This window comes from Aotus nancymaae, unplaced genomic scaffold, assembly GCF_030222135.1.
Source record: "Aotus nancymaae isolate 86718 unplaced genomic scaffold, 86718_ANA_hifiasm-v0.15.2.pri h1tg000040l, whole genome shotgun sequence".
NCBI lineage: Eukaryota > Metazoa > Chordata > Mammalia > Primates > Aotidae > Aotus > Aotus nancymaae.
Window position 1 is genome coordinate 58,093,064 of NW_026988454.1, and position 540,768 is coordinate 58,633,831.

Consider the following 540,768-nt stretch of genomic DNA (forward strand, 5'->3'; position numbering starts at 1 on the left):
TAAATCACTTTGAATATACGAAGTACATTTACCCTCAGCCTTCCATTCTACCACCCATGTCATTTTTGTGTAGGTGAAATGTGAGCAAACTATTAAAGAGGAGGAGTCAGAAGCAGGGCTGAGACTGTAGAAGTCAGGTGGCCACCTACCTAGCTTTGGTGATGGAATAAAATGGAAGAAGGAGAATGAGTTCTTGGTGCTAAGTTATCTAGAGCATCAAGAATCATAACGTGCTTAACTTCAGAGAGCTGCTTCTTCAATTTCCTCAGTCATTAGACAAAAAGATTGAGGCCCAGAAATTGAAGACAAGTGATTACCCAAGACCTCAGGGCAACATATGACTGAGTTGGGCAAAGTCCAAATATTCTGACTCCCAGGCCATGTCTCTCTCCACCACACCTTCTTGTGGCTGACATTTAATTTTTATTAGTCGATCCTCAGTGCATGGAACCACTGACTTTGGGGTTAGAAGAATCGTATACAGTGCTTTTCCAGACTTTCACATAAGACAGAATTTCCTTTCTCTACACTCCTTTTTATATGAGTGTATTAAAAGGGCCATGTTAACATCTAGAGCATTTAGGAAGCAGGAGATTGGTGTAGGAGAGAAACACTGAGCCTGTATCAGTTGCAGCTCATCTGCTGGCTGACTATGTGATTCAGGCTCTGGGTGGGCACTCACTTTGCTCATACTTTCCTCGCCCAAAACCCTATCCTGAAGTTATCACACATTAACTGACCAGATGATTGAGGGGTCTAGGCTCTCCAGCTTCACCATTTCCCTTAATCTTTAGAAAATACACAGCATCTATAAGAAATAATAAAGGAATGGAGCAAGATCCATAGGTTAGATTTTTCCCTCCTCTCCATATCTGGATGTACTTATTTGGTTGCTGCAAATGAAACAGATCAGAAATAAAAATGGACTTCCTGAATACATTTTATCCTAAACACAAATGTTGGCGAGTTCATGGTTAGACTTCTGGAAACTATTTTTAATCTTTAAATTTTATTTATTAAATTTTTTTACAGATGGAGTCTCCTGTGTTGCCCAGGCTAGACTGCAGTCGCAAGTCAAAGGCATAATCATAGTGCGATACAGCCCTGAATTCCTGGGCTCAGGTGATCCTCCCACCTCAGCCTCCTGACTAGTTGGGACCACAGGCATGCACTACTGCACTGGCTAAACTATTTTTAAAGTTCAATCCCAACTGTAGACTGGGCTAATACCCATAGTTAACTTGGCTAGAGGATGGAGCTAGGAAGTCTTAGAGGAATCTCCTGTGATGCTTCATATGAGAGAAAGATACACTGCAGCCGCACTGGGCAACAGGTATCTAGTCAAGCCCTTCAGCAAAATAGTCTACTGAAGTACCTTTGCCTCTACTCTTCTCTCAGATGCATTCTTCCATTCGGTAAATACTGACATCTACCCAGGTGAAAGCACAGCTGAGCTCATGAAACCAAACACTGGTATCCATAAACTGGGCATTTCATAAGTATCAAGGTGGGACTGGCCACTATACTGAGTTAGCTGTCCGTCAGTCAGGCTTACGGACTTCAAATTCTTTCGTTCTCTTGCATTCTGTAGCCTGTTCTATCAGCCCCATTTTCTTGGTGAACTCTGACTTTCCTGTCGCTTTATCTTTGAATTCCTCTCTGTAGCCCTGGGATAGAATAAAACACTGCCTCTTGGAATGTGAGCCCCACCAAGACGCCTACCTGGCGCCACACCACTGCACCCCACACGTAGCCCACGTGTATCCCATGCAACATTCCCTCACACCCCCACGCTCACGCCCGAATGGCCACCCTCGGCCCACATGGCGTGCAGACTTGCTCACTTGTCATTTGACCTACACCTCACTGTGTGTGCCCAGAACAAGGAGGCCCTGATCCCCAGGAATGGCGAGGCACCACCTGTGACAACAGAATGTGAGATGACTGAAAGCAAAAAGCATGCTTGAGATCAGCCTGGGCAGCATGGTGGAATCCCAGCTCTACAAAAAATTAGCCTGGTGTGGCGACACATGCCTGTGGTCCCAGCTACTCAGGAGGCTGAGGCGGGGGATCCCTTGAACCTGAGAGGCAGAGGCTGCAGTGAGCCAAGATCACGCTGCTACACTCCAGCCTGGGCAACAGAACGAGACCCTGTCTCAAAAAACAAACAGGCTGGGCATGGTGGCTCACGCCCATAATCCCAGCACTTTGGGAGGCTGAGGTGGGTGGATCACGAGATCAGGAGTTCTAGACCAGCCTGGCCAACATGGTAAAACCCTGTCTCTACTAAAGATACAAAAAATTAGCTGGGCATGGTGGTGCATGCCTGTAATCCCAGCTACTGGGAGGCTGAGGCAGGAGAATCGCTTGAACCTGGGAGGCGGAGGTTGTGGTGAGCCGAGATTGCGTCACTGCACTCCAGCCTGGGCAACAAGAGCGAAATTGCGTCTCAAACAAACAAAGAACAGGATGTGATCACCAATGGAGTATAAATGGAAAGGAGATTGGATTGAGTCCCAGGACACACAAGTTTAGAGGCTTTGAGAGATGAGGGAAAAGCTGTCAAGGAGTTGGAGCAAGCGTGGTCGGGAGGCAGAGCAAGACAACAGGAGAATGAAGCATTCTGGAAGGTACCTGGAACTGCTCTAACGAGGAGGCAGAGATCAGCTATGATAAATGCTGCGGATGTGTTCAGGGAAGATGAGTTAGAATTAACTTTGGGTGACCTTGGCAGGAGCAGTTACAGTGATGTAGTGAGGATGAAAACCTGATTTGAGTATGGATTCAAAAAATCAGGAGGAGAGATTTGGCATATCCATACAATAGAAAACTACTAAGCAATAAAAATGAATGAACAATGGATACAACAACATGGATAAATTTTGAAATAATTATGCTGAGTGAAAGCCAAACACAGAAGAATATATATTGAATGATTCCATTTATATAAAATTCTAGAAAATGCAAATCAATGTATAGCAACAGAAAGCAGAGCTGTGGCATTGCCTGAGGCAATGAGGGCCATAAGGAAAGATTACGAGGAGGCAGAAGGAAACTTGGGGTGATTAACATATTTACTATCTTGATGGTGACGTTTCAGAGGTGTGTACATATATCAAAATGCATCAAATTGTACATTTTCAAAAAAAAAAAACTGCCTCTTTAGTGTCTTCACAGACCTTTTCACATACCTCTCACGTTATCCTTAAAGTTATGTGTTTGTTTATAGAGCTTTCCCCCACTAGACTGAATTTATTGCCAGTCAATGACTTACTTACCTTTGTAAATCTAGCACATAGCAAAGTGCCTAATGCTAAGTGGGCACTGAATAAATGATGGTTGAGTAAAGCCTGCATGAATGAATGAGGGAAAGTGGTCTGATACAAATGATCTTTCAGTTCCCTTCCATCTATCCAGTTTATGATCATATATATTAAGTATTACTGTTATTCAAGCTCCATGCTACAATGGGAAGAGTGAGGAATGAGGTAAGCTCACCCTGCAGGGTGTCTTTCTCCTCTTTGGAGATTACACACCACATAGCATCCCACTCTTTTTTTTTTTTTAAGGAAGTGTGGTCACTGACTGCACAGATATGCTAACTCTTCCATCCAAGTGGATGAACCCTAGGTAGGCTGAGTTAGGAAATTTGGAAAACTGGATAATGCATGATATGTATAGAAGCAGCTCTTATCACTTAATATCACTCTGTATATATATATTTATATATATATATACATACACACACATACATTTTTTTCCCTCTCAAAGAAAAACAGAAGGACACTGACTTATCCAAGGCACTGGTATATCACTGGTTTTTTTCTGAATATTTCTTCTACTCCATTAAGTAGAATATTTGAAGCCAGGACAGCTCAAGATTAAGTTTACTTATTTGTTTGCTTATTTTAGATTCTGGCTATGGAAAAGGTTGTGACTGATGAAAATCTCTGGGCTCCCAGGGAAAACAAAACTGCATAGATTGAAAAAACAGTCAAACAGCCCATAAACAAAGAACCCCTTCTGGGTTCAAATACAAAGATACTCTTATTCTTAGAGTGTTAACTATTTCTTTTGCCCTTTTGGACAAGAAGATCAAGGTCAAGTGCAGTAAAGGTTTACTATTAACCTTAACATGCCTCTCCCCTGGGAGAAGTAGGTCCAGGGAAGGAGAATAATAAACACTGAGGGAAATTACATACCTGGGGTCAGCCTTGAGGCCCTCCTTGAAGTCCCTCAACCCCTTCTTCTCTTGTGGTTGCCCGACCATGAAAAAGGTGTCCCTGATGGTAGGAAAATCTTCCAGAAGATCTCTCAGGCTATTGCAGTATGCCATGATCTGACCCCGAAGAGCATAGTGAGACATGTGGTGTTTAAACCTGAAAGTCAGAAGAAAGGATGTCCAGAAGCACAATCCAAGTTCTTCCACCTCTCACAGAAGTTCCAGGATCTGCTTTCCTGGAGGACTTTCCAAAGAGACAGAGTCAAGAAAAAATTCCCATTTGGGTCAGGCAGCTATTGCCTGAAGGCAGAGGCATGAACCCCTTCATAGCGACCCCTATCCTTCACTTCCAATGCTCCCATGCATGTCAGAGGGCAGTTTAACTTGGTTTTAGCTAATAAAACTGCTGTTTATTGCATTCAGAGTCAGAGAAATCAGCATGTGTTATTCACATATACTATACTTACTTCTGACAATATTCAACTATAACATCTCTCTTGACTTTTCCAATTTCATCCTGTGATAAAGGAGAATGATAGTTTTATTAGACAACTGGCTATAAGAACTCCCCAGCCTAGGGCATGTGTACAAAATTAAAGCAAACTTCAAGCAGGAAAAGGCCACACATCTGGGACATTCTTTCTAGGTTAAGCTTGTTAGGAGGCACTCCTCTGTGTCTCTCTCCTGCTCCTACCCATCTTGCTGAGTATCCCAAGGGTGCAAGGCCCTGACCACACTTTACCTCACAACCATTTCTTGGGGTTGTGTTTACAGAGAGCGATCTTGAGTGATAAGGTAATGTTTCCCTCCAGGAAAAAGAGCAGGAGGTGGGTTCCCCAGGTTCAGTGCTTTTCAACTGTGACATAAGCCACTACCTGCATGTAGGCTTCTCCACACTGTCCCCGTGGGACTGGCATGAACATGACGCTCATGTTGCCTACTCTGCTGTGAATAATACAATTATTTGTCTCTGACAAAGGAGTTTTGTGTGCCTTCTGCCAGCATCCATGGAACAGTAACAGATTAACTCATTAGCTAGTAAGTAGCCCCCAGACCCTGACAAAATTAATATAGGTAATCATATTGTCTGAGCTCTTTCTGATCTGATGGGTATTGAATAACACTGAAGGGCAGTTCATGAACGATTTTTTCTACTTGGTCAATATTTTTTTGAGAATTGCTTATTAGAAGGGACCCTTTGCTTCTATTGTTGCTGAGCAGTAATTGCTGGCCCCTGTCATATCTCATCTGTAGAACTAGATTAGGTAAATTTAAGTCTTTCCTCTAAAGTCACAAATAGGGAACAAAGCCTAGAATTATGAATCTTGTCATTTTCCTCCTAAATAACTATGTATTAGCATAATGATTTTCTCATCAAAAAATTAATGAATAATGAAATGATACTGACAAAATTAAGGAATAATTATTACTGATTAAAGTTTTGAGTTTTAGTATTTTTCAATAGATTAGGCTAATATAAAAAAACCTTTAAACACAAACATAGTGGTAGTGTCTGAAAAACCAAGATAACCGCATGGTTATCAAGTGACCAGATGGGTGAGACGCATTGTTCACCTGTCTAATCCCCAAGCCCCTGTGGGTCACTCAAAAGTAGGTTAATGTTCTAGTGCAGGTGCTGAAACGAGTTCATTTAGAAAGTGACAAAACAAACTGCGGCCTTGGGAAAATGCATACACTTTTAAAACATGACTGCAACCCACTGGAACTGATTTCTTTCTACTTCTTATTGAACTCCCCTTTTCCCTTCTTTACAATGTATTTTCAGTGGTCCTAGCCAAATAGGTTGAAAGCATTAGATCAACAGATTCCAAGTGAAGACTTTTCATTTGCTCAAATACAAAAGAGGACCAGAGCTTTGGGCAGCATTTCTCACTACACACTCACAGGCTCTTCATTCTGTTGGCCATGGTTTGTTTCCTCAGGAGGAAGGTGTTCAGCATCATGTCTCTCAGCCCCACCTTTTCCAGTTGAATAGACATGAAGACCTCTGGAGCCCTGACAAGTGAACAGAGACATGGGAGCCCAACGCAGGAGATATGCAGATGGGGAACAGAAAGACGATGTGTATACTGGGCATTGCAGCAGGAGGGCAGGTGGCTGTGTCTCCATGGTTCCTGCCCGCTTCAGGTGTTTCCGATTATTCACCAGGGATGTGGATGTGTCACCATCCACATCTTCAGGCTCAGGGACCCACGGGCCTGAAGCATGCATCAGCAGCCTTTCTCAGTCCTAAGCCCAGTGTTTGTATTACCATCTCCCTTTGCATTCTCCTAGCCTTAACTGTAGGGATACTTGAAGTGGCCTCCCAAGGGTCCTCTTGACTAGACATATTGGTCTTAAATCTTCCATCCACACATTGGAAATGTGGACTGAACATACTTGATCTCTGGCCATGTGTCAGACTAACAGCATCTTGAGTAATAGAATCGCTTTGCCTGTTACTATTTTTATTCTAAATTTGCCAGAATTCAATTAGAGTGTCATTGGTAGGCCCCGATAAAATACTCAGACAAATTATACTACGGACTATGATTTACAGAGTATTCATACAGAGTATCATACAGAGTATTACAAAGTAATTCATACTACAGAGTATGAATGTCTCTCTTTCTCTGTAATGGTGAAAAGAGATCCAGACACAATAGGGCATCTCTAATTTATAGACATGTCTCTGGAGAGGTCATGCCTCTCTGACAATAATTCACCATCCTGTTATTCTAAGCAATGTTAGAACCTTTGTTAGAACAGCGAGGACAGGCTGGGCACGGTGGCTCATGCCTGTAATCCCAGCCCTTCAGGAGGCTGAAGCAGGTAGATTACTTGAGGTCAGGAGTTCAAGACCAGCCTGGCCAACACGATGAAATCCCATCTGTACTGAAAACACAAAAATTAGCCAGGTGTGATGGTGCATGCCTGTAGTCCCAGCCACTCGGGAGGCTGAGGCAGGAGAATTGTTTGAACCCAGGAAGCAGAGGATGCAGTGCACTGAGATCAGGCCACTGCACTCCAGCATTCCAGCCTGGCTGACAGAGTGAGACTCCATCTTAAAAAAGAATAATGAGGACAATTCTGTGCTTCTCAATTCAAGATAGCTATGGAGAATTTGGAGAGGCCTTCCTTGTGATCTACACTCTTTGGAGTCTGAAAAATATACAGAGAGAGAAGAAGGGAAGGAAGGGAAGTGAAAGAAAAGAGAAGAGAGGAGGAGAAAGAGGAGAGAAGAGGTTAAAATTAGGACTGTTCACTGTCCTTTATTGACTGGAGTAGATTGGAAGGAGTTGAGCCCTCTCAGTATTCATACAAGGTCTTTATATAAGATGCTAGTCACTCTGAGACTTTAGGCTCCTTCAGTCCCCCAATACTATTTGTTAATTGACTTAAAAGAGGACACTTTTGTTATTCCAAGCAGTATCCATTCTTCCATCTTACCAGGTACAGTACCTTTTGGTAGTCTGAAATGAATAAGGGTATCTGGGACTTTTGGAGTTGGGGCTGTCACTGAGCTGTCTATGCCATTCACAATTCTGGAATGTCTTCTTCTGGTTGGGCCCATTCCACCATGATTCCTCAGATCTGAACGTATTTCCTAAAATATTTTAAACCAAAGTAAATTAAATTTGTTGGGCATATAAGTCCTGAAGTACTGCTGTAAAATAATCTCGCAGCCACAACTGATCCCCAGCACATGTAAAGGCCTGGGTACATGGCACAGGGGAGCGGAAAGAAGAGGAGAGGAGGGGAGGAGAGGGAAAGGGAAAGGAGGGAGGGGAGGAAAAAGGGAGGGGAGGAAGAGAAATAACACTTTGCACAATTAAGAGGTGAGGCACTAAGTGTGACTATTTTCAGAAGAGAGTGCAGTTGTCTGAAGTGCTCTGAGAAAAAAAATCTCCCTTCTACAAAGTGGCTAGATGGTGTGCTCTGATAGAGTGGTCTCTCAAGGAATACCACTAATAGATTTCATGACTACAAGATCTGAAAAGTTCCCACAGGGCACCCAGGCAGATGGAGGTGGGCTGTATATGCCGCCCTGCACAACATAATGACAAAGAAGGGAGGGAGGAGGAGAGGGAGAAAAAGAGGAGAAAGAGGGATGGTGAGGGAGAGTGGAAGGAAGAATGGGGAAATAAAAGGAAAATTCGTGTCTTCCAATACTCCAGCTCCATTGGCTATGGAGCTGCAGGACCCGTTGGATGGAACTTGTTTATATTTTTCTAAACTACTAACTAAAAGAAAAAGGTTAAAGCTTTGAAGGAAAGATCATTCTTCAATTAAAGACACAAGGAGTTACTCATAGCAGAATTACCATAGGAGACATAAGGAGACTGAGGCAAAAAGAAAAAGACCCTAGGTAAAAAAATTTAGTTTTCAACCATATTTTTTTCTGAAGACCCTATATCCCAGTCTCCTGGAAATAGGAGCATTCACTAGTTCAGGGGACTGGGGAGGTCTTACAAGGTTGTGAGTGAGGTGAGAGGGAAGAAAGCCCACGCTCTGAAATCAGATCCTGGTGCTGACGCTGAGCTGCTGATCTTGCCTCTTTTCCTTAACCTCTCAGAACCTGTTTCCTTACCCAGAAAAAGAAGGTCATGCCCCCCATTGCATGGGGCTGTGAGAGGACTCTATGAGTCCACCTATTTCTATCACCTAGTTTCCTGCCTGCTTTGGCCACAGAAGCTGTTGAATGAAATCCTTAACTCCCTGACCCCACACCCGCACTCTTCATTCCAACAATGCCCAGTATTCACACTTACCTCTATCCTCAGTTGCTTCCTCTTGTCCAAGCCCCTTCCTACAAATGTGTTCACATCTTCTTTTATTCTTTAATATTCCTACTCCTTCAAGTTTCCTCCTCAATTCTTAAAGAGCTACTATGGCCTGAATGTTTATGTCCCTCCAAAACTCCTATGTTGAAGTTCTAATCCCATAATGATAGTATTTGGAGACGGGGCCTTTGGGAAGTAATAAGGTTTAAATGAAGTCATAAGGGCAGGGCCTTAGTCTGACATGGTGCTTTGCTTATAAAAGAGGAAGAGACACCGGGGCTCTCTCTTACTTGCTTCCCACCCATCTGTCCTTTAATGTGGGCACCCAGTGTAAGGCAGCCATCCACAAGCCAGAAAGAGAGCCCTCACCAGAAAACAACCATGCTGGCCCCCTGATCTCAGACCTCCCACCTCCAGAACGGGGAGAAAATAAATTTCTATCACTTAGTCCACGGTATTTTGTTGTGGCAGCCCTAGCAGACTAATACAAGAGCAGTAAACACACACTCCTTCTAGACTTCTATCAGCCTCTTCTTGCTCCTTTTCTCTGGCAATCCAGCTTTCACTCTGACTTCATTAGCAGAAATGCTCTCAGAGTCAGCAAGAAGTTTTTGTGGCCTCATTCAAATCCCTACCCTCTGGATTTTCTCTCTACATTCTAATCTATTGGATTCCTCCTTCTTCTTCTGAAAATAATAGCTTTATTGATGTATAATTGACATTCAATAAACAACACATATTTAAAGCATGCAACTGGATAAGCTTTGGCATATGTACTCAACTGTATAACCATTATCACAATCAAATTATGACCATAGCCATGCTTCCTACTCTACCTCTTCTTTAAGCAACCACTGCTTGGCTTTCTGCAACTATAGATGAGAATACATTTCCTAGAATTTAATGGAATCAGGCATTATGGGCTCTTTTTTGTCTTCATATTATTGTGGATGTAAGTAGTTCATTTCTTTGTATTGCTGAGTAGTACTATTCTGTTGTACGGATATACTACAATGAGTTTATCCACTCACTTGTTGATGGTCATTTGGGTTCTTTCCAGTTCTTGGCTATTATAAATAAAACTGCTATAAACACATTGTGTAAAAATCTTTGTATAGATGTGTGCTTTCATTTCTCTTGGTTAAATACCTAGGAGAGGAATGGCTGGGTCACATGGTAGGTATATGCTCCATGTTTTAAGAAACTGTCAAACTGTTTTCCAAGGTGGTTTCACCATTTTGCATTTCCATTAGCAGTATGTGAGAGGTCCAGGTCCTCCACAACCTTGCCAACACTGAGATGGTCAGTCTTTTACATTTTAACCATTCTAAAGGGCATGTAGACGTTTCTCAGTGGGGGGTTAATTTGCATTTTGCTAATGACTTATGGTGTTGAACATCTTTTCATGCTTATCTGTCATTTGTACATCTTTGGTGACTTTTTCTTCTTGAACTGTTCTCTTCCTTTCACTTTGGTGGCAGTAAACAATTTGTTCTCTCTTTCCTTTCTCACTCCCTTCCCTTTCTTCCCCTTGTACTCTTTCATTGTCTCCATCATTTATTCCTCCTTATGATGTCATCAGCCCTCTTCTTGTTTCACACTTGTAAGAGAAGCAATGTGTGTGTGTGTATCACAGTATATGGTTTTATAATGAAATCATCACAAAATGGACTTTAGTCAAGTTAAAAGAGTCATGAACATGTCTGGGAAGATAAAAGGACTAAATTGAATCTTGGAGGCAAAAAAATTAAATGGGAGGGTGGGATGTGGTAAAGTGAGGTTAAAATATTCTGGGAAAATATGAGCAGAAGCAGACAGACAGGAAACAGCACAAAATGTTTAGGATACTTCAAATAGAAGGCAAGGGAAGTAGCAGAATAGAGGGCTGGGGTCAGGCAGTGAAGGTCTTGCATGCCTAGCTAAGGAGGTTGAGTTTTGCTCCTTGGTCTACAAGAAGTCACTGAAGGGGTTTAATCAAGGAGGCATAGTTACTCTGGTCACTGTGTGGAAGATAGACATGGTTGAGGGCAGAGGTAGTGGTGCAAGGCATGGAAGGATGGAGGCCACTTTGAAGGCCATTACAGCCACACAAGTGAGATAATGAGTTTGAACTAAGGCAGTGGGGATGGAGAAGAGGGGCCATATGCAATAAATATATAGAGTATGATACTGGCAAGAGGTAGTGATTGATTGACCTAAGGTAAGAAAGCCAGAGGAGTTAAGGAAAATACATTTTAATCCTGTCTGATGGCTGTGTGCAGTGGCTCATGCCTATAATCCCAGTATTTTGGGAGGCTGAGGCAGGCGGATCACCTGAGGTCAGGAGTTTGAGACTAGCCTGGCCGACATGGTGAAACCCTGTCTCTACTAAAAATACAAAAATTAGCCAGACATGGTGGCATGCACCTATAAACCTAGCTACTTGGGAAGCTGAGGCAGAAGAATCGCTTGAACCTGGGAAGTGGAGGTTGGAATAAGCCGAGATTGTGCCATTGCACTCCAGCCTGGGTGACAAGAGCGAAACTCCATCTCAAAAAAAAAAAAATCCTGTCTGACTACTTAGATGGTGCTACCTTAACCAAGAATAGAAATACGGGCCAGGCGCAGTGGCTCATGCCTGTAATCCCAGCACTTTGGGAGACCAAGGCGGGCAGATCACGAAGTCAAGAGATCGAGACCATCCTAGACAACATGGTGAAACCCCATCTCTACTAAAAATACAAAAAATTAGCTGGGCGTGGTGGCACATGCCTGTAGTCTTAGATACTCAGGAGGCTGAGGCAGGAGAATCGCTTGAACCTGGGAGGCAGAGGTTGCAATGAGCTGGGATCACACCACTGCACTCCAGCACCTGAGTGAGACTCCATCTCCAAAAAAAAGTAGAAATACTAGAGAATTAGATGGAAGAAGAATGAGTTGTCTTTTGATGCTGAGTTGGGGTGTTTGTGGGATATCCAAATACTGTCTATGAGGCATTTAGATGCTCTAGTTTGGGGCTTGGGAGACAGGTTCCATGAAGAGATGTAGATTTGAAAGTTGACAGTATATTGGAGGTTTTAAACCTCAAGAGTCAATGAGATCACTGAGGGAGAATATGAAAGGAGAGAATAGAGAGGATCCAGGAAAACACCATCATGTTAGAGATGGGTAGAGAAGAGGTCCCCCAGTCCAGGAAATTGAGGAGAAATAATCAAAGACATAGAAGAGATCCAGGAGAAAGTGGAGTCGCAGAAGCAGAGGAAGAAGAGTATCAAGGACAAGGGATCTCCCTATTGCCTTAGACATAATATTGAAATTAGGCCAATTAGTAACTCTACAATGGCTTCTAAATGAGAAGAGTCACACGACTCTCACTTGCAATCAAAAGCTAGAAATAATTAAGCTTAGTGAGAAAGACATGTCAAAAGCTGGAATAGGCCAAAAGCTAAGCCTCTTGTGCAAAACAGCCAAGCTGTAAATGCAAAGGAAAAGTTTTTGAAGGAAATTAAAAGTGTTATTCCAATGCATACAAGAATGATAAGAAAGGAAAGCAGCCAGCCGGGCGTGGTGGCCTCCCTGCACTGTGGGAGGCCAAGGCAGGCAGATCATGAGGTCAGGAGTTTGAGACCAGCCTGACCAACATGGGAAACCTTGTCTCTATTAAAAATACAAAAATTAGCTAGGGATGGTGGTGTGTGCCTGTAATCCCACCTACTCAGGAGGCTGAGGAACATGAATCGCTTGAACCCGGGAGGCAGAGGTTGCAGTGAGCCAAGATCATGCCACTGCACTCCAGCCTGGGCAACAGAGTGAGACTCCATAGAAAGAAAGAAGAAATAAAGAAGGAAAGAAAGAAAGAAAGAGAAAGAGAAAGAAGGAAACAAAGAGAGAGGGAGGAAGGAAGGAAAGAAAGGGAAGGAAAGAAGGAAAGGAAGGGAGGGATGGAGGAAGGAAGGAAGGAAGTAAAGGGAAGGAAAAAATGAAAGAAGGAAGGAAAGAAGGAAAGGAAGGGAGGGAGGGAGGGAGGGAGGGAGGGAAGGAAAACAGACATATTACTGATATGGAGAAAGTTTTAGTGGTCTGGATGGAAGATCAAACCAGCCACAATATTCCCCTAAGCCAAAGCCTAATCCAGAGCAAGGCCCTAACCCTCTTCAATTCCATGAAGGCTGAGAGAAAAGTTTGAAGCTAGCAGAGAGTAATTTCATGAGGTTTAAAGAAAGAAGCCATCTCCATAACAAAGAAGTGCAAGATGAAGCCGTAAGTGCTGATGTAGAAGCTGGAGAAAGTTATCCAGAAGATCTAGCTAAGATAATTGATAGAGGTGGTATACTAAACAACAGATTTTCAGTGTAGACAAAGCAGTTTTCTAGTGAAAGAACATACCATCTGGAATTTTTATAACTAGAGAGGAGAAGTCAGTGCCTGGCATCAAAGCTTCAAAGGACAGGTTGACTCTTTTGCTAGAGACTAATGCTACTAATGACCTGGAGTGGAAGCAAATGCTCATTTACCATTCCCTGGACCCTTAAGAATTATGCTAAATCTATTCTGCCTGTGCTCTATAAATGGAATAACAAAGCCTGGATGACAGCCCATCTCTTTACGACATAGTTTACTGAGCATCTTAAGCCCACTGTTGAGACCTACTGTTCAGAAAAAGAGATACCTTTCAAAACATTACTGTTCATTGACAGTCCCCAAGAGCTATAACAGAAATATACAAAGAGATTAATGTTTTTCTGCCTGCTAACACAACATCCATTCCATAGCCCATGGATCAAGCAGTGTGTCTTGTGTCTGTGTACATTGTGAAGTTTTATTATTAAGAAACATATTTCATCAGCCCTTGTGCGCCAACATCCCTTCTCTCTTCCTCGGTGCTGCCTACGGAGGTAGCAGCGATCTCCTCCTCAGCATCATGGCGGCCCTTAGACCCCTTGTGAAACCCAAGATCGTCAAAAAGAGAACCAAGAAGTTCATCTGGCACCAGTCAGACCGATATGTCAAAATTAAGCATAACAGGCGGAAACCCAGAGGTATTGACAACAGGGTTCGTAGAAGGTTTAAGGGCCAGATCTTGATGCCTAACATTGGTTATGGGAGCAACAAGAAAACAAAGCACATGCTGCCCAGTGGCTTCCAGAAGTTCCTGGTCCACAACGTCAAGGAGCTGGAAGTGCTGCTGATGTGCAACGAATCTTTCTGTGCTGAGATTGCTCACAATGTTTCCTCCAAGAACCGCAAAGCCATCGTGGAAAGAGCTGCCCAGCTGGCCATCAGAGTCACCAACCCCAATGCCAGGCTGCGCAGTGAAGAAAATGAGTAGACAGCTTATGTGCACGTTTTGTGTTTAAATAAAACTGTCATCTTCCTTCCTTGAAAAAAAAAAGAAACATATTTCTTAAGACTATAACTGCCATAAATAGTAATTAGTCTAATGCAAGCTTGTCCAACCCCATGGGCCATGGGCTGCATGCAGCCCAGGATGACTTCGAATGCAGTCCAACACAAATTCATAAACTTTCGTAAAACATTATGAGGGTTTTTTTTTTTTTTTTTGCGATTTCTTTTTAGCTCATTAGCTATCATTAGAGTTAGTATATTTTATATGTGATCCAAGACAATTCTTCTTTTTCCCAACGTGGCCCAGAGAAGCCAAAAGATTGGACACCCCTGTGTAATGGATCTGGGCAAAGTAAACTGAAAACCTCCTGGAAGATTTATCATTCTAGACACCATTAAGAACATTCATGATTCATGAGAGGAGGTCAAACTATGCACAGTAACAGGAGTTTGGAAGAAGTTATTTCCAACCCTCATGGAGGACTTTGAGAAGTTCAAGACTTCAGTGGAGGAAGGCACTGCAGATGTGGCAGAAATAGTAAGAGAACTAGAATTAGAAGTGGAGTCTGAAAACGTAACTGAATTGCTGCATTCTTGTGATAACACTTAAGCAGATAATGAAGTTACTTCTTAGGGATGAGCAAAGAAAGAAGGTGGTTTCTTGAGGTGGAATCTACTCCTGGTGAAGATGCTATGAACATTGTTGAAATGACAACTAAAGATTTAGAATGTTACATAAACTCAGTTGATAAAGCAGTCTGGCACAGTTTGAGAGGACTGATTTCAATTTTGAAAAAAGTTTTACTGTAGGTAAAATGACATCAAACAGTATCACATGCCAAAGAGAAATTTTTCATGAAAGTTAGAGTCAATTAATGTGGCAAACATCAATGTTGCCTTATTTTAAGAAATTGCCATAGCCCCTTAACCCACAATTTTCAGTAACCACCACCCTGATCAGTCAATAGCCTTCCACATCAAGGCAAGACCCTGACCAGCAAAAAGATCACAACTTACTGGAGGCTCGGATGATCATTAGCATTATTATTATTATTATTATTTTTAGCAATAATGTATTTTTCCTTTCTTTTTTTTGTAACTTAGTATTCTTTGGTCTGCAAGTGAATAATATAGTTTTAATTAAAATACATTTTTTAAGACAATGTATTTTAATTAAAATTAATGGTATTGCACACTTAATTAGCTACAGCATAATATGAATATAACTTTTATATGCACTCAGAAACCAAAAAATTTGTGTGTGGAAAATCTGGAACCAAACCCACAATATCTCCAAGGTATGCCTGTAAATAGAAAGACATCCCCTGCTCATAAATTGGAAGACTTAATATTGTTAAAATGGCAATCCTACTAAAATAAAAGAAAGTGGTAATACTACTCAAACTAATCTGTAAGTTTGATGCAATCCCTGTGAAAATTCCAAATGGCTTTTTAAAAATTGCCAGAAATTGACAAGCTGACACTAAAATTCATATGAAAATGCAAGAGCCTCAAAATAGCTAAAACAATCCTGAAAAACAAAGTTGGAGGGATCGTACTTCCTAATTTCAAACTTACTACAAAGCTACGGTAATCAAAACGTAGTAGTACTGGAATAAAAATAGACATTTAGATTAATGGAATAGAATTGAGACCAGTTACAAATTCTTACATTTATGGTTAAGTGATTTTTTTTGACAAGGGTTCCAGGACAATTTAATAAGGAAAGATGAGTCTTTTCAACAAGTGGTGCTGGGACAACTGAATAGCCACATGAAAATAATGAAGTTGGACCCCTACTTTCCACTATACAGCACAATTAGGTATAAATGGACCCTAGACCTGAATGTAAGAGCTAAACCATAAAACTCCTAGAAAAAAACATAGGAGTGTTTTCACGATTTTTGATTAGGCAATGGTTTCTTAAATATGACACCAAAAGAACAAATGATGAAATAATAGATAAATGGTGATCATAAGACAATCCATAGAATATATTTGCAAATCATATACCTTATAAGGGTATTGTAGTCAGGATATAAAAAGAATTCTTACAACTTTTCAATTAAATAACATCAAATTTTATAAAAAGGCAAAGGATTTAAATAGACATTTCCCTAAAGAAGACACACAAATGGTCAAGTAAGCAAATGAAAAGATGCTCAAGATCTTAATAAACAGGAAATCCAAGTCAAAACCAAAATGAGATACTACTTTACCCCCAATAGGACAGTTAAAATAAAAAGACAGACAGTAACAAGTGCTGACAAAAATGTGGAGACATTGGAACCCTCATATATTGATGATGGGAATGTGAAAAGCACAGCCACTTTGAAAGACAGTTTGGAAGTTCCTCAAAATATAAAATATAAAGTTACATATAACCCGAGCAATTTCATTTCTAGGTGTATGCCCAAGAAAATTAAAAACATATGTCTTCATAAAAACCTATATATAAATGCTCATAGTGGCATTATCACTAATGCCAAAAAGTAGAAACAACCCAATATATGTCAACTGATAAATGGATAAACAAAATGTGGTATATCCATATAATGAAATATTATTTAGCAATGAAGAAATGAAGTACTGATACATGCTACAGCATAGATAAACTTTGAGAACATGATGCTAAGTGAAAAGCCAGACATGAAAGGTCACCTGTTGTATGATTCCATTTATATAAAATATCCAGAATAGGCAAATCTACAGAAACAGAAAATAGATAAGTGGTTGCTAGGGACTGATGGGAAGGAGAAAGGTAATGGGTACAAGGTTTCTTTTGAGAGTGAGTGATAAAAATGTTTTGGAATTAGATAGTGGTGATGGTTGCACAATCTTGTAAATATACTAACAACCACTGAATTACATACTATAACATGGTATGTTTTATATCACAAGAATTATGTCTCAATAACCAAAAAACAAAAAGAACGCAGAAAAAGTTATCACTGAAAATTAAGAGACCCAGTAAGGATTTGATCATACATTGATTCACAAACAGAAAGAAGGAAAGGAGGAAAAAAGGAAAGTAAGGAAAATAAAAAGATAGGAAAGAGAAAGTGGGGAACGGGGGAGAAGGAAGGGGGAAAAGAGAGAAAGGGAAAAAGGAAGGAAGAAAGGGGCAGCCTGACATTAGCTGGTGGGAGTGGTGACACGCTTCTGGCTTCTGTGTCATGCAGGCTGACCTTGCCGTTACCAGGACAGCTCCCTTGAGGAGTGTGATAGAAGTGCGCCCGCTGGATAGCCACCATCAAAGCATTTTTCTGAGCAGCTTGGCATGCAAGAGTCACCTGCATATTTTCCACTCCTGAATGCAACAAGAGCTAAAGGAAGAAAATATGAAAAGTATTAGGAATTTCTTGCATAAAGAAGTGAGTTGAGGGTTGAGATCACCACTTATTCAACGTGTAAATATATAAATCAAATTGCCAGATGAGCTGGGATACTTGCTAGTCAGCCATAAGACTGAATCTGGTCTCTCCCTAAGCAGCATTTCCTTCCAAGAAGGCAGCTTCCAGGCCTGATTTGCTCTATAGCTGGACACCATTAGGTTTCTCCAATGGTCAGGAAAAGATGAATAGGCTCTGATGAACTAGCAAACATGTGCTCAGTGGCAGGCTCCTGTAAGCCAAGATTAGATCAACGTTTTAAAAATACACATATAGAAGCAAAGAAATCCAAGTGGCAGATGAAAAAATAGCACCAGGTTTAGAAAGACCAGATAAAACCTTCAATAACAAGTGTATATTTTAAAAACCTTATGCAAAGACTGTTCACTACATGTGAACTTCTTTTTTAGTATCTAACAGAAGTTATTATAAGTGGTGTTGCAGTCTCTATGGTTCAAACCAGGCTAATGTGCACATCAAATAAGGCAAGGCCATCACTATGGTTTGAATGTGTCCCCTAAAAGTTCATGTGTTGGGAGGTGATTGGGTCATGAGATAAGAGCTCTCTTAATAGATTAATGCCATGATCGTGGGAGTGGATTTTCCTCAAGATAGCAGGATATTATAAAAGCAAGCTTGGCTGCTCTTGCAGTTTCTGTCGCATGTAATCACTTGACCTTCTGCTTTTCTGCCATGTTATGATGCAATGCAAAAGCCCTTGCCCAGAAGCTGCCACCATACCCTTGGACTTCCCAGACACCAGAATCATGGGTCAAATAAACTTCTTTCCTTTATAAATTACCCAGTCTCAGGTATTTCGTTACCGAAAGAGAAAATGGACTAAGCAAACTTTATTATTATTTATGAAATTGGAGGTTTTTCTTATATATGGAAGCTAAATTTACATAAAGTATTATGTCCTCTTAAAGAAATATGTGAACAAATTGCTTCATTTTACTTTCATTTGCTTTTTAAAAAATAAATAATTTACCTTAAGAATGGCTTCCTTTGTGTGAAAACTAAATTTGCCAATTTGGTTATTGTCCACCTCAGAGATAGCTAAGACAAGAGCAGTAGGAGAATATCTGCAACAAAAAATATGAAGTTGTATGTGATATGCAACTGATCAAGAGACACATGAACAGGATGTCATGTAATCAGATCTGAAATGTCAGTAACAGCAAATGCAAATTTTATACAAGACTTAATATTTCCACTGAAAGCTATAAGGGCTCTGGGATCTTTTCTGTCCTCTTTGGACTTGATCTCGCTGCAGTTTGATTATGGTGACCACCCCATAGTGTTGGAAATTATTTTTTCTTGATTACCATTACACTACTCTCTCTCGTTTTTCCTCGTCTTTTTTTTAAAAAAGCAAAATGTTTTTATTTATTTGAAGTACATATATAGTTAACTGGGTATCAAAGGTGTACCAAGTGAGGTTTTTTTTGGTGGAGGGGGGAGTCAAAATCTTACTCTGTCATCCAGGCTGAAGGGCACTGGTGCAATCATCGCTCACTGCAGCCTTGAACTCCTGAGCTCAAGCAATCTTCCCACCTCAGTCTCATGAGTAGCTGGGACTACAGACATGCACCACCACACCTGGTTCCTCTCACTTACTTGACCACACCTGTTCAGGATCGCTCACTGACTCACTCCTTTGAATGCGCCCTAAATGTTGTCCAATTCTCTCTCTCTCTCCTATGGTTCCAACAGCTATCTAAATATTCTTTGCAGCCATGTTTCCACCTTGAGACTCGGTACTTCGTCCATAACTATGAGACTCTGTCAAGTAATTTAATATCTACCAATCTTTCTCCATCTGTAAAGGGGGGGTCACCTGTCTCATAGGGTTATGGCAAATATTAAGAGGGATAATACACATGAATGTGCTTTTTAAAATGAAAGTCACTATACTCATATTTGATACAGTTGACCTTCCACATCTATGGGTTCTGCATCCATGGATTCAACCAATGGCAAATAAAAATATTTGAAAAAATAAAACAATAAAAAGTAACAATACAAAATTAAAATGATATAAAAATATAGTATAACAACTATTTACATAGCATTTAAATTGTATTAGATACAATTATAAGTAATTTAAAGATGATTTAAAGCTTAAGGGAGGGAGTGCATAGGTTATATGCAAATACTATGCCATTTTATATAAGGAACTTGTACATCTTCAGATTTTGGTAACCAAGGGGATTTTGGAACTGATCCCCCACAGACACTAAGGGATCACTATATATGTTGTTGTTATAACGGCACTCCAAAGTGGCAACTTTAAGGAATTAACATACATAAAATAAATACAAACTCAACACACAAGTTCTTTGGATGCATAAGCCGGTAATGTAGAAGGCTCCCTTATCTTGTGGCATCTCTAGGTCATCACCAGGAGGACCAATCAGACCACAGAGCATTGGCCAAACCACAGGGTATTCGGGCAGTTTGTGCTGATTGGTGGATTCTGACTGAACAAAAATGTGGTGCCCTATTTTCACAGCAATATAAAACACCCACCAAGGAGGCGCTTAAAAACCAGAGAATAGCTTGGCTCCAGATGTTTGTCTTTTTTTTGTTTTTTTGTTTTTTGCCAAATGGGGATCTAGCATTGCCCAAGGCCTGATCCTACTTCCTGCCTTGGCTTCTGTGAATATCTCTGTATCCTTACAGTAAATTCTGTTTTTGGTTTAGCTAGTGTGATAGGATAGAGCAGGGGGAAGTTTTGCCCCCAGGAGATACTTGGCAATGTCTGGGGACATCTTTGATTGTAGAACAGTGTGTGTGGGTGGGGTACTGGGATACTACTGGCATCTAGAGGGTAGAAGTCAGGAATGTTGCTAATCAAGCTAAGAAACACAGGACAGTCCCGCACAACAAAGATTTCTTCAGCCCAAAAGTTTAGCAGTGCTAAGATTTGAGAAATCCTGGGATATTGTATTCTATCATCCTAATCCCCTCATTCCCCTGTTCTGAGAAGTCATTTAGGATACCAACATGAGTTCTAATCTGAGCAGGGATCTGCATTAGCAAAACGCAGGGACCAGTTGCCTCCTTGGAGTCACCTTTTTCTTCCTTGGCATGGAGCCAGTACCAGGAATATCCAGGGATAGAGCTGGGACCCTGAGAGGGGAAGAGCAGATAGCAGAGAAGGAAAGAAGAGGAAGACAGAAGTTTCTCCTCCCCACCCATCAAAGGTTGATTGTGAGAGGAAAAAAGAAAGATTCCTTCCCCTGACTGAGTAGACTCATGATCTATTTCTAGTAAGGGTGTTTTCTTTCAAGCAATGGGTTGAACCTATGGGGTATGAGAGAGAATTTTCATTGGTTTATGTTGGCTTCTGTCACAAGCTAACAAAGACGGCAGCCTGAGATATTGCCGGCATGTTATATTTGTAGCTTGTGTTACCTTTTCAAGAAACAGCTGCTCTGAAAACTTAAGTGACATCTTCCTGGTCTGAAGGAAAGTGAGAGATGAGCCCTGAGCTTCTGATCCATGGCTCTCACCCCATCAGACCCACCCTGACACCCTTTTCTACCTGCAAGCAACATACTCTACCTGCGAAGCGGCTGAGCCTGTGATTTCATCTCATCTGAGTTCTCGGACAACCTGGTTCCTTCATTTCTCAGTTACTTGGTGTTTTTAAATGCAATTGTCCCCCTTAAGTGAGATCTTACTTTTCTCTCTTATTAAAAAAAGAAAGAAGAAAAAAACTGGCATCATGGCAGATAGAATATAAGAGAGAACTTAGAAATGTGATTGCTCTTGCCTGTCGAATGGTGACAGAAATTATTTTTCACTGGCTATTCACTCAGCCATTATGTTATTTTCACCTCAACCCTCTCAAAGCTCACCCGTCTACTAGCAGAGAGGTTATAAAGACAGGAGGTGGCTGGTCCACCTTGTTCTTGTGTGATGCAAATTCAAAGTGAACAGGCCTCAGATACAAATGGAACTCTTCAAAATCTGTCTCCCATGCCAATTCTTCACACAGTCTAAAAGAAAAAAAAGAGCCAAGGACGTATGTTAGCATTTTCCCCTAAAAAGAAAGTGAGTAATAAAACCAAGACACCTGAACAAGAACCAAAGTAAAAGCCCAAGAAGAGCCCAGGTCTATGTGAAGTGAGTCACAGAGGTCTTCTGTTCTGCACTTGCTGTGACAGTTACAGACGGGAGAAAGCAGTCAAAGTAGGAGATGTGCTTGGGTGTTTACTCACCTCTCATTTTCCACAAGCTGACTTCTGTCCCCAGAGCCATCATGAGGTCACCAATGTTGCTGAAATGCAACATTTGCCATCTTCTCTCAGAGCTCCTCACAGTTGGCCTTGAGGGTCATCTTTGCTCTCGTGGATCCAGAACCTCCATATTCCTGCCTCATGATCACTCTCAGTCTTCACTGGCTTCTCCTCTTGCTTATCTTCAAATGCTGGTGTTTCCTGAGGTTCTGAACCTGGTTCTCTTCTCATCTACCACAACCCGTTACTTGGGGAGGGGAGTCTGTTCAGCTTCACACCCTAAGACCACTCCTTCATGTAACAAACTGTGACCCTTGTCTGTGCCCTGACTGAACTCTGAGCTCCAGTCCCAAGTCTGTGGGGCTCAAACATGACTCCAGTTAGCTGTTCCTTTGGCATCTCAGCCTTACGTGTTTACGATGCTTTCCTCCTTCCTTAATACTCTCTTCCTCTTCCTCCTCTTCTTCTTCCTCTCCTCTTCCTCCTTCTTCTGCTTTTTATCTTCTTCCTTCTTCCTCCTTCTTCTTCTTTCTCCTCCTCCTCCTTCTTTCCTCCTCCTCCTCCTCCTTCTATTTTTAGAGATAGGGGTCTTGCTTTATTGCCCAGGCTGGAGTGCAGTGGTGCAGTCATAGCTCACTGTAGTCTCAAACTCCTGGGCTCAAGCAATCCTCCCTCCTCAGCTTCCCAAGTAGCTGGGACAGGCATGCACCACCAGGCCCAACTGATTTTTTAAAAAATATGCAGAAATGGGGTCTTGCTGTGTTGCCCATGCTGGTGTCAAATGCCTGGCCTCAGGTGATCCTCCCATCTTGGCATTCCAAAGTGCTGTGATTACAGGCCTGAGCCACTGGTGCATGTTCCCCAGCATCCCACTTCTAAGGCATTTCTCCATCTTGAGAAGTTGGCACATGAAGGCTGAGTTCTTGGCACATGTATTAGTTTTCTAGGGTTGGTGTAACAAAGTACCCCAGAAACACACAAAATATTAGACAAAAGAAATTTATCGTCTCACAGTTCTAGAGGACAGAAGTCTGAAATCAACGTGTGAACAGGATTGGTTCCTCCTGAGGACCCTCAGGAAAGGATCTGGTCCTGGTGGCTCTCCTTGGCTCGCCGATGGCTGTCTTCTCCCTGTGCCTTCACATGGTTTCCCTCTGCGTGTGTCTGTGTCCAAATTTCCTCCTTTTTTTTAGATAGAGTTTCATTCTTGTTGCCCAGGCTGGAGTACAATGGCGCGATCTTGGCTTATCGCAACTTCCACCTTCTGGGTTCAAGCAATTCTCCTGCCTCATCCTCCTGAGTAGCTCGGATTACAGGCATGCACCACCACTTCCAGCTAATTTTGTATTTTTAGTAGAGATGGGGTTTCTCCATGTTGGTCAGGCTGGTCTGGAACTCCTGACCTCAGGAGATCTGCCTACCTCTGCCTCCCAAAGTGCTGGGATTACACGTGTGAGCCACTGTGCTGGGCCCCAAATTTCCTCTTCTTATAAGACACCAGTCATATTGCATTAAGTCCCACTCTAACAACTTATGTTTAACTCTATTACCTCTGTAAAGACCTATCTCCAAATAAAACCACATTCAGAGGTACTGGGAATCAGGCCTTGAACATATGAATTTTGGGGGGACATAATTCAACCCGTAGCAGCCCCTCTTCTACGAAGCTTTCCCTGGCCACTTAAGAAGAATGAAATACTCTCTTCTGTGTACTCTCCTAATATTTTGTATATATCAGTAGAATATCATTGTTACCATGTATCATAGGAAATTTTTACATTATGAGCTTCCTGCCACCATGGATCATAAATTATGGAGCGAGGTTAATAATATCTTGACCAATATTTTAAATTCTGCCTTCACTACTTTCTAGTTATATGCTCTTAGGCAAATCAACTTTTCTGAGCCTCTATTTCTTTTTTCTTTTTTATTTTTTTTTCCATACCCAATTCCTGCAGACTGAGCCTCTATTTCCTTGCTGATAAAATGTTTGTAACCTACCTCATAAGGATATTCCAAGAATTAAATGAAGTGATACACATGAAGTCCCCAATAAAGACCTGGCCACAGCAGGCCCTTGATAATGGTTGGTGGTAGATGACTGGACCCTCTATGTCTACAGGGCCTTTTGTGGGGACCAGAACATAACAGCACTCACACATGTTTACAACAAACCCTCTAGCTACATACTTTTCCTGCTTGTAGAATATGTCCACTTGATGTCTTACTATTATCTCACCCTCATATCTGAAACATAACTCACTAATGTCTCTCTCCTACCTGGTGAGCCCTCCATACCTCTGTCTGACCTGGATGCTGTCAGTGACTCATCTCTCTTCCATCTCTAGGCCCTTTCTAGTCAACTTCATTACATTCAGGAGTAAATTCAACCAGTATTCCCTGAGTGCCTGGTGTGGCTCAGGCCCCATACCAGGTAATGAGATGTCACAGTGAAGAATGTGGATAGGGCTTTTGCATTTGGGGAGCTTATGCTAGCAGAAAAGTCAATAAACCAATATTAAGCAATGAATTAAAAGGAAATGTGCCAAATCAAGTGGAAACTCAAGTGCCAGTAGGAGGGCTCAGCCTAGTTGAGTGATCAGAGAGGCATTTGAGGAGGCTTGGAAGAGAGAAGGAACAAGGGAGCAAGATGATCATGTTAGCCATTTAGAAAACTCACTCTGGCTGCTCCAGGAGCAGAGAGGAGGCAGGCTTGCAGGCAGGGAGTCTCATGGCTTCTTTTCCCCCATGTTTTGCTGCAAACTTTATATTCCACCTGGGTCCTCTGACTCGCACTGACCGAGCTAAGTGTGCACTCTCCAGGTTCATTTCTATTAGCCGGTCGCAGAGGGTCAAGAGCTCAAGAAGCTTGGAAAACATCTCCAAGAGTAGCACATGAGAGTCTTGGCCTTGTTTCTGTCCTTCGTCTGCTGCAGAGTTGAGTGCCAATAGTCCTATCTCCCCTACGAGAAAGGGATCTCCCGTAACTTTAGCTGAAAACAGCTGGAAGAAAACAAAATATCCTTTAAAACGTAGAAGAAGACATTTCACATTTAAAAATATATACTGTCAGTGGCACAAACTCTGGATCCAGATTTCCTAGGCTCAAGTCCTAACTTTGCCACTTAGAAGCTGTGAGATTTTGGCAATGTACTCAATTTTGCTGTCTCTCAATTTTCTCATCTATAAAGTGGTGATAAGGATAATAACAGTCCTTATTGTAGGAAAATAGATACTAACTTCCTAACAGGGCTCTTGAGAGGGTTAAATGGGTTAATATATGCAAAACTATCTGCTGTTATCATTATTATAAATGTCATGAGTCTAAATAAACAAATCCCTAGATATTCACTATGGGGATACTTGTCTATGCTAAAGATAAGCTAAATAGGAATAGAAGTCCTTGATTTTAAAAAGTATTTTGGTGGCCAATAACAATTTTTTTATAAACCTCTCTAATGACAGTTTCAAAATTATGAAGCATTTTTACATCTATTAACTCATTTTTATTTTCACAAGATCCCCATGAAGTAGGCATCACAGATATCATTATTCCCCTTTGTCAGTGAGGGATCTGAAGCAACATGAGACTGTCCAAGGTCACACAGCCATACCAAGAGTAAATTTGGGCTTCCTAACTCCAAGTTCAGCTATTTCACAGTACACCAAACTGCCTTTCCAGCATTCCTTCACTCAGAGCTGGCCCTGGGTGATTTGTGAAGTAACCACATTGTCCTTTAATACCCTCCTGCCTTGGTGGGTGCCTCTGCTCTAACATCTTTGCTGTCTTCTAATATACCACTCCCAGCAACCACCCAGTCTGGGACCCCCATCTGCCTCTCTGGTTTGGCTCCCCAGGATACATTAGCTCCTTTATCCCTTTATCTATCCATTTATCTACTAAAGGACTGGGCTACTCAAGGATGCAATTTCTGGACTCTCAACGTTTTCCAAAGTGGTAATAAAGAGACCTATTAAATAAATTCCTGCATGTCTTCTGAGAGCATTTTCTGACCTAATATAACATACTAGTCTGAATATTTATCACTTGTAGGTCCAAATTTGAAGAGATTTCAAAAATAATAAAACGGTGTTGCAGCAATGGGAGACTAGACAGGTATCCCAGATATTCACTGTAATTTATAAAAGAATTTCAAGGCTGGGTGTGGTGGCTCACGTCTGTAATCCCAGTACTTTGGGAGGCCAAGGCGGGTGGATCACGAGGTCAGGAGTTCAAGATCAGCCCGGCCAACATGGTGAAACCCTGTCTCTACTAAAAATACAAAAATTAGCTGGGCATGTTGGCGCATGCCTGTAATCCCAGCTACTTGGGAGGCTGAGACAGGAGAATTACTTGAACTGGGACCTGGGAGGCAGAGGTTGCAGTGAGCTGAGATTGCACCACTGCACTCCAGCCTGGGATACAGGGTGAGACTCCATCTCAAAAAAAAAAAAAAAAAAAAGAGAATTTCAAATATGTCTTTTAAATGTGGTATCATAAGACAATGTGAAAAGAATCCTCAATTGGTTGTAGTAGAATAAATAGCTAGTAATTTAAGAAAAAATTCAGTTTTGACTCATACCTCACATACAACACATAGATGCATGCACACATACACTCTGTCTCTTTTTTCTCTCTCTCTCCAGTGAAATATTAAAAGAGTTAACTATTTTTATTTATTTATGTATTTATTTTGAAATGGAGTCTTGCTCTGTCACCCAGGCTAGAGTGCAATGGTGTGATCTCAGCTCACTGTAACCTCTGTTTTCTAGGTTCAAGTGATTCTCCTGCCTCAGCCCCCCAAGTAGCTGGAATTATAGGCGCCCACCACCATGCCCGGCTAATTTTGTGTTTTTAGTAGAGACGGGGTTTCGCCATGTTGGCCAGGCTGGTCTCAAACTCCTGGCTTCAAGTGATCCGCCCGCCTCATCCTCCAAAAGTGCTGGGATTACACGCACAAGCCACCACACCCAACCAGAGTTAAATATTTTAAAAATAAAACCAAGCACTTTAAAAATCAGAATAAAATAAGACAAACATGAAACATCTGGAGGAAGTTTTTTTTTCTGAATTTAGGATAGAAGAAATCATAAGGAAAATGGTTGATAGATTTGGCTATATGAAAATAAATTTATGTTTAAAAAAATGGAAAGACAAATGGAGAGGCTGGGCACAGTGGCTCCTCCTGCCTATAATCCCAGCACTTTGGGGGGCCAAGGTGGGTGGATTGCTTGAGCCCAGGAGTTGGAGACCAGCCTGGACAACATGGTGAAACCTCCTCCCTACTAAAAATACAAAAAAATTAGCTGGGCATGATGGTGTGCACCTAGAGTCCCAGCTACTTGGGAGGCTGAGGTAGGTGGATAGCTTGAGCTGGGGAAACTGAAATTGCAGTGAGCTGTGATTGTGTCATTGCACTCCATCTTGGGCAACAGAGCAAGACCCTGTCTCAAAAAAAAAAAGAGCAGGGGACAAATGTGGAAATATTTGCAGAAAATTATAGACAAAAAGAAAGGTTAAGGTTCTTACTTAAGACAAGCTCATGTAAGTAGATAGGACTAATGTTAGGATTCCAACAGATAAATAAATAAAGGAAAAGAACAAAATTCACAAAAGGTATAATTAGTAACAAAACATTTGAAAGACTATTTAAGCTCAATAAAAAGCAAGAAAATACAAATTAACAGCACAATACCACCTTTTATGTGTACGTGTATATTACCACATACATTGCATGCTTTTGCCTAATACTACACAGCATAGCAGAACTGGTACTCTTAGAATATGTGAGTGCCATTATAAATTGGCACAACTCTTTGGAAAGCAATCTGCCAATATGTATCCAAATATTTAAATTTTATTTTAGTAATTCTGCTTCCAAGAACCTATCAAAAGGAATCAATTTGAAATATCGAAAAATCTGTAAGTAAAAGGACATATCTTTTAGAATTTTTCATAATAATGAAAAATTAGAAACCACTTGAATTTCCATCAGTAGGGAAATGACTAGAGAGGTTTTTATTCATCAGATATGGGAATTATGTGGTCATAAAGGTAAGTCTAAAGACTAGGTAGCCTTATTTAAAAATATGTAGTATAATGTTAACTGAGAAAAGGAAGAAATAACAATGAACAAAAAATATGATTATAGCTATGTCAAACACACATATTAAGAATACTTTAATTCAGAAAAATCATGATATGAATGTATTTGATTGGTGATGTTTAAATTCAATTTTGTTCTTTCTGCTTTTGCTAAAATTATCTGTAACTTTATATTATTTTGTTCACTGTAAAATAAAATCAATTTTTACTTTAGGCAGGAAGGGATAGGAGGCCAAGGCAGACCTATGGAGCAGACATTTTTGACAGTGGGGGGACCTTGAAAGTTTCTTTGTCATACAGCAAGTACTCACACAGAATGAGGTCAAATCGGAAACCCAGGCTCAACATTGACAGCCTTAACAGAAAAAGAAAAGTATTAAAATCCAACTACAAACACCATGTAAATTATTAACCCAAAATTTGAACCATGGAGCAGTAGCGCTGAAAGGGGCTTCAGAGATCATCAAGCTCACCTCCACCTACCTCCCCTGCCAAGTACACAAACATAATTTTACAAAAAGGGAAAGTGAGGTCAGAGAGGCCAAGAGTCATGCTCAGAGTCACACAGCAAGTTAATGGCAGAACTGAATTTGAATTCGATCCCTGACTCCTCACTCAACATTTTCTGTTTTCTATCAGATCTTGACAAAAAGAGCACATTTAGGAAGTGTCTTAGTGGAAAGAAAATATATAATTTTTAATTAAAAAGTATTCGTTAAAATATAAATAATAAACCAGAAAACATTTCCCACATACCCATGTATATCACTCTTTTAATTTTAATTGTAGCAGCATCTTTATAAATGAGAAACTTTAACCCCATCCCCCCAAAAATCACATAAAAATGTTGGCAAGGCCTATGACTGAGCTCTGTCTCTAGCCAAATAATGGGGGAATAGAGCCAGACAGAAAAACAAAGCTAAATAGTAACATCTGGAAAAAAACATTCTCTTTGCCAAGGACCCAACTACTCCCTTCAGAAAGAACTTATATCTTTCTGGAGCTGTGCACTGTACCAGGCCACAGGCTTGGCTAGGGTGAGCCACAGGTCCAGGGCCAGCTGCAGGACATGTCGCTCCAGGGAGGCAAGGCCACTGGCTGATGCAGGTTTGCAGGTATGGCAGACCTCTTGGAGGAGATGCTCTAGGGCTCTGGGGATAAGCACTGCCAGGCTGAGGGAAGGGTGGAACTCCAGCAGATAAACATTTTTCAAAGCTGGGCTTGAAGAAAAGAACAACGAATGACAATTTTACACAACAAACTTAATCTGTTTCCGAAGATATTTGAATTTTATATATTTATTTATTTATTTTTGAGACAAGAGTCTCACTCTCTCGCCAGGCTGGAGTACAGTGGTGCAATCTCAGCTCACTGAAACCTCCAACTCCCTAGTTTAAGCGATTCTCCTGCCTCAGCCTCCCAAGTAGCTGGGATTACAGGTGCACACCACCATGTCCAGCTAATTTTTGTATTTTTAGTAGAGATGAGGTTTCATCATGTTGGCAAGGATGGTCTCGATCTCCTGACTTCATGATCCACCCACCTCAGCCTCCCAAAGTGCTGGGATTACAGGCATGAGCCACCATGCCTGGCCTGAATTTTATATTTTTAAAGACCAATAAAACAGCTCCTATATGTCCAGTGCATTATAAAAAACTGAGAGCTCAGAGAGACCTCAGTGTGGGAACCTGCTGGGTTGCATGACATGTTCTTTGCTTTAATGTGTAAAAACAGAAAGACATAGGTGTATTTTCTAGAAGCTCAATAAGGATAACACTGTATAGCAAAACTGTCAATATTTCAGTAGTCAATATTTAGTCAAATATATGAAAACAAAATAGCTCAAAAATGACTACATGAAAAATAAATAATTTCCATGGTTATTAGTTTCAATTTTTCATCTGAATCTTTATCCTTTAAAGGATAGATTCCGCCGGGCGCGGTGGCTCAAGCCTGTAATCCCAGCACTTTGGGAGGCCGAGGCGGGTGGATCACGAGGTCAAGAGATCGAGACCATCCTGGTCAACATGGTGAAACCCCGTCTCTACTAATACAAAAAATTAGCTGGGCACGGTGGCGCGTGCCTGTAATCCCAGCTACTCAGGAGGCTGAGGCAGGAGAATTGCCTGAACCCAGGAGGCGGAGATTGCAGTGAGCCGAGATCGCGCCATTGCGCTCCAGCCTGGGTAACAAGAGCGAAACTCCGTCTCAAAAAAAAAAAAAAAAAAAGGATAGATTCCTAAAATGTGAATGGACAATTTTTAAATTCTGTACATAACTGCTGGAATCATTCAAATTGACTGTAAGGGTGTTATATTTCATAAGTGGTTGAGGCCAGAAGCAAAAATAAATAAATAAAGCTCATCAGTGGGTTATTTCTTTAGAAATAAAGAGTACAGCACAAGTCAAGGGTCCTTCTATACCCACACAGAACTGAAGGACATGACATTTCCCTTTATATTGATGTAAATGGGATCCTTCTTAGTCCTGAATCTTTAAAAAAAAAAAATCCTGAAGTCTGGAAAGGAATCTCAACAAGCACATAATACTTGCTTTTGAGAGTATTCTGGCAGTTTTAGTGTCCATATAACCTAGCCTGTTCTGCCAAAAACCATTTCCTGAACAGTAGATGTTTGCCATAGCAAGCTGCACACACACAGCTGGTGTGTCAAGTTTATTACAGAGAAGAAATCAGTCCTGTGGAAGATCTATGGAAAAAATGGAGAGTTTGGAGCCCGGGGCTCTTTCTCAAGAAATGAGAATCTCAGCTATTTGCTCCCAGGACGCCCTGCCTGTCCCGAAGATAATACCATAACCCATTACGGCAATTTCTTACATAAAGTCTGCCTTTACTGCTGGACTGTATACCTCACAGGAACACAAAACGATGCCTGTGTTGTTCACATCTGTGTGCTGAACAAATATTTGTTGGATGTTGAAAAGAAGTAGATAATTTCTCCACCCATTTGGAGGCAATTGAGAGATTGTGATCTAGAGCCCGAAGATCAACCTGGGGCTTGTCATCTGCTTCCCAGTTTCCTCTACCATAAAGGTTACAAGGGAATGAGGGAAATGGTTATGCTGCCTGTCTAGGGGGTGACAAAGTGTGTACCCTCTCTGAGTGACCACAAAAAACTTAATTCTGTTCCTTAAATTGAACTCCTTGTGAGAGTTACAAGGCAAATCTGCAGAAACCTCTTTAGTGACACTTAAAGAAATTCCTTTTTGAGAAACTTTTAAGCACATCCAAGTTTTATATATGTGGGCTCATGTAGTACATCTGGGTAAATCCTGACAGCATTTCAAGAGCAACTGCTTTCCCCCCAGGCCTTTTTAAGACAATGGTGATTCTCTACCCAGTGGCATATGTTTACATTCTAGCCTCCATTCTTTATTACTCACAAAGCAAACAGATATTCAATATACAAGGGAATCCCTCTTTCGTGGCCTTTATACCTACTTCCCTCATCTCCTCCAAGCACTTGAGAAGTGCTTTATAGAGTAATACTGAGATTTAACACTATATCCTTAATTAATCTAGAAGATTACACGTAAAATGTCTAAAGACAACATAAACTTACTGGCTATTGTTGATGGAAATAAGTTAATTGCAAACTATATTAAGGGGAAGTCCAAAGGTATTGCTATTGTCCAGATGATCCTCTCGCCGAAGCCTCTGGACATACTCCTGCTGACGCTCTATCTAAAAATGTAGCATAAACATTAAAATTGAGAAGTTAAACTTTCCCATGGGCATGAGTTATGTGCCTTGACATGAGAAGGATTTTGTCCCTTTGTGTCTCTTCTTCATTTGACTAATTTTCATCCAGACATTGTTTTGAAGATTCTTTTGCCATGAGACATGCTGATCTCTCAGTCTGAGCCAGACAGCTAAGGGAAGTAAAGGCAACTGACTTCAGACAATTTTAAGAAGCAAAAGAGAAATCTTTCTGTTAAATAATTGACTACATGGAAAAAATTTCAACCAGGTGGCAACAATCCTTTGTCTCTTGCTCGCTTCAAGCCATTAGCTTTTCCCTAGAGGAAATACAATATGATGATTTCTTTGAGAGTCCTAAAAATAATCACACTTTAAAAAAATAATACATTAATGTCAAAAAGATGTATCATTAGTTGTTCTTTCACTATGAATAAACTTTGCGATCTAATGAAAACTAAGGTCATCAATTCCTTGTGAACTATTAACTCTAATTAGGGGTGAAAACGTCTCTTTAAGACCATAGTTATACTGGGATTTCAACAATGCAAATGAGCTTACTAATAAGTATGCTGTACATGCTGGTCTAGAAAACACAGATTCCAGATCTGCAATGGAAAGAAAACACGATTTTCATTTCTGGCTGGTGTTTTCCATCCTCTTCTCGCATGTAGTATTTTAAAACCCAACTATACTCACATGCCGGTTGAGGACGCCTCTCACTAACTGCAGGTGAAGCCTCAGGCAGATGCATTCCTCCCAGTAGGCCTTAATGAAATAGGTGTAGCTGAGATCAAACCTCGGGCACCAGTGTGTGATGTCCATCATCACTTGTGCTAAGGCGAACCTCTCCTCAGTGTCCAACGTGTGCTGGTAGGCTTCAAAGTAACTGTCAAGAAGCTGCAAATAAGGTTGGTAGTCAGCAATTAGCAGAGGCAGCCCTGGGGCCCAGCAAAGAGAGGGAAGGCCCCACCATACTGTGGGCAGATGTAGTACCAATACAATGCAGTGCAGCTAGTAAACCTGCAGACAGAGTTAGAGAGGGCAAGGGAAAGAACACATGCTTTGGAGCCAGAAGAACTGGACTTGAGTTTGAGCTCCTGCTTCCATCCCCTCTTCCCCTGGTCTCCACAAATAAAAAAGGGGTTATGTAATTATAATATATAATAATTATTAGTTCCAATGAGACAACACATTCAGATGCTTAGTCAAATGTATTTATCTCCAACACCTTTCTCCAAAACTCATTCTCCTTCTTCCATTTTATTCCATCACCAAAGCTAGGTAGGTGGCCACCTGACTTCTACAGTCTCAGCCCTGCTTCTGACTCCTCCTCTTTAATAGTTTGCTCACATTTCACCTACACAAAAATGACATGGGTGGTAGAATGGAAGGCTGAGGGTAAATGTACTTCCTATATTCAAAGTGATTTATCCCTGAACTCCTCTAGGATGGGCCTTGTAAACAGAACTCTCCAAGACATCAAGTGTGCAAAACCCCAGTGGAGCATCTATTTTAGTGGGATTTGCAAGTCTTTTCTTTTTTCTTTCTTTCTTTCTTTTTTTTTTGAGATGGAATCTTGCTCTGTCGTCAGGCTGGAGTGCAGTGGTGCCATCTTGGCTTACTGCAACTTCTGCCTCCCAGGTTCAAGCAAGTCCCCAGCCTCCCGAGTAGCTGTGACTACAGGCACACACCACCACACCCAGCTAAGATTTTGTATTTTAGTAGAGATCGGGTTTCACCATATTGGCCAGGATGGTCTCAATCTCCTGACCTCAGGATCCGCCCACCTCTGCCGCCCAAAGTGCTGGGATTACAGGAGTGAGCCACCGCACCTGGCCAAGTCTTTTCTAAAAACCCAGAAAAGCTTCCAGATACTAACTGCTCAAGAGGGTTCTTAGTGTAGGAATTCAGAGAGATGCCTCTTGATCTTGCTTTTACATTTGTCTGTGAGCTTAAAGAATTTCTGTTCTGTGTGTAAATTCTATTTGTGTATGATTAGTCATGATGCTAATCAGAAAAGGCTCTTCAGAGATCACTGGGTTGGAATTCCCAACAGGGACCCTAGGGCAAGATAAGTAGCTCTGATGTGTAGAGTACATAATAAATCCCTTCTCCTGTTAATCTGTCTTTTGTCAGTTTCATTTTCAGGGCCCAAGCACTGAATCTAAGAAGGCAGAGAAAAAAGTTTTTCCTCTTCTACACAAAAGAGTTGAACCCTTGAGAATGAATAACACACTAAGAATCAAATACTACTTTATTAAGAGATACTTTATTATGGAGGCCCAATGCTAAGCCTCAAGGAGGAAGAGCCTGGAGCACTTTCTTTAGCACCTGGTTTTGTAGGATGCCCTTTGGGAAACATGGGTCTAAGAGACCTTGGATAAACCTTAGTATGAAAAGGAAAACACCAAAGGAAGCTAAAAGCTCAGGTCACAGAGACGCTCCACAAGTTAGAAACTCACACATCAAGAGGGCAAAGTGAGGGAAGTTGGAGACCATCTTGCCTTTAAATGAGCCCCAGGGAAAATGAAGCCAGCTGGGTGATCTCAGTTACCTTGTTCCATTCACCAACCTCTGCTCTATAACACTCAATTATTACACAGCAGAAGACAACACAGAAATGAAGGAAGAATGACTGGATGGGGTAAGAAGCGTGTCCCTCAGTAGCCCCATGTGAAGATTAGGAAATAAACAATTACTTCCCTAACTCATTCTGGACTCACTTGAACCTTTTTACTGGGCCAGGGCAATCCCAGGAGCTGGTTTATCGTGTTTATACTTCCTTGACCTGTTTTTGTACAAAGAGTCCGATTGTTTGGTTATTTAGAAGGGGGAGTGTGTGGGGAATTGAGAGTGGGGGAAGGGTTCTTGATGGTGATTCCAACCTGATGATACCAGATTGCAGAGGCCCACGCTAAATTTCCATTTTATTGTTGTTGATAGGGCTGTCAGACTTAGCAAATAAAAATATTGAACATTTAGTCAAATTTGAATCTCAGATAAATAAATACTTTTTTAGTATAAGCATGTCCAAAATATTGCACTAATTTATCTGGTAAACTTAGCTGTGGAGAAGGAAACTGTGGCTCTCTTTTTAAATTGATGAAGCTTCTCCAAGCTTTGTGCTCAACCTCGAGAGTGTCTCAAACCATTGCATAATTTTATTATGAATTCTTTTCCAACAGGGGTGGGGCCATGATCTTTTTGCCTCATGAGTTCTATTTACTATCTGTGTGCTAACTGGCCCATTTCCATTTCAGCTCTGAGCTGGTATTTGTCTAAGACGTCTTCCCAGTCTGTCAAATGTCACCTGTGTGTGTCAAGGGCCAACTCTCAGGCAAGATAATATGTGGCGCATGCTGATGGTAAGCATAAAATATTGAAGAAAATGGGAAAATAGACAAAATAAATAATCTCAAACCTTACTGGGTTTATATTCTTTTTACTGCAATTCTTTTTTACTTCAGGGATTTAAAAAACTTCTAAAATAGTATTTTAGGCTAAATGAAAGCACAAAACAAAATCTTTGCTAGACCCAACTTGTCACAGGACATTTTCTTTTTGGCTTTTCAAAGGAATAATCTTTTTATCCAGTATATGTGTCCTTCGGTAGCTGCAGAAAGACTTAGCAGATGGTACAGTGTCACTTAGGAGCTGGTACAGCTAATACCTGACTTCTCTAAGAATCCCTTGATCTACCTAAGTTAATACCAGCTCTAATTTTATGAGCCTTCATACATAATATGTTATTTTAAGGATTTAAAAGAACACAATATGTTCAAGCAATTCTTAACTCCAGTGATACCAATATATTTAACAATCAAAAACAGCTGAGGAAACTTGGCTGTAGAAATAGTACTGGGGGAAGTCAATTGTACTTTAGATAGAAATCTGGCTTATCCATTAAATATAGGCTCTTTTGACAAAATTTCTGACTTGGCCAGATTTTACACTTTTGGCACTGATAGCTTCTATAGGGAATTTATTCTCAGGATAGAAATGAGGGAGATATTTTCACCAAATGTTTTTAAGTCGAAATAGTTTCATTTACCATAGGAGGAACTAGTGGACAGATCTGACACCTTAGCACAGAATGAATCCTAGGCTGAAGTGTGGAGAAATTGGTTTGTTTTTCAGTCTTCTCCGCCTTCCTCCTCTTCTATTGTCATTGAGTCCTACCGGGCCAGGCAGGGGCCTCCACAGGAGGCCCAGAGGCATTGAAAGGGAAGGTGGGGAGAGTACAGAAAGGGACGGGGTGCTGTTTAAAATTCATGCCTGGACAGATAAACTTGTGGAGTTTAGGGATCCTGTCTTAGTTACATTTCATACAACCTTTCCAGTTACTACGCTGTGCATCTAAATCACTCACTCAGTTGGTTAAGGTTCTAATTGGCAGATTAAGACTCCAGACAAATCCTGTAGAGGACAGTTACCATTGAAAAAGGAACATTTTTTCAAAGTCCAAGGCTTGCACTATTTAAGCCCAGCCAGTTGTTTTCCAAAGAGCGAGTGACCTACATCTCTAGGAGTAACAGAGCAACCAGAGAGTAGATGAAATGGTGAACCATCTATTCTAGAAAAACAATTCAAAGAAAACGTTTCCATTTCCCCATCTTCTGACCACATCCTAGTGCACTATAACCTGGTTTCTACCCCCACCGTGCTTCTGAAAGAGTCCTACAATGCCAATGACCACCTGACCAGGCTGCTTGGTTTTTAGGAGTTTCTTTCTTGACATTTCATGGAACTCCACACTAGTAACCATCCCCTCCTAATTAAAACTCATTTTTCTGTTGGTTCTCACAATACTATTTCTTCCTTGTTTCTCTGGCCTATTTAGTTTTACTCCTTCTTGTTTCATGACCTGCTCCTTAAATGTAGGTATATTACTCAGTGGCCAGGTGCAGTGGCTCATGCCTGTAATCCCAGCACTTTGGAAGGATTGGTGGATCACTTGAGGTCAGGAGTTCAAGACCAGCCTGGCCAACATGGCAAAACCCCATCTCTACTAAAAATACAAAACATTAGCTGGGCATGGTGGCACGTGCCTGTAATCCCAGCTACTTGGGAGGCTGAGGCATGAGAATTGCCTGAACCTGGGAAACAGAGGTTGCAATAAGCTATGATTGTGTCACTGCACTCCAGCCTAAATGACAGAGTGAGAATCTATCTCAAAAAATTAAAAAAATTAGGTATATTACTTGGGCTGCATTTCAGACATCTCTATCTTTTCCCAGTTGTTTTGATTCATCATTGTGGTTCAACCTCCACATTCATACCTCAGCTCGTAACTGTTCCTGAGCTTCAAATCTATAGCTCCCCACAAAACATTCACACCTGAGTTTGAGCAAACCCCCTCAAATGCCTTGTCCTAGGACCTATGTTATTTTCCCCTGTGAAGACACTCTTCCTCCTCCTGCGTTCAGTTTCAGTTAATAGCCTCCTCCCTAACTCTCAGGAAGTTGTTTTAATACCACCTTTACTCTCTCACTCCAACTTCCAGATCCGGTCTTCAAATCCTGCTATTTCCACGTCAGCAAAGTATTCTCAGGTCTGTTCCTCCTTCCTAGTCTCACAACCTCTCTGCCTTTCTATTCTTCTATCGCCACTGTATGTCCCCTCCTAACTTTTCAGGTCACTGTTGCAATAACTGCACTTTTTTTTTCTCAGGGGCTCTCTATTCCAATCCATTCTTTCACTTACACCAAGATAGCTGTTAAAAACACAGCCATCTGTAATCCCAGCACTTTGGGAGGCTGAGGCGGGTGGATCACGAGGTCGAGAGATCGAGACCATCCTGGTCAACATGGTGAAACTCCATCTCCACTAATACAAAAAATTAGCTGGGCATGGTGGCGCGTGCCTGTAATCCCAGCTACTCAGGAAGCTGAGGCAGGAGAATTGCCTGAACCCAGGAGGCAGAGGTTGCGGTGAGCCGAGATCGCGCCATTGCACTCCAGCCTGGGTAACAAGAGCGAAACTCCGTCTCAAAAAAAAAAAAAAAAACAAAAACACAGCCATGATCATATTTCTCTCTATAGAAATTCACCAATGACTCTTGTTTGTTTGTAAGTTAAACTCTAAAATAGTATGATTAGCAGGTCCTTTACAGGCTGCACCCAAAACACATGTGTGGCTCGTTGCCACCCCTCATGCCTTTATATCCCCAGCCATAGCAGTCTTCCTACCATCCTCCAAGAAGGTAAGATTTTATTTCTCAAAATAAAATCCCCCAAGATGGTCCTTCCCATTCACTTCCCCTGACATTCTAATGCTGTTTCATCTGCTTAAGAATCTTTTCTTCCCTGCCAGACAACATCTTCTGTTTTTTGAGACAGAGTCTCACACTGTTTCCCAGGCTGGGGTGCAATGGTGCAGTCTTGGCTCACTGCAACCTCCACCTCCCAGGTTCACGCAATTCTCCTGCCTCAGCCCCCTGAGTAACTAGGATTACAGGCACACACCACCACACCCAGCTAATTTGCTGTATTTTTTGTAGAAACTGGGTTTCACTAAGTTGGCCAGATTGGTCTCGAACTTCTGACCTCGTGATCTGTCCACCTTAGCCTCCCAAAGTGCTGGGATTATACGCATGAGCCACCGCGCCCGGCCCACACAACATCTTACTCATTTTTTAGTATCAAGTTTAAATATCTATTCCGTTGGAAAGACTTTCTAGCATTTCTTGCACCCCAACAGTGCTTCCCGTCCCCCAGGACAAATCTCTCTCTCTCTCTCTGCAGAGTCCCCATTACTCATGAATGTACTCAATTATAAGCTGTTAGTAACCAGGTTATAATTTTTGCTTGGAGATTGAATCAATTTTATAGATAATAAATTCCTTAAAGATATAGAACATTTTCACTTAGTTATCTATATGTCCCTGAATGGCTGGAACAGTCCCTGGCAGAGTAAATACTTAATTTTTGGTAAGTAAATGCCTAACAATTGGTGATTATTAGAAGGGCTGATAATCCATGCTAAGGGCACAAATGAAGGGCAGTAACCCTGCAGTGTTTCATTCTTTCTTGGGATATGAACCATTCATTATACAGTGATGATTTAGTAATTTGCTGTTTCATTGCTTTAAACTCACCCTCGTAACACTGCACTCAGCACTCTGTCCAATTGCTTTCACCTACCCACATGTGGCATACACTTCTAAAGGCCAGGATCAGGTCAGTTTGTCTGTGATTAGCAAACTGAGCATTGTCCCTGTGACTCCACAATGAGCATGAATGAAATCATCATCCATTCTCACTAAAAGCATACATATTATAAGAAGGAATTATACAGCCCTCTAACAAATGATACCTGTAAGACAAAAAAAATCTTTCACATTTTGTTTTTTATGATGAAGAACCTCAATAAAGAAAATAAAATTTTTTACATCCTTATAATTAGCTGAGATTATTTAAGTAAAATAATTATTATCTTGATTGAGAGCTTTTCTAAAAGTCCAACTGGGTTTTACAAAGAAAAGAAAAGAAAAAAGACTGGATTTTGTAAAAATGAGTTTTTAGCAGATGTTTTGTCCCTTAGGCAAAAATACCTGGCATTTGTTTTCCAGAAGAGCTGCTTCCCAAGTCCACATGTCATACAGCACAGCAAACCTCTCCACACCTGCATGGGCCCATGCCCAGTCCTGACCACTCTTTGGCTGGGTGCCCACTTTGTGACCTGGTAGAAAAGAGGGTGAGAACATTTAGAAATGGGCCTCCCAAGGAACCTGTTCCAATTAGAAATGTGCCCCTTAGATTATCAGCTCCATCTCAGAAATAGAAATACTGAACCAGTCCCTGGGACGAACACTGAGTTCATACTTGTTGACTTCTAAGTCAATAGGAATTTTTGTTATTATTTTTAAAATTTAGTTTTAAAGACTAATCTTAGAAATAGAATCAAAATTGAGTTAACAAGTAATCTACGCTAAAATGTCTTCAGACCCACAATTTAAAGGCAAAGCACACATTTCTCCTTCTCTAAAAATAAATTCCTGGTGGCTTAACAACAAACTCAGTTTGACTTGCTATTTCCATCATTGTCAGCCAAGTCAAAAATTTTCAGAGACCTTTCCAAGATATTCCTTAATTATGTTAACTACTAACTTAAATCAGTGAAGGTAATTTTCATTATTCAGCTGAATTTTTTTTTTTACTTTGTTGTTATTTTTCACCGGCAGTATTATTGCTTTAAATTTTTAGGTATTCTATTTCAGAATTAAATATTCAAAGATAAGATATTTTCATGTGCTGAAATTTCAGTTAAATAATTATCACATATATGATGGGTACTAAGCAAGAGAAAGATGATCAAGAACTTCCCTAGCAACAGCTGGGAAATCATTTCACAATAGATGACTATATATTTACCAGTTCAACTGAAAGATGCCCATGTGGTTAAATGACTACTGACTAAGTATCTCAATCCAATTAAATTCTAAGCAGCTAGAAATACTTGCATGGTATTATAAATTAATATGGACAAAATGATGCATTAGTATGTAGGATAACCAGTTAAAAAAAAAGCTAAGAGCTGAAAGTAAATACCCTGCAGTGTTGGATGCCATCATTGTGTCCTGTAATTCAGATACCAATGGCAAAGATAGGACAAAGAGCTCAATCCTACATTAAATTAATTCTGTCTGGGATCTGAAAAGTTAGTTGTCAAACTTTCTTTGAGCAGCATTTTGTAACAATATCAGTGTAAACTTTCTTTAATTACAGTCTACACATATTACAAAATAGCACAAACCCTCATTAAGTTTCCCTTTAGGTATTGCAATGTGTCTAGAAATTCTAAGCTCTTTGCAAATGTATTTCCAATGCTGTCATAGTATCCCAAAAGAATATTCTTACCTCATCCATTTCTAAATTTGGATCAATTTGAGTGATGCCAAAAGGAAGAGAAAATACAGGTTATGGGTTACTCGATTACCCTGAGTAACGATTCCTTCCTCTGGGGCTTGTCTGCATTTTCCTAGCCAGATGTTCCTGCATCTTGGTGGTTTCCTAATAGGAACCCAGGGCTGTCCCTGCTGCTAAATGCAGTTTCCTCAAGGTCCACACTTAGAAAGAAAGTCATTTGTTTCATTTGCTTACTTTTCTTCCCTTGGGGTCCTGAACCCAGTGGGTGATGCAGAAATGCCCCTGGGAGTCGAATCCCAATTCTTGGCTTAAGCCTGTTTTAGTCAGAGACTACCCACTTAGCGTGCAGGTCACCAGAGTGAGTGAAGGGTCAGAGGTCGGGTCTTCAGCCCTGAGAGGTGAAAATGCAGGGGCCGTGCTGTCCCTTGTACCTCAGGAGAGCAAGGAAGGAACTGGGCCTGCCCTGCTACTTGACGCCCCTGTCTTCCCTAGGCTTTCCCAAGAAGGCGACATCCTGCTCCTCAATCGAACCCACCTTTCCAGCCCCCTCAGGCCCATGATCTACTTCTGAGTGTTGCACTGGGATTCTTATTGCTTAAAGTGTCCTAATTCCTTGTTCCCTGACACACAACCCCTCTAGCTATCGAAGGGCAGATCATGAGAAACCTGCCAGGGAAACAAAGCACAGAATGGACTGTTAGTTGTTTTTTTAAAGTCTACACAAACATTTCAACAGATCACAAAGAAAACATTTATCTCTTCAGTACTTGCAAGAGAAGTCAAAGGAACTTTTGTTTTTTATTAAGAGCCTGGACATCTCTGTCTGTCATGACTGGAAAGAGCCTATTGTACTGAAATCCTGTCATCATGGTGGATTTGATCTCTCAGTGGCCAAACATGAAGAATTAAAAGCACAATTCTTGGCTGAACTTCTGCGTGGGTTGAACTTTAGGAGTACACAGGTGGTCATTCCCGGCTCACATATCAGTGTGACATAAGCCCTGGAGTGTGTCATCTCTCTCAGCCCTGCTCCAGCTGCCTCCTGTGGCCCAGTGACTGAGGCCCTACTCTAGAACTGTGTATCATCAAATTCGCCATTATAAAGGAAACTTCCTGCTGCAAAAAAAAAAGAAAGAAAGAAAAGAAAAGAAATGCCCCTGGTCAACAAGCAGAGTCTGAACCACAGCACGAATTACAACCCAGCCCTGAAAGAGTAGTCACCGTCTCTATCAGAAGCGGGGCTTGAGCTGGAAACAGAACTGTATCTCTTCTAAACTGAATGCATTTTAGGGGTGGGGGTGGGGGTGCTTATTGAATTTTCAGATGCTATTGGATATGTGTTTATATTTTGGGGTGGAGAACATTAAAAAGGAGCCCTTAGTGTTTTTTATTTGGGCAGTTGATTTTTTTTTTTTTTTAATCCGACTTCTCACATTTTTCTTTCTCAGTGTAATGGCTGGCCACGAGCAGGAACACTGCCTCTAGTTCCTTCAGATAACTCAGGGCTTCCTCATACATGACATGCACCCCTTGCTGGTCCTGGGTGTGGATACAGCTGGCTTTCGTGATGTAGGAGTCACCCTGGTTCTCCACTTCCGAGAACTCTATGAATTGGACGCTGTGGACCTGGGGAAAGAAAGCCAAGCCCAGATGTTACTGGAAAAGGGAGAGCTATATTTTGCCATCCCACATGGACAAGCAGCAGGCTTCTGTTCCCACACAGTGGGCTGCCTGTATGAAGCTGTAAATATTCTGAATGTATAAAAAGCTGTATGCAGAGAACATATATTAACAAAGAATACTGGCAGGAAGAGGTAGTTCCTGAGGTAGATAACTAGCTGATTAGTTTGTTTATCTGATAAATCCAGTAGCCACTGGGGAAAGGCAGGGAATAGAGCCTAGCGTGGTCTCTGAAGTCAGAATGTCCAGACTCAGGTGCTGGCTCTGCCAGGATCTCATCCTGGGCAGGTCATTCAGCTTTTCCCAGCCTCCGCTTCCTCATCTGTAACACGGAGACCACGGAGACACTAGAGACTACATTAGCTGCCAGGAGTATGTGACTCTGTGAGTGTGAGGCACTTGGAATCCTTCAACGTTAGTTAAAAATATTTTTGTCTTAATTCTATAAATACTTCTAAAATACATTAGCACAGTTTCATGGCTTAGTAATGTACTAAGTTGAACAGTATCCCCCAAAATTCATGTCTACCTGGAACCTGTAAATGAGAACTTAGTTGGAAATAGGCTGTTTGCAGATGTAGTCAAGTTAAGATGAGGTCATACTGGAATATGGTGGGCCCTAATTCAATGACTGGGATCCTTACAAAATTTGGAGACAGACACGTAGGGGAGAAGGCCATGTGAAGATGGAGGTAGAGATTAGAGGGTGAGTCAAGGAATGCCAAGGGCTACCAGCAACTACCAGAAGCTGGAAGAGGCAGGGAAGGATCTCCTCTACAGCATTTTGGACTTGTGGCTCCAGATTATGAGGGAATGAATAAATTTCTGTCGTTGTGAGCCACCCAGTTTGTGGTACTTGGTTTTGATAATCCTAGGACTCTAATACAAGTAAGGAGTATTTCAATCATAATGTTATTTTTCTTAGAAAACTGAGTATCCGCTCAGATTCCCTGAGAATCATTATTTTAATAATAATTATCACAATTTCAAACTTCTCCACTGTCCCCAAGCCTCAGAACTCCCTCCCTCCCAAGTGTAGTCTCTTCTTACTCCCAGCAGGAGCTTCTCCAGTGCACCACTCCCCGCCGCCACCCCTCACCACCCACTGGGCTCACACCTCTTCCCTCCTCCTTCCTCCGCAAGGTGGAGGACAGTGTTGCCCCCTTCTCTAGGGCCACTGCCTCCCACCTCAGCAGCATCCCTGCTCCTTCGTGGATATCCCACTCCTCTCCACTGAACTCCTGACACTGAAATGTGCATACGTCCCTCTCATTGTGAAACTTCTTCACACCCTTCCCCCGGTTCCACTGTGTGGCTCGCCTCCCTTCACGGTCTAGTCTCCTACGATGTTATCTATACTCTCCATCTCCATTTCTTCACCTCTCACTCTTCGACCCATTCCCATCTGGCCTTTGGCCCCACCAAGCCACCCAAACCACCCTTGCTAAGACCAACAATGACCATTGCTCTACATCCAACGATTTTCTTTCGTCATCTTATGTAATCTCTCAGGAGCATCTGACACAATTTGGTGCTTCCTGATTCTTGACTCACTCTCTTCTCTGGGCATCTGGAACTGACACTGTGAAGTGTATTTATTTTTCTCTACCAAGTCATTAAATGATGGCCACTCTCAAGCCGCCTCCTAGGACCTCCTCTTTTCCTTCTCTGTTCCTTCCCTGGGAGGTGGCAGATACTTTCACAGCTGAGATTACCACCTTTAGACCATTTGCTCCCCAGTTTATGCCTCCAATCCAGACCCCCTAGAGCTCTGGACCACACATCCAATTATCTATTTGGCAACTGCTCCTGGGCATCTCAAAGCCCCCTCAATTTTAACAATGATCAAATCATTAAATCTTCCCCCACAAACCTAGGCTATCTTCAGCCCGTTTTACTAAATAGCACCACCATCCATCCACTTGCTCTAGCATGACATCTCTTTCTGCCTCACCTTACATGTCCAATATATCACCAAGTCCTGTTAGTTTTACTTCCTGTCTCTCAAATCCATCCACTTCTGATATGGGAGGTGGGGCAGGGAAGTGCTGGGTAGAGAAAGGTGGGGTTCCTGGTGAGGGCTCCACCCGTGGGTCTGTGCCCTCGGACCTAAGTGAGAACAGGTACTCCCATTTTTGTGCCTGAGTGTTTCATTTTCCAAGACCACTTTGGCCCACCACACTCCCCCATCCTGTGCCCATATAAATCCAAGACCTTATCGGACACACACACAAGAGACTGAACATTGAGAGGAGCAGAGGAACAGAGCAGCAGAGAGAGGCAAAGAGCAGTGGAGAGCAGCAGAGAGCAGCAGGGCAGCATGGCAGAGAAGGAGGGAAGAGGCATCTGAATGTCCAGAGGAGTTCTGCAAGAATGGCTGAACTCCAGGAAGATTATCTCTCCTACCTCTTCACCTTCTGGATCCCCATCCATCTCACTGAGAGCTACCTCCACCACTCAGTAAAACCTTGCACTCATTCTTCCAGCCCGCATGTGATCGGATTCTTCCAGGACACTGGGCAAGAGCTTGGGATACAGAAAGGTGTCACACTGGCCCTCTGCTCTTGTGATAAGGAAGAGGGTATATTGAGCTGATTAGCACTCAAGCAGACAGCAAAGCTGAAAGGGATTTGTAAGACTGGGGTTGCAGGCACCCACCCCTAAACACTACGGTGGGGCTGAGAGCTAAAAGCACTTGCCCTGGCCTCTGCACCTGCATGCTTCTCCTAGGGGTTTGAGCTGTAGGGCCATTGAACAGGCAAGCCACATCCCTGTCATACATCCTACGAGGGGAAATCAGGGAACTATCCCATTTCACTTCTTCCCGTCTCCACTACCCACTACCCTAGTCCAAGCTATTATATTTCATGAGGACTAGTCTAGGACCTTCTAAACTGGCCTAGCCTCTTAAATGGTCTATCCATGACTCCTCTGGCCTGGGCTTTCCCTCCTCTCCATTTTACTCACTGCTGGCTGGGGATCTTTTACAAATACAGTTCTGATTGTGTCATTCCCCATTCCTCCTTTTATATCCCTAAGAGGCTTCCCATTGGCCACAGAATAAAGCAAAACTCCTTAACAGGGCCAAACAATCTGGCCCATCTCTCTAGTCCAGTGTTTCTCAGCTGAGAGTGATTTTGCCCCCCAGAGGACATTTGGCCAAGTCTGGAGGTACTTCTGGTTGTCACGACTTAGGAAGAGGTACTGCTGGCATCTGGGTAGAGGCCAGGGATACTGTTAAATAACCTGTAATGGACAGGAATTATCAGGCCCCAAATTATCAATTAGTGCCAAGGCTGAGAAACTTGCAGCTAAGTTCCATTGTGCATCACCTTCCACCTCGTCTCTGTGCCCCAACCACTCCTGTCTTCTTTTGGTTTCTTATGGGTGCCATGCTCCCTCTGGTCACAGGTCCTTTGCACAGGCTGTCCCCACTCTATGGAATGGTCTCCCTCTCCTTTTTACCTAATTAAATCCTTTTCATTTTCCAATCTCAGCTCAATCATCACTTCCTTAGAAACCCTCCTGCCCCAGCTTCCCCATAGTACCAAGGATCTCTCATTCTCTCTTTTGAGGAACTTGATATCCCTTTTTTACATTCATTTGTGTGATTTTTTTGACCAATATTTGTCTCACCCACCCAGAGGATTACAAAGTACTATAAGGGTAAGGAACATGTCTGTTTTTGTTCATCATTTTATTCTCATTGCTTAGCACAGGGCCTAACCCATAGTAGGTGCTTAGAAAATATCTGTTAAGTAAAAGAGTGTATGAATGATTTTTATATTTGTGCATTCAGGTTTCTTTGAGTCTATGATTTGTAATCTCTACTTGTACTTTTAATATATGCCCATCAAAAATCCTGTGTTTTGTCTTCATAGATTCCGATTTCATGTCACCATAGCCTAATATATACATTCTATATGAGGGGGAGAATGCTCAGAATGGAAAGAGGTCCTTGGTGGACAAAAAACATCTCTTTTTTTAATATATAAAGCACAGATACACACATTGCACATAAGCAAATCTATGGCATATCTCTGGTGTTAACATTTCTTTGTAGGGGGAGATTAGGAAAAAAAAAGTCAAAAAAGGGTATTTGTGTGAGAAGCCACAATGAAAAAGTGGTTAAAAAACACTGGCCTAGATATCTATTTCTCTCTCTCTCTCTTTCTTTCTATCTATAGATCTATCTATCTATCTATCTATCTATCTATCTATCTATCTATCTATCTGTTTATTCTTATTGTAAAATACACATAACATAAAATCTATCATCTTCCTTTTTAATGTATAATTTAGTGACATTAAGTACATTCATGTTGTTGTGCAACCATCACCATCCATCTCCAGAATTATTTTCATCTTGCAAAACTGAAGCTGTGTACCCACCAGACAATAATTCCCCATTTTCCCATCCTTCGAGTCCCTGGCAATCACCATTCTACTTTCTGTCTCTATGAATTTGACTATGCTAGGTATCTCATACAATGTCCTTTTGTGACTGGCCTATTTTACTTAGCATAATCCCATCGAGATTCATACATTTTATAGCATGTGTCAGAATTTCCTACCTGTTTCAGGAGGAATTATATTCCATAATAACTATGGAACTATCACATTTTGTTTCATCTATTGATAGACACTTGAGTTGCTTCCACCTTTTGGCTATTATGGATAATGCTGCTATGAACATAGGTGTAAAAATATCTTTTTGAACCACTGCTTTCAATTCTTTTGAGTATATACCCAGAAGCAAAATTTCTGGATAATATAGAAATTCTATTTTAAATGTTTTGAGGAATCTGCACACTGTTTTTCATAGCAGTTACACCATTTAGCATTTCTACCAACAGTGAACAAGGGTTCCAATTTTTCCACATCCTCACCAACACTTGTTATTTTCTGGTTTTTGTTTGTTTGTTTGTTTTTGAGATCAGTCTCACTCTGTCACCCAGGTTGGAGTGTAGTGGCATGATCTTGGCTCACTGCAACCTCCATCTCCTGGGTTCAAGCAATTCTCGTGCCTCAGCCTCCTGAGTAGTAGCTAGGTACAGGTGTGTGCCACCACACTAGGCTAATTTTTGTATTTTTAGTAGAGATGGGGTTTCACCATGTTGGCCAGGATGGTCTCGAACTCCTGACCTCAGGTGATCCTCCTGCCTCAGCCTCCCAAAGAGCTGGGATTACAGATGTGAAGCACCATGCCTGGCCTATTTTCTATTTTTAAATATATATAGAGAGAGTATATTTTTATATTTAAAAAAAATCTGATTTTCTTAGTTGTTATTCATGAGTCATTTAAACAGTGGAACTACTGGTTCCCAGTCTTTCATCTTACATCTATTAACTCTTATAAAAACTATGCTAAGTAATTAGTTGTATAGAATCCTTTTATCTATAAATTTTAAGCAGTCATATCTTGGCTCTCTGAAGACCTATCAACTGCTTTGTGCATGTGGCATTGCCTATAGTACAACTATAGGAACACTTTTGGAATCTTAACAAACAGGGCAGATTATCATGTGCTTAGATTGTTAACTGCCAATATCAGAAAGGTGGATGGGGTCGCTCTTTGGGTCCCTTCACTTCTATGGTTGTATAATTAGTTTTTATGTGCTGTTTCTTAACCATTCAAACAGAAACGTAGACATCTTCTAATAAGTAAATGTGAGCATTTCTAAATAATCGCTATAGTTCATAATATTTCATCGAAAGGATACTTCATGGCTCATCATTCCTCCAGCAGTGTCTTTTGTTTTGCTTTGCTTTTTGCTATGCTTTAAGCATAAAACTTTCTAATAATTAGTAGCTTCCTTTGACTAGAATTCCAAAAATGAAATTATCTTTTTTTTTTTTTTTTTTTTTGAGATGGAGTCTCACTGTCACCCAGGCTGGAGTGCAGAGGTACAATCTTGGCTTACTGCAACCTCCACCTACTAAGTTCAAGCTATTCTGCCTCAGCCTCCTGAATAACTAGGATTACAGGCACGGGCCATTGTGCCTGGTTAATTTTTTGTAGTTTTGGTACAGACGGGGTTTCACCATGTTAGTCAGTCTGGGTTTGAACTCCTGACCTCAAGCAATCCACCTGCCTCGGCCTCTTAGGATTACAGGCAAGAACCACTGTGCCCAACCTGAAATTATGATTTCTTACAAAATGATTAGTACCAGTGGAAAATAGAAAAGATGCTGAGAAAATGACATGTTCCATAAAAAAATCAAACAGCTAAGATATATAAATTACCATGTTGGTTTCTATTAGCATTTGGCTCCTGTCTCTTGTTATGTAAAACGAGCTTGCCTTTGAGGAAAAAAGAAACAACATGTTATACCTTATTCACTGTACTGGAAAAGACCTTTCCCAAAGTTCTTGTACAGCAGAATTTTATAAGACTTTCAGGCAATGGCAACTGGATTAAGTTCTGAGCTGATGAAAAGCAATAGTATTGTCAAGATGCCAACTCTAATGCCATCATCTATTTAAATGGTCATTTTTCCACTTTCCCATGCACATCCCATCATCCAAACCCTTTATATAGGCATACATATTCTCTTTCTGCCATAATTTGCTCTCTTCCTCCCTTAGTCCCGTGTCTCTGAAATACATACTTATGCCACAGGGGATGCACTTTAAAGACCAGATGACCAAATTGCTTCATGCAGGGTTATGGCTCAGTTACTATAATGTTTCTTTATTTCCTGTTTATTTTCATTTTTTCCACAGTCATGTGGAAGACCCTCCCTCTAATGGTTTTGTGGTCTAGAGAGTTGATCCTTCAATATTATGTTTGGAGGAGTGGCAGAAGGAAGAGGGCAATAATTATCTGTTGGGGTAAGAAATAATATGACCTTTGCAATGATTCATATGTTTTTAGTTTGAAAATTAACTGATGCCAAGATAACTGTTTGCCGAATATAGTAACTATAGAAAAACTGGTGGCCTGTCATTCCTTTCACCATAGTGGCTTCTGCCATCACTTGTTAATGTGAATTTTAGGCCTTTTGGCAATATAGACAATACTTCTTTGACTAGTTTTCCTTTTTCTAAATCATCTTGCATTAATTTTGGATAATAACAGTTTAGCCTAAGAATCCCATCAAAATGTGTTAGGTAAATGACTCAACCTATTGGCTGCAACCTTTTAAAAAGAAAATCAAATATATTTTCTGCTCTGCTTTCTAGTCTGTAGAGCATATTATTCTTATCACAGCTAATTGTTCTGCATTTGAACAGCATGATATACCTTGCAAAGCACTTTCATGTACATGGTCTTTTCGCAACCTCACAACCATTCTGTTATAGGCAGAGATTTCCTTTTATCAAATGAACATTTGATACCTACAATGTGAAATACATATATCCAACTCTCTACCACCTTTTGCCACCTGAACATCGTTAAGCATCTCAAACTTTTCATGTCCTGTACTGAGATCCGGATCTTCCCAACAAATCTGCTTCAACCAAATCTCAGTTGATGGCAACTCTAAACTTCCAAATGGTTGGACCAAAGCTTTGGAATCAAACTTGACTTCTCTATCTGGAAATCACGCCAGCTGTACCTTTCAAATACATCCAGATATGTTCTGGAAGTCTGTGGAAGCTCTGATGTCAAATCATTGAACATTCTATATATGTTACTTACTTATTTATTTAATGTCTATATTTCTTCATGAAAAAAGTCTCATGATGGCAGAATTTGTGCCCATTTTATTCATTGCTGAATCCCCAGTGCTTGGAACAGTGCCTAGTTATGTTTACTGGTCAGAATGTTTGTGGAATGAGTGAATGAATGAATGAGCGATAGGCTCACAGCCTGTGGGAACAAAGAGGCCAATAGTCAAGCACAACAATGTGCTCAGAGCTATAGGGGAAGTAGACAAGTCATGGCGAGGAGCAATTAGGTCTGCATCGAGCTGTCAAGGGAGGCTTCCCAGAGAGGTGATATTTGAGCAGACTCTGGATAAGAGTACACATTTACCAAGGAAAGAGGAGATGAGGGACGGGGGAACCCAGAGGTATGGATAGCTCTGCCCATTTAGGAGAGGTCTAGGCCCAGCTCCCTGAGGACAGACATATAGGGACAGTGGAGAGAAATGAGGTCTGAGAGGTTAGCAGCGGCCAGATTGTGCCCAACATTGTCAGCTTCACCAGTGAGCCTGGACTGTGTCTTGTGACAAATAGGAAACTCATGAAGGACTTTAAGCAAGGGAATAAATGTGATTACATATGGGCAAAGATCCTCTGGAAATTTACAAGCCAATGAAGCGAGCCATTCTCCCATTTAAAAGAATGGGCTGGGCATGATGTCTCATGCCTATTATCCCAGTACTTTGACTCTGTCTCAAGAAAAAATAATTCTCTGTTCCCCCACCAACCTTGGAATTAGTTTCCCTTCCTAAGGAGAGTCTAACCCTTCCCAATAGGGCCCACTTTTCTGCTGCCTCATCTCCTACCACTTCCTCACAACAACTTCTGCTACCAGCATGTCAAGTCCTGGCAGATCCTGAACATGCCACAGGGTATCCAGCCTCCATGCCTGAGAAGACACACTCAAGGTCAATAGCCAGGTAAAGGCTGCTGCCTCTCATTCTGGGGCTCTTTCTACTCTGCCACATGCCTTTAAGTAGGCTCACAGAGTGACAAAGTGTCCAAGACAGATGGTAGATGCCTTTTTTTTCTGGCATTGTTGTTGAGTAAACATTCCTTGATTACTAGTCCAAGACTTTCATCATGGGATCAAACTCACTGGGCCCAGGAAAGGCTTCTGCATTTTAAGAGCTTTCCTGAGATCTGGTAAGCACAGAGGTTTGCTCCCAGCAGCCGCAGCCCTGGGCCAGGTGAGTTCAACCCAACAGATTAACATCTGTGCCTCCCGTGCCCTCCATGGGATGAATCACACAGTCCAGAGCTGGATATCCTAGTGTAAATACTGACAAGGCCACACCCACGGGGTGTAGCTAAACCACATGGTCCTATTAAAGACAGACAGAAGGCCACTTCCTTAAGTGTCTCACACTAAAATAATAGCAGCTAGGAACTTTAAAGAACAAAAATAGGCACTGCTATTCTTATCAGTTATGAAAGCATAGGAAAGAAATATTGCATTAAGGCTGGGTGTGGTGGCTCATGCCTGTAATCCCAGCACTTTGGGAGGCCCAGGCAGGTAGATCACCTGAGTTTAGGAGTTTGAGACAAGCCTGGCCAACATGATGAAACCCCGCCTCTACTAAAAATACAAAAATTAGTTGGGTGTGGTGGCGCACAGCTATAATCCCAGTTACTCGGGAGTCTGAGGCAGGAGAATTGCTTGAACCCAGGAGACAGAGGTTGCTGTGAGCCGACATTGCGCCACTGCACTCCAGCCTGGGTGACAAGAGAGAAACATCATCTCAATAAATAAATAAATAAATAAATAGGGCCGAGCCCGGTGGCTCAAACCTGTAATCCCAGCACTTTGGGAGGCCGTGGTGGGTGGATTACGAGGTCAAGAGATTGAGACCATCCTGGCCAACATTGTGAAACCCCATCTCTAGTAAAAATACAAAAATTAGCTGGGCATAGTGGCCCGCGGCTGTAGTCCCAGCTACTCAGGAGGCTGAGGCAGGAGAATCACTTGAACCCGGGAGGCGGAGATTGCAGTGAGCTGAGATGGCACCACTGCACTCTAGCCTGGCGACAGAGTAAGACTCTGTCTAAAAAAAAAAAAAAAAAAAGGAACAAAAGGCAAAAGCATAAAATGTTATTTGCTATTGAAATAGCAGAAAAGCCCCTTTTCTAGACAACCAGACATTTCTGATGCCTGCTATCCACATACTTGCAGCTCTCGGATTCAAAGGTAGCGCAGATACAGAAAGGACAAGTATGCCCCTCTCATCAGGACAGGATTCCTATCACTGGGCTCACTGCTGTCATCCAAGCCCAGCAGTTGTAGGGACATTGCATAGTTGTAGCTTTAGCAGGCAGGAGAGATATCGTAAGTGCATTTCACTGCAAAGTGATTCCAAAAATTCACAAGCACCAAACTAGTCATTTTATTTAATTTAAGGGTGTTTCATGATAGTTTCCCTTTATAAATGTACTGAGGGGAAATAATTACTCTATATGTATACATGTAAAGACAAGTTTCTCTTAGCAATGACTCTCATTAAAAACACAGTCTTTGGATGAAGCATGAATTTTGTTGTCTGACCTGTGTTAAAAGTCTTGCTTTCATTCTGACTGCAAATATTTTTGAGTTAACATGTAAATTACATATTAATCAGTCACTGTTCTCCCCACAGTGTTTTAATCTACTTTTTTGAGTCACAACAATATGATTTAATTTACTCTGTCTCTTGTATCTGCTTGAGAGGCCCATCAGCAGGTTGGCTGAGACTTATTTGTAATATGTCATTTTCATTTTGTTTCATGGAGAGGTCATCATCCTTCATATTTTCATTCTATCAAAAAATTAGCATTAACCAAATTACATAAACATTTGCAATATTATTAACAAAATCACAGTCAGGTCATTGCAAAAGTAAACCTCATAATCCAAAGCATATTTAGATAAGCAAGTAGAAAAGGAGCTTGCTCTACTTCAAGCTGACATATTCAACCTGATATCTGGATTTCTACAATAAATTAGGGAGGTCATTGTTTTTACTAAACAAATCTTTGTTTCATGAAAGTATTCACAGCTTTTAAATAATAGCCATCTACCTCCCTGTGTTTTATGTAATTCACTTTATAAAAAGTTGATACAAGAATATATATGTTTAATACCTTGAACCTCTCTAATCTAGTCTTGTTCTGTACTGAGAGAGCTCAATGAATAAAGCTTCTTTCTATGTATTAGCTATATGGTTCAGTCATTTACAGTCATGAGCCTGTCTCCACATTTGTACAATGGCATGATAATGGAAAATGATAGGGTGTTGTGAGAGTTAAATAATAGATGGTATATAAAACCTCCAGCTTAGTGCCTGGCACCTAATGGTTGCTCAAGATGCCAGTTCTCTCCTCTTGTGAACTTCAGTAGTCCTGTAGGACCTCTCACAGCATTCATGGTTTACACTTATTTCCACAGTCATCTTCCCTGATGCTGAGAGGGATGTGACCATGCACCCCAGTCCCAGCTAACACCGTGAGGAAGGAAGTGCTGGTCTGAGGTCCTGCCCCTTGCCCTCTGGGCAGCCTCTTCTTAGCTGCCCTCTCTGCCTGTCCCTGGGCATATACCCCAGTCTCATAAGGTGTGCACTTTCATAGTGGCACTGATCCCCACAAAAGTACTGAGCTAGGAAACCCAGTGGCTGAGCTAGGAAACCCCACCCCGGGTTACATTCTAATGGTTGGTTCTTGGAATTCCAACAAGTTCTTATCATAGAAACTGCTAGTTTTTCCCCAAAAGCCATTTTCCTCTTTTCCTACAATAACTGAATCACCCAGATAAACACAATAACTGAATCTTGCCACCTGATCACCCAGATAAACACGTGTCCAAGCCTCTCTTGCAGCTAGGTGTGGCTACATGACAATGGCATGGGAGTAAAGTGCCATGCTGCAGTTCCCGAGAATTTCCAGTAGAGGCAGCTTCTTCATCCCTTCTCCATCCTGCTACTTAGAGCATGAATGTGACAGCTGGAGCTCTGTCTCAGAGTGGGCATTGATCTTGAATATGGAGCCATCTTTGTTAGAACTCCAAGATAGACAGGGCTGAGAGCCCTGAGGGCTCCAAGGTGCAAAGCTACCACACCAGCTCTGTACATCATACTATGAAATGTTCATATGAGGGACAGAGAGCAAAATTTCCACCTCCTTTAATCCTCTGTCATTTCATTTTACCATGACCAACAGCCAAACCTAATTTTAACTAATACAGTCCCCAAGACTCTAAAAATAGACTACCAGGCTTTTGACAGGAAGTGGGGAAGGGAAATGTTGACAGAAATATTAGGAAAAGTGGGTTAGAAAGTTGTCTAATTGAGTAGCATTAAGTGATTGCCCATTCTGCCTGTAGGTAGACTTCGCTTCCAGATCAGTGTACACATCAGTGTATTTCTGTGTAAACATCCCACAACCCTAGGACTGGAAAAGATCCTGTGAGGTTTGGTACACTCACATGTGCACTCTTGTTCCTTAAAATGGAAGATCATCATTCCAAAATAAAGAACATCTCTGTTATGTTTTTAAAATCTATAGGAAAGCATATACCCTGAGGGTAGCTGAATTTTGACAGTTCCTATGAATTTGGGGTGAGAGGGGTTCAGTGGAGCCTTTTGCCTCCCAGCCTGTAGCACTGTTGGATTGCCGTTCAGCACTGCTTGATGTGGTACCAGAAGGAAGGCTCTGAGCCACATCCTTTCTCTGATGGGATTGTGACGCTTTCAGCTGCTTCTAAAATTACCCAGAATTACATAGGACAGGACAGAAAGTGACGTCAAGTTACAGTAGAAGACACTTGAATAACTGACTAAACAAACCACAAAAGTACTGCTGGACGTGCAGGTGGCCTGGAAGAAAGGAAGGGAGCACAGATCAGCTGGAATGAAAAAGGAGAGCACCCAGCATCCTCCAGCAAAAGGGACCAACAACATCCCACAAAAGGAAACTGCTTAGGAAATACCAAGTCCAGGAGCACAGTCCCTTAAGCATACCATAGGCAGTGCAGGTAAGCAGCAGGGCAACCTCATCTGTGTTCATTCTCCCTGCCTGGGTGTGGGAATCTGCTGACCTTTACTGCCTGCAGCCCTTTGTCAGCATGACCGAATTCATGTATTTAGACAGTTCTGAGATTTCTGCTGATTGCAAATCTTATTTTCATCTGAGAAGTTGGCACGGGAAATGGAGTGGGAGGTAGGTAGGAAAAGTAAGTCTGTTATATATTCCCCACACTCAAAATGTCTCTGCTGTTTACATGGGTTTATCCACTGAAACAAAAACTAGAAGGATATATATCAAATATTAATAATACTGTTGATATTCTGAGTGGTAAAATAAGGGGTGATTTTAATTTTCTTTCTTATATTTTTCTATATTTCCCTAATTTTCTGTGTTAAACACATGCCACCATTGTCATCAGAAAAAATTTTTTAAGTGAATGTTTTATTGAATTTGATGAGAAGAACCAGAACAAGAATGTCTTATGTTTCGCTGAATGTCTTGCACATTGGAGCTACTGTCTACGCCACCACTTCTGTGCAAGCACACCTTCTTCTCACTACATCGCATTAGACCCAGAAATGCAGGGGAGCAGTAACAGACAGAAAAACACAATGGCTCTCTCCTTCTCTCCTTGGTGTGGTCAGTGGGAAGAGGCAAAGGAAGGGCTCTAGCACTGCTCCCTGACACTGCAACCTGGATGTGGTGCTTCCCGCTGCTTTACTACTCCATGAAGTTAAAACAACAGCGACCAATTTAAACCATATCTTTGAAAATACAATGGTCAATAGCAGTATGCAATGTCTATAAATAGCCATTTTAATAAATGTGCTTTTTTTGTGGACATGAGTAACTTGATCTAATAATTACAGGTTCCAGAGGATCCACAAAGGCCTAGCTGGGGTGTAATCTGTAGTATACAATAAAATGCAACTCAGCCATTGGAAAGAACAGCAGAGCTCCAAGACATATTGTTGGGTGAAAAAAGCAAGTTGCAGAAAGGTATCCATATAGTACGATATATCGTTTATAGAAAAACCTCAAATACAAACTTATATGTATATTTTATGGGGACACACGTATGCATGTAAATGCATTGAAAAGGCTCAAAGCAATAACAGTGTTTGCCTGTAAGGAGGTGGAATGGGGACCAGGATGGGTGACAGGGAGTAGTTAAAGGGGAATTTAACTTTTCGGTAATGTTTCATTTTTTTACAAGGATAAGACATTTATTTATTACTTCTATGATTTAAACTTAAATTTTAAAAACTCCTTAAAGAGAAAAATTGGTAACTTGAGTGGAGAAACCTGGCAATCACCACTGGCTTAACCAAGTGAGCTAGATTAACATCAGTGGTGATGTCATGTTGATATCATGTTCCCAGGATAGGATGTGGTGTGGACACTTAGTCTCTGTGATATTCTTTTTCCTCTAAACCCATAACCCCAGTGTAACCACAAGAAAATATCAGAGGAACTCAAATCAGGCAAAGGTCTACAGGTTGCCAGGCCAGTACTCCTAAAGACTGTCAATGTCATGATAAACAAGAAAAGACTGAGGAGCTGTCACAGAGTGGAGGAGGCTGGGGAGGTATGATGATTAAATGTCATGTGGTACCCTGGATAGGATCCTAGGGCAGAAAGAGAACATTAATAGAAAAACTGGTGAAATCCAGATGAAGTCTAGTTTAGTTAACAGTAATGTACCAATATTGGTTCCTTGGGTATGACAAATGTATCACTACAATGTAAGATGTCAGTAATATAAGAAATTGAGTAGGAGCATATGGGAACTCTTTGTACTGTCTTTGCAGCTTTTCTGTAATCTCAAACTATTTCAAAATAAATTTTAAAAACTCCCTAAAGGAAAGTGGGGCCGGGCATAGTGAGTGGCTCACGCCCATAATACTAGTACTTTGGAAGGCTGAGGCAGGCAGATTGCTTTGCAACCTGGTAAAACCCTATCTGTCTCTACAAAAAAAAAAAATTAGCTGGGAGTGATGGTGCACACTTACCCACCCATATGTAGTCCCAGCTACTCTAGGGGTTGAGGCGGGAGGATCACTTGAACCCAGCAGGCAAAGGCTGCAGTGAGCTGAAATGGCACCACTGCACTGCAGCTTGGGTGACAGAGTGAGACCCTGTCAAAAACAAGAATAAAACAAAAAACAAAAAAAGGAGAGGTTACTGGTGAATGGCATTCAGTGAGAATTGATCAGAAGCTGGTCTGAAGCTGTGCTACAATTAGTGATTATATTTATTCTCTCAGAGATGCCAAAATGGACAGACAGTCCTATGAGGTTTGTTTTTCTTTATGCAGAAGGCCCTTAAGAAACTTATCTGTCACAAGGTATTGGTTGCCACTTGCCAAATTCAGAATTAAAATGCTGACCAGCATGCAGATGCTAAAATCCTCACCCGACCGCCACATGTTTGCAAAACAGTAACACAGCTTTAAGATTCATACCCACCTATCAAATGTAGATTAGGTCTTTTCACATAGTCCCATATTTCTTGGAGACTTTGTTCATTCCTTTTTACCCTTTTTTCTCTAATCTTGACTTCTCATTTTATTTCATTGAGTTGATCTTCGACCTCTGATATCCTTTCTTCTGCTTGGTCAACTCGGCTGTTGAAACTTGTGTATGCTTCGCGAAGTTCTCATGTTGTGTTTTTCAGCTCCATCAATTCACTAATATTCCTCTCTAAGTTGTTTATTCTTGTTAGTATTTCGTCAAATCTTTGTTCAAGGTTCTTAGTTTCTTTGCATTGGGAATCTCTGGGACACATTTAAAGCAGTCTCTAGAGGAAAATATATAGCAATAAATGCCCGCATGAGAAGGAAGGAGAGATCTAAAATCGACACCCTATCGTCAAAATTGAAAGAGCTAAAGGAGTAAGATAAAAAAAAAACAAAACTCAAAACCTAGCAGAAGACAAGAAATAACTAAGATCAGAGCAGAACAGAAGGAGATAGAGACACAAAAAAACCCTTCAAAAAATATAAATCCAGGAGCTGGTTTTTCAAAAAGATCAACAAAATAGACAGACCACTAGCCAGATTAATAAAAAAGAAAAGAGAGAAGAATCAAATAGATGCAATAAAAAATGATAAAAGGGATATCACCACAGATTCCACAGAAATTCATACCATCATCAGAGATTATTACAAACAACTCTATGCACATAAACTAGTAAACCTGGAAGAAATGGATAAATTCCTAGACACTTGCATCCTCCCAAGCCTAAACCAGGAAGAAGTCTAAACCTTGAATAGACCAAAAACAAGGTCTGAAGTCGAGGCAACAATTAAGAGCCTACCACCCAAAAAAAGCCCAGGTCCAGATGGGTTCACAGCCGAATTCTACCACACATACAAAGAGGAGCTGGTACCATTCCTTCTGAAACTCTTCCAAACAATCCAAAAAGAGGGAATCCTTCCCAAATCATTTTATGAGACCAACATCATCCTGATACCAAAACCTGGCAGAGACTCAGCAAGAAAACTTCAGGCCAATATCCATGACGAACATAGATGTAAAAATCTTCAATAAAATACTGGCAAACGGACTGCAACAGCACATCAAAAAGCGTATCCACCATGATTAAGTAGGATTCATCCCAGGGATGCAAGGCTGGTTCAACATACACAAGTCTATGAACATAATTCACCGCATAAACAGAACCAAAGACAAAAACCACATGATTATCTCAATAGATGCAGAGAAGCCCTGCGACAAAATTCAACAGCTTTTTATGCTAAAAACCCTCATAAACTAGGTATTGATGGAACGTATCTCAAAATAATAAAAATTATTTACGACAAACCCACAGCCAATATCATACTGAATGGGCAAAAACTGGAAGCATTCCCTTTGAAATCTGGCACTAGACAAGGATGCCCTCTCTCACCACTCCTATTCAATATAGTACTGGAAGTTCTAGCCAGAGCAGTCAGGCAAGAAAAAGAAATAAAGAGTGTTCAATTAGGAAAGGAGGAAGTCAGATTGTCTCTATTTGCAGATGACATGATTGTATATCTAGAAGACCCCATTGTCTCAGCCCAAAATCTCCTGAAACTGATAAGCAATTTCAGCAAAGTCTCAGGATACAAAATCAATGTGTAAAAATCACAAGCATTCCTATACACCAATAACAGACTTAAAGAGAGCCAAATCAAGAATGAACTGCCATTCACAATTGTTACAAAGAGAATAAAATACCTAGGACTATAACTAACAAAGAACTTAAAGGACCTCTTCAAGGAGAACTACAAACCACTGCTCAACGAAATAAGAGAGGACACAAACAGATGGAGAAACATTCCATGTTCATGGTTAGGAAGAATCAATAACGTGAAAATGGCCATACTGCCCAAAGTAATTTACAGATTCAGTGCTATCCCCTTCAAGCTACCAATGACCTTGTTCACAGAACTGGAAAAAAAAACCCTTAAACTTTATATGGAACCAAAAGAGAGCCCGCATAGCCAAGTCAATTCTAAGCAAAAAGAACAAAGCAGGAGGCATCACACAACCAGACTTCAAACTATACTACAAGGCTACAGTAATCAAAACAGCATGGTACTGGTACCAAAACAGAGATATAGACCAATGGAACAGAACAGAGTCCTCAGAGGCAACACCACACATCTACAACCATCCAATCTTTGACAAACCTGACAAAAACAAGTAATGGGGAAAGGATTCCCTGTTTAACAAATGGTGTTGGGAAAACTGGCTAGCCATGTGCAGAAAGCAGAAACTGGACCCCTTCCTGACACCTTACACTAAAATTAACTCCAGATGGATTAAAGACTTAAACATAAGACCTAACACCATAAAAATCCTAAAAGAAAATCTAGGCAAAACCATTCAGGACATAGGTGTAGGCAAGGACTTCATGACTAAAACACCAAAAGCATTGGCAACAAAAGCCAAAATAGACAAATGGGACCTAATCAAACTCCACAGCTTCTGCACAGCAAAAGAAATAGTCATTAGAGTGAATCGGCAACCAACAGAATGGGAAAAAATTTTGCAGTCTACCCATCTGACAAAGGGCTAATATCCATAATGTACAAAGAACTAAAACAGATTTACAAGAAAAAAAAAAGTTTTTTACAAGAAAAAAAACAAACAACCCCATCAAAAAGGGGGCAAAGGATATGAAGAGACACTTTTCAAAAGAAGACATTTATGTGGCCAACAAACATATGAAAAAATGCTCATCATCACTGGTCATTAGAGAAATGCAAATCAAAACCACATTGAGATACCATCTCACACCAGTTAGAGTGGTGATCACTAAAAAATCTGGAGGCAACAGATGCTGGAGAAGATGTGGAGAAACAGGAACAGTTTTACACTGTTGGTGGGAGTGTAAATTAGTTCTACCATTGTGGAAGACAGCGTGGTGATTTCTCAAGGATCTAGAAATAGAAATACCATTTGACCCAGCAATCACATTGCTAGATATATACCCAAAGGATTATAAATCATTCTATTATAAAGACACAGACACACATATGTTCATTGTGGGACTGTTTACAATAGCAAAGACCTGAAACCAACCCAAATGCCCATTAGTGATAGACTGGATAAAGAAAATGTGGCACATATACACCATGGAATACTATGCAGCCATAAAAAAGATGAGTTCGTGTCCTTTGTCGGGACATGGATGAATCTGGAAACCATCATTCTCAGCAAAGTGACACAAGAACAGAAAACCAAACACTGCATGTTCTCACTCATATGTGGGTGCTGAACAATGAGAACACATGGACACAGGGAGGGGAATATCATACACTGGAGTCTGTTGTGGGGATCGGGGGCTAAGAGAGGGATAGTAGGGGTGAGGATGTTAGGGAGGGATAACACTGGAAGAAATGCCTGATGTAGGTGATGGGGGGATGGAAGCAGCAAACCACCATGGCATGTGTGTACCTATACAACAATCCTGCAAGATGTGCACATGTACCCCAGGATTTAAAATATAATAAAAAACATCTGAAGCTATCTACCTATAGTATAGTTCTATTTTTCCCTTTGAAACAAGTTTTGTTTGTTGGTTTGTTGGTTTGTTTTCAAGACAGGGTCTCACTATGTTGCCCAGGCTGGGCTAGTCTTGAACTCCTGGGCTCAAGTGATCCCCTGCTCCAGCCTCTCAAAGTGCTGTGACTATAGACATGAGCTACCATGCCTGGCCCCCTTTGAAACAAGTTTTAACATGGCTTTTGATAATATGAGTTGTTTTTATTTCAGGAAGTACAACACCATGTTATAGCAGAGAAGACTGCATGACTTTAAACATCACTACACAATGTACCCTCTAATAATATAAAGCATTTTGTCAATAAGAAGAGCTATTGCAATACATTTTGAGAATTGGAGGGCTTTAGATAATTGACAATTCTGCCATGCAAATTTGCCAAATCTTTATATCATCTACTATAGACTGTACACTACTTTTGCTTAGAATTCTGCTGAAAAACAAGTCCTGCAATCCTCTGGGTTCGCTATTAGAGGGTCCCATTACTTTTACAGAGGAAGTTCTTCCTAACTGCTAATCGAAATTTCACCTATTACTACTTTATATTATCACTCTAGAAACAATCATTGGTAGTAAAATGTGTCACTTTGTGGCAAATACCAGTGCTTTCTTTCATGAACACCTATATTTGTATTAAGAAAGAATACATCAAATACCAAGGAAAAAAGTTCCATTTCCTTAGCAGAGTCCCTTAGCTCTTCCACGTCATACGGGATATTGAAATGGGAGAGCAGGAGCTTCATATGAGCTTTCAGTTCTCCTGTTTCTGTTGTGTGTTGGGGCAGGACAAAAGCAACTTCTGTTCTCATTGGCCCAGAAGAAAACCAGAATCAAGAGCACTAAGACCAATGAATACTGTAAGGGAGAGAAAATGGAGAGTCCTTTGAGACCGCTGGAAGTAGGAGCTCCTCTACTGATGGGATGCCCATTCTGCTCCTTTCACAACATTTTCTGCCACAATTTACAATCTGCACCCTACTTGGCCAGGTGGATCTGACAAATCCTTGGAGCTGGGCTTTGGTAAGAGGCAGCAAGGACTCCTTGCCATCTCACAGCCTACAGGAGAAACCCAACAGACCTTTTTGGGAATGACTTGGAACAGAATTGCCTATAGTCCTTTGTGGTAAATGAAGAATATTAGAAGAAGGTGAAAACTTCAACTGCTTTTACCTGGCTGACTCCCCCTTATAGCTAAGGGCCCAGTTTGGACTCCCCCCCTTCAAGAAGCCTTCTCAGATACCCACAGCCAGGGTTGGCTGCCTCTCCCAGGCACTCCGGGGACACTCTGTGCATCCAAGCAAGAATGTCACTTGTAGTAGAAATCTTGTCAGATTTCTTAGTTATCTGTAACACAAGGTAAGGGCAGGAAAACTGCATTAATTTGATTCAGATGAGGAAATTATTTTAGATTTGTGTAATATGAAAACTGGGGCTGGGCATGGTGGCTCACGCCTGTAATCCCAGTACTTTGGGAGGCCGACATGGGCAGATCACGAGGTCAGGAGTTGGAGATCAGCCTGGCCAACATGGCAAAACCCTGTCTCTGATAAAAATTCAAAAAATTAGCTGGACATGGTGGTGCACACCTGTAATCCCAGCTACTTGGGAGGCTGAGGCAGCAGAATTGCTTGAACCTGGGAGGTGGAGGTTATAGTTAGCCGAGATCGCACCACTGCACTCCAGCCTGGGCAACAGAGTGGGACTCTGTCTCAAAAAACAATAATAATAAATATAAATAAAAATAAATAAAACTGGAAGGAGACTTGGAGAGCACTGATTCTGAAAGGTTTATTATGGAGATGACCAAATAGAGGCCCAAGGAGATGAACTGCAGGCCCACAGGGAGCCAGGACAGGAACAAGCCTAGAGCCCAGGACTGCTGACTTCAAGTCCATCTTTTTCTCTCATTCTTAATTTGCTAATTATAAAGATAGAGATTAAAACATATCTAAAAAAGTGTTTTTCACTTTTTCCCATCAGAAGATATTAAATTAAGACTTGTTTATTAAGAATATAAAAAGTATATATAGAATGTATATGTGTATATATATATTCTATATATACCTTTAAGTATATAGAACAATTTTTAGCAAGATCATGGGACAACCAGCATAAGCCTAAAATTATAATCTTCTTTGCTCCACATTACCCTAGGGGAAAGAAGACTAATTTCTTACCAAAAATGCTGGTATCCACAGAGTCAGGAGATGCAGAACCCTGAATGTCAGGGTCAGTATCATTGACACAGACCTTTTCATTTTCCTGACCAACTTCAAGGACTTGGTTGGCAGCTACATTCAGCACTTTGGAGATTGGCAAATACTGGAGGGCCTATAGAAGGGCAAGACCAAGAGGCCAAATATCAACACAGTTCTCACAGAAGTTTCCAGACTCAGATTCAGGAGCAGCCCTTTGCTTTGGGAGATAAGAAAAGAAGTAGAGGTGGAGCCCCTGTCCAATAATGAGGGGCTACATTTGGAGCTGGGAGACCTAGTACTGTTACTGACTCTGAATGGCCTTAACCTCCAGACAGGTCTACTTTGATCAAGCACCCAAAATGAACAAGGCACTGTGTGAGGTGCTAGGGATACAAAGAGGAATAAGACAGGATACATCCTCAACAAGCTCATGGTTTACTAGAAGATCCAGGCTTACAAGCAGATCATTATAACACCATGTGACTGGGTGAGAAATGTATCAGAGGTAAAGCCCATCATGACTTTATGGGGTACTTTCTGGGGTATGGGGAAAAGACGAAGCCAGGATGATGGCCAGGTTTCTGATTTGGGCAATTCCGTGGATGATGGTGTCTCTGAGCTAAGGCAGAGAGAAGTAGGAAAAGATGTGGGTAGAAAATCTTTCTGAAATGGAAATGTGATCATGTTTCTCCTTTCTGATGCCTCTAGCCTGACTTAGGGCCTCTCTGTGACACTCTTTACCCTGTGCTTACACGTATCCTGTTCTTTTTTACCCCATTGTATTTCAGTTGAATATTTACCTACCCATCTCCTACCAGCCTAGCACCCAGTTACTTTTAGCAAAGGCCGTATCTTTGCTGCATACCTAGGACAAGTACCTGGCACATATTAGACCCTCATTAAGCATTGCCTAATATTTAAAAAGTGGATATAAATCAGAGCGCATAAATCCTGAACAAAATGATGAAGACAAGAACTTACAGAGTAAATATGAAACAGTACAACAGAGACTTCTTTGAGAATGCTAAATTAATTATTTCTGTAGAATAAAGTTTCAAAAGAAAAGGATGTCTAAGGTTTCAAAGAAGAAATCCAGTGGTCCATTATTTTTCTGTCATTTGTAGGGCAGGTGGAGTCCTGAAACAGTGACAATCTAAAACTAAGTGACAGATATGAGAAAACAATGTACTGATCATCCCTGGAAGGGTACCACATCGTCACATCACTGGGTTTCACATACCTGCAGGTAGTGGTACACAGTCCTGAGAGAGTGTAGGTGGCACACTAACCAGTTTGTGTAAATAGTAAGATCTTCCTGTGTCACTAAGTTAGGAGGATTGTTTTTTCCCATGAGGAAGTTTTCTCGAGCAACAGACAATCTTTCAGCTCTCTGAAGAACATCATTGTTCTCCTGCATAATGTAGCCAACTTGTTTCTGTTTAAGAGAGATACAAAGATAGAACTTGATTATTTGCAAGCTTTATGCTCTGCATCATTTGCTTCCAAGCATAGGGTAATGTTGTTTTGGGTCTAAATAAAGGGGCTCTTTGAATCCCAAAGTTCTTCCATATTCTGAGTTTGACTTATAAGGGCAGTGGTCACATTCTTAGGACTTTTAAGGAGACAGATTCTAAGCAAAGAGTCAGTGCATAGGAATACTTATAACTGGAGTCAGCTTCTGAACTTTTTACCTAAAGCTGAGGAAGCCAAGTCTATGAAGAAAAATGTGTTTCCTCTCATACAAAACTTCCTTCAAATCTCATTCTTATGAGTAGATTACCTTTACCATTACCTACTGTCATTGGTAGAACAGGTGAAAAGGCACATCCATTAGTTTATTTTCTATCTTTAGCTGTGACTTTTAAAAAACTGACAGGCTTATTGGCCATTTTGTTTCAATATTAAAAAATAGCCCAGAGGTTCTGTTCATAGACTTCCTACCTTGCAAAGAGGATAAAGTTGCTCCATGATCTTACTGTGTTGGCAAAACCTCTTCCACCTAAGCATGTGTAAATATTTACTCTGGACCAGCTGGGTAATTCTTTCTGTGTAATACTTTAACAAAAAGAAAAATAAGCACTTAGAGAAGGAAGACTGAATAAAGTCTTAAGAACACTAACAATAGGAAAATCAGTCTCTGGTTGTTTTGGAAAGATGTATTTTTGTACATGAAGACCATAAAATTAAGAAGTCTGGCTCGGCTGGGCGCAGTGGCTCATGCCTGTAATCCGAGCATTTTGGGAGGCCAAGGCGGGTGGATCACCTGAGGTCAAGAGTTCGAGACCAGCCTGGCCAACATAGTGAAACCCTGTCTCTACTAAAAATACAAAAATTAGCTGGGCATGGTGGCAGGTGCCTATAATACCAGCTACTTGGGAGGCTGAGGCAGGAGAATCACTTGAACCCTGGAGTCAGAGGTTGCAGTGAGCTCAGATTGCACCATTGCACTCCAGCCTGGGCAACAAAAGTGAAACTCCATCTCAAAAAAAACATAGAAGTCTAGCTCAAGATAATATTCAAATTTAAATAACGTGAGTAGACATTTCTAAGTTGTTACGATCTGTTGCCAGGTAAATAGATTTAAGCTAATTTCTCAGTTACCACACAATTTTAGCAGTGACATAAAAGTCTGTCAAGTTATCTAAAGCTGAGCCTAAAATTTTTTAATTAAAAACTGAACTTATGAGTCAAAAATACAGAGTACATTACAGGTAAGATTATAGCTTATAACCTCAGATCAGAAATTTTATTTATACTTAAAAATCATTAATTCTTTTAAAGATTTTCTTTCTGATAATAAATATAATACTGGCTATGATGGAATTACCAGAACCAGACTAAACCTTCTATCATAAACGACTAGAAAATTGGACACAATATACAAGGCAACTGTTTTCTGACATTGGACAACAGGCAATGCAGGGCTCTGGTCCCTGAGAGAAGGAAACAAATCATGTAGGCCCTGCAATCACCTTGGCTTCCTACCTGAAGGCAGTTTCTAAGCCATGGAGCAAGAAAGGGAATCATAAGCAGAGTAGATGATCTCTCTGAGTTAAGGAAAGAGACACTGAAATTTGGGAAATTGAGTCAGCTGAAGTTCGCAGGAGAGAAGGAAGCTATGCAAAGAAAGGATTCTAGAACTCTGCATCGAGAACCCTTTCCGTCTGTTGCTGAATACTAAGCCATGCATGTAGAAGGTGAAACTCCAGGAAGCTGTCCAAAAATTAACTGACTAGGGAATTGTAAACTGAACAGTTCCGAGTTCATATGAGGCTGAGAGATGTTCAAGTCCAACCAGCTAGAGTGAGGGCTTTTCATTGAATATCTGGGACATTTAGTAGAGACATCAAAAGCTTTAGTAAAGGGATAAACTATGCCTAGAGTAATGATTATTCTAAACCTGCTCCAACAATCCTTAAGCCTTGAAAGGATTAAGCTGATCTGTAAGTAACTTAACTGCCTACCAGAATAAAGTCCAACAACCTCTAAATAATACAAAAAATCTGGTACATAATAATGAAAAATTGACAATTTTCAGCATTCAATAAAAAATTACTAGATATGCAAAGAAAGAGGAAAGCATGATCAGAAAGCAAAAGAAAAATTAGGGATGAGAAACAGGCCCAGAAATGACAGAGGTGATGAAAGTTACAAAAAATAATTTTTAAAGAACTATTATAAATATGCTTAGCATGTTCAAGGATTGAAAGGAAAATGTGAACATAGGCTGATCACAGTGGCTCATGCCTGTGATCCCAGCACTTTGGGAGGCTGAGGTGGGAGGATCACTTGAGGCCAGGAATTCGAGACTAGCCTAGCCAACATAGTGAAACTTGTCTCTACTAAAAATACAAAAATTATCCGAGTGTGGTGGTGCATGTCTGTAATCCCAGCTTGGGAGGCCAAAGCATGAGAATCACTTGAACCCAGGAGGCAGAGATGGCAGTGAGCTGAAATCGAGCCCTTGCACTCCAGCCTGGGCAACAGAGTGAGACTCTGTCTCAAAAAAAAATAAAAAAAGAATAAGAAAAGAAAATGTGAACATAATAAGGAAAGAAATGGAAAATATCAAAACAAATCAAATGGGAACTTCTAGAAATGAAAAATACAATACCTGAAATGAAACACTGACTGGATGGGATTAAAAGCAGATTAGATCATTCATAAGAAAAAGTTGATAAACTTGAAGACATAGCAATAGGAACTATACAAAACAAAGCACTGGAGAGGGAAAAAGACTGAAGAAAATTAGTAGTCTTAATGATCTATGAATCAATATGAAGTGTTTAACAAATGTATAACTGGATTTCAGAAAAAGAAGTGCTGGCAGAAAATATATTTGAAAAAATAATGGTTGAAGTTTTTCAAAAACTGATAATAAAACCATAAATCCACAATCCAAGAAGTTCAACTAACCCCCAGCAAGAAAAACACAAAGAAAACTTCAACACACATCATAATAAAATATCTAAAAACCATTGAGAAAAAAAATCTTAAAAGCAGCCAGAGAATAAAATGGTACACTATGATCAGAAATAGAAACTACATACAAAAGAATGAAATCATGTCCTTTGCAGCAACATGGATGCAGCTGGAGGCCATTATCCTAAGTTAATTAATACAGAAACAGAAACCCAAATATCACATGTTCTCATTTATAAGTGGGAGCTAAACTTTGGGTACACATGGACATAAAGATGGGAACAATAGAAACTGGGAACTACTACAGAGGGGAGGGAGTAAGGGGGAGTAGGAGTTGAAAAACTACCTACTGAGTACTATGCTCACTACCTGGGTGACAGGATCAATTGTACCTCAGTCCTCAGCATTACACAATACACCCAGGTAACAAACCTGCATACGTACCCCTGAATCTAAAACAAAAGTTGAAAATATTTTAAAAAGAATAAAATATCACAAAAAAAGTAAGTTACTTGGGATTTTGTTGATAACGTAGGTTTTAATATATCTGTGAAATGCACAGACTTTTGCTGGTCAATGCCAGTGACCAAGATGAACCATGGAAACATTACACATTAGTCAGTTCTCACAATGCTAATAAAGACATACCCAAGACTGAGTAATTTATAAAGCAAAAGAGATTTAATGGACTCACAGTTCTACATGGCTGGGGAGGCCTCACAATCAAGGCAGAAGGCAAAGGAGGGGAAAGGCACATCTTACATGGTGGCAATCAAGAGGATGTGTGTAGGAGAATGCGGCTTTTTAAAACCATCAGATCTCATGAGACTTATTCACTATCAAGAGAACAGCATGGGTAAGACTGGCCCCTATGATTCAATTACCTCCCACTGTGTCCCTCCTATGATACATGGGAATTATGGGAGTAACAATTCAAGATGATATTTGGTTGAGGATACAAGCCAAACCATATCATTCTGCCCCTGACCTCTTCCAAACCTCATGTCCTCACATTTCAAAACCAAACATACCTTCCCAACAGTCCCCTAAAGTCTTAACTCATTTCAGCATTAACTCAAAAGTCCACAGTCCAAAGTGTCATCTGAGACAAGGCAAGTCCCTTCTGCCTATGAGCCTGTAAAATCAAAAGCAAGCTAGTTACTTCCCAGATATAATGGAGGTACAGGCATTGGGGAAATGTACCCATTCCAAATGGGAGGAATTGACCAAAATGAAGGGGCTACAGGCCCCATGCAATTCTGAAATCCCGCAGGATAGTCAAAAGCTCCAAAATGATCTCCTTTGACTTCATGACTCACATCCAGGTCACACTGATGCCAGAGATGGGTTCCCATGGTCTTGGGTAGCTTTGCCCTGTGGTTTTGCAAGATACAGTTCCCCTCCTGACTGCTTTCACGGGCTGGCATTGAGTGTCTGCAGCTTTTCCAGGTGCACGGTGAAAGCTGTCAGTGGATCCACCATTCTGGGGTCTGGAGGATGGTGTCCCTCTTCTCACAGCTGTACTAGATAGTGCCCCAGTGGGGACTCTGTGTAGGGGCTCTGACTCATTTCCTTTCCACACAGGCCTAGCAGAGGTTCTCCATGAGGGCTCTGCCCCTGCAGAAAACTTTTGCCTGGACATCCAGGCACTTCCACACATCATCTGAAATCTAAGTGGAAATTCCCAAACCTCAATTCTTGACTTCTGTGCACCTGCAGGCTCAACACAATGTGGAAGCTGCCAAGACTTGGGGCTTGCACTCTCTGAAGCAATGACCTGAGCTCTACATTGGCCCCTTTTAGCCACACCTGGGACTCAGGGCACCAATTACCAAGACTACACAAAGCAGCAAGGCCCTAGGCCCAGCCCAGGAAACCATTTTTCCCTCCTAGGCCTCCAGGCCTGTGATGGGAGGGGCTGCCATGAAGACATCTGACATGCCCTGAAGACATTTTCCCCAATGTCTTGCCAATTAACATTTGGTTCCTTGTCATTTATGCAAATTTCTGCAGCCAGCTTTGATTTCTCCTCAGAAAATGGGTTTTTCTTTTCTATCACATCATCAGACTGCAAATTTTCTGAACTTTTATGCTCTGCTTCCCTTTTAAACATAAGTTCCAAACTATATCTTTGTGAATACATAAAACTGAATGCTTTTAACAGCACCCAACTCACCTCTTGAAAGCTTTGCTGCTTACAAATTTCTTCTGCCAGAGACCCTAAATCATCTCTCTCAAGTTGAAAGTTCCACAGATCTCTAGGGCAAGGGCAAAATGCCACCAGTCTCTTTGCTAAAACATGGCAAGAATCACCTTTGCTCCAGTTCCTAATAAGTTCCTCATCTCCATCTGAGACCACCTCAGCCTGGACTTTATTGTCCATATCACAATCAGCATTTTGGTCAAAGCCCTTTAACAAGTCTTTAGTAAGTTCCAAACTTTCCAACATCTTCTTGTCTTCTTCTGAGCCCTCCAAACTGTCCCAGCCTCTGCCTGTTATCCAGTTCCAAAGTTTCTTCTACATTTTCAAATAACTTTACAGCAGTACCCCATTCTAACAGTACAAATTTACTGTATTAGTCCATTATCATGCTGCTAATAAACATATCCAAGACTGTGCAATTTATAAAGGAAAGATATTTAATTGACTCACAGTTCCACATGGCTGGGGAGGCCTCACAATCATGATAGAAGACAAAGAAAAAGCAAAGGGAAGCCTTACATGGTGGCAGGCAGGAGGACATATGTAGGCAAACTCTCCTTTATAAAACCATCAGATCAGCTGGGCGTGGTGGCTCATGCCTATAATCCCAGCACTTTGGGAGGCCGAGGTGGGTAGATCACGAGGTGAGGAGTTCAAGACCAGCCTGGCCAAAATGACGAAATCTTGTCTCTACTAAAAATACAAAAATTAGCCAGGCATGGTGGCAGATGCCTGTAATCCCAGCTACTTGGGAGGCTGAGGCAGGAGAATTGCTTGAACCTGGGAGGTGGAGGTTGTAGTGAGCCAAGATCTTATTATCATAAGAACAGCATGGGAAAGACCCACCCCCATGATTCAATTACCTCCCACCGAGCCCCTCTCACAACACATGGAATTATGGGAGCTACAATTCAAGATGAGATTTGGGTGGGGACACAGCCAAACCATATCACATTAGTTCAAGTAAGCAAATGGTTAGAGGTTGACAGAAAAAAAAAACCACTTAAATTAGTAAAATGTTCTTTCCTGTTATGATATATATTTGAATTTCCTTTTAGCTTATGAATAAACATGTGTACTTACATATAGTAGTGACAAAAGTCAAACTATTCCACAGTTCTATTTTAAAATGGCAGGTTTTATACTCTTTTTGTATAATTAATATTAATTGCAAAAATGTGGGTAAACTAAATCTCAAAATAAAGCTGTTACTTTGACAAGAAAGAAAGAAAAGAAAAGAAAGAAAAGGAAGAAAGAAAGAAAGAAAATAATTGGAAACTATGTAAGCCAAAGGTAATGGAGCAATATCTTTAAAGCAATTTAAAAAAGCACCAACAGGGCTGGGCACGGTGGCTCACGCCTGTAATCCCAGCACTTTGGGAGGCCTAGGCAGGTGGATCATGAGGTCAAGAGATTGAGACCACCCTGGTCAATATGGTGAAACCCCGTCTCTACTAAAAATACAAAAAATTATCTGGGCATGGTGGCACATGCCTGTAATCCCAGCTACTCAGGAGGCTGAGGCAGGAGAATTGCCTGAACCCAGGAGGCGGAGGTTGCGGTGAGCCAAGATCGCGCCATTGCACTCCAGCCTGGGTACCAAGAGTGAAACTCCGTCTCGAAAAAAAAAAACCCACCAACCCAGAATTCTATGTTGAACAAAAATATCTTTCCAAAATGAAGGAGAAATACTTCAAAACAACAAAGACTATGAGAATTTGTCCCTGGTAGACCTGAACTACCAGAAATGCTAAAGAAAATTCTTCAGAGAGAAGGCAAATGATATCCTATGGATGTTTAGGTAATACTAGTTTCTCAACCTCAGCAACTATTGACATTTGGGACTACATAATTCTTTGTTGTGAGAGGCTGCCCTGTGCCTTGTAGAATGTTTAGCAGCTTCCCTGACGTCTACTCAATGCTAGCAGCAACCAGTCATACCCTTCACCCAAATTGTGACAACAAGAAATATCCTCAGACATTTCCAAATGTCCCTTGAGGCACAAAATATCCTCTATCTCTACCCCTCCTCTCTCTCCATTGAGAAACACTGATATACACAAAGGAATGAAGAATGCCAGAAATGACTGGAAAGAGAATCCTGAATGAAGACAATGACAACAGTTTGACTTGCAAATAGCATCTCAATATCTTTTGTTTCTTTGTGATTAATTTAATAGTTAATTCCTAACTAGTTGCTAAAGAACTAATTGTATGCATAGGTAATATAGGAATAGAGAACAAGGAATTTTAAAATTGAAATAATATATACTTCTTACAGAAAATTTAGCAAACATATAAATATAGAAAGTGGAATTTCATTATCCTGCCATCCAAACATAACATTCATTAACATTTGGTCTAAGTCCGTCAAGTGATTTTTTTTTCCTATACATACTTGACCATTATTATGACATACATACAAACATACTCATTAGTTTTTATTAACTAATACCTCATATATAATTATTCCTTACGCATGGTGGCATATAAAGAATGCCACCATGCATAAGGAATAATCATATATTAAATAAGGAATTATTATATATGAAGTATATATAAAAATTTTATTTTAACATTAGTTAAAAGAAAAACTTTAGGCAAATTAAATTTAACAGAGTTTAAGCAAAGAACAATTCATGAATTGGGCAGTCCTCCTAGCCCCGAACCAGAGTAGGTTCGGAGAGTCTAGCACTGCTGCACAGTGAAAGAGGATTCATGGACAGAAAAAGGAAAGTGAAGTAACGGAAAACAGAAGCGAGGTACAGAAACAGCCAAATTGGTTAGAGCTCAGTGTTTTCCTTATTTGAACATTTTGAACAGCTGGCTGCTTGCGAGGGACTGAAGTATGGCTTCTGTGATTGGCTAGACTCAGTTACTTGTTTTAAAAGAGTAGGTTACAGTCTATTTACAGTCCAGTTAGGTTATAGGTCACTATGTAGGGAGACCAAGGTTTCTGAACTTACAAGGAGGCAGCTTTAAGCTAAACTTAATTTAACAATAAAAAATGTTTAATAGCAGAACAATATTCTACCAAGTACAATACTGTTTTCCTTAACTCTTTCTCTTATTGGTGGATATTTAGGCAATTCTAATTTTTAGCTTTTATTATAATGCTGCAATAATAATCTTTATGAAAAACTCTTTTTCCCATGTCTTGAGATATTTTCTTAATAGAAATTTCCAGGGCGGGGCACAGTGGCTCACACCTATAACCCCAGCATTTTGGGAGGCCAAGTCAGGCAAATCACTTGAGGATAGGGGTTTAAAACCAGCCAGGCCAACATAGTGAATTAAAATAAAATAATTTTTCTCAGAAATGCCTTCTTTAGGTTACCAAATAGCTTTTCTTTTCTTTTCTTTTTTTTGAGACAGAATCTGAGCTTGCAGCAACCTCCACCTCCTGGGTTCAAGCGATTCTCCTGCCTCAGCCTCCTGAGTAGCTGGAACTACAGGTGCGTGCCACCATGCCCAGCTAAGTTTTGTATTTTTAGTAGAGACAGGGTTTCACCATATTGGCCAGGCTGGTCTTGAACTCCTAACTTCAAGTGATCTGCCCGCTTCAGCCTCCCAAAGTGCTGGGATCACAGGCATGAGCCACCATGTCTGGCCATAGCCAATAGCTTTTTAAGGGCTGAAACTGTCCTAGTCAATGTCAGATTGCTCTATATTATCAACACAGAAAGTATTTAGTAGAAATTCAGTCAATTGTTTGGTTCCTTTAAGACAAATTTAAAACTATGGAATAGATCTCTAACAAAGAATAGCATTTACACTTACCAAGTTCTACAAACTAAACATGTCGAGAAAAAAAACAACCTACCCTAGCGAAAGGATATACCTGAAAGCCAGCTTTGTCCATACATTTCTACTAAATTTCAGATGAATTTTTCAAATTGCAAAATCACTTTTACCTGCAACAGAAGCAAAGGTAAATTTTCAGGGGTGTATTCTCTTCTTAGGCAGCTCTCTAGCTCCCTCTGCATGACGTCTGCCTGAACAACAAGGGGCTCCGACTCACCCAAATAAAAGAACTGTAAAATTTCAAATATCACAAAATCCAGTGGTTAGGCTGAATAGTGGACTGTTCTCTTCTTATAAATACTGGTAATAGCATCAGCTGTTTGTCTGCAAAAATAAACTGTTTCTGCTAAAAGTTACCAAGTCAGCAAAATCAAACTTACTGTTGTATTGAAATAGCCCACTTTCCTACTCACCTGTAAGGTTTTCTTCAGTGCCACTTCCCTCTCTCTTCTAAAGTAATAAATGTCCTTTGGCATTTGAATAGAGCTGCAGAAAGATTTATGCAATAGAAGTGGTAATTACAGAAGCTGTAATAGACCAGATTATAGATAGGCCATGATTAATCTGTAACTCTTCACAACTGCTCATTTCTGAATAAGTATATCATATTATACTGGATTATTGAGGGCATGCAAAGGCCACATCCTTTTGTTTTGATCAGAACCTTTTTTGATTCTTCTTTGATTAGCATGTTTGCTAAACCTTTCCCTGGGTCAATTCTTCTCTCTCCTCCTCATACAAACACAGTATGTCTGTCTACCCTTGATTCACCTCACTATTTCCTACTGCAGAGTATAGGGAGGAACACAATGGTGAGGATTTTTATTTCCCCACCTGCCCCTCCAGCAACCTTATCTCTGACAAATATTGTGCCTATCAGATCCCATTTTCACCTAGTTGTCACACAAAACCAGTTTTGTGTAATTTAAAACAAAATGCTTTTATTTTTGTGTTCTTGAGTTATCTGCTGGGGATGGGGTATAACTCTTAAATATTAAACATGAAATTCTTCAGGAATTATTTTAACCAAACTGCTTTAGGAAAATTACTGATTCCTAGGAAAAACATTTATAGCAGAAGTGCCTGTTTAAGCAGCCTTGTGGATTCCTGTCCATGCCCAGTTATGAAGGAGTTGTTGCTTTTACCATGGACTCTGATACAAGCAGGCACAAGCTGTGGAATCGCCTGTTAAGAGGGTGGGACCCTGGGTCAGGAACAGCAGAGTGCTCCACATTAGGGATAAGATATATCCCAAGGTTTGGCAGCTTTGGAAACATCAGGAAACAGCAACCCTGATGCAGACATCACTTTCTCAAGATAGTATTTTGCAGACATTGGCAAGGGGCCACAGCAGGTCATTCTGGAACACAGGTGAGAAATACCACCTAGAGATTATGAAGGAGGTGTAAGCAGTGACATTTAGGTTAATATTGTTCATATGGCCCTATCAGTTCCCAGGTAAGTTTTAAGGGAAGATAAAAATACACTGTTGTTTTGTATACTTGCCAGCAATTTCCCCCGCTGCAAGCAGTAGTTCTGTGAAAAGAACCCCAGGCTTACGGTCAAGAAATCCATCAGCCAAGTGAGCCTCAGCAACCCATTTAGACAAATTGTGTCAAATTTCCACCCCTGAGGTTGGAGATAATGCCCCTCTTATTTCCTAACATCTTGGCTTTAATGGAAAAAAAAAAAAGAGGGGAGCTCTGAAAGGGTTTTGAGAATAAAAGTGGTAACAAACATAAGGCATAATTTCTGTGATTACTGAAACCTGGTTGCAGCCTCGTGGCCGTGGGGAACGAGTAATGAACCAAAAAAGGGATTAGTTATTACCTTATTACCAGGCAGTTAGAGAAACAGAAGAAACTTTCCCCTACCCTCTTGTCTCCTTATCTTTGGCATACTGGGAGATGGGGAGGGTCATGGACTTAGCTACTCAGCCCCTCTCTCACTCAGATCTTGTCTTTCCTCTCAGTGAACCTCCAAGTGCCTGTGAATGACCCAGAAGAGACTGGTGTACATAAATAGTGTATACATCAACCTGCAAAAAGAGATTTACTCATATGTTCATCAAGCATTATTCATTCAACATACATTCATTCATTTATTCATTCAGCAAGATTTATGAAACAACCACTGCAAAGTCTTGGGTTTGTGGAGTAAAACGAGGAAAAGATGGAAAAAAAAAAGGAAGGAAGGAAAAATGATTAAGACACACAGTTCTCCTGAAGACCTCAACAGATTTTTCAGGCTACTAGAATGAGAATGTTAAAAGTGAATATCAGGAGTAGATATTTCCATATCCCTTGGACTCTAGAACCTAGCACAGCTCCTGGAAAACAGAAGGTGCTCAAGAAGTATTTGTTAGACTAACAGATTCTTCCATGTGCAGTGTTGTGTGATTTCAGGGAGCAGACAAATAAGGCTATCCAGGATTTCCCATCGCTCTATTCTAAGAGACATCAGAAAGCCTTTCTTATCCCAGTGTACACTGGGGAGTCACTTGCCTGACATTCTGACATTTAAATCACAATAATATCAACACTTGATCTTTGCATTGTGTTCTCTTGTTTAAAAATACTTTGACATGCATCATCTCATTATCCTCATGACCTTATGTAGATAGGCAAGGTACATATTTTTAACCTCGTTTTTCAAATAAAGAAACCAAAGTTGAGAGAAATTATGACATCTTTCCATCTCACCACAGAATCTGATTGGCTTCAGACACCTAATGGTTTTAAATACTAATTTAAAAACATATGAAATGCTGGTTCTTCAGAATTGTCTTTGGAATGAAATACTAATTCACCTGCTCACTGCATCTTCTGACCTCTCCCAACCTCTCACCACCCACATTGTGTTTTCTCAATTATTCAACCTACCATGGTTCTCATACTGTTTCTTTTGATCAATTGTGGCAGTAACAAAAACAGAGGGATATGAAGGTCCTGGGCCCATGAGACTTGCCATTAGGGGCTGATCAGTGTCTCCTGTTTCTCTACAAGAACTTGATCACTGTTGTTGGCAGCATTTACCTATAGAAGAGCTCCTAATGAAACAGGCTGGTGGGCTTCCGGTTGTGATCTACTCTAGAGAAGAACAGAAGCCCCTACTGAAGCTCTAGCTTACCTAACTCTCCGCAAATCCGTAACAAAAGACCCAAGAAATTATTAACAGCAAGTTCCTACTTTGGGGGGCTAGAGAATTCTGTGAAGTCCCATGTGTTAGAACTAAAACTCAACCTACAGTTACCCCTTCCTCATTTTTGTGCTAAGAATAACACATGGGGTGAAGATTTAAAATACTAATGCTACATCTGATGTATCAAGAAGCATGTTGAGCCACTGCGCAAGCACTAGAAAAACCCCTCCTATATATGCCCTGATATAACCCTTCTCTATCGAAAGATCCTATAAAACTAACCCATACACTACCCTGCGGGAGCAGCTCTTTCCTTTTCTTTTCTTGGTGCTGGCTCCCTTGTGCGCAAGCTGAATAAACTTCACTTTGCTGCTCTGTTTGGTGATCTCTCTTGATTTCGATCCTGGGAGACAGCAAGAATCTACAGTGCTGGTAACACTCACAGAACATTGTTTTGCATAATGTGTTACCAAATACCTAGCATTATTTCACATTTTAAATTTCTCACCAAAATCAAGATCAAATTCAATTAAAATATTATTGGGTAAAATGAGATCTCCTTTCATTAAGTATGATTTATATTATAGCTTCTGTAACTTTAAGACAATAGCATTAGTGAACATGTGAAAACATGTTTACATTTTCTTTGGTAAGACATTTGCTTGGATCTGTCTTAACAAATCTAGAATATAGAAAAATCTTAGAGGCAGCAATCAGATTAGAAATGGGTACCTGAAACTGACATTGTATACTATTTATCTGAACTTGAGATAATGTCAATTGTCCAGGTAAAAAGAAGAGAGGGAGCTGATGGAGATTATGTAGTGAGAGTGAGGGGCAAAGCCCCTGAAGATCACACCTTCTCACTGCCACTATTTACCTGTAAACTTGATTAGCTGTTCCCGGAAGAGCTCCCAGCTCTTCTGTCTCAGACCTTAGTTCAGTCAGTTGCACAGCCAGTTTTTTCTCCAACAACTGGACTCTTTCTGTGGAAGTGATCTTGTAAATTTCATCCATGATTTGCATTTGCTGTTTTTCTGTATCCCTGAAAAAGAGGATCACAAAGCTAGATGTCCTCAGTGACCATTACCCAGCATGTGGAACTTTGTCTATCTTTGTCCAGTAAATCATGTCTACTCTGTAGTAATGCATGCTTTCCCAATTTGAAGAAACAGCCAGGTTAGACTGTTTGTGATTTAATTAACATCTAGTAAACAGTAGAGAAAAAGTAGGTTAGAATCTCCATTGGCCATGCCTTTGATTAGCCCAGTTCACCTTCAAAAATATCTCTGCTCTGGCTCTGTCTCTTGAGGTTTAATAAGTGAGAATGCACCCCCCACCACCAACCCTCACCTCTGCAGTCTTGACAAATGTTTGTGGGGATTACACACTAACTGCTGTGAGTGGCAGTTATTGCTGACTTCTAATAGAAAATTGTACTTATGCATTTGAATGTGTTTTCTTAATTTTGACTGCCTACATTTAGCATACTGGTTTTACCATTAAATAACAGCTGATAACCTCCCACCTCAGCTTACCTTGTTCACAGTCTGTTAAATTCAACACTATTGTTTAGTAAGTACTTAGTGTTAACATTCTAATTAACAATGTATGTTAACTGCATGACTCAGAAGTCCTGGGACCCATAAATTGCAGGGGATTCAATAGATGAAGTATTTCCTTGTATTACTGCTGACCTCACCCGTCCTGGACAAGAAGGTTGTCTTTCTTAGGCCACATTAGAGAGATTTAAAATACTTAAAACTTCTTTTTTTCCTTTGATATTTCTAGATTCTTATCTTTTCTTTCAGAGATATTTCATTTTTTCAAGCTAATCTGCTGTCATTTCAACAAATAATTAAGCTGTAGAGATGTTTTGTATAGAGGCTTCTTTTGGGAGCCCATTTATTCTTTTTCTCAATATATTAAAAATGGAAATGAGCATCCATGTTCAGTCAATATTGTGAACCTGACTAGTAATAAATCTGTCATGTTTGGCATGCCATTGGAACTCAATAAAATGCAGTATTATTGTTCTTAGCAAAAGTAAAATGTTGTTCTAGAAAATATTTGCCATTTGGCAGTGTCCTTTCAAGTTGGACAAACAGTTAAACAGCTGCCTTACAGCTGCATTCCAACTGGCAGCCAAGAGTGGCAGCAACATAGACTGGCTAATGATTCTCCCAAAGGACAGACATTCTGCCTTCATTTCTTGATCAGTTTTAACACTTCAGATCTCAGAAATGAGAACATTTAATCCTGAGCTATTTAGCTTGCAACACAGTCAAGTACAGTATTCAGAAAATTAACATAAAGAGGTCAGTCTTTGACAACTGTCCATGAAATGAATCCAACCCAGAGAAACACATGCCTGCTGAGCACCCATGTCTAGGTTTAGCAACAACTGGTTATTTGGAGGGGGATGGGAGGTGTGCTTCATTTATTGAGAACCTACTGTGTGTCAGGCAAGCACTGGGACCTCATTTAAATCTTAGGAAAGAGATTGCGAGGCCGGGCGAGGTGGCTCACGCCTGTAATTCCAGCACTTTGGGAGGCTGAGGTGGGCAGATCACCATGTCAGGAGATCAAGACCATCCTGGCCAACATGGTAAAACCCCGTCTCTACTAAGATACAAAAAATTAGCCAGGTGTGGTGGCGGGTGCCTGTAGTCCCAGCTACTTGAGAGGCTGAGGCAGGGGAATCGCTTGAACCCAGGAGGCAGAGGTTGTAGTCAGCCGAGATCATGCCACTGCACTCCAGGCTGGCAACAGAGCGAGACTCTGTCTCAAAAAAAAAAAAAAAAAAGAAAGAAAGAAAAGAAAAGAGATTGTGAGAAAAGAAAATTTCTTCAATCATGTTTTTAAAAATAAGTACATTTAATTATTTGTAATTCATAATTACATACAATTAATACATAATTTTTATGCATTTAAAAAGTAGTTAAAATTTAAACTCTAATACAAAAATAGTAAGATCAGCTTAAACAGTTTGGGGGTGTTCAATGTGTGGTTACAGCAGGCTTGGATGGGAATAAAACAGGCATGTTTAGAAGAGAAATACTGAATAACTATGTGAAAATTTTCAAGGTAATTAGCAAAAGAATAGAAATTGCATTCCAGAACTTCCCAAAGAAGTAGGAGTAAAGGGTGAGATAGGACTTTTTTTTTTTTTTGAGACACAGTTTGCTCTGCTGCCCAGACTAGAGTCCAGTGGTGTGATCTCGGCTCACTGCAACCTCTGCCTCCCGGGTTCAGGCAATTCTCCTCACTCAGCCTCCCCAGTAGCAGGGATTACAGGCACGTGCCACCACACTCAGCTAATTTTTGTATTTTTAGCAGAGATGGGGTTTCAACATGTTGGCCAGGCTGGTCTCGAACTCCTGATCTCATGTGATCCTCCTGCCTCAGCCTCCCAAAGTGCTGGGATTACAGATGTGAGCCACCATGCCCAGCTGAGATAGGACTTTCAAATTCAATAAACAGTGGTCCCCAACCTTTCTGGCACCAGGGACCAGTTTCCTGGAAGACAACTTTTCCATGGATGCGAAGCAGCAGGTGGCTGGGCGGAGGGATGGTTTCAGGATGAAACTGTTCCGCCTCAGATCATCAGGCATTATTAGATTCTCACAAGGAGCACGCAACCTAGATCCCTTGCATATGCAGTTCACAGTAGGGTTCATTCTCCTATGAGAATCTAAATGCTGCTACTGATCTGATGGGAAGAAGCTCAGGTGGTAATGCTTGCTTGCCTGTGCTCACCTCCTGCTATGTGGCCCAGTTCCCAACAGGCCACTGATCAGTACTGGTCCATGGCCTGGGGGTTGGGGACCCCTGCAATAGAAAGTAAGAAAAGTGGGGTGGGAGGTAAGGGGGGAACAAAAAGAAGTATGGCAGAATTAAGTTCAAATCTGTCAGTAATTGTAATAAAGGTAAATGGTTAAGCTCATCAAAATACATAAATCAGCATGGCTTCAAGTGCAAATGCCAGAATTTAAACCGATAAGGAAACTGGTCCCATATCACTGTGGGCCAATTCAGTTCTCTTCATTGATCTGCACAGACAGACACTCTGTAACCTTCTTCAATAAACATTTTTGATGCATAGTCATCTTGATCACCAAATGCTTTCAAATCATCTATGCTTTCAAGTAAAATACATTACATGCCAGTTTCTCCATTAGTAGGGGTGTGGCTAAGCCATTTAAACAAAAATACACCATCACAGTGGCTAAAACAACAAACTCAGCCTGTAATCCCAGCACTTTGGGAGGCTGAGGTGGGTGGATCACTTGAGGCCAGGAGTTTGAGACCAGTCTGGCCAGCATGGTGAAACCCCACCTCTATCTACTAAAAATACAAAAACTAGCCAGGTGTAGTGGTGTACACCTGTGATCCTGGCTACTCAGGAGGCTGAGGCAGAATGGCTTGAACCCGGGAGGCGGAGGTTGCAGTGAGCGTCACTGCACTCCAGCCTGGGTGACACAGTGAGACTGTCTCCAATCAGTCAATCAATCAATTAAAAAAAAAGATTTTTTTAAGTCTCTCTAACCTAACGGTGCTAATATAAATAGTCTGGGGGAGCCCCACTACTAAACAGGCACTGAACAGCTCAGGTTCCTTCCAAATCTGCTTCATCATCACCTAGACATGGTTTAGATAAACACATTAGTGTTTTCCATTGTGTCTATCGGATATGACGTTTTGGAAGTGTGTTGGACATGAGATAGATATATTTGATGGTATGAGTTGAATAACCTGCTTCTGCTTCTAGTTTGCTGAGAGGTTTACGTTTTCCTGAAAGGGTGAATTGTGTCAAATGCTTTTTCTGCATCTATTAACCATGTGTTCTCCCTCATATATTTGTTAATGTGGTTAATTTCACAGATTTTCAAAAGTTAATCCAATATTTTGTTTTTAGAATAAACTCCATTTGGTCATGATTATCTTTTTATAGAAAAGTTTATTTAAGTTTCTACTATGTTTAGAATATTTGTATTTATGCTCATGAGAGACATTGGCCTGTCATTGTTCTTATGTCTTTGTCAGATTTTAGTATCAAGATTATGCTGGCCTCATAAGACATGTTGTGAAGTGCTCGCTATTATTTTTCCTTAAATGTTTGGAATAAATCATCTATGAAATATAGTAAACTGAAGTTTTCTGTATGGGAGGACTTCAATTACAGATTCAATATTTTAAACAGATATATAACTATTCAATTTTCTATTTATTTTTGTGTTCATTTTAATAAGACTTTTAAAAGAACATTTTGATATATAAGTACATTTATATGCTGTACTTATATATAGTACTTATACTATATATAAGTACAGTATATACTTATATATAGTATATAGTATATATACTTATATATACTATATACTTATATAAGTATATACTTATATATATATACTTATATATAAGTATATACTTATATATAGTATATAGTATATATACTTATATATACTATATACTTATAGTATATATAAGTATATATACTATATACTATATATAAGTATATATACTATATACTATATATAAGTATATATACTATATACTATATATAAGTATATATATATAAGTATATAGTATACTTATACTTCTGAGTCATGCAGTTAACATACATTGTTAATTAGAATGTTAACACTAAGTACTTACTAAACAATAATGTTGAATTTAACAGACTGTGAACAAGGTAAGCTGAGGTGGGAGGTTATCAGCTGTTATTTAATGGTAAAACCAGTATGCTAAATGTAGGCAGTCAAAATTAAGAAAACACATTCAAATGCATAAGTACAATTTTCTATTAGAAGTCAGCAATAACTGCCACTCACAGCAGTTAGTGTGTAATCCCCACAAACATTTGTCAAGACTGCAGAGGTGAGGGTTGGTGGTGGGGGGTGCATTCTCACTTATTAAACCTCAAGAGACAGAGCCAGAGCAGAGATATTTTTGAAGGTGAACTGGGCTAATCAAAGGTATGGCCAATGGAGATTCTAACCTACTTTTTCTCTACTGTTTACTAGATGTTAATTAAATCACAAACAGTCTAGTCACTGTGACTAGAATTGGTAGACTAGCTAAGGAAGCAAATAGCCAGAGATTGTCAACTCACCTATGAAGGCTCTTTCACTTCTGGAATTTTGGTTCTTCTAGTCTTTGTTGCTTCTGTAACTGTCCAATGTCTTTCAACATATGACTGTAACTTAACTGTTTCAGTGATGTGGCCTTTACTAAATATTACGCAAAGTAGCCAGATTCATGCCTGTAATTCCAGCACTTGCCGAGGTGGGCAGATCCCAGCACTTGAATCTTCAGTTGAAAAAAAAAAAAACAGTGAGGTCAGGAGTTTGAGACTAGCCTGGCCAACATGGTGAAACCCTATCTCTACTAAAAAAAAAAAAATACAAAAATTAGCTGGGCATGGTGGCTGTGCCTGTAATCCCAGCTACTGGGAGGCTGAGGCAGGAGAATTGCTTGAACTCAGGAGGCAGAGGTTGCAGTGAGTTGAGATCACGCCATTGCACTCTAGTCTGGGTGCCAGAGAGAGACTCTGTCTCAAAAAAAAAACAAAAACAAAAAACAACTTACCCAAAGCAAAAATCTCAACATTTGCTTGTACTCCATGCAATGTACTGTGACATCTTTCTACTCTGCTTCATTAAAAACAAACTTTGGTTCACAAGCCACTAAATCAAAGTCAGTATCTACTAATGGAACACAACCTACAGTTTGAGAAAAACTGGCTTAACAGAGCTCTGGGAAAAAATCAAGGTGTCTGAAAGGGGAGGCTCATCTAAGGAATACAATTAAGTGAATCTTAATCTTCTTAGTATTATTATATGAATTTTTGAACTATAGAATTCTGCCTGCATTTTTTTCTTGCGGTCAGACAAGTCAGCTTCTGCATCCAGCTTAACTTTTAACTGAAATGGCTTGGTAAATTTAATTTTGTTCTACCCCTTCTCTCCCATCCTTTTTCTCAGTCAAAATTTCCTTTATTATTTGTATTAATCATTAGAATTTATAATAACCTCATGAATTATAAGCTTTCTACTATCTTGTCCTTAAAGACATGACAATCAAACAAAAAAAAAACTTTCTTAAACTTTGGTTTCCTCAGCTCCATATTATCTCTTTTACCTCAAATAATAATAAAACACCTCATTATCTATTCATGGAAGGCTTTTTTAAAAAATTACCAAAGATCAAAAGACGCGTGTGTGAAAGCAAAGTGTACACACTGCTCCACTGCCATTATCAACATGTACATTGTAGTCAGAAAATATCTTGTACCCTGAGAGAAATAGGCAAACAAAAACAGGGTCACTGTCATTCATTTTCCCAAAATAAAATAATACTTGTTTTGTTTATAATTTACTAATTCCTTTAATAAAAGCAATTTTATTGCCAACTTTTGCAATGCTAAAAGATGAAAATCTGTGATGACTTTGGTGGCTATGATAATCATGTGATAAAATCGCTATCTTTGCTACCATGAATAGACAACTACAAACTTGGTAATACTGGTAATTTTGTGGGATTTTTTTCCTTTTTTTTTTTTTGTTTTTTTTATTTGATGAGCCAGTCCTTTTAAAACTTAGAGTTGCTTTCAAACTTTCCTTGAAAGTAAACTTTTTTCCCTAAATGCTCTGCCTATATTTCTTTGACAATTGTATAAATTCCTCCAAGATTTTGTGTATGTATCAACCAGAGCAAAGTCCACCACACTGTCCATGTAGAACAACTCAAGGGCTGTTTGAGGCATACACTTTTCCAGTCCTGAGGGGAGTTTCATGTGGCAATAAAGTCTTAGTCTATATGGTCTAAATAAAGTCTTGATTAAAGTTCTTTTTCTGGCTCTTCATGCTTTTGTTTCCTGGCCAAGTCTGCTTTTCATGCTGATTCTGATTTGTACACAGCCCTTATTTCTTTTGGTGGCAGCAATGTTGAAAATACACATTTTAATGGTTGTTCTGTTCTTTGTGAGGCAACAATGACAGGACATCTGATTTTGTACTTTGTTTTTGTCTTGAGGATTCTGTTATCTTCTGTCATCTAAGCTACATCTTTTCTTTGCATCTGGGTCTTAAGACATGAGTTTGGTCAAATTGGTAGTTTGCACTACTAGGTTTGAAAGTTGTTCATATGACTCCCTACATCACTAATTTACTTTCTCGTCTTCTGACCATTGACAAAACTGCTGTTTTTCATGTTTGTATGCCACTGAGTCCAAATCAATTAAGAAAAAGAAATATTTTCGTGCCCACTGGAATGTAGAGAAGCCCTTGGAGATCTGGAGCTGCTACTATCAACCAATGACTCATGCTTTTTGTACTTTTATTACATTTGATCCATCTGTGGCTAATATTATAAACCAAGGTTGGCAGTTCTGTGTATTGCTATTATTTTTCTAGATAGGGTCTTGCTCTGTCTCCCAGGTCGGAGTGCAGTGGCATGATCATGGTTCACGCAGCCTCCACCTCTAGGGTTTAAGCAATCCTCCCACCTCAGCCTCCCAAGTAGCTGAAACTACAGGCATATATCACTAAGTCTGGCTAATTTTTAAATTTTGTGTAGAGATGAGGTCTCACTATGTTGCCAAGCCTGGTCTCAAACTCATGAGCTCAAGGCAACCTCCCACCTCAGCCTCCCAAAGGACTTGGATTACAGGCATGAGCTACCATATCCAGTCTGTGTATTAATTTTTAAAAAGCATTTTCTTCCTCCTCAAAAAAGAAGGCATAGTTTTTTGTAATAGTCCATTTGCAATTATACAGCTTTCTTTTTCTGAAGTCAGTGTTCTCTCTCCCTCAGAAATATTTTGGAGATTGAACACTTGGAAAACCCATCATTTGAACACACTATTTAGGGATATCTAATTCCAACAGACAAATCTGCCATCAAAAAGAACAAAATATACACAGTGAATAAACTTTGAAATTGTTTTTATGTAATTTTAGAGCAAAGGGTAGAAACTTCACAGAAGGTTTTGCTTGGTTTGTGTAACCCTTCTACCAATGAGCCTGGATCTGTGATGGGAAGGGAATGTTTGCTGCTGGCTTGTCTCGAAATTATGAGCTCTGCAAGAAATCTGAAAAGTTTTCAGTGAATAACTTTTACTCTCTCCCTTCTCAAAAGAAAAGAGTAAAGCATCCATCTTAGACACTGTAATTTGTATCCATTAGGCCCTACCTCCTAACACTGTTTCATTGGAGATTAAGTTTCCAACACATTTTTTGTTTGTTTTGTGACCAAGACTCACTCTATCGCCCAGGCTGGAGTGCAGTGGCGTGATCTCAGCTCACTGCAACCTCCATCTCCTGGGTTCAAGTGATTTTCCTGCCTCAGCCTGATGAGTAGCTGGGACTATAGGCACATGCCACCACGCCCGGCTAATTTTTATATTTTTTTCCTTTCTTTTTCTTTTCTCTTTTCTTTTTTTTTAGTAGAGACGGGGTTTCACCATACTGGCCAGGGTGGTCTCAAACTCCTGACCTCAAGTGATCCACCCACCTTGGCCTCCCAAAGTGCAGGCTAATAGGTGGTAACCACCGTGCTCAGCCCCAACACATGGTTTTTGAGTGACATATTCAAATCATAGCATGTGGCTAATGTTCTATTTCTAATGGACATATAAGAAAACATCTGCTGAGCACAGTGGCTCATGCCTGTAATCACAGAGCTTTGAGAGGCTGAGGTGGAAAGACTGCTTGATCCCAGAGTTTGAGACCAGCCTGAGCAACAAAGTGAGACCCCTATCTCCTCAAAAAAAAAAAAAAAAAGAAATTTTTTTTTTAATTAGCCAAGTGTGGTGGCATGTACCTGTAGTCCCAGGTACTTGGGAGGCTGAGACAGGAGGACTGCTTAAGCCCCAAGAGTTTGAGGTTGAGGTTACAGTAATCTTTGATTGCATCCACTCCACTGTAGCCTGGGTGACAGAACAAGACCCTGAAAAAAAAAAAAAAAAAGGAGGGGAAAGGAAAAGGAAAGATTCCTTTCTTCTTTATCTCAAATTCTCAGTAGGCTAACCTTGAACAAACCTGAAGATAGTAATATTCTTTAAATGGTCTCATGTTCCAATTGACCTTTTAGGATTCAGAGAAAAAAGTTAATAAAAATTCTTAATATAACTTGTAAGTAATACAATGTCAGAAAAATACAAAAATAATAATTCTGTAGAAAATGACATTAAAAAGTAAACAATGGAATACATAGTTAAATATTACATAAATGTATTCCTTTACTTTTCATAGATATGTGGCTATCTGCATAGGTTCAAAAAGAACACTTTCTCCTTCTTACCAGGCAATAATTAACAATTCACTTTTGTAACCATGACCAAGCCACACATCTCGTTAAAGTAGATAAGGCAAGCCCATTATTAAGCAAAACAGTCCAAGCAACTTGGCTGAGGTGAACTGAATGGTTCTTGGTTTCTGACCTCAATATGTGGGCAATATCTTACACATAAAGTAATGACAACCTCTCAGACTTTAAAAAGCCTCCAGGCAAAGTTAACTCCTATGTTTTTGTAACACATGGCCCTAGTTTTATTAACTAGACTTATAAAAAAAAACTTTGTATATTAAGCATAACCTTTTATCACACTCACATAATAAAACTAATCATCAAAGTAATGATACTAAACCAGAAAATCACTAAGCAAATTTGTGGTCAAATCCATACTTTAGGAGGAAATTTGGAGGCAAAACTGACACCTTAACCAGAGGCCATGAAAGGTAAACAACGCACATCATATTTGGGTCAGAAAACAAAAAACAATACTGCAGTAAAGGACCAACATAGCAAGTTCTGATTGGGTAAACTTTTCACATTCCAAAGAAATGTTTGTCCTGTGCCCAGATTCAAGAAGATAACCTCTAAGTCCTTGGACTATCCTGCCTGATTTAAGTGTTTTTATTTACCTAGGGGCCTTGGGCTATACCAGATAGTCTAAACTAACAATGTGATTAATGGTGGGGTCCTTAGGCCATGTAGTATCAGCTCCATCTTCGGAGGGGCTGAAAACTGAAGGTCAGCCACATGGTATATCAGCCATGCTACGCCTATGAGATCAACTCTCAAGAAAAGATATGGACACCAAGGCTTGGTGGAGCTTCCCTGGCTAGCAATTCTCCAAGAATGTTGTCACACATTGTTACTGAATTATGGGCTGTCTACATGATTTCACAGGTGAAGGACAACTAAAAGCTTGTCCTTGTGCCTGGTGTCCCCCGGACTTTGCCCTATGTGCCTTTTTTCAGTTGCTGATTTTAATCTATATTATTTTGCTATAATATATGCCATAACCATAACTTAACAGCTCTTCTGAGTTCTGAGTCCCTCCAGTGAATCACTGAACCTGAAGGTGGTCTTAGGGACCACCTGAGATAAAACACTGAGATAAGATTAACAACAAAAACAGTCACCACCCTATCTAGTTATCATTTCCTGTGTAAATGAAACCTTGAGCCTTACCTGTAAGTTACTCTCTAATATCCCTGGTCTTGGCAATGCTGATATCTAAAGATACATCATGACCTCTGATATGATGACTATTTGAGGAAACTGTTTTCCACCATGAAAAGAACTAAACTTGGTGACTTTGGTAATTTTGTAGGTTTTTTCATTTGATAAGCCTGTCTTCTAAAGTCTGTATTCCCTTGCAAGTTTTCTTTGCATATAAACTCATTTTCTAAAGCATTAGTCTCTGAGTGGTTTATGTTTTTTATTTCTGTTGATGGTAGTTTAAACCAATAGTATTTTAGTAGAATGGTTTAAGAGACTCAAACTCTACTTTGTGGTATTATTTATGGGAATGCTGTGAGAATGAGAAATCACAGGGAAATATCCTACCCAAATACCAAAGGCACAGCCCTCTTTCAACTTGAAAGCCATTCTGTAAAAGAACAAAGAAAAAAGGACCCCGTTTGAAATTTTCGCTTAGGTGTCCACCATTTAAATCATACCTTGAGAGAATCAAGGAATGTAATACTGATATAAATTTTTCCAAGTTTATCAACAGAGAAGTTATATACATAGAATAAGTTTTTAAAAATCACTTATTTTTGAGATTAAAGTAAAAGCAGGTATCTTTAGGGTAACTTCTTTTTAACTCTGGTACTGAATTTCCCAGCTTTAAATTGGTAGGTTGGTTCATTTTGGGGAAAATGAAGGTAATAATGCTTTTTATGTGTTCAATCGTTTCAACAGTGCTATTCTCTCACATGTATTATATATTTTGGATAAGCTGTCTCTGAAAATATTTTGCAAGGTATTTAAGATACTTTTGCTAGAAATTATAAAACCATAAATGTTCTACAGAATTCTCGAGCATTTTAAAACTTAATTTTAAGTGGGTTTCCTGTACACCAAAATGGATTATGTTATAAATAGCACATTTGTAAAGGTATAAGGACCTACAGTGATGAAGAGTGAAATACTTTCCAATCAGCAAGATTCTGGACAATTGTCCTATAAACATCAATCTTGTATTTCAGGCACGAAGTGATTCATATTCTGTACTAGGTTCAGTAATAGGTTTTTCCAAGAAATACCCTATAAGTCAATGTATATTTAACTTTAAGGTAAACTAACAACAACAACAACAAAATGCCTCTCAAAGTTTTTTAGAGGCTATCCTAAAATTTGGGAGTACATTATTTTAGCTATGTGAAGTGAAAGGTCTGGCTCACTTCACGATCCTCTTTTCTTAAAGACTAAGATTTCTTTAATTGTTTAAATAACTAATAATTTGTAGTGGTGAATAAACTTTTACAAGTGGGTAGAGAATCCCATTATAATGAGATTATATCTGGTGGCCTTATTATTGCTCATTACCCTACAAACACTTCTTCCTAATTCTTTAAGTAAACAATCTACAGCAAAAGTAACAACGAACTCTGGCTTAGACATTATTTTAAAGGTTTAACTTTATACTTTTCCTATGTGTCTAATTCTCCTCACATGAAAAAACACACAGAAAAAAGTTGGAAGAGAAATTTCCATGAAAACATATAGATGATGGAATATTAAGAAAAAGCTGAGGCATTGATAAGGTCTATTTAATTACCAAGAAGTAAATTTATTTTCAGATGAGTGACAGTCAATATTATTTTTATTTATCCTCATCTCACTTTAATTAAAAGGTGCAATGGCAACCCATAAAGCGTTTTTAAAAAAATCTCACAGATGCTATTATGCCTTAGTGAGGTTTGTCTTGTCATATGTCTGAGAATCAGCTTGTACTTATCTAAACGTAACCTACAATTAAATGTTCTCAGTAGGTAAAGCCTTAGTTACAGCTGAATAGAGTTCCAGGAACCCCATTAGGAGTTTCATTATTTACTCTACACCAATAACGGCAGCTGTTGCATTTCTGTCTACAACGCACACTCCTTCCATTGTGCATAACCAACTGGCCTCTTCCCCCTTAGACTGATTTCTCACATTACGATTAAAAGTTTTACTTAATTTTTGATGTATTATGGATTAAGAATACACATTTATCGTTAAAATTACACTTTTAATGTTAAGAAGGCTCTCACATCTATCTGCAGGTATAGGAAAAAAAAATAAAGCTATCAAAAAAACTCAAAAATAATTTTCAAGTACATTATCCCAGCCAGTTCTTACTATGTACTAAGTATCTCCCACTTTAATCTTACATTGTTGAAAACTGAACATTTCCCTCTGACCCTCCTGTCTTTAGCTGCAACCTAATAAAAATGGCTGGGTTGCCAATGATCCACCCAAGTACAGTTAATTCAGGATTCCGACTCCCATTTCCAGTATCAGAACATAGTTACAATACCTGCTGCTTCAAACACTGGAACTTTCTGGCTTCAGTTTCATCAAAATTGAGACCTGCCATGGCTAGAAAATTCCAACTCCATTACTTCAATTTCGAATTAAATAAAAACCAAACAACTCTGTTTTTCACTTAAGTGAACAAAATCCATGAAATCATACCAAAGTTTCTGCTAGACAGAGCATAGCTGTGAGGTTGCTATAGCAACTCTTGTACACTGACCATAGACTGCCTGCTCCATCCAGGAAAGAAATCTTTTGCTCCACCTGCTAAGGAGTCAAAGGCTCTGGCAAGCAGGCAGTCTTCGAGTTTAGTAGCTGTGATGGAGCAACAATACACCATTCTTCATTGTCTCTCAATAATGTCACCTCAACAACCACACCAGACTCCAAACCAATTTGCTGTATGTGGTTATGTATTTCAGCACCATGATAGGACTGCATTCTTTACCGCCTCCCATTAGAAACCAGGGCTAGGAAAGATGCCAAAGTCATTTCCCTTCAGGCACACAGAAAGAGATTAAAACCAAAATAAATGAGAATATTCCCACTTTTACCAAGAATATATTTAGGTGTTTGCTTTTAGGCTACAACTCATGCAAACATGTGTTCTACATTTTTTGGGGGGCCACTCAGATTGAAAAAATATTTATTGAGTTTTTACTAAGTGCCAACTCTTCTGCTGGGGGCTTTTCCATGTTATTTCATTTACTTCTCACAACAAATTAGTATAATCCTGTGAGGGAGATAGTAGTATAATCCTCACTTTACAGATGAGAAACTGAGGCTCCAAAAAGTTATTTGACTTGTCCAAGCTATGAAATGGTGGAGTCTCAGAATTTGAAACCAAGTTTCATAGCTCTGAAGTCATGTTTTTTTCTACTACACTGGACTAATTTTTAAGAAAATTCTCAATGGAAATATTTCATATTTCTAAAATGGCTTTTAAAATTTTAAAGGTAATTTTTAAAGCAATACATCTTCACAAGTAATGACTTTATTAATAACTAAATATATCCAGCCACCTTTCTAAATGTATAGAAAACAAAGGCACAGAAATATAGGTCTGCATTATGGTCCCTGATGGGTAGCAGAAATCTAAACAGTTTAACAGAAAGCTAAGCTTTAACTATAAAATCGTATCCTCAAGGAGGAAAGGCAAAGTAGAAAAACAGGTAAAGTGATACAACTGAGTTTAGATCAAATACCCTATGGAACATTTCCAGGGCTGAGGAGCTAACGGTAGGGATGAGGGGAGTGAAAGCTGGCAAAGGGCACATGCACTATTTACACCAGGAGGAAACCTTGATCTCTGCCATTAACTACTTTCAAGGACAATTCCAAGTTTTAATGTGCCCATCTTCAGTCACCTCCCCACTTCCAGGTCTGGAAGTTCTTCTAACATGGCATCTCTTTGCACCATTAAAATGAAGTATAGTTCTCTTCCTCCCCAAAAGGTCCATAATTACCCACTTTTTCCTAAACAAGCTTCTTGGGAACTTCCTAGGAAACAGAAAAACTGTCTTCTAAAAATTGCTCTCCTTAGCTTCCCAAGATCCTGACCTAAAAATTCCTTCACATTTATAACTTGAACACTCTCTCAGCCATGGATTCAAAGAATTCAGTAAATACATACTTCCAGCTCTGTCCCTTAGGAATCACCATCTCTTAAACTGCTACCCTATATTTGAGCTCCTCCACTCTATTACACCTTTTTGGTCTGTCTTCTATTTCTAATTCAGTTCATGACTCTAGTTCCCCAGTTGCTTCAGAGGATTTGAGTGAGAAACCAAGAGTTCAGAAGAATTGTACTAGTTTCCATAGGTGCCAGAAAAATGATCAAGTGCAAATTTATTATAAAGCATGCATACACAAAAACATTTGACATTACTGATTTTAAAATATAAAAAATAAAAATATACCACACTACCCTGAATTTCTGCTGGATGAGGTAATTAAATGCCCAGCTTTCTCTTCCTCTATACTTTCTTATAAAAAAAAATCACTTTTGTGGGTCCTAGAAATTCAGTCTTATTATATACAATGCAAAGAATAAAAGTCAGCAAAAATTATAAAGTAGTAAAATTGATCATTGATTTTTTTTAAAAACACTAGTTTTGTAAAAGGGAATGGGAATAGGAGAGGAAAGCTTCTGCAATAGAATTCTGTCTCCTAAAAATTAAGTAGCTATGGGTTCCTATTGTCTCATAAAAATTTGGATTAAAGTCTTCTTCACAAAACTGTGTAACTGTTAAGCTTTTCCCTTTCCAAAAGAGAAAAACGTTTCACACACATCTCTAAAACAAAACAGAAAGAAAGCACCAGGAAAGCTAAATGATCTTTCTGAACTCTGTTCACTTAACATTGGTTTTTAAGGTTATAAGCCTAGTAAATGAAAAGTGGAATGAATGGTACTTATAGCTCAGATTTAACTCAATTTTGAGTACTGTCAATCTAGTATAATTTCTTAAATTTAACTTAAGATATCTGCAAAATGAACAATGTTTCTAAGACAAGATGAGGTTAGGGGCTTCAATCAATAAGAAAAATAAAAAAGCAATAATTTATCATTTGGAACACAGTAGGTCATTAGGCATCAATTTAAAAATACTACAACTTTATGTTTTATAGAAGCTAGAAACATGATTCAAACGTGATTCAAATGTCACAAAGTTGTATTAAATTAAAACCACTTTAGACAATTCAAGGTCTCATTGACAAAGTTCATTTAAGGTGACAGTTTTTGCTATTTTGTTACTGTTCCCACATGATATCATCTCTTCTCAATTTCACTTGAAGATTATGAACTCGTATTGGATGAAAGCTGTTGTTTTTCTGAAAAAGGTTAGTGTCAGTCAAACATTTTCTGGGGCTATTTTTTATGTTCCTTGATCCTTTAGGGCTGCTGCCTTCTTGCTGAATACCTGAAGCTTTACTCATCTTTGAGTTTTGAACTTTTTGCTGCAGTTTACGGACCTGGAGAGAGAAAAAAATCTAACATTTTAGTCAAAAATATACTAAAAATATGCTCCAAAATAGATGAGTTGGATTGATGGTTTAAAGATTACATTAAATTAAAAAGTCCAATTCAGTAAGTATTTTATTTATTGAACATCTAGTACATGCCTAAACACTGTGTCATCAGGTAGAAATATAATGAAGAGAAAAGCTCTTACTTTCAAGGAGCTTACTGCTCCTATTAGTGAAAAAAAAAGCATATATGTGACAACTAGAGAATACTCCGAGCCAGGATAACTTTGAATAAGACAAAAAGTGTTACATGTGAGAAGGCCAAAGTAGGATAAGGTCAACGTGGGTGGGAGAGGTTGAGGGAAAGGTTGTATGGTAGATATTAAATTGGTAAAAACTAGAGAACAGAGAGGAGAGAGAAGAACCTTTCCGGTAACATTAACAGCAAAGCAAATAATTGTTTCTAGTTTAGAAAGTTACACACACACACACACACACACACACACACACACACACACGCATGTATGTATGGGTGTGCGTGGGGGGTGTGTGTGTGTATAAATATATGCATTTTTTAACTGCCATTCGGTAGTACTTTAAATTCAGGAATACCTTTGTGTACAAACACTTTTGTGTATTCCCGAATTTAAAGTACTACAGAATCGCAGTTTTAAAAAAAGTCAAGGGAATAACTTTATCCTTGAGTAGTATATGGTAATAGTGGAGGCAGACAGAATTAAACAAAAACAATACCTACCAACTAGCCAAAACCCATTTTTTCAAAGTCTAACCCATTACTTAGGCTATGTCACTTGAGCATAGGTTTAATTTGTGGCATAGGTTTAATTTGTAGAGCTGATTCAGACTTTGGGTGAGTACCTAGTTCTCTATTTGGCTAACAGTCAATTTTTATTACGGATATTACATTTATCATAATATAATGCTTACAAATTTATAACTGTTCTAGCTATTATAGAATATAAATCACGTTTTTCAAAATATAGTATAAACGACCTGAGTTTAAAAAATGATCATTCTTCTATTCAATTTTCTCCTATGCAATTTCAAGAAAGTGTACAAGTTGTATAATCTTCACTCCAAAACAATCATACAGAAATTTTTACTTATTATAGCCTTAAAAGACAGTAAAATAAAAATATTTGTTTTAAAAATTTCACTTCTTTCTTTCTTCCTTTTTTTCGTTGTCATAAGAAGAATAAAAGTAATAATATTCTGTATCTTTTATTACTTTCCTATAAAAAGCAGGGAGGCTTATTTGTGACATTCATATATCATTAACTTTGATGAATGGTGATTTTGTCCATAGACATATGGCTACATGATGGGACTTGAAGGTTCCCTGGAAAGGCTCCCTCTGCCTTCTGCTCCAACAGTGTCATAGTGCTGCAAGTTCAACCTATGGAGTCATTGTCTTGGAATTAAATATTATACTCGATGATTCTTGTTAAAATAGAAAACCATTCACTCTTCTTAGTTATTAAGACTTAACATATAAGTATAGAGTTTTCCTCACTATCCCTGTCCTACTCACTATAGCTAGCCTAGTATAGGTCCCCAGGGAATGGAACATAACATAGCTTGTTTTGGGAAAGGGGAAACATGCTTTAAGGATTGGGGCACTGCTTGGGAGCCAGGTTTATGTCTGGTAGTGAATTAGAGACCTGCTGACATAAGGGGTATCATTAAAGCATTATAAGAGAGAAGGAAAAGAAAATAGATTGCTAAGAGGATAACTGGAGGGCTTCTAAGGCAAATTTAATCTACCTCACAATTTCCCCAAAGCCATTTCTGAATACGTAACTAAGTTTCTTTGCTCACTTAAAAAATTTTAACTTGGAGAGTTATGTAGGAGGTCCATGTTATTCCAATGGGACAGATGGCTGTATTTTGTCACAGGTCTATGTGACTACCACCTATCTTTTCCCTAATTCCCATATACAGACCTCAAATTTGGAAAGTCATACAGAGATATAACACTGAATCCAGATATTTTATCTCTTTATTAAAATCTCTTACTAAAGCCTTCTTACACTGTCTTGATGCTTCTTCAGTTTGGAGATTTGTTCTCCTTTAATTTCCATTTTCTTGATTAAACACTCTAGTTCACATTCTATGTCATTACACACTGAATGGCTTTCAGTTTCCTTCATTTGTTTCAGTAGTTCTTGGTGCTCCCTATGAAAGAATAGCAAATATTAAGCACCATTATAGTTTATTGCATATATGTCTTTACCATAATTAAGCAATTTTCTGTTCAATCATAAGTTTCAGTCAGAGTTAAACATTACCCTTTAAAAAGTCTCCTTCTTTAGGGTTGTTTAAATCTATGGTAAATATAACCAGGCTCCTGTGATTTGAAATTAAATACATTTAGAAATACCTTAACACTGCTAAGGAACTTTTAAAAAATCTGAATTCTTGATGTTCACAGATCCATGTAGTAAGATATTTGATGTCTTTAACTAGAGGTATTAAAGGGCTCTCTTCTTCATTATTGATGTAAGATCTTTGGAAGAATTCCAGCTGTGGTATTTGCCTGAAAAATTTCTGGGTTTGGAGTTAGCCTACTGAAATGCTGTTAATAGAATTAGTTATATCTTCTACAGAGGTCTTAGATCAACTAGCTGGTCAGCCAAATCACATAGTTCTGAAATTTCTGTTGAATATATATTTAAGGGAGAGGGAGGCACAATATTATGTATCTCATACGGAAATCTTCCTTACTATAGATGCTTCAAAATTTGTAATGCAGACCAGCCAGAATCTAAAACAAGGTATTACATTCCTACTTGTCTAATGAAATCATTCATTCAGCTAAAAGATTCTAAAACACAAAGGGAGAGCCTTATAAAAGCTTTTGTGTTATAATCTAAGGTCATCAGATCCTATATGTTAGAATGATAGTAGTATCTATCAGTCCAGATTTTGTGAATACAGAAATACCTTAGAACGAAAAAGTACTAGTTACACAGAATTGAAATTTTAAATAGTACTAATAAATACAATGAAAAAAATGTGACAATAAATATGTCCAAATGGCTAAGTAAGGCCTTTAAGAATTTATAAGTGGTATTGTTCTTAAGACTAAGAAGAGAAAAATGATATCTAAATATCTTGGTACTTCTCCTGATAAAGAATAAAAATACTGGTCAGGCATGGTGGCTCATGTTTGTAATTCCAGCATTTTGGGAGGCCAAGGCAGGAGGACTACCTGAAACCAGGAGTTCAAGACTAGCCTTGGCAACATAGCAAGATATTGTCTCTTTAAAAAAAAAAAAAGAATACTTACATACTCATTTGGTCCAGCTCATCTTGCATTGCCATCAAAAGTTCAGATAAATTGTCACAAATGGAAATGGACTTTTCTGAGTCAGTAGGAATAGCCTTACACCAGGAAGTTGTTCTAGAAGGCTTGGGGAGACATCTTGGCTCAGTCTCATTAGAAGATTTCTGAAGGATATGTGGGCCACGATGTTGTCTCATCTGCAAAAATTTTTGCATATTTGCATTCACGGAACAGTTTGCACTGGCGAACGTATTGGAAAAGAAATAACTGAGAACAGATATTTAAATAGCACTTACAACAAAGCAGGAGTTTTTTTGAACAACTCTTCATTTTATCCCCTCTTACCTTTTCAGCCACAAAAGGCAGTGCTCCAAACTTTGAACAAATTTGCCTAGGTGGTCCTCTCTTTACACATTTAGTTTTCTAGGGATTGACAAGAAAAAACATAAATAAAAAATTATTTTAAAAGTTACTTCTGATATGAAGAACTCTCAAAACTCAACAGAAAACAGTGCAACTGGAAAATGGGCAAAAGACATAAACAGAAATTTCACTGACAAAGACATACATATGGCAAACATATGAAAAGATATTCAACATCATTAGTTATTACGGAAATGCAAGTTAAAATTTCAGTGAAATATCACTGCACATCTATCAGAATGGCCAAAATAAAAAATAGTGACAATACCAAATGTTGGCAAGCATGTAGAGCAAATGAATCACTCACATATTGTTGGTGGGAATACAAAATGGTACAGCCATTTTGGAAGATAGTTTGGCAGTTTCTTATAAAACTAAAAACATGCTTATCACATGACCCAACAATTGTTTTCTTAGGCATTTATCCTAGAAAAATGAAAAGTTATGTTCACATAAAAACCTGTGCACAAATGTTCATAGCAGCTCTTTATTTGTAATAGCTAAAAAATTTTTTTTTTTTTTTTTTGAGACAGGGTCTCATTGTGTCACCCAGACTGGAGTACAGTGGTGCAATCTTGGCTCACCACAACCTTGGTCTCCCAGGCTCAAGCGACTCTCCTGCCTTAGGCTGCTGAGTAGCTGGGATTACAGGTGAGTGCCACTACTGCCAGGCTAATTTTTGTATTTTTAGTAGAGACAGGGTTTCAAGAGAGGAAGTCTTGACTTCCCAAAGTGTTGGGATTACAGGTGTGAGCCACCACGCCCAGACCCAAATATCCTTTAACAGATGAATGGTTAAATTGTGGTACATCTGTAACACGGAATACCAGGCAGAAATAAAAAGGATATATTGATACTTATAACAACTTGGATGGACCTCAAGGGAAAAAAGCCAATCACAAAAAGTTACATACTGTACAATTCCATTTATATAACATTCTTGAGATAATCAAATACACAGATGGTGAACAGATTAGAGGTTGCCAATGTTCAGGGAAGGGATGTATAGCATGAAGGAGTCTTTTAATGGTGGAAGAGTTCTGTATCTTGATTGTTGTGATGGTGACATCAATGTACACATATGATTCATAAAATCTACACATATGATTTCTCTCTATGTAAAACTTTCCTATTGCTGTCAGTTACCATCTAAAATTACAACTCTAATTATGTCCCTACACTTCTCAGAAGCTTTCAATGGTTGCTGTTTATAGAATAAAATTTCAAACCCTTAACATGGCATTCAAGGTCAGCCATTAGCTCACCCCAAGCTCTATTTTCCATTTTAACTTTCACTATGATCCTATCTCACCCCCACTACTGGACTATTACGTATAGGTCCCTGGAAAAACCAACAAATTCCTCAGACTATAATACATTTTTCCTCATCTCAGTCTGTCAATACTTAATTCTTCAAGACTTGCTTTAACATAGCTTCTTGCATATTACCTTTCACATATTCCTTTGTCTACACAGCACCACAACACACTTTGTTTAAACCTCTATTAATTTTCTATTATACTGTTTTGTATTTATCTATTTCTCACAAACTCCTGTCTTACTTATCTTTTTATTACCTAGAGATACCAGTCTATGTACATCAAAATGTATAATTGAATGAACTATGTCCAGGACATGGACAAACAGTGGGATAGGAAGCAGGTCTCTCATAGAGGATTCTTGAAATCTGATCCTACTTTCAGCAACTTTAGCACTACCTCCATCTTTAAAGGGAGACACCATTATCTGCACACCCTGTGAACTTGGGATTTGAACTACATACTTCTATAAAGTGATTTTGCTGTTAATTACTCTGTTCTCTTCCAGGAGTTACCTTTTCTTTCCTTCATTTCTTTTATCTTCTCTCTGTACCTTCACTATTTTTACAATAAATAGGTAAACTGAAAAAAAGTTCCATTAAAAAAGTTATCATCAGAGAGAGGATGCCATAAAACATACATATTGGGCAATATGTGTTCCACTGGCAAATTACTTACAGTGATTTTTCTATTTAGCTTTGTAGCTGTGAATCTCATTGCACAAGCAAGACACAAAACAAGTATTTAGGAAAGAAAATAAGCAAAATAAGTCATATTAGGGAAATATTTTTCATTATTGTAGTTTGAAAATTCTTTAAAATGAAAAAATTATGAAATATACAGTCCAAGTATTGAACACGAATTCTTATTTATGTAATAAGAGTAGCCAAAGTTAAGTATAATGTTCTCTCCATTATTTTATCTACAAGCGAAGCACATGGCAGTGGCTAGAATTCCCAAATAGCATCTCCTGTCTCCTACAGCAAATGGCACACAGCAACACTCACTCCATTCATATCTGAATAAATGGTAATAATGGCCATCAAAACCATAATTCCAGAATCATAAGATTAAAAGGGATTAAAAACATTTTTCGTACCATTATATATAATTAAGAAAGGTTACTTAAATAGAATGCATTCAAAACATGAATTCATCTAAACAAAATATGGATCTATAAAGTACTAACTCGCCAATCCTTACTTTTAGGCAAATTCACAAGAAATGAGCATAGAAATTACACGTAACAATAAATTCTCTATATAAATGACTTTACAGACTTAACAAATCTGTAAGAAAAACTTATTTTTTATAGTGCATGTATTACATAAAACTGCTTTCAGGATCTATTATGTTGTCAATATCTACTATGTTGTTTAGTGTCTCTTTTATAAAGTATCACAAAATATATTTCTCTAGAAGTTTAAAACTAGAAAAATGTCAATCTTTCTAGAAAACCTTGAGAGCTTCCTGTTATTTCACAAAGATAGCTACACTGTCCATTACATGTTCCTTTTTGCTTTGGTTGTCAAGCAAACTCAGAGCTAAATTTTTTACATGACTGCTGCTACTTTTTTTTAACCTGAATCTTATGAAATTTTCTGTCCTTATACCCCAAATCTTCATTCATTATTTAGCATGCAGTACTGCATGTCTTTTATTATGTATCTTCAAATCCTTTTTAGAAAGGGGTAGGTATAAGCATTAAGAGGGTGTATAAATAAGTATTATCAAATAAAAGTATTGTTTGGAATAAAGTTTTATATGCACACCTTTGAAGATTTCTTCTTTTCCTTGGAGTGCTTTAGATTTGAAACTGAAGACATTATAATTTTACTGATTTCAAGTCCAGTTTGAAGCTATAATATTTTTTTTAAAAAAAGTTATAAAATTGATTTGTAACATGCAAAAACATTGTAATGAGCTATCAGGTCTAAGTTTATAAATATGAAAATGCTTTTTGAAGAAGAAAAGAAAATTTGAAATACTATTTTTGTATGTGTGAAGGTCATTAAGTCTATTGGTAATTACAATAATTTTGTTTATAAAAGAGTAAATTATTTAATATACATATGTCAATCAAACTGAAAACAATCTATCCTAGGAGTTCTTTCAACTGAGAATATATGTTATTTGTCAGAATTTCAAAAGATTAAAAGACCTCTTGATAATACAGCCAAGTATTATACTGGCTGAGTGAGAATTTCATTATTATAACAAAAAGACAATTTAGGAAGCAGAAATTAGAATCTAGAACACAGGTTTCAGTTTAACAAAAACAAAAATATGGTAAAATATATATGGTTTAATGTCATAGTTTATATAGTGCTATATTTACCTCAGAAGCTTTGTCTTGAAATAGCTTACGTTGATGTTCTTCTTCCTTAAGTCTTTCTTCTAAATATTTAATCTTGTCCTGCAAAAGAGTGAAAAACTAACATTGTTATATAAAAACTAGAGCCAAGCATCCTTTGTTTCTTTTCCAAATAGAGTCCTAAGGGTCTTGATTCTTAAGAGTTTCGCAAATTAAGGCAGAAAATGAGAAAAAGGAAAGGCACAAAATGTTAGGATTCTGTTTTTGAGCCAGAGTCTTGCTCTGTCGCCCAGGCTGGAGTGCAGTGGTGCTATCTTGGCTCACTGCAACCTCCGCCTCTCGGGTTCAAGCAATTCTCCTGCTTCAGCCTCCCAAGTAGCTGGGACTACAGGTGTGTGCCACTACGCTTGTCTAATTTTTTGTATTTTCAGTAGAGGCCCACCTACTAAGGATGTTCACCATGTTAGCAAGGATGGTCTCGATCTCCTGACCCCGTGATTTGCCCCTGCCCTGCCGCCCCGCCTCCCAAATGCTGAGATTACAGGCATAAGTCACCACACCCAGCCAATGTTAAGATTTTTCTTGGCTTTCTTCCCACTTCTTTATTTGCTTCTTCATCTTCTATTACATACAAGGAGAACAAAGGGAAAGAAAAGAATACACACACACATAGGCTTTATTAACTTCCAGCAACAAAAGCATTATGATGAAATTTTTAAGGTGTACATCAAACAGTTACAGTCTTGGGTTTCAACATTTCATTCAAAACATATAAAAATAAGTTTCTACTATTTGCATAAATATAATAAGCGCAATTTTGGGAGCAAGAAGAGTGAAAAGACATAATAGAAATATACAATGTGATCCTTGTTACTTAAGAGCTTGTACAGATTAAGTATCCCATATCTGAAGTGCTTGAAACCAGAGATATTTTGGATTTTGGAATATTTTCATTACTGGTTTGGTACCTCTAATCCAAAAATTCAAAATTCTATATTACTCCAATGAACATTTCCTCTGAACATTTTATTAGTGTTCAAAAGTTTTGGATTTTGGAGCATTTCAGATTTTGGAGTTAGGGATACCCAACCTGTACTGTATGAAAAGAAAAAAAGAGTAATACTCACAAAACAATAAAACAACAAAGCAAGGAAATAATTTGAAAGGGATCATATATACATATAACCTTATATATATAAGTATCACATCTTTTATCTGTGGTGTGGTTCAGAATAGAAAGACAGTACTATTTCAAAGGGAGAACTTCCTGAGTGTTGGAAAGCTCAAGGAGGACTTCCTAGAGGAATTATGACTATGAGAAAACCCTATAAAATGGAAAGGATTTGGAGGGAAAAAGGATGGAGAGGGGAAATGGAATAGGATTAATTTGACTACAAGTGGTAGAAGACAATTTTTCCATATCCTTTAGGTAAAGTATCAGACAAATGAAAATATCCTGCCGTATTAGAAGTCAAAATTACAATTTCACATCAAAAGACAGCTCATTCATACTGTGACAGAACACATTAACTCTCACTCTATAGGTAAGAATTCATATCTGGATTATTAAAAGTTGTCAATAAAGTTTTATAAATCTAAGATTTACTCTACATTCACATAAAATACCAATTATGCTTAACACTAAAGATTTATTCCTGTTGTCATCACTTCAAAGAAAGCTTACCTCAGCAGTTTTCTGAGTTGCTGTAAGTCTAAAACACTCTTTTTCTAAGATATCAAGCTTTTCAAGTTTTGCATACAGCTTCATCTCATCTTGCTCTTTTTCCCTCTGAAGCTGGGCCTAGAAAAGATAAAAATAAAATAACAACCCTGAATTTGGCAAGTAATGCCAATGGAACAAGAATAATACAGTTTCTGAGAATTCAAAACACAATATGACTATCATAAGAAACATGTACATAAATGTACATACTTTAGGTCCTTACAAACAACAAGAAAATCAAATACTTTTTATTTAATTTTTTTCAATTTTAAAGTCATAACTATTTTGTTTTGTTTTGTTTTTGAGATGGAATCTTGCTCTGTCAACAGGCTAGAGTTCAGGGACGTGATCTCGGCTCACTGCAACCTCCGCCTCCTGGATTCAAGTGATTCTCATGCCTCAGCCTCCCGAGTAGCTGGCACTACAGGAATGTACCACCATGCCCAGCTAATTTTTGTATTTTTAATAGAGATGGGGTTTTACCATGTTGGCCAGGATGTACTCGATCTCTTGACCTTGTGATCTGCCCACCTCAGCCTCCCAAAGTGCTGGGATTACAGGCATGAGTCACGCCCAGTCCATAATTTTTTAAATTAAAATCTAATTTTTTTTTCTGAAAATCAAACACTTTTAAGGAGCAAATAAAACGTGCAAAAAAGACCAGGTATGGTGGCTCATACCTGTAATTCAAGTACTTTAAGAGGCTGAGATGGGAGGACTGCTTGAACCCAGGAGTTTGAGACCAGCCTAGGCAACATAGTGGGCATTTATAATCATACTAATGTAAGATACTAATTATAGGGGCAACTGTGAGGGAGCAAGACTCTATACTATCTGCTCAATTTTCTATAAACCTAAAATGGCTACAAAAGATAAAGTCTATTAATTAAAACAAAACCAAAAACAATACCAATAAACAGTCTTGGTAACCTGTGGTTTAATAACATTCGGTTGAAGTCCCAAAGAAGAGGAGAGAGAGGTGGGACAGAATAATTATTTGAAGGATCATGGTTGAAAATGTTCCAATTTAATGAAAAATATGGACAGATTCAAGAACCTCAAAAAGTCCAAGCATTTACAAAAAAAAACCAGGAACATCATTATCATATTGTTGAAAACCAGTGATAAAAGGGACAATCTTAAAAGCAGTCTGAGAAATGGTGACACATTATGCATAGAGGAATAAAGAAAATAATTTTGATTAGAAACTGTAAGATCCAGAAGATAACAGAAACAAAAATCTTTAAAGTGCTGAAAGAGGAAAAGATGTCAACCAGAGTTCTATATCCAGCCAAAATATTATCTTTCACAATGACAGTGAAATAGACTTTTCCAGATAAATAGATGCTAAGACAATTCTTAGTATTCTGATATTTTCCTTCAGACTGGAGAAAAATGATACCAAATGGAAAATGAAATCTACACAAAAATAAAAAGCACAGGAAAGGTAAAAAATATATATTTTTGTTTCCTAATTTTTCTGAAAGAATAATTGACCATTTGAAGCAAAAATAATAATATATTGTGGGTTATATGACATATGCAGAAATAAAATGTATGAAAACTATAGCACAAAGGGGAATAAGAGGAAGCATACTGAAAGAGGATCCTACATTATATGCGAAATATTTTAATACAGATTTATGGCAGACTGTGGTTAGTTAAGGATACATATTTTAGGTCTTAGAACAGCTATTAAAAAGGACCATAATTTGTTTCAATATCTACTAGAGAAAGACCCTCATCTTATTCTTCAGAATAGTCTGGCTATTCTTGGACCTTTGCTTTTCCATATAAATTTTAATTTCTTAAAAATCTATTACGCATTTGACCCATCAAAATCCAATATTGACTGTTACTTTTACCCTTCTGCCAAGACAATGCAAGGGTATTAGAACACTTTAAACTACTTTACTTCTTCCTAATATATAAGCCATTGTCCTGACGAATTTTAATTCTTAATATATATTTAAACCACACAAAGCATTATTGTTTTCTATAATATTCATTTAGATTTATCCACATATTTACCATCTTCATTGCTCTTTATTCCTTCCTGCATCTCTGACTTCCACCAAAGGTCATTTTCCTTCGGTCTGATGTCCTTTAGTGTTCCCTTTAGAGTAGGCCTACTTATCTCAGTCTTTTTAGTCTTAAAATGTCTTAATTTCTGATAGATACTTCCTCCAGGCATAGAATTCTAGACCAGCACTTATTTCTTTTAACACCTTAACTCTATCAGTCCCTTGTCTTCTGGATTCAGTACTTTCAGTTGAGAAGTCAGCTATCACTTTAATTGTTCTCTCTTTGAATGTAATATGTTTTTCCCTGGATGCTTTTAAGATTTTACTTTTTTTTTTTTTTTGAGATGGAGTCTTGCTCTGTCATCCAGGCTGGAGTACAATGGCGAGATCTCAGCTCACTGCAACCTCCGCCTCCCAGGTTCAAGTGATTCTCCTGCCTCAGCCTCCCAAGTAGCTGTGATTACAGGTGCCCGCCACTATGCCTGGCTAATTTTTGTATTTTTAGTAGAGACGAGGTTTCACCATGCTGGCCAGGCTGGTCTTGAACTCCTGACCTCATGTGATCCACCCGCCTTGGCCTCTCAAAGTGCTGGGATTACAGGTGTGAGCCACTGTGCCTGGCCTTACTTCTGTTTTATTTTTTTGAGTTACCTATGTAGAGTCTTCCTTATGTTTATCCTGCTTTGATTTTTGTGGGGTTTCTTGAATCTATGGTGTAATTTTACTTTTTAATTTTGTAATATTCTTGGCCATTATCTCTTCAAATACTGCTTTTGCTCTATTTTCCCTTTCCTTTTTTTTTTAAACTCCAATTACACATAAGTTGGACCTCATTCTAATATTATGCCTCTTCTCTGTTTTCTGAATTAACTATCTTTCTTTGTCTCTTCATTGATCTGCATGGTTTGTCCTTCCAGTTCACCAATTTTTCTAATCTGTTGTTAGATCCAGTCAGTTCTAAATTTGTTATAATATTTTTCTTCAGTTCTATAATTTTTATTTGGTTCTTTCTCCAATCTCCTTTGCCAGTTTATAGTTTCCAATTATTCAGTAAACAATGCAATCTTGTCTTTTAACTTGATTATAACAAGCATAATTATTTTAAAGTCAGTATCTGTTAGAGCCAGTCAGTACCTAGCTGGAGCTAACTTTCGAGTGTCTATACAGTCTGTTATGCATGCTGTTTCTTATTTATTTCATAGTGTCTTATCTCCTTCTGCCTGATTATCTTTGGTTAAAAGTTGCTCATTGTGTTGAAGAAATATTTGTAGAAATAATTTGAGGCCCCTGGGAATATCAGTTATCCCAGATCACTGTAATTCAACTTTAGAAACTAAGGTTTTCTCGGCTACCTTGATAACCTGGAGAAGGACTATAATCTGGGTTGTTTTTCTTGTTCACGCTTATAAAGCACTTGAGTAGAAGAGATTTAGTAGCATCCTATTTGATAGGTTCTGGACTCTAATTTCCTTAGCCACAGATGGATGGCTGTCAAAGGCATTATTTAGCCTCTCAACTGCCTCGTCTGGAACCAGAAATATCCTTAGAAGAAAGAAGCCCGAAATGTCAAGACAAACTGAATTTAAGTCTGCAGAGAACTTAAATTTTGAATTGATGATTTTTCATCACGTTGTCAGTTACTCAAATGCCTTTATGATTTTTCTTTGTTTCTTTTTTCTCTCTTTTTAAAGAAATATTCTGTTCAGTATTTGTTTTTCTCTGCAGAAGAGGTGGTTCAAATGACCTAGCTTGTAATTACTGTAAGTGGAAATCTCCTGTATATAACTTTATATTCTACTTTACTTAAGAGTATAATACGGCCGGGCATGGTGGCTCACGCCTGTAATGCCAGCACTTTGGGAGGCTGAGGCAGGCGAATCACCTGAGGTCAGGAGTTTGAGACCAGCCTGATCAACATGGAGAAACTCTGTCTCTACTAAAAATACAAAATTAGCCAGGTGTGGTGGCACATGTCTGTAATTCCAACTACTCAGGAGGCTGAAGCAGGAGAATCGTTTGAAACCAGGAGGTGGAGGTTGTGGTGAGCCGAGATTGCACCATTGCACTCCAGCCTGGGCAACAAGAGCGAAACTCCATCTAAAAAAAAAAAAAAGAAAAAAGTATAATATGACAACTTTCCCATGACATTAAACTATTCTTCAAAAACATACAAAATTATATTATCATTCCTTATAGAAAATATGCTCACCTGTTGTTCTAGGATCATGTTCTTTTCTCGCTCTACATTGAGAACCATTCTCTTTGTATATTCTAGTTGCTTCTCTAGAAGAGTACAACGAGACTGGGCTGAGCTTAACTGTATACTTATATCTAAGAAAAAGACAAAATAATAACGAGTAAATTACCTGATTATCACATAGATCAGAGATGTGGTTATCACAAGAAATTATGTGAATTCAATCAAGAACTAAAAGTTTAGGGCCTCTTTTATCTCTGAGTATTGACTTTTCTAGAGTTATGAAAATACATCTGTAAATAGCTCATTAATTACATAGAACTGGTTTAATATTGTCTCCTCCTAAAAATCCAGAGGGCATACTTCTGAAAGAGGAGGATGTCAGTAACTTGTGAGACGATGTCAGTAACTTGTTGATGGAAATAACATCATCTGGAAAAACAGGCTGAAAGTTTCTAACCTATCAATTCTTTTCTTCTCTTTCAGGAAACTCAAGTATATGCATCTACCACTCTCATTTTCCCGTTCTTGACTGCTGGCAGCATAGTTAATTCCATAGCAGAAAACCTATTTCTAATCATTTAACTCTTTACTTTCTTTACCCCTTTCTTCCACTTTTGTCTAATTACCTCAGAAATCTTTTTTTCCCCATTTCTTCATTCTACGTCTAAGTTGAAATACAAACTTGAGCCTTGTTTATGAGGATGAGTGTAGTGTAATAAGGAAAAAGAAGTCATAAGTTTTGAAGTGAAATTATATAAAAGACTTACGTTCTAAATTTCCAAAACTTTTCATAATTTCCACAGAAGCCTCCCCCATTTGCCTATTTCTTCTAATTAACCTTTTTTCCTCTCCAGTTAAATAAAATTCTCTTGTATACATTTTTATTGCTTTTATATTCTTTAATTACTAGTGCTGTTTTGTATTTCAAATTCTAAAATTTAGTGTTAACTGCAAATATTTCAGTTATGGGTTAAATTGGATCTCGTTGGTTATTCTGAAAATACTCTAATTTTTAAACACAACTTGTCTAAAATCCTAATTTTTCCTTTAATTTCTAGAAATTATGAATTATAACAGATATGATAGAGGTAAGTTCAAACTATATCTTTTCCCCACAAATATCAAAAGGTCTGAAAACATCGTCACGAGGTTTGAATATATATAAGAACAAAGATATCTGAGTACATTTGCTTAGACTAGGCTTATTATTTTTGAACTGTAAACTTCAGTAACCCCTGGTTTCTGAGAACTACTGCATTTCTTACCTTTTTTCTGCTTCATCAGCTCCTGGTGTGCCAGATTTCTCTCATTTGTTTCATTCTCCAAGGCCTTCTTATACCGTGCTGCTTCTATGGAAAGAGTGTTCAGGTTATCTTCAGCCTGTGTTCTCTCCAGCTCTAAACGATGAATTTTTTCCTGAAGAGTTTTTAAGGCTAAAATAAGAGCTGTTGAAAAAAATTTTGTTGATGGTTTAAGTGGAAGTTTCTGAACACTTACAGTCACAGTAACTTAAGAAAAATAAGCAGTATATTTTTGTTAGTGAGTCAGAAAAATGTATAAGTAATAATGCATATCCTTCAAAAAATGAAAAATAATGACTAACACTCTAAAGAGGGACACATTTTTCTAATATATCTTGTAAAAACAATATATCTATGATTGTATTTAGTGATTTCTAAGATTGAGAAAGTTAATAACCATAATTTTAGTAAAATATTTTCAAATGAAAGGACTTAAAACAATGTACAGTCTGGAGAGCAAAAGAGTCTGAATATGGATAAGGAATATTAAAATACAATTTCTACTAATTAACAAGGCAATTTAAGTTTAAAGTTAAAGGTTTTTTTCTCAGTTCTTGATGGATTCTGTTTTAGTAAAACCACACATATTTATTGTTTCTTTGTCCATGATGCAGTATTAAGAAAAAATGATAACCTAATGGTTTACCTGATGTCAGACCTGAAAGATAATAGTACATTGTACTACTGTGATTTTTATTCAACTATATATTAATATCTTCATGATTCAGTTAAGTTTAAAGTTTTAACTGTCATATAGTTTATGTCAAATTAGATGCTTGCTAGAGATTATCATTTGATTTTTATAGATGAGATAAATGATATTTATTCATCTTTATATGGTATCTGTGTTCCACATAAATATGAAAAGTTTTTCATAGCATGCTTTTACCATTCTTCTAATTTTATATATAATTTTACATCAGCATTACCTGGGCTATTTGGGCTATGAAGTATCTTAGAAGAGGTAACTTCTAAGTTTGCAGGATGGCAATTCTGAGATGATTCATTCTCGGTGAATGATGGAACAAATACTCTTTTTGGAGGTTTATGATAGCTTCCTACTATACTATGCATTAATTCAGAATCCATTATCTGTAGAGAATAAAGGAATTTTATAGTACAGTATCATTCTTTCCTATTTTAAGGGTGAAAGCATTGTACAAAAATTCAGGTGAAACTTTAACAACATAATCATATACTATGGAGCTATATCTTTATGAACTTAATAAGAAATTCAACTCTAATAAGCTTGGCAATAAAAGAAAAACAATATGATTTCTTGTGTAAGTAATATAGATAATTCTGCTTGATTTTCAATAATCATATGCCCTGGAATGAGCATGATATGAGTGATGTGAATTTACTGGATTCTCAAGTTACTCATAAATCCCATATACCAATCATAGTCTGAACACTTCTCCACAAGCAGTGCGACTCTAGGACTTAAAGAGAAAGTACATATTCTAAAAGACAACAGAGCTTTTAAACACAAACCAACAATATAAACTGATTCTCTAATACTGATTGTTGAATTCTAATGTATGGCTTCCTAAGGGATTTTCAAGAGTAATTTTGGATATATGAAATATTGGAATCTAACCCTTGAATAAGAGACATCTCTGCTTAATGCATTAGCATTTTAATAACCTAGATTAGAAAGTTTCCAAATCTAAAGAATCTAGAATAGTTTTGTTAGTCTGGTTCTTTTGTTGTTGTTGTTATTGTTTTTGTTTTGGTAAGAGAGCCCTTTTAACCACTTTAGCAGTTAAGTTTTGGTCTAAATTTTCCAAATCATTTTATTTTCCTTTCTGCAATTTAAATATTTTAGAAATGTATTCTATTTTTTAAAAGATTCTAGTCAATGTTAATTAAACTAATTCATAATCACATAAGGTGATAACTGTTTACACAAAAAAATAACTCACTGGCAGGATTGCGTCAAAATATAAATTTAAGAATTACACTATAGCATTAGCCTATTTTGATTTTTGAGATTTGTACATTTTCCATTTCAATACCTCCCCAGTTCACAAGGCAAAGGCAGTCACTTCCCATGATTGTATTTTCTGAAAGGGCAGAAGGCACAGTTCACTTCCTAGAATTTTCAACTTTAGCCACTGCCATGATTGGCTATCTCCTAGAACATTCTGATTGTTCTAAATTAGAGGCTATAAAGCCTAAAGTTTACTAAGATACTTGATGCTTTTTGTTCTTGCAAGGCAACATATTTTGTTATTGTTATTAGTACCAGCTATCTCAGACACTGTCTGCTCCCCATGGGATATCGCATCTATTTAAGTTGTTGTTCCTTAAAAAAACAAAAGATCAACATTAGTCACAGCTGGCTCACTATAAAGTAGAGGTAAGGCCCCAATGTACATAAGTTCTGCAAATGGTTGTACATCTTCAGAGAGAGGTAAGTGGTTAAAGCTATCCCAAGAACACTGGGCTACTATCTTACTCAGTTTTCAGCTCCGGGTGGGTTTCTCCAATAATAGAAAGAACGAAATTTTGCTATTAGTCACTCCCAGGACTGAAGTCCCTGGGAGGTCTCTGCTTCCTCTGACCCAAATATAATATTATTTCACAAACTGGATTTTGTACCAATTAAAAAACTAGGCCAAATTTGAGGTTTTTAATGTATATGAAATGAAGACCACTTAGAAGATTGCCAGTAAGTTAAAAATCAGACTACAGTTTATTCAAATAAATGTATAGACACATATTAAAGTGGGCACAAGCAGAATGACCCCAATAGAATAAAAATACGGTGAAGAAAAAGAAAGAAAACTGTAAAGAAATGAGAGGGCAAGTTATGCTGTGACACAGAGCTCAGAGATTCTCATTGTAATGGAATCTCAGCTTAACCCTTATAACCTGGTCCTGTGTTGTAAACAAGTATATAAGCCTACTAGAAGCTTATTTACATAAAGCACTGAAGCATCCTGGGAGAAAAACTCACTCTGAAGGAAGATTAAGTAACTACAAAAGGCTTGATCCAAAATCAAAGCCTTATTTGGCTGAGGAGATGAGTGATTCTGAGTAGTCTATGGTGGTGGTCATTCTAATTTATCTCTGACCTAGTGCCATAGACTCATATGTGGGTCCTAAAAAGAGAGAGAGTTTAAAGAAAAACTGAGAAATGTTTCACCAGTATCTCTATAAAATATCAAGGCATTAGCTTCCCTGCTTTGTGTAAGATGTTTATGCCAATGGAGGAGGAGTCAGATTGCTAATACAGTTTTGGCCCCTTTCTGGTGCATTGGTTAGTAGTAGTCAGCATGTGCATGAGAGAGCAAGAGTAAGAAAGAAAGAGAGCAAGAGAAACAGAGAGGGAGCACAGATGGATGGGACATATTTATGGGCATATATGGGAAATACTTCTAGAGACAAATTTCTGAAAATACAGAGAAGTACCTAAACCACAATCTCTAGGATTCTGGTGTTTCTGGTATGAGACTTAGCTAGCCATTGGTAACTGAAAATGCCTCAGGAATTCTTATAGAACATTTTATAGGTGTCTGAAAGTAGGGGCAAAGGGCTATAAAATGTGAACCTCATTTGTATCAAGCCTGGGAAATTCAGGTTATACCTGGAACTATTCTTTTTTTCTTAAAGTTTTTATTTTATTTCTTCTAAAATCAAACAAAAAAATGGGATACATGTGCAGAACATGCAGGTTTGTTACAAAGGTATACGTGTGCCATAGTGGTTTGCTGCACCTATTGACCCATCCTCTAAGTTCCCTTGCCTCACTCCCCATCCCCTAACAGGCCCTGGTGTGTGTTGTTCACCTGTGTACCATGTATTCTCAATGTTCAACTCCCACTTATGAGTGAAAACATGTGGTATTTGGTTTTCTGTTTCTGTATTAGTTTGTTGAGGATGATGGCTTCCAGCTTCATCCATGTCCCTGCAAGGGACATGATCACATTCTTTTTTATGGCTGCATAATATTCCATGGTGTATATGTACCACAGTTTCTTTATCTAGTCTATTACCGATGAGCATTTGAGTTGGTTTACCTGGAACCATTTTTGACAGCTTGTGAACAACCAGGGAAATTACTGATTGTCTTTATGGTCTGTAAAATTAATATACCCTAATTGGCTGTAACTAAGGACCTGTTGCATAAAAAAACTATCCTCTGCTCTGCCAAAATAATGCTCTAGACACAAACACTTTGCTGCAAAACATTTTAATGTATTATGGAGGAAAACACTTATTCCATAAGACTACTAGGGAGACAGCATTAGGGGCTAGTCAGAGATACTATAGAAGACTTTTGGAATAAAGGAATCTCTGCTATTACTGCTAATTCTTCCAAGTTTGGATTTTCCTTAGAGAAACTGAGGAAAGATCAACAACTCAGTTTCTTTTATCTGTTTTTTTCTTTATGTATGCATCTACGCTAACTTACCTTAACACCAAATACAGTAAAGCCTGGACTAACTCTTATTTTTTAATATATAGTACTTTAAGAAGTAATTTATTTCCATAGTACTTTAAGAAGTATAGTACTCTATAGTGCTTTTTTCCTATAGTACTTAAAATTGAGTAAGCTAATCTGTGGTGGAGGAACTTATGTGATATCCTATAATAATTACATAATGTGTTATTTATAATGTACAATAACCAAAATGTTAAGATGTGACAATAAAAATTAACTGGTCAATGAAAACTAGTAAATATATAAATGTAACATAAATACTTCAGTGGGATTCAACTATTCATTTGTTGATCATCCAATAAATGATGTTTAAAAAATTGGGTAAAAAATCCAGCTAAGCCTTCATCTCACTCCATGTATCAATACAAATGTCAGATAACTACAGAGTCAAATTAAAAAAAACTCAAAATATTATTTTAAGAAATCAGTGAACAATTAAATAACCTTAGACTAGGTAAGATATTCTATGTTTAAAAATAACAGAAAAATAAAGGAAAAGATACAAAAGCTCCGTTAATACGACATATAAGGCTCGGCACAGTGGCTCACGCCTGTAATCCTAGCATCTTGTGAAGCCGAGACAGGTGGATCACAAGGTCAAGAGTTCGAGACCAGCCTGGCCAGCATGGTGAAACCCCGTCTCCACTAAAAATAAAAAAATTAGCTGGGCATGCTGGCACACACTTGTAGTCCCAGCTACTTGGGAGGCTGAGGCAGGAAAATCGTTTGAATCCAGGAGACGGAGATTGTAGTGAGCCAAGATTGTGCCACTGCACTCCAGCCTGGGTAACAGAGCGAGACTCTGGCTAAAACAATAATAATAATAATAATACAACATATAAAAATTGTAAACAAAATTGAATGGCAAAAGACAAACAGAAATAAGTAAGTGCAATGAAGAACAAAGGGTTAATGTTAATATGGAAAGAGCTTTTGTAAGTCAAAAGAAAAATACTAACACCATAATAGGAAAATGACAAATAATTATAAACCATCAATTCACAGAATAATGTGGCAAGTAAACAATAAATCTGGCTGGGAGCAGGGGCTCATGCCTGTAATCCCAGCACTTTGGGAGGCTGAAGTGGGTGGATCACTTGAGGTCAGGATTTTGAGAACAGACTGGCCAACATGGTGAAACCCCATCTCTCCTAAAAAATACAAAAATTAGCTGAGCATAGTGGCAAGTGCTTGTAATCCCAGCTACTCAGGAGGGTAAGGCATGAGAATCACCTGAGCCCAGAGGTGAAGCTTGCAGTGAGCCAAGATTGTGCCACTGCACTTCAGCCTGGGTGACAGAGACAAACTCAATAAATAAATAAATCAGTAATAATCAATGAAAAGCAGTTATATCCAGATTCAAAAGTAAAGCCCTTTGCAGCTGGACCTCAATTCAAATCTTGGATCTGTCACTTAATATCTTTTTGACTTTGAGAAAAACTTTTCAGAAAATATTAAATGAAAATTTCTAGGCTGGGCACAGTGCTCACACCTGTAATCCCAGCACTTTGGGAGGCTGAGGCAGGCAAATCATTTGAGGTCAGGATTTCGAGACCAGCCTGGCCAACATGGTGATACCCCATCTCTACTAAACATGCAAAAATTAGCCAGGCGGGCTGGATATGGTGGCTCACATCTGTAATCCCAAGCACTTTGGGAGGCCGAGGTGGGTGAATCACTTGAGGTCACAAGTTCGAGACAAGCCTGGTCAACATGGTGAAACCCCTTTTCTACTAAAAATACAAAAAAATTAGCCGAGTGTGGTGGCAGGTGCCTGCAGTCCCAGCTACTTGGGTGGTTTGAGATACTGAGGCAGGAGAATCACTTCAACCTGGGAGGCAGAGGATGCAGTGAGTGGAGATCACACCACTGCACTCTAGCCTGGGAGACAGAGCGAGACTCCATCTCAAAAAAATAAATAAATAAAATTGTAATCGCAGGAGGGGAAGGTTGCAGTGAGCCAAGATTGTGCTGCTGCATTCCAGCCTGGGCAATAGAGTGAGACTCTGTCTCAAAAAAAATTTAAATAAATGGAAAATTCCAGAAATGGTTCATAAGTTTTAAATTGTGTGCCATCTTGAGTACCACAATGATGAAATCTCACACTGTCCAGCTCCATCCTGCCAAGGATGTGAATCATCTCTTTGTCCAGCATTTTCACACTGTAGATGCTACCTGCCTGTTTGGAGCTTAGTGGTCACCTTGGTTATCAGATCAACTGTCATAGTATCATACTCCTTGCATTCAAGTAACCCTTATTCTACTTAACACTGGCACCAAAGCACAAAAGTAGTGATGCTGGCAATTTAGATATGCCAGAGAGAAGCCATAAAGTGTTTTCTTTAAGTGAAAAAGTAAAAGTTCATGACTTCATAGGAAAAGAAAAAAATAATCACATGCTGAGGTTGCTAAGATCTACAATAAGAACAAATCTGATATCCATGAAACTGTGAAGAAGGAAAAAAAATTGTTCATAGTATATATAGCATTTGGTACTATCTGTGGTTTCAAGTAACTGAGGGTCTTAGAACACACACCTATGGACAAGGGGGGACTACTGTATGCACTTTCTGTAGGCAAATATGTACTTGATAAAAAGTAGCCATACTTATCTTAAAAGAAAGCAAGGCAATACAATTTTTAACATTTCAAACAAGGGTTCAAGCGATTCTCCTGCCTCAGCCTCCCGAGTAGCTGGGATTACAGGTGCCCACCACCATGCCTGGCTAATTTTTTGTATTTTTAGTAGAGACGGAGTTTCACCATGTTGGCCAGGCTGGTCTCAAACTCCTGACCTCAGCTGATCCACCCACCTTGGCCTCCCAAAGTGCCAGGATTATATGCATGAGCCACTGTGCCCAGCCTCTAATCAGTTTCTTAGGGCTCCACTCTTATATGTAAGTTATCTAACCAAGGTTTACCAGACATTAGGAAAGATGGAGACCAAAGCAAACAAACAACAAGAGGTTTAGGAGGAACATGAAAACTGGAAATATACCTTTAGTGAAGATAGAATGTATAATCATTGAAGACGATGATAGTTCCTAGTGAATTTGTTTGGAGTACAGTGAATAATTGTTGGCAGTAAAAAATAGGCAAAAATGTTTAAGAGCCATGCCACAGAGGATTTAGTTTGTAATTTATTTGATTAGGCCATAGGGAAGTAATTAAGGACACAAAAGGGAATAACATGACTAGGTTTGCATTTTGACAAGTTCATTCAGATAGCCCTAAGGTGAACAGACAAAAGACGGAAGAAATCATAGGCAGATGGACAAATGAAGAGATTAGCAAAGTAATTCAAACAAGAAAAATACAGGTCTAAGATAGGACCGGAGTAGATCAGATAAATATGAAATGCTTAGAAGGGATAATCAAAAGGACTTAGGAATCTGCTACAAATTTGAAATAGGACAGAGGAAAGACTCAGAAATACTCAAATTTTTGGTTGGGCAAACAGATGGTGGTGAATTCATGGAAATATGGGATAATATAAAAGGAGCTACAATCTTAGGGAAATAATGAATTTTGTTTTAGACGTGTTGAATTTGAGGTGCTTACAGACACAGAACTGCCCAGCAAGCATACTGAAATATGAATCTAGAGGTTAGGTGAGCAATCAGGCTGAATCTGGAGATATAGACTTGGTTATCAATTAGATCACTCAAGGACAGTATAAAGAACAGCAATTTTCAGTGTGTGCATGTGTGCATGACAAAAGAGGTAGCTGAGACTCACTGCCTGTGTCCATTAGGGAACTATTGTGGGTCCTCCTCAGATCTGTTGAGACGAAATTTTAAAAAGTTAAGAATCACAGATTTGGGTGGCAAATGAAAAAAAAAACTCTCAAAGGAGATTATAAAAAACGAATGATAAGAGAAGTGGGGAAAAAGCAGGAGAAAGAACAAAGGAGTAAAAGTGAGAACAAGTGAGAACAAGTATTTACTATTTATGTCCAATATGCTATGCCTCCCTGAAATATAAAGAACATAGGACATGGCTTCTGCTATCTGACTGAGTTTGTAATTACACTGTTGTAAAAAGACTGACACAAGACAACGAGATGGAGAAAAAAGAAAAGGGAAGGGGCCGAGTCAACAGTATATCAAGTAAAATTGGTTTGCTTATTTCGTAACTACTAATAAATTTTTACTGAGCAGACTCCAAACTCATTAAATAGTCTGAATATAAGAAACACATTATTACATGATTAAAACAACCAGTTTTTTTGTTTGTTTGTTTGTTTGTTTGTTTGTTTTTTGAGACGGAGTCTCACTCTATCACCAGGCTGGAGTGCCATGGCATGATCTTGGCTCACTGCACCTCCACCTCCTGGGTTCAAGCAATTCTCCTGCCTCAGCCTCCCGAGTAGCTGGGACTATAGGCATGTGTCACCACACCCAGATAATTTATATTTTTAGTAGAGACAGGGTTTCACCATGTTGGCCAGGATGATCTCGATCTCTTGACCTTGTGATCCTCCCACCTTGGCCTCCCAAAGTTCTGGGATTACAGGCGTGAGCCACCACGCCCAGGTGAACAGTCAGTTTTTTAAGAGTACAAAGTAATGTCAATCTTTAAAAATATTTTATAAATTATAGCATCTAATTGTTCATGTGCACAGTTAATTCAACTCAATACATTCAATAAGAGTTATCTAATTATCAAACAAATTCATCAAGTGCTGAATTTAAAATAACCTGGCTTACGAAGATTCTATCTAATAGATTTCTCCTTATTGAATGTGTATCCACTGAGTTTAGAACACATAATGTCTAAGGTCACTTAAATGATTAGACTCCCCATCATCTTTACCAACATTTAGTTTATATTGACTATTCAGTTCATAAGAAAATGCTCCTGATTTAATATAAAGCAAATGAGGAACAACATAAAACTGTATAATTATAGCCTATTTTTAAAAGGACAAAAATAGGTACAAATAAGATTAAAATATTAAAATGCAAATAGATGGACAACAGATTTTCTGTTATTTCTATCTTCTAAAACATTCTCCACAATGAACCGTATTACTTTTATAATGAGAAAAAAAACTAATAAAATATTTTCTCCTCAACTAGATTTCCAAAGAGGTAGAAAGCAGCTGGAGATTTAGAGTATCAATTATTTATATGAATATCTGTTGGAAGCACTTACATATTTTCATTTGTAAGGGTCTCATGTCTCTTATCTCAACAAAAACTCAGAAAGGAAATTATGTTTATTTTTTTCTCTAAGTCCCGACAATCCAAATTCCTATGTTCTGCAAACAGGCATTGTATCTTCAGGGCCTAATCCAAAAAATATTTGTAAAAATGAATTCTCTGAAACTAATTTGTTAGGTCAACAACTTTTTCCTACCTCCCTATGCTAATGTTTATTATGGTTGAACCCAGCAAATCAGTAAATACTGTCCCAATTGAAAAAAAAAACACATATTGTGCCTTGATATGTACTTTTACATACAAGTTTTAATTTAATGTCATTTAAGTAAATCAAAATTCTTAGGATTTTAAAATATTACTGGTAATATTTCTTCAAAAAGTTCTAAATTTAAAAAATAAGTGATTTTGAAAGGGTTTCAACATTTTGATGTTTAATGTGTTTATAAGGACAAATGTATACTATACTTATTTTCATTGAACTTTAACCATTTCTGTCTACCCGTCTATCAATCAATCAATCAAGATAGGTTCTCACTATGTTGCCTAGACTAGCCTCAAACTCCTGGGCTCATGCGATCCTCCCACCTCAGCCTCTCGAGTAGCAAGTGTGTGCCACCATACACTTTTCTCTTTAGAATGGTTGATGGCAAACTTAGTAAACACAGACGGAGTTCAGAAACTCAGTAAAAGCAAAAATGTTACATTTAAAAGTTAATGGTACTCAGATTAGTTGCTATAAACCCACTTTCTAGGCCTTTAGATATTTTTTTCCACAGGTTGAACAGACTTAATAGTCAGAATTAATTATGGGACTTTATGATTAGTCAGGCTGCCCAAGGGAAAATGAGCTATCGGACAATGTTAAATAACTAAGGCTTGCCTAGTTCATACCAAAATTTATTTAGACTAGTTTTAAAAGAAATATTTCTAAAATGTTTAAACTGCTTTCCTTCTTTTTAGGCAGAGTATATTATTCAACACAACTTAATCTTTAGGATGACTTAAGGATAGCATCACAGTATTTTAATTATGCACAATGATACTTAGGAACCCAGAGTGATACTTGTATTGTTCATCCATTCACTGGAAAGTTTCAGATCATCCTAGACTCTGTTTTCTGTCTTTTTACCTCTTGCTACCTCTTCCCTTGCTGTCTACCTACTTGTTTCTAGCAGAACACTCATTTCTAATTGGTTTCCCAACCTACAGCAAATAAGAAACAACAAAGCAATCAAGTTTCATTCATTAAACATTCAGAGATGAAAAATACAATCCAAGGCAGTCCCTGAAACATTCACAACTTAATTATGTTACACAGGGTGCTATGGGAATCCAAAGGAGAAGCCTCTGACCCAGAGTCTGGGGATTTCAATGATGACTTCCTGGAGTAGCTAGTTCTTAAACTAAGACATGAATAATGAATAAATAGCATTTCATAAGCAAAAGAAAGTGAGAGAATTGGCAGAAGAAAAGATCAAGTGCACAGACAGAATAGCATGGCAATAATAAAAATGATATCTCACATTTATTAAAAACTTCTGTGAATTAACTTACTAAATCCACATACCAATGCTATGAGGCACAATTATTCCTATTTTACAGATGAGGAAACTGTGGCACAGAAAAAACTGTTTCCTCCAAGGTCCACATCTAGTTAAGTGGCAAGATCAGATTTGCAGTCTGGCTCTAAAGCTAACACTCTAAATCACCATACTATATTGCTTATCTGTGCAAAATTATGAAAGCAAGAGACAATCCAGTGCTTTGAGCAATTTACTATGAGTAATTTACTAAGGCTGGAAGGTTGTATAGTGCCTGAATATTGCGGAAGATAAGGCAGAAACCAGGTCTGAGGAGCCTTGTATGCCAGGTACAGGTGTTTAGATTTTATCCTGTAGGCAGTAAAAGCCATACAGCAGAGGATTAGCAAGATCACACTGACTTTGATAAAGACTTTCATGAGATAAGAATGGAAAGAAACAACCAAAGGCTCAAAGTACAGGTAGGAGGCTATTCCAGAGCTCTATGTGAGAGATGATAAAGACCCGAACTAAAGCAATAGAAGTGGTTCTTTTTTTTTTTTTTTTTTTTTTTGGAGATGGAGTCTCACTCTCTCGCCCAGGTTGGAGTGCAATAGCAAGATTTCAGCTCACTGCAACCTCTACTTTCCGGGTTCGAGTGATTCTCCTGTCTTAGCCTCCTGAGTAGCTGGGATTACAGGCATGTGCCACCATGCCTGGGTAATTTTTGCATTTTTTTTAGTAGAGACGGGGTTTCACCATGTTGGCCAGGCTGGTCTTGAACTCCTGAACTCAGGTGATCCACCCGCCTTGGTCTCCCAAAGTGTTAGGATTACAGGTGTGAGCCACCATGCCCAGCCAGAAGTGGTTCTATTTAGATATTTCCTGCTATTAATCCTATGGAAAAGAGGAGAAAAACTAGAGAAAATTAGGATGTCAAATTCACAGAACTTATGACCAGAACAAGGAAAACTTGTGATAGGGAAAAAATGAAATAAAGTTGTAGCCAAAGCAGAAAACAGATTCTGAGGGCAGTGGAGGTGGTATAAAAGATTCATTTTAGACATAATTTAGGTGCTTGTGAAGTAACATCTTTTAAAAAATCAGCTAACACTTATATTGAGCTTGCTACACGTGAGGCACTAGTCAAAGAAGTTTACATGCACTGAATCATGAAGGCAACACTACGAGGTATTAACTTCTTTTTACGTGAGGCATCTGAGAAGTTAAGCAACTTGCCCAGGGTCATGCAGCAATAAAGGGGCTGAGCTGGGATTTGAACCTAGGTATCCTGGTTCAGAGGGCTTCTGTCTTTAATAGAGACATGCCATTGTATAAATCAGTTTGACACTCAAGAATTGTTTAAAGATAAGGATTTGGTGCCAGCTGGCTCCGTTAGTAGGTAATAATAAAAACAAAGATAAGGATTTGGAAGTCATCAATATATATAGATGGCAGCTGAAGCCATAAGTATTGAGTTAGATACACAGTATGCAGTCTATATCTCTAAGTGTGGTCCTTCAGTCACTTAGGTAAGAATACCCTGAGGATGTTTATTTTTAATAAGCACACAGATTCCTGGGCCTCACCAAGGTCCACGGAAACAGACACTCTAGGGCTAAGGCCCAGAAATAGTTGGATTAACTACCCAACTAATTCTTATGTAAATTAAAGTTTGAAGATCACTAAAGGAATGAGCAAAGAAATGTGTAACAATGACATTGAGTTTATTAGAAGTGTGTCTACAATAAGAGTAAGCAACTTCTGAACAAGGATGGTAGTAGGGGCCTGGGCAAGTGTCTGATTAGTCTTTGATCAAATCTAAGCCACAATACATTATAAGATGTATTATTCTTTTATGTACCACCACCACCAAAACAACAAAATACCCCAAATAGGAGGCCTCCCATGTAAAGCTAGAACAACAAAAGGGCTATGAATGCAATATAAGCAAACGAAGGATAAACCCAGCATTCAGAGAGACAGCAAGGAAACCTGAAAGTCTCTACTATACACAAGAGAGAAGGAATTTTATCTAAAAGACAGTACTTACTTAGCTTTGCAGTCTGAATTCATATTACCAGTGAGGTCAAAAACAAAACACATCAAAACCATCAAAGACAAAACAAAACAAAAAAATATTTCAGGCAGAGAATTTAACTTAAAGTGGTCTCAGATTGGTAGTAATGCAAATAACTGGCAGAGTGAAATGCAAAACCTTTCTGAAGTAATCTGACTTCAATTGAGGCCAATAATGATTACCAAGACATTTCCCTATTTTAGACATTTTTTAATTTCCAGAATTTCTAAAAATATGTGTCTTAGAGCCACTGAAATACAGTTGATGGAATGCATATCAAGCTATATGCTGAACACTCAGAATCTCTGGGGGTGGGTTATTTTAGGGTTCTCAAACGTACTATATAATTTCATATAGGTGTTGATTTATTTTTAAAATAACTATAAAACAAAGACACTATTAAAAATTATAAAATTGTTTCCCTTTCCATCACATTTAACCATATTTATAATTCCTCTAAATATAAAAAGTCTCATCCATTTTAAAACAAGAACCCCAAAGAGTAAGATCAGACCACTAATACCTCTACCTTAGACTCTATGTAAATGCTTCCACACTCTGGGATTTTGATAAAGAAATTGCAAAATTCACCACAGGCCCTGGTAACTGTCCAGACTTAAAAAGACAAACAGCAAACTTTGTTTCTGCCAAGGATGATTATTTACAGTCCTGACATCTGATATTCCCTCTTTTGTTCACAGGCCACAAACACTAACTTAATATTTTCATTATATCCAGAGTATCCTGGCTCTTTTTAAGAAAAATTAATCCCTTCTCAACAATGCCACAGTGAAAAAAATTCTTTTAGAACTTCTATAATTTTCCAGAAAAGCAGTGTTTTCCTAATTTAAACATACATTCCCCATCTATTCCAAGAGTAGTACAAACTCTGCACAAATTACACATCATGGTTGCTCTGGGATATTTTAAAACTGCAAATTTCAATGTACAGCAAGCACATCATCCAAATAAGTTGTTAGACGGCCAAAATTGCTTTAGAATGAAAATAAACACCAACTGATCACTACAGAGAGTTTTACAATCCAAAAGTGTGACTTACAAATAAACCAGGTATTCAAAGGACCACTGCTAACTTCCCCATTTTTAGTGGGTTAAGGTCCTCAGAGTCCTTCTCACAACACAGTCCTGTCTAGAGCAACTGATACAAAAATTCTAATCTGACTCTCATCCCTGCCACATGCCATACCCTACTAGAGCACCTCTTTCACTCAGGAAAACTATCCTACCCTCAGATCAAATGTTTACCTATGAGAGAGCGAGTGAGTGTATATGTGTGTGTCTGTGTAAGTACAGGAATTTTCTAAGACTGCAGAAAGTGAACTAACATTTTCCACATCCCTATCTATAAATGAAGATTCACTTTCCCCATAGAAACAAAGAAATAATGGTTTTATAGTGACACTATGCTTCTAACCATTTTATAACAATACTGTTTCTTTGTGGAACTGTGTAAAATCCACTGAATATAAATGTCAACCTACTTAGTAATTCTTGGGATGATATCTATTAGTATAATTTGTGTGCCATAAATATTTAACTTAAAACATTTAAAAAGTAGCCCATAATCCCATTATACAGAACCCCCATTAACATGTTCTTTTTAATATCCACAGGTAACAAAACCTAAACAGCACAGAAAATCACAAAATGAAAAATAAAAAATTTTCTGTTCCTGGACTGCTGATTCCCAACTATACCCACTACTTTCCCCTCCCCGAAGATAATCACCATCAACACTTCTTGAGGACAGAAAGAAAAACAATTATTTATATACCTAAGCACTTTTCTTTTGGAGACTTTCCTAACATATGCATCAATTTGCAGGCAATGCAGAAAAGGTTCATCTTAGAATATGGCAATCTTTTTAATATTAATGTCTAGAAATGTTAACTTCGTAAGGACTTTTGTTTGTATAATGCATTTTCATGTTTTCATGTACCTGTAACGTAGACTATTTGATAACAAAGTATAGCATAGTGATTAAGAGGTAGGCTCTGCAGCAAAACTCCTTGGGAATAAATCCTGTGTGATCTGCAGTAAGTTTCTTAAATGTTCCTCCTATCTACAAAATGGGAATAATATGACTACCTATTTAAGATAATTATATGTAATGAATCAACATGAAGTACTAGAATAGAGCTTAGTACGCAATAAGCACTCAATAAATGTTGGCTATTACTGATAATCAGAAATCTTTAAATTTTGGATATTTCATCCAAATTTTTGTCAGTAAAATCACTGATGTGCATAATGATACTAAGAAACCAAAAAATCAAAAAATCTCTTTTGAACTATCAAAAACTACTATATCCAGTGTTTCTTAACATTATATCATACTATAATCCTAATGTCTCCAATAGGTAATCTATAAACAATGCATGATTTTCACAAAGTGAAATGCTTGATTTCCCACATTTAACCTACTTATAACTTTATACTGCTCCTGCACAAACCTAATTTTTACACCTAATGCCTTCTCTAGGCCCCCATTCCCCTCCTCCTCCTCCCCCTCCTCCCCCTCCTCTTCCTTCCCCCTCCGCCCCCCACCTTTTTCTTCTTCCTTTTTTTTTTTAAGAGATGAAGTCTCGCTCTGTTGCTCAGGCTGGAGTGCAGTGGCATGATCTTGGTTCACTGCAACTTCCACCTCCTGGGTTCAAGCAATTCTCCTGACTCACTCAGCCTCCTGAGTAGCTGGGATTACAGGTGCATGCTGCCATACCCAGCTGACTTTTTGTATTTTTAGTAAAGATGGAGTTTTACCATGTTGCTCAGGCTGGTCACGAACTCCTGAGCTCAGGCACTCCGCCTGCCTCAGCTTCCCAAAGTGCTGGGATTATAGGTTTGAGCCACAGTGGCTGGCAGGTCCAGCTCTTCTTAAGAGACAATATCACTTTGGAGTTGGCACTGACTTATTTGTTCTTTACTTCTGCCTAAGATAATAATTTTTTAGCAAGTACTGACTACCATTTCTCTGCATTTTAACAGAGTTCATTTCTACTTGAATGTCCCAAAGGCACCTCAAATGTATACCCAAAACTTAGAATACCATCTTTGGCCTAAAAACAGTTTTTCTTCCTATATTCATAATATCACTTAATAGGATCATCCTCCTACTCCCCATCCTCAAGTTCTGAGGACGTCAACACCTAAAACACTTCTTGAATCAACTATCCTCTCCCATCCTTACCACCACTATTAGATGTCCTAGCCTAGGCCCTCATCATTTACTGCCTGGACCATTACAGTAGCCTTTTGAAGTGATTTTCCTACGACTAATTGTGTTTCACTAAAACTATCTTTTACTGTACCCCTAGAGTGATCTACCTAAAATTAAAATCCAGCCATGTTACTTCAATGCTTCAAACTCTTCAATGACTGCAGAATAAAGACCTTCTCAGGGCATACAGGGCTCTCATGACTCATTATCTAGTTATTTTCTCCTGCTCCTGCTGAGTGAACATATTTCTAGTGTTCATATTGTTCTCTCTTCCAGAAATATTCTTGTCCATTATGAAAGACACAGTTCATCAGTTAAACTGACCATGAAGCTTTCCCTTTCCTGGCTTCCTGAGGCTGGGCTAATTAACTTTCCTCTGTGCATACCTATATGTTTAATATATAATAAAACAATAACCTGTTCATGTCTTCCCCATTGAACTGCAAGCCTTGAGGACAGAGAGCAAAGTCTCATTCATTTTTGTAATCTCAGCACCCAATTTAATACTTAATGCTTGCTAAACCGAAATGAATTAAAAGCTATGTGGAGTTCCAAGACAAAATCTACTGAAAAGTCATAGCAATATAAGGTAAAAGGAAGATGTCTATGCCATTCATATCAGAGAGAGTGCTAGCTACTGAATGGAGTGCCTGAGTTATTCTGTGATAAAACAATACAAACACAGGTTTGCCATACACATTTCTCTCCTTGGTACTGAGAGCACCAAAGTCATAATTTCAATTCTTATTCCTATTAGCAAGCTTCAGTATGTTAACTACAGTGACTTTTGACCCACATGTCTGAGGTGAACAATTGTTTCGAAAGGCTGAAGTAATCTACTGATGCACAGAGATGTTGAGAGGCTGCAGAGAGACACCATTAAGCCCTTACTTTTTTTTCAAACCAGACTTGTTGGCACAGCTGTTAAAGTCTTAACAGCGTATGTTGTCAAATAGCCCAGAGGGCAAAAGGACAAAACCCGATTTTCCTGGCTAGCCGAGGTGGGAGCTTAATTAATTAATAAAAATGTATTTTTCTAGCCAGGCGCAGTGGCTCACACTTGTAATCCCAGTTCTTGGGGAGGCCAAGGCAGGTGGATCACCTGAGATCAGGGGTTTGAGACCAACCTGGCCAACACAGTGAAACCCCATTTTTACAAAAAATACAAAAATTGGCTGGGCATGGTGGTGGGTGCCTGTAATTCCAGCTACTTGGGAGGCTGAGGTAGGAAAATCACTTGAACTCAGGAGGCAGAGGTTGCAGTGAGCCGAGATTGTGCCACTGCACTCCAGCCTGGGCGACAGAGTGAGACTCCATGGACCTGGGTTAAAGGTGGGGATGGGATGGTTTCGGGATGATTCAAGCCCATTACATTTATTGTGCACTTTGTTTCTATTATTATTACATTGTAATACATAATAAAATAATTATACAACTCACCATAATGTAGAATCAGTGGGAGCTCTGAACTTGTTTTTGCAACGAGATGGTCTCATCTGGGGGTGGAGAGGCAGTGACAGATCATTAGGCTTTAGATTCTCATAAGGAGCATGCAACCTAGATCCCTCATATGCGCAGTTCGCAGTAGGATTTGTGATCCTGTGAGAATCGAATGCCACTCCCGACCTGACAGGAGGTGGAGCTCAGGCAGTAATGCAAGCAATGGGGAATGGCTGTAAACACAGATGAAGCTTCACTTGCTCACCTGTTGCTCACCCCCTGTTGCGTGTACTGGTTCCTAACAGGCCACAAAGAAGTACCAGTCCATGGCCAGGGGGTTGGGGATCCCTATCTAGATAACCTATCTAGAAAATGTAATTTCAAAACATACATTTGCACAATAGCATCAGAAACTACATGAATGATAGGAATAATGGCAAATAAAAATCTGTAAGGGCACTGTGAAAAAGAACAAAAAGATGGGCTGTTCTTCTAGTTATTAAAATTTATTACAGCATTTTAGTCATTAAAATAGTAGTATAGGCCTGAGATGAGACAAAGGGATTGATAAAAAAGAGAGCAAATAAACACTTACATATGTGGGAATTTGCTATATAAAAAAGAGGGCATTTCCATGAAGAAAGAATTGGCTATTCAATATTGACTATGCCAGGATAATATGCTATCGACACCGTAATATATAAACATATATCTCTACTCCATGCCAAACACAAAAACAAATGCCAGCTAGACTGAACACCTACATGTGAACAACAAACCTTTGCTTTAGAAGAAAATATAGAAGATGTTTCAGACTTTGGGTAAGAAGAGATTTCTTAAGATAATTTACACATCAAAAAAGGAAAAATGATAAAACTATATTAAAATTTAAATTTCTGTAAAACAAAAAACATTAATAGGGCCTGGGTAAATAAGTTGTATCATATTGATACAATGAAACAAACTGTATACCAGCTAAAATTTAAAAACAAGATCTACATTTCGCAATGCAGAAAAGCTCTGAAAATATACTGTTGAGTAAAACAGAAAGCAAGTTACAGATAATAAGATGTCTTCTATGTAACATTTTCTTAAAAGGCAGAGACAATATATGACTGTGCCAAGAGCACTTTCAAACATATGTGATATTTTATTTCATTGAAAAGAAAAAACTAAACTAAAGCAAATTAGGCAAAATGTTAACATTTGTTCATTTCAAGGGGTAGTTTAACAGGGTATTTATTTTGTTACTCTTATTTTTTGTTTGAAATATGTAATGCTTTTTAAAATGATGCAAAATTTTAGTATCTTACCCCTATATATGTATATATTCACATAAAATGTGGATAAGAAAATAAGTAGAAAAATAAGAATAAAGTCAGTAGTGAGACTGGTTTATAAAATTCATATTGTATGTTGGGTATATATGCTAGAGTTGGCTCACAAATCTTTCAAGAAGAGTAAAATGAATATAGACTTAGCAATTAATGATTTTTAAAAATCTATCCATTAATATGTATCAGAAATACTGGAGATTTAGTCATTCAAAGCATACTACAATAAATTTTGAGTCACCAAAAACAGAAAAACAGGAGAAAATACTGAAGAGTAAACTTGATGTAAGTGGTTTATTCATTTATTCCTGACAGATGCAAGCAAAATAACATAGAAAAAAGGCGGATGGTACTCTGAGAATAGTATGTATGACACTGTTTCAGAAAGTACATTTTTGAAAGGCTGAAAAGAATATAATTCGAATCAATCTTGTTCAGGAATTCAAATCAACCTTGAATTCTTAAACTTAAAAATAAAAATGTACAGATTCAAATTTAAGAGCCTTTATGATTCACTTGGGCAATACACACACCCCACACAAAAAGGTAAACATATAGTACTTGGTTGACAAGACATTTTTCAAAAGCCAAAAGACAAACTAAGGAAACATTTAGAGGCAAAACTGCTTATGTTACTATGTAGCAAATAACTCCTTTAAAAACTTAAGTTGAAGTCAGTTATAGAAAGAGATATTTTAAGTTTACAGGGTTTCAGTGATTCATTGTAGAGAAGGGTCAAACTATTGTGGAAAAATCACAGGTAAATTTTTGCAACCTTGTAAGACTAGGCAAAAAAGTAGCAAAGAAACAGCAATATAGACAAATAACAAGGTAATTCAACTGGAGAATAACATTCTTAATTGTAGAAAGTCTTCCTAACAATTTGCACTTACAGCACTCAGTCAACCACACATTCTGACAATAGATAACTAAAATGGAACTGTTAGTCCTTTTTCCTGATATGTTCCAGATAAAGCTCTCCCTGGCCTCATCTTTAGGCTGACTTTAAGTCTCTCTTTCAAAGAACAGTTTTGAAGAATGGCACCAATATAGTTACACAGATTCAGTACAATGGTCATTAAAAAAAAGTTTTTCACCTTTTAATATCATTGATTAAAATAATAATTTCAGATCCAGCAGAAACTTTATTAATAAAAATATAAATCTAGGCACAGACCTTACACCTTTTACAAAAAACTAACTTAAAAATGGATCATAAATATATACACAAAACAAAATGACTTTGGGTATGGCAATGACTTTTCAGATATAACACCAAAAGCATGATACATGAAAGCCGGACTTCACTCAAATTAAAAATTTCTGCTTTGCAAAAGACGCTATTAAGAGAATGAAAAGCCACAAACTTGGAGAAAATATCTGCAAAATGCATATCTGATATAGGACTTGTGTCCAAAATATACAAAGCATTCTTAAAATTCAATAGTAAGTGGGGCATGGAGGTGCATGCCTGTAGTGCTAGCTACTTCGGAGGCTGAGGCAGGACTGCTTGAACCAAGGGGTTTGAGGTTACAGTTAGCTACATGATAGTGCCACTGCACTCCAGCCCGGGTGACATAGTGAGACCCTGCCTCTAAAAAACAAAAACACTCAACAGTAAGAATAATTAAAAAATGGACAAAAGATCTGAACAGACACCTCCCCAAACATGATATACAGGCACCAAATAGGCATATGAAAAGATGCTCAACATATGTCACTGGGGAATCACAAATTAAAACAATAATGAGATACCATTACATACCTATTAGAACAGCTAAAATCCAAAACACTGACAACACCAAATCCTGGCAAAGATGTGGCGCAACAGGAACTCTCATTCATTGGTGGGAAATATAAAATGGTACTGCTGCTTTGAAAAACAGTTGTGAGTTTCTTACAAAGCTAAACATAGGGTTATCTGAGATCCAGCAATCACATTCCTAGATGAGTTAAAAACTTATGCCCAGAAAACGCCTGCACATAAATTTTTAGGACACTTTATTCATAATTGCTAAAAACTGGAAGCAACTAAGAGGTCCTTCAAAAGGTGAATAAGCAAACTGTGATATACCCATACAATGGATTATTTTTCAGTGACAAAAACAAATGAGCTCTCAAGCAACATAAAAAAACATAAAAGAATCATAAATGCACATTGCTAAGTAAAGGAGCCAGTCTAAAAGGCTACATACTACATCAATCCAACTATAAGACATTCTGGAAAACGCAAAACATACAGACAATAAACAGATCAGTGGTTGTGAATAGGCAGAACAATGGGAGTTTTTAGGGTGGTGAAACTATTCTATATGATACTATGTAACTGTGGGTACATGGCATTACACATTTGTCAAAACCCATAGAACCCATACAACACAAAAGTGAAACCTAATGCAAACTACAGACCTTAGAATTAGAAATAGAAAGAAAAATATCTAGTCTAGTCCCTTCATTTTACAGAGGAAGACAGTGAGGTCCAGAAAGATCAGCCAAATGTTATGGCTCACTTTGGGAGGCTGAGTGGGCAGATCGCCTGAGGTCAGGAGTTTGAAACCAGTCTGGCCAACATGGTGAAACCCTGCCTCTACTAAAAATACAAAAATTAGCTGGGCATGGTAGCATATGCCTGTAATCCCAGCTACTCGGGAGGCTGAAGCATGAGAATCACTGGAACCCAGGAGGTGGAGGTTGCAGTGAGTCAAAACTGCACCACTGCATTCCAACCTGAGTGACAGAGCAAGACTCTGTCTCAAAAAAGAAAAAAAAAAAAAAAAAAGATTAAGAGAGTTACCAAAAGTTACACGGAAAAAACTGAGAGCTTAGGTCACAGTTGCAATCTAGTATTATACATAAAGTTTTAAAAAATAGGCTGTGGTGGATTTGGGAAGTTATTAACTCAATTTAGCCCAGCTAGTATTTGCATTGGGCTACCATTAAAAGAACTTGGAAACTTTCTAACACCCAAGATATTAAATACAATAAAAATGCAATCAATATAAAGAATTCAGGGTAAGTTTGTATTCTTTCACTTACAAGTGTAATGTAAATAACCAGAGCTGATGAAATGACACCTCAAGAAAGCAGAAAAAAGCCTGGGCAATAGCAAGACCCTGTCTCTATTAAAAAAAAAAAAAAAAATTAACCATTTGCGGTGGTACACACCTGTAATTCCAGCTACTCAATAAGCTAAAGCAGAGCCCAGGAGTTCAAGGCTGCTGCAGTGAGCTATGATCACATCACTCCACCCTAGTCTGGGCAACAGAGACCCTGTCTCTAAAAATAATAATTAATTAACTACTTAAAAAATAAAGAAAGCAGAAAGTTCTTTTTTTTGTTTTTTTTTTTTGAGGCGGAGTTTCGATGTTGTTACCCAGACTGGAGTGCAATGGCGCGATCTCAGCTCACCGCAACCTCCGCCTCCTGGGTTCAAGCAATTCTCCTGCCTCAGCCTCCTGAGTAGCTGGGATTACAGGCGCGCACCACCATGCCCAGCTAATTTTTGTATTTTTAGTAGAGACGGGGTTTCACCTTGTTGACCAGGATGGTCTCGATCTCTTGACCTCGTGATCCACCCGCCTCGGCCTCCCAAAGTGCTGGGATTATAGGCATGAGCCACCGCGCCCGGCCAGAAAGCAGAAAGTATTTCTAATGGAAAGCCAGAAGAACAAATATTTGAACTCCATGCTTGGCACCAAGAAAAAGAAAAAAGCTACTGTGCTAAGCCACATATTACATACTCAACCTTTTTGTGGAAGTAATAGAACATTATAAAGAAGTGAAGAACACAAGCCTTGTCTGGAGGCAGACTGGCATGGCTTTATTAACTATGTGTTTTGGGGCAAGTTATTTGAACTCTCTAGGCCTCAGCTTCCTTATGTGTAAAAATGGAGATAATAGTACCTTTCATAGGTTTAACATGACACTTAAAGAGATAACCTATGTAAATGACCTGGCATAGAGTAAATGCACTGTTAATATTAGCTACTATTATCAATAATGATAATATAATAGATTATTTATATACATTTAGGGTATTAAGCAGATGTCTCAACACTTTTTACAATCAGATAGGACATAGGAAAACAAATATACAAGCAAAGGAAATGGTACCAAGCACTTTGATGCAATACATGCATTATTTTGTGCTGTCTTCTTAACAAGTCTATGAGGTAGGTAGTACAGCCAGTGAGTCAGCAAGAATTTTGAGAACACCTACCTATCATGTGCAAATCACTGTTTAAGGCACTGGGAGTACAGCGATAAACAAGACCGAGTCCTCACTCTTGAGGAGCTCATATTCTCATGAGGAAGAAAAGATAATAAGCATGAAATAAATAAATATGTTCAAGTGGATAATTTGGGTGAAAGTTAGAAAGGGTAACAGGTGAGCAGCTTTAGCTGGAATGATCAGGTAAGACCTCTCTAAGAGGGACTTTGAGATGAGTTCAAAACAATGAGAAGGCAGCCATGTGAAAATCTTAAGTTTGGTATATTCAAAGAGCAGAAATGTATAATAATATGTACTGTATTTTATAGATTAAAATGGGGTTTTAAAAAGGTTGGCAATTTGTATAACGTAAATGGCAGAGGCATAGATTTCAAGGTCTAGCTCCAAAGTCCATGGTCTCATGGAACTTCTATGCTGCTTCACTGCCAAAGTTAGCAAAACCTCTCAATATCTCTTTTCAGCCATCAAACAATCTTGTTCCCTATCTACTCTTCTAAAATGTAATTGTGAAAATTTACTGATCTAAAGAAGTTCTTCTAAATTCCATAACATCTATTTATATGTTGCAGCAAAAAAGGCAGACTTTTTTTTTTTTTTTTTTTTTTTGGGACAGAGTCTTACTCTGTCATCCAGGCTGGAGTGCAGTGGTATGATCTCGGCTCACTGCAACCTCTGCCTCCCAGGCTCAAGCAATTCTCCTGCCTCAGCCTCCTGAGTAGCTGGGATTACAGGCACGTGCCACCATGCTCAGCTAATTTTTGTATTTTTAGTAGAGATGGGGTTTCACTATGTTGGCCAGGCTGGTTTCAAACTCCTGATCTCAAGTGATCCACCTGCCTCAGTCTCCGAAAGTGCTGGGTTTACAGGCATGAGCCACCATGCCTGGCAAAAAGGCAGACATTATGAATATAGGAACTCTGAATTAAACAATGTGAAACTGATCACATTAAATAAAATTTTATGTGAACAGTAATTACATTTCCTAAGCTATAGATTCCGTAAACTTTCTTTTCTCTTTTTTTTTTTTGAGACAGTCTCATCCTGTCACCCAGCCTAAAGGCACAGTCTCAGCTCACTGCAACCTCCACCTCCTGGGTTCAAGTGATTCTCATGCCTCAGCTTTCTGAATAGCTGGGATTACAGGCATGTACCACCCACCACCCTGGCTAATTTTTTTTTTTTTTTTTTTGACAGTCTTGCTCTGTCCACCCAGGCTGGAGTGTAGTGGCGCAATCTTGGCTCACTGCAATCTCCGCCTCCTGGGTTCAAGTAATTCTCCTGTCTCAGCATCCCAAGGCTGTAGCTGGGATTACAAGTGATTGCCACCACACTGACTGATTTTTGTATTTTTACTAGAGATGGGATTTCACCGTGTTGGTCAGGCTGGTCTCAATTTCCTGACCTCAAGTGATCAGCCCTCCTTGGTCTCCTAAGTGCTATGATTACAGGCATTAGCCACCATGCCCAGCCTTGCTTTTTTTTAAGACAAATTTCTTAAAATATTTTTATTATAACATACTCTTGTCCATCCATTAGTTACTTTGTGTTTTTGTAAAGGATAGGTAAATATGCAATACCTTTGAAAGCTCTATGGCACTGTATCATTCTTCCATTCATTCATTCCTGTATCCTTGCATCACACATTTATTAAGTTTGTACTAGGTACAGGCACTGCACTCAGAGGTAGAGATAAGATGATGAACAAAAACAAGCACAGTAGCTGCTCTTGGTGCTTAAGCTCTACTGAAATAAACACACTTAAATCAAATTATGGCACAACTGTAAAACTAATGTGTAACGTAAGAGCAAGTCAAGGTTTATGGTGCAATTGGTCTATTTACAAGGGTATTTAATTATATCAGCGACACTTCTACGAATATGATTATTTAGCAAAGATCTGTAGAAAGAGGAGTCAAAGATAGGCTAAAACAGTCTGGACAAAGAACACAGTATCAGAGTGCTGCATCCATAGTCACTGTCTCCCATTCTCTCTTAAATAAAAGTATCCATCTGGCTTTTGTACCCTTTACTCCACCAAAAGTTTCTTATCAAGATCCCAATGACCTCCACGTTGCTAAATGTAATAGTCAATTATGAATCCTCATCTCATTTGACCTAGAGCAACATTTAACATAACTTATCATTCCTTCATCCTTAATCACTTTCTTCATTTGGCTAGTAGGACACCTACTGAACAGTAGCTTTTCCTCTGCTCACTGGCTGCTCCTTCGCAGTCACCTTTGCAGAGAACTCCAAATCTACCCAAACTCCATGGAATATATCTTTTGGTGATATCAACAACTACTATCGAAACACTACTATAAAACCCAAAATTATATCTATTGCCAGATCTTTCTCCTCACTTCTGGACACATTTATCCAACTGCCTCCTCACCTCCACATCTCAACTTGAATGTCTTAGAGGCCTCTTCAACTTAACATGGCCAAACTAAAATACCAACTTTTCCTCTCTCTCCCATACATAAATCTGAAGACTTTCCTATGACAGTAAATGCCACTTCCTCCATTCTAGTTGCTCAGGTTAGAAACTGTGAAGCCATTTTTGACTCTTACTCTCACACAATCTGTCAGCAAAATGTGTTCACTATACTATTAAAATGTATCCAGATTCTCTCACCTGGTATATTACTTAGGCTTCCTAACCAATCTCTCTGCTTCTACCCTTGCTTCCCCCTGGTCTATGCTCAATATAATTTAAAAGAAGTATTCACTTCAGGCCAGGTGCAGTGGCTTATGCCTCTAATCCCAGCACTTTGGGAGACTGAGGCAGGCGGATCACTTGAGGCGATCACTTGGGGAGTTCAAGACCAGCCTCAGCAACATAGTGAGACGCTGTCTCTACAAAAAGACAAAATTATCTCCACTTTTAATGCAACTTCAGTAAAAAAAAAAAAAAAGGAAAAAATACAAAATTAGCTGGGCATGTTAGCACGTGCCTGTAGTCCCAGCTATCTGGGAGACTGAGATGGGAGGATTGCTTGAGCCCAGGAGTTCAAAGCTGCAGTAAGCTATGACTATACTCCAGACTGAGTGACACAGTGAGATTCTGTCTCAGGGAAAAAGAGGCTGGGTGCAGTGGCTCACACCTGTAATCTCCTAACACTTTGGGAGGCTGAAGTGGGTGGATCACTTGAGGTCAGGAGTTAGAGACCAGGCTGACCAACAGGGTGAAACCAAGTCTCTACTAACAATACAAAATTAGCCAGGGATGGTGGTGCATACCAGTACTCCCAGCTACTTAGGAGACTGAGGACAGAATTGCTTGAACCTGGCAGGTGAAGGTTGCAGTGAACCGAGATCATGCCATTGCAACAAGAGTGAAACTGTCGGAAGGGAGGGAGGGAGAGAAAGAGAGAGAAAGAGAAAGAAAGAAAGAAGGAAAGGAAGGCAGGTAGTCATTTTTAAAAGGTCAGATCATGCCCACATCTGCGCAGAAGCCTCCAATGCCTTCCCAACTCAATTAAAAATGTTAGTCCTTTCAGTCACCTACCTGTCCTCCTACTATTACTTCCTTTCTCTGTCACCTCACGTTATTCTTTGTATTCATTGTGCTCCAGCCACACTAGCCTTCTTGCTATTTCTCACACGTGCACTCAAGCTCCCGCCCAAGGTCTTTGCACCACTTATCTTCATCAGAATGCTACTTGCCCAGACATCTACATGGTTTATTCCCTCCCTCTTCATATTTCCTCAATTGTGCCCTTCTGGATTAGGCGTTTTCTAACGCCTTATTTAAATAAGTGAACCTTGCCCCTCATGTTCTGGCACTCCCCATTCCCCTCCCCAGTTGTTTTTTTCTACACTGCATTTGTCTTCATTTCATTTACTAAGTGTTTTACATATTGGTTTACTATCTCTCCTCAGTAGAATGCAAGCTCTGTAACAGTAGGAATTTTTATATGTTGTGCTCAATGCTGTATCCTCAATGTCCCGTTACATGAAAGGCAATAAACAGATATTTGTTGAGTAAATGCATGGGTGAAATGCAATATGAGAACCAATGACTGAAAAATGGTCTGTATGGCTGATCTGGAGAGCAGTATATTGAGTCTGAAAGGGCAGCAGTCGATGTTAGGCTCTATAAAGGAGTTTTGCCTTTATTTTAACAGCAATGGGACACCACTGAATAGTTATAATCAAGAGAAAATCTGATCAGATCTGCAGTTTCAAAAAATCACTATGGCAGCTATAACAGAAAACTAATGGAGGAGGGCCAGTGTGAATAATCGCTACTGTAGTGGCCTTGAGAGATTATGGCAGTTTGAAGAAAAGTGGAGAGAAAAGTACATTTGAAGGATATTTTGGGAGATAAGATTGACAGAACTTGGTAATAATTTGGCCATAGAAGTATGAAGGGCAAGAAGAAATAAAGAATAATGTTTAGCTTTCAAATTTACACAAGTAGAAGCCGACAGTAGTGCCCTTTGCTAAAATAAGGAATACTGAAAAGAATCAGATTCACAGGAAATAACTGCATTTGATTTTAGGTATGTTGAGTGTGAGATGCTTTTGAGACATCCAAGAAGAAATATCCAAGAGATAGATATGTGAAAGCTGAGAGGTGAAGGTGAAGCTGAATGGAGCTATTCACGTGAGAGTCATAGGTGTTGACACAGGGTATACATGAGATTATATTTAACTAAGGCATAAAAAGGCACCCAGCCTTAAGAAATGACCCTACTCTCTATGGGCTGGATAGAGGATGATGATCCCAAAAAGGAGATGAAAATGGAATGGTTTTGTTTTTTTAAATCACACTCCTAAGTTATTCCCTTTTTAAAGTTCAGATTTAAACTATAAGTGTTAGCATGTAACAAGGTTTTTAAAATTAGACCAATTCATCAAAACTTGCATCTATTCAAAATAGCTCACTTACAGAAACGATGTAAATAATTCACAATACCTGTCTCTTTGTAGCTTCAAAGTACATTAATACACAAAAAGCACCCGTCCCTTTCCCCAGCTGCCAAGTATATATGATTTGGCTTATTGACGTTTCCTGAAAGTACTCTATCTCTCCGGGCCTTAGCATATGCTGTTCTTTTGGTCTTCATTTCCACTGGGATGAAGATTTCCCTGACTCTCCAAGACCGGGCTAAGCGATCTCCTTCTAGCCATCCAGTGATGTCATACAGTATTTTAACTGTATGTCTAACCACTGGTTTCTCTTTTTCATTGTATACTCAGCGCCTAGCAAGACGAAATTTTTAGAATTTAGTGCAATGTAATTCTGCAATGTGAAGAATTAAAATCTACACTTATTATCAGTCCATTGACGGCCGTTCAAACCTCGACTTTTCTCAAGTAATGACTTTTTAAAAGCAAGCAGTAATTTTAAACAAATGATTGAATCTTTTGAAAAGACTAAGTTTTGGAGACTTTTACGGTTTTGCTTTCTTTTTCATAAGGTATCCTTAAAGCTCGCAAGAATTGTTATCTAGGAAGACTGGGGTTTCTTTTCCCTGTAGTCTCGTACAAGACGGATTTGACAACTTGCTTTCAAAGCCCTGCCTGAGATTTCATTTGACTGAGCAAATAAGGTCCAGAACATCCCTAAGCAAAGGCAAACAAAGGTACAAATGCACAGAGATCCCTAATCCACCCCGCGCGTGTCCACAGGAAAGGGCGGAAGCAGAGGCAGCAGCGCAAAGCGCCAGTTTCCACAGCATCCTTCCTTCTTGGCCTTACGCCGCTTCCTGCGACCTTCGAGATCAGGATCCCCAAATCCTCGCTTCACCCACCACACCCCGGGCTTGGGCAGCTGGACTAGTCTTTCCCACGCAAGTCACTGGAAAAAATCCCTAGACTAAGGGAGCTCACCCTAGATGGCTTTGTTTCCAAAATCCCAGAGGAAATGGAGGAAGGAAAAACCCTGTCAGAGGAAAGGTGACAATCCAGCCTACGGTGCTTACCACGCCGACGCTCTCAATTAGCCCCGGCCACCGCTAACCGTGGGTTCGCGGGTAGCCACAGGCAACGTCGCGGTGGCCCCTGGGGGTTGTAGTTTCTGTCGTAAACAAAACGCGCCGGCAGCATTAAAACTACACTTCCCACAATGCGAAGTCGTCCTACCGACTTAAATCTGGGATTTAGAGTAATAAAGAGGCCGTCACCATTTTTAGGCTGATCTTAAATGTAGACTCAATATTTTTCAAGAGTCCTTCCGTGCCCTCTTTCTTTGTCGTGCTTGTCTTGTGTGTGACGAAGTCTCAGTGTACTCGTACGCCTTACTTTTTCCTTCCCCTTCTCCAGGACAGACTCCAAAGGTCCCCCAACGGAAACCGCCCCCGGGCGCAAGCTTAGCGCCTCCGGAGACGCATGCGCCCGGTTCGCAGTCACGCATGCGTAGCAGCCGGGAGCGGTTGACTGCCGCGCGCCGAGCACTTGGGGTCTGGAGGTAGCCTGCGAGAGGGCGGGGCTTTTTCCAATGGCTTTGCCTCGGCGGGTCGCTTCTGCCTGGGCGGGGAAGAAGGCGCTGGGGCCGGGGCGGCTCCGGGTTTGTGCCGGGCGGAGAAAGGGGAGGGGCTGGGGGTGAGGACCCTGTTTCCCCTCCCTGCTCCCGCCCTCTGGGCTGATCCCCACCGACGGGGCTGGGCGAAGGGCGGGCTTTGAGCCTCGGGCCCCACAGCCCCGCCAGCTCCGCGGCCCAGCCCGGCGCTCGAGAATTGCCCGGCCCACCCCGTGCCCTCTCGCTCGGCGGTGGTGGGCGAGGGCGCAGGGACTGGAGAAGTGGCGTCTTCCCGGGGGTCCGGAGTTGGCAAGGCTAGGGACGCTTTTTTTCACCGCCGCCCGCCGAGACAGCGGCTGCCCGAGACTGCCTTCCCCGCCAAGGAGCGACCAAGCCTCCGGCCGCTGCGACCAGTGGGCCAGGGTTCAGCGAATGTTCCTTGCCGGCGCCCGGCCGGCTGCTGAGGCGCAGGGAGGAGCCGCGGAGGGCGGGGACTGGTGTCAGAGGAGGGGCGGGGTGGGAACGCTCGGGAGAACCTGGTGGCTGCTCAGACGAAAACGCCCCGAATGGCTGAAGGGCGTTCAACTGTTACCAGCCTTTTGGGGCAGAGCACGGATTTGACAGCTCCACAACGTGAGAATATCCGCTGACCCCGCGAGACAGAGGAGAACTCTTCGCCGAGACTCAGTCCAGAAAAGCCAGCGCTGCAAGGTTGCAACTTTCCAACTTTGTTTTTCCAGAAAGAAGACTGCCCTTTCGTGTAGAACGAGAGGTTGAGAGGGTGATCTAGCTTGTAGATCGGCTGAAGGCACCAGTGGTTCGAAATGTCACCCAGATATGTGTTTTTATGACGATTTGATTTCTCTGATTTTATTTTTACATTTTTATTTTAAAAATACAAAGTGATTTTTTGGGGCATGCTGAAAGGTAACTGAAGACCGCAAAGGAAAAACTGTTGCCATGGCTGAAGGAGAGAATGAAGTGAGATGGGATGGACTGTGCAGTAGAGATTCAACTACTAGAGAGACAGCACTGGAAAACATTAGGCAAACCATTTTGAGAAAAACCGAGTATCTTCGTTCGGTGAAAGAAACACCTCATCGTCCATCAGATAGGCTTTCAAATACTGAGTCTTCGGATGGGTTGAATAAGCTGCTTGCTCATCTGCTTATGCTTTCTAAGAGGTGTCCCTTTAAAGATGTCAGAGAGAAAAGTGAATTTATTCTGAAGAGCATCCAGGTAAGGAAGAACGTTTTAAATACAACTGTCTCCCTAGTACAGTGAAATTTTACTTGCAATTATTCACGTTGTGTTTGTTTCTATTAGGTTGTTATGTGAACTTTTATTATGAGTTCACGCTACATCTTTAGCGTATTCTGTAAGTAAACAAGTAGTGTTTTTCTAGAGTTTTAGGCAGACACTGCTTTGCTCCTAGAAGAATATGTGAAAGCTACAGTTAATAACAAGTAAAGATTTTTTTACTTGGAATTAACTGTAGCTTTCATATATTCTTATATTTCTTTTTACATGTTGTTGGGAAATGTAGCCGGTGTGTTTTTTCACGTTGTCACAGTGTTCTGAGTGGAAAGGCTCACGTTTAAAAACCTCTAAAATGATAAAGGATATTAAATGTTTCCTAGTCAGCCTGTTCAAGATAAGTGGTGGAACAATTTTCTCTTGTTTTTAAAAACAAAACAAACAAACCAGGATGTGTTCTCTGAATGCAAACTCTCTTTTTTCAAGAAGAGAATTATATAAAATAATAGAAGCCTATCTTAAAAGAAGCAAACATCTTCATGTTGAAACGGTGGACCCAGGTAGGATGTTTGATTGGAATGCTTTTATGGCAAATTACTCAACCAGCTTTCTCTGTGTTTGTCTGAATTGTTTCTTTTTCACATGCGTAACTATTTAAGAGATGAGTGCAGCAGATTAAAAATATTACAGTTTTTCCTCCATTTTGTTCGTAATTTATTCTCTTTTATTACAAGGTGTGTTAAAAGTCTTTTTTTTTTTTTAAAAAGTTTTTAGATATTGAGAATATTCAGTAACACCTTATATTTGCTTGTCAGTCTTTACATTTCTCAATCCACGTGTGTTGTCCAAAGTCATATATGAGAGGTTTTTAAAATTGAAAATGTACTTGGGTACCTATGTAAGTTAAGATTGACAGTTTTTATATACTGGCTTGAATTTAGTTTAAAGCAACAGAAAAATCATATCCACAAAATGAAGACTCTATTTAAGATCTTGGGATCTTTCTTCTCACTAACACTTTGGAAACAATTGTTACTATTCAGAGTTACCAGAGAGGAATTAATATACTGGGAAACTGAAATTTACCCTTTGAAACATAAAAAATTATTTCTCTATCTTCTAGACTGTAGTGACTATAACAACCAGTTTTTTCCATAATGGGGTCATCATTATGCATGTCAAGTACTGTTGCGCAGCAAAGGGTGGAGTACTGACTATATGATCCATTAGTTTTTATATTTTTATGGGTAATTTTTATAGTTTTTCAGTTCTTTCCTTTGCTGTCAGGATACTTCACTTTGGTCTCTTCCTGACCTTTCATTTTGCTGTTTAATTTATATTAAAATGGAAAACCAGATATCCAATTTTGTTAAGAGTTACATTGATCCTGCAGCTATAGGCCTTTCAGTTAAAAAAAAGAGAGAAAAGAACATAAAAAAGAGTTTCATTGAAAATAAAAGTAAACAGGAAATATAGTATCAAAGGATTTCAATGTGATACATAAATGGGTACTGGAGTCAGAGTTGGACTCAAATTCCACTCCTTTTTTTTTGTTTTGTTTTGTTTGGTTTTTTCTTTTTTAGTCAAATTCCACTCCTTTACTAATGTCCTTGCCTATAATCTTGGGCAAATTCCTTGAACTTTCTAGCTTGGATGTCCGCATCTATAAAATGGGAGTAACAACCCAGAGCTATTGTGAGAATCAAATAAGATGTAAAGTACTCTAGTATACGTAGTAGATGCTACTCTCCCTTTCATAAGTAAAATACACAGACTATGAGATATGTATTTCACGACTCACTCATCCTACAAAAGGACTGAAGAATTTCCTTTCCTGGGAAGGTTCCCTATAGATTTATACTCTTTTTTCATCTCTGCATCTATTGTATAATTGTAACAGGCACTTTACTTACATTGTGTTATAAACACATGTTTATGTGTCTGTCTCCCATAGGAAGGCTGTGAGTTCTTAAGAGTATTGGTTGGGACCTGGAAGCTACTAAATAAATATCAGTGGATGAACAAATTTGTATTTTCCTTCTGTTTTCATTAGTAATGTGAATAGATGAAGTTTTCAGTTTAGGGAGTTTCCACCCCCCAGCATCATTCATTAATGCATGCAGTTATGCAACAAATGTTTATTGAACCCCTGCTGAATGTCATTCTGAGAACTGAGGACCAGTGGTGATAATTTTGACATTATACCAAAGGGAAACAGACCATAAAGAAGTAAACAAATAAAAAATTTCATTTTAGATGGTAAGGGAAATCTTCCCTGAGGCACTGACAGTTAAGCAGAGACATGATGAATGAATAAATATTATCCATACAACGGTGAGATTTATGAGGGGACATTCCAGACATAGGGAACAGTATGTATGAAGGCCTCAGGGCAGGAGAGCAGATGAGTTCTAGGAACTGAAAGTAGTGCGATATGGTTGGGATAGACAGTTTGAGGAGAGTGTGAATAGCTTAAGAGGACATACTCTGGAGTTTGGTAGACCTGGCTCAGTTGCTGTCATATGTCACTTAATGACGGGGATATACTCCGAGAAATGCATCGGTAGGTGATATCATATTTGATTGAACATCATAGAGTGTTAGATGGTATAGCCTACTATACACCTAGGATATGTGGTATATAGCCTGTTGTTTCTAGGCTACAAACCTGTATAGCATGTCACTGTACTGAATACATTTTGGCAATTGTAACACAATGGTAAGTATTTGTGTATTTATACATAGAAGAGATAGAGTAATAATATAGAATTACAGTTGACCCTTGAACAACATAGGTTTGAACTGCATGAGTCTACCTATAGGAAGATTTTTTTCAATAGAAGTCACACTAAGTTGGGTGGGATGGCTCACACCTAGCACTTTGGAAGGCTGAAGTGGAAAGATCTCCTGAGGCTAGGAGTTAGAGGCCAGCCTGAGCAACATAGCAAGACTCATCTCTACAAAAAATTAAGATAAAAAATTAGCTGGGCTCAGTGGAGCACACCTGTAGTCCCAGCTACTCAGGAGGCTGAGGCAGAAAGATTGCTTGAGCCCAAGAGTTTGAGGTTGCAATGAGCTATGATTGTGTCATTGCCCTCCATCCTGTCGACAGCAAGACTCTGTCTCAAACAAACAAAAAACAAAAGTTACACTGAGTATGCCTGCCTCTGCTGCCTCTCCTTCCACCTATTTTACCTCTAGCACCCCTGAGATACCAAGACCAACCCCTCCTCTTGATCCTCCTCCTCAGTATACTCAAAGTGAAGGCCATAAAAATGAAGACCTTTATGATGATCCACTTCCAGTTAATGAATAGTAAATATATGATCTCTTCATTATGATTTTCTTAATAACATTTTCTTTTCTCTAGCTTATTTTATTGCAAGAATACAGTATATAATATGTATAACATTACAAAATATGTGTTAATTGACTGTTTATATTATCAGTAAGGTTTCCAGTCAACAGTAGGCTATTGTTGGCTAAGTTTGGGGGGAGTCAAAAGTTATACATAGATTTTCAACTGTGTGGAGGGTTGACATTGTAACCCCCTTGTTATTCAAGGACCAACTGTGTAATCTTATGAGACCACTGTTGCATATGGGGGTCCGTCCTCAGCTGAAATGTTACGCAGTGTGGGACTGTACTTTATTAGCTCTACAACTTTGAATAAGTTACATAATCTCTCCTTGATTCAGTTTCCTCATCTGCAAAATGAACATGATGCTTAGGGTTCCTGCCATACAATGTTGCTGTGAGAATAAATGATGCTTGTAAAGCATAGCACAGTGCCTAGCATATAAGAAATGATCAGTTAATGTTAGGTATGCATACTGTTACTAGGCAGAAGCCAGATCCCAGAGGGGTTTGTAGGCCATGTTAAGGGTTGTGGACTTTATCATAGAAATAATGGAAGCCACTGGAGGATTTTGAGCAAGATAGTGTAATGATTGATAGTTTGTCAGAAGGATCACACTGGGAGCAATGTAGAGAATGGATTTCCATGGTCAAAAGTGGATGTGTGATGTCAGTTAGGAGGTTGTCCTACTAGCCTATAACAAAAATCATAGTGGACTAGGGTGCCAGGTGGGTCAGCAGGAAGTGGAAAAAAATTAAAATGGGTTTGGTAGATATCAAAGAGTTAGAAACCACAGGATATAGTATTTAATTGGATTTAGAAGATGAAGAAAATAACAAAATTAAGGATGGCTCTAAAGTTTCTGGATTGAGCTACTTTGTGAATAGTGCAATTGTTTTCTGAGACAAAAAAGTGTCAGGGGGTCATTTTAGGGGAAAAATGGATGCTGTTTTAACATGTTGAGTTTAAGTTGCCTATGAGACATCCAAGTAGAAGTAGCTCCTAAATGAATTTCTGCCCCGATACCACTGTTCTAGTTCCATCATTGCTGTCTCTCATTTCTTCAGATTAAACTCACCCTCCAGTTTTATTTCTATCCTCCACATGGCTATGGAATCATTTATCTAAAATGAAAATCTATGTAACTTTACTGCCAAAAACCCTTTGGAATAAAATTCAATCTAAACTTTGTAAAGTCACATAATACCTAGCATTATCTGGCTTCCACTTACCTCTCCAGCTTCACTGCCTACCATTCTAGCATCAGCCTCGAATGAGAAAGCAAATATTAATTCAAATGTAGCACTCCATAATGCTTTCTGTTATTCATTAGTAAAGCAGCAAAAGCTGAGGTGCATATGCAGTTTCTGCAGCTGTTCCTGAAGGCCCTTTATTGCTGCAACTCAGAGGACTATAGTTAGCAAGGGAGAAATGGTGACAAGGTGGTAGAATGAATTTAATTCCAAGTAGCTAAACCTGTTAAAAAAAAAAAAAAAAAAGCATATGGGGAGATAGCATCTTTTGTTTACACCCAGTTCTCAGTTTATTGATTTCACATCAACAACATGTTTAAATGGATTCACATTTTTGAGAAATATTCTGGGCCAGGCAGGCACTGTACTTGGGACTTAAAGATCAGTAAGAGTTGTTTCCTGCTTTTGAAGAAGGTTTTCTTTTCTCATCCAAGGCTTCGTTTATACTGGGTTTTTAAAGAAACTTTAAAAAGAATTACACCTTTTGATACTCTTGCTTCTCTAAACAAAGGAATGGAAGTATTAATACTGGCCCACTTTACTAATATAATCTACTGGTGAACTATAGTCTTGATGATACATGTAATTAAGGAGGAAAATGTAAGAGCACACATGTATCAAAATATTTTAAGGCATATTCAGAATAGCCAAGTAATTTTCCAAGAATGGTCATTTGATCATTTTCATTTCCTTGGTAAGTGGGGTGGAGGAGACTTTCATTTATTAAAGTGGTTATTACCACCCTCCTGCAATGCGCCCCCGGAGTAATGAGTGATGAAACTTTCATTGTTGGGTATGATGCACTTTTATAGTTGTTAGAGTTGCAGTTGGAGTTGCAGTATCTAGTTGGTATACAATTGAGTAATAAATAGATTGAAGATTTAACAATAAGTTTATTATTTCACATAATCGGTCTGGAGGTTGGCAGTTCCAAGCTTGATTGATTCACTGGCTCAACTACATCACTTGTCTGCTTTCTATCTTTTTTTGTCCTCCTTTCCTCAGCATAGCAAGTGATGTCTCCATTCCCACAGCATGCTATTCCAGGCACCATGTGCAGACATGACCATCTGCAACTAAGAAGAAAACAGTTTCTTCCCACGTGCTTCTCTCTATCAAGGAAGAAAAGGTTTCCCATAAACGTTCCAGCAGACTTCCTCTCAGTTTCTATTGACTGGGATTGGGTCACATGCCCTTTTCTAAGCCAGTCATTGCTGAGGAAATGGGGCATTTCTGTTTTTGCTTTGGACTAATCAGCATTCAGTCCCTAAGGACCAGGAGACCCCTCCATTACTTGAACAGAAAATTTCTTAATGAGGAGAAGCAGGTCAGAAGGCAGTCAGGTCTAGTGAGAGGCTTCCATTGAAACTGCATGTGTATCTAGATAATATATCACTTGGTCTATTTATAATTTGGATCTCATTAGATTAGAAGCATACTTAACTCATTTATAGTGGGGCTATAAAATATAACAGATTGGAGGCATTCTAGAAGCAGATTTAGTCTTTTTAAATGATTGTTTTGTTTTGATTTTTTTTTTAACTGTCATTTAGTCAGAGCCAAAAGTCTAAGGTAGTGGATGTCAGACATTCACTGATGACTGTTAGATATCACAGCAAATATGAGTCCTCTTTCAATATTTACACAAAGCTTCTCTTTTCCATACCACTATTTTCTGGCCTTTCTTATTTTATTGATACTTTGAGAACTCAGTCCTTTTCCCTCAGAAAGCTTTGTGGCTTACTTCTCAGTGCCTCCTCTCATTACTGTCTTTGACCACTTTCTTTCCTTGCTTTTGAGGCTCAGAGAATATTCTTTATTCTCAGGTTTTCTATGCTTCTTTGGATAAAGAATGTGACAAAATTGAAGGCAAATCTTTAACTTTTTTAAAAAAAATTGTTTGAATACAGAGCCAATCTTTTTTAACTTTCTGACTTACAGGATGAATCATATCTGTGCTATCTATACTCAGTGTCTTCTTTATAATATATAAGTACATCCCGTCCTATGTTGTGACTCTTCGGAAAAATCAAAATTAACATAATGCTCTTATGTTTTCAGATTTCATCTATTTTATTTCCATTACAGTGCCCCCAGTGACCTCTAACATGAAAAAAACTAATTGATTTAAAAAATATTTTTCTAACATAGTTATTTTGTTTACAAACGGGATGTAGTATTTTGTACAAAAATGTTAAACACTTGCATATTAAATTTTACTTTGAGATCATGGGTTGTACATGACATCATGAAGGATCCTCTAAAACAATGGCTTAGTTAGAATTTTTTTCTCATTTTAACACTTTGTCCTTGAAGTGCTGTATGTGCAGACCATTCATGAAGTAAAAGAATTAGAAAATAGGTGTGCTGTTTTCTTTGTTTAGTTAAATTTATTTTTCTTTTGATAAGCCATTAGAAATTTGCAAAATAATCTTTTTATCAATTAAATAGATAATAAATGAACAATTCAAACTGCCAACTTAAGAGTTGTTGAAACTTTGGTCTGACAGAAAGCAGCTGTAGAATCTTAGGTATCATAAAGGATTTTTTTTTTTTTTCCTTTTTGAGACAGAGTATTGCTCCTTGCCCAGCAGTGGTGTGATCTCAGCTCACTGCAATCTCTAACTCCCAGGTTCAAGCAGTTCTCCTGCCTCAGCCTCCCAAGTAGCTAGGATTACAGACATGCGCCATATCTGGCTAATATTTGTATTTTTAGTAAAGATGGAGTTTCACCATATTGGTCAGGATGGTCTTGAACTCCTGACCTCAAGTGATCCGCCTGCCTTGTCCTCCCAAAGTGCTGGAATTATGGGCATGAACCACTGCACACAGCCTAATAAAGGATTCTTAATCACTTAAAATTTTAATAAAATGGTCACTACTTAGGGTTATGTATTAATCATGAAGAATTTTCTTATTTAAAAACAGGCAACGTTTATATTGTAGTGAATTAGTATGGACTGAAAGGAACCATATGTATGAGAAAAATCTTAGAATTTGTGGAAGAACAGAGTTGATGCTGGTGAGGGAGGCGACATGCTTAAAATGCTTAGAAGGGCGAAAGTGCTGCTTTGCCACCAATTCTAATCTCTGCTTTGTCAGGATTTCTTAAATCAGTTTATTTTTTCACACCATGGTAAAGTGTCTAAATTTTTAAAAAGAAGGCAGTGGAAAATAGGGTTTACTTTGACACATTGTTTCTAGCTCACATTTACTAAATTAAGTGAGAAAAATTTGAAATCACCTTGAAGAAATTACCCAGTACTTTAATTAGGCTGTCACAGTATACTCAGGAAATCAGATTTCAAGGATTCTTCAGAATATTTGGTGATTGTATGTCTAAGGGCATTGAGAGACTAGAAATTTGAGTATGAAAACCTTAGCTAGATAGTCACACTATGGGAACGTTATTTTTATGCTTGGTATTTTTTCCTGTTGTTTACTACACCAAGTTAAGCCAGTGTCAGTAAAGATACATGTACCATAAAGTTAATGTCTAGAAAAAAAAAAAAAAAAAACCTTTAAGAGATGCTTGTTTTTTTTTTTTTAAGTGTTTTTTTTTTGCTGGAAATAGTTTGAGAGTTTCTGTAGGATGACTATTAGGAGCATTTACTAGATTTTCCTGCTTGGTATTTTATTGTTAAATATCTCTCTATTACTAGTAGATTCACAGTTTGTGGCACACTTTTCAAATAAATAGATTAAAAACCTTCAGTTTATAAGAAAAAAATTCATGTTAAATTTGGCAACACAAGAATTATCTGTCTTCTCATCCTCTAACGTCTTTTATATAAAGAAATGGGTTGTAATGTAATATGGAATTACCTTGGAAAAACTAAATACTTTTAGCTTTGTATTTTGCATAAATCTTACCCTATGTTTAATTTTAAAAGTTAGATAAGATCTTCCTAAAATTATAAATTCTTTTATTATAAAATTACCTTAGGTAAATTCCTAAGCTTTTATTTGTTTTTTTGTTTGTTTTATGTTTTGAGACAGAGTTTCCCACTTGTTGCCTAGGCCGGAGTGCAGTGGTGTGATCTCAGCTCGCTGCAACCTCCACCTCTGGGTTCAAGTGATTCTTGTGCCTCAGCCTCCCAAGTAGCTGGAATTACAGGCACCTGCCACCACGCCTGGCTATATTTTTAGTAGGGATGGGGTTTCACCATGTTGGCCAGGCTGGTTTCGAACTCCTGACCTCAAGTGATCCGTCCACCTCACCCTCCCAAAAGTGCTAGGATTACAGGCATGAGCCACTTTGCCTGGCCTAATTCCTAAGCTTTTAAACCATACTAAAGGGAAAAAACTTTGTGACATGAGCTTTGTGGTTTGTATTACCCAAATAAACTTTGATATGTATATGTAATCATTTAATGAATATACATATTCATTTAGTGAATAATATTCATTTAGTATTTTAACTTAAAAGTTGTTTAAATTGACAAGCTGATAAATATATATGACTTAAAAAAATTAACCATATGGCTAGGATAATTATTAATGCTATGTGTAATATTCCGTAAAGTCTAATTAGAATCTTAGTTTACCCTACTAAAAGTGAGCATTTACTGTTTTGATACCTCTGTGTTTGACAAGCACTGCACACTTGTCTTTAAATTTTACATGATTTCATTTTCTAGCTAGTTGGCAGGTGTTAGCAGTCTATAATTATAACCGAGTAATTTTTCAAATGCTATTCATAGCCTAAACACAGCAAGAAATTCTTCCAATCATGTGATAAAGACTGAGCCTTGCAAAATAGTGGTAGAGTGATATGTTCAATGGTACTGAAGGACATACTTAAAAGGAGGCTTTCAAAAGTAAAAAGTGATTTAAATGTTAGGGAGAGAGGTTTTCTCACAGAATAAGGTCTCTCAAAGTCATTGATAGTGATTATACCTCAAATTAAGGCATCTGCTTTCTCATCTAACAAGTTAATATATACATTGACTGACTTAAATTATAACATATGACCTTTGTTGATTACAGACATTCTGAGTATAAAAAATTGAAATTTTTTTGAGATTTTACCATTGAACCTAATGAATCATTTCTTCTCATTTCATTCATTAGATTTGTGTATGTGTGTTTATCTACTACCTGCCAAACCCTACGCTTATCTATTTTTTGACATGGGAAAAAAAGGCTATATATTTCACTTAAGTTTAATAAAGATTATATTTTAAAAAACAAAAGAAACTTTATTATTCCTGATTTACTTTATCCTAACCATCTATTCTGAGTATCCAGAGTCTCACTTTGACTAGAGATCTTGCTTCAGAATGATGTAAAGATCATACTGGATTTTCTTACCAGCCATGTGCTCATGAATAAATTAACTTCTACAATCTTAGTTTCCTCATCTATTAATTGACATGTTATTATCTCCCTTGTGATATGGTTGTAAAAATTAAGAGATGACATTGGTAAAGCATTTTGTAAACTTCAATATACTATACAAATTTAACTATGAATAAACTACTTAAACCTTTGTTTACTTATCTGTAAAATGAGAATAATAATACTTCATATAATGGGTTTGAGAATTATTTGAACACGTAAAGCATGTAGAAGTAAGCCTAACACATAGTAAGTGCACAATAAATATTGGTGATGATGATAATGATGAATTTGATCTAGGTCTTCTATTTAATGAGTCAAACTTGAAACTGCCATTAGTTTAGAAATAGATAGACTTGATTTTTATGGATTGACTTTCATACATCCCACACTTTGTATCCCCATGTATTGACAAATCCCTAATTAGCTTTTGTACATCAAATTCCATTTTAATACATTGTGTCATAGGGTAAGTGTAAGTAGCCCATTGTAAGTGTTAGTAGCCCAGAGTAACAGCAGATCTGGAGCAACAGTTCCTTAGTTGGAGTCCAGCATCATTCTGGCATGTCAGCATGGCACCAGCAGGGAGAGGTTGCAGGGAGGCAGCTATATGGATCATCCAGGTGATCAAGTGCATATGGAGAGGCCCATAGCCAAAGCTTGTGCTTGAGTACCTGGACAGCATTGGAGAGTAATGGTCAAGACCATGGTCTGTGAAGTTAGTCAGACCTGGGTTTAAGTCCTGCTCTGCCAAACTGTGTGACTGGGCAAGTTACATAACCTCCTTAAGCCTCAGTTCCCTTACAGAGTTATTATGAGCAATGCTTACTGGAACCCAGTAAGCACTCAGCGAATGTGAATACTTAGTATTCTATTCTGTCTCCTTCCTCAAGGAAAGGAGATAGGAAGTTGAGCCCTCTAGCATTATATTCCCTTAGAGTCCCCCAGGTCTCCAGGCAACTGAGAAAGTTTTAAGCTACTTTGAAGGTTCATTGGTCCTACGGGAAATAGTGCCTCTAGGAACTATAACTAAGGATTTTGTAAATAATGTTTTAGCTCTCTGGGAACTAGATTTCCCTATACCATGTTAGTCCTTTATTCTACCTATGAACATTTAACTTTCAACATGTCTTCAGGGTCACATAATATAGGAAAGCAAGTGATGGTTTGTCTGAGTGTTGTCAGTAAGCAATTGAATACTCTTCTCCTGGTTGATTCATGTCTAGTACTCCAAGCAAGTTATCTACTACAGAAGTTTCTTTCCTTGAGGATCTAATGGGGACATAAGAACTGCCCTATCAGTGTTTCTACTGGGCTTCCCCCAATGGGAGCTTGACATATTAAGCAAAAAGTCTCAAAACAGCCCTTTCTCTATCAGACAGCTTGATATAATTTAGAAGAAAGTCACTAAGCAGGATTGAATTTTCTTGGTAATATGTGGCAGGTGTCTTTGAGGCTTCTCCTGAGCTCCCATACCTGCCTCCTTTATCTTCTGTGAATTGGGGTGGATGGGAGGGGAGGGGGCAAAGGTGGCAGCAGACTCTCCTGTCTGCTTTAAAATGGGTATATACCCAAAGGATTATAAATCGTGCTATTATAAAGACACATGTGGCACTGTTTACAATAGCAAAGACCTGGAACCAACCCAATGCCCATCAATGATAGACTGGACAAGGAAAATGTGGCACATATACGTCATGGAATACTATGCAGCCATCAAAAACGATGAGTTCATGTCCTTTTTAGGGATATGGATAAATCTGGAAACCATCATTCTCAGCAAACTGACACAAGAACAGAAAATCAAACACCGCATGTTCTCACTCATAAGTGGGTGTTGAACAATGAGAGCACATGGACACAGGAGGGGAGCATCACACACTGGCGTCTGTTGTCGGGGGGCTAGGGGAGGGACGAGGGGATGGGGAAGTTGAGGAGGAATAACATGGGGAGAAATGCCAGATATACAGATATAGGTGACGAGAGGATGGAGGCAGCCAAGCACCTTGCCATATATGTACCTATGCAACAATCCTGCATGATCTGCACATGTATCCCAGAACCTAAAGTACAATAAAAAATAAAATAAAACGTACCATAGCCGGGCACGGTGGCTCACGCCTGTAATCCCAGCACTTTGGGAGACCGAGGCAGGTGGATCACGAGGTCAGGAGATTTAAGACAATCCTAGCCAACATTGAGAAACCCTGTCTCTACTAAAAAAAAAAAAAAAAAAATACAAAAATTAGCTGGGCGTGGTAGCATGTACCTGTAACCCCAGCTACTCAGAAGGCTGAGGCGGGAGAATCGTCAGAGGTTGCAGTGAGCTGAGATCATGCCACTGCACTCCAGCCTGGCGGGATTGGAATCACGTTGTCTTAAAGCACCATTAGCAGTCTGTATCCTTTTGAAAATAAGAAGAAAGGCATTCTGTATGCCACACCTAACCTTAGCCCTTTTCATGTAATAGTTCATTCAACCTTCACAACATTGTAAGGGTGAAGGGTGGTTATTTTTATTCCCGTTTTATTGTCAAGAAAAATCAAGGCCCACATGGGTTAAAAACTTGCCCAAGTTATCATAGCTAATACAAGTTGGATATCCCTTAATGTTTAAGACCGGGCTGGGCACCATAGCTCACACCTGTAATCCCAGGACTTTCAGAGGATCGCTTGAGCCCAGCGTTCAAGACCAGCTTGGGTAACATAGTGAGACCCTATCTCTACAAAATATACAAACATTAGTTGGGCATGGTGGTGCATGCCTGTAGTCCCAGCTACTTGGGAGGCTGAGGTGGGAGGATAGCTTGAGCCCTGGAGGTCAAGGCTGCAGTAAGTCAAGATTGCACCACTGCACTCCAGCCTGGGCGACAGAGGGAGACCCTGTTTCAAAACAAAACAAAACAAAATGCTTGGGACCAGAAGTGTTTCGGTTTCAGATTTTTTTGGATTTTGGAATATTTGCATATGTTAAATGAGATATCTTGGGGATGTAACCCAAATCTAAACAAAATTCATCTAGTATCATATATACCTTATCACATAAAAGATTTTAAATAATTTTGTGCATGAAATAGTTTGTATTAAGTATTTGTGTGTGAAATTTTTCCATGGGTGTCATATTGGTTCTCAAAATGTTTCAGATTTTGGAGCATTTGGGATTTGGGATTTTTGGATTAGAGATGCTTGATCTGTAGGAGGAGGAGGCAGGTTTAAGACCCAGGCTGTGAGACTCAAGAGTCTGTGCTTTTCAATATTATACCTCATTATCTGAATAAAAAATTAACGTTAGGATTCCTAACAGTGAAGATATATTACTTTCTTTTCTAAATTATTTTCCTTCAAGGTAAAACTTAAAACTTCGGTGTTTCTAGGGGAAACCACATTCTCAGATGTTAAGTTGCATATCAAATTCTTTTCTAAACCTTGACTCATCTTGAAATTGAATTTGAACGCTACTGAATCTTCATATATCACTGTGGTATGTAATTTTCATTATGTTGTCATTATAAAAGTTATCTGATCGCAAGGAGTCTGTGGATGTGATCCTAGAAATATGGTGTATAAAAGGCTTATTTTTGTATTAAGAGATTCTTAGTAAGATGATTTCTTTAATGCACTACCTAAAAGAAAATTTGGTATATTTCCATGAGCAATAGACTCAAGATTAGCTTTGAATGTTAAAAGAGCATTCTCCTAGCTAGTTCATTGTTGCCATGACAGTGCTGGCAGTGCAAGTGTTGTAGTAACTCCTTGCAATGATCTTATTTTAGACCCTAATGTTGCAGTGCCAAACGTCCCCTTCCCTGCCCCACAAGTAACTCTAGCGGAAAAGTACTGGTTTTATAACTGGCTTCTTGCTTTATAGCTGAAAGACTGCACTATTGTGGGCTTGAAAAAATAGTATGGGAGTGTTGAGTATTTTTCCTGTGGATTTTAAATGTTTGAAATCTCCTAAAATATGGTTTTGCATTACATGTCATATAGCAAGTTGTTTACAGCTAAAAAAGAAAAGGGGCCTCAGTTGTCTTTAGAAATCAAGCCTAGGCTGTATGATTACATTGAGCTTATAGAGAAATCGTTCTCCCATTTGTGTGCCCATGCATACTTCAGATTCAACTTATACTCTTACTCAGTTATCATGGAAAATTGTCATTAGAATCATAAAGGTTTGTGTTTAAACAATGTAGAAAAGTACTTTTTTGCATCCCTTTCATAATTCAGCATTTATCTATTTACATTATAATATTTTAATCTTGATTTCTTAAAAAGCAAACTCACTAAGTTATATGATGTTCAGAAGTTACTCAATTTGAACCAGGTACCTGAACTAACATAATTGTTGAGACGTTTTTAACTTTGTTGCCTATATGTTTTAAATTAGATTTTAAAATACCTCATTGATATTTTCTCATTGTAACTCCTGTTATAACAGTACCATTAAGCACAAAGCCATTTTTATCCTTTTGCTGTTTGTTATCCTTTTGTACTGTTTGTTAGGTCAGAGTTTTGATAGGTGCCCAAAAAATCTATGATAACATGATGAAAAAAATAATTTTGGCAACTGATCTTGCCAAGGAAGATGGAAAGTCTAAATATTATACATCATTAGTGACAACATCTAACAAATAAATTATGTTGGCTTTTTCCCTAAATACTACATTAAAGCTTGGTTCATCTTCCTCCTTAGATGTTAAAGATTTAAACATATCTTGCATGATTGGGCCTGTATTAGAGTATGAATATCAGACGATCCCTTTTGTTTCCTTTTTTTTTTAGTTTAACACAGAAAAATAACTTTATAAGCAAAAATTTGATCGCAAGCTAGAAATGCATTTGACCTACAACAACTCTGGGAGGCAAGTTTTAGATTTTATAGATGAGGAAGCAGACCCAGAAAGATTAATTTAATTCAGATAGTGAATACTGGAGTCAGGAGAAGGCATATCTGATTTCTAAGTCTCTGTTCTTAACCATTAGTCTGTTTTCCTAGAGTTTTTTTGTTTGATTTGCTTTTGTGTTTTACATTGAGCATGTATTACTTTTGTATTGGAAAACAAAATCAATGGGAAAAAAGTATGTGACACATAGAGTGGTATAGTACAGTCATGTGCCATATAATGATATTTCAGTCAACAACAGACTGCATATGGTCCTATAAGATTATAATACATTTTTTACTGTACTTTTTCTATGTTTAGATACACAAATACTTATCATTGTGTTAGAACTGCCTACAGTATTCAGTTCAGTAACAAACATGCTGTAGAAGTTTGTAGCCTAGGAGCAGTAGGCTCTATCATAAAGCCATGGTGTGTAGTAGAGTTTACCCTGTAGGTTTGTGTAAACACACTGTGATTTTCGCACAAAGACTAGATCACCTAATGACACTTTTCTCAGAATGTATTTGTGTCATTAAGCGAAGCATGTCTCTAATTCAGAGCAAGGAAAGATCAGGATGGGTTGGGATAATAAAGACAACTTAATAGAGCAAATTTTTAATGTAACCATTAACTTTTTTATTCTCAGCTTGTCTGTCGTTTACGCAAGTATACACTGCCTCTTTCCCTAACATGCCTAAACCAAATCTCAGATGACTGGCTGGAAGTAATTAATGCTCTGTTGTTCTTTCCTGCAGACTAAGTTTTGGCCTCATTTTTGTTTCCTTGTTGTGGCCCCCTTTTATCTTCCTTGCACCATCTGTCAGTGCCTGTATGAACATGTAACTATAACTTTTGTCAAAGCTCCTGACTACATTGTTGGGCATTGTAAATAAAACAATTCCAGGTCTACAGTTTCCATACAGTAATACCCTCATAATTTAAAGACTGAGATGGCCAAAAGAAGTTGTAAAAGTTACATTAAATAATTCAAATTTCCCTAGAATGTTATATGCTTGACATTCAAACTCATACACTTATACTGTATTGAAAAATTATTGAAAGGAAGTAGAATTAAGATCTTGATTCTTGTCAAACAAATTAAACTTACAGCATAAACTAGGGCTGATACTCAGCCAGTACGCATTTGCACAGCAGTACTTGTTAAAATACTGAACTGTTTTCATACCAGTTGGTAAATAGAAACTGCAAAACACAATACACTTAATGATACATACTAAAGATGGATGATTTCTCTTAGAAATGACACATGCACATAGATTCCAAGCTACTCTGGTCACTGAAGCATGGAACTAGGAAGTTTACTGAAATATCCTTTTATTTATTTCAGATGTTGGGGAAAGTATAGAAGCTCTTGGATGACAGACAGAGACTTTGCAGTGAACTGGGAAGGACCTAATCTGAAGTGTCAGTCATGCTAAAGGGAGGAACAGGGTTCAGGCTTAGGTGGTCACGACTGCAGAGGCTGCCACAAGCTACAGATAAAGACCCTCAGAGTCAGTCCTTCTGTGAGGATTGAAGAACTTTTCTTTTTTTAACAACTGAATTATTTATAGCCTCATTACAAATTTGGTGGTTTAATACAACTATTATTTCACAATTTCTGTGAATTAGGAATCTTTACACCTTAGCTGGGATCTCTATTTCAGGGTCTCATAAAGCTGCATTTACAGTATGCATTTACATATGCATCGCATAAAGCTGCATTTACAGATGCATTTACATATGCATCGCATAAAGCTGCAATTACAGTATCTGCCAGGGCCAGGGTCTCATCTGAAGGCTCAAATTGGGAAGGGTTTACATCCAAGTTTATTTAGATGATTGATGGTAAGATTCATTTCTTTGCAGGCTAGTGGATTGAGGGCCTCAGGTTCTTGGTGATGATAGCTGGAGGCTACCCTCAGTTCTTTGCCACATGGGCCTTTCCAGTTGCTTCTTCAAAGGAAGCATGTGAGGAGCTAGAGAGAGTACCAGCATGAGAAAGAGTGCCAGCAAGACAGAAATCATTCTTTTATAGCCTAATCTTGGAAAAAAGCATCCCATCACTTTTACCTTAATCACTGCATTAGAAACAAGCCAAGTAGGTCCAGTCTATACTCAAGAGGAACAGATTACAGAAAAGAGTGAATACCAGGAGGATCACTGGGAACCATTTTAAAAGCCATTGCGAACAATTACCCTAACAACCTATCTCCTGAAGCTAGGAGTTTGGAGAAAGAGGCCTTCTTGCATACTCTGAAGAGAGCTGTGATTTAGGGTATATGCTTAGGAACCTGATTAATGTCAGAATAGAATGTGCTTCAGTTAGTGATAGTATGAGCCCAGTCTTGACTTCTTCCTACCTTTGCATCCATTCTCCAGATAAAGGAGCCTCACACCAGCCTGAACAATAGATGCCCTACCCCGGTGTCTGCCCCCTCACTAGGTGGGACCCACCAAGCCTCAGTGGGAGAGGTCTGCCTCCCTCTTGCAGCTTCTTCATCTTCATCTTTCTTATTCCTTTCCCCCATGACTTTCTTGTCCCCCATTATTCCTGTGCAACCTTAGGAAATTTTTTACTTCCTGTTCTTGGTACTAACAGCAAAACAACATTTGTCTAAAAGGTAGGAAATGGCAGTCAGCTTTCTTTTCATCATTTGATGGTTCTCTAGTGAGCTGTGAGTCAGATCTCTTCTGTGTCTATTATTTGAGGGGAAAAGGAATTAAAAGCAAATCCCAAAATGTTAATGAACATTCTCAAATGATAAGTAGTGAGATTAAATATTAAGCAAACCCAAATTTCTATTCAGATCACCCAAACTCAAGTTGGTGTACTTTGCTATCAACTTCGTGTTAACTGTAAGGAACAGATGAAATAATTTTATATTTTTTCACTTTATAAACCATAATCCTTATGTATTTTGGCTATTGTAGAGTTACCTACAAATGATGCATAATTTATAGCAATTTATTTAAAAAATTTAACCCACCGAATACAATATTGAGGCTAGAGATTTTCAATGATAGAGAAAGCTCGATTTTAGTAAAAAAAAAAAATTATCAATATTTATAATTTTCTCATTTTATTTTTAGTATCTTGGCCAAATGTTTTATTAAAATTAAACTATTTTTAATGTATATTTTAAATCTAGAAAGGGTATATACGTACGTATACACACACACACACACACACACACACACACATAGATATAGTTATGTGTTGCTTAACCACAGAGATGTATTCTGAGAAATGCATTGTTAGGCAAGTACATAATTGTGCAAACATCATAGAAAGTACTTACACAAACATAGATAGTATAGCCTACTACACATCTAGGCTATTGCTCCTAGGCTACAAACCTCGATAGCATGTTACCGTACTGAATGGACAATTGTAACACAATGATATTTGTGTTATCTAAACATAGAAAAGGCACAATAAAAATATGGTATAATTTTTTGGGATTACCATAATATATATGGTCCATTGTTGACCAAAATGTTATTATATGACACGTGACTGTATATCCCAACACTAACAGTGGTTATCTCTCTTGACAGTGGTTTATGCTTTTCTTAATATTTCCAAAACTTCTATAATGGGTTAATATATTGTAATGAGACCAAATACATGTCATTAAAAAGAAAATAAGTCAAAACACCACTTTTTATTCATAGAAGAATGACTTTTAAGGTAAATAGAACTTCAGTATACTGTACTCTCTGAAATGTCTCTTCTAATATGGTATATACCAATTTTTAAAGCCGAGATTCTTTTATTTAGAAATGACTTTCTTTCAAACACTTTGGCTATTAATGAAGAATATTTTTTCCTAATGAGTTGTGCATTAGTGGGTTTTTTCCCCCTTGTGTTTACACTGGATAAAAATTTACCGCGAATTCTCAGTTTGTTGTAGCTTTTGTGAGCACTAGATGGCACTCTTGCTCAACTAAAATCTAGAAGACTTGGGTTTGCAGTGTCACAACACTTACGTTGTTAAAGGGGGTTGGGGAAAAGACAGCAAGGTTTCCGAGTTTAAATAGCCAAGCTTAACTGACTTTAGTTTTTCCATCTATCCAGAAAATAACCATATAATAACAACAATATTAGTCATTCATTTCATAAATATTTTTTGAGCACCTACTATCTTTAGTACTGTTCTAGGTACTCATATGCACTAGTGGGAAAAATACATAAAAATTGCTACCCATATAGAGCTTACATTCTAATGCTTGGATATTTTTTTTTCTTTATAGGTGCCACTTTAAGCTCTGTGCATGCATTCACCCATGTAATTCACCCATATAATAAGAGGAGGCTGAGATACAAAGGGGTTCAATTTGCCGCTGTTCACCTAGCTAGTGCAGATGGCAGAGCTAGGATTCAAACTCAGACATTTGGTCTCCAGTCTTTATTCTATTAATTTCAACACTATACTGCCTCTTGAAACTAAAAACAATATTTTATTATTGATTCTACTGAATGCAAATGATAAAAATTTTCCTATTCATAGTTTTTCCTGAATCTGCTTAAATCAAGTATCAAGGCCATTTTATTTTTTAAAATGACTAGATTTAAAGTCTGTATTTTTTGATGATTCTGTAGTCGGCTATTATGTTGCCTTAGCTCTCTTTCAAGTCACAAACACAGCTAACCTTAAGTATATATTAAGCATCCTTATATTCCTATTTACTTTAAACTCCTTGAATTAGCCATGCAATAATTTGGATATCTTGTATTAAGAGCTCTACCACATTATGATTCAGTCATTGTGTAATTAAACATGGGGCATCAGGTATCAAAAGTTACTGTCTTACTTGCCTGCTCTCTCCATTGTGTCATTTTACATTTTAGTAGTACTTTGTTTTATTAAAAAATTAAAATCAACAATACACTATGAAGTTGAAAAGTGATACAGAACCCTAAATCATTTCTTAGTCTAGAGATGCTTTTCATGATTTTTAGAGAGCAGGAGGAACAAATTTACCTTTCTCTAAAAACAGTTATGTGTGACTTAGGGAAATTATACTTGTGTTTCTCAAGGACCAGAGTTGTATTCAGCAACATACTTGTTATAAACTACTGACTATAGAAGGGAAAAATCACCCACTGTGAAAAATCACAATAAAAATGTTTATGGCTGATTCATAGATAGATAACCTGTAATTGAAACTTGCCTTTCGGGAAGCTGAAATAAGTAATTCTTAACAGCTAGTTAGGCCCTTTTTCTTTTTTGCTGAAGAACTGTTTTAGATGATAAAGCTCTGTTTTTTATATGCTAATAATTAGAGTTAACTGTGTTTTAATTAAATGATTAGTTAAAGAGGATTACTCCCTTCACGGGGAGAGGAAAGTTTTCGGAGCAGAGATGTATTTTTGAAGATGCTACAATGTAAGTGTTCTCAAATTGAGGATTATCACTATTTTAGGGGTCTGAGCCCCTTAAGTTGCATGCAAAACTGTGTGTACTCACTTGCAGTTTTCTTGGGAGAGAGCCTGTGTTTTATCAGATTTTCAAAGAGATTGTGATCTTAAATGATTAAGAACCATTGCTAAAACTAGAGTGACCTGCTGCATGTTAAACTTATTTTCTTTAAACTTTAGAGAAAAATTGAAGTGATTGAAATTGTGGAGTTTTAAACCAGCAATGGGAAAATTTTGTTGACTAAATGTTAGCTCATCCCTCTGAGTCTGCTGAGTGAATGCAAGACACACTCTTGCAGTGTGTCTGGTGACTGTTTGTGCTCGAGTATCTTATGTTGCTGGTCATAAACTGGCAGGCCCACACCTGCCTGGCGGTTTACACATTAAAAGTTTAAGGCTGGCTTCCAGAATATGAAAACACAGGGAGCTCAGCTAAGCACAGTACAGCTGCAGACCTCTTGTAACATGAACAAGAAATAACATATTAACAAAAAAATTGATCTTAGACTGCCAGGGTCCATATCCCAATGAGCTTCAGTTTTTATCATCAGCAAAATGAAGATAAAAGAACCTTCACTTCTTTAAGGTACTTCGCATTATGCCTGTCTTAGAACTTAGTATGATTAAACAAAACAAGAAACAAAAACTCTCTTTGTATATGCCTTAGTTATCTAAAATAGCACCTCTTCTAATCCTCTAGATCCTTATCTTGATTAATTTTTCTTTTTTGCCCCAAACACGACGTGAACTTGTTATTTATTTATATATTCATTCCGTCTGGCCTAATAGGTTATTAGCTCCATGAAGACTGAGACTTTTTTTTGTTCATTGCTGGACCCTCTAGGGCAATGCTAGCGCATACATTGTCCAATAAATATTTGTTGAACGAATGAATAATGTTAGCTATTATTATTACTTGGCAATTTCTGCCTACCCTCCCTCCCATCTGCCTGGACTGGCTGTAGCTTTTTCTCTTTAAATGAGATGGGTAAACCAGGAGGAAAATTTCCTTCCCTACCTGGGTAGCTGAAGTCATAACTTCAAAAGGAATATTAATTTCTTATATGCTCTTACTACTGAAGGTATGGCCTATAGGTCAGCAGCATCTGTAACACTTAGGAAAGATATTGGAAATGCAGAATCTCAAGCCCCATCCCAGTCCTACTGGATCAGACTTGAATCCCCAAATGGTTCTAATGAATGTTATAGTTTGCAAAGCACTATGTTGACCACTTTGTGGATTTTGGATTTTATCTTAACAGTAATAGAGAACCACTAAAATATTTTAGGTTGGAGATTCGTTTTCAGGTTTTTTATTTAAAGTGATTAACTTGTGTTAGAAACAGTAGTTGTCTTTGGAAAAGGTAGCCATTGACAGGGGACAGGAATGGGACCAAGGCTTTTCACTGTATTATAAGCCCATTTCAACATGGTGGGCCCTGGCCAGCATGTGGCCTTTCTATGCTGTTCTCTCACCCCTATCCCATGCCCAGTCCTACACTATGAAGGATGGATACCCTTCCCTCACATCAGCTGCTTCATACCCCACATACAGCTGCTGCTTGTCCACTTTCTGAGTCTAAGATTGCACATGAGGGCCCTGTGTTCAGCCATAGAAAGGACAACCCATATGTAGGCTCTGAGAGCAGGCTTGGCCCATGTGTAGGCCCTGAGAGCAGGCTCAGCCCGTTTGACTAGAGTTTCCTGGGGTTCCAAATACCTGAAGCATAATCTGGGTGGGCACATGTCCTAGTCCTATGAAGTTTATCTCTCAGAGGGTTACAGCTAGAGGAGGTCCACAGCAGGCCTTCTGAAGTGCAGGGGGCCCACTGTCTAGGTCTCAGGGACTTAATGCCCTTTTGCACTTCCTATGTTGAAATCATGTGAAAGTATTTTGTTTAATGTGAATCTATTACCTACATTTAAAAAAAAAGGAACATTAAATTATAATAAAGTAAAATGGTGGTTCTTGTGTGGGGCATAGATAGGTACAACAAAGGAAACATGAGGACCAGTTAAAAGGCTATTGTATTGCAGTGTTTCAGCAGTAGCTGATATAATGCTTGGACTAGCGTAATAATAATGAAGATATGGTTTCATCTCATTTTTTAAGTAATTCATTGCTATGCTGTTTAAGTTTCATAAGCTCAGTATTAATTTTTTCTCTTAAGAGTTTGTAGAGGCTGGGCACAGTGGCTCACGCCTATAATCCCAGCACTTTGGGAGGCCGAGGCAGGTGGATCATGAGGTCAAGAGATTGAGACCATCCTGGTCAACATGGTGAAACCCCATCTCTACTAAAAATACAAAAATTAGCTGGGCATGGTGGTGCACGCCTGTAGTCCCAGCTACTCAGGAGGCTGAGGCAGGAGAATTGCTTGAACCCAGGAGGTGGAGGTTGCGGTGAACCGAAATCACGACATTGTACTCCAGCCTAGGTAACAAGAGCGAAACTCCATCTCAAAAAAAAAAAAAAAAAAAAAAAAGAGTTTGTAGAGACCGGGTGCAGTGGCTCATACCTGTAATCCCAGCACTTTAGAAGACCAAGGCAGGAGGATTTCTTGAGGCCCAGAGTTCGAGATCAGGCTGGGAAACATAGTGAGACCCCATCTCAACAAAAAAATAAAAAGTAAAAATTGGCTCTGTGTCATGGTACACGCCTGTAGTCCTAGCTACTTGGGAGGCTGAGATGGGAGGATCGCTTGAACCCAGGAGCCCCAGGTAAAAGTGAGCTATGATTACGTCAGTGCACTCCAGCCTGGACAACAGGGTGAGACCCTGTCTCAAAAGAAAATCCCAGCATCTGAGTAGTGCGCCACCATGCCCGGCTAATTTTTGTATTTTTAGTAGCTAAATGTTGGTCAGGCTGGTCTTGAACTCCTGACCTCATGATCCGCTTGACTCAGCCTCCCAAAGTGCTGGGATTACAGGCATGAGCCAACATGCCTGGCCGAAAAAATTTTTTTAAGTTTGTGAGAATTAAGCTTTTTGGCCCATGAATATTTGAAAATCTTTTTAATTTTCCCTCAGATTTCATTAAAGTTGGTTCAAATATTAGGTTAAAGTCATTTTCTCTCATAAGAGTGAAGGCATTATTCCATTATTTTCTAGCATCTAGTTTGATGCTAGAAAATGAGAGGTTATAAAATGAGATTATAAATGAGAGGTCTCATGTGATTATAAAATGAGAGGTCTTGTGCCAGTCTCATTCTCATTCTTTTAGTATGGAACTGGTTTCTTTGTTTTATTTTATTTTATTCCTCTCTAGGAGCCTTGTTTTTCTTTTTTTTCCAACTTTTTTTTAAAACTTATCAAATAGTTCAAAAAATAATACAGTAAATACCATATGCCCTTCACCTAGAGTCACATATTGTTAACATTTTGCCATGATGGCCTTCTCTATTTTTTTCCTCTCCTTTTGCTCAACCTCTTGAAAGTTACAAACATTTCACTCCAAAATACTTTATCATGTTTTTCCTAAGAAGAAGGACATTCTGGGAGCTTAAGATGCTTTTATTTATCTTTAGAGTTTGAAATTTTGGCCGGATGTGGTGGCTCACACCTGTAATCCCAGCAATTTAGAAGGCTGAGGCAGGTGAATCACCTGGGGTCAGGAGTTTGAGGTCAGTCTAGCCAACATGATGAAACTCCATCTCTACTAAAAATACAAAAAATTAGCTGGGTGTGGTGGTCTGTGCCTATAATCCCATTTACTTGGGAGGCTGAGGCAGGAGAATTGCTTGAACCGAGGAGACAGAGGTTGCAGTGAGCCAGAATCGTGCCACTGCACTCTCCTGGGCAACAAGAGTGAAGCTCCATCTCAAAAAAAAAAAAAAAAAAAATCATTGGTGTATGTCAGAATATGTTTCTCCCTTCCCCCCTTTATTATTAATTCTTAATACTTGGTTCCTTTCAATATAAGATTGAATCTCAAATTACTCTTCTATCATTTCTTTTGTTACTTCTCCTCTATTATCTCTCTATGTCTGTCCTTTTTTAACCAATAGTTAGATAAGTGTTAGACCTTCATCTTAACCTTTTTTCTTTTTTTTTCTTTGACTTAACCATTATATTTCTGTATTCATGTAGCCATGAATATTTCCTTCTCAGAACAAAATATATGAATATCTCCTTCTCAGAACAAAAAAAAATTCCTTCTCAGAACAAAAATATATAGGTATATATATATATACCTATAGATATATAAAAGGATCAATATAGCATCTATATATCTATATCTATCTATCTATCTATCTATCTATCTATCTATCTATCTATCTATATATAATTGCATTTTAGGTTCTGGGATACATGTAAAGAACATGCAGGATTGTTGTATAGGTATACACATGGCAATGTGGTTTGCTGCCTCCATCCCCATCACCTGTATCTGGCATTTCTCCCCATGTTATCCCTCCCCACCTCCCTACCCCTCACTGTCCCTCCCCCAGTCTCCCACCACAGTCCTCAGTGTGTGATGCTACTCTCCCTGTGTCCATGTGTTCTCATTGTTCAACACCTGCCTATGAGTGAGAACATGCAGTGCTTGATTCTCTGTTCCTGTGTCAGTTTCCTGAGAATGATGGTTTCCAGGTTCATCCATGTATCTACAAAGGACACGAACTCATCGTTTTTTATGGCTGCATAGTATTCCATGGTATATGTGTGCCACATTTTCCCTGTCCAGTTTATCATTGATGGGCATTTGGGTTGGTTCCAAGTATTTGCTATTGTAAACAGTGCTGCAGTGAACATACATGTCCCTATGTCCTTATAACAGAACGATTTATAATCCTTTAGATATATACCCAGTAATGAGATTGCTGCATCAAATGGTATTTCTATTTCTAGGTCCTTGAGGAATCGCCACAGTGTCTTCCACAATGATTGAACTAATTTACCTCCCACCAACAGTGTAAAAAGTGTTCCTATTTCTCCACATCCTCTCCAGCATCTGTTGTCTCTAGATTTTTTAGTTATCACCATTCTAACTGGCGTGAGATGGTATCTAAATGTGGTTTTGATTTGCATTTCTCTAATGACCAGTTGCTTATCAGTCTAAGGAGATTTGGGGCTGAGACAACAGGGTCTTCTAAATGTACAATCATGTCGTCTGCAAATAGAGACAATTTGACTTCCTCCTTTCCTAATTGAATACCCTTTATTTCTTTTTCTTGCCTGATTGCTCTGGTTAGAACTTCCAATACTATATTGAATAGGAGTGGTGAGAGAGGGCATCCTTGTCTAGTGCCAGATTTCAAAGGGAATGCTTCCAGTTTTTGCCCATTCAGTAAGATACTGGCTGTTGGCTTGTCGTAAATAGCTTTTATTATTTTGAGATATGTTCCATCGATACCTAGTGTATTAAGAGTTTTTAGCATAAAGAGCTGTTGAATTTTGTCGAAGGCCTTCTCTGCATCTATTGAGATAATCATGCGGTTTTTGTCTTTGGTTCTGTTTATTTTGTGAATTACGTTTACAGACTTGCATATGTTGAAACAGCCTTGCATCCCTGGGATGAAGCCTACTTGATTGTGATGGATAAGCTTTTTGATGTGCTGTTGCAATCAGTTTGCCAGTATTTTATTGAAGATTTTTGCATCTATGTTCATCGTGGATATTGACCTGAAGTTTTCTTTTCTTGTTGAGTCTCTGCTGGGTTTTGGTATCATGATAATGTTGGTCTCATAAAATGATTTGAGGAGGATTCCCTCTTTTTGAATTGTTTGGAATAGTTTCAGAAGGAGTGGTACCAGCTCCTCTTTGTATGTCTGGTAGAATTCGGCTGTGAACCCATCTGGACCTGGGCTTTTTTTGGTTGGTAAGCTATTAATTGCTGCCTCAACTTCAGCCCTTGCTATTGGTCTATTCTGGGTTTCAACTTCTTCCTGGTTTAGGCTTGGGAGGGTGTAAGTGTCCAGGAATTTATCCATTTCTTCCAGGTTTACTGGTTTATGTGCATAGAGTTGTTTGTAGTAGTAATCTCTGATGGTGGTTTGTATTTCTGTGGAATCTATGGTGGTATCCCCTTTATCGTTTTTTATTGCATCTATTTGATTCTTCTTTCTTTTCTTTTTTATTAATCTGGCTATTGGTCTATTTTGTTGATCTTTTCAAAAAACCAGCTCCTGGATTTATTGATTTTTTTGAAGGGTTTTTTTGTGTCTCTATCTCCTTCAGTTCTGTTCTGATCTTAGTTATTTCTTGTCTTCTACTAGCTTCTGAATGTTTTTGATCTTGCTTCTCTAGCTCTTTCAATTTTGATGATAGGGTGTCGATTTTAGATCTTTCCTTGCTTCTCATGTGGGCATTTACGGCTATAAATTTTCCTCTAGACACTGCTTTAAATGTGATCCAAAGATTCTGGTATGTGTGTCTTCGTTCTTCTTGGTTTTGAAGAACATCTTTATTTCTGCCTTTATTTCATTGTTTATCCAGTCAACATTCAAGAGCCAGTTGTTCAGTTTCCATGAAGTTATGCAGTTCTGAATTAGTTTCTGAATTCTGAGTTCTTATTTGATTGCACTGTGATCTGAGAGACTGTTTGTTATGATTTCCATTCTTTTGCATTTGCTGAGGAGTGATTTACTTCCAATTATGTGGTCAATTTTAGAGTAGGTGTGATGTGGTGCTGAGAAGAATGTATATTCTGTGGATTTGGGGTGAAGAGTTCTATAAATGTCTATTAGGTTTGCTTGGTCCAGGTCTGAGTTCAAGTCCTGGATATCCTTGTTAATTTTCTGTCTCGTTGATCTGTCTAATATTGACAGTGGAGTGTTAAAGTCTCCCACTATTATTGTGTAGGAGTTCAAGTCTCTTTGTAGGTCATTAAGAACTTGCTTTATGTATCTGGATGCTCCTGTATTGGGAGCATATATATTTAGGATCATTAGCTTTTCTTGTTGCATTGATCTTTTTACCACTATGTAATGCCCTTCTTTGTCTCCTTTGATCTTTGTTGGTTTAAAGTCTATTTTATCAAGAGACTAGGATTGCAACTCCTGCTTTTTTTTTTTTTTTTTTTTTTTTTGCTCTCCATTTGCTTGGTAGATCTTCCCCCATCCCTTTGTTTTGAGCCTGTGTGTATTCTTGCATGTGAGATGGGTTTCCTGGATACAGCACACTGATGGGTTTTGACTTTTTAATCCAATTTGCCAGTCTGTGTCTTTTGATTGGGGCATTTAGCCCATTTACATTTAAGGTTAATATTGTTATGTGTGAATTTGATCCTGACATTTTGATGCTAGCTGGTTGTTTTGCCCATAAGTCGATGCAGTTTCTTCATTGTGTCGATGCTCTTTACCATTTTTGGTACGTTTTTGGAGTGGCTGTTACTTGTTGTTCCTTTCTATGTTTAGTGCTTCTTTCAGGAGCTCTTGTAAAGCAGGCCTCATGGTGATGAAATCTCTGAGCAATTGCTTGTTCGTAAAGGATTTTATTTCTCCTTCCCTTATTAAGCTTAGTTTGGCTGGATATGAAATTCTAGGTTAAACTTTCTTTTCTTTGAGGATGTTGATATTGGCCCCCACTCTCTGACTTGTAGGGTTTCTCCCCAGAGATCTGCTGTGAGTCTGATGGGCTTCCCTTTGTGGGTAACCCGACCTTTCTCTCTGGCTGCCCTTAGCAGTTTTTCCTTCATTTCAACCCTGGTAAATCTGATGATTATGTGTCTTAGGGTTGCTCTTCTTGAGGAATATCTTTGTGGTGTTCTCTGTATTTCCTGGACTTGAATGTTGGCCTGCTTTCTAGGTTGGGGAAGTTCTCCTGGATGATATACCGGGGAAGAGTGTTTTCCAGCTTGGATTCATTCTCTCCGTCACATTCAGGTACACTTATCAAACATAGATTAGGTCTTTTCACATAATCCCATATTTCTTGGAGTCTTTTGTTCATTTCTTTTTACTCTTTTTTCTCTAATCTTTCCTTCTCGTTTTATTTCATTGAGTTGATCTTCAGTCTCTGATATCCTTTCCTCTGCTTGGTCAGTTTGGCTGTTGAAACTTGTGTATGCTTCACAAAGTTCTTGTGTTGTTTTTCAGCTCCATCAATTCATTTATATTCCTCTCTAAGCTGTTTATTCTTGTTAGCATTTCGTCAAACCTTTCTTCAAGGTTCTTAGTTTCTTTGCATTGGCTTAGAACATGATTTTCTAGCTCAGAGAAGTTTATTACCCACCTTCTGAATCCTGTTTCTGTCAATTCATCAGACTCATTCTCCATCTAGCCTTGTTCCCTTGCTGGTGAGGAGTTGTGATCCCTTGGAGGAGGAGAGGCATTCTGGTTTTGGGTATTTTCATCCTTTTTGCACTGTTTTTTTCCCGTCTTTGTGGATTTATCTACCTGTGGTCTTTGTGGTTGGTGACTTTCAGATGGGTCTCTGTGTGGATGTCCTTTTTATTGCTGATAAAGTTTTTTCTTTCTGTTTCTTAATTTTCCTTCTAACAGTCAGGCCCCCCTGCTGTAGGACTGCTGGAGGTCCACTCTAGACCCTGCTTGCCTGGGGCTCACCTGCAGCGGCTGCAGAACAGTAAGGGTTGCTGCCAGTTTTTTCTTCTGTTATCTTTGTCCCAGAAGGATACCCGCTAGATGTCAGCCTGAGCTCTCCTTTATGAGGTGTCTCTGGTTATACGGGGTCGGAGAGCTGCTTGAGGAGACAGTCTGTCCCTTATAGGAGCTCAAGTGCTGAGCTGTGAGTTCCATTGTTCTGTTCAGAGCTGCTGGGCAGGTACGTTTAAGTCTGCTGCAGCAGAACTCATAATTGCCTTTTTTCCCCAGGTACTCTGTCCCGGGAAGGTGGGGCTTTATTTATGAGTTCATGTCATTCTGCTACCTTTTTTCAGAGATGCCCTGCCCAGTGAGGAGGTAGTCTAGTCACAGTCTGCCAGCAGAGGTGTTGCTGAGCTGCTGTGGGCTCTGCCCGGCTGCTCTGTGAACTTTCTTGCAGTTTTATTTATAGGGGTATAGTTAGAACTGCCTCAGTAACTGGAGCTGCCTCAGAACTGCCTCAGAACTGGACTGTCCCGGGTCCAGCTGTGCTTGCTGTGAAGCTCTTAACCTAGAGTGATTCAGATTGCTGGTCTTTGTGGGGGTGGGACCAGCTGAGCCAGATCACCTGGCTCCCTGTTTCAGCCCTCTTTTTTCAGTTGAATGGGTGACTCCGTCTCAGGTGTTCCAGTCGCCAGTTGAAACAACATCCAGATTTGTGTGAGTTTTTGTGCGAAGACCCACTGCACCAGCTGAAATAGCTATGCTGGAGACTCATGGCACTTTCCTGACAGAGAGTCTCCTGGTCTGTGGGCAGTAAAAATTCATTTGTAAATGCAGTGATCACTCACCCTCTGCGTTTTTGCTGGGAACTGCAATCCAGAGCTGTTCCTATTCAGCCATCTTGTGTGTTGATTCCCATCATAACCTTTTTTCATATACCATTTTCTTTTTTTGTCTTTTTACTTTATATCTTGGAGAGTTCCTTGAACTTATCTTCCAAATTACAAATTTACCCTTCAGCCCAGTTCTGTTATTCAGTTTTTCTATTGACATGTTTATTTAGCAGCCATACTTTAAATTTTCAATAATTCTTTTGTATTCTCAGATTGTTACTTTCTCTGAGCAACCAATTCTTCTATTGTGAGTATTTTATTCTTTGAGGATGTCAATTAAATTTTTAATTAGTTTCTTTTCCTCCCTGCTGAATCAGCCAGGATCCTAGGAGAAAATGGATGGCACACTCAAATGGGGTGACTAAAAAGAAAAAGGACTATTTACAAAGGTGTATTCAGGGTTAAAAGAAACTAACAAGGGATAATGGGCATTTTGAACTAGTGATGTGTGGAAGTCACTGTCGCCCCTAAACTTTAGGGGTAAGGGTTGAGTGTAGTTACTGGAATTCAATGAGATCTGCAGCTGTGAGAGAAGTCTGCCTGCCTAACAGGAGCTGTGGCCTTCATTAGAGGAATATACTCACTTCTTCCCTCAGAATAAATACCCTGACCTTCTCCCTTTCCTCAATTTTTTAGTGCCTCTTATAGTTCCTCTCTGTCATAAACCAAACAGTAAGGGAACTCTAATGATACAGTCCATAGTGGTGAGCATTTTGAAGCACAAGACAGGGTAGAGTAGGGCAGATATATAATTTGCAGGGGCAAATAGAGCATACCCAGCATGCCCGTATTGTGTCTGTTTCATGCTATTTAGGAAGACATCTTGATGACTGAATTGAGGCTGTGAAAAGAATAGTACTTGGGGCTGATCTGGTAGGCTAAGGCAGCAGCAAAAATAAATAGCTCTCCTGAATAGTCAAAGTGAGCTCAGTTGAGGGTCCTGAGGAAGTTTGTATAATATTTGAGGACCCAAAACTAAGAAATGGAAAAGGAAAGACCAAAGAGAGGGAGAGGTAATAACACAAAGCTATAGCCATAGGAATGAGGCTCTGCCAATGAAATGGATCCCTTTGAAGAGCTTACATTCCTTTTTTGTTTTCTTTGAATTTGGAGGACAGTTGTCATATTTAGCATTCAGTTACAGGGAATTTTCTCTCCTATTGTTACTATCCTTTATCTCCAAAATGTCCATAAAAGACTTCTACCCTTGATGATGCCACATTAATGATGCTCTGTGGAGTGACAGCAGGGTGGGCACTGTGCAGGGAGGGTGCCATGGGAGCTCAGGGAAGTGGGTCATGGTGTGGAGGAGCTGCAGTGACAGTGATACAATCCCCTTGTGCCCAGATAGACTGGAGACCTATAGATGGGGAGGGGAAGTTGCGGTGAGTGAGGAGGAATTTGGGTTCAAGCTGTTCTGTTGAACAATAAGGGCTGGAGAATGGTGGGACATCCAGACTACAGGCTCTTGGAGTTATATTCTCTTTTCCTCATCAGAAAAGCAATCAGATTAAATTATATTAGAATGAAAGGTGAAAAGTGTACATTTTGAAAATAGCCCTGTCTGAGGAAACATAATTGATTTTGCTAATATTGCACCAGATGAAGCAGGGCCAAGGAGATAATGAGATGATGATGGTTTTTTACTCTTTTCCTCCAAATCTGAGAGTTTCTTTTGTATTCTGGCATCTGTTTGCTATTTCAAATGTGACTTACATTTGCTGTACTTTAAGTCTTCATTAACACTTGACACAGGCAAATCTGTTTTTCTCTACAGATAAGTGTTAGACCTCTGAAACTTTTAAGCTTAGCACTGTCTTTCACTATTGCATGTTTCTTTTTGAGATGGTCATTATTTCTTCTAAAAATAATATTCATTTATATCTGTTGGTTATTCAAGTGGCATGGGCGTGTGAGGTGTCTTCATGAACCGCTTTTTTCTACTTCATATCATACATAACTGAAAACAGAAGACTATAGTTGACTTCTTTAGTTTCATCTTACTTTTAATAAAATTTAAATGTCATCAGATGATCTCAGTGCTATGATACATGTCTGGATCTTGACTCAAATTGGTCAAAATTTCCTAAGGGAAATAGAGTAGACCCACACGTAATTCCCATTTACTTTCTTTTTTATTATCCCAGAGGGATCCATATTCCTTCCTTACCCTCACTCACTGCAGGGAGAAAAAGAGAAATAATAGCCCTCCTCCCCTACTGCTCCAACAAAAATCACACCAAAAACCTTCATGATTTTTAAAAATAAGCAAGCTTATGTTTGGCTTCTCTCCCCACAAGGAAGCTACAACAAAGGCTCTACGGAAAGAGACTTTGGTAGAAATCACAAGTTTGTGTATTTTTGTTTTAGTTTATAGACATATTATTAAGCCAAAAATCAAGATACAGGATCTAACAAAGACTTTTTATTATCTGTCAATATGAGTATTAGTTGGAGAGAATTAATTTGAATGTATAACCAGGAACTATTGTATTAGTTTCATAACTTACCTTTCTCTGAGTATGGATAGTAGTGATTCTTTTATCCCTCTTAAACTTGCCTCTTTTGAGATTTAAAAGGCAATTTTATTATTAGTTTAGGCTCTTATCTTACATTAGACTAAAAGGAGTTCTAATCTTGTAAAATACTTTCAATGTATTGGTTTTAGATTTTAATTATAGATAGTATTATAGAGAAAAGGTATAGTAATAATTTCAATATTTTAAAGTAATATTAAAGTAGTATATTTAATATTTTTAAGAAAATAATTTTCTTTGTATTTTTATCTTTAATAAGGCGTCAGTATTTTAAGACACCAAGAATATTACAATTACCGATGTTAGAAAGGCAATGAGTGATCCAGAGTCTTTTCTATACCTGAGCACACATTTATTTTATTTTTTTGGCCTGCAACCTTGTCCTTCTTACAATGCCCCAATATCTTGCTTTTTCTTTGTTGATTTTTAATCCTCTAGTCATCTTATTACACATTTGAAGTTATTTAAGAAAGAAAAATGACTGCTTCAGAGTTCCTCCCTATGTCTACATGATCAAATAGAAAGGACTGTGTGAGAGGGACAATTGGGTGATTTTTAAAACCAGGTGAGTTTATATTTTAGTTATTTCAATCACAGTGAATTGTTACTTCTTTTAAAATTAGAAAAATAAAAAGAAACAAATCTCTGAAAATGGAATGAGTAAATGGAAACAGGAAAAGAAGAAACTAAATGACAATAGTTATTCCTATAAATCTGAGACGCATCATAATAAATAATAGTATTAGGGGAAAATAATTTTTTATAAACCTGTAAGAACACTGAGAGTGATAATGATTCTCAGATATGCCTGTAGTTATGCTTATATGCCTATATATGCTTATAAAGGTTATATGAAAGGTTTATTGTGAAAATGGGAAATAATAGGAATAGAGAATTGAAAAGAGTTAAAGAGCTATTAAATGTGGGAACTAAAGGAGAGGGATTGAAAATAAGTGCAAAATTTTACAATTCAAATAGCACAATTTCTTATGTGACTGGTAACCTATGTGACATACTTGATGAGGAAAACAAGAGCACACAGTACTGTTCTTGATAACTATTTTTAAATAGTCACAGTATGTATATGAAGACATGCAGGCAACTAGAGAGTGTAGAAAGTAAAACAGAGGACTGGTTATTGTTGCTGTTGTTGCTGTTTGCCTCTGTTACATATGTAGAGATTGCTAAATTGTTACTAGTTTATCACCACACAGATTTTGCCTACATTAAAGTATACTGTTAGCTATATAGACTTGTTTACACTTAATATACTCTCTGCTTTTTTCTCTCCCTCCCTTTCTTCATTTCTTCTTTTTTTCTTCCATCTCTCTCCCCCCTCTCTCTGTCTCTCTCTCCCTTCCTCCCTTCTTTCCTCTCTCGCTTCTCCTCGCCCTCCCTCCTTCCCTCCCTCCCTCCCTCCCTCTCTCTCTCTTTTCTCTCTTTCATTTGATATTTTCTATGTCCCACGTTTTGATTTGGTGATTGATGATGAACTGTGGCTTTCAGATCTTCTGTTTGTTCTAAAGTACATACTGTCCTAAATCATTTTCTGTTTTGCTGTTAATTAGTACATCATTGGGCAGAGTATTGTCTAGGTGGCTGAATCCATGATGCTTTGGGGCTAAATACACTATTTTCCATTATAGCCTGATATGTGGCCTAGGTCACCTTTAGGTTTATTGACTCTGAGCTAACTCTGGAGTCATCTATAAACCTTTATTTATCATCTCGGCATATAATCAAGAACATAAGGATATAGCTGTTTGAGGATTTGAATGATCATAGCCTGTAGGAAAAAAAGGAGGCAGTGGGGAAAATTCTAGAAGTTGGCAGATATCAATCAAGCCAGTTTAGTGACGAGACTAAATACTACTTCACTAAGATTCTAAGACTATTTCATGATGATTTTACCATTCATTGTTAATTTCCATGTCATGAATTTCAGTTCTTTGGATCCAAAATTATATACATGGCTTAATTTTATTTTTTCTATTTAATTCAGCATTGATATGGGTAAAGTAAAAGGCTGCAAGCTGGGGTAAAATAAATGAAAATTAAATTTTTTAGATTTTTGACTTTACTCTTTTAAAAAAAAAGAGAGAGAATAACTATTTTCAGACATTTTTCGGTACCAGACAACTTGTAGAAGGTATTTTTCTTCCTTTAAAATGCTTTATTAACTTCACAATATAATGAACAGCTTTGTATGTAAATAGTTAAAACTCCCCTGGTGAGGAAGTTATGGATTGAGTAGAAAGACAATCAGATTAAAAGATGGTAACTCAAGACTTACCTGATACAAAGTATTGTCAAAAGCTTAAAAGCAAAAGAATCAGCAAAGGTACATAGGAAAATGCAAAGGGGAAACAGTAGTAATCACAGCATTAATCTCAGAGAAGACCTCAGGATTCAATGATTAAGCAAAACTCATCTTTATTGACAAGATAGTGAGTTCTCGGTCAGGATGAGCAGACAGTTCCCCAGCTGTAGTTCCCTAAATTTTCTCTTGATTGCTTTGCCTCCAGGAACATTTCCACATCATCTCCATCCCCTCTGGTCCCATCATTCTAACTGAGTTGCCTACTGGGTATGGCTTATGGAAAATGCGGGGCAAGTTATTGGTCTGTGCATCCTGCTGGGCTTCCCCTCAACACCCTGCCCAAGGGCAGACTTCTCTCTTTTCTTGTGTGCTCCCTCCCACCACTCCACCCTCCTACTTATTTCTCTTCAAACAGTTATTCCTGAACCTTTCTTGGCAGTTTCCTTCTCCTCTTCTCTCTAGTATAGAGGTATGTCTCTACACTGGCTGACAGACATATTCATGCTCCCCTCTCAAGGCAGAAGCCTGCCTGACCTCTGCAGGGTGACTTCTGGGACTCAGACAGGGCAGTGACCAAGGGCTGTTTCTCTCTGCAAAAAGGCTTAATTACCCATTCATTTGGTATAATTTCAGACATCTTGTTCTCCTTGAGACCCACTATGAAGTATGTTCCAAACTTTGCAGGTGAAGTTATATATTTACCTTCATACAGTAGTCCCACCTTATCTATGGTTTCACATTCCTCGCTTTCACTTGCCAGCAGTACAGTATAATAAGGTATTTTGAGAGAGACAAGAGACAACACTCATATAATCTTTATTACAGTATATTCTTATAGTTATTCTATTATTACTTAATGTTTTTAATCTCTTACTGGGCCTAATTTCTAAATTAAACTATGTCATAGCTATGTATGTATAGGACAAAACATAGTACATAGGGGGTTCAGTACTACTTGTGGCTTCACACATTTATGGGGGGTCTTGGAATGTGTCCCCCACAGATACCAGGTGACTACTGTATATGAATTCATGTTGTAATATGGCTGTTTCTCTGTCTCTCTCTTTCACATACACACACACCACCTTAAAATTTTTATATATGACTTCTCATAGTGTTTTGGTTAAAGATAAATTTTTTTTACATGGTCTCACATAATTTATCATCCAAACTGGGACACTGTAAGAGAAGGGATTATGCCAGGTCAACAGGAGTAAGCCAAGATGAATAGCCTCCCTGCAAGACTCTCCGTGGTCTGGCTGCTGAACTCGTCAGCCTCACCTTGCAATGTGCTCTTCCTCACTCTGTGTGCCCCAGACTCACAGGCCCACTTGACTTACTGCTTACTCTTGCTGGAAAGTCTTTGACATCCTTTTTCCTCTACCTGGAGAGAGCCTCGCCTCTGCTCTCTTATTCACCTAATAAACTCCCCCTATTCATTTTTCAGATTTCTCTCCATTGTAATTTCCTCAAGAATGCCTTCTAGGCTGGGTGTGGTGGCTCATGCCTGTAGTCCCAGCCACTTGGGAGGCTGAGGCAGGAGGATCGCTTGAGACTAGGAGTTCAAGGCTGCAGTGAGCTGTGACTGTACCACTGCACTCCAGTCTGGGTGACAGAATGAGACCCTGTTTCTTAAAAAGAAAGCCTTCTAGGACTTTCCTAACTTGATCCATTCTCTCCCATTATTTGTCAGAGTACCATACTTTATCATATTTAGATAATTCTTGGATTAATTTCTGTCCTCCATTAAAGTGAGGTTTAATGTGGGTAGAGACCATATCAGGGTTTTCTCATCATTTATTTTTCATCACTCATTAGGCATGTAGTAAAAACTAAATAAATATTTGTTAGATTAATTAATTTATTTTTGAGACAGGGTCTCGCTCTATTGCCCAGGCTGGATTACAATGGTATGCTCTCAGCTCACTGCAACCTCTGCCTCCTGGGCTTAAGCCATCTTCCCACCTCAGCCTCCCGAATAGCTAGGACTACAGGTGAACACCACCATGCCTGGCTAATTTTTGTGTTTTTAGTAGAGACAGGGTTTCACCATGTTGCCCAGGCTGGTCTCGAACTCCTGGCCTCAAGCAATCTACCCACCTCCGTCTCTCAAAGTGCTGGGATTACAGGTGTGAGCCACCTCACCTGGCAGGTTAATTAATTTAAAAGAGGAAGATGAAGATCAAGTTTATTGCATATCCCAAAATATTTAAGTAAAATTAATTCTGATATATCCCCTTTAATTTTTGCTTAAAATACATAGTACATTTTAAATTTATAACTGAAAATGATCAAAATTTAAAATTTTTATTATACATGTTATACACAAATAGAAAATTTCTACACTCATTAAATTTGTTGAAAAAAAATTTTTTTGGTCAAGGCTGTTTTTTTCTTACATAGCATGCCTGTCTGTTATTTAGGTTTAATACATGGAATCAGATGTAGTTTCAAAATCTCTATGTTAGTACGTTGTTCTTTTTTCCTACGGGAAATGTAAAATTAGGAGTAACTTACTGTTGCTTTAATTTTAGATTATGTACATTTTAAAGTCAGATATACAACTAAGTTATGAATATGTGAGATATTTCAAAAAGTAAAATGCATTTTTTAAAAAAATTGTTAACTTCTGAGTAGCAATTTAATCATGAATTAAATCAAGGCTCATATGCATGTATTGATTTAACCATTTAAATGTACTTGATTTGAAATCAGTCTGTCCTGATGGAAAGATTGGGAGGGGAGGATAGAAAGAACAGTGCATACTTTTCCTGGAGACATTGAAAGTTGCCTGGCATAAATTCAACACAGAGAGAAGGAAGATTATGTTGTTATTCCTGATTCCCTTGTCATTTGTCTTGGGGGGAACAATTGCTACCTTCCAGTAACAAGTTTTCTGAGGCTTACTGATAGCTCCATGACACATTAAGTACTGATCTCATTTAATTATAATTTAAGTCAGATTAAATTATTCTATGTAGTTAAAGTAGAATCGAGCATCCTACAGATGCTGCACTAATTATAGCTATTGATGGCCTACTTTTTCTGACCTAAAAAGGTAGATGAGGGAGGGAATTGTCTTTGCCTTTGAGGGATTTTCCCTCTAAAAGAGATTAGTTCACTGTCATTGCTGTTTATTTTCACCTTACACTTTTCTAGAATTGTCATAAAACTGCACAGTACTGAACTAATCAATAGAAAAGGCAGATGAATATTCTCCCAAAGGAGAAAAGACTTGGCAGGTCAAATTAGGCATGTCAGATCTCTCTCCCCACTCCAATTAGAAACTGTAAAGTTTTATAAACAGGTGCTTTAAGCAAAAGATGGGATCTGTGAATCAGGAATACGTACATGAGACACTAATTTTAAAAGCTATTACAATTCTTAAAATAATTCTCTAAAAAGTTTCCTTTTAAGTGTTTTTAGAATCTATTCTAGAAAAAAACTCAATAAATTATCCTTTGTTAATGTTTTATTTAGTGGTGTGGCTTTTTCCACAGATTAGATTGTTTACTTTTTAAGATAAATGTGTGTGTCTATGAATATGTGTGTTTTTCTTTTTTGTTGTTTGTTACTGTTTATTAATGTTTGATTAACAGAGGCCTAGCTTTGGTGCTTTCAGTCTGAGAACTAAAGGGATGATTGGTAGAAAACCAAAGTAGGTCAAAGAGTACCATGGTGTAGCAAAGGGGAAGTCCCTGAGTTTAGTTACATTGTCTTGCCTCTGGTGGAGTTCACTTTCATTGTTATAGTTGAGGCTTGTCTTCCTGTGAGTGGAAGAAATCATCAAATTGCAGAAGTCTCGGGAATATTATCATAAGTAACTTTAAAACAATATGTTATTGTAAGTTATAGCGGCAGGGGGGAGCGGTAGAGGCAGCAAAGGAAAAATAAAAAGTAGAATTGAATTTATCACGAAATTAATTTCACAAATCAAAAGCAAAAATATGCATGAACATGACAGCTTCCCTAAGTATGATGTAAGGAGTACTGTGTGGGTCCCTGTGGGATGGAAACTAGCATTTCAAATTTTGTCCACCTTGTGCTTGCTTCAGCAGCACATATGCCAAAATTGGAACAATACAGAGAAAATTAGCATGCCCCTGCACAAGAATGACATGCAAATTTGTAAAGCATTGCATATTTTAAAAATAAAAATACAAACAAAACTTTTCCCTCCTATTCTGCTTTTTTATATATAGGCATTATGGAAGTGACCGTGTTTTGAAATCAAGGAGGTGTTCCAGGCTTTAACGATCACATCATGTTAGTTCTGAACATATGCAATTAAATAAACATTAAAAGTAAACCTACTGATTGTTGCAATAGCAACTATCACACTTTTATGAAACACCATTTTGTGTCTGCTTTGCTGTGATTAAGCAGTACTATTAGAATCCAGAAATGTACTCTGGCTAGCTTCGAAGATCTTAAGACTGTTTTTTACATCTCAAAGTTAAAATGAATTTTTCTTAAAATTAAATTTTAATAAATAGCTTCCTCAGGTTGGTTAAATGTTAAGAAGTTATTATCTGTAAATTATATATCTATATATGTGTGTGTGTGTGTAGAAGTGATATATATGGAGTTACATAAATTTTGAAAACTTCGTATTAAATTTGGTGTTTCCTCAAATATAGTATACTTGATATTTTGGATTATGTTATCTCTTACAGCAGAAGATTTATTCTCTGACTAAATTTCCTTTCTTTAGGTACTCCCCCCATCCCTTTATATGGGCAAGACCCCCTTGAGAATATTAAGCCTTTTAGCTCAAAGTTTTACTGAAGTTATTTTCTATTCTTGTATTTGCCAAGAATTGCTGACAACTTAAAAAGCTATCATATGAGTGAACACCAGTTGCCTAGATTGTTTGATGATTTTGGTCAAGTGTGGAACAGGATTTCCTGTCATTTTTCTTCGTCTTCTGGGGCTGTATTGCCTCTATCTCTGAGCAATTGTACACTTGGAAAGAAAACACAAAGCAAGGTCACTAGATCTAAATTACTTTTACTTCTGTGCCAAATGAAAGTTTTCTTCTGTTATGTGTTACAATGTTCGGCATCTTTTGGCATCCAGAGAGATACACAGTTAGGAGGGGAATGTGGGATTGTATAGGAGAGATTTTTCTGAGCTGAACTCTTACTTTTTCTGTAGTCATGCATCGCCTAATGATGGGCATACATTCTGAGAAATGTTGGGCAATTTTGTCATTGGGCAAACATCACAGAGTGTACTTAAACAAACCTAGATGGTATAGCCTACTGCATACCTAGGCTATATGGTATAACCTAGTGTTCCTAGACTACAAACCTGCATAGCATATTACTGTACTGAATACACACTGGCAGTTGTAACACAATGGTAAGTATTTGTATATCTAAATATATCTAAGTCTGGGCAACATGATGACACCTCATCTCTACAAAAATACAAAAATTAGTCCCGTGTGGTGGTACATGCCTGTAGTTCCAGCTACTCGGGAGGCTGAGGTGGGAGGATCACTTGGACTCAGGAGTTTGAGGCTACAGTGAGCCGTGATCATGCCACTGCTCTCCAACCCAGGCAACAGAGCGAGAGCCTGTCTCAAAAAAAAATAATTAATTAATATATCTAAACATTAAAAAAAAGGTATAGTAAAAAAATGGTGCTATACCGTATTAGGGGACCCTGTTGTATATGCAGTACATCATTGACTGAAACATCATTATGTGGTACATGATTGAACCTCATTTAGAGACAGCTACTTCCTTCTCTTGGGCTGAAACATGTTCCTGGAATTGATGTGAAAAAGCAGATTATCATCAAGAGAAACATTTTCCTATGGATTATATGATCCAGCAGCTTGGAATACATTTCTGAATTCTTTGTGTTTTGGGGTGTAGCTGAATAAAGTTTTTTGTATGTCAAAGGGAGACATGTTTTAAGAAGTAGGCATTCTACTAAAAAGTATTGCAATTGCTTACTGAATGAAGGGGATAATCCTTGCCACTGCCTTTAAATACTAGGAGTTACTGCAGGACAGCCTGAATATTTTTTCTGGATCAGGAAATAAACAACTGGGTTCCAGAAGATAAGAGAAGTATAAACTTCTGAGCAGAGGCAGATCCTTGAATAAAAGGAAGCTTTCTTTAGAAACAGTAATCAGGTGTTGGGAATTGTTGAGTATCTCAGTCTGGAATGTGTTTGGCTGCAAATAACAAAAAAACCTACTATGTAGTATAAACAGATAGGGGTCTGCCTCCACAGGAAGTCTTAATTAGGTAATCCAGAGCCGATGTGATGTTGAAGGACGTTAATAAAAACCGTCTGCCATCCTTAGAATGTGATTTTTATCAAGGTCGTAAAAAGACAGTCGTACCTTCAGGCATCACTATATTTCTGGCATCTATTGCTGTGTTACAAAATTACCCTAAAACGTATCAGATTAAAATAATAAATATTAATTATCTCACATAGTTTCTGAGGGTTGAGAATTCAGGAGTGGCTTAGCTGGGAGGTTCTGGCTCAGGGTCCCTCATGAGGTTGCAGTCAAGATACCAACTGGGGCTGCAGTCCTCTAAAGGCTTGGTTGAGCTGGAGATCTGCTTTCTAAACTAACTCACATGGACTATCAGCAGGAGGATTCAGTTCCTCACCACAGGGATTTCTCTTCAAGGCATGGCAGTGGGCTTCTCTCAGAACAAATCATTTGAGAGAGCGGGGAGGGTCTAGAATGTGTGTGTCAGGAGGGAGAGGACAGATGGAGACAAGAACAAGATGGACGTTGCAATGTTGTTTATAACCTAATCTTCGAAGTGAGCTGGCACTCCTGCCATATTCTTTCGTCACAGAACCCTGATACAGCATTGGAAGGGACTACACAAGGATGTAGTCCCTTCAAGAGGCAAGCATCATTGGGAACCATCTTGGAAGCTGCCTCCTACACACTACAAATATGTACTAAGCAGTAAGAAGGAAAGTAAAGAGGCAGTGCTAGCAGACTTCTGTTTGTATCTCATTGGTCAGAACTGTGTAACATAGCTTTTCAAGGGAGGCTGGGGAGTCAAATGTTTAATTTTCATAGTCTCTGTAGTACAGACAGACAGAAGGAAGTTGGAAATGGAACTTGGTTAGCCTACTGTTCATTGTCTGCCACTACCAGGGATTTGATGACAGTGACTACTTTTAATTTGGCTGTATTGCCTGTTCTTAAAGTTAATATTGCATCTTCTAGGAGATTAAAAGTAGCCCAGAAAATTTGTTGTTGTTGTTTTTTCTGAGACAAAATATTGCTCTGTCATCCAGGCTAGAGTGCAGTGGTACAATCATGGCTCACAGCAACCTCAACCTCCTGGGCACAGGTTATTCTCCTGTCTCAACCTCCCGAGTAAGTGGGACCATACACAGATGCACACTACCATGCCTGGCTAATTTTTAAATTATTTGTAAAGATAAGGTCTCCTTATATTGCTCAGGCTGGTCTTAAACTCCCGGATTCCAGCAGTCTTCCTGCTTTGTCCTCCCAAAGTGTTGGGATTACAGGCATGAGCCACTGTACCCAGTGACTTTTTAAAGTGTGGTGGTTTCTCTAGTTGTTAAAGAAATAAAGTTCTCCTGCCACCTAGCTAACAGAAATAGCTAAAGGTTACTAAATTGTGAATCATAAGTAGTTGTGAGGAAATTTTAGGTTACTTTCTCCTTTGTATTCTTTTACATTTGTTTGCATAAAATATTTTGGCAGTAAAAATTCTGAAATCTAAAGCTATACCCATTGCCTATGTTTTCAGATCTAAAAAGATAATTTCTTCCCAACAACAAACATTGAGTACCTACCATATATCATGGACAATTAGTATAGAGCTTACAAAATTTTTAAAAATTTAAAAATAATATGTTAGGCACTATTTTACTTAGTGATAATTTTATTTGTAATGGTTACTAGATTTTTGAAAACTATATCGTTGATTGAAATAACCATTCTGTTTTTTATGTATTCTTTCATTAGTTAGTACCAAATTACATTTCTGAAAAATACCACACAACTTGGAAACATGAAAGTAGAATCTGAAAAGGTAGGGACCCAAGAAGGATTGGAGAGGAAAGTGAAGGGAGTTAGATGCAAAAAATAAATTGAAGGGAGATGAGGACCAGGATTATCCTATCCTCCCTTTCCTCTCTTCACGCAGGGACCAGGTAGAAAGAGGACTCTCTCTTCAGGAAGGGGAAGCACATAGCAATTAGCAGGTAGAGGTGGGGATTAGAAGCTTGTATGAGCAGATGTCATGCCTTGAAAACATATCCATAAGTTTCGGACAAAAGGCTAGTTTGATAAATATACTGGAACAGCTGTTCACATTTGTTAGTGTGAGGTAACACAACTCTTAGTGTGTGTTACTTCACACTAACAAATGTAACTGCTATTTAATTTGACCTTAAGTTAGGGAAGGTCTTTTAAAGCATAAAAACAAGAAAAGAAAGTTGTTTTTTTTTTTTTTTTTGAGACAGAGTTTCGCTCTTGTTACCCAGGCTGGAATGCAATGGCGCGATCTCGGCTCACCGCAACCTCCGCCTCCTGGGTTCAGGCAATTCTCCTGCCTCAGCCTCCTGAGTAGCTGGGATTACAGGCACGCGCCACCATGCCCAGCTAATTTTTGTATTTTTAGTAGAGACGGGGTTTCACCATGTTGACCAAGATGGTCTTGATCTCTTGACCTCGTGATCCACCCGCCTCGGCCTTCCAAAGTGCTGGGATTACAGGCGTGAGCCACCACGCCCGGCCCAAAAAGAAAGCTTTAATAGAAAAGATAGTATTGACTGCATAAAAATTAAGTACATCAAAAAGTACCTTAAATTTAAAATATAAAACCACAAGTTGGAAAAATGAGTTGTATCACATATGAAATAGCTAATATTCTTAATATATAAAGAAGCTCTTAAAGTCAATCAGAAAAAGAAAAAGACAAAAATAGAAAAATGGATGTTATAAATAAAAATTTTGAACAAGTGTGCAAAAAAGTTCAACTTCATAATAACAACAGATGTTTTTTAAGAGACTATTTTTTGTGTGCCTACTATATTAGTAGATTGTCTTTCAGGAGATAATCCTCGTGTAGGTCAGGATGTTATGAAATGGGCTTTCTTACACACTGCTTGTAGACATGTAAATTGGTGTTACATAATTTTATCTTTTTATCAGTAATTCCACTTAGGGCAAAAATAATATTTCTTCACAATAGAGCTCTAAAGGAATTATTTACTGTATTTTTTAATAATTATAAAAAATCAGTTATAAAAAAATCTTTTGAAACTATATTTCACCTTTAGACTGTATCACTCTTCTTCTGTTAAACTGAGAAAATTAATGAACTTGTTGGTTTTTCCTTCCTCTCACCTATTTTTGTTAATCAAGTTATTATTTTAATATTCTTAAGATTTATGACACTTAAGTTCTATTCCATCATCATAACTTCCAGAGTTAGTCTTAGTTTCTATATTTAAGTAAATTTGGTGTTCATCATTGGTATGAATAATTGGCAGAAAATTAAATTGACAATTACTTAGATCTATGTTTGGGGAATTTTTCCCAGATCCCCCACCCCCAAACTAAAAATAAGAAAAAAAGGCAAAGAAACTTCTTGCCAATAATATTAAAAATATAAAAAATTCAGCCTTGCCAATATGGTGAAACCCCGTCTCTACTAAAAATATAAAAATTAGCTGGGCGTGGTGGCAAGTGCCTGTAGTCCCAGCTACTTGGGAGGCTGAGGCAGAAAACTCGCTTGAACCTGGGAGTCGGAGGTTGCAGTAAGCCAAGATCATGCCACTGCACTCCAGTCTGGGCAACAGAGCAAGACTCTGTCAAAAAAAAAAAAGGGAAAAACTGGGCAAAAAGAAGTAATTCCAAAATAAAGATGAAAACTACTAACATGGTACAAAGTAAATGTAATTGCCAATGAAAGAAAAATTAAATTTTCTTGTCACATTGGTGAACTCAGATATGATAAAAATAATGACCACAAAAGATAACTCACAATGGCAGAACCCCTAATTGATCAAATTTGATATGGACAAAACCTAATTAATGATCCAATTGTCATTGTAAAATCTATGGGAAAAGAATTAATTTCCATGAAAATGATTTTGAGAAGCTGAAAATGGAAAGAGGTTGGATATAATATAACTACATTATGTATCATAGAATTCAGTTTCAGAAAATTCTTTTTTTTTTTTTTTTTTTGAGACGGAATTTTGCTCTTGTCACCCCGGTTTAGAGTGCAATGGTGCGATATTGTCTCACTGCAGCCTCTGCCTCCAGGGTTCAAGTGATTGTCCTGCCTCACCTCCCGAGTAGTTAGAATTACAGGTGTGTGCCGCCATGTTCAGCTAATTTTTATATTTTTAGTAGAGACTGGGTTTAAGCATGTTGGCCAGCCAGGCTGGTCTCGAGCTCCTAACCTCCGTTGATCTAGTCGCCTCGACTTCCCAAAGTGCTAGGATTACAGGCATGAGCCACTACGCCTGGCCAGAAAATACTTTCTAGATGAAATTTGTTATTATTGATATAATAATTCTAATTAATAAAAATGCATTCAGAAATATGGAATCAAAACATTCTCATGCCTGTAATCCCAGCACTTTGGGAGGCTGAGGTGGGTGGAGTAATTCCAAAGTAAAGATGGCCAGGAGTTTGAGACCAGCCTGGTAATCACGGCAAAACCCTGCCTCTACTAAAAATACAAAAATTAGCAAGGCATGGGTGGCGCGTGTAATCCCAGCTACTAGGGAGGTTGAGGCATGAGAATCTCTTAAACCCAGGAGGCAGAGGTTGCAGTCCAGCCTGGCAACAGAGCGAGACTCTGTCTCAAAAAAAACAAAAATGAAACAAAACCAAAAAAACAGTCTGAACCTATGAGATTCAAAGGACCATGTGAATAAATTAGTATTGCAGTGGATCTGCATGTTAACAGGAATTATATTGCCCAAGGGCCAAAGCTGCTGAAAGTTTTAAAACATTGTGGAACATACAATGTTGTCATATTGTGATTGTTGGCATCTAGAGAGGATGTTTCCAGACTGTATCTTGGAAATACCTTTTGCTGCTTTCCTTCTACCCTCGCCTCCGATAGCCTGATGAATAGCCTAAGTTTTTCTAGTAAGCATAGTATGTTACTGTTTCCATTTTCGTAACTCTAATACCATCATTCCTGGTCTACTGTACTTCTGTGACTGAAGTCTGTGTCAACTTTCCTTACTTCTAGATCGGCTGTGGGGGGTTGATTGACCCACACCGTCACAGCCTAGCCCAAAGCCATTTTCTAGTACTCTGTATAGAATCCTCTTCAGTAGTTGACACATCTCAGGCCCCGAAGGAAAACCCAAACCTCTGTTAAATTTGTCTACATTTGATTTATTTTAAAGGGTATTTAAAAGCTACCACTTTTATTCCTGAAGTATGGATACTTGTTAATACAGATATGATAGATCCTAGAAAATATTTTCAAACTGAGCAAGTATTCATCTTTCTAGTTCTTACTTCATGAAATCCAACCTTTATTAATTTTCTTTCCCTTTAGTGTTTGAATTTCAAATAAAAGCAGTGAAAGCATCTAATGCCTTCTCATTGCATTTAGGAATGCCAGCATCCTTCATGTGGGCCATGAGGGCTTTCACTGACGGTCCAGCCTCATCTCCCAGACTCATCTCCATATTTCCCATTGCTCTCTGTGTTCTTACTTAGTTCACTGGCTTTGTTACTGTTGTTGTTCGCACTTTAATTTATAGCAGTCTCTCCTGTCTTGAGTATTCTCTCTTCCCCTCCACCACTATGCTTTATTAACACCAGCTTATCCTTTATATCTCAGTATAATTGTCAGTTATGCAGGGAAGTGGGATATGCAGCATATAACTTAAGGGCTCTGCTGTTTTATTGTCTGGGTTTTCATCCCAGTTCATTATTCACTGGCTGTGTAATCTTAAGTAAATTATTTGACCTAACTCTGAGCCCCAATTTCTTTATTTGTAAAGTGAGGGAAGATAATTCTTACTCGTAAGATACTGTGATTATGAAATAAAAAGATGAGAGAAGCCATTTAATGTTTCCAACACAGGCCTGACTAGCACTGAATGAAGCACTTGTTACATGTTAGACAAAATTATTCCCAACCTATCTCCTACCCCCAATTCCCTGCTATGTGTGTGCACGTATGCGCACACACGCACACACACACACACACACCAGTCTAGAACAACTTTTATTTTATAATGACATATATGACCATATACCTCTTATTCCTAACATTTACAACTTTTAATTAATTAATCGATTGTTTGATTAATGTCTGTCTCCCTTGACTAGATTATAAGCTCTGTGGGGTAGCAGCTGTATAGTTTTGCTCATCCTATTCTCAGTACTTACTCTGGATTAAGTAAACAATAAATATGTGTCAAGTGTAGGGACAAATGAATGAACTAAAGGAATATTCTGACTCCTCTCAAAACTGCATACTTGATGGTTGAAATGGTTCCTGTAGTACAGTTTTGCCTTTAAACCTATAAATCACAAATTCAGTATCAATGACTAGAGAATAATATATAACCAGTAACGTATAAAACCTGTTTGTCAATAAAAATTGTTTTCAGACCTTTTGGAATGTTTAAATATAACATTTTAAAAGTATTTAATAATGAATACCCTCATTTTCAATAACTTTGGGAAAAGATTACACTAAAACTGTAAGTGAACATTGAAGTCTAAATAAACTATTTTAAGTAATGTTTGATCTCAACTGTCTAAAAATACACATAAGAAAGAGAACTGAAAGTAAATATACCAGTATGTTGTAATAGCAGTAGCTTTCTTTGAGTGGTAGGACTATGATCAATTTTAATCATTTTGTATTTATGTTTATATATTTTTATCAACATAGTTTATACTTTCTTACAGCAAAACCTAGCTTTATAGCAACAAAAATTATCTTTAAAATTTTCTCAAATATTTCTGGAACATATAGGGGGAAACTTCATTCATTCATTTTCTAACAAGCATTTACTGAGCAACAGCAAAGTGTCAAGCACTGTTTTAGGCCAAGGGGATGAGATTATAATAAGATAAGTAAAAGTTCCTGTCTTTCTTGAATTTTCATTTTGATGTATTTGCAGCTACCTGTCTGACTCTGGTTTGAAACTTTTCTTTTACATCTGTCTTATTAAAAGTAATGGCAAAAACCGTAATTACTTTTGCACCGACCTAATAAAAAGCCATTGATGTCTGCTATGGTTTGAATGTGTCCCTCCAAAATTCAGGTATTGCCAATGCGATAGTATTAAAAAGTGGGGTCTTTAAGAGGTGATTAGGCCAGAGGGCTGGCTGCTCCTTCATTAATGGAATCAAGGTCCTTGTAAAAGAGGCTTCACACATGGTTTGGCTAACTCACCTTTGTTCAAACTCTGTTTTCTACCATGTAAGGACATAGTAAGAAGGACCTTACCAGATCAAATGCCAGCATCTTGACCCTGGACTTTCCAGCCTCCAGAATTGTGAGAGAAAACAAAACAAAAGATGTTTTTTATAAATTACCCAGTCTCAGGTATTCGCTTACAGTGGCACAAAGTGTAGTAAGACAATGTTACATTAATGATTTATCATTTTTATCTTGTATTCAATTACAGAAAAAAAGAAAACCAGTGACCACAATTTCCAAACTCTTTATAATTCTACAACCTTTTAAATGTTTTTCATACTTTTGAACCCTATATTTGACCTTTAATGATAAGCAAATGGTAATCAGATGACCCTATTTAAACATTCCTGAAAGGGTTACATTTTCTCCTTCAAAGAGTCCATTCATGTAGTATTACTTACTAATATATAATGTTGCAACTTGTTCACTCCTATGTTAAAAATAATCAACACATGGGTTACATTTTTCACTAAAGTAGCACCATCATTGTCTGACGCAGTTTCAATGTTTGGTAAATAAACAATTTTTTAAAATCTTTCTAATAAAATGTTCTGATCCTCTGTGAAATTTTATGGCACCCTGCTGTTTTATAAAACCAACTTTAAAGCTGCTGATCCAAAAGAAGTTTTAAACCATTGTGAAGTTAGTTAGCAAATTAGTTGTTTAGAACTCAGGTTATATTTCTGTGTCTAAGCAGTATTAATACTTGGTGATTAGCTTCAGGAATCAGTTCAAAAAAGGTATTCAACCCTTCTTAACTTGAAGTCATGCTAATTGAACAACTTTAACCATAACAAACTTCCACTTACAATATTATTTCTATGGAGATGTGGTTGAGGACCACATTTTCCCTACCTAAGTAGTAGAAGCTGTGTTTGTTCCTTCTCACCTTCCCTTGATAGGCTGGAACCTGGAGAACAGAAAGTGAGTATGGAAAGGACAGGAGGCTAGTGGTGGGTGAGTGATTGGTGGCAGCAATATAATGGAGGGTTATTCTTCCTGTGGTCAGACTGGAAATCAGCTTTTGCTTTTAAGCTGAGATACCTTAGTTAAGGATTGTATAAGTCTGTATTGTGATTTAGGGGTGGGAGAGAACTTCTGCTGCCTACCCATTTGTATAGATAGGTTATTTGAAAGTTGGAGATTGCTTTGATGTTTGCCTGCCTCTCTTAGGAAGCTAATTTCATCAGTCCTTCAGACCAGTCCAACTAATTTTTCCTCCTTCAATCAGTTTTATATATTTAAAGTCTATTTTAAATATTTAAAGACTTACCATCGTGTATCTATGGAAAGATGGAAAGTCTGTGATTCACTATACATTAAAATGACTTTTTTTGCGACAGAGTCTTGCAGTGTCACCCAGGCTGGAGTGCAGTGGTGCGATCTGCCTCCTGGGTTCAAGCAGTTCTCTTGCCTCAGCCTTCCGAGTAACTGGGACTACAGGCACACACTCCCACGCCCGGCTAATTTTTTGTATTTTTTTTAGTAGAGATGGGGTTTCACAGTGTTACCCAGGCTGTTCGCAAACTCCTGAGCTCAGGCAGTCCACCCACCTTGGTCTCCCAAAGTGCTGGGATTACAAGCATGAGCTACTGCGCCTCACCAAAATGACTTTTTTAAAACAATTTTAAAAATAGCATTCTGTGTGTCTTTTCTGGGCTGGAGATGTGTTCTCTGCTTCTAGGCCCTGAATGTTTTGACTGCACTTAATGGTGCAATTTGCAGACAGACGCCACCTTCAGCTGGTAGCACAATTGGTCAGTCTTTGAACAGCTCCCAGTTGGGCCAGTTATTGCTGTTTGGACATGTTTAGATTTGAAGTTCCTCCCTTCCATTGTGAGTAGAGCAAGGTTGTATCATCCCATTAAACCTGTTGAAAAGTGAAAAAGTAGTTAAATCAGATGCCTATCCACCAGTTTGGCTTTTTCACTAAATTGGCCAATATTTTTACTTCATATACAGCGTTTTAAAAAATCAGTTGTTGTTGTTCTTCCTTTACTTACAGCCTTTCCTTTGTTGTATTTTACAACACAGTTTTATAAATCTTCGCTCTAAAAATTCTTTAGAAGCTGTTACCTACCTGCGTTTCAAGCCAAAGTCAAACATGTAGGTTTATTTACTTTCTCTTCTCTGGGTATTTGTTTCGACATTTAATTCCTATGATGCAACTTTCTTGAGAATTTTTTAAAAAGAGTTTTTTGTGTGTGTAAGTTAACTTCCTTTCAGTTCTATGTTATTTTAAAAAGTACATATAAATATATATGTAATGATTTCAACATAATATATATTATATATCAATATTAGTAGATAATATATTAATATAAATATAAGCCCTTCTCCTCTTTTTTATTTTTTATTTTTTAACTGGCACATAATAATTGTACATAATTATGAGGTACATAGTTATGCTTCAATTACAATTCACAGTGATCAGATCAGGGTAATTAGCAAATCCATCATCTCAATCAGTTATCATTTCTTTGTGTTGAGAACATCCAATTTCCTCTCTTCTAGCTATCTGAAAATATATAATATTGTTAACTATAGTCATCCTACTATAGTCATAGTTCTAGCTATGGAACACTAGAACTTATTCTGCCTATCTAGCTATAATTTTGTATACTTTAGCTAGCAGATGTCTTTATATTCCCCCATCCCCCTACCCTTCCCAATCTTTAGTAACCTCTGTTCTACCTTTTACTTCTATGAGATCAACTTTTTTTTAGCTTCCACATATGACTGAGAACATACAATGTTTATCTTTCTGTTCCTGGCTTATTTTACTTATCATAACTTCATTTCCATCCATGTTACTGCAAATGACAGGATTCCTTCTTTTTTATGGCTGAATAATATTCCATTGTGTGTATATAACACATTTTAAAAATCCATTCATCCTCTTTTTTTGATACCAACGTTTCTTGATCTTATGTGCCAAGATGTTCTCCAAGCCTTGCAGAAATCATAGCTGTCATTCATTCATACATACGTTCTACAGGTGTTTGTTGAAAGCTAGCTCTGTACAAAGAATTGTGCTAGGCAAAAAGGATAAAGACACTAAGTCCTAGAGAGACTTGCTATTTAGTGGAGGAAACAGAAGGAAACCATTGTTATAAGTACTCATCCTGTCACTTTTTATAGCTCTGAACTTCACACATTGAAGTATGATTATAGCCTGGGATATATGGCCATATCCCAGAGTATGCAGGAACACATAGAATAAATTATGACATATCTTTCTGGAATTTAGAATCAGGGAAATGGGAGGCAGGCATGAGGAGGAGATGTGTAATTTAACTGGTAAGTAATGAAAAGCATTATTTTAGGTTAAAAATAAGCATAGCTATATTAAAGAATAAGATTTTAAAATTTGACACAAAAAATTCTCCCACTTGTGGCCAGCTACTCACAGGCTGGTCACCATATTATCCCCTGTGGAAGGAGTTCACTCCTTTCAGAGGCTAGAGGGCCTCTGTGAAAGATTTGTGGAGGCCGTTCTATCTGTTCTAATAAACCTGCTTGTGTTAAACGTTGAGGTTAGAGAAGGTAACTGCCTTTTCAGAGCACAGCCTTATTTGGTATTTCCTATGCAGTCACTACATTTTAACAGTAATCCTTTAAAAATACTTTCACTACTTTTGTTAACTAAACCCATGGTGCAATACTAATGGTGCAGATCTCAAGACAAGTAAACAAGGGAGGTGGAGGAATGAACGTCTCAGGATGGTGGCTCCTCAAATTATTCACCTGTGGTAAACTCCCTACACCACATTTAAGCAGGGCCAGTTGGAGATAGCTGAATGTTTATTGAGGCCCTTGTAATCTTGGAAGACAAAAGATTAAGGGAGAGCATTTGTGAAAGTCATTCTTCTTGTCACTGTTTCAGTGAATGTTGACAGCAAAAATATTGCATTAGATTTTTTTTAAGCTCATAAATGTAATATTTTTTACTTATGTTCCAAAGTGTGTGAATTATTGAAGGTTGAAGCATTGGTTTTTCATTTAGCACAAAGGACAGGATTTTATTCAATCCATATGGGTTCAAAATCAAATTCTTATTTCCAATCAGAGTTCTTTCATATCGTGTCTCATATTTATTTGTTTATTTCAGAAACATGTATTATCTGCTCTTGCAACACTCCTTGCCAGACACTGGGGAAACAAATAAGGCAAAGGCCTCATTCTCAAGGAGCTCACAGACAGGTGGGCAAGATAAACAGGCAGTTATGGTATATACTGATAAGTGCCATGTAAGAGAATCCTGCAAAAGCTTAGGATGGTTGGGGATGAGGGGACACAGAAAGGGAGTAGTCAGCGTGGGCTCTGTAGAAGAGTAGTGCCTCAGCTGGCTCCTGAAGGCTGACTAAGGAGTGGCCAGTTGAAGAAGTGGGAGATAGGGTGCTCTGGTGAGAGAGATTTGCATGTGCAAAAGTACAGAACCATGAGAGTTGCTGTGTTTGAAGAACTGTAAGTAAGTTGAACTCATATCATTGGAAACATAGACAGAGATGAGAACTGAAAGGGAATTATATGCCATGTGAAAAATCTGGCTTTTCTTTTGAAAGTTAGGGGGAACCTATCAAGGATTGTATCATCATCATATCTGCATTTTGGAAAGATTGTTCCAATGTAGAGAATGGGCTACAAAGCGGCAAAGGCATTGAGACAGAAAGGAGGCTATTGGTCTTATCCAGGAGAGACATGGTGAGGGTCTGTATTGATGGGGGTTGGGAGTGAGTTTGAGAGTAGGGGATCAATTTGACAGTTTCTAGGATGTAGAATATTCAGAACTTGACAAGAGGTTAGTAAGGTGTCAGAGGAGCCTAGCTAGGGACAGACTTGCAGGTGTCTGCACTGGACAACTGGATGTATAATGAATGAGGCCCTCATGGAAATAGGGAATATAAGAAGTGGTAGCATAGTGCAAGGGGTGTGGGGAATGTGATGAGTTCAGTTTTTTATTTTTTATTTTTTTATTTGAGATGTCTGTGTGACATCAAGATTAAATATGTTAGGTAGATAAAGAAATAGGCCTCAGAGGCCGGGTGTGGTGGCTCACAGCTGTAAATCACAGCACTTCAGGAGGCTGAGGTGGGCAGATCACAAGGTCAAGATATCAAGATCATCATGGCCAACATGGTAAAACCCTGTCTCTACTAAAAATATAAAAATTAGCTGAGCATGTTGGCAGGCACCTGTAGTCCCAGCTACTCAGGAGGCTGAGGCAGGAGAATCGCTTGAACATGGGAGGTAGAGGTTGCAGAGCCAAGATCGCACCACTGCGCTCCAGCCTGGTTGACAAAGTGAGACTCCATCTCAAAAAAAAAAAAACGAAAAAAGAAATAGGCCTCAGATTAAGGAGAAAGGACTGAGATGTAATTACAGGTTTGATCAGTGAGATCACTCAGGGTGATCTAGATCTAGATATTCTCTTACGTTTATTTCTAGATGGTTTTAGTCTTGTGTGTTAATTTTAGGTCTATGATCCATTTTGAGTTACTTTTTGTTAAGGGTATGAGGTTTCTGTCAAGTCATTTTGCTTTCTTTTTTTCTCTTTTCTTTGCATATGGATGTCCTATTATTTCATCATCACTTGGTGGAAAGACTGTCCTTTCTCCATTGAATTGCCTGTGCTCCTTTTTTTTTTTTTTTTTTTTAAGGCAGAGTCTCACTCTGTCACCCAAACTGGAATGTGATGGTGTGATCACAGCTCACTGCACTAGTCTCCTTGGCTCAGGCAACCCTCCTGTCTTAGCCTCCCAAGTAGCTGGGACCACAGACAGGCATGTGCCACCATGCCTGGGTAATTTTTATTTTTATTTTTTTTGTAATGGAGTCTCCCTGTGTTGCTTGGGCTGATCTTCAACTCCTAGGCTCAAGCAGTCCTCTTGCCTGGGCCTCCCAATGTTCTGGGATTACAGGCATGAGCCACCACGCCTGGTTACTTCTTTGTTAACAGTAAGTCGACAACCATATTTTTATCAGTCTATTTCTAGGCTATCTATTCTGTTCCATTGATATGTGTTTCTGTCTTTTCACCAATATTATGTTGTATTGATTACTATAGCTTTATAGTAAGTCATGAAAACAGTTAGTCTGACTGTTCTTCTAGGTCTTTTGCCTTTTCATATAAAATTTTGAATCAGTTTGTTCGTATTTACAAAATAGCTTGCCAGGATTCTAATTGGAATGTTGAACTTACAGATGGGAAAAATGGACACTTTAATAGTATTGAGTCTTCCAATCTATGAACATTAAGTATTTCTCCACTTATTTGGATCTTTGATTTATTTGATCAGAGTTTTGTAGTTTTTGGTATATAGAGTCTGTACATATTTTGTTGGATTTATACCTATTTTATTTTTTATTGTAATTTTTTAAAATTTCAAATTCTGATTGTTCATTGATGGTCTGTAGGAAAGCAATTCACTCTTGTATATTAACTTTGTATTCTGCAACCTGCGGAACTCCCTTATTAGTTATAGGAGTTTGATGTTTTTTATAAATTCCTTGGGATTTTCTATATACATAATTGTGTCATCTATAAATAAGGACTGTTGTATTTATTCCTTTTTTATCTGTATGGCTTTTATTTACTTTTCTTGCCTATTGCCCTGACTAGAACTTCCAGGACTATGTTGAGTAAGAGTGGCGAGAGTAAATATTCTTGATTTCTTCTCAGTCTTAAGAGGAAAGCATTCCATTTTTCACCATTAAGTACAAAATCAGCTGTAGGTTCAAGACCAAAGGGAATACAACACATTTCTGCTTCACATTTCGGCTTCACAAAGTGCTAGGATTATAAGCGTGAGCTACCATGCCCAGCTGACTTGTGCTTTTTTATACAGGGACCCTAAATACAAGCCAGTGACTCCAGCTAGTGCTAGAAAGTAAAGTCATCTGTTCTAATGCTACAGGACAAATTGTCTGCTTTGGGCTTACTTAAGAAGTGTCAGTCTTTAGCATGGAACCTTCCAGAAGAGATTTTCAAGAATACTCATATAGACATGATTTTGACCTCAAATGGCTAGCTAAGGTTTGAATCCATTATATCGCTTAATGAGTTTTCTCTTTTTCAGGGTACTTTCATTTTAACAAAAATATTGGAATTAGTCTGCTTATAGAATTATAGGCATCATTGAACCTCAACTAAATATGTAAATAGAAGATGACTAGGTATCATTTTACTATTTTTCTCTCTGAGGAAGAATTTGGGTGACAAGTTTCTATGCCTTTTTTTTTTTTTTGTAAGAGCATTTCTGAAATTATACCAAACAAGCAGCCATATACTCTAGCAAATCATAAGGCCAACCCCAATTTTATAGATAGTTGTCCAAGTTTCTGAAAACTATAATATGATCAGTATTTTGACATTAAAACCGTATATTTTGCCTCTAGTTCTCAATTTCTTCATCTATAGAATGAGAGTATCAATACTTATATGTTCCAAATCTATTCTAGCTTCACCCAACTTATAATTGTTTTAGCTCTGAAATTCTATGATTATTACATCAAGTTGGACTAGATGCTGAGTATATTAATAACTGCATTGTTTAATAGAAGGAATTTTAACATCTTTGTATATTTCAGAATCATCCCTGTGAATTAAGGTTGCTTTAATTTTTGCTATGCAAAGATACCAATTAGTGGAGTGTTACGGTTACTATGGCCTAGTAATGTTTACTAGGTGAAATAAAAACATACTTCTTTTCTGTGCCCTAAATTCCAATTTAAAAGGATAAGAGAAAAAAGATTTTTATAACCTTGCTGGACATTTTAGCTAAGATTTTGATTTGAAAAGTACATTTTAATAGAAAATAGTAGTGCAATATTGTTGTGTCACAGAGTCTTAAATAGGAGGGTTCATAAATGAGGTAACTTGTTTTTCTGGACTTACAGCCCATTGGGGAGGGAAAGATTGTCTTTACTACTTAGAATGTTTTCATGCCTTTTTATGCTGTATCAGGAATATAACAACAGCTATATTTTGCCAGCACATTATGGGCAGGGGCCCTGTAGAAAAAGACAAGGGACCTTGGTCAGTAAGTTTCCTGACCGAGCTGCTGAACCAAAGCCAAAGAAAGTTTTTAAACATCTGCAAGCCTTTTTGTTAGTACTGATGGGGCAGTATGCCTATTTTTCTCTCTCAGACTTATGATTATTTTATTTTACTGTAATTATTTTAAGACCATTTTTTATTAGGCTAGAAAGAGAACTGTAAGTGAACGTATGATACTTTACTAATGGGGAAAAGGTGAGAATAATAGCTCAACTGGAAACAAGAAAGCTAAAATTGTGGTAGCACTTCCTCCTGGTATTTAGCTTAGGCTTAAGCAGAGTTGTCTGAAAGTTAACAGGAAAAGAAACTACTTGTGAAGTGTTAAAACCACAACCTAAGAGAATTTTTTTTTTATCATATCATATTATACTGTATTGAGAACTACTTGTCACAGTTAAGCTGATTTAGTAGTATTTAATAAATACACTTTCCCTCAAACCTCAGGAAAAAAACAAACAAAAAACACTAGATCCCAGCATCAGTAGCTGGTTTGTTTCTTTTTCAGCCTCCTGGAGCCAAGTGTGTAACAATAGTAGTGCCATGCCATCTTTCTATTAGGCAAAGAATGATGGTTAAGCTTTCCATTCCTCACAAAAGAACTACAGTCTAAAGTTAAAATTCATATTAATTATTTGAAACTCTGAACTTATTCTCACTCAGACAAATCCTTAAGCCAACCCACAAAAGCTGATTTTAACTGTATAGGGTTGCTGAACTATAAACCTGGAAGCAGAAATGACATTTAGATTCTACTCTAGCAATATTTCTATGAAAAAAAAAAACTAATACTAAATTTTAACTGAGAATTTCAACAACACTCCCTCCCTCCCTATTCTGCTGAATCCTGTCTTCCTTAAAGGTACATTGGTAGGAAAGTTCCCAATAAGAGGCTGGAAGGGGGTGAAAATTCTGAATGAGGCCTAGAATTGGAAAAGAATGGCAGGGAGCCTTTTGAGGGTTTCTGAAAGTCTTTGATTTTAACAATGCAATGGGCAGATCTAATAAGGAGGGCAATTACTATGCTCTAGAAGTTACAGAAGTTTAATAATAAGCTTGTCCCTATTAATCATTAATATGTGACAGAGGGCCAGGTGTAGTGGTTCATGTCTATAATCCTAGCACTTCAGGAGGCTGAGGCAGGAGGATCACTTGAGACCAGGAGTTTGAGACCAGCCTGAATGACAGCAAGACTCCATCTCTACAAAAATAAAAATAAATTAGCTGGGTGTGGTGGCATGCACCTGTGGTCCTAGCTACTGGGGAGGCTGAGGTGGGAGGATCTCTTGAGCCCAGGAGTTTGAGGCAGCAATGCATTATGATTGAGCTTGGGCAACAGAGTGAGACCCCTTCTATTAAAAAAAAAAAAAAAAAAAAGGCTGTGCACTATGGCTCGTGCCTGTCATCCTAGCACTTTGGGAGGCCAAGGCAGGGCAGATTGCCTGAGCTCAGGAGTTCAAGACCAGCCTGAGCAACACGGTGAAACACCATCTCTACTAAAATACAAAAAATAAAATAAAATAAAAATTAGCCAGGCATGGCAATGTGCACCTGCAGTTCCAGCTACTCAGGAGGCTGAGGCAGGAGAATTGCTTGAACTCAGGAGGCGGAGGTTGCAGTGAGCTGAGATCGCTCCTCTGCACTCCAGCCTGGATAACAGAGTGAGACTCCATCTCTTAAAAAAAAAAAAAAAATGTGACAGAGGTTCTAAGGCTATATGCAGCCCAGGAAGAGTCAATGAATGTGTTCTTTTCCTTTTCCCTCTTTTTTCCTATGCTGGGTAGTCACATCTTTGCCTTTGTCGCTCGGAGTCCTCGACATCTTATTTTCTATACTATTTCCAGTATTAAGGTTCTTCCTACCACTCCATATGTCAGCTTTCTCCCAGTCTTTTACACTCAGTCTTTTACTTCAATCCTGTAAAAAAATTTGGGACCACAGAGAAAAATTTAATGTACATTTTTTTAAATGCCTGACTTAGCTCTCTGATGTTAGGAGTCTGTTTTATTCAGCATCTAACACACACTAGGTGCTCAGCAGGCATTTGTTGAGTGAGTAATGAACAAATGAATGGTGTTTGGGGTCAGTTCTTTTTTGGAGTAGAAATAGTAGGATGAAGAGCAAAACTGACCCTAGAGTAGGTGAGGGTAAAAGACAAGTTAGGAATATGATAACAACTATAGCAGTAGGTGGGGCAGCTGAATGAATCCTCTTGCCTCTTTTCTCTTCCTAGCACCATCTCTTCTTTCTCACCATAAGTTGAGAAAAAAAGTATTAAGAAAATAAGTGAAATTGAAAGTTCATTTTCTCTTATTTATTTAGGATGAGATTAGGCTGCCAGTGACAGAAACCCTGATATAAAAGTTCTTAAACAGGAAGGTTTGCTTTCTTCCCTGCAATTGAAGGCAATCCAGGACTGGTTTAGCAGCTCTATAATCATCAGGAACTCAAATCCCTTCTCTGTTGTTCCAACAGTGTCAAAATGTGGCTTCCGTCTCCAAGACAGCTCCAGCTCTGGCCATCGCATCCACATTTCAGACAGAGGAAGAATTTACTGGGAGAGTGAGCATATGCTTTCTCACTTTAGTGACATTCACTATGCACACTCTATTCCCTTTTATATCTCACTGGCCAGAGCTTAGTAACTTGGTCACACCCAGTGGGAAAACTGGATAATACGGTTTTCATTCTGAGTGGCAATGTGCCTAGCTGAAAATTTGAGCTTTTATTAACCATGGATGAAGGAGAGAATAGATGCTAGGGATAACTACCCATTTCTACAATGTTGACCAGTAGATTTTCTTGGAAATATATCAATCATAAAAGATACTCAAAGAATTGATAAATAAGAGATGATATTCAATATTGTATTTAAAATATAGATTCTATAATATGTAAAATCAGTGAGTGTAAATTTATTTATTTTCAGATACTCAGTAAATATTGTAATTGAAAGAAGTAATTATACCATTACAAATACCAAATTTTAAAAAGTACATCAATACCTAATAATTTTATCTTAAATACGTATTATTCAAGCCTGAAACATGAAGAGAAGGAGTAAAAGTATGGGTGTTTCACAAATGCTGTGCTAAATAATTAATTTGTATTCTGAGTAAGACAGGACAGCTGGTTCAATGTACTTTAGTTCTTGCTAGGTAGGTCCCACAACTAATATTTACTAACCGCTTACTATTAACCACTTACTGTACATGATTTCATGTAACCTTGTGGCTCTCTAAGACTGCTGTGTTATCATGCCCTTTGTATGGGTGGGCACGTCGAGGTTAAGAGATTTAATTTACCCTTGTAACCCAGATTGTTAGACTCTAATGCTGATGCTTTGAGCCTTGCCTCTGCTTCTTTACAAATGCTTAAGTCCATCTGATTGTCATCTTATCACTAACAGAAACATGGCTGGAATCAGTTACGAGGGGCACTGTTAACTAAAAACTTGTTCTTAATTTATAATAAATATTTCTCCTGTACAGATGGCAATCTGAATCCAACATTCTGGCACTGTCATACAGTAACTTGCCTGTTTCTAGCAGTTTTCATATTATCGAATTTTGTTCTTAGAACTATCCTGTGAAGTGCGGCCCCTCCCATTTTACAAATGAGGCATGAGGAGATAAAATAATGTGCTGGGATTGCAATCTAGATCTCGTTTTTAAAGTTCAGATTCTTTCTACTTAATTGTGCTGCCTTAAGCTCTAAAGATAATTGCAGAGGGACCTTATGGAATAAAAACAGCTGGAGGCATCCTGTCCAGAAGTGAACATGTTATAAATAAAAATAACCTTATCCTATTCATAAGCATCTCCATCAAAACCACCTCTGACAATGCCACCTTTGCTTATGTTTGTTTGGGTATGAAGTTAGAAGCAAGAGGCTTCTTGGGAAATGAGGTTTTTTCTTCTAATTAATAATCAGTTTTTAAGAGTCTGCCTTCTTACATTTACTTAAATTTACTTCATTTCATTTTCACTGGCATCACTCACTGGTTTATACCCTTGTTACTTCTTAACCAGACCACTGCACTGTCTTTAACTTAAAGTCTGTCTTTAGCTTCTCCCTAAAACTCAGACTGTCCTAAAGGTTTCTCTTAATCTTCTAAAATCACAGCTCAATCCGCCTGTGTCCCACTACTAACTCACTCATCTCCTCATTTCTCTGCTTGCAACATTTGTAACAATCCCTTGACTTTTTCCCTCTGCTGAATCCATAGCATTGTCTGTACCTTTAACATAATTCTACCTCATGTGTTTTTTTTTAAATTGAATTGTAGGGTTCCTTAGGGCTGGAATTATGATTCATCTTTTTATACAATGAAATACCTGTGTGGGTTCTTGCAAAGCACTGTGCTGTCTGTTGTTAAATGACAGTTGTTGAATTCTTTGTTCCCTTTTAGCAGAAAAAAATGTGTTTTTTAAAAAACTACAGCCTATTATCCTTAAGCAATGGTTATAAAAGGTATATCTTCTTCCTGTCTTAGCCCTGATCCTGATCCAGACCTCCCCTTCATTAAGGGGCTTGGATAGATGAAAGAAAAGAAGGCTTGGAATATCTCCTTCACTGAGACAAGAGGCCATCTTCCAATTTATATTCTTCCATATTTTAGCATGATTGTTTATGTACCTGTCTTCTTACCTTTACATATACAGGGTGAGCACCTCTAATCTGAAGTGCTCCAAAATCTGAGACTTTTTTTTTTTTTTTTTGAGACAGAGTTTTGCTCTTGTTGCCCAGGCTGGAGTGCAATGGTGTGATCCCAGCTCACCACAACCTCTGCCTCCCAGGTTCAAGTGATTCTCCTGCCTCAGCCTCCCAAGTAGCTGGGATTAGAGGCATGTGCCACCATGCCTGGCTAATTTTTTTGTATTTTTAGTAGAGATGGGGTTTCTCCATGTTGGTCAGATTGGTCTCGAACTCTCAACCTCAGATGATCTGCAGAAAATTCCACACATAAGTACTTAAACTTTTATTTATGCACAAAATTATTTACAGTATTGTATAAAATTACCTTCAGGATATGTGTATAAGGTGTATATGAAACATAAGTGAATTTCATGTTTAGACTTAGGTTCCATTCTCAAGATATTTCATTATATATATGCAAATACTCCAAAATCTGAAATACTTCTGTCCCAAGTATTTGGTAAAGGAGATACTCAGCCTGTAATCTTAGGAAAATTTAATCCCTAAATCTGTTTTGTGACTATACACTTCTTTTTACTTCCTCTAAATCACCCATTGTGTACCAAGGGATTTCAGTGCTGGAAAAAGATGGGCCATTTCCTACCCTTGGACCTTTCAGTCTAATAAGGGGGACTCGCTAGCTCACTGGGAATTACAGTGCTCAGAGATAAATGCTGCCACAGGGAAATATACAAAGGAGGATATCCAACTTAGACCAGGAGGGGTCAGGGAAGGGTTTTCCAAGGCAGTGACTTCTAACTTCAGGCTGAAGATGAGGGGTGGGCTATGATTAGAGGGGAAAGACTTGCAGTCAGAGAGAGGAGCACATGCGTAAGTCTAGGATTGATTCTAGCAGGTGGAATCTGAAGTTAGGTGGTGGTATGAGGCTGGAGAGGAGGTGGAATGGTAGCACTATCTCTTCCATTGAAGTGAACATATTTAATTTGCCTTGAGCCCCTCATGCACAGTCACTGCTTTCACTCCTTTATACCTCTGCCGAGAAATCTTTTAGGGCTCCTTTATTACTTCCTGCAGTGTCTAATCACTTTTACTGACTTCTTTTACTGACTTTATAGACTCCCTAAAACCGCCTGTGTCCCACTACTAACTCACTCATCTCCTGCCAGAGCCAGAGAAATCTCTTTACTGTCTTCTTAAGTTCATCTAGTTCATTCTCTCCTCTATGTCATCTCCCTTTACCCATCTTCTAAGCCTTTACTGACTCCCTACTTCTGGATATTTGCAGTGAGGGGTATATAATTTAATACAAAATTACGTGTTGCCTAGAATTGTTCTCTAATTGTTTCTGAGTATTTTATGATCAACTGGATTGTAAGCTCCCTAAGAGCTGGCTCTGAAGCTGCATTTTAAACTGTTCAGTAGTGGAAAGAAAAGGGAACTGGACCTGAAGTCAAAGCAGACCTGCATTTGACATGTAGCTCTGCCACTTGTCAGTTGTATGACGTTTCTTTTTGGGTAATACAGGAATAATAAGATACATCTTAAAAGGTTGTTGTAATAAATTGTGCAAGTCACTCTGTGGGAAATTAATTTGTAGACCATAAAACCCTATATACATTTTACATTTTATTCTGTAGTGCCTATGTGGAACCATATTCATTTCTTAATGTGAGATTTTAATGTTTCCTTTCCAGACTGTAGAATCTTGAAGATTCCAGACTTATTTTTTTCCTTTGTGACATATTTGTCTCTAAGCCACATCCCAGCTATTTTTATTCTTCCTCTGTTTCACCTATTCCCACCCTATCCTTAAACTTATGGATAAAATAACTTTAGGCAGCTGAGAATATAATCTTTTGATATTCTTGCTTTTCTTTTTTGAGATGGAGTCTTGCCCTGTTGCCCTGGCTGGATTACAGTGGCTCACTCTCGGCTCACTGCAACCTCTGCCTCCCAGGTTCAAGTGATTCTCCTGCCTCAGCCTCCTGAGTAGCTGGGATTACAGGCGTGCGCCACCATGCCAGGCTAATTTAGCGTTTTTATTAGAGGCGGGGTTTCACCATGTTGGCCAGGCTGGTCTTGAACTCCTGACTTCATGATCCAGCTGCCTCGGCCTCCCAAAGTGCTGGGACTATAAGAGCAAGCCACCACACCCAGCCATTCTTTCCTAGAACCCATTCTTTTGATTATTTATTGTCATATCTCTCCTTAGACCAGATTCTTAGATCAAGGGGTCCTAGCAATGGCTTTCTTGTTAGGTACTAAAGTGTTGATTCTGAGGTTCAGAACTAGGGATCTTGCTTATGCTAACGCAGGACCAGAGAGTGGAAAATCAGAGAAAACAGAGAATCAGAGGAAACAGACACATGTGTCTAAGACCCAAGTGTCTGAAATAGCTATGGCCAAGTTAAAAGGCTATTTTATTTTTACCTGCCACTTACATTCGGTGCAGAGATACCTAATGTTTTGAGGGTTGGGTACCTTAATATCTAAGACCTTATGTGTCACCTTAATAATATCTACGAACCTTACTGAGGGGTTCTAAGAGCTTGAAGAAGCTCAGCAAAATAGAATGTAATTAGATACAAACCTATATAGAAAAATAACTCAAAGATTTCTTTCCTCACCAGGAAAAACAGCAGCTGGTGTGATGGCTTACACCTATAATCCCAGCACTTTGGGTGGCCAAGGTGGGAAGATCACTTGAGGCAAGGAGATAAAGACCAGCTTGAACAATATAGCAAGACCCTGTCTCTACAAAAATAAAAAAATAGCTGGGTGTGGTGGTATGCACCTGTAACACCAGCTACTTGGGAGGCCAAGACAGGAGGATAGTTTGAGCCCCAAGCTCAAGACTGCAGTGAGATATGATCGTGCCACTGCACTCCAGCCTGGGTGACAGAGCAAGAACCCATCTTAAAGAAAATAAAAGAGAAACAGAGTAGACAAATCTTCTTGTTATTGGAGGAAAGGAGTGGATTGAGGAGGGAGAGGTGGTAGGAAGTGGCAACACTTGAAATTCAATATTCACAGCATCTTAAGCAATAATTCACACTCAAGAAGAAGATTTAATAAAGCAAAATCATTCCTGCTTTTCATAAGAATTTGTTCTGAATAGTACAATTATCATAAATCAAGTGCATTTAGTCTGGAGACCAACTTTTTGGTTCAATTACTGTGTTTTAACCCATGTTTTCTATTGTTCTTAAGAGCGTCCTTAGTCATCAGTGGCTGGGAAGAGTCTTTCTGGGACAGAGCTCTTTGATGCTTAGAAATTGTAGGTCTTTGAAATTCTTTGTATAATTTAGAACCATTCCTCCTCTTTTAGTCTTTCATTTACTGCTCGCATTATTATAAATCTCCTACAGTAAATAATTTCCTTAGCAGAGAAGGTAGAAAAGTATCCAAAAACCATCTTCATACACTAAATCTGATTCAGAGTAGGCATGAAGCTATAATAATGTTAGACTTATGAAGTGAACAATGTAGACTAAATCTAAAAGAGACAGTAAATCTACATAAAGGTAATCTTCAAACCCAATTCAGAGATACCCTCTCTCATGTCACCATTGTGTAATCCTATACCATTTTTTCATTTCTTCAGCTGCAGATTTATAGGAAAGTTTTGAGGGTTGTTCTTTTCTGATACATATTGGGAGGCTCTCTAAAATGGTTTTTTTGTCCAATGCACGGCTTTCATGACCCAGTCTTTGTTCTGTGCCAGTTCTGAAATTGGGGCAATTATTTGTAAGTAGTAGATTATCTTTGCTTCAATTATTTATAAGCAGTAGATTATCTTTTGCTTCCATTTCTATGTGTTGCCTAGTCTTCCATGTAGCATCAACTAATACTATTTTCAAGAGATGCTATTTTATGACCCAAGGGTACTAAAAGTAGAACCATCTTGTTTAACCCTATCTTACCTTCCAGTATTGCCTGGAAGAAAGGCACTGGTCTCTTGAAGAAAGACCACTTTACTTCTTTGCTGCATGGAGTTAATGTAGTAGAAAATCATCAGACAGTATTTAACATACATACATACAAAGGGACCAGAAGACTTTAAGGTCAAATTTGGTCCCTGTGATAACAACAACAGATTGGCCCCATTAGAGATAAAATTCTCATTCCCATTCTTCCCCTACTCCGAAAAGTTATCTGTACTGTAGAATTTTTAATAATTATTATGGGAAGATAGATACAACAGATATATTTAAAAAGTGAATGCCATTCACCCATAATCTCATTCTCTGAAGAGAAACTTTGGCAGTCTTATTTTCAAATATCATAAAATGTATATAATCTATTATGTTAAAACCTAAAGCTATAAAACTTTCAGAAGAAAACAGATGGAAAAAAAAAGTTTACAACCTGGAAGTAGGCAAAGGTTTCTTAGACAGAATACAAGCATGAGACATTAAAGAAAATATTGACAAATTAGATGATCATATCAAAATTAAAACATGATTTTCAAAAGACACTATTAGGAAAATGAAAAGGCAAGACACGGACTGAAATAAAATTTGTAACATGTATATCAAAGTACTTGTATTCAAAATATATAAAGAACACTTACAACACAATTAATTACAAGAAAATAACCAACCCAATAAGAAATGGACATATGTCACAAAAAATATATATGTATATAAATGACCAATAAGCCATGAAAATATATTCAGTATCAAAAGTTATCAAGGAAATGCAAATTAAAATCACAATGAGATATTACTACATCAGGCATCTTGGGCCAGATAATGCTTTGTTGTGGGAGGGGGAGCTGTCTTGTGCATTGTAAAATATTTAGCAGCACCCCTGGTCCCTACCTGTTACATACCAGTAACACCCTCCCCCTCACCAGTTGTGAAAATTGAAAATATATGCAGACATTGTCAAATGTCCCATGGGAGACAAAAATCACCTCCTGAGAGCAATTGCACTACACCCATTAGATTGACTAAAATGTTTTAAATTGACAGTGCTGAGTATTAGTGAAAGGGTGTGTGTTTGTGTGTGTGTGTGTGTGTGTGTGTGTGTGTGTGATGGAGTCTCATCCTGTCACCCAGGCTAGAGTGAGCTAAGTGGCACGATCTTGGCTCACTGCAACCTCCACCTCCCTGGTTCAAGCAATTCCCCTGCCTCAGCCTCCTGAGTAGCTGGGATTACAGGTGCATGCTACCACGCCTGGCTAATTTTTTTGTATTTTTAGTAGTGACAGCGTTTCACTGTTTCTCAGACTGGTCTTGAACTCCTGACTTCAGGCAATCCACCTGCCTCAGCCTCTCAAAGTGCTAGGATTACAGGCGTGATCCACCGTGCCCAGCCAAGATGTCATTTTTTGTTTTTTAGACAGTCTTGCTTTGTCATCCAGGCTGGAGTGCAGTAGCACAATTTTGGCTCACTGCAACCTCCACCTCCTGGGTTCAAGTGATTCTTGTGCCTCAGCCTTCTGAGTAGTTGGGATTATAGGTGTGCGCCACCATGCCCAGCTAATCTTTGTATTTTTAGTAGAGACAGGGTTTTACTATGTTGGCCAGGCTAGTCTTGAACTCCTGGCCTCAAGTGATCCTCCCACCTTCGCCTCCTGAAGTGCTAGGATTACAGGCATGAGCCATCATGCCTGGCCAAAGATGTCTTATACACTGATGGTCTTACACACTTATACTGTTCTCTGTTGAGAATATAAAATGGTACAACTACTTTGGAAAACAGTCTGGCAGTTACTTAAAAAGCTAAACCTACACCTATTATATGATTTAGCCATTCCACTCCAAGCCAAGGGAAATTAAAGCGTATGTTCACACAAAGCTATTCAGAATTCGTACAGAATGTACTATTCTGGGTAGGTGAGAATTTTACCCATGAAGTGAAAATGTTAAGTACAAATACAAAGAACTTTTTCTTTGTTGACTGTTCTTTGGTCTTTTTCACACTTCCTTCTGAGATCATTTTGTTTCTTCCTGAACTGACACTCATTCAGTTGAGGATCTGTTGGTGGTAGATTCTTAGTTTTTGTTTCTTAAAATGTGTTTCTTTCACTCACTTTATGAAAGATGGTTTTATGTGTTATACAATTCAAAAATGATCATTTTTCTCTCAGTAGTTTGATCTTCTGGCTTTCATTCTTCAAAATTAGGCTGTCAGCTTAGTTTTCCTTTTGTAGGTAATCTGACTTCCCTTTCGTGGACTTCAAGATCTCTTTCCTTGAAATTTTTCAGTTTTACTGTAGGCCAATGTATAATTTTTTTTAGTTATTCTGCATGAGATTCATTGTGCTTCCTGAAGAAAAAAATGAGCATTCGTGTCTTTAATCTGTTCTGGATAATCCTTAACCATTATGTGTTAGAATGTTGCGTTTGTCCTATTCTTTCTGTTTTCTCCTTCCAATTAAATACGTGTTAGACCTTTTATTTCATCTTCCTTGTCTTTTATTTTCTCTTTCATAATTTTCATTTATTTGCTGTATATGCTATATTCTGGACTCTTCAGGTTTACTTTCTGTTTACTAATATTTTTCAGCTATACTGAATATGCTGCATATCTATTGAATTTTAAGTTTCAATTATTATAAAAACTATTTCATTGATTTTTAAATCCGTTTGGTTATTTTTTGATAGTTTCTTGTTTCTCACCCATACTTTCTATTTCCTTTAAAGTTTAAAAAAAAAAAATTGAACTAATCTTCTATATCTAATAACTCTACCATCCAAAAATCTTTGCAGATGATTTCTGGCAGTCAGACTGCATCTGACTTTGCAATCTTAGGTGATTATTGTTTCCTCTAATCCTCACTAATGGTATCTTTTTGCATAGTACTTTTTATTATTGTAAGTTTATGTTCATTGGAATTATGTCTCCTTCAGAGAAAATCTATATTTATTTCTAACTGGAACCTAGGGGACATAACCAGCCCACTTTATACTAAACATTTGCCTTGCTTTTAAGAGCAGGTAGGTAATAAGGAAATTCATCCCCCAACTCCTCATATGTGATCCACCTTGTATTTATGAATATTCAGGTGAGATTTTACCCCTTCCACCAAGAATAAACATCGAAACAGGCAAATTTTCTGTCTTGTTTTGTAAATGGAGTGTTTTTTCTTGTTCATGCTTTCATTGAGAGTTTAGCCCCTTGGGGTTTGGCTTTCTGATGGGGTCTCTAATCCACCTCCCAATGTCCCAAGTCCTAGGATTTGCCTTCTGTTTTCTGTGCTGCCACTCTAGGTACCTGGGGATCCACAGCTGCCAGCCTCAGTGCTTACTGTCTCCCTGGACTCCTCCTGTTGGTGGGTTTTGGTTTCTGAGGATTTCTATTACTTTGCCAGTTCAGCCATTTTAAACAATATTTCTTACACACAGGTCTCCAATTTACAGTGGTTCCACTTAACAATTGTTTGACTTTACTAAGGTGTGAAAGCAACACACGTTCAGTAGAAAAATGCTATGGCAAGTAGTACGATACTCACAATGGTGGGCAGTGGCAGCAAGTGACAGTTCTCAGTCAGCCACATAATCACAAAGGTAGACAACCAATACTCTACCACATTGCCAGAAGACTTTGCCCAACTGTGGGCCAATGTCAGCATTCTGAGCACATGTACTATAGTCTAGGCTAGACTATAATATAGGAGGATTAGGTATATTAAATGCATTTTTTATTTATGGTATTTTCAACTTATTGAATCATAACCTCGTTGTAAGTTGAAAAGCATCTATAGAAATATTTTTAGGTATTTTATCCACCATGAGTAAGAATCACTAATATGGAGGTCAATTTTTAACCTAATCTGGGAGAGGGCAATGCTCTTAGGGCTTTTTAAGGCTTATAGGACCATTGCCCTTATAGAAGATGACTTCCTGCTACTGTGCTATCCAAGTTCTTGCTTCTGCTTTATAGAATTTTTCTGATTTTTCCTTTGTGATTAAGGACTTCACTATTCCTTTTTTCTCTGCTATCAGTTTAATGGTAGTCCCTATACCCTAATAAATTACTGTGGACTTAGAAACTAGATAAAGAAGCTTGTTCTGATTTTGTACCAAGTAAAAGTAAATTGTCTCTAAGAGAGGCACTGAAGGGTTCTCCACTGAAAGGACATATGCTGTGGTATATAAACTTTGTGACATCTATTTCACATCTTTTTTTTTTTTTTTTTACTTGTTCTAGATTCATGAGATTGTTTTTTAAAAAGTCAATTCAGATATAATGAAATGTTGCTATATCAATAGTCAACATCTATTTTGGCAAAAATTACTGATTTTCAAATGTGTGGGAAAAGATTTTAAGGGTGTATGTGTGTGTGGTCTTTGAATTTAATTCTACAAAAAAGGTCACTCATTCTTTGAGTAGGCAGTAACATACTTAGCCACTAAGAACAATCTACAATATTCTCTTATGCTCTAAATCTGTGAAAGTGACTTTAATAATGATTATTTGACAATGTAAGTCTTCATTTATGTTTTTATATTTTTCCTTTTACATAAAATACTACATTTGGTTTATGCTAAATGGTAATTTTACTCATTCTATTTTGTTAGATCCAAACCTGTTGCTTTAGTGTTCTATGTGCAAAACCTGTAATATAATCAAAATGTAGTTTAAGTACCTATTTTTATGTGATGTGCCAGTTGTTATAATTTCAAAGTAAGGTAAACATATGTCCCCAAACATACTTCCCCAAATCCTTGTACCTGGAACAGAATGTACTCTTAACATAGACCAAAAAGGACATATAAATACTCTGTGGTTGTGACTTAAAACCGAACACAACATAGACACATCCACTAACATTATAAAAGTATAAAAAACACAGTGGATCATATTTTGGAGGTTAAGAGTCAGTGTTAACATGGTAAACTGTCACGTGGTAGATTTTCCTCATTCAGCATGATAACATTTACAAACTTTTGTTCAGAAGATGAAATTTTAGAAGACTTTTGAAGGAAGTTATGATAATGTGTCCTTACTGAAACTCTGAGAGAGGGAATATTTTGAAGTGTCAGGGAGAAATGTATAAAGCTTCAAAAGGGGAACCATAAATAGGTAAATGGAATCAAGGAAGTTAGGATAGGATTAACATGTATGAGGAGGGCAGTAATTAGGGAGAAGACATATTGAGAGATGTTATGGAACATTTTAATTTTGTCTCAATGGGGAGCCAGTTCAGATTTCCTGGAGAGGAATGATGTTCTACTGATTTGGGTGGTCACAGAGGGTGGAGTGAGCAGTTATACAGAACAGATTGCAGGGAAAATAGTGCAGGAGAAGACAGGAGAAGATGGTAGAAGTTATGATCCTTTGGTCTCTTTCTGATGGGCACACAATCACTGGACTATTAACAAAACTAAAACATTATCAGGCAGCATTATGGAATAGTAGAAGGAATATGCTTGAGTTCTAACCTTTACTCAGGCCCCTTGCTGTGTGGTCTTGGGTTAAATACTTAACCTCTCTGAGTTTCCCATTTCTAAAATGATAGCATGTACCTAAGGTGTTATCATAAGAGTTAAATGAGTTAAAAAATACATAATGCTTTAGAACAATGCCTGATGCATGCATATGTTTTAGATATTCTATTAATATCAAATAGAAAGTATGAAGCATAGCATTGCTCTGCTTCTGGAATCATATCTTAGATTAAAAATCTGAGTTACTGGTTTAAAAGCTCTCCATCAATTGGCATTCATTTACCTAACTGCTACAATAACCATTAGCTTTTCAGCATTACATGCCTTTGTAGCTTAAGGTATTCCTTAGTCCAGGTGCACCTTTAGGAGCGAAAAGACTTCAAGTGGGTGCATCACTATAGGAAATTAAAGGAAGAAGATATGGATATTCTCAAAAAACATACACTAGGAAGAAAAAAAAATGTCTGGCACATAGTAGGTGCTTAATTAACACTGGTTCACTGAACAATGAATGAATAAGACTAGTATATCCACATATATAAATTTAACCAATTCTTTATATATAGATATATGTGTATTAATGAAACTTTTGGTAATATTGGGATGATACTGTTCTGAATGATTAGGGTTTAAGAGTCCCCCCAAAACATGAGATTGATATAGAATTGATATTTCTGGCCGGGTGCGGTGGCTCACACCTGTAACCCCAGCACTTTGGGAGGCTGAGGTGGGTAGATCACCTGAGGTTGGGAATTCGAGACCAGCCTGGCCAACATGGAAAAACCCCATCTCTAGTGAAAAATGCAAAATCAGCCAGATGTGGTGGCAGATGCCTGTAATCCCAGCTACTCAGGAGGCTGAGACAGGAGGATTGCTTGAACCCAGGAGGCAGAGGTTGCAGTGAGCTAAGATCTCATGCCATTGCACTCCAGCCTGGGCAACAAGAGTGAAACTTCGTCTCAAAAAAAAAAAAAAAAGAAGAATTAATATTTCTTCCCCAAATGATATATGAAAACTACCTTTTTTTCTGATACAACATAATTTAGTTCTCTGTGACAACTGAGAATGAAGGAGAAGGATGAGGCCAGGCATGGTGGTTCATGCCTGTAATCCCAGCACTTTGGGAGGCCAAGGTGGGTGGATCACTTGAGGTCAGGAGTTCGAGACCAGCCTGGCCAACATAGCGAAACCCCATCTCTACTAAAAATACAAAAAAATTTAGCCAGGCATGGTGGCAGGCACCTGTAATCCCAACTACTCAGGAGGCTGACGCACGAGAACTGCTTGAACCTGGGCGGCAGAGGTTGCAGTGAGCTGATATCGCGCCATTGCACTCCAGTCTGGGTGCCAGAGCAAGACTCCATCTCTTTAAAAAAAAAAAAAAAAAAAAAAAAGATGAAGCCTATAGCTAATCTCCAAACTTTTCCCCTTCTCTAGGGGTATATGGAATACAATGAAATATGGGGGAAAATATACATCTATACACTTTCTTACAGCATCCTACAATGTTGTTAGCAAAACTTCCTTGTTTTAAAGTACATGATAGGCTGGGCAAGGTGACTCACACCTGTAATCCTAACACTTTTGGAGGCCGAGGCAGGACTTCACTCGAGCCCATGTAGCCTGGGCAACATAACAAGACCCCATCTGTACAAAAATTTCAAAATATTAAGATAGGCATCGTGGCATGCCTGTAGTCCTACCTACCCAGGATACTGAGTGGGAGAAACACTTGAGCCCAAGAGTTTGAAGCTGCAGTGAGCCATGATCACCCCATTACTGCCTGGATAACAGAGCAATACCCTATCTCTAAAAAATAAAATAAAGTGTCTCCTAAAATGGTGGGTGAAGGAGATTAATAATAATAATGACAAAGCAAAATGTTCTACTTTAATTTCTTTTTTAGGGAACTAAAACCATCAGATGGTTTAAGTAGTATTTGAAGAGAAAGGAAAGGTTGTTCATGAAGATATTCACAGAAAATATTGGAAACTGCTTTAGAATATAAATTTGGCAAGCTGAAACAAAATGAAGAAAACTGTCAGCTATTGTTTCACAGTGTTTTTGTGTCTATATTGCAGGTAATGCTCTGTCAGTTTGAGCAAATCTGAGGTCTGTGCTAAATATAACAGTCATGAAATCTGTAACTCTTAAAAATCCCTTCTCTAAATCCTCTGAAAACCTTCTTCTCTCAAAGAAGAAGGATATGTAATGAGTGATAGAAATAAAGAGGAAAAATTGTATAGAATTGCACTGTGCAGTTTGTTCAGTTTGCTTGATCCTGTGTTTGTTTTGGAAGTTGTATTTGTGCATGGTGGTTATTACTAGTACTTTATATTTTTGGATTTGGATTGTAGCATTTCATTGTCAGGGTTTCTCCCCCTATGTATTTTGGAAATTGGATGCTAGAGAATTTAAAAAGAGAATAATAATTTTTAATACTTATTTCTACTTTATTTTCTACCATAGCAAGAAAGAACATTTCCCACAAAATTCTGGTTTTTTACTAAAAATACACTATTATTTTAATGGTTACTTGATGTATACAGTATATGGCATAATAAAGATGAAAAAAAAAATCACTACAATACTAAAATCTGATCTTTTCTGCCACGGCTTGGTGAGGAGATTTTATCAGTTACTTTTAACCTAGGACAATATATCCTGTTTTATAATTTGTTGTTTTCTCTTGTGACACTATATAACTTTTTTTAAAAAATGAAGCTTAGGCCTCATTGGTATCTAGAGCAGTTGAGTCCTTACCTGTTTGTCTGCTTTGTGATTGGCTAAAAGCTGTTGCTAAGCTTGTGTTTTTGTTCTCAGGGAAAGTTAAAAGTTAAGTGTGACCTATTTGAACTGCATCCTGCTGCTTTTGACTCTGCTTTGCTCTTTCCCCTGATCCATATACTTTTTTCTGGCGTCTTTTGAAGTTTCGATTTTTAAAAACCCACTTATGTATAAATTTAGTGTGCAATATTTGAAGATTGTAACATTTTAATGTGCATTTATGATATACAAACTAAAGTAGTTTAATTTTAAAAATCTGGTTGAATACTTGAACGTTGAATTTCTTGACATAAAGCAAGTTCTAATTTTAGAAAGCAAATGCATTATTTTAAAACCTGCCTATTATAGGTATTAAAAATTATCTGGATATCAATAATATCTTTGTTAATAGGAACAAATCCAAACTACAATTTTTTTTTTCAATTGAAAAGTAACATGAAAATAGTTACTAGGTCAAATTTTTAAGATTTAGGATAAAGGCTATTCTTGCTCATACTGGCATGTGTGTCACTAAAGGATAAGAGTGACTTTATTTATATTTTCTTGAGGAGGGCTGAAAGGATCGATAATGCTTTCAGTTATAGACCAGACCCAGGAGAAGCTAAATGAAAGTGCTATTGTAAAGGTAAGTTTGTTCTGTAATTCAGTAAACAAACATTAACTGTTTTAGTCCCAAGAGCTTTTTGTCTTTAAGGATCTATTTGGCATTGATGGGAATAAGACTTTCAACTAGATTCCCCCAGCACTCTGCTGGAACCAGTAGAAATAATTGGAACATTCTATGAACCTTAAAGCCTGACCCAAGTCTTGAGTGAGTGATGTAGAGACCTACAGACTAGCTTGGATCCTCCAAACTGAATTTGAGTTCCAGGATACAGATCATGAGATGTGGGGTGTGTGTATGTGTGTGTATAAAACAGTGATATTCAAATGTGTTTTAATTTCTTTGTCAGCTTAGTCTTTAATAAAACAGTATTACCAGAATTCTGATATATATAGTATCTAAAACTGTAAAAGTATTTTATCAATAAATTATTTAAGGTCAACTAAATAAAGTTAAACTCATTATCAAATCAATTAGTGAAAACAGTGAGGCTATTTTATATTTTCAGCAAATTTGAAATTAAGGTGTTATAAATGATGGTTGCAGTATTTCTATATTTTCTTGTATGCATAATATTAAGAAAATCTGGATTCACATAGATAAGTGCTTTTGTGGGTTTTTAAAAATGTCTTTATACTTTCATTTGTTATTGTTCTCTACATGTTCTCTACTATAACTTCTACTATTATTGTTCTCTACATGTTCTCTACTATAACTTCTACTACTACTACTATATTCTGTTATTGTTCTCTACTATAACTTCTATAGTAATGAACTATAGAAGTTATCCCTGAAGGTATAGACTTAGATAAATGGTTTTGAGTGAAAACTTTTAAAATAGTTCACCCTGCATTCTCAAGATACTCTGCAGTTAAACTGATCCAGAAGCTTGAACAAAAAAAGTGAAAAGAATGATTTCAAACAACTACTTGCATTATTTATTATAAATATAAAAGTTAAAACAATAAGCACCAAAATGTACACTATCCACTAAGACTAAAGAATCATGATGGGATGTGCCATCCATTCTTTTGACATACAAAATTGACAGTTACACTCTTTCAGGAGCATGTACCAAGCAAATGTGCCTGAGCCTCTCCTGACATCTTTAAAGCAAAGTATCCACTTGCTGTAGGAGTTCACTCATTACTATAGTTTTACTTGAGCTGATGTAGACAGGCATTAATTTTTTAAAAGACTACAACACACAAACTATACCACTTCTAATCACTGACACATTTATACATTTACAAGAATGTTCAAATGTGCTCACACAGATGGTGGGAGAGACATTATTTAGTAACTAAATTATTAGTGGCAATAAATTGTTGTTTTGGTAGTCTCCAATGGATTTAATGTTGATATACATTTGTAGGTTACTTTGAAAAAGAAAGTTCAAATGTAATATTTTATAATATCTCTAAAGTATGTGTAAGGAATGGATTTTAAGAAATACAATTTGGAAACCACTGATAATAGACAAGGAACTCTGGAGCAGGAAGGGGCCAGGTTCAAGTTAGGTGAAAGCATATAACTCTGGATAAAATCAGGAATTACATTTTTTGCTATTTCTTCTTCTTATTTTTATTTTTACATATATAGAGACAGGATCTCACTGTGTTGCCCAGGCTAGTCTCAAACTCCTGGCCTCAAGTGTTCCTCCCACCTCAACCTCCCAAAGTGCTGAGATTACAGGCATTGAGTCACTGTGCCCAGCCAGGAATTATATTAAAAGATTAGAATTTTAGAGCTGAAATAAAGTTTGAGAGATCATTAAGTTCAATTGCCCTTCATTTTAAATTTGAAGAGATTACAACTAGAGAGATTTTCAGCCTTTTTTTTTTCTTTGCAAAGGTGATCAACTAGATGATTCTCCATTTAGTGCTTCCTAACAGAATCCCGTTATCTGCTGATCTGTATGATTTATATAAGTGGTTAAGTCTAACCTTAAATCCTAATCTCAAATTAAGAGATTTTTGCTTGTTCATATGATTTAAGAAATGCACATATTTGACATTTAGTAAATATTTATAAATAATGATTGAATGCTAAATGGTTACATAGTATCAAATTTTCTGTTAATTGGTAAAATAATAGCATTGGCATCCATATGTAAACTTATGCAAACATATTTTAAAAATTAGACTCATAACAAATTAAGAATGTTACCTTCTCTAATTTGTATAATCTGAATAAAATACTATTTTAATGTTTGAGTTATTTGCCAGAAAATAAAAATGCAAAAATTAAGAAAATCATATTCTCTATTACTACAAGCAAAATGATCTTGAATTCCATTCAAATCTGAATTCCTGTAAAAAGCAGAAATTTTTAAGTGGTATGATGTCTTTTATTTTTTGAGAGTATGCTTTAGCAAAACAGAAAGCTAAACAATAAGCAAATGTAAACATTTTTATTTGATGAACTACAGTGCCCTAAATGTTTCTATACCCTTTGGGTAAAGGGGGAAATGGCCTACAGGGTGAGAATTTTGGAGGACAGAACAGACAGGAAAGTTTAGTGAACAGCATTTTATTTTTAAAATACATAATAACCTGCAAGTAGTCTCCAGATGTGGCCTTGTACTTGTGCTCAGGTTAAGGATCTACAACTTAATACCTTCTTGGAAAGCAAGAGACCTCTGAAGGGTCCAGAAAAGAAGGTGATTTAAAGGATTAAAGGACCTACAACTAAAGATTATCAAAAAGGAACTAAGTGGGGGCTCTTTGAACTGTGCAGAATTTTGTTCACCATTTGGTAGTAATAATCATGGGGCGGGGAGGCGTAGACAGGGAAGGCAGGATAGCTGTTATAAACAAACAACAACTGGATTTTAGAATTTTAGAATATTGTCATTAGTTTGTTTCTTTGAATAAAAATTTAGTATACACAAAGCATTTAAAATTGAGTCATGATTAAGCTAATGACTCATTAATATGCATTTTGCCCAAATGTTTTAACCACTGGTAAAATCCTATGGTTAAATGGCATTAGTTCAGTTCCATTAAGTCTGTGGGCTCAGGATAAGTTAAAGATATTAGGTTTGGTTTTAGTCTATTTTGAATGGCTAATTTTTAATATTATGCCTGGCTAATTCCTTGTATTTAAAATTATAGGTTACATACTAAACCAGTTCTTGGCTTGTGCCCACAAATAGAAGCACTATGAGAATTTCATGTGTTTATATTGTTTAGGTATAGATGAAATCCAGCCCCTCAAAAACTGTTAGAAAAATTATACAACAGGCTGGGTGCAGTGGCTCATGCCTGTAATCCCAGCACTTTTGGAGGCTGAGGCGGGTGGATCACAAGGTCAGGAGTTCAAGACCAGCCTGGCTAGCATGGTGAAACCCCATGTCTACTAAAAATACAAAAAGTTAGCCAGGTGTGGTGGCACGCACCTGTAGTCCCAGCTACTCGGGAGTCTGAGGCAGGAGAATTTCTTGAACCTAGGAGGCAGAGGCTGCAGTGAGCCGAGATCGCACCACTGCACTCCAGTCTGGGTGACAGAGTAAGACTCTGTCTCAAAAAAAAAAAAAAAGAAAAGAAAAATTATATGACACAGAGTATATTGATAGTCTGAGAAATATTTTCTACTTGAATATATTTAGTATCTTTTGTTGCCTTTGAGTTTTTATATTTCCTTCTCCTTCTTTAAAAACTTAGTAGTGCCTAACAACATATGGCTTAAAGTCCTAGCTGTCCATTTCCCCCACATTCACCTTTTTCATAGACCTCATAGTATTTCAAATTAAACCCATTCCTTCTTATTTAACTCAGTGATGATGCTAAAAAGTAGCCTCTAAACATTGTAATATGTCTGAATGAATTCTCCCACTTAATTTTTATATCTCAACAGACACTTTCTTGGATAGACCTGAGGATATTTAAAGCCAAACTTGGTTACAAAATGTTCCATGAATCTTGTCAAACAATGGTATCTTGTCAGACACACACAGTATGTCTGACTTGTAAGTACATGCCTGACTTAACAAGTGATCCATACATGCCTCTGTCAGACCCCATGTAGCTGGTAGCCTGGTAGTGCAGAGAGCAAGCACAGAAATATCAAATAAAAATCAGAGGACCCTGGGGGTATCTATGAGTTCCAAGAAGAAGCAGAGAGATTCTGAAAAACAGAGTGCTTAGTAAAGCTGAACCCAAGTACAAGCTGATTCCCTCACAGAGCCAGCCTTCCTGCCTAGAAACAGGTGGGTTTTGTGGCCTCTGAGCCTCAAAAATGTTTACCTGAATAGTGAACTTAAAATTCATTATTAGGTTTTCAAATAAGCTTAAAATTTTTTTTAATGGAAACATCTCTTCAGAGTTCATTCATTTGATACATACTTTTTGAGGGTCTCCTGCATGCAGGGCACTAGGACATTGAAAATACAGCAGTGAACAAAAAAGACAAACATTCTGATTTTATGGAGCTTATATCCTGTTGAGACAAATTAACTAAATATGAGATATCAGTAACTTACAAAGTTAATGTGATTACTTTTAGAAGCCTGCTTTCTTCCTCAAACCTACCACTTTTTGAGAAATGGGGGTCTTGTGAGGAACATGTAGGAGTTTGGGTAGATTCAGATGAGATATGTAATGAAGAGGCTTTGGGTAGCAGGAGGCCACCAAAGGTCCAGAAGGAGACACTGAAAAGACTGACAGAAATATGGAGGAGAGAAGCTCTCAAAGCCCAAGATCACCCATTCTATGATTTCTTTAAAAGAAAAAAAAAAAAAAAAAAAAAAAAACTCACACTGAGTAAAAGAAAGGGAGATAATTTTTTCTTTCTTGCTACCATTTTTTCTCACCTCCAGAAGCAACAACTTAAGTGAATACACAGTTATCAAAAACTTAAATATATTTTCAGTAAAAGAAGCAGCCTCATATAGGGACTGCTGCTTTGGATTCTGACAGACCTGAGTTCTAATTCCAGGCTGTTTTACAAGTTTTGTAACTTTAGACAAGTTGCCTATACTTTGAGTTTCAATGTCACAAATGTGTAAAATAAAAATATATCTGCTTTATACATGTACAGTGTTAAGTCTCTGATGCACAGGAGTTAGCAAGTTACTGGTCTTATTATCAGCCTAGAAAACCTGACCACTATTTAACACATTGATTCTTTGGGGGTAAAAGCAACTTTCTAGTTTAAAACCACTGACACTTCTTAGAATATTACTATTTACAAATACTGGTGATGCCCCATATTCTTAAACATCTATATAGAAAGTTAAAACACTGCATTTCTAAAAGAAGAAACCCTAAATGAGAGGAAGATACCAAGGACTTGTCAACATTCTTGCTCCTTTAAAGTAATATAATTCTAAAATTGAAGAAGTGAAAAAAAAGTATAGAGCAAATAAGAGGACAAGTTTAAAGTTCAGTGCTAAAAGGATCTTACTGTACCCAAAACATGATGTTGAAAAGGGAAAAAGTGCTTAGCAGACAAGCTATGTAGATAAAAACAGGAAGATATGAGCTGGAGGAGAAAAATCTAGACAAAATTAGTAAGCAGAAGTAGTCTTATAAACCAGCATTTGTTCTAAATGAAACGTTTTAAATGACCATAGGGGATTTTTCAAGAATACTTAAACCACATAAATATAACAAATCCCACTCCCACTCTTAAAGGAGTTCTTTGGTTTAATGGCTAAAACCATCCTGTATGTTTTCTAACCAGTTACTGCATTAAGTATAATTCTGATTCCAGTGAAGAAAATGTGCAAATCTATTGTACAGGGTTTAACATGTGGTCCAAAAAAGTATGATTATACCTTTTAGCCTAATTACTGCTTTTGCTACCAAAATATATCTATTCCTTGTCATGGATTATACTTTTTAAAGACCTAATGAGTTCAGGGAAGCCACTTGGTCAGGAGAGCAGATAATTTGAGATTTATCTCCTAAATTTCAAAAACAAGAGTTTGAGGCATGATTGCCTCCCTTAAGGAACTTACTACCATATTGGGGAGACAAAATCCAGTGTCATCCCCTACACTTCTCTCCCTTCCCATTGTTCTGAAGACTGCCCTTGTGCCTTTCCAAGATTGCCTCAGCAGCCTTTCTAACTAACTCATCTACCCTACCCCGTGTTGCCCCTTCCAATGTATTTTTCTAAACCTTAGCAGATGTGCAAATCTGATGTCACTCTACTGTTTAGAACTTTCAATAACTCCACAGTATCCTTAAGAATGAAATCCAAATTCCTTAATGAAACTTAACAATCCCTCGTTATTGCTTTTTTTTTCACCCCCTGTCGCCAGGCTAGAGTGCAGTGGTGTGATCTCAGGTTACTGCAAACTCTGCCTCCCGGGTTCAAGGAATTCTCCTGCCTCAGCTTCCTGAGTAGCTGGGACTACAGGCGCACACCACCATGCCCAACTAAATTTTTTTTGTGTTTTTAATAGAGACAGTGTTTCACCATGTTGGCCAGGATGGTCTCAATCTCCCGACCTCATGATCTGCCCGCCTTGGCCTCCCAAAGTACTGGAATTACAGGTGTGAGCCACCACGCCTGGCCTACTGCTTATATTTTACCTAAAATCCTTCTGTTACTCTCCTTACCCTCTTTTCCAGACCCATTGAGCTTCCTGTATTCTTCCCTAATGGATCACTCTCTCCTTTTTCTGGGCCTCTGCATATGCTAGATCTTTTACTTAGAACTTTGTGTCTATTCTCCCAAACTCTCCCCCAAATTTTCTTTCCAAGGCCTCTCTACTAATACTCTAAGCTCTAACTCAGGTGTCTTTTTCCTTCAGGAAGCCTATCTTGAACTACCACTCCAAGTGCACACTTCCCTAATATTTCATAGTTCTCTGTTAAAATCAAGTCATTTAACACCACCTGCTTTTACATAGACGTATCAGCTTGCTCTTGAGAAAAATAAGGCTGAGGACATTACTGCTAAGGACAGATGTAGAGGCAGTGAACCTCATTTTGATACAGCTGAGTAAGTTGACTAAAACCTTTTTAAAAGAAAGGAAATATTTTAGAATTACTATTACTTCTTGGATTAAATGTCAGGATTCTTCCTAAAATGAATATTGAAATGAAATATTTAAATAGCAGACTTTGTGAGGTAGCTCTGGCCTATACTGTTCTGTGTTCAGGATGTTCATCTTTTCAGCAGATGTTTATTGCATGCCTATGCGTGCTCAGCACTAGAGGTTGAGAGGAGAAACACCTTCAGGACATCTGGCCTACCTTTGAAATCCTTGGAAAATACTTTTGATTGAGTGGTTTGAAATAAAACATTCCAAAAGTGAAATCTACACAATGATATTTGCAGGTTAATTAATACATTTGTTGGGCTGGGTGTGGTGTGTCACGCCTATAATCCCCCCACTTTGGGAGGCAAAGGCAGGAAAATTGCTTGAGTCCAGGAGTTTAAGACCAGCCTGGACAACATAATGAGACCCCATCTCTACAAAAATTTGAAAAGTAGCTGGGTGTGGTGGCCTCTGCCTCTAGCTATTCAGGAGGCTGAGGTGGGAGGATTCCTTGAGCTCTGGAGGTCAAGGCTGCAATGAGCCGTGATAATGCCACTGCACTCAACATGGCTGACAGCGAGACTCTGTCTCACAAAAAAAGAAAGAAAAAATTAAATTAATACATTTGTTGGAACTCTTGATTACTATAAATTTAGTTAGAGGCAATCTTTTTATGTTGGAGAATAGAGTGACTAATGTGTAGTGCTCTATAGCAGAGAACAAGAAATTAGTACTCTTTGAGGAATTTAGGTCAGTCTTTATTATAGAGACCATAAAGGAATCTTGACATTTAATGGCTTGAAGGTTCTCCATAAACTACTAAATTAGAATATTAAATTAAAATTATTTTTCTTTTCACATAAGGCAGCATTGTAATAAATAATAGTTTGAAACTTTCTGGGGGAAAAGGGAATCCTAATTGGAGTTTCCTATACAATTTCAGTATATCTGAAATATTTCTTCAATAAATATCACTTAGTATCAGACACTACTATATGTATGCAGTTTGCAGTTTTAACTTGCATTTACTTATTTTAAGCCACTTATCATTTAACTGAATACATGCTTTTCCCTTGCCTCTCACTGGAAAATGGAAAGATAAGCATTCTCCATTTTGTAAATGTCATAACTTTATGTCATAAAAAGTTTACGCCCTACTAGACAACTAAAACTGTGATTTCTTCAGAAATAAAATTATACCTCAACTCTTGTAGAAGCAGAGTCACCATTTTTTCACATACTTTTGTCTAACTAGTTTTTTTCTTTTTTATTTTGAGACAGAGTCTTGCTTTGTCATCCAGGCTGGAGTGCAGTGGCACAATCTCGGCTCACTGCAACCTCTGCCTCCTGGGTTCAAGCAATTTTCCTGCCTCTGCCTCCCAAGCAGCTGAGATTACAAGCACACGCCATCATACTCAGCTAATTTTTGTATTTTTTTTAGTAGAGGTGGAGGTTTCACCATGTTGGCCAGGCTGATCTCAAACTCCTGACCTTGTGATCTGCCCGCCTTGGCCTCCCAAAGTGCTGGGATTACAGGCGTGAGCCACCGTGCCCAGCCTTCTAACTAGCTTTTGTAGCTCAAAATCCCATACATCAAGTACATTTATGTTTCCAAGTCATTCATTTGCAACCAGTCTATCTTGCAAGGTATGTCATATTGCTGCAAATTGGATGATGTACTGGGTTGTTTTGTTTTTGTATTTGCTTATGACTGAGTGGGCATTTGACTATACTGTTTGTTTTTGTGGCTGTGCTCAGTGGATAAGAGCTTGGAAGCCTCTGTAGCCTTTTCTTCTATATCAACATTAACTCAAAATTGCTTCTTTTGACCAGTAAAAAATATTTTGGGTGCTTTAGCTATTTTTCAAAGACAGTATAGAGAACATACAACATTTATTTATTTGAAGGAGATAAATAAAAAGTAACCATTTTGACATCCACTTTAAAAATGACAATTGAAGAGCTAAAAGAGTAACTTAGTCTTTGCTGAGACATTGTAGCATCACTTCTAAGATCGAAACTTATTTTCATTGATGAGTCCTGTTATGCGGCTGTCACCACTGCTATAAATCCCACTTGTTTCCTTGTCACACTGTTCCAACTTTTTTTTAACCCTGAGCACTTAAGCTTCGAAAACAGCATAAACATCCAAAAAGAGATCTAATTTAGGAATTTATTTAAAGAGAGAGAATAGAGTTATGTAAAGAAATAGTACTGACACAGGACTGGAGGGATCTGGGTTCTGGGCCCAACAATGTCAGTTGTTTTTCTCCTTAATAACCTATATTTTCCCAAGTTCCTCATCAGATTTCAGAGACTGAAATTCTGTCTTTAAAACTCAGGGAGGGCGCTTATGAAGGAATACTAGAAATTTTAAAGCCTTCAAATATACTTGACAGGAAAAAAGACAATTCAGAGATAGGCTACCAAGGTTTATCATCTGTGTAGGGGAGTGATATTTCTAGCTTTTACGTAGCTTACCAAAATTAACTTTGCATTGATTATAGGCTATGGCCCCGTACGTGTTGCTGCATTTGGCAGCCCTTTCAGCGTCGTTTGGACATTATGGGAAAGGATGAAGGGAAATTTCAATAGTTTATCGGATTTACAGGGAACTTCATTACTCCTGGTGCTGTCGGGGTCAGTCTCGAGGTTGACAGCCGTTTGGCTCTAGGTAAATGGCCTAGCGGGGGTGTAGGGGGCAGAGTCCCCTGTCCTTGAAGCCCGAGGACTCGTGCTGCACCTTCCTGACAGTGGACGCTCACCTCGCGGCCCTACGGAGCCCATTCCAGACCTGAGAATTAGCTGTTCCTGGGGAACCTGAGTCCCCGAGGTGATTCTTCACCTCGCCGCGTCAGACCGCCCGCTCCACGCCTCCGCGCAGAGGGGCGGGGCTTTGCGGACCCGCGGACCCGCATTGGCTTGCGTGGCCGCCAGGGCAGTGAAGTGACGGGCGCGGGGCAGGGCCGCGCGGCTTGTTTGTAGACGCCACCCCGCCCTCCGCCGTCCGTGCTGACTGAGGCGCTGCAGCCCAAAGCCGCGGCCGGCTGCCCAGCGCTCGCCGCCTCCCCGCGTCCGCAGCCGTCCCCGCGCCGATATGCGCCTGGCCACCGCCGCGAGCGAGGCGTACACGACTCCGCTGGCGGTCTCGGAGCTGCTGGGCTGCAAGCAGTGTGCCGCGGGCCGCGACCAGGACGAGGTACCTGGGCGAGGGGCTGAGCGGGCGGCTGGGTACCCGGGTGGGTGGGCACCCCGCCGAGCTGCCCTGTACAACACGGAGGTCACGTCGCCTCCTCACAGTCGCTGCCAGTCAGCATCTTAAAACGCTCCCCAAGAAGGGCGTGCGGGCGCCCGGGCGCCCGGGGAGCAGCGTCCCGGCCCTCCCGCACCCCTCGGGGGAAGGGGCTGCCTGCGGGTGGGTGGGAGACCTGCACACTGTGAGTCGTCCCTGGGCAGAAAATGCTGAGCTGGGAGACCGCGGCCCAGGTCATGTAAATGGAAGTCTCCAAGACGTAAATAACGTTGTCGTCTGAACAAGTCTCCACACGTCAGAAACGCAGCAGAGCTCGAGTCTGAGGGTGAAACAGCCTGTGGATATGCCCCCTCGATGTCTTGTCTTGTCAAAACATTGTTTAGCCACATTCACCCCGCTTTGCGGCCTACTTAAAAAAGAAAGAGAGAAAAAGAAAAAAACACATTTGACTCAGGGAAGAGATGATGTCCTGCAAGCTCTATGACGTTATGCACAGCGTTTACTCTTAGTATTAAGCCATCCCTTTTCTGAATTGGCCTTCAGAAAGAGGTACTTAATTGTAACATCTTGTATCTTTTTCTGAGTGGTTGCAAATAGCACACCATTTGAAAGTTATTAATGTAACCTTAGGTAAAATTCGAACCTTAAATTTGAATTGAAATCAGATGCTGTGAGAGTATTGCCTTAGTTCAAAAATCTAAATGTGAATTTGTTTCTCTACAGCTTTGCCCACTAAAATGATGTGGTTTCATAATTTTTTTAATGGAGTCTATTGGCAGTATACTATGTATATTAATAGAAGCTTAAATGAAGAACTGTCATGAAGGTTGTAAAGCACCAAATATTTTTTCGAGATTTTAACACTTACGGACATATTACATGTTCCTTGTTTACAGATAATAAAACAATCTTTAAAAATCTCTTATACTATTGCTTTGGAAACTTTACCAAAAAGTGAAAACAGTATGAAAGTGAATTAACATTTACAGTTTCTGTTTGCCGTTTATAATAGATCTTTTCTCTTTTTGAGTAGAAGTGACCCCCAATCATCATGCTTGAATAGATCTATTTCTGCTGATGTTTGTGCAGTCCTGGTTCTTGCCCAGATCTAGAATTTCTAAAGATCGCCATGTAAACTAAAAGATAAATAAATAGATTTGGCTTGCATATTGTTATAGTGCTTATGGATTGTGTTCAGGAAACCAGGAAGCTTTGTATAGTTGTATTTCATTTTTAATACATCCCAACATGTGGGAAGATAAATTAGGAAGGAATGCTTTATAAGAAAACTATTCACTTTACAAAAAGAATAACACAATTCTTTCAAATAACTAGCTTCCATTAATGCTTTTAAATTAAACATTTTCCAGAAATGGAACTCTTGAGAAAAGTGTAGGGCATACATATGTCCTAAGTATTACAAATGCAGTAACATAAAGTCAGTAAGTTTTTTTCTAAAATATAGTTCATGGAAGACAAAAATAAAGTACCTGGGCTTTCAGTATTTCTGAATCACCTATTAGTATTAATGACAATATTAAAATAATTATTAGTATATTTTGCAGTAGTAGAGATGATTTCTTCTAACACTTCCAGATCTCTCCATTTCTATTTAAAATGTTTGAGTGTCAAAAGGCCAGCACCCAGCTATAGACAATCTCCCAGAGAAGGGAGACTGGGATGGGAACTTTCACTTTTTACATAACGAATCTTTACCTTGTTGAAATGTTTTTCAAAAAACACATACTGCTTTTGTAATTTAAAAAATAAAATTACTGTGTTGTGATAATAATAACAGTGATAGTGCAGTGAGGAAAACAAAATGATTCAAAATTTGTGTATTTTTACTTCTCAACTAATTTTGCAGGTGGGTAGACACCATAAGCCAACAATGCTTTCATTTTGCACTTGTGGGAAATCATTCATTATTTCACTTAAGGATATTGATATAGATGTATAAATGTATCTCATAAATTTGAAACATCTCTGACTGAAACAGTACTTTTCAGTACACAAACATTGATTCATTCAGTGATACAATAAATACATAGTCTTTCTGTGGTACAACTGTCAACATTCACTAAGACTTTTCACTCTGAAAGCTAGTGTTTGCATTATACACTGAGGAAACATATCAGAAGTAATATTGTGATGGTGGAAGCGGTTGTTGTCTCTTTCAAAGGTGTTTATTAGGTTTTTGAGGGGAGAAGACTGTTAGTTCTCATGTTAGTTTTCCAGCCACACTTTCACAGAGAGCCTGTGAGGTTAGTGCTGTGATTAGCATCTACATCTGCTTTTCAACAAGGCCATTTGTTGGTGGCAGTTTTGCCTCCTAGAATCTGAATTCACCAAAATTTGTTCAAAGTCTACAGTTAAGTTTCTTACAGCTACAGATGAAGGAATAATTGAATTAACATAAATAGGAAGTTATGAAATGTATTTAGTTTGGCTTATTATCACCCCATTGGACACCTGCAGTGCCTTTTTTGATCAGCATCTACTAGGAAAGAGTTGTAACTAGTTTATCACATGACTAAGAAGTGTTTCAAAAGTGAGTTTTCCAGAAAATTGAAACTTTTTATAAACCAAGAATACTGCTGTATAATAACAGTGGTGTCTATAAGAATCTCCAAGGTATCAAGAAGTCTTAAAGAGGCTCAAAAGAGTAATAATGAAAGACACCAACACAAGAACCAAATGTCGGATTCAGCCCCCATCTCCACCACTCACTAGTACTGACTAAACTAGAATACTGGGGTTCAAATCTCAGGGCTTTCATCAGTTAGCTATGCTAAATGAAGATAATAATAGTACCTGCTTCATAGATTAATGTAAGGATTAATCTAAGACTCTTGACTTTTTCATGAATATTGTAGAACACCAAATACTCTTTCTAAACTTTAATATCACAGATACATGGTCTTTGTTTACAGGTAATATAACTTAAAAGAGTGCTCAGCTCATAAATACTTTGTGTTAGCAGTAGCAGAAGCTGCTGCTGCTATTTATTATGATGAGCCCTAGTTGCTTTTTCAGTGTTATTCAAGAAATAAGCAGAAAACTAAAAAGCAGTTTGGTTCTCAGATATCATTGACTAATGTTAGGGTGCCAGCCAAGTCTAGAAACCCCACCTTACCCTCTCTTTCTCTGCTGCTTCTGAGAAATTAGACAGCCAAATCTGTTAGACCTTATACCTAATATAAGACTAGAATCTATAATAAAAGACTGATACATGTATGAGTCTTTTATTATTAAAAGATATTTATAAAATATTGTATAGTTTATAATGTGAAGTAGTTGGGATTGATGGTATTATTATTTTGTTATCATCCCTGTTTTACAGATTAGGACTCTTCAGCTTGGAGGCTAAATGCTTTATTGGTAGTTATACACTTACTAAACATCAGCATCATGATTTTGGCCTAAACTTTCTGAGTCTACTAAGTGCTTTTTTTTTTTTTTTTCCTATTTCATACTTGATGCATAGGGGAAACTTTTTTTAACCTTATTCCATTTTTGTGCTGTACTTTGGGACTTTTACCAATATGAAGAGTCTTCATGAAAGTTTCAGCAATAACAAGTCCCATTGGATGTTTGCAAGGTAATTTTCACCTGTTTACTTTTTCCAGAAGTTAATTTGTGTGTAATGGAAGGCTGGATGGAGTCAGTGATCCACTTCCTGCCAGTATCAGGACTAGAATAAATTAGGACACAATCTCAGAACTCATCCAGGAATGCCCCAGATTAGCCCTTTGTCTTCTATTGAGCATGAGATTAAGTAGAAAAGATCATGTCATATTCTTGTATCCTTGTCATATACCCAGTCAGTTAGCTAAGAGAGGGAGAACAAAATATATCTTTGAGTTTAGCCTCGCAATATAGGAGAATAACCTTGATTCTAGAACAGCCATAATTATATTTGTCATTATACCAGTCTTGTTCAATCCTTTCTGTTTGGTAAAGAATTGATTTTTAAAGATCCATTTATTCCCCCGCTTCCTCTTCTCTCCCAATCTTTTCTTTCACTTATTTGCTTTCCCTGGTGCACCTCTCCAACCCACATTTCTGCTTTTATGAAATGGCACAAACATCTCACAACCTCCTCAGCCTAGTTGGAAATTGGCTCTGCTAATCCAAGTGAGAGCTGGGTAAAATTACATTTTATCTAGAACTACACTTTGGTAAAATAACAAAATGGGAACTTTGATTGTTAGACTCCTTTCTAATCCTTTCTTCAGTTTTCCTATTCTTCTGTCCCCAGCTTTCTTGCCAAACTGGTACTCATTGAGGAACGAATGTGATCTTAACACTAAGAGATATTGCATAATGGATCTCTAATCTATTCCAAAGAATATTTGGCTTTTTGTTTTTGTTTTAAAAACATTCTATTTTTAAATACATAGTTTTTTGTTTGGTTTGGTTTGGGGTTTTTGTTTTTGTTTTTTTAATGTTTTTGTTTTTTAATGAGACAGGGTCTCACTCTGTTGCCCAGGCTGAATTACAGTGGCACAGTCATGGCTCACTGCAGCCTCAACCTCCAGGGCTCATATGATCCTCCCACCTCAGCCTCCTGAGTAGCTGTGACTACCAGCATGTACCACCATGCCCAACTCATTGTCTCTTTTGTGGAGACAGGATTTCGCCATGTTGCCCAGGCTGGTCTTGAACTCCTGGATTTAAGTGTTCCACCTGCCTCAGCCTCTCAAAGTGCGGGGATTATAGGCATGAGCCACCTTCCCTGGCCAATAGTTTTTAACTCTAAAAGAATATATGCCTAAGGAACTGGGAAGGAAGAATTTGGCCATTAAAGGCTCAAGGAAGAGGGGAGACAGTATTATCAGTATGCTCACTAAATTTGCCTATAGGCATGGACTTATAAAGACAAGAATTAAATAGAACCCTTGCCATACATACAGGAAATATTCTGTTTCTCAAGCATTCATAGCCACCTTCTTGGAATTGTAAAACTATTGTTTTATAATAATTTGGCATGTAGGCCAGGTGTGGTGGCTCACGCCTGTAATCCCAGCACTTTGGGAGGCCAAGGCAGGTCGATCACCTGAGGTCAGGAGTTTGACACCATCCTGGCCAACATAGTGAAACCTCATCTCTACTAAAATTACAAAAGAAAAAAAAAATAGGCATGATGGTGAGCACCTGTAATCCCAGCTACTTGGAAGGCTGAGGTAGGAGAATTGCTTGAACCCAGGAGGTGGAGGTTGCAGTGAGCTGAGATCATGCTATTGCACTCCAGTCTGAGTAACAGAGCAAGACTCTGTCTCAAAAAAACATAATAATAATTAAAAAATAATAATTTGGCATGTAAACTATGTATTTGGTATAGAAATAAAACAAGAATAATGTAATTTGTATACCTCTTTGTTTCTAAACCTATGTGCTGTCAATCTGGTCACATTTTTAAAAAGATAACTACCTTTCATGCTGCTAATGTATTTGTAAGATAAAAGCCTAGAAATTGAATCACTGAGGCTTTTTTCTCCTTACAGATAACATAATATATACATATTATGCACTTTGTTTCTCCTCCCCTATCCCATTACCATAATATAACTTGAAGCGCTTTTAAAGTCAACTCATGTAGAAGTGCTTCATTCCTTGTAAAGACTGCATGCTACTCTATTATATGGTCATGCTGAACTTTATTGAAACAGTCTTCTATTGATGAGCACTGAGATTGTTTTCAACCTTATACTATTAGAAACAATGTTGCAGTGATTATCATTTACACATGGCATTTCACAAATGTGAACACATTATGGGTTAACCCTTAGGATGGAATTGTTGATTCAAAGGCTATGGGACTTTTTCATTTTGGTCACTATTGCAAATTGCCCTTTCTAGAGGTTGTAGTAATATATACTCTTTATACTCTTCTTTTTTCTCATACTTCAAAACACTCTCATCGCAATATATAAACAATTAATGACTGTTTCTCTACCCTCTCTCCAATACAGCCTTAGTTATCAAACTTTTTGATCTTAAGCAGTCTTTTTGGAGGAAAATGATATCTCAGCGTAGTTAACTTGCAATTGCTTTATTGTGAGTGTCCAGCATTTCTTCAGTCATTTGTATTTTCTTTTCCTTGAACTGTCCATGTTGTTTGCTAATTTTTAAAGTAAGATCGTTGGGGATTTTCTTACTGATTTATAGTAGTCTTTCTTTAAAAGTTAGCCCTTTGTTATTTGAGTGGCAAATATAATTCCTAGCTTTTTGTTTACTTTTGACTTGTATGTATTTTTTTTTCCATGTGAACATCTTTATTTTTATGTCAGTAAACTTATCAATCTTATATTTTATGACTTGGCTTTGTGGCATTCTTAGGCTTGCTGCACTCCATGAATGTTTTCTTCTAGTACTGTAATAGGTTTTGCTTTTTTTTTTTTTTTTTTTTTTTTAAACATTTAACTGTGGTTTATTGTGGAGTGAAGCATGATATAGTGTTCCAAGTTCACTTTTTTTCTGAGTGGCTATCCAGTTGTCCAAGACCATTTGTTGAATAATTCATTTCCCCCCATTTGAAATGACACCTTTTTGTATGTTAAAGTCCCAAGTCTCTTAGTTATAAAACAGTAATAAACCCTTGAAACAGGCTTTTTCCTAAAATACATTTTGTTTAAATAAGACAGTTTTCAAGATTAAAGAAATGAGAAGGGATAACTGTTAATTTTAGCCTTATAGTTTTGTCCAGTATGTTTTGTTTAAAATGCATGTAACTCGATCAGACATTCAGCAGTTAGAAAAGCTAAGAGTCATCACTTTATATAAATGGCTGTATTGGTGCCAAAATTATATATTGAATAACAGAGATGTGTTTTCCTCTGGCATTCATTACAGGATGTTAAAATTGAGACACATACATGGCCAGACCAGTGAATTAAGTGTGTCCTCTAATGAAGGGTATAATGTTAAAACATTAGTATCTTCAGTGTAAGGATGGAATAACCAGGGAGAAATCACCAACCTCCAGTCTAATATTATTTTTTTTATATATTATTTTATGAATTCTGTCGGCAAATAATAGACTACTTTGACTCTGAATCTTGATTTCTCCTAATAAAGATTATCTTGACTTTTGTCCTTCCTGCTTAGTCTTTAAAAATCTGTTCTGCTTTAAAGATTTTCATTTGCTGGGACCAGATTTCTTGAATTGCTGCCACATGTCTTTCTCTCTGTGTACCCCCTCCACCCCACCCTCACTTTTTATCTTTAAAAGGAAAACATCTGGTTTATATCATGAAGAACTTTTAAAAGCAGTGAGTAGAATTATATAAGATTATTTAATTATATTTATATATATGAATGAAGGAGTTAATCTTTAATTGTATAAATTCTAAACAAAAATTTATAATGACACTAGATAGGACATAGGCCTCAAAACAGAACAAAAATGTGGAAATAAATTATTTTGATTTTATTTCTGTAAGCACAGAGTATAGGAGGGTGAAGGAGGGAAAGGAAACCCTAACAGATTTTCAGTTCTTGTCTACCATACTACACCATCACATAAGGTACAGGATTCTAAATTCACTGTGTCAAATGTCAGAAAACCATTTGTTTCTCAATTGTTTGAGTTCTCTAAAATATAATGTGGGCAAGGTTGATGACATCCTATAAATAAAAACAATTTAAGGCAAGCTTACAAACAAAATGAGTTTCTCTAAAATTGTTTTATTTAACCACAGAGAAAACATACCCTGTAGTGCTCTCTTGTGAATTTAGTTATTTTTCATAAATTTATATTCTAACTGTGAGGTGTTGTTTTAGATATAATAATTACACTTCTTCCAGTTTAAGACACCTAGGTTGGAGGTACTGCTTTCTCATTTTCTGACAGGGATTGATATTTGGGTTGGTTGGGTTTTAGATGTACAAACACACTGGTCTTATTTTGTATCACTGATGATCCACAGGGTTGGCTGCTGTGCTGAACTTTCTGTTCTAGACTTTCTGCCAAGTACTTTATGCAAAACTCTGGTTTTAGTGAAACAGGTTTTATTGTTTTTAGTCAGAGTTGTATTATAAGCTGTTGTTAGCTATGCAATGCTAACAGAAGAGATGGTATATATATATATACACACAGCCATGAAAACAAATCACCAAAACAAGCCTGTCTGTGTTCAACTGGTTGTTTTTCCCTCCCATTCCTTTAGCCTCAGTTCATTTTGTTTACTGCCAAAGGCCTGAGATGGTGTAATTTTCTTTTCTAGGAACTTGGCATTAGAATTCCTCGACCACTAGGACAGGGACCAAGCAGATTCATCCCAGAAAAGGAGGTATGTTGTTTGTGAAAGTACATAGTGAACTGTATGCTTTTAAGGAAGGGATTTCATGACCCACATCTTGGCATCTGAAGAACTGTTGGTCAACAACATGTTTTAGTCAGAGTTGGTTGCAGTTAATCATGCTTTGGCAGTGAATTTGCAGGATTAAAAAGCTGTTGTACGTGTGTTGATTTCTAGTATTTCATGATGTTTTTTTTAACTCCCATGTTAAGTAAAGCCAAGATTTTTTTTGACCAGTGATACTCGATCTGCTTATATTTAGATTTTGTTTAGGTGTGCCCATAACCTGAGTTACTCAGTCTTGACCATCTCCACTGGCTGATGTCAAGGCTAGATTGGATCTTTAATTCTATATATGTGTAAAAGCATCTATGCTTTATTTTCATAAAAATTATATGCTATTAGTTAATTTTAGTTCTTAAATTTAGTGAGAGTAGCTGGTTTTGTAAAGAAAGGCTTTAGTGTCTGTTTGCAAGCTCTGCAAGTTTGATAATCTAAATCTGCTTCTTTATCTGGATTCTGGCCAACTCTGCAAGCAGCCTATCTAGATGGCCTTTAATGTTCAACCTTTGTTGTTTATCCTCTACTATATGTGGCTGTTTATTCTTCTGTATCTTTCAAGCAGTTGAGTTTAAATTTGTAACTAAGCCAAATTTAATCTGCTTCTAAATGATACTTACAGTGCAGCCCATATATTTTTTTTTCCCTCTTAACACCAATATACAATTTTGGTAACCATGGTTTTTCTCTCATTTATACAGATCCTCCAAGTGGGGAGTGAAGACGCACAGATGCATGCTTTATTTGCAGATTCTTTTGCTGCTTTGGGCCGTTTGGATAACATTACATTAGTGATGGTTTTCCACCCACAATATTTAGAAAGTTTCTTAAAAACTCAACACTATCTACTGCAAATGGATGGGCCGTTACCCCTACATTATCGGCACTACATTGGAATAATGGTTTGTAAACATTCAGGGAGAAATTCTTTTTGCCTATTATTAATCAGTGTCTTTAAGAGACAATACTTTAAACACAGGGATACTTATATTATGATTTGTAATACGATTCCTGTTATGTAGTCTCTATTTTTTTCTATTTTAAAATAAGAATGCTCTCAAGTGTAACAGAAAAACAAATATTTATACATTCCTGAGAACCATTTTTTATTAAATAAGAAAAGTAGAACACAAGTTCTGTTTCATTATTATAAATAGTTCACACTGACATAAGCGGTGCTTCCTGTTCAGTTTGTAAATAATATTCCATTATTTTATGATTGGCACCTTAATTGAAGTTTCTTCTTAATCTGAAGTTCTGAAAGTTGGTATGTAGATAAAATGTCTAAAGTTCAAATACTTTTGTCAGATATTTTTGTTGTTGAAATATTTCTAAGGTTCTTTTACTGTATTTGAATTTTTACAATTTTTATATAAGAACTGCATTTCTGTAGTTTAAGAAAAATTTGAAAACATACCAGTAAACTTAATTACCTCTTTTGCAAGTTGTAAATAAAAAGGATTTGTAGTTAGTTCAAGGTTTAATATTTATAATTAGAATAATCTTTTTGTTTTCTCTTAAGGCTGCAGCAAGACATCAGTGCTCCTACTTAGTGAACCTACATGTAAATGATTTCCTTCATGTTGGTGGAGACCCCAAGTGGCTCAATGGTTTAGAGAATGCGCCTCAAAAACTACAGAATTTAGGAGAACTCAACAAAGTGTTAGCCCATAGACCTTGGCTTATTACCAAAGAACACATTGAGGTAAGTAATGAGGTAATATATCTTGGGAGTTATTTCAGACTTTAGTTTTTAGAGCAGTTTTACCATTACAGAAAAATCGCACAGAAAGTACAGAGAGTTCCCATTTTCTACCCCCTGAACCTCTTCCCACAGATTCACATTTTCTTCTATTATACATATAGCATTTGTGTGGTACATTTGTTGTAATGAACCAGTATTGATAATGTTACTATTAATTAAACTCTATAGTTCACATTAGGGTTCACTCTTCGCATTATATGGTTCTACAAGTTTCGACAAATGCCTAATGTCATACGTCCATTATAGTATCATATGGAATAGTCAGTACCCTAAAAATGCCGTGGATTCCACCTGTTCATCCCTGTCCCCTTCCCCTAAACCCTTGCAACCACTCATCTTTTTCTTGTCTCTATAGTTTTGCCTTTTCCAGAATGTCATAGAGTTGGAATCATATAAAAGTATATAGCTTTTCAGACTGGCTTCTTTCATCTATCAACATCCATTTAAGGCTTCTTCATGTCTTTTCATGACTTGATAGTTCATTCTTTTTATCACTGAGTAATTCTCCATTGTATGGATATACCATAGTGTGTTTATCCATTCACCTATTGAAGGACATCTTGGTTACTGCCAGTTTTGGGCAATTATGAATGAAGCTGCTGTAAACATTCATGTATAGGTTTTTTTGTTTTGTTTTTTGCTTGTTTTGTGTTTTTTTGGTTGACAAAAGTTTCCACCTCATTTGGGTAAATAAGTGCGATTTGTGGATAATGTGATAAGCCTGTGTTTACCTTTGTAAGAAACTGTGAAACTGTCTTCCAAAGTGGCATTATCAGTTTGCATTCCCACAAGCAGTGAAGAAACATTGCTATTGGCCCACATATTTGCCAGCTTTGGTGTCAGTGTTTTGGATTTCAGCCATTCTGATAAGTGTGAAGTGGCATCTCATTGTTGTGCATCTTTATGTTACATTTTAAATGCCATGTTAATCTAGTTTGTTCTGGTTCTATTTATTAATAGAGGTAATAAAGTAAAAGTAGATTGATGTTCTCTAAAATTGTATACCATGCACTAGAAATTCTTAAAAGATGCATCTTTTGGTCTTGTCTACTTTATAGATACTATTAGATAATTAAAGATATTATCAAGAAGATATAAGATTTGAATATAATTAATACAGTGCCTATTATATATTGTCAAGGAAAAATTATGCAAGATTACAAAATAGATAATGAAGCAGAAGGGACACAGAATTGAATAGAAGAACTATAGAATTTATGTATAACTTAAATATAATTTAGGCTGGGCACGGTGGCTGATGCCTGTAATCCCAGCACTTGGGAGGCCGAGGCAGGTGGAGTTTGAGATCAGCCTGGTCAACATGTTTCACCATGTCTCTACTAAAAATATAAAAATTAGCCAGGCATGGTGGCGCATGCCTGTAATCCCAGCTATCGGGAGGCTGAGGCAGGAGAATTGCTTGGGCCTGGGAGACAGAGGTTGCAGTGAGTCAAGATTGTGCCACTGCACTCCAGCCTGGCCAACAGAGCAAGACTCTGTCTCAAAAAACATAAAAAATAAAATAAATAAATAAAATTTGATGATCTAGGAATATTTAGTCAAGTCGTTCAAGCCACTATCTTAAAAATTGCTTGAGGAGGCCTTAAAATAAACAAAACACAGGCATTTCACACAGCAGCTTCTACTTTTAAACACAAATTTATTACATTTGTTTTGAGATTTTGAACTAACAACACAGTAATTCATTCATAATCCAGTATCTGAAATACAGCAACCACTTTTAAGCAAAATCCATTCTATTCTAAGTCAGTATTTCAGAAAATCAGAATAGTGACTGTCGTAATAGATTATGTTAAGTTCTATTTGTGAATGCATATTCATAAAAATTAACAAATTCTGAGTTCTACATGTTTCAAATGATAATTTTATACTAGGTTTTGTATGGTGACTCATCAGGTTTTCAAAAATACTAAAATGAACTGTACACTTTTACCACACCCCAGTACAAAAACATATTCTCTTTTTTCCCCCCTAAGGGACTTTTAAAAGCTGAAGAGCACAGCTGGTCCCTTGCGGAATTGGTACATGCAGTAGTTTTACTCACACACTATCATTCTCTTGCCTCGTTCACATTTGGCTGTGGAATCAGTCCAGAAATTCATTGTGATGGTGGCCACACGTTCAGACCTCCTTCTGTTAGCAACTACTGCATCTGTGACATTACAAATGGCAATCACAGTGTGGATGAGATGCAGGTCAACTCAGCAGAAAATGTTTCTGTAAGTATTCATTATTTGTCATGAGATTGTCATAAAACTAATCACAATAATTGCGGTTATATTATTTCTTCAATTGGCTTGAAGGGTGAAGAAAAACCCACCCTGTTAAGTCTGTGGAGATATTGGGCCCCTGTATCTATTCATTCAGTAAGGTTTTATTGACTGCCTCACATGCTCATCACTAGTCTAGGTGCTATTCAAAATTATATAAAAGTGATATACAAAACTCTAAGACCTTCTAGGAGTTTACACTCAGATAATTTTAGAATCAGGAGCCAACAGCATGTGTCCCATCAGGGCCAAATAATATTGAATGGCTACTACGGTGAGATGAGGGAAGGCTGAAAATAGTGTGGCCTAGTGGGCCACACTGTGATTTTTGTGCCAATCACATTCTTCTCTTCTGCCTAAAAGAAACAGCCTGACTTCTTACCTTTTTATCTTTCAGAAGATATAATCAATTTTGACCTGGAAATTTATCTTTATAAATTTTTTCATGTTTAATTTTGCACCAATATAGAAGGTGATATCAAGTGAATGCAAATTTGTTAAAATGCTTTCACCTCTATTCCTTCTCTTCCTGGCTTTTATATATTCTCAGGTTTGTTACTCTTTTGAAACAGAGCAAGTTCAGTTTTCTATAAGCAAATTTTAATTCCTATTTATGATGAATCAAAATCACCTCCTGCATTCCTTTGCTATAGTGAAAAATAAATCATAGAAGTAGTACCACAGCCATCTGAACACTTTGTATGCATTTTCTGAGTTATGTTATCCCTTCAAAATAGATGTGGGCAGGTTGAATTGCCTTTAACTTATATATTTGACTTTGGGCATGTTATTGAATCTCAGTTCTTTCATGTATAAATAAAAATAAAACACAAGTTATTGTGAGATTTAAATGAAATGTCTCTAAAGAAGTAAAATGCCAGCACTTTGCATTTATCAGGTGCTAAATAGAGGTGGCATTTACTTATGGTGTAATTAGTACAAGAAATAATTTTCCCAAGATTGATCATAGCACTGTCCTGACACTGCCAAAGACCACTGCCTAGATTCATATCATAGGCCTGCATATGACCACTGATTAATCAAAGCTTGGTGATCAGAAGAGGATCCAAGAGAGTATTCAGTTGCTAGAATGCTAGGAGATGGATTCTTGCCCTTGCTACCAATAATTTAGTACAAGACTAAAGAAAAAAGTACTTGATTGTTTCTAGTTATCCTACTAAAAGGATGAATACCGAAAGAAGATAATTTTTATTTCTCTAATAGATAAGCTTCCTATTCCCAGGTAAGTTGTATACTTTTAGAAGGTTTGTGGCCCACACTGATGACACTTGACAGTGAGCTGATGTAGCTTGTTCTTTAGGTGTTCAGGTGGTGCCACCACCAGGCCACACATATCCAGTATCTGACTCAGTTCTTCAGATACAAATGGTAACAAACAAGAATTTTCCCTCCCTCCTAACCTGGGCAACTGCTTACTCATTTTTTTTTACTATCTCCATAGTTTTGCTTTTTCCAGAATGTTAGTTGGAATCATACAGTATGTAGCCTTTTCAGATTGGCTTCTTTCACTTAGTAATATGCATTTAAATTATAATATTAATGTAGTATTGTTGATTCTTGTAAGAATCAACCCATGTCTGTTCATGACTTGATACTGAGTTTCTTTTTAGCATTGAATAATTTTTCTGGATGTACCAACATTTCTTTATTCCAGTAGCTACTGAAGGACACGTTGGTTGCTTCTAAGTATTGGTGTATGATTCTTTTCTCATGCTGCTAATAAAAACATACCCAAGACTGGGTAATTTATAAAGAAAAAAAGAATTTTCTTACAGTGTTAATATTTTAATATTAAAACGAAATGCCTTAATTTTTTTTAACCCTAACAACTTTGGCAGATCAGTCAAGGAACAAAGAAACCTACTTCGTTTTCTTTCCCTCTTATTTCAATATAATTTATCAAGAATTATCTTTCCTAAGAATACTTGCAATTTGGGCTCTTTATTTTAAGAGGAGAATGGGTAAACAGATAATGAGAGATAATGTGAGTTGAAAGAGACCTTTTTTAAACTTTGAATCATCCTATCATGTAACCTAATCCTTTTCAGCTCATTGTTTATTTGGTTACTGACCCTGTGTCAAGAATAACTATGGGGAAAATGCATGCACCAGAAGAATCTTCAGCACCATCACAGAAACTCTTCCCATCATGAAAGCATTAGCGAAAGGGCTTAGTACTGGGCATTTCAGTGTAACTGTTTGGATCAAAAGAAAGTATAAAGCACAAGTGATATAGATTGTCTCTTAATCTAGAATTATTCTGGCAGTCATTCTATAGCAAGTATTTTTTTTAATATCTCCTGTGTACCAGGTACTATGTTAGGTGTGGGATATATACAGATAAACCAGACAGATCTCCTACCTTTCTGAAGGTTTGGCCTGGGAAGGGAGCAGGCATTAAATCAATATCATGCAAATAACAATTATAAATTATGATTGCGAAGGAAAGAGGAGAGGGTTGTGTTAGAATGATTACAGCTTGTGGGGTAAATGATAGTATTTAGAAGCATGTAAGCTGCTATCTGAAGGATCAATGGGTGGAATCCAGAAAGAGTGGAAGACGGAGGTCTTAAAAACATTCCTGGCAAAATAAATTTATAAAGGAGGAAACATCAATTTCGTATGTATACATTGAGATTTGAGATTAAGACTTTTTTTTTTTTCTTTTTGATACAAAGTCTCAGTCTTTTGTCCAGGCTGGAGTGCAATGGTACAGTCATAGCTCACTGCAGCCTTGAACTCCTGGGCTCAAGCAATTATCCTGCGTTGGGCTCCCAAAATGCTGGGATTACAGGTGTGAGCCACTAGCCCAACCAAGACTTCTTAATATATTTATTTTATAAGAAAGATATAAATTGCATAGATTTGATCTAGCTTTTGTAGCAAGAATGCAACAGGGTATAGAAGTATAACTGATTTGACTAGTGCAAGACCACTTGGCCAGTCCTTTGTCAGACCCATTATTCTACGTGTGACACTGCTGTAGTCATCCCAGCAAGTGACAGCTGCCAGATCCATTTGCAGAGGTCAGGTGGCTAACTCTAGCCATGTAAACACACGTTTCATGTTTAATTGGTAAATTGTATAAATAGAGCTAATTACTAAAGATGATAGACACAGTGACAGTATGTATGCCCAGTGTACAGAGTGGATGCAAAACCACTTTTACTTTGTGTATCTTATTTATTTGAAGATTAAGCAAGTAGAAGTTAACTTAGTTCTATTTTAAATTGACAGTGTTTAGTTTTTAAAACAGCATAAATATTAATGACATTATTGCTAATTTTATAAGATAAAAGCATTAGAATGTGTTCTTAAAATCATTTTTTTCTTATATTTTAAAATCTGCATGTCGGTATTCCTAATAGACCAAAATAATTGTTTTTTATTCATTCATGTACATTAAAATTATAAGAATATTTTCCCTATATTCTATTAAGATACAACTCTTATGAGACAGACTTAATAAAGGATAATTCATGTATATTCTATGTCTGCCACATGTAACATTAATTATATTTTGTCTTCAGGTAAGTGATTCTTTCTTTGAGGTTGAAGCCCTCATGGAAAAGATGAGGCAGTTACAGGAATGTCGAGATGAAGAAGAGGCAAGTCAGGAAGAGATGGCTTCACGTTTTGAAATAGAAAAAAGAGAGAGTATGTTTGTCTTCTCTTCAGGTAAGAACAACCATTACATAGCCAATATAATTATTGCAAACTCAGCTTTTTATTTAGAGAATTTAAATAAGTTCTAAAGCATCAATCTAAATATGCCCTTCCTTTTAGAGAGGCTATTGTGTAGGTATTCCTATTTACAAATAATTTTTACAGCAAGCAACTAAGAAAAGGTTAAAAGTGAAAACAGCCTAGACTAAGAGGGAGGACATTTAATTTGGATTCTGGTACTAAAATTACTTCTAATGAGCTTTGTGAACTTGACTAAGTCAGTTAACATATGAATGCTCCCTTTTTTCTCTCTTTTTTTTTTTTTTTTTTTTTTTAAGAAACAAACAGGGTTTTGCTTTGTTGCCAGGCTGGAGTGCAGCGGCATGATCCTAGCTCACTGTAACCTCAAACTCCTAGGCTCAATCATCCTGCCTCAGCTTCCTAAGTAGCTAGGACTACAGACATGTGCCACCACACCTAGTTGTTTTTAAATTTTTCTTGTAGAGATGGGGTCTTGCTATATTGTCCACGCCTCTCTTCTTTAATATGAGGAAATAGTCCTGAGATTGCTTCCAGCATTAAAATTCTGTGATTTCTTGGGCACAGCAGTGTGTACCTGTAGTACTAGCCACTCAAGAAGCTGAGGTGGGAGGATCACCTTGAAGCCAGGAGTTCCAAACCAGTTTGGGCAACATAGCAAGAGGAGATATTTATTCAATTACCAACAACAACTTAAATTCTCTATGTTTAACCTTTATCTATTTGCAGGCTACGGGAAATAATATATAAACCAGATAATTTAAAGGACAAAAAGTTTATGAAGTGTCTCCAATAGAGTGGGAGAAAGAGTATAAGAATTAAAACACCAAGTTTCTTAATAGCAAAGAAACAATCAAATTTGTTTAAATGGAGGTTGGATGTTAGCTTGTTTTTCTTCCAGGAAAAATTTTTGTTTCTATGCCTGAAGATAGAGAGTTGTCATCTAATGCTACACTTACATGAAACTATAATCTCAACTCCTAAACATGATAGTCCAGAAAGTCTTAGGCACAGTGCAGGTAGCACTGTAAAACTGTTAACTCATGAGATTTCTTTCTTTCATATCACATACTCTGTGTCATTAATATTGAACAAAAATAAGTGCTAAATTTTAGACCATAGCTGATTTTTATAGTTATCTTAAAGACTATCCAAAAGTATGTTCACACTTTGAATAAGTAGAACCTAATATATATAAATTAGAATGGGGAGAGAGAGAAGGGGTCTGTGAAAGAGGCAATAAAAAGGCATAAGAGAATTCAACTATGAGTTTTCATTTTATAACAGAGAATCTTCTTTTACTAGATTCTGTTTACTAGCAAGTAAGCTATGTCTTTGTATAGTTATAAGACTATTTTGGTTGATATTGGTTACTCAGTATCAGAGAAAGGGCTATGCCATTTTTACTTGCTATGGGTAAAATCAATTTTAACTAGCATCCTATTTTTTAAAAACTTTCAATGGCTTTTTCCCAGATGATGAAGAAGTTACACCAGCAAGAGACGTATCTCGTCATTTTGAGGATACTAGCTATGGCTATAAAGATTTCTCTAGACATGGGATGCATGTTCCAACATTTCGTGTCCAGGTAAAATTTCAATTTATATGCACATGATTGACTAGAAATATCTCAGACTGACTTAAAATACAAAAGAGCCACTTATACTTGAGAACTATGTGAAATGCTTTGCAGGCAGTATCTCTTCTTGTTTTAGAATAACAGCTCAAAGACTGCTTCTGATCCATCCGTGAAGTCATACTGTAGTTTTAAATGTATGTATATCTTAAAAATTTTACTGTATAAATATTTAAATAGGTAAGTATTTAATTCAGATGAGTTAATACTCCCAACATTCCCAAATATTGCTAGGGTCCAGTGTTAAATAATAACTATTTTACCAGAATTATGAAAATATTTGAGAAGCATAAGATTTTGTTTCTTTGTTCAAGAAACTAAGGGGCCTGACACAATGTCTCCTGCCTGTAATCCCAGCAGGAGGGAGGCTGAGGATCACCTGAGCCAGGCGTTCCAAGACCAGCCTGGCCAACATGGGGAAACCCTGTTTCTAAAAAAAAAAAAAAAAGCCACGTGTGCTGGTGTGCACCTGTGGTCCTATATACTCAGGAGGCTGAGATAGAAAGATCACTTGAGCCTGGAAGGTTGAGGCTGCAGTGAGCTGTGATGGAGCCATTGTACTCCAGCCTGGGTGACAGAGTGGGGACCCTGTCTCAAGAAATAAAAATAAATAAACTAAGGGGCAAAATTATTGTATAGTTAGGATAATTATACAATACAAATTGAAGACATCATGTGGGCTAGAAATTTTATGGAGGGAGATTAGAATTTGAGTAATTTGGATGGTAAAAAGGGTATTGTAAGTAGAGGAGACTAGACAATAAGGCTTAGGTTGAGGGATAGAGTGAGGGAAGGAATTATAAAAACATTGGCTGGCTGCTGAGAGCTTCAAGCTAAGGATTCCTACTTCTGATTAGTGGTAATAAAAGGCATAGAGAATTCAATTATGAGTTTAAAATTGGTTAGGTGTGCCTTAAATGCCAAAGCAGTTTACAGTAGATTAAGTGGGGTTTGTAGGCTTTGACCAGAATGATGGCATAATATCAAAGAGGTGTTTTTAGGAAAGCAACAAAGAAGTAGGGGCTTATTAAGTTTTGTTTCAGGTGGAAAGAAAGGCAAGGAGATTTAATGTAGGAAAACTAATTAGGAGACTTAGTTAATAGAGCTAAAAGGCAGAAGTGGGGGTAGGAGGAGAAGGAATGGGTGATGGATGTGTTGAGTTAAAAACTCAAAAATCTGGGCAGATGGGTGGCTCCCACATGTAATCCCAGCACTTTGAGAGACCAAGATGAGAAAATCACTGAGGCCAAGCATTCAAGACTAGCATGGTCAGTAAAACAAGACCCTGTCTCTACAAATAATTTAAAAAACTAGCCAAGCAAGGTGACCTGTGCCTATAGTTCCAGTTAGGAGGCTGAGACAGGGAGGATCACTTGAGCCCAGGAGTTGGAGGCTGCAGTGAGCTGTGATCACACCATTGCACTCCATCCTGGTCAACAGAGTGAGAACTTGTCTCTTAAAACACACACACACACTCATAATTTGAAGACCATTTGAATGGCTACTGCAATGGAAAAGGAGAGGGGACTCGCAAGCTGGTCACATCTGGGAGCTAAGTGGAGGGAGTGTGAAAGAGACAAAGGCGGATGTGTAAGGTGAAGAGACTATTAGTTTGTTTTCGTTTTTGTTTTTTGAGACAAGACTAAAGAAAGAGAAGGAGATTTAAATTCTCCATTAATTTTTAAATTCACTGCGTTATAAAACACCTTTTGCATGTTGCAGTATGGAAATTGAAAACGTAAGATTGTAGTGCAAGTGAAGCTGGGAGTTAGGGATGAAAGCCAGTTGGATTGTCAGCCAAATGGCAATGATTTTTATATACTACAGAGCTGTAGATATAGAACTGTACTTGGCCACATTTTAATTATTCACATTTGTCCTATTCCCTGTATTTAGGACTATTGCTGGGAAGATCATGGTTATTCTTTGGTAAATCGCCTTTATCCAGATGTGGGACAGTTGATTGATGAAAAATTTCACATTGCTTACAATCTTACTTATAATACAATGGCAATGCACAAAGATGTTGATACCTCAATGCTTAGACGGGCAATTTGGAACTATATTCACTGCATGTTTGGAATAAGGTTAGTCTCTTTCTGTGTTCATAAAGAGATGTTTTTCTCTGGGCCAAATTATTCAGGTGCTTGGAGTGCATATGCACACAGACACACACATAATCAAAACCCATCCCCTCCCCATTAACTTATTCTTATGCTTTTTATACTTCAAAGAACCACTTTATTGCAGCTTAGTTTTCTCTCCTCTTTCCTAGCTAGGCAGGAGGGAGAATTAGGGACTCTGAGAAGAGTTGAATGACAGCTGCCTCCAGGAAAGGGAGGAAGGACAAGTAAGCTGGTTCCAGAACAAAGTTTGTCACTGAACGCCTTTAGTATCTTTTCATATCATCTATCTCCTGACGCATTTATGTTTCTTGGAAATCAGTACCCTTATATTGCTCCTCTGGCTGTTCTTAGGCTCCTTCTGAAGAGTACTTGCTCTTATAATACCTAATCAAAACTTTCATGTCCTTGCTGTTAGGTTTTCAGCCACGTTACGATGTTATATTGAAAATGAAGCCATTGTATGCCATCTTCTCACACATGCACACAAACTCCATGCTACAGTGCTTACTAGTCACTTTATCTGTAAAGTCAGGCTTTCTATTCATTTTATCAGAGACTGCTCAAAACCTATAACCCTATTTAATCTACTCCAAACTCATCTGGCATTCAAGGTACATCTGACCAACTTTAAACTAATTTCCCACTAATCAGTAGCCAGACTATTGACTTTAGCCTCCTGAATGGTTGTAGAACCAGCTTTGCAAGACCTTTCTCCCCTTTCCACTGAAAATTCAATAGGAGACTACAGTGCCTATGTGATCGAGAATCCATTACCCAGTGGAGCAAAGCAGACACTGGTGCATGCAACCATCTTGGCTTAAAGCAGGATGGGCTCTCCTAAGTATAAATTATCCTTCTCTCCCCAGCCCCTGACTTTTTTCTCATTTGACCCCAGAAACTCCTAGAAACATGAGTAAAGTAATTCTAATTATTTCTATTTATACAAGTGAACTTCTCTAAATATATATATATAAAAATACATATAATTATATATAATATTTACAATTAAAATATTTATAAATATATATAGAAATGCATTTGTATAAATAAAAATAATTAGATGTATATATCTAGATATATATAGAGAGAGAATATAATAGTACCAATAACAAATATAATTTCTTAATTTTGATAATCTGTTTTCAGAATTTGTTCAGCCAGGTACAGTGGCTCATGCCTATAATCCCAGCACTTTGGGAGGCCGAGGCGGGCGGATCATTTGAGATCAGGAGTTGTAGACTATCCTGGCCAACGTGGTGTTACCCTGTCTCTACTAAAAATACAAAAATTAGCTTGGCATGTGGCACACACCTGTAATCCCAGCTTTTCTCAGGAGGCTGAACCAAGAGAATTGCTTAAACCCAGGAGGTGGAGGTTGCAGTGAGCTAAGATAGCACCACTGGACTCCAGCCTGGGTGACAGGGCAAGATTCAGTCTCAAAAAATAATAATGATTTGTTCCTCAGTGTGGTTACATGTTCATGATTGCAAATATACACTTGCTTAGTACCCATGCTACATTAATATTGTCAGCTTTCAGGAATGATTTACTTGGGTAGCAGAAAATGTTCTGTTACTCTAAGTAACACCCCCCAATTGTAAGGCTCTGTCATTTTTGGGGACAGCTACCTACACAAAGAGGGAAAAAAAATACAGCATTAACTATTGATGTGTATGCTTTTGTAAGACGAAAATAGGTTATACACTGAAAAATATAATTCTCACTATGTCTTTCAACAGATATGATGATTATGACTATGGTGAAATTAACCAGCTATTGGATCGTAGCTTTAAAGTTTATATCAAAACTGTTGTTTGCACTCCTGAAAAGGTTACCAAAAGAATGTATGATAGCTTCTGGAGGCAGTTCAAGCACTCTGAGAAGGTATGTGCCTGTTGTGGCTTGTTTACTCTGTAACTTAGCAATGATTCGTAGTTTCCTTCACCTAACCTAATGGCTCTGAAACCCTTTCCATCACCCCTACCAACCCAAAGAAAAACATTCTAGGACAGCTGTCTCAGGTACCCCTTCAGAAGGGAACCTCGTCACAGTGATAGAGTACAAGAATGAAGACAGGGAGGACAGGTGGGCTGGCCCATCTTCAGAAGTGCTAGCATGGCTGTCAGCATGTGGAAGAAAGACTGTTTTGAAAAGCTGTGTATGTGTAGAAGTGTCTGTTCTCTTTGAAACATCTTTATAGAAATTACTGAATAATGATTTGGCAGGGGAAGTTGGTATTCTAATAAAACAGTGTCTAGATTTTCTGACATATAACAAACCCCCAAGAAATATGATAAAATATAAATGAAAGCTATCCAAAAAGAATATTAGGCTCGGCGCAGTGGCTCACACTTGTAATCCCAGCACTTTGGGAGGCCAAGGCAGGCAGATCACTTGAGGTCAGCAGTTCAAGACCAGCCTGGCCAACATGGTGAAATCCCATCTCTACTAAAAATACCAAAAAAATTAGCTGGGCATGGTAGCACGCACCTGTAGACCCAGCTACTTGGGAGGCTGAGGCATGAGAATCACTTGAACCCAGGAGGTGGCAGTTGCAGGTTACAGTGAGCCAAGATCATACCACTGCACTCCAGCCTGGGCAAGAGTGAAACTGCGTATTGGAAAAAAAAAAAAAAAGAAGAAGAATATTAGATAGCTGTTGTTTTGAGAAATTGATAATTTGTTTAACAAACCAAGACTAAGTTATTCAGTACTATATAGGAAGTGTACTTATTTTATGTGTTCATTAGATGCACTGAAAAACTGTGATTGTGTATGCTTTTAACCCTTCCTTATATGATGTTGTATTTTATATTCAGGTTCATGTTAATCTGCTTCTTATAGAAGCTAGGATGCAAGCAGAACTCCTTTATGCTCTGAGAGCCATTACCCGCTATATGACCTGATGCCTTTCCTTCATTAAAGATGATTCTGGAATGATCAGCAGATAATAGTCTACAAGGGGAAGGTACCAAGCCCCAGGACCAATGGTAGACAAAATAATTCAGAGATCCATTGTGCCATGATTCCTTTAGTTTCTGCTATTTTACTGTGGAAAACCACTGCTGGTACAAGCAGTGATCGTTTGGCAGCTTCAAGTTTAGATCTGTGAAGAAAGGCTGCCATTCACAGTATTTTGCTTTTTGACAGTAGAAGATGCTGTGTAACTGTTTTAATACAGCAAATAGTAATTCTCCAAATCATGTTGCTTTTATGTTAAATAAGATAACAAGAATTGGAGCATGCAAAGAATGGGACTTCGATAATGACTTAAGCTTTATACATAAAGAATTTTAGAAGATCTTGGTGCTGCTATTCCTGCTGGAGGAATGAATAGATGGCTGTTTCAGTTAAGCTATTAGTAATAAAAGTGAACATTGCTACTATCTGAGCCTACATACATAACTTGTGTAATTTCAAATTAAACTTGCATTATGTGTTAATTTTTTTGCATCTAAAAAAGCATAGAATTCCTACTCACACAGCTCAGCAACAACCATTTTGATGGTAACAGTTCATTTCTTTCATTCGTTTTTTAAATTCAGGATTCTGGATGATATTATTATGGCATCCTTAAAGATTTTCTTCAAAAAGCAATCCTAAATGAAAGTGTATAAATTAATTATAAGAAACTGGCTATATTTTGATATGCTGTTTCACAAGATACTGACACTGGAGAGCAGCTGTCTTGTGCAGGATTTTTGTAGCACTGAAGTTGTGGGACATGTTGCTGTAGACTGCTGTGCAGTCCTGGGTGCATTCTGTGTCTCTGCTTCTGCCTGCCTCCTGGTCCCCACTGTAAAAGGTTGTGCAGCTCCTTAAATAATAAAGCTGGAAAATATTTTTAGCCAGGTTATCAAATTTGATTTACAAAAATGCTAACTTTGTTTGAAATCCAAACAGGTTTGAAAATATGTATTAAGTACTTTGTATTCTGGAAGCGTGAATTGCTTTTGAAGTCTGTCAGTATTATTGGTATTTTTCAATAAAGAATAATAATTTTTCTTCAATTTTATTTGCTGCCTCAATCTCTTAAAAAGTCATGACTTCACTATTAGTAACAATTCTGACTTTCTGTCTACTTTCATAAGCCAAGCAGATTCACACTTAAATAATGCTGTAATCATGAGACTACTTTCAAATAGCAAAACACTTGAAGCCATTTTGAAAGATGATGATTGATAGAAAGAGGAGTGGACCCTCTTCAGAATCTTATTTAAGACCATTTTTTATCTTGGAAATGACTGGTATGGCTCTTTGCCTGCTCCCTTTTTAACTGGGATATTTTAGAGTTCCAATAGAATTTTACAAATTGTTAGAAAGAAGGATTCATTAGGAAGAGACTAGAGAACAAAAAAATCACACTGTATCAGACAAGTAGAAATAGCTCTTTAACTGAAGCTGTTGTGATGATAACTCTATTACTCTCAGAACACTGACTGAGTCAATCTAGTGCCTACAAATATATGGGGTAGTGTGGAAGGAGGGGTTGGGAAGGATCAATTTTGAATAGAGGTGCTACCTGCCCTCAAGGATATATACTCTAGTGAGAAGACAAGACTATAACCTTAGCTAGAAATAGACTACTATTATCTTCAATATGTTTTATATTTAAAGAAACATAAGTTCATTGCCCATTGAATATACATCATGCCTTTGTCCTCTTCTATCTGCTGCTGCTGAGTTCTCTCACTATAGCAATACAATTTAACCCAAGAAGTAAGGATGCACTCACTGTACATAGTTAAAATTTTACTCATCCCGTTTCTGCTTTGTTCCTCCTCTTGAAAATACAAAATTTCTGGTAGAGATTCTAATCAGCAGTAGAGTGATCACAAAACAAGATCAACTGGAATGCATTTAGTCCACTGGAACTTATAATCACTTAGAAATTAAAATCAAAATTTTAATGAGTTAAAAAATAATGTTTATACCTAAAGTAATAAAAATGCATGTGATACAAAGTTAATGTTTCAGTGCCTTCCATTTAACAGGTGCTTCCTGTTACTCAATGTTTTCTCAAAACTGAACACACGGGATTTCTAATATTACTATATAATCTCTGAAACCAGTTGTTTCCAAAATAATTAGGGAAGGTACATTGCACTGGGGATATCAAAATATTCCCCCACCAGAGGAAAATTTTTTTCTAAAATAATCATGAAAAGATTTCTGGTTGAGGTTCCTAGGATTCAAGAGTTAAAATCTAAGGGGTTTTTTGGTCATATTTGGGAAAATTTTTTATTAGGCCAAACTTAATTATCTCTAAGAACAAAATTCATTTTGACATACACCACTGGGAGAAAAGTAGGTAAGTAAAACTTGTTGGGTAAGCATTTTTGATCAATATACTCTGAAATTTTATTAGCATATTTCTATATGTGAATATCATACCCAAATCATCATACTAGCCTTTTGCTATAGCTGGTAAATGGGAAGTAATGTCAGCAAGATGATGGACTTGGGAACTCCACATCCTCATTCTCCCAGAGACACTGAGTTAACAATATGTGGGCCAGAATATCTTTGTGAGAACTCTAGAAACCAATTGGGAAACTGCAGCACTTAGGCAAATGCAAAGCCAGGAAAAGGCTGCACCAAAAGGCTAGGAAAGTTTGTGCATTTTGCTCACCCTAGCTCTTCCCCAGCAGAGAATGGTATGATTAGGAGGAAGCATAAATTCAGCAAAGTTGCAGGCTACGAAATCAACACACAAAAATCAGTTGCATTTCTATACACTAATAATGAATGATCCAAAAAAATTAAACAATTCCATTTACAATAGCGTCAAAAAGAATAAAATACTTAGGAATAAACTTAACCAAGGAGATACGTGATGATCTGAATGTGATGATCTGAATGTTTGTGTCTCCCCCACCTCCAGATTTGTATGTTGAAATGTAATCCCCAATGTGCTGGTATTAAGAAGTAGGCTTTTGGGAGGTGATAAGGTCAAGAGGGCTCTGCCCTCATGAATGAGATTAGTGCCCTTGTAATAGAGGCCTGGGGAGCTCACCTTCCACCATGGGAGGACACAGCTAGAGTGTGCCATCTGTGAAGAAGATGATACTAGGCCCCAAATCCTTGATATTGGACTTGCCAGCCTCCAGAACTGTGAGCAATAGATTTCTGTTATCTATATATAAATTACCCAGTCTAAGGTATTTTGTTACAGCAGCCTGAACAGACTAAGACAAAAGACATATACACTGAAAACTATAGAGCAGCAATCACCAACCTTTTTGGCACCAGGGACTGGTTCCATGGAAGACAGTTTTTCCATGGACCCAGAGTGGATGATGCAGTGGGGGTCAGTTTCAGGATAAAACTGTTCCACTTTAGATCATCAGGCATTATATTCTTATAAGAAGTGTACAACCCACATCCCTCGCATGCACAGTTCACAATAGGGTCAAGCTCCTATGAGAATCCAATGCTGCAGCTGATCTGACAGGAGGCAAACTCAGGCAGTAATGCTCACCTGCCCACAGCTCACCTCCTGCTGTGTGGCTGGTCCATGGCCCATAGGTTGGGGATCCCTGCTGTAAAGCATCACTAAGAAATTAAAGACCAGAGATGGTCCTGGATTGGAAGACAATATTGTTCAGGTCACCCAGAGTGACCTGTAGATTGAACACAATCTCTATCAGAATCCCAATGGCATTTTTCACAGAAGTAGAGAATTCCATGGTAAAATTCATCTAGAATCTTCAAGGAACCCTGAATAGCCAAAACAATCTTGAAAAACTGTGTAACAAAGTTGGAGGTTTCACACTCCCTGATTTCAAAACCTATTGTAACACGACAGTAATCAAAATAACATGGAACTGGCAGAAAGTCAAACATATAGGCCAATGGAATAGGGTCCAGAAATAAATTCTCACATATATGGCCAAACGCTCTTTAGCAAGGGTGCTAAGACCACTCAACACAGACAGGACAGTCTCTTCAACAAATGGTCCTAGGAAAACTAGATATGCACATGCAAAAGAATGAAGTTGGACCCTTATATTTTAAAAACTCAAAGACCTAAATGTAAGACCAACAACTGTAAAACTAGATAAAAACACTGGGGGAACGTTTCAAAACATTGGGTTTGGCAATGATTTCTTAGATATGACATAGAAAGTACAGGCGAAAAAAGACAATTGGAATTACACCAGACTTAAATGCGTTTGTGCATCAAAGGACATAATCAACAGTGAAAAGGTAACCTATGGTATGGGAGAAAATATTTATAAATCATATATTTGGTAAGGGTTAATATCCAGAATATATGAAGAATTCCTACAACTCAAAAAACACACAAATAACTAAAAAATGGGGCCAGGTACAGTGGTTCACACCTGTAATCTAGCACTTTGAGAGGCCAAGGCAGGTGGATTACGAGGTCAGAGACTGAGATCATCCTGGCCAACACGGTGAAACCCTGTATCTACTAAAAATACAAAAATTAGCTGGGTGTGGTGGCACATGCCTGTAATCCGCTGGGATTACTCAGGAGGCTAGGGCAGGAAACTGGCTTGAACCCAGGAGGTGGAGATTGTGGTGAGCCGAGATTGTGCCACTGCACTCCAGCCTGGTGTCAGAGTGAGACAATGTCTCAAAAAACAAAAAAAAAAAAGGGGGGGGCAAAAGACTTGAATATACATTTTTCCAAAGATAATATACAAATGACCAACAAAAATTATGAAGAAGTGCTCAGCATGACTATAAGAAATGTAAATCAACATTACAATGACATATTACCTCACACCCATCAGGATGGCTACTATTTTTTAAAATCCCAAAATAAGTGTTGGTAAGGATGTGGGGAAATTGGAACACTTACGTGGTATTGATGAGAATGTAAAATGATAATCACCACTCTAGAAAACACTATGGAGGTTCCTCAAAAAATTAGAAATAGAATTCCTATATGATACAGCAATTCCACTTGCTGTGGACTATTTGTGTTCCCCCAAAATTCACAGGGTGAAGCCATATGGTCTTTGGGAAGTAATTAGGTCATTGCAGGGAGCCCTCTTGAGTGGCATTAAACCCTTATAAGGAGAGACAGATGAGAGATGATCTATCAAGAGGGCCTTCACCACAAACTGAACTGGCCAGCACCCTGACCCTGGAGTTCCCAGTCTTAAGAACTGTGAGGAATGAATTTAAGTCACCCAAACTATGATATTTTTGTATCTCACCTTGAACTAAGACATCACTTCTGAGTATATACACAAAAGAACTGAAAACAAGATCTCAAAGAGATATTTGCACACCTATATTCATAGCAACATTATTTACAATAGCCATAATATGGAAGCAACCCAAATGTTCACTGACAGATGAATGGATAAACAAAATGTGATACATACATAGAACAGAATACTATTCAGTCTTAAAAATGAAAGAAATTGGCCAGGCACAGGTGGGTCACACCTGTAATCCCAACACTTTGGGAGGCTGAGGCAGGTGGGTCACTTGAGGCCCAGAGTTTGAGACCAGCCTGACCAACATAGTGAAACCCCATCTCTACTAAAAATATAAAAATTAGCCAGGCATGGATTACAGGTGCATGCCTGTAATCCCAGAGGCAGGAGAATCACTTGAACCTGGGAAGTGGAGGTTGCAGAGCCGAGATCATGCCACTGCACTCCAGCCTGGGCAACAGAGACTGTTCTGAGACTGTCTCAGTTATAAAAAAAAAAAAAAAAAAAGGAAATTCTATCACAGGCAACAACATGGACATGGATGGACCTTGATAATATTATGCTAAGTAAAATAAACCAGTCACACACACACACCAAATAGTGTATGGCTCCACTTATATGAGATATCAAGTAGTCAAAGTCATAGAAACTGGAAGTATTAATAGAATGATGGTTGCCAAGTGCTGGTGGGGGTGAAAATGGGGAGTTGTTGTTTGGTGCGTATAGCTTCAGTTTACAAGATGAAAGAGTTCTAGAGATCTGTTGCAGAACAATGTGAATATATTTAAACTACTGAACTGTACTCTTAAAATGGTTAAATGGTAGACTTTGTTATTTTTTTTTAACCACAGGGTTTTTTTGTTTGTTTTAAATAGATGGTTCCAAATGGCCTGGCATGTACGTGGGTCTGAGGGGAGCAGTTCAGTATGGAAGACAATTGGTATAATGGGATCCCACCACGCATTACTATATTAGTTAAAAATATGAAGGGGGCTGTTTGGGGAGAGTTTGATTTTTTTTTTTCACTAAAAGCAGAATAAATAGCTTGCTATGGATGAAATACAGACTTACATCTGTGAATGTTTTAGACAAATTAGTCCCTATGACTTAAACTGATTTCATCAATTGGAGTGAATCTACCAACATATACTTACATTATGGACTACAAGAAGGTGAGTGTCCTTAGAGGATTTTGCTGAGCCATATCAGGTATGAGCTCCAGACTAGAACCACTCTTAGAAAGTCTATTTGTTCCTGGAAACGTAGGTTTTTTTTATTTTTTTAAGACAGTGTCTTACGCTGTTACTTAGGCTGAAGTGCAGTGGCGCAATCTTGGCTCACTGCAACCTCCGCCTCCCAGGTTCAAGAGATTCTTGTTCCTCAGCCTCCTGAGTAGCTAGGATTACAGGCGCGTGCCACCACACCTGGCTAATTATTGTATTTTTAGTAGAGATAGGGTTTCACCATGTTGGCCAGGCTGGTCTCAAACTCGCGACCTCAGGTGATCTGCCCACCTTGGCCTTCCAGAGTGCTGGGATTACAGGCGGGAGCCACCGTGCCCGGCTAGTTTATTCTAATAGGCTACCCATGTAATCTGGGATGCCTGCTTTTATCCCACGAGTCTTGGTATTTTGTAGGGTGAGAAATAAACTGTTAATAAAAGCCTTTCTCCAGGCAGAGTAGTAAATTTACTTTTTGTTGTTGCTGAGATGAGGTCTCACTTTGTTGCCCAGGCTGGTCTTGAACTCCTAGCCTCACGTGATCCTCCTCCCTCAGCCTTCCAAAATGCTGAATTATAGGTGTGAGCCAGTAAATTCATTTTTATTTTCAACTCATATTCATTTGGCTAGTATAGGATAACAATAGTAATCTCAATTTTTTGTTTTTTAATCATTTATTCAAAGGCCAAACTCATCCTACAAAGCATGGCAAGCTAATAAAGTGCTTGCCGTCATCATGTTCTTAAGCATCCACTCCACATCATACACTGGATGTGCCATTTGCCCATTTAATAGTTTCTTCTAACTACACTACAGTAAAATAGATATGATTCCCATTTTATAGTTTAAGCTCCAGAAATTAAGTTACTTGTTCTAGGCCCACACAGCTTGCAGGGGAGAGCAAGGATTCAGGCTCAGGTCTACCATTCACCTAAGCCTACATGCTTTCAAATACATTATATCGCCTGCCAAACACAGAGAGTTAGAATTAAGAGGACTGTCTTAGTCCAGTCATTTTATTTCAAATGAAAAGATACTCTTGTTTTAATCTATTTTACTTATTTAATAAAGAATAGATGGCCCAAAGCAGTTTTCTCTATGATTTTCTGCTTACTCCTTCTCTTTACTATGAGGACCAGAAAAATACTGGTACCTAGAGAGAACATTTATTATTTGATGTAGTAAGAATTAACACAGATCCTATATTGTAATGTGTTCCATTCATGCTGACTACCCTTCTTTATAATCTAACAGCCTTTACTGCACAGTTCATTTAACTTATGAACACTTTAATTCCAAAACTGCTAAATCAAGATTTAAAGACTAGAACGAAATTATTTAATAGAGAATAGAAGAAAAAGTCATTTACTAGAAAATGCATATCTTTTCATCTTACATTTCTCTTAACAGGAAATATAACATGTATATTCATTCTTCCATAATACCCTAACAAGAATAAACGCTTATTTTTAAAAAAAATACTTTGGCTACTCACTAAAAGCAGTTCTTGAAAAACTTTCCACATTTGTTAATGCTGAAAAAAATCTTCACATTTGTTACCAGTTCTTAAGAATGAGGGAGACGGTGACTTCCTGCTTCTACTGTTAATCTGCATTGTGTTAGAAAGAGGGAACAGGCAGGGGTTCCAGGAAGGTGTGATGTCTCTGAATTCGGTTTAGAAGCTGCTGTGCCACAGGTCTGAATTCTGTTTCCCAGTGGAGTTTGTGATAGTTTTTTAGGTCTGGATCAAAACTGCCATCCAGTGCTAGTTCTTCATCTGTATTAGAAAAATTTAAATTATAGCATTATTGGGAATTGTAATCCTATTGAATATAGTTTCATCTTGATGATATGAGTTAAACTCACCTAGGGTTATCCTTTAACACTAACGTAACACAAGATAGGATTTCAGAGAAGTTCTTTACTCTCTTCTGTTCTTTATGAATGCATCATTTTATTTTATTTTATTTGGAGAAGCAGGGTCTCCATGTATTGCCCAGGCTGGGCTCCAACTCCTGACCTCAAGCGATCCTCCCACTTTGGCCTCCCAGAGTGCCAAAGTGCTAGGATTACAGGTGTGAGCTACCTCACCCAGCCCATTATTTTTAAATTAGTATATTTTGGTATCTTAATTTAAATGGGCAAAATTTTTTTCCAAACAAATCTGGCCAGGTGTCGTGGCTCACGCCTGTAATGCCAACACATGGGGAGCCTGAGGTGAGAGAACTGCTTGAGCCCAAGAGCTCAAGACGAGCCTGGGCAACACAGTGTCACCTCAAAACAAAATTAAAAGATTATCTGGCTTTCCAGGCAAGATGGCCAATTAGACACAACTCCAGCACACAACACCCAGCGAGAGAGATGCAGAAATCCAGAGATCTCCTAGCTCCAACTGAGGTACCAGATACATTTCAATGGGTCTGGTCCAATGGTGAGCAAAGCCCACTCAGGGCAGACCGAGGTGGGGAGGGGTGCTGCTTCACCCAGAAAGTGCATCTGACTGGCAAGTTGGAGGCTCCCTCTCTGGCACTCCGGTCCAGATACAGCGCTTCCCCCAAAGCCTCAGCAATACACAGAACAGGGGATCTTTGCCAGTCAAGTGCCAGGAATTACAAGCCCGGAGTTGAATAAGAGCTTGCAGACTGAGCTATCGCCCCCTCCCCCCCGCCGCCCTGAGGGAGCGGGAGCTGTAAGTGGGGGCAGCTGGGTAGGCCCCTACCCCTGACCAGAGAGAGAGGAAGCTGAAAGGGGGAGACGGCTGGGTGCAGCTGGGCAGGTCCCTACTCTTCCCCACAAACCCCAGAGGTCTGAAGCTCTGACTCTAGTGGGTTGCTCAGCCAGTGCCACAGTCTGAGATGAACCCTGAATGATCCAGCCCAGGGGAGGAAGGACACAACCCACCACTAGAGGGGTGGGACTGGGCTACATGTTTTAACAAAAAAACACAGGAAGCCTACGTAGAAATGGGACGGCATTCTTGACAACCCAGCAGCGCCTACAGGTCAGCGTAAGAGGCGGGCCTAATCTCCCAGTATAAACAAAAAAGACACAGGAAGCTTCCCTAGTAACCTGAAGGAGTCCCTAGAAACCCAGTAGTGTCCCCACAGGCAGACAAGGGACCTCATCAAGCAGCTGCCTGACACCACAGCCAGGTAAATCCACAAAGATGGGAAAAAACCAGCACAAAAAAGATGAAACCATCAAAGACCAGAACACCTCTTCTCCTTCAAGGGATCACAACTCCTCAACAACACAGGATCACAACTTGACTGAGGAGTGTGACGAATTGACAGAAACAGGCTTCAGAAGGTAGGTAATAACAAACTTTTCCGAGCTAAAGGAACACATTCCAACTCAATGCAAAGAACCAAAAACCTTGAAAAAAGTTTAGACGAAATGCTAACTAGAATAGCCAGCTTAGAGAAGAACATAAATGACTTGATGGAGTTGAAAAACAGCACGAGAATTACGTGAAGCAAACACAAATTTTAATAGCCAAATCGATCAAACAGAAGAAAGGATATCAAAGATTGAAGATCAACTCAATGAAATAAAAAGAGAAGGCAAGACAAGAAAAAAAAGAGTGAGAAGAAATGAATAAAGCCTCCAAGAAATGTGGGATTATGTGAAAAAAACTAATCTACGCTTGATAGGTGTATCTGAATATGACAGGGAGAGTGAATCCAAGCTGGAAAACACGCTCCAGGATATTATCCAAGAGAACTTCCCTAGCCTAGCAAGGCAGTCCAAATTTTAAATTCAAGAAATACAGAGAACTCCACAAAGATATTCCTCAAGAAGAGCAACCCCAAGGCACATAATCTCAGATTCACCAGGGTTGAAATGAAGAAAAAATGCTAAGGGCAGCCAGATAGAAAGGTCAGGTCCCACGGAGGGAAGCCAATCAGACTCACAGCGGATCTCTCGGCAGAAACCCTACAAGCCAGAAGAGAGTGGGGGCCAATATTCAACATCCTTAAAGAAAAGAACTTTCAACCCAGAATCTCATATCCAGACAAAGTAAGTGAAGGAGAACTAAAATCCTTTAAGGGCAAGCAATTATTGAGAGATTTTCTCACCATCAGACCTGCCCTACAAGAGCTCTTGAAAGAAACACTAAGCACAGAAAGGAACAAGTACCAGTCACTGCAAAAGCAAACCAGTTGGCAAAGACCAAAAATGCAATGAAGAAAATGAGTCAACTAACGGGAAAGAAAACCAGCCAGGAACAAAACAGTAGGATCAAATTCACACCTCACAATATTAACATTGAATGTAAATGGCCTAAACACCCCAATCAAAAGACACAGACTGGCAAACTGGATAAAAAGTCAGAACCCATCAGAGATGGAAACCCATCTCACATACAAAGACACACATAGACTCAAAATAAAGGGATGGAAGAAGATTTACCAAGCAAATGTAGAACAAAAAAAAGCAGGGGTTGCAATCCTAGTCTCTGATAAAATGGACTTCAAACCAACAAAGATCAAAAGACACAAAGAAGGACACTACATAATGGTAAAAGGATCAATCCAACAGGAAGAACTAACTATCCTAAATATATATGCCCCCAACACAGGAGCACCCAGATACATAAAAGTTCTTAATGACCTAAAACGAGATTTAGACTCCCATGCAATAATAGTGGGAGACTTCAACACTCCAATGTCAATATTTGACAGATCAAACAAGACAGAAAATTAACAAGGATATCCAGGACTTGAATGCAGAGCTGGACCAAGCAGACCTAATAGACATATATAGAACGCTCCACCCCAAATCCACAGAATATACATCTTTCTCAGGACAACACTGTACTTACTCTAAAATTGACCACATCATTGGAAGCAAATCACTCCTCAGCAAATGCAAAAGAACATAAATCATAAAAAACAGTGTATCAGACCACAGCGCAATCAGACTAGAACTCAGGATCAGGAAACACACTCAAACCCGCACAACAACTTGGAAACTGAACAACTTGCTTCTGAGTGTCAACTGGATAAACAATGAAATGAAGGCAGAAATAAAGATGTTCTTCAAAACCAACAGAATGAAGACACAACTTACCAGAATCTCTGGGACACATTTAAAGCAGTGTCAAGAGGGAAATTTATAGCAATAAATGCCCACCAGAGAAGAGAGGAAAGATCTAATATTGACACCCTTAATGTCAAAATCGAAAGAGCTAGAGGAGCAAGATAAAAAAAAAAAAAATCTCAAAAGCTAGCAGAAGACAAGAAATAACTAAGATCAGAGCAGAATTGAAGGAGATAGAGACACACACAAAAAAAACCCTTAAAAAAATCAATAAATCCAGGAGGTGGTGTTTTGAAAATATCAACAAAATAGACAGACTGCTATCCAGTAATAAAAAAGGAAAGGGAAAAGAATCAAATAGATGCAATAAAAAACGATAAAGGGGATATCACCTGATCCCACAGAAATACAAACTACCATCAGAGATTACTACAAACAGCTCTACTCACATAAACCAGTAAACCAGGAAGAAATGGATAAATTCCTAGACACTTGTACTCTACCAAGACTAAACCAGGAGGAAGTTGAAACCCTGAATAGACCAATAACAAGAGCTGAAGTAGAGACAGCAATCAATAGCCTACGAACCAAAAACAGTCCAGGTCCAGACGGGTTCACAGCCGAATTCTACCAGATGTACAGAGAGGAGATGGTTACATTCCTTCTGAAACCGTATCAAACAATACAAAAGGAGGGAATCCTCCCTAACTCATTTTATGAGACCAACATCATCCTGATACCAAAACCAGGCAGAGACTCAACTAAAAAAGAAAACTTCAGGCCAATATCCATGATGAACATCGATGCAAAAATCTTCAATAAAATACTGGCAAACAGATTGCAACAGCACATCAAGAAGCTTATCCATCAAGACCAAGTAGGCTTCGTCCCGGGGATGCAAGGCTGGTTCAACATATGCAAATCCATAAATGTAATCCATCACATAAATGGAACCAAAAATAAAAACCACATGATTATCTCAATAGATGCAGAGAAGGCCTTTGATAAAATTCAACAGCACTTCATGCTAAAAACTCTCAATAAACTAGGTATTGATGGAACGTATCATAAAATGACAAAAGCTATATATGACAAACCTACAGCCAATATCATACTGAACAGGCAAAAGCTGGAAGAATTCCCTTTGAAATCAGGCACTAGACAAGGATGCCCTCTCTCACCACTCCTATTCAACATAGTATTGGAAGTTCTAGCCAGAGCAATCAGACAAGAAAAAGAAATAAAGGGTATTCAATTAGGAAAGGAGGAAGTCAAATTGTCTCTATTTGCAGACGACATGACTGTATATCTAGAAGACCCCATCGCCTCAGCCCCAAATCTCCTGAAACTGATAAGCAACTTCTGCAAAGTCTCAGGATACAAAATCACTGTGCAGAAATAACAAGCATTCCTATACACCAACAACAGACAGAGACCCAAATCAAGAGCGAACTCCCATTCACAAATGCTACAAAGAGAATAACATACCTAGGAATACAACTAACAAAGGATGTAAAGGACCTCTTCAAGGAGAACTACAAACCACTGCTCAACAAAATAAGAGAGGACACGAACAGATGGAGAAACATTCCATGCTCATGGTTAGGAAGAATCAATATCATGAAAATGGCCATAGTGCCCAAAGTAATCTATAGATTCAATGCTATCCCCATCAAACTACCAATGACCTTCTTCACAGAACTGGAAAAAACCTCTTTAAACTTCATGTGGAATCACAAAAGACCCCGCATAGCTAAGACAATCCTAAGCAAAAAGAACAAAGCCAGAGGCATCACACTGCTGAAACTATACTACAAGGCCACAGTAATCAAAACAGCATGGTACTGGTACCAAAACAGAGACATAGACCAATGGAACAGAACAGAGACCCCAGAAGAAATACCACACATCTACAACCATCTGATCTTTGACAAACCCGACAAAAACAAGCAATGGGGAAAGGACTCCATGTTTAACAAATGGTATTGGGAAAACTGGCTAGCAATGTGCAGAAAGCAGAAACTGGACTCCTTCCTGTCACCTTACACTAAAATTAACTCAAGATGGATCAAAGATTTAAACATAAAACCTAACACCATAAAAACACTAGAAGAAAACGTAGGCAAAACCATCCAGGACATAGGCATACGCAAGGACTTCATGACTAAACACCAAAAGCAATGGCAACAAAATCCAAGATAGACAAATGGGATCTAATTAAACTCCAGAGCTTCTGCACAGCAAAAGAAACCATCATTAGAGTGAACCAGCAACCAACAGAATGGGAAAAAATTTTTGCAATCTACCCATCTGACGAAGGGCTAATATTCAGAATCTACAAAGAACTAAAACAGATATACAAGAAAAAAAAAAACAAACACACTCATTCAAAAGTGGGTGAAGGATATGAACAGACACTTTTCAAAAGAAGACATATGAGTCCAACAAACATATGAAGAAATACTTATCATCACTGGTCATTAGAGAAATGCAAATCAAAACCACACTGAGATATCATCTCACGCCAGTTAGAATAGCAATCATTAAAAGATCTGGAGACAACAGATGCTGGAGAGGATGTGGAGAAATAGGAACACTCTTACACAGTTGGTGGGAATGTAAATTAGTTCAACCATCGTGGAAGACAGTGTGGCGATTTCTCAAGGATCTAGAAATAGAAATTCCATTTGACCCAGGAATCCCATTACTGGGTATATACCCAAAGGATTATAAATCATTCCATTATAAAGACACATGCACACGTATGTTCATTGCAGCCCTGTGTACAATAGCAAAGACCTGGAACCAACCCAAATGCCCATCAATGATCAACTGGACAAAGAAAATGTGGTACATATACACCATGGAGTTCTATGCAGCCATAAAAAACGATGAGTGCATGTCCTTTGTAGGAACTTGGATGAGTCTGGAAAACATCATTCTCAGCAAACTGACACAAGAACAGAAAGCCAAACACCCTATGTTCTCGCTCATAAGTGGGTGTTGAACAACAAGAAAACGTGGAGTCAGGGAGAGGAGCATCACACACTGGGGGCAGTTGAGGGGGTAGGGGAGAGACAGTGGGGTATGGGGGAGTAGGAAGGGATAACATGGGGAGAAATGCCAGATACAGTATGCACCTAAAGTAAAATAAATAAATTGAAAAAAAAATTATCTGGGCATGGGAGTATGTGCCTGTGGTCCCAGCTACTCAGGAGGCTGAGGCCAGGAGGGTCTCTTGAGCACGGGAGACTGAGGCTGCAGTGAGACATGATCATGCCACTGCACTACAGCCTAAGCAACACAGTGAGACCCTGTCTCAAAAAATAAAAAAATCCTAGATTGAACTGAACCCTTATTTCAATAAATTCCTTAGTTTTTTATATGTAAGCTTGCATCCAAAAGTCAGATCACAATTTCTCAGAATAAATGACATATTAATATGTTACTTCCTTATGTGTACATAGAAAAGTTAATTACTTCAAAGGTTAGATATGAAAGGAGTCAGGGAATCTTTTAGGATAGTATCTCTGTAAATTTGACACTTTAAACTTTACTGAAAATCAGAACTTTGCTGGCTTGAAAGCAGCAGGGAAGTAGTACTTTGAAAAGACAAACTTCCACCCCCACACCCTCTCCATATCTGAAAACTGGGAGACCTTGTGAATCCCAAGGAGTATTAGAATCCCAAGTGAGCCCATGGGTAATGCAGAAAAGAACTTGTAAGAATAAAATGCAAAAGTACAACTTTGATTCTTAATCCAAGGGCACGCTGAATTCTGGGAACACCATAAATATATTCAATCCAAGGAGGAAGATAAACGGCCACTGAGGTTTCTGTGCTGGTTGCCATGGCAATTTCACATGTTGATGTCGAGCCTCACACCCTGTGTGACAGACTTCAGAAAAGTGCACTGACCTGCCAATCAGATTAGCTCTGCCACTTCCTACATCTGTGACCTGAGGCCGAGTTCTTAAATGGTAACCACTAAATCCTAAAACAATCACAGATGTTGCTACTTAAACTGCCAACAACGTTTTTTTTAAAGACAGAGTCTTGCTGTGTTGCCCAGGCTGGAGTGCAGTGGCACAATCTTGGCTCACTGCAACCTCTGCCTCCTGGGTTAAACCAATTCTTTTGCCTCAAGTCTCCTGAGCAGCTGGGATTACAGGCATGTGAAACCACATCCCACTAATTTTTGTCTTTTTAGTAGAGATGGGGTTTTACCATGTTGGCCAGGCTGGTCTCCAACTCCTGACCTCAAGTGATCCGCCCACCTTGGCCTCCCAAAGTGCTCAGATTACAGGCGTGAGCCTCTGCGCTCAGCTGCCAATACTTTTTTTATAGGGCCAATTAAAATCCTATTATAAAATGCTTCATGACTCTGTTGATACCAGATTTTCTACACTGAATATTTGTGTACATTCACTGTGTACTTTGGCATTACGGGTATTAGTGTCACCACCCAGAATAAGATAAACTAGTCTGGAATCCCAGTTTATGCCTTCCTCTCATTACAACCAAGTGGTCAACTATGCAGTTCTGAGATAAGTTCCAGGCAGACACAAACACTTCGGCAAGGAGCGCCATGAAGATCCTGTAAGCAAACCTGGATCTCCCCACCCATGAGATAACTGGACCCTGAGGGAGTAGAGTGCAGAGTGTGTGTGATGCCTTCAAAGTTCTTCCTGTTAGGCTACTTCCAGACAAGAAGAGTCAGTTAGTCTCAGTGATTTCAGATTTTATTTCATTTTTTTGAGACAGAGTCTGCTCTGGGGTGCAATGGTGTGATCTCGGCTCACTGCAAACTCCATGTCCCAGGTTCAAGTGATCCTTGTGCCTCAGCCTCCCAAGTAGCTGGGACTACAGGCGTGTGTGACCGCACCAGGCCAATTTTTTGTATTTTCAGTAGAGAAGGGGTTTCACCATGTTGTCCAGGCTGGTCTCGAACTCCTGACCTCAGGTGATCCACCCACATTGGACTTCCAAAGTGCTGGGATTACAGACATGAGCCACTGTGTCCGGCCAGTGATTTCAGATTTCTAGGCCATCTTCCTGCTTACCGTTTTCCAGATTTTCTGAACATTAAACTTTTGCTGAAAAGTGAATTGTTGTATAAAAATAGAATTCTGTTGTATAGAAAATGAATTATGTTGTATAGAAACAATTCTGGGCCGGGTGTCATTGCCCATGCCTGCAATCCCATCACTTTGGGAGGCCAAGGTGAGAGGATCACCTGAGGTCAGGAGTTGGAGACCAGCCTGGCCAACATGGCGAAACCCATCTCTACTAAAAATACAAAAAATTAGCTGGGTGTGGTGGCAGGCACCTGTAGTCTCAGCTACTTAGGAGGCTGAGGCAGGAGAACTGCTTGGACCCAGGAGGCGGATGTTGCAGTGAGCCATGACTGTGCCATTGCACTCCAGCCTGAACAACAGAGCAAGACCCTGTCTCAAAAAAAAAAAAAGAAAAAAAGAAATGAATTCTGTTGTAGAAGTCCTCCTTTCCCAAGCTGCTGGCAGCTGAGCAGTGTGGCCTGGGCATGTCATAGTCCCTTCCTTCTCCTAGGGCTTTGGTTGGATTTAGTGGTTTTAAGCAAAATCTCTGTTGAGTGTGTGGCTTTTTAAAATCTAATGTCAAAACCATGTAACTTGTCTTCAGGCCCAGCCTGTAGTTAATCCACCCTCAAACCATACTAATTCTAAATTGGGTTACACAAGAGAATAAGAGTAGCCAAATAGCTACAGGTAAGAGAAATGCGGTCTAAAGTTTCAGAGTAAATACAGCAACATGCATTAAAAGTGTCATGTAACATGGGGCATTAAATTTTGAACTTGTCCTGCCAAGAGCAGCAGAGGCTGATTGAGTAAAAATTTAGATCTATGATTTTTTTTGATTTTTTTTATTTTTTGAGAGACAGAGTCTCACTCTGTCACTCAGGCTGGAATGCAGTGGTGCAATCACAGCTCACTGTAGCCTCGAATTCCTGAGTTCAAGTGATCCTTCCACTTCAGTTTCCTGAATAGCTAAGACTACAAACACACAAACCCAGCTAATTTTTTTTTTTTTTTTTAACTTTAGTAAAGATAGGGTCTCACTAAGTTGCCCAAGTTGGTCCACAACTCCTAGCCTCAAGTAATTCTCCCACCTCGGCCTCCCAAAGTGCTGGGATTACAAGCATGAGCCATTGCACTCAGCCTTTGATTCAAATCTTAAAAAGATCATAAGTTAAAAACTGTGCTCCACAGTAAGTAAAAAATTTTACATCATGACTCTGTATACATACACCTAGACACTAATATACAAATAACAAATGTTTCACATTAGAATACTTGTCCTTACTATATATAATATATTCTGATATTTTCTTTCTTTGCTACTTCATTTTTAAAAGATGCTGGTGACAACCAACTAAATAGATTTCATAACCTGCAGTGTAAAAAGTGCTTATTTAGATAACCAATCATGCTTAAGCTTTCTTTAGGCACAGCATACTTGCAATTACTAAAATTTAGGGCAAAGTATTACAAAGGATTAAAAGACTCAAAAATATACATTTATCAATGATCATTATAACATAGTCATCATTGTAAGTTTGTGTCCTGTAGCAGCTATAAAAGCTTCCCTTATTCACCACACTATTTCCTAGCTAGCTGTTCAGCACCAGGTGGCTGTTTAAGGGAATCATCATCGCCCTGACCATTCTCTTATCAGGCAAAGCTGTTGAATGTTCTAGAAGCACCTGATAGCTCTTCAGCATAGGTTGGATGATGTGATCCTCCAACTTGAACATGGGGCCCCATTCTACCCTTGTCACAAAACCTAAGTGCCCACTGCCCCATAACTTATGATGAACATACAACAGCCTAGTGTGCTTCTCACTTGCAACTATAAACTGCACACGTGGTCATCAGGTGCCAGCTCCCCACAGAGGGGCTCCCCGTAGACTGAAGTGCTGAGCACGCCACTAAGAACTTCAGCATCAACACGCTGCTTATGAGTTCATAAGACATGACTGCAGTATAATGGGAAGTTTCAGACCACATTCTTTTTTCTTTTTTTTAAGTAAATTAAACAACATTTTTATTCTGAAAGATCTCAAGCACTTCTGTAGGGGACATATAAACAGGGACCAGTAGAGAATAATAATTCATTAAACAAGAATCGATACATGACATTGTGAGAATGCCAAAGGGGGACAACAAAGTCATGTTGAGCATTTCGGATGGATTTTCTGAGGCGTCCTGCATTCTTTTTTTTTTATTAATTGTACTTTAGATTCTGGGGTACATATGCAGATCATGCAAGATTGTTGCACAGGTACATTCATGTCAAGGCCAGACCACATTCTTTTAAAGCCACTTTCCAGAATGGCTGTCAACATTCCAACAATGTTGAGGATATATTACTTCTCCTTTTCTTTTTCTAGTCACTCAGCAAGAAAAAGTTAGGTAACTTGCATTACTACGGAAATTGCCATACCAGTATTTCCAAAAACAGTGCTCATACTTCAACACGGGCCTTGGTAATTGAACGGCTCATCCTGTTTCCAAAATGGCCTGTTTTTTTAAGCTACCTTTGTAAAAGAAATGAAATGCAAGTACACTCTCACCCACGTGCACACTTCACTTGCAGCAGTCACACTGCCCAGACACAGCCACAACCCTGTCAGAATTCAGGGTCTGGGTGCCCACTGCCAAGAGAAAAGCCAGGAGGCAGCACAGCCCACCACCCGGCCCGGGCAGCCCAGTCCCCACGGTTTCTGAAGCGGAGCTCTGGACCGCGTGAGAACCTGGGGTGCTCTGTACAGTGGCTTGGCTCCCTGTGTTTATTTGTTGTTATCCATTCCACAGTCCCCTTCCACGGGACGGGGCGGAGTAAGGGTGTTCTAGGTAACGGAGCAGCTGAAAACCACAGGGCTACATGTTTGTTTTCGGATGAGAAGTCCTGCCTTTGCTACAACAGGACTTGAGGCAAGCCACTTAACTGTCCTAGACCTACTTTCCTTATCTGTCACCTAGATAATGGCTTCAGACATCTTTCAGAAATAGAATAAACATACTTTTACAAGGATATAGCACTATAGAAACAAAGCTACCACCATTGTTAGCCAATCCACATGCAGCTATCAGGTACCTTCTTTGTATGAGGCAATATCCTTTTCCTAAGATGGTTCAGTTGGAATGGAGAAATAAGATAAAACTCACAAAATAATAATACGGGATAATTACAGGACAAGTTACACAATTCATGATTGATTACTACATAAGTAGTATATATTTCTTATGACCAGCCTATGACTGTGGGCTTCAGAAGCTACATGGGGAGGGCCTGCACTTGGGATAGGCAGATTGTGATGGGCAGGTAGGAAATGAAACAGAACATGTGCAAAGGCACAGAGGCGGGAGAAGCACGACCGGAAGCCCCATTTGGCTATGGAAAAGTTGGGAATGGAGCGCAGTCAGCCCTTCGCATCCATGGCTCCCACACCCACAGGTTCAACCGATCACAGATAGAGAATATTTAAAACAACAACAACAACAAAAAGAATGCAAATAAAAAACCCAGTGCGACAACCATTTACAGAGCGTTCACATTGCAGGTATTATAAGTAGTCTACAGATGGTTTCATGTGTGCAGGAAGATGTGTGTAGGTGAAATGCTGATCCTATACCATTTTATGTCAGGCACTTAGGCATTCGTGTTGGTATCCGAGGGAGGCCCTGAAGCCAATGCCCCCCCCGCCTAGATACTAAGGGGTGACTGTAACAGGCAGCAGGGCCCACTAAAGCCAAGTGCCTTCCAGGTACACTGCCCCTGCTGAGAAGCCAGCTGTGCCCACACCTCCTTCTCATCCATCTCTGGCCCCACAGCCTCACCATCCTTGTTATTTATGGCTGATTGCCCCAGACTTGGGTTACAAAGGAAACCACAGATAGCCTGTCACCGGGTAGCTGCTGCCTACACAGGAAAGCCCTGTGCCACAGGACAGTGACTCACTGAGCCAATCGTATCTTCCCCTTGAGTGGGTGGCAAAGGAAGGCGCACCAGCAACACAGACACAGACACACGGCGGGCAGCAAGTAGAAGCCTGGAGGTAGCTGCAGCCATGATCTAGAAGGAGCCTCCAGGGAGTAAGTGGGGCGAGAATTCTTTCCCTAACAGCAGACACAGCACAGCTGGGTCTCCAGAATGGTGGTGCCCAGGGGGAGCTCAGGACGCTGCCTGCTGAGGGGTCACTTGGGACTCTGGCTCCTGCCTGGCTCTCTGGGAGGCTCTGAGCGGTATCTTGTTTCCTGGCTTCTTTCTTCTGTGTACACTCTTCCCTTAAACTCCTTTGCTAACAAGAGCAGAGGCTCTGGAGCCTAGCTAATATCAGACTCACCTGTGGGACTTTTAACACAGGTTCTCAGCCTCATCCCAGAGCGTCTGAATCAGAATTCCTAGGGGTGGGGCCAGGAAGGTGTTTTGGGTTTTTTGGGTTTTAGCTCCACAGCTGATTTGAATGCTCTACCACCATTGAGAATGGATTGAAGGCAGCCTCAACGTGCACTTCTGCTCCCTGCAACCTGAGACAGCTGAAGGCTCACGGAGCAGATTCGGAACCTCAATGATTTAAAACACATGCTCACTTTTTTTTTCCTTATTGTGTTTTAAGACGAATATACAAAATTATATTTACCTGCAAAAAAACAAATTTCACATCAACCTAGCAAACCCAATTCTTTCAAGTAACTCCTGAGTTCCAGTTCCTGTTTAATGGCATAGCGTTACAACACTTAAGAGTTTCCAAATCACGTCAGCCACCTTCGGAGGACTTGCTATGTGGCAGGCACTGTGTTAGGTACATATCTGCTCATTTATCACCCAACAACCCTGCAGGGTGGACATCAATTATCCTCATCTTGGAGATGATAAAATATAATTTTGGAGCTGCTGAGAATCTGTGTTTTTAAAAGTTCCACAAGTGAGTCTGATATGCAGCCAGGATTGGGAGCCTCTGCTCTGGTTAGTGAAGGAGTGTAAAGGAAAGGTGTCTATTAAGCTTTCTCCGGTTGCAGAGAAGTTGAGCTCAAGATTTAAAAACTCAGCACCTATGGCTTCTGAGTGACCCTGAGCCTTTGCACATGGCCTCCCGGATCCAGTACAGTGGCCGGGCAGTAATGGGTACATCTCCTCTCTTTGGGAAAAAGGATTATTAAAAACATTCATTTGCTGACCCAAATCAATGTTTTTAGAATTAACCCAGGATGAAAAAAATTATCCTAAAATCATAAAATCTTTTAAATGTAAAAAACGATCCTGGCCAGCCAAGGTGGTTCACACCAGTAATCCCAGCACTTTGGGAGGCTCAGGTGGGAGGACTGCTTGAGTCCAGTTTGACACTAGCCTGGGTAACACAGCAAGACTTCGTCTCTCCAAAAAAAAAAAAATTTTTTTTTAATTATCTGAGCATGGTGGTACCTGTCTGTAGTCCCAGCTAGAGAGGCTGAGGCAGGAGGATTGCTTGAGCCCAGGAGTTCAGGACTGCAGTGAGCAGTGATCGTGCCACTGCATTCCACCCTGAGTGACAGAGCAAGACCCTGTCTCAAGAAAAGAAAAAAACAATCTTCTTCCCTTGGATTTGTATTGGTGATTTCCTACCTTTCAAGGATATAAACCCCATTGTAATGCCAAATAGTCTCACAGGCCCTCACCCACATGATAATTAATATAGCTAATTAAAATGTACAGTGTCATTTAAAAGCATGACTTAATTGAGTCGCTTTTAGCCCTATTTTCTCAATTATAACTGTGTCTATATCCTTGTGAACAACAAAAATATATTTATGCTGAGCTCTTATATTTATGCACTCCAGAGAAAATGCAAAAAAAAAAAAAGCCATAGAGGAAATCATGATTGTATCTAATGAGTTGAAAGTCCTTCTGTCCCCACTGTAAATAACATTCAGCCTCTTTAGATAGTTCCAAATTATAATAATCTTTAACATACTCTTATTGCTTTAGAAATAGAGTCACCCAAATGCATACTACGAGTTATCCAAACAGGTCACAGAAAAAAATTATCTCACACTGATAAAACTCAGATTCATCATAGTCGAGTCTTACCTAAAAATGATGACAGCAGGAATAAGAGTGTGTTGGTGTCTTCATTTCCAAAACATGACGAAGCATTAGTGATGTTCTCACTGAAGTTCCATAAAGTTTTACAAACCAAGCAGGCCAGCTGCCAATCCGTAGGACCAAAATCTCTTAAACAATCCACCAACCTGAGTTAATAAAATTCAAACTGATAAGTTATTAGGTCAGAATCTGTCTTTAATTTTAATATTGTTAGCATAATGATTATCCTTCTGTGATATGTAACATGCATTATGTACAATCCAGAGATCACTTAAGATAATTTCTTATCTATAAATTTAAGTGGCTACAAAGTAGCAATAATTTACTTCTGTACTTCTTTTTTTTGAGACAGAGTTTCACTCTGTTGCCCAGGCTGAAGTGCAGTGGCACGATCTTGGCTCACTATAATCTCTGCCTCCCAGATTCAAGCGATTCTCCTCCTCAGCCTCCTGAGTAGCTGGGATTACAGGCATGCACCACCACACCCATCTAATTTTTGTCTTTTTAGTAGAGACGGGGTTTCACCATGTTGGCCAGGCTGCTCTTGAACTCCTGGCCTCAAGTGATCCACCCACCTCGGCCTCCCAAAGGGTTGGAATTACAGGCGTGAGCCACCGCTCCCGGCCTACTTCTGCACTATTTTAAGTGTCCAGTGGAATCTAAACCCCCTCTTTAGCCTCAGCTTAGGAGCTTCCCAATGTTGAAACACCTTTGCCCCACAGGAATGATGAGAGGGGCCCAAGCTCCTGAGAAAACGATGTCCTTCAAATCCTGAGACAGTAGTACTCTACACCTTGAAACTTACTTTTTAATGCCACCTCCTTCTTTGAGGATGACACGCTTGTCTTTATCCACAGTGAGATTGAGGAGAACACCACAGGCAGAAAAGCAGATATCCTGATGCTGAGCATCCAGCAGCGCCATCATGAACTTGTGTACTACGAGGGAAGAGAGCAAATGCAGACCAGTAAAAGCCCAGGGTATCCCAGCGGTCTCTTGTTTTACAAATGGTACAGGAGAAAGGGTGAGTGATTTGCAAACCCAGAACCCCTGTTAAGGGACTTAATTCATTCTTCTTACGGCTTTATCCATCACCCAGCATTGGGTTTCCCAATACCCACCACTCCCAGAGCCGGCTCCCCAACCCCCAGATACTGCGAAACCTGCCCCAGGCAGCAACTGCTTCTCCACAGCAGTGAAAGAGTCCCTGCTGGTGGAAAGGAGGGAACGCAGGTGACACTCATCTAACTTCCGGTTGTTCTTAAGGGTTTTCCTGAACCTCCAGCAGCAACTCTCTTTAAATACACAGACCTGGAGAGGGGCGTTGGCTCCTGGTGGGATCATTCCTGAAGTCTCCCAGGGCCACTCAGACTGCTGAAAACCAACCTGTGGCACAGCAGGCCTTCTAGTGTAGGGACATCTCAGGGCAAGACAGGTTCCCGCTTCAGGGGAATCAGTTTCCCTTACTCCTAGGAAATGGAACTTGGAAATGTTTGTCCTGTTTTCTTATCCCTCAGCAGAGGCTGAGCAAAGGGCTGGGGAAGAGTGAGTAAAGTGTGTGCTCTGCCTTCTCCTAGGTCTGTGCACCTGAGAGGGGCTGCCCTGTTCTAGCCCTGGCCCTATTGACTGGTTTGGGCAGTGAGTCTGGCAGAGGCAACATCACATACATATGTGGTCTTAAGAGGCTAAAGAGTACATAGCCAAGATCGCGTCATTGCACTCCAGCCTGGGTAACAAGAGCGAAACTCCGTCTCAAAAAAAAAAAAAACAAAAACAGTGCATAGCCAAACATGCAGTTATCTGCAGGTAGTGAGAGGATGGGGGATGTTTGCTGCTGCTGTTTTTTACATCCGTATTATTGAAATTTTCCATTATGAACATGGTGAGTTACGTTTTTAAAATTATTCTTACATGAAATATTTGAGATATATAAAGAGTAAAGGTGTACTAATATTTAAGACATATAAAAATATCTGAGACATACAAAGGGTATGAACATTTGGGTACCTGCCACAGTTTAAGAAATAAAACATTACATTCCAAACAGCATGCAGTATATAGTAAATATATACAATTCTGGCCGGGCACCGTGGCTCACACCTATAATCCCAGCACTTTGGGAGGCTGAGGCGAGTTGATCACCTGAGGTCAGGAGTTTGAGACCAGCCTGACCAACATGGAGAAACCCCGTCTCTATTAAAAATACAAAATTAGCCGGGTGTGGTGGCACATGCCTGTAATCCCTGCTGAGGCAGGATAATCGCTTGAACCGGGGAGGCGGAGGTTGTGGTGAGCCAAGATCGTGCCATTGTACTCCAGCCTGGGTAACAAGAGTGAAATTCCATCTCAAAAAATTCTTATTTGTTGATAATAAGTAACATTATAGATCCAATTATAGTCTTTGGACATCCCTTTCCCTCCAAAGGGAACTCTGTCCTTTTTAAAATTAAAAAAAAAATTTTTTTTAGAGATAGGGTCTTGCTCTGTCTTCCAGGCTGGAGTGCAGTGGCACGATCATAGCTCACTGCAGCCTCAAACTTCTGGGCTCAAGTGATCCTCCTGCCTCAGCCTCCCAAGTAGCTGGGACTACAGGCATATGCCACCACATCTGGCTAATTTTAATTTTTGTAGAGACAGGGTCTCGTTAGATTATCCAAGTTGATCTCAAACTCGTGCCCTCAAGCAATCCTTCCACCTTAGCCTCCCAAAGTACTGATATTATAGGCTTGAGCCACTGCTCCCAGCCTGAACTCTGTCTTAATTGGAGTTTACTATTTCCAATTACTCTTTATGCTGTATACCATTACTACGTGAATACCAATGCAGAAGTAATACCCAAGATAGTTTTGTATGTTTTAAAACTTATGTTCATGGGATTCCTCTGCGTTCATCCTCCTATTGCTTTTACATGCTAGAGAACATTTTATTGCATGAATATACCATAATGAATTTAATGAATTTGTCCTCTTGTCTGTTGAGGGACATTCAGGTTGTTTCTACCTTTTGCTATTATAAGCAAAATGTAATAGACATTCTAGTACATAAAAGACAATGTCTTCTTGAGTCTATGCCCCTGGACAGAAGTGATGGCTCAAGTTTCACTGTTTCTGTGAAACATACACACACCCCATCTTGGAACACAGAAGGCCATTCACAAGGGAGAGGGGAACACAGCCTAGATCCATCTTGGCATCCTGAGCCAGGAGCCTTAAACATGTAGCTCTACAAATCTCAAAGCAGAAACAAGGATAACACTGTAATGACTCAAGTTCCAAAACCACTCCGTTGATTATGAATTCTAGCGTCATTAACTCACCATTGTTCTGCACAATGAAATCGCAGACATCACGGTCCTGGGAGAGATTTCCAAAAACGCGCACAGCCTCCAGGATTCCATCCATGTTGTTACTGACAAGAAGCTTCAAGAGCACTGGATTTGGTGACCAGATTAGGTAAATCGGTGAATTTAAGTTTTAACTTGAAGGTTAATGGGAATCAACATCATACTAAATACTGATTATTTTTAAATAATAATAAAATGCAAATTGTAAGGGACTTTAGCAAGAACTAAGAAACTAATTGTTCCCATTTCTAGTTTCCCCACATTCTAATTTCTTAGAATTATCAGGCTCTAAGACATTTTTGTACCAGAAGGCAGAAGATAGCAATGTCTCCAGCTCTGTGTTTAGTTAATAAAATCGAAACCTCAAATGAGCACTCATTTAACCAAATCCAACTTTGAACCTTACGTTCAGCAATATATAGCTTTTTGTCTTGAATTATGGAATTCTTCACTTGGTAGTAAGATAAATTATTGATTGTCGCTGTAGCATTGATCACCAGCTCCTCACAATCATCCAGTGACTTGTATTCTGAAAGGAAGGGAGGATAAGGGAGTCAAAGACCCAATGCAGGAGTAGAACCAAGGACGCTGTAACTACAGCAATAGCAATGCCAGGAGCATGCCGCTGTCACAGCAAGGTCCCTGCAAAGGCCCTGGAGAGGCACCTTTACCACTTTGTTTCCCCCGACTCCTCCCATACGGAAATGCCCCAAATGCAAGGCCCGCTCCTGGCCAGAGCGGAGAGGATACTGTCAGCTCAATCCTTGCAGCCAGGAGGTCTGGAAATGCCCGCTGATCTGGGCCCTGTGTCTGAAGTAAAGCAAAGGGACTGACACAGCAGTGAACAGAGCCGCCTCTAATCCCACCAGTTTTCTGGGTCCTTGGGCTCTCCCAGGGGCTTCTCGGTGGAGGTGGAGTCTGTGCCCTACTTCCCACACCGCCTCCCAAGAGAACAGCCCCAAGGTCATGATCCATCTGCAACTGTCAACTCTGTCTTCCCAACACAGAAGACACCTCTGGCCTCCTCTACCAACCACCTAGTTCATCTCTTGGCGCCTGCTTACTTCTCTTCTTCCCCTTTTGCCTCCCTAAATCTATTCTCAACACAGTGATCCTTTAAAAGCAAGTCAGATAAGGCCACCCACCTCACAACCCATGAATAGTCTGCCTCGTCTGGCCCACAGGACCTACCTGGCAGCTCCAGGGCTTACCTCTCTCTCCTCATTTGCTCCTCCTACTCCGAGACCCCTGGGGCCAACCACACTGGCCTCCTGGCCTCTTGGAATATGCCAGCATATCCCTGCCTGAGAACACATGCACTGCTGACCTTCCTTCTGGAACATACTCTCCTCCCAGTTAGGCACTTGGCTCACTCCTTCCGTCCTCCCAGCAGTTGCTTAGATGACGCCCTGTTGTACATACTGTCCTTAACCTCCCTATTTAAAATGGCACCTGTTCTCTTTTCTCTTACCCTGCTTTAATTTTCTCCATAGCACATATGACCACCTGATGTTACAAAGGTGTTTAATGTTTGTCTTTCAGCCCTAAAATGTCACTAGGGATGTGTTTATTTTATTCCTGGCTGGATTCCCAGCTTCTAGAACAGTGCCCGGCACACAGTGAGTGCTGGATGCAAGAATGATCTCTAGCTTAGCACAAAAGACCCTTCGTGGTTTGTCCCTGCCTCCCACCCAGTCTCCGACTCAATCTCTGGACGGTTCTGGCCACAGTGCGGAGGAGAGCTCCAAGTGACCTCAACATAGCATGTACGTGGCAACGGCGGCAGAGTGGAGACTGTGCTTGGCAGAGGCTGGATGGGGGTGTGAGGGAGAGGAATCACCCGGGGTACACCCTGGGTTTCTGGCTTACGTAATTGGGTAGATGTTGACCACATTGCCTGAATTAAGGACACAGGAAGAGGGTCAAGTTCAGGGACAGGTCATGAGTTCAGCTTTAGATATACTGAGATGCTTCTGAAGCAGCCCCAGGAGAGGAGGGGCAGGCAGTTGGATGCCAGAGTCAAGCAATTAGACCGGCCTGAGCAACACAACAAAACCACATCTTTACAAAAAATTAAAAAAATTAGCCGGGCGCAGTGGCACCCTCCTGTAATCCCAGCACTTTAGGAGGCCAAGGCGGCCAGATCACTTGAGGTCAGGAGTATGAGAACCAGCCTGACCAACATGATGAAACCTCATCTCTACTAAAAATACAACAATTAGCCAAGTGTGGTGGCACACACCTGTAGTCCCAGCTACTTGGGAGGCTGAGGCAGGAGAATCACTTGAACCAGGGAGGCAGAGGTTACAGTGAGCCAAGATCACACCACTGCACTCCAGCCTGGGTGGCAGAGGGAGACCCCATCTCAAAAATAAAAATAATTTTATTTTAAAGTGCTGGGCAATCAAAGAATCATAAGCCCGGCAACACTGAGCGAGTGACCGCAGCTTGAACGGGCCACCGCCTCCCCTCCCTCCTGTGCAGGTCCATCCAGCACCGGGAGAGCCCCCAGTCCTTCTCCACCTGATCTCCCCTGCTCCGGAGACCCCATCCCAGCCTGCAAGGGAGGCCACTCAGCACCTGCACACACCTTTGCTCATGACTTGCCCACTTCCCATTGTTGAATAGGAAGTGCCTTTTATTTCTTGTATGAAACCAAAGTTTTTTCTCAGGGAGCAAGCAGGGGTGCTATGAGTTGAGGAAGAGGACTGTGCTAGCTCTTACATTCTCCAACTTAACTATCACCCCTTTTGGCCTTCTTTTCCTATTCATTAAAGAGAACAGCCTTTTTATAAATTACGATGTTGAAAGGAAAGCTCAGTCATTTGTAGGCTGCAGAAGATGTACACTGGTCCTTCGGCCAGTGGTCCCTCCGCTAGAGCAGCCAGCATAGGCCCAGTACCTGGTAGGCACTTATGGATACTTGGAAAAAGAAAGAATAAATGAAGACCCGACTTCCTGTTCTTTAGTTTAAGTACACAGAAAGGGAATAAGGAACTGAATTATTTTGGTTATCAATATGGTTTCTACTATAAGGAAATATCCTAGTTGTGGTACAAGAAGGGACATAGGACCCCCAGAATTATTCCCTCTTGCTTTGGCCATGACTCCAGAGCCATAACCCTATGCTTCTACTCACTGGCCATGTGAACTTGAACTCAAGTTATTTAACCTCCCTGGGCCTCAGTTTCCTTGACTGTCAAGTGGGCATGATCACTGCACCTACATTAAAGAGTTGTTGCAATGTTTAAACATATTCAGGGGCTTATTGAGTGCATGGCACATAGTGGGTGCTAATTAAGTGCTTATTAAATGAATAGATGGGCCATCCAGAATGACAGCTGATAGGGAGCAACTCAGGTGAATGTCTAACACTTGGGCACAGGGTCTACAGCCCTGGTTTCCTACAGCCCCAGACGGATGACTCTAGGTCTTGGGCAGTGTTTGGGAATCCGTTTTATTTATCTGGCCTTGGTAGGGAATTCGTTAGCTTGTCTAGAAAATGCAGGGTAGCTCTTATGTGTCTGACCTCCGAAAGGACCATGCGTTTGGGTAGCAGGAATGGGGTCTGGTATCTGGGACTAGGGGTAGGTGCTCACAGCTGCTAAGCATTTATCATGAACAGCACCAGGCACTTTACATTCATGTAACCCTCAAAAGTCAACTACTAATAATGTTTTACATGCACTTACAAGAATTCACACCCACAATAATTAAATCTCGAAAGGTACATCTGTCTCAGTAACCTTGGGCAGCCATAATATAATACCATAAACTGGGTGGCTTGAGCCAACAGAAATTTATTTTTTCAGAGTTATAGAGGCTGGAAGTCCAAGATCAGGGAGCCTGTATGGTCAGGCTCTGGTGTCTCTTCTTATAAGGGCGCTAACCCCAGCATGAGGGCCTCACCTCATGGCCTCATCTAAATCTAATGATCTCCCAAAGGCCCCATCTTCAAATACCATCACATGGGGGTTAAAACTTCACAGATGAATTTAGGGGTCAGATGAGAACACTGAGGCTTTGAGAAGTTCAAGACCTTGCCTGACTTCACAGAGCACACATCTGAATACAGGTCTTTTGGACCGTGCTATCCTACTCTTCCCACAGAACCCTGCTGTAGCCAAGCACACGGTGTTGCTGAGTTCCCACTGGAGCTAGCTGGGGCAATAGACTGCTTCTAAAAAAGCATGATGGAACCATGCTATCCTCTAAAATTGACTCATGGATATAAGAAAACCTGAAATTTGGACTTACCACTAAGGCAGCATATCTCTTGAGTCTGGTGGCATACTGAGGAGGCTGGTTCTTACTAAAAACATTATTGATTTTTCTTTTTTGAGAGAGTCTTGCTCTGTCGCCCAGGCTGGAGTGCAGTGGCGTGACCTCAGCTCACTGCAACCTCCACCTCCCGGTTTCAAGCGATTCTCCTGCCTCAGCCTTCCAAGTAGCTGGGATTACAAGTGCCCACCACTGTGCCTGGCTAATTTTTTGTATTTTTAGTAGAGACAGAATTTTACCATGTTAGCCAGGATGGTCTCAATCTCCAGACCTCGTAATCTGCCCACCTCGGCCTCCCAAAGTGCCAGGATTACAGGCATGGGCCACTGCGCTTGGCCAACATTATTGATTTTTAAAAGACCGTATGCAATGAGGCTGGCCTCTCTAGGCAAGTTCTGGGGTACAAGCAACTCCCTGTGAAGGGTACAGGGCTAGAGGGAGGCAGGAAGAAAAGAACCCAAGAGATGCCCTTTCCGCGTGACTGGGGAGGGGGCCATGTGACAAGAGCCATCAGCTGGGAGGAGTTCTCAGCTCTGAGGGTAAACAGGACAGCAGCAGCTCTGACTTCAGTGGGCACAACCAGGCCATGGGCATGACCATGGGCCCTTTCTATAGTCACAGTCACAGCCCAGCCCTGGCCCTGCGTTGCCCTAAGCTGCTAGGCCTGCCAGAGTGGGCAGGAGAACTTTCCTGGAAGCTGATCACCACTCCACACTGATACAGATAAAACAGGTAGGAAATCCCCAGATACCAGTGTAGAAAGGGCTTAGCAGGGCTTAGAAACTCACCCAGGAGTCGAGCTGTGTAAGGGGAAGGTGGAGGGGGGTGATTCTCTGTTGGGGTGACTTTTGCCCTTCTATAAGCTTTTTTTTTTTTTGGAGATAAAATATTTCAGGAGAGAATAGAGAAGGGATCACCTGCTTGCCCAAACAACTGCCCGTGGCATATTGGCAAGAGGCCTGACTGATCACAGGAGAGCAGGGTTTCTTCACTTCTGAAGTGGCCAGGCTAGTCTTGAATTCCTTGCCTCAAGTAATCTGCTTGCCGTGGTCTTCCGAAGTGCTAAGATTACAGGCATGAGCCACTTCCCAGCCTTTTTTTTTTTGAGACAGGGTCTCACTCTGCTGCCCAGGCCTGAGTACAGTGGTGCAATCATGGCTCACTGCACCCTTGACTTCCTGGGCTCAGATAATTCTCCTACCTCAGCCTCCTGAGTAGCTGAGATCACAGGCATGTGCCACCACACCCAGGTAATTTTCTTTTTTAAACAGAGACAGGGTTTCGCCATGTTGCCCAGTCTGGTCTGGAACTCCTGGCCTCAAGCAATCCGCCTGCCTTGGCCTCCCAAAGTGCTGGGATTACAGGCGTGAGCCACTGTACACGGCCTCTTGCCTCTTTCTCCTACCCCAAAGCATCACTTTCTTTTGCGTCAAAAGCAAGTTATTCATTCTTCCTTTATAGGTGGAAATGTAATTTCTAAGCTCATAAAATATGTATCAGATGAGTTTTTCCACTTTATATGTGAATATTAACAATTGTGGGAAATGAATCATGCATGACTCTCCTTGGCTGTTTACAGCCGTGTGCCCTATCCCAGGTGTTTGAGGTCTGGTCCTGAGGCCCTTCCCAGGCAGCCACAGTCAGGTAAAGAGATTAAGTCTGCATCAGGTGAGAACTCACCCAGTGGGTTTCAGGTTTCTACTAGATCCTGAGGAGCCAGAAAAGCTAACGTGGTTTCCTGAAGCACTGGGTCTCAACACTTAAATGTGCAGAAGACCTGGGGGCAGAGGCAGCACGAAAAGGCAGATTTCAGATTTCTAATGGCATTTTATAGAGGCTGTTTCTGGGCAGGGGCCAGAAACCAAAAGGGGTATTTTAATGAGTCCCACAGCTGATTCCGCAGCAGCCACATCCCTGGCTCTGGGCTGAGAAGTCCTGCTTGGTGTGGTGAGTGGATCTCAGGAAGGGGAAGGAGTTTTAGCAGATGTGGGCATGGTACAGAGCAAATGAATGCTTTGAGGTTGGAACAGAAACTGAATTTGTCTCACAGCTACATGCATATTCTTCCACATGGCCTGATGTGCAGTCAGCAGCTTGGAAGAAATCAGGCCTGAACACAGAGAGTTTTGCGTTATTTACATGGAAGTGGTAAGTCAGGGTGCAGTTCTCGGTCAGAATGGAAGAGTCCTTTCTCAAGACAGGTGACATGTGAGGTGGAGTGTGGAGAAGCATGGGTCAGGGGCCTGGTGACTCTGCCACGTGCTAACTTTGTGCTCTGTGAAAGTCACTATATCTCTCTGAGCCTGTTTCCTCATCTGTGAAAACGATGAAAATAACAAGCACGTACCCTTACGTTGTTGTGAGGTAACAGACATGAAAATGCATTTTCAAGTGTAAAGCTCCATAGTGAAGCACAGCCTGGTCACTCACATGCCCGCAGCCGGGTCTGCCTCCCATCCCTTACCCACGCGTGCTTTGTTTCTGCCCTTCTCAGAAACTGGGGTTTCTTGTCTGTGCACCCGATGGCCCTCCACCATATATGCCAAATTCCTCGAAGGCATATACCTGCCTCCATTTTTAAAACCTTCTTCTAAACTGAATGTTGGTGTCCCCATGAATTCATATGTAAAAGCCCTATCCCTTCAATGTATTTGGAGATAGGTCCTGTGGGGTAGTGATAAAGGTTAAATGAGGTCAGGAGGGTAGGGCCCTCATCCGGCAGAGCTGGTGCCCTTACAAGAAGGGGAAGGGACCCTAGAGTGTGCGCTCTTCAGCACGTGAGGACCCAGTGAGAGGACAGTTAACCACAGCCCAGGAAGGGAGCCCACACCAGACCCTGAGCCTGCTGGCATCTGGGACTTCCAGTCTCCAGAACTGTGGGAAAATACATGTCTGTTGTTGAAGCTGCCCAGTTTATTAGGATTTTGTTATGGCAGCCTGAGCAGATTAAATGAAACTGAATGTATAGCACAGAACTGATTACCCAGAAAGAGCTCAGAAAATGGCTCCTGAGTTGAATAGTGTAGGCAAGGGGGACCAGGGAGTTCACAGATTATTCCTCCAAAACACCATTTTCGTCAGGCATCAAACTTCCTTCCAAAACAACATTTTTCACAAGTCTGGTTAGTAGTAGCTAATTTTTTTTTGAGAGAGAGTCTCACTGTGTTGCCCAGGCTGGAGTGTGGTGGCACAATCTCAGCCCACTGCAGCCTCCGCCTCCTGGGTTCAAGCAATTCTCCTGCCTTAGCCTCCCCAGTAGCAGGGATTACAAGTGCATGCCACCATGCCCGGCTAATTTTTGTATTTTAGTAGAGAAAAGGGTTTCACTATGTTGGCCAGGCTGGTCTCAAACTCTTGACCTTGTGATCCACCCACCTCAGCCTCCCAAAGTGCTGGGATTACAGGTGTGAGCCACCAGGCCTGGCTAGTAGTGGCTAAATTGATTACCCTGGGTTGCAGTTAATTCCCCTACACACTAGCAGGCAGAAATGCCTGTGGGAGATGACAGGCCTAAAAAGTGTAGGGGGTACCATGAACTGAATTGTGTACCCCACAAAAGTCATATGTTGAAGGCCTACTCCCAATATGCTTGTATTTGGAGATAGGGCTTTGAAGAGATATAGCAGGTTGCAGAGCCCATAAGAGTAGGGTGCTAATATGATAGGATTGCTGACTTTATAAAAAGAGGAAGGGTGAGAGACTGTCCCCTACCCCATAAACGCTTGTACCAAGGACAGCCATGTGAGCACATAGTGAGTAGGTGGCTGTCTGCAAGCCAGGAACTGAACCATCTGGCACCTTGATCTTGAACTTCTCAGCCTCCAGAAGCATGAGAAATAAATTTCTGACAAAGTTGCCCAGTCTGTGGCATTTTGTTATGGCAATCTGAGCTAATGCAAGGGGAATGAATAGGACTTGAATACTGGGGACTATAATTACAAATAATGTAAGAACCTGAAGAGGAGAAAAAAGGAATTAATTTTAATCACGTGGATTGCCCACAATATTTGGGATTTGGGATTCTAAACTCAAATATTTGGAATTTTAAACTCTTTGTGGTTAGTTTAGCCAAAATTTGTTCATTTGCTAAGTATAATTTTTAAAAATTGCAATGTAATTCACAAACCATAAAATTTACCCTTTTAAAGTGTACAATTTGGTGGGTTTTAGTAATAATCTCTCTATGTTTTCTTTTCCTTTTTTAAAAATCTGGATTACTTTTAAGGCAGTGCTGAACAGAAGAGGAAATTTCCTTCACACAGCTAAGACTTTTTCGTAGGGAGCCACTTGTGCTAATAAAATCCTCATCACACCCCAGCCACAGAACTGTCTTTGGGCTGCGGGAAAGGCGGCTGTGCCTGCCGCAGCCAGGGGCCATGGTTCTCACCCAGCGTGGTCAGGAGCAGGCCCACTATCCCTGGGTTGGTGGCCAGCACCGGGCCCATGCCGGGGTGAATGGCAATGTTGGCGAGCACGCGGGTCAGCTTGATGAGCACGTCCTCTGCCTCTGACGGCAGTCTCTGAACCCTGTACGGCTCGCCTCCTTGGCCCACCGGCTTCTGGGAATGCAGATCGAGCTGATGGAAAGTCTGGAACAATGACAGCAGAGTTTGGATGCTCCCTTTCTCTTTGGAAAATTGTTCACGAGCCTGGTTATTTTTCGCGGTCAGGTTGCCAAGAATAAAAACAACACGAACGACTATATCCTGCAATAAATGAAAGACAGAGTCACAAGTGCAAAGGGGGCTGGAACACATTGTTGGGAAGAATATAGTATTTAATTTATTTGCAATTTAATTAACAGTCAAATGGAACACGTCTGGCTTCAACTCACTTTTACAGTATTTGATTCCCAAGATTAGTGCAAAGTGACAGAGGAGATTAAAAGCACTTGGCAGCAATGAAAGAATACAAACTGATAGATGCGATCAGCAACGTCTATTACCTTCAGATCCTTCGTCTGAAATTCTGGCTCGCCTTTCTTTTTCTCCTTCAGAGAACAATTAGTTAAGTGGGACAGCATTACTAAAAATGTGTCATGTAAATCTAAGTTTTGACAATAGCCAGTTTCTTGAACATCCAAATCTTTCCTTAAAATTTCATCTCCTGCTGAAGCACCATGTTTCTGAATTTGGGCAGGATTGACATTTGGGGCTGGATAATTCTTTGTTGTGGGGAGGTGCCCTGTGCATTGTAGAGCGTTTAGCAGCATCCCCAGCCTCTACGCACTGGATGCCAATACCTCTCTGATGTGACAGCCAAAACTGCCCTCAGTGGAGAAGCACTGTGCTACGTAGCTACACTACTTTAAGGCAGTTCCTACCAATCCTTGCCCAGGGTGGTGGTTACATGAGTGACACTTTTATAATTGTTTGCTAAATTGTGCATACCCATTTTATGTACTTTTCTATATACAGGCTATATTTCACAATTTTGAAATGTTTTTACAAACCCTAAGCTGAGAACATTTTAAAGTTTATTATGGTTAAAATTAATGGTTTCCGATTTTTGTACCCACAAGATAGAAAAATCACTGTGTTTTTAGTTTGACAACAACATCCAGATAGATGAGTCCAGATCAGCTTTCCCTGTGGGTGTCAAAGGAGATAACTGGGAGGAGGAGATTTTAAAGGAATACTCACTGGAGGGCTACAACTGGCCTGGATAGCATTTTATATTTATGTATGTATATATAGTGCCATTTTATAGACAAGAAACTAGGGCCTGGAGGAGCTGCCCAGGTCACATGGCTGGTGAGGGGTAAGGTCAGAATTTGATTCCGGGGTTACCCAGACTCTAGAGTCCTTTCTACACCAGCCTCTACCTCCCACACAGGGTGTACTTTTTCTCCTCCTTTGCCTTCTTGCAGAACAGAAGGGATGACAATAAACCTGATTTTGTTGATCAGACCAGTAGTTAGTGGCAGCCTTAAGAAAAGGGGACAAAGGGCCAAGGGCGGGGCACATTTTCATCAAGGAGCACAGGTCCAGGTGCGGCGCCAGGGGCCCCCTACAGGGTGTCAGGTGTGGCCAAGAAACTGGGGACGACTGGGGGCAAAGTACACCTTTTGGATTTACCTAGGCCTTCTCTGCCAATACCAACTTGTTTCTGCTTGTTCTTGCTAAAAAAACCAAAAGTTTTTCCTGGCACTCACTGGCAGGGAAGAAGTGAGGCTGCTGCTTGCACAACAGAAAACCCTTTGCCTAGCATGAAGGAAGGACAGCGGCTACTGCTACAGCAAGAACTGGAGATGGTCCAGGAGAGAGTTCATTTTCGGAAACATTTCAGCTCGCAGCATTCAACCAACCATAGGGGTCATCCGATTAGGAGCCCCCGCTCCTGACTCCACCAGGGGGAGACAGAATGTTAGTCCTCAGATAAGTTCTTAGTGCCAGGGGCCTAGGAATACATACACATAACTGAATCTGAGAGCCAGTGCTCTGAAGAGTTTCTCACCCACTGAGAAGACAAGGCTAACATATGTGGGGAAACAGCAAAGACTAAAACGGCGAAGGAAGAAGTAGACACGGAAGGGGATTAGGAATCTCAGGCCCAGAGCCAGGCGGGCTGGGCTCACACAGGTGCTTGGCCTCTCTGTGCATCCATTCACTTATTTGCAATTGGGGACACGATTCGTACTGTGAGATCACATGAGATACAACAGGCAAAGCACAAACTGTACTGAGTAATAATTTGGGCATTGCTGTGAACTCTTTTCATGTCCTATCAATAAAATGCTAACTAATAGCAATAAACTCTGTGGCATAGGCCCAGTAGTCTTACAAGAGTTTCAAAAAGAGGACGCTCCAGGAACAGCGTCAGAGTCAGAAGAGTTATGACGAGAGAATTTGAGTTCAACCTTGGCAGCTGTGAGATGCCGAGATATATGGTGGGGAGGATTGGGTTGGGCTGGCAGAGGAAGACAAGTCTTTTTTTTTTTTTTTTTTTTAACTTTTTAGGCTCAGGATACATGAGCAGGTTTGTTACATGGGTAATCTTGGGCCATGGGGGTTTGGTATGCAGATTATTTTGTTGCCCAGGTACTACGTTTACTACCCAAAAGTTATTTTTCCTGATCCTCTCCCTCCTCCCCACCTCTAGGCCCCAGTGTGTGTTGTTCCCTTCTTTGTGTCCATGAGTTCTCATCGTTTAGTTCCCATTTATAAGTGAGAACATGTGGTATTTGGCTTTCTGCTCTTGTGTTAGTTTGCTAAGGATAATGGCCTCCAGCCCCATCCATATTCCTGCAGAGGACATGATCTCATTCATTTTTATGGCTGCATGGTATTCTATGATGTATATGTACTACATTGTCTTTATCCAATCCATCATTGATTGATATTTAGGTTCTATGTCTTTGCTATTATGAATAGTGCTACAATGAACAAATGTGTGCATGTGTCTTTATGGTAGAATGATTTATTTATATTCCTTCGGGTATATACCCAATAATGGGATTTCTGGGTCAAATGGTTCTGTTTTTAGTTTCTTTTCTTTTCTTTCTTTCTTTATTTTTCTTTCCCTTTCTCTCTCTCTCTCTTTTCTTTCTTTCTTGACAGAGTCTTGCTCTATCACCCAGGCTGGAGTGTAGTGAAGTAATCTCAGCTCACAGCAAACTCCATGTCCTGGGTTCAAGTGATTCTCCTGTCTCAGCTTTCCAAGTAGCTGGGATTACAGGCATGCACCATCACACCCAGCTAATTTTTGTTGTTTTAGTAGAGATGGGGTGGAGTTTCACTATGTTGGCCAGGCTGGTCTCGAACTCCTGACCTCAAGTGATCCACCCACCTTGGCCTCCCAAAGTGCTGGGATTACAAGCATGAGCCACTGTGCCTGGCCTGTTTTTAGTCTGAAGAAGAGATTGAGAGAGTATCTGGGACTATCTCCTTCCTGGGCCAGGGGTCACCTTCTCACTCTTCAATTACCTGACTATTCCCCAAAGAAGCTGATACTTATGGGCCTTAAGTCTAAAACAAGCACATACAATTTGATTATAATACTTGAATCCCACTTCACATAAAATTTGAAGGGTTACTTCAAATAATGCCTGGTGGCAAAGGCCCTGCCCTGGGCTCTGAGTTGGGAGCTTCTCCTCCATCCTGATCAGACCCAACAGAAAATCAGAAAATCAGTTTTCCAACCAGGACAGAGGGCATTTCCAAGAATTAAGCATCTTTTCTTTTTCTTTTTCTTTTTTTTTTTGAGATGGAGTCTCGCTCTGTCGCCCAGGCTGGAATGCAGTGGTGCCATCTTAGCTCACTGCAGCCTCCACCTCCCAAGTTCAAGCAATTCTCCTGCCTTAGCCTCCTGAGTAGCTGGGACTTCAGGCACGTGCTGCCGTGCCCAGCTAATTTTTCTGTTTTTTTTTTTTTTTAGTAGAGATAGGGTTTTATCATATTGGCCAGGATGGTCTTGATCTCTTGACCTGGTGATCCATCTGCCTTGGCCTCCCAAAGTGCTGGGATTACAGGCGTGAGCCACCGTGCCCAGCCAGAATTAAGCATCTTAAAGAAAAACTCCACCTGACATTTTCTAAGCTGAGGACTATAAACAAAAATGTTGTGTGAACTTTGATACACGTTTTCTGCTTAAAGACTATATGAGTTCTAGTTCTGAAAATCCTAATAATTAATAACAATAGCAGCACAGTAGTATCAGCAACTAACACATAGTACTTACTAGTACTTATGATGTGCCAGGCATTGTCCTGAGCATTTATGTATACAAATTAACTAATTCACTAAAAATGATAACTTCCACTTCTTTAATCTGAACAAAGTTATTCACAATATCTTTTACAATCTAAACCGCAATCTCCCTCATACACTTGACAGCAGTGATGTTAATAAGTTTCGGACTTCATCATGTTCCTGGAATTGTGCTCTCTTCTCTCATTTCCATAAAAGCATGTTAAACAAGACAGGAAAGGCATTATGAGTGATTTTAAGTGATTGCTTAAGGAATTTAATCAATAGTTGCATTCTGTACCCTAAATTGTTACCTGGACTAATCAATTTACCTTCTAAAATGTCATGGCATCTTCTAAGGGTGCTGGATTGTTATTTTTTTTCTTACCAGGCCTTGCTGTTTCACCTCCATCTACCTGCTCCTACTTTTCTCTCAGTCTAGCTCAGTAGCATTCTCCAGCCCTGTGCCACCTCCAGCTATCAGTGTTGATTTGCCAGGATTGAGATCAGATCCCTGGTAAAAGCAGATTTCCTTAGTGGGCATCATTCTTCAAAATTCAAATTACCTCTCCCCACTGTCACATGCAGTCTAATCTGGGAAGACTAAGTGCTGCTATTCTTTTTCTAAAAATTCCCTCGGGCCCCTTCCTCTTCTGAAATTCTTTGATTCTTTCATCTCTGTAGGTCCTAACGTGGCTGAGATTATTAAACCTCCAGTGCAGAAGAAGAAGCGCTAGGCTGCAGGTCAGGAAGAGTTAACACTGTTATAATACTGCTTTTCCTGCTTCAGATGGAAAAGGAGGGGGTGGTTCCTGGCAGCCACAGTGCCAACTGAAGCATGGCATGCGAGATCAACAAATGGGATGGCAGATTGCGCCGTCTGCAGCACCAAACTTCCAGCAACTGCTATCTCTGCTTACTGTTTTTGTCCTGTTTTTCAGGGTTGGCTGAGGCACTTTTTCTTTTCTTTTTTCCCCCACCTTTCTTAAATATATTCTCCATGGATCTAGGGAGCATGGAAGAGGCCAAAACAGAAGCCGTCTCACAGGAGGTCGGCAGAGGCAGTGTTTTCTTATCTCCATACCAGGGATTGTCTTTACTCATCTGGAACCCTGAAGGAGGCCGAGGAAGAGAGCTTTCCTCCCAAATCATGCACTCCAAAGTCCTCCGAACTGAACCAAAGTCTGTGCTGGGCAGGATCACAGTAAGGTTATCTACTGCACAGCCCGAGCCATCTCCAGTCAATAAAATATGACTTAAACATTCTATAAAGATTTGTAAAAATTGGTTTAATTTTTAAGGCCAAAATCATCTATTTAGAGAGAGCACCAATTCCACAGCAGAAAACGATTTCATCAATATGCAGCTCTCCTTTGAGGCACAGATTCTCTCCTTTATTCTTAGACAATATCTGAGAATCATCTATAAATTAACACTCCACTTTTATAGCATTTTTATTAAATTTAACACAAAGTTGCATATTCATATCGTAACTATGTGGTTTTGAAATAGCAAAATGAAGATGAATCAAGAGAGATTTTTTTTTTCCTAAAGAAGGCAGTCTAGTATAACCAGTTCGTATCAACTCTCTAATTTTGCATAAAACAGAATCAGCTTAGCAACAGCTACGGCCAACCAGAGCTTAGACAAACAGATACACCGAACAGAAGAGACTGACCTCAACAGAGCTTTCCAGTTAGAGCCAGAGGGATATTTTCCCTAGTTTCGCAGATGTTGTGCCCTAATGAGCAAGCAAGTTACTAAATCTGAATGGGCCCCACAAGCCTGTGAATGAAATTACTTTAACCGGAACAAAACAAGGAACAGGGCACTGCTCACCAGGATGGTCTATGTCGAGTTCCAATGGCAGAAGCATTGGCAGCAGCTGTTGAATGTTACTTTCCATGGGAGAGACGTTGGCCTAAAGCCAATGAAAGACATTTTTACACCTATCTGGAGATGTGGAAACTGAGGCTCCAGGAGACTCATTAAGTAACCCCAAAGTCAAATGCTGGTGAAGAGAAGAGGCAGGACTTGAATGATCATCTCCGTACACACAGATGGTTTCCAAAACCACCTTCAGCCCAGCTCCTCAATCCTGATGATCATTGTCTTCATAGCCCCCGAACCCCCCAGCCCCAGCATCTCTGATTCCTCTCTATCTCACTCCCCTCATCAAGCAGTCATCTCAAAATGTCCCCCAGCTCCCTCCTGTCCATGCCCACCTGGGCTAATGTGTCTGTAGACTGTTATCAGAGGCCCTTTCCAGGCTCCTCCCTCTGCCATCAACCCTAACACCACTTCTTGAAGCACAGCTCTTCCCTTTGCTCAAAAACTTCCACTGCCTACTAACTGAATGTCAAAGCCAGGATCTAATGCACCATCTGGCCCTGCGCGACCACTTCTGCGCTACCTCACATTACTCTCTGCCCACGGCCAGCCAAAGTGAACACATTCCTCCCTGACTCCCACACCCTTCCTACCGTACCTTAAAATAACTGATGTGCATAATGTTGACCGTAGGGAAGAAACAATATCAAGCTGTCATAGAAAGAATAAACTATGTTCAGCAGACTCCACTTAGGAGCGAACTGCTTCCACTAAGTAAAGGAAAACATTTGAGAAAGATTTGTAAGAATGGGTTGAAACTGAAGAGGATGTAAATATGCTTAAAATCTGAACCCTCTCTTAACCAGATTAATCAAAATGCCCTGTTTAAAGTATGGTTACAAACTTCTCCTGCCTGAGAGCTGAATCAGGATTCACAATGTGCTTTGTTTATCCAACTTCCCACCCTCACACAAAACCCAAACATTAATTGAGCTTGCAGGTGGCTTGAAAACATACATTTTAGCAAACTGGAAGACAGACTGTGCACTACTGCAAAAATGCCAACTGACCAGCCAGCACCGAAAGTGGGTCAAGAGTTTGCCTACATGTTTAACTATATAAAAGAGAAGAATCTGAAATGCTGGAGACTCAAAAGAATCTAAGTAGAAAATCATTTTGAAACCAGAAGAGCGTATACTTGATTCCTCCATCCATCTATCCATTCTATCAGCAATTATTTATTGAGCACCCACGATATGCCTCTGAATGTCACTCAAAAGTACCAGGGCAATGCTAGAATTTCACTGTGCTCAGTTCTTTTTCAAGCCAGCAGACATAAATCAGGCATTCGGGTTCCGTGCTGAGCCGGGGAAGAGCCAGTTCCACAAGGGCAAAGCTGGCAGGAGCTGGAAAGAATGAACAAGCTAAGGGCGTATTGTGCGGCCTGCCTGGTCAGGGGCACGGACCAAGGCCAAGGCTGAAAAAAGGAGCAAGCTCAGCCAAATGCTCTCGACACCCACTGGGAATGTGCCTGCAGAGGGGCTGGGAAGACAGCCACAGGGCGTGCTCCTGCCAGGGAGGAGGCAGAGGGCAACCTGAGAGCCAAGTTGTCCTACAAAGGCACCAGGGGAAGGGGTGGAGGCACCTTCCTAACCAATCCTCGATGGCCCAAAGAGGATGGAGGGCAAGAGAAGGCACCTTCTCTCTGGACCACTGAAAGGCTGTGGTCACATTCGAGATGAACAGCTAGAAAAATGGCAGTTGGTTTTGCTTTCAGCCCACACTGTTCAGACATTCCAGCTCTCATTTCTAATACCACGATGGCTAAGCATTCCAAATCCGTGTTCACTGTGCATACATGTCTGAAGACAGCAGCTCATGCCTATAGAAGTCTAAACAGAATGAGAGAGGTGGGACTTTAAAAGCAGCACAACCAGAACGAGTCTGGCAGTTCCCAGGGTTTGCAAAGGCTCTGACGACAGTCCTGCTGCATCTGGAAGCTCTGCTGTAAGAGAAACAAGAAATTAACCATATCTAAACGTGGAGAGAGTTAAATAGAGAGTGGGTCAATGGACACATGCGATGGGAATGTAGATAAAGGTTGCTCTTTTTGATCATGACCTTTGCAAAATATTGCCCGTCTTTTGAAAGTATTATTTGAGGCATTTTACCAGATCTCTTGCCCAGTAGATATTTACAGAAGAAATGGGGAAAATCCCTTCATGTTCTTCCAAAAAACAAACCCAAACGTATTTTCCTGAGATGCTAAATGCAGCAACACTGACGTCAGAGGCGCCTCCTGAGGCAGGCTCTGCCTCCCAAAGGCTGATAGCAACCCTACTCCCTCCTTCGTTATTAAGCCCATCTGTCTGCACATTTGTTTTGTACCAAATGCAGTTTACACCATAAAGCAGACAATATGTACATATTTCTTAAATGAGACTTGTCATTTAATTGAATTTTGGCCAGCGTTTTTAATAGATATTTTACCTAACTCTAAAGTTTAGCTTTCACACGGCATCAAGCCAACTGAGAGGCTGTTTCATCTCAGTTTGTGTGTGTGTGGGAACTGGAGTTACTAGTTGCATCATGGATCTCGGACAAATTAACCACATAGACATGAGCCAAAGAAGTTTCCCTTGCTCTCTCTGCGGAAGTCATTTATGGGAGCTCAGAGGAGTGGATGACTTTTCGTTGAGACTGTTGGTGTTAGAAACTCAGGCCATGCACACAGCCATCACATACAGATGTAGACACAGGCCCCCTTCACTGAGGGCCATCGTGCAAAGACAGGGGGTGTAAAGAGGACCATATTCTAAGTGAACTCATCACTCTCAATTTATCTGTTGCAAACTACAACATTTATATATGGGTAGATACTGAACTGTCTCAAAACAGGACACTTGCAGGGAGAGTTAGTAATTATTTTAATGAAATTTGGTGCTTGTTTCACTAGCAAATGAATCAAGAACTAGTGGCTTGTCTAGTCAACTGAACTGAAGGCGCCCTCCCTTGGACAGGCGGTTCTAAGGGTCCTGAGGAGAAGAGCCTGTGCTCACCTCTTTGACACGAGTCTGATAGCGAAAATTTGTGCAAGAGACTAATGTACCATCCTGTGTTCTCCAGCTAAGAAATCATTCCTCAGCTGCCTGTGCAAAAGGCCAAGGGCCAGTGGTTCTTACTACTTACTGGGAATGGTGGGTCTTGTCAACTTGGTTCCTACTGTGTCAGGAAGAGCCACTGTCAGCTACACTCCTGTAGAGAAAGACTGACCCTGTGTGGTTGATGTGATTAATCACTTTAAAATCTTTTGAGGTTTTATGGGAACCTCTCTGCTGTCAATACTGGGGAAAATGGTTTTAAAGAGCCACTTTAATAACTTATACCATAGGGTCTCAAAACCTGCTGCTCTTTTGGGTCACTTGAAAAGTCTCTTAAAAATAGGTTCTTGAGCCCCATCCCAAACCTGAATCAGAATCTCTCTGGGTGGGGGCCTGAGCACCTGTACTTCTAATTTTTAATTTTTTTTCTTTTTTTAAAATTTTACTTCAAGTTCTGGGGTACATGTGCAGATCTTGCAGGATTATTACATAGGTACACACCTGCCATGGTGGTTTGCTGCCTCCATCCCCCAATCACCTACATTAGGTATTTCTCCTAAAGTTATCCCTCCCCAATCTCCCTACCCCCTGCTACCCTTCCCCTAGCCCCCTACCACCCAACAGACCCCAATGTGTGATGTTCCCCTCCCTGTGTCCATGTGTTCTCATTGTTCAACACCCACTTATGAGTGGGAACATGCTGTGTTTGGTTTTCTGTTCTCCTGTCAGTTTACTGAGAATGATGGTGTGATGGTGTCCAGATTCATCCATGTCCCTGCAAAGGACATAAACTCATCCTTTTTACGGCTATCTAGTATTCCATGGTGTATACATGCCACATTTTCTTTATCCAGTCTATCTTTGATGGGCAACTGGGTTGGTTCCAAGTCTTTAAAAATTTTTTATTAAACTCAAATTTATGTGGAAAATAGGCTTAAGGCTTCTTTTTGCTTTGTCTTTTTTTTTTTTTTTTGAGACAAGGTTTCACTGTGTAATCAGTCTGGAGTGCAATGGCTCGATCTCAGTTCACTGCAACCTCCACCTCTCAGACTCAAGTGATTCTCTTGCCTCAGCCTCCCAAGTAGCTGGGATTACAGGCACGGGCCACCACACTCAGCTACTTTTTGCAGGTTTTTTTGTTGTTGTTGTTGTTGTAGAGACGGAGTTTTACCATGTTGCCCAGGCTGGTCTTCAACTCATAAGATCAGGCGATCCACCTGCCGCAGCTTCCCAAAGTGCGGGGATTTCATATGGCATCAAGCCGACTGAGAGGCTATTTCATCTGAGCCACCTGTGCCCAGCAGAGCATCTGTATTTTTAAAGCTCCCTGGGTGAATCTGAGGATAAGCCAAGTTGGGGAGCCACTCTGATTTAAATCAAGAAAAATTTAGAAAACTCACCACTTGAATATCTATTATTTGTCTTTATAATAATGGTTTTAAAAAAATGATACACATTCTTGTAAATGTAAATCCTCATTCCTCATAAATAATCCTCAGAGTACAGGTGTATAGAAAATAAAAGTGAAACCACTCCCTAACCCCTCCTGTCGATGGACTTGATTCAGACTTTATATACTTGAATATATAAAGTATATTCAGACTTCTCATATGTTGAAATCAAACTTTACCTTGACAAGAGAAAAAGAATGTAAAAATAATGGAAAATTTTGTGACTTCTGGTATCTTCTCATGTAATTCTAATTTTTTTCCCCTTTAATGGAAAACAACAGCAGATGGGGAGGAAATATTCTGCTTCTTCCAACAGCAACTGGCCCTGGTGCTACCTGGTTCAAAACAGGATTTCCCCCTTGGTGGACTGCAGCAGCCACTGGCAGCTTCCTGTGAAGCTCCCCATCCGCTGATAAGATCAGTTCAAGAGGCGTGTCTAGGTGACATTTCATTTATCACTACAAAGGGTTTTTTTCTTTTCTTTTCTTTCTTGTGCTTTTTAGATTTCTGTTTCTGTGTTTTTGGAAAACGCAATTAGCCGTAAACATGATTTGAAAAATGAAACCTGTGCTGATTCTAAATGTAGTCCTCAGGGTTTCAAGACAGAGGTAATACGAACATCCCAGAACAAAATCAGGGAAGGTCTACTAACTCCTGATTGTCTAATCACTTGGTGATAGCTACGCGTATTAAGACACTACAAAGCTTCCAGAGCATTTCTCTACAGCCCAAGTTAGTTTTGTAGGGATGTTTCCTAAAGCTGAAATAAAAATAATTATAGGAAGTAATAATTCTGTTTAAATAAGTTGCTGGAAGGCTGATTCATGTTTCCACGATCAGTTCTAAGCCTCAGCATTCAAGTAAATCCCAGGTGCGGCAAAGTGTCTAACCACCATAGATCAATACGCTCACATCAGAACATTAAGAAAAGAGGAAAAATAAATCATATTCAATCGGCCACCTGGGCCACGGGAAACATGAGACTGAGACGCTATGCTGGTCTGAAGTAATTCTGTTTGGCTGTTGATGGCAGCCAAGCCATGTGAAAATTGTGAGAAAAAATTCTTACCATTTCCTCCACCAAACTAGGAAGAAGAAAGTAAATATTTAGGAAGAAGTACTTGAGTATTAGAAAAATGTTTTTTTTTTAACACTTTACAGGTGCCAAATCATTTCACATACTCAAAATTCTTTCTTTCAGCACTTATCATGAGCTTACTTTACCAAGCCTCATCTCAGTCTATCAGGACAAAGTCTGTGTGGTTTAGGAACTCGCAGAAGTGGGTAGGACAGCTAGCTACATAACGATAACCATTTGGAGAACCGCTAAAGAAATGTTTATGAAGACTTATGGAAACTTCTGGTTAATGATTTTAGGAAGTAGTTGGGACACACAACTACTTCCTTGTGGCCTAAATTCTTTCCCTGCTCTTCTAAAATATTTTGGTTTTGAGGAAAATATAAATTATGTATTTTTCTTACTAGAAAAAAGTCAAAGTGATGGCTCAAAACTACAACATTTCAATGTTTATTATAAGTAAATGTTGAGTCAAAGTATAATTTTTTAAAAGTTAAAAACATGACTCTCACAGGCTCATAAAATGAACACACTAAAAGTATTTACCTCATTAATGAGGGAGCCAATACCATGGTAAAGTTTGTTCCAAGCACAACTGAAGAACTGGGAATTTATAAGTACTTAAAATTTCTGGGTTATACATAAACCTGACAAATGCCTACAAAGTCATAAAACCATAACTTTTGAGGTGATCCTGTCTGTCAGACTGAAACCTACAAATTCATGTGTAGCTTCATTGTATCTGGGCTCTAACCAAATAGTAAACAGCAAGTTCAAACACCAATAGGTTGGCCTAGAGAATTAATCCCTGATTGGGTCATTAAACAATGCCCTGGCATGCCTCTGTCAGGACGTGTCTCTTCCTTACCTTACCTCCTCCACACCTTATCTCTAAGATTTTCATAATTTTTCTTAATAATAGTGACGTGATGAAGGCCATACACATACTGCTTGGGTTCTCAGCTCTGAGTGTACTAGCTGGGGGAACTAGCTATGTTAAAGTCTTAAAAATGTTGCACTGATGAGGGAGAAATTGACTGGTCTTGCTTGGGAGTCCTCACAGAGGAGCAGACACGAGAGCTACAACTTGAAATAAGGAATTGGTTTTGAAGAGAAGTCACAGAGACATTTCATCATTAAGAATGAAATTAAGACTCTTCTCATTAAGTCTGTTCATATTCAATTGTATTTTAGACTTTTTAGCCTAAAATATCTATCTGGCTGCCTGTCTGTCTAGCTAGCTAGCTAGTGATCAATGGCTCACTGCAGCCTGGGCTCAAGTAATCCTCCCAGCTTAGCCTTCCGAGTAGCTGGGACTACAGGCACATGCCATCACGCACAGCTAATTTTTTGTTTATAGAGAAGGGGTCTCTCTATGTTGCCAGCCTCTCTTTCTCACTCTCTCTTTTAAAGAGATTTCACCTTGTTGCCCAAGCTGGACAACTCCTGGGTTCAAGTGATCCTGAGTAGCTGGGACTAGAGGCTCGCACCACCACACCTGGCTTATGTGTTGATATAGGAGTTAAAAAGAAATTATTTAGGCAGATAGTGAGGGTAAGGAAGTCCTCAGTAAGGGTTTCCTTTTAATGAAAAGCAGTCCCCAAATAATTTCTTTTGTAACAAAGAGCAGCCTGTAAAATTGAGCTGCAGACATAAAAAGGCAAACTAGAAGCATACATGGGTGAATGCTGGCAGTTGTGCCAATAGGAAAAGGGTACCTGGGACTAGGCATGCCCACCACGGCGGCTTCATCTTCCCTTCTCTTTGCCACCTACGTGTATAGTAAGGAGCAGATAACGTGGTGCCGGCCAAGCAAAGACCCCATTTGTATATAAGAAAATTAGGATGGGACGGCCAGTTTCCATGCACGCTATGTAAACATCACACCTGGTCCAAACAATCTTTGGGCCCTATGTATATCAGACATCACCTCCTCAAGCCTGTCTATAAAACCCTGTGCACTTTGCCACAGGTTGAAAGTCCCACTCAGCTGCCTCTCGAGCGTGCAGGACAGAGAGCTGTTCTCCTTTCTCTTTCTTTTGTCTATTAAATCTCCACTCTTAACCTTACTCCACGTGTGTCTGTGTCCTGGATTTCCTTGGCATGAGGCAAGGAACCTCGGGTGTTACCCCAGACAATGACACCACTTCAGTGTGACTTTTAACAAACTTGGTTATGAGGTTTCCCTGCTAATTGCAAAAAACTGCAAAAAAGCACGTAAAGATTACCAAAGGCAGAGGTAGCAACCAATAGAAAAAGAAAAGAGAAAATCTACAAAGAAGATGCAGACATTTAAAGAACCTTATCAACAGACTCAGGCTTCCCATGTGGGACAAATAGCCTCTAGAGCAATAATTAATGCTTACAATAATGACCTCTGGTTTCAAGAGGTTAAGCTACTTTTAATATCTTCTAAGAAGGAAGAGAAACATGTAATCAACTTGAATATGATTTTTGCCACATGATTTAGTGATTAAAGTGATAACATGCATTTCTTTGATGGTTCTGAATAAACATGTTACTGTACATACTCCTTTTTGGAAATTAAAATAATTTTAATAGGTGTATTAGTCTGTTCTCACATTGCTACAAAGAAATACCTGAGATTAGATAATTTATAAAGAAAAGAGATTTAACTGGCTCATGGTTCTGCAGGCTATACAGGAAGCATGATGCTGCATCTGCTCAGCTTCTTGGGAGGCCTCAGGAAACTTACAGTCATGGCAGAAGGTGCAAGGGAAGCAGGCATATCTTACACGGCCGGAGCAGGAGGAAGAGAGAGCAGGGGAAGGTGCCACACACTTTTAAATAAGCCAATCTCACAAAAACTTACTCACTCACTATCACAAGAACAGCACTGAGGGGATGGTGCTAACTCATTCATGAGAACTCTGCCTGCATAATCCAATCACCTCCCACCAGGCCCCACCTCCAATACAGGGGATTACAATTCAACATGAGATTTGGACAGGGACAGAGATCCAAACCATATCAACGGGAAAATAAAACTGCAATATAAATCAATAGAGAAGAATATGGTTTCTTAAACATCAGTTTTGCTTTTCAGATAACCATTGGTCTAATGTGAAAAGTATAGTAAAATTTTATGCCAATTTAAACTTTAGGACATTTAGGTTGGGTGCAGTGGCTCACACCTGTAATCCTAGCCAGCACTTTGGGAGGCTGAGGTGGTAGGATTACTTGAGCCCAAGTGTTCCAGATCAGTCTAGGTAACATAGTGAGACCCCATCTTTATTTTTAAAAACAAAAACAAAAAACAAAAAAACTTTAGGACATTTAGTTACTCGAACTAGAAAAAGCATACTTTTAGCCATACTATCTCTAGTCTCTCATATTGGCGAGATACCAGGATTTTTGTTGTTTTATTCTATATGGCCGTCATCTAAGCTCCAACCAGAAAAACAAAAAGTATCTACTAGTAAGGCCAGAAAACAATAAGTACTATTTATAAGAACTCAATTAATGAATTTTCTTCCTTTAAAAAAAGTATAAGTTTGAAAATTCTAGTGCATATTTGAAAATTCCAGTGCAAGGCAAATAAATCTTCTCTAATTAAAGTCATCTAAATCACCCAAGATCAAAGCACCAAAGCAAAAAAAAAAGTAGTGGTGTGAAAATAAAATCGTAATTCATAACATTAAATTACAAAATAAAATATATAAACAGATCTCTTTTAAGTATAACATCTAAAAGAATTCTTTTGGGCTGGTGGCCGTGGCTCACAACCGTAATCCCAGCACTTTGGGAGGCCAAGGCGGACGGATCACTTTGCACTCAGGAGTTTGAGAACAGCCTGAATAACATGGTGAAACTTTGCCTCTTCAAAAAAAAAAAAAAAAAAAAAAAAAAATTAGCCAGGTGTGGCATTGCGTGCCTGTAACCCCTACTTGAAAGGCTAAGGCTGGAGAATCACTTGAACCTGAGAGGTTAATGTTGCAGTGAGCCGAGATCATGCCACTGCACCCCAGCCTGGGCAACAAAGTGAGACCCTGTCTCAAAATAAATAAATATATATATAAATACATAAATACATAAGTAAAATAATTCTTTTAAAGCTATAATTATCTTTTCTATCATTTAATTTTTTTCCTTAAAAAATAAAATCAGGAATAGGAGTGGCTAAGCTTTTCACGGGATTAATTCATTTGTCCAAGGATTACAGTTGTGATGGTATATTGTACCAACATCTAAAAAAGAAATGTTTAGTAGACACTTATATGAGCAGTGCACTGTGAATATTTTAAGGTAGATTAGTCAAATTCGTTCTTCACCTGACAATGCATATTCTTGTACTTTGAAATCTTTCAGTCAAAGTATATAATTTACTGAAAATACAAAATACATAGGGAAAGGCATTGTAATCCAAATGTTCAGAATCAAAAATTCAAGTGCATATTTGTAAATCAGTTTTAAAAAATTAAACAAAATCTTATTCACCCTTTAAACAAAGTTTTTATTATCTTTATCATCTAGTAATGATATAACATGAGCATAGAAATTTCTGTCATCTACAGAGTAGTGATCTTTTAATAAAAAGCTAAAATAGTATAAAACCTGACAAATTTAGTAATTCTCAGCAGAATTGTTGGCTGGACAAAAAGAAGTTCAATGCTAGTCAATAACAGAGATTATGTTTTGGGGTGGTCTTAATAGGGTTAATAAAACAAACACAAAACTTTAGATCGAAATATTGTAGTACGAACATAAATTATTTGGTCATAAACTGGTAAAACTATAGGATGTTGAAAATTTACCACATTTATGCCGGGCGCGGTGGCTCACGCCTGTAATCCCAGCACTTTGGGAGGCCGAGGCGGGTGGATCACGAGGTCAAGAGATCGAGACCATCCTGGTCAACATGGTGAAACCCCGTCTCTACTAAATATACAAAAAAAAAATTAGCTGGGCATAGTGGCGCGTGCCTGTAATCCCAGCTACTCAGGAGGCTGAGGCAGGAGAATTGCTTGAACCCAGGAGGCGGAGGTTGCGGTGAGCCGAGATCGCGCCATTGCACTCCAGCCTGGGTAACAAGAGCGAAACTCTGTCTCAAAAAAAAAAAAAAAAAAAAAAAAAAAAATGTAAAAATGAAAATTTACCACATTTAAAATGAATACTTATTGTATTCACAGACAAAATATTTCACTAAGTTGATGTCACTTTAATCATTTGTAAAAGTGAATAAAAGTAGACTTTGCTTTAATGAATATTTAAAAACATAATAAAAATTAATGTTTGTATGAAGTATTATGATTTGATCAATGAGACGTCATTTGTGAGTTCATCCTTTTTAAAACAACCATGTGCATTTTTGCCTTGATTCATTAAAACTAAATTATTTCATTTAAGCACTTTACCTAGAAATGTCATCTTTTAAATATAACAATGGGGTCAGAGAATTAGAGAACTTAAGGGCTAGAAGGATCTTCAGGGAATATCCAGTGTGGGGGAGCTGCAAACCTTCATTTGCATCAGAAGCCCCTGTGTTTCTTGTTAAAATGCAGATGGCCAGGTCTTGCCCCACCAATCTGACTCAGTAGTCTGAGATGAAACCAGGAAATAACCATTAGGGAAATAACCCTTGGGGTGGGGTTATACTCCTAACCCTACCCTAAGGCGACTCCCATGTAGGTTGTCTACAGATCACTGGAAGGAAAAATATTGTTATAATCTACTGCCTTCCTTCCTAAATCAGGAAACTTCCTAGAACATCAGCATTCCATTTCTGCCTCAAACCACTCCTTCTTCAACCCCTATAGGTAACTCACTGCCTCCTGGGGTAGCCCATAATACATCTAATGGAAGTTTCTTATAGAAACCTATACATTCAAAACATAAAGACATTCAACATGGGCTTACACAAATACATTAATGTAAAGACTCATTAAAGAATTATATGAATGAGGAACTGACCTGCTTCTTCTGGTATTTGTTAATTAGATTCAAAAACAAGGCATAACATCTGGAATAGCTGGCCAAGGCTCCACAGCAGTCACGGTAAGAAGTAAGTTTGCTGCAGAAATGCCAAATGGGAAAATAAAGGTAAACTTTGTTTTGTTTTTCTATAAAATTCAAGTATACATAGTATCACTTTAAATGCAGACCTTCAAAATATTGCCCAGTTCAAGAAAAGGAGTCTAAAAATACGCTACACATCAGTCCAGAGAAGCTGCAAGGAGGCTTGCTATCTGCTCTAAACTCTAGAGAGATGGATCAAGAAACTTTTAAAAGGTAACTTATGTATGTGGTGTGAATTTACACTATCCACGTAGTTCAGAAAACACAAACTTACATGAAATTTACATCAAATCTGGCTGGATACCAGTGAGTCCCCTGGGACCACATCAGAAGCAAATGTAAAACTGCTTTAATAGGCTAGGCATGATGGCTCATGCCTATAATCCCAGTACTTTGGGAAGCTGAGGCAGATGGATCACTTGAGGTCAGGAGCTCAAGATCAGCCTGGCCAACATAGTGAAACCCCATCTCTACAAAAATACAAAAATTAGCTGGGTGTGGTGGCATGTGCCTGTAATCCCAGCTACTCTGGAGGCTGAGGCAGGATTACTGCTTGAACCCAGGAGGCAGAGGTTGCAGTGAGCCAAGATTGCACCACTGCACTCTGGACTAGGCAATGGGGCAAGACTCTGCCTCAAAACAAACCAAAAAAACAAACAAAAAGAATCCCTATACATTCAAAACAAACAAATAAATAAAAACCTGCTTTAATATACTAGATTGGTAGTGCTATACTAATATTAGGCAAAACAGACAGACCTTAAAGCAGAAAGCCTTGAAAACACCTTCAAAATTTCTAAAGCAAGTAAGCAAGCAAACAAACAAAACCCATAAGGCAATACTGACAAACACACAACAAATCAGGAGATGTTCATATATTTCTAATTGATGAATCAATAGGTAAAACATCATTAATATGTTAAAAATTTGACCACGTACCAGGCCATAAACAAGTCTCAGTAAATTTTCAGAGAACTGGTATCTCAAGGACCACATTCTCTGGTCAAAGTGCAATTAAATTAGAAACCACTGGCTGGGCACAGTGGTTCACACCTGTAATCCCAGCACTTTGGGAGACCGAGACAGGTGGATCACGAGGTCAGGAGATCAAGACCATCCTGGCCAACATGTTGAAACCCCATCTCTACTAAAAATACAAAAAATTAGCCAGGCATGGTGGTGTGTGCCTATAGTCCCAGCTACTAGGAAGGCTGAGTCAGGAGAATTGCTTGAACCCAGGAGGCGGAGGTTGCAATGAGCTGAGATTGTGCCACTGCACTTCAGCCTGGGCAACAGTGCGAGACTCTGTCTAAAAAACAAAAAAATTAGAAACCATTTAAAAACTACATTTTTAAAAAACATTTTTTTGGAAATATAAGAACACATAACTTATGGGTCAAAGAAACATGAAAATTACAGAAGAAATACTTAAATATGAGTAACGGAAATATTACAAATCAAAACTTGTAGGATGGGCCAGATGCAGTGGCTAATGCCTATAATCCCAGCACTTTGGGAGGCTGAGGCAGGAGGATTGCTTGAAGACAGGAGGTCAAGACCAGCCTGGCCAACATGGCAAAACCCCATCTCTACTAAAAAAAAATACAAAGATTAGCTGGGCATGGTGGCACATGCTTGTAGTGCCAGCTACTACGGAGGCCGAGGCAGGAAAATCGCTTGAACCTGGGAGGCGGAGGTTGCAGTGAGCCGAGACAGCAACATTGCACTCCAGCCGGGACAACAGAGCAAGACTCTGTCAAAAAAAAGACAAAAAAACCTTGTAAATATTCATTTCCTCCAATTAGTATTTAGAGGAAAATTTGTAGGCTTAAGGAAGCTGAAAATAAAGGAGTTACGTTTTTTACTAAAATAGTTAGAAGAAAAATAGGATATATTCACAGAGAGAAGAAAAGGATTAATAAGGGTAAGAGCAGAAGGAATAAGACAAGAAGCAAGCATACAATAAAGTAGATCAATAAATAGATTTGTTCTTGGTAAAAACTAATAAAATAGGGAAGATTTAGCAAGACTAAGGAAAAAGAGAAACAGCACTTATAATCAAAATTAGGAAAGAAAATCAATATTAACAATGAAGAGGCAGAGTACTATAGGAGTTCAAAGTATGAATTCTAGGCCACACTATGGTTTGAATTGCAGCTCTACCACATACTAGTTGTGTGAGCTCGGGAAAATAGCTAAACTTCTCTATGCCTCAGTTTCCTCATATGTAAAATGATATTGACAATAATAACACATATCTTAAAAAGTTGTTATAAGGATGAAATGAATTCGTATTTGGAAAGTATTCAGAATGTTGCCTAGCATGTTGTAAGTGCTATACAAATATCTGTTAAATAGGTAAAATAAATAAAAGGGGGCATAATTAGAGATACAACAGAGATTAAAATAATAATAAAAGAATGTTTGGAACAACTCTCACATTGTTTGAAAACTTAGATAAAATTATCAAATTCCTACAGAAGTATAACTTTTTGAAACTGAACCAAGTAGAAATAAGAAATATATCACCATATAGGAAGAAATTGAATCAGTAGTCAACAATATTCACACATATATATACACACACACAGACCCAGGATAAAAATAGCATTTTGAGCAAGTTTTTAAAACTTTTCACAACTTCTTCTAGAAAAAAGAAAAAATTGGATTACCTACCAACCCTAGTATAAACTTAACACTAAACCCAGACAAGGACAATATGAGAAGGGAACAATACAGTTCAATGTAACTCATGGTCACCGATGACAAATGCTAAACAAAATATTAGTTAACCAAACCCAGCAATATATAATGGTTTAACCAAGAAACTTTATTAACGTAATTTACTGTATTAACAGATTTAGAAAGGAAAATCCATAATCAAAAGCAATTCAGGTAAATGTGATTTATCATATACACAGAACTAAAGACAAAAACCACATGATTATCTCAATAGACACAGAAAAGGCTTTTGATAAAATTCAACACTCCTTAATGTTAAAAACTATTAATAAACTAGGTACCGGTGTCAGGCATGGTGGCTCGTTCATGCCTGTAATCCAGCACTGAGGTCAGGAGTCTGAGACCAGCCTGGCAAACATGACGACACTCTGTCTCTACTAAAAATACAAAAATTAGCCAGGCATGGTGGCACGTGCCTGTAATCCCAGCTACTCTGGAGGCTGAGGCAGGGGAACTGCTTGAACCCGGGAGGCAGAGGTTGTAGTGAGCCAAGATCATGCCACTGCACTCCAGCCTGGGCAACAGAGTGAGACTCCATCTCAAAAAACAAAACAAAAAACTAGGTATTGAAGGAACAGACCTCAAAATAATAAGTCCCATCTATGACAAACCCACAGCTAATATCATACTAAATGGGCAAAAGCTGGAAGCATTTCCCATGAAAACCAGCACAAGACAAGGATGCCCTTTCTCACCATTCCTATGCAACACAGTATTGGAAGTCCTAGCCAGAGTAATCAGTCAAGAGAAGGAAATAAAGGGCATCCAAACGGAAAGGGAGGAAGTCAAAGTATCTCTGTCTGCAGAAGGGTAGCTATGAAAACCTACAACAAATATTATTTTCAACTGGTGTAACCATGAAAATATTTCCTTTAAAGTTAGAAGAAAGACAACAGGCCCAACACTCACCGATGATTCTGTATCTAGAAAACCCCATCGTCTCAGCCCCAAAGCTCCTTCAGCTGATAAACAACTTTAGCAGTTTCAGGATACAAAATCAATGTACAAAAATCACTAGCATTCCTGCACACCAACAACAGCCAAGCTCAGAGCTGAATCAGAAAGGCCATCTCATTCACAACTGCCACAAAAAGAATAAAATACCTGAGAATACAGTTAACCAGGTAGGTAAAAGAGCTCTACAACAAGAATTACAAAACACTGCTCAAAGAAATCAGAGAAGACACAAACAAATGGAAAAACATCCCATGCTTATGGGTAGGAATAATTAATATCATTAAAATGGCCAAACTGCCCAAATTTACAGATTCAATGCTATTCCTATCAAACTACCAATGACATTCTTCACAGAACTAGAAAAAAAAAAACTATTTTAAAATTTACATGGAACCGAAAAAGAGCCCAAATAGCCAAGGAATCCTACATAAAAAGAACAAAACTAAAGATATCACATGCCCAACCTCAAACTATACTACAGTGCTGTGGTAACCAAAATAGCATGGTACTGGTACAAAAACAGGCACATGGACCAATGGAACAGAATAGAGAGCCCAGAAGTAGGCTGCCCACCTACAACCACATGATCTTCAACAAAGCTGACAAAAACAAACAACGGAGAAAAGACTTTTTATTCAATAAATGATGACGGGGTAACAGGCTAGCCATATGCAGAAGACTGAAGCTGGACCCCTTCCTTTCACTGTATACAAAAATAAACTCAAGATGGATTAAAGACTTAAATGTAAAATCCAAAATTATAAAGACCCTGGAATATAACCTAGGCAATACTATCCTGGACATAACGGGCAAAGATTTCATGACAAAGACACTAAAAGCAAACGCAACAAAAGCCAAGTTGACAAATGGGATCTAATTAAATTTAAGAGCTTCTGCACAGCAAAAGAAACTATCAACAAAGTAAACAGACAACCTACAAAATGGGAGAAAATGTTTGCAAACTGTGTATCTGTCAAAGGTCTAATATCCAGCACGTAGAAGGAACTTAAACAAATTTATAAGGGAAAAACAACCCCACTACAAAGTGGGCAAAGGACATGAACAAACACTTTTCAAAAGAAGACATACATGTAGCCAACAAGCATATGGAAAAAAGCTCAATATCATAGATCATTAGAGAAATGCAAACCAAAACCACAATGGGATACCAACTCACGCCAGTCAGAATGGCTATGATTAAAACGTCAAAAAAAGTCAAAAAATAACAGATGCTGGCAAGGTTGCAGAATAAAGAGAACACTCATACATTGCTGGTAGGAGTGTAAATTAGTTTAATTATTGTGTAAAGCAGTATGGTGATTCCTCAAAGAGCTAAAAGCAGAACTACCATTTGACCCAGCAATCCTATTACTGGGTATATACCCAGAGGAAAACATTCTACCATAAAGATACATGCACACGAATGTTCACTGCAGCACTATTCACAATAGCAAAGACATGGAATCAACCAAAATAGCCATCATTGACAGACTGGATAAAGAAAATATAGTACATATACACCATGGACTACCATGCAGCCATAAGAAAGAATGAGATCATGTCCTTTGTAGGAACATGGATGGACCTGGAGGCTATTAGCTCAGCAAACTAGCGCAGGAAAAGAAAACCGAATACCATACGTTCTCACTTATAAGTTGGAACTAAATGATGAGAACTTATGAACAAGAAGAAGAAAACAACAGACACTGGGGTCTACTTGAGGGTGAGGGTGAGGGTGGGAGGTGGGAGGGAGCAGAAAAGATAAACTCTTTTAACTTTTGGATACTGGGCTTAATTCTTGAGTGATGAAATAATCTGTACAACAAATCCCCATGACATAGTTTACCTATATAACAAACCTTCACATGTACCCCTGAACCAAAAATAAAAGTTTATAAAAAGATTCAGGGCAAGCATTTGACAAAACTTAACACCCACTAATGAGAAAAAAAAGTCATTCCTTAACTTCAGGGTAGTTATGAAAACCTACAAGAAATATTATTTTCAACTAATAAAACCATGAAAATATTTTCTTTAAAGTCAGAAGAAAGACAACAGGCCCAACACTCACAATTTTGTGCTGAATTCCTAAACAATGCAATAAAGAAGAGATGAGGACAGGGGAAAGAGTTACAATAATTGAAAAAAAAATTATATGCAGACAATTTGCATAGAAAATCCAAGAGCATCTACAGACAAACTCCTAGTCCTAATGTTCACCAAGATTCTTGGATATCCTTCCTGTAGGAGACAGCTAAAATACCTAAATAAGTAAATATTTTAAAAGAGATATTGATAAAAGGTTAATAAGTTCATAAGGAAGGGAAAAGAACAAGAAGAGTTTGGATTTTTTTTTTTTTTTTTTTTTTAGAGTTTTGCTCTGTTGCCCAGGCTGGAGTGCAAGTGGCACTCTCTTGGCTTACTGCAACCTCCACCTCCCAGGCTCAAGCAATCCTCCCACCTCAGCCTCTCAAGTAGCTGGTACTACAGGCACACACTACCATGCCTAGCTAACTTTTTGACAGAGAGTGTAGGGGGGACACTAGAAATGGGTTTCACCAGGTTGTCCAGGATGGTCTCGGATGCTTGGGCTCAAGTGATCCCCCCACCTTGGCCCCCCTGGGATTACAGGCAAGAACCACTGTGCTGACCAAGAGTTTGGATCTTAAAAAAGAAAAAAAATGAGGGATTTGAAGGCCAGGCAGGGTGGCTCACACCTGTAATCCCAGCACTTTGGGAGGCTGAGGCAGGAGGATCACTTGAGCGTAGGAGTTTGAGACCAGCCTGGGCAACATAGCAAGACTTCGTTTCTACAAATAATAAAATTGGTTGACCATGGTGGCGTGCACCTGTGGTCCCAGCTACTAGGGGGGCTGAGGTGGGAGGATGGTTTGAGCCTGGGTAGTTGAAGCTGTAGTGAGCCATATTTGTGCCACTGTACTTCAGCCTGGGCGACAGAGTGAGACCTCATCTCAACAACAAAAAGTGAAGGAGTCATCTTATAGCAAGACTCAAATTAAATCTACAATAGTGAGTACACTGTGGGACAGGTCTGAGGAAAAACCAAATCGAATGCCCAGAAACAAACCTGCAATTACATGGAAACTCCTGTCTGACTGACAAAATCAGTGAAAAAGGACAGCATAATCAGTAAAAGGTGCTGGAACAATCAACTATCCACATGGGAAAAATATGAAGTTGGACCCCTACATGACACTATAAGCAAAAATAAATTCCTTATGATTTTACAATGCTTTAGATAGGTAGTAATTAGGAATCCAGAACAAAGCTCAGGGAAGTACAGTATAAAAAGATCAGATCTGGAGGGAAGGAGGGGGCTGGGGCTGAGGAACCACCTGCCGGGTACTATGCTTACTGCCTGGGTGACAAAACTGTAGAGACCCCAAACCTCCATGTCACACAATTTACCTATGTAACAAACCTGTGTACCATTTAATCTATAATACAAGTTGACATTCATTTAAAAAAAAAAACCAGATCTGGACTCACATCGGCATCCAGGGGTCCTGGGGTCAAGTACCAATTCAGGAAACTTTGCATTTCTTTAAACAACTACGCATTACAGTTCAAGAAAAGCCCCATGCTTCCAAGAAGAATCATTATGTAAAAATACTGACAAAGAGCAGGAGGAAACAGAAATGCATAATTTAAAGACAGCTCTGAAATTTAACAACATCTTGCTTTGAGCCAACCTGGATTCAAATGATCCTTATTTCTGGAGGAAATAAAGTAAGTATAGACATGACTAGCGCAACTGTGAACCAAAGTTCAAATTGCTGAAATAGAATAACCTATTACAAAGTCAGATCAGACTTTCTAAGCATTGGTCCCCTTTCTGATTTAAAACTCTTGTTTATTTCCTAGCAAACTGGAATGTTTGCTTTGTTTTGTATACAGTTTTTTTAAATCTCAAATAAGCTGAGAAGATTAAGCACACGCTGCCTGTAGCTCATAACTCACCAAAGAACTAAAATGATTTAACAACCAATGAGTTTAGAATCACAATAGAATCACATAGGCAATGGAGTCATTTGTTTGAATTGTTCATTTTTAACTTGGGCCACTATATTTACCCTTTCTGGTAGGTGACATAAAAAGAAGAGAAAGGATTCCTTGCCAGTCACTCAGGCAAATATTGAAGATAACCCAAAATTTAAGCATTAGCATTTTTGTAAGGCTAGTTCACGTCTTAGTCTACCTACCTGAATATTCTGGCAATATTGATACAGACGTCCTTGTCACCCATGTACTGTTCCATCACCGTGCAGAGCTGGGGAAGGGCACTGATGCTTAGGAACTTACTTCTTACTAATGGTGAATCAACCAAGTTTCGCAATGTAGCAGTCACCTAGGATAAAAGCATGCTTGTGTCATTTTTTTTTAAACTGAAAAAGTATAACCACACGAAGCAGCACAGTACAATTCATCTCATAAATTTCCTTACATCAGTAGCTAAACCAAGCTCCCACTACGCATCTCCCACCAGAGAATGTGAGCCTAGGCACAAGTAGCAACAAATGAAAACAAAGAAAGCCTAATTTAGTTCAAAGGCAAGGAATGGAATATTTATCTTAGTAAGCCATTGGTATACCCCAAAGCTAGGGTTAAACAAATCATCATCTAGGTTTGTTAACATTCCTAAGACCTTCAACTGGTCCTGTGATAGCCACATCAGTTCCACAGATCAGAAATTTCTTGTTCTATGTTTTGCTTTTTCTTTTTTTATTTTATAGGTATTCTCATCTGATTGTTCTATGCTTTTATAAGTAGCATCAGCTAATGATGCGGCCATGGAATATTTAAGATCTTTAGTTGCATTCTCTCCCAAGAGGCAAGAAGATCTCATAAATTTGTCTCAGTTTGTAAAAAAAAATTCAGGAAAGCTATCTACTTTACCTTTGTCAAAGAGTCAAGAAGAGAACAGTTTAGTTAATCATAAAACTAACGATGTTATCGAATAATTTTAATATGCAGTGTGCTCCTTCCTTGTGGGACAGTACAGGCCAGCTACTGGTTAAGAGCCAGTTCAGCCCCACCACGTGTCAGCCTGGGTTAGTTATTTAACCTCCTGGAGCACATTTTTCTCATCAATAGTGTAGAGGTGATGATACTTGCCCAGCAGTTGTGAGGATTCAATGAGATGAGATGTGTGCATGGCATCGCTGCCAACAGTTAAGAGTCAAATGACAGGGATTCAAGTCCCATGTCTCTTCCTAGTGAAGTGCCTGGCGCCAGCCACTCCTTCCTCCACTTCCCCATTTCCTCATCTGTGAAAAGTGGGTGACAAGTACTGCTCACCTCTCAGGGGGTTGTGTGTAGCAAACGGAAACATGTAGCACTGTTTTTATTACTTGTCTAATACTGTAAAGCATCATGTAAACATAAAGCATCACTACAGCCATAGTAAACATACGTTTAAAAACAATTCTTCAGATGACATGGGTTTTCCTTATAACAACAGCAACTAAAAGATATGTTAAAATTTAACTGACTACCCTGAAAACACAAAATGTAAAAAAAAAATCCTTCAAATAAATGTGCACACGTCTTTTGCAATCAATTCAATTATACAATGATTCTGTAAATTCTTCCCTGAAAGTTTCAGTATCCCAGACATTGGAGGTGAAACAAACTACTTGAACATTCCACTTAACCCATGGATCTGCATAATATCACAATATAGTGATAACTATTCTTATAAACTAAGGGATGGATTTTTTTTTTTTTGAGACAGAGTCTCCCTCTGTCATCCAGGCTAGAGTGCAGTGGCAGGATCTCGGCTCACTGCAACCTCCACCTCCCCCATTCAAGCAATTCTTGTGCCTCAGCCTCCCAAGTAGCTGGAATTACAGGCACATGCCACCATGCCTGGCTAGTTTTGTATTTTTAGTAGAGACGAGGTTTTGCCATGTTGACCAGGCTGGTCTCGAACTCCTGGCCTCAAGTGATCCACCCACCTCAGCCTCCCAAAGTGCTGAGATTACAGGGGTGAGCCACTGCGCCCAGCCAGGAATGGATCTTTTGTGAAGACTGATGAACCATTCTAGGAATTCCGTTGCTGTCACAAAATGGAAAATTCTCATAATCTGACCCCGTTTCTACCTGTTCTCCTGAGACAGCCCAGGCACTTGAACACTACTGGTTTACGTCAATTCAGAGGATACCTCAAAATTCTCTACCATGGAGACCAGAGTACAGATGCCTGTGTGACTCCCAGGCAGACAGACACTACGGGAAACCATGAAATACCCATTCCAGTCACTGCACACCAACGGTTCCTTTTCCCTGTCCCCAAAGCATCAAAGATGGGCATCCCAATCCACGGTCATCTTCACACTCCCCAAATCTAACCTCTGGCAGAAAGGACGCCAGCAGAAAGGATCACAGTTTCCTTAGGAACTTTTATTTTCTTGTTTCAATCTCAATTTTTTCTCCTTCTCAGGCCTTATTCTCACCTCATTAGAAAAAGTTTAGACAGCTCAAGGTTCTTCTGCCCCACATACACAACTTTCATAAATAACCCAAGTCAGGAGAGAAAGCCCACATTTATATGTGACACGTCATCTGATTGAAATCCCTACCCATTTACTGCACGTGATACACACAGTTGAGTAATATACATACCTCACATATTTCCAAGTTTGTCATTTGTGGTGCTGGCAGAAATAATGTACATGAAACATATAACACACATTTGAAAACTACACAGCAGTAGCTCAATGGATGATACCATCAACCTAGTTGCTCAAGCAGAGACATCCCAGAATCCTGCCTTTCTGCTCTGTTACCCCAAGCCATACTGACTTTTTGTCCATAGCTCCCAGGATAATATTCAGGTCCCTGACCACGGTCTACAGGGCTCAATAGATCTGGTCCTTCTCAACCTATCAAGCTTCATCTCATACCATATAGGGCCCATAAACTCTACTTCATACTAAGTTATTCAATATTATGTGTTACTATCTGTCTACTCCTCCAGACTAGAAGCTTCAGTAAGGGCATAAACCTTGTTCATCCTTTTTACCATTGTACTTCCAGCTCTAAGTCTAGTGCCTGGTACATGGTGGGTGCTCAATAGGCATTTACTAATGGCATGAATGAATGGGTGAACATCTACAAAGGAAAGACTGGGATATCAGAATGCCATGGGCTAAGCAGACAGTATCTCTGAAGTAGATAGATTTTAAGATGATTTTTTTTTTAAGCAGAGGAATAAAAAATTATGAATGAAAGAAAAATGGACTCTAGAGTTACCCAGCTCAGGCTAACTTGTCTATGAAGGCCTTTCAGAGGCCGATCAGATGCTTCCTCTTCCATGTTAACAAAGCATCCTATTCCTGCCTCTATAACCCCCATCACAGAATAAAAAATAATGGATGAAAGAAAAATGAACTCTTTGGAGGGGGAGCAGCACTCTTTTGAATTTGTTCTCTAGTCTATCTCATTTCTGACAGCAGCTCCTTCCCAGGTTTTTAAACTCCCGGCCTTCCCCACCTAACTGGTCACACGTTCACCCCTTCTCTCCATCAGCAGCATCACTGGTTCAGTTTAAGTCCACTTCATCTCTTACCCAAACTCTATAGCCCCCTAAAAGGGCCCCTTTCACAGTTCACCCCCACAGCTGCTCGCCGCTGTCAGAGGGGACATCTCAAAGCCCAGCCTTCCCTGTTCAAAGGCCTCCTGTGACTTCCAGCCTAGCAGACAGCACCCATAGCCTAAAGGTTCCTCAGCCTCTCAAGTGCAGTTCATCCCTCCAAGCTCATCTCCTTTGTCTCTGCACCACCCTGGCCATCTTTCAGGCTCTGCACCATACAAGGTCCTCATCCCTTCATGACTCCATGCCTTTGAATAGGCAACTTCTTCTGCCCAGAGTATCCTCGATCACACTCCGCCACCCCTTCTCCCCTAGCCCATCTCCTGCTCATTTTTCTTACTTTCTTTTTCTTTTCTTTTTTTCTTTTTGAGACAGAGTCTTGCCTCGATGCCCAGGCTGGAGTGCAGTGGCGCAATCTTGGCTCACTGCAACCGCCGCCTCCCGAGTTCAAGCAATTCTCCTGCCTTAGCCTCCCCCAAGTAGCTGGGATTACAGGTGCCCACCACCACTAATTTTTGTATTTTTAGTAGAGACGGGGTTTCGCCATGTTGGCCAGGCTGGTCTTGAACTCCTGACCTCAAGTGATCTGCCTGCCTCAGCCTTCTAAAGTGCTGAGATAGGCATGAGTCACCATGCTCATAGGCATGAGTCACCATGCCCAGCCTCCTGCTCATTTTTCAGAACCCAGCTCAAGTTAACTTCTCTGTGAAGTCCTTTCCAAGGCTGACCAGTCGTTTCCTCTTCTATGTTACCAAAGCATCCTGTTCCTGCCTCTATAACCCCCATCACAGAAGCATCCTCACTGTCTCAGGCACCTTCTTTCCCATGGTGAACTCCTCTAGGATATAAACCACTTCTTATTCCTCTTCCTACCCAGAGGACAACAAATGTGCTCATAAAAAGCTCTTAAATGTTCAGCTGCTGGAGGGCTGGATGAGCAAATGAGAAGGGGAAGGAGAAGGAAGAAAGAATGAAGAGACAGGAGAGACAAAAAGGGAGTTTTTCCCTTTAAGACACCTCTGGCAAGAAAGTGCAGGAGTTTAGCAGAGGCCTGGATGAACCAGGGCTTAAAGCCCTGAGGGAGAAGGATCAGGAAGAGGTCACCAGGCAGATGCAGCTCTGAAGGCCTCTATCTTGAGAGACTGTCACCAACCTCTGAGAGCCACCAATCTGACTGTGGGGTGATGGTGGAGCCCTGAATGCTCAGACCAGTAGCCTTTCCTGGAAAAAATGCAAAAACAAACAAACAAACAAAAAAAATTGGGTGTGGGGAGGAGAGTCTAGCTAAATCATGTGGTCACAGTAAAGGCAAGTTCCAAGTCAATCCACTTCACTCTGAATTTTGCTCCAACTTTTAAATTCATTGTATACAAATGAAAATTAAAACAAAACAAAACAAAAACAAGAACTCTCAGTTGAACAGAGATAAATCTGTGAAAATCATCAATGAGCTCTGTGTTCTACTCAGAGGGTCTTTATTTCCCACCTACCCCTGCCCCAAAGGCCCCGCACTGGGCCTGCCCCCAAAGCAGGAATTAACCCATGCCCAAGCTTTATGCTTGGAGGTATCCATCCATTTCTTTCTTAACTTTCTATTCTAACGTATATTATTTATAAATGCACAAACTTAGATACATATTTTTCTTTTCTATTGTATATAATACTGTATATATATTGTATATAATCTTTCTTTTTTTTTTTTTGGAGACAGAGTCTCCCTCTGTAGCCCAGGCTGAAGTGCAGTGGCGCAATCTTGGCTCACTGCAACCTCCACCTCCCAGGTCCTGGTTCAAGCAATTCTCCTGTGTCAGCCTCCTAAGAAGCTGGGATTACAGGCACACGCCACCATGCCCAGCTAATTTTTGTATTTTTAGTAGAGATGGAGTTTCCATGTTGGCCAGGCTGGTCTTGAATTCCTGACTTTGTGATCTGCCCGCCTTGGCCTTCCAAAGTGCTGAGATTACATGTGTGAGCCACTGCGCCTGGCCTATATTGTATACGATCTTTCAAACCACCTCAAATCCCTTACTTAAAAAAAGTCTAAGTTAAATGAACACCTAGATACTTGTTTAGTCTCTAAAGGACTTAGAGAAATTTCCAACCTCTTAAGTAGCATTTCACCAAGAAATAACATACTGAAAAACACAAGTTTTAATTCCTGACTTTTTCCCCATCTCCTAACTTGCAATCCTGTGGAACTGATACAGTGAGTCAGAAGGCAGCCAGTAGGAAGAAGAAACAAGAGAAGAAAATGGCACTGATAATCCACCAAAAGGATGAATAAAAATGTAAGTTTCCCTGCTTATTAGCAATTGTTAGGTGATGTTTAGGACAAAAAGGAACCTCAGGTTTTGGTAAATATCCAGGAAGAAACATTCCATTCTGCTTCTGGTTACTAATCTGCTGAAAAATCACTCAGCTACACTTGACAACTTTCTGGTGCTCACTTTTCTGAGACAGCTTCTTTCCATGTTCCCCAAATTCTTTGATCATAACAGGTACCACCCTCAGTCGGGTAAGATGCCCGGAGAGCTGGCAAAGCTGCCCAGCTCACACTGAATTATGTAACTCAAAGTTTTCATCGTAGTCACTATTGGGAGACCCATTTTAAAGGGGAAGCATGCACGAAGAAGAAATTAGATCATTTATAAATGCACAAACCACGTTTTAATACAGCAAAACTAGAACTCAAAAGCTTTAGCTTCCGTTTTCTTCAAGTTGACTGTAGGTACTTAGTTATCAATTTCAAATTGTGTTTTCAACTATTAATTATTGAGAAACCTTAGCAAACAAAAGATCTTTGTCTTAAATATGGGGCTGCGCCCAGTGGCTCATGTCTGTAATCCCAGTGACTCTCGTGGCTGAGGCAGGAGAATTGCTTGAACCCCACAGGCAAAGGTTACAGTGAGCCACACCTTTGATAGCATCACTGCACTCCAGCCTGAGTGACAAAGTGAGACTCTGTGTCAAAAAACAAAAAAAGGCGGGGTGGCGGGGGCGGGGGCGGCTCCTGACTTGGATCACTGGACTTGAGGACACAACACAGGCCAGCAGCTGTGGTCTCATTCCTGCATTCTCTACCGCATGCAGTGAATGGGTGCGAGGTGGGGACAACCTCAACACACACACATGTCCAGAGTGGGCAGCCCTCTCTTTTCCCTCTGCACACTTCCTCCATCAGAGTACTCTGTCCTCAGGGAACTCACCAGATTCTGCTCTAGAAGGCAACCTGCCATCTGAGCTGCCCCAGCTCAGAGGGGCTTGTGACTCACTGAAGCTCAGAAGTATATCAGCTCCCAGGTAGGCTGGCACCTTGGCCTCTGTTTCTTGGCCTACTGCCTCCCTAGTCTATTTGGCACTGGTCTCTAAAAGCATTTTGCAATCTTCTGGAATATCCACAACTAAAATCCCTCGAGCTTTATCTCAACTTAACTGCCAACTGCAAAATGGTTGACTTGCCACTGATGTTGTGAAAGAATAAACACAGCCGCCGGAGAACACAGTGTGAAATGATTTAAGACCAAAGCCGCTATTTTCCAACCTCAGCTAAACCATCTCCCTCTATTAATAAAAACACGTTCATTTCTTTGAACTTGTGTCCAATTGAGGCCACATATATGCCAAAACCAGAGCCTGTGTGATAACCCAAGAAGTTTCATGTTGTGTCGTATATGATTTGTACGGTTCTGGCTGAGACAAAAAAACCAATGACAAGAGGCTGCTAGACATGTGAAACCACTGATAACAAGCATTTCTAAGCTTTTACTGGAATTTATTAAAGTATATGCATATGAAGGTAATATTAATTCATAATCCTTGATAACACTTGGTGCCTGGCTACACAGGCCTACTTGGCACATCCCTAACATGGGTGTCTGACTTAGCAGGAAATGCTTCTGTCCTCCGAAAGTCCCTAGTGTCCTACTTCGAGACTATTTAGCATTTGGCTCTGCTTATTGTTGTTTCTCCATTTATGCTTCTCTGTTAGTTACCTCACTAAAATAAGTAGGTAGCTGCTGCTTCTAGTTGTGGCTATGTATGCACAAATATAGGAGAAATTTTGACTATCATACAAACAATATAGAATGCCAATGCAGCAAAACAAGAAAAAGGAGTCTGAAAAAGACAGTACATTAAAAACTACCAAACAGTGACACCACTATTCACAATTATATGCTAAAGCTAGTGACATTTCTTCACTGCCACAACTAATACATCTACAGCGAAGAGAGGAGGCTAAGCAGACAGGGCACTAATTGAGAGCAAATGGCTCTCCTCAGACACAGTAGGAGCCTCATTTTTCACCCTTGATCTGTCTTTTAGCATAAAACTCCTGGCCACCCACCACCCTCACTTCCTGATTGGTGAGCTTGAGACAGAAATCAGACACTCCCAGTCCAGCCCCTACCTGGGCCTCTCTTCCTTTCCTCTCTTAGAAGTGAGCTGCCATCAGAATACAGGTGTTCTCTGCTCTTCCAGGGACAGACCTGTTCTGTGACTGGGTGGGTAAATCTAATTCAAGGCCTCAGGATCAGAAAGCACACCTGCCTCAGCTATAGCCACATCTTCCGACCAAGCTGATAACCTTCTCCCCATCCCCATCCTTCTTAGTCTTTTATTTCCAAGTAAAACACCCAAGGCATTACATGTTTAGGCCTCTGAGTCTTCTCACATCCTCAGATCTGCTCTCCCTGGAGAATCAGAGGAGACTATGAGTTGCCTGTAGACAGCTCCTTCCCAGGAAAGGGAAGAGAAGGGAAGAGGAAGAACCTGGGCCCCGATTGCCTACTCTCTTGTGGCAACTGGGCACATGAATGGTCATGCTGCTGGCAATTCTTTTATAGGCAGGAAACCCCATAAGTAGGAAATAGATGTCCCCTTCCCATTAACAAATACATCATTAAAAAATTAGCCAGGCTAGTGATCAGTAAAAAAGACTAATCCCTAAAAATGCTTCATCTAATCTCAAAAACGATATGCTAAGCAAATTAAGCCAGATACAGTACTCTAGGTAACTGTGCAGTATCCATATCGATTTCCTGGGTTTGATAATGTGCAACAGTTATGTAAGATACCACCACTGAGAGGAGCTGGGTGATGGATACACAGGACCTCTCGGTACTATTTTTGCAACATCTTGTGAATTTATACTTAGTTCAAAATAAAAGTTTAAAAAGGTGCCAGACACAAAAGGGTACATGATGTATATTCCATTTTTATAAACTTTTAGAACAGGCAGAGCTTATCTATGGTGAAAGAGATCAGAAAAATAATTCCCTCTGGGAGGAGGGTAGGAGAATGGGGATTAATGAGAAGAGGCGGGAGGAAGTTTCTGAGGTGACAGAAACCGGTATCTTGATAAGGGTATGTGCTACATGGCTTTCTACTTTTGTCAAACTCATCAAACATATACGATCTGAGCATTTCATTGTATGTAGATTACACCTTAATTAAAACTATAAGAAAATTAAAAGCCTCAACTGTTGCTTGCCGTTCAAGCAAAACCTTCAAAATAAATGCTTTAAATTATCAAATCTCAAAAAAAAATCTGTAATAATTTAGGAAATATAATCAAGGGGCTATTTGCTCCCATTTTATAGGTATGCAGTTTACCCCCTCCCATAATAATCAGAACGAGTTCCACTGGTAGACATTGCTACTGTGGTTCTGATTACACGGTCTGAAGACTTAGGCTTCTGATAGGCAGGGTCGAGCAAGAGGAAGAATTAACATCATTTCCAGCGTAAGTATGTGTACTCATGATAATCTAAACACCTAAATGCAAATGCATTAATCTCTACATTTAAAAACCATTAAACATGGCCAGGCACGGTGGCTCACGCTCGTAATCCCAGCACTTTGAAAGGCCAAGGCAGGTGGACCACTTGAGGCCAGGAGTTCGAGACCATCCTCGCCAACATGGCGAAACCCCTTGTCTCTACTGAAAATACACAAAAAATTAGCCGGGCGTGGTGGCAGGAGCCTGTAATCCCAGCTACTGAGGAGGCTGAGGCAAGAGAATCACTTGAACCCAGGAGGTGCAGGTGGCAGTGAGTGGAGATTGCACAATTGCACTCCAGCCTGGTGACAAGAGCAAAACTCTGTCTCAAAAGCAAACAAACTATTAAACATAACTAAATCAAGATTTAAAAGGTGGCTGTACCCCAGCCACTTTGGTACAATCTTTAATTACTAATAATAATTTAAGTCACTGCTTGATCGAATCCCCAGACTTCAGTTGAAAGCCTGTCTTAAATTCCCCAAACCCTGAAGCAGAAAATAGCTGGCTCTAAAAATTGGGATCTATCATGTACCCAGAATCCAATACATTACTCTAACACCCTCCTCCAATTTTAGTTTCTCTTTGGCCCTCTGCTCCACATTGCTTATCAAAGCCTGAACAACAAAAAGACTGAAGATTTGAAATCCATCTCAAACTGTCTTCTTAATTTCTTGTGACTATGTTTTTATCCCATCAGAAGTAATTGCTCTTTGAAGCTTCAGGTTTGGGTAATTCTGATCTTATTTTATTTACTAGCTTTCTGGTGAGTGCCTACTACGTGCCCTGCCCTGTTATGAGTGCTATTTACTAGATCATCTCACTTCATTTCCCAGCTGCCCTTTAAGGCAGGCATAGTCAGCCTTTAGAGACAGGAAAGTGAGGCTCAGAGGGTGAGGTGGGCTCAGTGTCCCAGCTGAGCGGCCAGCTCAGGCTGGGGGCGGCTCCAGTGCAGTGCTCTCCTCACGGGACCATGCAGGTGGCGGCACTGAGCCTGCCCCAACACAGTCCAGGGCTGAATGGACCATCAGGGTTCCCGATGGCAAATATTAAATACAGGAGTAGCCCAGGTCAGCCAAAGTGGGGAGCTCACTCTAGGGCTCAGAAATTAAAAAAAAAAAAAAATCAAATATATCAAAACACCTTTTAATTAAAAAATACAGAGATAAAGAATTATGTAAGATTGAAAGAGAGCAAGAGAGCGTGCTGTTGTCCTAGGAGATGGCCCTCTCACACCCCTCACTCACCTATTCACACTGCTCTAAACAAAGTAGCGAATTCCTCTTCCCCTAAACGCTCTCTGCAGCATTTGCCAAAGCTGACCCACCCTTGCTGGGAAAATCTCTACTCTTGTACATTGCCCTTCATTTTCTGGGTCACTTCCTTTTTTCTTCCCATTCCACAAATGAAGCCATTTCACAGAATCTGTCATCAGTCTCTCTGCTCTTTCTCTTCTCTCTCCTTGGGAAATTTCATTGTCTTTCCTGCCTTCAACCGTCACCTCCATGTAGATAACCCTGAATCTGTATTTTTGGTCTTACGTTCTCTTCTAGGCCTCGGCTCATACCTCCTACTGCTTACTCAATAGGCCCACATGGCTATTCTACTGAGACCTGTAAGTTTTATATTAAAGCTAATTTCGGGGCTGGGTGCGGTGGCTCACGCCTGTAATCCCAGCACTTTGGGAGGCCAAGGCGGGTGGATCACGAGATCAAGAGATCGAGACCATCCTGGTCAACATGGTGAAACCCCCGTCTCTACTAAAAATACAAAAAATTAGCTGGGCACGGTGCGTGCCTGTAATCCCAGCTACTCAGGAGGCTGAGGCAGGAGAATTGCCTGAACCCAGGAGGCGGAGGTTGCAGTGAGCCAAGATCACACCATTGCACTCCAGCCTGGGTAACAAGAGTGAAACTCTGTCTCAAAAAAAAAAAGCTAATTTCGGCCGGGCGCAATGGCTCACACCTGTAATTTCAGCATTTTGGGAGGCTCAGGCAGGTGGATCACTTGAGGTCAGGAGTTAGAGACCAGCCTGGCCAACATGGTGAAACCCTGTCTATACCAGAGACCTACTAAAACAATTTTAATTTTGTACTAAAAACACAAAATGTAGCCAGGGGTGGTGTCACATGCCTGTAATCCCAGGTACTCTGGAGGCAGAGGCAGGAGAATCACTTGAACCCAGGAGGTAGACGTTGCAGTGAAGCCAAGATTGTACCATTGCACTCCAGCCTGGGTGACAGAGTGAGGCACTCTCTCTCTCAAAAAAATAAAGATAAAGCTAATTACGTAATTTCCTTCCCTCCTGTCACCAAATCCAGTTCCCTTCTATAACTCTCTAATTTCTATTCATGATATTATCATTTATCGTTTTCTGAACTATCCAGGCTCAAATAGTCTGAGTCAGCTCTCTTTATTCAATACTTTCCTATTCCCTAAACTCTAAAAACAAAAGAAAGGAACAGAGTGAAGGAAGGAAAGGACTGATGAGGTGGGAGGACTGACCTTCCCGAGAGACTTCCATTTAGAAAAACGAAGAACATAACAGTGGTATGGTACTGAGCAAGGGGAAAAGATCTCGATTTGTGGGAGCCACTAGGGAGGTGTCTGCAGGCTTAGAGGGCAGAGAAGTGGGGTTGGGAGGTTGCGAGAAGGAAAAGCAAACCATATTACCTGGGGTGCCGCAGAACAGTTCTAACTTCAAAAATAGTATATCTAAAGCAGGGAAAGAATACATTTCTCTAAGGATTGACTTCAAAATCAAGTGGGTCAGGCTATAAAGAAAAAACCAATTGGAAGTACAAGTGAATCCAAAAAATAGGTATACAAGTTCAAGTCAATCCGAGCTTTAATAGTTACACTGTACACCTATAAATTACCTAGCTGTAAATGTAAGTACATTGAGATTTCCTTCAATTACAGCAAAGCAGCTTTGTACATGATGTTCTCAAGACACAGAGGACAAAGGAGACACTGGGAGAATTTGGGCATGGTTGTGATTGTGACATAGACAGAAGACTCTTCTCTGTTCTCCAGGAAAGGGCACAAGGGAGACCAAAATAGTCTTTCGGATGGAGGTGACTCCAAGAGTTTCCCTCAGCTCCTGTGTTATGCCTGCCTGACTGTTGGTCTTTAAAGGTCACAGATGAACCTCATGATAATCCATTCTAGAGCAACACTGACAAGTCCCTCTTTCCATCTGTGCCACCTGCTTGGTGGTGTAATTTACTATTGGCATTTAGGGGCCTTGCCTGTTAGTTGGCCTGTACTTCTCTTTTTCCAAGTCCCAAGGAGCTGCCCCCAAATTCTAGTGTTCTGGAGTTCAGTGAACATGCACAGTTTAACCTGCTTTACTCTTAAGGCTTTACAGACAAACTCGAATCTCCAGTTTTTCCAGCCTGGGACTAGTCACACTTTGACTTGACTGGGTGGCAGCACCCAGTTCCTCTGAGTATCTTGTCCTTTTCAACATGCTATTACATGTCTGACGTGCAGAAATGAATGCAATGTTGGGTATGTGGAAGTACCATAATTTTGCAGAAGAACAGGCATTGGAATACTATTATCTAGACACAGGGATCACCAAAAAGTAGGTGCCTACTGGCAGCTCTCCTGTCTTGCTCACCACCCAGACATGCCTGGCACAGATCAGCCATGCCACAAAACTTGTGAAATTAGTGTCTCTTAATTTCAGCCACCAGGTGATAAACATCTACATCTAGGCAGGCATGCAGCCATACACACACACACACACACACACACACACACACACACACGTAAGAAACAACACAAAGAAGACATTCCAAAGCTAGATGCTGTTATTTTTTCCTCTAAGCAACACTAGTTCATCTGCTTTGCAGGAGCTTTTCCTTCACACCCATTCCTTTATCTCCATTCTAATCCGTCTAAAAAATCTAACTACAGCAATGCCTCTTAACTGGGGCTGCTGCGTTTGAGATCTTAGCCCTCCAATCTGTCATGTACCATGGATACGCTCTCCTCTCATCACTTCTCAGCTTTTTGGTCTTTATCAGTTTAACATTTTGTGCACATCCATCTTTCTGCCACACTGATCTCATCTCATCCTCCCTATGCACTGACCTCCAACTGCTCCTTGTTGCCCCAAATGCACTCTTGGCAGCCTGGGATTTGAGACCCCTGGCTGTACCCTCTGAATCTCACCTTCCAAGACTCCCACTCAGAATCTGTCTCCTCTAGACAGCTCTACCTCTTCAGCACTCCCAAACACACATTATTTATTTCCCACTTGAGTGTTCAACATCCTTTTCCCTTTATTCTAGTTTCCCAAATTCTGTACAACCTTCAGAGTCCAGCTTTGGAAGATGTTTTCCACCCTTTCAGTGGGTCCAATGGAGCTGCTTTTGGAAAATAAGATAACTCTAACGCTGTGCCAGATGTTAAAGCAAGCAAAGTTTTGTAATATGAGGTCCCAGAAAGTGTGCCAAAGCTACTGAGGTTCTTGGGGTTGAAAGTCGTAGAGGAAAAGCAGACACGCCATTAGGCATTGCCTGATTGTATCTCTTTTGCCTTCATCATGTTCTCCTTGGCTGGCAGATATTATTTTATTCTCATTTCAGCCAGAAGTAATTTATTAATTTTTTCCATTGAAAAAAGCTGCTTTAAAAATGCCTCCTGGCCAGACACAGTGGCTCGCACCTATAATCCCAGCACTTTGGGAGGCTGAGGTGGGAAGATCATTTGAGGTCAGGAGTTTGAGACTAGCCTGGCCAACGTGGTGAAACCTCGTCTCTACTAAAAATACAAAAAAAAGTTAGCTGGGTGTGATGGTGGGCACTTGTAGTCCCAGCTACTCAGGAGGCTGAGGCAGGAGAATTGCTTGAACCCGGGAGGCAGAGGCTGCAGTGAGCCGAGGTCACACCATTGCACTCGAGCCTGGGTGACAAAAGCAAACTCCATCTCAAAAAAAAAAAAAAAAAGGCTCCTGAGCTGGAGTTGCCAGGTTCTGAAAGCTGATGTAAACAGACACTTCTGCTTGTGGCCAGATCTGTCTGGCTGAACTTGCACAAGAACCGGCTGGTGAAAAGTCAGCATTACACATTCACAAGAGCAGAGGCTTTCATCTGCTCTTGATACAAATGGCATTTGGTGACCACAGCCGGAGTAAGTTCAGATGAATGCAAGAATGGGCTCCATTTTCTCCTGCTAGACAGGGGTGTGGGCCACCCATGGCAGGCCTTAGGCTGGTTCCAAGGAAGGCTTTGGAGATAATTACAGAGCCCACTGCCATCAGGTGGTGGCATGTGGTGGTGGGCAGTGAGGAGGAAGTTCTACAGCGCCTCCTGGGATCTGACCTGGTGAATCAGTTTGTACTTGAGGATGCTGAATCCAGGGAAAAGGGAAATAAAAGAGTAACATGGGGAGTAATATACTGTATGTGTACACCAGAGGTCCCATTTCTTGATTTGATACATTTTTGGTCACAGTAACACTTAACATTCCTTCATACCAACTGATCATACGCACGCGCGTGCACACACACACACACCAGTGATATAGTTGAGGCAAACAGCAAACAACAATTTACATATGTATAAGATGGGGTTGGAAAGAGATTAACTAGACAAGAATCCCATAAGCTGTTACATAAAAATTTTAAATGGAGTGAGTATCTCAATATGGGAATGGCTGACAATCTGAGATATATCCTAATCACAGAATTTTATGCAGTCATTAAGAAGAATTAAATAAGTAGTCTTTAGGGTTGACTCAAGGGATTTTTACTATATATTGTTAAATGAGGGGAGAGAAGGGCATAGAATATTCCACTTGTTAAATCCTATGTGTTTATTAAAAGGTGCTGAACACATCAGTGTGAACAATGTTAGCTTAATGGATGAATCAGAAGGAGAAACAGGGAAGGAACAGGATGATAGAAAACAAACAAAAGTGACTACTAAGCTATTTAAAAAGTGAGAATTCTATTAAATTATATATATGTATATAAAATACTGGAGGCGTTATCTCAGGGTGAAAATATTGCAGGTGATTTTTATATTCTGCCTTATACTTTTCAGCATTTTAAATAGGAAATATAATCATTCTATAATCAGAAATTACTATTTTCATTGAGGGAAAAAATTGAATGATTCGATAACACTGGTAGGATGGAAAATAATGTTTCTTAAGTCTTCCTAGCCAAAACAGGGCATATGGGAAAATTTTGCATCATTTGTGACTAAAAGAGGTTTTCACAATCTTCTTCAAAATTGAGACAGACCACAAAGTCCAAAATTAATAATCATCCTAAATATCTTAAGCATCTTGAAGGCGGGGCCTAAATCTAATTTTTAACACAATTTCTCATTGGCCTAGAATGTTCTGAGTCAATCCTCATTAATTGACAAGCACATTTCAAATCCCATGAGTTATTACACCAAAGATGCTATTATTTGATATACAAATCCTATTAGAGAGTAAAATCTCATCTCAAAAAGAGTATCCATGCTGTAGCAGCTCCAGTGAAAAAAATTTAACTATGAAATTTAATCTGCCACAACGGAAGTAATACAACTCTAACACACAACAAAATTTGTTTACCTGCTCTGTTTATGTTAAATGTGTCCACTTTTGTCACCTGCATTCCTACAGTCTCAGGGCTGCCTTGTATCTACATGCCCACCTCAATGACTGTCCGCTTGATACCATTACCTTCTGTTTGTTTGTTTTTGAGATGGAGTCTCGCTCTGTCACCAGGCTGGAGTGCAGTGGCATGATCTCAGCTCACTGCAAACTCCACCTCCCAGGTTCAAGTGATTCTCCTGCCTCAGCCTCCCAAGTAGCTGGGACTATAGGTACATGCCATCATGCCTGGCTAAGTAGAGACAGGCCATTCACCACGTTGGCCAGAATGGTCTCGATCTCTTGACCTCGTGATCCACCTGCCTCGGCCTCCCAAAGTGCTGGGATTACAGGCGTGAGCCACCGCGCCTGGCCGACCTTCTGTTTCTTACTGAAGATACGAGAGTAATGACATTAGCTACCAATCATCATAAATAATCTCCAGGCCAAGCCCATCTTCAAAACTCTAAACAGCCTGTGAAAATTCTGACATGCAACTTGCAATTGCTTTGCAGAGTGGTACAACTCTTTCCTTCATTCTAGGCCTGCTTTCTCTGCAAAGCAGTGAAAGTGCATGCTGTGTGGAGAGCTGCTGTGGGAAAAGCCATGGAATAGCCTGTCCAGGACAACAGGCAGCAGGCCCTCGTCGGGTGGAGGTGAGCTGTGGCTGCTGCCCTGGGAGGCCAGGCACCTGCACCTGGCTGTAGGGGCCTCTTGCATGTCATTCTTTTAAATAGTAACTGGCAATAGGCAACATGAAAACTAATTTTACACATCTAACCTTTTCAAGTAAAATACTTACCTGAACTAGCAAGTGGCCCGAATTAGGCAAACACGTACCACATTTCTTGGTGTTCTCATTTATTTGCTTTACCAAATTTATCAGTATTTCCACAGCACCTTTGCTGATCATTTCATTAAGAAATCCTGGATTTCCAGAAATGAACTTTATAGACCCAATACAGTATAAAAAAGCTTCCATGTTCATTTGCAGGTCTTCACTTCTTAGTACCTCCAATAATGATTCTGTCAAAAAGATGAATTATTATAAATGTCTAACACCTGGAGAGAAATATACTAAAGTACTTGTGTGTGAACTTCAAATACAATTTGTAAAATATGTTTATCAAAATCTACATTCAAGTGCTTATTAAGAATTACTCATATAGTATAAAGAGAAAAGCTTACTTTTAGCGAAGACAAATCTCTGTAGTAGTAATTTCAGCAAAAGGATGGGATTGTTAATAAATGAGAAATTATTCTTTTAGTTAATGTCATTCCTTGCCTCTTACTAATTATTTATTGGCCTTTTCTTGTTATAAAAATTTCGAGATAAAGAATACTAATAAATTTAAGAGTTAAATTTCAACAAACCTTTAAGAATATACTTGTGGCTGTATTATTAGTGGGAAACTAATGACAGGGGCTTAAAACAAAGTCTCAATCACCACAGAAAAAGATAACTTGAATATAATACCTAACCTTTTCCCAAGACAACTTAAGAGCATCTATTCAAATAACATACCACTACTTGGTTTTATGAGTAATCCAGGCAAATCCAGTAAGGTCAATAATAATGCATACTTCACATTTAATTATATTAATGTCAATTTAATCATTTGAGATTATTATTTTCAGTCTATAATTTTAATTTAGTTGATTCAACATTAGACATTTCTTTCAGTACTGGTTTTGTTCCTGTCTGCTAGGGGCAATGAAAAGATAATTTATCCTATGTTGCAAAAAGAGAACTCAAAGTATTTTCCATGTTGCTGTCTTTTCTTATATCAGCAATATTAATTCATAAAAAGATTTCCATTTAGGTAACAGGTGCCTTAATTATTTAGAAATACAACAAAAGTTCAGCATTAGCTAGATAAGATGTAATAAAACTTCCTTACCTACAAATTTGAAACATTTCAATGTCAGATTTCTATAACAGTTACAGATGTCTTTCAACTTTTAGTCATTCCTAGTATATCAAAAGACTAAAATTTTCAATTACGTCAAATACTATTAAATGCATTTTTCTAGATATTAAATCCAAGTCCAGGAATGAATTCTTAAATGGGGAACACTTTGTAAAGCCACATAATGTTACTACAGATGTTGAAGGAAAAGAGCAAATGCATTCAACTGAATGTGGAAAACAGTGAAGCACAAAGTAAAGATTAGCATCACATAACTTCTGCATTTTTCTAGAAAACAAAATATTCCTGCTATCATTGACCATACATTTTCTCTCCAGACTTTTAATTTTTATGCAAGTACATTTGCTCAATAATAGCACTGAATGACACTCACCCAGAATGCTGTCATTTTGAATCAAAGAATCATTCTTCTCATTCCTGCTAATTTTAAATAAAAGTTTGCAGACATTAAGAAGATTCTTTCTATTCACTTTAAGCTGCAGAGGAAGAAACACATCTCTATTGCAAAAGGAAATAAAGACATGCTGTATTTTTTAAAAAACAAACCACAAACATCTATTTTTAAAGTACAGCAAGAGTATTTTTAAACATGAAGAAAAGTCTAAAGAAATCAACTTCGAAAAATTTAGACTACATATTTGCTAACTGTAATATCTAATTAACTCAACAATAGTAAAGACAATATAAATGATCTTTAGAGTAAAACATTATAATGACAGATCTTGGCAACTGTGAATAGTGCTGCAATAAACATAGGAGTGCAGATATCTCTTTGATACAATGATTTCCTTTCTTTTGGGTATATACCTAGCAGTGGGGTTACTGGATCATAGGGTAGCTCTATTTTTAGTTTTTTGAGGAACCTCCAATCTGTTCTCCATATTTATTTCTTCATAAAATCTCTCTTTCTTTCTTTTTTCTTTTTTTCAGAGAAAGAGTCTTGCTCTTTCACCCAGGCTGGGGTGCAGTGATGCCCCCATCACAGCTCACTGCAGCCTTGACCTCAGGCTCGATTGATTCTTGCCTCAGCCCCCAGAGCAGCTGGGACTATAGGCATGTGCCACTGTACCTGGCTAATTTTTTAAACATCTCTGTAGAGATGTTGCCCAGGCTGGTCTCGAACTAGCAGGCTCAAACAGTCCTCCCACCTCAGCCTCCCAGTGTTGAGATTACAAGTGTGAGCCAAGTCTCATATTTATATGTGCAATTATTAGCTACTTTTAAAAGGAGTATATGAGGAAGAAAGGGGTGCACTACACTGTTAATAAATTAATTGCATTAAAACAGAAAAGAGGAAGATGAATACCAAATTTTCACATTAATTTAGAAAGGAGTACATAGTAGAGATGAAGGAAAGAAAAGAAAGGGGGAAGTGTTGGTCTTTTTTTATCATTTGTATAAAAGAAAATTTAAACGTAATACTGTTTAATTTGATAATATACATATATTTCTTTTTAAGGCCGATTTCTGGGATGCTTTGAGATAATCACAAGTAACATCCAAAGTTTAAAATTACCTTCTAGGCCAGGTGCAGCAGCTCATGCCTGTAATGCCAGCACTTTAGGAGGCCAAGGTGGGTGGATCACAAGGTCAGGAGTTTGAGACCAGTCTGACCTACATGGTGAACCCCGTCTCTACTGAAAATACAAAAATTAGTTGGGAGTGGTGGTGCACACCTGTAATCCCAGCTACTCAGGAGGCTGCGGAAGGAGAACCACTTGAACCCAGGAGGTGGAGGTTGCAGTGAGTCCAGATCATGCCACTGCACTCCAGTCTGGGTGACAGAGCGAGACTCCATCACAAAAAAAAAAAAAAAAAAAAAAAGAAAAAAGAAAATTACCTTCTAAATCATACAAAAATATCTACGTAAATTAAACACAGGGTGATAAGGAAATAGATATACATATATTTAAAAAAGCAAAGTATAGGATGACTGAATCAGATGGTCTAAGTTAGCTGTGTATTTATCTAAACTAATAAAAAAGAAAAATAAAAAACATCCTAAATATCCAATATTAGGGAATAGTTTAATAAATTGTGGAGCATCAATACTATTCATAAGCAGTCACAAAAAAGCAGAACTGTGAACACGAAAAAGGGAAACATTTATAACCTACTGTTAGATGGAAATAATATGTGCCCTCATTGCAATGGTGTAAAAATCTATTTGTAGGAATGAGGTCATCTGAACAAAAAATTATTTCTGTGTGAAAAGGATGGCATATAGGTCATATAGGTGATTCATTTATTATTAAAAACTATCTTTAGGTTTTTGTTTGTTGGTTTGGAAGTGGAGTTTTGCTCTTGTGCCCAGGTTAGAGTGCAATGGCACCATCTTGGCTCACTGCAACCTCCTCTTCCCTGGTTCAACTGGTTCTCCTGCCTCAGCTCCTGAGTAGCTGGGATTACAGGTGCACACCACCACGCCCGGCTAACGGTGTTGGTCAGGCTGGTCTCGAATTCCTGACTTCAAGTGATCCACCTGCCTCAGCCTCCCAAAGTGCTAGGAGTACAGGCGTGAGCCACACGCCCGTCCTAAAGTTATTTTTTTAATAATGTTTATCAATGAGTTTTCAGTTAGTTTTAAAAAAAGATAATAGAATTTGTCAGGCATATTTGTTAAAGATTTGTTCTGTGTTTGATCCACAAATATTTACTGGGAACCTGACATGTACCAGGCACTGTGCTGCTCACTGCAGAAGACAAGATGGCCATGCTCAGCCCCCAGCTGGAGGGGCCTGGGGAGGGTGCACTGCCTGTGGCGCAGCTTCTGCGTGCCCTCCTGCGCTAGGCCACTTTTAAAAATTATCTTGGAGCAACCCTGCAAATTTGGTGTTGTCATTCCCAATTTGCACTTGAGGAGTGCATACCTCAGAGAGGTCACAGAACCATCTCGGCATCAGCTGGACATGTACTGGGAATGCAGAATCTCAGGCCCCACCCAGCACTACTGACTCAGCAGCTGCATTTTACGAGATCCCCAGAGGCTGCATGTGCACACTGAAGTCTGGGGAACACTGTTGTGGAAGCTTCAGAAACTGGAACACATAGCAGAATAGAGATTCCTTCTGTTCTCAGGAGGAAAACAGGAAATGGGAACCTTAAAAAAGGTTTAATGATTAGGTATTTAAAATGATAGTGTTTAAAAACCCAGAAAATAGGCAGACTTAAGAAAACAGAAGAACATTTTCATATTGATGGAAATCTACATTATTCCTAATATTTGGGAATGTACTTGAATTAGTTGATGACTATATTCTATTAGATTGTGAGTCCTTGAGGTCAAAACCACAATTTATTACTCTTTCTATATGTAGTATGTGTTTCATACTTCATAAAACTTTATGAAAAAAATGAATACAATTCACTTTCCTTTTCCCCACCAAATCTTACATTTTTAGTAAAAACTGGCAAAGAAAAAAAGAAAATATTTGTATCAGAGTTTTCATTAAAAGAAGAAGAAAAAGAAAACAAAGAAAGAAAAGAAAAAAAACAACCACAATTTCCAGGCCTGCTATAATGTCAATTTACACTCAGAGCAAATTTGTATGGCTTCTTCATTGTTAACTGTAAAATTATGACTTTAAGACATGAAAAAATAATAAAATCTTACATTTAAGCAAGGGATATGGACTACCTTATTTTTAAAATTCCCTGTTACTCTCCCTTCCCTTTACTCTGCTTTATTTTTCTCCCTTAGTTCTCATTATCTCCTTTGGCACCTGCTGTGCTTGCTGTCTGTGTGCCCTGCTACAGCGGCAGCTCCGGAGGCAGGAGCTGGTTTATTCACTTGTATTCCCAGTGTCAAGAAGAGTCTCTAGCCGGGTACGGTGGCTCACATCCGTAATCCCAGCACTTTGGGAGGCCAAAGCAGGAGGACTGCTTGAGGCCAGGAGTCTGAGACCACCCTGGGCATCATAGAGAGACCCCATTGCTATGAAACATTTTTCAAAAATTAGCCAGGTATGGTGGTGCCTGCCTGTGCTCCTAAGCTACTCAGGAGGCTGAGGCAGAGGGATCACTTGAGCCCAGAAGTTTGAGACTGCAGTGAGCTGTGATCTTGCCACTGTACTCTAGCTCTGGATGGCAGTAAGATTTTGTTTTTAACAAAGAAAGAAAGAAGAGTCCTTGGCACAAAGTAGGTTCTTGTGGTAGGATAGTTTTCTTCTTATGTTAAAACAGTAGTTTATTCTATTTAAAGTAAATTTGGCAAATTAAAGAGAAGTTTAAAAATCACTCATAATAGTACCACTATATATAATCACAGTTGGTATTGGTATTTCTTTTCTGTTTTTTACTCTGTACATAGGGTGCCAGATTTTTTTCCCTCCTAAATATAGTCACACTCATACTGTATATATATGTTTGTGCTCCTTTAAAAAATCTTAATATAGTAACATTTAAGCTTATATATTTTTGGTATATTATTTTGTAAGAGTTTTTGACACAAAGATTAAAATTAAGATGACTGTCTGGAAAACTTTCATTTGCCAATAAATAGGCAGAGAGAAGTTTTGAAAAACTTCTTAGTCCCATATAGCTTGAGTTTTTGCTTTTTCTTCTTCAACAGTTCTTATGATGCGGTCTTTAAAGATTTTACATCGAACACCAACACCAAGGCCTAAGCTAAACAAGATCTTGTCTGGAATGTTACAGGAGAGCTGGGCAGTAGATGGGAAGTTGGCCTGCACGGATTTGAAGGTCCCTTCTGAACTGCTGGTTCTGCGGTTAGTCAGAAGGCAAACCTACCCAGCTCTGCACTCTGGAGTTTAGCCTATCATCTTGCTCCTGATTCAGCAAGGCTGTCAATGTCACCAACAGGGATGTATCTAATCATATGTTTAGTTCAAAACATGTTCACTGCCTGGCAGATCATTAGCCTTTTGCCCTAAAATAGTTAACTTTGTGCCATATATATAATTAATTTGAATGACACCATTAATAACCAAAACACTATTTTCTCTGCAAAGCATTAAAATAATTCATGTTCCTTCCTTCTTCCTTCTTTTTTTTTTTTTTTCTTGCTCTCTCTCTCTTTCTTTGGCTTGGTATGGAACAAAATGTCCAGAATCCAGATTAAAATAGCAAAGGTAATCTTTGGGCAGCTGCTGCACCACCAGAGCCCTGGAGTGAAATCACTATTTCAAAGAAGTATTGCTTTCTTGAGCATATATCACAATTTTCAAAAAAAGCGTTAATAGTTTGACAGCTAAATAAGAATGTAGTCTCCCCCCAATATTACATAGATATATGCTCAGAAAATTCTGTTTTATGAAAGACTTTATTATCAGAATAAAAAAAGGTGGCATTCTTATTAACTAATAGTAAATATGCTGACACTCACTTCACTGTGTAAGATTCTAAATTTATAAATTATGAGACATTAGCACAAAGCTTTTACTTGTGTGAAACCAAGAAAACAAAGCTTCATTCATTTGTTTTAGCGGCTCTCTTAGAACATTCTATAATAATTGTGGCTTATCTTTTGGTTCCAACTGTTTATGGCTGTGACAACAAAGTGCTCCCCTCAAACAATGCTATCATTTTGTTTGAGACAGAGTTTCTACAGACTTTTTTGGTGTCTGGCCTTTTCTTCTCATACTTTGTGAAAGCCTTCTATGACCACTGAGGTACCTTCCTGTGACCACACGCAGATGTTTTTCAGTTTCACGCTGGTTCCTAAAGCACCTGGTTTATTGTGACTGTGGTCTAAATTACTTGGTTATTTATTAAATCATAAGACAGAATCAAGCATCCAAGAGAAACCACAGCCTGCACCATCTGCCACTGATCTCTAGTCAAGTTATTTGAGTAAGCGTTTTGAATGTATTTGCCTATTGTTATTTCTCTTTCTTTCTTTCTTGCCTTTGTTTCCTTCTTTTTCTTTTTTTTAATCTAGTTGCAGTCCAAAAATGTTAAGCGTTTCTTTGAACATTTTCTATGTACTCAGTCTTAGTTCCTTAGATGACACTTCCTAGTCAAATTCTGAGATGTCAGTTTATTACCTTAATTTTTTCCAAGCTTCTAAACAAATACACTGTATTTCTAATGTTCTTTGTAATATTTACAAATAAAGCATTAAACAAAGCTTTTATGTGCTATCGTCTACTAGACCAGAGGAAAGAACAACTTACTGCTAGAATTATTTTTGCAAGTTTCAGGCTGAGCAAGTCTGAACCAACATCAACTAGTTTATATAGGGTCTTCAGGAGAATACTTCTTTTCTTAAATTTATTTCCAAGCATGTTTCCTTCCTCTAAAGCGTGATGAAGCTGTGTGCAAGCAGCACAAACTGTTTCAATGTTTTCTTCTGTTAGAGCAAAGAGAGTAAAGCAACACTTACTAATTAAGGTTAAGTTTTCAAGTGTGTCAGAGTGAGTAAAAACCCCATATTTCCTAGATTATCTTCAAAATCCTGAACTCTATTTTTTCCGTATCTTATCACTTCCATCTACCTGATTCTTTTCATCCCTTTGAACCATCTCCTACCATGTTGACTTATTGCTTATCAGTCATTAGCTTATCTAGAATACACAGTTTTTCAAAGAGCATATTGAAGAATACGACTGCTACCCGCTTTGGTTGGCCTCCTTTACTCCAAATGCCCTCCATCTCAGCCCACCTCAGCCCGGGCTCTGTTCAGCCTCACAGATGCATGCCACTTGCATCTTGACCTTCGACTCTTTTTTGCATAGTTCTACTGGCCTACAGTGTTCTCCATAACCCTCATTCCTACATAACCCTCAATCCTCATTCCTTCAAGGGTCTGTTTATGTTGTAGCTGCTTCAGAAAAGATGCACACTATTCCTTGTCATCTAAGAAAAGAGGGCTCTAGAAGAACAAAAGCTTGAAATGTCACCAAATCTACCATTATCTGGAGGTAGTTATCAGAAAGAAGAAAAATAAAAAGATTTTTGGGGTTGCTCACATCTGTAATCCAGCACTTTGGGAGGCTGAGGTGCGGGGGTTGCTTGATGCCAAGATCAAGGCCAGCCTGGGCAATACAGTAAGATCCTACTTCCAAAATAAAATAAAATAAAATAATAAATTTTTTTTAAAAGAAGAATATTTAATTAGGAAGCAAGGAGATCTAGAACCTTTCATTTTATAATTATGATTGTGAGGAAAGTAATTTTTTTTTTTTTTTGAGATGGAGTCTCACTCTGTTACTCAGACTGGAGTACAGTGGCACATTCTTGGTTCACTGCAACCTCTGCCTCTTGGGCTCAAGCAATCCTCCTGCCTCAGCCTCCTGAGTAGCTGAGACTCCAGACACATGACACCATGGCTGACTAATTTTTTGGTAGAGATGGGGTTTCACCATGTTGCCCAGGCTGGTCTCAAACTCCTATCTCAAGGGACCCGCCTGCCTTGGCCTTCCAAAGTCCTGGGATTATAGGTGTGAGCCACCACACCCAGCCTAGGAAAGTAAGTTTTAAAAGTGGTAGCCACACTAGTAGGCATACAAAGAAGAAAAATAGCACACAAAATGGAACAGGAGGGGAAACAAAATAATCTAAAGTATTCTGTTGAATAATATCCCTGATAGATTCCTTCATGAAATTTAAAAGTAGGAAACCAATCTTAAATAAATACCATAATGTGCTCTTAGAAGCCCACATAGAGGAAGTGTGTGCCTGCAGAAGGAAGTGACTCAGGCCATTTTTAGCTCTTTTCAACAATAACATCTAAGAAAAAATTTTAAACCTCAATAGCTAAGTAACCTTCAATGTCTTTCAGTTATGCACTTAAATAAATGAATTGATGGGAAATGACTTAGACTAACTTTAAATAAAGGGAAAAACCTAAACTCCTATTGTATGAAACACTTGTGTTTTGTTGTTTTATTCTTCTGTGACTGGCAGTTGCTTTATAAACCCTAAGTCCAGGCTCTGGGCCACTCATTGACAGTGGGTGGTTCTCAAAGTATTTTTCTAATACTTCCTTCCACAAACTTTTCAGCTTGGTAGGTTCTACTCAAGAATACTTACTTTTAGCTTTAAAAAAGGTTAGAAAGAAAGGCTCAAGGGTCAAATTTTAAATTATTGGTCAAATCAATCCTTTATACCAAAAAGTTTGTTATAAATGCTATATAGCTTCAAAAGACCACTTGAATCTACGAGCTATCAAGATTTGCAAGGGGCTAAATCTAAGGGGGTAAAAGTTTGATGTGTAACAGAGAGCAATGTAATCTCAGAGTAACTTCCATCCCCAAGATACGTATTCATTACAAAGGAAATAATACAAACTTGACAGTAGGTAAAGCAGTGGGACACCACCAGCAACAGAACGAATCAGCACCGTGTACTCCGGAAGCAAGGCACTGAGAGGGACACAGCAGCCTCATGTGCAATGCTGGCCCAAGATGCTAAGCTGGATCTCATCACAGGAGCACATCAGACAAACTCAATCTGCAGGACAGTCTATAACATATTCCTCAAACACGTCAAGATCATGAAAGAGACGTGACAAATGATGAGAACTTGTGATCCAAGCTTTTATTTTTTTCTATAAAGGAAATTATTGGGACAAATTGGCAAAATCTGAGTAAGATTTGTATAGCATTGTATGGTAATTTCAAGATATATAAGAGAATGCTTTTGTTTCTAAAAATACATGCCAGCCAGGCCCAGTGGTTCACAACTGTAATCTCAAAATTTTGGAAGGCCGAGGCAGGTGGATTACTTGAGGCCACGAGTTTGAAACTAGCCTGGCCAATGTAGCAAAATCTCGTCTCTACTAAAAATACAAAAACATTAGCAGGGTGTGGTGGTACGTGCCTGTCATCTCAGTCACTCAGGAGGTAGAGGCACAAGAATTGCTTGAACCTGGGAGGTGGAGGCTGCAGCAAGCTGAGATCATGCCACTGCACTCCATCCTGGGCAACAGAGCAAGACTCTGTCTCAAAAGAAAAAAAAAATTAAGCTGGGCACGGTGGCTCACACCTGTAATCCCAACACTTTGGGAGGCTGAGGCAGGCAGATCACAAGGTCAGGAGTTCGAAACCAGCCTGGCCAATATGGTGAAACCCTGTCTCTATTAAAAAAAAGAAAAAAGAAAAAAAATTAGCCAGGCGTGGTGGCAGGCACCTATAGTCTCAGCTACTTGGGAGGCCGAGGCAGGAGAATCACTTGAACCTGGGAAGCAGAGGCTGCAGTGAGCCAAGATCGCACCACTGCACTCCAGCCTGGGTGACAGAGTAAGACTCTGTCTCCAAAAAAGAAAAAAGAAAAAAAAATTAAAACATGCATGTCAAAGTACTTAGGAATATGGGACATTAGGTTGGCAACTTGTTCTCAAAAGTTAGAAAAAACAACTGTGTGTGGGTGATAGAGTGGGGGCAGAGAAAAAGAGAGTGGGGGGAAGGAGAGAATGAGAAAGCAAATGTGGCAAAGTGTTACTATTAGGGGGATCTGGGTTAAGAACATACAGTAGTTTTTGCGATATTCTTGCAACTTTTCTATAAGTCTCAAACTATGTCAAAAGAAAAAGTTAAAGAAAAGAAAAGAAAAATCTCAAGGGGTCAGGTAATCCAGCCCTGCCACCATTTGCTGGTTTTTTGTTTTGTTTTGTTTGAGACAAGAGTCTCTTTCTGCTGCCCAAGCTGGAGTGCAGTGGCAAAGTCATGGCTCACTGTAGCCTTGACCTCCCAGGGCTGTGGCCCTCCAGCCTCAGCCCACCAAGTAGCTGGGACTACAAGTGCAGGCCCCATGCCCAGCTAATTTTTGTCATTTTTTGTATAGATGTTGTTTCTCCATGTTGCTTAGGCTGGTCTCAAACTCCTGAACTCAAGTGATCTGCTTGCCTTGGCCTCCCAAAGTGCTGGGATTACAGGCATGAGCCACTACATCCGGCCCATTTGCTGTTCTTAAAGTTGTCTAGGGAGAGAGATGCCGTACTTCCACGCTAATAAGCCTTCTCTTTGAGAAGAAGGATTCATCTACATTTCAAATCTCTAGCTCCTCTAAAATTTTCTCTACTTGCGTACATGGTGAGCAGAGCCCTTAGCGCCCTCTTAAAATCCTTCCGGTTGAGCTGGACATGTTGGTATGAGCCTGTAGTCCTAACTACTCAGAAGGCTGAGGTAGGAGAGTCACTTCAGCCCAAGAGTTCAAGGCCAGCCTGGACAACAGAGACCCCTCTCTTAAAAAAAAAAAATCCTTCTTTCTTGTAAGAAGACATCCTACAAGAAAGGCCTTAACAATACTGACTCAGTCTCCCCATTCAATGTTTCACAATATACTTTCTTGTTTAACCCTCACCCAGACTCATTGTTCTTCTCACTAATATTTATACATATCTCCTAAAATAAAGGGCCCAAAGCTAACCTGGCACACTAATATAAAGGTGAACATAGTAACACTAGAGGGGAAAAAGTCATCACATTCATATCCTTAGGACTTCGGGCTGCAGAAGCCTGTGGAGATAACCCAGTCTCCACCTCGTTGTCTGGCAGGCAAGGACACTATTGCGCAGAGTCTAGGTGATCTAGGTGACGCCTCATGGCCAAATGCTTAGTGAGTAGCAGTGCTGGGACCAGAAACCCTGTCCAGGGCTCCCACATTAACCACGAACACAACCAAGCACCAATGGGGAGCAGAGGAGGGGTGAGGTCATTTGAACCTTTCAGGTATCAGTTCTTTTGCTGGATGTCCCTGTTTGGTTGCTGGGAGGATTCATTTACCCTGCTTCTCTTAGAGCATCTTCCTGTGGCTACCAAGCTGGTTTGCTCATCAACAATTCCTAGCAAAGGCCTACTGTGCACTGCGTTCCAGGCCCTCAGCCCTCTCTAGGGCTACAACCACTGCTCCAGAGGAGCCTGGCTCAACTTCAGGAAGAGAATCCCTGAGGAGCTGCAAAGAGGGAGAAAGTGGAGGGCTACCCCGTGACATGCTTTCCCTAGCCTTTCAAGGACCCATCAATCATGGGCCTTCACTTCTGGGGCAGCTCAGAGTTCAAGGGTGGGACACATCCCAGGCCATTTCCCATGCTGTGGGTGGCATTCCCGACAGATGTGCTCCCTGCAAGAGAGCAGGACATATACCAGTTGGACCAATGAAACCACGGGCACACTTGTCAAGGACTCAAGTGTATGAGACTCAGTTTCCAAGCCTGAATTGTTTCAATTTTTTGCTTTCTTGAGTATGAATGGCCACCTGAGAGAGGTTAAACCAGCATTTCCTTGGGCAGAGGAGATGAAAATTAATTTTTATTACAAAGGAAATTTTAGAAGTTGGCTCTCGGTGCATTTAAAGTATACTCTTAATAAAAATTATGTGTGCATGTAACAAACAGATGACTTCATTTGTTTTTGAACATGTTCACAGAAATGATAGTGAAAACTTACTAAAAATATCAGGGCAATGGGAATATATAAATAACTACGGGTATTTTTGTAAAAAAACAAAAATAGGATTTTCTTTTTACCCTTTTCTAATTCACGCAAAATCGGTACAATCCTCGTATTCCAAAAGACTTCATCTACTTCTATTTCTGCATTCTTTTCTTGCAGGTCAGCTTTTGAGACTGCAAAAGAAATCCAGAGCAGAAGAAAAAGCTATGAAAAAGGAGTGGTAATGAAGCACAGTCAAAAGCCTTTACTATTCATCACTACAATAAACTAGAGAATTAAATTACCCTTTGCTTCCCAATCCCAACTATTTCTCATTAGAACTGAAGGTCTTCTAATCAAATTACCCCAAATTAAACTCAGACTGGATAATGTAAAGAAGTCAGAACTTTAAAATATGATCTGCTCACTTCATAAAGTAGTAACCTTTGTAAATGTTGGTGATTGTCAGTAAGGCAGACAGTTTTGAGTTCTTTTTGACTTTAATTTATCCCTCTGTAATGTAGAATAGATAACTAGAGATATGTAAAGAATAAGAATTTTTAAAATGTGTAATGAAAAATTTTCTAAAAGGGAAACCTAAAAGGTCTTTCTTTTCATAAAGTGTCCACACTTTTTTATTTCTATAGAAAAGAAAGACATTTTAGGTCTCCCTTTTAGAAATTTTTTTTTCTAAAATGCTACTGGGTCCAGTAGCATTAATGCCAAATGATTTTGTGTGGTGTCGCAGAAAAGCCTGGGGGCTTTTCTCAATGAGGCTGACAAATCTCAATTCAAATCCCAACTCCGTTATTGACATGGTGGGTGATTGGGGTTCAGGTTCTTATCCTTTCTGAGTCTATTTTCTCATCAGCAAAACAGAGACTATTTGCCTTCAAGGGTATGAGAATTAAGACATGGTATAGGTAAAGCTCTGGGCCCAGTGCCAAGCAATATACAATTTAATTTCATTTCCCTGATTAAATAAGCATACAAACAGGTAACCACCCCTGCAGTATCTCATGCCTGTGTGAAGGTACCAAGCCATCAAGAGTAGATGCTGCCTGTGAATATGGGCTGTAGGGAACAGCAGCCATTGGCTGTGTACTCTAGATGCAGGAGGCCTGCATTTCATTTTTGCAGTAACACTATGAGGACGTTCCCACACTGTCCCCATTTTGCAGGTGAAGAAAGTGAAGCCCAAATGTATTAAGTTATCTGCCCAAGGTCATATAGCTCCCCAGCCTCTGCACTTGATCTCAAAGCTATGCTGACTTGGAGCAAACTAGCAGACTAAAGAGTTGGGGGAGAATAAATGTAACTCATATTAGAAACTGCAAATTATTATTATATCTCACACAGGCAGTATCTCAAGATCTAAAACACTGACTGTAGCTGGAGGTGGCATTACTGTGCTGAGGCATTCCTGAACAGTGCTGGAGAGTGCTGGAGATGTATTCCTCAGTCTCCCTTCTCTGAAGACCACCCTTTCAGTCCTTTTCCTGGCACTTGGTCTATATCAGGTCAGGGAGTCAATGCCCTCTCGGGGCAGGGTAGACCTGGTACCAATTAAGCGTCCACACAGAAGGTGTCTGGACCCTAAAAATGTCACACAAAGAGTTAGAAGTCAGGAACAATCAGAAAGTGAGAGGTTGGGCGGGGAGAGGGAGAGAGGGAGGGAGAGGGAGAGAGAGAGAGAGAGAGAGAGTGACAGAGAGACCGAGAGAGGAGCAAAAGGGTATATGGCCTGTATATTTTCAGGTTACTTTAAACAAAGGACAAGGTGACCAGGCGGTCTGTTAATAGCACAGGTTTGGAGTCACCATCTGGGTTTGAATCCTAGCTCTGCCACCTACTAGCTGGTTGACTACAGGCAAATTGCTTCACCTCTCTTCTGTAAAATGGGGTAACAATGGTTATCTTTAAATAATGCGATTAGGGGTTAATAATTTCTTTTATGTGCTCTTCTGTATTTTCCAATGCCTCTAATGCATTCTTATTATTCTTGAAGAGAAAAACATATGCAACGTATCTTAAATGTGTATACCTTAGTTAATATCCATATTAATAATTTTAACAGTTAAAATAAAATTCTCTTCATCAAGAAATCCAATTAAGTCCCTTCATGATTATCTGTATAAATAGCAGAAAAATCCAAAGATAACACATAATAGTATATATTAAAAAATTCATCTGAATTCTGAAATGAATCCTCAAACCATCAAATGGTGCTGATGTCACCCAGGGGAAGCAGGGATGCCGTACAATCTACTTATCCCATCCAACACACAGGCCTTCCCCTGTCATACTACATGCTAGAAATGGCCACTCCCAGTTGCAGCAAGTCCAGGGTTGCCTTTTATCAACCTTTCCTACTGCCAAGAGCAGCTGACCCACACATGGCATCCAAGATCACCTAAGCAGCAAAAGTAAATAGAAAGGGGTTGTCAACAAAGCTATTATTAAACATTTGCAGTGCAGTAAATAGCCTTAATAGCAAGGTTTCAGATAATCTAATCTAACCCAATGCAAGACTTCACCATAATACATTACATTGAATTGTCTTTAGAAAAAATTAGTCCATATCAGTACAGATTCACAATCCCTTATCCAAAACCTTTGGAATCAGATGTGATTTGGGATTCAGAAACATACAAATTTTAGAAAGTCAATATGGTATACATGTTGCATATGACATACCACCCCAGTAGGGTCTTCTGGGGCAGTACCCTGTAGCAAAATATATGAATATTCACACTAACAAAACAAAGACTCTAACTGGCTTCCCATCAGGCTCAGGGATTTTGGAACTATGGTTTGTAGACTAGTATCTCAATCTTTTGGATCATTGTTTTTATGAATCTGCCTTAACTTTGATAATTTATGGATATGGATTCTAAAGGTAAACATGAATATTCAAGTAATATAAAAAACATAGTTGCTCATATTTGCAGATAACTAACCTATTCAAAGTCCAAAATATATTAAAAAAATAAAATAAAATCAACTTATGAAGGCAAATGAAAGCCAGAAAATAAGCCAGGCAAGTTATTTAATTCAACACATATTTATGACGCACTTAAATTTACTAGAAACACAAACTTTGATCCAGTAAGTTCAAGTCTGCATTTTTTACCTTCTATGCAATATGCTGCTTAATAGAGAAGTTCTGTGAGAAACCATGACTATCAACCTGTTTTTTTTAAGACAAATAAAATGGATACCTTATCCAGAAAGAGCTGAATTATAGGGGTCAATCACAAATCGCAGAACAATTTATTTAACCCTCACGGGCCCTTCTGAATGTTTCTGAGATTTGCTTCTTCTCAGAACAGAAGTTACTCAGACACTGTGGTATGAGAGTTTCCTTCCAACCCTCTCCCAGGAATCCCAAAGTGCACTGTTGTGTCTGGCTACAGCCCTCCCACCTCTTCACTCGCCCAGGGCCTCCCCCTGCCTCCATTTTACACACCATCCCTGAGTTACTCCAGAAAATGAAGCATGGAATCACATGATTGCTTTTTAAGAGACACACAGATACACAAATTATTATTTGTCTCAATTTTGGGCAACAATCTAATACTTTAGAAAGCACTTTCATCTAGGTTCATGGTTTGCTAAATATAAAAATTATGATTCAACAGGAAATTGGGTAAGTCAAGCAAAAATTTCAGCATGTTTTTGAAGATTTTGCTGTCTCAGTGGTTATAGTTGTTAACCACAGCTTTGAGTTCTGGACACAAAAACCTGACACAATGTTTGGATTGGCTGATGTTTTTAGCATGTAAATGTAAAAATCCTTAGCAACTATGCTGGCTTGGAAATTGGTATATCTAAGATTTTCCTGAGTAAAGAAATTCCCAATAGTGCAAAAGTCATTTTATTGATAAAACATTAAGTTTTGAAGATAATAATTTTTAAAATCTATTATTTAGTATGGTAAAATCTCATGTGTACAAAAATATATGAAGACTATAACATTCACCACCAGTGTAGCCCATACTAGTTTGGTCAGATATTAATATTTTGCCATATTTTTATCCTTTCCCTTATTTTTATCTGAAATAAAACATTACAGATGTGTGCCTCCCTGCATCCACTCCCCTCCTCCCTCTCCCTCCAGGGGTTACCACCATTCTAAATCCACTGGTTACTATGATTACACTTGACTTCACATGCTTACCATATGGCTGTGTATCCATAAACAACATATATTTCATCTAATATTATGTTTGTACTGAATTTACTCAATATTACAATATTACACTTTTCTAACAACTATATTCTATTGCATGAATACATTTTGTATCATTTCTAGACTGTGGTTTATATTGTTATATATTTTCTCAATTAAACAGTATAAAGGCCCAAAGGACACTCTTAATAAAATTAACATAGCTTCATTTAAGTAAGCAATTATCTTTTTTCCTTTTTTTTGTTTTTGTTTTTGTTTTTTGAGATGAGTCTCGCTCTGTCACCCAGGCTGGAGTGCAGTGGTGCAATCTAGGCTCACTGCAAACTCTGCCTCGTGGGTTCAAGCGATTCTCCCACCTCAGCCCCCAAAGTAGTTGGGATTGCAGGCAGCCCACTCCCTCCCACCATGCCCCACTAATTTCTTTGTGCGTGTTTTTTTTTGGCAGAGATGGGGTTCACAATGTTGGCCAGGCTGGTCTTGAACTACTGACATCAAGTGATTCACCCGCCTCAGCCTCCCAAAGTGCTGGGATTACAGGCGTGAGCCACCGTGCCCAGCTAAGCAATGCCTTGAACTCAAGTTTTGAACCCAAGAACTATGTTAATGTCAAGTTTTGCAACTTTCCAAATGCTTTTACAAAATAATTTCTATAAAACCATTAAGACTGTCATCTATAGATGTTTGAGGCATCAGAGTTGAGTAGTGATAAGATGGTAAGATTGTATGAATATAATAAAAATGTATAAAAATAAATGTTGATTTGTGATCAAATTGGACAAACTTCCTGAAGTTTTCAAACAGTGGGCCAACATAGACATCATCAGTCCAAACGTTTTTCCTTCAAGTGGAGATGCTGTGGATGAAGGAGTGTGGGGACCCCTCACCTGCTTTGGTTTGCAGCCTGCTCAGGTCTGAGCTGCTGGGGCATGATGAGGCCCTTGCATGTCTTTCCCCCTGGTCCCTAGGAGGAATACATAAAGCACTCAGCACAAACATCAAAACACTTCTAATTTTGTAAATGACAAAAGTCTGCTATATACAGTTTCTTATTTATTATTTTGAGATAGGTCTCACTGTGTCACCCAGGCTAGAGTACAGTGGTTCTGCGGTCATAGCTCACAGCAGCCTCAAACTCCTTGGTCCAAGTGATCCTCCCGCCCCAGGCTCCCAAGTAGCTGGGACTACAGGCACATGCCACCATGATTGGATACTTTAAAAAAATATTTTGTAGAGATGGGGTCTCACTACGTTGTCCAGGCTGGTGATTCCTGGTCTTAAGTGATCCTCCTGCCTCAGCCTCCCAAATTGCTAATATTACAGGAGTAAGCCACTATGCCCAGCCAATATACACGTTTCTGAAGAAACCACCAAGAATTGTTTATAAGGTGGGGTTTGGTGCTCTCTATTCTGGGTTTTTTGTTTTTGTTTTTTTGAAATGAAGTCTTGCTCTGTCACTCAGGCTGGAATACAGTGGTGCGATCTCGGCTTGCTGCAACATGCCTCAGCCTCCCCAGTAGCTAAAATTACAGGCACATGCCACCATGCCTGGATAATTTTTGTATTTTTAGTAGCGATGCAGTTTCACCATGTTGGCCAGGCTGTTCTCAAACTCCTGACCTCAGGTGATCCGCCAGTCTCAGCCTTCCAAAGTGTTGGGATTACAGGCATGAGCCACCGCACCTGGCCTCTATATGGTGCTTTAATTTATCTTTGATTTTCAAGTAAGATTTATCTTTTTAAAACAAGTCATATTTGCCTAACAATGTGAAATACAGTTACTAGAAAGAACAAAAACTCCAGTTTACTTTGCAAATCAAAACTAAATTGGTTAAGGATATATACCACAAGGGGTCACTGTTACAATAAGAACGAACTCTGGGATGCTTAGATTTTAAAAGCCTAGCCTTTGGGAGCTGGGAAAGACCTCTGTCTCTTTTTCTCTCTTCCTCACTCCTCACAACCCTGCAGATAAGGAAACTGTGTCCTGGCTGGCCAGATGTGCCCAAGGTCACATAGTAAAGACAGATTGGGACTCATAATATACAAATTCACTTCTCTTTCCACTACATAAAAATGTGCCCTGATTCCATTTTTAAAATTAAATTAATATTCTCAGAATATATGTACTTTTAGAAATATCTTTAATGTTTTTTAAAAAAACTGAAAATAAATGTGGGCAGTCCCCAGATGACAAATATTTTGTATTTCAAATAAAAGAGCAGTGGCTGGACAACAGCAGGATTATATGCTCAGATTTTTAAAAAGTTTTATTGAATGTAAAGAACGTCTCTGAAGGATATAGCTTCTCTTTAGCCAGAGCTGATACTTAGAAGTACTTACTTTTAAATCTGTACAAAATTCCAAGGTAAAAAAAAAAATACCAAGAGAAGAAGAGTGCCAGTTTTATATGGAAATTGCTTTTTGGCCATCGAATATAATAGTTGTTCCAAAAAACTCACAAAGAAGGCCTGCACATGTGATGGTCCCCGTGGACATCTGCACATGCCACGGCTTCTGCTTCCTGTGCGGTGAGCCCCCCAGTGACTATGCTGTGTTGCAGCTTAGCCATTGGCCTTTCCTGCTTCCCTGAAGATCAGCTTTTCTAAATACCATTTTTTTTCCTCATAAACATGTTCCCTCAACCCTTTTTTTTAAACATTTAACACTTACTTTTATCATAAAATAGGAAAAAGATGAAGCTAATTTTCCAAAAATTGTCTAATTAATATTCAGAAACAACTGCTTTATTTGTGCATAATAAAAATATAGATCTGATAGCAAACGTTCCTAGCTGTTGAAAATGACTATGGGGACAGGGACCTCTCAAAGGAGGCAGACATAAAAGAATCAATCCCGCAAAAAGGTAAAATACCAAAAGTTTGTCAGGCTGTAGAGCCAAGGAAGTTCTCATATTTATCACTCCTAGAAATAATGAGAAGGTTTGAGAATAGGGACAAGGCCTTCCTTTCAATATATATACCTGCCCTACACAACAATTAAAATCAAGCAAGATACTTTTCAACTAAGGGGCTTCCAAAGTCACTGGTCCACTCTCCCTGAGGTCATGGCCAGTGACGAGGTTGCCTACATAAATACCACACGCATGTATCCCCACCTCTAGGGGAAAAAAAGGAAGTGTCCTTCTTATATGCAAAAGCTCAGCAGTGCTGGGCCTCCCAGTTCTCAAGAAGAGCATAGGACTAACTAACTCAAGATGAATTAAAGACTTAAATGTAAGACCTAAAACCATAAAAACCCTTGAAGAAAACCTAGGCAATACCATTCAGGACATAGGCATGAGCAAAGATTTCATGACTAAAACACCAAAAGCAATGGCAACAAAAGCCAAAATTAACAAATGGGACCTAATTAAACTAAAGAGCTTCTGTATGGCAAAAGAAACCATCATCAGAGTGAATAGGCAACCTACAGAATGGGAGAAAATTTTTGCAATTTATCCGACTGACAAAGGGCTAATATCCAGAATCTACAAAGAACTTAAACAAATTTACAAGAAACAAAACAAAACAAACAACCCCATCAAAAAGTGGGCAAACGATATGAATAGGCACTTCTCAAAAGAAGACATTTATGCAGCCAACAAACATATGAAAAAAAGCTCATCATCACTGGTCATTAGAGAAATGCAAATCAAAACCACAATGAGATACCATCTCATGCCAATTAGAATGGCGATCATTAAAAAGTCAGAAACAGATGCTGGAAACGATGTGAAGAAATAGAAATGCTTTTACACTATTGGTGGGAGTGTAAATTAGTTCAACCATTGTGGAATACAGTGTGGCAATTCCTCAAAGATCTAGAACTGGAAATACCATTTGACCCAGCAATCCCATTATTGGGTATATATCCAAATGATTATAAATCATTCTACTATAAAGACACATGCATACATATGTTTATTGCAGCACTGTTCACAATAGCAAATACTTGGAACCAACCCATCAATGATAGACTGGATAAAGAAAATTTGACACATACACACCATGGAATACTTTGCAGTCATAAAAAGGATGAGTTCATGTCCTTTGCAGGGACATGGATGAAGCTGGAAACCATCATTCTCAGCAAACTAACACAAGAACAGAAAACCAACCACCACATGTTTTCACTCATAAGTGGTAGTTGAACAATGAGAACACATGGACACAGGAAGGGGAACATCACACACTGGGACCTGTTAGAGGGGTGGGGGGGTTAAGGGAAGGATAGCATTAGGAGAAATACCTAATGTAGTTGACATGTTGATGGGTGCAACAAACTACCATGGCATGTGGATACCTATGTAACAAACCTGCATGTTCTGCCATGTATTCCAGAACTTAAAGTATAATAAAATAATAATAATAATGTCAGAAAAATAAAAAGCACAGGACTGGGATTAACTGCTATTCTATGTGATCCTCATGGTGTGGTGGGGTGCGTATGTGGGCTCTGAACCCAAGCTGCCTGAGTTTGGGTCCTGGGTCTAACTTAGGTCAGTATTGTGACCTTGGGCAAATTACTTGGCTTTGGTTTCCTCATCATTAAAAAAAATTTTTTTTTTTTAAATAGAGATGGGGGGCTCACTATGTTGACCAGGCTGGTCTAAAACTCCTGACCTCAAGGAATCCTCCCATCTCAGCCTCCCAAAGTGCTAGGATTACAGGTGTGAGCCCCTGTACCCAGCCTGGTTTCCTCATCTTAATTCGAGGGCAGTACAGTGATGACATTGGAAGAACTTAATAAACTGAGAATATGAATTTTCTCTTTCCTTTTGAGTCAATAATCACTTGTCTAAGCAGTCCAGAGCCAAATGTTATTGAGCTAAAGAATATGCATGGCATTGCCCTGATGAAGTTTAAAATCTACTCTGAGGAATTAAGGAACCACTGTTTTTTAACGGAAAAGTCCAATAGAATTGTTAATAAAGTGCTAAAATGTGAAATTCAACAGATAGCAAGAACTAGAGGGTGCTAAGAAGGAAGTGATTAGTGAGTGGGAGAAGTGGACCACAAAATGGGCCTTAAAAGAGTAAAAGTTGGCAGTGTGGTGGCTCATATAATGCCTATGCCGCCAGCACTTTGCAAGGCCTAGGTGAGACAATCGCTTGAGCCAGGAGTTTGAGACCAGTCTGGACAATATGACAAGACCTTCCCTCTACAAAAAATTTTTAAATTATCTTAGCAAAGTGGCACATACCTGTAGTCTCAGCCCCTCTGGAGGCTGAGGCAAGACGATAGCCTGAGCCCAGAAGGTCAAAGCTGCAGTGAGCTGTGATTGTGCCACTGCACAATCCAGCTTGGGTGACAGAGTGAGACCCTGTCTCAAAAATAATAAAGGACAGGCACGGTGGCTCATGCCTATAATCCCAGCACTTTGGGAGGCCTAGGAGGGCAGATCACCTGAGGTCAGGAGTTTAAGACTAGCCTAGCCAACACAGTGAAACCCCATCTGTACTAAAAATACAAAAGTTAGCTGGGCGTGTTGGCAGGTGCCTGTAATTCCAGCTACTTGGGAGGTTGAGGCAGGAGAATCGCTTGAACCCGAGGGGCAGAGGTTGCAGTGAGCTGAGATCGCGTCATTGCACTCCACCCTGAGTGAAAGAGCAAGACTCCGCCTCAAAATAATAATAATAAAAGAATAAATGTCAAACCAGCAAATGACAACACCATTCTCAGAAGGGGATAGCATGAGTAAAAATAAAGACAGATTTAAGCAGCCTGATACTGAGGGCAGGGGATAAGTGCCCATGGGAAATAAGACAGTCACAGAAGGTTTCTACTGAGAAGTATTGGAAACAGTTGCCCGACACTGTGGGTTCAGTAAATGAACCTGATTTGACAGGCAATAAGGAACTATCATAGGTTCTTATACAAGGGAGTGATGGGATTTGGGGGCGTGTGATGACAAGAGTACTTGGAGACTTGGAGAGAGGGAACAAGGACTAATCTGAGGGTGGCAGTGGAACTGGAGAGGAAGGAACATATTCAAGAGATTCTACAAATCAAGGGTTGACAGGATTTGGTGGCTGATTTCAGGCAGAGGAAAGAACAGAATGTAGCCTTGGAGAAATGGGATAGCAGGGGAAGCCTAACAGAGTTTCCACACAGCCATATAGCCGAAGTCCCACAGTAAGACTGAATGGGGAAGAGAGACATCAAGAAAAGAAAATCACGCCATTAAGGAGAAAAGAAAGACTAGATGGACTTATGTACTCAACAGAAATTTGGGTTTCCTGTAAACTCTACTCATTGGTCTTGGTTCTACTCATTGGAACTGCATAAAACAAATCTTTATCCTTTTTCTTCTTGACAATCGTGCAAATATTTAAAAGTGTTGCATTACCCACATAAACTTATCTCCTGTGGTTTAAATCCCATGGTTCGACCACTTACAGCTGTGTGACCTTGGGTTAAGTTTTGCTTTCCTCACCTGTGTAAGAGGGTAGTAAATAACACTATCCCCCAATGTGAGATTGTCGTGAGGACTAAATGATAGGATGGGCAATTGCTCGGTACAGTTCCAGGCACACGGTAAATACTCAGTAAATGTTTATTACTGTGGCTGTCGTCATCACTGATGTCATCAGCAAACTCCTCCAGTCCCTTCAACTGTTCCTCATCTAATACGGTTTCAAATCTCTTCCAGGACACTCAGTTACTTGAAGTGAGTGTTAGCTTGTCTGGATCCCTTTGCAAGTCTGGAACCCAGCACTCAGCCAAAAGTATTATGGCCTTGAGGACAGAGAGATGTTCTAAGTAACGCTGCAGCCTAAAATGACATTGGTGGTTTGGTGGTCACATCACAGTGGTGGGTGGCTCTTATCTTTTTCTACACATGCAGCTAAGGTAGACTTTCCAATCCAGGTTGGGCCTTTGCTCGTTCTTCCTAAATTCCACAGGGCTGCATTTGGCAAAGCATTCCTGCCTATCAGATGTTTTTGGATCTTGAGTCAGTCATCCAGCATAATTGTTCTTCCCAGTTTCCTGTTCCATATTATTAAAGACTGTAATTAAATTTTTTGCAATGATTTTTCATGTACCAAAAATAATTCCAGAAATCATTTCTTAAAGCTCCTCTGTGAAATTCTTTGTAGAGGCAGATTGGCACTGTTTTTATTCATTAGGATATCTTAATCTACAAATAACAAAAACCTAATTTTAATTGATTTAAACAACAGATGGAATTTATTGACTCACATAACCTGAATGTGGACAGGGAGGGTGGGTTTTAGGCATGGTGCGATCAGGCCTTTGGCTGCATCTTTCTGCGATTGTCTCTGCTCTGCCCTTCCCTCACTTCCAACTGTTACCAGGTTGGAGTTCTGATGAAAGCTAAGTGGGTCTGGTATTCCCAGCCTCTCCTCCTCAGTCCATATGTTTCAGAGCAAAAGCAAAGTCTGCTCTTGTAGTCAGTGAGGAGAGTCCTACGTTTCACTCTGAATAACCAGAACCAACCTGTGGCTATAGCAATGCTATACGTGGACTTCCTGAGTTACCACTGCCCATCCATGAGTCAATCATGTAGACAACATCTACTTCTGGACCACATGCACCCCAAAGAAATATAAGTACATTTCTTTAAAAATACTATCAAATTAGCCAGGCATGGTAGCTTACACCTGTAATCACAGCACTTTGGGAGGCTGAGGTGGGCAGATCACTTGAGGTCAGGAGTTCAAGACCAGCCTGGCCAACATGGCAAAACCTCAACTCTACTAAAAATACAAAAATTAGCTGGGCATGGTGGCGTGCACCTGTAATCCCAGCTACGTGGGAGGCTGAGGCAGGAGAATCACTTGAGCCCGGGAGGCGGAGGTTGCGGTGAGCTGAGATTGCACCACTGCACTCCAGCCTGGGCAACAAAGCAAGCCTCCGTTTCAAGAAAAAAAAAAAAAACTATAAAATTCAGATTTTGCTATAATTCTGACAGTTCCTCTAATTATTATGACTAAGGTTCTTTAGTCAGAGGTCAGCAAGCTTTTTCCCTAAAGAGCTACATACTATATATTGTCAAGTGGGCCAAGTGGAAAAATCCAGGTACTATGTGGTTACATTTGTAACCATTTAAAATGCAATGATTTTAAAAAGTATATAAACCATTCTTAGCACAAGAGTTGTAAAAAAGAAAAACAACACAAACAAACAAAAACCAGATGGATAACCGGATTTGGCTCCTAGGCTATAGTTTTTTTTTTTTTTTTGAAACAGAATCTTGCTCAGTCACCCAGGCTGGGGTGCAGTGGCATGATCTTGGCTCACCGCAACCTCTGCCTCCTGGACTCAAGTGATTCTCCTGCCACAGAATCCCAAGTAGCTGGGATTACAGGCATGTGCCACCACGTCTGGCTAAGTTTTGTATTTTTAGTAAAGATGGGGTTTCGCCATGTGGGCCAGGTGGGTCTCAAACTTCAAACCACAGATGATCCGCCCACCTTGGCCTCCCAAAGTGCTGGGATTAGCGGCGTGAGCCACCGTACCCGGCTGGCTATAGTTCATTGATTCCTACTTTGGAGGAATAACTACACAAATATTAAGAGATAGATTAAACAGAAGGATTTGGAATTTTTTCAAAGTCAATAAATTTATTTCCATTTTGTAAAAAAAATCACACGTAAGGAAATTGTAAAGGATGCTTATGGATGAGAGAAAATTTAGCAAGTTTTGAACTAAACTTATCCTTGCCATAAAAAAAGACCTTCATTTTTCAAACTAGATTCAAGTTGTGTAGGTTCAAGGCAGGTGGTAGATGTTTTCAGCTTTTTGGCCACACAGTTTCTGTCATAAGTACTCAACTCCTGCTGCAACGTGAAGATGGCCATGGATGAATGATGAGTGTGTCTGTGTTCCAATACAATTTTATTTACAAAAACAGGTAATGGGCTGGATGTAGCTCATGGCCTTAGTTTGCTGATCCCGCTTTATAGTATCTTCGATACTCTGACTGCAATTTGGTAATCCAACAGAGAGGCAGACAGCAGAGGGAGGGTCCCCTCAGCATCTTTCATAGACTAAAGCACCAGATACAGTTTCCAGACAGATGATCACTTTTTCCGTTTTTTTTTTTTTGTTTTTTTTTTGTTTTTTTTTTTTGCTATGGAGTCTCACTCTGTCACCCAGCTGGAGTGCAGGAGTGTGATCTCAGCTTACTGCAACCTCTGCCTCCTGGGTTCAAGCGATTCTCCTGCCTCAGCATCTTCTGCCTCCCTCTGCCTCTGCTGAGTAGCTGGGATTACACCCAGCAATTTTTTTTTTTTTTATATTTGGTAGAAATGGGGTTTCACCATGTTGGCTAGGCTGGTCTTGAATTCCTGACCGCGGTCTCCCAAAGTGCTGAGATTACAGGTGTGAGTCACCGCATCCGGCCAGAGTATCACTTTTTCTTAATTACTAAACTTTAACATTCTACTTAAACAGCTACACACAAACACTTGAAATTAAAAGACATGATTTTAAAGGAATGTTTGTAAAATTAAATTTCTAAGAAAGTCCTCCAAGGTACTTAATAGTGTTGGCTTGAGCACAAGACTAAAATACAACACACACACACACACACACACCCCTTGGGACTTTTTTCAATAATCATTAACTGGTTAATACTAAAGTTCTATATATATTAACAATTAGATATATTGCTTTGTAGCTATCCATGTTAGCTTAACTTAGGTAATCTTAAATTCCCTTAGCTTAAAGGCTCATGGTTTCATACTCCCCTTAACATTCAAAGCCCCACAGTTTCAGGGCACTGCATGTGAAAAGCCCTAGCAACTTGTTAGTGCTGCATCTGTGAGGACTTCGTTCAGTACAGGGAAAGGCAGCTGTGACTGGCCTCCTCTGCAGCATGCTACTGTGGTAACCAGTGCCATGCAGAGTTCTACCCCTGGTGTCATGCTCCCCTCACACCTCATGCTAGAACTGCTACAATGGCTTCCCAATGGCTTCCTTTGTCCCAGGCTCTCCTCTCCCTAGTCGTCCTTCACGCAACTGCCAGCATAAGTCACCTCTCAGTGGTGCACTTTTATGTAAACAATGGACCCACATGCCTGGGAGTGGCACTGAAGACCATCCGTCATGTGCCCCTAACTTCCCTTCCAGACACACTGCTCTTGACTTGCAGCCTCAGGATACCTCCTACCGCTGCCATGTCAAATCCCACCTCTGGCTTATGCTGCTCCTTTAGCCAAGAACACAGTGCTCCATCACTCACAAAAATCAACCTTCAAAATCCATCCCATTCCCAACTACTCTAGGAATTTTCCCTTGATCCTCAAATCAGAATTAGCTGCTCTGACCTCTAAACTCTCAGGATGCCTTCTTTTAGTTCCCCTTTCCTTCCTCCAGCATTCGAGTTCATCTGTGAACAGTGCTTCTACCTTGTGTGAGCATTCAAAGCACTTAAGAGATCTTATAAAAATGCAGATTGTAATTTGGTAAGTGTGGGGACCGAGATTCTGCATTTCTAACAGGCTCCTAGGGGAGGCTAATGCTGCTGGTCCAGGGACCACACTTGAGCAGCAAGGCCTGACATGTTGGAAAGCTCCTCATAGACAGGGTCCACTCCTCTATCCCCCAACCCCTCAGCACAGGGCACTGCTTACCAGGAAATGCTTATTGGACAGAAAATGTCCAACGAAGAGGGCCTCTACAAAATCTAGCCAATGTCTAGATGGAAACTTTTCCAAATGGAAAGTTTCTCAGCCACATTGCTCTTAAAAAGAATAATCACGTCATTGATTTTGAAAAAAATGATATATTTATTATTTTTTAAAGGCCTGGAAATATAAGAAAGTACAAAGGCGATTTAAAAAAAAATTATCCAGGATCCCACCACCCAGAAATAAATATCATAATATGTGGTCCACATCATTTCAGACATAATTCTGCATATACTCAGGTGAAAAAATAGAAGAATGAAAGAACAGAAGGGCAGGAGGGAGGGCAGGTATATGGATACATATAAATGGAATCATACCATACATGTTATTGTAGTGAAAAAGCATTAAGAATAAATTTCACTTGAACGTAACAGAGTAACAGAAATTGAGGTGAAACTGAAGGAATTGCAGAACTTCAGATGAATGGGTATTCACAAAGAGTTTCTAAAAGATCTCTCTAAAGTTAAGAAAAAAAAATGGAAAACATTAAGATGCCAAAATCATTATTTTTTCAACTAAATATTTCAATTTCAGACTTTAGCTACTGACAAATCCATTCCCCATTATGAAAGCAAAGAAATTAGTACTCACACTTCCCCAAGTGCTGGTTTTGGTTATTTATATTAAACCACATTGCCAAGGTTTCTGTTTCATAACCAGAGTTGTTTAGTTTTAATCCAATATGAAAACAAAATCATTACTGTACTCACCACGAATGCTTTTACCATAGCTTCTTCATTTCTAGGTTTTGAATTTTGACTCATCATTTTGTTGTCTATAAGTTTTCTGGAAAGCATATGAGTAGTATATTCCCTCAGTTCATTCATATTGAAAATATCTGTCTGTTGCCTTTGTACAACTTGGCTGGCAATACAGTCCTTCAGTTATCTCTTATTTTACTTAGGACTTCATGGACATTACTGCCTTCTGGCACTGAGTGATGCTTTAAGAAAACCAGGGGACAGCCTGCCTTCTTCTCCTTTTATGTGACTTGTTTGTTCAGCTGGGATGGCCATAGGAAACTTTATTCCATTTGCCCACCCAATCAACAATTATTCACTAAGCGTGTAGTATCTACTGGGTAGTGTTCTAGTGCTGAGCACTGATGGAAATGTCTTAGTGTAGATTATTCCATATCAAATTTTCTTGGAACACCACGTGTCCATTTGAACTTCAGACTTAAGTATTTGTTCCAGAAAGTTTTCTTCTATTATGTTGTAATATTTTTCTTCTTCTTTCTACTCTGATCTCTTCTATTGTTCATGAGTTGTGAATGTCAAATGACTTAATATATGTAAAGCACTTAGAAGAGCGTCTGACGATTCACATTAAGATAGTGTTAGCAGAGGAAGTGGAGGAAGAGGACCATCTTCTTCAGGAAAACAAGTTTCGTTCTTCCATACCTATCTCAATAATCATGTTCATAGCTTTATTATTATTCATTTCTTTTTGTATGATTTCTTCTAGCCTGTCCAACATGTCCCATTGTATTTTATTCTAATTTTTTTATTCCTAATGTGGCTTTCCTCTTGATACATTTTTCTTTCGTTTCTTTTTTGCATACTGCAAGCTTATTTTTCATCTCCTTATGTGGGCTTATAATCTCTAATTTAAATTCTTATAACTCAAAGAAGAGTGATTTTTTTCCTTTTTTTTTTTGAAGAGAATGATCACATTATCTATCATTTCTCTGAGACTATGGAAAATTGTTTGAGCTCTTTCCATGTTTTTGGAGGGTAATACCTTCTGTGATTCACTTCTTTCATCTGTCTTTTGCTATGTTCTTTATATATCTAAGCTCGAGTCCCACATTGGTTCTTATCTTAATAGCATTTATCTTTAAACAGAGCCATTTATTTAATGACACTGAATAGAATCCATAGAGAAAGCAAACTGGGGTATTCTGTAGCTTAAACTTTAGTCAATTTTCTTAAACTTGCAATCACCAAATCCATTACTTTTGCTGACCTGGGAGTGTTTGTTCCCTTGGTTTGTGTGGAGCAGGTCGCTGTGACGCACAGAAAAGCCCTTTTACATGCCGGGCCTTAAATTATAATCTGTCAAATCCCCTCCCCCAAAACACACACACACACACACACACACACACACACAAACTAGCTGGCTCACACATAACCAGGAGTGTGTATCATCCTTAGCTCCATCCTCCACCTGACGTCATGATGTGGATCTTGAATGGAGTTCTTACATGCGGCACACTCCCTGCTCCCACAGCCTGCCCATATCCTTAGATCTCATCTCTTCAATTAAAATTGAGTACACCTTTCTGAACAAAGAGACTCACTTTAGTGAAATCTGTTTCTTGCTCAAGGTCTGAGAAGGTATGTGCCCACTTTCAAACTACCCCTTGTTATCATCTAGATTTCTTAGTGTTTGGAAGGTTAACTAGATTCTTATGAATGCAATGTTCCAAGTAATAAAACCTAATCTAAAATATCATAAACTGTCCTGGTAGGTAGGTAGGTAGGTAGGTAGGAAGGAAGGAAGAAAGGAAAGAAGGAAGGAAGGGAAGGAGGGAGGAAGGGAGGGAGAAGAAAAGAAAAAGAAAGGAAGGAGAGAGAAGAAAAGAAAAAAAAAGTTAAGAAGGAGAAAGAAAAAGGAACGGAATATATTGGCTCACCAAACAGTATTCTACAATGTTGATGTGGTGGCTTCAGACACAGCTGGATCTAGACGTTTACATATCATCCTTGAACTTGATCATTATCTTCCTTCCTTGCTCTTTTTGTTTATATACCACTTCCCTCTCAGAGTTTCTCTCCATAAGGCTGTGAAAAGGCCAGTGTCAGCTCCAAGACCACATCATCTTTATAGTTTGTGAACCTGGAGAAAGAGCACTTTCCCCAAAGGCCTTCGTGAAAGTCCCAGGGAGGAATGCAATGGGCCTGGCTTGGATCATGTACCCATTTCTGAATCAACTGCTGTACCTGGAGTTGGTGAACTCTGATTAGCCAGTACTGGGCCACATAACCACCCCAAAGAGAGACACAGGGAAGACAGGGTCAGCCCTTCTCCAAATATGGACTGAGCAGGATTTATTACACAATGTGAGAAGGCCTCTTTGCCAAGCAGACCAAAAAAAAACTCAAGCCCATACTGCAGTGTATAGTTTGCTTCACGTGGTGTAGTTCAGGGTCGTAGCCATTTTTTTCTGTTTAATTGACGAAATTTATTTCTCTGTTTTTCATTCTTTGCTGCTTTCACTGGATTTCTAGAGAATGCCTTTGTGCCTTTAACCAGAAGCCCTCTTTTCTTATTTTTGATTTCAACAATACTAAGAGCACTCGATAGTTTATTAGTAAGGCTTTCAAGCCTTAATCATCATTCCACAACCTACAATGAGGGCCAGAAAGAGATGGGAGTAAAAGAGCAAAGTTATTTCCACTTTATAGATTAGAAACCTGAGCCCCTGAAAGTGTTAAGAGACTTGCCAAATACAGCTAAATCAAGTGGCTAAGAGAGAACCAAATCTAAATCCAGAGATCCTGGCTCATCAAGAAGAGTCCTTGACTCTCCATAACAATTGGTTGCTCTTGGGCTTTCCTCCTAAAGATCACATTTCCAAACCATGACATTAACGCAGAAAGCTTTAAGAGATTTTTTAAGCAGGTAAAGAGATTCATCTGCTTTGAAAGAGATTCCATCCATGGATGGATGGATGGATGGATGGATGGATGGATGGATGGATGGATGAATGGATGAACGGATGGACGGACAGACGGACGGACTGATGGACGGATGGATGGATGGATGGGTGGGTGGATGGGTGGATGGGTGGATGGATGGATGGGTAGATGAGTGGATGGATGAATGGATGAACAGACGGACGGATGGACGGATGGATGGATGGATGGGTGGGTGGATGGGTGGATGGGTAGATGAGTGGATGGATGAGTGGATAGATGAGTGGGTGAATGGGTGGGTGGGTGGATGGATGGATGATGGATGGGTAGATGGATGGATGGGTGGGTAGATAGGTAGATGAATAGATGGGTGAATGGGTAAATGAATGGATAGATGGGGGACAGGTGAATGGGTGCAAAGGTAGGTGAATGGGTGTACGAATGGGTGGATTGGTATATGGATGGATGAATGGAGGGGTGAATAGGTAGATGGATGGGTGCATGGGTAGATGGATGGGTAGATATAGGGATGGGTGGATGGATGGATAGATGAATGGATGAGTGGATAGGTGGATGGATGGGTGAATGGGTGGATGGATGAGGAGACATATGGATGGGTGGATGGGTAGGTAGATGGATGGATAGATAAATGGATGGGCGGATAGGTGGATGGATGGGCGAATGGGTAGATGGATGGGGAGATGGATGGTGGATGGCTAGATGGATGGATGGATGGATGGATGGATGGGTGGATAGGTGGATGGATGGGTGAATGGGTGGATAGATAGGTAGACATATGGATGAGCTGATGGAAGGATGGGTGGATGGGTGGATGAATGGATGGGTGGATGATGGATGGGTGGGTGGATATATGTGGGCCAAGATGGCCAGGTGCAGACCTATGTTATTTCTAGTTAAATGATTACAAGCTTGTTTTGCTTTTTATATACTGAGATTCATGCCACAGATCAATTACTGAGTTAAGAAAACTCCAAACAATGGTGCAGTAAAATAAAAATTGTTTAAGGCCTGTAAAAACAGAAATCAAGTGGTAACAGGAAGCCCCTAGTGAAGACCATCTGAGAGCACTTCAAAACCGTGGAACGCAGCGGTGTGGTTGCAAGGCAGGAAAGACTGCTTTGGTCCCATGATCTCTTCCCAACACAGAGTCTGCATGAGGGTCTTGTAAAGAGGGCTTGTGCAAGAACTCTGGGAAGGAATGCGACCTCTGCTCACAAGACTTGGGAGAGTCTTTGCAGATGGGAGCTTGCAAGGCAGGAAGGCCTTGAAGGACAGAGATAACTAGAATGCCACAGGCTCTGCCTAGGTTCTCAGAATATGGAGTAACTCTGATTGCTCTGTGTCAGCAATGCTTGGGAGATAAAAGCCCCTTGATGCATTGCGTGTGGTCAGACTTGGCGGATCCACTGTGTTTCTATGCAGATGCACCTTGATAACCATGGGTGGTAAAACTCTGTGTCCTAAGTTAGTATTCCTTAGAAGAACCACATATGCAATTGAATGCTGCAGACACACACTCTCCCCCACCCCCCATCTTACCCTGCAATAGCTTTTAGTTTACCTTTCTCACCTCCCCTCACCACAGCCCCCAAGATTAATGAGATAATGCACCTAATAAAAGTGTGTGGAGCCCAGAGCTCAGGGCCAACGCTGTCCCCAGGAGCTTGCATTGGTCCCCTGGACCCATACTGTGAAACTATACTCTTATCTTTATTTCTTTTCTCACTCCCTCATCACCACCGAGACTAAGGGCATCCACGAAAAGGGTTGGGGCTGGCACCCAACAGGTGTATGGATGGATGGGTGGGCAGATGGGTGAATGAGTATGTGGACGGATGGGTGAATGGATGGGTGAATGAGTGGATGAATGGGTGTGTGGGTGGATGTATGGGTAGATATATCAATGGGTAGATGGATAGATGGGTGGATGGGTGGATGGACGGATGGAGCATACACACATTTTTGTCAATGGCAGCTGCATTACTTTCAATCTGTATAGCAATACAAAGCAAGTGATGGTGAAGTTTTGCTGAGGAGCAAGTCTGCTAGACCTTAAATGAATCCCTAAATGGACATATGGAGACCATCATAACTGGCACAAGGTTTGAGGACAACAGTTTCATAAATGCTTGAGAGCATGTTCTCTTTTGTAAAGTTAAATGGTCCCCTAAAATATTGTTCTCAATGATACTTTGCTTAGCAAATCCTTTCTCCATCATAACCAGCATAAAGTTGAACTCCAGTCCATCCCATCTCTGAATTATCCATATTTTAAATGAGGGTACACAATTACAGCAGTTTCATGTAAATAAAATCTCTTTCCTCTCCCAGCCAGATAAACACACACCACACAGGTGGCCCCCTCACACTAGAGAAGCCTGCAAAGTCCCCACACTGGGAGTGTGTCCTCACCTCATTGTCCACTTTCCACGGTCTACTTACACACTCCTTCTCAACCCTCCCTGCTCCTGCCAGCCCAGCTCACTGACAAGAATCTTCATTTTCCACTTTATGGTCTAAAGATGAAAAAATGCTAATTGAGGGTAGGGCTGTAGCATCAAAACTGGGAACACTCTACTGCATAGTAAAGATCATTTCTTGGAATTAGTCACTTAAATGTTTACAAGAAACAATTATCAAGTGTCCCAGACTCTTTCATAAATGTCATTAATGAAATAATTGCTAAGAGTTTCCATTTTCTGGTTTGTTTTAATCCCACTATATAAACTTTTTTTTGGCACCACTCCAACAAAATTCCACCCAATGATTAAAGGTGGTAAAGATTCATAAAGCAAAAATGTTACTGAAAGTTAACCTTGCCAGGGTACATTGCAAACCCAACTTAGACACAATCCTTATATGATGCAAAAGCCATCCTAACAAAACACAAAGAAAACAATTAGTGCCGTTGCCAGTGCTTCATAATTTTGGACAGTCAGGAAGACATGCTAATTGATTTGTCTTTTGCTGTTTGTGGGATAAAATATGTAACTGAAAATGCCCCTGCTGTCCCAGAATGAGGAAGACATAATGAACTCTGGCTTGCCAGATTATTCTGCCACATCTGAAGGTTTGCAAATAAACAAATTAAATAGCTCTTGTCTGGTTTTTCTAGTCAACTTTCATTACTGTAAGGATGGATGCAGCAAGATAAATGTCTCCTTTTTACTTCAGTGCTGAAAGAAATACAAGTTTTCCTGCTGCCTTTTATGTTTAAGCTCTGAGGTCCACAGCCTATTCTTATTCACCAACTGGAAACGATTTGTCTGCAATGGCCAGTTTGATGTTTTCTGCTCAACTCCCAAAGTCCCAACTTGAAATTATTCTCTTCCACTTAAGGAGACATCTCATTTTTCCTTTAATTTAAAAAAATGTTCTGAATGCAAAACGACATTACAAGGACTACTAGGTTGCTTAATATAAATTCCGTGTGTGTGACACTGTTCAGACTGTGTCAGCAGACAGGGTCGGTTCAGCTAAACTAACGAGCTGCCAAGCAGTCACTTGGGGAAAAAGTTTTAAGGATTCTACATGTGTGTAAGCTAACGTCAGACCCAAAATCTAACGTGAGTGTAAGAAGTACTTGGTCTTAAAATGGCCCATGGAATTTAATCTTGTTAAGCAAATCTGAACTGGGCAGTTATCCATGATGACCCAATGGAAAGTCCTAGAAAAAATAACTTAAACTGAGTGACCCTGTACAGTTCAAGATGTTCTGCCTCTCTTAGCATCACAACTGGCTGGGACCGGAAAACAGAGCCTATTCTCTCCACTCTTTCCCCCATTCTAGCCATCAATTATTCAAGGTTTCTTCAGTAAAACACTAGGATAAGAATTCACAGTCCATACAGCTAGCATTTCTCCATAAATCCTAAATATGGTAGGAAGACTGATTCTCAAGGAAGCCCTAACTAGGAACATGGTATGAAATAAAGTAATTCCCAATCATTCATTTATGAAGGGCTAATGGAGGGATATCACAGATAACTGCAATCTACAGGACTCTTCTGTTTTAATCACTAGTTTGCAAAATAAATATTTAATCCAAGCTCTACTAAAGAATAAAATAAGCGTCCACTCTTGTGGAGTTAAAGACAGTGAACTAACCCACAGGAAAATAATAGGAGATTCCAGGCCATGCAAGAATCCCAAATAATACACCAACAGAATGATCAGTCATCACTCAGCTAAATCTTATTCTATAGTCCTACAGAAGTAGCACTTTGACAGTCACGAATGAGTCTTCCTGAGTATTACACAAGGAATGATGCGAAATCAACTCCATTCAGCCATGAGAAGTAGTCTCTCCTATGCATGTATCCTTAACTTAAAATTTGTTTATATAAAAGAGAAAAAGCAAACTAATTATCTACACAAGACAGAGAAGAAACTGGTAAATGATATTGTCATCCTGACCAGAAAATTAAATAAAAAGAATACTGACCCTCCACTCTTGAGATGAGATGGTAAGGATGTTGTTCCTTTGAACATTTCTTGCTCCTTTATTTCATTGAAGCCTCCATCATAAGTTACCTGAAGTGGGTGACTCTTTAAGTGGTAAACAGTATTTGATTTTGTTAAATAAATCCCATTTATTTTCACCATAGAGTCTGCTATCATAACTGTTTCTTTGGATTCCACTGTCTTCTTTGCTGCAATATAACCAAGAAAATGTTTTGTTAAAGTATTTTAGGAATCACTACCTTTCAATGTTATTTTTCAATCTAAGAATTTATACGATTTAAAAGTTATACATTGCTTATAATTAAGTCTAGAATTTTACAGCCAAAGCCTTTCTGAGCATACACAAGACCAGTATCTTAAGCCTGGCACCATCAGTTTTGCAGGTAAAAATGTACAGAATCTTATCTCTATCAGCTTAGAGTCTACTTGAAGGCAGATGCTCAACTTCAAGCTTATAAACTACCTACTCCACTTAAGTATTTCCATGTCCCGTAACAGCAGCTCTTCTTCCTGAATTTGATCACATTAGTAATTTTTCATTAAAAAAATATTTACTGACTGGCTCTCCCATGTCAAACACTGTGTTAGGCACTTGGTGTACATCAAAACAGATCCCCGATCTCACAGAGCTTACAACCTAACAAACAGACAATAAGCAATCACCATAATAAATAAGGTATATGACATATTATAAAATAGTAAGTGCTGTGGAAAAAAGCAAAGTATAGAAGTGTGCAAGGGTCAAGGGGACTGGGAATAGGGTGGGTACAGTAGGGCAGGGAGGGCAAATCCTTTATGGGGTGAGGCATCCAGCCACCAGGTGACCAGGGTGAGTGTTTTGAGCAGAGAGACCAGTTGGTGTGGAGGCCCTAAGGTAGGCTGAAGTGGAGGACTCTTTAGCACCACTGTGCATGGGGTGCTCAAGGAATGGCAGGAATGCAGCATGTGAGGGGGTGAAGAGGAGGAGAGGTGATTAGAGGGGTGAGGGGTGGATTGTGTAGGCCTAGCCTAGTAGACCACTACTCTGCAATGGAAAGGAGAGGGCACTGGAACATACCTCTAGAGAGGTATAAGAAAGAGTTGCAAGAAGACATCCTGTCTTTTTGTTTATGACTGCAGATTCTTAGACATATAATAATATATCACTTTCCTTAACAGCAAATTGATATTAGGAATAGTTTATTGTCTATGCTGCTACTAAACTAGTCTGTGATAAAACGTTTTGTTAAAGGAGAAGAGAGTAAATCTCCCACAGTACAGTGTGAGGTGGTGGGGATGAGCTTCATATAGAAAAATACTTACTGTTTTGCAAGATTTTTCAAAATGACTCAAGGTTTCCTTTCCTTTTCTGTACTTATCTAAGAAACCAACAAACCAATAAAAACGAATCATAACAAAACCACCTATTCTTCTCCTCTGACCAAACTCCCTGCTTTCAAAACACTAAATTTTAAAACTAAAAGGAACCTTAGAAATTCTAGGTTTCTTTTTTTAAGATGAGAAAATTGAGAACCCAAAGGGAAAGTGACTTGTCTAAGGTCACAGGGAGAGCCAGGACCATAGGATGGGAAGAGCACGGGCTTTGGCTCAGACTTGGGTTTGAGGGCAGGCCCCCCAAGCACCTGCTCTGTGATGTGGACATCACTCAATTCATGCCACCTTCAATGGTCCCCACCTCTTGGGGATGTGGTGAGATTTAAAACGATGTGGCCTAGAAAAGTGACTTATATGGCGCTAGCACACTCAAAACCTAGAAGTTACTGTCATTATGATTATTGGAACCCAAGAATCCTGACTTCTGGGCCAAGGCTCCCTCCACATCACCACATCACCTTAAATGACTTCACTAGTGAATTACAAAGCACACATTCTGTTTCGGATTGCAAAGTATTTTTAGCCTATCGTTATCTTTTAGCATTTGTTTCTCTCATTCATTCACTCCCTGAATACTTATTAAGCACCCACCGCCATGTGCCAGGTGCTATTCACTACACGGGTGAAGTCATGGTGAACAAGTCCTGGCCATCATGGAGCTTCTAGAAGGGAAACCCAACCATACCTATAGGTGGAGGATCTACACCTGTCTATCTTCAAATCTACTGAAGTAAGCTTGTCAGTTATTACAAGTGCCCCAGGGCGCTCACTCTCATTCCTGATGGATGTCCCCCATGAAACTGAGCATGTATAACTATGGTCTGTATCTTCCTGGCAGATAGTTGCAGCGCATTGTGTGAATTTTGTAATGGATCATGGGTAAATTTCAAAGGGAGACAGCTCCCAGCAGTCTTACTTACCATGCAGGACGAGTTCAGGTTCACAAATATTTATTTGGTACCTGTTATATACCACACCGCATTATCAGCTCTCGGGCAACAAATAGAGAAAAAGGCATTTCTTACTGACGTTGCTCCATCTAGCAGGGGAGACAAAGGGGACAGATGTGTAAAGAGATAAATGCAGCCCAGTGTGGTCCCAGCTCGGTAAGGAGTGGGCAGAGAAAATAGAGAAACCTTGAGGGGTTGGGAATTGGTCAAAGAAAGCTTCACAGAGGAGGCGGGGGCTAAGATGCATTTTGAATAGTTAATAATAGGTAAATAGCTTGAAGAAAAGGGAACAGAAGTCTGGAGTGAAAGTCAACTTCAAGTGTGCATCGCCTGTGTAGTCAGGCAGGCCCCACTTTTAGAAGGGCCCACACTTGGTTTAAGGCTCTGCTATGGCCATCTTTAACCTCTTAATAATTTTTGAACAAAGAGCTCCACATTTTCATTCAGCAATGTGCCCAGCAAATTATACAGCAGGTATTGCCTGAGGCTTGAAACAGCAGGGTGGGTGTGGGGAACCACAAGGGATTCCACCCTGCTGGTGCACCCACTGTGAGGGGGCAGACCCAGGACAGGCATGAGCAGGGCCTGGAATGTTAGGCCGGGGCTGGATGACAACAGAGCTGTGTACTTGGAGGGACTGGACTTCATCCCCCCCCGCCCCTACCAGAGCTTAGCAAACTGCAGCCCCGCCAAATCTGCCCCACTTCGTTTTCATATAGTCTGCAAACTAAGAATGCTTTTTTTATTTTTAAATGGTTGGAAAAAAATCAAAAGAAGAACAATATTTTGTAACAACAAAATTACATGAAATTCAAGTTTCAAATAGAGAAAAGCCTTGTCTATTTGTTGTCTGAGAGCTGATAACGGGGTGTGGTATATAACAGATATCAAATAAATATTTGTGAACCTGAACTGGTCCTGCATGGTAAGGCTGCTGGGAGCTGTCTCCTTTTGAAATTTACCCAGGATCCATTACAAAATTCACAAAATGCACTGTAACTACCTGACAGGAAGATACAGACCATAGTTATACATGCTTAGTTTCATGGGGGACATTCATCAAGAATGAGAATGGCCATAAATTGGTGGATGGCTGCTTCCATGTTACAATGGCAAAACTGAAGAGGCTGAGCAGAGACCATATGGACCAGGTCTAAAACATTTACTATCCCTTTACAGAAAAAGTTTGCCAACTTCTACAGCAGGCTTGTGTTTCCCAATTGTGTTCCCGAAAGACAGATCCCACAGTCCAGCAGGTTTGCGAAATGCTGGGTTGAATTAAAATTAAACAGATTTCTTTACCAACACTTTAATACATTCATGTACACAGAGACTCGCCAAGAAGATGACAGGTAGGCAGTGTTTCCCTGACCTATTTGAGCACTGAACTCTTTTCCCAAAGAAAAGCTAATAATGTTTTGCCAAAAGTGTTCCCTGGAGTCCCCTGGAACTCAGTTTGGCAAACACTTCTGTAGGCACAGCAGGGCCTCTGAAGAGTTTTCAGCAAGAGGATGGTGCAATCTGATCTTTATTTGCTTCCCGACCTCTTGTGTTTTATGATCATTTTTCACGGTCCCCTGGGATAAAGGGCTAAGGCTGCTGCTCACAGCCATGTTGTGTTGGGAGCTCAGCATCCCCAGACTCCACTGGCTGTTCCTCGGGCTGAGGGCCTCGCATCCACCCACCTGCAGACCATTACAGTACCCCAGTGAGCAGAGGGTGGTTTAAGAGCAGCAAAACAAGATGAGGCAAGAGGGATGGAGGCGGCGTGGCAGTGGTAAGGGAGAATGCAGACTCAAGAGCAAGTCAGGAAGCACGTGCAGGGCTTGGTGACAGAGAGTTTGACAGGGACGGCTGAGAAGGTGGTGACTGCTCTCAGGCCTCTTGTCTGGCTTGAATGACTGGGGAGGAATTCACAGCAGTGTCACCTCCAGCCAAAAACCCTATGTGAACACAAAGCAGTTATACTGCTGGCCCTGTGGAGATGACTACACAAATCTCTTCCTCTTTCATTCTGTTAAATCAGGAATTCCAAACCAGCCACCACACCCTGGCCCTGCCTGTGGGGTAGTGCCAGCCACAAATGACTTCATGCCAAGTGAAGGGATGCCTTCCATCTACATCCTCAGTCACCCCACAAAGCCTACCTCTTCTAAACAACAGAGAGGCTCTACAATGGAACCCAGGGAGCTCTCAGACAAATGACAGTGATTCCAAGGCTGGAGAGCTCAAACATCTTTTATAATTTTCTAATTGGATGACATGTACTTTTAAAATGACAATGAGTTTTTGCTGCCACTATTTCCTGAATGCTGACCCAGATCTCAGGGATGGCCTGAATGGTGAAGAGCGGTGACTGCAAACAGGGTGGATAAAAGAACCACGATGAATACATGCTTCAGTGCGCCTTGGAGGTGTGGAGCTGTCCTCAATGCTGGGAAATGACAGCTGCAGAGGGCCCCTCCCAGAGCACACAGACAACAGTCAGGTAGCCCAGAGGGGAAGGAGCTAAGCCATTGGGGAAGCACTGAGGAGGAAGACAGTGAGCAAAGTACTCATCTCTATGGTCACTTTCACATCAATGTGTACCTCGGCAAGCAGCAGGGTTTTCTAGTGTGCGCTCCCAAGAGTTACACGCATGAAACATACACAGTATTCAACCTCACAAGCAAGAACACAGAATTAAAAACAGGGGATGAGTCCTTGCACCAACCCTGCAATCCTGTTCATAAGAAGTGCCCTTTGCCTCCAGGTCCCAGCCCCTCTCATTTTGGCAAGCCCTTTGCTCCTGCAATGACCAGCCCTTTCTGATTGACCAGAGTTGACATAGGACTCTAGTGGTGAAGGTGATTCTAATGTGCAGCTACACTGAGAACTGCTGTTGATGAAAAAGCATACATCATGTTGTCTCTCCCTTTTGTAAACCCTGCCTTGGCTTTTCACAAGTAGAACACAGCTGGGTGTGTTTTCCATGTTCTGAGGCCCTGGGCAGTTCTGTGGCCTTAGCTCCCTCCAACTTCCCTTGATCAACCCCTTTCCAGCAACCGGGCCTCCGGGTCCTCCACCACCAGCACTTGCTCCTGTGCCGTCTTTGCACTCGCTTTTCCTTCCATGTGGACACTTGGACCATGGATTTTTACATGGCTGCCTCCTTCTCATGAGTCACCTTCCTACTCAGCTGTCAGCTCCTCAAAGGTACGTTTCAGAGCCACCTGAGCTAAAGCAAATTACCCCATCATAGTCACTCTCAAATCCATTATCTTGTTTATCTTCTTCAGAGCATTCATAAGCACTCAAATTATCTTACTTATTTGTTCTCCTGTCAATGTCTATCTCCTCTGCCAGATCGTAAGTTCTCTGAGGGCAGGACTCTGTTGGCCTAGAATAGTGCCAGGCACTTAGTAGGATCCCAATAAATATCAGACTGACTGGCAGTGTAAGAAAGGAAACAAACTGGGACATCAAGGTAAAGCAACTTGCCTAATGATATATGACATACTCGGTCATGGCATCACAGCGTGAGGCACACACCCTGCACATCCTCATTGTCTTCTCTTTCTCTCTTTCTTTCTCTTTCTTTCCTTTCTTTCTCTTTCCTTCTTTCCTTTTCTTTTCCTTACTTCTTTTCTTTTGTTCTCTTTCTTCTTTCCTCTTTCCTTTTCTTCCTTTCCTTTCTTCTTTCCTTCTCTTTCTTTCCCCTTCCTCCCTGCCTCCCTCCCTCCCTTCCTTCCTTCCTTCTCTTTCTTCTTTCCCTCTTCATCCACATCAGAGAACAGACACACAAGTGAATGGCACAGGATGGGGCCATGATGAACTGCAGATCATATCCTGGCCAGAGTGTGGATACCACTCAGCTCTGATCATGCCCCATTGTGGCCACGTGGAATGGGGACCCAGTGTTGTCAGATTTTCTGATTTTTCACAAGAATTCATATATCTGGATTCTTCCATGAGATTCTTCTACTTTTTAAATGTTGGAAATGAATCAAAAGAAAATACTTGTCCATCAGGTGGGGTATGATGATGCTCAGGTTGGGGCTGTGATCTTTGGGATGTATCTTCCAGCCTCTCCCCATCTCTCTGTAACTGTAAGCCTATCTCTCTTCATCAGATCTTGTTGATGGAAGGAGAACCAGTTCTGTAGCTCCTGGTAAAGTGGATTCCCAACTTTTTTTGACTACACACAGTTAGAAATCAATTTGTAATGTGACCCTGAACACACACTGAAGACCAAGGTAAAGTCTCCTGAAGCAAAACTTACCCCTATTGTGTGTTACATATTCTGACATTTTCCATTATATTCTATTCTACTTCTTTTTTAAAAAACACTGGTGTGATCCACTAAATCGACTTTCATCCCACTTCTGGGTCCTTTCCCGCAGTTTGAGAAACCCTGAATGTGCCCTGGATGGGGAGTGATTCTAACTGCTGGTGGAACTCCTCGGGCTATGATCTTTAGCCTCTCCTTCCCAGGTTTAGGTGCCTGGCAGCAATCCTCCAGCAGTAGGAAAAGTCCCATTCAAATTTTGCTCACATACTCACATGGGATCAGAAAGGTATTTTCAAAAACCTAAGCTTAATATACACTATAAGAATCATAATTTTCATTAATTTCTAATAAAATTAACAACTTTTTGAACTCTAACTTAAAAATCATTTATTTCTGATATATGTAAACCATCCACTAGAGAATACTTATCCTAATTTTTTTTTTTTTTTGAGACAGTCTCGCTCATTGACCAGGCTAGAGTGCAGCGGCACGATCTCAGTTCACTGCAACCTCTACCTCCTGGCTTCAAGCAATTCTCCTGCCTCAGCCTCCCGAGTAGCTGTGATTACAGGCACACGCCACCACACCTGGCTAATTTTTGTATTTTCAGTGGAGACGGGGTTTCATCATGTTGGCCAGACTGGTCTCAAACTCCTGACCTCTGGTGATCCGCCTGTTTCGGCCTCCCAAAGTGCTGAGATTACAGGCGTGAGCCACCACGCCCAGCTACTTATCCCAATATTCTTTTCCTACCAACTGTGATATTTAGGTATTCCATATAAGTACCTGGAAAAATATATGAACAGTGTTGCTTAACCAGCTTTTGCCCAATATGAACTAAGTCTTAGTTAATGTAAAAAACATCCAGGATTAGGAAAAATCATATAAATATAGCTTTTGTGTGCAAATTCAAGAAGCATGCCTGTCCCCAGAGATGATAGGATGTTACATGGCCTTACAGTCAGAGGGAGGAAGTGATCTGTCCGGCAGAAGGGCCCCCTGGGAGGCAGCCCTGAATAAGCGAGCCCTGGCACTGCTTATTCTTCTAATCTTCGCAGCGTCCACTGGGGGCTTAGGAAAGGAAAAGCAGGAATCCTTTTCTGTGGTGGGAGATGCTGGAACTTTCGGTTTCTGGAAAGAGATTTTTAAATTATTGGAATGACTTTCTGTGTCTCAAAGAACACCTGCCTCAGAGCCAGCCCCAACCCTTCCAGAAGAGCACAAGGGCTATCTGCCGGGCCTCATTTTGGCTTCCTGATTCTACCATCTCACTGGCCCACCTTGCATAATGTGACATATGCACATATAAGGCACTTTTTAATGGTTTTTTTCAATCATACTGTATTAACTACTCTGCTGTCCTGTTAGCATACTTGAGTAAAACAGCTTACCCATGTTAGCAAACAGATATTATCTATATAAAAGACTAAAAATTACGAATAGCATATTCAACATGCTTTGCAACGTCCTGAGTTCAATTCAGTTCAGAAAACACTTACTGGGCACCTATATGTACCAAGAATTACGTGGAATGTAAGTGCTACATTTATATATTTTGGATGCCACAAATGTATTTTTTAATGATATCAAAATTTTTAAAGAATTTAGGTAAAAAAGCCATAAAACAGAAAAATAAGAAGTTGTCTTGGACTTATGAAAGTGTTGTATATTTTAAATCTCAGGAATTTTACGTTGATACTCCCTATTTCTTCCCCTTCTTAACTGTTGATGCTGATACTCTCAGTAAAGGAGCATTACTAACAAAATTCTAGTTCCTTAAAGATTTTTTGAAAAACACCTGCACCAAGTTCTGTGCCACCCAGAACTCCCTCTGACCTGAGTGGCCTCTGACCTGGGGCCAGACCCTCATAGGGTGGCTGAGCTCCTAGTTTTAGTATTGCCTGGTAGTCTTATCCTTCCTGTCTCCAGAGTCAGCACAGTTACTTGTCTATGAAAGAACAACCTTATGGCAGCAAGTGCTTTTAGCTCTAACCCAAAATAATCAAGTTAACATTTCTAAAGTCACTTCCATAATATGCGAATGAGTGACTCACTATCCAATAAGTTAATCAACAAATTTTTGAAGCACCCAGTGTGAAATTCAAGTCATATAATTTGGAAAATTGGGTGAAGTCATTTATCACGTATGACGCATAATCTCAAACACTTGTTTTCTCACATACATGAATAGAACATAGACATCTATATTAGGGTGTTCCTTCCAAGTAGTTCATTTCAATAATGATGACATTTTTCAAAGTGTTTATTTCCACTTGTTCATTTATATTTAGGAGCAGTTTACAAACCAGACCAAAAAAACTATTCTGTGATATTAAAGATACATTTTTCTAACACAGAAAAAAAGAAGAGTAAATGAAATAATCATAATATGGAAGAAAGCATAAATCACTTTCGGAGACCTGGAGAAGGATCCACTCACTAGTTCTGTGCACTTGTGCAGGCCATTTACTTCTCTGAACCTGCCCAGCTACAACACAGAGACAGTGGTCCCCTTCTTACAGGGCCATTGACATAAACACAATTCCCATTATGGAAGCTCAAGAAATGCCAGTTTCCTTCCCCATGTAAGTTGCTCACCCCTTATTTATCAGGTTTGGTTCCAAGTTACTTTTAATTCTTCTCAAAAGTCAAGGCCCTAGCCTCTGACACAGGTTTGCTAGAATTAAGATATTGGATTCTGAGGGATCTGTTCTGAAGGAGGTGACACTTGTTTGTTTACAGAAATTGCACTATATTTGTTCAACAAATAGTCATTTTCATTTTTAGCCTCCCCACTTTGCTGCAAAATATTAATAAGAATGTTACTTAGACCATGACGCTAATAGGAACAGAAAAGCTAAGAGTGTAATACAGGAAAAAAGGTGTTTTCAGTTTTAAAGATAAATGTGTGGTTTTCTTAACTCAAAATTTCTGTATTCTGCAGGTACCCTGAAACTGAAACAAAGATCAAGAAATCTGTCAAATAACAATCACGCAGACAAAATAAACGGCTCCTTCTACAGACATCCAAACTGTACTGAATGAAAGATCTTCTTTTTTTTTTAAGACAGGGTCTCATTCTGTTGCCCAGGCTGGAGTGTAGTCATGTGATCATGGCTCATTCAGCCTTGACTTTCCAATCTCATGCGATCCTCCAGCCTCAGCCTCCTGAGTAGCTGGGACTATAGGCATATACCACCACATCCAGCTAATTTTTTATTTTTTGTAGAGACAGGGTCTCCCTTTGTGGCCCAGGCTGGTCTCAAACTCCTGAGCTCAAGAGAGCTCCCACCTTGGCCTCCCAAAGTGCTGGAATTACAGGCATGAGCTACCACACCCAGCCAAAAGATTTTATAAAGAGGAAAAATATGGTTTGAAAAGCAAATTTCCCCACAAGAGAGTCACTGAATTTTCTCTGGAGGGCAAAATAAAAGTCCCACAAATGTTCCTCAATAAAAGGCATTATTTTCTTAGTGCAAAATCAGTAATTGTTTGTATAATAAAAATTTAGTTCCACTTTACCACTGACCTTTAATAAATAATGTGTCCTATTTAAACATGCATCTCGTGGGACTACTTAGAATATAAAGTGACACATGTAAAGCATTTTTAATTCTTTAAGAGAAAACAACTAAATGACTCAGCAGTTTCTTTTATGCCAAATTCTACAAAATGTTCTTTCACTCTGTGGAGTAAAATGACTTTTGTGAGAAAAAACAGCAAACATGTTTCTCTTATAAAATTCCAATAATTTTAGAAATCAGAGAATACTGCAAATAAGTTTAAATTTCCACTTGAGGGCTGGGCACGGTGGCTCACGCCTGTAATCCCAGCACTTTGGGAGGCTAAGGTGAGCAGATCACTTGAGGTCAGGAGCTCGACACCAGCCTGGCCAACATGGTCAAACCCCACCTCTATCAAAAATACATAAATTAGCCAGGTATGGTGGTGCATGCCTGTAGTCCCAGCTACTTGGGAGGCTGAGGAAGGAGAATCGCTTGAACCTGGGAGGCAGAGGTTGCACCACTGCACTCCAGCCTGAGTGACAGAAGGAGATTCTGTCTCAAAAAAAATTGTTTTCACTTGAAAACCTTAGCTACCTCACATTTTGTTTCAAGACACTAACCCATGACTTGAGTATAATCAAGGACAGGGATACAGTCAGATTTTAAGATCTGCTCTGGCTAAGGGATCTGTTCGAGTCCATTGAAGACACAGTCTATTTCCATAGGACAACCCCGTGAAAGAAGACCCAGTTCATACAACATTTAAGGTCTCCATCAGGCTGGCCATGACTCTTCCAGCCCATTGCCCGCTGGAGGGTGTGTCGGGAGCACAAGCCAGATGGAACGGGGAGAAAGAGAGAAAGGTAACTGTACAAAAGCAGAGTTGAGCTAATCTGCTCAATATAGGAGCTAAAAATCTGTTGTCTGAGTCCCTGCTCCCTGACTGACTGCTGATTGAGGAATTATTAAAAGGCAAATTGCTCTGAGAAAGTGTCCTAGATCCAAAAAGCACTGAGATTCAATGGTTAGGTCTTCACAAATTCTTTCAGCAAACGTGTCCCTTAACTGTGAGACACTCCTCCACCACTCTCTTTCCCTCTCTCTCCAGTTATCTCCTTCTCTCCACGCGCTCTCCCTTCCCCTATCTCCACCCTTTGTCAATTTAGTGGTGACCAGAACTGAAGAGTTCTTTAAGTAACTGCACTGATAAAGAAGAAAGAAGGTGGAATGTCAGTTAGCACCGGGCCATTTTCAGAATTTTTAGACTGGGGACCCCAAATTTTAATTGCTGTTTAAAATCAAATGTACTTAAGACCCTCACATAATCCACTATAACAACAACCTCAAATTAAAGCAGTCATTTTACTTAAAATGGGAACTTCTTAGACTGCTTTTACTTTGTTTTTTTGTTTTTGTTTTTTGAGATGGAGTCACTCTACTGCCCAGGCTGGAGTACGGTGGCATAATCTTGGCTCACTGCAACCTTCGCCTGCCGAGTTAAAGTAATTCTCCTGCCTCAGACTCCAGAGTATCTGGGATTACAGGCATGTGCCACCACACCCAGGTGATTTTTATATTTTTAATAGAAACAGGGTTTCACCATGTTGGCTGGGCTGGTCTTGAACTCATGACCTCACGTGATCCGCCCACTTCAGCCTCCCAAAGTGTTGATATTACAGGTGTAAGCCACTGCGCCTAGCTGTCTACTTTTACTTTGAACATAGCACCCAACCATTCTGAGGTAAGGAAATTTAAGTTCAATGACCCTAAACAGACAAATGCCTATCTTGTCTTAGCCCAGCAGCTAATCCTGAAGTCCAAGAACTGTACCAGTTTGACAAATATTGAGTTATCTCTAGAAATTGAGATTTTTTTTTTTAAGGGAAGGGTAGATCCAAATTGAGTGAGTCCCCAAAAATCTACACTAACATGAAAAGCAATTTATAGGAGTCAAACCACAGAATCATAGAATAAAGAGCAACTCTACAATAAGGTACAGCCACCAAGCTGCCGAACTGGGTCCTCATGCTGTAGCTGGCTACAAACCCAAGTGTTTCCCAAGGTTGTAGACATTAAGAAGCCATGTGTCAACAATAGCTGGAAAATTATTTCTTGTAATATTGTTTCACGCTTATTATCTTGGGATCTTATTTTTGTCATCTGTCATATATGAACAGGTATAATCTTCCTCACAGAGGCATTCTGATAAATACTTGAAAAATATAAGATATATTTTGAGGCAATTGGGGTCATTTGGACATAGACTATACATTAAATATTACAGAGTAATGTTAATTTTCTGAGCTGTGATGATGGTATTGTGGTTATATAGGAGACTGTCCTTGTTCATATGAGATGCACACTTACATTTTTGTGGATGAAGTATCACAATGTCTGCAACTTACTTTCAAATAGTTCATCCAAAACAACCATACATACAAGCACGTGTGCACGCGCACACACACACACACACGCACACAGTACTAGAAACTGTGAAGCGCTTGACTAACATACCAAGCTCATAAAAGTCTAGGGAACCAGTATCACCAAGTACTTCTGGTAGAAGGGGTAGAAGGGGAGGAGTGGTTAAAAAAGGAGGATTGGCTGAAATTCTGTGTAATTCCATCCTTCCCAGCTCCATGCAGTCAGGCTAATGAACCCAGAAGAAGATAGGTTTATTCTCTAAAGAAGGTAAAACAGGGTCTTCTTTAACTGAACTCAATAAGTAAGGGTACTATCACAATAAGTACCCTTATTGTTGAGTGTCAGAGTACTTATTATAAACATGGCTATTAATTGAATATTTATATCCTAAATACTGGGGGCAGTCCTGCATTCTTCCTATACCTGGAAGCTAGCAACCAGACTTTAACATCCAGGAAAAAGTGTGGAAGATACTTCTTTACAGAGAATATGACTAGCCCGTAAGAAAAGTCCTGAAGATACTGCCATTGGGGTGTGACCAACAACACAGTCCGGCCAGATCCTCCTAAGCATAGATGTGGGTAGATACCACCTATAGGTTGACCAACCGCATCCACACACCCCAAACAAACAAACAGCATGAGGCATCAGAGGAAGCCTCTAGCATAAAAAGCAGACAAAAACAAACATAAAAATGCAACAGAGACTACAAAGGGAGAAGAAAACTTAATTTAAAAAATCAAAACTACCACTAATATACTCAGATAAGATGCTACAACCATGAAATAAGAACAGATTACTATACAAAGAGATAATTTAGAGGGGAAAAAAAAACTTCTGAAAATTAAAAACATGATAGCAGAAATGAAAAGCATTCAATAAAGGGATCAGAAATCAGTCTCTTCCACAAAAAGATGTGAAACAGAAAGGATAAAATAGGAAAACTTAAGTCCTACATATATATATATAGTTTTGAGATAGAGTTTCACTCTTGTTGCTGAGGCTGGAGTGCAATGGCACAATCTCGGCTCACTGCAACCTCTGCCTCCCAAGTTCAAGCAATTCTCCTGTCTCAGCCTCCCAAGTGACTGGGATTACAGGCATGCACCACCATGCCCAGCTAATTTTGTATTTTTAGTTGAGACAAGGTTTCACCATGTTGGTGAGGCTGGTCTCAAACTCCTGACTCCAGGTGATTGCCTGCCTGGGCCTGTCAAAGCGCTGGGATAGGCATGAGCCACCACACTCAGCCAGGAAGTCCTACATCTGAGTAATAAATTCTAGAAAGAGCAAACAGAACAAAGAAGTGGGTAAGACACAATTATGATATTAAATATTCAATTAATAGCCATGTTTACTGAAAGGCATGAGGTTCCACATTGAACGGGCCCTTCAAGTACCCAGCATGATTGATTAAAAATAGACTCACACAAAGAACCATTATCATAAAATTTCAGAACACTAGAAACAAAGAAAAACATCCTACAAACTTCCAGAGGGAAAAACAGGACTCGAGGTCTCAATTTACTTTCCACGTACCCTTTCTAAAGAAACTATTGGAGGGAATGCTCTATGAAATCCACAATATATCAAGAAAGAGGACTTGAGACACAGGAACCCGGAAAAAGCCAGCACAAGAAGGAGAAGCCATGTCCCCAGGATGATTGGTAAGGGGCACCGAAGGAGAGCTGTGCACCAGGTGCTCAGGGAAAGTGTTTGGGCAGGACATGTGGAGAGTTCTCCAAGGACGTAAATCCACAGAATCCCTCATGTGCCTGAATATAAACAGAGATTTAGACCACTGGGGATGAGTCTGGGGTTGAAATACTAAAAATACAAAACTTAAAAGTAAGGCAGTTATTAATGCCAGGGAAATAAAAAGTGGTGCAGGAAAGGAAAATGTGTCACTAATTCAAGGCTTAGCCATGAACAGGGTTTATGTAATCATGGTCAGAGAAAACAGATCTAACCAAAGTTGTATCTATATGGGCGTAATGGTGGGGATAGAAAAGGTGAATGCATTATGATAAAAGGCAAAAGGACAGACAGAAACTAAATCTTCATTTTCCTTAGGGAGAAGTCATTAGATAATTCCTCATGCTCATAAGTCAGAAAGCAGCAAGACCGTGTGGCATTGGGAAATCTGGATGTAAATCCTAAAAGGATGTGTCAAAAGAGTTTAAAGTGAAAGCCACTGAGGAGGGAACCATGAAGAATAAGGGGACAGGAGATCAATAGGGATTTTTGTTAGTTTTTTAGTAACAAATCTTTGAGCACATATATTAATATGTAAATGTGTATATATAGAGAGACTATATATAAACATGTATTATATGATTTTTATATATGTATAAGATATATACAACTTTAATATAAATTATACATATAATTTTTGTATATATAAATGTTAAGAAAATGATATGTATGTATGACTAAGAAAACAAAAATATTGTGCAACATTGCTTACCAAGTTATTACATATTTTTTAATTTCTTCTTTATTATCAAACTATAGATAAATTATAGAAGTATTTCATTAGATATTACCCATTACATTTGAACAATATAAAAGAACCTGCTTTCGTATTAAATTAGCATATTTAGGTGTACATGATAATTTTCATGGCATATATAAGTGCTAATTCCAAGTATTTTTGGCTAATTTCATTTCACAACATAATATAAAGTACTGGTGGTTATATAAAGTACTCACCAGCTCTAGTGGACTAAGACGTGTGCCAGAGATAGGCCTGGAATCAGATGACTCAAAACTGGATGCATGAAGGCTAGCATAAGAGATGGTTCAGAGTGTTAGTTTGTGAAGAATTATTTCTTTATTTATAGTATATATTAGTTAACTCTAGCTAAAAAAACAAGTCAAAGGATGCAATGCATAAGCCTTGAGGGAAAAAAATTTAATGTTATCGTACTTAAAACAATTTATTAACAAGTCTTTTGATTGCTTATAGGAAGATTAAAAAATACTGAATAATGAAAAGAAGAAGTGTATATAGGAATTTTTAAAAAAATCTTTGTTCATCTCACTTTATAAAGCTGGTATGGGACAACCACTAGTAACCATTTCATTCCAAAGTAACTTCCTGAACCAACATTTGGAATTACTTTCAGGAATCTTGAACAAAAGTCAAACTTAAAAAAACAACTATCTCGAAAATCAATCAATGTAATCTATCACACCACAGGCTAAAGAAGGTAAGTCACATAATCATATCAACAGATACATAAAAAGCATTTGGCAAAATCCAACACCCATTCACACAAAAAAAAATTCTTAGCAAACTAGGAATAGAAAAAAACTTCTAAGAATATCTACAAGAAACCTACAGCTAACATCATACTTTATGGTAAGAAAGAGTTTTCCCACTAAGTTGAGGAAGAAGGCAAGGCTGTCCCCTCTTACTACTGCCTTTCAGTATCATACAGGACATCCTAGTTAATGCAATAAGACAAGAAAAAGAAATTAAAAGCATACAGATTGGGAAGGAAAAAATAAAATTTTTTGCAGATAATATGATTATCTATGTACAAAATCCTAAAGAACTGACAAAAAGCTCCTAGAACTAATAAGTGATTATAGCAGAGTTGCAGGATACAAGGTTGGAAACTGAAATGAAAACGTATTACTGTATGTTAGCACTCTAAAAATTAAACACTTAGTTATAAATGTAACAAGATATGGATAAAATCTAGATGAGGAAAGCTATACAACTCAGTGAAAGAAATAAAAAAATAAATAAATGGAGAGATCTTCCATTTTCATGGCTAGGAAGACTCAACGTTGTCAATGTCAATTCTTCCCAACTTGATCTATAGAGTCAATGCAATCTCAATCAAAATCCTGGCAAGTCATTTTGTGGATATTGACAAACTGATTCTAAAGTTTCTAGAGAGAGACAAAAGACCCAGAATAGCCAACATAGTGTTGAAAGAGAAGAACAAATTTAAAGGACAAACACTCTTTAACTTTAAGACATATTATAAAACCACAATAATAAAGATAGTATAGTACTGGTGAAAGAAAACTAGATCAATGGAACAGAATATAGAGAATCCAGAAATAGACTGACATAAATACAGTCAACTGATCTTTGACAAAGGAGCAAAGGCAATACAATGGAGAAAACATAGCCTTTTCAAAAACTGGTGCTGGGCTCTTTCCCTGTCACCTCCAAGTTGCACGGAGCTGGAGGCTCGATGCATTCCAAGATTCACCTTCACTCATAACCCGTTGCCATGGCTGAGGAAGGCACTGCTGCTGAGGAGGTGCAGCAGATGTTAATACTGCTTTAAAAGAGGTGAAAACCACCCTCATCCAGGACAGCCGAGCACATGGAATGTGTGAAGCTGTCAAAGCCTCAGACAAGAGCCAAGCCCATTTTTGTGGCTTTCATCTAACTGTGATGCGACTGTGTATTTCAAGTTGATGGAGGCCCTTTGAGCTGAACACCAAATCAATCTAATTAAGGTTGATGACAATAAACTAGGGTAATGGGTAGGTCTCTGTAAAACTGACAGAGAGGGAAACTCCATATAATGGCTCGTTGTAGTTGTATGGTAGGACTATGGAAAAGAATCTCAAGCTAAGGATGTTATTAAAGAGTACTTCAAATGCAAGATATTAACAAGTAAAACTTTGGCTCATATTCCTTAAAAAAAAATAGTGCTGGGACAACTGGACGTTTACATGTAAAAACAAACCTAACACCCTTCACTAAAATTAACTCAAAACGGATCACAGACATAAATGCAAAACACAAAACTATAAAACCCCGAAAATATAACATAGGACAAAGTCTAGACAACTTTGGGTACTGCGATGACTTTTAATATACAATACCAAACGCATGATCCATGAAAGAAAGAATTGATAAGTTTGACTTCAGTAAAATTAAAATCTTCTGCTCTGCAAAAGACACCATCAAGATAGTAAGAAAAGCCGTAGAGCAGGAGAAAATATTTTCAAAAGACATATAGTGAATTTTTATCTAAAATACACAAATAATTATTAGAATTCAACAAGAACATAAACAACCCATTTAAAAAGTGGGCCACAGACCTTAACAGACACATGACCAAAGAAGACATACATAAGGCAAATAAATATATAAAAAGACACTCCACATCATATGTCACCAGGGAAAGTAAATTAAAGCAATGAGATACCACTATACACTAATTTGAATGGCCAAAATCTAGAACACTGACAACGCCAATGCTGGCAAGGATGTGAGGAACAGGAACTCTCATTCATTGCTGGTGGGAACGCAAAATGATACAGTCCCGTTGGAAGACACTTTGGCAGTTTCTTACAAAGCTAAGCACCATCTTCCCATATGATCCAGCATGCTCCTTGGCATTTACCCAAAGGAGTTGAAAACTTACGTCCACACAAAAACTTACACATGGATGTTTATGGCAGCTTTATTTCTAATTGCCAAAACTTGGAAGCAAATAAGATGCCCTTCAGTAGGTGAAAGATAAATAAACTGTGATACATCCAGACAATGGAATATTATTCAACACTAAAAAGAAATGAGCTATTCAAGCCATGAGAAACCACAGAGGAAACTTAAATGCATACTACTAAGTTAAAGAAGCCAATCTGAAAAGGTGACATACTATATATTCCAACTATATGACATTGTGGCAAAGGCAAAACTATGGAGACAGTAAAAAGATCAGTGATTGCCAGGAGATGGGGGAAGGAAGTGAAAAATAGGCAGACCAAAGAATCTGTAAGGCAGTGAAACTACTCTGATAGTGGTTGCACATCGTCAGAAATTTGTCCAAAAACACAAAACGTACAACATCAAGAGTGAACCCTAATGTGAACTATAGCCTTTCAGTGATAATGGCATGTCAAAATATGTTTATTGATTGTAACCAATGTACCACTCTGGTGGGGGATGGTGATAATGAGTTGCTGTGCATATGTTGAAGTAGGGGGTACATTGGAAATCTCTGTACCTTCCACTCAGTTTTGCTGGGAACCTAACACTGCTCTAAAAAATAAGTCTATTTTTAAAAACTATCCATAAGTAGCATTAAGGGAATGTGTAACCCGGTGCTGAATATCTGAGTGCACATGAAAGTGAAATGCCATATACCTGAAGGAGGAAGGAGGTCTATTTTCTGATGTTCGTGAAGATTCAGGTCCGAACAGTTTTCTTTGGTCTTCCTGCGGTGTAAATGGTCTTTGGGTTCTAACTGTTCTTAATGCATTTCGTGCTTCACTTATGATTTCTGCACTGGTCTTCTGCTTAGACACTGAAGGTCGATAAAATGGATCCAGTTTTCCTAACTTTTTATCATTTGGAGACAACATCTTTCCTTTGAAAGCAAAATATTCTTCAGATAGACATCACACCCTGCAAATGTATGGTACAAAAACCCATCAATTATTTTTATTGAGTACTTTATAAAGGAATGCTTAAACCCATCCATATATGAAACCATTCCTCTATATTAAGCTTTAAAAAATCTGAATCAATTTTTAATTAAAAATCCACCAAGCAGTTAGGAGGTTAGGATCTGAGAACAGCTCTCAAAAGTGTAGAGAGGAGAATTTCCTCAAAAATATACAACTGAGGAAAAAGATGTGCAGGGAAGAAACCCAGGATGAAGGCTAAACCCAGAGAGAATGATTAATCATGAAAGAAGACAGAATAGGAAGAGAGAATCATCTCATGGTCTTCAGCCTACAAAAAACAGAGGGTTCTGTTAAAATGTTTACAGTTTTTTTTTTTCTTCCCCAGTACCCTCCACACTAAGGTTAAATTTTAGACGAAATGTTGTATTTCCAAAGGACACTTCATTTTGCAACAAACCTCAGAGAATGGTTCAGTCCACATTTGTCCATGATGTAATTAAATGAATTGATTCAGCTCACCTATAATTTGAGGTAGTGACCTAAGTAAATAAATACCAAATATTAATACCAGCTGATCCTTTCCCAACACCCCTTTCTGAAAGAGTGAAAGTCATTACAAGGGCCACGAGAATGCAGATCCTTCTCAAATGTTGGTGTGTCCCATGGAGACAAATCTAAGCTTTAAAATAGTACAGATTTTTAAAATGTAATCCTAATGAGTACACAGCATTAGGTGTTTATTTCTCAAAAAAAAGACTTGAACCCCATAAGATATCTCTAGAGAGACAGAGTTCTATGAATTTTTCACCTATTTCAGCTGCCCAATTTTAGAATAACTTCTGCAAAAGAGAAAACCGTCTTGTATGCCCCAGGAAAGTAAAAAGAGTCAATTTCTATAAGTAGAATCAACAAGTGATTCCTTAGACAAATAAAGATTTACTATATTGTGATTCCAAACACTGTTACATAACAACAGACAACAAGAACATTTGTTTAGTTCTATGCAGGCCCCACCCCAAGAGTTTCTGATGAACACTATAAACAATATGGCATACTTCTCATAGGGAAATGCCAGGTGTTGAGCTAAAACAGTAAAAAATTACTTGATAAGCAATACTATTTTATGAATTTTTTATACAGGATTTTGAATTTAAGCAAGGTCTCTATAATTATGTTCATTAATATAATTATCAAAAATGATGGCAGGCCTAGTACATTTTATTTCTAATACTTTTGAAATAATTGGCTTTTACTCTGAAATATTCAATGATAATTATTTAAAGCATATACAAAATATTTTATAGCTGCATATATGTATATTATTTTTGGAAGCCTAATACAAATTCAGTCCCATAACATCTAAGTTCAGTGGCCATGACAGGTTTGTTGGTTTGTTTCTAAAAGACCTAGTGTAGTAAGAAATGAGGCCACTAAGTGAGAAGAGGTTTCCGTACAATAAACAGGCTTCTTCCAGAGCCTAAATCAGGTCTGCCACCCCTTTGGCCTCATATGGCACTAATAAGTCTAACAATGTCCAAAAGTAATCTGTCAAGTCTAATAAAGACTAGAAAAAGTTCTTTGGGGAGTAATAATGAACTCTCATTCCTGACCTAAGGTTCTCTCTGGCTATCTTTTAGTTTGTATTTAAATCTATACTCTTTCAGACAGTGATGAGCATTTACTCGGGTCAAATTCTAAGAATCCTGTGAATTACGTGGCAGCATACAGGAATTTACACTGACCAAATACTATACTGGTAGAAACAATGTAGATACAGGGTTAAAAATATTTTTGTCTATCAATTTTTACCAAAAAGTCTAACACAACTTTCTCTATCCTTCTTCTTCTCTTTTTCCATCAAATCTCAATTTAACAATTACATTGTGAGAAACTTGTATAATAATGTAAAATCTGCACAATATGTTATAATCATATATTAATATTAACTAAATCAATCATGGAAATCTTTAATAATACATGTGAACTGACTCAGAACTGAGTTAGAAATGGGGCTTTGCGGGAAAATTTTTAAATTGGTATTTGTTAAATTACAAATTATTATAGATGGTTTTTGCCAACCTGAAAAATTAATCACTCAGGACCTGAACACTTATCTACTTATAGTAAAGTATACCTGAACCATAACACAATAGTCCTACAGAAATTTTAACTTTACAAAATTTTCCTGCCAAGTAGAGCAAATCCATTCAGCAAGTTGTACTGATTAACTGTTGCCTATATGCAAAGCCTTCTGCTTAGATCTCTGGGAACCCAAGGAAGAATAAAAGACTTATCTTCACTCTCAAGCAAGAAGAACCACTAATGTGAGATAAACATTTACTTTAACACCAAGCACTGTGCTAAGTGCTCTTGACTGCATTATCTCAATTAACCCCACAACAATTTCGCAAGGTGGATAGAATCTTTTAAAAAATAATAGGCCGGGCGCAGTGGCTCATGCCTGTAATCCCAGCATTTTGGGAGGCCAAGGCGGGCAGATCACTAAGTCAAGAGATCGAGACCATCCTGGCCAACATGGTGAAACCCCGTCTCTACTAAAAGTACAAAAAATTAGCTGGCTGTGGTGGTGTGTGCCTGTAGTCCCAGCTACTAAGGAGGCTGAGGCAGGAGAATCGCTTGAAACTGGAAAACGGAAGTTGCAGTGAGTCGGGATTGCGCCACTGCACTCCAGCCTGGAGATAGAGCGAGACTCTGTCGCAAAATAAAATAAAATAAAAATAATAATAATTTGAGATGAGGTCTTACTATGCTGTCCAGGCTAGTCTCAAACTCCTGGGCTCAAGCTATCCTCCTTGGCTTCTCAAAGTGCTGGGATTATAGGTGTGAGCCACCATGCCTGGTCTGGACAGAGTCTTAAGCAATGGAAAAAAAGAGCTATGATATATGCCCACAGGTAATATTTGAACTCTTACCCACTACATGGGGTGGTAGGAGGTGAGGCACTTGGAGGTATTGGGGCTACAACTATTAACCCACTAACATAGAGACCCCAATATTTTCCCAACAGCAACAGCCTTCTTGGTGTGTAGCAGCTGAGTATTTACCCTGCTTATACTCAAATGATTTAAATACAAGGAAGAAACTGATGGCAGCAATAAAACATAGAGACAAATTATTTATGTGATCACAAAGGAAGAAGGGACTTCCGATTAGGGGAAGGCATCAGGTAGACTTCCTGAAAGAGATGGTGCTTGAGCTAGGTTGTGAAAAAAGGGCTGAATTTGGGCAAGTGGCAGTGGCTGGCACTTGAGCTGGAGTAGAGAAGGAAGTTCCAGCAAAGTCAGTAAGTGAGCCAATGCAAAGCGCCAAGACATACAGGGTGTGCGCGGACAAGAGGGAACTCTGAAAATTGGGATTGCGGTTGAACTAACTAAATTAAATGGCAAGCTGAGAAATTAAAAGTTGATGAGCAAATCAAATACAATATTTTGATCTGGCAGAGATGGGCAGGAAGGAAAGGAGGGCAAAAATCAGAAGTAGTAAAATCAGACAGTTTTTACATAATCACCCAGTTAACTCTCAAAGGTCACTTCCTCAAGGAAGCTTTCCTGGACATGCCTCTCCCACCCTGCTAGCCTCCATGGGGCCCCTGGCTGGTCTCTGCCACTCTACTCTCTCTCTGTGTTAGAATTGCCTGTGCATGTGGTATTGCCCCCAGACTCTCTGCCCCAACCCTCCATGTGAGGCACGGCTGAAGGTCAACACTTACATAATCACTTGACTCCATTTTTACATATAGACTTGAGCTAAGAAATTTCCAAACGAAGGCTGCATAATTTCTCTGATTGGAGATATCTGTTACAGTGAATTATGAAATCTGGACCTTATTTCAAATCTGATTCTGATTCTTGATGTCATGTGGTCAGGTGAGTTCAAATTTAGCCTCCTTTCTGTCTTGCCTTTATTTCAAGTTGCCCGGCACAGAGTAGGACTCAATATTGTGATCAATGAGTGAAGTATGTAAAGCCTGAGATACAGGAGTCAAGGTGAGGCTGAGGTTAGAGGAGAGATGAGAACAAGTGAGATGCACTGAGAACAGAATTAACAGGATTTGGCATCTGTGATGCCAGGAAGAGGCCAGAAACAACACTGAGTATGCAAACCTAGGGGAGCCAGAGGGTAAGGAGACCTTTTAAAAGAAACAGGAGGAGAAGCAGACTTTAAGAGAAACAAGAAAGAGCTTGAGTTATGTCTTACATCACACCATCCTGAGTCTGTGGTATCCACTGGACCTCTAGAGGGTGAACACCACCAGCAGTAGGAAATTTGAAAGTGAAGAACTTTTTTTTTTCAACAAGGTATATCTTATTGGTCTGTGGGAAAGTTCAGAGTCATAATTTATAGAAGTTTATAACTAATTATAAAGAGCTGTCTTTACCGTTGCTGCTAATAGCCGCTGGAACCAGAGCCTTCCCGCTAAATATAACACCGCGCTACCAGGATGCCTGCAATGGGGGAAAGGCAGGCCAGCTTCAGTCTTCCCTGCAAATCACACTCAGGACCCTTCCATGACTCAGAATCATTTTTGTATTAATATGAGCATCCAAAGAGGCAGTGGATAAGTGCTTAGATGCTGGAGTAAGGGTTTAAATGCTGACAATTCACAGCCATGTGACCTTGGGCAACGCCTCTAACATCTCTAAGCCTCAGTTTCCTCATCTATAAAAGGTGGATAGTAATAATAATTGCCTCACAGGATTGTTTGGAGAATTAAATAATATATGTAAAGGACTTTAGCATGGTGCTTTAAAAATGTTAACATTTTTTAATGTGGCCCTTAGAAATGTTAACAATTACTGCCTTAAGTACTACATGATAAAAGGATACAGCAAAAATCATTTTCAAGAGCATTTAAAAATAGAAATTACAAAAGAGAGAATGACATTTGTTCAGTGTTTCTATACATAAGTTCTAAAATTGAAACAGTGGGTGGTGGTGCTTGCCTTTATGAAAACAGAGAATTTGTATTAAGCATTTTATTGAATATCAGCTATGCCAAATCAACATTAACAACTAACCAGAATCTCATAGATTAAGAAACCAGGATACAAATAATAAACGGTGCTTGCTTTTCAACCAAGTTAAAATATAATAATTATAAATCAGGGTGGGACATAAGACCTGTTGTGTTACTTGTAGGAATGGATTCCAAAAGGCATTAGGTATACACAATGATTTTAGTATGATTTTAACGTATGTTAAATATTGTTACACATACACTTTTATTTGAGGCCCTATCTGTTACCTGGAAGTGCCCAGATACAAACTGTCTGACTCTGGCCCAGTCACCCCTGCCTAGACAAAGCCCTTTAGTCTACCACTCTCATTTAACAAGTATTATCGGGCTTTCCGTGAAGCACCACGCACTTGGCTAAGTGCGAGTGTACAGAAATAGAGACAATCGCTCCGGACCCCTGACAGCATGCACAGAGCACTCAGCCTCTCTCCCCGATCCGAGGACAGACAGGCAGACGACGGCAGGAGGGGTCCCTGGTGAGCCGCGGGGGACAGACACCTTACCTCCCGCGCAGGCAGCGGCTCCCCTACCCACGGCACTGCCCGCTCCTCCACGGTCCCGGCCAGGGCAGAGTGCATCAGCATCCTCACCCCGCCCGGCCGCCCTCCCACTACGCCCGGCCGCCAGCGTCTCCATGGTAACAGTACACAAACTACCTCCCGCCGCCAGCCCGGTCGCCAGACTGCAGGGCCAGGCCGCCGCTGGGCAGGCGGAGCGGGCCGGGGAATGAGCTTGGCGAGGGCGCAGGGAAGGAGGCTTTCGTCCTAACCCAAAGCACCTGTGATGAGCGCTGGACATAGCAGCGGCTGCGAGGTTCAGCTCGTCCTCCGGCTCTCCAGACGCAGCGGCGAAGGCAGCAGCGTTGGAGCAGGCGGGACCGGCCCCAGGGCGCCGCTCAGCCTCTGGGCCTGCGCGGGTCCCTCCAACGCATGCGTAGAAGCCCCTAGGCGTGGCGTCGGCCGGAGCGGGTGGGAGGAGCCCGGCGAGGGATGGAGGCCGGGAGGTCAGGGCAGAGCAGGTGTCGTGGGCAGTTGTCCACTTTTAGCAATTTGCCAAACCACATTTGTTGCTCCCCTACTGGCTCCCAGCGCCTCTGTAAAATAACAACAGGCAGGACGGAAGCTTAATGCTTGCGAGTAAGAGTAAGGATTTACTGGCTCAGGTTAGGGCTCTGTATAACCTGGAACCACTTGCTGAGCCTCTGTTTCCTCCCGTGTCAAGTGGCAGGAAATATTAATAAGATTGCATGAGAAAATAGATGTAAAGCGCTATGCACGTGGCAATCAACGAATATTAAAATGTTTGCTGTTACTAAGCCCTTGCATTTGTAGAGCACTTCAGAGATTGCAGAGTATGCCCGTAATCGGCCCTTCTGAGTCTGAGGTAGGCAGCCTGGCGTCCCCATCCACAGGGGAGGAACTAGGGGCCGAGGTGTAGTGAGCAGGAGAAGGAGATTCCAGTCTAGGTTCCCCGTGGCCAATCGTTTTTTGTTCGTGCGTCATCACAGTTGAATGGCAAAAAACACTCAATTTATGTGTTTCTAGTTTAAATTACCTTCTCTCCTATTAGACCATTTAGCAACACTTTACAGTGTTAAATACAAGTAAGATCATAAGCAATCTCCATTCAGGATTGCACCACGTTTTGTAAACATGGGGATTTTCCAGCTGAAGTGATATTTGTTACCAACATTGGAAATACGCCACTTCCCTTGGTGCTAAGCATCTTGTAAAGAATAATTAAATTGAAAATACTTTTGAGCACATACTATGTGTAAGGCATCATGCCAGGTGGGAAATTATACTAACCTGAACTAAAGGAATGTAAATATTCTTCAAGATACTCAGGAGGATTTCAAACATAACAGAAAATAAATACCTATTTGTTGATTGGATAATTTTAGGACCCAAAACAAAATGTTTTGTTTTCTTCAGGATCAAAGTGTTTTCTAGTGACCAACATGATTTATATCAACAAGTCCCATTTACTGGTCAGTGGACTCCATTGTGGAAATGGACCTTTGCCCATTTTATATAAAACTATGTGTTTTGAATTCACAACTTGTGAGATGTCATACAATGCCACTTTATTTTGGTCTCTCACTATCATTTTAAAATTTATTCAGTGCTGGTTATCTTCTCCTGTCCCTGGATGGAAAGAAAGTTGGGGGTAAAGTCCTGGATTTTTCTGCTCATTCTTTTTTTCTTTTTTTAAGATGGAGTTTTGCTCTTATTGCCTAGGGTGGAGTGCAATGGTGTAATCTCGGCTCACTGCAACCTCCACTGACCGGGTTTGAGCAGTTCTCCTGCCTCAGCTTCCAGTAGCTGGCATCACAGGCATGCGCCACCATGCCCAGCTAATTTTTATATTTTGAGTAGAGACAGGGTTTCTCCATGTCAGTCAGACTGGTCTTGAACTCCTTACCTCAGGTGATTTGCCCACCTTGGCCTCCCAAAATGTTGGGATTACAGGCGTGAGCCACCGCACCCAGCCTTTTCTGCTCATTCTTAGAAAACTGACAGAGTCCTGTCATAACTAAATCTCAACCACAGCTTCATTTCAAAACTATAATGTTGGGTGCACGATACAAACAAATGCATCAAACTTCACATGAAAGTAAGTCTTCCTCCCCGATTCCAGCCCCAGACTTAAGGTCTCTAGCTGGCCTTCCCTGAAGGGGTGCACTAGGCTTGCCCTCCACCCCTATCCATCCTCCTTCACTAGAGGTTGTTTAAGACCCAGCTTGGATCAAACTGGCAGTGAGGAGAAGGAAGAAGGTGGAGCACTTCTTCCTGGAGTTGAGCGGCTTCAAGCTTGCTGTGCTGGCCTATGGTTAAAGCAGCTCATGTGGGTCCTTCCTGGTCCTTTGGAGTCTCTCATTGATGGGGACCTCCATTCTAGGGGCTCCTGAAAATGCTAAAAACCCAGGGTTTATTCCAGCTTTAGGTACCCCTTTATATAGGTCCCAAGGGAAACCCCACACATCCCTTACCCTAGTGACTCTGAGAGCTCAGGCCTGTCCCGGTGCAGCCCCTTCCAGGCTCCCATAGGAGGGAGCTTTAGCTTACCCAAGAGTGAATCAGGCTCCAGTTCTCCAGGCCACCTAACTACAGACACTGGCAGTCCCAAGCCCCTGGGGAAGCCCCTCTCGCTGGCTTGAGATGAAGGGCATAGGACCCCACACTCCTTTCTCCAAAAGGTTTCCCTACACATCTTCCCTTTCCACTCTCTGACCCCATACTTTTAGCCTTAGCCTGGGTGAAGGGTTGAGGGGGTCTTAGGTTTCTTTGTAACCTGCCCTCCAGACACTCTGCCTCACCTTCACTTGGAACCAATGATTATATAATTACCATCTCAATGGAAACATCAACCTAAAAACCTCTGGCCCAGCCAATTACTAGCTGTGGTCTTGCACCCTAGGATCTTGGTCTAAAATAAACCATAAGCAAGCTACAGGAATCTGATGCTACCCAACTCAGCTGGCCAGGAAATATCTGCTGGGCAAATTAGAACAATTGAAAAGAATGACACAGGCAGAATTAGAGGAAGCAGTTATTCGAAGCAATAAAACTCTCCAGCCTACCTCACTTAAGGACACTATATGAGAAACTACTTAGGCTGTCACAGCAGTGGCGTATTATACTGACCTGGCTGTTTCTCCACGGTTACCTGATGGCTATTTCACAGAATTTTACATAGTTAGGTTTTGTAAGTGGCATTGCGTTAGAAACAAAACTGTTGACATGTTTCATATATTTTAGAGACATTAAAGAGGAAGACAAAGTATTCATTATAAGTATCTGACATTTATAAAGCACTTTATAGTTTCCAAATTGCTTTTATTTGGAGCACTTCATTTCTTTTGTCTAATTTGGAGTTTACAATAAGCTTGGAAAGTAGTTAGTTCAGGGATTATTATCTTAATTTGAGATGGGAGAAAACTGAGGTTCGGGGAGGTGAAGAGATCCACCAACAGGCACACAGCTAATAAAAGGACCTCAGGTCTGGTGTTCGTGATGCCCAAGTCCCGTACGCCATGCTGCTATTATACAGGCATCTTGTCCGCAGCATGGAAAGGTATTTCCTAGGCTACTGAGCTGTCAAGCTATGCTCTTTATTTCCTCCTCTCACTTATCCCAGAGTATTTGCTGCATGGGGCTATAGGGATCAAAAGGAACTTAAAAATCTTTACATTCACTTAAAAATGCCTTCTGAATTTCTAGATTTTGAATTAAAGCAAGAATTATATAGGCAGTAGATTGGGTAATATTAGTCTTATGCAGTCTCAGATGCAAAAATTGTAATAGAATGATGAACTCGTAGATGCTTTTTATCCACAGACTAGTAGATTTTACAGCTTATATCATAGTTTCTACTATGTACACCTCTTATTTAATATCTATAGCTCATCCTAATTTATCTATAAGATATATTCCTGAAAAGGTACAGGCTAAATAAATACTTTTTTAATGTCCACAGTTCCCCCCACCCAGTGATTTTTATGACTACAACTGAGATGTAACTCACAGGGGAAAAAATGTTTCTGGCATGGAATAAATATAGCCAATTTAGAATTCTAATATTCACTTCAAGACACTTTTTGCTTTTGTCAATATAGAATCTTGGTGCTTTAATTATATATATCACACAATAAATATAGCGTGAGGAGTTCATCAAATTGACAGCCTATGCAATCTTTGCATACAAATTTAAAGGCACAACTACATTAAAATGCAACTTGCTGGAAATTTACAATTCAATGAAAACTAACTTCATGGAATTGGATAGACGTGAGACTGTGGAATTGTCCTAAAACTTACCAACTACAATATTATATGTAAATCCTGTCTTTATTGGGGCTCAGCTGTGACCTGTGTACCTAAGTATTACTTTACCTTTAAGTGCATTATTCTGTATCACCCCTGCCACCCCAGACCACGTGCTCCACCAAGCTGCCAAGTTGTTGACAGGAATGCTAATGAATGAAGGTCCATTTAATTACCAGTAGATTACAGAGTCTTTAAGTACCCTGCATTTCACTGGAGGGGAGGAGGTTCTAGTTTTCAGGGAGTTGTCAGCGTCAGTAGGATTGTAATTATGAATTACTTCTTCCTGAGCAAGTCTTGGATGTTAAAAGAGACCAACTAAGACAATAAGAAATGCAATATTTTTTGTCCAACTCACCTGTGAGACTAAGTGAGCATGCCTATATCTTTTGGAAGCTTTTGATTGCAAAAAAAGAATATACCAAAAGTAGCTTAAACACCAAGGACATTTATTGTTTTGTTTAACAATCACTGGAACTGGGCTGCTTCAGGATTGACCCTGCAGCTCAGGGACCAAGGAGGATCAATCAGGTCTCCCCACATGGTCACAAGACGGTGGTGGCCGCACTGAGCTGGGGAAGAAGGACCCTCTCTATGTATATCTCTATACTGAGAAGGAAACATTTCCCAGGAGCCCACTTTGAGCACCTTGCTGCGACAACTTGAGCCAAACTGGAGCTCTGTTCAGAAGGAAGGAGCGGCAGCGGCTGTTGTGGGTAGACCCTGAAGACCACCACAGTGGTCTGGTGACAGGTCTCTCCCGTTGGAATGGGCAACTGTCAGAATCTCTTGATTCTCTGATAGAGAGTCGTCCTGAGAATCCAGAGATCATGGCAGTTGCTTGTCCCAACTAGAGAGAGCTGGAGGTGTAATGCAAGGCAGCGTGCTCTATCTTGGTGCTAACTCTGAGGTCAGGCCTGGGCCCTGGTCTCTCTGCTGCTCCATCCTGGCTGCACAGTGGAGTCACCTGGAGAGCTTCAGCACCATCTCGGCCCAGAACCCACTCAGGTGAACTGATTCGGTGCCTGGGGGAGGTGGGAGTATGAAGAGTGGAGCCAGCCTTTTAGAGCTGCTGAGGTGACTGGTGTGCACAGCCAGCCTGGAGAACCTCAGCCCTGGTGGAGCCAGAGCTCCCCTGCCTGAGAACCTCAGCCATGACCCAGCAGGAGGCAGAGCTGCCTGAAGAATCCCTGGCTTTCAGAAAAGAAGGAATAGAGAGGAGCCTAATTTATGCATGACCCAGAGATGAAAAACCCCACATCACAGACTCATGGTGCCCTCCAAGATGTGTCCCCCCAATCCCCACCCCCACCAACCCCACCGTCACCAAGCCATCTTGGGCACTTTTTGCATCTAGTCTCCAACTGGCCCTTCTGACTCCACTCCACTCCCCTCCTGCTCCAAGAGTGTTGTTCACTCTACACTCAACAACCACAGCGAGTGGTTCATAAACCACAGTCCTGGACATGCCCTCCCACCCTCTCTGCCCAGGAGCTCTCAATGTCTGCCCACTGACCAGCAAATCAAGTCTCAGATCCTCCATGATCTGCATGACAGCCTGTAGTTCTCTGTTATTCTAAGAACTAGGACTTTTTTGGGAGTTAGATATCGTGGGCTCTGTGCTAAGTGCTTTGCTCACTTTAAATCTGTTCCTCTTCCAACCCTAAAATACTACTATTATCCTCATTCTAAATGCATAGAAATTAAAGTTTTGTTTCTTTGTTTACCCAGGTCTACAGGTGGTGAAAGTGGTGGGTCTAGGATTCAAGACCAGATTATTGGAGGATGTATTAGGGTTCCCTAGAGAGAGAGAGATATAAAGGGGAGTTTATTAAGTGTTAACTCACATGATCACAAGGTCTCACAATAGGCTGTCTGCAAGCTGAGGAGCAAGGAGAGCCAGTGTGAGTTCCAAAACTGAAGAACTTGGAGTTCGATGTTCAAGGGCAGGAAGCATCCAGCACAGGAGAAGGATCTAGGCTGGAAGGCTAGGCCAGTCTCTCTTTTCACATTTCTCTGCCTGCTTATATTCTAGCCATGCTGGTAGCTGATTAGATTGTGTCCACCCTGATTGAGGGTGGGTCTGCCTTTCCCAGCCCACTGACTCAAATGTTAATTTCCTTTGGCAACACCCTCACAGACACACCCAGGATCAATACTTTGCATCCTTCAGTCCAATCAAGTTGACACTCAGTGTTAACCATCACATTGGACTTGGTAGACCATGTTCCTATAGACACCACACTCTCAGCCAAACCAGATTGCTGCCATTCCCTGATCACCCCTTTTAACTCACCACCTCTGTGCCTTGACTTTGAATGGGCCCTCCCATGGGACACTCAGCAAGCATGTCTACTCAGCACTGGGCACCCATCTAAAAGGACTGCAAAGAGGAATTCACCTTGAAATAGTCCACAGGAGAAAAATCAATTGGTCAGGCTCATGGTGGATCCAGTCAGCAATCTTTTATGGCTTTCTGTAGTAATGCCCCATGGCTGAGGAGGAGGAGCAGAAATTGTGTTTATGGGGATGACCAGGGCTGGGGATGGCCAGAGAACAAAGTCTGAAGGGGCAGGTGACAGGCCTAGGCTGGATGGGGAAGTAAAGGGAGAAGGAGGAATGGTCTGCAGGGTTAGGGAGAAGCTGGAGGACTGAGGTCACTGACGGGAACAGAGCAGATGAGGCAGTTTGAGGAAGGAAAGTCAGGAGACGTTATTAATTCAAATGCTGCCTCTGTCATTCCTCAGCTGTGTGCCTGTGATCACATCACTTAATAGCTGCAGCTGTCTTTTCTTTGAGATGTGGAAGTTGAACCGAATGACCCTTAAGATACTGCTGAGCTCTGGGAGTCCATGGGAGTAGGTTGTAGTCAGGGGGCTGAGGGTTAGAGATTTTGGAGGTGGCGCAGATGGGAGAGCCAGGTGATGAAGTCCAAGGTGTGGCCTGGCTGGTTACCATCCTGGAGGAAGTTGGGGTGGTCAGAGGTCTCAGGAGGCCAGATGAAGCACTGATAGGGGACAGTAGGAGAGAAAGCTTGACCTGTCAGTAGTTGGTAACTCAGGCCCCTTGTGCTGTTCTAATAACACAGAAAGACCCATGTGCGCCACCCCACAGAGAAGGCGGTGACCACCCAGGGATTGTGGCTCCAGGAGAGACATGCATCCTGGTTCTCGTGGGTGATGACAGCAGCAAGTTCCCCTTAGAAGGAATCCCCTAGGCAGTCTGATGACCCATGGGCTAAAAGGAGGTCCCCCAGGACACTTACTTTTTTCTCTCCTTAGTGCTCTCAAATTCGGTTAAAAACCAACCAACCAACCAACAATGATTTACTTATGTGCTGTTAAGTTACTAGCCCAAGAATATATTATTTTGGCAATGTGACAGGAAGGACAATTTAAATAGAGAAAAGCAAAGTTTGATTTAACTGTGATCATTCAAGGAAATGTGGAGTCCAGTTTCAGGTTTAAATATTCAAGGAATCCTAGCAGGTTCCAAATCTAGCTGAATGTTCCAAATCTGGGCTTCTAGTAGCAAAATCTTTAAAGCTAAAGATGTTAAGCACACATCTTCATTGACATGAGAATAGTCATACAAGTCTCTGTTATTTAGACAGATGATATTACATAAATAGGATCTACAAAATTATCTACCAAGAATATAGAATAACCACAAACAAAACGTCATGATAGTCATTGTGCACTTGCAAAGCACTTTTCCTCATCAAAGCAAAAAACGCTTCATATTTCATAGAGCTAAATACACACACACCCCTGTACACGCACAATACATATCAAACAAGGGAAAGCTGAATACAGTGATTGATTCTATCAATCAATATCCTGGCTATGATATTCACTATAGTTGGGCAAGATGTTACCATTGGAGAAACTGGGCAAATGACCGGGAGTGGTGGTTCATGCCTGTAATCCCAGCACTTTGGGAGGCTGAGGTGGGTGGATCACAAGGTCAGGAGTTTGAGATAAGCCTGGCCAAGATGGTGAAACTCCATCTTTACTAAAAATACAAAAATTAGCCAGGCGTGGTGACAGGTGCCTGTACTCCTAGCTACTCAGGAGGCTGAGGCAGAAGGATCACTTGAACTCTGGAGGTGGAAGTTGCAGTAAGCCGAGATCGAGCCACTGCACTTGAGCCTGGGTGATGGAGCAAAACTCCATCTCAAAAAAAAAAAAAAAAAAAACTTGGCAAATGGTACATGGGACCTCTTAGAATTTCTCTATATTATTTCTTACAACTGCATGTGCCTTTGCAACTATCTCAAAATAAAAAGTTTAAAATAAACCTCTTCACTCTCTTGCTTACTCTTTCATCTCTGTAAGGCTTATAGGTGAAAAGTTAAAATGCAGAGGAAATATTCTGGAAATAAATAGGATGATTATTCCACAATGCAGTGTGGATAAAACAATTTCTCTCTGAAACTCAAAAACCAATAGCTCGGCTTAACTGCCTAGGAAAAGTGAATTTCAGTGCTGAAAATCATTCAGTGAAATTATTCTTTCTAGTTTGTTTTTTTTTAAGTTCACGTCCAGAGAGCGTTCAAATAAAGGGTGGTGTGTCAATCACCATTCTTATTAGGGTATGAAAGCAACAAATGTTTCTGTTTTCATTTTGATTTTGAGAGCTCAAACCCAAAGGAAGGAGTTCTTGGCATCGCTGGCAGTGTCCACAGCAGCTCATTTTCTATGGGGAGTGGAGAGCCCCTGGCTCCGCTGGGACCCTGCTGCTCTCTGTCCATCGGCTGCTGCTGCTCATGCCCTCCACTGGCCCCACCTTCGCCGGCCCTCTAATTAGGCAGCAGGGTCCCACACCCTACCCCCACCACTTCCCCACCATGTGATGCGCCACCTCGAACTGCACCCTTGCATCCAACCAGGCTTTGCACTAAGTGGCTTATGTTCTTAGGAAGAAATGTGATTGCATCTTGTACCAGCTGGTCTCCTAGAGCAGCTCCAGACAGAGCCCCCTGTGGGTCTCCCACCAGGAGCCACCCTGAGGTCATGCTGCAATGAGGAAGGCCCATCCCCAGTGGAACAGTATCATTTCATGTTCGCCAAGCACTTGGTGAAGGAGGGCCTTTGCAGAGATATGGGACTTGCTTTCAAGAACCTTACCAAAGAAAAAGATTAATGATGCCTCTGCAGGAAGTTTTCAAAGCTGTCTACACTGTCTCTGTTTCGGTCACAGGTGTGGGTTTTTTTTTCCCACTGTGTATTAAGCTTCTTATCCATCTGGGTCACGGAGTGGGGAACCCCGAGAAGAGAAAGGAGATGCTAAACTGTATGGAGGCCAGCACCCAGAAAGCAGAGATCTTGGCTCTCTTGCACACCTTCGGGTGCCCTCCACACAAGAATGACAGCTGGCACATGTGGCTGATGTTTGGATTAAGCGAGCAAGCGAACGTGAACTTGAGGATATGCTATGCAGGGTGAGAGTGTCCTCGAGTGGAACGCATCTGTGCCGGGATGCCGTTCCACCGCCGGTCACCTCCCCAGACCCCTCTCGCCTCCCCCTCCCCAGGCTGCCAGTCATTTCTAGGAGTGCCTGTGGCAGTGCCACCTCACTTGTGCTCAGGAACAAGCCCGCTTCTGTCCCCTACTCCCGCCTTCTCAAGGGCCCCTCACTGCCGCAGCTGCGGGTGCCTTTTCTTGGGGAGGCCATGGTGCTGCTGCCCTCCCCTAGGGTGCTCTGAGGTGGGAGTGGCGGGGTGGGCTATCCTGATCCTGCCTCCCTTGTCTCTGAGCACAGCTGCACTGCGTCTGTCCGCCGGGACTCTCACTTGGCCGGTCACAAACAGAGGCCCCAGCTCCCTCCTGCACTTCCCTCCCTCAGGCCTGGCGAAGGGACAGACCTCCGCCAGCCCCCTCACTTCGGGTCTTTCCATTTCTTCCTCCGGCACCAACACACTCCTGACGTTTGCAGGCACCTGCAGGGGTCACCAGCCTCCCAGATGTAAAGGCAGCAAGACCTGGTGGGAAGGAGTCCCCCACTCCCCCTCTCCGCGCCCCCAGCTAAGGACTCGGGGTCTGGTGAAGCCTCACGTGGCCTCATGCTCACACCACTGCTCACACAGCGGCAGCTGCTCCCAACCACTTGTGACAGGGGAGAGATCATGGGAGCTCTTGGCCTCAGTTTCTGGGTCTGTGAAATAAGTGGATCTGTGTGGTGCCGAGAGACATTTGAGAGAAGAAAGTGAAGACAGGAGTGCAGGAAGGAAGCAAGGGGGCGAGGAAATCAGTGTTAGCCAAGAAAGGCTAGCAAGGGAGGGATACCCTGGCATTGGGAGGACAGAGCCCAACCCCAACACCGAAGACAGCGGCCTCTGTGTTAAGTACAGAGGTGAAAGGTATCTTTCCTCTCTGGAGCTGGTCACACTCCTAGCCCAGGTTGTACAGAGAAAAGGCCCTAGCATTACTCATTATCTTCCACTGGCATTAATGCCGTAATAAAATGCAACATGTGAGTTTCTGCATTTTTTTCAAGCTTAAACCACAGAATTGGGACTTAGATGCACTTGCATTGGGGGAAATGAAACTGAGTTTGGAGTCATCCCTCACAACAGGACAGGTGCCATGGGCAGAGTGGTAAGGGTCTCAAAGTTTGAAAAAGCATCTTGAGTTCTCTTCTTTTGCCCTCTCCTTTTCTCTCTCCTTTCCTCCTTTCTTCCTGTCTGCCTTCCTTTTTTTTCCTTTTTTCTGTTTCTCTGTTTCTTCTTTCTTCTCCCTTCCCCCAGCCCTCCTCCCCTTTCCCTGCCCTTCCTTAACCACAGATGTAATCAGCCCCAAACCACTGACTCTGTTCTGCTCATTCGTCCTTACAGGTTTTCTTGATTACATAAGCTCTCCACTTTTGGTATATTTGGGCATGATTTCTTTCATTATATCGTAAGACCTACATGGCCCAAGGACATTTTTTCCCTCCCCCTTCCTAGTTCCATTTATCTGAAGACCCAGTGGGATTTCTGAAAGAAAATGATAGGCAACCTCAGGGACTGATGTTTGTGCCTTGCAAGACCAGACACAGAAGGTTTCTGTTTTGGGGAACACGCATCGGTGTTGGAGGAGAACTTTTAAAAAATTCTTGTCTTGAACCTTATCATCTTTTTATTAAGATGGAATTAACATAACATAAAATTAACCATTTTAAACTACACAGTTCTGTGGCATTTAGTACCTTCACAATACTGTAAAACCACTATCCCTATTTAGTTCCAACACTATCATCACCCCTAAAGGACCTGTTAAGCATTCACTTCCAATTTCTCCTTCCCCTCAGCCCCTGGCAACCATTAACCTGCTTTCTTTCCATATGGATTTACCTATTCTGAACATTCTGTATAAATGGAATTATACAATACATGACCTTTCGTGTCTGGCTTCTTTTATTTAATATAATGTTTTCAAGGCTTATTCATGTTACAGCATGTATCAGTACTCCCTTTATCTTTTAGTGCTGAGCAATGCTCCTTTCTGCAGATATACCACATTTTTTTTAATCCATTCATCAGCTGATGGAGTTTTCAGATTGTTTCACCTTTTAGCTATTATGAACAGTCCTGCTATTTGCATACAGGTTTTTGTGTGGACAAAGTTTTGATTTCATCCAGGAGTGGGATTACTGGGTCATATAGTAATTCTGTTTAAAATGTTGAGGAATCATCAAACTGTCTTCCACGGTTGCTGCACCATTTTACATTCCCATCAGCAATGTATGAAGATTCCAATTTCTCCCCATTCTAGCCAATATTTGCTATTGTCTGTGTTTTTAATTATAGTCCTTCTAGTGAGTGTTAAGTACTATCTCAATGTGGTTTCAATTTGCATTTCATTAGTGACTAATGATATTGAGCATCTTTTTTTTTTTTTTTTTTTGAGATCAGGTCTCCCTATGTTTCTCAGGCTGGAATGCAGTGGTGAGATCATAGCTCATTCCAGGCTTGAACCCCTGGGCTCAAGTGATCTTCCTGTCTCAGTTCCTGAGTAGCTAGACCACAGGCACGTATCACCATGTCCAGCTCTGAGTATCTTCTCAACTGTGTGTTGGTCATTTGCATATCTTCTTGGAGAAATATCAATTCAAGTCCTTTGGCCATTTTTAAATTGGGTTGTCTTTTTGTTCTGGAGTCAGAGTTCTTAAATATTCTGGATATTAGATCCTTTCATATATGCTTTGTAAATGTTTCCTCCCATTCTGTAGCTTTTCTTTTTACTTTATTGATAGTGTCCTATGATTCACAAAAGAGTTTTTAATTTTGAAGTCTAACTTATCTTTTTTTTTCCATGTGTTGCTTGTGCTTTTGGTGTCTTATCTAAGAATCTGTTGCCAAATCCAAGGTCGTGAAGATTTTCTCCTCTTTTCCTCTGAGTTTTAGCTCTTACATTTAAGTCTTTGATTCATTTTGAGTTAATGCTTACATATGGTGTGGTTAATGGCCAAACATCATTCTCTTGCATGTGGTTATCCAGTTGTCCCAGCTGTTGAGGGGAGAAACATTTTTGAGGCAACAGTATGTTATGTCACTTAAATGTCCTTCGATGATGCCAGGGTTGCCGGAGTGGAGTTTTTCAGGAAAAAGGGCAGTAAGATCCTGAGGGTGTGAGCTTATTAGACAGTGGTTGCTGTGATGTGCTGAGGAAACAAAACCCACTGCTATTCTGCCAGAACAGCTTCAGTAGTCACCTGAGGCATGGCAGGCGGGTGGGGACAGTGACAAGAGGAGAGGTGGCTCTTGGCAGCAACAAGGCCAAACTGTGCTGCGGCAGTAGCAATGGTGGTCTGCGGCCACCAGGGGGCAGAGCAGAGGTGGGTACCAAGCAGGAGCACATTAAATGGCCACCCCAGTGCGTGGTGTAGGCAAAGGGACCTCTGCTAGAACAAGAAAAGGATTTAGAGGACATGGGTTTCAGCATTTCTATTGTTGGGTGCTTGAAGCCAAAAATTATTTTTGTTAACTTTTTGCTTGTCCTCCCCGGGGATGCCACTGCCTGGAAAAGCAAGAAGTACGATTAATTTCTCTTTTCAAAATGCAGTTCAAAAAAGAACATTCTGTTTTTCAGGACTCTGGCTTTCTGTGAGAAAGTCTAGCATTCAAAATGAAGTCATGTTTGCCAAAATGTAAATTTATTTCAATGGCTATTTGTTTTAAAGTCACTGCTTATATTTGTAGCAGATAAAATAAGAGAGAAAAGGAAGAATACTTTATCTAAAAAATAGCAATTCTATTTTTGGGAAGGGATGTCACAAAGAACTGCTGTAGTTCTGTAATATTCATCTATTTCAGATTTTTCAAATGTCAAGAATACAGTTTACACTTACTGTCACAAATTTGGTGAACGTTTTTCATTGTGCACTAAGCAGAAATTTTGAAATTAAATGTTCAGCAATGTTCAGACAAATGAAGAAATCCCCTCCCCCAGGCCATCATTTGACATAACTAGGACAATCCAATATAATAACCCTCTAAAAGGATTAATTCTGCTTAAAACCAGCTCCTGAAGAAAACCACATGGCACTTTCTGAAACATTCTTGATATTACACACATCTTTACCACAATAACGACTCATGAACCTGGTGCTCACTCTGTGTCTTGGAAGATTCTGTGACAATGCTGAATGATGGCATCTTTACAATCATAGGGAAACATCAATAATAATTAAAATCTACAGAATAAAACAGCACAAGTGTCCACTTTGCTTCTATTAAATATTAGAAACATACCCATTGCTGACGATGGTGTAGGGAAACTCTTCTACACCTACATTGCCAATGGCAATGCAAAGCCATTAGAAATATGTATATGGTTCGGTGATTTGCATTATCCAAAAGGAGAATAATCTTTTACACCTGTTTAATGCAAAATTAATATAAGTACATTTGCAAGCCTGAAGCCTCTTGACTGGTGAGGGTGGTAGTGGTTAGGTAAAATATATTGTAACCATTTAATGAATATAAGGGTAAGGTAGAGGCATTGAGATATACAAATGACACAATGTTAAGAGGCACAAATAGTTCTGTTGAGGCAGGGGAGGAGCAAAATTGTAAATGCAGTTTTTCCTTCTGTTATTTAAAGTATCATTCATGTTGTAATGTTTTTTAATAAAAATGTTAAATTAATTGTAGGGTAGGTACATTGCTTTTTGGTTATATGTAAGAGGATATGAAATTAAGCATACATAGCATTTCATGTTTTTAAAATATTTTTTATTTCAGTAGTTTTTGGAGTACAAGTGGTTTTTGGTTACATGGATGAATTGTATAGTGGTGAAGTCTGAGATTTTGGTGCACTCATTACCTGAGTAGCATACATTCTACCCACTATGCTGTTTTTAATCCCTCAGCACCCCCCACCACTCCCTTCTGAGTCTCCATAGCCCATGATATCACTCTGTAGCATTTCATTTTTTAAAACTTTTACATTTATGCTTGGCTTGTCTTGGTTGGGCTGGTCTATGATTACTTCCACACTGTATTAAGATACCTACCCATTAGGCCAGGGGAGGGAGGAACCCTCAGGGTGTCAAGCCATTTGGTGGCAAGGCTCAAGGTGAGATACCGGGCAGACTTCCAGGGAAAGCTTGGTGAGTGGGCATCACAAGGAAGACACTGGCAGAAGGGAAGCAGAATTTGGCGTCAGGGGACAGCTTCTGGGGCATCTTCATACATTACTGTCTGTCGTGCTACATTGTGGTGCTCCACAGAGCATACAACCCTGGTGTTTTGCAATGACAGGCATCTTTGATCCCCTACTGTGGTGGATGTGGTTTTGCTTACTTCTTCCTTGCAGAATTCTTGGTAATGAACAACAGAACCCACTCAAACTAGTTTAAGCCAGAAAGGAATTTTTTCAGAAACATAGGGAGCTCATAGAATTTCCAGGAGGGCTGGAAAATAAGGCTTGAAGGCTACATAACCTGGAACAATACCCAAATTACACTACCAAACTGCTCCAGCGGAGGCCTGCATCCGCTGCCGCCTACAACGCAGATGCTATGCACAGGATGTTACCACTCAGCTGTCTCTGAAAACTTGACTGTCTTTCTGCAATGCTCTTCCACCTTCACCGGAACATGGATTCTGCCTGGCTCATGATTCCATATTTTTCTCAGTTCTGAATTCAAGGCTTATGCAGGTGTGTCTGATTGGAGGCGTCTAGGTGATATACCTGTACCCAAACACACCTGCCAACTGGGAAGGTGAATTCTGTTTTCATCTTTGGTGTGCAGGACTCATAAAGTGGGAAATTCCTCAAATATAGTCAGCCACAAATGTGACAAATGTCCACTATTTGCTAACAAAATCTTACCTAACTTTTGTCCGGCTGTCCATTTTATTCTTTGTGGCCATGAGCTTTGGGGAAGGTTGCCCCCGTCCCAGCAATTCTGATTAAGCCAACTGTGGACATTCCATTTCCCTTGATGGTACCTCACGGAAGAGGCATGCAACTCAGTGTGACCAGTGATTCATGAAGACACATGTGCTGAGGGATTTCCAGGAAAAGTTCCTTAGTTCTTAAAAAGGGACAAAACGACACAGTACTTCCTTTGTTCTGCCTCTGGATGGTGGTGTGTGGGGATCTGAAGCCCAGAGCTGCTGCGGCCATCCAGTGACTGACACGCTTAGCATGGCAGAGCAGAAAGATGGAATCAGTCTGGTCCTTGATAACATTAGCCACTGAATCAACCACCCTGTGTTTGTTCCATCTCAGAATTACTTCTTATGTGAAATACTCCTCCACCTTCACCAAAACATATTTCTGTAATAATTAGGCCAGTTAAGTTGAAGTTTTCCTGTTACTTGCCGCCCAAAGCATCGTGATCTACTTCCGTGTTCAGCCCTGTAAAAACGATCGTGATAGACAGGAACATAGGCATGGCTATCTCCTTGGATCTGAGCAGCCTGTAGATATGAATCCGTGAAAATAAAATGGATACAAAGTGCAGCCATATTCAGAAAGTCCCTTCTGAACAACTGTCACTCACAGAGGTGGACCCAGCATCCATTGTCGCTCTACAACGGCAGCCAATTTCATTTTGTGGAATTTCCTTTCCTCCATTATGTTCAGTAAATGGAAACAATCTGACCTGCCACCAAGAAGGCTGAAGGGGGTCCTGAAGGTAGTAATTCCTGTCACCCCAAGCAGCCAGAAGCAGGCTCACACCTAAGCTCAGTCAATCAGAGGTTTTCTCTCAAGACTTTACATCTTCAACCAAAGGAATCAAGGGTAGAAAATAGTGATGGGTGTTCATTCATCCCAGAAACTCCCATTCTAGCCCTGGTATCTGGCCGAGACTGCCAAGTTGTTCCAGCTGCCTGGTTGCCCAAAGCTGCCCTAGAGGAATATCTGTTCTGTTTCTAAAACCACCCTGTTCTCAGAAAACAGATGACAAAACCTCCTCAGTAGCTCGGCTTAGAGATATTGCAGTGCCAAAGTGTACATACTTGAAGAAAATCCAAATCAGATCCCTATGAAAGTCCAGTTTTACAATTCTACCTCTTTCTCTAAAGACTGTTTTAGTGAATTTAGACTGAAGTGTCCTTTATACATGTAACCCATCCTATTCATTTTCCTTGCTCCCCTACCAAAATTGGGGTGTTTAAGTTATGAAATAAAAAGACTGATATAAAGCAAGCAGCTAAAATTAAACTCACGAAGAAGTTTACAGATGAATCAACTGTTCATGGAACATTTATGTTTATAAATTTAAGGGAATATTGATATCCCAGATCTTTGCTTCTTGGGAACTTGAGGGCAATTATTTGAAATATTTTTCAAAGTATTTTATTTCTAGGAATTGTAATAGTAAATACCATGTGACCTCAAAGGGCAAGAAAAATAAATATTGAGGATGTGGAAGAAAAAAACCAGTTCATCCTTCATTTGGATTTTTCTTAACTTACATAATTTTTTTAAACTATGATAAAATTTTCATCTTAAACACTTTTTTTTTTTTTTTTTTTTGAGAAAGGGTCTCACTTCAGTTGCCTAGGCTGGAGTGCAGTGGCGTGATCTTGGCTCACTGTAGCCTTGACCTCCTGGGCTCAGGTGATTCTCCCACCTCAGCTTCCTGAGTAGCTGGGACTACAGGCATGTGCCACCACACCCAGCTAATTTTTTGTATTTTTAGTAAAGATGGGGTTTCACTATGTTGCCCAGGCTGGTCTCAAACTCCTAGACTCAAGCAATCTGCCCACCTTGGCCTCCCAGAGTGCTGTTATTACAGGCATGAGCCACTGCAGCCAGCCATCCATCTTAAACTTTTAAGTATTTTGTATAATTTTTTTAAGTTAGACAATTTAATATTTTGCATTTATTGAACAGTTTGCTAATGTGAAGACTTGTGGATTTTCAAGTAAACCAAAATTCTTTTGTCTATTCTCTGAAGAAAGGTTAGTTGTAAAGCTCAACCCAAGACTACATTGCAGTAATGACTTCTATTCTGTTTTTGAACCTTGAAACAAATGAAAATGATCAAAGAAATAGAGAGAGACACATTCATGGTGTAAGCCACTTGATTTCTCATTTTAAACCTTCAGCTAATTAGAAATACTAAATAATCTTTAGTGGGTCTTATAGTAGTGAAAAGGACTTATATGTCACTATTAAAACAAATTTATTAGGAAAAATTTCCAGTGCATACAAAATGGACAAGAGTAGAATAAGCCCCCATTAGCCAACCCCCAGTCTCAAAAATTATCAATATTCTGCCATACTTGTTTGATCTATATCTCTCCCCCTCCCCCTCCCACATTTACATCCAGTTATTACAAATTTTACTTAGGTAGGGCACGTGGTTCACACCTGTAATCCCAGCACTTTGGGAGGCCCAAGGTGGATGGACCATTTGATGCCAGGAGTTTGAGACCAGCCTGACCCGGTCTCTACTAAAAATACAAAAATTGGCTGATACGGTGGCACATGCCTATAGTCCCAGCTACTTAGGAAGCTGAGACAGGAGAATTGCTTGAACCCGGGAGACGGAGGTTGCAGTAAGCTGAGATCATGCCACTGCACTCCAGTCTGGGTGATAGAGCGAGACTCCATCTCAAAAAACTAAATAATTTTTACTTAGTCCTTTTGGGTAAAATTTCTACCCAGGAAGGTACACAAATCCTAACTGTACAATTCTGACAAATGAATACTGCCAGGTAACCTACACCCCATTACAATAGAGAGCATTTCTGTTTCCCTGGAAAGTTTCCTCATGTCTCCTCCATGTCTTCCCCCATTCAGAGGAAGCCACTGCTTTCATTTTTTCACTTTGATTATTTTTGTCTGTTCTAGAACTTCACATAAATGGAGCTATCTGTATACTTTATGAATCTGTCTAATTTCACTTAGCCTAATATTTGTGAGGTTTGTCCATGCTATTGAGTAGTTCTTCCTTTATCATTGTTGAGTTGTATTCCATTATAGAATACAATGCACTAGATAAGCAAATGCTACACTCTGCTTATCTATCCTTTGGTTGATGGACATTGAGTTGCTTCCAGCTTTTGGCCGTTGTGAAAAAAAAGCTGCTATGAGCATTTCTGTACAAGCCTTGTTGCAGACACGTTTTCAATTCTTTTCAATAAATACTTAGGAATGGAATTTCTAAGTCGAAGTGTAACTCTATGCTCTGTATAAGACACGGTCAGACCATTTTCCAAAGTGGTCGAACCATTTTATAGCTCAACATATCCCTTCCACATTACACATCAAGATATGAAAATTCCAGTCACTCCACATCCTTGCTAACATGCAGTTTTATCTGCCTTTTACATTATAGCCACTCTGGTGGATATATAGTAGCATCTTATTGCTCTTTTAATTTGGATTTCCCTGATGAGTAATGAGGCTGATTGCTTTGTGACATGGTACTAGTTATTCATGTATATTTTCATTTGTGAAGTATCTGTTCAAATATTTTTCCTTTTTAAAAAATTGGGGTTGGTCACAGTGACTCACACCTATAATCCCAGCACTTTGGGAGGCTGAGGCAGGCAGATCACCTGAGGTCAGGAGTTCAAGACCAGCCTGACCAACATGGAGAAACCCTATCTCTACTAAAAATACAAAATTAGCCAGGTGTGGTGGTACATGCCTGTAATCCCAGCTATTCGGGAAGCTGAGGCAGGAGAATTGCTTGAACCCGAGGTTGTGGTGAGCCGACATCGTGTCATTGCACTCCAGCCTGGGCAACAAGAGCAAAACTCTATCTCAAAAAAAAAAAATGGGCTGTTCATTTTTTTATTATTGTATTTTAGGAGTTATTTTATATGTTCTGATACAAGATCTTTGTCAGATACATGTTTTGTGACTATTTTTCAGTCTGTGGTTTATCTATTCATTTTCCTTATAGTGTCTTTTGACAGGCAGAATATCTTAATTTTGGTAAATTTTTTGTGGTTTTCATTTTCTGTATCCTGTCTGAGCAGTTTTTTGCCAACTCCAAGGATGTAAAGATATTTTCCTGTGTTTTCTTTTACATACTTTGTTTTCGCCTTTATGTTTATGTCTATAATTCATCTCAAAATAATTTTGTGTATTATGTGAGGTCAGGGTTTATTTCTTAAATGTGGATATCCAGTTGTCCCACCATCATTTTGAAAATACTTTTTCTTCCATTAATTTCTTTGGCACCTTTGTGAAAAGTCCATAGACTGTATTTGTGAGGCTCTATTTCTGGATTCTATTATTTTTCATTGATTGATATGACTATCTCTATGCCAATACCACCCTGTCTATATTACTATAGTTTTAGAGTATATGTCTTACATGATAGATGTGTTATTTTCTGTATTAATCTGTTCTCACACTGCTATAAAGAAATACCTGAGACTGGGTTATTTATAAAGAAAAGAGGTTTAATTGACTCACATTTCTGCAGGCTGTACAGGAAGCATGGCTGGGGAGGCCTCAAGAAACTTTCAATCATGGCAGAAGGGGAAACAGGAACGTCTTACGTGGCTGGAGCAAGAGGAAAAGAAGCGATGGGGGGAAGGTGCCACACACTTTTAAACAACCAGATCTCTTGGGAGCTCTATCATGAGACAGCACTGGGGGATGACGCTAAACCATTGGAAATCCACCCCCATGGTTCAGTCACCAGGCCCTTCCTCCTACACTGGGGATTACAATTCAACGTGCAATTTGGGTGGGGCCACAAATCAAAACCATGTCAGTGTTCTAACTTGCTAGAACAAATTACTACAAACTCCGTGACTTCAAACAATACTAATATGTTCTGTTAAGCTTCTGGAGGTCAGAAGTCTGAGATGAGTGTTAGGGGCAAAAACCAAGGTGTTGGCAGGACTGGTTCCTTCTTGAGGCTCCAGAAGGAATCCATTACTTGCCTCTTTCAGCTTCTAAAGGTTGCCAGCACTCCTTGGCTTATGACTACATCATTCCAAGCTCTGTTTCTGTCATCTTATTCCCATCTCTGACTCTAATCTTAGTGCTTCTCTCTCTTAAGGACACTTGAATTTGTCCTACCCTAGTAATCTAGCATATTCTCCCAGGGTATTCTCCTATCAGGATTCTTAACGCATCTGCAAAATATCTTTTGCCTATTAATGTAACATATTCACAGGTTCTGGGTATTAGGACATGGACATCTTTAGGGAGTCATTATTCAGCCTGCCACAGTAGGTAAGCCCTTTGTTCTTATTCAGGAATGTCTTGGCTATTTTAGGTCTTTTGTGTTTTTATGTATATTTGAGAATGTGGGAGTATTAACATCTTAAAAATATTAAGTCATCCAGTATATAAACATAGTATAACTCACCATCCTGGGAGTTCCTTAATTTCCTACAGCAATATTTTACAGTTTTCACTGTAGAAGTTTTACATTCATGTAGAGACCTTTCATTAAATTTAGTCCTAAATAGTTTATAATTTGCTGCTATTATAAATAAAATTATTTGGGCTATTATATTATTTTCCAATTATTTCCTGCTAGTATGCAGAAATATAAATTTTTAATGCTTATAGCTCTTTATAGATTTTGTATCTTGAGGTCTTGCTAAATTAATTTTCTAGTTTTAGATTTTTGCTGTTATTATTATTGATTCCTTGGGTTTTTCTAGTAAACAATCATGACATCTGCAAATAAGGACAGTGTTACTTTGTTTCTAGTTTTTCTAATTTTTGTTTTGTTTATCTTGCCTTATAATGATTTCTTGCCTTATAACAATTATAACAATGGCTAACACTTCCAGTACAATGTTGACTAAAAATGGTGAGAGCAGATATTCCCTAATATTAGAGTATTCATCTTTATAATAGTTATAAGTATGAGTTGTAAATTTTTTATAGGTTCCTTTCATCAAATTGAGAAAGTTCTCTTCTATTCCAAGTTTTCAGAGTTTTTTTTTTTTAAAACTATGAATGAGTGTCAAGTTCTGTCAAATGCTTTTTCTGCGTCTACTGTGATAATCTGTGTTGTTATTCTGTTACTTGGGAGGAATACATTTGTTTGATTTTTAAATATTAAACCAACCTTGCATTCTTGGAGCAAAAACTGCTTTATCATGATGTATCATTTTATTCAGAATTCTTGTGTCATGTTCATGACATATAGTGATCTTTAATTTTCTTTTCATTTAATGTTTTTATCAGAGTTTTGCTGGCCTACTAAAAGAAGATGTGAAGTATTTCTTCTTCTTCTATTGTCTAAAGCTGGTATTATTATTTTGTTAAATGTTGGATAGAGTTCACCAGTGAATGAATTATTTTTTTCCTTTCTGTTCTTTAAAGGCCATTTTATTCTGGCCTGTACTATTATTATTATTTTTTGAGATGGAGTCTCCCTCTGTCACCCAGGCTGGAATCCAGTCGCACCATCTCAGTTAACTGCAACCTCTGCCTCCTGGGTTCAAGTGATTCTCATGCCTCAGCCTCCCAAGTAGCTGGGATTACAGGTGCATGCCACCACACCCAGCTAATTTTTGTATTTTTAGTAGAGATGGGGTTTCACCACTTTGGCCAGGTTAGTCTTGAACTCCTGACCTCAGGTGATCCACCTGTCTCAGCTTCCCAAAGTGCTGGGATTATAGGCATTAGCTACCACCCCCAGCATGGCCTCTGCTATTATTTGAAGGTGTGATATGTGTTATTCTTCCCCTATAAAAAAATGTGTTGTTTGCATCTTACTAGTCAACCCAGTGACAGTGTGAATTTCTGCTGTCCTTAAGCTGTACACAGGTTGGGAAGTGATCAAAAGCAAAAGGCTGCTGCAAATGAGTGAGTCTCACCACAGAAGATTCCTGTCTAGCTTCTCAAAGTGTTTGGTTCTTTTTCAGAGCTTTCTAATGGTCATTTTTATAAATAATGTTTCCCAGATATCATAATTATTGTTTGGAAGGCTTTGTCCAACCAAAGTACTCTGTCACTATTGTATATTATTTTAAAATATAGTCAAAATTTGGAAATTATTTATTGAAAAGCTCAAAATTGCCCAAAGGCTCAACTCTGAACCCCAACTGTACATAAGAGAAAGTAAAGCATAATTTGGGCCTTAATACAAAAAAGTATATAGAATCTATTTAAACAATCACAAGGTGTTTTCCCTTGATGAATGCTGCTGACAATTCTATTCCCATGGACAAGGTGATGTAGGACAAAGCATGTGCCATGTATTAGGTTGGTGCAGAAGTAATTATGGTTTTGCATTACTTTTAATGGCATCAACCTAATAACTTTTGAGTGATGAGCAGTGAGTACCCCACATCTAACTTCTTGGCAAACCCAGCCTACCAGGATGCTGGCAGTTTTAATTACGAGACAACATAAATAGGAAAGGTTTGTGTGGAAGGTGGACACTGGAATGATCCATGAACCAATGCTCTATACTGTCCAGAAACAGAGAAACTGCAGGCAGGGTGGGAAGAAGAGTGCTTTTAAGGAGGTTGGATTTCAAGCATGAAACAAGTTGTTACATTTAACAAGAGTGTGAAGGAGGGAGGATGAATGATAGAAAAAGAGGGAAGAGGAAGTATATGCCAATGACTTTCATATCCAAATTTCCTAAAGTAACTTCTATCATTATTCCCCTTTATGAATTAAAGTTGAGGTTTAGAGAGGTTGAGAGAGGCTTAAGTGACTCCGGTCTGTTGCACATACCACTAGGGCAATTGTTGTAAATTTTTAGAAGTTCAATGTCAACTTGCTGGATTCTTGGCCTTTGATGGATGACAAAGTGGTCATTAAAGGCATTCAAGAGACACCAGAGGAAGTGCCATTGTTAAAAAATCTCTTGCTCTCTGCTACCCACACCCACAATCTATTACTCAATCAATCTTCTAGTCAGTTAATTAGAGTTTTAAGTGGGTTAAAAAGCTACTCTCAAAAAATAAAATCTATTCCCGGGAGGCTTATATATCGGTCATGCACATCATTGTATTAATGATTTTACTTACATGGCTTTCCTCCTAATAGCTATCTGAGAGAGAAACGTGTCATCTTCTTTGGGAGGGTGTGGGGAAGAAGAGAAGCAATGTGGAGCCAGGGCCGCTTGGCAGAGGACTCTGGGGGAAGCAGCGTGGGGCTTTAGGTACCAGAGAGTATCATGGTTTCTGGAGGGTACAAACAGGGAAAATGTCAATTGCCGAGAAGAGGTTAAAAACTGTTTTGCCACTTTTGGCTTTTCTAAGGCCATTGTTAGTGGCAACAGTCACTACCATGACCACTGCTGAAGATCTTGCCTGCCACGCTGCTGCCCTGGGGAATGGGTTATTTCTTGAAGCTAGCCTCGTTGGGTTGACTCATGTCAATAACAGGCGTTATGCTTAAAGACAGATGGATCTCAGGCTTAACTGAGGGTTCCTCTGCTACTCTACAGTTTCACACACATGTGGCCCACCACGCAGGCACCAGATCACCGACCCTAAATAAAGAGGACTGCTGAGAGGTGGGGTGCAGTCTCTGGCACACAGGTGATAGGGAACTAGGTTTTGATTTTAAACACTCTGTGAAATGTGTAGCCAATATGTTCCCTTCGCCTCGGCGCCCAGGAAGCTCAGAGCCAATTTTAGAAGCTCAAGAATTACTGGCATACATTTCTGTGAACTAACTTCACTGTTGTGTTCATCTTACTATTCCACTTTTACCTTTCCCTTGCCCTATCTCTTTGTCTGTTTTAGTTTGATATATTGTATGCATTTGTATAAAGCCAACTCAAATCCTTTTGGGAGTAAAGTGGGGGAAATAAATAAGGAAGATCTCCTCAAATGGTCTTTTAAAAGCCTAAGTATGCATCTTCATCTGACAAGAAGAACTGTAGCCTTTGTCAAGTGAGTTGTGGAGTAAACCACAAACTTGCTTGTTTTTAATTATTATTATTATTATTATTTTTCTTTTAGAAATGGAGTCTCACTCTGTCGCCCAGGCTGGAGTGCAATGGCATGATCTCAGCTCACTGCAACCTCTGCCTCCTGGGTTCAAGCAATTCTTCTGCCTCAACCTCCCGAGCTGGAATTACAGGCACCTGTCACCACACCCAGCTAATTTTATAGTTTTAGGAGACCGGGGTTTCACCATGTCAGCCAGGCTGGTCTCTAACTCCTGGCATTAGGTGATCCACCCGCTTTGGCCTCCCAAAAGTTCTGGGATTACAGGCATGAGCCACCGTGCTGGGCCTACGACCTTGCTTTTAAGTAGGAAAACAATGTTGACCCAGTGATGTCCTGCCTGCCCCAAAGTCGAGTCTCTTTTGTTTGCTTTGGATTCTTTCCTATCCAGACCAAATTGCTCTACTAGCCTTTTTGATTCTGATTTAATTGCTCAACTAGCTTCTAACTTTATTAAAGCTAAAATTAGAGAAAATGAGTAAAATTGCAGAAACGTCATACTTTGGTTTGCCAAAATAATGAAAGTTTTGTCCTGAAACATGGTTAAATTAAAAAGTAGGCTCATTTGGTAGGCTACAGAATTCCTATCCCTAAGGGCTTAAACAGTTTGCACAGACAACTTCCATGAATGGTTTGAGCACAAATCTCTTGGTAATATCTTCATAAAATTATTTTTGTGACCCGCCATCAATCAACATACATTTACGGAGTATTAACTCTGCTCAAGCACTCAGGTGATTACAAAGATAAGGAACCCTGGCTAGGTGTGGCGGCTCATGCCTGTAAGCCCAGTGCTTTGGGAGGCTGAGGCAAGTAGATCACTTGAGGCCAGGAGTTCGAGACAAGCCTGGCCAACGTGGCAAAACCCCACCTCTACTAAAAATACAAAAATTAGTCGGGTGTGGTGGCAGGTGCCTGTAAGCCTAGCTACTCGGGAGGCTGAGGCAGGAGAATTGCTTTTACCTGGAAGACGGAGGTTGCAGTGAGCCAAGATCACACCACTGCACTCCAGCCTGGGCAACAAAGCAAGACTCCATCTCAAAAAAAAAAAAAAAAAAGATAAGTATCCCTAGTTCTCACGCTCCAAGAGCCTGCACTGTAAGGGTTAGAAGGTGGATTGAAAGATAAGTAAATGCATATATTGCAAGACAAAATGAGAGGGATGCTCGGAAGGCAGACAAACTCTAGTGAATGCAGAAGAGGGGACGGTCTTGCTGTTTTGCCCAGGCTGGAATACAGTGGCATGACAGCAGCTCACTGGTTTGGTGGTTGAGATTGGTGCAGTCTTCTTGGAAGAAGCAGTGTTTGGGAAGGTTGTCATTTTCAGATGGAGAACAGTGACACAGACCAATGAAGCTGTTGAGACCCAACACAAAGATTCTTGAATTTAGGACAGAGGCATTGGTTCTCAATTTTGCAGTCAGGGGAAGCCACTACAGGATTAGCTACTGGAGAGTAGTGTGTTTAATTTGACAGCAATGACATTTTTATTTAATTTTATTTAGACACCAAGTGCGCTGATTAAGATTTGAACTAATCATTAAACTCTTTTTTTAAAAAAAAGAAATGAAATGAAGGCCGGGCATAGTGGCTCATACCTGTAATCTCAGCACTTTGGGAGGCCAAAGCAGGAGGATTTCTTGAGCCCAGGAGTTCAAGACCAGCCTAAGCAACATAGGAAGACCTCATCTCTGCAAAAAAATTTAAAAATTAGCTGGATGTGGTGGCACATGCTTATAGTCCCAGCTATTTGAAAGGCTGAGCTGGGAGGGTGGCTTGAGCCCAGGAGGTGGAGGCTGCAATGGCAGCTACAGTGAGCTGCTGTCACGCCACTGCATTCCAGCCTGGGCAAAACAGCAAGACCCTGTCTCAAAAAATAAAGAAAATCAAAATAAAAAAATAAGAAATTAAATGAAAAGTTTAAGTCTCAACTTATATTCCTGCAAACTGAAAATGAACCAGTCTATTCTCAGGCCATCATGGCCTTGTTTTGATTCTACAAGGTACATAAATAACTTGAATTATGGAGAGAAGTAACCAGAAGTCAAATAGCACGTTTGGGAGGGCAGTTCCCTTTAGCAGAGCAATGTGACATTTTAACCTCCCTGCTTTCATTTGGACTGCCTGGGTCCACCTCCAAGAAGCGTGCTGACATTTTAATAGTATTGTTACACAACAAGCTTCCTTTTATTTTACTGAATTTTCCCTCAGACTTGCAGGTTTTCTGACACTACCAAATTCCCTGACAGAAATAGCCCTTAAATTAAATTGCTTCGTTGACTTCTCCAGAGTCTAAAGTTAAGGAAACAATATGTTTCTAATTCTCTTTTGAGTTCTTATTCTCAAGTGAGACCTTTTGCTCTGGCTATGTTACTGATGCTGCGTTTTATGTCTCCAAAATGCCCGCCATGGCTTCCTACAAAGTCATACCTCTGTTAACAAAAAGGATGATTTCAATGACACATTTTCTTGGCAGACATTATATTAGTAGAGGTAAAAATAACATAGGGGGCCAGGCTCACACCAGTAATCCCAGCACTTTGGGAGGCTAAGACAGGCAGATCACTTGAGGTCAGGAGTTCAAGACTAGCCTGGCCAACATGGTAAAACCCCATCTCTACTAAAAATACAAAAATTAGTTGTATATGGTGGCAGGCTCCTGTAATCTCAGCTACTTGGGAGGCTGACAGGAGAATCGCTTGAACCCAGGAGACAGAGGTTGCAGTGAACTGAGATTGCACTACTGCACTCCAGCCTGGGTGACACAGTGAGAACTGGTCTCAAAAAAAAACCAAAAAAACATAGGGGTAGAGGGGAGGTAAGTGATAGGAAATAAGGCCAGCGTATTAGTCCATTTTGCATTGCTATAAAGGAATACCTGAGGCTGAGTAATTTATAAAGAAAAGAGGTTTATTTGGCTCTGCAGGCTGTACAAGCATTCCACCAACATCTGTTCAGCTTCTGGTGAGGCCTCAGGGAGCTTTTACTCATGGCAGAGGGTGAAGGGGGAGCAGGTGTGTCATATGGTGAGAGAAGATGCAAGAGAGAGAAGGGGGAGGTCCTAGACTCTTTTTTTTTTTTTTTTTTTGAGACAGAGTTTTGCTCTGTTGCCCTGGATAGAGTGCAGTGGTGGCCTGATCTCAGCTCACTGAAACCTCTGCCTCCAGGATTCAAGTGATTCTTCTCTCTCAGCCTCTCAAGTAGCTGGGATTATGGACATGCATCACCATGCCCAGCTAATTTTTGTATTTTTAGTAGAGACGGGGTTTCATCATGTTGTACAGGCTGATCTTGAACTCCTGACCTCAAGTGATCTGCCCACCACAGCCTCTCAAAGTGCTGGGATTATTTTAACAATCAGATCTCCCATGAACTCGTTACCATGGGGAGGGCATCAAGCCATTTATGAGGGATCCACCCCCATGACCCAAACACCTCCCACTAGGCCCCACCTCCCACACTGGGGATAACATTTCAACGTGAGATTTGGAGAGGACAAATATGCAAACCATATCATCTAGGAAGTTAGGTACAAAGAAATGATTAAATATGACCTAAAATACTCTAGTATAATAATATATGTAGCTAAGAGTCTTGAGGTCAAGGACAGGCAAGGCAAGGACCCATTTAAGGAGACAGGAAGCAGATGGATCTGTCTTTAGGTAGGGAAGTGAATATGAAAGACTGGCAAAAAGAGGCAGGAGTTCCTCCTCCCACAGGCTCTTTTGGTGCCACGCCCAATCCTGCTGGGCCACCCCCTTTGGAAGAAGCAGGGAACCATTAGGCTTTTGGCTCCTTACCCCAGGGTTCCCTAAAAAGCCCAAATCAGAAGATAGGTCTCAGACAATTCCAGGTGCACTTACTGACCCAGAGCCCTTGTCCTGAAAATGGAACATTTCTACCTCTTCCTACTGAGGCCTGAAACTCCTTTAAGCAGTTGATGACAAAAGACACATTCCAGTTAATGATAAAAGGCAAAGGATCGGCTAGGTAGCACTTTGTGCAAATAAGTTGGTTACCTTATCCTTTCATGTAGCCAAAGGCCACACGGCTGGTGGGGACTGGAGGCCCCCTCCTTCAAGAGAGGAAGGAGGGTTTGGAAAGTGGAGACTCTGTGACAGAAGAGGGACCTGGGAGGCACAGCTCTGGGGAGTTTCTGTGTTCACCTTCAGTGGACTGAAGCAGAAAGAATTCAGCCCTGGGGCATCTTGGCCTAAGGAAAGCAGTGCTGGGTCACATGATCCCTTAAAAATAATCATGTGAGTTAACCTATTTATTTAGGCCAGTAGTGTTTGAAATGGAGCCTCTACTGGTCTTCCAATTCCTTCAGTCTTCTCACAGCTGACTTTACTTTGGGGCTGTAGGTCCAGGCACCACTGCTACTATTTTCATGCTCGACCCACGTTGCCACATCACCCCTTCATCTTGGTTTTGCCACAGAAGGAGCAAATGTCATTTGTAGGCTGATTTCAATTTTCTTCATTTTCCTGAGAAAGGCACCATACTGGGTCCCATATTTACCGATGACTCCTACCTTCTTGATGCATTTAGCCATGTCTCTGCGAGCCACCTGATATGGTTTGGAAGTATCCCCACCCAAATCTTGTCTTGAATTGTAACTCTCACAATTCCCACATGTCATGGGAGAAATTTGGTGGGAGGTGATTGAACTATGGGGTTGGGTCTTCCCTGCGCTGTTCTTGTGATAGTGAGTGAGTCTCATGAGATCTGATGGTTTTTAAAATGGGAGTCTTTCCACACAAGCTCTCTTTGCCTGCTGCCATCCATGTAAGATGTGACTTGCTCCTCCTTGCCTTCCACCATAATCATGAGGCCTCCCCAGCCATGTAGAACTGTGAGTCCAATTAAACCTCTTTCTTTGGTAAATTGCCCGGTTTTAGGTATGTCTTTATCAGCAGCATAAAAATGGATTAATATACCACCTCCAAACCCAGTGAAGAAGCCACCTGAGGTGGGGATGAAGGGACAAAACTTTAACAAATTGGTCTCATAAATTGGACCCCTAAGGAACATAGGACAGCAAAGTGTTGACAAGGGAAAATTAAATTCCAGGGGACAGGCACGATTGGGAGAGGGCTCAGGTCTAGCAGCTGACAAGACACTTAGGTTTATCCATCTATGAGTCCAAAACTCACATAGGATCTGAGTCTATCAGTATGAGGGTTTAAGTAGAACACTAGTTAATTTGTCTTTTTTTTTTTTTTTTTTTGAGACAGAGTCTTGCTCTGTTGCCAGGTAGTGGAGGTTGCAGTGAGCTGAGATTGTGCAACTGCACCTCAGCCTGGGCGACAGAGTGAGACCCTGTCTCTAAATTAATTAACTAGTTAAAATAAAAGAAAAAGAAAATCCTTGACCTGGAGCTTTACTCAGATGCTCTAGCATGATTTTCCTCCTTTCTAGATGTGTGGAAATCACCTCCTAGATCCTGTCTTATTTTTCTTTACAATGTGTGTGAATCAAACTAGAATTGTCAGAACGAAATCTTAAAGCAAGTCATACATCTTGCTGCTGACCCTAGTGTTCATTTGTCATCTCTATCTTGGTTCCCAAGCCATTTTCTTGGAGACAGTGCCACTCAAACGGGGGTAGAAAGGCCAGCATCATCATGGGCACCTGGGAGTTTGTAACAGATGCAGATCCTCAGGTCTCACCTGAGACTTACTGAATTAGAGACTGGAAAGTCAGGCCTGGTCAGTTTCAGCAAGCCTTCCAGGTGATTCTGATGCAGCTAGAATCTGGGAAGCACTATTTCATGAGACTATAGATGACAAATTAGGCCTGGTGCGGTGGCTCACACCTGTAATCCCAGCACTTTGGAAGGCCAAGGTGAGCAGATCACGAGGTCAGGAGATCAAGACCATCCTGGCCAAAATGGTGAAATGCTGTCTCTACTAAAAATACAAAAATTAGTCAGGCATGGTGCCGGCCACCTGTTGTCCCAGCTACTCGGGAGGCTGAGGCAGGAGAATTGCTTAAACCCAGGAGGCAGAGGTTGCAGTGAGTCAAGATCTCACCACTGCACTCCAGCCTGGCAACAGAGCAAGACTATCTCAAAAAAAAAAAAAAAAAAAAGACAAATTAACTAGTGTTCTACTTAAACCCTCATACTGATAGACTCAGATCCTGTGCGAGTTTTGGACTCACAGATGGATAAACCTAAGTGTCTTGTCAGCTGCTAGACCTGAGCCCTCTCCCAGTCACCTGTTCCCTGGAATTTTCCCTTGTCAACACTTTGCTGTCCTACATTCCTTAGGACCCCAATTTATGAGACCAATTTGTTAAAGTTTTGTCCCTCCATCCCTACCTCAGGTAATATGCTTTTCAACAAAGGAGACACTGATTCAATAACACACAAAAATTTAATGCAGAATACTATTTTGAAAATTATTACTGGGCATTACTTTTTGTTTGCTTTTTATGAGCTCATGACCTTCTCCCAGGTCTTACTGGAGCAGAGGATTAGGATTATTTCAGAAATAATGCAAACAGAAAAAAAGTTAATATTCAGCTTCTGGTATCTAAAATAAGATTTGAAGCAAAACAGCAACCTTGAAAGTTGGGCCTTCAATTAAAAAAAAAGGTTTTCTAAAAAATTAGCTCTTGTGTAACATATTAAGGGCTCTGTGTGGTAAAGAATTAGATCATGGAACTTTTCACAAGATGGAAATTGCATGGCTGAGCACAGTTCATGCCTGTAATCTCAACACTTTGGGAGGCCAGGGCAGGATTGCTTGAGCTCAGGAGTTTGAGACCTGCCTGGACAACAAAGTGAGACCTTGTCTCTACAAAAAATTTCTAAAATTAGCCAGGTGTGGTGGTGCATGCCTATAGTCCTAGCTATTCAGGAGGCTGAGGTGGGAGGATCGTTTGAGCCTGGGAGGTTGAGGCTGAAGTGAGTCATGATTGAGACACTGCACTCCAGCCTGGGCAACAGAGAGAGACCCTGTGTCAAAAAAAAAAAAAAGGAAGGAAGGAAGGGAGGAACAGAAGGAAGGAAGGAAGGAAAGAAGGAAGGAAAGAGGGAAGGAAGGGAGAGAAGGAAGGAAGGAAAGAAGGAAGGAAGGAAGGAGAGAAATTGCAGGTAGACAGAAAATGGAATTTTTGTTTTCAGTCCCATCCCTCAACCCCTGAAAAGTGCTGGGCAGTGGAAGGTGCTCTGCCAGCCAGCTCTGGGGCCTGCTCACCACTCTCTGGTCTAGGCCTGAAGGAGGAGGCATTTAGATCAGGTTGAAGGAAACATTGAGAGTGGCAGGGCTGTGCCCCATTTCCCATCTGGGATCTTGGTGGGGACTGCTGTGAAGGTCAAGATACGGAGCCTTGCATTGTTAGGAGGGTAGAGAGGGGTCGAGTGTGTACTTTTGGACACATTTTCTCTCATATGCCAGGAGATTGGCCAGGGCCCTAATGTGGCTGGGAGCAAAATAACCCTGCAGCCCAGGCTATGGGTGGCAGCCTGGGTCAGGACCCAGAGGGACAGTGTGGCAGGGACTCAAAAATGTCCATGATGATAGAGTGAGGCAAGGAGAGGCCATATCCGCAGGGAGGGCCAGTGGGCTGAGAAAGACCACAACAAGAGTTTGCAGACAGCTGAGACCAATAGCACACCAAACCAGCACACACACAGCATGGGGGTCACCAGAGGTGTTCTCACACACAGACCTGCCATGACATCCCGAAAGCCTGCCTCTCACACCCTACACAAATACCTTCTAAGAAGGGAGGTCGGGTGCGGTGGCTCACACCTGTAATTCCAGCACTTTGGGAGGCCAAGGCAAGTGGATGACCTGAGGTCAGGAGTTCGAGACCAGCCTGGCTAACATGGTGAAACCCCTGTCTCTACTAAAAATACAAAAAAATTAGCCGGGCATCGTGGCATGCACCTGTAATCCCAGCTACTCACGAGGCTGAGGCAGGGTAATCACTTGAACCTGGGAGGTGGAAGCTGCAGTGAGCCAAGATCACGCCACTGCACTCCAGCCTGGGCAACAAGAGTTAAACTCCATCTCAAAAAAACAAAGAGAGCAGGGCAGGAGAAGAATCTGGAAAACAATTCAACTGTGGAGAATTGTTGAAAGTCACCCTAAAGACACCATATTTAAACCATGGCATCTAAGTCTTAAACTGCTTGGATCCAATCTAGTTTATTTCTGTTGCTACCCTGGGGGTGGGAGACTCTGAAGACCCCAATAGACATTTTCTTCACACATGTGAGCATGGTCAGTCAGAAGTCCTGCTACTCCCTGGGTACCACCTGGGCTAAACTTGGCATCCTTGTCCTGTTTATTTTCAGTAAACTACATCCCAGGCCTCTACGATGGAGCCCAGCTGATGCCCATGATGCTGTGTGGGTTGGTTGTCAGGCTTTCCACGGTGCCATCTTCAGGCTCAGGGGAGACGCCAGACACTCCCAACTCCCTCATGTTCTTCTCTTACAAAGTTATTAATATATTTTCAACATGTGGTCTCACCCTGAGGCACCAAGACCACCACTTGGGTTTGGAGAGGGCTGGGGTGGGGTGTAAAGCAGCCCCAGGTTGTAGGAGGAGACTCAAAGAACCAAGGAGCTCCAGGCAGTTGTAGGAGACACAAGAAAATGAAAACTGCAGACCAGGAGGATTGTGGCTCAGAGCGCATCTAGTCCGACCACCTTACTTGACCAAACCAGGAAACTGAGGCTAACCAAGTCGTAAAATCAAGACTTGAGCCTATGTTTGGGGGTCTCTGTCCTTTGCAGCCCTCCCCTGGAGAAGGGGGTGGTGTGTGGGTAAGGGGCTTCCAGGAAGGCTCCATGTGGGAGACTGGACCTGCTTGCCTTTCATTTCCCTGCGGGCCAGCCCCGAGAGTGGCACCCACTTCTAGTTCCGATTTGTTCTATTCTTTTTTAAAAAATGTTTTAAAATAATATTACAATTTTAATTAACCTCTTTCACTGTTTGGCATCATCCTAGTCCTTGTGCTCTACATACCCCTAACAACAACTCATGCTGCTTGCCTATTGGCTGGCTGTAAATAAAACCTTTTACAGCCTATTAAATCACAGCAGATTGACTAGGTGCTTTTCGCAAAGTCAGCCTTTTAGGCCAACACTGTTGTTCCTTCTTGTCTCCCAACTTGGGAGACAGGGCCCAAGTTCTGTGTGTGGGTTGTGGGTATTAGGGCTGACCGTGTTTAAGGCTCCAGGCTAAATTTAGTCCTCCCAGCTGGTTGGTATTCCAGCAACTAAGTGTAGGCTTGCCCAGCTGTATTTTAAGCTGAGCCCCAAATTTCCCTCTGTTTGGTTTTGTTGTGTTCTGCAGGATTTTGCTTTAGCTACCAAAAATATAAAGGATTTTCTTGTGGATGTTTGAATAATATGCCACCTAACCATGATGTGGGAATTTGTGATTTGAAGGTACCTGTCCAGCAAGTGAAGGGCATTTTTTGACCGCCGAGTTCATTGTCTGAGACCAAGGAATAAAGGAAGGCCTTGATTGCTAATTTGCACATTCAGAAAGCTCACTGTTAAGAAGCATTTGCAAAATGTTCAAAACCCTATGCTAAGGTACAAAACAGTGTACATCGTATGCCACCATCTGTGTAGGAAAATAGAAAATACATGTTTGTATATGCAAATGATATTTCTGGAAACATTTGCAAGGAACTGGCAATGCTGGTTACCCCTGGAGAGAAACACTGAAAGACTGAAGGCCAGGGGGTTGGGTTAGAATGTGGGTATGTGTGTGTGTGAGTGTGTGTGTGTGTGTGTGTGTGCATTCCTTACAGCTTTTATGCTTTAAAAATGTGTAATTTGGGTTCTGCATCTATACACTGACATGGAAAATGATGGCTTCATTATTCCACTATTGCTACAGCAGTGTGCAAGGTAACACCTCCCAATGCAGAAACCCTGGAGAAGAGCAAGCAAGAGGCCACAGATGTGTGAACAGAGACATGTGAGTTCACAGTATACACACGTCTGCACATGCAGACACACTCATATTTTTCAGCACATAACTGCACTAGTATAGATTTTAAAAATAGAGTACTGCTAAAAAGGCTAGAAGCAAATATTCCAAAATGTTAATAGTACTTAATTCTGCATGGTGGGAGTGTGGGTGATTGCTATTTTCTTCTCTAGATGTATGTGCATTGAAAACATTTCAACCCAAAGCTTTCTTTTAAAAATAGTTCCAGATCCTGTGTTTTTAAAATGTGTCTTATGCAGGAAGGCCAAAGGAGTCTGCATGAGTCTCGAAGTGTTCATATCCAGTATCCTGTTAGAAGCACCGAAATTTCTTCTCATTTTCTCTTACTTCACATTATTCAGGGATGACTCCTATTTGCTAATGTCTCACCCTTGGATCCACTCAGTTCAGTTCAGCAAATGTTTATCCAACAAGTATTATGGTCTCACAATGTGCTGCGTCTGAGATGAATGAGACACGACATAGCATTCGTGTAGGAAATAATCATCCTTTCTCTAAGAATTCTCTAAAGCAAGAGAACATTTGCAATGACTCTCAGCTTTAAACAAAATACTTCTCAGTTATCATAATTCTATGCAGCTAAGGGCTTATGTCTTCTTCCTGAACTCTTCCCACAAGGGATTATTATTTCAGGCACCATCCTTGCTCAAAGGCAGGAGGCTGGACAGGATGACCTTCAAAGGTCATTGGATTGTTGCCATTTGTTGGTCCTGCCCTGTTCAACAGCACAGTAACAAGACTGAAGTGGTGACATGGTAAAGAAGAAGACAAGAGTTTATCCTGGAAACTGAGAATCAAATTTCTTTTTTTTTTAAGATGAGGTATCACCATGATGGTTGGGCTGGTCTTGAACTCCTGACCTCAGCTGATCCACCCACCTCGGCCTCCCAAAGTGCTAGGATTACAGGCGTGAGCCACTGTGCCCGGCCGAGAATCAAATTTCTTAACAAACTTACACAGTGTCTTCTACTTACTTCAGCATTTTAACCTCCTGGCCCAGTGGTGAACTCTAGGTCAGTGTACTGACTGCATCCGTAACTCGCTCTAAGCTCTTTCTGGTCAGGGGCTAAACACCAGGATGAGCTTGACAAACGTTGTGTCTGAGGCAGAGGAGGAGGGTAATGGGGGTGCAAGTGAGGAAGAGCTAGTCCTAGGGAGAGGGCTGGTGAGAGCCAGTGGAGGTGCCAGGAAGTACCTGGAGGCAGGGAAAGATGCCGAGGTCTCCAGAGGGGGGATCCTTACTCCATGGAAACAACTTCTGTTCTGCAAGGTCCCCAGTGGGGTCATCTGGAATTCCTGCCAGAGGCTGAGTCTGCATTGTGACGGATTGCTGCCCTCACAGAGCCAGGCCAGCCCATGGCTCACGCTTAGTTTAGAACCATTGGTGAAGTAGAAATGAGGAAGTGGGAAGTAGAAAAATGACGCTGAGTCACTTGGGGTTTTTTGTTGTTTTTGTTTTTGTTTCCAGCCAGCACCAGAGTCTCTTGACCCTGATCTTTTGTTCAATCTTATTTTTAATTTTTTTTTCATTGTTTCAGAGACAGAGTCTCCCTCTGTGGCCCAGGCTGAAGTGCAGAGGTGTGATCCTAGCTCACTGCAGCTTTGAACTCCTGGCCTTCGGCAATCTTCTTGCCTCGGCCTCCCAAAGTGCTGGGATGAAAGCGAGAGCCACTACTCCTGCCCTGCCCCTGACTTTTTCACACACCCAGCCCTGGGCCAATTCCTCCATCCATTTGTTCTCAGACTGAAAACAGGGTGGCATCCATTGTTCGAGCAAATCACTTAACTGCCCACTGGCTGTGCAGGAAATCCATGCTGTGGGCACTCCATGTTGCCCAGAAACCCCCTACTTACCCCTGGGCTCTCTCTTCTCATCGCAAACATTTTTTTTTTCCCTACATCCTCCATATATCCCCCATCACGGCCCTTTCTTTCTCAAGGGGTGAGTCCGTCCCCTTTCTCATTAGGAGACAGCCTGTCTGCTGTGTTTCAGCTCCCTCAGTTTCCCTTCTCACTCTGCAAAATCTGCCATGTTGTGTATTTCTCCCTGTGGCAGTCAAACTCCAAGATGGCGTGGAGTTTGATGATCCCTGCCTCCTGGTGTCTGCACCCTTGTGGATTGCCTCTTTCTGGAGTATGAGGGGACCTGTGACTGCCTCCAGCAATAGAATAGGGCGAGGTGATGTCGCTCCTGTGATGACGTTACATAAGACTGTAGCTTCCATCTGGCTAGCCAGCTGTCTTCATTGACTTCCCCTCTGATAGCTTTGATGAAGTAACCCACCATATGGAGAGGCCCACATGGCAAGAACTGAGAGCAGCCCCTGGCTAACAGCAGCAGGGAAGTAAGGCCCTTTGAGAGTCCACAAGAAATTGCACCCTGCCAACAACCATATAAGCTTGGAAAGGAATCCTTCCCTAGTCAAGCCTCAGAGGAGACCTCCGCACTGGCTGACACCTTGATTGCAGTCTTGTGAGGGACTCTGAAACAAGACTGAGCTAAGCTGTTCCCAGACTCCGGACTCACAGAAACTGTCAGACAATTAACGTGTTTCAAGTTGCCAGGTTTGTAGTGATTTTGTTACATGGCAGTAGATAACTAATGCACTCCTCTTTTCCTCCTTTCTCAAACTAATAAATACTTCCTCAGTTCCTTTCCAACTCCCTAGCCCATCTGTATCTGCTCTTGATCCCATCCCTTTCTCTCTCTTTCAGGTTATTTCTTCAGCTTCCGAGTTAGTTAAATCCACCCATCCACCCATGCTGTAACCACATATCCACAGTGGAAATCAATGCAAACCCTGATGACCATTTCACTTGACTTCAGGGCCACTGAACTTGGGGGTCCTTAAGGGCTGGCCTGATACTCCCTAGACGACCCAGCACTGTCTCCCTCCTAGGTTACCAGATTATATCTTTGCCTCCATTCTCAAACCTCCAACACCCCTTTCCCCATCTTGTCGTTAAGCTGCTGACTTTGCTTCCCATTTCCCAGAGAAAACAGGAACAATCAATAGAGAAAATGCACCCTTGCCACCCCCACACTGCCACCACTGCATCTGCCAACTTACCTGCACTTGCGTCCAGCCACCCTGCCTCCGCCTTCTGTTTCTCTGAACTGTGAGCTGGAACCTGGCCTAAGGCGAGTCTCTCCATCTGTGCAATAGATCCTACCTCCTTACACCTATCCAAGTCCATAGCACGAAATGTCCTCTTATTGCTTCTGCAGCAGCAATTTGTCCTGTCTAATGGAGTCTTTCCATGAGTATACCAACCACTGTGATTTCTCCCATCTTAAAAAAAAGAAAGAAGATACTTTCTTGGGCTCTTATCTTTCACTTTCACTACCACTCCACTTTCCTACTGTCCTTTGCAGCAAAATTCCTCCAAAGAGTTGTTTAAACTTTCTGTCTCTGACTCCTCTCTTTGAATTCTCTTTTGAACCTCCTTCTGCCAGCCTTCTGCATCCACTCCCCACCACCCATTCCCTTGCTCTTGTTGGGTCACCAGTGACCTCCATCTGGCTCAGCCCAATGGATAATGCTGAGTCCCCATCTCAGCTGGCCTGGCAGTAGCATGCCCGCCTCCTTCAAACACTGTCTTCATGTATCTCTAACTATTAACCTCTGATTCTCCTCCACCTTCGCAGACTCCTCACTCAGTCTTCCTGGCTGGTTGCTTCTTCTCTCCTGCTCTAAATAAGCCCTGAGCTCAGTCCCCAGACTCCCTTCCTCCCTGCACTTACGCCTTAACGATCTCACCCATCTCACAGCATGAATACTGCCTATATGCCAAGAACCTCAGATGTCCTGAGCCAGCACAGACCCCTTCCCTGGGCTGAAGGCTCACGTGTCCATCCACCTACTCAGCGCCGTCTCCACCTGGATGTCAAAGAGCATCTCAAAATAAGCATATCTAAAACTGAATTCCTAACTTCCCACCAATACTGCACCTCCTTAAGTCTTCCCATCTCAGCAACTCCTCTTCCCAATTGCTACTGCCAAAACCCTGGACTTAGCCTTGCTTCCGCTCTTCCTCTCATGCGCCACATCACATCCATGCACACATTACACTGGCTGCGCTTGCAATGTATATCCAGGATCCAACCTCTTCTCATCACCTCCACTTTCGCCCCAGCCGCCCATCACCTGTGACTGCAATAACTTCCTTACTGTCTCCCAGCTTCCACCCTGCCCCTCCGTCAGTCTGTTCTCAGTGTACTCACCAGGCTGGTCAGTTTAGAACATAAGTCAGATTATTCCTCTAATCAAACTTCAGGAGCTTCCCCTCCATATTGCTTAGAATAAAAGTCAAAGTCCCTTCAGTAGCCCGTGGATAAGGCCTTCCATGATCTATCCATTGCCCCCCCAACTCCCACCCCTCACTATTGCTCTGAACTCCTTTACCACTGACTCCTTTACTCATTCTGCTCCAGCCACACTGAGCTCCTTGCTACTCCTCTGAGCACAGGCATGTTTCCACCTCAAGGCCTCTGTCCTTTCTGCTCTCTCTATCTGGATCATTTTACCAGGATTCACAGATATCTTCTGCTTTTTTAAGCCTTATGCTCCATGTCACATCTTCAGCAAGGCCTACCTTGACTTACCTTGTTGAAAATGGCAACACTCCTCACCCAGTATTCCCTTTCCCCCTTCCCTGTTTTATCATTCTGTCACTACAGAATACACTCTACATCTTACTCATTTAGTTATTGGTTATTGTCTGCTACCCCCATAAAACAGAAACTGGTTAAGAGTAGAGACATTTAATTTTATAGTTCACCTCTGTACCACCAGTGCGTGCATGTGGTAGGTGCTCAATAGAAATTATAGGCTGGCCGGGCACAGTGGCTCACGCCTGTAATCCCAGCACTTTGGGAGGCTGAGGCAGGCGGATCATCTGAGGTCATGAGTTCAAGACCAGCCTGACCAACATGGAGAAACCCCGTCTTTACTAAAAATACAAAATTAGCCGGATGTGGTGGCACACACATGTAATCCCAGCTATTCGGGAGACTGAGGCAGGAGAATCGATTGAACCCGGGAGGCGGAGGTTGCAGTGAGCCGAGATCGTGCCATTGCACTCCAGTCTGGGCAACAAGAGTAAGACTCCATCTCAAAAAATAAAAAATTACAGGCTGAATATTGTTGTTAAAAATTACTTGGACTTGGTCTTGAGAGGACAATCAGGGTGATGGGAACCAGAGCAGCACAGAGAGTTCATGCTCCCACTCTACACCCGCAGATTCAACTACAGGCTGAGCATCCCTCATCCGAAATGCTTGCAACCGCAAGTGTTTCGGATTTTGAAATATTTGCATTATACTTGTTGACTGAACATCCCAAATCTGAAAATCCAAACCCCAAAATGCTCCAATGAGCATTTTCTTTGCGCATCATGTCAGTGCTCAGAAAATTTCGAATCTTAGATCATTTTAGATTTTGGATTTGGGATGCTCAACCTGTAATCACTCTATTTGGATAAACCCCACCTTTATATCTCTGATATCCAAATTCATATTTCTAACTGCTTGATTACTGTTTCTATGAGAAACTCAGAATGTGGACATTCTGATTTCGTACCTTCTGTAGTACTCTTTTTGTGTTTCTCATCTCGGTTAGAGTAGGTCCTTAACTGTCATTCACCCAGTCATCCAGATGAGAAGCTGATCAATTACACTTTTGTAAATGTCTACTGAGCATCTACTCTCTGCCACCCAGCCACTAGCAGCACAGGGCAATGCACACAGCTCCCACCTTCAAGGAGCTGAGTTTGGTGCAGTGGGCATTGTGACAGAGAAAAGTACAGGGTACTTTTGTTCATTTTTCCCAAGTAAAACTACCTACTTTTTATGATTAAAATAGTATATGCTTCTTATACACAATTTGATTGCAGAAATAAAATATAAAATGAAAGTCATCTGTAAGCTCACATTCAAGAGAGCACTGCTGTTAGCAGGTTGGTATACGATACAGTTTGGATATCTGTCTCCTCCAGATCTCAATGTTGAGATGTGGTCCCCAGCGTCGGCAGTGCAGCCTACCAGGAGGCATTTGGGTCACAGAGGCAGATCCCTTATGAATGGCTTGGTGCCCTCCCTCTGGTTAGGAGTGAGTTCTTGCTTGATGAACTCCCATGGAAGCTGGTTATTTAAAAGAGCATGGCACCCCTCCCCTATCTTTCTTCCTTCTTTCTTCTCTTACTATGTGATGCCTCTTCCCCTTTCTCTTCTGCCATGAGTAGAAGCTTCCTACGGACTCAGCAGAAGCAGATGCTGGCACCGTGCTTCTTGTGCAGCCTGCAGAAGCATGAGCCAAATAAATCTCTTTTCTTTGTAAATTACCCAGCCTCAGGTGTTCCTTTATAGCAACACAAATGGACTAAGACAGTGTATATCCCTCCAGACATTTTTCTGTGCATATTTAAAGATAGCTAACACTTACTGAGTTCTTAGTATGGATTACAAACCATTATGTTGTGCATTTTAACATTAACTCATTTTAACAACACAGTGATCCTCTGAGGTAGGTATTTTATTATCCCAATTTTATGAACAAGGAAACTGAGGTTTAATTAGGTCGAATAAGATCCCATAGGTGGTAAGGTGACTGTCAGTCAACTTGGGCTGAGTTATGTTCTGGTAACAAGCTTCTTCTTCTTTTTTTTTTTTTTTTTGAAACAGTGCTGTGATGCAATCTCGGCTCACTGCAACCTCTGCCCCCTGGGTACAAGTGATTCTCCTGTCTCAGCCTCTTGAGTAGCTGGGATTACAGGCATATGCCACCACACCCAGCTAATTTTTGTTTTGTTTTCTTTAATCTTAATTCTTTTTTTTATTTTTCACTTTAAGTTCTGGGATACATATGCAGATCTTACAGGATTGTTACATAGGTATACACATGCCATGGTGGTTTGCTACCTCCATTCCCCCCATCACCTACATTAGGTATTTCTCCTAATGCTATTCCTCCCCAATATCCCCACCCCCTGCTATCCCTCCCCTAGCCCCCAGCCCCCCAACAGACCCCAGTGTATGATGTTCCCCTCCCTGTGTCCATGTTTTCTCATTGTTCAACACCCACTTATGAGTGAGAACATGTGGTGTTTGGTTTTCTGTCCTTGTGTCAGTTTGCTGAGAATGATGGTTTCCAGATTCATCTATGTCCCTGCAAAGGACATGAACTCATCCTTTTTTATGGCTGCATAGTATGCCATGATGTATATGTGCCACATTTTCTGTATCCAGAAATAGGAACACTTTTACACTGTTGGTGGAGTGTAAATTAGTTCAACCATTGTGGAAGACAGTGTGGTGACTCCTCAAGGATCTAGAAATAGAAATACCATTTGACCCAGCAATCCCATTACTAGGTATATACCCAAATGATTATAAATCATTCTACTATAAAGACACATGCACATGTATGTTCATTACAGCACTGTTTACAATAGCAAAGACTTGGAACCAACCCAAAAGCCCATCAATGATGGACTGGATAATTTTTGCATTTTTAAAGGAGAGATGGGGTTTCACCGTGTTGGCCTGACCTCAAGTGATCTGCCTACCTTGGCCTCCCAAAGTGCTGGCATTATAGATGTGAGCCACCATGCCCAGCAAACAAGAATCTTCAAAATCTCAGTGGCTGACAATAAAAAAGATTTATTTCTTGCTTATGCTAATGAATCATGTCGACCAAGAGTCAGCTGTGGCTCTGTTCCATGCTGTCTTTGTTCCAGGGCCCAGGCTGAAGCTAGAGGAGGACCCTCTATCTGGGACTTAGCTGATCATTATAATACAGCAGAAGCAAACAGTGGCTCCTAAAGCATCTACTTAGAAGGGGCATATATCACTTCTGCTCTCATTTCATTAGCCAAGCAGGTTCTAGGACCAGCCTGCTATTAATGAACAGAAACGAATAACCTTCCCCCAGGGAAAGACAGTAAATATTTTTCAGCAATAATAACACAATTCCACTGAAAGTCCTGAGCTGGGATTTTAACCAGCCTGTCTTTAGAGCTTAAAAGCTTAACTACTATTCATATACTGTGTATATTTTAACCCTAAAAGTAGGAATTCTACACATATTGCTGGGTAACCTCCTTTTTCATGTAATCTATCTTGGACATCGTGCTATATTTGTTCGTATACACTTTGCATATTCTTTTTTCAAGGCTATAGAGTTTCAGATGGGGTATCCCCCATCCTGCCTGTTGAGATCCTCCTTGTGCATCCGAGTTCAACTCAGGGGCCTCACCCACCAGAACGAGTCAAGCCTCCTCAGCATGCAGGCAGTGTTTGGTTTACCCTTCACTTTTGTCACATGCGTGCCCTGTCTTAGAGTTCTTTGTATACATGTCTGTTTCCCTCACTCAATTTTAAGCACCTGGAAGCAAGAATCATATCTATACATAGACAAAGATTGCTATCTTCCTATGCCTGGCTGTGCTCAACAGAGATGAGATGCTGTTTGTTGATTTCGCAATAGTGTGAAATTATTCTTTGTGCCATCCCTGTCACTTCATTGGCTGCACTGCTCCTTTTGTATCATTTAAATTTGGTGACCCCTTCAGAACTCACACAGTTTGAATAGTTCTGCTTTCCCATATTCATCAAAATTACAACAGCAACGACAACATTAAGGAAACAATGAGGCCGGGCGCGGTGGCTCACACCTGTAATCCCAGCACTTTGGGAGGCCGAGGTGGATGGATCACGAGGTCAAGAGATCGAGACCATCCTGGTCAACATGGTGAAACCCCGTCTCTACTAAAAATACAAAAAATTAGCTGGGCATGGTGGCGCGTGCCTGTAATCCCAGCTACTCAGGAGGCTGAGGCAGGAGAATTGCCTGAACCCAGAGGGCGGAGGTTGCGGTGAGCCGAGATCGCGCCATTGCACTCCAGCCTGGGTAACAAGAGCGAAACTCCGTCTCAAAAAAAAAAAAAAAAAAAAAAGGAAACAATGGCAAATAGGCATCAATCTCTCCCTCCTGATTCTTTAAAAGAAGAATATAGTGCAGGAGAAACACAAACCTAGTGTAATAATTGCTCTAAATCCATATCATCAAGGCTCCCCCCCAACCAAAAGCAAAAGTTACTGGATGCACGGGAGTTCATCTTTAAGAACAGAGCTGTCAGAACAACGCCAGGGCTGAAGCCTGAAAAAGCCACAGAGCCAGGCGCACTTGCTAATGATCTAAGAGAGGGTCCCGCCACATGCACTCAAACACACAGCACTCTCTCAGGGTTCAAAAGCTCCCTTTCATGCACCCAGAAGGTTTATTTTTTTTTTAAGAGTGGCAAATGAAAATGAATTTCTAATCTGCATCACAACCAGAGTGCACCATGTGTCGAAAAAAGTCCTTCCGTGACACAAAGGCCATGGCCATCTGGAAGAAAAGCCACCCTCCTAAGCAGATCAGCTGTAGGTTCCATCGCACTGGAGTGGATTTGCCCGGAAACAGGCATCTTGCCTTTATTAACTTACCCCTTCATTAACAGTAATCAGCACTGTCCGCTCCATCTAATTCTTACTGAGCACCTGTGTATGTGGCATTTCATGGCCTGTCCCTGAGAGACCCTAAGAACAAATGCATCTTCTCTTGTCCCAAAGCCAGCTTTGTCGACAGGAGGTGCTTTGGAAAAGTAATGTGAGCAGGGACAAAACCAACCCAAGACAACACGATTTGAAAAAGTGCAGTGTGTGTGCAGGTGAATGTCAAGCCCTTGCTAGTAAAAAGGTGCTCTCAGGGCCCCCCGCCCTACTTCTCCCAGGCCTCCCCCTAGTCAGGCCCCCAGGAGCACAGCCCGATTTCCTCCCTCCTCACTCTGCAGTGCACCGAGGCTCTCGCCTCAGTGCACTGAGCCCGCTCCTGCTGCGGGGACCCAGGCTGGAGTGTGAAACCAGCTCTCTGCCTGCCGCAGGGACTGTTATCATCGCTCCCCATGCTTCTTCCTGTCAGGTATCCTGTGCCAATGCTGTGTCAAGCCCATCTTACATTTTTCAAAGTGTCTTTAGCATCATTTCCTGAGCCTGAACATTTGCTCATGCTGCAAAACAAGAACGCTTTTTGCAAAGTTTCACTTGGGATTATTGGGACCACAGAGGCAAGGGCAAACACTGTTCTCTTATCAGCAAGAGAGAGAGAGCCCAGCTTTCCTGTGACACCCTAGTTATTTGCAAACCAGAGCAAGTCTGTGTGTTTTTGTCTAAGTACAGAGACCTGCTTTTCCAGTTTAAAAAAATCATATTAAAAATTAAACCGTTCTCTCTCCCCATATAATTTAGCATCAGCTAATTTTCTGCAGTGATTCCTCCTTTCTCAAGGGCTGGGAGGAGGCAGCATGGAGGTGCTAGGAGTTTGGCTCAGTGTACAGGTGGCGGGCGTGTTAGTCTCAGCCCAGCTCACTGTAAATAATGCAGCCTGACAAGATTTCTCCTTTCCTTTTGCCTTTTGCCTAACCCTTTCAGCCCGCTCGCTTACATCATCCTGGTTGGATTTAAATAGCTAACTGTGCCATGTTCTCCTGGATACAAACCACCGGATTGGCCACCTCCCTAGCTCGCCTCTACCTACTGAGAGGCAGGAGGTAGAGCTCTGGGGCCAATGGCTGCCAGAGCTCAGCGCTTGCTGGAGTCCAGTGGGTTTTCTGTCACTAAGGGAGAGAAAAGCATAGAGGCACAAGAGGTCTATTCGTGCATGGCAATATTTGCATGCCTGGGCAATGAACTGTGTTGTGTTAATCTCACTATGTCCCGGGTATAAAGAGAAAAGATAATGTACATCCTTTGTTCCCTCCTATTAAACTAGAACTAGATGATACATTCAAAGTCAGTGGTTAACTTATGAAATAATTTCAGCTCAAAAAATACATAGAAAATCTCTGGGAACTGCAACCTTTCCCTTTTCATTTTAAGGATACGTTAGCTACATTCTTGGGGCAGTGAAATGTTGTGTGAATATCAGGCTGACTTTAACTCCACTGTGCTTGACAACAAATGCTTTTAATTATGTTAACTTTTTTAAAGTAATGACTTATGAGTTGAGCAGTCTGCTAAGCTATTGTCTTCAATAAGAACTCTTGCACAGAAAGAGGCTAGAAGTAAAAACTGATTGAAGAAGTTAGGGTGAGACTAATGTAACCCACTGGAATCATATCATTCTAGAATTTTAATTAAGTAAATTTAAAAGCAATAGAGAGCCATTTACACAAATAATAGGCTGAAAGTTACCAAGCTGTGTTTAATACTGCAATCATTGTTCAAAGGAAGACTGGAAATCCTTAACCCTATTTGCAACCTGCAAAGAAGATAAATGCAATGGGAGCAGGGGTTGAGGCACAGAGACAACTCCTGGCTTCTCATTCAGAAAAACATTATTAAAATCCTTGCAGAAGGTATGAGGCCTAGATAAAGCATAATGGAAATAACACATATGTATATACACATGGTATGCCTTCACAAATACATTAAGCCACAATTCACTTAAATGATAAGAATGAAATTAAAAGCTAATAAGGAATAAAATGAATCCCCGTAAAGTCACTTGTATGACAGGAAAATTGGGGTAGGCTACATGGTCTAAGCAGTCACCTTTGAGCTAGATCAGAGCTTTTGCCAGGCCAGGCCTGGGTATCTCATTGATTAGGGTCAAGTATGCCAAAGAACTAAGTTTAGGGACACATAGGTGATTGATCAGAAAAAACAATCCACTTTGGACATAGCTGAGGCCACTAGATGGAATATATCTACAATCGTTGGCAACATTTGAGTGCAGGCTTCCAGATTTCAAAGCAAAATTAGATAACTCCCTTATTCCAAATAAATTAGCATGTAACTCAAGACTTCAGTGACCTTGCACTCCAGTGCTTCCTAAATGAAATGTGATTTTCCTTGTTGAGATGTAATAACGCTGGGTATGTTGTTAGTTACATTATTTTTTATACTTGTTTGTATATTTAAGCCATTTCATAAAGTCTATATACCATTTGACCTACTAATTCTACTCATAGGAGTTTATAGATATGCTTATGCATAAGCATTGCTTGTAACAACAAAAGATTTTAAACAACTTAAAAGTTATTTGAAAAGAGCTGGTATGGATATATGCTATAGCCTTGCAGAGGGGAACTGTGTTGGCCATCAAAGGAACGCAGCAGCACTGACTGTGCTGATATGGAACCATCTCCATTTACAGTAGTAAGAGACAAAAGCAAGAAGAATTGAGTGTACAAAATCATGTGCAGGTTGCTAAAAAAGATTATAAATGCATACATACAGGGAACACCTCTAGAAGTCTATATCCCACCCACTTCAAAAAATATAATAGCAGTAATCCAGTAATCTCTGCAGAGGGGTAGGGTGGCTAGGGGAGGACAGAGAGATAAGAAGAACTAGATTTCAATGTCAAGACTGGTTTTTTCCCCCATTTAAATCAACTTTGTTGATAAGTATCATTCGATGAGTTTTGACAAATGTTATGTTATTTTGTGCTCTTTGTGCATGTATTACAAAAAAATAATTTTAAGGAAAAATATCTGTTTGAGCTAGATTCTTCAGAAGTTTTATAAAATAAAGTGTTTATCTCAGATACCTTCTTTGGTCCATAAATTAGCAGTAGGAGGTGGTCATTTTGGAAAGATCAGCTATTCTGATCTTAAAGGTAAATATCCTACATGGCATTGACTCACTTGAGCTAGGTGGTGGGAGAGAGGAAAGGTGACCAGGAGAAGAACCAGGTGGCCCCTCTTGCTTCTAAGAGCCAAAAGCACCTCTCCCTGGACAGAGGATAGACTAGAAATATTTTTACTTTATAATCACCATCTGGAGATGTTCAGCTGGTCCTGCCTGAGCTATCTAAAGAATGAACGGCTTGTTACCAGACACCACCATGTCACTCTCCAGTTCTTTCACAGTTACGAAGCCCATTGCCGGAGCTAGAATGCAAACTTCGCAAGCAAAGAGAACTGTTTCTCCTCTGTTTCCTCTTCTTTCTCCTCCTCCTTTTGTCCCCAAAGCACCCAGCAAATGTGAAGACAGAGAAAGGAAGGAAGGATGAACGAGAAGAATCCCTAATGCCAGTGGAGTTGGTAAGTAAGTATACAATTTAAATTAAAGAGGAGCTAAATGTTCTGAATCGTATGTAGCCTTTTGGACAGCCGATCCAGAGGGATTTCACTCTAGACTGGTGAGTCAAAGCATGGCTTTCACACATCAACTGAGTCCAGGTATCTCTGAACCTTCCAGGCCTCACGTTCATGTGATGAAGGTAAGACCACTTTCCTCTTGGTGCCGGCCCATCCGGGCGTGGATCCAGCTCCACCACTGCCTGACTGTGCCACCTTGAGCAACTTCATGCATCATGCTTCATTTTCCTCATCTAGAACATGGGGCTAATCACAGCACCTCTCTCACAAGGTTATTGTGAAGACTAACTTTAACACATGTAAATATAAACATGGATTAATATCAGTGTGCACTCAGCACAGTATCAGGCACACGGAGACTATATGTTAACTATTAACTACTGCAATTATTAATATCACAAAATTTTTGGAGGTTTTCCCACCTTAAATAGCTTAGTGACATTAACAATGACATCACCATTCTCCCAAGGGCTCACGTGTTCTCTGTGCTCTGGGTAACGACGGCATGTGCAATATTGCATTGCAGGATAAGGTTAATTGATGTTGCTTAATAAAAATGGACATTCAGGTGGCTGTGCAATCAAGAAGCCGACCCAAGGAAAAGACCTGAATGCACTGCACATATAGGAATGTTAGTCATTACAATGTGCTTACAGAAAAATCCCATTTCCTGTCATAAATCTCACAAGAGAAAGAATTCAGGAGAAGCCTACTGAAGGCAGTGTTTGCCATCATACCCCAAGCATGAGGCAGCTTCACCTCTTGGAAACACTGACTGCTCCCACCAAAGGCAGAGTAATTCCTGCATCAGCATATTATATTCTTCCAATGGTCTCATCTGTCTTACGTGGATTCAATTTAGAGGATGCTGCCAGACAGAATTAAACATATTAGTTTGAAAAATTATAGGGGAAACATATTTATAACAGTTCCATTTTGTTTGGATCAATTTTCTAAGCATTTACCTTTTAAGAGTCCTAGAGGTCTTTCTTACAGGGTGTGCCTCCCAAATGGACTTTGCATTATACCATCTGCTGCAAGAAAGAACCCTAGAATGTTTTACTTGGGGCCTTCAGTAGCTGTCTAAGGGGACTGCTGCAGAAGAAAAGTGTGGGAAATATCACCACAGACATTTCCACAAGTGACGATTCCATCTCTTACTTGGATTAATCATTAATCTGTGTATCCTAGGAAGGCCAGAATCACAGCAAACAGGTTAAGATGGAACATGACTAATGAGAAGATCTCAAATACTAAATGAGGATAACGCACATGATGGCACCAATTCTAACTAAGATTCTTCTACCAGAAATAATGCTAATCTTGTATGAAACACCTGCCGTTGGCCAGGCTTTGCACAAGGCACTTCATATCTGCCATGTCATTGCTTCTTCATAACAACTCTGATGAGTTTATTTTATAGATGATGAAATTAAAATTCAGAAAAACTCAGTGAGGTTAAAATAAACTGCCCAAGTCCCATAACTAGCTATCAGTAAAGCTGGCACCTGAACCCAAGTCTGGTTGATCTCAAAGCACATGCTCTTTTGCATCCTGCAAAGCTGTCAGATTCAATAGGTAAAATCGGGACAGTAAATCATAATTGTGAAATATGTGGTCCTTTCCCACCACAATTTCAGACATATTTCCTTAGCATGAATATAATTATCTCACAAATATTTATGTTAAAAAAAATACAGCCACCTTAAGGCCATTCACTATTTTTTTTTTTTTTTTTTTTTTAAGACAGAGTCTCGTTTTGTCACCCAGGCTGGAATGCACTGGTGTGATCTTGGCTCACTGAAACCTCCACCTCCTAGGAGGCCTTCAATAGCTGTCTAAGGGGACTTGTACTCAAGAGAGTCTCCTGCCTCAGCCTCCCAAGTAGCTGGGACTATAGGCATGTGCCACCATGCCCAGCTAATTGTTGTACTTTTAGTAGAGATGAGGTTTCACCATGTTGGCCAGGCTGGTTTCAAACACCTGACCTCAAGTGATCTGCCCACCTCAGCCTCCCAAAGTGCCAGGATTACAGGCGTGAGCCACCATGCTCAGCCCCATTCCATATTTTTAAGGAGAATGATTGGAGAGGTATAATATCTTTTCTGGAAATTGTTTTTCGCCCCTGGATGAAACTCCTGTCCTCCTCCTTTTAAAGTTTGTTTGTTTGTTTGTTTTGAGGAGCGTTAACTCCCTTACTTTCTATTAAAAAGAACCAGAATATAGAATTGGGAAGTACTAAAAATACAGTTCAGAATAAGTTATATATATTTTTTCACTGCAGCTTCAAACTCCTGGGCTCAGGTGACCCTCCCACCTCAACCTCCCAAGTAGCTGGACTACAGGCACACATCACCATGTCTGGGTAATTTTTGTATTTTTTTTTTGTTTGTAGACACAGGGTTTCAGCATGTTACACAGGGTGGTCTTGAACTCCTGGGCTCAAGTGATCTGCCCACCTCAACATCTCAAAGTATTGGGATTACAGGTGTGAGCCACCATACCTGACATTTTTAATGACAAAAGTAGACACTGGGAGAACAAAATAAGAAAGTATATTTATGAGAGTTCTAGAAAGGGATACTAGAGAGAATGCAATATTCAAAAAATTAATCACTGAGAATGTTCTAGAATTAAAACACACATCCTCAGGTTGAAGATGTACAACAAACATTGAATAGAATAAATAAAATAAGCTCCATTTTGATATACATAATGAAACTGTGGAACCTCAAAAATAAACTAAGACAAGTTAAAAAAAACCAGAAAAAAAGGCACTTTGTCTCTGCGAATAAACAATTAGACAGAGTTGACATCTCAGTAACAAGAAGTAAGGCCAGAATAAAACAGGAAAATTCTTCTGAACTACTGACCTAGAATTCTATACCTAATTAAATTATCATTAAAGAGGACAAAATGGAGACATTTTCAGATGGAGACTAAGAGAACTGTATTCACAGATTTATTTTATGAATTATTTAAGGATATACTTGAGGGAGTAGAAAATATGAACCCATGTGAAAAGAGTCAAGAAGCAATATATTATCTGTGAGCAATTTGAAAATGAAATTAAGAAAGCAATTCCATTTATAATAGAATTAAAAAGAACAAACTACTTAGGAATAAATTTAACAAAAGAAGTATAAAACTTGTACTTTGCAAACTATGACATTGTTAAAAGAAATTAAGGAATTCCAAAATAAATGGAAAGACATCCCATGTTCATGAATTCGAAGAGTTAATATTGTTAAAATGGCCATATTCCCATATTCATCTACAGAGTTAACCTCTATCAAAATCCTAGTTGGCTTTCCTTTACAGAAAATGATACTAAAACTAATACGTAAATGTAAGTGACCCAAAATAGTCAAAACAATTTTTTAAAAGGAGAACCATGTTGGAGGATTCACATTTCCCTCTGATTTCAAAACTTATTACAAAGTTACAGCAGTGAAGATATTGTGGTACTTGCTTAAGAATAGACATGGATAAATGAAACAGATTTAGTCCAAAATATTTTATATCAAAATAATATTTTCATTTAAAAAATATAAAAATACAGGCTGGGTATGGTGACTCATTCCTGTAATCCCAGCACTTTAGGAGGCTAAGATGCAAGGATCATTTGAAACCAGGAGTTCAAAACCAGCCTGGGCAATGTAGTGAGACCCTGTCTCTACAAAAAAATTTTTTAAAAATTAGCTGAATGTGGTGGTGCATGTCTGTGGTCCTAGCTACTTGAGAGGCTGAGGTAGGAGGATCATTTGGGACCAGGAGGTCGAGGCTGCAATGAGCCACAATTGTACCACTGCACTTCAGCCTTCAGCCTTCAGCCTAGGTGACAGAGCGAGAACTTGTTTCAAAAGGAAAAAATATATATGTACATATATGTAAATATATGTGTATATGTAAATAATTTTAATTTTATTATTTTAATAAAATAATAAGTTCATTTTTATTAAATATATTTTCTTTTATTTGCCCCACATTTACTCTCAATCTAACAAGGGTACAAGACATTAAGTGAGCAAAGCTGAATCTTTCTCTTTTCTTTTTTTTTTTTTTTTGATACAGTTTCACTCTTGTTCCCCAGGCTGGAGTGCAACAGTGTGATCTTGGCTCACTGCAACCTCTGTCTCCCAGGTTCAAGCAATTCTGCCTCAGCCTCCCAAGCAACTGAGATTACAGGCATGCACTACCAGCCTGGCTAATTTTGTATGTTTAGTTGAGATGGAGTTTCTCTATGTTGGTTAGTCTGGTCTGAACTTCCTACCTCAGGTGATCCGCTCACCTCAGCCTCCCAAAGTGCTGGGATTACAGGTATGAGCCACCACACCCAGCCAAAATTAGGAAAGATGAATCTTTTTCAATAAAGGATATTGAGATAACTGGATAGGCATTTGCAAAAGAATAAAGTTGTACCCCTTCTTCACTTAATGCACAAAATTAACTAAAAATGGCTCACAAACTTAAATGTAAGGCCTACAAGTATATACTTTTTTTTTTTTTTTTAATGAAGTCTCACTCTGTCACCCAGGCTGGAGTGCAGTGGTGTGATCTCAGCTCACTGCAACCTCTGCCTCCCGGGTTCAAGTGATTCTCCTGTCTTAGCCTCCCAAGTAGCTGAGACTGCAGGTGCATGCCACCACGCCTGGCTAAGTTTTGTATTTTTAGTGGAGACTGTAGTTTCACTATATTGGCCAGGCTAGCCTCAAACTCCTGACCTCATGATCTGCCCATCTTGGCCTCCCAAAGTGCTGGGATTACAGGCATGAGCCACTACACCTGGCTCCAACAACTAAATATGTCTTAGAAGAAATATGGGCCTAAATCTTAATGGCCTTGGTTAGGTAAAACCTTCTTAGATATGACACCAAAAGCATAAGCAACAAAAGAAAAATATATGTAAATTGAACATCAAAATTGAAAAATTTTGTGGTTCAAAGAATACCATTAAGAACATGAAAAGACAACTCACAGAATGGAAAAAAATATTTGCAATCATATATCAGACAAAATATTTGTATTTACTATTATTATTGAGTTGTACTTCTTGCAATTCAATTAAAAAAAAACTCTTACAACTCAATAATTAAAAGGCAAATAACACAATTTAAAAATGGGGAAAGGTGGGCATGGTGGCACATGCCTGTTGTCCCAGCTATTTGATGGGCTAAAGCAGGAATATCATTTGAGCCCAGGAGGTTGAGGTTGCAGTAAGCCATGATTGCACCACTGCACTTCAGTCTGGATGACAAAGTGAGACCCTGTCTCAAAAAAAAGATGGGGAGGCAAAAGATAGGAATCTCCAAAGAAAATGTGTAAATGGCCAATAGACACATGAAAAGATGCTAAACATCATTAGTCATTAGAGAAACAGAAACCAAAACCTCAATGAGACACCACTTTACACACACTGAAAGGCTATAATGAAAACGGCTATAATGCATTTTGGCAAGGATATAGAGAAACTAGAACCCTCATACATTGCTGATGGGAATGTAAAATGTCACAGCCTCTTTGGTAAACAGTTTGGCAGTTTTTCAAAAAACTAAATTTAAAGTTACCTTTTGACCCACTAATTCCACTCCTAGATATATATCCAAGAGAATTGAAATATATATGTCCACACAAAAACTTGCACATAAATGTTTATAGCAGCATTATTCATAGTAGCCCAAACGTCCATTAACTGATGAATGGATAAATGAGGTATATCCATGCAGTGGAATATTATTTAGCCATAAAAAATAATGAAGTATTGATACATACTACAACATGGATGAACTTTTAAAATATGCTGTGTGAAAGAAGCCAGTCATGAAATATCATATATTGTATGATTCCCTTGCTCTGAAATATCTAGAATAGGCAAATCTCTAGAGACAGAAAGCAGATTAGTGGTTGCCTAGGGCTGGTTGGGTTAGGAGGAAAATGGAGAGTAACTGCTAATGGGTATAAGGTTTCTTTTCAGGTTCATAAAAATGTACTAAGGTTAATTGTGCTGATAGTTGTATCAATATACTAAAAATCATTGAATTGTATACTTCAAATGGAGGAATTATATGTAAATTATACCTCAAAAAATGCTTTCAGAAAAACAGTGGAGAATTAAAAAGTTGAAAAATATATAGTCAAATCTAAACAAGCATTGACAGTATAAAACAATAGTAATAAAAGCACCAACGGAGGTTACATAAAAAGATGGAATCAAAATACTAGAAACAACAATGTATGAGAAGAAAAGAAGAATAAAAGAGAAAACAACTTAAGGTCCTCATTTTGCTTGAAAGGAAACCAGGAGATATTGATTAACCTGCAAGATTGTTGAACAGTAGTATGTTTGTTACATTTTAAAGTAAATATGAAAAAACAGAAATATAATCATTTGAAAGATAACATTGATCAGTTCTATAAAAGCCAAAAAAAGGAGAAAAAGAAAAAACAAAATAAACAGAAAGCACAAAGCAATACTAAAGAATAAATCCACTACGGTATATAATCACAATAATGTGAACAGACTAACTTCATAGGTTAAAAGGCTGAGACTTAGTTAATTTAAATAAATCCAGCTATATGTCATGTTTTTAAAATTGCATCTTGTTTGTTCCTGATAATTAGGATGTGTTGCATTCCAGTATTTCCCTCATCTTGTTCCTGACTTTAAATAGGGTTCCTGACTTTAAATAGGATGTTTTTAGCATTTCACCAAGAATAATATTTTTTTTAGGGTTTGGTAGATGCCCTTTTCAGGTTAAAGAATGTTCCTTTTTTGTTGGTGGTGGTGTTTGATACTGGATCTTGCTCTGTTACCCAGGAGGGAGGGCAGTGATGGTATCATGGCCCACTGCAGCTTCAACCTCTTGGACTCAAGCGATCCTCTCATTTCGGTCTCCCGAGTAGCTAGGACTACAGGCACACACCACCATGCCCAGCTAAGTTTCTAAAGTTTTTTTAGAAATAGGATCTCATCATGTTGACCAGGCTGGTCTTGAACTCCTGGGCTCAAGCAATCTTTTGGTCTTGGCCTCCCAAAGTGCTGGACTTATAGGCGTAAGCTACTGTGCTCAGCAAGGAGTGTTCCTTCTATAGCTAGTTCTCTGAGAGAAATTCTATTTAGAGTGTTGAGGGAAAATAGCTAACTTAGAATTCTATACACAGCTAAACTATCATTCTAGAATGAGGACAAAATAAAAAGACATGCCATTTCATTTATAGTTTTTAAAAAAACTGTAAGTTACCTAGAAATAAATCTAACAAATGATATGAAACTTTTATTAAGAAAGCTCTAAAACCTTGTTGAAAGATAGTAAACCTAAGAAACTGATGAGATATACCCTGTTTAGGTATAGAAAGACAACAGCTTAACAGTAACAGCTTTCTGAAATTTATACTATTAATTTAATAAATTACATTCAAATTCCCTGGAGAATTGTTTTCACTGACCTTGATAAGCAGATCAGAATATCCATTCAGAAAAATAAAGGGGTTAAGAACAGCCAAAACAAATCTTTTTTTTTTTTTAAGTGATAGGGTCTCACTCTGTTGTTCAAGCTGGAGTACAGTGGCAAAATCATAGCTCACTGCAGCCTTGAACTCCTGGGCTCAAGTGATCCTCCTGCCTCAGCCTCCCAATGTGTTGGGATTACAGGTGTGAGCCACTGTGCCAGGCCACAATTTTGAGCAGTATAAAGAGAAAAAATTCACCCTAACAGATAGCAAAACTTATGAGCTTACAGTAATTAAAATATTCTGGTATCAGCCATTGGCTAAATAGATCAGTGGGACAAATTTTCTGAAAAAGCTAGAAACACACAAAAGTAGGAACTTAGGATATAAGAGGTAACACTATAAATCAGCTAAGCAAGGATGACTATTCAGTAAATGACACTAGGACTATTAGCTAATAATATTTTCTAAGGGAAAAATTAGATTCATACCTTACTGCGTGAACAAAAATAAATTTCAGATGTGTTAGGGAAAAGCAATAAATATTTAGACAGAGCTATAGGAAAATGTTTCTGTGACATCCAAGGAGGGCACGGTTTCTTAAACAATACAAAACCAAACATTATCATGGAAAAGTGATACATTGAAGTATGTAATTTTTTAAAACTTCTTAATGACAAATGGCACTATTAGCAAAGCAAGAAGACAAACACAGACTTGGAGAAAATAGTTGCATGCCACATTTCCAACCAAGGATTTCTATCCAAAATATGCAACTAGTTCCTACAAATAAGCAAGAAAAAGAGAAAAAAACCGAACATCGAAAAAGTTAAGGATGTTAACAAGCAATTGGCAAAAGAGGAGACTCATGAAAATGTGCTTGCCTTTATTAGTAGTCAAGGAGATGCAAATTAAAACAAATAGATACTATTTCATGCCTATTAGAGTGGGATATTTTTGAAAAAAACCCTGACAATGCCAAGAGTTTATGAGAATGGTGAAATGGACACGTACATCCACTGCTGGTGGGTGTGTAAAATGACAGACCCACTGTAGAAAGCGATTTGGCAACACCTGGTAAAGTTAATACACAACCCATGACCAAAAATTCTGCCACTCTATGTCTAGAAGTTCCCAAGAGACACATGGATCCGAGAAGATATGAACAAAAGCACATTCTTTCAGCACTCTGGATAATATCTTAAAAGTGGAAACAAGGTACCCGGCCTTCAGGAGCAAAATGGGCAAATGAAATGCGGATTATTCTTGCAATGCAAAGCTGCACAGCCATTAAAATGAGTGAACTAGATCCATTATCACCTACATGGATACGTCTAGAATGTACAATAATAAACTATAAAGATGCAACATAAATATTTATACGATATAATTTACATAAAATGTAACGTACGTGAAACAATAGTAAATATAATTTACTAACACGTTAAAGATACCCAAATCCTCTGGTTCACATCTAGGAAGTGGGAAGAGAGAGGCCTCCTAAACCAGGTGTCCTAATATTACAACATCTAGAAAGACCCTTGAACTTACACTTCATAAAAGAGAAAAAGAGAGGTTTTTTAAAGAACAACTGAGCCACTAATGATAATTTGGCACTATTTATGTTTTTATGTACAAAGAACCCTAAAGGACATTCAATGGGTTCTGGTATCAGTTGCCAATTCTTCTTCACTTAGGAACTGATGCTAGTAATCTCAGTCAGTGGGGCTAAGAGAACAGTACTGGCCTAGCTCCTGTCTCCTGCAGGTCCTTCCGTAGCAAAACAGGCAAACAAAATGTGGATTATTCATACAATGCAACACTGGGATATTCTCCCTCACCCAGCCTACTGGATTGCACCAGAAAATCCCCGTCCTGCTTCGGATGGATTCGTTCCTGTGTCTCCTTTGGCACTTGTTGGAAGTTCTAGCATCCCAAGTTTTACCTGCTGATTTCTGTTGAAGACTCTACAGCCCAACCCTCCCTTTCGGATGCATCTGGACCTGTGCCTATTCTGTACATGTGCCTATTCAAGGGAGCTGCCTCCCTGGACAGGGTTAGCTTTTCTCAAGGTGCCACAATGCTGGGCAGAGGGTCTTTAAATCGTGACAGAACCATAATCCTTCCTGAGCTCCTTTTTTAAACACACATTGACACACACATGCTTTCATGTACACACATGTACACACACACACACATATGCACAAACTCAGACCAAAAAAAAATGCACACGCGAATACCTAGACCACTCTCTTCTCTGCAACAGGAGTCGGGGCTGCCTGGTTACTCTAAATCCAGTATTGTACAGGTATTGTGTGGCAGATCTGATCTTATAATGGAAGACGATGTGAATAATAGGATTTGCTATTCACAAACACATAGATCTCAAATATGAAAGGACAACTGTATGATGCCACTGGAGCTGCTCTAACACAACAGTCGTCCCCCACTCACCAAGTGCAAAGCACGTGACTTTTCTTTTTCAGGTTGGGAGCAGAGTTGATTTAATTATACTCTTCAGTTCTTATCCCATTACCATGACTGTATGTGAGGTCCCTCTCTAGTTTACAACTGTGCTTCATTTTATATTCCCCTTTGTGCCTGATTCACTTTCATTTCCCATGCCCTCACCCACAGGCATCTGTTGGAATGGCTTTGATATTTGTCCAATTGTTATTTATCCTGTTGCTTTTCTACTGGGACGTCACAGCAAGAGATGTTTGCCTTTGATTCGTTATGCTGATTCATTTTTATGAAGCAGCCATAACATTTTAGGTGTAGTGCAGGAGTGGAACCCACTGTGGCACCTAGCAGCCAAAACGGTGTGAACTGAACATCTGTTTGATTTTGATGGTGGGTCCTGAGGTGTCAGTTACATTATTTTCTTTGTATTACAGAACTTGGCTCACAAGATCACATCTTGTAAAAAAAAAAAAAAAAAATATATATATATATATATATATATATATATATATATATATATATATATATATGTGCTTGAAGTTGAGAAAATGCTCATCTGTCCTGAATGTGTTGAGTGCTCCTGCCTGTAAGCAGAGGGTGTGGTGACTCACTGTCCCGGAAAGACGCCTTTCTTTCTACCTTAAGACTGTGTCTGTCCCACAGAACCCCGCGTGCAGGCGTTCCTGGAACCTGGCCCATAGGTGGCAGTCTCCCTTCATCCTTCCTGGACTGCGAACCTCGGAAGGGCAGCCTGAGACAGCAGTTGCTTTTGCTCTTTTCTTCGGGTTTCCTAATATTTAATGTTCCCTCCACTCAACCTCCCCTCCATCCCGCAGAGAGTGTAGGGACTGTATCCCTGGAGGCGAGCAAACTACAAATGAAACTTCGCCTGGAACCAAAGTCGGGAGACCTGGGTTGTGCCTACTCTTGATGCGATTGTTTTGGAATTTTGCTGAAGCTCTCTTGCAGAATTGCTCTGTAAATGGCAAGAAGAAATGCCTTTCACTATAAACAGAAAATAAAGCTTTCACAAGTTGTCATATTTTTAAAAAGCAATCATGCAGATGCAAGTTTTTATCCTCTCTGTTTAGTCTTGCCTCCCCTCCCTGCCAACACACCCCCACAGAATTTGGGATGAATCTGCAAGTGGAGTAAAAGTAGGAATTCTCTCTGAAATGTGCCCCTCACCCAGCCCCTCACGGAACCTGTTCAACAAGATCTCAAACAGTCGTAGGCAGTGCGTGTGTGCATGTGTGTGGAGCATGCGTGTGTGCGGCATGAGTGTGTGCACGCGTGTGTGTGTACGCGCATGTGTGTATGCAGATAATTCTAAATGGAGCGTCAAAGGGAAACCAAGAGATTCAGAAAAGGGGCACTACGTGATTCTCACCTTCCTTCTACCCGCTCCTGCTCATCCAAGGAAGAAAGGTAGGTGGAGCGCTAACCCAGTCCCAGGCCCTTTGGGGTGAGCCTGCCGAATGGGTTTCTAATCAGCCAGCACTTCCGGCTGCCCCCACTGTTTTTGGAGCCAAAGGGATTTTAAATCATTAGCAGACGTCAAAAGGCTTGAGGAGTGTGCTTGCCTAGGAAGTGGTTCATCAGCATTTGTAAAAACCGCCTTGGCAAAAAGAGGTTGAACCCAGCACTGGGGATGGATTTTGTGTATTCCAGTTGAATTAGCAAACAGAATACCTTTTAAATCTTACCAACAGCTGATTCTGAAAAGGGCACCCACTAAGGAAAGGGCTGCCCTTGTCTGTGCTGGAAGGAGGCCATCCCTGCCTCAAGGTGCTTCTCCTCCCCACATATCAGAGACCTCATTAGATGCTTGGTCCGTCTTCCTTCCTAATATGTGTAGAGGGCTTGGAGATTTTCATCTGGGCTTTGGGACAAAGCCAACATAGGATGTCCTGAGTTACAGCAAGCATTTCTGAAAGGGAGGTAGCCACTGGTCAGCCTGCTCTAAAGAAGGCCAAGTTCATGTTCCCCACAAAGGACCAGAGCCTGGGGCAGGTGGGGATTTAGGGGCAGGAGTGAAGAGGGTGTGGGAGGAGGTGAAGGTGAGGGTGTAGGGGTGGGGGTGGGTGGAGAGGGTGGGTATGCAGTTGGTGCAGGGGACCTGGCAGAAGCCTGGTTCAAGTGGGAGCAGAGACTCCCTGGCCACGGCAGGTGGGCCCCTGACACACAGGAAGTCTTCTTGGGAACAGAATTGCTGCCTTAGCTGTTTGGCCACTCTCCTGCACACACCTGGAATCACTGGGTATGTCTCTGAGGAACTAAAACTGATCTCTTCTTGGTAGGCTGACTTCAGCAGAAGGGCTTGAGGACATGCCACCTTTTCTCTCTTTAGGCCTTTTCCCTTGAAAGCTCTGTGAATTCAGACTTTTTCTTCTCAAAGGAAAAATAAAACTGCTTAAAACACCATCAAGTCCTCAAAATTCTTCTTTTTTTTTTGAGATGCAGTTTTGCTCTTGTTGCCCAGGCTGGAGTGCAATGGTGTGATCTCGGCTCACCACAACCTCCGCCTCCCAGGTTCAAACCATTCTCCTGGCTCAGCCTCCCAAGTAGCTGGGACTATCGACACGCACCACTACGCCCATCTAATTTTTTTTTTTTTTTTTTTTTTTTGTATTTTTAGTAGAGACGGGTTCACCATGTTGGCTAGGCTGGTCTCAAACTCCTATAGATGTGAGCCACTGTGCCCAGCCCTGAATCTATTATTTATTGATCAATAAATATTGACCTATTTGTTCATCAGTGTCATACTGGGAGTGCCAGCCTCCCACGTAGCTGGGGTTACAGGCACGCACCACCACGCCCAGCTATTTTTGTATTTTTAGTAGAGATGGGGTTTCTCCATGTTGATCAGGCTGGTCTTGAACTCCCAACCTCAGGTGATCCGCCTGCCTTGGCCTCCCAAAGTGCTGGGATTACAGGCGTGAGCCACTGCACCTGGCCCAGTGGTGCAATCTTGGCTCACTGCAACCTCCGCCTCCCAGTGTTATGGGGGAGTACCCAGCACATAGGTTCTTGGCCTCTCAAACCCCAAAGGATGGGGAAAGGGGTCCTAGAGGCACGGTGAGTTTACCATCCGAATAAAATTGTGGACCCAAAGAGTTTCGTGGAAGAGTGATTTATTAGAGAGAGAGAGAAAAAAAGACAGAGAGAGAGAGAGAGAGAGAGAGGGAGGGAGGGAGGGAGGGAGGGAGGGAGAGGGAGACAGCTCCCTTGATGTTGTTGGAGGGGAACCCAGAGCAAGAAATCTGTTCAGGTGGGAGCAGCTGAAGTTTTAACCCTTGAGTTATTCCCTCCCCATTCATGTTCTCATCCAGTGAGAGTTCTTTCAAACGCCCTCTGGAGTGATTGATCTTTGACTCTGATACTGGATTGGCTACTTGTTCTACAACCCTGAGTTACAGAGCCCCCGCCTCCCAGAGCTTTTGGTGGGAATTTGGGACAAAAGAGCCCCACCTGGCAATTTTACCTGGCCCATATGGAGGAAGTGCTCAAAGAGCCCCAGCCACCTGAGGTGGGGAGCCTGGAAATTTCTGCGTTTGAAACCCCTCTGCTAGTGGACCCGAGAAGAGAAGTTTCTTTAACACAGTCCCTCACTGGGTTCAGGTGATTCTCCTGCTTCAGCCTCCCCAGTAGCTGGGATTACAGTATGCACCACCAAGCCCAGCTTATTTTATATTTTTAGTAGAGACGGGGTTTCACCATGTTGGCCAGGCTGGTCTCAAACTCCTGACCTCAAGTGATCCAGCCACCTCAGCCTCCCAAAGTGCTGGGATTAGAGGCATGAGCCATCACTCCTGGCCAGGTTCTCAAAATCAGCAAAATAAAGCCTCAGCAGGGTATTTAAATTCTGTTGGAGCCCAGCAGACCTTCCTGCATTGTTTCCCACACCTGCCTGTTAGACACTGCCACCGTTCCAGCTCAGTCCTCGGCTCCTCTCACCCACCCTTCTCGCTGAGATCCTTCTCCCTCAGGTCTGTTTAAAATCTCACTGCTTCCATGAACCTGATCCCTCTGGAGTCGGCTACTCAGCCCCACTCTGGCTCTCATCAGCTCTCGGATGTCCCATGGCATCTGAGTGTGCACAGCCTCGTGGTTCAGCCACTGTGCACGGCCTGCCGTTCTCCTCCAGGACTCTTACACTTCCTGTGAGCACCCTCCAGCTCTCAGTGTATTTCCCCAAATACTCAGCACAATGTCTCCCCGTCGGCAAAGCTCAACCAATGTTGGTGAGATTTGAAACCAAACCATGTTAGCGATGAAAATAAACACAAGTATAGGGCCTCATCTGACTCCATTCAATGTAAGTGGCACCATTCATTCACTTCTAAGAGAAGAAAATTAGTAATGTAAAACTAAAAACGAATTAGCTACTGAACAGAGGGACAAAGAATGTTCAGCCTCTCTAGAATGCAAAAATTTCAGAATTGTTTGTAGAAATAAGGAAATGCCAAATTTGGCAAATCAAATTAACAAATTTAGAGGAAATTACATTGGTCATCGCTGCCAGAGTCACAGTGAGACATGCACTCCCAGGATTGCCAGCAATGCAAATGAGTACAGCACTTCTCCAAAAATTTCACAAAATGTCTCAAGAGTCTTAAAAATTTTTAATGACATATATAGCTAACATTCTGTTCTATTGAACAGTGCTGTATTAGACAATTGCATTTTTTTATTGCTAGGTGAAGTTATTTCTGGTTCTAGAATTATGAGTGATTTTAGTTTTGTTCTTTTTAATTTTTATTTTTTTGATACAAGGTCTCGCTCTGTCACACTGGAGTGCAGTGGTGCAATCTCAGCTCACTGCAGCCTCTGCCTTCTGGCTCAAGAGATCCTCCCACCAAAGCCTCCTGAGTAGATGGGGCTACAGGAAGCGTGCGCCACCAAAGCTGACTCATATTTTGATTTTTTGTGGAAATAGGGTCTTGTTATATTGTGAAGGCTGGTCTTGAACTCCTGAGCTCAAGCAGTCCTCCTGCCTGAACCTCCCAAAGTGTTGGGATTACAGGCGTGAGCCATCACCTAGCCTAGTTTTGTACTTTACACTCTTCTATACACTGTTTTCTCAATGAGCATTTATTTCTAATATTTCACGTCTTTTGTGGAGCCTTCCCCAAATTCCCAGACTAGTATCAGATGCATCATGACTTTCTACACTTTTTCTCTGCAGCATTCATTAGAGTTGGAAGTTATATGCTGGCTAATTGTTTGATTCATTTCTGCCTGCTCAGCAGATCAAGTCCATAAATCTGGGACCCAGGTCTGTTCTGTTCATCTTTGTGTCCCCAGCACTTAGTTCAGTGCATAGCATGTGGTAAGTATTTAATAAAGTCTAGTTAAATGAATGGATGAATAAATGATTAAAGAAAAAAGTTAGGTCCTAGAAACAGAAGAATCCAAGTTACTGTAACTATAAAATCAAGGAAGTCATCACATAAGAGCAATATTTACAAACTTCAGATCAGAACAGATTTTGGAGGTGCCACAGCCATGAGATCTCCTGCAGGGAGTGCAATTGATCAAGAGCCCCAGCTGCTGTGCTCTGAATCCATCAATGCACCTGAGGCTGCGCTCCCCAGAGGCTGCCCCCAGCCGACCTCTCAGTGTAGCAGGAATAGGAAGGCACACCTTCTCCTGGGAGAGGTGGGACTCTTCTGATAGGCAATTTTGGCTCAAGGACATTCATTGACCTTGTCAAAATTTCCTTCCTTCTCTCCTGTCTTCTCCAGGGTCAGATCTTCACCACAATGTGAATGTTTTCCCCATTGCCTCTGGCTCCATCCCCATTTTCCATTATGGATGCATTCCCCCAAAAATTACTTGCATCTCAGAAGACACAAACAACACCGAGAAGAATGCTGCTTTCAAAATTTAAATATATATTATCTACTTTTAAAATTGGCCAATACATGCACATTGTAGAAACTTTGAACAGCAGTTTTTGAAGTGGATATATTATAAAAGGAAAGTAGCTCTTTCTTTCTTTCTTTTTTTTTTTTTTTGACACAGAGTCTCGCTCTGCCACCCAGTCTGGAGTGCAGTGGCACTATCTCCACTCACTGCAACCTCCACCTCCCAAGCTCAAGTGATTCTCCTGCCTCAGCCCCCTAGGTAGGTAGCTGGGACTATAGGCACACACCACCATGCTCAGCTAATTTTTGTACTTTTAGTAGAGACAGGGTCTCACCATGTTGGCCAGGCTGGTCCTGAATTCCTGACCTCAGGTGATCTGCCCATCTCGGCCTCCCAGAGCTGGATTACAGGCATGAGCCACCATGCCCAGCTGGAAAGTTGCTCTCTCATCTCTTTCCTCCAACCCCTGATTACCTTCTAAATACTCTCATTCCTCTCTCAGAAGTCAATCTCTGTCTACCCTTCTACGCTATGCACTATTTTTGTTACTTTTGTGACTAAGAGTAGAGTATGGAATACTAGTCATGACCAGACATACCATACATATATATTAGGTCTTGTTTTTATATGGCTCCACAGTATTCCATTGCATTTAAGCATTTCCACATTGACAAACAATTAGGTATTTACAATCTTCGCTATGACTACTGTATTATTGTACATTGTCTTTTCATTATGTACATCTGTAGGATAAATTGCTAGAAGAGGATTTACTGGATCAAAGAGCAAGGATATGCTGAATTTAACTGTCAAATTGCTTTCCGCAGAGGTTAGAGCAATTTCTACCCCGCCAGTCTGACTTCATACCCTCACCAACACAATGTGTTACCCATCTTTTAATCTTTGCCAATTTGACAGGTTAAATATATAGCTTTGCGTTTTTCCAGTTATAGGTGAAGTCAAGAATCTTTCTTTCATACTTGTAGAAACCGTTTTTATTCCTTTTCTGTGAACTATCTCTTTACATGTTTTGCTCACTACTCTACAGGGTTTTATTGCTCTTTTAAAACTGATTTGTAAGAGGTCTTTATACTTTAAGAAATTTATACTTTGGTTGAGATATCAATGTGTCAGATTTTTCCCAGTTAGAATTTGACTTGTTTTTACTTTGTGGTATTTTGTTTCGTCAAGTAGAATTTTTTTTTTTTAATTTCAAGATGGTTTAAACTGATCTTTTCTTTTTTCTTTTATAGCTCTACATTCTGAGTCATACTTGGGCCTTTTATATACTGAGATTTTAAAAAAAAATTCTAAAAATATTTCTAAAAATTATTTTAAAAATATTTTTGAAATTAAAAATGTTCCCATTTCTTCTGGCTCTCTCCTTTCTTCTTTTTTTTTTCTTCTTTTTTTTTTTTTTTTTTTTTTTGATATGGAGTCTCGATCTGTTGCCCAGGCTAGAGTGCAGTGGTGCCACCTTGGTTCACTGCAAACTCCACCTCCCGGATTCAACCTATTCTCCTACTTCAGCCTCCTGATTAGCTGGGACTACAGGGATGTGCCACCACACTTGGCTAATTTTTTGTATTTTTAGTAGAGATGGGGTTTCACCACATTAGCCAGGATGGTCTTGATCTGCTGATCTTGTGACCCGCCCACTTCGGCCTCCCAAAGTGCTGGGATTACAGGCGTGAGCCACTGCACCTGGCCCCTTCCTCTCTTTTTTCCTTTCTTCCTTTTTATCATTTTAATCTCATTCCTTTACAGTTTGCTTTGGTGCAAGGTATGAGTGAGGGATTCGTGGAAGTGATGCCTAGACGCTCATCAAATGCATCTCTTCCTCTTGGCACACAGCTGAACATCATTTTCCCCCACTTCTTGTGCAGTTGCGTGTGACCATGTGAATGAGTTCTGGCTATTGGAATGTGAAGAAAAGTCATGGGACCCTCCCATTTTCCCTGTCTGTCATCTCAAGTCACCATGGAGAAGACTCTGGAGAAGATTCCAGAACAGTGCTATTCAATAGAAATAAGTGTGAGCTATCCAGGCGAGACATAGGTGGAATTTTAAATTTTCTAGTAGCCATATTAAGAAAAAGTAGGCCAGGAGCAGTGGCTCACACCTATAATCTCAGCACTTTGGGAGGCCGAGGAGGGTAGATCACCTGAGGTCAGTAGTTCAAGACCAGCCTGGCCAACATGATAAAACCTTGTCTCTATAAAAATACAAAAATTAGCTGGGCATGACAGTGGGTGCCTGTAATACCAGCTACTTGGAAGGCCGAGGCCAGAGAATCATTTGAACCTGGGAGGCAGATGTTGCAATGAGCTGAGATAGTGCCACTGCACTCCAGCCTGGGTGACAGAGCGAGACTCCATCTCAAAAAAAAAAAAGTGGAATTAATTGTTAAAATATATTTTATTAAGCCCAATATAAAAAAAATTACCATTTCAACAAGTAATAAGGATAAAATGTATCAATGAGATATTTTATATTCTTTTCTTCATATCATAGCTTCAAAATCTGATGTGTATTTTATACTCACAGCACATCTCACTTTGGACCGGGGCTTCTAACCAACACATTGGACAGCACATCTCTAGAAGAGTGTCAAGATGAATAGAACTTGGCTCCCTGAATGACCATAAGCGAGAGTTCACAACCTGGTAACAGCCAACTGTACATAACATCCATAAGAATGAACTTTAGGCCAGGCGCGGTGGCTCAAGCCTGTAATCCCAGCACTTTGGGAGGCCGAGGTGGGCGGATCACGAGGTCAAGAAATGACCAACATGGTGAAACCCCGTCTCTACTAAAAATACAAAAAATAATAATAATAATTAGCTGGGCGTGGTAGCGTGCGCCTGTAGTCCCAGCTACCCGGGAGGCTGAGGCAAGAGAATTGCTTGAACCGGGGAGGCGGAAGTTGCAGTAAGCCGAGATCGCGCCACTGCACTCCAGCCTGGTGCCTGGTAACAGAGAAAGACTCTGTCTCAAAAAAAAAAAATTAATAAAAAATTAAAATTAAAAAAAAGAATGAACTTTTCCATTGTGTGAAACCATTGAGAACCTGGGGTTTGTTATAGCAGTTATGTGATTTTATGTAATTAATATGACATCCTACTCTACTTATTCCAGATGGCTACCACTTATGAAATAATTGACCTTTTTCACTAATAATTTGAAAATCATCTTTCTCATATTCTGTATCTCTATATGCTTTTGGATTTATTCCTTGCCTTTCAATTTAGACCTATTTATCTATTGAAACTATTATTATTATTATTTTGAGACAGGGTCTCACTCTGTTGCCCAGGCTGGAGTGCAGTGGCATGATCTCAGCTCACTGCAACCTCTGTCTCCTGGGTTCAAGCCATTCTCCTGCCTCAGCCTCCCAAGTAGCTGGGACTATGGGCGCACACCACTATGCCCATCTATTTTTTTTTTTTTTTTTTGTATTTTTAGTAGAGACAAGGATTCACCATGTTGGCTAGGCTAGTCTCAAACTCTGGGCTAGTGCCCAGTCCTTAATATATTATTTATTGATCAATAAATATTCACCTATTTGTTCATTAGTGTCATACTGGTTTTGTTTTGTTGTTTTTTTTTTTGAGATAGGGTCTCACTCTGTTACCTAGGCTGGAGTGCAGCAGCACAGAGCTCATTGTAGCCTCAACTTTCCTGGGCTCAAGTGATCCTCCTGCCTCAGGCTCACAAGTAGCTGAGACTATGGGCGTGTACCACCATGTCCAGCTCATTTATTATTTATTTATTTATTTTTATTTTTAGTAGAGACAGGGTTTCTCCATGTCACCCAGGCTCAACTTGAACTCCTGGGCTCAAGCAATCCACCCACCTTGGAGTGTCATACTGTTTTAACTGTTACCTTCTAGTATGTTTTCATATTAGTAACAGTAATAGTAAGGCTAATACCTCCTGTGGTAGGCAGAATCCTAAGTTGATCCCCAAGATTCTTGCTCCTGGGTATAAACATCTTTTATAAACCCTGCAATTTGTGAATGGTGGGATAGTTACTCAATGGTTAAGTTATGTAATTTGGCACAGTTGACTTTAAAAAAGAGAGATTATGCTGGGTAGATCTGACCCAGTTGAGACCTTAAAATAGAATGGGCTTTTCCTGGAGACATAGATTCAAAACATGAAAGGAAAACAATATGAGGGAGATTCTCCTGGGCTGGCTTTAAAAATGGAGGCAGCTGTGTGGCCAAGAATGAGGGAGCCCTCTGGGAGCTGAGAGCCCCTGGCTGACAGTCAACAAGGAAACTGGGTCCTCAGTCCTAGAACCACAAGGAATTAAATTTGGCCAACACTCTCAATGAAGTTGGAGGCTGATTCTCCTGCAGTCCCTCCTCCAGATCAGAATGCAGCCTGGCTGACACCTGAATTTCAGCCTCATTAGACCATTAGCTGAGAACCTTGCCTTGCTGTTCTCAGTTCTGTTTACTTACAGAACTGGGGGCTCATACATAGATATTGTGTTAATCCACTAAATTTATGGTAATTTGTTATGCATTAATAGAAAACTAATACATGTCGTGTCCTTTTTCAGATTTTTTTCTGATTAGTAATTGTTTTTATAATAGACTATGTAATCAGCTTATTTAATTCCAAAAGAATATTCTGATAGTATTTTTATTGTCATTGTTTTACATTTATATATTAATTTAGGGAGAATCGACATCTTTACAATGTTGAATATTCCTACCCAAGAACATCATGTCTTTCTATTTTTTAAAGTCTTCATTTGCATTTTAAAGTTTTCTCTACGTAGTCCTTGCATAATTTTCTTTTTAATTTATTCTGGCTGTGTGCAGTAGTAGCACCTACCTGTAGTCTCAGCTACTCTTGAGGCTGAATTGAGAGGATCACTTGAATCCAAGAGTTTGAGTCCAGCCTGGGCAACAGAATGAGAATCTGTCTCAAAACAAACAAACAAAACAGTTTGTTCTGGACAACTTACTTGTTGTTCCTTTTATACATGAGGTTTTTCTTCTGTCACGTTCTAACTGGCTATTATTTCTACATAATTAGACTATTAATTCCCTAATGTTAATTCCCTAATGTTAATTCTGTAACATGCTTCTTAAATACATTTTCTTATTATTTATAACATATTTTTACTTGATTGTCTTGAATTCTAAAATAAATAATATCCACACAAAAAATGGTAATTTTACTTCCTACTTTCAAGTTTTTATACCTCTATTTTTCTCTTGTTTAATTATGTTGACTAGTGTTTCCAGGTCATTGTTAAATAATAACAATACATATTTTTATCTATTTTCCCACTGTAATGGGTCTGTTTCTTTTATTCTATATTTTTACAGCAATATTTATTAGGTGAGATTGGGCTGTAATTTTATTTATTTTTGTTGCCATTTTGTTGGGTTTTAATATCCATATTATACTGGCTTCACAAGAAGAATTTACACTTTTGATTTTCTTCCTTTGTTCTGAAACCGCTTAAGCAGCATTGAAATTACCAGTTCCTTAAAAGTTTTATAGAATTTGCCTAATAAACTATACAAGCCTATTGCTATTTAGTTGTTATTAATAATATTATCAATGACATTTTCTAATTTCTCCATGTTACTTGGTCTGTTTAGATTTTCTTTCTGTTCTGACCAGTTTTGGCAATTTGTATTTCCTAGAAAAACATCCATTTAGCCAATTATTTACATATAGTTAAGCAAAGTAGCCTTTTATGATTCCTTCACTTCATTTACTAAAATTTTATATATTTGTGCTTTCTCCCTATTTTCTTGATTAGAGTAATTAACATCTATAGAGTTTATTATTTTTCCCCTAAAGAACCAGTTATTGGATTGATCTTTTTTTTAGTATTACCATTTTCCTGTTTTATAATGCAAAAATTAAGCTTTTACCTTTAGTATTCTTTCCATCTGTTTGCCTTAGTTATATTGTTCTTTTAAATTTCTAGAACCGTATACTTCATTTATTTTCTTTCTTGTTTATCGATTTAACAATATCCCATAGATTTCTATTATATGTGTTGCTGTTACTTTGTAGATTTCTTATACTTTTAAATTTCCTATTTGATCCAAGAGTTAATGAAGAGTTTAAATGCTCTAAATGATGAGGTTTTTAGATTTATAATTATTTAAAACATAATTTCCATTTTGTGGAAATGCTGTCTGAGAATTTTACCTGCACTATTTCTCCATTTTGCAAATTAGTGAAGTATTATTTCAACCTAATATAAGAGTAACATTTTTGTGATTATTGCATAAGTACATTAAAGAAGATATATTATCTGATATAGCATTTGAATATATGTTCATGAAGTCTATCTTTTTAATTATATTATTTTAGTCTTCAATATTCTTTTTTTTTGTACCTGTCAAAGTCTCAGGTAAAAGAATTAAAATCTACCATTAGTATTTTTCTATTTCTCTTTGAATTTCTGCAGTTCATGTTTTATGAATTTATCACTTTTTTAACTTACCATATATCTATTTATAACTGCTAGGGTTTCATTGTAGTTTACACTTTTATCATTACAAAACATCATGCTTTGTCTTGCTCAATACTTCTTGCCTTAAATTCAACCTTGTTTGATTTTAGAGATACAAATTCTTATTTTTATTTGCCTTTGCTTCGGATGATTTTGTCAATTCTTTTTTACAGCCTTTCAACAACACATTGTTTTACATGGAGCCTTAGGTATAGCCCATGAGCCATTTTTACTTTGAAGTCTAGTTTGAGTGTTTTCTTTTATCTAAGCAGAGAGACTGGCCGCTTCCAACCGGATTACCAGGCTATTCTCCTCCCTGCCTCCAACACCAGCTCCGCACCGCCATTTCTGTTCTGCCTTCTGGTGAACTGGAGTGTCAGCCTCCCTTACCAGGCTGCCTATCAGACTGCGAGAAACACCTTCTGAGCCCAAGTCAAAATGTAGGACACTTACTCGAGAACTGAGTATAAACATGCTACGTGTTTACTCCTCCCTCAGTCTCATGAGCATGTTTATAGAAACCACACAGTATCAATGTTCACACATCTGTATTTGGGGCTTTTAATTTGTAGACGCCACTGAAATTGACATCATTGACTATTAAATAGAAACTGTTAGATACTTTATAATTGTGTATTTTAAACATAAGACACAAGCAACTGTTTTTTTCAAGATAACAGCAGTTACTGCAAACTGTGTGTTCTGATGACAGTACATCATGACTGGCCGGGCGTGGTGGCTCACACCTGTAATCCCAGCACTTTGGGAGGCCGAGGCAAGCAAATCATGAGGTCAGGAGATCAAGATCATCCTGGCCAACAGAGTGAAACCCCATCTCTACTAAAAGTACAAAAATTAGCTGAGCATGGTGGTGTGTGCCTGTAGTCCCAGCTACTCAGGAGGCTGAGGCAGGAGAATCGCTTGAACCCGGGAGGTGGAGGTTGCAGTCAAATGAGATCAGGCCACTGCACTCCAGCCTGGGTGACAGAGCGAGACTCCATCTCAAAAGAAAGAGAGAAAGAGAGAGGGAGAGAGGGAGGGAGGAGGAGAAGGGGGGGGAAGGAAGGAAGGAAGGAAGGAAGGAAGGAAGGAAGGAAGGAAGGAAGGAAGGAAGATTATGACTGATTGTCCAAATATCTATGCTTTGTAACAAACTATTCCAGACCTTAGCAGTAAAAGATAATCATTGTATTATGTTCACAGATTCTGTGGGTTGGAAATTTGGCAAAGGTGAGGTGGAGACAGCTTGCTATGGCTTCGTAATGTCTAGAGTCTTGGTTGGCAAGACATGGAGGCTGGGAGCAACCCAGTCATGAAGGACAGGGTCATCTGGAGGCAGCCTTACTCATGTGTCTGGTAATTGATGGCATCTGTTGGCTGGCACTTCAATTGGGCCTATTATCCAGAAAACTCTCATCTGGCCTTCGATGTGGCAGAGACTTGCTCAAAGCTTGGCAAGCTTGGACTTCTTACATGACAGTTTGGGGCTGCAAAGGCAAGTGTCCCAAGAGAACCAGGTAAAGCGGTGTTGCTTTTCATAACCTAACACTGTAGACATTTAGGGTAATTTTTGCCTTATTCCATTGGCCAACCAGTCACTAAAGTGGGTCAACAAAGAACTAAGGCCCAGATTGAAGGGGAAGGATACATAAACCTACCTCTCAATGGCAGAAGCATCAAATAATCTGCAGACATGTTTTATTTTTTATTTTAGTTTTAGTGAGAGACAGGCTGTCACTCTGTCACCCAAGTTGGAACGCAGTGGCATGATCACAGCCCACTACAGCCTCGACCTCCCAAACTCAAGGGATCCTCTCATTTTAGCCTCCTAAGTAGCTGGGACTACAGGCATGCACCACCACACCTGGCTAATTTTTTTAAAACTTTTTTTTTTTAAGAGTCAGAGTCTCGCCATGTTGCCCAGGCTCGTCTCAAACTCTTGGGATCAAGCAATCATCCTACCTTGCCTTCCAAAGTGTTGGGATTACAGGCATGAGCCACCAGACCCAGCCAGTTGTGGCACTTTGTAAGCAGCAACACCAAAATTTAACAAGTGAACTATGTAAGTTATTGACTAATAACAATTATATAGTTATTCCAATTCCTAAAATATCTATGAAATACAAAGACAGAAATTTTGAATGAAGTCACATAAGCTAGAAGCCCAGAGTCCTCAGGAGAGTATAAATGTTTAACTTTCTGTGAGTCTGGCTGGCTTAGGGCCTTCCTGGCCTGCTCCTCCAGTCTGCCATGGCTTCCACCTTCCTTGATGGAAGGATTATGTATCTTTTACTAAAATTACCCTAGAATGGTGCAGTATGTCCTTTCTCCCTGATCCCATGACTGCTACCTTTGCTGCTCTCACACCAGCCTCCCATTCATTGCTCTCACTTTATTTCCCCTACTCCATAATTCATGTAATGGATAATTATCAAACACTGACTATGTACCAAACTCTTGAGGAGATTCCAAAATGAACAGGGCCATGAAGATAGTCTTTAATGCTGTCTTTTAGAAGCGTTACTGTTTATCTTTCACGTTTAGGCCTATAATCAATCTGAAAGTGATTTTTGTGTATAGTGTGAGGTAGAGGTCAAGTTCATTTTTTCTCAAGTGTATATCCAATTGACTCAGTACATTGTTTACTAAAAAGCTCACCTTTTCTTCCAGTGGCACCTTTGAAATGCCTATGAAAACAAATGACTATATATTTCTGGGTCTGGATTTTTAATTTTGTTCCAATGATCTATTTGGCTATACTTGAGGCAATATCATTCTGTTTTAATTACTGTAGCCTGATAATAAGTTTTCATATTTGGTAGTGTTAAGAAAATGTTTTTCTTTTTTAGGATATTTGCTGTTCTTGGACTTTTACTTTTCCATATAAATTTTCAAATTAGCTTGTCACTTTCCACAAAATCTGGGCTTTCTATTGGAACTTTATTCTGTCAGGGATCCTATCTACCCCTTCCAGTCCTAGCTGCCTTGACATCTCCATGCTGTCAAAAAGCTGGGTGAAGCATAGCTTTTATTGTTGTTTCTGACAAGAGGGCCGTCTGATACCAGTCACTCCAGTGTAGTCAGAAGCAGAAGCCCTTTGCAAGCTTTCTAAACACAATTCTATACAATAGAAGTTCCATGATAAGAAATCTGTATGGCAAACTTTCCCTCTGCAGACTGTTTAAAATCCTACTTTTTAAAACAGGATCCATTCACCTGCAATTGAGAGAAGACATGACCCCTATTGGGTTAAACAAACAAAATATATTGACTCAAACAACAGAAAAATTCAGGAGAAAAATCATCATACGCAAGATTCCAAACAAAGTTTATCAGAATCCAATTTATCTCCCTTTCTCTGTTCCACTTCCTGTTTGTGAAGCCAGTCTCAAACCAGCTCATGACCAAAAGATGGTTGTCAGCAACTCCCAGAACTACACCGTCTCAGGTCCACATCCAGGAGAAAAAGAGTGTCTTTGTTTCAGGACACCTGGGAAAAGTCCTATTGGCTCTAACTGGGTCACCGCCCATTCCTGAGGCAATCACTTTGCCAAGATAAATTTGATGGATTCATTAGCTCAGGTCCAGGTCACCTTCCTGCTCCTGAGCTCAGGGTAGATTCAGCTCCTCTAGAAGTCCATGGACTGACAGTATTAGTGGAAGTTCCCGAGCAGGAAGCTGGCGCATGATTAAATGGATGCCAAGAACTAAAAAAGTAAAAGTCCGCTTCACAGACAAATCCAGTGTCTAAATCCACATCACTGAAAGGTACCCATAGGCTTCCTTGTCTGGTCCTCCAAGGTCACTTCCATGATCCTGCTTTTAGGACTGGGACCCCACCCCCTTCACACAGCCGTGGACTCTACACTCGGGGTCTGCAGGATACACACAGCTATTCCGGTCCTAGCATGTCCCTACCCAAGTGTTCTCTTTCTTCTGTTACCTGAAGTCTTGGCAAGCGTTGGCAGGAGGAACAGGGGGATGAGCTGGGTTTTATTCCCTCATCGTTGCCACTTCCCTTTGCTCTCACTATCTCCTCAGCAGGACAAGAGCAGGATGATCAGGCTTAGCTTCCTAATGCTACCATTTACTGCTGTGATTCTGAAAAAGTCATTTTGCCACTCTGAGTCTCATTTCCTCAGCTGCAAATGGGGCTGATGATATCTATTAATCTTTACCTCTTTCCAGGCAATCTCTCTAAGAAGAAGAGTTCTGTAACATGATGAAGGGAGGATAAGAGGTAACACGCCTGGAGACGATGTCTTTCTGAATGGCTCTTGAGGCTGCTGGTGATGCTTCTGCCTTGGAAATCTTAAATGTGGAGTTTTTTTTTTCCCCCCAAGCATTTCAATAATGATAAAGGTTAAGTGAAATAGTCTGAAAATGTTTGATAGACTGAAACTCTAAAGAGACGCTGAATTGTATTGTGGGTCCCAGACAGATCATTGTAAACCTCTTGTTCCACCCGAAGTGTTGTTTGTGTATAACACGTGTCAAGGGTTTCCACTCTGGGGAACAAAAGCACAAAAGTTTCACTGAAGCCCTTTGGCCTAATCCTCTTAAGAGCTGTTGAAGCCTCCCTGAATTGATCAGAGGCAGTCAAGTGCCTTCTTAAGACAGGAGGCTCTTTCAAGTTTTCTTACTGCTCCTAGTCCTGACAAACCCACTCAAGTTTCCTTGCTACCCTTTCACCATCACTCTATAGGACACTTGGAGCCAGAGATTTTGCTCAAGGTCACAGTGGGCAGGAAGTGGCTGGGCAGGGATCTTTCTAGAATCCACTATCCTTCCACAGGGCCAAAAGGAGCTAAGACTGCACAATCACAATGGGTGCATGCTGCAAAGGCCTCTGAAAACACAGGTTTTGACTGGACCTTGCAGGAAGAACAGGACAGTGTCTGAGCAAGAGTTTTGTGTACCAGAAGGAGTGGCAGGTCTGGGAGTGGAATCAGGAAAATCAGCTGCCCCTCCTGGCACAGGTGCATAACCCAGGACTGAAGTACTAAGACCAAATGCCCTAATGATCTTTGTGATTCAGAGCCTAGCACAGTGCCTCATGTAGTAGCTATTCAGTTGAGTGGATAGGTGGGGTGGAAAGGAACAGATAGATTTAAGAGAAGTCTGGATAGTAGACACATAAAATGTAGGACTGGTTGAAGGATGAGGATAAAAAAGAGTAAACTATGGCTTTAGACACAGAGGCATCGGCAGATGTGAGGGGTGGGGAGGGAGTCCGAATGAAAACCAACTGTGGGTTATGCGGAACAACCGCGTGGCTGTGTGGCCACAGATCTCTTCCTCCCCAGATGCAAATACACCCATTAGGAACATACCCTTGGCTGAAAGCCAATCTGGTTTGGCCCTTGAAACTTTGGGCATTATTTGCAGAGCTGTCAGCCTAGGAGGTGAGCTTCATTTTGCCAATAGCTTCTACTGAGACAGAGTTTGTTACTCAAGCATCTAAATAGCTCTGTTTTAAAGATAAATTTCTTTTCTGCAGATTAGTTCAGCTGATGAATTAGGTAGCCAAAAAAACCTCTAAAAAGAAAAAGAAAAAATAAAAACCTCCACCCTTAATTCTATAGCTCCCTTTAAAAAGGGGGAGGGGGAAGACACCAAATGAATCCAAGCTCACTGACCTTCCAGCTCATTTGATTTGCTTGGAACAGACTCACACTCAAGGGTGACCCCTTTCAGGAGCAGCCTCTGGATTTCTTTCCCACCCTAGAAGTCTCTGGTCCTTCAGTGTTCTCAGTTGCGTAGTGGAAACAGAACACATACAAAAGTCTCAGCAGGCTGGGCGTGGTGCCTCACACCTATAATCCCAACACTTTGGGAGACTGAGGTGGGAGGATTGCTTGAGCCCAGGAGTTCCAGACCAGCCTGGGCAACATGGTGAAACTCCATCTTTACAAAAAAATGAAATAATTAGCTGCCTTTAGTCCCAGCTACATGGGAACAATTCAGCCTGGGCAACAGAGCGAGACCTTGTCTAAAACAAACAAGCAAACACCTGTTAGCAAATGTGGGACTGTGTGCAGGCCTAGGCAGAGATGGGCAGAGCTTAAAGACTGACTGTGGACAGTGAGGAGTGAGTACAGACAGACACTTCCCGCCCTACCTGGGAAAAGTGGACAGTCTAAGTGGAGGAAATGCTCAGGGCCTTCCTCCTTAGCGCCTAACAGTACAATCTCACATTTACAGAGTGTTTCCAGTTTTCATCTCACTCGTTCCGTTTCCTAGATTGCTGCTGCCAGTCAAGAGCTCCAGTCCCACATGGTGCAGGAACCTCTGTGCCAGTCCCCACAAGGAGGTCAGGCTGCTTCTCTGATAAGAAGAAGCTCGCCACCTGGCAAGGCCTCCTGCTTCCATTTTTACAGGTAAACTCTGCCTCCCTTTAGTTTCATTCACTGGTTTAGCTTTGGCCCTGCAGACACCCACATGGATTACATACTTCCTCATCCTCCTCACCATTTATTTCTGTGCAAACCACCATCGTGTCAGTCTATGAAATGTTCTCCTTACAGGCCATAAAACCCCTGATATAGACCATGATTTCCCAACCATTTACGCTAGCTCCAGTTTGTCAAAAACCTTCTTAAGCACATGCTTACAGAACCCAATGGTCACCTGGCCACGCATGCAAGCCCAACGTGGTTCCTTGTCCTAGATTCTACACTTGTGTTGGGGGAGCCCATGCTTATGCTAACTTCTTTGTCAATCCCCATTCATATTGACTTCAGGAGTCAATTTAAACTCCTAAATCTTCTCAAGCCCAAACCTGTGTATTCCCTCTCCCACATCCTTTCAGCAAGTAAACAAGATGTGCATCAAGAACAAATGCTGTCACTCGTGCAATTTTTGTTAAACCCTAAATACAATGCTGTATTAGTTTCATCTAAATGTTCCTACCAGTCTCGAGGTCTTCTAGAAAACTTATCTGTCATTTGTCATTATTAGCTACTCTCTCTAGCTTCATGGCATTCACAAACTTGATGGGCGAGCTTATTTCTTCATTTCAGCCACTGGTACATTGCAATAAAACTTGGCTGTGTATACCAGCAGGGTGAACAGATGTGATCAAATCTTTTTTTACAGATTATAGACCTTATTTGCTAAAAGTCACATGATGGACCTATGTACTGTGGAACTGGCGCTAGAACTCTGGTCCCTCAAAGCCCAGAGTGGAGATTCTCCCACAGTGCCACAGGGCTGCTGCACAGGATGCTTGTCCCCCAGGCCTGGCCACACTTGAATGGATACTCATCATCCACTTGGCAGGTAGGGGCTTCACACCATTTTCAGGATAAGCAATTGTGTTTATTACTGTGTGTTGGCTGACAGAGGGCTATAGCTAATAACAAAGTTTTTCTTCACTCACATTCACTTTGACACTTCAAGCATCTCTGTCCAAACCCAGATAGACCCTTCCCCTCTACACCCGCCCAGCTCACCGTGATGGGATGAACACGGTCAAACCTGGGCATTAAGAGACTTGGGTCACAATGCTGGTTCTGCTGTGTTAATTCTTTGACCTTATTGACAAAAGCCATTTAATTTCCCTGAGACTCAATTTCCTCACCTAAAATAGGGGACCACACCACCCTACCTCACAGAATTGATCTGAGCATCAACGGAGGGAATGAATACAAGAGTTGTTGTTTTTGCTGGTAAACTCTCCAGTGCTTTGCAAAGGTAGGTATACTGTTATTATCAGATGTGTATGAAAACTCCAAAGTGAGTCCGTGCCACTGAAAATTCCTTTTTAAAGCAGTTAATTGCATCCTAACCTATGTATTCCTTTCTTTCTCTTTTTCTCTTAAAGTTCCGACAAAAACTGAATATGAAGACTGCATGCAGGGATAGCACTGAATACAAATTAACTATTCAATGTTCTTTAGTCCCTCTGGCAGAGAAATGATCCACCTATTAAAACACCCAGTCAGAGCTGGCACGCACAGTGCCGATAACCCCAGCAGGCAATGACCTTGGCACCATTACAAGGGCAATATTTTCAAATGGATGAACTATTCCTGAACAAAGTGTCCAGTGTGCTAGGAATAAACAGGCTTTTCATCAACCAAGGCTGTGTGTTTTCTGGTTCCAACAACCTTTCCCAGAGACAGTGCTGGAGAGGAGGGGGCACCAGGAAGCAGCACCTCCCCAGCAGCCTGCCCAGCCTGCTCATCCCTCCTCCAGAATCCTATGACTAGAGAGACATCTAAACCTCCATCCTGTCTTCTGATGGTTTCATGATTGCTTTTCTACACTTTTACAAAAGGAAACCCAGTGCTGCCCTTGGAGACCGTGGTCAGCCCTCAGCAGGTGAGGATCAGCCCTCCCTATGGTATAAAACAGGGTCCTGGAGCCTCATGAACAAGAACCTGTGGTGGAGAGTCACATACGACGTCACCAGGTATCTACTAGGCCAATTATTTGAGAAGGTGGGTGAATCACCCAGGACAGTCCCAAAAAGGCCACACAAGAGGCTTCGACAACAAGATCCTTGAGACAAAATTCACAAGAAGAGGAAGAAAGGACTCTGGATCCACCAGAATTGAAGCACATATGCAAAATGTAACTGTAAAAACTTGCTTCTTCACCCAAGCCAAGGAGACTGCAGCTAGCCCTTTCAGCTGTTTGTTCTTTCATTCGTTCTACAAATGTTTATTGAGCACCTACTGTGTACCTAACACTGTTCTATGTTCTGGAGACACAGAATAAACAAGACAGAATAATAAACAAGGACCGCTGCCCACCTTACATTCTGGTGGGAGTAGACAAACTAAAAAGTAACTGTCTAGGTTGTGATGAGTGCTAAGAGGCACAGGGAGTGTAGGGCACGAGTGTACCTCAGGGAAGGCCATCCTGTTAAGGTAGATTTGACCGGAGGTTTGAAGGCAGTGAGAGAGCGAGCAATGACTATCTGGGCCAGCGTATTCCAGGCAGGAGCGGGATTCAAACAGCAAAGAAGAGAGTGTTACAGGAATGGATTGAGCCAAAGAGAGTCCAGAGAGATGCAGGCAAAGGGGCAAGAGGGAGCCTGCGAGCCATCTTCAGGACTTTTAATTCCAAGTGATCTGGGAAAATACTGGCGGAGGGGGAGGGTTGGAACAGAAAAGTGAGGCAATCTGATTTTTGTGTATGAAGCTCATGCTGGGTGCTTGATTGAGGATGGAAAGAGGGCAGGAAAGAATGTGAGGAGGGAGAGTGTGAGGAGGAGAGGGGGACAACCCAAGCAGATGGGGACAGCGGCTCAGACCATGACAGCAGCAGCGTAAGGATGAGCTGAGAGTCTGGATGTTGTTGGCGTAAGACCCGCAGAATTTAATAACAGGATATGGGAAATGAGAGAGACTCAAGGATTAGTCTACAGTTTCTTTTGCTGAGGCAGCTGGAAGGATAGAGTTAACATTTACTGGGAAGAGGAAGGTTTATGGGTGAAGTAGGTTGAAAGGTATCAGGATTATAGTTTTGGGTATGGTTTGGGATAGATTCAGTTTGAGGTAGCTATCAGACACTAATAGTGGAGATGTCTAGTAGGCTGTGGATTAAGCAAGTTAGGTTCAGGCTGGAGATGTAAGGTTGGAAATCATCACTGTAGAGAAGGTATTCAAAGACGAGGGCAAGGTTGATATTAACAAAGGAGTGGCACTCATAAGTGGGAGCTAAAAATGAGAACACATGGACACAGGGAGGGGAACATCATACACTGGGGCCTGCTGGGGGCTGGGGGACTAGGGGAGGGATAGCAGGGGAAAGGGGATTGGGGAGGGATAGCATTAGGAGAAATACCTAATGTAGATGATGGGGTGATGGATGCAGCAAACCACCATGGCATGTGTATACCTATGAAACAAACCTGCACGTTCTGCACATGTGCCCCAGAACTTAAAGTATAATTAAAAAAAAAAGGAGTGAGTACTGAGAGAGAAGAGATCCAAGGACTAAGTCTTGGGGCAATCTTACACAAAGAGGATATAGCAAAAGATACTAAACTGAGTTAAAGAACTTTTTCTTAAAAAAAAAAAAAAGCCTAGAGAATATATGAAGACAATTTCTCAAAAAAGAACCACTGATCAACTTTGCCAAATGCTATTTGGTCACACACAATAATAGCTAAGAACTGGATTTAGAAATTTAGAGGTCACTGGTGACTTTATTAGGGCAGTCTTATTTCTCTGATGAATAACCCCTGAATCAATAACTTAGTACAATAAAAAGCTTATATCTCGCTCAGCTCACAGTCCAATCATGTATGTGGCAGGTGGCCTTCTTTGTGATTTGGGGGCCAGGTTCTTTCCATCTTCATTGCACACCTCCATGGTCCCCTTGGAAAGGGAAGGGGTGGCCCATACAGAAGCCCACCTGAGCTCTGGTGCTTCAGCCTGAAGCTGGCACGTTGACCCTACTGGAGTTCCCATAACAAAAACTAGTCACAAGGCCTCATTTAGAGGCAAAGTAACTGGGAAATATCATTTGGTTGTGTGCCCTGGAAGAGGAAGTGGTTTGGTGACCATCTAGCCAGTTTCTCTCACAATGACCTTGGCAAGAGCCCTTTTGGAAGAGGCTGGAAACCAAAGACTGATTGAAAGGAGTTCAAGAGAAAAAAGGGAAATAGAGAAATGGGGTGGTAGCTAAAGCAGCTTGGGGTCTAGAGAGGTGGTCTGTTTCTGGCTTGTTTGTATGATAATGGAAATGGTCCTATAGAGAAGAGATAACTGCTGGAGGGATGTCCTTGAGTAGGTGACAGAGAAAGGGCTCTAGCTCAGTGCTATGCATAAGAATGCCTTGGAGGGCCCAGTGAAACAGATTCTGGGACCGTACCTCAGACATTCTTTTTTTTTTTTTTTGACAGAGTCTTGCTCTGTTGTCCAGGCTGGAATGCAGTGGCAAAATCTTGACTCACTGCAACCTTCGCTTCCCAGGTTCAGGTGATTCTTATGTCTCAGCCTCCCAAGCAGATGGGATTATAAGTGCATATCACCATGCCAGGCTAATCTTTGTATTTGTAATAGAGATGCAGTTTTACCATGTTGGTCAGGCTAATCTTGAACTACTGACCTCAAATGATCCACCCACCTCGGCCTCCCAAAGTGCTGGGATTACAGGCATGAGCCACCATACCTGGCTCCCCCCAGACATTTTGATACAGCAGGTCTGGAGTAGGGCTGGACAAGCTGCATTTTCTGACCATCCTCCAGGTGATGCTGATGCAGTCAAGATTCAGGCCCACACTTTGAGTATTGCTGACAGGCACTTGGGAAATTCATTCCCTGTTCAAGGTGGGAAGGCAGAGTGGGTAGACACAGACGGAGGTGGGAGTATGGGTGGGGGTGGGAAGATGGGAACTTGGCAGCCAATTATTTTACTATCTCAGTGAATTTGGAAGCAAGGTCATCAGGTGAGGGTGAGGATAGGGGAGGAAGTGTTGTGAGTTTGAGCGGGGAGAAAATATGAAATCACAGTCTTGGAGAGTGTGAGAATAAGTGGTGCCCGGAAATGAAACAGGAGTGCCAGCCAAGCGCCAGGACCCACCTGCAGCTAGTGAGGCTGAACTTTGAGTGAGACCAGCTGCACACAGCCAGGCAGGTGCACACAGTGGGCAGAGGGTAGGATCAGCCAGGACTGTGGCCTTGCCAGGCAGGTACAACAAAGGAAAGGAGGTCAAGGGAGTTGACTGCGTATTAATGGGAGGGATGAAGGCCCCAGACTGCAGCACCTAAGTGGGTACAGAGGGCAGGGAGGACTTGCAGGTGGGAGCGAGGAACAGTGAAAAGATGGCAGGATCAATCAGTTGTGGGCCCCACTAAAGCTGAGGAATCACGGAGAGAGAAGACTGAGTGGGACGGGAACCGTGTTAGGTGTTAGGAGTGTGGGACATTTGAAGTCAAGATGGTACAGACAGCACAACTGGGAGTAATGACAGAGTCAAGAGCACGGCTGTGGGAGTGAGTGGCTGCGATGCTATAAAGGAGAAGACTGGTGGAGAAGAGCAAGGAGAACCAGGAGGCTGAGTACGGGAAGGATGGTGTCTGCGAATAATGAAATTATCACGGCTCATTATCAGGAGTATTATTGGAAAGAATGCTGAGAGCTGTTGTTTTCAAACCCTCCTTCCAGAACCTGGTGCTCTAAGGAGGGGAAGAAGTTCTGAAGTATCAGCTCTCAGCCCCCAAGCAAAATTATCCCCAGAGTCTCCTTCAAGTGCTAATCGCAAAATAAACAGAAAGCCAGCAGGGGCTGCCTGGGGAGAAGTGGAAACAGCAGAGGAGCATCCCCTAGCTGGCCGGCGTTTGCCTCCGAAGAGCCCAGCTTCCCCACTGCTCTCCCTGCTTAATCTGAAGAATTAAGAGCGGTGGCAAGTGGATGGGGGCCCTGAGGTGACTCATCGCAGCCAGCCAGCGCTTGGTAAGTTTCTGGACGCATTTTATGTGGAATCCTAGGCTGCTGATTGATGACATCTTAGATTTCATATTTAACTGCTGTGCGTGTTCTAGTGCAGGAAAGACTAAATATAGACTTCAAATTGGGAAATCTAAAAGGAATAGCAGAGCAGCCTCAGTGGCCAGCGCTGGAGGAGGGTGTGAGGAGCTAAGGAAGTGGACGAGTGGCCACAAGGGCAAAATCTCTGTCCACTCCCACCGAGGACCCTTCCCCGAGACGGGGGTGCCAGGAGAGAAAATAGCAGCCCCAACACACTATTGAAAATAAACAGCTTCCCTCCCTTCACTCACTAGAGTGGGGCTGCAGTTCCCCAGGACCTCCTTGTGTGGGAGCAGCCGTGGATTCAGCCCAGAGCTGTGGAGCCTGTTCCTCTCTGCCAGGTCAGACTCAGCGTTGCAATGAAGAGAGGGCCAGACTCTCCGTCCACCACTGCCTTTACCCTCCAGGCCCAAGAAGCCCAACAGAAAAACTGGCCCCTTCCCCTGTCAGTCATGGCTGCAGATGAGTGTCTGAGGGGTGGGGCAGCGTGATGCTTGGACCACACGTGAATCCCATCATCAGCATATGCAGCGAGAGCTAGAGGCGGGAAGGATGGGCAGCAGGGACTTACATCAAAGTTGGCTGTGGTTATCTCTGGGTGAAAGGATTATGATGACTTTTCTATTCTCTTACCTTTATTTTTAAACTTTCTATAATCAGTATGTGTTACTAACATATGTATAAAAACTTCTAATAAATTTGTTTTGTTGTTTTTTGTTTTTGTTTTTGTTTGACAGAGTCTCTTTCTGTCACCCAGGCTGGAGTGCAGTGGCACGATCTTGGCTCACTGCAACCTCTGCCTCCTGAGTTTAAGTCGTTCTCCTGTCTCAGACTCCTGAGTAGCTGGGACTACAGGCGCCCACCACCATGCCCAGCTAATTTTTGCACTTTAAGTAGAGATGGGGTTTCACCATGTTGGCCAGGCTAGTTTTGAACTCCTGACCTCAGGTGATCCACCTGCCTTGACCCCCCAAAGTGCTGCGATTACAGGCGTGAGCCACTGCACCCAGCCTGTTTTGTTATTCAGAAAACACTTAGCTGGATGGGTTAGCTTTGATAAGGGGCACATCAACCTTAAATGATCATTCAGCCAAACACCCAAAGACTCAACTGGCATACAGGTGGAACTGAAATCTAGCATATGGTGCATAATGCAGGCATGTGTGAGAGAGCCCAAGGATTTGGGGTTAGCATCACCTGTAGCCACATCCTCTCCACTTCCCAATTGCAGATAGCAGGAGCCCCCAAACCTGTGAAGACAGAACAAAGAAGCATGGGAGAAGGTGAGGTTCTCAGGGGAGAGGGCCCTTCGCGTCCCCTCCGGTCTGTGATTCTCTCTTGCTTCGATGATGTTGACTGCAGCATTCTGTGTGGTTTACCTGCCTTGTGAGCCAAGGCCTGTGTTACCTTGCTGCTGGCTGGTGTAATAACAAAGAAGCCACCCAGCCTGAAGGACTTTGGGCCACCCAACCTGAACTAGATTTCATTTTCCCCACCTGGTCTGGGTTGTCACATTTGGGTGCAGTATGCAGATGCTACATTAGCCTTGACATGAGGTTTGTGATAGGGTCAAAGACCTGCAGTCTAATATAAACACAAAATGGCCTTGGATAAGGGCAGGCCCTACATAAAACTGTTAAAGAGGCCGGGTGAGGTGTCTCATGCCTGTAATCCCAACACTTCGGGAGGCCGAGACTGGTGGATTGCCTGAGGCCAGGAGTTTAAGACCAGACTGCTCAACATAGCGAAATCCCATTTCTACTTTAATATAGCAAAAATGAGCCAGGCGTGGTGGTGCATGCCTGTAGTCCCAGCTACTTAGGAGGCTGAGGCAAGAGAATCACTTGAACCCAGGAGGCAGAGGTTGCAGTGTTTGGAGACTGTGCCACTGCACTCCAGCCTGGGTGACGGAACAAGACTCTGTCTCAAAAAAAAGCAAACATGTTAAAGAAATAAAATGTATCTTTGGACATCTCCCTAAAAAGGAAAGAGTGACTTCTTACCAGGGCCCCTCACTTTCTAGGCCTGCATGCAAGTACCCCTACAGTACTTCCCCATCCTAAGTCCCTGTCCTGAGGGGTCTCTTCCTAGATGAGGGCCTTAATCTGAGAGACACATTCCCATGTGGTGGTAGCCACGCGTGTTCACACCTATCCGTATAATGAAATTGCATCTTAACTCAAGGCCTCTTTCTAGAAAGACATGGCTTACCTCAATAAACAAAACGCGAATGACAGAAATTTTAGGTTGGCCTGTAGGATGGTAGTAGGGAAGAAGTTTTTAGGATAGAGTGAAGGGATAGGAGTCCTCCAAAATTAATGGCACTTTACTTAAATATGTCTTTGTCAACAGGAACATTGACCCACTGGAAGATTAAGCTATCTTAAATCTTTATGGAGCAACAAGACATTTTTAAATGAAAAAAAAAAAAGAGGAAAGATAATAAAAAAGGAAAAAGAAAAGAAAGAACTAGTAGGATGGCGACTGACTTTTATTTTATGTTTTATTTTTTTGAGGCAGAGTCTCATTCTGTTGCCAGGCTGGAGTGCAGTGCCATGATCTCGGCTCACTGCAACCTCCACCTCCCAGGTTCAAGCGATTCTCCTGCCTTAGCCTCCCGGGTAGCTGGAACTACAGGTGTGCACCACCACACCTGGCTAATTTTTGTATTTTTAGTAGAGATGAGGTTTCACCATGTTGGCCAGGCTGGTCTCGACCTCCTGACCTCGTGATACACGCACCTCAGTCTTCCAAAGCGCTGGGATTGCAGGTGTGAGCCACCACACCCAGCCATATTATTTTTATTTTTTATTTATATGGACGTAGAGTGTAAAATGAAAGGGGACTGATTTTTAAAAGCAGAAACTGGACCCCTTCCTACACCTTACACTAAAATTAACTCCAGAGGGATTAAAGACTTAAACATAAGACCTAACACCATAAAAACTCAGGAAGAAAATCTAGGCAAAACCATTTAGGATATAGGCATAGGCAAGGACTTCATAACTACAACACTAAAAGCATTGGCAACAAAAGCCAAAATAGACAAATAGGACCTAATCAAACTCCAGAGCTTCTGCACAGCAAAAGAAATAGTCATTAGAGTGAATCAGCAACCAACAGAATGGGAAAAATTTTTTGCAATCTATCCATCTGACAAAGGGCTAATATCCAGAATCTATAAAGAACTAAAACAGATTTACAAGAAAAAAACAAACAAGCCCATTCAAAAGTGGGCGAAGAATGTGAACAGACACTTTACAAAAGAAGACATACATGAGGCCAACAGACATATGAAACAATGCTCATCATCACTGGTCATTAGAGAAATGCATATCAAAACCACATTGAGATACCATCTCACGCCAGTGAGATGCTGGAGAGGATGTGGAGAAATAGGAACACTTTTACACTGTTGGTGGGAGTGTAAATTAGTTCCACCATTGTGGAAGACAGTGTGGTGATTCCTCAAGGACCTAGAAATAGAAATTCCATTTGACCTAGCAATCCCATTACTGGGTATATATCCAAAGGATTATAAATCGTTCTACTATAAGGACACATGCATACGAATGTTCATTGCAGCACAGTTTACAATAGCAAAGACTTGGAACCAACCCAAATGCCCATCGATGATAGACTGGACAGGGAAACTGTGGCACATATACACCATGGAATACTATGCAGCCATAAAAAACGGTGAGTTCATGTCCTTTGTAGGGACATGGATGAACCTGGAAACCATCATTGTCAGCAAACTGACACAAGAACAGAAAATCAAACACCACATGTTCTCACTCATAGGTGGGTGTTGAACAATGAGAACACATGGACACAGGGAGGGGAGCATCACACACTGGGGTCTGTTGGGGGGAAATAGGGGAGGGATAGCAGGGGGTGGGGAGTTGGGGAGAGATAGCATGGAGAGAAATGCCAGGTATAGGTGACAGGGAGGAAGGCAGCAAATCACACTGCCACGTGTGTACCTATGCAACAATCTTGCATGTTCTTCACATGTACCCCAAAACCTAAAATGCAAAAAAATAAAAATAAAATAAAAAATAAAAAAAATACATAAATAGTATTTTCTAGAATAGCAATTCTCAAAGTGTGGACCATGGAACACTGGCAGTGCTTGAACTCATCTTATTTTTTTTTTCTTCTTTAAAAACAAAAAAACTTCTAAAAAATATAGAGATGGGGGTTTTCCTAAGTTGCCCAGGCTGGTCTTGAATTCCTGGGTTCAAGGGATCCTTCTGCCTCAGCCTCCCAAAGTGTTTGGATTACAGGTGTGAGCTACCATGCCTGGCTCTTGAATCCATCTTAGGAAATTCTCGAAGTCAAAACTCTTTTTGTAATAATAATACATACTTGCCTTTTTTACTCAATTGAGTTTTCCATGGGGCACATGAAATGTCATGACATCATTGCATTAGAAAGGCTTCTAGGGTCCTGAAAGTTTGGGAAATGTTTCCGACTCTCTTAGAGAATTTATAATGTCTATTAGCATATTAAAGGCTCTGCGAAGTTCTATAATATAGAATCTGTTTAACTTGGTTTAATGTAACTGCAAATTTATTTGGCCATAGCATTTATTTTTGTTTTGGTTAGTTTGTTTAACACCTGTTGCTATCATAATTTACGAAATGCTCCTGCAGGGGTAAGATATTAAGCCAGTATTCCTCTGACCAAGGAATTTTCTTAGAGATCTCTCATCTGGACCTGATGTAAACAAGTCAAAGAATGGGTATTAGTGTATCGGTATAGCAGAGTGGTCAAGAGCAGAGCCGGACTGTGTGGGTTCAAATCCCAACTCTGCCACTAACTATCTGAGACTTAACTTATTTAAACTTTCTGTGCTTGATATTCTTCATGCATAACATGGGAAAGATTTTATATATACATTAGAATGGTGCCCTGCACAGAGTAAATGCTATTTAAGAATCAGCTTTAATCTATTACTAATATATTATTGTGATAGGCAAGCTGGTTTAGGGTGAGGACTAAAATCTGGGCCACTAACTAGCAATACGACCTGAGGCAGGTCTCCAACCTGCCATGGACTTCAGTTTTCCCATACTTTGAATTAGAAGGTAAAATGGGACTGGGTGTGGTGGCTCACACCTGTAATTCCAGCACTTTGGGAGGCCGAGGCAGGCAGATTACTTGAGGTCAGGAGTTCAAGACCAGCCTGGCCAACATGGTGAAACCCTGTCTCTACTGAAAATACAAAATTTAGCTGGGCATGGTGGCGGGTGTCTGTAGTCCCAGTTACTCTGGAGGCTGAGGCAGGAGAATCACTTAAACTTGGGAGGTGGAGGTTGCAGTGAGCTGAGATCACGTCACTGCTCTCCAGTCTCTGTCTCAAGGCAGCACTAAACTGGGTCATGACAGGAGAAATAAAGAGGGAGGGAGCAGGCAGCCTGGGAGCTCTTGGGTCCTGCACAATATCAGCAAGAGAGGAAGGGGCTCACAAAATGGGACGCTTACCCTTTGAGAACAGAGTTTATTGGCTCCAGAGTTCAGCCTCCCACCAACCAGCTTCTCACCCTGCCCAGATGTGCAGTAGAAAGAAGGCGGGGTTAGCCTTCCCCACCAACATTATACCACCCCCTCCATGGCACCACTACAAGCTAAACTGGCTGCTTGCAATGAGGGCCTGGCTACAGAGAGGAACTGGCTCTTCACAAGGGCCACCTTTTGGGGACACTCTCACCTCCGCCCCAGTCCCAGAGAAACCTTTTGGACACCTAACCTTGGTAAGACACAAGAGTGGCTGCCTCTAGAAAAATTCCTCCAGTGTGACTTCATCACAGTTGGGGAGGAAAGGAATGCACGCACTGAAAAAACAGAACATATCTGTGTAAGAGAGAGCTTTGAATTGCTGGCAGCTGTAGGCCAAGGTAGAGGAGCCCAGCATAATGCTTATGAGGCTAAATTGGGAGCATTTGAATGCTTGGTTTTACTTGTGCTTAAAAAAGCAAGTAGCAGCTCAGCTGCCAGATGTTGGGAAACTTCGACACAGAGCTTGTGGGCTTTGGTATCAGCAACGCTTTGGCAGGTGACCACACATCAAAGGGAGATGATGACTTGCTTTCCTAAAACTGCTTCTAGGGAGGGAGTCTGGTGGCTTTCGTGTTTCACTTTCACTGAAGAAGTTATATTTGGGAACACCAAAAAGAATCTCACTTCACTCAGAGAAGATTGGCTCTAGGGCTTGTCAGCAGAGGAAGAACTTCTGAGCACTGTGGCTTCATACGAGCTCAGTTCCCTGTTATTCAAGCCTGTGAATAATCACTGAACTGCTCTCTGTCTCAAACATAGTGTGTCAGTGAGGAATTGCTTTCAGATGCTAGCAACAGAGAACTGCGTAAATGCATGAAGGTGCTCATTTTTGTCATGTCATGAGAAATGCAGACATGGGTAATTACTGGCATTGGTTTGGTGGCTGAGAAAATCAGGGACAGGTATTTGTGATTCTTTTTTTTTGTTTTTGTTTTTTTGAGATGGAGTCTCACTCTGTTGCCCAGGCTGGAGTGCAGTGGCACAATCTTGGCTCACTGCAACCTCCACCTTCCGGGTTCAAGGGATTCTCCTGCCTCAGCCTCCTGAGTAGCTGGGACTGCAGGCGAGCACTATCATGCCCTGCTAATTTTTGTATATTTATTTATTTGAGATGGAGTCCCACTCTGTCACCCAGACTGGAGTGCAGTGGCACAATCTTGACTTACTGCAACCTTCACCTCCTGGGTTGAAGCAATTCTCCTGCCTCAGTCTCCTGAGTAGCTGGGGATTATAGGTGTGCACCACCATACCCAGCTAATTTTTGTATTTTTAGTAGAGACAGGATTTCACCATGTTGGTCAGCCTGGTCTCGAACTCTTGACCTCGTGAACTGCCCACTTTGGCCTCCCCAAATGCTGGGATTACAGGCGTGAGCCACCACACCCAGCCAATTTTTGCATTTTCAGTAGAGACGGAGTTTCACCATGTTGGCCAGGATAGTCTCAATCTCTTGACCTCATGATCTGCCCGCTTTGGCCTCCCAAAGTGCTGGGATTACAGCCATGAGTGATTCTTTTAGTCTTTTCTTCATAGCCTTAATATGTCTGTTGCAGTTCCAGCCATCAGATCCACATCTCAAACAACAGGAATCAGGAAGGATGGAATGGCAAACAAGGCTTTCCTAAAAGTTCCACCCAACATCTTCTGCTTTCATCTTCTGTAAGAGAACTCATCTTTTCACTGGATACGTGCTAACCAGGATAACACTGGGGCTCTCTAAGAGAGAAGGTGAGGGTGGATATCAGGTAGGAAGCTAGCACTCTCTACATGGGGCTTTCCAGAGAGATGTGTTTAGATAAGAAGTTGCTGTCTGGTGTATGTTGACAGAGGAGGCACCTGCCTACTACTTGTCAATGCAGTGAGGCAGGGGATGGATAAAGAAAACATGCTTCTGAACCTTCAGAATCTTACAATTAGAGCCACACAAAACATGAAAACTAGACAGTTAGTCAGGCTAAGTGGAAGTCAGCCCCAGGCACAGAGAAGGGGGCGGTCATTGCCACTAGGAAGCTCCCAATGGATTTCAAGAGGAGGCGGAAGATGTGGGGCTTGCAGGATGACCAGGGGTGTAACTGGGGGCAGGGGAGTGGTGGTGTTTCCTGGCCACACAGTAGGGCTCCCTCAACTGGGAAAAGAAGCAGCCATTGGCCTGAATTTCCAAGGACCACCATGGATTCCTAAGCAAAATGTCATCCAATGTTTCCAGCTCTCTATCCAGCCTTGTAAAACAAAGATGTGGAATTTAACGAGATCCAGCAGAAACTGTGGAAGGGCACGATACATAAAAATACCATAGCCAAGAACCAAAACACTAACTTCTGTTACAGGAGGGGAAAAAGCTCTCATGAATGTATGGGGGGATGGGTTGAAGAAAAGGGGACATTCGTTCCTGGGCTTTCTTCAGACTTGGGAGTGAAAAAGGCTAGCAAGACAACAGCATTCTACAGAGAAGCCAAGTGGGGAGGTATAAGGGTGGCTGGTTTTTCCTTAAGTCTACACGTTTCCAACTGCTATTTCGTGCTTCCAGCCGTTACCATATGTTCACAGATTTTAAAGTCACAATAAATGTCAGGGTGAGCAGCTGTGGAATAATTCACACCTTTGTTCATTTTCCAGCACCCCCCATCAGATTGCATTGCTTGAATAATACCCTGCCCTCTTACCACCTGTACATCAAGGTCACAGTCCTTCTCCATTAACAGCAGCGAGAACAGCCAGTTTTCCTCTTGTGAGAAGTTGGCAGAATTGCAAACTGTCTGCTGAGCTTCGGATGGGTCATGAAATTTTTAGTCTCTAAATCTTGCTTTTCCAGTGGCTAGATATTTAAAACATTTCTTCTTCCTAATGGTATCTTTCAATCATGCAAATTATCACAAGGACACAAGAGCAAAGACTGATTGCATTCTGTGCCAGTGTTTTGTTTGCATTGTGAGAAGCTGAGGATGTGGGAGGAAGTTTGTGTAGTGACTGTCTGGGTTCAAATCCTGGCTCTGTCACTTATTTGCTGTGTGAATTGACAAATGTAAACTGATTAGAATGATGCCAGGAACAGATGCTAGCTATTATTATTCGACAACTGGCCTGAATGGAACCATGTACTTGTTTACTTTTGTATCTTCTTAAAGGGCTAATCCTTAAGGGTTAAATCCTGCAGGGATCTGCTATGTGTTTGCCCAGTTAAGTTCTGGGCAAGGAAAAGGGCTGGGTCTTCTGCATGGCTCCCTTCACTCTTCCACCTGTACATCCCATAACCAGCATCTTCTATCGTGCGGGGCACAGGACTAACGGCCCATGATTAGTTGCTGGCCCACCTGTGAGAAAGCAGGAAACTCTGAAAGATGGCAGAGAATTGAGAGGCCTCCGTTTGGAGCTTTTTTTTTTTTACTTTTCTGCAAGGTTGGTAGAGTAGCAACCTTACAGAACTGCAGTCTATCAGAGGCATCCAATTGTTCATACATCTGCTCAAAAAGCAGTTTGCTCTTGGGGAAAGAGATGAGCAGGCCTGGCGTGGCCCTTTGTGACACCAAAGAGGCTAGCACTGCTCTTGGGAGCCCTGCCCAGTGGTCTGGCCTTGGGAGCTGCCAGCTACGTGGAGAGAGTTGGATTCTCTCCATGTAATGAGACTGACTCAAAAAGAACAAAGTTGCTCTCAACACCTGCTCACCCTCGCATAGCTCTGAAGGCCAAGAGGGGAATGGGTAATTGCAGACCACAGGCAATGATAGAAAAAAAGAAGGGGGAAAAATCAGCAGCCACTAATTCAGCATCTTCCCCTTCATTTCATGGGGGGAGATCAATGCAGACCTCACCATGCCTGTCTCCAGAGAGCTGGAAACAGTGGAACAGCTCAAAGGGCAGCAGGAGAAAAAGGACAGGGATCTGGAAAAGCAGCCCCAGAATGGTCTCCTTTTTGTGTAAGCTAGCTTGAGATGAGTTTCTATGACTTGTACCCACTCTCATTTGCAATACATTTTGTGAGAAGGGCAACATGGACACCTTGACACAAGAAGAACAGCAGTCCACTCACCATTTCAGAAGAGCTGCAGGGGGCTCCAGGGTTCCTGGGGCACCACAGCCAGCCTAGCCCCACTCACCCGCAGGGCCCTCCAGCCTGCTTTTGCTCACTTTGTTTGGCTGCACTGCCCAGCAGTGGCCAACCTCCATGGAGTCCACATGATCAAACTCACAGAAGGCAGCAAAGATGGGGACACCAGGAAATGAGGTCCTCAAAATCGAATCTTCCTCTTCTACTGACTGTTGCATTCACACCACTAGATGTTGCCAAATGTTTGTAGAAGGCACCTCTCCTGGCATGTGCCCAGCTCACACCCACAGGGATGGACAAGGAATGGTCAAGTTTATTCTATGTGACCCCTGGCCACATTCATGACTCACTGGACATCATAAGTCCACTCCCAGCCCAGCCTGAACCAACTGAATTAGGACCTGGCGTAGGCATCTAGGCTCATGGCTTGAATGGTTATGTAGTCACAGGAAGCATGGGGCATCCCTGCTTGGCCCTGTAAGCCAGAACAATGAAAGCCACTCTGGAGAGAGAGACAGAGATGAAAAGAGATGGACAAGCAGTGAGAAGCCACGGGAGTGAGCTCCCTGCATTTCCCGCTTTCCAGACCCCGGTTCTGGATCCAGCCTCACCTCTTGCATAGTTTCTGAGAGGTATCCCAGTTTCTCAACTCAGTGTCTTCCTTTTTGCTTACTTGATTGGGTTTCTATTACGTGCCTCCAGAAGAGTTTCCACTAAGGCAGTGATTCACAGTTTACTGAACGCTTTCACATGCTATCCTGTTTGGATTTTGCTTCACACGCTACTCCAGGGAGAAGGCAAGGAAGGCATCATCATCTGCATTTTATGGTCAAAGAAGTCCAGGCAATAACTGCTCAAGGTCTCCTAGGCAGGGAGGCAGGTCTTTGACCCAACACAGTATCATCTCTACTGTACCACACCCTCTTGACATTGGAGGTGTACTCCAGGAAAAGGGACTCTGGAGCCAAGGTATAATTGAAAGAGACATGCTGCATTCCTGAGCACAAGCGTGTATTTCAAGGGGAAAACAGGAGCTTCAGCTTGATCATTCATGCCACACCCTTCATGAGCCTGACTTTGTAAACAAAGTGCATTGAGAAAGGGAAACCAGGTGTGGGATTTGTGGTGGAGAATACTACCCCTTATAAAAATATGTGAAGCTTGTAATATTATATCATTTTAGCATTTGTCATCCTTCTTTCTCTCTTCCTCCAGGGCAGCTATGAACAATGGACAGACAGGTTACATTTCTCTTCTCCACCTTTGCCTAGTCCTCACTTTGACAGTTTCCACCCAAAGTAGATTAGCTAGGAAACTGACACCCCATGACACACATGTGTGCGTGCAAATGTACTGCAACACAGGTGCACACACACATGCTTGTGAATACCACCTTCTAAAAATAGCTCTATTGAGATATAAATTCAGATGCCATACAATTCATTCATTTAAAATGTACACTGTGATTTTTGGCATATTACATCATTTTAAATTGTTACATAACATACAACTTGCCATTTTAACTATTTTTAGTGGTATTAATTGCATTCACAACGTTGTGAATGACACTGCAATATAATCATTAAAACCATCTATTTCTGGGCCGGGCATGGTGGCTCACGCCTGTAATCCCAGCACTTTGGGAGGCCACGGTGGGCCGATCATGAGGTCAAGAGATCAAGACCATCCTGGCCAACGTGGTGAAACCCTATCTCTACTAGAAATACAAAAATTAGCTGGGTGTGGTGGCACATGCCTGCAATCCCAGCTACTCAGGAGGCTGAGACAGGAGAATCGCTTGAACCTGGGAGGTGGAGGTTACAGTGAGCTGAGATCACGCCACTGCACTCCAGACTGGGTGACACAGAGTGAGACTCCATTTCAAAAAAAAAAAAATCTATTTCAAATGGATACCATGTTTTTGGTCTCTCTCTTTTTCCCTTTCTCTCTTCTTCCTTCCTTTTTCTTATTTTTATTTTTCAGTTTTTTAGAAGAGAGGGAAAGTTCATCTTGCCTCCAGCCCTGCCTTCCCCATGCGTGCAAATCTCCACCACTGCTCTTCTTGACACGCCTCTACTTACCCAACCGAGGCTCAAACTGGAAGCAAGAGATTGACCTGACCATATGTGAGTTTCTGCCTGCGCCCAAGTCTCTAGGACACAGAGGGAGCATCTTTCTTCTGGGACATTCCCCGGGTGCTGAACTCCCCTCCCTGAAGGGAGCTGCTTGAGGACTGAGCTGTACATCCTCCGTCCGAACCCTGGTCGTTGCCACAGGGTCTCAGTGATGTCTGCAGAGTGGCCTTGGGGACCCCTACATTGTCTGGCCCAGGTGCAAGCACCCGTAGAGGTTCCACAAGGAATCTCTCCCCACCCTAATGTTAGGTTTGGATGTTTTTTAAATTTCTCTTCATCTCCTTTGCTTCCTGTTACTTTTTACCCATCCTAACAAGTGTGAGAAAAGAACCTTCTGAAAATTCCATCTGATTGGGTCTAATAAGATCTCAGCATTTGATGCTTTCCCCCATGGCTAGTAGGGGGAAGGTCGCTCCTGAACAGTGTTGGACCCTTATCTTTGGCTTCTGGGAAGGCAACCTTCTGCCCCACCCACCCAGTAATCCACTCAGAGGGAAGAGAAGGCAGGATGAATGGCTTTACAGAAGAGAAAGCACAGTTCTCAGGTAGAGCCTTGGGTCTCTCTGCACAGGACTGACTGACTCTGGAGAGCTCCTGCTGGGCTCTGTCTCCTGTCTCTTCTACCACCCAAAGGCATCCTTTGGTGATGTCATTACTGTCATTCACCACGAATACAGACAATCAGCAGCCAAGTCTCCGGGTGAGGATCTTTTGTGTAATTAAATGTACTAGCTTGACAGCTCCCAAATGAGGGGGTAATAGCTCCTGGATGTAAACTGGCTTTTCTCTAATCCTGAGTGACGGCATGCTGTTGCTAGGTGCCTGTTTTTCCGCCTTTCAAATATAGAGTGACTAATGGCGTATATTTCATAACACATCTGCAAGTATGTAGTTATTCTTATGCTTCGATGCCCTTTAAAATATTATTATCTGCCAACACTCGGACTCTGTGCTTCTATGCAAATTAGACATAATAAAGGTAGAAGGGAGAAGTTCTTTGCTCTTGAAAAATCATATTTATAAGGTTAACACAATTTATATATTACATCAGGGAACTGGGGTTAGAATACAAAACTTTAAGTGTAACTTGGCAACAATAAAGATCCTCCGGTGTTTTTCTCTATATGAGATCAAAACTTTTTATCTACACTGAGGCTTAATTAGATTTTTTAAATTCTTACAAAATCAAAATACATAGAATCCCACTTCAGGAGCAAGTTAGATATTCTAAGTTGAATGTTTTTGATTGGCAGTGCCAAGAACAGGAACAGTGTTTTAAAAACATAAGACTTTGCATTTAATAAATCAAGTTAAATCTTTCAATGAATTCTCTATTTAAGCCAGAAAAGTGGGTACTTCTATTTTCTGGATACAAAGGAAAATACCAGGAAAATTCAATCTAATAAAAGAAAATTCACCAAGAAAGGAAGAATTTACAAACACACACACACAAATGTACACATGAACTACTTTATAAACAAACAAGAAAATGTTCTGGATCCAGTTTGCTCAAATAATGGGAGATGATCTAGCAAATATTGTTTATTGGGAACTCTGTCGTGATCTTAGAGCATGTATCTAGTATTAAAATAGAAGCTTAATTAAGTTTGTACTTGCTGAACAATCAGATATCAACAAAATCTACTCAACGCTAAAGCAATTCTGATGAGTAAGTTATTGGTGATGACTCAAAGGCACTTTAGAATCTTGCAGCACTGGGGATCATTATTACAAACATGAAGTCATAACTGTCTTTGCGGTCATGCGCCAGTGGCAGAGTAACAGAGTTCCAGTTGATAGGGATGTTGGGTTTATCAAATTTAGATGTTCTTGAAAGGTTTCAAGCAGCCAGCAGTCGGCAGATTCGCCCAGCGTATCTAGCAAAGGGCAGAGTCCATGTCAGTTTTGCTTCTTACTGGGTGCACCTTGGCACAGTCTTGGGCATATAGTACACATTGGATAAATGTTTGCTGAATAATATGAATGAATGAATGAATGAATGAATGAGTGAGTAAACAGCAGAAAGTTAAGTTGAAATGTTTCTGTTCGAGAATTTCTGCTGATGACCAAAGTCATCTAAAGAGAGATGCAGCTTACCATCTATGCAGGACTGATTAAAAGTTGGCCAAAACAACAGACAGATACACATGGAAGTATAGATAGAGAGCCAGGCGTGGTGACTCATGCCTGTAATCCCAGCACTTAGGGAGGCTGAGGTGGGCGGTTCACCTGAGGTCAGGAGTTCGAGACCAGTCTGACCAACACGGAGAAACCCTGTCTCTACTAAAAATACACACACAAAAAAAAGTATATGTAGAGATGTAGTTTGGGATTGATTGTAAGGAATTTCTAGTGAAAAGCACAGCATGTTTTTTTCCTTTTCCTCTCATTGAGTGAGGAGGTAGAGGTGGGCTGCTTCCCTCCTTGAGCCAAGTAAAGATGACTGCAGGAGAGTGTGGGAGTCAGAGTAAAGTTTAAAATCTCCCTTTCTGGTGGATGTTTGCTGAGCTGCAGAGTATTGAAGGCCCGTCCTGGTTGCCACCATCTTGGGGAGCAAAACGCTCTCTGCAAGGCTTGCTCTCCAGAGTTTAATATGGGAAATGTATTTTCATGGGCCACGTGGACTCTGAAAATGGGAGTTGAACTTGAGTCCTCTTATTAGGTCCTTAGCCATGGGTCCTGACTGCCAGGGCCAGGTGAACCTGACATGAGATGGCCATGTGGGGCATCCCAGTGGCCCTTGGGTTGGAGGGGAATCCTAAGAATCTGCCAGGGAGGGTACTCTTCTAAGTCCAGGCCCTGCAAAGCATAGAACCTGGGGCAGGGGGATGGGGTCATTCCAAAGTACCTAAAGTGCCTTATAAGAACCAATATCTCAGTATCTGTATTCAAAGAATGCCAATGGCTAGACGACAGCAGCTGGAGCAAAGGAAAAAGACATTTTTGCTTCTTTCCCTCTCCCCCCACTCTCTGCCCTACCCTGGGAGCCAGAAGCAGCTAGTGAGTGACAAGAGACAGAGCAATAATAAAAGACAGACTATTCAATCTTTATGAGCTTGGGTCATGCCTGAGCTGGGGGGATGGGAAAGAGCACAGAACTTGATGGGAACACACTAGGTTTGTAAAAACACTCTAACATGAAAACAGCTCAAAATAAAAGGGACTGACTTATTTGGGATCTGCCTGAGATGTTGACTAGTGGAAGAAGATCTGACAGAGAAGGTTGGAAGGGCAGTGATGGGAATTGAGGAAGGAGAAGCTGCTGCTATTTCCTGGTTATACCATATCAAGTTCAGCCCATTTGATATATTCACCTCCATTCAGTAAGTGAATGAAAGAATGAATAAATGAATGAATTTCTGTATAATTTGGTGCTACAGCCACCTGTCCAGTGGCCCCTGCCCATCCTACATACAAGAATCCAGATGATGTCTTCCCCTCAGCACAGGAAGAGGGCAGGATAAGGCCTGTCCACCAGCTTTGGAGGTGGAGCTGGGAAGTCACCAAGTCAGTGAGTCAGGGAAGGCTGACCTCAGGGCACTCCTGACTTCTCCCAGGTGTGCTGTGGGTTGATGATTCACTCTCACCTTATCAAATCTCGCAACTGCTGAGTGTTACTTCAGTCCCAGTAAGAAATGATTTTCAGGGGGCAAATTAGCAAAGTATTGGGTGTGATATCACCCTATGTTTGATACTGGGATAAGGACATCTCCAGTTTGGACACAGTCCGGACAATAAGCCTGAGATATCTGTAAGAAGTATAGATACTTCTCCCCTTGTGACTCTCTGTGTTATTGGGGGACTAACCCTGCAAAAGATGGGTGAATGTTCCCAATTTAACCATTTCGTCCTAGATGAGCACAGCGCAGGTTCTTTCCTGGAGACATCAGTGAAATTAAGTTGGCGAGAAGGTCTCTTCTAATGCTGTCGTTTTAGCACAAGGCTTCCGGTGGGCCCCATGGCATCATCCCTGTTTTTCTTTTATAACCTGATTGTATTGCTTTGGAGTTTTATTTTATTCATTATTCTACCCTAAAGGTGCCAGGCACAAAGAAGATCCTTGATAAATGCTGGTTAAGTGAATGAACTTAATTTGCTCTGACGGGTCTCCCTGGGACAAGTGGAGCTATGTACCAGACCCACTTTCAAGAAAGAGTCACTGAGGCATAGACAGGTGGGGTGGTTTGGCCAACATCCCATGGTGAAGTAGTTGGACAGATGAGACTAGAGTAGGTGGTTGTACCTCAAAAAATAACTATGAAACCAAATGCCTCAGTCAGCACAAGCCCAAGCTAGTTGTCTAGAGGCCAGAATACCTTCTCCAGGCACAGATTCTTAGCACAGAGCTCAGACAGTCATAATGCCACCATCACTGGTATTTTACAGGTTACTGAATGGTTTCATAGCCAGTAACTTTCTTGATCTTCACAGGGACCTGGACGGAAGCATGGCAGACATTATTGTCCACATTGTACAGGTCCAGAGAGGTTAGAGGATGTGCCTGAGGATGCACAACTATTAAAGGCTGAAGGCATGATGACCTCCAATCATGTGATCTCAAATCTGTGAGCGTCCCACCAAACCTGGTTAAACCCAACCAAACAAGAGCACATAGAGTATCTTCAGGATCCACCCAGAGGCCCCATGTTGATTACGGATCAGTGTCAGGAGCGACATCTTTTGATTTTCATGTATCTTTTTGAGGTCCTTCGACTTTGCCCCATATGAGTTCACCCTGACTAGGCAGTACTCTTGTTCCCAGGAAGAATGATAACACAGTCCCTCCTCCTGGGTCCCTGGCTATATCCTGGGAGCCTGTCTGCAGAATCCAGTTCTGAGTTGGGCCGCCACAGCAGTGCTGCGCCTGCGCAGGGTAGATCACCGGGATGCAGAAGTGGCTCTGAACACACTTGCCTCTGGGAGAGGCTACTGTGCCAGCTGCCATTTTCCACTCAATATGTCAGGCAAGAAGTGAGACCGACAGCATTCTTCCCTTTGTGTCTCATATACACATGCTTTTGTTCCTAATGGCAACATTCTATATATTTAGTTCTCTTTGGAGGAGTATCTCTGCATTAAGATAAAGGAGCTCCTGAAATTTGGCAGATTCAGGGGTCTAATTTACAAAGTTGGGACCAGAAGACGGAATGGCTTTCGAGGTTTTGTTCAAATGGTTAAAAGAGATGCCAAAAGATGTCTTTTTATGTTCAGCTGGCTTCATTTTTTAATGTCAATACCGGCTAACTGCTGAAGGTAACAAATGACACACTGGAATATCTTTCCCAGTTAATTTTTAAAAGGAAATTCAGGAAGAGAGCCTAAAACTACTTTTTTTTTGTTTTTTAATGACAAAGGATATTCAGACAGACTAAATTTGGCAAAATAAATAAGTAAATATAAGCTCAGCGACTTCAATTTACCAAAACTTATTTTAAAAGCAAGAGGAGACATGAAAGGCAAAAATTCTACTCAAATCCAAACAGCTTCCAAGGAAAATTCCTGTAACCTTGAAGAATAATAAGGCTCACGGATATATTTGGAATTTCTGAATGGGAGAACTGTTTCCCCAGAGCATTTTTAACATCCCAAGTGAAAAATGAGAACAAGGCTTAAATTGTTTGGTAAAGAGCAAAGAACCCTTTGGTTTCAGAACAAGAGAGGGAGATGGCAAGAGTCAGAATGCTGTGAGGGGCTGGAGTTCTCCATGACACATGAACACTGGTAGCTATTGCCAGAAACCTTTCTCAATGCCACATGCAAAGAGTGCACATTACAATCATCTTTCCTTTCTTCCTTCCTTCCCTTCCTTCCCTTCCTTCCTTTGCTTTCCTCACTACCTTCCCTCCCTCCCTTTCTCTCTCTTTCTCTCTTTCTTTTTTTGACAGAGTCTTGCTCTGTCTCCCAGGCTGGAGTGCAGTGGCCCGATCTCGGCTCACTGCAACCTCCATATCTTGGGTTCGAGCGATTCTACTACCTCAGCCTCCCGAGTAGCCGGGATTACAGGCATGTGCCATCACACCTGGCTAATTTTTGTATTTTTAGTAGAGACAGGGTTTTGCCATGTTGGCCAGGCTGGTCTTGAACTCCTACCTCAGGTGATCTGCCTGCCTCAGTCTCCCAAAGTGCTGGGATTACAGGTGTGAACCACTGTACCGGGCCTACACCACATTTTCATGTTAAATAAATGAAGGGAAAAGTGCCAAATAACTTCTACAATAGGGTTCAGATTTTGAACTTTTCCCCTTGGCAACTTCATCTCAATTGTTTGAAATAAAGCAGTGAACTCTACCAGCAATTTCTGGCTCCTCCTGTGACTTCAAAACAGACCCTATCCTTGTATGCATCTTTTCTCTCTCCCTTGCCACCACTGCCAGCAAGCAGTAATCAATAGAACTTGGTTGGGCCTTTTTAGCTTTTATTTAGTGAGAGTAAATGTGGCCTCCTCCCCTTCACCCTACCCCACCGGAGCTTTTCCTCAGTGGCCATGCTGCACATCTTGCCCCCAAACCCTTTGTTCCACTGACCAGCAGTAGCAGTTGCGGTTGCCTGAGCAAAGCCGACGCTTCACCAGAGATTAATTGAGGTGTTTTACTACAACCACTAACCAGTGTCACAAATGGGATCAGTTTGCTAATTAGAAGCCCTTGGCTTCTAGAGCCCTGGGCTGCGATCATCCCCCAAGGCCTCGGGAAATGGGAAAGAGTTGCCACAGACCCTGGGTGAGCGTGAGGGCACCACTTGTTGGATCCCATTCAAGACTGCTTCAAAGACTGGAGGGAGAAGGGCTGCACCGAAGCGCAGCTTCAAGCACGGTTGGAGGCTAGAAACCTAAAACACCACTTAGAAATAGTATGTCTTGGATTTAAAATATTTACACTTAGTATTTCTTGGATTTAGAACATTAAACATAACCAACAAGCATGCATGACTATGTGCCAAGCACTGGGTTGGATTTGGAGACTCGATCATATGTGTATGTGTGCACCTCTGTGTGCACCTCCTGGTGGGCCCCAAGCACTGTTTCCACCTGGCACCACAGTAGATCCTATCCTCTCCCTTCCCTGAAGTTAGGACCTTGCCAACTGCAGGTACCTGAGTCACCTTTGGAACCCCACAACCCCAGCACACACACAGACACACACTCAAGTGCTGGAATATGAGTCTCACACATTGGTGTCATTCAGATGTTTGTTGAACTCTTAATTATATGCCAGCCCCAAAGAGAGACTTAGATAAATGAAGTCTAGTCCCTGCACTCCAGAAGGCTATATAATCATGGCGGACATGAAGAGAAGAGCCGACACTATTTAGGACTCAAGCAAAGGAGGGAGTAAACAAATGCACAGGCATGCAATGGGTCTGGCAAAACTTTGCTTTGATGGGCAGAGCAAAACTCACAGGATCCTAGACTGAGGGCAAGGACTTCTTTTACTTACTTCCTCCCCTTCTGGCAAAGCGGAAGAGAAAGGAGAACCAGCCTCTTAGCCTGAAGCAGCAGTAGATGCACTTGGACACTAGCTCTTTCCTCTCTCCCACCCCATCTCTGTGGCTCTGGCAACAGGGACATCTACCCTCAGTGTTTTGCTTAGAAACCTGGACAGGTCAGGACATTGGAGCATCCTGGAGACAGGTACACTAGGAAGAATATGGTAGAAGGAGGTTGATTTTCAGGGACAATTCAGAGGTAGAACTGCAAGTTTTTAGAATTCGCCCAACATTAAATACGCAAACACACACGCACGCACACACAGGCATGCACACACAATCTATCCATCTATTGCCCTTTCCACTTTGATTTTAGAAGTAAAAATTTAAAAATCAAACAGAGGTCAGAGTATTGTGGGATGGAAGAGGGCTTCCTGTCTGAATACAAACCATCAACCCAGGATCACGGCTCTGGCCTCACACTCCCTGGAACACATCCCCCCTCTCCCCAACCTACAAAAGTCCCTGGTTTCATGGAAAATTAAACACACATTACATACGATAATGCCATCTAATTTGAGTTTTTGAGTAAGTACAGTCAGTCCTACACTCCTCGCCCCCACTCAACTCCCCCAACCCAAGACTTTCTAATTTTAGAGCCAAGAGCAGAGAACTCGACACTGGGTATGTTTCCATTTACCATGAAAGGCATGTTTCTCCACAAACAACTGGAGGGCAGGCTTGGAAAACAGGTTTAAAGACCAGACTTGTAGAACTTTGGCACAGCAATTCTCTGGAAATATCTACTATCCCATCAAGAGACAGGAAGTATTGAGAATGAATGTGTGTTCTGGCTTCTTTCAAACAAAATGATTTAATTTTAACAGTCTCAATTCATAAAATAGCAAAGCTAATCTTCCAAGGAAAATGGGCGTATTTCATTTTTCTTCATTCTTCAAATAATATTTGGGCCATGAAAAGAATTTATACTGAATTTCCTTAAAAGACTTAATTGGCTAATGTGCCTTATGAGGAACTATAGAATGATTTTTTTTAAAAAAAGTTTAATGGGAATATAAACTTTTTATGGTTTAGAAATTAGAATCAGTTTAGTTAGCTTCCATGATAGCCATAAACAGCGCGCGTGTGCGCGCACGCGTGCACACACACACACACACACACACCAGTTTCTTCCAGTTCCTTTAGCAGGCTATAGTCCATTTCTATAAGTTTATAGATTTATAGATTTAGGCGCTACTTCTACAGAAGGAAAAGCAGTCTTCATTTGTGAAGGTGGCATTTTCAAACCTACAGGTAGGTCCTCTTTGCCCAAACTATACCAGGTCCTTTTAATGCCACATATATAACCAAGTTATCAATATTTCCCTTGAATCATCATCTTACAGGAGGAAAAGCCAGAAAGCATTCTTGATGTTTAAAAAAAAAATCACACAAGACTCCTACCTGTTCCGTCTCCCCTATGAACTCCCTCTCACCTGCCCACACCCTGTCACCTGTCCTCCAGGTGTACCTCATGTCTCCAGGTACCCAGACCCCGGCCACTTGACCTGCTTTTCCTTCTGTTCTAATGCTGCTACTCCCAACAAAGAGCATTTTTCCCCCCTCATGACCTGCTCCTGGGCAAGGCACAGTCTCCCTAACTCCGCAGTCCTCAAAACAAGCAAATAAGCAATCTCTTTCCCTGTAATTCAAAAGACTTACTGCCAATTCTTTTGTGAAAATCAATGGTGGGTGCCAAAAATAACAAGTACAAGGAAGCTATGAAAGTTCTAGGAATCTCCCCAAGGTCTCATACCCCAGATTGGAGCCCAACATTTTCTTTCTTATGTGACCTCAAGTAGCTTCTCCCAGTTGGTGTTGGATGTTGGGCCAGCCTGTAGAGACTGGAGGGCGTGTTACATCTAATGTGGGTTCCCTGCTGTAAGAATTGATCTCGGGTATAAGGTACACCTGCCCAGGATGCCAGGCGCTGCTGCCTCTATCCTGCTGAACAATCACAGATCTGTCTCCCAGAGCCTGGATGCTACCTCAGTATCCTTCTCAGCAGCCATGAGCAGCTCTTTGGATTCGGCAGGTGAGATGGACTTGTCATTCCTGTGCTCCCTGTCCTGTATCCTGCAGTCTGAGTGAGATACATGCATCACCCAGTGGCAAAGGCTCTATCCAGCTTCCAGCAGACACTGACTGCTTTGCTTCTTGCTTCAGGAAGGTTCAGCCAACAGATAGACATTTGGCTAACCTGCCTCAACTCCCTAGCAGGTGCATCAGGACTGAGGCTTTTTGTTTGTTTGTTCTTAGCAAAACTTAACCTTTACTCAATTAGTGCATACAAATTAGGCAGGGGCTAACTACTTCCCTATAAGGAATTTGAGACATTTGGTCTCAGCATGGAGAAGTGAGTTTATCTGATGCAGATGGAACAGTTTATTCAAGTTAATAGGGAAGGTGGATGTGCCCACTTTCTATGGGATCCTCTTCAGAAGATTTGGTGGACTTGGCAAGTCAGGCTCCTGGCAGTTACGAAGTGGTGGAGGAAGTGACTGAGGTAGCGAGTTTCCTTCACACTCACGCCCTGTGCTGTGGCTAGTTTATGGGGCACTTGGAAGAAGTTAAAGCAGAGTGCACACATCCAGTTTATTTTCATGCAGGCAGAGGGCTGGGCTGTCAAAACCCGGAGAGCGATACTAAGCAGCATCCTCAGGTCTTGTCAGAATTTATTCTGATGTGGCTCACAAAGTTGTGATACAGGAGTAAAGAGGCAATTACTTATAGTGAGGGTATGGAAGTGCTTGGTAAGGTTTTCCTTTTAATGAAAAGCAGCCCCAAATCAGTTTCCTTTCTAACAAAGAGCAGCCAAAATCGAGCTACAGACAAAGATGCCAGCAGTTGTGCCAACCATGTTCAAAATGGTGGCTCCATCTTCCCTTCTCTGCCAGCCACGTGTACAGTAAGGAGCAGACAAGATGGCACCGGCCAAGGGGAAAGTTCATTTACCTTATAAGATTAGGGTGGGGCGGCCAGCCTCCCCTGTGCACCCTGTAAACATCATACCTGATGGAACCAATCTGTGAGCCCTATGTAAATCAGACAGCACCTCTTCAAGCCTGACTACAAAATCCAGCACATCCGTGGCCAACTGGCCTTTTTCCTCTTGGAAGTCCCCTCTCTCTCACTAGAGAGAACTGTTTTCCTTTCTCTTTCTTTTGCCTATTACACCTCCACTCCTAAACTCCTCATGTGTGTCCATGTCCTAAATTTTCTTGGTTCAAGACTGTGAACCTCGGGTATTTACCCCCAATAACTGTTGTAGAGGCTTCAGTTGTACCTTCTTGCTGTGATACAAATTGTCTGAATGTATCAAACTGAGGCTGTGGGGAGAGAACATTTCTTTTTTTTCTTTTTTTTTTTTTTTCCAAGACAGAGTCTCACTCTGTCACCCAGGCTGGAGTACAATGGCACGATCTCGGCTCACTGCAACCTCCAGCTCCCAGGTTCAAGTGATTCTCCGGCCCCAGCCTCCTGAGTAGCTGGGACTACAGGCATGCACCACCATGGCCAGCTGATTTTTGTATTTATAGCAGAGATGGGGTTTCACTATGCTGGCCAGGCTGGTCTCGAACTCCTGACCTTGTGATCCACCCACCTTGGCCTCCCAAGGAGAGCATTTCTAACGTGAACACAGAAGTGTAGGTGACCGGATTGACGTGGGCATGGGGTTTGAAAAGGAATCTGAGCAGCCTTTCTGTTCCATTCCTGAACTGCCCTGGGTGCCACAGAGTCACACATTTGAAATACTGCAGAGCCATTTGGAGAAAATGAAGTCACAATTTAAGAAGAAGTCACAGATGAAGCAATATGAATCATGCCTAAGTTTCTCTAGCTGCCTCTGGAGTTTGAGCATCGGGGTGTGGCTGTGGTATGAAGCATCTGTCCCATAAGTGTGACTCAATTTCAGTGGATTGACCACCCAAAAGACAGGTACTTCCGGAAGCTTGGAGATATGTGACAGAATCAGTACTGAATTGTCTGCTATGAGCCAGACTCCATGCCTCACTCATCACAAATCGGCTGGAATGAAGTTAAGTCATCTCCAGTACTGTAAACCTACATCCAAAAATGAGGCATGTTTTTTATTTACTACATCCAATAGTTCTTGAGGATAGTTCTGACTTCCACATATCAATAACTTTCTTGACCTGACCACAACTGATTATAGACTAATTCTAGGCCTGTAAACTGTATACTATGATCTGAAAAAAGTTCTTTGGACTGCTTGTGTGTTACAATACACAGCTACACGTCTGCATAGTGAAAACCTTTACCATAAAAAAAGCCAGGTATTTCTTGCCACTGAGCTTAAAAAAATTAATAAATAAAAAATACAAACGTCATGCAGCAGCATGCACAGATAGGAATTTCTGATAGAACGGCTCACAGATAAAAAAGAAACACCTCTCTTAGGCCCTTGCCTGGCCCTAACCTCTCTGGAATCTACATATTCTTGAGGTTAATGTTTTTCTTTCTAATTCACTTTTCTTTTAATTTTCAGCCAAAAAGTTTTTAAAAAATTAAATATGTCCTCAGGCTCAGGGCCCTGATGCCAGTGGGAAAAGTCCCTCTGAGTTCCCTGCCATTTGCCAAGCTGGAATGATTGACACAGCCTATGAGTAACAGAGGGCCCAGCCTTTCCTGTTTCGGATCCTGAGCCCCTTCGCTGCCCCCCTCAAGTTTTCTGCAATGACTCACTCCACTTCTCTCAGCCCTCCCAGCTCCCATCCCCTCCCTGCAAGTGATCTTTTGGAATTACCATCTTAATGGGTAAAAATAGAAGGAGAAAAAAAAGGACTTCTCTACAACCAGGGAGAGTCTTCTGAGAATATTCCTAATAGGAATACCTCAGCCTTCCTTCCGAATCCTCCCGGGGACTGGGAGCCCTCCAGTAGCTTGTTCCTTTCGTCCCCTGCCACCATGCCTTCCCTTCCCACGCATGAGGAGTCCTTGTCTGCATCTCCCACCCAGGCGGGGTTCTCTGGCTTTTCTCTGTGTCTCTCTCTCTGCCAAATGGGCCTCAAGCCTCCAGAAAATCAGATCCCTTTTCCATCCTTGTATATAAGAGGAAGAATGGGAAAAGAGAGAACTTATTGAAAAAGGATCCCAGAGAGTGCATTCCTCAATCTTTCTTTGTCCCGGTGTTGCATTGAGAAGGTCACATCTGACAAAGGGCTGATATCCAGAATTTACAATGAACTAAAAAAGATTTACAAGAAAAAAACAAACAAGCCCATTCAAAAATGGGCGAAGGATATGAACAGATACTTTACAAAAGAAGACATACATGAGGCCAACAAACATATGAAAAAATGCTCATCATCACTGGCCATTAGAGAAAAGCAAATCAAAACTACATTGAGATACCATCTCACGCCAGTTAGAATGGCGATCATTAAAAAATCTGGAGAAAACAGATGCTGGAGAGGATGTGGAGAAATAGGAACACTTTTACACTGTTGGTGGGAGTGTAAATTAGTTCAACCACTGTGGAAAACAGTGTGGCGATTCCTCAAGGACCTAGAAATAGAAATTCCATTTGACCCAGCAATCTCATTACTGGGCATATATCCAAAGGATTATAAATCGTTCTACTATAAGGACACATGCACACGAATGTTCATTGCAGCACAGTTTACAATAGCAAAGACCTGGAACCAACCCAAATGCCCATCGATGATAGACTGGACAGGAAAAATGTGGCACATATACACCATGGAATATTATGCAGCCATTAAAAACGAGGAGTTCACATCCTTCGTAGGGACATGGATGAACCTGGAAAACATCATTCTCAGCAAACTGACACAAGAACACAAAATCAAACACCACATGTTCTCACTCATAGGCGGGTGTTGAACAAGGAGAACACATGGACACAGGGAGGGGAGCACTATACAGGGGGGTCTGTTGGGGGGAGGGGGGATAGCGGGGGGGTGGGGAGTTGGGGAGGGATAGCATGGGGAGAAATGCCAGATATAGGTGAAGGGGAGGGAGGCAGCAAATCATACTGCCACATATGCATCTATGCAACAACCTTGCATGTTTTTCACATGTACCCCAAAACCTAAAATGCAATAAAAAAATAAAAATAAAAATAAAAATAAAAAAATTCAGCAGTAAAAAAAAAAAAAAAAAAAAAAAAAGAAGGTCACATCTGGCCAGGCGCGGTGGCTCAAGCCTGTAATCCCAGCACTTTGGGAGGCCAAGGCGGGCGGATTACGAGGTCAAGAGATCGAGACCATCCTGGCCAACACAGTGAAACCCCGTCTCTACTAAAATATAAAAATCAGCTGGGCGTGGTGGCGCGCATCTGTAGTCCCAGCTACTCAGGAGGCTGAGGCAGGAGAATTGCTTGAACCCAGGAGGCGGAGGTTATAGTGAGCCGAGATCATGCCGCTACACTCCAGCCTGGTGCCTGGCGACAGAATGAGACTCTGTCTCAAAAAAAAAAAAAAAGGTCACATCCACGGGGTCTGGTTTCACTTCCTTATCTCTCCCAAGAAGGGTGGGACCAGAAGACTTCCAAGGCCCCCCAGGTTTAGCAAGATAGAATCGACCCTCCCTCTGCACGCCCTGGAAAGTGGTCTCTGTGGAGCCAACCCCTCCTGGCAATGGGGACTGAGGGGCTGGTACTGCCCTATGGATGGGGCAGGAGGAGCAGTGAGATGAAAGAGAAGAGTTACGGAAGTGGTGGGGGAGGCATTCAGCACTTGGAAATAACACAGATGAGACAATAAGGACAACATGTGTCTGGCACTTTCCAGTGTAGACAGGCTCCCGCTGACATGATCTCCTTTAAAAGCGGAAGCACCCTGAGCACAGTCCCATTTGGCAGACAGTAAAACTGAGACTCAGAAGCTAACTAAGTAAGCTGTCTAAAGTCATATGACTCAGAAATGCTAGAGCAGAGCCTATAGCCTGCCTTTATTTTTATTTTTTAATTTATTTTTTAATAGATAGAGTCTTGCTCCATTGCCCAAGCTGGAGTACATGGCATGATCATAGCTCACTGCATCCTCCCACTCCTAGGCTCAAGCGATCCTCCTGCCTCAGCCTCCAGAGTAGCCAGCACTACAAGCTTGCACAACAGCACCCACACAGACTGTCTTTAAATCCAGTGTCCTTTCCACTGCACCAGGATGACTAAGTTCCTCCTTGACTACTGGGCTGTAAAACCCCTGACACTGGCTGCCCCAGGGCAATGGTGTGACCAGGTCCCAGTGACCCTCACCCTGACACATTACCATTCAGGCCATAGAAGGGTCTGTGGGGACATCTCTCTCTCTCTCTCTCTTTTTTTTTTTTTTTAATATTTTTTACTTTAATTTACTTTTATGTTCTTTAGTTCCATTTATCAAAACTTTTCATCATATTCTTAAAACTCAATTTCACTTTTGTAAGAAAATTCACAGCACTTAGGGGGTGGGGAAGGAGAGGCGTCACACACAGTGGGATTTGCCTTCTCCATCCCTGGGGATCCCAAGGTGAAGGATGTATTTATTGGGATCTTAGCTGGGGGCAATGTAGATAGAGCAGTATTTCTTAAACTTAAGATACAGTATGTCTCTCTGTTTAAAAAAACAAACAACAAAACCCCTCAAACCTCTTAGTATGGATTTAAATTATTTTCACCATGTTTGTTTCCTGAATATGTCCAAATTAAATATAAACTAGATAAGAAATTTAATAGAAATTCCTTAATACTATGGCTCTTAGGTAAGTGTCTTGTTTTGCTGAAACTAAATTGTCAGCACTGAATTAAGTGGTCGATTAAGCGTCAGTCTGCATCTGTTTCTACACTGGACTTTATTTTATTTTATTTATTTATTTATGAGATGGAGTCTCACTCTGCAGCCCAGGCTGGAATGTAGTGGCACAATCTGGGCTCACTGCAACCTCTGCCTTCCAGGTCCCAGTTCAAGCAATTCTCCTGCTTCAGCCTCCCGAGTAGCTGGGATTACAGGCATGTACCACCATGCTCAACTAATTGTTGTATTTTTAGTAGAGAGAGAGTTTCACCATGTTGGTCAGGCTAGTCTTGAACTCCTGACCTTGTGATTCACCCCCCCCAGCCTCCCAAAGTGCTAGGATTACAGGCGTGAGCCACCGCGCCCAGCCTGCACTTTAATAATGCCACTAACGGAGGATGCCTACGCACCCAGGTACATTGTGGAAACTAGTAACTTCAGGGTGATTTTTCCCACTTCAGGGATGTCATACTCATACTTAACCAAAGCTCTGCCAGGAGCAATCCTTGAGAGCCAGCTCTCGCTGCAGCCTTCAGAGACATCTGTCTTTTCCACTTGAAAATATAGTTTGGGTCCTGTTGGCCAATTCTCACTGCAAACTGTTAGATAAAAGCAAAGTAAAACAGGGCTATGTGTGACATGTCTGCATACACGTGAATGTGGCCTTTGAGTGTGGCAGGAAGCCTGCCACGTGCTCCCACCTCACTGGGGTAATGCCTTTGCATACACAAATGCAGCCATGTGCCCTGAAGAGCAGGTAGCATTCAGTCTCCATAGCCACCAGGGTGATCCAGTAGAGGCTCATACAATTTTTTAAAATCATCTTTGCAGTAATCTCAGTATTGCACAGACCTGTTGAGAAATAATAGTATAGAAGAGTCCCATCTTGGGTCAAAGTCCTTCGTCTGCTTTTTGATAATTCTGTCATTCAACCATAAGTCATCTCATTCCCTGCACTTCAATTTCTTTGTCTAAAAAATGGAAAGGAGAATGCCTGCTGTTCTAATCTTATTGGATTGCTATAAGGCAATGGTTTCCAAACCATGGTTCCCAGGCCAGCATTACCAGCATCACCTGAAACTTGTTGAAAAGGCAAATTCTCAGGCCCTACCCCAAACCTGCAGAATCAGAAACTCTGGGCCAGGTGCGGTGGCTCACGCTTGTAATCCCAGCACTTTGGGAGGCCGAGGTGGGCGGATCACGAGTTCAGGAGATCGAGACCATCCTGGCTAACACAGTGAAACCCCGTCTCTACTAAAAATACAAAAAAATTAGCTGAGCATGGTGGCACATGCCTTAGTCCCAGCTACTCGGGAGGCTGAGACAGGAGAATCGCTTGAACACGGAGGCGGAGGTTGCAGTGAGCCAAGATTGTGCCACTGCACTCCAGCCTGGGCAACAGAGCAAGACTGTCTCAAAAAAAAAAAAAAAGGGAACTCCGGGCAAGGCCCAGTAATCTGTGATTTCACAAGTCCTCCAGGTGATTCTGATGCCCTCTAAAGTTTGAGAAGCACTGCTATAAAACAATGAGATAATGAATGCAAACAGTGTCTACAAACTGCAATGCCTACATCATCACTTCGAGAGCCACTGCTCTACATAAATGTTGGTTACTGTCCTGTCACCCAGGCTCCCATTAAAATGCAAACACCCCCAGGGTGGGTGACACCTTAAGCTTGAACAGCTGTTGGTTACTCTCAATGAGCATAGCAGGTGGTTAGCTAAAAATAAACCCTTTCAAGAACAGAAAATTAGGAAGGTTAAGAGTATCTGTAGGGTGGACAAGGGACCAAGAGAGAGAAAAAGGAAAGGAGCGTGGAGTCACACAGACTTGAGTTCATGTTCTAGTTCTGTGTTTACTAGCTACTTGACCTTAAGCAAGTTACTTAGAGGACATTGTAACCCTGTGATGATGACCTCCATAGGGTTATTGGGAGGATTAAATGGCACAACACAGCAAAGCACATAGTGCCACCCATGGTTCACATAGGTATTCACCAAGTGACTCCTGTCATTAGCAGCAGGGTGTACAGACTATTTAAGACTACCACCTGGGACTCGTCCTCACTCCCACGCCGCTCGCCGTCCCTCCCACCACCCTATCTGTTGTTATTATCATTATCACCATCAACATCATTGCCTCTTCTGCCAGAGCTTCCTGACTTTAGGCTTAAAACTGCCACCTGAAGATTAACCACTGAGGAAGGAAAGGGGAACATTCCCAGAATGGCACAGCTGCCTCAAGGGGCAGACTGGGTCATGCTCTGGTCTTCAGAGGTGTCACTGGAGTGTGCCACATTTTGACACCTGAAAGATGGCGGGCAACCAGAGGAACAGGTTCTTCCCCTCTATCCATCCTTGGACTGACAACACCCAGAGGGTGGGCCCGAGGGAAGTGCTGGAGCAGAGAAGCCCCTGGAAGGCAGAGAGAGGTGGCACTCAGGGTCAGGGCCAAGCCCTCGAAGAGGCATAACAGGGCAACTCCTGCAGGGGCAAGGGCAGCCTTTCCTCTAGGGACAGGTGACATGGGCAAAATGGGAACCTAGGCCCCAGCGGGGAGCTCCATTTCATTAGAATCACGTGCTCTAGAAGAGGCGGTGAGGCCAGAAGTCTTTCCTGGGAGGAGAAGCAGGTTCCACAGTGTAGATCTGTGGGGGCTGATCTGGAGGCCTCCCTGAGCGCTGCTGCCTGCCTGCCAACTTCCTGGATCTGGAAGTGGGGCAGGCACGACCTTAGGTGGGCAGAGTGGACAGCCTTTGTCCATTGTTAACCATTGGTGGATCCCGCCTCAGGCCTGCCCAGATGTTATCTCTCTCGGGTGGCTCCTGGCCCCTGTCTGTCCAGGGCAAGGCCTCTGAGATGGGTCATTCGGGCTTGGCCTTTCTTCCCTTGATGACTCAGGGCCAGCTGGCCGAGAGTCGCCCTCAGCTCCCCTCCCACTAATGAGAGGAGGCTGGATTCCTTTGGATTTAGTAATGTCACTCCTTGAGGGTTGCCTTTTGTTACCCATCCACAGTGGAAATTCTCCTTTCATGAGCAGACAGCCACACCCTTTCCCAGAGTGGGGGTGGGGGAGGAGAGTGGCCTTACCAGGTGGCATGTGAGCAGGGCTGATTTCACAATGGCCAGCCCACAGGTGAGGCACCAAGGGCAGGCCTAGCCAGGGCAGTTGGGGAGGGACACAGGCTCCTGGGCCTGCTTGGTCAGCCCTCCCCAGCTCTCCCACCCGGGCGGCTACTCCCCCAGACCCCACCTGCCCAAACAGCTGGAGGGCGAAGCTGCTGCAGGCATGGGAGGCAGAGGAATGGTAGAGGAGCTGGGGTGCTGGGCGTGCAGTAGTGCTTGATTGGAAACCAGACGAAGCTGCAGATGGGAGAGGCACTGCCGGACACTCCTGCCGAATCCATCACTTGGCGCACCTCCTCCTGCCACGCCGCACATGTACACACGTTCGCACACTGTCTCACTTTGATTTGAATCCCACCAATAGCAAAAAGGCAGTATTAGCCTGATTTGTAGCTCAGGATGATTAGGGGACAAGTCTGGGGTCATGTGCTGGTAAGGGAAGGAATTTAGATTCAATCTCATGTGGCCTGACTCCAAAACCCATCCATTGGCTAATTTCGTTTAAACCACTGGTTTTTAAACTTAAAAAAATTTGTTTCTGAATATTGAAAACAAATGTAAAATTGGATGTGCTTCTGTGTACTCTCTTAGCAACTTCCTGTGACTCTGTAATTATTTCCAAATAAAAAGCTTTTTAAAATCCTGTGTGGACCCCAAATGTATAAAATGTATCACTGAGATTCTGTGAGAGGCCTGGGCAGTGGCTTCCCTTCTGGGGTGGTGTTGAAAGGGAGGAGTGAGGGGCGCCCATTTCTAGATCTGGGCTGGTTCTGCAGGTGTGTTCTGTTTATAAAAGCTCATTGAGCTGTGCTTTGTGATTGGTGCACTTTTCTGTATAAATGTTAAACTTTACAAGTCAAAAATATGTCAAAATGGAGATGCTCTAGCTGAACAGGAAGAGGGTCCGATGCGCTCAGCTTCCTCCTGCATGCCCCTCCACTTAACCCTTTCAGGACCCCAGGGTTCTGCGGCGCACACTCTGGAATCTGGGTTCTAATTTCTCTTATATAATCCAGGTGGCTGGGTCAGAAGACCTCAGCTCTCAGGCCCTGCCCCAAGTGTTCTATTGCCATTTCCCATTATTCAGTTACAAACCATAGCCCATTGATGGTTAAAACCACCATTCAAATGCCCAAAAAGAACATTAATCCTGGGTGTGGAAGACCCCACACGCTATGTATAAAAGAGACAGCAGGCTCTCGGTCTTCCACTTGGGCAGGGCAGCCTTATACTGAAAGAATAAACTTCAAGTGAAGAATTCCCAAACAACTCGGCAAGAAAAGGCTTTTATGCCATGAAAGGAATTGGATCAGACTTATAATCACAGAGAGCTGGAAATCACATCCATTCAGTATGTTCTGCAAATGAAAGGCAACTGACAATGTAAAACAAACAAAACTCACTCGCATTCTCAGTTGGCGTGTCCTGTTTTCACCTCATTTGGCTTCTCAGAAGATTTCTGGGTTGAATGTGCACTTTGGAGCAGCATGCCTGAGCTGGGTCGTTTTTCCCCTTCTGCTTGGAGGACGTGGCGAACATATTTTCCTTTCATACACCGTGTTAGTTTCTGCTGTTACCTGCCCACTACTGTACCTGGAGTCAGCAGTAGCTGCCAACCCATAGCTAAGGGCAGAAGTTAGCCCAGTGTGAGGTTAATTGGACCAAATTAAAGTCATTACGGTTTAACAGGCTCTTCATTGGAGGAATGCTTGAGTGGTCTCCCCCAGGACTTGGGAAAGTTTGGAAGTGAAGTGGCTTTTGCTATTTGCAGTAGCTGCATCTCCTGTTTTATTTGTCAAACAGCTACTCTGCAGACTGCTGTGGGGTAAAGTTGTTAGACAAAGGAGATTTTCTTTTTTTTTTTTTTGAGACGGAATCCAGCTCTGTTGCCCAAGCTGGAGTGCAGCTCACTGCAACCTCTGCCCCCCAGGTTCAAGTGATTCTCCTGCCTCAGCCTCCCAAGTACCTGGGTTTACAGACACACACCATCACACCTGGCTAATTTTTTTTTAGTAGAGACAGAGAAACAGGGTTTTACCACATTGACCAGGCTGGTCTTGAACTCCTGACCTCAGGTGATCTGCCCACCTTGGTCTCCCAAAATGCTGAGATTACAGGTGTAAGCCACCATGCCCAGCCAGGAGAATCTTTTATATGATCCTGTTTCTAGAAGAGGCTATTCTCTGAGGAGTTTAGGAAATGATAGAATGAATCAGACTAATGATCCCGCTGATGAGATGAGGCAAGAGAGGAATAAGGTACGCAGGTGTCAGGGCCTCCTGCTTGGTGACATACCTTTTCTGGGAGGTTCTTTTCAGTTCAATGCCACCCCCGCTTAATCCCAAGGAAAGCAGAGTTTTAGTTCACTGAATGTTCAGGCTGAGTGGAAAACTCCTTTTTGATACAGCACTTGTCACTGGAGAGCCACGTTCTCTGTGATGCCCTCTCAGGACCCTTTCCACCCTGGGACTCTTTCTTTGCTGAAGGACTGGGAGTTTCCGGCTGATCAAAGTATAAGTAGCCAATAGCAACACACAACTCTCATGACAAATGCCAACCCCATCTTAGGTAACATTCACCAGAGGGTTGCATCGGGTTAGGAAGGTGATAGCATCACGATCCCTCTGTGCTTTCAGGACACTGGGCTTCGGTACAATCTAGGGAGGCTTTTATTTTATTTTATTTTTTTTAGATGAAGTCTCACTCTGTTGCCCAGACTGGGGTGCAGTGACACCATCTCGGCTCACTGCAACCTCCGCCTCCCAGGTTCAAGCAATTCTCCTGCCTCAGCCCCCTGAGTAGCTGGGATTACAGGCACGTGCCACCACACTCGGCTAATTTTTGTATTTTTAGTAGAGACAGGATTTCACCATGTTGGTCACGTTGGTCTTGAACTCCTGACCTCATGATCCACCTGCCTTGGCCTCCCTAAGTGCTGGGATTACAGATGTGAGCCAGCGTGCCTGGCCTAGGATGGCTTTTTAAAAAAGTAACTCTGACATACCAGAATCCTTCCAGAAAACAGAACAGTGTGGTGAAGTCTCTGGGCACTGTGTCAGCAGAAAAGAATGGGGATGTGCAGCCCAGGGAAGAGAGGAATTATCTGGGAGTGTGGCAAGGACATGGCCTCTGGGGGAAGAGCTATGACCCCGGTGGCATCTCCAATGGGAGATGGTTCAATTCCCAACTCCTACCTAGGGTTTTCCTAGGCACTAGTCAGTAATTTAAACACAATGCCTACTATAAACTCATTTAATGCTCACAACAACCTTGTGGGGGTACTGTGATTATCATCTTCATTTTACAGATGTAGAAACCAGCACAGAGAAGTTAAGTCCCTTCCCAAAGTCACACTGCTATAATGAGAGAGTTGGAATTTGGACCCAGCTTTCTTACTAGCCCAGAGTTTCTCAACCCCAGCACTATTAAGATTGGAGGCTGGAGAATTCTTTGTTGTGGGGGGACCCTGTCCTCCCTCTCCTTGCATTATAGGATGTTCAATGGCATCCCTGGCCTCCACCTGCCAGACGCCAGTAGCCCTCACCTGCTGTGACAGTCAGATGTCTCCAGACATTGCCAAGCCTCCCTGGAGGACAGAATCGCCTTTAGTTGAGAAGCACTCTGTGCTGGCGAGCCACCCCGAGATGGGCCAGCCTGTGTCTTGTAGGAGCGGGAACTCCTGCTGCTGCCTTCCTAGTGCAGGCCCCACACCCTCAGTGCTTTCTGACAGGTCTCCTAACTGAATGGGAAGGTGGGGATTATATTGGACCCTGCTTCTGCCTAGAGATGTTCTGCCCTAGAGGTTTATTTTTAACATTCCCAGCATTTCCTAATGTTATTATCATTTGCCTCTCTGCCCCCAAATTAAAGGTCATTTTGATTTGTTGGGGCAAAACCTGAGGGAAGGGCTAAAGTTTACCTAGCACTTCACATATTCATTCAGTTTAATCCTCACAATCATCCTACTGAGGGAGATATCCCCATTATAATGATGAGAAAACTGAGGCTCAGGAAGCTTAGTAACTTGCCCAAAGTCATAGCTACAAGTAATGGAGCCAAGGTTTGCAGCCAGATCTGTCCACACCAAAATCGATACGTTTTTATGAGGGGCGAGGATTGGGGCAGACACTCAGAGATGAGTTCAGAAACACAATGCTCACAATGACACTCAAAGACAAGAAGAGCCTGAGCTGGAGGGGCAGGGATAGGGGACAAGAGGTGCGAGACAGCTTAGGGTCACAACCCTTGGGCCAGGGTTGAGGAGTGCATTTGGGGGCTGTGTGTGCAGGCTACCCCTTGTACGGCTCAGGCCCTGCCTTCCCTCTCCTGGGTTGCCATCCTCCTCTGCTGCCAAGTCCCCCTCCAGCTCAGGCAATCTAGTAAAACCACAAATCCACATCCCCCCTACTCTAAAGCCTCCATCGCCACCCTTCTCTCAGACCAAATGCCCAAATGGCGCAAGGCCAGACTCATCCAGCCCTCTAGGCTCCCTGGCCGTGTGCCCTCCTGTCCCTGTACACTCTCCTCGTTGCGGTCCCTGGAACTCCATGCTCCTTCTCCAAGCAGAGCTCTGTGTGTCAAATCAAGACTTTGAATGGCATATTTGTGAGTATGTAAGTCTCACAGCCTTTCTTTATTGTTTAAGCTCCAGGTGGCCAAGTCTCCTCCCATCATCTATCCTTTGTGGGGCTGAACTGGTGCCTGTCACATTGTAGGACTCAACTGATATTTGCTGAATGTGTATTTAACAAGCATGAAATTTATGTTCTCATGTAAGTCAGAGTTGAAAATGCCAAGCAGAAGTAGGACAAAGAGGGAGGGTGGCTGCCAGCAGATAGCACCCTCTGGGTGCTCCTCATCTGTACCACCTGGGTCATTCAACCCCCAGCACCATCCTCCTGCATCTTCATGTAGCCCATGCCTGTTGGCACCTTCAATTCTTGTTCACCAGCAACCACGCAAGTGCACCAAATGCCTGCTAATCTCTGTTCAGCCCATGTCTACACACCACTTTGTGCTCCCAAGCCAAGAAGGCTTTAGGGAAGGAGAATGCACCTAGTCTGGATGGCCCCTCTTGGCTTTTAGTAGTTCCTCTTCCTTGGGTTCTCAAAAGCCTCTTGTGATTTTACTGCTTGATGATTTGGCCCTTAGGAAACCAAAAGTAGGCTCTGAACAAACGGGCCCAGGAAAGGTGGAGTTCAGGTGGAGTTTCTTTCCACGTTATTAAGGCATGATTGACCTGTACAATTTGATGAGTTTTAGCAAATCACCATGTCTAAGATAGTGAACATTTCCGTCACCTCCTAAAGTTTCCTTGTGCCCTGTGTAATCTATCTCTGTCTGCACCCCATCCTCAGCAGCTTCTCATCTGCTTTCTATCACCATAGATCAGTGCGCATTTTAAAAAATTTTAGATAAATGGAAACATAGTGTATATGTACTTGGGGTGAGTGTTTGGCATCTTTTACTTCACATGATGCTTTTAGGATTGATCCAGGCTGTTGTATGCAGTGATAGTTTGTTTCTTCTTCTTCTTTTTTTTTTTTTTTTGAGATGGAGTCTCACTCTGCTGCTCAGGCTGGAGTGTAGTGGTGTGATCTTGGCTCACTGTAACCTCTGCCTCCTAGGTTCAAGCAGTTCTTCTGCCTCAGCCTCCTGAGTAGCTGGGATTACAGGTGCACACTACCATGCCCAGCTAATTTTTTGTATTTTTGTATTTCAGTAAAGACACTGTTTCACTGTGTTGCCCAGGCTGGTCTTCAACTCCGAAGCTCAGGCAGTCCACCTGCCTCAGCGTCTCAAAGCACTGGGATTACAGGCGTGAGCCACCGTGCTGGCTAGTTTGTTCCTTTTTATCACTGGTCACATTTGGTTATATCGATACACAGCTGTCCCCCGTTATCCATGGTCTCACCTTCCTTGGTTTCAGTTGCCAGCAGTGTGATACTACAAGCTACTTTGAGAGAGAAAGAGGCTACATTCATATAACTTTATTTATTTATTTATTTATTTATTTATTTATTTATGATGGAGTTTTGCTCTTGTTGTCCAGGCTGGAGTGCAATGGCGCAATCTCGGCTCACTGCAACCTCCACCTCCAGGTTCAAGCGATTTTCCTGCCTCAGCCTCCCAAGTTACTGGGATTACAGGTGCCCACCACCACACCCTGCTAAATTTTTTTTTTTTTTTTAAGCAGAGACGGGGTTTCACCACATTGGCCAGACTGGTCTCAAACTCCTGACCTCAGGTGATCTGCCTGCCTTGGCCTCCCAAAGTGCTGGAATAAAAGTTATATGGGCCCACCATGCCTGGCCCATATAACTTATATCATAATATATTGTTATCGTTGTTCTGTTTTATGATTAGTGTTGTTCATCTATTACTGTGCCTAATTTATAAATTAAACTTTATTGTATGTATGTGCGTATAGGAAGAAACACAGTGATACAAGGTTTCAGTACTATCTGTGGTTTCAGGCATCCACGGGGGGTCTTGGAATGTAGTTCCCAAGAGAACTGTTGTGCCACAATTTGGTATCCATTCACATACTGATGGGCATTTGGGTTGTTTCCAATTTGGGACTATTTCAAATGCTGCTATGAGCATTTACGAGCAGTTCTTCTGTGGACATGTTTTCATTTTTCTTGGGTAAATATCCATCTACCAAGTGACCCAGTAGAATGGCTGGGTTCATTCAGAGGGCTGGTGCCTTTGGGTCTTTTCGGGTGTGCTCTTCTCACTCCTCACCCCATCAACAGCCTCTGGGGTAATGCACACACCAGTAAAATATATGGTGTATGCTTTTTAAAGATTAAAATAAATGATACTGTGCTATAAATCATGTTTTCTCCAATTTTTCATTCATTAAAGACCTAGCCATATCTGTATCTATGTACAGTGTATTTTGTGTATGTTTTCAAATTTATTAGCATGTTTTTAATACTATTATTTCTTACTATCGTTATGGACTGTATTCCATTTTTCTTTAAAAATTTATTGTGTATATTTGAGGTTTACAATGTGATGTTATGGGATACATGCAGATAGTAAAATGGTTACCATAGTGAAGCAGACTGAAAAAAAAAGTTAAATATCCATCTGCCAAGTGACCTAGTAGAATGGCTGGGTCACTTGGTAGATGGATATTTAACTTTTTAAGAAACGGCCAAACTGTTTTTCAAAGTAGTTGCACCATTTGGTTTTCGCAACAAGGTATAATAACTCCATTTGACTCACATTCTTGCCAAGACTTAGCATGACAGGCTTTAATTTTAGCCATTCCAATAGGGGCATAGTAGTATCTTCTTGTGGTTTTAATTTGCATTTCTCTGATGAGTAGTGATGTTAAACATCTTTTCATGTGTTTATTGGCTATTTTTATGTCTTCATGAAGTATCCGTTCAAATATTTTGACAAGTTTCAATTGTTTTTTTACTTCATTGTAAGCATTCTTTATATAATATAGAAACAAATTATTTATCTGATATATGTGTAATGAATAGTATTTTTTCCAGTTTGTGGTTTGCTTTTGCGTTTTCTTATCCGTGTCTTTTGAAAATCAAAGTTTTAAATGTTAGCCTGGGCAACATAGAGAGACCCCATCTCTACAGAAAATATAAAACTTAGCTGGGTGTGGTGGCATGCACCTGTGGTCCCAGGTACTCAGGAGGCTGGAGAAGGAGGATTGCTTGTGTCTAGGAGGTCAAGGCTGTAGTGAGCTGTGACCACACACTGCACTCCAGCCTGGGTGACAGAGCAAGACCCTGTCTTAAAAAAAATTTTTTTTTTTAATTTTAATGAAGCCACTTTATTTTGTCATTTATGTGACACATCTAAGAAATATTTGCCTACTCCAAGGTTACAAATATTTTCTTCTATATATATTTTTCGTTTTAGGTGTTACTAAAACTAGAAAGGTCTATAGTCCATTTCAGGTTAATTTTTGTATGTGGTGGGATTTTGTATGATGTTCATTATTTTTCTGTATAGCATTCAGTTATTTTATATTACTTATTGAAAACTTTTCTTTCTCTGATGAATTGCTTTGGCATCTTTATCAAACACCTCCTATCATTATATGTGAGTGTATATTTCCAGACTCCATTTTGTTCCATTGATCTGTATGTTAACCTTTTTGCCAATACTGCAACTGTTTTGATTACTCTAACTTTTCAATAAAAGTATTGAAATCAGGTGGGAAAAGTTCTCCTACTTGGTTCTCTTTAAAGTTAGCTTTGGCATAGCCAGGCAGGGTGGCACATACCTGTAATCCCAGCTACTCAGGAGGCTGAGGCAGGAGAACCGCCTGAAGCTGGGAGGCAGAGGTTGTGATGAGCCGAGATCGTGCTACTGCACTCCAGCCTAGGCGACAGAGCGACACTCCGTCTCAAAAATAAATAAATTAATTAATTAAATTAAAAATAAAAATAAAGTTAGCTTTGGCTATCCTATGTCTTTTGCATGGTCATACATTTTAGAATCAGATTCTCACTTTCTACAAAAGATCTTCTTGAGATTTTGATTGGGAATATGTTGAATTTATAGGCCAATTTGGGAAGAACTGTCATTTTAACAACATTGAGTCTTTCAATCAATGAACACAGGATAGCTTTCCAGTTGAGTATATCTTTTACATTTTTCTCTGCAATAATGTATAGTTCTCACTGTTGAAGCTTTGGACATCTTTTATTAAACCTATTTTTAACTATTTTGTGTTTTGTGGTACTATTATAAATGAAATCAGTTTTTAAAAACTTTATTTTTGGCCAGGCACAGTGGTTCACGCTTGTAATCTCAGCACTTTGGGAGACTGAGACAAGCTGATCACTTGAGATTAGGAGTTCAAGACCAGCCTGGCCAACATGGTGAAACTCCGACTCTACTAAAAACAAAACAAAAACAAAAATAAGCCAGGCATGGTGGCTGGTGCATGTAGTCCCAGCTACTCAGGAGGCTGAGGCAGGAGAATTGCTTAAACCCAGGAGGTGGGGATTGCAGTGAGCTGAGATCATGCCACTGCACAGCAGCCTGGGTGACAGAGTGAGACTCTGTCTCAGGAAAAAAAAAAAAAAAAAAAGACAACTTTATTTTCCAATTGTTGCTGCTAGCATACAAGAATACAATTGATTTTCTTATAATAACCATGTATCCTGCAACCATACTAAATTCACATATTACTTTTATTATTTATTTTGTAGATTCTCTGGGATTTTATATATAAACAATTATAATATCTGCAAACAGGAACAGTTTTATTTGCTCCTCCTTGATCTTTATGCCTTTCATTCTTTTCTTGCCTTACGGCAATGGCCAAGCCCTCCAGTACAATGTTCGATAGAAGTGAAAGCAGCCAGGTGCGGTGGCTCACGCTTGTAATCCCAGCCCTTCATGAGGTCAGGAGTTTGAGACCAGCCTGACTAACATGATGAAACCCCATCTCTACTAAAAGTATAAAAATTAGCTGGAAGTGGTGGTATGTGCCTGTAATCCCAGCTACTCAGGAAGCTGAGGCAGAAGAATCCCTTCAACCAGGGAGGCAGAGGTTGCAGTGAGCAGAGATCGTGCTACTGCACTCCAGCCTGGGCGACAGAGCAACACTCTGTCTCAAAAAAAAAAAAAAAAAAAAGTGAAAGCAGGTATTCTTACTTTCTTCCTGATTTTAGGGAGAAAGCTTTCAATCTTTCACCGTTAAGTAAGATGTTAGATGTTGGTTTTTTAAAGATGTCTTTTATCAACTGAGGAAGTTTTTAGTTGCTGAGCATTTTCATCATATGGGTACTGAATTTTGTCAACGCTTTTTCTGCATTGATTGAAATGATAAGACAATATTTATCCTTTACTAAAACAGGTGTAACTTTACAAAGGTAAGAGAAGGTGTGGAAAATGAGATCCTGCCAGGATGGAAAGCCCCTATCATCTTGGGGAATAGGAGTGAAGGTGATGTGAAGATTAGAAAGAGCACCAGCTTTGCAGCCAGTCGAACTGGGCTTGGAGCCCTAGTTCTACATCTTATTGTAAGCAAGTTAACTTAACTGCTGTAAACCTCCATCTTCTCCTCCTTTGTAAGATGAAGGAAAAAAGTACCTAACATAAAAAGCTGTGGCAAGGATTAAATTAGAAAAATACATGCACGGGGCATAGCACATACATACATAGCACATGTAAATAATAGACACCATTGCATCTGCTGCCGAATGTGAAACTCTGAAGGCATTGGTCCTTGAGGAAGATAAAGTGGTTGGTACAACTGTGACAGCAAAGACAACATCCCAACTCACTGTCAGTGGAGGGTGGTGAAAGCTACTTATGAGAATATGTGGATAAGGCCTTTTTTCCCACTTCTTTCCTGTATGTCTTGATGATATTAAATATCAGACAGAAACTAGGTAAAAAGCCTTATACGTTCAAAAATAATTTTTTCTTGTAAAACAAAATGCTCAAATGATGAATCCAGAAGATATAAAACTCACCTTTTGCAAGAAGAGTTTAGGCCATGAATCTAAAAACTATTCAATCATAGGTTAAGAAAGACTTCCTGATGACTAAATGCAGTCATGGAACACCCCCATTCTGGATTTCCAATTCAATTTTAAAACAATCTTTAAAATTATCACAGCAAGTGGGTCATCCAATCCTCGGAATAGCCTACATGGAGAGTAGGGTAGTTTAGCACAACTCAAACTGTGTTACATCGAATCAGTTATATTAACAGTGTGACATGAATAAAAATTTTCCAAGGTCAAACAAATGTGCAAACACTGGTTTAGTTACAGTTAAACAGTTTTAAAAGTCACAGGACTTGAAGATACTAATGTGAATGTGAATCTACAAGGAGAAAATATATGTATACACATATATATATAATCATCTTAAAACTCGGAAAGGAAGGGCTAGGGCTACTGAAGAATATTCATGTGAACAACCGATGAAGGATTTCTGCCTTCTTCCTTCCTAAATACGCTGGCCAAATGTGAGCAGTAAGGTCAACAAGGGCTGGTAAAAAGCTTCACAAATATGAAAGCTGTCAGGTTTGTGATCTCAGAATTTCAGTTCTGAGTACTGGAGAAAATACATATATATTGCAGAATTTCTCAAACATATATGATTTCAGAATTCTTTTATAATTTGCTGTCTCTTTGGTTCCAAAAGGACACACTCTAGGAAAGCCTCATGTAGTTCTTACTCGTGTTTTGGCGACATCATCTTTCAGAAGTTTTAACCTCCAAATCAGACATTTTTAGAAGAATTCAGGTACATTCAATCCTTGCAGCCTTTCACAGAGTCCTTAGTAGGCTATGAATAAGTAGAATTATATTATTGTCAGGTATCATTATCCCTATTCTACAGATGAGGAAGAAACCTAACATGGAATGCTAACCACCTTATGTGTTTCATCTAAATTAATCTTCTTAACATCCGTCATATGTGGGCATCATTATCTCCATTTGATGACAGTAGAAAGAGATTAAGTAACTTGTTCAGGGTCACGTAGCTTGTGGAGGAGTAAGAAGAGTGCCCTGTCCTCTGGTATCAGGGTAGGAGTTCATCATAGTTGCCTCTATCCACATGAGGTGAGTTGGTCACTGGGGCAAAAATGGACAGGGATGCAGGTGCACGCTCCTCCTAGAGGACAGCAGCGTGCAAGTGCAGGTGGCTCGCCCCCACCTAACCTTCCTCACAGGTGGGGCTTCAGAAGAGGGAATGAATGTGTGGGCGTTTAAAAACTTTGAACTCCATGAACCAAAAGGGCTTTGTTTTCCGGAGACACCAGATATTTTCCAGAGCTAATCGTCACTCAGAACTGAAATTCTGGGCTCACAAACATGACAGCTTTCATATTTGTGAGGCTTTTTACCCAGCCCTGTTGACCTATTGCTCATTTAGGAAGGAACTGGGCAGAAGTCCTTCATTGGATATTCGTGTGCATATTCTTCACCAGCCCCAGCCCTGCGGAGTTGTAAGATGATTGAGAGGGAGGATGGGGGAAAGTTCAAGCTCAAGCCTTGAAAATTCAGGAAATCGTGGGTGGAGGAGAGTGAGGAAAAATGTTAACCTGACATTCAAAGTTAAAAGTTGTTCAAAGTGGTTACTTGATTTTATTAATTGGCAAGTAATTGGCAGGGTGTGGAGAGGAAAAGACCTCATCGGAGGAAGCTAGGTGCAATTTAGCAATCCTACTGAGACATGAGACAGACACTGTCCTCAGATGTTCGGAAATCTGACTTTGAAGGGAGAACTCAGGTTTGCCTTTATTTTGAAGTCACTGAACCTTGCCATGCTATTCCCAGGTTTAGATTGGAATGTTTTAACATTGGGCAGGGGAGGGGGATGGGGAAGAATGGGCAGTGAGGTGTTAGATTCCCAAATAAATGATGCCGTCTCTTTCTTAGCTGCCAAAACAGTTTGATAAATCATCCAGCAGCTTTCCTGGGTCCAGTGGTCCATATATAAATACAAAGACCACCTAGAGGAAGGGGATAAAAAGAGACATTTTTTTATGGTCCAGTGTTCCATATATAAATACAAAGACCACCTAGAGGAAGGGGATAAAAAGGGCTGGGCACAGTGGCTCACCCCTGTAATCTCAACACTTTGGGAGGCCGAGGCGGGCAGATCATTTGACGTCAGGAGTTCAAGATCAGCCTGGTCAACATGGCAAAAACCCATCTCTTCTAAAAACACAAAAATTAGCCTGGCATGGTAGTGTGCCTGTAGTCCCAACTACTTGGAAGGCTGAGGCATGAGAATCGCTTGAATCTGGGAGGCGGAGCTTCCAGTGAGCTGAGATCACCCCACTGCACTCCAGCATGGGAGACTGAGTGAGACTCTGTCGCAAAAAAAAAAAAAAAAGATAAATCAAAATGAAAAATTAACCAGATTGTAGAAATAGAGCAGCAAAATAAATGGCACCAATAACCCAAGTCAGTAGTTTTTCTTCTGTAGAGTCATAGGTTCACCTGGGAATCTGATGAAAATGGGTAAAAACGCACATAACTTGATACACACCTAAGGTGCTCACTGTCCCTCAGTTGCCCCACCTTGGACTTTCTGGGCATGTAGAGCCTAAATTAAGCCCCACTCTTGGCAGAAACCAGATTTAAACTGGCAAGTGGCATTGAGATTCTCCTCTTTAGTTCTGAGATAATTAGCTGAGACAACTTTTAGAGCCATCTCTGGGACAGCTCCAAGAAATCATTTCACTTAATCATCTGAGGTAGTCTATTAAATATTGGCTGTTCTGAAAAATTGGCCTGCAACCTGCCAATTCTTGTGACTTATTAGAATTTATAAAAGACAGTCACCTACAGAATGAATTTGGATCCCATTAACTACCCTTTGACTGTGGTGCAAATATTGAACACGATGGCCTGCTTTAACGAGATGGGGTTTGGGATGAGATCTTCAAATGCCACCAACTATTGGTTCCTGGAGAATTGTTTTCATCCTTGGCAAAACACAAGAGACAAGCTGGGTCTTTGCTATGCTCTATTTGACAAAAGTCTTCTCCAGCAAACAGTTGGGGATTGGGGAGGGGAGGAAGGAAGCAAGGTCCTGGGGGCTGAGGGACTGAGGACCTCAGGCTCCAGGGGAAATGTGTAGGGAGTGTCCACCCTGAACTGGAGCTGCTGTTCTCCCTGCACTCCCAGGCTGGGAAGGCCAAATTGATGGCTTTAACAATCCACCTGCAGGTCTTGGCTGCCTTTGAGATAGCTCAAATTCAAGAAGTGATGGTCACCAAGTCTCTTTCTCCCCCAGCCAGAGCAGGGAAGGCACCTGCTAAACCTTCTAGATGCTGCCAGGTCACTCCAGAATAACACTGTCTGAGATGTGTGGAGCTCATCTTAACTCCAAAGGGTTCCTCTGCCTGAAACAACAATGTTTTCTCAACCAAAATGGGGCTGAGGCACTAGTGGTCTGGAGTGCCGTTGTGTATGCAAAAGGTGAGAAGAGCTGGGGCTGGGCGAGTTCAGGGAGCTGAGGACTACCATCATCACTCCTAGAATAGATTCTGGGATGGGATCCACACAACATGTACAGGCAGCAGTTCCCAAGTTTGTTTCCAGGGCAGAGCCACTGGAGTCCTGCCATTCAGAGGCACACTTTCAATTATTAACAAGAAAACTTACGAATAGTCAGATGCATCTTATACTAGAATCTAGACGCTAGTCCACACAAGTGTTTCAGGTGATAGTTAAGAAAAACAAAACAAAAAATTTTTAAATTAAGGAAAATTAGACCATGAACTTAATTTCCTTCCCTCTTTTTCCTCTCTTACTTCCCCCTCAACACCCGTCCCTAGCCCCTATGATGAACTGGACAAGACCAAGTTCTTTGCCTTGGGAACAACTCACTCCAGTCTAGCTTGTGATGTAAGGGTATTCACTAGGAGCCACTGGTTTGAGTTTTCAAAAGATAAATGAAAGAAATACACACATACACACACACACACACACATACACACAGAGCGAGAGAGAGAGAGAAGGGAAGAATTGTTTGCATTGGTATTTACTGGATTAAATCTTAATTTTCTCTAATTATAGCAGGCATTTCCTTTCAGCCTGACTTCTTGTTTCTCAAAAAATCATAGTATCTTACCCAGCTTTCCATTAAGCCTAACAATTTCAATCTATTTCCAGTAGCCTAAATAACAGTCTACCATGGATACAGTGAGATTTCTTTCTATTCGGATTTTCTGAAAATATTTAAAATGAGAGTTTTAAAATGATATTTATTCCTGGCTTCCTAGCAATGAGAGTGTTCGAGTGATTTTAGAAGGCCATAGCCATCCTCACCCCATCACCTCTTCTTCCTCTGGCTTCTCACACTGCCGTCAAATATTCCCAATACAGTTGACCAAGATGTATTCCCAGAGGCAGTAAGGCATATTGGAAAAAGAATAGGCTAGGAAGTGAAGCAAACTTAGATTCAAATCCTGTTTGCTCTATCATTTATTAGCTGATAATCTTAGAAAATTATTTAGCATCTCTAAAACTCAATTTCTTCACTACATAAATGAGTGTAACAATATGCATTAGTTTTGATCTAAATCCTAAAACTGCCCATATGTGAAACAGAGGATATAAAACAGGAGGAATTTAATGCAGGGAATTGATTACACAGGTGATAAAAAAAAAAATAGGTTAGGAAGTCAACCAGAGGTCAGTAAGGCAACCCAGGGACAAGCAACAGCAGGAAGCCACCACTGCCTGAGGCTGAGGGACAAGGGAGGAGGATGCTGACCAAGGCCACGCACCAAGGTCACTGTAAGGGAACTACAGCCACAATGGGAGCGGGGTCATGGGAGAAACGAAGCTGCTGCCAGAGGAGGAACCCAAGGCAGAGAAGGAGCCGGGAGAAGGAGCGGGGAGAAGGTGCCTCCTCCTGCCCCACCCAGCCTCCAATCTCTGGTCAAAGCCTCCATCCACAGTCCACACCTAGCCGGCACCCTCTGGCCCGGCACCCTGGGAGGCACAGTCAGCAGGGCCTGCTTCCTGCCATACAGAGTGTAGGGGCGGCTAGGAACAGATCTGAGGCAGGTCCGGTGTCAGCACAGAAGACTGGAAGTCCGGCAGCGGCTCCGGCCTCCGCACACCGAATCCTTGGGTACCCTCTCCGGGTCAAGGCAGCCTTCTCCCTGCTGCCTGCAGACCTCAGACACTGCCCCCGCTCTCCTCTGTACTACTATCACCACCCTCGGTCTCTCCATCATCTGGCCCTGGGGTAAACAGATTTACCACTCTCTTCCTATGCAGCGCTCCTCCAGGGTGAACACACGGACCCCACTCTAAGCACACATGTCAGACAAGGTGGCCCGGGCCACAGCCTCAGCAGAGGCCTGCAACCTTTTGAGGGTTACCAGGAATAGCACTGCCCATGGGCCTGGGCAGAGGAACCGCCGCGCTGAGCCTCACCTTTAAACGGTCAGGATTCCGAGAACCACCTACCCCTACCCCTTGCTTTGGGTGTCCCTACTCAGACAGCCCTGAGCATGTCTACAGGCCCGGCTAGCCTTTGCCCTCTTGCCGGTCCTTCTGAGCACGCACCACTCACTCCCACGGAATAGGCATCCTTAGACTTGAGGGCTGACCTCTGCCGGGAGTGGGGAGGGAAGAGAAGATTATGATTGCAAATTTGGCTGGCTCAGCACACAGGCTGGGGTGTCCATGTACCTGCATGTGAACCCCCTCATAGCAAGGGATGTCTCTAGGGGTGTAAAAAAAGAAGAGGGCAGCTCTCCCCATGTTAGGATATTACGAAGGAGTAACTGTCGGCTTATGAGGATGGAACATGTTCTATTTACTAGTTGTTAGCTTGATTTGTTTCCCCACTCCAGCCCCCCACAACTCTGCCTGGGTCACAGTAGGCTGGTTCTTTTAAAAGCAGAGGTTGGGAAATGTACTGTATATTTCAAAATTGCTAAAAGAATAGATTTTAAACGTTCTTGCCACACAGACACAAACGGTAAGTTGGAAAAGTGATTGATATAGTAATTAGCTTGATTTAATCTTTCTACGATACATACATATATCAAAACATCACATTGTACCCTATAAATATATACAATTATTATTTGTAAAATTAAAAATAAAGAAATTTTTTATAGAGTTGGGCCCTGAGAGGACAAGTCTCAGGCAGAGAAGGAAGACGGACGGCTGAGAACCACAGATGCTCAGGTATCAGGGATGTGTGGGAATCTGGAAAAGCACCGAGAAGCTCGGTCCTGGGGTTCTGAATTGGGTGTCTGCAGCCTCTGAAGGGAACTCCTTTAGGTTTTGAGGGATGGCACGCTCTCCGATTTTTTTAAGCTAACATTTATTGAATATGGTCAACTTTGTTCTAAACATATTTCATGTATTATCACATTTGATATTTTTATGAAGTAGACAGTACATTTATCTCAATTTCACAGATAAGGAAATAGTCAAGGAAGTTACACAACGTGCCCAAGGCCACTCGGCTAGTACGCGGCTCAGCACGAGTCTCAAGCCAGGCTCTTACCACCTTATCCTGCCTCCCACTCTAGGACAATCATGTGTGTGTGTAGTTGTGTGTCCAGGGCTCCATCCTGTTCTTGAAGAAATCCCTGAGCCTTAGACAGTGAGGGACTACAGGATAGTCTCCCAAATGTTTGAAGACAGCTCCCGTGTCCTCACCTAAGCCTCCTTTTTTCCTGTTCTTCTTGTGATGGAGCACCTAGATCCTTTATTACCCAGCTTGCCCTGGCATGGAATCACTCTGCCCTGCATCATTTGAGGTATGAGGCCCAGAACTGAAACCCACATTCAAGTTGTCTGATTTGCCCCATGCGAGCAGAATTAGGAAATAATTTCTGCCTGTTGTTCCAATGCAAACACAACAAAAGATAGAATCAGCTTTAGGGCAGCAAAACCCATTCCACAGACATGTGCTGAACCTCCACCATGAATGACACAGCCCCTGCCCTCAAGCAGCACACAGCCCTGTCAAGGAGGGGGATTGGTCGTTTTAACAAAATGTGGTGAGTGACACGAGAGAGCACAGATGAGTGTTCTGTGGCAGCTCCAGAAGCTCAGGGTGCTGCAGAGCTGAATCGTAAAGAATGAATAGGAATCCTGAGGTGGGCAGATTGCTTGAGCTCAGGAGTTCAAGATTAGCCTGGGCAACATGGCAAAACTCCATCTCTACAAAAAATACAAAAATTAGCAGGGTGTAGTGGCACAAGCCTCTGGTTCCAACTACTCTGGAGGCTGAGGTGGGAGGATCATGCGAGCCTGGAAGTTTGAGGCTACAGTGAATCATGATCACAGCATTGCATTCCAGCCTGGACGACAGAGACTCTGACTCAAGAGAAAGAGTGAATAGGAATCGGCTGGCAAGCTCTAGGAGAAAGAGGTGGGACCACGTGCAGAGGTGCAAAGGTGTTCAAGGACATGGCAAATCCGCAGCCTGACACAGGAATGGCAGCCAGCTCGAATCTAGAGGACCTCCCACTGGACGCTAAGGAGGGATCTGGCATCCTGAAGGCAGAGGGAAACCATGAGCTGCTTAGTGTGGCTTGATTCCTATGAACTCGCACTGAGCATTTAGTCAGCTAAAATCCTTAAGCTGCGTCACTGGTTTGTTAGACTAAAGCCTAGAACTTTCCATTTATTCCACTTACATTTCTGGATCCTATTTCTGGCATCCAAGCCATTAATTATCACCACCACCACCACCCCCCATGCTGTGTCATCTGCCCTTTAAATTATTGATTTAAAATGTCCAAAACACAGGGCTCAGAGCTGAGCCTTGTTGCCTACCGCTAGAGACTTCCTTTGAGTTACTCTCAATCTGCATGTCTCAGGTTTATGCATTCAATAGGTTGTGAGTTCTACAAAAAAGCACCTCTAAGCTCACAAGTTTCTGATTTTGTCCACAAGGAAGTCACAAGAGGCATTATCAGCTGTCTTGCTGAAATGCAGATGGACCACATCCTCAACATCTCCTTGATCTAGCAGCCCTGCCACCCCATTAGAAGAAGAAATGAGGTGAGACTGGCATGACTTGTTTCCAGCAGCCCCCTGAAGCTCTTCAAAGATCTGTGCTCCTATTTATAAGGGGCACACATCGTTTAATGGCATGCACTACAGTTTTATTGGGGTTCCCCTTCCCACTTATTGGTTTGTAGTTGGCAACATCTAAAGTGTCCTCCTTTTTGAAAACTGGGACTTTTGCCCACCCCATCCTTGGGGACTGTCTCACATTTGCTATGGTTTGTGAAAAATTAACAACAGCTGTTGAGCAATCTCTACATGCCCCAGCTGAGGCTGAGGGGTCACTGGTCTGGGTGAGGAGAGCTGGACTCCCTTCAAACCCTGTCATGCTTCTTGGGCACCTTCTCACCAATCTTGGACTCCAATTCCAACTCAGTAGGGTTGTTTTTCCCTTCCCAGACTGGACATCATTCTTGAAAGAGAAAAGGGAAACTTGAGTTTGCCTTTGGTCATAGTCTCTTTAGTGTTTTGTCTTGTATGCTAAAGAATTTGAACTTGTTCTGGTGAGTAGAGAAGTCAATGAAGACTTTTTGAAAAAGGAAGTGATGTGATTGTATTTTAGGTGGAGAGGATTAAGGTATTGACTAGTTCACGTCATTACAACATTGCTCTTGATCAACATCTAACACTCACAATTACCTATAAGCATGAGAAGCAGTGCAAGATAGACTAGCTCAGGTTGATCATTTTAGCAACCTGAAAGGGGAAGCAGCTACAAGTAGGATTTGGAATCTGAGAGACCTGGGTTTAGATGCCAGTTCCATTGCTCAAAGGCAGAGGAGCTTAAACAAGCACCTTACCTCCTCTGAGCCTCAGTTTCCACATCGAAAAAATGAGAATAATAATTGTATGACAGGGTGGTTGTGAGGCTGGAAACAATGAATGTAAGGGGCCTAGTGCCACAGACAAAGGGCTCAACAAATGGTTCTTTGTCCAAATCCTTCGTCTTTAGGTGTTCTGATTACATGGCAATCACTGTGCAGGATTCCCCAGTTTCCTAGTCTGGGGGCTTATTCCTGAAGCAGCCTGAAAAGAGCGGGGCCTTGATTAGACAGATGTGGATTCTCAGCTCTCTGCAGCAGCCTCACCAAGGACCCAGCCCCTGAGTGACCTGCAGGGGAGGCTGGCACTGAATTCCTAGAGTCCTGATCGCCCATCCCACCCTAATTAGCTCCACCTGGGTGTGTGTTCTCTCAGGAGTTGCAGGGTTAATAGCTGGAAGAACCAGTTTTAAAATGCACCCTCAGGAGTTGGTCTGGAGCCTGGATGGGAGGCACCAGCCCCAGAAATGGAATGTGTCCCAGGGCCCCAGCCCAGGGTACCTGTAACTTTCTGCAGATGAGGCTGCACACCTCCCACACACCTGAGCGCCTCCTGCCATCCAGCTGTGGGCGTGCAGAGAAGGAAAATGCAGTATGCCTGGGAGCGTGGTTAGGGAGGCACTGGCCATCCTGCCATCCTACTATCATCCCCCCTCCTCTTAGGTTGGCCTTCCATGGCTGAGCAAAATGCCCTCTGACTAGGGAAAGTCCTGTTCAGGCTTTTCTCCAGGCCCGAAGAAGCCACATTTTTCACCCAGAAGCCCATTCTCTTTTTTTTTTTTTGAGACAGGGTCTCGCTCTGTAGTCCAGGCTAGAGTGCAGTGGGGCAACCATGGCTCACTGCAGCCCCCATCTCCTGAACTCAATCGATCCTCCCACCTCGGATTCCCAAGTAGCTAGGACTACAGACATGCACCACCACACCCAGCTAATTTTTTTATTCCCATTTCCTCCTCTTCCTCCTCTTCTTCCTCTTCCTCCTCTTCTTCCTCCTTCCCTCTCTTCTTTCTCCTTCCCCCCCTTTTCCTCCTTCCCCCTCCTCCTTCCTCCTCTCCTCTTCCTTCCTTCTTCTCCTTCTTCATCCTCCTCCTCTTCTTCTTCCTCTTGTTCTTTTTTTTTTGAGGTGGAGTTACCCAGGCTGGAGTGCAGTTGTGTGATCTCAGCTCACTGCAACCTCCACTTCCTAGGTTCAAGCAATTCTCCTGCCTCAGTCTCCTGAGCAACTGGGATTACAGGCATGCACCACCACACCTGGCTAATTTTTGTATTTTTAGTAGAGACGGAGTTTCAGCATGTTGGCCAGGCTGGTCTTGAACTCCTGACCTCAGGTGATCCGCCCGCCTCGGCCTCCCAAAGTGCTGGGATTACAGGCATGAGCCACTGGGCCCATTCTTAAATTGTGACATGAATTCTCCCACAAACATGCTTCAATTCTATCAAGAATCCCCAATCTCCCTAAACACAAACAGCATGGAGCAAAATGCTAAGGGCATTCATAGGATGACCCTGTGCCTATGGTGTGGGTACGTTACTACCCCCATTTTACAGATGAGGAAGCTGAGGCACTTGAGAAATAGGTACCTTGCCTAAGGTTGCATAGCTAAGTGGCATAGATGGGATTTGAACTCTTAGAAACTTGCTCTGCACTATGTTCTATGTCCTCTCTTGTAATAGAAAGTCAGGGGCTTGGAGACCTGGCAGAGACAACTGTCAACCACTAAGCCTCAATTCACTTTCTCTGGAGGCCCAGTGGTGGGGCTTATTATTCTCTGAGAAAAACATAACCACAGACTCTCTAGTGACTGTTTAATCTGGGCTTCTAGGACCTCTGAAATGGAGCGGAGGCAGAGCAGAACTTCCCCCACCCCCACCCCCACCCTGCCCCACACATGCACAGACACCCACACACACACACACCTCCCATTCCTCCCTTTGGGTTTGGGCAGCAGCCACAGCCTTTGGACACTGCATTCTTAACTATTTATACTTTTTCATTTTTTTTATTGTGGTAAAAAATGAATAGCATAAAATTTACAATAGTAACCATTTTAAAGTGTAGAGTGGGCTGGGCATGGTGGCTCACGCCTGTAATCCCAGCACTTTCGGAGACTGAGGCAGGTGGATCGCAAGGTCAGGAGTTTTGAGACCAGTCTGGCCAACATGGTAAAACCCTGTCTCTACTAAAAATACAAAAATTAGCCGGGTGTGGTGGCACAGGCCTGTAATCCCAGTTACTTGGGAGGCTGAGGCAGGAGAATTGCTTGAACCTGGGAGGTGGAGGTTGCAGTGAGCCAAGATCGCACCACTGCACTCCAGCCTGGGCAACAAGAGTAGAACTCCATCTCAAAAAAAAAAAAATAAAATAAAATAAAAAATAAAGTGTACAATTCCATAGTGTATATTCACATTGTTGTGCATTCAATATCTAGAACTTTCTCATCTTGCAAAACTGAAACTCAACTCCCACTGAACAACTCCCCATTCTCTCTCCCCACTGCCCTTGGCAAACACCATTCTACTTTCTGTGTCTTAAATTGGACTACTTAAGGTCCCTCATATAAGTGAAATTATGCTGTATTTGTCTTTTTGTGGCCGACTTATTTTACTTAGCATAATGTCTTCAAGGTTCATTTATGTTGCAGCCTGTGACAGGATTTCCTTCCTTTTTTAAGACTGGATAATATTCATCTATTCATCCATCCACAGACACTTGGGTTGCTTCTAGCTCTTGGTTATTTTAAACAATTCTGTTATGAGCATAAATGTACAAATATCTCTTCGAGACACTGCTTGCAATCATTTTAGATATAAACCCAGAAGTGCTGGCCCCTATGGTAGCTCTAGCCCTAATGTTTGGAGGAAACTTCCTACTGTTTTCCATAGCAGTCTCACCCTTTTACAATCCCACTCAGAGTACACAGGGTTGCAGTTTGTCCACATCCTCACCAACACTTGTTATTTTCTATTTTTCTTGATGGCGGCCATCCTAATGGACATGCAGGGTAGAGCCTTAACCCTTGAGTGCGGCACTGACTGACTGGTGCTTTGGGCCTCCCAATGCCAGCACTGAAACTTGCACATGCCAACAAGAGTTCCTGGTACATTTCCCATGGCCAAAGAAGCCAAGTGATTCCTACTGACGTGGTGAAAACTCACAGGCATATTAAAGATTAGTCTTAGAGAATCTCTGAGGAACTTTGATGCATTCAGAGAAACCCCTCCTGGGTGAGTCGCGTTTTCAGTGGGTGGTGAGTGGAGATGTGAGTGATGGCAGAATGTAAGCATCCTGTGGGCAGAGACTTGTGTCTTGGTCACCTTTTCCCCAATACTTGGCACACAGTAAGTGCTCAAGAAAAATGTGTTGAATTAACAAATGAAGAACTGAACAGCTTGCTAAGCCTGTGGAAAGCAGCCCCTTGGTAAAGAGATCCATAACCGTAGCCATTTGCAGACTGCGGGGTCCTAGATTTGTTGGTGAGCAGGCTTTTCCACAAGAGCCCCAGCCGTCCCTCCCTCCCTGCCAATGCTCTCAGCCACCCCTCCATACCTGTCACCCCTCTCTCTTGAGAATGACTCTGGATTTTGTCATTCTGACTGGGCTGACAGGGAGAGTGCTTTTAAAGTTTGAGAACTGATGCCTTAGAGGAAGGTTTTGGCAGGTGGTGATAAATTGTCGACCTTGCTTCCAGAAAAAAAAAAAGCGTTTCTCTTCTCGCTCCTCACAAGGGAGATTTTTAAGAATCTCAGCACTTTTTTTGTGTGCAAACAGTGAGATCTAGCAGCCTGCAAACCACACCTCCAGGTAAAAAGACCTTCAAGCTAGGAATGAGAATGAGAGGATCTCACACAAATACAGACACAACAAAGCTCATTTCTTCCAGGGTTGAATGGGGAGAAGGAAGCAACTCTGAGGAGAGTGCGTGTTAGCTGGATGCCACACTTTGATGTCCCAGTCCCTAAAGACTGAGGGAGGCCACACGTGCTGTGTGCCCAAGCTCTGAGTGTTTTACACATACTAACTTACCTCAGCCTCCCATGAGTCTCCAGGGAGTCAGTGTCACACCCATTGTATGGAGGGGAAAACCAAGCTACTAAGAGGTTAAGTCACCTGCCTGTGGTCACATGCCTGATGGGGATTTGAATCCAAGCATCTGGTTCCAGAGGCTGGACTCTTAATAGCAAATAATGCTGACTTTACTCATTTACCAAATCGTTTATTAGTTAGTAACAACCATATACAGAGAGCCCACTGCGAGGAAGGCCCCACTGCCTGCAGTGAACAAAACGCAGTCCTCATCCGCCCAGATCTTGCAGCTGGGACATTCATTCCATGAGGAGGGGCTGTGTCTTGTCTGTGAGGGCAGCCCGGGAAAGGGGAACCCAGACCCACAAATCGCCAAATTCAACTTCACCTCATGATGAAGACAGTCCTGACAAACAACTTCTCGGAGCCAAAATGTAATCTTCTTCTTTGAGAAAAACAGCTAAGTGAAGGTGTGTTTTAATGGTGGCTCTGGCCTCGGGAGGAGGTTTGGAACACAGTCCTGCAGCATGGCTGTTCGTATACAGGATACAGTGCGCTTCCTGGCACTGGCCCTGCCTGCCAGCCCGAGAACCAAGTAAAGCCAAAATTTTCTCATGAAAATGTCAAATGAAACCATTGTAATATCGCCTATTAATATCGGCTGTATTCCTGTATTGGAGGAGGATACCGGAATTTTGGTCTTGCCCCTGGCCTCTTAGAGGAGCCTAGCCAAGTAGCAGTTTCTCGTCAGCTTTAATACAGCACAGCCTCTGTGTCTGCAAATTTAAAAATCCGAGTGGCCCATGCCCTGCCCGCCACAGACATCCCACCTCCTCAGCTGGGGAAAGAGATGGGCCACTTCTGTCTCCCCGCTGGATGCGCATCGGGCAGCTGAGAGCACCGGCCTGTTTCATCCTGGCTCTGCAGCTCACATGGGTGGATCACTTTCTATCCTTCAGTTTCCACATTTGTAAAATGGGATGACGGACTAACAGTCATACCTTCTGCATAAGGTAGTTGTAAGGAAGAAAGGAGAGAACCATGTGGAGTACTTCGAAGAGTGCGTGGCCAGAGGAATGCATGGGGAGTGTTAGCTGTTGTCATATGCAGTGGTGTTATGCTATTATATGACACACTATTTGCAAATAACTTCACTGGTTTTAAAATTCACCACATTTAAGTAAATGTGTGAGGAGTACTTTGTGACAGTATTTCTTTTACATTGTCAGAGTGTAAAGCATTATCCTTATCGGATACCTGATACGGCAGAGGCCCATTTTTTTGGTTTTCAGTGAGGGAGAAATAGGAGCAGGACCCTCGGTTTCCAGTTCAAGGTCTAGTCAGTAGCTCTGACTTCCTCCCTTCAGCCCTGGCCCTGGTCAGTTTCATATGTTCAAAGTTGGAGTGCTTGGCCCACCCCACTGCTCATGGCTTCCAGTTCTGTCTTGGGATGGCTTCTCCAGAAAGCAGACTTTGGGTACAAGTAACTGATTAAGGAAGGGATCCCAGGGGAAACCAGTAAGGGAGTAGGGGAAGCAGCACAGGGAAGGGGAGAAAGTCAAGCAAGGGCAAAGTCCCAGAGGAGGCCCCCAACACAGCTTTAGGCTGACCCTGCAAGGGACCCCTGAGTGGACACACCTGAGTTGTCCCCACAAGAGGCAGACGGAGCAATGGGAGGGGGTGGCCCTGCTCCCCACCATTCCCAGGGACCTATTTGGAGGAAGTTGTGCTTCCTGCTGCCACAACTTTAGGTTCTGTGGGTCTAGAAGTCCTAATTCCCAGAAGGGGACACTTCGACCAGGGACAGAGCGTCAAGAAACTGAAATCAATGGCAACCACCTTGTCACTTGAGGGTGGTCCCCTCATCCTGGCAGACCATCAGGCAAAGAAGGGAGTCACCATACTGGCAGGGATAATTAGCCCTAGTCAGTAAAAGGAGGCTCTGTTGCTGTTACAATGGAGCCAGGCAGGAGTATGTGTAGAACACAGGGCATCTCTAGGTCACTCCCATGCCCAGTGTTAACTGTGACCAAGTCATTATGGCAACCATAGCCAGGTGACCAGGAGCTTAGACTCCTCAAGGATGAAGGGCTGGGTCACCCCATCAGGAAACAACCAGCAGAAGTGCCAGCCAGCTGAGGATGAGGGGTACAGGAGGGTTGTGATGAATATTAGTTTTGCTTCCAGACGAGCTGTAAAAGGTGAGAATGGTGGATCATCCAGAAACTCTCATTTTGAAAGGCTCCCCCCATAAATCGTGGCCCATCCCCAAGATGAAGACTCCATGATAGGAAGGTGTGAACTTAAATGTGAGGTGTAAGTGGACAGTGTCCCTGCTCCACCCAGGCGCTCTTGGACCCCTTCTTGTGGTTCTTGGTCACCCTGGCTTCAGTGTGCTTTTGCTTCCCAGCCCACTCCTGATATCTAGTGTCTCAGGTTGGGATACCCCTAAGCAGACCCCTAAATGAGGCTTTGTGCGGATGTGATGTAAGGACACTAGTAGGGGAGTGGGGGCGGGTGCAGGGCAGAGCAGGATTGATCTCAGGCCAACATTCTCAGAGCCTAATCCAGGGAACTTGGGGGTAAGTCAGGCTCCAGGCTCCTCATCCATGCACACAAAGTGGCTCCAGAGCCCCCAAGGGCTGTCTGCCAAAAACTCACTGCTGGCTTTGGAAGGGAACATACACCAAAATCCAGGGCACACAAAACAATGGTAAACTAGGGGGAATATGGTGGGCCACTAACATTTTCTGTGCAAGCTTTACTGAAAAAATGGCTTTGGCATTGCATTGCTCCAAGTAAGAATGAATTCAGGTAAAAAAAACCAACATGGAATCAAGAAGGCACAGCAAGTCTGTTTCAGCAGAACCAAAAGACCATACGTACCCGAGCTTGCCTACCAAGCAAGTTCTCCTTCCCTCTGAGAACTGGTGGGGTGAGGGGAGGCAGGTGCAAAAAAGGAGGGACACACAGTCCTGGCCTCCCTTCCTATCCAGCCTGGCTGAAGAGAGCAGAAGCCACCTGTGGACTTTTTAAACCATAGCCCAGTGAGCCCTAGGCAGGCTCTTGTTACAGGGCAGAAGGAAGTATGTGCCCCAGGAGATGAAGGCCTGGCAAGGTCACTCTGAACCCAAGGGGTGAAAAACAAATCAAAATACACAGAGAATTGGCATTGACAAGTTCAAGATGCAAATTATTTCTTCAAATTACACCTCCTTAAGTTTTGCTTGGGCTTGGAGCTGTTTTCAAGCTGGGCAGATTTCCAAGGGTCAAATGCTGTTTCGAGAGCAAGCACATTCATTGGTTCATTCATTGCTTCTTCCTTGCAGTAAGCATTGACAAGTGCCTGCTGTGTAAACAGGCCTTGCGCTGCACGTGGGATTGGTGGAAAACAGATGCCAGCCCCACCCTTATGGAGTTTATGGTTTAGTAGGGAGACAATCATTAAACAAATAAGTACACATAAATACAGAAACACAAATTGCGATGGATGTCTAGAAGGACAAGCATGGACTGAGGGAGAATAGCAGGGTAAACTCAACTTGAAGTTGATTTGTCAGGAAAGATTCCTTTGCAGAAGTGGCACCTAAACTGAGGCCTGAAGGATGCGTAGGATTAAACCAAGGAGGGAAGGAGGTGGGGGTGGAGTAGCCTTCCTGGGCAGAGAGAACAGCCTGTGCTAAGCCCTGGAATTGCGAAAAGTAAGGGGCTGACTTGGGAACCAAACGAAACCAGAGCAAGCGAGCAAACTAAGGCACTCATTTCACCCCAAGGATCCAAGCAAAAGCATCTGCATGTTTCTATGTGTGGGCAGGGGGCTTGGGGTGTCAGTAGGGGAACAGGGACCTGGAATAGTGACATGAATTAGCCTCCAAAACTGCTCTGGGTCAGATACTTAAATCAGATAGAAATTGCCCTTTTGATTAAAGATAAGGCAGAGTGGCCTCAGGTTGTGGCTCTGCACAGTGCAGGGGGGCCGTGCCCACTGTAATGAATGCGGATGGAGCCTGCAGTAGGCAGTGGGCAGCCTGGGTGGCAGCCGGAATGTGAACTTGGAAACGGATGAGCAGGAGAGAGGCTCTTTGGAGAAGTCAGTAAGATGGCTTAATCTTTGGAAAGAAAAGAGGAGCTTAGCCTAACAGCTGAGTTTTTGTTTTCTGAAAAAGCTGGAGACCAGAGAGGCAAGAAGGCAGAAATGGAGGTGCGGAATGTGTGGTGAAAAATAGATTTTTTTCTACAGCAAAAATTATTTGTGGGGCTTTCTGATAAATATTGAGTCAGACAGGCAAGGTCCTACCCTGATGTGGTACATTACAATCTAGTCTGGGAGAAAAGACATTAATTTAAATAATACAGAAACAAATGTGGCCTGTCGCAGTGGCTCACGTCTATAATCCCAGCACTTTGGGAGACTGAGGTGGGCAGATCACCTGAGGTCAGGAGTTCAAGATCAGCCTGGCCAACATGGTGAAACCTCGTCTCTACTAAAAATACAAAATGTTGTTAATGCCTGGCATGGTGGCAGGTGCCTGTAATCCCAGCTACTTGGAAGGTTGAGGCAGAACAGTTTGAACCCGGGAGGCAGAAGTTGCAGTGTGCAAAGATTGTACCACTGCACTCCAGCCTGGGGGACAGAGGGAGACTCCGCCTCCCCCCCAAAATAAAACAGCAAATGTGCAGTTGTAAGTTGAGAGAAGCAGAGGCCCATGGTGGGGTGGGGGGCCAGGGTCCTGACTCAGTCTGGAGGGCAGCTTCCCTGAGGAAGTTGTATATTGGTTGAGAGCTATGGGAGGGAGCAAGTTAATTAGGAAAGGGAGTAGACTGGGGCACTGAGAGTGTCCTAGCACCAGGAAGGGCAGAAGCAAAGGCCCTGTCATAGGGACATCTGAAGAAATAGAAAAAACCTGGTGATTGGGACACAGAGAACCTAAGAGCAGGAAGAAATTGTTAAAAGGTTTAAGATATATTAGACAGGGATTTTGAAGTCTTATCCTACTCCTTCATGGAAGATGATTTAGGGGATGAGACGGCAGGGGGACTAGTTGGGAGCTCTGGTACTGGTCCCGGGACAGCTCTGGGTAGACTGGACCTGGTCGGTGGCAATGGGGCTGTAGCATAAGTATGGAACATGTGTAAAACATAAGTTGGGTAGGAATTGTGATAGAATATATGCGTGGGAAGTGAGGGATGAGGGGAAGAGATGTGTCAAGGTTTTAGACTTTGTGGAGTTGGAAGGATGCTGGGGCCATTCATTAAGTTGGGGAATCCTGGAAAGATCCAGGTTTGGGATGGAGGGTACTGATTTTGATTTTAGACGCTTTGGATAGGTTGAGTTTGGGCTGTCCTGAGACAACCAAGTAGAAGCAATTGGGTGAATCAGTCTGAACTTCACAGGAGCAGTCCAGACTAGAAATACCAGCTGGGCAGACACCGATGTATGAGTGTGAATGTGGATGAGGCTGCAGAGGGAGAGCATGAAAGAATGAGTGTATAGAGAGATGTGGTGAGATGTTACACAGAGAAGCTTCACTGGTCAAATTATGTTGGAAAACACTGGATAAAACATAGTTCAACCGCTTTCTTTGTTGCAGGACTTCTCAGGGCCTTTCAAGGGCTAATCAGTGTTTGTATTTCTGGGGGGAAAAAAGGGATTGTGAGTGCTGGGGATCTCCAAAAAAAGGCATTTGGAAATTCCTAGGCATCTTTGACCATAAAATCCTTCTATCATAGGGCATCTTACTGCACTAAACAAATATTTCTGACATTAAATATGGTAACCAGAGCACTGTGTTTTTCCTTTGAGGGTAAAATAGCAATACTTCACATTCGAACAGTGCATCACATATGACCAAGTGCTTTCATGCCACTTCTCATTCAACTGCCAAAACAACCTTGCAGAAGTAGACTTTGTGTCCCCATTCAGGAACGAGACCCAGATATACTGAGTGGCATGTAATACCCAGTATCTCCCAGCTGGTTAGGCATAGACCTTGAGCTAAAGCCAGAGACAACCAGGTCACCAACTCCAAAATCACGCTAAGTTGTATGATCTTGACTGCTTCCATGTGCAAACACACAGTTGTTAACAATATTATTATTATTAGAGACAGGGTCTTGCTCATCACCCAGACTGGAGTGCAGTGGCACAATGATGGCTCACTGCAGTCTTGACCTCCTGGGCTCCACTGATCCTCGCACCTCAGCATCCCAAGTAGCTGGGGATACAGGTGTGTGCCACCAAGCTTGGCTAATTTTTGTATTTTTTGCAGAGATGGGGTTTGCCATGTTCCTAAGCCAGTCTTAAACTCCTGGGCTCAAGTGATTCTCCTGCCTCGGCCTCCTGAAGTGTTGGGATTACAGGCATGAGCCACATTCAGTATTAACAATTTACTAGTAGTGAGGCCAATGCTTGGATGTTCAGAGCCTTCATCCTGGTAGCTAAAAAATCCTATGTTTCTGAACCAAGCTGCTGGCCTGCTTATTCTTAATAGGATGGCTGCACTGAGTCAGACCCAAAGTCCGTCCACAGTAGAAGCACATGGTTTTCCTCAGGGAAGTCAACTTTAAAGGTTGGAGCTATACTCAAGCATCTGTTTCTCTTCCAGAGTCTATTATGGATCTCACATCTAAGAATTTATTCAAAACTTAAAAAAAGAGCCCTATTTATTATTTTAATCTTGTATCATTACTTGGGATGAGGAGATCAATGCGTTAATTCTTTCTACTACAAAATCTTTCATTAATCTTTTTTCACATTGATTGACAATTAGGCTGTTGGAAGAAATAAATTTCTCAAAGAGGAAGGCAGACAAATCAAGACTACCTTCTAACATGAGCACAAGACTTCTCTTTCTGTGGAATTAAGTATATGCTTCTAGGCCTAAAGATAACACTATGCATCTTTGACTTATTAAAGTTCAATATAAATCAGTACTTTTTTCAATTCCTGACTATGTTAAGGACACTGGAATGTATAAACTCCATTTTCCTCCTTCTTATTTTTTTGTGCATCATTATTTTAATTCTACATATGTTCTAACTCTGTCAACATATTATTTTATTTTATTCATTTATTTATTTTTGAGATGGAGTCTCTCTCTCTCACCCAGGCTGGAGTGCAGTGGCGCAATCTCGGCTCACTGCAACCTCCGCCTCCTGGGTTCAAGGGATTCTCTTGTCTCAGCCTCCCAAGTAGCTGGGACTACAGGCGTAGGCCACCACACCATGCCTGGCTAATTTTTTGTATTTTTAGTAGAGACAGATTTTCACCGTGTTGGCCAGGATGGTCTCAATCTCCTGACCTCATGATCCGCCCACCTTGGCCTCCCAAAGTGCTGGGATTACAGGTACAAGCCACCATGCCTGGCTTGAAAATACTATTTTATACAATCAGCATTAATTTAGATTTTCCCACATGTTTACCCTTTACAATGGTCTTCATTCCTTTCTGCAACTCCTTGCTTCCATCTGAAATTTTTTTCCTTTTATCTGAAAAACTGGTTTTTTCTTTTTCTTTTTCTTTTCTTTTCTTTTCTTTTTTTTTTTGAGACAGAGTCTTGCTCTGTTGCCAGGTGCCAGGCTGGAGTGCAGTGGCGCGATCTTGGCTCACTGCAACCTCCGCCTCCCAGGTTCAAGCAATTCTCCTGCCTCAGCCTCCTGAGTAGCTGGGACTACAGGCGTGTGCCACCATGCCCAGCTAATTTATGTAGTTTTAGTATAGACGGGGTTTCACCATGTTGGCCAGGATGGTCTCAATCTCTTGACCTCGTGATCCGCCTGCCTCAGCCTCTCAAAGTGCTGAGGTTACAGGCGAGAGCCACCGCGCCCAGCCTAGTTTTTTCTTTAGTGTCTGTCAGCTACTTGTGAACCATGTCAGTTTTTGTCTGTCTGGAAATATCTTTATTTCACTTTCATTTTTGAGTGATATTTTTTCTGGGTATAGAATTTTAGGTTAGCTTTTTTGTGTTTGTTTCTTTTTTTGCGTTTTAGAGATATAATTTCATTGTTCTTTGGCTTCCATTGTTTTTGTTAAAAAATAGCTGAGTATTGTGTCTGTGTATAATGAAATTTTTGTTTTATTTTCTTTTACACTAGCTACTTTTGCAATTTTTTTCTTTGTTTTTCAGATGTTTTACTATGATGCGTATTGTAGTTTTGCCTGTTTCTGGGGTTACTTCCCTGCTTGGAGTTTGTAGTATCTCTTGAATCTGTGGCTTTATGTTTTTATCAGTTTTTAAATCCCCATTGTCTTTTCAAATATTGTTTATGCTACATTGTCTCTCTTCCTTCCAGATCTCTAATTACACAAATGTTTGCATTGAGTCATGTATATCTCTTAGACTCTTTTCTGTATTTTGTAAATTTTTTATCTTGTTATGATTATAGTCATCTGAATAAAATATTTCTTCTGACAAATATTCAAGTTCATGAATATTCTCTTCACTTGTGTCTAATCTGCTTTTAAGCCCTTCTACCAAGTTCTTAATTTCAGTCCTGCAGTTCTCCTAGAATTTGGTTCTTCTTAAGGCAGATTCTACATATCTTTTAAAATCACAACTTTTTTCTCTTAGTTTTCAGTCATTTGGTCCTATCTGCTGGTAGTTTTTGAAAAGTTCATGCCAGAAACTGTGCATGAAAAACTGTTGTGATAATTTAAGCTTCTAGAAGACATCTTCCTCTAGAGTGAATTTACTTTTGTTTTTAGCAGGGAGTTTGCCAGGAGAATATCTCTTTAATCTGAAATCATTCAGATCTGGGTTTCAGTCTTTATTAGTGCTAGTCTATTTCCAAACTAACTTTATTACCAATGTATAGCCTTTCAAGGCTCCCATCTGAAAGACTGGGATATTTATTAGGACCCCTTCCCCTTGACAATTCTTGAATCCTGACTTTTGCCCCCTCAGGCCTGTAAGACTGCCAAGAGTTCTGCTCAGCTGCTCAGCAACTCTTTAGTGCTTCAAAATCAGAAAATGCCTCATGGGAAAGGAGTTGCAGTTGTCAAATCATTCACCTCTCTGCTTCCCTTTTCTCTAGCTCCTTAGACATTATCTGGGCTCTCAGATTACAGGGAATGCACAGGCAAAAAGGTAATGTCCGAGTCTCAAACAACTTCCCCAGTGGCACTACTAGCAAAATTAGTTACCAGCATAAGACTAACAATAAACATGGTTTCCTTCCACTGTGCACTTCCTAGTGGTGGTGATGAAATGTCTAAAGCAAATAACAGAAGTAACAAAAGAGTGAAGAGGAGGAGGATTTGAAAACAACAACCACAAAGAGCTCGTGTCAACTGTTCCTGGGTGTCAAGTTCAGCTTTATTTGCATTCAGTAGACATCAAGTAATTGCAGGTTTAAGCCACTGAAATGAGCTAAGTGACAGATCTGAGACAAGAATGGAATGGGGGTGATATGGCATTTGGGGCTTAAGACCCTATCAAAGAGACGTAAAGAGGAGATTTAGGCTATTTGCCCAGAAAAGCAGAAATATACGCCAAACACCAGCCATGGAACATGAAAATCCTACCCCAACTTCAGGTCTCAGCCAAACACCCTCCCAGGCCTGACACTCCTCACACTCTGACTCCTCTAGCCTAGGCAATGAACAGTGTGTTCCTCATTCTTGCTATTGGACACAATTCTATTAGATCCCTCTGTACTCCCCAAAACTTCATTTTTACCAGTGGAAGCAGTATGAGGTATTTGAAGTATAGTCTTTAGAGTAAGTCTACCTTGGTTCAAATCTTGGCCCTGACACCTGGGTGACCTTAGGCAAATCATTTAGCCTTTCTGACCTTCAATATCCTCGTTGTGAAATGGGGATGATGATAATAACAGTTTTCAAGATGACATGAGATAATGCTAATAAAGTGCTTGGAAAGAAAAAAAGCAAAATAAATACTGGCTATGGCTATTATTTAACTTAATTCAGGGTTCAGGAGTATATAGGAAGATCTTACATGGCTCTCACCTATTGGTTCCCACATTTGAGAGGCAGCCTCAGGAGTGTTATTGAAGGGAAAAGGAGGGACAGAAAACAGGAGAGGTTCCTTGGCTTATAGATGCACGGGTAGGCATAAATTTAATCCAATGATAATGAGGCTCCCCTAAGGCTGGTATCTAGACCTTTGTGGAGAGATGCTGTAAAACTGATGAGTATGAGATGTCTTTAGTCAGGTGTCCTGTTTTCACTCTTCCCTGGGAGGGAGCAGGTTCTGTTTCAGGTACATCACAGGTCTCAACTTCTCCCACCTACCCGCTCCAGAAACCCTGAGGCCAGATGGCCTTAGGGTGATGATGAAGTCAATGATGCCTCACCACCCTTATGGTCAGAAGGACTCCTCCACGGAGCACAGGAGCCTCCTGCTCATCAAAATCGCTACTCAGGAAAGTGCTAAATATCAGTGATTTTGCTCTCAGTGTGAACTGACTGTATGTCATTTTACTTAAGTGCATCTGCATTTTATGTCTTAACTTGCACTCTGGAATGAAAGTCCTGTGCCCCCAAGAAAGCCACGAGACAAATAAGAAGGGGAGCGACCTAGTGCACAGCCACAGCGTCCTAGGTCAAAAGTCCCATCCCCACTTCCGGTTCTCATGAGTTATGCGGCTTTGGGTAATTTATCTTCTCTCTCTTATCCTAAAACCCTAAAGGGTCCCTGAAGTCCCTTCCAGCCCTAAAAACTGTTCCACTGATGATGGTTTTAGTTGGAGGATCTGAAGCGGGCCCAGAAATAACATGAGGGCAGATACAATCAGCCCATACCCCACCTGACCCAGACAATGTTCAACACGCACCCAGTGTGCCCCACCCCCAGCCCCAGGTGAGGCCCCCTCACCCCACCTTCAGGGCAGGGCCCCACCTGAGCCAGGCTGCGAGGGCGGTGGCACCCCAGGCCCCCATCCGGCCTCGCTGTACAGGCCCGTCCTCTCCCCTCCCAGTCCCATTTCCTGTCTGGCAGATTTATGGTGCCGTTCAAAGAAGGAAGGACGATATAACAGCTTTCCTGCTCCCTCCCTCTCCCAACTGACTTAGTCTCACTGGCTCAGTGCCAAGCATTTTGCTCTCCACAGCCTCCCGTATGTAAAAATACTCCAGGCCCCATGTCTCCTGCCTGGAACATGGCGTCAGCTTCCAAACCCACCGGCCAGGCCCTCACTGGTGGGCGGGAAGGAGGCAGCCCTGGGAGGCACTGGAGTCTAATTAAGTGCTGAGGAAGCAAACCATGGGCTTTAATTTTAGCTCTCAAAATAGCAAGCGCCTAGGATTCCTCTCTGTGGCCTGAGCTGTGACGAGAGTTGTCTCCCTCTGCCTGCTCCGCGGGGAGGAGGAAGGATTCAGAGGGTGGCGACAGCGGGAGGCCAAGGAACCAAGAAGCCAGCGGGAGGAACGGGCCTCAGGGAGAAGGGACGCAAGGCCAAGCCTGGGTTGATGGGATGTGCCGCACCCTCCTGGTCATCTACTTTATCCCTACTCCACATCCTAGCCCGACTCTAGAATGCGTGGACGCCCAGGAGTCCCGAGTTCCACCAAAGATACCTCCAGAACCCCGTGTGGCTATGAATGCTAAGCTCTGGCCAATGTGGAGGTAACTCCCTGGGAATCTAATAGAACACGCATCACAGTTCCACGCACCAGCAACCTCTGGGGCAATGAGGATGAGGAAAAGCACTGGCAAATGGACGGGTGGTCATCAAAGCTACTGCAAACCCACCGAGTGTCTCAAGGGCCCAGCTGGATGTCAGATGGGCTCCTGGGTGTCCTCCTCCACCCACTTCCCCCAGTGGAAGGAGAGAAGTCAGCCTGCTGAGGGCGACGGGCAAGGACACAACAAATCAAGGGGCAAGAAGGGAGACAGCACGCATACCCTGGGGATCATCTTCTCACACTGTATTGCCACTACCGTCCACCTCCCGCATTAGACCGGGGGCATAGGCTGCATCCATGGGACAGGGGCTCTGTTATCCACTCCCTTCCTCATTCCCTGGTGCATCCTGGGCCGAAATGCTTTTGTTTCTTTGCAGCCTCCCCTTTCTAACAGCCAGCACCGAGTTTGCTTTATCTTGTCATGAGCCCTCTTACCTGCAGCATGAAACGAGAGGGCGCGAAGCCACGATCAAGAACAAGCAACGTGAGCTCCATGAACAGGCTTCCCCAGGCCGTCTTCTGCACACATGAGCCTACCGAGAGGGGACACAGAATGAGGATGAGGCCCCTTGCATCTGTAGGGGCTATGAAGACAAACGTTACACGTACCTAAAACTAAACCACTGCTTCTGGGAAGAGTTGGAGTAAGAAGGAATGAGAAACTCACCAGAAATGAAACTCAAAGGGCAGGATGAGGGCTGCCACCTGCCACATTCCCGTGAGAGCCCCCCATCATGGCAAAGCTGGAGAGGGGGCAGGTGCTTTCCCAAAGCCCCTCCAAGTCATTCTTGGAGATACCATCAGATTTCCCTCTTCTTTTCAGGTTTCTTCAATCACTCCATCGACATATTTGAAGCACCTACCACTGTGGCCTGGTAGGCACAATGCGGGCACAGCACCTGGGGTGCTGAAGGGGAGGCCACCGAGGGCTGAGGGGGACGGGGTCATGGAAGGCTCTGCCTCTAGAGGGGTTGGAGGTTACTGGGGCCTGCTCCACGTAAAGCTGCCTCTCCCTCTCCCTCTTCTCAGCCTGGCATCTCTACCCGCCGTGGGTGCTGTCAGAGAATATGTCTCACTCACCAGAGCACCCTGGCACCCTGGTCTCCCTGCTTTTTGGCTCTCAGGAGCCTGCTCAGGGCCCAGCTAGCCCTAATACAGCCCGTTTCTCTCGGCAGAGTCTGAAGCCAGAATACAGGCGACATATAAGAATAACGCCAAGGATAGGGGGAGGCTGGGGCGGCTGAGGAGAAGCACCATGTTACCCTCAAGCCCCATCCTGCGGGCAGCTGTCCCACCCCGGCTGTGCTTGTGGAGACATCTCCGTGTGGCTAAACCACAGGCCCCATGTGGAAGATCCCATTTTCTAACCACCTTGGTCCAACACCAATAACAACATTGCCCCACAAGAAGCAACGAGGCATTTCCTCAGGGAACCACCAGCGCCAGGGCTCAAAGGCCAAGTTCAGACACCAGGAACTCCCCTCAGGTGTGTAAAACTCAGTTCAGAAAGAAGAAAAACAGTTTCCAGCCCAAGTCTCCTCCACAGGAGACACCCTCAGCGCCCCTCCCCACAGCTGCTAGGCTGCCTTCCTGGGCCGGCCCCTCATTAGGAACTAATAGTCCCAGCTGTGCCAGTCTCTAGCCTCCTGGTTAACTCCTTGATTTCCCTTACTGCTGCCAGGAAAAAACTAGGCATCAGAAATCCTGAGCAGGGCTGAGAGGCGGAGAGCACCCACCACAGATAGTTAATGGTGTGTACATTCTATGTTTTCTCTTAATAAACCAAATTAATAATAATTGCTGCCATTTCTGGAGTGCCTCTTACGCTCTGCCCACCTGCATTTATGAACTCTTCTGCAGCCTCTCGTGTTTGCAACAACACTAGAAGGTAGGAATCGCTTCACCAATCCCATAAATGAGAGCATGGAGGCTGTGGAGCCAGCAAGCACATGTGATTTCAACTCAGCTGTGTTCTCTTTTTCGCCCACCTTATGACTTAATTTGGGCAAAACTGGATTCTAAGATGTGCAGCTTTAAGAGCTGACCACTACCCTTGCATTGCCCATCCGCAGAAATTTTACATCTTTCAAACCAGAGAATGCTGGGTTGAGAATGGGAAGAGTCAGGGTTTCTCTCCAGCCAAAGGGGCTTGTTAACTTTGAATGAGTACCAGCTGCCTTGAGCTTTTGAGCTTCAAGCCTCGGCAACCTTATTTGAAAATGGTGCAAACAAAAATATCCGCCTTTCTTCCTTCTTGGGCTTTTTGGAAGATCAAATAGATCCAGTTGGGCAAAAAAAATATTGTGAGCTGGAGAGAGCTGTGAAGAAGGATGACACGGACTCCCCTGAGGGGCACACCACACCGGGACCAAGATGCTCACACAGATGGCTTCCGAGTGAGTTTTGCAGCCAAGAATCCTTTGTTTTATTTGTAAAAGACAGACTCTGAAGCATTGTGTAAGACCTTGTTGTTCTTCTGATTTTGGAAGACCAGCAAGTTTGTCATCACGACAAATATGGGTCCTCCATGGCTGACCCTGGACTGTTAAACAGGTGGCCCATGGCAGGAACTACTTTTGAGCCATTTTCTTTGACCCACTACCTACTCCTCTTATCACATGGCCAATATATGAGATTGTTCCTCTCCCATAGAAAGCAGAATCAGTTCATTAAATTTGGATCACTGAATTTATCACTGAAACCCAGAAACAACACAAATGTCCCTTGGTTGGGGAATGGATAAACAGCTGTGGCACATTCATACAACGGAATGTCAACAATAAAAGGAATTAAATACTCCTACATGCAGTAACATGGATGGATCTCGAATGCCTTATGCTAAGTGAAGGGAGCCAGATTCAGAAGGCTACGGGCTGTGTGATTCCCTTTATATGACATTCTGGAAGCCACAAAACCCCAGGGATGGAGAACAGATCAGTGGTCACCAGTGGTAAGTGTGCAGGAAGGGAGTGACCAGAGGGGGAGCACCAAGGAATCTGGAAGGAGGGTGGAGCTGTTCTGTATCTTGGCTGTGGTGGCAGTTACACAACTCTATGCATTTGTTAAAACTCATGGAACTGGAGACCAAAAGAAGTAAAGTTTGCTGTATGGAAATTAAAACACCTTTTTTTAAATTAAAAAATAAACTACGTTAAAAAAATTTTTTAAAGTGGGCTGGGTGTAGTGGCTCATGCCTGTAATCCCAGCACTTTGGGAGACCGAGGCAGGTGGATCATGAAGTCAGGAGTTCGAGACCATCCTGGCTAACACGGTGAAAACCCGTCTCTACTAAAAATACAACAAATTAGCCAGGTGTGGTGGCACGCGCCTGTAGTCCCAGCTACTCAGGAAGCTGAGGCAGGAGAATTGCTTAAACCCAGGAGGCGGAGGTTGCAGTGAGCTGAGATTGTGCCACTGCACTCCAGCCTGGGCGACAAAGTGAGACTCCAACTCAAAAAAGAAAGCAAGAAAGAAAGAAAGAAGAAAAGAAAGAAAGAAAGAAAAAGAAAATTTAAAACAATGGATCACTGAGAAAGTAGGTTATTTAGGAGGAAGTCCAGTAGTATGGCATAGTGTGGTAGAGGACGGCACCAGTGCAGTGGGGTGTGGTGGAGTGTAGAGCGTGGTGTGTAGCATAGTGGATACAGTAATGGAGTGGAGTGGAGTGACTGGAGTGGAGTGTTGTGTCATGTGTACAGAAATTTGGCTACTAGATCTCTACCTAGAGTTGGCAACCATTACCTGGAGAGGGTGTTAAGAGTCCAGGGCCTCATGCCCCAGTGATCTGATTCACTGGATCTGGGTAAACCCAGGACTCTGCATTTTTTAACAAGCTCTCCAGGTTATTTTGATGCAGGTAGTTAATGGCCCACATTTTGGGGCCCACCGTGAGGCCTTTCTTCATGATTTTGGGATTTACGCTTCATGAGCAGGCTCCTTTTATTCCCTGGTGTTTCTCCACGGGCCCCTTAGCCTCTCATGCTTTATAGTGATCCCGGACGGGAGACATTCAGGTACATGCTGGGAGCTCCGAGGGGTTGCCTGCATTCTAGCAGCAATAGGCTTGGCAGCCTTAACCATCTGTTCCTCTGGGACCCACACCCTGAACATCTTTCTTTACTAACCTGTAATCTTGCAATTTACCCAGCTTCTTGGGAAGTGGTAGCTTTGGCCTCAGGGGATATTGCTGAAAGGAAATTTTGTTTCTCTGAAATGCTTTCAGTTTTCTCAAAGAAAAAAAAAATCTCAAGCCAAAAGCAATGCCAGTCTGGGATGCCCCTAATTCTGAGCTCTAGAACCACTCTAGAGAAGCAGGATACAAACGTGGGTTCAAATCTCAGTCCCATCACTTCCCACCTGTGTGATGCCCGGTGAGTAATGTCATTTCTTAGAATCTCAAATATTTACACTCAAATTCTTACATTCAAACGTTTGAAGTGTAAGATGGGACTGATAACTATACTTGTTTTGCAGGGATCCCATGGGGCTTGAGAGATGCATGCTGAGGTCTCGGGAGAGGACTTGTTATAATGGCTGAACTTTCTAAAGATTCAGCAAAACAAAAACATATGTACATATATATATATACACACATCAATCTATAAAGTAAATATGGCAACATGTTAAGAGTTGTTGAGTCTAGGGGATGGGTGTACGGCTAGTCATTCTTTCAACTTTTCTATATGTTTGGTTTTTTTTTTTCCATAAAAAATCAGAATAAAGAGATGATGAATATAAGGCCATCAGCCCAGTGTTTGTCATTTGATAGGTCTCAGTTGTCTGGGGAGCAGTGGAGGTGAGGATGGCAGGGCAGGGAGTGGAAGGGGACAGAGAGGAGGAGGAAGGGCTGCAGGCTGGCCCAGAGCTGGAGGAGCACTAAAGAGACAAGGAAGTAAGGAACCCAGGAGCCCCAGCAATGCCCACCCTTGGGAGAGTGTGGTGTGAGAGCTGCCCTTCCTGTTCTCATCTCAAGGGAACCCGGGGGTGAGGGAGGGAGAGCCCCACTCTGGTTAGAAGGCTCTTGGTATGGTTCTTTCCTTTTCCTCAGGATCCTGGGAAGAGCAATCAGGCCATATTCAGGTGTTCCAGGCCCTCTTGGTTGGGTGAGAACATGATAGAGATGACAGAGATCCTTTGGGCCTGGGACTGTTTGCAATTACAGACACTCTGAGTCCCCTGACACACCAGAGTCTTGCTCAACAGCTGTCTAAGCACCAGAGTATAAATGAACAAGGAACTAATGGCAGAGGGAGGTCAACAGAGCTGTGAGGTCAACCCATGCGCTGTGCACCTGCTCCAACCCTCCCCCCACTTTGAGAGTGCCCCCAGTCAAGGGCTCTTATGCAAGCCTAGGCCTGTATCTCAGGGTGTCTTCCACATCCAGTGCATGAATCTTACCTGGTTTGAAAGGACAGAGTAGGCCAGGCGTGGTGGCTCACACCTGTAATCCCAGCACTCTGGGAGGCTGAGGCAGATACCCTGAGGTCAGGAGTTGGAGACCAGCCTGGCCAACATGGTGAAAACCCATCTATATACTAAAAATATAAAAATTAGCCAGGCATGGTGGCAGGCGCCTATAGTCCCAGCTACTTGGGAGCCTGAGACAGGAGAATCACTTGAAGCCGGCAGGTGGAGGTCGTAGTGAGCCGAGATCGTGCCATTGCACTCCAGCCTGGGGAACAAGAGCAAGACTCCATCTCAAAAAAAGAAAGGACGGAGTAGTTTCCTATTGCTGCTGTAACAAATCACCACAAACTTAGAGGCTTAAAACAATACACATTTATAATCTTACCATTCTAGAGGTCAGAAGCCCAGAATGGGTCTTGCTGGGCTAAAATCAGGTATCTGATGTTGGTGGGCTGTGTTCCTCCTGGAAGCTCTAGGTGCTCCAGGCTCTGTGTTCCTTCCGGAGGCTCTAGGTGCTCCAGGCTCTGTGTTCCTTCCGGAGGCTCTAGGTGCTCCAGGCTCTGTGTTCCTTCCGGAGGCTCTAGGTGCTCCAGGCTCTGTGTTCCTTCCGGAGGCTCTAGGTGCTCCAGGCTCTGTGTTCCTTCCGGAGGCTCTAGGTGCTCCAGGCTCTGTGTTCCTTCCGGAGGCTCTAGGTGCTCCAGGCTCTGTGTTCCTTCTGGAGGCTCTAGGTGCTCCAGGCTTTGTGTTCCTTCTGGAGGCTCACCTAGAGGATCACATGGGAGCATGCCCCGAAGTATCTACTAGTGCCTGTGCCGCAGATACTTCTGGGGCAGGCTCTCATAGGATCCTCTAGGTGAGCAGCCGTTTCCTTGCATTTTCCCTCTTCTAGAGGCTGCCCTTGTTCCTTGACTTGTGGCCCTCCCTCCATTTTCAAGGCCAGCAATGGCCGGTTGAACTTCTGTGATGATGCCATCTCTCTGGTTCTGACTCCTCTGCCTCCCTCTTCCCCATTTAAGGACCTTTGTGATTACACTGGACCCACCTAGATAATCTCCTTATTTTTAACAAGTGTCTGTCGATCAGCAACCTTAACTCCTCCTTGCTATGCAACCCAACACATTCACAGGCTCCAGGGATTCGGATATGGACATCCTGGCGGGGTGGGGGTATTATTCTGACTACGCAGGGGACATTCTCAAATGCGTGGGCATTTTTACCTTTGACCCTCAGGGATTCTGAAACTTGAGTGTACTTCAGAATCATGGGAGACAATGTTTGAAAAGGCAGAATTTTAGGCCCTGACCTGTCAGATTCCGATTCAGTACTTCCAGGATGGGCCCAAGGAATCTGAATTTTTAACATGCTCCCTTAGGCTTTCCTGACATACATGATCTAAATACCACATTTAGAGAAATCTGCTTTCCTTTGGCTTTGGATAGGGCATAGTGGCTACATTTTAGAAACCTAATTACAAAATCTATGGTCTATAATTTATTAAGCAATTCCAATGTACTAATAAATACAGCTAAGTTTATCAAGTGCTTGTTATATGCCAGATTCTGCCCTCTGGGCTGTCCATGCATCATCTCACTTAATCTTCACAGTAACACAACAAGGTAGGGTTATTATTATCCCTATTTTGCAGATAAGAAAACAGAAACTCAAGGAGTTAGGTAGCTTACCTGCAGTTGCACAGGCAAAGCCAGAGAGAAACCTGTCCATCACCTTCCTTTTCTTTTTCTAAAGCTTGAGTTTAACCATTAACTCTAGCATAGTGCTGGCACATAGTAGGTCCTCAATAAATAAATATATGTTGAATTACAGGGTGAATAAATAGATAGGGGCTTTGCATGCATTAACTCTAATCTTTAAGGGAAATATTATCATCCTCTATGAAACAGACAAAGACCCCAAAACTCAGCGAGATAAAACCCTGTAACTATGTCTTAGCTTATGTCTAAAGTCCATATGCTTCTTACCATATGAGGGGGGCTACAAGCCACAATCCACATGGACTCTCAAAGGACTGTTTTCTCATTGTGCATTTATACTATACAAAAAACTTCAATTGCTTTGAAGTTAACAACTGGCTTCTATCAAAAAGAACCTAATTGCACTAAATAAGGCCAAGTGGCGGCTCCACCACTCAGGGAAGATGTTTTTACTCCCCCAGAGGCGGAACAAGCCCTGGGCATGGCCAAGCCTGAGGAGGCGTGTCTTGAATCTTTACACTCGGGAAGGCACAAGCATAGCAATGAAAGCTTCAGATCACCCTGGTAGGTTCTTTTTAATTAAACTCTTCTCCAGACACCTGGCAGGAGCAGGAGGGGTCTGCTGAGGGAATGCCATCTGCACTGATCAAGAGATGGCAACATCAGAGGCCTACTTTGCCTCTGTCTCTTTCTCACACACACACACACACGCACACGCACCCACCAGGGGACAGTTTCCTTGCACCACACAGGTGGATTGGATTCCAGGCTGTCACCACTTCCTGCCCCCTTCAAACTAGAAGTAAGTCAGCTTGGCCTCCTATCTTCATCAGAAAGACCTTCCAACTGGGCCACCATGGGCCCCTGTATCATTTCACTTCTTTAGGACAGAAACTGGAGAGACTCAACGTAACACCAGCGGGTTCTAGCATGAACATCTGTGTAGGGTGCACAACCTCCTCTGAAATGCTGTTCTCTCTCCACTCCTCTGCCGCACCCATCCTCCCCACTCCTCCTCCAAGTCCCCTTCCTCTCTTCTGTCCTTTCCCCTTTCTCCTTTTCCTTCCTTATCCCATCAGATGCAATCTCTATCCTAACTCCCCCACCAGGGTCCCATGGCCACAAGTATCTGCCTAGCCTGGGCTAGGCAGAAGGGCAGGTTGCAGCAAGTAACAATGAACCTTTGAGTTCACTTGGATCTGCCTGAGTTTCCCTTCTGGAAAATGAATATATTCACATTTGCCAAGTGACTGACTCAAAGCAGTGTCTGTGGTTCTGTTTCTTGCTTTGTAGTTCACAAAGTGTGTGCTCCCTTTCTGGGCTCACTCATCATGACCCCTTAAAAAGTATGGAATGTTAGTGAAGTGGACCAGCGAGAGAGAAATGACTCACTCAAGGATACACAGCTTTCAGTGGCAGAGTCAGGACTAGAAACGAGTCTTCCCACCCTGTCTTGCTATTTGAGTTCTTGGTGTTCAGACAGCGATGCTACAGGACATGGAATGGAAGAAGCTGACCGTGAGCATGGCTGCTGTCAACAGGTCCTGAAGAACATCAAGGAAAATAAGAGCAGAAAAACCTTACAAGTTGGTTGCCTTTCATTTTTTAATTATTTTGCCATCTAATTATACTGATGGGGTTCATTAATGTCAGATTAATTTTGTTGTAAGTTTTACAAGATTAAAAAAAATCTTGTAAAGATTTTTTACAAGAGTGTGGGCCAATGAGATGTGTTTAAAGAGAAGAGGACCTGATTGAAGGGCTTGCTCCTGACCTGTTTGAAGTGTGCTACAGATACTTCCGGGGCGTGCTCTCATGGGAGCCTCCCAATCCTGCAAGACAGGCAGCCTTGTTTCCATTTTATAAATGAGAAGACAGAGGCCCAGAGAAGGTAACTGACTCACATGTCACCATTCGGCTGGTTCACTGCAGGGCTGGGTTCAAATCGAGGTCCGTCCCCTTCCCAAGTTGAGTCTCCTTCCCCCGCTCCATGGCACTGCTCCCCACAGAGACGTGTCTTCTGCGACTCAGCTTCCTCTCCTTTAAGAGCCTGACCCCTGGCTTTCTGTGTGCCCTAATGAGAGCAAGCCCTCCACCCAGGTGCCAACCTGCATAGTGGGGCAGTGGGCGGGGTATGTGAGGCTTCTCCTTTGGAGGAGTAAGTTCTCCCACTTGGGAGGAAGAGCCAATCAGACCCTTGAGGCTCCCTGCTACGGGGACAGCTCTGCTCTGAAAGCTGGCACAGGCTCACCCAGGGGCACCCGAGGGCCAGGTCCTGGCGCAGGAGCGGGGCTGCTCTCCCATGCCCAGCTGGGCTGCCCTCCAGCAGGTTGTGCAATCTCGCTATGAATAGGTCTGGGTGTGTGGTTTGGGGCCAAGAAGACCAGACTTGTTTCCTTCCGGGTGACAGCTCCCCTCTGGAATTGTGGGAGGTAAGGGAGTGCAGCTGTGAGGTCAGGCTTCTGACCCTGAGGCTGGGCGGTCCAAGCTGGTGGTGTGAGGGGTGGAGTCTGTGGCCAGACTGGCTGGACAAGTTGCCAGCATGACTCTTCTGTGTGTGGAAATCACCTGAGGCCTTCTGCCTCCCCAAACCTCCAGAGCCTCCCTCCCATCCTCCACCCCTCCTTCTCAGTAGTCCAGGCCCTCCTTACCTTAGAACAGGCTTAAAACAAAAAAGTTTGGAGCGGGAGGGGAAAAACAGATTTGCAATTTTATTTCATTTGCAAGGAAAACATCTGGTCTATTTGATTCCTAAGCCTGGGCTCTTTATACAGTTTTTTTTTTTTTTTTTTAAGATACAGGGTCTTGCTCTGTTGTCCAGGCTGGAGTGCAGTGGCGTGATCATAGCTCACTATAAGTCCTGGCCTCAAAAGCTATCCTCCCACCTGGGCCTCCCAAAGAGCTGGGATTACAAGGGTGAGTCACTGTGCCCTGCCACAGCTGCATTTTAAAAATATCAAAAATATGAGATTTTCCTACATGATTGGTGTTAGTGATGTGAACTGGCACACTGTAACAGATTGTGACGGATGCACTGAAATCTCAGAAATCACCACTGAAGAACTCCATGTAACCAAAACCACCTGTTCCCAAAAACAATTGAAATAAAAAAGTTTTTAAAATGTACATACCCTTTGACCCAGCAATTCCATGTCTGGGCATTAATTCTACAAAGATTCTTGCACATGTATGAAATAACAAATGTA

At 40.6% G+C, this 540,768-nt stretch overlaps 6 protein-coding genes, 2 long non-coding RNA genes, 1 other non-coding gene and 1 pseudogene across 18 annotated transcripts; 4 read left to right on the plus strand and 6 right to left on the minus strand.

Moving 5' to 3' along the window:
* The first annotated feature begins 13,906 nt into the window (after window positions 1-13,906).
* LOC105712573 (large ribosomal subunit protein eL32-like) lies at window positions 13,907-14,314 on the plus strand. The gene has a single exon (XM_064360405.1). It carries the CDS (start codon window positions 13,907-13,909, stop codon window positions 14,312-14,314), a length of 408 nt encoding a protein of 135 aa, XP_064216475.1.
* Window positions 14,315-16,986: 2,672 nt separating this feature from the next.
* CCDC162 (coiled-coil domain containing 162) lies at window positions 16,987-45,126 on the minus strand. Its single transcript, XM_012438376.3, is given in 11 exon segments — window positions 16,987-17,657; window positions 18,715-18,808; window positions 21,575-21,730; window positions 24,771-24,993; window positions 29,064-29,296; window positions 31,658-31,779; window positions 32,494-32,694; window positions 39,350-39,477; window positions 42,098-42,290; window positions 44,812-44,935; window positions 45,044-45,126. Coding segments are annotated over 11 exon segments (1,935 nt in total). The 3' UTR covers window positions 16,987-17,279.
* An 11,902-nt stretch (window positions 45,127-57,028) lies between these two features.
* LOC135268341 (uncharacterized) lies at window positions 57,029-63,298 on the minus strand. The gene is made up of 3 exons (XR_010336652.1): window positions 63,219-63,298; window positions 57,459-57,789; window positions 57,029-57,128 (listed from the first exon to the last, which is right to left on the minus strand). It is a non-coding gene; the product is annotated as an uncharacterized LOC135268341 (long non-coding RNA).
* Window positions 63,299-92,442: 29,144 nt separating this feature from the next.
* On the minus strand, window positions 92,443-137,945 carry CEP57L1 (centrosomal protein 57 like 1). 7 transcript variants are annotated; one of them, XM_012438399.3, is made up of 12 exons: window positions 137,594-137,945; window positions 126,096-126,151; window positions 109,132-109,294; window positions 108,167-108,346; window positions 106,911-107,032; window positions 102,639-102,755; window positions 100,979-101,056; window positions 100,413-100,499; window positions 97,244-97,321; window positions 96,902-97,095; window positions 95,643-95,787; window positions 92,443-93,597 (listed from the first exon to the last, which is right to left on the minus strand). In XM_012438399.3, the coding sequence occupies exons 2-12, from the start codon at window positions 126,096-126,098 to the stop codon at window positions 93,376-93,378; spliced, it is 1,389 nt and encodes a 462-aa protein (XP_012293822.1). In that variant the 5' UTR covers window positions 126,099-126,151; window positions 137,594-137,945; the 3' UTR covers window positions 92,443-93,375. The 7 variants fall into 7 exon arrangements, with proteins under 7 accessions (XP_012293822.1, XP_012293819.1, XP_012293817.1 ...); XM_012438396.3 differs by lacking the exon at window positions 100,413-100,499 and having other exon boundaries at window positions 137,795-137,944; XM_012438394.3 differs by lacking the exon at window positions 100,413-100,499 and having other exon boundaries at window positions 137,594-137,944.
* Window positions 137,946-138,668: 723 nt separating this feature from the next.
* On the plus strand, window positions 138,669-246,993 carry SESN1 (sestrin 1). Of its 2 annotated transcripts, none has more exons than XM_012438390.2 (10): window positions 138,669-139,368; window positions 231,305-231,370; window positions 232,141-232,341; window positions 232,962-233,144; window positions 235,202-235,444; window positions 239,047-239,194; window positions 240,697-240,809; window positions 242,754-242,944; window positions 244,723-244,867; window positions 245,803-246,993. In XM_012438390.2, exons 1-10 carry the CDS (start codon window positions 139,090-139,092, stop codon window positions 245,887-245,889), a joined length of 1,656 nt encoding a protein of 551 aa, XP_012293813.1. In that variant the 5' UTR covers window positions 138,669-139,089; the 3' UTR covers window positions 245,890-246,993. The 2 variants fall into 2 exon arrangements, with proteins under 2 accessions (XP_012293813.1, XP_012293816.1); XM_012438393.2 differs by lacking the exon at window positions 138,669-139,368 and adding an exon at window positions 222,921-223,022.
* Window positions 177,923-178,028, plus strand: LOC135268499 (U6 spliceosomal RNA). Its single transcript, XR_010336814.1, has one exon. It is a non-coding gene; the product is annotated as a U6 spliceosomal RNA (small nuclear RNA).
* Window positions 223,233-383,164, minus strand: ARMC2 (armadillo repeat containing 2). Of its 3 annotated transcripts, none has more exons than XM_064360797.1 (19): window positions 383,039-383,164; window positions 376,960-377,220; window positions 373,545-373,617; window positions 365,862-366,033; window positions 358,289-358,496; window positions 340,410-340,486; window positions 335,429-335,527; window positions 330,135-330,310; window positions 324,374-324,476; window positions 322,872-323,095; window positions 306,299-306,444; window positions 298,272-298,371; window positions 280,581-280,899; window positions 272,319-272,441; window positions 271,886-271,999; window positions 269,375-269,507; window positions 268,555-268,715; window positions 253,897-254,178; window positions 223,233-223,485 (listed from the first exon to the last, which is right to left on the minus strand). In XM_064360797.1, the coding sequence occupies exons 2-18, from the start codon at window positions 377,175-377,177 to the stop codon at window positions 254,021-254,023; spliced, it is 2,604 nt and encodes an 867-aa protein (XP_064216867.1). In that variant the 5' UTR covers window positions 377,178-377,220; window positions 383,039-383,164; the 3' UTR covers window positions 223,233-223,485; window positions 253,897-254,020. The 3 variants fall into 3 exon arrangements, with proteins under 3 accessions (XP_064216867.1, XP_064216866.1, XP_064216868.1); XM_064360796.1 differs by lacking the exon at window positions 223,233-223,485 and adding an exon at window positions 235,327-235,377; XM_064360798.1 differs by lacking the exons at window positions 223,233-223,485; window positions 365,862-366,033; window positions 376,960-377,220; window positions 383,039-383,164 and adding an exon at window positions 235,327-235,377 and having other exon boundaries at window positions 373,545-373,619.
* Window positions 266,485-282,061, plus strand: LOC110568205 (uncharacterized). The gene is made up of 4 exons (XR_002478505.2): window positions 266,485-266,579; window positions 269,427-269,593; window positions 271,912-272,021; window positions 280,419-282,061. It is a non-coding gene; the product is annotated as an uncharacterized LOC110568205 (long non-coding RNA).
* On the minus strand, window positions 349,247-355,284 carry LOC135268403 (uncharacterized). The gene is given in 3 exon segments (XM_064361247.1): window positions 349,247-354,320; window positions 354,322-354,722; window positions 355,273-355,284. Coding segments are annotated over 3 exon segments (987 nt in total). The 3' UTR covers window positions 349,247-353,746.
* A 28,572-nt stretch (window positions 383,165-411,736) lies between the features above and the next one.
* On the minus strand, window positions 411,737-411,985 carry LOC110568204 (large ribosomal subunit protein eL43-like; annotated as a pseudogene).
* Between the last annotated feature and the right edge of the window lie 128,783 nt (window positions 411,986-540,768).

Coding starts and splice junctions, on each gene's coding strand:
- LOC105712573 (XM_064360405.1), top strand. CDS start 13,907: ATGGCGGCCCTTAGACCCCTTGTGAAACCCAAGATCGTCAAAAAGAGA.
- CEP57L1 (XM_012438399.3), bottom strand. Junction 97,322..100,412: donor AAAAGAAGAAATCTTCAAAG/GTGTGCATATAA, acceptor GTCAATCCCTAG/AAAACTAAATGTGTAAAGAG. Junction 97,096..97,243: donor TGCCTTTTGTGGCTGAAAAG/GTAAGAGGGGAT, acceptor AAATTTTTGCAG/ATGAGACAACATCGTGGCCC.
- SESN1 (XM_012438390.2), top strand. CDS start 139,090: ATGGCTGAAGGAGAGAATGAAGTGAGATGGGATGGACTGTGCAGTAGA. Junction 231,371..232,140: donor GATTCATCCCAGAAAAGGAG/GTATGTTGTTTG, acceptor TCATTTATACAG/ATCCTCCAAGTGGGGAGTGA. Junction 233,145..235,201: donor TTACCAAAGAACACATTGAG/GTAAGTAATGAG, acceptor TTCCCCCCTAAG/GGACTTTTAAAAGCTGAAGA.
- ARMC2 (XM_064360797.1), bottom strand. CDS start 377,177: ATGTTGTCTCCAAATGATAAAAAGTTAGGAAAACTGGATCCATTTTAT. Junction 272,000..272,318: donor AAAGCTATATATTGCTGAAC/GTAAGGTTCAAA, acceptor CACCAAATCCAG/TGCTCTTGAAGCTTCTTGTC. Junction 254,179..268,554: donor CCTGCTGTCATCATTTTTAG/GTAAGACTCGAC, acceptor TTTCTAATACAG/ATGAAGAACTAGCACTGGAT.